At 43.5% G+C, this 576,716-nt stretch overlaps 6 protein-coding genes and 1 pseudogene across 25 annotated transcripts; 2 read left to right on the top strand and 5 right to left on the bottom strand.

The window, feature by feature from the left end:
* The first annotated feature begins 8,550 nt into the window (after nt 1–8,550).
* On the top strand, nt 8,551–113,766 carry MRTFA (myocardin related transcription factor A). The gene is made up of 14 exons (XM_059937021.1): nt 8,551–8,569; nt 73,128–73,193; nt 95,294–95,349; nt 97,643–97,718; nt 98,635–98,796; nt 102,313–102,485; nt 102,979–103,110; nt 105,251–105,504; nt 105,724–105,895; nt 106,896–108,116; nt 108,561–108,656; nt 109,045–109,197; nt 109,452–109,563; nt 112,223–113,766. The coding sequence occupies exons 2-14, from the start codon at nt 73,187–73,189 to the stop codon at nt 112,723–112,725; spliced, it is 3,117 nt and encodes a 1,038-aa protein (XP_059793004.1). The 5' UTR covers nt 8,551–8,569; nt 73,128–73,186; the 3' UTR covers nt 112,726–113,766.
* Nucleotides 113,767–113,969: 203 nt separating this feature from the next.
* Nucleotides 113,970–149,406, bottom strand: SGSM3 (small G protein signaling modulator 3). Of its 13 annotated transcripts, none has more exons than XM_059937024.1 (23): nt 149,300–149,406; nt 126,448–126,533; nt 123,855–123,973; nt 123,244–123,329; nt 122,742–122,808; nt 120,542–120,738; nt 120,362–120,469; nt 119,418–119,564; nt 118,992–119,214; nt 118,503–118,648; nt 118,003–118,227; nt 117,593–117,647; nt 117,295–117,422; nt 117,041–117,199; nt 116,842–116,896; nt 116,606–116,655; nt 116,281–116,433; nt 116,068–116,138; nt 115,888–115,936; nt 115,726–115,811; nt 114,868–114,990; nt 114,721–114,781; nt 113,970–114,513 (listed from the first exon to the last, which is right to left on the bottom strand). In XM_059937024.1, exons 3-23 carry the CDS (start codon nt 123,859–123,861, stop codon nt 114,433–114,435), a joined length of 2,277 nt encoding a protein of 758 aa, XP_059793007.1. In that variant the 5' UTR covers nt 123,862–123,973; nt 126,448–126,533; nt 149,300–149,406; the 3' UTR covers nt 113,970–114,432. The 13 variants fall into 13 exon arrangements, with proteins under 13 accessions (XP_059793007.1, XP_059793008.1, XP_059793011.1 ...); XM_059937025.1 differs by having other exon boundaries at nt 126,448–126,530; XM_059937028.1 differs by lacking the exon at nt 126,448–126,533 and having other exon boundaries at nt 114,868–115,037.
* A 7,862-nt stretch (nt 149,407–157,268) lies between these two features.
* Nucleotides 157,269–174,820, bottom strand: ADSL (adenylosuccinate lyase). Its single transcript, XM_059937020.1, has 13 exons — nt 174,602–174,820; nt 171,185–171,388; nt 169,427–169,471; nt 168,818–168,897; nt 164,900–165,071; nt 164,640–164,686; nt 163,949–164,039; nt 163,463–163,532; nt 163,170–163,317; nt 160,874–160,964; nt 160,141–160,230; nt 159,564–159,740; nt 157,269–157,904 (listed from the first exon to the last, which is right to left on the bottom strand). Exons 1-13 carry the CDS (start codon nt 174,770–174,772, stop codon nt 157,818–157,820), a joined length of 1,473 nt encoding a protein of 490 aa, XP_059793003.1. The 5' UTR covers nt 174,773–174,820; the 3' UTR covers nt 157,269–157,817.
* Nucleotides 174,821–181,550: 6,730 nt separating this feature from the next.
* Nucleotides 181,551–444,963, bottom strand: TNRC6B (trinucleotide repeat containing adaptor 6B). Of its 8 annotated transcripts, XR_009505462.1 has the most exons (26): nt 444,751–444,963; nt 378,633–378,706; nt 373,120–373,210; nt 346,105–346,172; nt 265,683–265,770; nt 254,717–254,738; nt 247,934–248,272; nt 243,343–245,691; nt 241,542–241,700; nt 238,481–238,656; nt 236,138–236,212; nt 234,515–234,560; nt 232,737–232,885; nt 227,157–227,282; nt 215,533–215,664; nt 215,155–215,250; nt 214,823–214,994; nt 206,358–206,495; nt 203,829–204,005; nt 202,364–202,510; nt 202,018–202,113; nt 198,952–199,176; nt 198,444–198,514; nt 195,107–195,246; nt 193,637–194,160; nt 181,551–185,618 (listed from the first exon to the last, which is right to left on the bottom strand). XR_009505462.1 is itself a non-coding variant. In XM_059937013.1 (25 exons), the coding sequence occupies exons 3-25, from the start codon at nt 373,162–373,164 to the stop codon at nt 193,773–193,775; spliced, it is 5,424 nt and encodes a 1,807-aa protein (XP_059792996.1). In that variant the 5' UTR covers nt 373,165–373,210; nt 378,633–378,706; nt 444,751–444,963; the 3' UTR covers nt 193,306–193,772. The 8 variants fall into 8 exon arrangements, 7 of the variants coding, with proteins under 7 accessions (XP_059792998.1, XP_059792996.1, XP_059793001.1 ...); XM_059937013.1 differs by lacking the exon at nt 181,551–185,618 and having other exon boundaries at nt 193,306–194,160; XM_059937015.1 differs by lacking the exons at nt 181,551–185,618; nt 202,018–202,113 and having other exon boundaries at nt 193,305–194,160.
* Nucleotides 337,966–338,515, top strand: LOC132372804 (U3 small nucleolar ribonucleoprotein protein IMP3-like; annotated as a pseudogene).
* A 12,309-nt stretch (nt 444,964–457,272) lies between the features above and the next one.
* FAM83F (family with sequence similarity 83 member F) lies at nt 457,273–486,921 on the bottom strand. The gene is made up of 5 exons (XM_059934870.1): nt 486,381–486,921; nt 465,819–465,986; nt 465,220–465,341; nt 463,687–464,375; nt 457,273–457,573 (listed from the first exon to the last, which is right to left on the bottom strand). Exons 1-5 carry the CDS (start codon nt 486,873–486,875, stop codon nt 457,524–457,526), a joined length of 1,524 nt encoding a protein of 507 aa, XP_059790853.1. The 5' UTR covers nt 486,876–486,921; the 3' UTR covers nt 457,273–457,523.
* A 20,582-nt stretch (nt 486,922–507,503) lies between these two features.
* Nucleotides 507,504–525,356, bottom strand: GRAP2 (GRB2 related adaptor protein 2). The gene is given in 8 exon segments (XM_059934868.1): nt 507,504–507,683; nt 508,285–508,407; nt 509,636–509,711; nt 509,713–509,825; nt 511,670–511,838; nt 515,345–515,464; nt 518,466–518,557; nt 525,279–525,356. Coding segments are annotated over 8 exon segments (951 nt in total).
* Nucleotides 525,357–576,716: the final 51,360 nt, after the last annotated feature.

The raw sequence follows: 576,716 nt of genomic DNA, 5'->3' as shown, positions 1-576,716 counted from the left end.
CTGTTACCTAAGTTAGGGCGAATGGAAGCAATGTATCTTGAGGGGTTGGTGCAAAACAATGATATTGGAAGTTTGCTTTTGTACATACTGAGTTTAGGATAGCCAAGCCACGTAGAGATGCATAGTTGGTAGCATACAAGTAAAGGTAGGGCTTGATATGGATCAGTATGTAGGTGGTGGTTAACCTTAAGAAAGGCTGAGGTTGCCCAGGGAGAATATGTACAAGAGGAAAGGAAAGGGGTGCTCCTGAGAGGGGCAGAGAAAGAGGAGCCATTTAGAATTCTGAGAGGAAAGGTCAGAGAGGTAGGAAAGTAGGATTTTTAAAGGAAGTCAAGGAAATAGGAAATTTTAAGAAGAGTATGGAAACCATGACAAATCCAGTAGGAAGGTCAAGTAGGATAAGAACTTGTCTAGTTCCTCTTGATTATGAACATTGAAGGCCTTTGGGGAGCCAGTGGTGGGTGGGAAAGCTTTATGAATAAACTATATTGCTATACTGCAGTTATTAAGTCCCTTTAGAGTGGATTAATAGACTGTAGATCATATTAAATTTTTGTTAATTAGCTAGAGAGTTATGATTAAAAGCAAAAGAGCTTTTATTTTATTGGGAATTAAGATCATTACCCTTCATTTCCCTGGTGCCATCAACTTGAAAATCATGTTCACGTGTGCAGAGACCTTTTCAAAGTTTACTTTAGTTCTCTTTCTATGAAATTTTGCTCATTTGCACAAAAATTAGTGGATTTGAAGCTGCCACAGGAGTTCAGACTTTTAGAATTGTGAAACCTGTTTTAAAACCAGTTTTCACATTGAGTCTGTTGCTGTGCTGATACTCTTCAGGGTGAATGCAAAATCCTAGCAGTAGGCAGATTGTGTTGCTTATTGTTGGTTTTTTTTTAAGATTAATTTTTTGGATTTCTGTTTTAAAAATTGTTTTCTTTTTATTTAGCTCCTTTTATCCCAAAGTGCAGATGAAATAATGGGTGTGGAGTTGCTGTGAAAAAGTTAAACAAATCAGTTGAAATGTGATGTGTTAATGTTACTACCACCACGTGACTGTCAGTACTGTATCTCTGTCGGGCTGGAATATTGACAGTTGACATTCCAGGCACTCTTCTACAGCAAACAGAAAAGTTTTGGCAGAAGGGAAACAGCCCTCTGCCCTTCCTACCATCTTCTTTGCAGGAATCTTACAATTTGTATTTATTTTCCTGTAAGTACAGAACTGTGAGAACTTGTTTCACTTGAAAAACCCTCACACAGCAAATTGTCCAGCCCACATATGGACAAAGGAATGACTCAAGCTTTTAGGGATTCTTTTCCTTTAGTTGGTAACCTCTGACCAGACTATCATGTAGTCTGAGAGCTGAAATTTACCCGTTTTTCATAAGATGGTTTGAGAGCTTGGTTGTGAGAAGGGGCCAGTGAGAATGCTTCTCTCTTCCCAGAGCAGCATTTAGCCCACACCGGCTGCCACTCCGTTGCCTGTTGAGTCATTCCCACAGTTCTATATAGAGCTTTTCTGGCTTTTCTTTTAAACATGATGTTCTTGGAGTGAGAAAGAAAGGAAGTTTTTTCCCCTCCACAGAATCTCCCCCACCGCAAATCTGCATTGCTTTCTCTTTTCTAATAACAGAATATTGCCGTCAATCATTCTGAGACTACTTTCTCTTTTAAGACCTCTAAGCGCTTTCATTTATCATTTGTGTGACTACGTGAGCATTAAGGCATTTGCTGGGCTGAGTTTGCCCAGTAGGCTTTCAAGATACAGGCTGTCACCCAGAAAAAACCGAGGCATTCTAGCTAAACATACCAAAAATGGATTTCTAGTTTTCAGCTATTTAAAAGTCAATCAGGGACTTCCCTGTTGGCGCAGTGGTTAAGAATCTGCCTGCCAATGCAGGGGACGTGGGTTCGAGCCCTGGTCCGGGAAGATCCCACATGCTGCGGAGCAGCTGAGCCTGTGTGCCACAACTACTGAGCCTGCACTCTGGAGCCCGCGAGCCACAACTATTGAGCCTGCACGCCTAGAGCCTGTGCTCCACAACAAGAGAAGCCACCGCAATGAGAAACCCGTGTACTGCAACAAAGAGTAGCCCCTGCTCATTGCAACTAGAGAAAGCCCGCGCACAGCAACGAAGACCCAACGTAGCCCCGCCCCCCCAAAAAAATTCAATCAGATATGCTGAAAGGCATCTTAATATCCTTATTATGAATATCAGTAAAAAGTACTGTGAAGGGAAGGAATGAGTTTTTAATTTTGAATAAATGGAAATTGCTAAAATTTGAAAAGATTTTAGTTTCTTTTTGTTTTTGCGATGAAAGATTAAAATGCCCATGTTCGTTTTTATTCAGAAGATCCTGCTCTGTGCTAGTGGAAAAAGGATTGAAGTTTGTTTATGAGGAAAGGGAAATTCTTATTTCTATAACTGTCTTCTTATGTGTTCCAAACGTCCAGCAAGATCATAAAGCATTTTAGAAAAGTCAGTAATATCAGTAAGCTGTCTATTCACAGATCCCGTGTCTTACACAGGCACAAGTAAGGAGCTCTTTTAGGGGTTTGGCAGATCTGAAAGACAGATTATAGCTCCGGAATGTATTCAGATGACTTTTTGAAACAGATATTTTAATTGGAGAGGGAGTGGAGAAATATCTGTGCTTCTGTAGTTAAACATTCAACTTCCTTAGCCTGTTATCTATAAATACCACAGACGAAAAAGCCGTTAGAACGCTTTTTCAGAAAACTAACTCACCGTACATATTTATTTGTGTGTATGTGTTTATATGTGCCTGATCCCCATCCCACCTCCCATTAGTGGGTCAGTAATTGGGCTGTGTCTTTCACAAGATTGAGCTGTTTGGATTATGTTTAATCTGTTGCTCTAAACTGCATTAGCAGCAGAGTCCCTCATACTAAGGTTTTGAACAAAACTTTGTCTTCTCTTCTTGAAAAGAGAGGGGAAAAAAAGCAGTTGATCTCTTTTCTGAAGGTCTTTCTGTCCGTCTCTCCCCTCCCCCCAGAGACGAATAGCAAGGGGAGGAGCTCACTCACTGTTCTAACCACACTTCATATGTCTTAACTTGAGTGCTTTTTGGTTTCCTGTCGGCAGTAAATCAACTCTGTGCCATCCTGACTTGTGTGAAGGGTGGATAAATTGGTAACTGCACTCAGAAGGGGAGTGAGTTCTCACAGTCTCATCTGAGCATAAGGCATGAGACTGAATTTATGAAAGCTTTAGTAGCCTCTGAAGACAACATCTTTCTTCTGCGACTTTGAGGTTTTTTCATTATATTTGTGGGCTCTTGTTTCTGAGAAGAACCTGTCATGACGCTACTGGAACCTGAGATGTTAATGATGGCTGTACAGTCCGGTAATTCCCGTATTGCCTGCAAATCCTATTTGCCATAGGTTTCTTAAAAAACATTGGGCATATTTGTACTAGGATTGGATGGAGATGGGGAGGAAGATAGAGGGAGGGTAAATATAAATTGTCCAGTAAATGTACTGCATTTTCAGGTTTTTATTGTAAAAAATATTAATAATTTTTTCCTGATTGCAAATTTTAGATCTTCAGACATAGCTTTGAATTAGATGCTAACCGATCTTAAGACTGTTCAGTGAGGAGACGTGTGAGAAAAAACTACTTGTCTTCTTTTTTTTTTTTTTAAATTTTATTTATTTATTTATTTATTTATTTATTTATTTATGGCTGTGTTGGGTCTTCGTTTCTGTGCGAGGGCTTTCTCTAGTTGCGGCGAGCGGGGGCCACTCTTCATCGCGGTGCGCGGGCCTCTCACTATCGTGGCCTCTCCCGTTGCGGAGCACAGGCTCCAGACGCGCAGGCTCAGCAATTGTGGCTCACGGGCTTAGTCGCTCCGCGGCATGTGGGATCTTCCCAGACCAGGGCTCGAACCCGTGTCCCCTGCATTGGCAGGCAGATTCTCAACCACTGCGCCACCAGGGAAGCCCTACTTGTCTTCTTTAATCAAGTATTTTTTTATTGTCCGTGGTGCTGCTTTTAATGAGGGATAATTAAATTGCTTTTGCTGTTTTATACAGTACTGTCTTTAATCACTAATCTACACTCTTCTTTAAATGACTCTTTGTGAAAGCGTGTCTTAAAATTTTTCCTTAGCTGTTCTTCTCTTTTGTGGTAAATCTTTTATTTGTATCATCTTTTGGTTCTTTGGAAATGCTCTTGATAACATGTAGGATTGGGACTCTGAGTTTTGGAGATGAGGAAGTTTGAGCAAGGAGGCAGCCAGTCAACAGAAGGAATGCAGGATTTTTGAAGTTCTATCTCTTAAAAACAGTTTTCCCAATTTAAAAGTGTCTTTTAAAACATTTTTAAAATCCCAGTTTGTTTTTAATGATTTCTTTTAGTGTTCTTAAACTTGTAAGTTAGATATCTAAAAATAGGGAATGTTCTTTTGTTATTTTTAGACTTCTACTAAAATGTAGTCTGTAGTGTTTTCCTGTTTCAGAGAATATCTTGAAAGATTCATACAAGTGGCATTTGGGAACCTCTACCCATCCACTGGCCTTCACTCAAAGGAAAATTAGACTCCTGGGTGCTGGCAGATACTGTCTCAGGCAGAACTGGTCTCACTGTTCTCCTCGGGGAGCGCTTAGATAGTATGTTGAAAGACACAGATAGCCATCTGAAGACACAATCAGATGCTATCACATTGCACTTTATGGACAGGGTATGGACAAAAAGGAAAGATATTGCTACCGTTCTGTTTTTTCTGGTTTTACAAATAAGATCATGATGAGTCAGTTATTAGTTGAGTCTTTCTGTTCATGTATGCCTCTGCATTCCAGGTTCCTTTCCTTTTCCTCCCACAGATCTTTTGAGCTTTGTGTTCTAAACAAGATAGTATGCTTATCTGAATGTTTCCCATCTGTCTTTGATGAAATAGTTCCCAGTTAAAATGAGTCAGATTTTTTTTTTTTTTCCCTGTTCTGTATCCTGGTTCTCTGCTGTATGTGGGCAAGTGCATATTTTATTTTAGGGAGTAGAAGTTAGCATTTGGACTCTCTCTCCCTTCTTTGATCATCTTGTTACTTACAGATAATCTCAGTCCAGTAACTTTTCTTAATAAAAGTTAAAAGATTGCTTTTCCACCTTCGATTTAACTGAAAAAACAAAAAAAACCCAAAAAAAAAAGATTGCTTTTCTCTGAGCTGGGGTCTCACTGTTCCTAGCTGGATAAGGGAAAGGGACTTACTTAATATTTTCTTGTCTTGCCTAAGAGCTGGTTTTCCTGTGACATATGTTGGGTAGGGCCAGCCACCCATCTGTTGGACCAGCTACTTCATAAAACTTTTAAACGATAATAGTATGTAAGACAAGTATGGATGAAATTGACAGGGGTGTTGGATACAGGTAGAATGAAAGGTCTGCAGAGAATAGCATGTATGTGGACCTTTTTCTTTTGCATATGTTCATAAAAGTAGGGAAACTGGGTATAGAAAGGAGTAATAGCAAACTGATTGCTGTAGTACTTGTGGTTCCTAAATGTTCAAAAACCTTAGTACTGTGTTGCTTTGTAAAATTGTTACTGTGTTCTTCTGAAGCTGTAACCATTATACTGGATTGTAATAGTAAATAATGGGTGTATGATAGGAAATGAAAAAGCATCTCTTATGAAGCTTTAATAAAAAAAAAGCCTATCATTCTTTCTATAAAGTCAAGACATTTAGACTATGTGAGCTGTAGGTTTTCCAGCAATAAAGTATTTGGATTTCCATGAATATATGCTTTATAGGTGAAACTACTATTTAATGAAATGTTTAAAGTAATGAAACTCCTTTGACAAGATTCAAGATACAAGGTTTTCACCCTAAATTAAACTTTAAGATACTGAATGTTACGGCAAAGTTCCAGGATACGTTGTGTTTTCATTTAGTATTTGAAGCTTGGAGATTTTTGGTGAGGCATACTTGCATGAGGAGACTTTCATCCTCCTCACTGCTGGTGGTCTCTTTCTGACCCTTTGAGATCCAGTACAGATGCTGCCTTTCTGTGAAACCTCTCTCGATAGAGTCAGCCCTTCCTTCTCTCTGTTCCTGCAGCACCACCTTTTACAGTGTAGACTAATTATTGTTTTTCATGTCTTCCTAATTAGATTATTAGCTTCTCAAAGGCTATATATTCATCCATATATTGGCTCCTGACATTGGCACATGGTAGACACTCAGTATGTATTTTCTTTTTATGTATGTATATATATATATATGTATGTATGTATGTCTGCGTTGGGTCTTCGTTGCTGTACGTGGGCTTCCTTTAGTTGCAGCTAGTGGGGGCTACTCTTTGTTGCAGTGCATGGGCTTCTCATTGCGGTGGCTTCTCTTGTTGCGGAGCACGGGCTCTAGGCGTGCGGGCTTCAGTAGTTGTGGCACGTGGGCTCAGTAGTTGTGGCTCGCGGGCTCTAGAACGCAGGCTCAGTAGTTGTGGCGCATGGGCTTAGTTGCTCCGTGGCACGTGGGATCTTCCTGTACCAGGGCTCGAACCCGTGTCCCTGCATTGGCAGGCAGATTCTTAACCACTGCGCCACCAGGGAAGCCCCATGTGTTTTATTTTTTTAATGAATGAAGAAATCTGGTTTGGCATACTTACCCTAATAAATTGGCATAAGCGTCCTAAATCAAGATTTTATGAAAGTATTTTAAGATCTGTTGTTGTATTAAGACATGAATCCTCTAACTATCATCCTGTATCTTAGCCAGGCCTTGCCCTAAGCGTGTGCTGTTGAAAGCACAGCTTTCAAAACAAGTTCTTCCGCATCTCAGGATGTGCAGTGTGCACTGTCTTCCTGCGATGTGTACTGCTAAATCCAAGTGTTCTGATCAAGTCACAGAGGATTAAAGCACCTATCACCCCTATGGAAACCTATCTAGATCATTGTGATTAGAAAACTAATTATCTGAGATGGACATTTGGGATTTCTGAAGCTAAGACTAAGGGAATATTGGGGCACAGCACTGACTCTGGTATGTTTTAGAACCAAGGAATGCCAGGGCTCAGCCCTTGACAGCTAATATGTAAGGCTTTGACCAGGCAGGCCCTGTCCCTGCATCCAGCCAGTGCAGTCTTCTTACTAGTTTATAACTGTACAACAGTGGATCATAGTTCCCTTTGTAGAGAAAAGGATTGAAGCAATTTCCTAGGTATATTTGGTCACATGATATACACCTGATCTTGATGAGGCACGGTGAGGGAGTTTGTTTTTTCCGTCTCTCTTGTGCGCATGTCTCTGCATACCCACCCACCCACCCATGCACACACACAGACTCCATCCACACCCTACACGCCCCTCCCCACTCTTGTCTTGTATAGGATATCTCTGGAAGGACTGTAAGAAACTGGCAACAGTGACTGCCTTAGGGAGAAGGGATGGAGAGCTGGGGGATTGGGACAGAAGAGACTTCTTGTTCCACAAAAGAATGGAGTTCTCTTTTAAATTTATTATGATTATGGGATACCCCATAATTGTGAAAGAACATGTAGAGTACATATTACAACAGTATATAGAACACACAAGCCCATGGACACATTATCCAACCTGAGAAATGCAGCACAGTGTACACTGAAGTCCTCTAATTACCCTCTTCGATTTGTCCCTTAGAAAACCGCTTTGTTAGTTTGCTTTTAACTGTATATACCTTTTAAATTTTTTATGTGTGTACCCCATACATGCTACCATATAAAAGTGTTTCCTCGGTCCATTTACTCTCTCATTCCTTGATGTCTGTGTACCTAATTCTTGCATATTTATTTAACTTCTGGTTCCCTAATCATTACAGTTTGCCTCTGACCTGTATATTTTATAATAGTATGGGTTAGAGAGAGAGGAGGAGTAATTCGTAAAAATAAAGTTAAAGGAAGATGGTGGGCAGACAACTTTTGCCCTTTTAGGTGATACATTAATTCTTTAAGGAAGGGCCCCCTGTTTGGGTTCACATCACTCAGGGGTCTATAGCGCTAGTGAAAAACTCCAGAACCTTCAGCAATAACTACCTTTCGGATCTACTAATACTCTAAATATTAATGTGGGCTTTTAAAAATATGTTTTTGTTTATGTTCAAGCAATTTTAGAGCTTGAAGGAAACCTTAGGTATTTTTTTGTCCTCTCCTTTATTTAAGATGAGGAATTTGGCCCTTTGAGGTTAGTTAATTTCCTGAAGTCACATCATTAATTAGTGGCAGAGATGGAAGGAGAATTCATTTCCTTACTCCCATGACAGTGCTCTTTCTGCTATAACATACTTACAAAGAAACCATCAGAGACCTTTGATGTATGAGATTGTTTATAATTTCCCCCAGAGATCTTGGTTTCTTTGGGTTTTCCCTTGCAGGTTTCTCCCACTACTCAGAATGACTCACATCTTAAGAGGTGGAGATAAAAACCAGTGCCTGGGTGTCTACCTCCTGCCCCTGGGAAGTGGAGTCAGATGCTACAGGCCCTGTGGTTCCCTGGTTCCCTGGTGGACCTCCGTCTTGCCCTGCCTTCTCTGGCCTGAGTGCTGATCTCATACCTTGATGATGATCTCAGAAGACAGGTAGGCAGACAAACAGATGTTGTCATCAGTATTCTGGATTACATCTTACTGCCCTTTCTCTGACTTATTAATTTATCTGGGGTCCCATTAGAGTAAGGACCTAGATCAAAGGAATTTGAATTCATCTGTCTGTCTCTATCTTTTTTTCTTCCCTTTTGTTTCCTTTTGGATGAGGCAAGCTGTCAAGACCATGAACCACAGTTTTAGCTTTATTAAAACAGTGCCAAATTAAATAAAGATGAGTCTCATACAGTCTTGTTTTTTTTGGAACTTCACTTTTATGATTACCACATGCATTATTTTTGAAAGGATTTTCTTTATAATAACAAGGGGGAAAAAAATTAAAAACCTCCCGCTCTGCCATCAACAACAAAAAACAACGTTCTCTGCCTTGCTCTCAACAAGCTAAAGGGCAGTATCAGGCTGAGCTCATGTTGTTAGGGGTCTAGGGCATCCTTAATCTCACGGCAGCCACATAAATGGGGTGGTGGCAGCAGTCTAGTGAGAGTACAGAGGGCCTAGAAAAGAGGTATCTGTGGCAATTACATAGTGAAAATAAACTCAGTAGTGAAATTTTTATAGTGTATCACACTTCTAAAGTGTTTTTATGTATATTATCTTATTTGATCTTCCCAACAATTTTAAGGTATCTGTACCTTCACATTTTGTAGGGTAGGAAACTGAGGCTTAGAGAGGCTTCAAGACACACAGTAAGAGATGGAATATATGTTTAAATTTAGGTTTTTTACTTGAAACACTACTTACTTATACGTTCCATTTAGAATGAAAAGTCAGGTCGTATCCCTCCTCACTGAGAACCTGCCACTGGTTCTTATTCACAGAAAAAGCCCAAGTCCTTACAAGGCCCCAGCCCTGTAACTCTCAGACTACACTCCTCCTCTTCCCTTGCTCATTCTGTCCTAGCCGTGCTGGCCTCTCAGCTGACCCTGCACACTTTAGGCTGTGCTCCTGTTTCAGGGCTTTCCTACTTGGTATTCTTTCTGCTCGAGCACTCTTTGCTGGGTAGCCTCACGACCTGCTCCCTCACCTCCTTCAGATCTTTGTTCCAATGTCACTTTCTCAGTTAGGCCTTCTCTGACCATCCTGTTTTTCAAAATTCTGCTTTTATTTTTCTTCGTACCACTTACCATCTGACAGAATACAGTTGTCCCTTGGTTTCTGTGGGGAAACCAAGGGCCGACTTGGTTCCAGCCCACTCCCCACCCCCAATACCAAAATTCATGGATGCTCAAGTCCCTTTTATAAAATGGTATAGTATTTGCATATAACCTTTGCACATCCTCCCGTATATTTTGAATCATCTCTAGATTACTTATAATACCTAATACAATGTAAATGTTGTGTAAATAGTTGCCTGCGCAGCAAATTAAAGTTTTGCTTTTTGGAACTTTCTGGAATTTTTTTTTTTTCCCCAAATATTTTCATTCTGTGTTTGGTTGAATCCGTGGATGCAGAGCCTGTGGATATGCAGGACTGACTATATGTGATTTATTTGTTTATTGGCTACTGCTGTCTTTCCCTACAAGAAAATAAATACCTCAAAGTAGGGGATTTTTCTCTCTTGTTTTTCTGCTGTGTTTCCAGTGCCTGGAAGGGTACCTGGTGCATAGTATGCACTTAATAATAATTCTTGAGTAAATGATTTACCAAAAAATTTGGGATATGTTTTTGGAATATGCTTTAGGCAGGTATGTTCCTGAGGACATGCCTTTCCACTATTCTGTGTAGCCTGCACTGCAGTAACTAGTGCAGTGGTTTTCAAGGTGTGGTCTGGGGACCTCTGGGCATCTCTGAGACCTTTCCAGTGGATGTGAGATGGAAGCTCTATATATTTATACTGAGGTGTTATTTGCCTTTTTTACTATTGTCCAGTCATGAGTGTACTGTGTAGTTTTCCAGAGCTACATGGTGGTATGATATCTCAACAGATTGAATGCAGTGTCATGTATGAAAATTCAGCTGTCTTAGTAAGTTGTATGTTAAAGAGATTTGCAAAAATGATAAAATGGCACTCTTTTTGCTTTTTTTGTTTGTTTTGGAAAATAATTATATTTTTTTCATAAAAATATATATGTTAACATATAGTTGGGTTTATTGCTTTTTTTAAAGAAATAATAAATATTTTAAATGCTTTCAGTTTTAATTTCTTATATGATAAGTAGTAATAGATATAACTCATATAAACAAAAGCTCTTTGAAATTATCAGTAACTATAAGAGGGTAAAGGAGTCCTGATGTCAAAAAGGTTGGGAAGAATAGGTATAGTGTTCAGGAGCGTAGACTTTGGAACCCAGGTTTCTTAGCTCTGCCACTACTACCAGCTCTGTGACCTTGGGCAAATTACTTAACCTCTCTGTGCCTGTTGGTTCGTCTGTTTAAAAAAAAAAAAAGGTAATAGTATCAATACCAACCCCAAGAAGTTTTTTTTTTTTTTTTTTTTTTTTTAAATTTATTTATTTATTTATTGGAGGCGTTGGGTTTTTTTTTGTTGAGGTGCACAGGCTTCTCATTGCAGTGGCTTCTCGTTGCGGAGCGTGGGCTCTAGGTGCGCGGGCTTCAGTAGTTGTGGCACACAGGCTCAGTAGTTGTGGCTCACGGGCTCTAGAGTGCAGGCTCATGGGCTTAGTTGCTCTGCGGTATGTGGGATCTTCCCAGACCAGGGCTCGAACCCGAGTCCCCTGCATTGGCAGGCAGATTCTTAACCACTGCGCCACCAGGGAAGTCCCCCAAGAAGTTTTAAGTATTAAATAACTTAATGTATGTAAAATGCTTATAACAGTTCCTGGTACATAATAAATGCTGTATGTTTTTTGATGTTATTGTGGTTGTTTTTGGTTTTTGTTATTGGGCTTTGAATACTATTAGGTGCAGATAGTTTTTATTTCTTCCTGGATATTCTGACAACTTGCCACAACTCTCTTGATATTTGGCAACTCATAAATTTTTAAAAAATATCTTTCTTCTTTAATCTTGAAGTACTTCTGGAAATTTGTTCTAAAGATATTTTAAAAGGTATATATATGTGAGTGTGTGTGTGTGTGTGTGTGTGTGTGTGTGTGTGTATAAGGATGCTCATAGCAGTATTTTTTTAACATCTTTATTGGAGTATAATTGCTTTACAATTTCGTGTTAGTTTCTGCTGTATGACAAAGTGAATCAGCTATATGTATACATATATCCCCAGCAGTATTCTTTATGATAGAAAAAACAGAAACAACCAATACTTTAGCAATAGAGTATTGGTTAAATAACTTATGATATATTCATATAATTGGTACTAATGTAGTCATAAGGTTATTTAAAGATGTGGGAAAATGTTTACCATTTATCCATATAATCCTAAAAAAATGGCTATAAGGATATACATCAGAATATTAATAGCTGTCTCTGAGTAGTGGGATTTCATAGTGGATTTTTTTTTCTTCCTTTGAGTTTTCCTGTATCTTTCTAATTTTCCATCTTAAGCATATATTTCTGTTGTATTGAAATAAAGCTCATATTAAATAGATGTGTGTGTATGTGTACACACATAGGTAGTTGAAAGAGGCAGAAAATGACTGGAAGTGTAGTGTCTTGGATCAGGAGCTAGAACTGTTGATTTTGGGACCTCTGACCTCTGTCAAAGCACTCCACTGACCAAACAGTGAATGATAAGGAGGCACTCCATCCCTTATTCCATCTGACCAGTCTAGTTTGTCTAAACCTCTTTTATATTTTTTGCCTTTGTTTCTATTTTGTAAGATTTATTGAAATTTATCTTCGCAGTGTTTGTATTAGGTCGTGTTCTTGGCAGAGCTGCAGATCCTTCCCGTGCACAGTAACTTACTCTCAATTTGCTGAACCTTTCAGCAAAGTTTTTATGAACTAAAAACACACTAAGTTTTTTTGTTTGTTTTTGATGGGTAAGAAAAATCTGAGTTCTCTTAGGCATAAAATAGTGGTGTTAGTATAAAATATTTTAACTGTTTAAAAGTACCTTTCTGTAGTATATTTAGTTCTTTGACTGTAGGGTAGGTGTGAAAATCCTCTTAACAATCCATCTACTCTTTATCAGAAAGCCAAAATTCATATTGCCTCATCTTTGCCTTGTAGATAGGAACTGAAGCACTTATATTGAAGAATTATATTCCTCAAATCAGTGCCATAAGACAAATTTATAAAATATTTGGCTGTGTAGAGTATTGAAAATTTATGGTTTTAACATTAAGTAGGCTATCCAAATGGATGCTATAACCTTGCTAACCCTTCTAACACCTTGCTACTCAAAGTGTGTTCCAAGGACCAGCATCATCTGTATCACCTGGGAGCCTGTTAGGAATGCACAATCTCAGGCTCCACTTCAGACGTGCAATCAGAATCTTTATTTTAACAAGGTCCTCAGGTGCGTATTAAAGTTGAAGAGTGTTGTTCCAACAGATATTTTATTTTTATTGACTTTGCTTTGGAGGTGAACAGGTGAAAGAAGTAAAGACGATCTGTTGGTGTATTTTTTTTTAAAAAAAGGAGCAAACTGTTGATACATAAAACACACCCTGGACAGCTCTCCAAAGAATCATGCCGAGTGAAAAAGCTAATCCGGAAAGGTTACCTATATGATTCCATTTGTATAACATTCTTTTTTTTTTTTTATGTTTCAAACTATTTTTTATTAAGTATGACTAGGAATATAATTATATGTGCGCGCACACACACACACACACACACACACACACACAGTGCTTCTAAAAGAGTATTAACAAATTGCAAATATTAAAAAGTCCTAAAACTGGCAAAAATAGCAAGCATTTATAACTATTTCAAACACATCATTCCAAAAAAAATTATTTGTGAAATTCACGTTTTTAAGGCACAAAGTAATTTAACTTTCAAAGATATGGGTTTTCCCAACTAGCATTCGAAGATGTTTAAAGCTCTACTCCAAATCCCTTAAAAACATATTGAAGAGACATATAAAATCAAGTCATGACATTAGGAGAACTATTGAACAGTGGACTCCCCAAGCATTTTCCCTTAGGGAGAATAGGTAGAGTACTTAAAATGATTTTTTCCATTAGGTATAGCAATGAATCAATTTGAAATTACTGAGTACCCAGCATTGTAGCATGGAGGAATAATGTGTATAACATTCTTGAAATGACAAAATGATAGTTATTGAGAACAGATTGATGCCTCTTGGGGACTGAGATGGGGTGATGCTGGGAGGAAAGTAATTGTGGCTATCAAAGGTCAACATGAGGGATCCTGTAGTGATGGAATATTCTGTATCTTGATTGTATCAGTGTCAGTATCATGGTTGTAATGTTGCACTATAGTTTTGCAAGCTGTTATCATTGCGGTGGTGGTGGTGGGGAACTGGGTGAAGGGTAAACCGGATCTCTGAATTATTTCTTACAACTGGGTGGGAATCTATAATCATCTCAAAATAAAAAGTTTAAGAAAACGCAGACAGTTAGGCATCTTTTCAAAAAGTTAAACAGATTTACCATATGACCCAGAAATTCTACTCCTAGATGTATACGCGAGAAAACTGAAAACATCGCTCCACACAAAAACTTGTACACAGATGTTCATAGCAGCGTTAGCCAAAAGTGGAAACACCCCAAATGTCCATCACTTAATGAATGGATAAACAAAATGTAGTATATCCTTATAATGGAATGTTATTCACCAATAAAAAGGAACGAAGTACTATTCTATAAAATGGATGAACCTTGAAAACACACCAAGTGAAAGAAGATAGACACAAAAGGCCACATACTGTATAATTCCATTTATATGAAATGTCCAGAATAGGCAAATCCATAGAGACAGAAAGATTAGTGGTTGCCAGGGCTTGGTGTTGGGGGGTAGGACAGTGATGGGGAATGACTGTTAATAGATGCAGATTTCTTGGGGGGTGTTGAAAATACTCTGGAACTAGATAGTGGTGATGGTTGTACAACTTTGGGAATATTCTAAAAACTACTGAATTATAGACTTTGAATGGGTGAATTGAATAGAATGTGAATGATACCGCAATTTAAAAAAAAGTCTGAGGGAAACAATGCAGCTTTCTCTAGAGTGACAGGTAGCCTATCAGTTGTTGCCTGGGGCCAGAAGCAGAAAGAGAAGTTAACTACACAGGGGCATAAGAGCACTTGAGGGGGTGAAAATATCATGTATCTTGATTGTCATATTGGTTATGCAGGTGTATACATTTGTCAAAAGGCATTGAACTTGTATGCTTAAAATGGGTAAGGCTATCATATCTAGATTAAATTTCAATAAAATTGATTTCAAAAACTTGTAAAATTATCTCTGATTGTTTTAAGCTTAAAGTCACCTTTACATTAAAACTCTCTCGTCTTTATAAATACAAGGCTAACAACTGTTTAAAAAATTAACTTGGTGGACTCTGACTTCTATTGCTAATTTCTATCTCCCTTTTCCATCTAGTCAGTTTACAAAGTGAAATTAGATTGATCATTTTCAGTCAGACTGTGCTCTTATGCTTTTGAACTATTGTGATTCTGTTGCTGTGCTTTTCAAAACCTATGAGTGGGTGTGATTATTCTAAAAATTTTTTTAAAGTTTAAAGTTTGTGGAACATTTTATGGGCTTTTGTTGCTTTTTTCCTTTTATGTACAACAGAAAAATGTTCCATTGGGTATAACAAATCAGGTTGACTGCCTTTCACCTTCATACACTCTGGAGTACCCTGAGCTAATTTGGGCACCAGGAGATTGGAGTTAAACTTACTCTCGAAGGAAGTAAGCCAAAAGGAGAAAAGGAGGTAGCACTGCTAGGTAATGTTTAAAAAACCAAACAAAACACAACAAAACCCCAAGTGTGTGAACTTCTTTCCCACCCACATCACCTCTGTCTCCCTGATCTCTTGTCAGGAAGTGTGCCATATTACACAAAAACCTCCAAGGTTTGAGAACAGTTGTGGAAGATAATCTCTAAATTAGCAAAACCAGCTCTGTAGGTGGTTCCTGAGCTTTCTCCCTGAGGTTTCCTTCCCTTGCCCTCACTCATTTCTTGGGCCTAACCATGCCTAAACCCAGGGGTAGAGTACTTCCCATTTAAAATTCTCCACAGGTGAAGAAAATTTTTATTATTTCCCTTAAGCTTAGGCAAGACAGCCTTATATTTGAAAAACAAATCATTAAAAATTAGAGATAGGAAACTATATTCAGTATCTTATAATAACTATAATGGAAAATAATCTGAAACTATATATATGTATGTATATAACTGAATCACTTTGCTGCAGATCTGAAACTAACACAATATTGTAAATCAACTATACTTAAATAAAAATCCCTTTACTATGTTAACATAGATAACATGTTTTAAGAAAAATAGCTGTATTTTCTAAAATAAAAAATTAGTAAGAGAATGGCATTGTTTTACATTTTTGCATATCTCTTTAATATGTGGCTTAATAGAAGAAAGAAAAAAAAAAACTAGTAGAGACCAAACAGGACAATGCAACAAACCACAAAACATAAGAGACACATTTATAGAGTATGGAATTCTAAGTATATTTTATAAGAATTCCAGGAAAAATGTAGAAATATATTTAAAATAAAATAATAGTAGCTAACACATTTTAAATGGGATTTACCATGTGCCAGTGTTCCAAGCTCCTTACATATATTAGCTCTTTTAATCTTTGCAATAACTATGTGAAATGGATGCTCTCATTATCCCATTTTACAGATGGTGAAATTGAGGGGCAAAGTAGATAAAGGAACGTGTCCACACACCTGGTAAGTGGTAGAACTAAGATTGCACCCAGATGGTCTGGCTTCAGAATCCATGCTCTTTACCACTACATTATATTGCTTTCCACGTTAACTTTTATCCCCCAATAAATATATAGTAGCTCTCGACAGGCTACCCAGCTTGTCTAGGTTCCTTGTCCTATTCTTTCATTACATAGCCTACCTTCTTTTTTACCCTCTTCCCTCCCTGCCTTATCCCCTGCACCCCAAGAACACTATGACATAATTGTTAAACACATTTCTAACTTTTTTCTCTTTTTGAATATCTGTATTAAATTTTCTTGTCCTAGATCTCCTCTCTACATAAGGATGACCTTTTCCCCTACATTTAACCCAACTTAGAAAGCCTTCATACAAGCCCTAACCTTTGCCTAGAAGCTTCCCTCTTTTTAACAGTGATTCTTGTACCTGTTCACGAGGATTAGAAAGGACGCTATTTTGAGTTGCAGTGTAGCAAGATTTCTGACTCAACACCCATGGCCCAAACCAGCTTCATATGTTTGAAACTAAGCAAAACCTCCTGAGTGTGTTGCCATAAACGTGCATTAGAAATTTCTTCCGATGTAGCAAATGGTTTCTGTGGGTAGGAAGTAGATTTAAATCTGTATATCTTTAGAGTAGGAACATTTTCTATGTGAAGGTCCTTGCTGACTCTGGTAAGAAAAAAAGGTCTCCCTGCCTCCTTCCCCCTTTTCTTCTGAGCTCTGTAATATAGAGCTTTCAGAACATCCTAACAGCTGAGTTTTATATCTGCTAAGTCAGTCCATGAGATGTTTGCAAATAATCTCCCATTAGTTTTATGCTAAAGATCCCCTTGCAGCTTGGCTTTTGGTCAACTGACTCAGTGTTACTAAATTTATATTTAATCCCAACTAAGGTGGTTAGTATGAATGTTTTTAGAAAAGTCTTGATAAATTTGAAGGAAAACTTTTTTTGATGTACTCTTAGAATTTCATAGGTGTTACCTGAAAAGTGTTTGAGAATCTAGAAAAACGTGGTCCCCTGCATAGGGATCATATGCTAGTTTCGATAGTTTAGAATAAGAGCGTAGATATCTAGGTCTGAAGTCAGTATTTGTACTCATGAAATAGTAGGTGAGTTTCTCAGTGTGCATGGTTCATTTTATCCATTCCTGCCTACTTCTCCAGCTGCACCTCCTGTTTTTCCTTTTGCTTTCTAGGTTCCATCCTTCCTTAGGATCTCAGAGAATGCCCCCCTAGCGTGCCCCTCCCCTCTGGTTATTTTTATTCTTTCTCATTCTCTCTTTCTTCATGCATTTATACTTAGAGATTATATGTTTATTTGTGGGACTTTTTGATTGTTTAATGTGTGTTTCCCTCATTAGTTTATAAACGCTATGAAGGCCTTACCTGTTACTGTTCATTTTAATTTTATCTTACCTGTTAATTTTGTTTTGCCACTTTATATCTAGCATCTATCTAGCTTGATACCTAGTTGGTGCTGAATAAATGTTAATGAGTGAATGAAGTGAATGTGAAATATTGGAGAGATTGGGAAGAAAGCCGCTGTTGGAACATTTGGTATTAGGTTCCCCAGCCCAACTGTTTCTCGAAGAGCAAGTACAGAGTATCCCGCTAAGGATGAGTCTCTAGTTCCTTTATAAGATGTAGAGGGTCATGGTTTTTTGTACCATCTTTCCCTCTCCATCATTCATTTTGAGAAAAGTCATTCTCAATTTTTGTGAAATTGTCAAGATATATAAACTACAGAGTATTTGTATCTCTATCACTAGATCACTTCTGCCCCAGGTTGAACCAAAAGTTATCTCTTGCTTCAAGTAAGGAGCTAGTACATATTTGGGAGCATTATGTTTTGGCCAATTGATGAGAGAATTTAAATTTTTTCCTTTTTAATATACTTAATTTTGTCTGAGGCTTTGGGAGATCATCGTGGCATTTTTTTTTTTTAAAGGAATTCCTTTATTTTTTTAAAATTATTATTTATTTATTTATTTTTGGCTGTGTTGGGTCTTCGTTTCTGTGCGAGGGCTTTCCCTAGTTGCGGCAAACGGGGCCACTCTTCATCGCCGTGCGCGGGCCTCTCACTATTGCGGCCTCTCTTGTTGCGGAGCACAAGCTCCAGACGCGCAGGCTCAGTAGCTGTGGCTCACGGGCCTAGTTGCTCCGCGGCATGTGGGATCTTCCCAGACCAGGGCTCGAACCCGTGTCCCCTGCATTGGCAGGCAGATTCTCAACCACTGCGCCACCAGGGAAGCCCCCATCATGGCATATTAAAGTCAAAGGACTTAATTTTTATTAAAGTGGCAAGCATTCATTTTGCAATTTAAAAGCTCAAGCTCAAACCAAGAGTTTAATGTCTGAATACTTCTGCTTCTTGCCCATTGATTTCTTACCTCCTGCATTTCAGAGTACTCTTGTGAGATATGTGGTGCTCCTGAAAGCGCTTGTCTCAGTCTACTCAGTTTCAAAAATTGTTTTCATAAGAACATTAGACAGCCTTAAACTTGGCGTTTTGGTAGTGGGACTAAAGTACCACAAACAGACTTTATTCCTAAGAAAACTTTCCTTCCTTCTAATTTCTTTCTTTTGTTACTTTAGGCTCTCTAAATTATCTTTGTTCTTTGGAGGTGTTTGGAAATTTCTTTTCCTAGTAAAAGAGTTACGTAAAATAAGATTTAGAAAATTTATAGTTTAACAAATGCTCTTGTACACTATTCATAAAAAAGACGGATCAGTTAGTTTACAAATTACTTTAAAGATGCAAATTGCTAAGTGGTGGTGTTATGGGTTCTTGGCTTTTCAGGATGTCATCCCTTTTAGCCCTGTAGCTAAATATCAAGAGGCTACATGTTCAAACATAAAGCATTAGCCTCTGCCAACATTACATCAGCTCTACAAAACCTCATTGGCTAATTATCCCCTGGGACTAGGACATGGATTTGGCAGCTTGTGAAAGCTGCTATTTCCAATTTCTCCCTTCCTGGCTGTGACATATCCCAAAGGAATGAAGTTGAGAAATAACCATCTTCTTCTGAAAGCTCTCAACCTCTCATTCCCACAGTGGTTCTCATGGTCAGGGATAGAAGATCCCTTCTTCCACTTGAGGAGTCCTTGTAGCTGATGATATATTCTTTAAGTAGTGGCCAAGGCACCCTGAATGAGCCATGGAAGGGTGATGGCAAGGAGCCTCATGTTCCTTGAGGTATGTTTCTGGGTGGTTGTCTATGAGAATCCTAGTTCTTTTGTTGGGATCCTCTTTATATTGCCAAAATTGAAGAAGCTAGAAGTCCAGGATGGGGGGCCATATGTGATCATCATCTGTGTTAGTTGACATTCAGTGTAAGAATTAGTGTAGACATTTAATGTCTCCTTTAATGAGCATCTATAAAGTAACTTTCTTGAGAGCAACTGCGGATAGTCAAAAGAACTGTATGATCTTAATCTTTTTTAGTCTCAATTTTTTCACCATAAAATAAAGATGTAGTACCTGCTTTATTTTCCTCAGAAGGTGTTGTGAGGGTGGAATGAGGTAACACACGTGAACAGTGTCACCAAGAACACTGCTGACTACTAGTCACCCTATGCAGTGGACCCATTTTAGGCCTCCTCTTACTTGACTTTTCTTTACCATTTGACCCTATTCAGTGCTCTCTCCTTATTCTATACTACTCAGGGTTCTTTGTGTGATCTTGGTTAATCTAAGCATAAAATCAATTTTTTGGAAGAGTATTGGATAGTACGCAGCCTTAATAAGAAGGCTGTCTAACAAAGGTCGGAAAGTGAGCAGAAACTGAGCGAGGCAAGACATAGCGAAGACCATGTCACAGGACTAGTCTGCTGAGGACTCTGTCACTGGCACTGCTTACTGGACTTTCTCTGCCACTGCTGTTGGCCTGGTCTCCAGTGAATGCCTGCAGCTATTGGCAGTGCCACCGGTAGATACTTGCCATAGTGCCAGGGATAATTTCTGATTATATTTTCCACATTTGTGTCATTCCCCCAATTTGCAAAGTTCTAGATGAGAGGATGTGATTGGCTGGACTTGGGTTGTATTTGTGAGCTGGATGCCAGGATGCAGAGAGAGGGACTCTGTAGTAGGAAGAGAGGCCTGCCTTCCCCTATCTTGGAATTTCCCCCAAATAGGAAAGGTATTCAGATCTGGGCAGCTAAACTATAGACAACATTCTCTCTTCAACTTGCCTTCTACCTCTCTGTCCACTGTTGAATCTCTTTTGCAGTCTTCTCTTCTTCTTCCTGTCCCTTAAGTGTCAGTTTTTCCCAGGGTTAGTCCATGACCCATTTTTCTTCTCAGTCTGCACATTCTCCCTAGCAATCTCATCCCAACTCGTGGCTTCAGCTACCACTTATTCAGGATGTCTGCATCTATATCTCTAGCCCCACCATATTTCCTGAGCTCTAGTAGCTTCATTTAATCTACTACTTCTTTCCACCTGGACATCTAGACGACTACATACACTTCAGGCTCTTACAGATTTAAAGTTGCTGTTACCAGTCCCCACGGCTACCCCTGCGTTCCCTAACTCGAGACCAGTTTCCTACCCAGAAAATCAGGAGTCATTCTCAATTCCTCTTTGCCTATATTCTTCACATCTATTTGGTCTCTGAGTTCTGTAGATTCTACCTTTACTTTGACTTCTCCTATTTTGTCTCACTGCCCTAGATGAGACTGTCATCGTTTCTCACTGTGGTTTCAGTAGCCTTCTTACTAGTCTCTCTGCCTATAACCTGGTTCTTCTCTAGTCTGCCCTTCCTACAGCTGCCAAGATACTTTTTCTTACAATCAATTCTAATCATTTTATTCTTCTCAGAATGCTTCGGTTTCTTATGGGGTAAAATTTAAACTATTATACTTTATTATATTGTCTATTTGGCCTCTGACTAATTATCCTCCTATCACTTCTAACTTCACAGTCTCCAGCAATGCTAAACTGCTTTTAGTTTCCAGAACATTCTGTGCTCTTTTGATTTTCTATTCCTTTGCATATAATCTTCCCTCTGCCTTGACCGTTCCTCTCTCTGTTTGCCAGCCGACTAACTTCTGCTTTCAAGTCCCAACTCAAGGGCTCCCTCTTCCGAGATGCATGCTGTCTTTGATTCCAGATGGACTTCGGTGCTCCTTCTCCTGTGCTCTCCCTATACTTGGGACAGACGACCAGAGGGTTAGTTTTATTGCATTATTGTTCCTAGCAGAGCTCAACAGTAAGCTCCTTGAATGCAGGGATGGTGTCTTATTTCTATATCCACAGTTCCTGTCACACAGCAGCTATATAATAGTTTAATTTATTTAAGGACTAAATGAATGAAAGTACTTTGAAAGGGGAAGTGCTGTACAGATGTAACAATATTTTCATCATTAGCATTTTCTTGTAAGCATTAGGCCCTTTCTAACTCTAAAGTTCTGTGATCTGTAAATGAGTTCTGAGGGGACAATTCTGATTTTTAAAATTAATTAATTAATTTATTTATTTGGCTGCGCCAGGTTTTAGTTGCGGCATGCAGGATCTAGTTCCCTGACCAGGGGTCAAACCCGGGCCCCCTGCATTGGGAGCTCGGAGTCCCAGCCACTGGACCACCAGGGAAGTCCCAACAATTCTGATTTTATTTCATTCTTTTATCTATCTGCAGGCGGCCAGAGGTCCAAGAGCCCTCCCAGCCCCTCAGATGAGTTTGCTTTCTCTATGATCAGCCTTATACTCTTTCCCCAAGAAGTTGATTAAACATACTTTCCTTTGGTTTTTTCAGCCTTCCACCTAATACACATTTTAATCCTAAATAATGATTTGTTTCATGTGTGATTCCATTTCCTTACCCCACAACCACCAATTCAGTCATTTTGCTTTAGTTGCTCTAGTTATCATAAATTATACAGTGGCTGGAAATGTACACATTATCAGTATTCTAGAGATTCTCTAAAGAACCTAGAGAATTATCTGTCTGTTTGGCTGGACTGCTGGTTCTGCAGTTGCCTTTTCTCCTATCCCACAGCTCTCATCCTGGTTCTGTGCTTCTGCGAGGGGCCTTGGCAAAACAAACAGTGTATAGTTTAACTTCACTCATACTTTATTTTTTAGGACTTGGCGGTTGTCTCTTGATTTATTGCACTGGGAAGAATAAGTTTTGATTTTTCTTTTTTTTTTTTTCTTTCTTGTTCCTCCCTCTGAGGGAGCCTGCGTCATTGAGAAATGTTTAACCTCATGGCCTTGCACTGGGGCTGGAAATTTGCCTAAGGGAACTTGAAGCTGGTAGTGTTTTTACTCAGATTCCCCCTTATGGGGAGGGGGATTTCAGCAGGGCCTGCCAAAGCAGAAAGATGTTGGGAAATTTTTTAGTAGCAAAGCTATTGCTATTAGGTTACTGAAAGTATTTGGAGAGTTTTCTGGAGAGAAGCTTAGGCATTTTGGAATCCCTCTGGGAGAAAGCTGTAGCTTTACCAGGTACAAACAGAAATTCAGGCTGAGAAACTTAGCTTCTCAGATGTGTGGTATGTTGTTATAAGAAAACTGTGACCAGTTGGATGAGAAAGAGAAGCTAACCATAGTTTGAGGAGTTTACAAACTCTCAGGGAAAATAGCCGTAGGCTGGGGCAAATCTCTATGGACTGTGGGAAGAATTTGGCTTTTTATCAATTCTGGATTATCCTAAGAGTAGATCATCACAGGGATTTTCTTTGGCAAGCCTCTTGTTCAAATTCTTATTGATATTGTCACTCTGTTCTATTTACAAAAGCACTTTGTTGATACAAACAAGATATTTGCCTAGTGAGAGTTAGAATAGATGATCTTTTGTGCCCAAACAATGATCTCCCTATTAGGAGAAGGTGAGATCCAGCGAATGTTTAGAATATGACTACCTCTGCTTATTTTTATCTTTGTGTCACCGATGAGGAAAAGTTATACAGTTGTTTGCCAGTATGGAATGATAAGCTGTGCAGACTCTGGGCCTTGACAAGGGAAGAATTGTGCAGTTAGACCATTTGTGGCAGCTTTGTGACTTCCTGGAAAATTGGAAACAACTGCACAGTACTTAATACAAATATAGGCATTCCTGCCCACTCTAAAAGATAGTTGGACTCATCCAGCAGGTTGTCTTTCTATACACTGGCTCTTCTATTAGCCTGGATGATTGAGGGTTGATAATGTGCATGGCTAACGAGACTTCTCTTTTAATCAGCAAGTATTTATTTATTACTGATTATATATATACTTAACACTCTGGTAGGTACTCTGGGGGATTCCTGAGAAGTAGAAGGAATGATTCTGAGACTCAAGAAATTTGCATTCTTGTTGGAGATACAGTGGTTAGTGAAGATTATAAAATCCTAAGAAAAAAGAAAGAAATGAGGTCAGGAAAACTTCACAGTGGAGGTAAGATTAGAGCTGGACCTAAGAGGAAAAGTGCTGTTAGCACAGGTAACAGGAGTCGGAGGAGGGAAGGGTTGAATCAGATGGCGTTCAGGTAGGAGGAGTATCCTAAGGCAAGATCTGGAAACTAGACTAGGCTGGTATGTCAGAAGAATAAGGTTTCACCTTGATTGGAATAGGAGGTATGGTATAGTTGGAAGAGAAGATTGGGTTGAATAGATAATAAGGAGCTGGATAATCGAAGACCTTGAATGTTAAATTGGAGAGTTTGGCCTTAATCGGATAGTGGGGAGTCATTTTTAAGCTATTGAGTAATTATTTATCAATCCATTTCTTTCAATAATTACTATTATTATTATTATTTTTTGGAGTATAATTGCTCCACAATGTTGTGTTAGTTTCTGCTGTACAACGAAGTAAATCAGCTATATGTATACTTATATCCCCTCCTTCTTGGACCTCCCTCCCACCCTCAATAATTATTTTTTAAATTGAAATTTTGGTTGAGATAACTGTAGATTTACAGGCAGTTGTAAGAAATAATACAGAGAGATCCTTTGTACACAATAATTACTTTTTAAGCGCTAAGTTTGTGAGAGTCGCTTCAAAGCTCGCATAAATATATAAGATGTTATACCTGCTTTTCACAAGCATACAGGGAGAGGATATGTATATACTTCCTTTTTTTAAAAAAGATTTATTACTATTTATTTATTTTATTTATGTTTGGCTGTGTTGGGTCTTAGTCGCGGTGCATAGGCTCTTCGTTGTGGCACATGGGCTTCTCTCTAGTTGTGACGTGTGGGTTTTCTCTTCTCTAGTTGTGGCGCGCAGGCTCCAGGGCACGTGGGCTCTGTAGTTGTGGTGCACGGGTTCCAGGGCATGTGGGCTTTGTAGTTGTGGCGCTCAGGTTCCAGAGCACGTGGGCTCTGTAGTTGTGGTGCACGGGTTCCAGGGCATGTGGGCTTTGTAGTTGTGGCGCTCAGGTTCCAGAGCACGTGGGCTCTGTAGTTTGTGGCACACGGGCTCTAGTTGAGGCGCGCGAGCTCCGTAGTTATGCCACGCAGGCTTAGTTGCTCTGCGGCATGTGGGATTTTAGTTCAAACCCACGTCCCCTGCGTTGGAAGGCCGATTCTTTACCACTGGACCACCAGGGAAGTCCCTCCATCCTTTTTAGTAGATACTATTTAACAAAATATGAAGCATAAAATGTGTGCTCTATGAGCAGGGCTCTTAGAGAAACAGTGAATCACTTTTGGGAGGGGGTTAGGAAAGGCTTGTAGTGCTAGTGCCATGTGAAATTACTCACTCAGCCCCTCATATATCCCAGGGCCTGTGCCAGGTGCTAGGGGTGCAGAGGTGAACAGGATAGACATGGCTCTTGTCCTCGTGCAGCCTGAAATTTATTGGTGAAGGCAGACAAGTAATTACAATAAAATAGAATGGGAGTTATAATGGGAAATTCAGAATGCCATGGGAGAGCAGAGCAGGGGGATCCAAACAATTCTAGGGTGCATCGTAGGAAGGTCTCACAGAGGGAGGGATATTTAAGCTATGATCTGAGGGATGTTCCAGCAGAGAGGACAATGTGAACATCTGAAGGTGAGAAGTAAAACAGCACCTTCAAGGAACTAATGGACTTCTATTACAGCTGGTATATAGAGACAGTGTAGTATAATGGATTTGAGGGCGGGCTCTGGAACCTGACTGCCCGGGTTTACATCCTGGCCCTACCACTTACTAGTTGCCCTTGGACAGTTATTTAGCTGTGTCTCAGTTTCCCCATCTGAAAATCGACATAACAGTAATTTCTACCCCATAGATTAGGCCTAAGTGATTTCTGACATATAGTGCCCTTAGATTAGTGCCTGGCACACAGCATGTGCTCAGTACATGTTAGCTATTACTGCTGTTGCTGTGACTTCACCTATAAAATGTGAAATGATGAATGCTAAGAATAACTCAGAAATTCAAGGGGGCCTTAAAAGACATGTTAGGAGTTTGGGCTTTTTATCCTCAGCACAATGGGAAGTCATTGAAGGGCTTTGAGTAGAGGCATGACATTAGATTTGCATTTTAGAAAGCTTATTCTGGTTTCAGTGTAGAAGATGAATTGAAGGGGCTTAAGAAAGATGGCAGGGAGACCAAATAAGAAGCAGTTGCAAAAGTCCAGGTGAGGGATGGTAGTCATGAGGAAATGGTTCAATTGAAAAGGCATTTGCTAATCCAGCCATTCAACAAATACTTACTGAATGCTTTCTGTGTGCCAGGTAGACGTCTCAATTCTGGAGATAGATCTCTCATGGAGTTTACGTTCTATTGGTGAGAGGGAGGTAGTGACAACGAGCAAATATTAACATAATATTAGGAATGATAAGTGCTGTTTAGAAAAAGAAAGCAGAGAAAGGGGATAGATGGTAAGAGTCTGTAGCTAATTTAGAAATGGTGGTCATGGGAATTCCCTAGCGGTCCAGTGGTTAGGACTCTGCGCTTTCACTGCTGAGGGCGCAGGTTTGATCCCTGATCGAGAAACTAAGATCCCACAAGCCGTGGGGCACAGCCAAAAAAAAAGAAAAAGAAAAGAAAAGAGATGGTGGTTAGGGAAGGCCTTTTTGAGGAAGTGACACTTTAAGCAGAGATCTGAATGAAGTGAGGGTTTTTCTGGGGAAAAACTTTCCAGGCACAAGTGTGATCATGCTTAGCATGTTCAAGGACTAGTAAGGATAGGGAGGAAATATGAGTGAGGAACGCATGTGCCACAAGGACAGAGATCTTGTTCACCTAGAATTGCCTTGAGCAGCATCTGGCACATACGCTCAATAAATACTTGTTGATTGGATAGATGCGCAGGTGGATAGATGGAATTTCAAGTGAATGAACAAATAAAAGATACATTCTCCCAGATAAGCCTGGAATCTAGGAAGATGGGGAGAAAGTTGTAGGTAAGCTTCCCAACTAGCATCTTTCTTTCTTTTTTTTTTTTTTTTTAAACATCTTTATTGAAGTATAATTGCCTTACAATGGTGTGTTAGCTTCTGCTTTATAACAAAGTTAATCAGTTATACATATACAATATGTTCCCATATCTCTTCCCTCTTGCATCTCCCTCCCTCCCACCCTCCCCATCCCACCCCTCTAGGTGGTCACAAAGCACCGAGCTGATCTCCCTGTGCTATGCGGCTGCTTCCCACTAGCTATCTATTTTACATTTGGTAGTGTATATATGTCCATGACACTCTCTCACCCTGTCACATCTCACCCCACCCCCTCCCCATATCCTCAAGTCCATTCTCTAGTAGGTCTGTGTCTTTATTCCGTCTTGCCACTAGGTTCTTCATGGCTTTTTTTTCCCCTTAGATTCCGTATATATGTGTTAGCATACTGTATTTGTTTTTCTCTTTCTGACTTACTTCACTCTGTATGACAGACTCTAACTCCATCCACCTCATTACAAATACCTCCATTTCATTTCTTTTTATGGCTGAGTAATATTCCATTGTATATATGTGCCACATCTTCTTTATCCATTCATCTGTTGATGGACATTTAGGTTGCTTCCATGTCCTGGCTATTGTAAATAGAGCTGCAATGAACATTTTGGTACATGACTCTTTTTGACCTATGGTTTTCTCAGGGTATATGCCCAGTAGTGGGATTGCTGGATCGTATGGTAGTTCTATTTGTAGTTTTTTAAGGAACCTCCATACTGTTCTCCATAGTGGCTGTATCAATTTACATTCCCACCAACAGTGCAAGAGAGTTCCCTTTCCTCCACACCCTCTCCAGCATTTATTGTTTCTAGATTTTTTGATGATGGCCATTCTGACCGGTGTGAGATGATATCTCATTGTAGTTTTGATTTGCATTTCTCTAATGATTAATGATGTTGAGCATTCTTTCATGTGTCTGTTGGCCATCTGTATATCTTCTTTGGAGAAATGTCTATTTAGGTCTTCTGCCCATTTTTGGATTGGGTTGTTCGTTTTTTTGTTATTGAGCTGCATGAGCTGCTTGTAAATCTTGGAGATTAATCCTTTGTCAGTTGCTTCATTTGCAAATATTTTCTCCCATTCTGATGGTTGTCTTTTGGTCTTGTTTATGGTTTCCTTTGCTGTGCAAAAGCTTTTAAGTTTCATTAGGTCCCATTTGTTTATTTGTGTTCTTATTTCCATTTCTCTGGGAGCTGGGTCAAAAAGAATCTTGCTGTGATGTATGTCATAGAATGTTCTGCCTATGTTTTCCTCTAAGAGTTTGATAGTGTCTGGTCTTACACTTAGGTCTTTAATCCATTTTGAGTTTATTTTTGTGCATGGTGTCAGGGAGTGTTCTAATTTCATACTTTTACATGTATCTGTCCAATTTTCCCAGCACCACCCATTGAAGAGGCTGTCTTTTCTCCACTGTATATGCTTGCCTCCTTTATCAAAGATAAGGTGACCATATGTGCGTGGGTTTATCTCTGGGCTTTCTATCCTGTTCCATTGATCTATATTTCTGTTTTTGTGCCAGTACCAAACTGTCTTGATTACTGTAGCTTTGTAATATAGTCTGAAGTCAGGGAGCCTGATTCCCCCAGCTCCATTTTTCGTTCTCAAGATTGCTTTGGCTATTCGGGGTCTTTTGTGTTTCCATACAAATTGTGAAATTTTTTGTTCTAGTTCTGTGAAAAATGCCAGTGGTAGTTTGATAGGGATTGCATTGAATCTGTAGATTGCTTTGGGTAGTAGAGTCATTTTCACAATGTTGATTCTTCCAATCCAGGAACATGGTATATCTTTCCATCTATTTGTATCATCTTTAATTTCTTTCATCAGTGTCTTATAATTTTCTGCATACAGGTCTTTTGTCTCCTTAGGTAGGTTTATTCCTAGATATTTTATTCTTTTTGTTGCAATGGTAAACGGGAGTGTTTTCTTAATTTCACTTTCAGATTTTTCGTCATTAGTGTATAGAAATGCAAGAGATTTCTGTGCATTAATTTTGTATCCTGCTACTTTACCAAATTCATTGATTAGCTCTAGGAGTTTTCTGGTAGCATCTTTAGGATTCTCTATATATAGTATCATGTCATCTGCAAACAGTGACAGCTTTACTTCTTCTTTTCCGATTTGGATTCCTTTTATTTCTTTGTCTTCTCTGATTGCTGTGGCTAACACTTCCAAAAGTATGTTGAATAATAGTGGTGAGAGTGGGCAACCTTGTCTTGTTCCTGATCTTAGTGGAAATGGTTTCAGTTTTTCACCATTGAGGACAATGTTGGCTGTGGGTTTGTCATATATGGCCTTTATTATGTTGAGGAAAGTTCCCTCTATGCCTACTTTCTGCAGGGCTTTTATCATAAATGGGTGTTGAATTTTGTCGAAAGCTTTCTCTGAATCTATTGAGATGATCATATGGTTTTTCTCCTTCAATTTGTTAATATGGTGTATCACATTGATTGATTTACGTATATTGAAGAATCCTTGCATTCCTGGGATAAACCCCACTTGATCATGGTGTATGATCCTTTTAATGTGCTGTTGGATTCTGTTTGCGAGTATTTTGTTGAGGATTTTTGCATCTATGTTCATCAGTGATATTGGCCTGTAGTTTTCTTTCTTTGTGACATCTTTGTCTGGTTTTGGTATCAGGGTGATGGTGGCCTCGTAGAATGAGTTTGGGAGTGTTCCTCCCTCTGCAATATTTTGGAAGAGTTTGAGAAGGATAGGTGTTAGCTCTTCTCTAAATGTTTGATAGAATTCACCTGTGAAGCCATCTGGTCCTGGGCTTTTGTTTGTTGGAAGGTTTTTAATCACAGTTTCAATTTCAGTGCTTGTGATTGGTCTGTTCATATTTTCTATTTCTTCCTGGTTCAGTCTCGGCAGTTTGTGCATTTCTAAGAATCTGTCCATTTCTTCCAGGTTGTCCATTTTATTGGCGTAGAGTTGCTTGTAGTAATCTCTCATGATCTTTTGTATTTCTGCAGTGTCAGTGGTTAGTTCTCCTTTTTCATTTCTAATTCTATTGATTTGAGTCTTCTCCCTTTTTCTCTTGATGAGTCTGGCTAATGGTTTATCAATTTTGTTTATCTTCTCAAAGAACCAGCTTTTAGTTTTATTGATTTTTGCTATTGTTTCCTTCATTTCTTTTTCATTTATTTCTGACCTGATCTTTATGATTTCTTTCCTTCTGCTAGCTTTGGGGTTTTTTTGTTCTTCTTTCTCTAATTGCTTTAGGTGCAAGGTTAGGTTGTTTATTCGAGATGTTTCCTGTTTCTTGAGGTAGGCTTGTATTGCTATAAACTTCCCTCTTAGCACTGCTTTTGCTGCGTCCCATAGGTTTTGGGTCGTCGTATCTCCATTGTCATTTGTTTCTAGGTATTTTTTGATTTCCCCTTTGATTTCTTCAGTGATCACTTCATTATTAAGTAGTGTATTGTGTAGCCTCCATGTGTTTGTATTTTTTACAGATCTTTTCCTGTAATTGATATCTAGTCTCATAGCGTTGTGGTCAGAAAAGATACTTGATACGATTTCAATTTTCTTAAATTTACCAAGGCTTGATTTGTGACCCAAGATATGATCTATCCTGGAGAATGTTCCATGCGCACTTGAGAAAAATGTGTATTCTGTTGTTTTTGGGTGGAATGTCCTATAAATATCAATTAAGTCCATCTTGTTTAATGTATCATTTAAAGCTTGTGTTTCCTTATTTATTTTCATTTTGGATGATCTGTCCATTGATGAAAGTGGGGTGTTAAAGTCCCCTACTATGATTGTGTTGCTGTCGATTTCCCCTTTTATGGCTGTTAGTATTTGCCTTATGTATTGAGGTGCTCCTATGTTGGGTGCATAAATATTTACAATTGTTATACCTTCCTCTTGGATCGATCCCTTGATCATTATATAGTGTCCTTCTTTGTCTCTTATAATATTCTTTATTTTAAAGTCTATTTTGTCTGATATGAGAATTGCTACTCCAGCTTTCTTTTGATTTCCATTTGCATGGAATATCTTTTTCCATCCCCTCACTTTCAGTCTGTATGTGTCTCTAGGTCTGAAGTGGGTCTCTTGTAGACAGCATATATATGGGTCTTGTTTTTGTATCCATTCAGCCAGTCTGTGTCTTTTGGTGGGAGCATTTAATCCATTTACATTCAAGGTAATTATCGATATGTATGTTCCCATTCCCATTTTCTTAAATGTTTTGGGTTTGTTATTGTAGGTGTTTTCCTTCTCTTGTGTTTCTTGCCTAGAGAAGTTCCTTTAGCATTTGTTGTAAAGCTGGTTTGGTGGTGCTGAACTCTCTCAGCTTTGCTTGTCTGTAAAGGTTTTAATTTCTCCATCAAATCTGAATGAGATCCTTGCTGGGTAGAGTAACCTTGGTTGTAGGTTTTTCTCCTTCATCACTTTAAGTATATCCTGCCACTCCCTTCTGGCTTGCAGAGTTTCTGCTGAAAGATCAGATGTTAACCTTATGGGGATTCCCTTGTGTGTTATTTGTTGTTTTTCCCTTGCTGCTTTTAATATGTTTTCGCATCTTTCTTTCTTATGAGAGGTTAAGAGAAAGGACTCTGGAGCTAGACTGTTAGGTTCAGATCCTGGCTTTGCCATCTGCTAGATGTGTGACCTTAAGCAAGTTATTTATCTTTTTGGGTGCCTCAGTTTCTTCATCTGAAAAATGGGAACAACAGTAGTACCTACCTCATGGGGTCATTACAGGGTTTCTCAGCCTCTGCACTATTGACATTTGGGGCTGGATAATTCTGTGTTGTGGGGGCTGTCCTGTGCTTTGTAGGCTGTTTAGCAGCGTCCCTGGCTGCTGCCTACTAGATGCCAGTAGCTCCCTCCAGTTGTAAGAAGCAAAAATGTTTTCAGACATTGCCATATGTCTCCTTCTGGGCAATATCACCCCGAGTTGAGAACCCTGGGTTTTTGTGAAGATTAAAGGAGCTGGTATGTGTAAAGCACCTAGAACAGTACCTGGCATATGTGCTGTCATTAAGATTAGCATAGTGGCTTCTAGGGAAAAATAAGTGTTTCTCCTCGACAGCTTAGTCTCCCATTTGATTAAGTAAATAACAAAAACTTTAAAGCACAATTGCTGATGGAGTGTAAAAAAATGGGTTTGTCTATCTCCAATAAAATTTATTTATGCACGCTACCACTTTCTGTGGATGGAATGCCTTCTGTTCATTCAGGAAACTCTGGCCCTACCTTTAGATACAAAAATGTATCTCAATTGGAAGTTTCTTCAAGGTGGAGGAATGTTAGTAATAGGTTCTTTCCACAGGAACTGGGATTTGGGGCCACTTTTTTGTAATGTAAGAATTTGGTTTCTAAGATTAGAGTACGCTTCTCTTTGGGTGCACAGTGGCTTTCAACAGCTGCTAATGGAAACCATCATCTATCCTAGTCAGAACTCACCATCCATAATAAGCATGATCAGTATTTATTGTATTTGGCCATTGAAGAATTGAAATAATAGTGTGTTCAAGAACATTTTGTGGTTATAAATTTTTTTCCAGTTTCATTGAGAAACAGTTGATATACATCACTGTGTAAGTTTAAGGCAAACAGCATGATGGTTTGGTTCACATATATTCTGAAATGATTACCAAAAATACGTTCAGCAAACATCCATCTTCTCATATAGATACAATACAAAGAAAAGTAAGATGAAAAGAAAAAAGGAAAACAGAATTTCCCCTTGTGATGAGAACTCTAAGGATTTACTCTCTTAACATTTCTCCTGTATGTCCTACAGCAGTGTCAGCTATAGTCATCCCATTGTGATCATGGTTACATTTTATAGAGTCTGTTTTCATTGCACATCATCTGTGCTTGCTGCTAGCTAGTGCATTGGGTTAGCTGTTTGCAGATAGTGTTTACCTTCTGTGTATCTTAACTTTGCTTAAGCTGTGAACGTGGTGATAAATGGGGAGCGTCATTAGTTTTAGAAATGTGGTATAGAAAAACGTCAACTGACAAATGCAGCAATCAGAATGAGATAACTGAATAAATCTTTTAAAGTCATAAGATCAGGAATAAGACAAGGATGCCCACTCTTGGCACTTTTATTCAACACAGTATTGGCAGTCTTAGCCACAGTAATCAGACAAGAAAAAGAAATAGAAAGAATCCAAACTGGAAAGGAAGGAGTAAAACCGTCACTGTTTGCAGATGACATGATGCAATATATAGAAAATCCTAAAGATGCCACCAGAAAATTACTGGAGCTCATCAGTGAGTTTGGTAAAGTTGCAGCATACAAAATTAATATACAGAAATCTTGTATTTCTATACACTAACAACAAACTATCAGAAAGAGAAAGTAAGGAAACAATCCTTTTTACCATCACATCATAAAGAATGAAATACCTAGGAATAAACCTACCTAAGGAGGTAGAAGACCTGCTCAGAAAACTGTAAGACACTGATGAAAGAAATTGAAGACAACACAAACAGATGGAAAGATATACCGTGTTCTTGGATTGGAAGAATTAATAGTGTTAAAATGACCATACTACCCAAGGCAGTCTACAGATTCAGTGCAATCCCTATCAAAATGCCAATGGCATTTTTCACTGAACTAGAACAAATAATTTTAAAATTTGTATGGAAACACAAAAGACCCCGAATAGCCAAAACAATTCTTGAGAAAGAATAGAGCTGGAGGAATCACAGTCATATTCCCTGACTTCAAAAGTCATATTCCCTGAGTACAAAGCTGCAGTGCACAAAAACAAACACATAGATCAATGAAACAGAATAGAAAGCCCAGAAATAAACCCAGAAATAAACCCATGCACATCTGGTCAATTAATTTATGGCAAAGGAGAAAAGAATATACAATGGAGAAAAGACAGTCTGTTCAATAAGTGGTGCTGGGATCCCACTACTGGGCATATACCCTGAGAAAACCATAGTTCAAAAAGAGTCATGTACCAAAATGTTCATTGCAGCAGTATTTACAATAGCCAGGACATGGAAGCAACCTAAATGTCCATCGACAGATGAATGGATAAAGAAGATGTGGCACATATATACAATGGAATATTACTCAGCCATAAAAAGAAATGAAATGGAGGTATTTGTAATGAGGTGGATGGAGTTAGAGTCTGTCATACAGAGTGAAGTAAGTCAGAAAGAGAAAAACAAATACAGTATGCTAACACATATATACGGAATCTAAGGGGAAAAAAAGCCATGAAGAACCTAGTGGCAAGACGGGAATAAAGACACAGACCTACTAGAGAATGGACTTGAGGATATGGGGAGGGGGTGGGGTGAGATGTGACAGGGTGAGAGAGTGTCATGGACATATATACACTACCAAATGTAAAATAGATAGCTAGTGGGAAGCAGCCGCATAGCACAGGGAGATCAGCTCGGTGCTTTGTGACCACCTAGAGGGGTGGGATGGGGAGGGTGGGAGGGAGGGAGATGCAAGAGGGAAGAGATATGGGAACATATTGTATATGTATAACTGATTAACTTTGTTATAAAGCAGAAGCTAACACAACATTGTAAGGCAATTATACTTCAATAAAGATGTTTAAAAAAAAATAATAAGTGGTGCTGGGAAAACTGGACAGCTACATGTAAAAGAATGAAATTAGAACATTCTTTAAAACCATATACAAAAATAAACTCAGATTAAAGACATAAATGTAAGACTGGATACCATATAACTCCTAGAAGAAAACATAGGTAGACCACTCTGACATAAATCATAGCAGTATTTTTTTGGATCTGTCTCCTAAAGCAAAGAAAATAAAAGCAAAAATAGGACCTAATTAAGGGATAGGACCTAATTAAATTTAAAAGCTTTTGCACAGCAAAGGAAACCATCGACAAAATGAAAAGACAACCTACTGAATGGGAGAAAATATTTGCAGATGATATGACCGATAAGAGGTTAATATTCCAAAATGTATAAACAGCTCATATAACTCAATATCAAAAAAAAAAAAATCGAAAAAAAAAACCCCCCAAAAACCCGATTTAAAAGTGGGCAGAAGACCTGAATAGACATTTTTCCAAAGAGGACATGCAGATGGCCAACAAGCACATGAAAAGATGCTCAACATCACTAATCATCAGGGAAATGCAAATCAAAACCACGAGATATCACCTCACATCTGGCAGAATGGCTATCATCAAAAAGAACACAAATAACACGTTGGCGAGAAGAAGCAAGAAGAACGACAACCCTGCAGCCTGTGGAACAAAAACCACATTCACAGAAAGATAAGATGAAAAGGCAGAGAGCTATGTACCAGATGAAGGAACAAGATGGAACCCCAGAAAAACAACTAAATGAAGTGGAGATAGGAAACCTTCCAGAAAAAGAATTCAGAATAACGATAGTGAAGATGATCCAGGACCTCGGAAAAAGAATGGAGGCAAAGATTGAGAAGATGCAAGAAATGCTTATTAACAAAGACCTAGAAGAATTAAAGAACAAACAAACAGAAATGAAAAATACAATAACTGAAATGAAAAATACACTAGAAGGAATCAATAGGAGAATAACTGAGGCAGAAGAACAGATAAGTGACCTGGAAGACAGAATGATGGAATTCACTGCTGCGGAACAGAATAAAGAAAAAAGAATGAAAAGAAATGAAGACAGCCTAAGAGACCTCTGGGACAACATTAAACATGACAACATTCGCATTATAGGGGTCCCAGAAGGAGGAGAGAGAGAGAAAGGACCCGAGAAAATATTTGAAGAGATTATAGTAGAAAACTTCCCTAACATAGGAAAGGAAATAGCCACCCAAGTCCAGGAAGCGCAGAGAGTCCCAGGCAGGATAAACCCAAGGAGAAACACACCAAGACATATAGTAATCAAATTGACAAAAATTAAAGACAAAAATTATTGAAAGCAACGAGGGAAAAATGACAAATAACATACAAGGGAACTCCCATAAGGTTAACAGCTGATTTCTCAGCAGAAACTCTACAAGCCAGAAGGGAGTGGCATGATACATTTAAAGTGATGAAAGGGAAGAACCTACAACCAAGATTACTCTACCCAGCAAGGATCTCATTCAGATTCGATGGAGAAGTCAGAAGCTTTTGACACAAGCGAAAGCTAAGAGAATTCAACACCACCAAACCAGCTCTACAACAAATGCTAAAGCAATTTCTCTAAGTGGGAAGCACAAGAGAAGAAAAGGACCTCAAAAACAAACCCATAACAATTAAGAAAATTGTCATAGGAACATACATATCGATAATTACCTTAAACGTGAATGGATTAAATGCTCCAACTAAAAGACACTGGCTCACTGAATGGATACAAAAACAAGACTCATATATATGCTGTCTACAAGAGACCCACTTCAGACCTAGGGACACATACAGACTGAAAGTGAGGGGATGGAAAAAGTTATTCCATGCAAATGGAAATCAAAAGAAAGCTGGAGTAGCAATACTCATATCAGATAAAATAGACTTTAAAATAATGTTACAAGAGACAAGGAAGGACACTACATAATGATCAAGGGATTAATCCAAGAAGAAGATATAACAATTATAAATATATATGCACCCAACATAGGAGCACCTCAATACATAAGGCAACTGCTAACAGCTATAAAAGAGGAAATCGACAGTAACACAGTAATAGTGGGGGACTTTAACACCTCACTTACACCAATGGACAGATCATCCAAACAGAAAATTAATAAGGAAACAGAAGCTTTAAATGACACAATAGACCAGATAGATTTAATTAATATTTATAGGACATTCCATCCAAAAACAGCAGATCACACTTTCTTCTCAAGTGCACACAGAACATTCTCCAGGATAGATCACATCTTGGGTCACAAATCAAGCCTCAATAAATTTAAGAAAATTGAAATCATATCAAGCATCTTTTCTGACCACAACGCCATGAGATTAGAAATCAGTTACAGGGGAAAAAACGTAAAAAACACAAACACATGGAGGCTAAACAATACGTTACTAAATAACCAAGAGATCACTGAAGAAATCAGAGGAAATCAGAAAATACCTGCAGAAAAATGACAACGAAAACACGACGATCCAAAACCTATGGGATGCAGCAAAAGCAGTTCTAAGAGGGAAGTTTATAGCTATACAAGCCTACCTCAAGAAACAAGAAAAATCTCAAATAAACAATCTAACCTTACACCTAAAGGAACTAGAGAAAGAAGAACAAACAAAACCCAAAGTTAGCAGAAGGAAAGAAATCATAAAGATCAGAGCAGAAATAAATGAAATAGAAACAAAACAATAGCAAAGATCAATAAACCTAAGAGCTTGTTCTTTGAGAAGATAAACAAAATTGATAAACCATTAGCCAGACTCATCAAGAAAAAGAGGGAGAGGACTCAAATCAATAAAATTAGAAATGAAAAAGGAGAAGTTACAACAGACACTGCAGAAATACCAAGCATCCTAAGAGACTACCACAAGCAACTCTATGCCAATAAAATGGACAACGTGGAAGAAATGGACAAATTCTTAGAAAGGTATAACCTTCCAAGACTGAACCAGGAAGAAATAGAAAACATGAACAGACCAATCACAAGTAATGAAATTGAAACTGTGATTAAAAATCTTCCAACGAACAGAAGTCCACGACCAGATGGCTTCACAGGTGAATTCTATCAACCATTTAGAGAAGAGCTAATGCCCATCCTTCTCAAACTCTTCCAAAAAATTGCAGAGGAAGGAACACTCCCAAATTCATTCTATGAGGCCACCATCACCCTGATACCAAAACCAGACAAAGATACTACAAAAAAAGAAAATTACAGACCAATATCACTGATGAATATAGATGCAGAAATCCTCAACAAAATACTAGCACACAGAATCCAACAACACATTAAAAGAATCATACACCATGATCAAGTGAGATTTATCCCAAGGTTGCAAGGATTCTTCAGTATACGCAAATCAATGTGATACACCGTATTAACAAATTCAAGAATAAAAACCATATGATCATCTCAATAGATGCAGAAAAAGCTTTTGACAAAATTCAACACCCATTTATGATAAAAACACTCCAGAAAGTGGGCATGGAGGGAACCTACCTCAACATAATAAAGGCTGTATACGACAAACCCACAGCAAACATCATTTTCAATGGTGAAAAACTGACAGCATTTCCTCTAAGATCAGGAACAAGACAAGGATGTCCACTCTCACCACTGTTATTCCGCATAGTTTTGGAAGTCCTAGCCACAGCAATCAGAGAAGAAAAAGAAATAAAAGGAATACAAATTGGAAAAGAAGAAGTAAAACTGTCACTGTTTGCAGATGACATGATACTATACGTAGAGAATCCTAAAGATGCCACCAGAAAACTACTAGAGCTAATCAGTGAATTTGGTAAAGTTGCAGGATACAAAATTAATGCGCAGAAATCTCTTGCATTCCTATACACTAATGATGAAAAATCTGAAAGAGAAATTAAGGAAACACTCCTATTTACCATTGCAGCAAAAAGAATAAAATACCTAGGAATAAACCTACTTAGGGAGACAAAAGACCTGTATGCAGAAAACTACAAGACACTGATGAAAGAAATTAAAGATGATACCAACAGATGGAGAGATATATACACCATGTTCTTGGATTGGAAGAATTAATATTGTGAAAATGACCATACTACCCAAAGCAATCTACAGATTCAGTGCAATCCTTATCAAATTACCAATGACATTTTTTACAGAACTAGAACAAAAAAATCTTAAAATTTGTATGGAGATACAAAAGACCCCGAATAGCCAAAGCAATCTTGAGGGAACAAAGTGGAGCTGGAGGAATCAGACTCCCTGACTTCAGACTATACTACAAAGCTACAGTAATCAAGACAGTATGGTACTGGCACAAAAACAGAAATATAGATCAATAGAACAGGATAGAAAGGCCACACACCTGTGGTCACCTTATCTTTGATAAAGGAGACAAGAACATACAATGGAGAAAAGACACCCTCTTCAATAAGTGGTGCTTGGAAAACTGGACAGCTACATGTAAAAGAATGAAATTAGAACACTCCCTAACACCATACACAAAAATAAACTCAAAATGGATTAAAGACCTAAATGTAAGGCCAGACACTATAAAACTCTTAGAGGAAGACATAGGCAGAACACTCTATGACATAATTCACAGCAAGATCCTTTTTGACCCACCTCCTAGAGTACTGGAAATAAAAACAAAAATAAACAAATGGGACCTAATGAAACTTAAAAGCTTTTGCACAGCAATGGAAACTATAAACAAGATGAAAAGACAACCCTCAGAATGGGAGAAAATATTTGCAAACGAATCAGCAGACAAAGGATTAATCTCCAAAATATATAAACAGCTCATGCAGCTCAATATTAAAAAAACAAACAACCCAATCCAAAAATGGGCAGAAGACCTAAATAGACATTTCTCCAAAGAAGACATACAGATGGCCAAGAAGCACATGAAAAGCTGCTCAACATCACTAATTATTAGAGCAAATCAAAACTACAATGAGGTATCACCTGACACCAGTTAGAATGGGCATCATCAGAAAATCTACAAACAACAAATGCTGGAGAGGGTGTGGAGAAAAGGGAACCCTCTTGCACTTTTGGTGGGAATGTAAATTGATAAAGCCACTGTGGAGAACAGTATGGAGGTTGCTTAAAAAACTAAAAATGGAATTACCATATGATCCAGCAATCCCACTACTGGGCATATACCCAGAGAAAACCATAATTCAAAAAGACACATGTACCCCAATGTTCATTGCAGCAGTATTTACAATAGCCAGGTCATGGAAGCAACCTAAATGCCCATCAACAGATGAATGGATAAAGAAGATGTGGTACACGGGCTTCCCTGGTTGCACAGTGGTTAAGAACCTGCCTGCCAACGCAGGGGACACAGGTTCAAGCCCTGGTCCGGGAAGATCCCACATGCCGCAGAGCAGCTATGCCCATGTGCCACAACTACTGAGCCTGCACTCTGGAGCCCGCGTGCCACAACTACTGAAGCCCGCGCGCTTAGAGCCCGTGCTCCACAACAAGAGAAGCCACTGCAATGAGAAGCCCTCGCGCCGCAACTAGAGAAAGCCTCCGCGCAGCAACAAAGACCCGGTGCAGCCAAAAATAAAAATAAATAAATTTATTAAAAAAATAAAAGATGTGGTACATATATACAATGGAATATTACTCAGCCATAAAAAGGAACAAAATTGGGTCATTTGTAGAGATGTGGATGGATCTAGAGACTGTCATAGAGGGAAGTAAGTCAGAAAGAGAAAAACAAATATCGTATATTAACACATATATGTGGAACTAGAAAAATGGTACAGATGAACCGGTTTGCAGGGCAGAAATAGAGACACAGATGTAGAGAACAAACGTATGGACACCAAGGGGGGGGGTAAGTGGAGGGGGTGGTGGTGGTGGTGGGATGAACTGGGAGATTGGGATTGACATATATACACTAATGTGTACAAAATTGATGACTAATAAGAACCTGCTGTATAAAAAATAAAATAAAATAAAATTGAAAAAAAGAACCAAAAAAAAAATTGGTAAGACCAGTGTCAAGGAGTGTGCTGCCTATATTGTCTTCTATGAGTTTTGTGGTTTCAGGTCTTATAGTTGGGTCTTTGATACATTTTGAGTTTAATTTTGTATGTGGTGTGCGAAAATGTTCTTGTTTCATTCTTTTGTAAATGGCTGTCCAGTTTTCCCAACACCACTTATTGACTTAGAAACTTTAGCACAGCAAAAGAAACCATCAACAAAACAAAAAAGCAACCTACTGAATGGGAGAAGATATTTGCAAATGACATGTCTGGTAAGCTGTTAATATCCAAAATATATAAAGAACTCAGTGAATGGAACCTAAAGAGGACTGTATTTTGGCTCAACAGAGAGAAAAAATACCAGATGATTACAGATGAGAACAATGGAATGGGTATACTTCTTGAAGTGGCAGGCTTTCTGCCACTGGAGGTGTTGAAGAGTCTGGAGGCTTTGTTGGTCCCATTTTAGGTATGCTATAGAGGACAGAATACCTACATTTGGAAAGAAGCTGGACTAGATGACTTCTATGGTTTTTCTTAACTGTAGGATTCTAGATTTAAAATCTAATTTTTTGACTCTGCCCAAATTCACATCAAAAATTACTATCCAACAGGTTCCAGGTCATGCTGGTTTAGGAGGTATGATTCTGAAAGGATGCCCATCGATTCCTAACTTTATTAGGTTTACATTTTGTAGGTAATTTCTATATTTTAACCTAAAAGCAAGACTGAGATGCAGAATTCCATCCATCGTAGCAGGCTGTTGGAAGTCATATTTTGGACAGGTCTTGCCCTGGGGCTTCCCTGCAGCACCTGGAAGATTTATATCCCCTGCACCAGAAATCCAAGAATCTTAAATTCTCTGTTTTTTATATGAAACTTCCTTCAGTCCAAAATTTGATACAAAATGAATCAGTGAAATATAATGAATATGTGTTTGGGTGTTGAGCAATGGATTAAGTAAAATTAAATCATAAATCAGGAACAATGAACAGTAAAAAGAATTTACCTTTAAAAAAAAAAACACGGCGAGGATGTGGAGAAAAGGGAATCCTCGCACACTGGTGGTGGGAATGTAAGTTGGTGCAGCCACTGTGGAAAACAGTATGGAGGTGTCTCAAAAAACTAAAAACAGAACTACCATCTGACCCAGCAATTCCACTCCTTGGTATATATCTGAAGAAAAAAGAAAAAAACCCACAAATTGGAAAAGATACATGCACCCCAGCGTTCATAGCAGCATTATTTTCAATAGCCAAGATATGGAAGCAACCTAAATATCAGCAGATGAATGGATAAAGAAGATGTGGGTGTGTGTGTGTCGGGGGGCGGTGTATAATATAGTGGAATACTATTCAGCCATAAAAAGAATGAAATTTTTGCCATTTGCAACGACATGGATGGACTTGGAGGGTATTATGCTTAGTGAAATAAGTCAGAGACAGATAAATACTGTATGATATCACTTGTATGTAGAATCTAAAAAATATAACAAACTAGTGAATATAACAAAAAAGAAGCAGACTCAGTTATAGAAACAAACTAGTGGTTACCAGTGGGGAGAGGGAAGGGGGGAGGGGCAGTAGAGGAGTCGGGGAGTGGGAAGTGTACGATAGACTCAAGGATGTATTGATTTGTAGTGAGGTGTATGGACCTAGAGTCTGTCATACAGAGTGAAGTAAGTCAGAAAGAGAAAACTAAATACCGATGCTAAAACATATATATGGAATCTAAAAAAAAAAAAAAAAAAAAAAAGTGGTTCTGAAGAACGTAGGGACAGGACAGAATTAAAGACACAGACGTAGAGAATGGACTTGAGGACACGGGGAGGGGGAAGGGTAAGCTGGGACAAAGTGAGAGAGTGGCATGGACTTATATATACTACCAAATGTGAAATAGATAGCTAGTGGGAAGCAGCCGCATAGCACAGGGAGATCAGCTTGGTGCTTTGTGACCACCTAGAGGGGTGGGTCAGGGAGGGTGCGAGGGAGACGCAAGAGGGAGGAGATATGGGGATATATGTATATGTATAGCTGATTCACTTTGTTATAAAGCAGAAACTAACACACCGTTGTAAAGCAATTATACTCCAATAAAGATGTTTAAAAATATGTATTGTATGACACGGGAAATATTTTTTAATATTTAGTATTTTATAATAACTATAAATGGAGTATAACCCTTAAAAATTGTGAATCACTGTATTATACACCTGTAACATATAATATTGTATATCAGCTATAACTCAATTAAAAATATTGTAACAATATAAATTTTTAAAAATAAAGTCGTGACTCATCAATCCCCATTTGGGAGATTATTATTATTTTTAAAATTTACTTAAGTCTTCATACATAAATCTACATATGTACATAATTTTACATAGTTAACATAAATCTGAAATTTTACATCCTTATTTTTTTAAGTGCAGGCTTTTTTGCTAAACTTTCTCTCCTCTTCTTTTTCCTCATTCCCCCCACATTGGTGTGTCTTTACCGCCAAACCATGTAAACAGCCTGATGTATATCCTTCTATATTTTTCCCTGCACTCACACAATCGTATACAGATCCATATGCACACAAACACACACACAGTTTTTTTTTTTCTTTTTTGCCATTGACTTATTTTTACATAGGATTGTGTCATATGCATTTTTTTTTACCTTTTGCTTTTCTCACTCAACGATACTTAATGGAATCCTACCACATCATTTGACATAGATCAAATTAATTCTTTTCAATGGCTACATACTATTTCATGGCCTGTATGGGCTATAATGTATTCAGACATTTCCTGTATCGGAGGATATTATATTCATTTTGCTTCTTTCTTTTTTTGCCATTATGAAACATGCTGCAATAAACATCCTTTTTACATATGTTTTATGTTTGTATTTCTGTGGTGTCTCTTCTTAGGAGTGCGACTGGTGAGTTTAGGAGATATGTATTTTTAAGTTCCATAAATGCAGTAGCCAAATTGCTTTTTAACAGACTGTAATGCTTCACATTCCACTAGCTACGTATGAGTGTACCATTTTCCCCACCTCTCTGCTAGATATAGGTGTTACAAACTCTTAAAATTTTTGACTCGTCTAATGCGTATGACATGATAGTTTGTTGTTACTTTAATCTCTCTCCAATCAGGACTTTAATTAGGATTCTTAACAGGTTTGCTGACTAAGCCATATGAAAGCCCAACCTGTTTGGACACTGCAGCCACATCTTGAAACGCCAGTGAGACATGGATTGTAAGGGATCAGGGGATGACTACGATAGTTCAGTAACAGTAAAAAGTTGGGCGTTTGGATTCTAAGACATCTGTTAATGTGAAAATGTTGCATAACACTGAGTTTTTCTGGGAAATATGTCTTTGCATGTATGCAAAACCTTCTTCCCCAGATCCCTGGCAAATTACCTTGCAACAGAGATCATTTTTCTAGGGAAGTTTAGTACAGTGGTAAACAGATCACATTCAAGAAGGGATTATATTTTATATACCATATTTTATCAAGGAATTGATGCCATAATATAATATAGTAAAATTTATATTATGAATAGTTTTTCTTAGCTTATAATTAATCATTTTGACAGTGATGATAGCTCCCATGTATTGACTTCCTCCCTTGTAGTAGGCACTTTAAATAGTTACTTCATTTAACACCAACCCCTGTCCTTCAAGTTAAGTAAAATTTTGCTTTGAGAGAAACTGGAACCTATCTGGTAAGTGCTGGAGCTAAGGGTTGTACCTTCAAATTCAAAGCACCTGACTATTAAAGCCATGCAGTCTTCTGATTAGATACAGTATAAAAGAGCTTGAAGACTCATGGATAATTGTTTAACCTGTGTTTTAACATAAGTATAGACCACCACAGTCTAGACCTTATCAGTACCAGGGGCTAATTTGAGTTTGACCTTTTTCTCCTTCCCTTTGTCTGGGATCTGGCAATGATGATAAATAACATTACTAAGGGTTCAATAATTAGTGAGCATCCGGCTGAAAGATAGTGGACTACATGCTCTGGGTATTTGTTAATGTTTATTGAGTATCCATTGGATAGAGCCCTGTTTTTTTATTATTTTTAATGGCAAAATAAAATAAGAAACAAGATGCTTATCCTTTTCTTCAAAGAGTAGCATTCAGTTGAAGATAGACTTGGTCATTATACTACAAAATAAGAGGAAATTTTATACTGAAGTTACAGCAGGTGGAGTGACTAGAGTTTTTAGAGGTTAATTAGGGAAGGTTTCTTGGAATAGGTAAGTTTTGAGCCAGAGTTTTCAGATGATGGATGTGAACAGGTGGCAGATCTGCGTTTCCTAAAAGATAGTATACTCAGAGAGTCAATTCCAACTTGGAATGTTTCATAATTTTAAAGAGTGGAGTGTCCCTTGTCACACATCTTAACTTGAGATTCTAGATTGAGGATTCTGTTTGATGAAATCCTTTTCTAGGCTCTCAGTTAAGTGCTGTGCTTCTGCTTGTCATTTTGATTGCTTGAATTTGTGGGGATGAAGTTTGAATATATGATCTGGATTCAGAAAATAATTTTTGGTTCTCTGTTGCTTTTCATAAAAATATAAGGTTTAGAGGTGATTTTAATTATTCTTTACCATTCACATAGTTTTACTAATCAGCTTACTGTTTCCTTTTCTTAAGTCTAATTTAAAAAAACTTTATTTCTAAATTAGTAATTTAAAGTATAAGTAATGTTACAATGTATGTCCCTGTGTACACAAACCAAAAAAGAGAAGCACTCCTAAAAGTATTTAAGAACACTCTTTAACAAAAACATTCTTTTAACAACAACAAGTTAACTGTTTCCTAACAAAAAGGCTGATGTGTTGGTGTGTTGATATGTTCAGAACGGTAGCCTGAATTCTGACCAGATGCAGCATTTATCTTGAAATTACCTGAGAATTTGAGACCTAAGAAATTTGAGAAGTCTAGGTTAATTTTTTTTAACTACAAAGCAAGTAGTAGTCAAATTTGAATTTTTAAAATTAATTTTCAATTATAATAATTGAAAATATATAATTTATATATTTATATATAATTTTCAATTATAAAACAAGATAGTATTTGTTTTCTTAAAATAACAAAGTTGTACAAAGAAGGCCCAATCCAGCTTTGAACTTTCTTAACCATTTACACTTAAAGTTATGAAATTATTTTCATCTAAATTTAACTGAATCTTTTCAGTGGGCCTATGCAGCCTTAGATAGTTTATTTTTTAAAAGTATCCTGGGAAATGTTGATACCTTCTTTGCAGTACAGTCTTGATAAAACTTTTTTGTTGTTGAATAGTATCAGAGTCTCAGGTTAAGATGGTTGATGAAGGACTCTACTCTCTTTAAAATTATGAAGCATTCCAAATTGGAATTGACTCTCTGAGTATAGGGAGCCCAATAAACTCCCTATCTTAGGGACTTCCCTGACGGTCCAATGGTTAAGACTCCATGCTTCCATTGCATGGGGCACGGGTTCGATCCCTGGTCGGGGAACTAAGATCCCTCATGCCACATGGCGTGGCCTAAAAATAAAATAAAATAAACTTACTATCTTAAAGGACTAAAGCTGCTTTCAGACTCCCAAATTACAGACACCATGTAGTTAAATGGCTCCCCTGTGTGTACTGTCCTTGGGTTGGAACTCGTGTGTATCTGCGTGAACTAGAGAATCGATGCCTGTGAAACAAAACATGTAACCCTGGTGAGTGAGTGGCTGCTGAGCATCGTGACTTCTGGGGAAAATGTCTGGATTTGCAGAAGAATTAACATGCAGTATTCTTGCTTCAGTGGAGAAAAGTGAGGGGAGATGGCTTTCTGCTGGAGGAGTTCCAGCAGCTTTTGATTTTGAAAGCTAGAATTGAAGACAGTGAAGTATTGAAGACAATGAAGTAATCAGAAAGAGCCAGCAGAGGAACTTCCCTGGTGGTCCAGTGGCTAAGACTCCGCACTCCCAATGCAGGGGCCAGGTTCAATCCCTGGTCAGGGAACTAGATTCCACATGCCGCAACTAAGAGCCCGCATGCTGCAACTAAAGATCCCACGTGCCACAACTAAGACCCGGCGCAGCCAAATAAATCATTAAATTAAAAAAAAAAAAAAAAAAAAAGAGCCAGCAGAAATGTAGTTTGACGTCATCTGATAGTTTTTTCCTCAGAACTATGCACTAATAATTTTGTTGCCTGTTTATAATGTGGGCGGCTTGTTTGGCTGGTGACATCTGGACCACTGCAGAAGCGCAAACGGTGGTATGTTATAGGGCTAGCACAGGCAGTTATGGGGAAGCACGAGCGCACGGATTTCTAGCCTCATTAGATCAGCGCTCCAGTACCTAAAGGGAAGAACCTGGCTTTGTGGCTTTTTTAGGCTTGTCTTGCTAATACACAGCACAGCCCAGAGACCTTGAGGCAGAATGGAGCATAGCAGGGATGCTCGGTTGTTCAGAAGCTTCTCTAGCTGCTGGCTTCCCTCTGCACTAATGACAGGAAGGGGACTGGAGGAGAGTAGCAGCAAAGAAGGTGTCCTGTGTGGTATTAGGTGGGCAAAAAGATCCTGGGGTTCCCTGGAAGCATGACAGTTGTCTACAGAGGACTGTCTGTATAAAGGAGGTTATAAACCACTAATAAGAGAAAGAGATGTAAAAGTGTGGTACTCTTTCTGTTTATAAGGGTAGACTTTTACTTCAGTTTAAAAAAAAAAGTGTAGACTGTAATTGAAATTATTCTGTTTGGTCTGAAGTATCACTGCCTGGTTTCATTGCAAAAGGAAATTTAGGGAGGAAAGTTTAAATAAAATCATTTTGGCCGTTAAGGTCTGGGGTCCCAGGGAAGACAGTTTCTTTTTGTGTTGTACAAAGTCATTTGTAAAAAAATAAACATTTTATTTGTTTTTATTTCTATTTTTTAAAAAATACATATGTGTATATATATATATATATATTTTTTTTTTTGGCTGCATCAGGTCTTAGTTGCAGCACTCGGGATCTTTCGTTGCAGCGCGTGGGCTCTTCTTTGCAGTGCATGGGCTTCTCTTTAGTTGTGGTGCACAGACAGGCTCGTTAGTTGCTGTGCAAGGACCCTCTAGTTGTGGCTTCTGGGCTCAGTAGTTACGGCATACGGGCTTAGTTGCCCTGCGGCATGTGGGATCCTAGTTCCCTGTCCAGGGATTGAACCGGCATCCCCTGCACTGCAAGACGGATTCTCAACCACTGGACCACGAGGGAAGTCCCCAAAAATAAACATTTTAAAAAGGTGGCTAAAACATTTTTGAGTATGTGATTATAGGGAGGCAGCAGCCTTTTTTTTTTTTTTTTTTTTCCTTGAGAAACACACTAATTGGTGTGCCTCGTTCTCCTGAAGACTTGATTACTCAAAGGCACAGCCAGTTAGAAAACTCTCCTTCCATCTTGGTTTTTCTGTTTCAGAAAGTTCTGCTTGCAGTAAACGGTCAGTCTACAGTCTGGCAACTATGCTCCCCAATTGTGTGCAGACTGCTTATCAGTGCTCTTCGTTGTTTCTGGTCTTTGCATGACTCAGTGTTAGTCAGAGTCCAAACGAAGGAATCCCAGGAGAGATTGTGACTGGCTCCCTTTTTTGGGTGATGGTTTTTATTTAATTTACTAAGTCTTGTAACATAGGCGAATGTTAACAGTTTGAGAAATCCTAAAGGAATGTGAGTTCCAAGCATGACATCTTTACAAGAAAACAGTTGTGAATTCACTAAATATGAATTTAGTAATGTTAAACAGATCTTTTTTATACCTTTCTCCCCCTATTTTCTACTCTGAGTAATTTTGTCCGTTTAATGGGAGAGCGTGGGATGCCCTAAAAGTGGAAGACTATAATTAAACAATATTAAAAAGAACCATTTGCTGAACATTTTCTGTACATATGACATATTGATTATTGATTGTCTCATTAAATTCACCCTACAACCATATGAATTTGGTGATGTTACCACCATTTTCAGGTGGAATGAAAACTCAGAGAGGTTAAGTGACTTACCCAAAGCCAGACTGGTGGTGGGTAGTAAGAGCAAAAAAATTGAACAAAGATCTTCCTGGTTCCGAGTGCAGAGCTCTCAGCCGCTATCACGTTGCCTCTATCCTGCTTCAGAGGGGTAGAAGATCTCAGTAGATCTCGGGCAGAAGAAAAAGCAATCTGGTTCTCTTGCTTGCTTTGGTGGTTCATTTGTTTACTGTCTGTGTCTCCCTTCTTCCCCAGCACCTAGCATGTGCATAACACACACTCAATAAATATTTACTGAATGAACAAGTGTGTACAATTAACCATGGAAAATGGAAGTGAACTGACATTTTTGTTTGTAAAATTTTTGTAAGTATATGCTATATTTGTAAATATAGTAAAGTACATCTCAGACTAATATTTATCAGGTTTATTCATATATAGATGTTTGAGAAAGAATAAAACATTTACAGTTCTATATGATTTCTGGAGATTATCAGCAAACAGCCTGACCTCTCATTTCCCTTTTCCTAACCAGTCTCCCATGGCTGGTCTTGGTTCTCTTCATTTCACACTGCTGTCAAAGTGCCCTTTCTTTCTTCCTCTCTCTCCTCCATTGCCCAAGAAATTGTTATTGTCACACCTTTTGCTTTTTAACATTTCTCTCCCTTTGGTTGGAATTCCTTTCCCCATCTTTTTGGTTTGACTTTTTTAAAAAACTGTTCAGGACTTGGCTCAGGTGTCTTCTCTGATTCCTTTGAACCTTGTTATGTCCCCTCTTTGTGTTCCCATCAGAGCACTTGTCATGCCGACGATTGTATAATTGGGTACACGTCTGTCCATTTCTTTGAACAGCCTGTATTGTAAGCTCCATGAAGGGAGTGACTTGAGTGTTGTATCTGTCTGTGTCACGGTGCCTGGCACATGGTAGGCAGACAGTAAGTATGGAACGAAAAATAAAACAAAGGGTGTAGCTTGCCCAGTCCCACCATACATCTTAGAGAACCGTTCCATTTTAGAGATGGAGCCTGTCAGCTCTGGCCCCTTCCGTTTAGAGATGAGGGTGATGCCCTGGAGTCCTACAACTAAATAATTAGCAGCGCAGCTGAAAAACGGGGCTCCTGAATTCCAGCCCAGTGTCCTTTCTTTCATTGTTTTTTGAAAAAAGAATTTTTTTTTGCTTATTATAAAGGCAGTAGTTGTTTAAAGTAGAAAATTTAGAAGATACAGATAAACAGAAGGGAGAAAGAAAATAAAAGCATACTGTTCCTACCACCATCCTTCCACTCTCCTCTGTGCACACGTTTATCTACGTGTTACATAATCGTGTGATGACAACAGCTTGCATTTACTGAATCTTATAGAATAGGCACTGTCCTCAGTGCTTTGCATGTATTACCTCATTTATTACAGCAACCCTACAGGGTGAATACTGTTGTCCCCACTTTTACAGATGAGGAAACGAAGGCATAGAGATGTTGAGTATCTCAAGGTCATACAGCTAGTAAGTGGTAAAGAGAACCAAGATTTAATAAACCCAGGCAATCTAGCTCTAGAGCTTATATTCTTAACTACTATTCCATTCTGCCTCTATGCATAATATTTTAGAATCTGCTTTTTAAAAAAATTGAGATAAATTTATATACAGTAATGGTCACCCTTTTCAGGGGTACAGTTCAGTAAGTTTTGGTAAAAGGTAAACCACCACCACAACCAAGAGATAAAGACTATTTCTATGAAAAAGTTCCGTTGTACCTCTTGGTAGATAGTCTTCCTCGCTATTCCCAACTTCTGGCAACCACTGATCTTATTTCTGCCCTTATAGTTTTGCTTTTTCTTGAATTTCATATAAATGTGTAATCATGTAGTGTGTAACCTTTTGTATTTGTCTTCTTTTACTTAGCATAGTGCTTTTCAGGTTCATACATATTGTTGTAGTTCGGAGTTTTTTTAAATTGCTGAGTAATATTTCATTGTATGGATGTACCACAAGTTGAAGGACGTTTGTTTTTCTTCTAGTTTTTGGCAATTAAAGCTGCTGTGAATATTCACATACAGCTTTTTATGTGGTCATATGTTTTCATTTCTCTTTGTTTAAATACTCAGGAATGGGATTACTGGGTTGTATGATAAGTGTAAGTTTACCTTTATAAGAAATTTCCAGACTGTTTTCCAAAATAGCATTATCATTTTGCATTCTCCCCAGTAATGTCTGAAAGTCCCAGTTTCTCCGCATCCCCAGCAAATTATCAGTAGTATTTGTATTCTGATATTAGCCAAATACTTCTCTTCACATAGTCTTGTTGGGAAAAGATGTTGCTTAAATTAAGGATTTCTGATATATTTTTTTCTTTTTCCTTTCCCTTTTTCTTTCATTTCCATTTTATAAATATTTATTGAGCGTCTTACACTGCAAGGGGGTGGATAAGGATGAGTGACTCTACTCAGAGCCCCCTGATTGGCCCCTTGAGTAGGGGCCATGCAGGTGATGGTGAAGCAGTTGATTCTTATACTTCACCTATTTTCCTACTGACACAGATTGCTCAGCATGGAGGTTTTTGCTTCTCTGCCTCTACCCTGTATCCCTTGCTCAGCTTTCAAGTGCTTAGGAACCTTGTGGGGAGAAGAGTATGGTGGCGCATCTGGCACCAGCTGTGCTGCCAGCCTTTCACCACCACCTGCTTTAAGTGAAAATGCCAGTGAGTGTCATGGTGGCAGCTATTTCCATAATTAGCTGGGTAGGCTTTTCAATTCAGTCTGTTAGTATAGTTGCCCTGATTGCCTACTCAGCAATTTGCATGATGTGACTGTGACATCTAAGGAGTAATATCAAAGAGTAAGGTAAGTCGAGGCCGACAAGGTAAGAGTATGAATCTCAGATTCTTGGTGGGCTGCCACTGTTGTCACAGTATGTTGCCTCTGACACTAGCCAGCTTCTTAAGAGCCTTTATTTTCTTTCTAAATGAGCAAGTCAAGTATGTACTGAGCTATATCTTCTTTTAGAGATTTTATCAGCAAAATATTTTGCTAAGAAATGTCTGTCTCTTCACTCATTTGTTCATTCATTGGGCACATTTGCTAATTAACCACTATGTTTGTGCTACCCTTCTTAGTGCTGTGATATGGCTTGTTTCAAAGTAAATTCTTCCTGAGTTTTTCTCTTAGTATCTTCCCCTCCTCCCGATTTGATATCTTTCATCTATAAATATTTTAAAAACAAATGTCAAGTGAAATAAAATAGTGTAGTGTTATAGCTCCTTGTTCCGCTTCGGTGCAGACTTTGCACAAGAAAGGAGGGAGGTAGAGGAGAGAAGAGGGAACCTGGTCATGTGATGCTGCTTGTCTGGCAGAAGCCTTTTGGTTCTGAGCAGAGAAACCAACTGTTTACTATTTTGGGTGAATGAGGTTGGTGGGTTGCTATGAGCATTTTCTCTAAGGGAACCCTCTTCTCTTCCAGCTCTGCGCATTGAAATCATCCCAATCCTGCTTTTTGGCATTTGGGTAGAGGAGGGAGGTGTCCGCTTCGAGGCCCAGTGCTGACAGGAAGAAATGTTTTCCAGGAGACTTACTGATTCTGACCTTCTGCTGTCACTGCTTTTAATGCCACACTCCCTAAGTAAACTTGGGATCTAGCTGTTCTTGCAACCCTTAGGGCTACAGAAATGAAGTGCCCACTTTAACTTAAAGAGCAGTGCTAATCAAATCTTCTGCAAATAATAAACGGCCTCTTTAAAGAGTGAGGGGAGGAGGATGAGTTTGTTGCAGCACTGGCCTTTGGAGTCCCACATCTCCCCCAGGCTGGAGGAGAAGACCAAGATTTATCAACCCACCTGCAGGATTCTGCCACTCTCATGGATTGTCCTGAAGCCGGGAAAGGACAGCTACTCAGCAGTGTGCCTGGCCCCTTATCACAGTTTACGGGAAGGTTGGCATATTTATCCCTGTGGGATTTGCATGCTTTTGTTTCCTCCTCTATCTACTGCTGTCTTTTATCCCCTCACTGTTTCTCTGTAGCCATCCAAGCTTTGACTTTGGATGGTTTCGTCTTTGGATGGTTTTTATTAAAGCTTTTGAGCACTTAGCAGATAGATAACTGAGCAAGGACCTGTAGGGTCCTGTATTTTATGACCTGATGGGACAGTGTTTAGGATGTTTCACTTTCTTATTCCTTTTCTTCCACCCATGCAGAGCTCATATATCAAAACTAGATTATGGAAGAATGAAGAAAAATCTTTTCTTCGGTAAGATGGGATTTTTCCCCTGTATGTGGGTTGAAACACAGTGTTTTACCAATAAAACATACTCTGGCCATGGGTACTGTACAAATCAATAGGCAGCTATTGATGATGACTTCAGTTTCTTTTGTTAAGTACTGAAAGCAGATAGATAACCTCTAAGATCTCGTAACATTAAGATACCATAATTTAAAATAAAATAACACTTGGAAGGCTTTTTATTTGTATTGCATGTTAGTTTTGGTTAAGGTGAACAATTTGGACTGGCCTTACCGATCTTTTTAGTAATTGCAGAATTACATTAGAATTACATCCAAGTGTATGGAAGATAGCAGGAAACTGCTTATTAGGTGAACATCCATAAAGGAGTTTTCCCTTGTGAACATCCCTGAAGGTTCTGAAAAAACTGCTGAAACTGCTGAAAAAAATTCTTTCAGAAGGGTTATGGGTTATGAAAAAAGGGAGGATAGTGACTTTATCCAAATTCTATCAAATGTGAATAGAAAAGAATTATCAACATTTTCCCCCTCCTAGCTTGGAAATCCTCTATTATCCATTATCAGAATTTAAATACAATCTCTATTATCGGTTACATAAATGCTGCTTTTCTAAAAACTTGGATGTTTCTTTTGAATTTATGAGATCTCTTTGGGACTTTACTGACATTTGACAGGATGACTTGAGCATGTGGAATCAGCAATGAATGAGTTCATTGAAGAGGGGATGAGCGTTCAGCAGTGCCCAGTTTGCAAAGAGCTTACTTTAAAAAACTGGTTGAGAGGCAGTTGATTTTTCTTTGAATATCTAGAAGTGCTCTGAACTAATGTCAAAGAAGCACCATGGCAACATTAGAGGGAAGGTCGTTTGAGAGGCAGAGAGACAGTGTGACTCCGGACTTAAGGCTTTGGGCTGCTACTGTTGACTTTCTATATTCCAGAGTACTATAGTGTTCTAGATTCCCAGTCTGATCATTAAGAATATCTTTGTTTTAAGTGCAGGAGTGTATAGGAAATAGAACTACAGACTTCTTGTCATAAGTAGGGTCACAATGGTAATTTTAGACAGCTGTCCTAAGCAATTGACTGTATGTTTTTCTGCTTTTATACTGTGCTTAGAACCTTGTACTTAGAATTCTGTATGTCTTCTGGATCTTGAGAGGACTCACGTTATATTTTCTACAAATATATATACACATTGTTTTTTAAAAAAAATTATTTTGTAAACTGCACAAAATAGATTGTGCATTAGATGTAAAAGATGCCTGATGTTACTCCTTTTGAGGTGAAGCAGGTGTCTGAAGGATAAAGATAGTTCTTCCTTTAAATACTCAAAGAAGCTCAGTGGAAGTAACTTCCTAGTCCTGTGTTTTATTATTATAGATAAATACCTAATAATACTTTCTCTTCTTTCATAGTTGTAATTCTGTCTTTTCTTTTTCCTAATTAAAAAAAAGATTCTAAAAGCTGGCACATGTTTTTAGAGATAATTGTTTATAGGAGGCCACGTGTAATACTTTTCTTATTGTTTTAGTTGACAGTTGGAAATGCCTAGAAGGATAGAGACCAGACTTTTTAATTTATCTTTTATGGCATTAGGACCTGTGATTTTCTTTATTAATAGACTTTGGCAAGGATCAGATGTGCATTTTTTGGGAGGAGTGAGCTTAAAAGATTGATCAGCCTTGAAATTGATGTTTTGTGGTTTAATACAACCATCTGGTGCAGTATTACCCAGTACTACAGCTGTCTTGCCCACTATGGTAGCCACTAGACACACATAGCTATGGAGATTTGAAATGTAGCTAGAGTGACTGAGAAAATGAATTTTATATTTTATTTAATTTTAATTAAATTTAAATAGCATATGTGGCAAGTGGCTACCATATTGGATAGCACAGTTCTAGACCCTTCACATTCTGACCTTAGCCAGCCTTTCCAGCTATCTTCCACCACTCCCTTTAATGCTCTAGCTAAACTGGAGTGTATTGGTTATGTTCTTAGCCGTATAGTATTTCCTAGGCCAGGTCTTGGCTCATGCTATTCATCTTTAGTTTTTGAAGTCCTTCAAAGGTGGCATATATGGTGCTGCTCCAAAGAAGCTTATCTGATCCTTTTTGTACTCGAATAATTTATTATCTGCAAACTCTTAAAGCAGTTATAATACTGTCTTTGATTACAGTGACTTTGTTTTACATTTCTTATCTTCTCCATTATATTTATAAATTCCTTGAGGGGGGCTTGTATAGTTTTTATGGTTGTATGTGCGTGATAGGCTTAACCTTTTCTCTTTTTTTCCCTGCAAAATGCTAGCAAAGTACATGTATACATAGTAGGTGGTCAATATGCATTAGCTGAGTCTATTGAGGTCACCGTGCACTAGAGGGCGGTATCATGCCCTTAAGCAAAATGCAGTGTTTGTGCCAAAGTGACAGATATATTTTGAGCATTCTGTCTTAATTCAGTTTTATTCAATCTCATATTAATAATTATAGCCTTCAGAATGAACTCACATCTTTTAATTGTCAGTGATATTAACAAATAACCTTTTAACATAATTGTCTTGAATTCGATTCAGAATATGATTTTGGACCAGGAGATTGGTGAGATTCTTACTGGGAAGAAACTTAGTACACCTGAGAAACACTGGCCAAGGCATTAGGTGTCAGAGATTACTTCCTTGAGGGCGGAAGCCTTTTTGTGGTAGGCAGCTAGGACTCGGTACTGAGCAGTTAGTCAAGAACCTGAAGTTCTTGGTTTGATCTTGCCAGTGGGGAGCTTGGCTAAGTGGCTCTAACCTTGGCAAACCAGTTTCTTTCATTGTACAGTGGGTATAATGTCTGCCCTCCTAACTCATAAGATCATACGTGTGAAAGTAGCTTTGTAAAGTATTATATAAATATATTGGGTTATTTTCCTTCTCAATTCCTACCTTTTACCTTTTACCAAGACTTGTACATAGCAAGTGATTGATTTATGACATTTATTTTTCACATTTTAGGTAAAGAATTTACTCTGTTAAAGGTTGCGGAGAGATATATTGATACAATTACTCCCACCTAGGCTGCACACACTGAGAAGTGATTATAGTCACAATAGTTTGGTTAAAATATATCCTGTCCTTTGATGTTATGCAGCCTTAAAATAAACTGTATGTGTTTTGTGTGTGTGTGTGTGTGTATAAACTACATATACATATAGTTTAAATTCTTTCTTAGTCTCCTCTCTAGTGGATTTGTTTTTGTATATCTTCTACCCTGCTTAATACTAACTTCAAATATTCAGAATGAGCCAACTGTTGTGAGGTTTTTTTCAACTCATTATAGAAAACCAGGTTTTGGAAACATGCATTAGGAGATTTTCTTGCAAGGTTTGTGGGTTAGAAAAGAAGCAATCCATTCTAGAAGGAGGGTAGTATAGTGGTTGTTTTTTTGCTGAGAACAGCCATCGGTCTGGAGCCTTCTCTAGTAAATCATTAGCTGTATCAAATAAAATGTTCAGCTGAAGTTCATGCAATCTCACAGTTGCTAAACACTCTTGCCAAAGAGAGTTGCAATCATAATATCTGCAGTTGAATCATTTCCTGTTCAGGCTTGCAGGTGGGGGAACTGTCTGAAACTGCAGTCCTGTAAGATTAGTTATAAAGAAAATGCCTTGGTGGGAGAGGCCTTGATGATATTAAATGACAGCCTAGCAAGTGTGCGGATGGAGAAGGTACCCCGGGATCCTGGGACTAACCAGACTTTAAGGCATAGATCAGGATATGCAAGCCCACTCTCATGGGGCCATCTGACTAAAGCTCGTCTAGGGTGTTCAGATATGTGCTGAACACACTCGGGCACTGGGCCAGGCAGATGGCACATTCCTGTACCGACCTTCGTAGGCCTGCCAGGTTACAAAGCTAGCATTGGAGGCGTGGCTCTGCTCTGGCATGAACAGCCTGCGAGCCTGCATTTCATCTAGTGTTTGGTCCTCCCCAGTTGAAGGGATGCCTTGGGATCGGTTTGGTCTCTGAGTCCACTTAGGGGTTGGCACCTATTCTCATTCCCCTTGCCCCTGCCCCATCTTGGAGTTGATTTTTATTGTCTGCACAGCCCCAGAACTGACTCACATCCTCTAAGTAATTCCTCCAGACTGGGGATGACCCAAGGTTAGCGTTTGAGACGCCACAACTCCCCTCCTGCCTCTTCCCCAGCCTGTTGTCATTGACCCACATTTTTAGGTTTGACTAACCTTCCATCTGAGAATAGGTGGTGGCTGCAAGTTAGGCTGCAGCCACCTGTCCCTTTATTTGCTTCAGTGCGTCCCTTTAGCTGTGTAAATTGGGTGAGATGCACTGCTTGGGCTTCACCTTGCCCACCCCGTCCCCTGCTTTCCTGTTGCCCTTTTAATTTTTTTAAATCTGATACGGAGCCTCTCCTCCCCCCACTCACACACCAATGGAGTCTCCTATGCTATTTCTGTCAGTTTAATGATCCCCAGCTGTTGCTGTAGTTCTGGCTGCTTTCATGCTCCAGAGAGGCAGAAGAGCCAGAGAAAGAAGGGTCTTGCTTGTGTATCACACAGTGCATCAGACAAGTCTAATGCACTTTTCTGAAACAACTACAGTGAGACTTCTTAGGGAGGAGTGTTATTACTGGGATGATTTGAAAATGCAAGAGAAAGGAAACTATAAGCTAGTATCTGGGATATTTTAAAAATAAGCATTCTGCTGAAAAGTGTGGCACCCTCTGCATCACTCAAAATTATGCTAGAAAGATGTGGTATGGGATAACTGGGTAATCGGTTGATCACTTTGCATTCTACTTCCATTTTAGCTTTGGAGCTGGACTGTCCACTCTGAGCCATGGTGTGTGTTGAAGGAGCCAAACATCTAAATAAAAAGCAGGCTTCTATGATGGGAAAACACACAAATCATTCCTGAAGTGGCCAGAAAAGACATTGATTTCAGTTCTGCTTTAACTTAATGCAAGTTTGTTTTGTAAAATTTTGTGTAAAACCTGCAGTATTGAAATGTTCCACTTGCAAATTTGACCACACAAACTTCAGGAAATACAGAGTTGCAGTTCTCCTGACAACACGCCCGCCCTTATACTTACTTACACATTTACTTTTGAGATGTCTTTATTAAACCTGGGGGGATGGGGCGTGGGAAAACCCTACAGTAGTTAAATGGGCTACAGTATTGTAATAGACTGGCTTTTCCTTTATGGATTTGGTCTTGAGAATTTTAACCCTTCCAGCAGTTTTAGCTGATAGGCTTGTAGCTTTCACACCTCATATATTACATGAACTTTAATTTTATGGATCTCATTCTTCTACAGAAAAGAAAAATTTTGCTGTAGCCTTTACCAAAATTTATTTTTAAATATTCTTTTAATTTTTTTGCGAAAAATAGATAAAATTTTATATTACCTAGGATTTAAGGGTTGAGAAATTATTACCATTTTTTCTTTAAATATCATGGAGACGTTTACACATAAACATTAGAATTTTCAGATTGTGTGTGTGTGTGTGTGTGTGTGTGTGTGTTTTAACCCGTTTTACCAAATTTCTAATTTCTCATAACCTCTCTGCTCCCTAATTCTTCCCCTAAAATTTTTTTTTTCATTTAAAAATTATTTTAACCAGAATTTACCATTTTTTTCATCAAAATGTCAGTTACGTGAACTGTCGTTAATTATACAAACACTGAAAGTTAATTTCAAAAATGTCAAGAAGCTAAGTTGGAAGTACTTTAATAGTAAAAAACTAACTTTCCGAGTATTTACAGAATTTATATGAGGATATAGGCCTCCCTTATTATTTCAGTCATGATTATCCTACCATGCTATATGTTTTCAAGTCCATATTATAAAGATATAGAAGGAATAAATACTCTAATATAGTTTTAAGGGAAAAAGTTTTTTGTCACTTCTGGCTTAACTACCCTGTTCCAAGTTTTGAGTCTATTCACCTGTCACCTGCCCTCAACAAAGTTGGGTGCAAAATGTCAGCACCAGTTATGCAACAGGGAAGAGCAAATGAGATTCGAAGCTGCCCATGTTTTCTGGGTGAACGTGCAGAGCTAATGTGGCAGGGAAAATGCTGTTCCTGGTGCCTTTAATGTTGGAAGGGATTGTTCAGATGGCCCTGCCAGTCCAAAGGAAGCACATTCCCAATTTATCTCCACCCATTCAGACGTGTGGTGCAAGTACACGTTCTCCTCAGATCTTCTGTGATAGGGTTGTTTTGAGCATTGCCTTATAGATCCTCAGGAAAGAGACTGATGACCTCGAAGTGGCTGGCAGTTTGAGATATGTCTGCTGCAGTTAGAGAAGATTACTTCAAGGGGGTGATGAGCAACTACCCAAAATGAAATGGTGAGCCTCAGCTTTTTGAGGATGTGGGAGTTTGATTTATTTACTTATTTATGTATAATTATTAATATTTTTGCTATGACTCTGGCATTAAATATGATGTAATAGAAAAAGCACAGACTTTGGTATCAGGCCAACCTGTGTTTGAACTCTGGCTCTACCTCTTACTAGCTGTGCAAACAGTTACTTAACCTCTTTGAACCTCTTTTTCTTCATCTATAAAAGAGAGGCAATACATACCTTAAATAACTGTTGATATTATTGATAAATGAGTCACTGTAGTAGTGCATCCAACCCAGTGACTGCATAGTATAGGAAATCAGCATGTTCGATTCTTCATCTCTTATATCTTAGTTTCCTTCTCAAGACAAGCCTTTTACTTCGGTGCCTTTGCACTTGCTATTTCTGCTGCCTGGAGCACTCTTTCTCCAAATCTTTTCATGGTTTATCATGCTGTTTAGGTTTCTGCGTAAGAGTCATCTATCTCCTCAGAAGGACCTTCCCTGTGAACTTGGTCTAAAATTGACCACCCACCATCACTCTCTCTTCTCTTATTCCACTGTGTTTTTCTTCACATAATGTACCACCGGAAGTTATATGTAACTTATTTATTGTTTTTCGCACTAGAACATATACTCAGTGAGGGCAGGGACGTCAATCTGTCCATTTTACTGCTACATCACCTAGCACAATGCCTAGCATATAATAGGTGCGTGATAAACATTAGTTTGATTAATTAATGAATGAATCAACCCAGAATCTCCCTAGTACCAGGGAAGAACCCCTGGCAGATTGCAGAAAGGAAGTTGTACCAGGAAGCAGGTACTCTCTTCCTATTCGAGAGCCAAATGGGAAGTGGGCCTGTGGAGTTCTCTGTTATCCTTCCAGACTGCCTCCTGTCTCTGGGAGGAGCCCCTTTGAATGACCTTTACATGTGACCACTGTTATCTATAGTCTCTATGTCTTTTGGAATTTGAATAGACGGGGCCTTTTCAATTCTAGAGTTCTGAAATGCCATAAACTATTCACTGAAATCACCTGGACTTTCCCCTGGTTGGTAAACATATAGATAATTTTTTCCAGTCACATCATGCAGCTAATATAGTGTCATTTTTAAACATACAGAACTGGTGTGTTTTATGAAAGAAAAGAAGCACAACATAAGATAGTGGTTAAGGGCTCAGGTTGTCGATTGAAATGCAGCTGGGTTCCAATTTCTGTTCTACCCTTTACTTACCCTGTGACCTTGAGCAAATTGCTTAATTTCTCTAACGCTCAATTTCCTCATCTACAAATAGTATGATAATAACAACTTCGGGACTTCCCTGGTGGCACAGTGGTTAAGAATCCGCTTGCCATTGCAGGGGACACGGGTTTGAGCCCTGGTCCAGGAAGAGCCCACATGCCACGGAGCAGCTAAGCCCGTGCGCCACAACTACTGAGCCTGCGCTCTAGAGCCCGTGAGCCACAACTACTGAAGCCCGCGTGCCTGGAGCCCGTGCTCCACAACAAGAGAAGCCACCGCAATGAAGAGTAGCCCCCGCTTGCCGCAAGTAGAGGAAGCCCACGCGCAGCAACAAAGACCCCAACGCAGCCAAAAATAAACAAAAATAATAATAATAACAACTTCCATATAGCTTTGTTTTAAGAATTAAATAAGATGATACGTGCATGTTTTCACTGTTTTATAAGTATTATTACACAATACAGAGCCCCTTTATTTTGCATATTTTAGTCGTTCAGGTTGGATTTTCATAAGCTTATCATTTGTAAATTACCAGGTTTACCAACCCAGGAAAATACCTCATCTCTGCCTGTATCCCTGCCAGTATTCAGATTAAATAGAAGCTATTTATCATTTTTAGTATTATTTCTGATTTCTAAAGCAGATCATTTGAGAGATAATTTAACTCATGTTTACACACTGTATACAGAGATGAAAGAGAAATTTATGGGATTGTGAAAGAGTTGAATGAGCATATTGATAAAATAACCAAATTTGAAATCTCACAGATGATTTTGGTATGTGTGATTTTAAAAAGAATTAGGGATTCCTGTCTTCAAGTCTTTGAAACATTACATTATTGTTTATTATATTTGTTTATGCCACAAATCATTTTATAATTTAAATTTATTAGAAGACCATTATTATTTGTTCTTCATAATTAATCATTTATAATTATTTATAATTTCTTTCTGTCCAACACATGGTAGCACTTCAGTTTGAAAAACTTGACCTTTAGGACTTCCCTGGTAGCACAGTGGTTAAGAATCTGCTTGCCAATGCAGGGGAAACAGGTTTGATCCCTGGTCTGGGAGGATCCCACATGCCGCGGAGCAACTAAGCCCATGCGCCACAACTACTGAGCCTGCACTCTAAAGCCCGCGAGCCACAGCTACTGAGCCTGCGCACCACAACTACTGAGGCCCGCGCACCTAGAGCCCATGCTCCGCAACAAGAGAAGGCACCACAATGAGAAGCCCGCGCACCACAACGAACAGTAACCCCCGCTCGCTGCAACTAGAGGAAGCCCGCGCGCAGCAACGAAGACCCAACGCAGCCAAAAATAAATAAATAAAAAATAAATAAATTTATTAAAAAGAAAAAAAAAGAAAAACCTGACCCTTGATATGTTTTAGTAATTGATTCGTATATCTTTCTGAAAGGAGAGTCAAATCCATGGGTTTTTAAAATAAACTTTTTGTTTTGGAATAATTTTAGACTTACAGAAAAGTTGCACAGATAGTTCAGAGTTCTCATACACCATTCACCGATTGCCCCTAATGTTAGCATCTTACATACCTTTGGTACATTTGTCAAAACTTAAAGATTAACATTGGTCACACTACTAAGTAAACTCCAAACTTTGTTTAGATTTCATTTGTTTTCCCACTGATGTCCTTTTTCTGTTCCAAGATCCAATCTAGGATACCACAGTGCATTTAGCCATGTGCTTTTTAGATGGCGGATCAGTAGGATCCCTCTCGGAATCAACTTTGCTTCTCTCACTTCTACTTCCTCCTTTTTGTCTTAACCTCTGGATCTGACTTTTAGCAGATCCTTCGTTCTCTGGCAACAGATAAATGGACCTTTCTGGGTCTTTATTTTTTTTAAGTATTTATTTATTTATTTGGCTGCGCCTGGTCTTAGTTGCGGCACTCGGGGTCTTCATTGCCACGTGCTGGATCTTCGTTGTGGCATGTGGGATCTAGTTCCCTGACCAGGCATCTAACCCAGGCCCCCTGCATTGGGAGCGCAGAGTCTTCACCACTGGACCACCAGGGAAGTCCCCTTTCTGGGTCCTTTAACCACTGTTTTGGTATTGACAGCTCAGAATTTCAGGAGCCTGCTTTGAACACTCCCTGTATATTTAATTTTATTAATGAATGGGTACTGATTCTTCTGCCTTTCTCTGCGTCTTGCTCTTTATACATACCAGGTTTTCTAGAGTCTGGGAACAGAGCATGCTTCTTCACTGACTGCATGTTCCAGAACTGCCTTCCAAAAGGAAGCAGTTCTCCTCTCCACCTCTCCCCTCCCTTCTCCCTCTTCCCCCTGCCCCACAACTTGGGACATGATTTTAAATAAGGAGGTTTTTTGTATAAGGCCCTTTTATTCTGCAGAATAAAGCGTCTCATTGGAGGAATGGTACCAGGTTACAGTGCTAGCAGTTCTTGCTCCTGTCCTAGAGAAAAGCTATCTCATGCAAAGACCTCTAGTGAAACATTTATAGTCTGTGTTACAGTTTTACAAAGCACTTTTCACATACATTAGGTTTTTTTGAGCTTCAAAGAGTAGGGGTTATTTTTCCAAATTGTATTATAGTGAGAAAGTCAAGGCTAAAAGACGTTAAGTGACTTAATTAGGTAGCAGCAGAGCCAGGCCTGGAACCCGTGTCTTCCCATTCTTTCTCTCATGTTTTTGGTCTGCCCTTAAAGGTCAGTTCTCTAAGTGTATTGCATTCACTTGGAACTTATAAAATATTCATATAACCAACTCAATATGCAATGCTTGCCCCTCTCCCCGGAGTCATAGTTAAGTTGATAGTAAATGCTTTCTGGTTAAGAGTAGGACTAATTATAGAATACACTGGGCCTTTAAAATGCTATTGTTTATATTAAAAGCATAGGCCAGAAATACATTTTTAGTGCTGTGTACACTGTGCTAACCCATTCCGGCTGGTTTCCCAAGTTGACGGAAGAAAATTAATCATGAAAAGGACTAGAGAAATTTAGAACTTAGAGGGCTTGAGAAATTATATATAAGGAGCAAAAGAAAAAGAATTCCAGGGATGCTGTAGGACAGGGTAGGAATGAGAACCAGGAAGCAGGAAGAGCAGTGGAGGGGAGTAAGGGAGCACAGAGGCATCTCTCCCCCCTCTTTGACATCCTTCTAGTCTCTCTCAGGAAGGGCTTATGAGAGACTACAGTAAACAGGGACCCAGAGGAGTATTCTTTTTGGGAATGAAATCAGCAAATTACTCGAAGCATTAGTTCAAGCTAATCACGGGGATAAAATATTTTTAAGGGCCAGTTTATATGTTCACTTGTCCTACCCCACATAGAAGGGATCTTGTTTCTCTTTCTCTGTGACTTCCAGCGTTCGGTAGTATCACCTTTGTATTCCCATAGCACCTAAAAAATACGTAACTATTTGAATTTATATTTTTAAGAAACCAACACATCTTTTTATTATTTATGCATATGTGTGTAGCACACATAAGACCAAATGACTTGAGTTTGGCAGGGACTCTTAGTAGTGTGTGCTAGCTAAAGTTGCATTTTCCTGTGACTTTTTAGTAAAAAATCTACATTACAGACATCAATATCTTTCTTATAGCATTGTAATTATCCATTTTGAGTCCCTTTTTTTGCATTAGACTTAAGAATTCCTTGAACATGAGAACCATGTCTTATTCACATATCTATTTCTAGCGCCCGGCTCTGGCTTTGAGAGTACAAAAGATGTTTGAATGCATGAATTGAATCATGGGAACCGTCAAACCACTTAGTTGGGATGTGGTGTCTGAGTAATGTTTTCTTTGAAAATACTCTTCACTCTTATAAGTCCTTATTTGATGGTTGTTTCCCTCAAACAACCACTGAAGGCAGCGACTCTGTCTGGTCACTGCTATATCCCCACAGCAAGCTCAGTGGCCCTCATAGTTCTTGAGTGAATGCCAAGGAAAGTTTTGACAGGAACTGAGGAATAACTGAATAAGGCATGAATATGAGGTGCATAGGTGTGCTGACCAACTAGTATGTGAACCCTCGAGCAACTAAGCAAATACGTGTAAAGTGACTAAATGAAACTGTGTCTTAACTTACTTACTTTAATACAGCTTACCCTGACGTCTCTGTTTCTCAAGGATTATTAGTATCTTAAATAATTGCCTCTATAATAGTGAAGAGAATTTTTAAAAATCATCTAAAAAAAATAGTGAAGAGGAAATGTGGAAAGTTAGTTATCACAGAATATTAAAGGAGGAGTAACTGTGAATTCCAGGGTCTGACCTCTCTCATATCCTTTATTCTTTCTTGTAAAACATTGATCACAACTTGTACTTATTTATATGTGATTTGATGTCAGTTTCCCCACTGGACTGAAAGCTTTATGTGAGCAGAGACCATAGATGTATCCAGCCTACTAGTGTGAACCCTAACATATTTGTTAGATGAGTGAATGAGAGGATGCATGGAGGAGAACTCTTTGCTCATCCCGACTCCCAATCCCTATTTTGGTGGTGATGCTGTAAAGTAGCCCAGGCAGCAGAAATGAGAAATACCTTCCTCTGGGGGTACCTTCACCTACTTTTAAAAAATAATTAATTTGAAAATTGAGATATAATTGACATAAACACCCTTCACCTACTTGTATTCATATACTCTAATAATGAAATGAGTAGGTGTTCAGAGAATAGTCTTTGGTTCTAAGTGATAGGTGATGTGGTTTTACAATTTGGGTGATTTTGCAGTTTATAGGATAAACTGAAGTATAAAAATACACCAATAACATAGGTGTAATTCACTGCTGCAAAGATGAATATTCTAATTATGAGCATGCTAAGCTTCACATAAGGCTAAAACCCACACTGTTCCTTCTCTTCCCAGTAAAACACGTTCTCCAGTTTGAAGCTAGAGATGGTGTTGTCTATTGCAAATTGAATTGTATTTGCTTATTTCTTCTGGGATTGGTACCTGAAGGTTAATGAGGAGGGAAAATGTACCAATTATTATGAGTTCAGGCTTTGGGGATTTATAGAAAGAACAGAATTTGGAGTAAGAATATACTATCTGAAATTAGTTTTAACAATTAATATTTATTAAATAAGTGTGCTAGGCTGTGCTTAAAAGAGAACTTAGAAGATGATGCATCATATCAAGTGCATTAGATTTAGATAGAAAACTCACGGAAGTGAGTCTAGAGATACCAGATTTTATCTGTTTATTAAGTTGTTCTTTAGCCATTTTTTTCCCCTTGACATTTAAACCTTCAGTAGTAGACGACAAATAATTTTTCTGGAAGAAGTGTGTTAGAAAATGAAAGTCCTCTCCTGTTACAAACTTTTAAACAAATTTAAAACAAAATTTTTAACTTAAAAAGATTCAACCATTGCTCAGTACACATCAAAGGATGATGTGCTTTAAAAGCAGTTAATTGGGAGCCTCAAAAGAAAGGTGGATTAAATCTGCGCAGTACTAGTTACTCGGCATGATTTATAATTGGCATCATGAACATGGATGGAACATGTTTAATTTTCCAGTGTAAAGTGAATTTAAGTTAGGCCAAAGTAGCATTAAATGGGGCAGCAGTTGTTAACCTGACACTACATTAGAATCATCTGGCAAGCTTTTGAAAAACCCTGATGTCCAGGCCCCACTCCAGACCAATTGAAGACATTCTCAGATGATTTTATTTGGGAAGTAAAGGTTGAGAATCACTGGAATGGGGGAAAGAATACAAGGATAAGAATACAGAAGATTTGGTTCCAGTCCTGGCTTCTGTTTTCTAGTATTTTGTTGAGAATTTTTGTGTCTGTGTTCCTAAGGGACATTGGTCTGTAGTTTTGTTGTGATGTCTTTCTCTGGCTTTGGTATCAGAGTAATGCTAGCCTCATAGAGTGAGTTGGGAAGTGTTCCCTTCTCTGTTTTCTGGAAGAGTTTGTGAAGGATTATTATTAATTCTTCTTTTAAATGTTTGGTAAAATTTACCGGTGAAGCCATCTGAGCCTTGGTTTTTCTTTTCTCCTCAAAAAAAAAAGAAAATCTCTTTACTTTTTATAGGTCTCTCTGGATATTCTGTTTTTTCTTGAGTCAGTTTCAGTAATTTGTGCCTTTCTAGGAATTTGTCCACTTCATCTAAGTTATCTAGTTTGTTGGCATATGGTCCTTCATAGTATTCCCTTTTAACTTTCTTACTTACTATAGTTGGTGGTAATACCTCCTTTTACATTGCTGAGTTTTGCATCTGTTTTATGTCTCTTTTCTTGGTCATTCTAACTAAAGATTTGTCAGTTTTGTTGATATTTTTAAACAAAAACTTTTGGTTCCATTGGTTTTCTCTTATTTTTCTGTTTTCTATATAATTCCTTTCTGCTTTAACTTTCTTTCTTCTACTTACCTTGGGTTTAGTTTGTACTTCTTTTTCTAGCTTCTTAAGGTGAAGGCTTTATAGTATGTATTTGAGATCTTTCTTCTTTTCTGATATAGGCATTTAAATCTATGAATTTCCCTCTAAGCACTACTTTAGATATATCCCATAAATTTTGATATATTGTTCAGTTCAAAATACTTTCTAATTTCCCTATTATTTTTCCCATTGGCAACTTAAGAGTGTGTTGTTTAATTTCTACATAATTATAAATTTCCCAAATTTTCTTCTGTTGTTGGCTTCTAATTTAATTTCATTGTAGTCAAAGAATGTACTTTGTATGATTTAAATCCATTTAAACTCACTAAGACTGGTTTTATGGCCTAGTATATGACCTGTCTAGAGACTGTTCCATGTGTGCTTGAGAAGAATATGTATTCTGCAGTTGTTGGGTGGAGTGTGTTCAAGTTTTCTATATTCTTGTTGATTTTCTGCATATTTGTTCATTATCAAGAGTGAGGTAGATTGTAATTCATGAGGAGATAAATCAAAAGATTCCCTATTCTAAGTCATTTAAGTAAGTATCATGAAATTGAATTAAAACAAAATGGAGAAATCTTCTAGTATTTTTTTTTAAAAAATATTTATTTATTTATTTATTTTGGCTGTGCCGGGTCTTAGTTGCAGCATGCGGGATCTTCATTGCCGCTTGTGGACTTAGTTGTGGCATGCAGATTCTTAGTTGCCACATGCATGCGGGATCTAGTTCCCCGACCAGGGATCGAACCCAGGCCCCCTGCAGTGGGAGCGCGGAGTCTTACCCACTGGACCACCAGGGAAGTCCTGAAATCTTCTAGTATTAGTTGTACCTTAGGAATGCCAGAAATGACATCTAATTTATTTTCTAGTATATTCGTCCTTTTTATTTTAGTATCTTAGTATGAGGGTCACTTTTAATTCTCATGAAAACTCATGCTTTCAAACTTAACTCCAACCAGGCCAGTCTTTCAATTGATCATTTCTGGGTAGTAATTTCCTCCTCTGAAGTATGAGAACCTCCATAACTTAGGGTCAAATATCTTAATGGGGTTGGGGGGGGGGGAGAGAAAAGATTTTTGAGAAGGCTTGTTTGCCTTTTGCTCTCCTCAAGCATGTAAACCTCACTGAGTTTCTGATACAGCACTTTTTGGACTAGCATATAATTTCTAGTCAAGGAGCATTTCCCTTATTTGTCAACAAGTTTATTTTGGAGCCTTTTTGTAACATAAATAGTCTGAAGAGCTGTGATCAAATTCATTGTCATTTGATTAGGTTTAATTTAAAGTTTCATATCCAAATTTAAAGAACTGAGAAAAAGATTCATCAGTGTTTCGAATAGAGCTGAGTTAATGGAATGTTCCTGCAGTCAGAATCTTTGTTGAAGAGGTCTTCATCCAGAGCAAAGGACGATGCAGAGGGAGTGTTTGTTCTTTCCCAGTCATTCCCATACTAACCCTTTCCTCTTCTTTTCTACTTCCCTCATAACTTATACTTTGCTGCCCTATTCTAGAAGCCATGGTGAAATCAATAATGGGTAAATATGAATAAGGTAGGAGCAACCTACTGAGCTGCACATCTCCCTTTTCAATAAAATCCAGAACTACTGACCAGTGGAAGCCATAGAGCTGGACTTGAGAACACAGCACTTATTTTTGCTTTTTCTTTCCAGACCCAGTTGAACCAATTGTTTGATGTGTTCATTTCTTGGGCATTATCCCTTGAATACCATCAGTATACTTCCATGGTCATACAGGGCAGAAATATGTGAAGTTCCTTCCCTTGCTTTGATTTCCCAAGCAGCCAGTTATTCAAATAGCAGTTGATCACCTGTGTTTGAAACAAATGGAAAACTTGATTATTTTCATGGGGAATGGAGAACCTAGGGTTCCCCACTTTACGGTTTGTTTCTTTTTATTCCAGTCCTTTTCTGGCAGGCAACTCAGTTGATTCACCATGCATCAGCTTTAAAGACATCTGTTCATCTATATATAGGCTGCTTGCACAGACACATTTAGAAACAGATGATATATTAAATTTGTGGAATTCAATAACAGTGAAGGTATAAAGATGCATGCTTGTACACAAATAGGTATTTTTGTTTAGTTTTTATTGACTTGGGGAATGGAGAGGAAATCTAAATGGTGATGTACAATAACATAATACGTAATACATAATATACATAATACATAACGTGGTATTTACTGAAAGTCAGTTATTAAATGATTTGTTCTAAAATGAATAATCCTCAAGGCCTGGCAACATAAAGCCATTTTATTTAGAGTGCTTAGAATTAAGAGGAATTAAGATAGACTAAGGAAAGGGGAAATTCATATAAATATGCATTGCTTTGTAGCTGAAAGTCTTAGAAGAAGGATTGTTGTATATATACAGAGCCAAACAGATACATTACACCATAATTCTGAATTTACTGCTTAGGGCTTTTATTTTCCTCCTTATAAACATTGTTAGGGCTAGCAGGGATTATGCAATGTATAAAATAATACATACCTACAATCAAGTTATAGCAATACCCAGAGTATACTGATACAGGGTTAATTCTATTATGTAAATGGGAAACTTGTTCAGATTTCAGATAAGCATAGATTTTGGAGTTAACTGCTGAGAGGCACAAGATGGAATTTTCAGATAACTGAACTTTAATTTCATTTAGTTTTAGAGATGGAAAAGGTTTATTAGATGAACCTTCCTCTTTGACCTAGAGCTGTTTAAAAAAAAAAAAAAAAAAAACTCCATAAAAAGCTCGAATCATAGAGTTAAATTTTTGCTTTCATGAAGCAAGAAGTTTTTCAGTCAGTAAGTTTGCATAATGGATCCCTGTCTGTATATAGGTTTTTAGGAAGGCTGATGATTGATACTTCAAAATTATTCTTGGATAATAGAGTTTTCATTAGTTATTGTTTTTTTGAAGTGTTCAGACTTACTGAATTGCATTAGGTTTCCCTGTTCTCTGAAATCAAATCAGTTTGTTATATTTAATCCTTTTCTAATAGCTCATCTTACACGGGGCCTTAGAAATACTCTAAAAGATGACAAATATATGCCCTTTTTTCCCCTCTTACTTTATCCTGCCTGGCCCTCCTCTTTCTTTCTTCCAAGGAGACATGTGGCACAGTATTAAATAAGTACCTTCATTTTAGTGTCACAGCGACCTGGTGTGAATCCTAGTTCCAGCACTTTTGAGCCATCTGACCTAAGGCAAAAGTTTAAAGGTTTGATCCTTAGTTTTCTCATCTGTAAAATGGAGATAATAATTGTACTATTCCCACAGGGCTTTCCCCCCCCCCCCTTCAAAATTATTTAATTACAAGGCTGGATAACTGAAAAAGAATTTTCCATTAAAAACAGTTTCAGAGCTAGAAAGTATCAATAACAGGTTATGACTCTAGGGCAGTGACATGATTAAATAGAAATGGCTTGAATCTTATGGATGCATTAATCTAGATTCGATGTTGGCTCAGAAATCTACTAACAAATGCAATTTCAAAATTAAAAAAAAATAATCTGTCTTGAGTTTTGTTTTCTTTCCGTGTCCATAAAATGAAGAGCTTTTCCTGATCACCAGTTTTTCATACAACAGACAAGTAAATCTCGTGGCGCTAGCCAGAAAAGTTTACACCTTAGGAACTTCATAGCAAACTGGCCTCTTTCAGTAGGCAGACAGCAACCCCTCATTTAAAGTGAAGCTGTTCATCAGTTGGTGACATTCATAGCTTCATTAGTATTCATCAACCTGCAGGATGCTGGTAGGATTGTCAGGTTTTAACCAAGTCATTTTCCAGCAAACATTCTCCCATATGTTTTGGAACTTTCCTTTGCATCTTAGCCTCTCCACATAACAGTTCCATTACACAGAAAGCCATTGTTCCAAGCACCACAGAGCAGCTCCCAAGTCCCGACGTAAAAAAGAGGGCTTTTTTTTTTTTTAATTAAACAAGTGAAAAGCATGTCAGTCACTTAACATAGGGCTGACACATAGCAACACTCAATGTCTCCTATTATAATTTTATTTTATTATTACTACTGCTGTTGATCTGTAATTTATTCTGAAATCAAGTTCTTAGATTAAATTTATTTTACTGAAACTGATCACCCAAACTTCTTTGACCCCGGCCTGAACCATCCCTTTCCCTCATCCCCTTTGTCTTACCACAGAATGAACCCAGGTGATCATACTCCATGCCTGTTTATCTCAGCAGCACAGGCTTCCAAAAGACCCTGGAGAAGCAGAGAAGTAAGGAGCCCAGGTCCTGGAATCAGAATGCTTGGGTTCAAAACCTGTTGTACCTCTTATTAGTAAATCACCTTAGGTAACCTACTTAATCTCTCTGGGCCTCATTTTCCTTACCTATAAAATAGTAATACCTATTCTCCGTAGGGAAGTTACAAAGATTAAGTGAGTTAAAACATGAAAGAATGTAGGACAGTATCTGGCACAGAGCACATGTTCTATAAATGTTAGCTGTTGGTGTGGCTGTTGCTGCTTTTGTATTTTATTCTGCAAGGCTGTCTTTATTTTTAACAGTGTTAATTTGTAAATAATAATAATACCCTCCTGATTAGATTTCTCAGGCTGTATGTATCATCATTTAGAGATCCAGTTCAGTTTAAGAAACAACTGTTAGGGGCTTCCCTGGTGGCGCAGTGGTTGAGAATCTGCCTGCTAATGCAGGGGACACGGGTTCGAGCCCTGGTCTGGGAAGATCCCACATGCCACGGAGCAGCTGGGCCCGTGAGCCACAACTACTGAGCCTGCGCGTCTGGAGCCTGTGCCCCGCAACGGGAGGGGCCGCGATAGTGAAAGGCCCGCGCACCGCGATGAAGAGTGGCCCCCGCTTGCCGCAACTAGAGAAAGCCCTTGCACGAACCGAAGACCCAACACAGTCAAAAATAAAATAAAATAAATAAATATATTTCCAAGGCAACTAAATGTAACTTTAAAAAAAAAAAACACACAAAAAAAACAAAAAAAAACTAAGCCTCCCAAAGAATATGTACGGGTATCTGAATCTGCATACAAAAAATGGATGTCTTAATTAAAAAAAAAAAAAAAAGAAACAACTGTTAAATGCTTACTGTGTATTAAGTGCTGTTGGGGGGTGGTTCATAGATTAGTAAGATATATTCCCTGCCCCCCCCAGGAGTTTATAAACTGGTAGGAGAGAGAAGATTTATTCAGAGGGTAAATATTACACAGGGCAAAATATCACTCTACTTTTTATAACAGATAAAAGGTAGCTCACAGGAGGCCTGGAGTAATTCTCAGTGCTGGGGAGGAGTGAGTTGGGAAGGTCAGGTGAAGAGGTGGGCATTTCCAGGTGAAGTGAATAAGGAGTTGGGAAAGTTCATGGTACTGGAGGAAGAGTAATTGGACAATCTTGATTGGGTGACTGAGAGTGGGCGAGACACAGTGCTGTCACTGCAACACGAGGAAACGTGGTAAACTTGATAAAATAGGAGCGTAAGGAGGTGGCAGAGTTGAAGTTGGCCCAGAAGTTTTAGTATTAGTACTGGGGAAGAGGATAGTGATACCATTAAAGAGAAAAAGGATGGGAAGTAGGTTAGGTTTTGGGGGGAAAAGATAGGTTTTGGACCTGCTGAATTTGAGATATAGTCAGGAGAGACTAGTTACGGTTCTGCAGTTTTTGGAGACCTTCTTAAAAACTGCTTTGTGGATGGAAAAGGCAGACATTAGGGTAATATGGTTCCTAATAGATACAGGTCCCCCTGAGATGTGGCTTGCAGGGACCTTATAATTGAAAACTTATCATATAAGGGAACTTGCCTTGACCCGTGAGATCCTCTTAACCCTCCTTTTCTGGACATTTTCTCACTTAGTCTCTGAATGGAGGCTGTGCCTTTGTCATTCTGTATGGTGTGCAGTGGTAATACCCTTTAGGTTTCACTGGCATTTGAAATAGAGATAATTGGCTTTTTACTTTAAAAAAAAAAAATCCTATTAACTTGTTATATCAAGTGGTGTTGCCAGAGTAGAAATAGGAGAAACGCCCATCACCCTCCCTTAGTCCGGATGTGCTTTGAATCACCTAGCTTTGTTGTTTCATGTCAACAGAAAAAGGCTGTAAGTGAAGAGGAAGAGGCAGAGAAGAATTATCTTAATGGCAACATATTTTCTGGTCCACGGAAATCCATTGCTTGCTGAAAATAGGTATAATTTTTAGATACAAAAGAAAAGATTTTACAAATAACCAATACTTCCTGATCGATCACTCGCTATACTTATGGTGGTAAACATTTGCTACCAGAAAGAAGGTGTAGAACATCTAGAAAGCTTTTTCTGCTGTGCGGTGGTCCTCATTATGTTTTCTTTGAGTTAAGAATTTGTGTTTTTTTTCGTCTTGGAGGAGGACACAGTGTTGTAGGAGGTTTTGAGCAAGAGGCAAGACTTTGGTACTTTGTGGATTATTATCACCCGGCAAGACCCTTTGCAACTTCCTCTCGCCGCCCACAGCAGAATACGGAAACCGTGCTGTATCAGGCCACTTCTGCAATTACAGTCACAATTAAAGGGGATCCTTCTTTCACACTACACCCTTCTGTTTCGAGGCTTTCTTTGCGTTTGAAAATGTGTCTTTCGTGGTGGAACGCCCGACTGAGCCTTGATCTCCCCTCTCTCTTTGCTGCCATGCAGTGCTGCAGTTGAAGCTCCAGCAGCGCCGGACTCGGGAGGAACTGGTGAGCCAAGGGATCATGCCGCGTAAGTACCACTCTCTCTCCCCCTCTCAGCACTTGATAGAGTTGCTTTTAGGATGCGGTGTGTGTACCCAGTATGCCACGGGGAGCATCTAACAGAAAACAAGGCCTACGGGGTTCATTTTTCACTCCTTTCTTTGTCATGCTTTTCCAAGTTCAGGGCCTCTCAATCAGTGATAGTTAAGAGAACAGCCCTAATTGATCAAGTTCAGTGAAACAAACAGCGTTAGGTTTAACGGTACCATTGAATCATCCTTAGCTTCTGAACTGCACGTTTAAAAAGGTTTCTACGCCCTATTATACTTCCCTTTATAGGAGGAACAGATCTTGAGCTGGGGTACTGTGAGGAAGAACACTTCTCGCATGTGTTTTGCCTCAGTGTTCGGGTGCTTGGGAAGAGACAGCCCTTTTCCACCTAGTATCCTGAGTCAACCCCAGTTTTATTTAGAGTGAGAGCCTCAGATATACCCTAAGGCTGGCGTGGGGATGAGTGTGCCTGAATGGAGTCATTGATGGGGGTATCGCAGGGCTGGGCTTGGTGCAGAACTGCATCACTTGGGAGAAATAAAGCCAACCTTGGAATCTGTTAGAAGTAAGAAAATTTGCTTTTAATACCAATAGCCTTATAAAATGAGTGGAAGCTGAAGCCAGCAAAATTTTGCTTTTTTTGACATTTCTTTTTAAGTCATCAGCAGAGAGTTAGGCTCTCCCTCTCATTTCTTTTATCTTTATGTGTTACTGCTACTTGGACACACCCTAATGAAGTAAAAATTTATATATCATACAACAACTTCTAGCGTCATAGTGGGAGAACTGATGTTTTTCACCTTAACTCAGTGCCTGCTAACCTACTGCTACTGTACTTTCCTAATTCTCATTCACTCATTCATTCAAAATATTTGAGTACCTAGTGTGTGCCTGTTGATACAGCAAGATAAGTTCAACTCCTGCTCTCAGGAGTTTTGTACTTAGAAGACTGATAATATAATAAACAGGGAGACAAACACAATTATTTCAAAACATGGTAAATGCTATGAAGTAAATTAACTGGTTGGTATATTAACAAATAATAGGAATGAGATGGAATCACTTTGGAAAAGTTGGTCAAGAAAGGCCTTCTTGAGGAGGAAATATTTGAGCTGAGATCTGAAGGATATGATGGAGTCAGTCATTCAGAAGCAGGAAGAGGGCCCAGGAAGAAGGAAAAGCAAGTGTAAAGGCCTAGTGCATTTAAGAGCCTGGCATGTTTGCAAACATCAAGGAAGCCATTGTGGCTGGGCCTGGTAAGTGAGGAGAGAGTAGGGGCCAGTTAAGATTGGCAAGGTGGGCAGAGCCAGAATGAGAGCCTTGTCAACCACGAGGAGGAGGTAGGTTCTGTTTTAACTACAATGGAAAGCCATTGAAGGCTTTTAAGCAAGTGAAGATGGGATTTGATTTACATCGTGGTAATACCAGGTCCATGTCTAAGAGCTAGAACTTCATAGCAAGTATAAGGAGTCTGAGGTCTATTTCTGTCCTAAGTGTCAGCCAGGAAACTTAAGTCTCAAATTTATATCTTTTTTAAAGTTGCTATTAACTACCAAACAATTTACCCACATGCCGTCTTCTTCTCTGGTCTTCCAGTGAAGGACTCCCCATCTTTAAAGTGTGGATCAGTTAATGTGATCAGGTAGGGCGGTGTTGTGCTTTACAAAACACTCCAGATCCGCCAATCTATATACAAACCTTGTAGAGGAACAAGTTACCCAGCGTCACATCTACTCGTGCCTTTCACCAAGACATCATGCTGCCTTCCACCAAGACATCATGCGTTTAGTGTCTACTTTTTGCCTGGGGTAGTCCTAGGTGCTCTAGAGATTAAAGAAATGGAAGGCACGGGACTTGCCCTCAAGACATTTAACAGTTTATCTGGGTAGTAAGATTTGCCCGCACACAAGATAAAGAGCAGTTCAGCATTGACCTGTGGGGCGCTGACTCTAATTACAGTGCTAGTTCTGAGAGCATAGTGCTGCTTCTCAGGATCTGTAGTATGTTCAGGATCCAAAAGCCACGCGGAGGATGAGTGCCTTGCATTCTTCTTGCTGCCTTTCATTTGATACCAGGGGCTACTGGAGATAACTGTTTAATAAGATTTATTGTATACAGTCTCCTTGCTTAGCATTTCTTACAGTATTCTGTGTTGTTAAGACAAATGATGCTTGAGTATTGCAGTTATCTGCTTATATGTTTGTCTCTCCAATTAGACTGTGAGCTCCTTGAGAAAGTATCTTATTTATATTTCTGTCCCCAGTACCTGGTACTGAATGAATGAATGAATGAATGAAGACAGCCATTTGTAAAGTGGAGTGTGTGTGTGTGTGTGTGTGTGTGTGTGTGTGTGTGTGAAAGAAAGAAAGAGGGAGAGGATGAAAGACAGACACAGATACCACTCTATTGCAAACTTGTTGGAATTCTGGGCATGGAATTTGAAACAACACTCCTGTTCTGTCAGGAGCCCAGGTTCTAAAATATTCTGAATATCTAATTATGTGCTTTGGGTGGTTCTCTGTATCTGTGAAGTGAGAATAATTGACCTTCTTATAGGAATAGAAATGCCCTGCTTCTGTGAGAATATTGCATCTTCCCTCATACAACAAGCCACCTTCAACTATGGGCACAGTTTGGTTTCCAGCTTTTCTAGTGAAGAAAGTAGGAAGCAAACTCTTAGATTATGAGAGAGAGTGTTGAGGCCTGGGAAGAGTTTCAGGTGTGAAGTTCCCTGCACATCAGCATGCCTGCTGATGTGCAGATAGGGCCCTGAGTTCCCAAAGATGAGGCTCTTTTTTTCCCCAGCCCCTCACCCTCTGAGTAACACCGCTTCCTCACCACAGCCCCTCGCCGCTACCCCAACTCCCATTATAGTCTCCAACATTCTCTGCCTCCCTGACATCCCCAGCAATTCCACATCTCACCCTTCACTCATGTCTTTCAAAAAAAATATGAGTAGTGCTGGGGGCAAATCATAATTGATCAGCCGTTTGTTGATTATTGGAGATTTGGAGACCTGAAAAGATAACATCTGGTTTGAAGTGCCCATTTTGATTTCCATCTTGCTGGCCTGAGGAGTTTCTGAAAAGCGCCTTTATGTTTAAGTTTGTTGTATAACTTAGGAAGTTAATTAGGACCTTCAAACCAGAGGAAAGGAGCATGGCTGTATTCTGCCTCATCATTTATGATAATATCTCTTATCAAATTCTTCTCATCCCAATCTTTCTGTAGCTCTAGGAAGAACCCACCCACCTCGTTTCAGAGAACACTCACATGCAGCTCCCATGTGTGGCTGGCTTCCAGTTCTGACATCATATCTGTAGGACATGATGTTTTCAGTAGCTACCTTGCTGTCAGGGTCATTCATGTTTTTGCATATTGTTCAAAGTTGGGCTATGGCCTTCCCATAGAATTCAGGGGATTAAAGAATCCCTCAATTCGCATACACCTCTTTCTGCTACTTGATATGCTCTGTTCATGGCATCTAAACTATGGGATATAGAAGTTGGTTTCTGATGTGTTTTTAAATAGGATCATTTCCCAGAATCCTTCTTTCTCATCATGTAAACATTTGTCTCGAATTTAACACTACTTAAACCCTACCAAATGCAGAGTGCCAGATAGCAAAGGATTACATATCCCAGGCCCTTAGCTTTCTTTAATGATGTCTAAAGCTCTGCATATCTTGAGGGAGAGGAGAGATGGCACAGATAGGAAGCTGGTGTTTAAGTACAAGATTAAGGAATGCTGCTGTATCTAGGATGAAGATTCATAGAAGAGGTGGGTCATGTGTGGTACACTTTGTTCTCAAACAGAGCTTTCCCCACAGCCTTTCTCTTTGACATTTAAAGTGTACAAGCCATAAGGTTAAGGTGAAAATTAAGAAAAACATTCTAGCAATGAGAGCTGCTGCAGAGGAATAACCTTTTAAAGGAAAACCTGGAAGTTCTCCTGACCCAAACAAATGAGAAAAAAGTCTCCTATAATCTTTCTAGATATGAGAGAAGAATCTCATTTGTCTGTTCCCTCTCAACCTTTTGTTATTCCATTGTGAATCCTTGAGAAAAAGCAGAGAGTAGCATATTTCTAATGCTCCAGTTACCCCTTACCAGTCCATTATCGCCCCATGTGCATGTAGTAGGAAAACCTTGGTACCTTGGCAAACATGAGGAAATCATTATGTTTGTCCAGTAGATTAAGGATCTTTCTCCGTTTCTTGGCTGAGCTTGTTTTTTTTCATTTTAAATGGTGTTCCTGTGCACTCAGCCACTGCCATTGGTGACACTTACTTCTCAGTGGTTGGGAAAATCCGAAGGGTGTGAGGGCAACACAACTCAGAGAGGGCAGCCACTGTCAATCCAGAGGCCTCTCAAACTGCCTGGCCCCCGAGAGGCCCTCGGACATGTTGCTGAGTGAGAAAGTGAGCCAGTTGGCCAGCTAGTTTTGACTGATTTATATATCTGCTAGTAGGCCCTGTGTTCTCACCCTGAAACTGGAAAAAAAATGTCCTCGTGTAATGGAGTTCCCGCAGCTCTATTTTTAATAAACTTCACCACATCTTGATTCCCCAGCCCTTCAATTCTACGGTTTGATCCCTTTGTCACGCTTCAGCTGTTGGCATTAGCCAAGTGCTACACAGAGACAGGGCGGCCCAGTTGCAGCACTGGTAGCTAACCTAAGCTGTCATTTGACCGGCCCCACGTTAGCCGAAAATCTCCTGTTCATCTGACTGTAGCAGTCTCTGCACCAACAAGAAATTTCTTCTAAACTCTGACAGAAGGTTATTTAATGGCTGGAAGTGTCAGGATTAATTATTGTGATCTCTTTTCCTCTGTAGCTAAAATTCTTAATAATAATATTTTTGCTATTTGTAACTTGGGAATTATTTCTTATATTATTCTTGATTAAATGTACAAACTGAGTTTCAAGATTCTCTTTCCTGAGTACATATGGATAAAAATCTATTTTGATGAAGCTCTTTTAAATGTAACTTTTGGTGTTCTTAACCCCTGAGAAAGTAAACCAACCTCCTCAGACCTCAGAATTTCTTGTAATGAGAAAGAGGCTATGATTTAACTTTGTCACTCTCAGTCCGTCTTTATTAAATACTGAGGTGCCGTGGCATCTTTTCCCCCATGTTACCATGAATTCAAAAGAACTAGCCTTTATACCAGCCCTGTCCAATAGCACTTTCAGTGGTAATAGAAATATTCTATAACACTAGCCACTAGTCACATGTGCTATTGAGTGCTTAAATGTGGCTGGCTTGAGTGAAGAGCTGAATTTTTAATTTAATTTAATTTAATTTTAATTAATTTTAATTTAAGTAGTCATATGTGGATGGTGGCTGTTATATTAGACAGTAGGGTTTTAGGCTTTATTCTGGCACTTAAGAACATGGTGATTTTGGGTAACTCACTTAACTTTTCTGAACTCAAATTCTACTTTTATAAAATTCTTATCTAACATGGAAACAACCTAAATGGATGTGGGTGTGGGGGGGGTGTGTGTGTATACATACAGACAATGGAATACTACTCAGCCATAAAAAAGAATGAAATAATGCCATTTGCAGCAACATGGATGGACCTAGAGATTATCATACTAAGTGAAGTAAGTCAGAAAGAGAAAGGCAAATACCATATGATTATCGCTTATATGTGGAATCTAAAATATGACACAAATGAACTTATCTATGAAACAGAAGAAGACTCACAGACAGAGAGAACAGACTGTGGTTGCCAAGGTGGGGAGGGAGGTGGGGGAGGGATGGATTGGGAGTTAGCAGGTGCAAACTATTATATGTATGTATAACTGAATCACTTTGCTGTACACCAGAAAATAACACAACATTGTAAACCAACTATGCTTCAATAAAATAAATTTTTAAAAAATAAAATTCTTATCTACCCCACAGTTAATTTGGAGATAAATGAGATGATGTATTGTTCATGCTTTTGAAATACAGGCAGTATTATTTGCAGTTAAGAGTGAGAACATTAGCTTGGATCTACCATCTTGTGAATCTGAAAGCAGCTTTTAATATATATATATATCTCATTAAGTTCTGTGAAAACCAGTGTTTGGGAACAGGAACTATCTTTCTTTTTTTTTTTTTAAGCATCTTTATTGGAGTATAATTGCTTTACAATGGTGTGTTAGTTTCTGCTTTATAACAAAGTGAATCAGCTATACATGTACATATATCCCCATGTCTCCTCCCTCTTGCGTCTCCTTCCCACCCTCCCTATCCCACCCCTCTAGGTGGTCACAAAGCACCAAGCTGATCTCCCTGTGCTATGTGGCTGCTTCCCGCTAGCTATCTATTTTACGTCTGGTAGCATATATTAGTCCATGCCACTCTAACTTCGTCCCAGCTTACCATTCCCTCTCCCCGTGTCCTCAAGTCCATTCTCTACATCTGCGTCATTATTCCTGTCCTGCCCCTAGGTTCTTCATAACCTTTTTTTTTTTTTGATCAGGAACTATCTTTCAGTAAATTAAATCCTTCTTAATTTCACTTTCCTCCCTACCCTTGGATTAAAAAACAATTGCTGAAAATTACTGACTCAAAGAGCCACTAGCCAACATAGTACTCTGTTAAAATTGTTCCCCTTTTGGTTGTATATTAATGGGACTATTATTTTATTAGCTTGCCCTCTCCATGGTAATGTATTTTTGTTTTTAACCTCTCTTAAAACAAAACAGTGAGTGGCTGGGTTGGGAATAATTTTTTTTTTTATTTTGGGGCAGCTTGCCAAGAGACAGAAATGTTCACCAGCAGGGATACTGGTGATTCCAGAGCAGAAGAGGGTCTAGTTTGAGGCTGAATTGCCACCGACCCCCTCTTTTGTAAAACTTACAAAGATTGAAGATGACAAAATTGTAGGCTTCAAGGAAATGTCATTTGTTTTGCTTTTAAGTGAAGTGTTACAATGTCCGAGACATTCTTTTTTTTAAATTTAATTTATTTGTTTTTTTATACAGCAGGTTCTTACTAGTTATCTATTTTATACATATTAGTGTATATATGTGAATCCCAATCTCCCAATTCATCCCCCCATCCTCCCTCGCCCCCAGCCCCGCTTTCCCCCCTTGGTGTCCATACATTTGTTCTCTACATTTGTGTCTCTGTTTTTGCCTTGCAAACCAGTTCATCTGTACCATTTTTCTAGATTCCACATATATGCGTTAATATACGATATTTGTTTTTCTCTTTCTGACTTACTTCACTCTGTATGAGAATCTCTAGGTCCATCCATGGTCCGAGACATTCTGTCTCAAAGGGTTCTGTGTAGATTATGAGTTTGGGTGGGGCTAGGTTGAGAGCAGATCCTCACCTGGGCCTCGGCCGTTTCCCATGTGCTCCAGTCCACTTGGGAGTTGCTAGAAGGTCTGTGTGGTAGTCTCTGAACAGCTGTTCCTGTGAGCCAAAGAAGTTTGGACAGGATCTGACCAGCTCCCCTTTCTGGCAGCAGCTCAGAAGAGGCCTCCCTCGGGACCTACCTGGTGGTGCAGTGGTTGAGAATCTACCTACCAATGCAGGGGACACGGGTTTGAGCCCTGGTCTGGGAAGATCCCACATGCCGCGGAGCAACTAAGCCCGTGCGCCACAACTACTGAGCCTGAGCTCTAGAGCCCATGAGCCACAACTACTGAAGCCCGCGCCTAGAGCCCATGCTCCGCAACAAGAGAAGCCACTGCAATGAGAAGCCTGCGCACCACAACGAAGAGTAGCCCCCGCTCACCGCAACTAGAGAAAGCCCGTGCGCAGCAACGAAGACCCAACACAGCCAAAAATAAAACAAATAAATAAATAAATTTATAAAAAAGAAAAAAAGAAAAGGCCTCCCCAAAGCCTGCCGTTTGCCCACCTCTCCAGTCCACCCAGGGCCCTCGGGCTCGTGCTTCTCTCAGATGCTCACTCTCACAGCTGTTAGTGTGGTCCACTTGGCTTTTTCAGATACATAGATGTTTTTGGATGAAAGAGCTAGTTTTCTTTATTTCCCTTTTCTTTTTAATTGAGATGTAATTGACGTACATTATATTAGTTTCAGATGTACAGCATAACTTTTTTTTTTTTTTAAAGAAGCAGAGAAAGAGAACTCCGCCTGTCTGAGATGATGTATCCTCAGCACAGGAATGTTACCATTTAACTGTAGTTGAATCCCAAGTTTAAATGGCATTTGATAAACACCATGGTAGGGACTTCCCTGGTGGTCCAGTGAGTAAGACTGCATGCTCTCAGTGCAGGAGTCCCGGGTTCAATCCCTGGTCGAGGAACTAGATCCTGCATGCATGCTGCAACTAAAAGATCCCGTGTGCCGTAACTAAGATCCGGCACAGCCAAAATAAATAAATAAAAATAAATCTTTTAAAAAAAAAACACCATGGTAAAACATGTGTTCCAGGATTAGAGCTAACCTGATCCCTAGATTTGAAGCTGAGAGAAAATCGTGTTAGGCATGTGGCCTCAGGAATCTTCTCTTTCATCTCAGGAGAAGACCAGCTGGGCATGTCACTCCTTGGCATTTTATGTTGCCTTTCTGATAGATGTCAGCATCCTCATCTCTCTTCCTGCTGATGTAGGTCATCAGAAGTGTGTCTTCCTGTGTCAGTGGTCAGTGACTAGCATAGAACCTCTTCCTTGTCCAGTTGCTGACTAATCCTAAAATAGACTCTAGAACGAGTTGTATGTTCTGAGCGTATTCATTGCTGAATCCAAAGGAGAATCCAACAGGGAGCTCTCTTGAACAGACCATCAAAAGTAATCTTCCTGATACAGGTTCTTGATACAATTTAATATCTAAAAAGTGTAATAGGTATTCACTTTCATTTAATAATTAGTTCTCAACATGTCTGAGATATCCAAGGCTAACATCTTTGCAAGATAATAAGTGAAGTAAAGGAGTTAATAAAGTCACTTGTTGAGGCGACTTCCCTGGTGGCACAGTGGTTAAGAATCCGCCTGCCAATGCAGGGGACATGGGTTCGAGCCCAGGTCTGGGAAGATCCCACATGCTGCGGAGCAACTAAGCCCATGTGCCACAACTACTGAGCCTGCGCTCTGGAGCCTGTGAGCCACAACTACTGAAGCCCATGCACCTAGAGCCCATGCTCCGCAACAAGAGAAGCCACCGCAATAAGAAGCCTGTGCACCGCAACAAAGAGTAACCCCCACTGACTGCAACTAGAGAAAGCCCGCACACAGCAACGAAAACCCAACGCAGACAAAAATAATAAATAAAATTTTTAAAAAGTCACATGTTGACACTATGCACTAATTTTACTTAAACGATAAAAATCCTAAAGAATTACATACTCATGGGGAGCCCTGATAGATATCTGATGATGGCAGTGATTTAAAATCCTTCAGCCTAGTAGGATGTTATTTGCAGAAGGGCAAAGGTGATTTGGAGCTTGTATCTAAACAGATGACTTAGGTGTATTGATTATGGGGCTTCAAAAAGGTGTATATGTATATGCTTCAGCAAGGAGTGTATATTGGAATGATAATTGACTGATCTGGAGTATTAGGCTGGGCTATGGTGTGAAAGGCAGATACAAACATGGCTGGCATACATGTCAAAGAGAAACTTGGAAGGCCAAATTCAAAATATTTGACCCCTGATATTTTAGCCTTTTGGAATTCACTGTACCTGTTGATATTCATGCCATGCAAGATTGTGCAGTGACTTTTTTCTCCCAGTCTTGAGTCTCTTTCACCATCAGTGGGTCAAGGTTGAAGATTCTGGAGCAGCTTGCACTTCTGCAAAGGAAAAGGTTAGCATCCTTGGGTCTCCATTTTTAACATTCATTCCTGGTAGTTGGCTTCCCTGATGGTTTGGGTTGGGGGTGACAGCCCAAGTGCCAAAACAGGATATGGATGAAGCACGTTTTCTGCCTGTCAGTTTGGACCCGTGCTTGCCCCAGAGTGCATGATCCCTTCCCCATACCCCATCACCCAAGCTCTTTCTTTGATTCACATGAACTTAGTTCTGGTTTTCATTGTCATGGCCAGTCCCTGGACTGTTGACACAACTCTTTGGTTAATGGTCAACATTGCAGGTTATTTTTGCAGGCATTTTGGTATAACAGATAAAAACAGAAAGACAAAAAATGGAAGTCAACCCCAGTTAGCTCTCAGCATTTGACTCCACACCCACGCTGTTCTCTTCAGAAGGAGGATGGCACAGAAAAAAAAGTTAAAACAGTAACAGTGCCAAAAGCTTATTAACCAGAGCTTCTAGCAGATGGCAGAGCACTTTCACTTTAATGCTAGGAGTCATCACGGCAAATTGTATAATTGCCATTTTGCCAATGAGAATACTGAGGCTCAGAGGGGTCATGTGACTTGCCCAAGGTCACAGCACCACTAAAAGACAGAGGTAGATCCACTCCAGGTCTTCTGGCTCCGAACCCCATGCTAATTCCTGAAGGTCATGGTCTAATGATTCTCATTGACAGAGGAATTTCATGATGATAGCTTGATGTACTTTCAGAATTTCAACTTTGTAAATATTAAAATTGAAAACAGTGTTAGATCAGGAACTACAGTTGGTGGGGAAAGGTGAAAGTTAGTGGGGAGGGGTTGTATGTGAGAGTAGCTCCATCATTTTTAAGCCCTCTATTAAAATTGCTTCCAAGTTGCTGCTCCTGTCTGCTGGCTTGAAGGCCATGGGCACCTTTTCACTTCTGTCCTAATAACGCTTAGTTAAACCAGAGGTTCTTGATTTTGTGTGTGTGGGTGTGCCATTGATGCTCCTTGGAAAATCTTACACATCCTCTCACTAGACAGTTGCCCAAGCAAGTACCCAAAATTCAGCACACAGTTTCCAGGGATTCATAGATACTCTAAAGCTGGTATAGTGTGCCCCAGGTTAAGGGCTCCTCCTCTGCCTGAATATGGAATCCCAAGAAAAATCATTCCCCTAATGCTGTTGTAAACCCTTACACATCAGTGACACAGCCAACCTCTGTGCTCCTCACCTGCTGTGTGCTAAGACCAAGGACTACATTTCTGTAGCCGCCTTCCACTGAGTGTGTTGCCAGGCCCGAATACAAACAGCAGAGTGTGGAATCCATCCCACTGAATGAGGCCCTTGCCAGCGTGTGAGGAAGATGGCAAAAAGCCCTGATCCTCTGACTCTCAAAAGTACATACTTTGCACCTCGAAGCAGTGATCCCGAAAGGAGCTCAGGAGATTAAACTCTACCAATTTGTACACAATTTGGACACCTACACAGCCATCAGAGTTGCAATTTTGAGTTAGCTGTTCAGAAAAATTATCAAGTCCTTACTAGGTGTACTTTTTAGTCACTTAGCCCCTCGTGGTGGAGAATGAGCAAATAAAAATTCTTACTTTCTCATCTGCAGTGTCACCTTTCCCCTGCCTTTTGGACTAGGGAAACAATGGTTTTCAAATTTTATTGGCACCAGCCTCCTTGAAGAGCTGACTAAAGATTGAAATTCTTGAAGCTCTGGAATCTGCATTACATAGAGATTCTTGCCCTCCAGAGACTTTCTAATGCAAGTGTGGTTCTGGAACCACACTCGGAGAAACACTGGACCAAGGGCTGCTGGCATCATTCCCCTTTACATTTTTAGTGATGGCGTAGAATATTGTTACTCTCTTCTCGCCAGGAGTTCTGAAGTACAGGATAGTCCTATCCACGTGATTCAAGAGTTGATGATGAATTTCTAAGACAGTTGAGGCTGCTGCATATAAAATGATTGAGTACAGACAGCTTATGACCCCTTGCCTCCAATGCTGGGAAAAGCTTGCCTTGCCTGCCTCTCATATGGCCTTGCACCATGTCTGTGGTCAGTTTGGCAGAGTTAATGAACTGCCTGGAGCTGTGTGACAAACTTCTGTGCTAGGGCCACGGGATGTGGCAAAAGACTCAGTTAACTTTGGAAGGAATTTGATTATACGGTGACTCCCTCTTCTGCTATGTTGACCCCTTTGAGAGAGGGTTGATGGGAAAAGGGATGGGAAAATGTGTGCCCCTTGACATTTCCTGAGGTTATATCTGAAGTCCTCCCTTCTATCCCATTGCCAGTATTAGAGCAAATGACAAGGCAGCATTTCTTTCCGGAGGAATAACCAGGAGAAGAAAGCAAAATGTAAAAGATCAGATTAAAATCACTGTTATTTTTTTGTAACTATCAATTTTTTTTTTAAAAGATGCTTGATCAGAGAAGTATCTTTTCTCTGACCCACTCCCACCCCTCCTCCTACCTGGCTTATGCTGAAATATACATAAATTAAAAGATCTGAATTTTAGAATCAGAAGAACCAGAGTCTGGTCTTCGTTCTGCAGTTAATTAGGATGTGATCCCAGGCAAGTCAGTTCTCCTTTATAAAGTGTAGGAAATAGCAGGTATTGAAGAAGCTCAAGTAAGGTAATTCCCAGCATGCTGTGCAAACAGCAGGGGAAAAACAAGGAAACCATTTGCAGCAGATCTTTTTATTTACGTTACCCTCAGGAGCCTTTTTGTCAACAGCATGGTTGACAGGCACAATCCTGCTTTATTTCTTCTCCCCGTTTCATTCCCTGTATTTCCACTTGAGAACAGGGTAAAGTCCAAAGTCCTGCAGGGCCCTCTGCGACTCCCCCTCTTACGGCATCTCCTCCCACTCTTCTCTTTGCTCACTCTGCTCTGCCAGCCTGGCCTGCTTGAGGTCCCTCTGCCTCTCAGGCAGGTTCCCACCCAGGGCCTTTGCACTTGCTGTTCTCCTTGCCTGCAGGGCTCGTTCCTTTCCTCCAGGTCTTGGCTCAAACATCACATTAGAAAGTCTTTCCCTGACCACTGCCTATAAAATCCTGCCCTATCACCCTCTATTGCCCGTACCCTGCTTTATATTTCTTCAGAGCATGTACCACCTCCTACTGTGTTAGGTGTTTATTTGTCTGATGCACCATTCTTCACTAGAGAAGAACCAAGGATATCCCAGCACCAACAGACATGTGGGCTCTCAATTAATACTTGTTGGGAGTGAGTAATCTACAGTTAGCAGTCTTAACCCCTTAGGGGACACACACCTCTGGACCCCACCCTCACTGTTACTCCTCTGCCTCTTGTGATTAGTCCCCATCTCCACCAACTCACTGGCATAGCTCCGAGACCTCTGGCTGTGTCCTAAGTATGAGTAATCCTCTGGAAACTTTGCAAGCCATACTTTGTCTGACCTGTCCACTATTAACATCTCTCTCTTTCTACCTACACCCTTTTTCTTGAAGCCAAGTCTCTATATCTTTATAGCCTTCTCCCACCCCCGTGAGCTTTCTCAGTTTCTTTTGCTGGGCTCTCTCCGTCACCTATGGTTAAATTCTGAGAGTCTCTTAAGAGTCATCCTGGGAAGTATTTTCTTCTGTCTCAGCATAACATATCACATTATCCCTAGATGATGCCGTATGCACACACATACACATATAAGCATATGTACATATAGACACACACATGCAAGTACACACACGTACCACTTGCACATCTCTTGATAGGATGTCACACAATCAGCTCATATTCAGCATGTCCCAAACTAAACACCATCTCTCCCACCCTGTCCCAGGCCTGCTCCTTCTGTATCCCCTCTCTGGGAGTGTTAATGGCACGACCATTTACCCGGTCACTCCATTTTATTCTTCTAAATGGCCTCTTGATCTCTACTAGAGTGATCTTGTAAAAATGCAATTCTTACTATTTTGCAGTTCCCAGTGTAATACTTGATTTCAGGCAGGTATCATCAATAGATGTTAAAACCATTAGGTAAGTAGTGCTTAGGGAACAGGATTTTCACAAGGCCTCCAAATGTTACCCCACAGACTATGTATTAATTACGAAGGGGGAAATGCTACCTTTGGGGTGGAGAGGTCTGCTGTCGCCTTTCACACTTCAGCGCTGTCAGTGGTTGGGCAGGCACCGTGTGCGCCTCCTGATGTTAAGAAGTGCACGTCAGCTGTGTAGTCTTCCTGCCACAGAAGTTTAACCTAAATCTAATCACGAGGAAACAGCCAAATTCAGAATATAGGACATTCTTTTCACCAGACAAGCTGGTTTGTATACTTCAGTCAGTGTCAGGAGAAGTGCAGAAGGCAAGAGTACTGTTTCAAAATGTGACCGAGGAGACAACTATGAAATGTAGTGCATGATTCTTGATTACATCTTGGATTAAGGGGGAAAATCCAAACCGCTATAAAAGACATTTGACGGGCAATTCAGGAAATTCAAACATGGACTGCAAATTCGATTATATTATTGGATTAATATTAATTTTCTGAGGTGTGATAAAGATATTATAGTTAGATAAGAGAATGTCTTTATTCTTAGGAAATGCATATTAAAGAATTTAGGGATGAAATGTTGTGATTGATAGTCATCCCTCTGCATCTGCAGGTTTCGTATCCACAGGTTCCAAATATGTGGATTCAACCAACCGCAGATTGAAAATATTTGGAAAAAAAAATTCCAGAAAGTTCCCAAAAGCAAAACTTGGAGTTGCCACACACTGGAAATTATTTACATAGCAATCACATTGTATTAGGGATTATAAATATTCTAGAGACGATTTAAAGTATATGGGAGAATGTGCGTAGGTTATATGCAAATGCTACACCATTTTGTATAAGGAACTTGAACATCCTTATACAGGATTTTGGTGTCCGTGGGGCATCCAGGAGCCAATCACCTGCAGATACCAAGGGACAACTGTGTCTGCAGCTCACTTCCAAGTGATTAAATAAACAAACAAAATCGTGTGCACGTGCGCACAGGAGAGAGAGAAAGCAAATACGGCTAAAAGGTAACTGGTGAATCTAGGTCAGAGTTATAGGGTCATTTATTACTTGCTCTTTCAATGTTTTTTTAGGTTTCAAAAAAAAAATTCAAAATTAAAAGGGGGTGCAGGGAAGAGGGGGGAGCATGTGAGTGCAGACATGAGTGGTGAAAGGAATACATACCAATTACCAGGTGTGTTTCTGCTCATTTAATTTTTTTTAACATCTTTATTGGAGTATAATTGTTTTACGATGGTGTGTTAGTTTCTGTTTTATAACAAAGTGAATCAGGTATACGTATACATATATCCCCATATCTCTTCCCTTTTACGTCTCCCTCCCTCCCACCCTCCCTATCCCACCCCTCTAGGTGGTCACAAAGCACCCAGCTGATCTCCCTGTGCTATGTGGCCACTTCCCACTAGCTAGCTATTTCACATTTGGTAGTATATATATGTCCATGCCACTCTCTCACTTCGTCCCAGCTTACCCTTCCCCCTCCCCGTGTCCTCAAGTCCATTCTCTAGTAGGCCTGCGTCTTTATTCCTGTCCTGTCCCTAGGTTCATCATGACCTTTTTTGTTGTTGTTGTTTTAGATTCCATATATATGTGTTAGCATATGGTATTGGTTTTTCTCTTTCTGACTTACTTCACTCTGTATGACAGACGCTAGGTCCATCCACCTCACTACAAATAACTCAATTTCGTTCCTTTTTATGGCTGAGTAATATTCCATTGTATATATGCGCCACATCTTCATTTAATTTTTTAACATAAAACATCAAGTTAGAAATAACTCCCCACCCCTCCGTGTAGTTCTGATCATGTCACTCGCCTGGGTAATGTGGTAGTTACAGACCACTCTGGCCTCCATGGTTTCTGATGAGAAATCTGCTGCCATTCAAATTGTTTTTCTTCTGGCTGCTTTCAAGTTTTTTTCTGTGTTTTTAGTTTTCAAAAGTCTAATTCTGATGTATCCTGGGGTGAACTGCTTTGGGTTTAACTTGTTTGGGGTTTGCTCAGCTTCTTCAATCTCTGAAGACTTATGTCTCTTGCCAAATTTGGGAAGTTTTAAGTACTTTTCCAACCCATCTTTTTCCTCTCCTTCCAGGGCTTGGATGACACGATGTTAAACTTTTTTGTGGGTGGAGGTGACCTTGTAATGGTGAAAGTCCTGACACCTCACCAGTCCTCCCCGTGACACCACCTCAGCGGGGGGAGGGGGGAATCTCCTTACTGCTAGAGGGGGTGTAAGTCCAGGCTCCACACTTGGTCTCCACTTATTCCTTGGATTGGGGGCAGCTTCCTACTTGGCCTTCTTTGACACCACCTGGCAGGGGTGTTGGGGTGCTTCATTACAGCCTTGTAAGGGTGAAAGTCTAGACTCCCACTTGGCCTTTCCTGTTGGGGGTGGGGCTTTCACCGTGCTGTCTGGCTGGAGTAGAATGATTACTGTCTTAAGTTTTTTCTCTTGCTAGGCTGCCCTTTTCCTGGTCCTGTGGCTAGCGAGAGTAGGTTTTGTTGGGGCTTTTTTGTCCGCTTCCATTGGCATTTCCAGGTTGCCAGCTTCTTCAGCTCCAAGTCTGGGATATAAGAGGCAAAAAGGAAACTCGGGGGACTCGCCACTGTGTCATTCTTTGGGTTCCAAGGTCCCTAGCCAGTCTGCCACCTTCCCTCCACCTTTCAGAACCTACTTATGTAAGGTCCAGAGTGTTTAGTTGTACTTAGTGGGAAGAACAGAGAAAAGTGTCTTCCCCGGCTCCTCAGATGCAGGCCCTGTCCCCCGCCCCCCCCCCCCAAGTCGCATGATCCCCACGTGAACACCCTGGTCCCACCACATCAGACCACTTGTAGTCCCTTGAACTTGTCACGCTCTTAGATGACCTTCCTTGTCTGCCTGTGGTGTTTCTATTCCATTCATTTGGGTTTTCTCTGTAAAATCTACCCATACAGTTCACACACTCTTTCCTCAGGCAGAATTTTGCCTCTTCTGTCTTACGTAGCACTTTAAATTACCTCTACAACTATGCTTCCATCTTGTATTGTGATTATTGTCTTTTTCCCTGACCAGACCCTGAGCTGCCTTTGAGGGCTGGGACTCCATCCTGTACATCCTTGTCCTCAGTAACTAGCACAGTAGTTGCTTAAGAAGTATTTATTAGATAGATGGATGAATGGACGTAGTTCTGATTTCCCACCTGAGTTGTTAAGTATGTTTGTTACCACACGCAGACGCAGCCCCCACCGATGCACTGTGCGTGTGCCTGCTGCTTCCACAGTGAACAGAGAAATCCAGCAGGCTTGCCTGGAAGAAGGGCTCCTTAGCCCATGGCAGTCTTGATCTCTGTTAGCTGTCCTGTGTTTATAGCCTTTGAGTTCCTCTGAATACAGAATTGGCAGTGAGCTTAATTCTAGCATAGTATGGGAGCGATCATTTTTACTGTGTCAGCACCTAATAAAGTGACATTCAGACCCAGGCACCTAATAAACATTCCTTAATGATAATGCTGAGAAAATGAATAGCTGGGGTTTGTTGCTACCCTTCTCGCTGAGAGGCATTTCCAGAACTGCTTTGTGGCTCCTAGGAGGCTTTCACTTGCCTACATGTTGAACTAAATCTGGGGCTGGTGATGGGAAAGCGCTACATTCATGTGCTAGGTTGGTTGTTTTTTTTTAAGTTACTCTCTTTTTATTTATTTATTTATTTATTGGCTGCCTTGGGTCTTTGTTGCCACGTGCAGGCTTTCTCTGGTTGTGGAGCACGGGCTCTAGAGCGCAGGCTCAGTAGTTGTGGCGCACGGGCTTAGTTGGTCCGCGGCATGTGGGATCTTCCCGGACCAGGGCTCGAACCCGTGTCCCCTGCGTTGGCAGGCGGATTCTTAACCGCTGCGCCACCAGGGAAGTCCCGCCAGGTTGGTTTTTAAGGCTCCTTATGTTTGCGCTTCGGTGCTAGATCAGATCACAGCGCTCCGTCTGAACAGATCACACCCAGCACAGCACCGAACTCCCCCTGGAAGTGGATGGCAGTGCGTTTTGAAAAAGGAAATTGAAACAGCTTTTGTCTTTTTAGTTCACAAATTACCTCACTTAATTAAGGTAGCAAATGTGTAAGGGGAGAAAGAAGATGGACGCTGGAGAGAGGGAACAGAGTATTAATCGGGGGTTAGAGCCAGCCAGGGGCGGGGCCCACATCTGGCACCGAAACTGTGACTAAGAGCACCACACCTCTTAGCCACTTGTGTTCATTTGATTTCCGTGGGGGGCTTGGTTATTTTTCCTTTCAGCACGTGTTTGCACACCCACCCTGTGTTCACGCAAAGCCGTGCAAGTGTTCCAGGAAACCAGCTCCCAGAGGGTGGGAGTAGAGGATCAAGTTTTGGTGCCCTCTGACACCAAAAATGTATATTCTCATAAACAACATGCAGAGTTCTTGGGTTTGCATTGGTTTAGGGGAGCTTCTCTTTCAGAAACTGCCTTCTAGGAGTTTCTGGGAAAATAAAATTTCCGAGTGAGCAGTGCCCTGGCTCCTCTGGCAAAGCATTAAGGCAGCGAGAGAGGGCGTGAGAGTCCAAGGTGAATGCCGCCCTCCTACTCAGACACATGTTTATGGGTTAGCTTCGAGCCTTTGGGGATTTTCCACAACTAGTAGAGGCCTAAACTTTTAAATTATTTTCTGCGTTGCTGTACTTCCTTGTGTCTCATTCCCTTAGCGTGGAAGCTTGTGATTTTGACTATACATTGCCACATGCTTCTACATCAAGAAAGCCCAGGGCTTACCTTTATCACCCCTAATCTCTTCACTAGGTTACCCTCCTCCACGGCTGCAGCTTTTAACAGAGCTGGCCAGACACGTATAGGAGTGCCCTTTCCACCCCAAACCCCGACCTACCGAGAGCACTGGCTGCCCCAGCTCCAGGCTTCCCCAGATGGGCCCGGGAAGCGCCTTCCAGGAGTCCTGACTGAAGCCCGCACAAGATGGGCCATTGCTCCCTCTTCCTCTCACATGTTGGAAGTGGCTCTTGAAATCGCTGAACTTGCTGTCAGAGAGCAGAATTAGACGTGGGGGGAGAGCAGCACAAAGTGAGTGGGCTCTTCAAGGGCTGATAGAAGCCTACACACTTGTCACAAAGGGGGAAAGAGAGACAGAGCTGGACCTGGGTTGGGGTCCACCACTCGGTGAGTGACCTCACAGGTTACTGCAGTGTTAGTTTCCTCACATATAGAATTGGAATAGTGGTACCTACCTCATGGTTTTTAAGAGGATTCAATGAGATTATAATGTTGTTGTTATAAAATGAAACCGTCTTTTGGGATCAGTAATTATTGTTTTGAATTCTTTTCTTGGTCTTCATTTCTGGTTCTTTTGCCCAAGCTCTGAGCAGCTATGAACTGCTCTGGTCTTCTCATCCACCTCCAGGCTCGTCTCCTAGTGTCAGTGCTGAAGGCTGCACCTTAAGCTCCATGGTGAGCCCCAGGTTTGAAACCGTGGCTTTGTGTACCCGCAGTCACTTTGCACCCGTCTTCTGAGCCTTCCTTACACCTGTTTGTGCTCAGTACTGTGGTCGAGCTGGCCTTTCCACATGGCCTGCCCTCAGCCCTACATCTAAGCGTTGCAGGTCATTGAAGCCTCCTTGCCTCCCATCCAACAGGGTCATTCTTCTCCACTTTTTGAAGAAGTTAAGGAACCGACCCAGAGGAGGGAAGGAACTCTGACTTGAGGGTGAGAGAGAATTAGGTTATGATCCTATTCTGCCACTTGCTGCCTTTCCTACCCTTTCTGAGCCTGTCCTCATCTGTACAGTGGAATATTACACACCACATGGAGTCATTAGGAGTATTCAATTAGGTAACATTTTAAAGTATTTAGAACCGTGCCCACCACAGAAGGTAGGCATCCTCGCTGTTACGCAGAGATTTCCTTAACTCGATGGAAGCAGGCAGTCACGCACAGTACAGCCAGTTCACCTGTCGCTTACCCCCACTCATGGTGCAACACCCTCGTTGTACATGAAGATGCTGCACTCCCCTTCCATCAAGAAATTCTGCGCTTTGTGAGTTGTTTTTCCAGAAGCTGGATCTGTGCCTTACCCCTTAGGATAGCCAGTGTAGGTCGTTGCATGCTGACTGGTGTTTAGCCAGCTTGTCTGTGACCGTGGTGTAGGAACTAGCTGGCCCGTGTGGGAATCTAACCCCTGATTCAACCAAATCACTGCGCGTGATGACAGCAGCATCCTAAATGTGTTGGTGAGGGCGCCACTGGCTGCAGAGCCCTTCACTCTCCTTCGGTTGTCACAGGAGTTCTGGGAGGTGGGCGGACTTGACTCTACAGAAGAAGAAAATGAGACCTGGAAAGCAGTCATTCCCCGTGTCACACCAGCAGTAACTGGTAGAACCCAGGACAGGCATGCACATGTCTTGCTTTTTATATCTGGGACTTCTGTGAAGTTTTGAACCAAGATGAGAGCCTAATTCTGGCTGTACAAATGAAAGTTTAGAGCTCACAGAATCCTCTAGTTTTCCTGTCACCAGTGTACACTTTGTATCCATTCCTTATAGAATATTCATTAATTCATTGAATGACTTATGTGCTCTCCATGGCGGGGGTACTGTCAGAAAGAAGTAGGCAAACACCCTGCCGTGCCCTGAGGAGCTTATTGTAATGGTAGGCGGCTGGCAATAAATAGAGAGAGATGCAGTATGACCATCCAGGGTGTCAGGCGGTGATGAGCCGTGGAGAAAACTAAGGCAGAAAGGCAGCTGGGGGTGGGGTGGGGCGGACACTGAGTTTTGCTTTGATTCTTAGTGCTTCTCGTCTCATCCGTGTGATCAGCGCTCCTAGAGCAAGGTTGTGTGTTCATTCCCTGCTGGTCCATCACACCCTGCATATCAGGACTTTTGGAGGCTGATTTTGGAGTTGAACCAGCTTTACTCAGTAGAAGCAGGTGCAGGGGTTGTCTGCTTACCCACTGAGATGCCAAGACCTTCAGATTAGAGCTGGGATGGCCTGGGTCGTGCTTTGGAATGCTCTGGTAGGTTGGGGAGGGAGCCTGTGCTGGTTTTCCTTAGAGATTATTTGTTAAATCTAGCACTCCCCCTGCCGTTAGAAGATAGGGTACTTCCAACTGATCTTTTAAAATGATAGTTTCTTTTTTACTTTAATATTAGAAAAAAAAAAAAAACTTAAAGAAAAAAAGAAGTACTGCAGTGACATTTGGAGCTTTCTTCGGGGACTGTTGCTGCTGAGGCCCAGCCCCTGGGGGTGGGATGTGGGGAGGAAGTGCAAAGGCCCAGGCAGGCTAGGGTCATATCTGTGCTCTGGCTACTTTTAGCGTCTCCTTACCCCTGCACTCCTACCACAGCCAGCAGCCCAGCAAAAGTTATCTCCACACACAGTTTCACAGCTGCTCTGAAATTCTAGGGCAGCAGAAGTGAAACTGACCACGGTCTTACGAATTTCTCTCTTACTGCTGTTGTTCCCTACTTGAAGTGAGTCAGGCCTTTTCCCCTCTCATCCTCAGGGTGTCCCAACTCGTTATCTGCTGAGTTTTTGACCCAGACTCTCTTCACGGCGCTGCATTTGTAGAGGGTCCTGCTTTGGTCTCCCCACCCTTGGTGTGCTTTGCTGAGTTGCGAGCTATGGCCATGTGATGGTAGCCCCAGAATAGAGCCGGGTCCCTGATGGGGGATACAGTGAGCCTTCTGGTCAGCTGCTGGCTGTGTGCACCAAGGTTAACCATACAATCATGGTGAAGTTCTTTTAGTCCTTCAAGATGAAATTCAAGTTAATTTTAGCAGCACTATTAATACCAGCTGAACCGAAGAAGGAAATGGCACCCAAGTAGATGCATGTCTTTTTGGTTTAACTGCCTCATTCAAACAGTTCGGTCACTTTGTGATTTCTGATGAGGTTGGAGAAGGAAAGTGGGTGGACCCAACTTGCAGCTCTGCTCTGTGTCCCGGTCTCCCCCAGAGTAAAGGGAGGCCCAGTGGGCATTCTTGGAGAGTTGACTGCTCCATAAGGATTATATTAAAGTTATATTCCGTGGGTGCACCTTATAGAGCCCAAGCTTAGGCAGTGACTCTTTCCATTAGGAACAAAGTAACCAGAATTGTTTTGATGGGGTAGCTGAACCATAAAGATCTGTGCTTACTCAGGTGCCGTTTTCTTCTTCACTTCAGCTGATATTAATAGTACTGCTAAAATTAACTTGAATTTAAGATACCTTCTCCACTGTAAATTGTAGCAGTAGACATGATGCTTCAGTATAAAGTAATTCTTTTATGATTCTTCTCCCAACAGCTTTGAAAAGTCCAGCTGCATTTCATGAGCAGAGAAGGAGCTTGGAGCGGGCCAGGGTAAGGCACCTTGCTTCCCAAGGATTCCTAAGAGCATTTTCAAAGCCCGTTGTGCTGCTGTCATCTTCCTTCCAGTCTAGCGTTGCCTCCAGGGTCAGCCCTGGCCTTACGGTTCTAAATAGAAAGCTCTGGCTTTTCTGCTTCATCCCCACCCCAGCGTCTCCCAGTGTGATGATATGGGCCATGATCAGAATGAGTTTCCTCCTTTAGTACATTCAAGGGTATGTAATGGTCACCTCCCTTCTTTTGGTTTGGAGACCACTAGTATTTCCCCATCTTTAATTCCACTTAGCCTTTTGTAGCTGTTAGGACACGACCACCAGCCACGGAAAAGCTTGCTGAGTGGTGGTCCCTTCTGTCTGACCACACTGCCCACACCTCTCCAGAATGGGCATGGAAACCTTACTGGTCTCCGTGTGCCTCTGAGCAGCCAAGGTCCACTTGAGGCCGTGGAAGCAGAAGCTGGGTCCCTCCGAGCTCAGGTTCACACTGCAGCACCTGGCTTGTTGCCCTGTCCCCCTCAGTTTCAGTTCCCTCGGGGGCCTCAGGGGATATTCTGCTGCCCAGTGTGGGCGGAGATGGGGAAGTCGCCAGAACATGCTTCCCCCTCTCAGCCCCTTCACAGACAAGGGAAGAGAACCTCCCCAGCTGGAGGATCATAGGCCGGGGCTCCCTAAGACCCACAGCTCTTTCAGAGACTCTGAAGTATTTACCTCCAAGACTTATCTTACTATCTCTGTCTTTATTTTATTTTTAACAAATTTCTAAGGAAAATTATGATTAACTCTTAGAGTGAGTGGGAAGAATGAGGTCACAGGTCCTGGGAACCAAAGGAGTGACCAGCTGCACTGTTTCAGTGGCTGGGAGGACGAGAGAGCACAGCAGGGAGAGAAGGAATGCCATCGCCTGTGCCCTCAACTCAGTCTTAAGACTTGGCACCATTTCCTGGCCTGCTTCTCCAAGGCAAGGAGTAAATATGAACTAATGAGTACAGCTACTAGTTTATTGAGTTCTTTTATATGTGAAATTATACCCTTTTCTTGTTTATGTTCACGTCAGCTCTTATGAATTAGGTGTTATTATCTTTATCTTAATAGATGCAGCTAAGAGAGGTTAACTAACTTGCCCAGCTAGTAAGTGGCAAGCTTACTGGGATTTAAACCTTGGTGTGTGGACTCCAGGTGTTTTCTTCATCAGTACCGTATGCCTCCCTCTGCTGTCTGTGAAGACCTGCAGTGTACGACACCTCTTCTGCTGTCTTCTCTGGCAGCCATGGCAGTACTTCTGCCCACTGCAGATGGGTGATAGACCCTGAACCCACGGCCACTGTGAGCCATCTCCTGGAGAGCTCAGCACCACCTTGGGGCTGGCACAGAGCTGACCAGTCAGAGCACCAAGGCCAGTCCAAGGAGCAAGTCTTTACCTTGCTGCAGGCATGCAGTATGCTCTGATACTTTATTTTCTATTCAATTCTACTCTACCCTACTTTGTCTTGTCCTGTCCTGTCTTGTCCCATCCTACCCTATCCTGTGCTGGTCCTGACCCACTAATGGTCTTGACCTATGGTTTGTAAAATTCCGGTGCAAAGGTTAAGAGCACAGGCTCTAGAGTCAGACAAATCCGGAGTCACATATACATTATAACGTGAGAGCCGGGCAGTGGGCTGGCTCTGGGACTGTTGAGGGAATGGTTTAATTTGCTTGCTGTCTCAGAAGTGCAGAAATGAGGACATGAGACTTTAAGGAACTAGAGCTATGACACCATGTATCAAAATTAGTACTCTACTTGGCAGCCATTCAGAGTGAATGGAAAATGCTCATGCTATCAGGCAATGCCAAGTTTTTTGAAATAAGGTATAAAATTATATTCAGTATGATTACAGCTTTGCAAAATTAAACTTATCTTTTGCATGGAAGAATGATTAGAAACAAATATCCCCACATACTAACGGTGGATGATTAAAAATTTTTATTGTGGTTTTACTTTCTAATTTTCTGAATTTTCTTTGATGAACATAACATATATTACTTTTATGATAGTAAAAGTAATAGATTAAAAAATATATTAGTAGTCCAGCCTCAGAGCGACAAATGGTCTTGACAGATGGATGATGCCCTTGGCAGGTGCGCTGAAAGTGGACGCATCCTTCAGGCCTCAGGACCCTGCAGTCTCCAGGCTGAGGTCGTGGGGGCTGCAGAGGTGACCCACTAAAGGCACGGCTGCTTTTTGGTCCTGTTCATGCCATAAGCTTGTGACCTGGATCTGAGAGCTGCTTGGTGTGTTTTTTCTATAGACAGAGGACTACCTGAAGCGGAAGATTCGTTCCCGGCCGGAGAGATCGGAGCTGGTCAGGATGCACATTTTGGAAGGTGTGTTAGATTGGAAATGCTTCTTCATCTAAACCCTCGTTCTCACTGTTTTCACCCCTGCACCACCCACGTTTCGTCTTCCCTCTTTTTCATCACTCCCATTTCTGTTGACAGTGTAAGCCAGAGCCTTAACGCAGTAAAACGGCAGTGCTGTGGGCACCACCACTGGTTTTTGGGAATTCCCAAAGAAGCACAGTCACATTCTCTTGGGGTGGCTTTCCTTTTTCTATGGCCATGTGGTGGCCCTGGATCTCATAAAACCTCGGTATGAAATCCTTTCCTCCAACTCTGTTTTTAAATGTGTTTACTTTCTGTTTTCATTCATTCATTCATCTATCCATCCATCCATTCATTCACTCACTCAGTATTTACAGCAGCACCTGTGAAGTACAAGCAGGATCATCCCAGGTGTACTCCACCTGCCCACACACACTTGTTTCCTCATTCTAGGGAAGGAAAGGTTTTGGCTTGAGTCTATTCATTTTTTGTTTGGTTTTGAAACCACTTTGGGGTTGGAAGAAGACTTTCCTAGACTGAACCCCACACTTCGCAGAGGAAGACACTGAGGCCCAGAGCAGGGAGGAGAATTGTCCCCATAACTCAGCGAGCTTGAGGGAGAGGAGACACCACCCATTGCCTGGTGCCCTTTCAGCTCTGGCTCCACCTCAGAGAGTCGTCTGGGCCAGCCTGCACCTAGTGACATTGTTGCGTGTGACCACACACTGTCCACAGCGGGGCCCCCTTCTTCTATCCTTGTGAAACTTCAAGCCGGGCCACCGTACTCTGCCTGGGACGTGATTTGCATTCTCATGGTCTCTACTCCTTCCCCAGAGGGAAGGGGAGCTGCTCTGCAGTTCCCAGGGCAGAACCAGCTCATTCCTACATCCTCCTGCACTCCATTCTCTCCCATGGGCAGAGACCTCGGCCGAGCCTTCCCTGCAGGCCAAGCAGCTGAAGCTGAAAAGAGCCAGGCTGGCCGATGACCTCAACGAGAAGATTGCGCAGAGGCCTGGCCCCATGGAGCTGGTGGAGAAGAATATCCTGCCCGTGGAGTCTAGCCTGAAGGAAGCCATCATTGGTGAGGAGGCCCGGCCACCACGTGTGGACTTGCGGGCGGGGCGCAGAGGGAATGGGCTCTGGACCGCTTGCTCCCTGACTGCCTGCTTAGCCTTGGGGGAGCCGAGGTACAGAGTATGAGAGCCTGATAAACGGGTCCTATGAGCCTGGGACAGCTCCAGTGGCCTCACAGATCAGCGCCGTGCCAAAGTAACTACGTCAGTGACAGAGAGGCCTCTGGCCACTTCCCATCTCTGTGAGCGCAGGGGCTTGTCCCTCTTTCCCGGAGAAGGTAGATAGATGTCGGGGTTGGTGTGTGTGAGCACATGGAGACGCTGGGAGCTTGAAATTATACCTGCGGTTTCTTTTCATTAGTGAGATCTCTTCTTGGAGCCTGGCACTCTCCTCAGATAGTTCACTCAGTAAAGGTCAATTGATCCAAGCAGTGTGCTAGGTGCTAGGGCCACAGCCCCACAAGGCAGACCAAGCCCCTCGTCCTTACGGAGCTCAAGCCCAGGAGCAGATACAGGCAAGGAAATAGGCGAGAGTGAGATGGAGGGCCGCCCACCCCAGCCCCGACAGGGGGCATCGGCGTCAGAAGAGGTGAGGCCCAGATGGGGGTGCAGGGTGAGTGGGAATTAAAGCGTATGCAGCGGGCAGAAGGAGCAGCCTGCACGTGGAGCTGGACGCGGGTGTCGAGATGCGAGGGGGGAGGCCACAGAGTCCAGGACGTGCAGGGCCTCGTGTGCCATGCTCAGGCGTTCAGACATGATTCCCTCAGACTTTGGTAACTGTGGGTACAGACATGTTTCTTTTGCTGCCGCAGGCCTGAGACCTGCCCCCGGGAAGCAGCCGTGCCTTCAGGAGGCTCAGGTGCTCTCGCCGTAGAAGTGAGCTAGGTCTCTGGGCAGGGCAGGGGAGGGCACAGGAGTAGGCCCAAAGCAGGCCACGTTGGGCCCGAGCCCTGGCTCAGAGGAGACCGGTTTCTGGGGCCTCATCTGCACCCGCAGAGGAGGTGGCTCCGAGCTGGAGGCTGGCAGCCCGTGCCCCGACCGCCCTCTTCCCCTTTAATTCCCTGCTTTGCCCTGGCATTCACTTCACCTTGTGTCAGTGTTTTCCTACCCGGATCTTCAGCAGATTCCACGGCAGCGTTTGGGCCAAGGTCAGTTCTGGACTCTCCAGCCGGCCCAGATCTGGTAGATGTTTGCGGGGAGTCAGCCACGCGCCAGGCCTGTGTGAGTCCTGCCATTACAGAGACGAACGGAATATGCCGCTGCTGCCCTCAGAGAACTCGGTCTGACGGGAGAAGGCTGCCGTGTGCACAAGTGATTTCTGAGTCTAGCTCCCGGGCACGTGGGGCGCCACATAGTTAGAAAGACCAGGGCCCTGTGACATCGTAGCCAAGTCACCTGCTGTTCGGGACAGTTTGCAGGCTCCCAGGTGATGATGGCTGTGAAGGGCCCGGCACAGTCCTGGGCGCCCGGGGAGACTCGGGGAAGGGCTGCTGCTGTTGGCAGTGACGTTCGTTACAGACCAGCTGGCGGCTCTGTCGTGGCCAGTGTAGGACGGCAGGTGTGTGGCAGGGGCAGCGAGAGCCCATCCGAGACGGGCGTCTCTCAGGGACGCGGACGGCGGTGGGGCTGACGGCACGTTTGGGGCCCACCTGGAGACTGAGTCAGTTTGCCAAGTAGAGAGGGTGCAGAGGGACATCGCAGGCAGAGGGGACAGCGTGGGCAGTGTGGCCTGGAGCCCTGGCGGAATACGGCTTGTCTGAGGCCTGGGAAGTAGCTGTTTGGAACGAGGTCGTCACTGGTGACTGGGGAGAAAGGAGCACTCGCCGGCAGTGAGTGTGCAGGTCAAGGAGTGAGCAGGAGGCGAGGCAGTGGTGACGGCAAACGTGGTCCATCTGTTCAGGAGGAGAGTGGAGAGGAGAGAGAGGGAGACAGTGGTCAAGGAGGATGTTTAGGGCTGAGAGGAAGGAATCAGAGGAGAGGCCGAGGAGGCGGGGGATGGAGGGGGAGGCAGAGCTGGGTGCGCGCCGGGATGGGAGGGGCTTCGCAGACGGCCTCCGCCTCCCTGACTCCACCGCGCACCCACCCGCGGCCATCTGCTCACACACGCGCCGCCAGCTGATCGTCGGAGTCATGCCCAGCCTCCCCTCAGCATCCACGTTTCCCGCCAGCAGAGCAGCGGCTGGGCTCCAGGGTGCCTGGCCCGTGAACTCCTGCCGGGCAGGACCCCATCCGGGCCACCCTGGCTGCAGGAGACGGGTGGGCCCCACAGTGACCTGGCCTGACCGGCCCTGGGGCCGCTGCGGCATGGCCAGCAGCTTCCTCAGGCCGGGCTGAGGCGGGGGTGGACCCGCAGCTCCTCCATCCTGAGTCCCATTGTCCTGTGGCTGCTGTGCCATGGCAGGTCCCCTCTCTGGGAGCAAGAGGCTGTGGGAGGGCACCCAGACCTAGCGTGACCGGCGAGAAGGGCCCACTGTCAGTGAGCTGCGTCCCCTCCGCACTCCTTGCGGGCCCCTGGGAGGGCGGGTGAGGGGGTGGGGGACAAGCTCAGGGGCGTCCTGCCGGGTCCCAGGGGCAGAGGGCCTCGGGTCACGGCCCTGGAGCGGGGGAGGGTCTGCTGGGAGAGTTCCAGGCTTGCTCCTGTTCCTCATCTGTGGTCTTCCCGCCGCGGCAGCGTCCCCGGTATGGCCGCCGGCTCACCTCTGCGCCACTGCCTCTTTCCCCGTGTGGACAGTGCCGGTGCAGAACTTCTCCCCTGACCGTGCTGGCGGCGGGGTTGTGATAGGAGTCTTTTGAAATACCCTGCCTGCCCCGTCCCCTTCTTTGTTTCCCTCTACATCTGGGATTCCCACGCCGGGTCCCCGCTTCTCCCGCCTCTCCCACCCAGCCTGGTGCCTGCCCAGGAGCGCAGGCCTGTCCCCAGGACGTGGGTCTCTGGCAGTCACTGGCTGCTGAAGGGAGGTCGCTGTCCTTCCACTGATCTGCTTCACCTGTGCAAGCAGGCGGCCCTTCTCCAGGAGGCTCTTTTGTCTGTTCCTCCTGGTCTTCGGGGAGTCGGGCAGCCCAGGGAGAAGCTGCACCTGCATAGCTGTTACCCAAACTCCTTCCGTCCCTGATCGCAGGGTCCATGAGCCTCTGGGAGAAGAGGAGAGTTTTGTGCAGCCACAGGATGGGAGTAAAGTGCCTTCAACAGCAGGGAAGCAGTGGAGGTGGAGGAGGTGGCAGGCTGTGGGGCGGGAGGGCAGACCCTGACTTGGAAGACTGAACGCAGGGTGGAGTTAAAAGCAAGGGGTTAGCAATCAGGCCTTTCCCCACCAAGGGGAGTGCTTTGATGGCCTGGTGGGACTGACTCTTCCTGGCCTTTGTTTCGGGGTCGTGACGACAAGCTTTCCTTGAGCTCTTTCGGACACAGGAGGCAGGTCGGCTGCTGGCCTCCTCCTCCCGCTGCTTGCTGGGGCCGCGGGGCCGCGGGGCAGGCGCCTCGCTGGGACAGCCTCTTCCCGTCTCACCCTGGCCTTGGCTTCCAGTGGGCCAGGTGAACTACCCGAAAGTAGCAGACAGCTCCTCCTTCGATGAGGACAGCAGCGACGCCTTATCTCCTGAGCAGCCTGCCAGCCATGAGTCCCAGTCGGTGCCGTCGCCCCTGGAAGCCCGAGTCAGCGAGCCGCTGCCCAGTGCCGCCTCTGTGTCCCCCGCTCAGGTGAGCTTGTCCGCTCCAGGTGCTTCCCCTGCTCAAGGGCCCCAGAGCTACTGGAGCGGCCCAGGAGGAGGTCCCTCGCTTGGCCAGGTGGGACGGGGAAGCCAGGAAGCGAGGCGGTGGCCCTCGTGGAGGACGCCGGCTGGGCAGCCTTGCGGGTAGATGCAGAGGCCTCCCTGCTGCCCCGTGTCCGCTCGTTCAGAACAGCCGCTTCTCCTGAGTGTGTTCAGTTCCATGATATTTCACCACCCTCTGTCTTCCCCTTTTCTAGTTCCCTCTCCCCTTGCCACCCTGGAGGCTGTTCTTTTCATCCCTCTCGTCTTTGCCCGTCATTTGCCCCCTAACAGTGATGGCGTCCGAGGGGGTGACAGCCACCCACCTCCGGGCAGGGCAGGACAGGACAGGGACACACCACCGGCTGAAGCCTGGAGATGGCGCAGCTTCCGGGACCATGAGAAGGGGTGGGCGTGTCCTCACTTCCCCTCTTCTCTCCCAGGTCTTGTCTCAACTCCCCGTGGGCCCAGAGTCTGCAGAAACCGTCTTCCTGGCGGAGCAGCCTCCGCCGCCGCCCATCCTCGCCAATGGAACCACGGTCGCCACCGCCAAGCCCCTCCCCACGCTCATTAAGGTGCAGACCTCTAGCTGACCGCCCTCTCCCCCCCGTGCCCCTCTGAGCCCTGCCGTGACTCCGTCCCAGTGTGGGGAGTGGGGCTGGCTCTCTTCTCCTCCTGGTCGGGGACCAGCCGAGGTCACCACAGTGCTCTGGGAGATCTCCTGTTCCCTTCACGCACGCTGGCCGTCACAGCCACCGCCACCGCTCACTGAGCACAGCGGGCCGGGCTCTCACTCCTGCCCGCCGCAGGAAGACACGCCCACACGTCCCCTCTGTCCACTCACAGCCTCGTGAGGCCATGACAGAACCGAGAAGTGAGGTGACGGGCCTGAGGTCACCCAGCCGGCCGTGCCGGGTGTTTGTTGTCACTCTCTTCCTCCAAGGCCTGACCTAAGATACCTGAAGGGACAGCATTTACCGTCAACCCCACGAGACGCCCATGGGGACCTTTGTATGGGAACACGGTGCTGGACGCTGAGGTTAAGTTCAGCAGCACCAAGAGCCGGTGTCCGGCCCTCCCCGCCCGGCCAAGCTTCCTCCCTCGGCCTCTGGGACCTTGGCCCTGACTGCCGCCCTCCAGCCTGTGCTCCACGCCTGCTGGGCAGGTGCCCTTCCTTCCCGCCGGCTTGCTTCCCATCTTGACTGATTCTCCAGTCCCGCCACACAGGCCCAGGCCCTGGCCCTGGCCCTGGCCTGGAGCCTCTGGCGGCCCACGTTCCTCTCCTGCGGCTCACAGCCTTAGCGAAGCCTTCCTGTGCCTCCAGGCGCTCCCAGGTGGTTGGCGGGGTCTCCGCCCCAGGCCTGCTCCTCCCGGTCAGTGGTGCCCTAGCGCCCTGCTGGCTCCCGGCCTCTCCCTCAGCAGCCGGCACCTCCCTTGCCTCTGCAGTCTATTCCTGATTGGCCACAGATGTCTGAGGTTTTCCCCCCAAATTCCTCCCTCAGACCTGCTCCTCGTCACACGACTGGTGCCTTCCTTTGCCCACTCCCCGTTTGCGAGAACAGTGTATGTGTGTTTATCCAACTTCCTCTTTCCCGGTAGTGCCTCGGCCTCTGTCCCAGCTCCCCAGCCCCGCCACGAACTCTCCTCCAAGCTGAGCCCCGAACTGCCTCAGACCTGCCTCAGGTCGCGCTCCTCTCTCTGGGGGCTTTCCCTGGGCTCCCCGTCCTCTTCCCTTTCAGTGGGGTGCTCCCGGGCTGCCCTCGGCCTCGTTCTCGCGCCCTCAGCCTTGCCGCGGCCTCTCAGTGGACCCCCCTCCCTCCTCTCGGGTGCTCTCCGGTCCCAGCAGCCCCGCGCCTTCTCCCCAGCTCTCCCTACCCTGGCCAACCACCACCTCTTCCTGACTTCTGCGAAGGGGCCACCGTTGTCACGTGCTGTTGCCGAAGCTCAAAACCGTGACCTTGTAGCTGCTTGGCTGCCACATGCTCTGTTGTCCCTTCTGCCTCGGGACAGTCGGTCACCTCCTTCCACATCCCGTCAGTGCCCACAGCGCGCTGGTCAGACCCCAGCTGAGCCCCGCATCGAGTCTCCACCCTTCCACCTGCCGTTCTCTGCTCAGGAGCCGCGAGGCCCTCCTCGCTCCTTCCCCAGCGCTCAGCGCCCTGCTCGCTCTTGCCCACACCCCCTCCACCCTCCTCACCCGGGAGACGGCCTCCCTGTGTGCCGGCCGCCCCATCGTGAATGAACATGAGTTTCTGGAGCCCCGGGTTTGGATCCCAGTCCCTGTGCGGCCTCGAGCGCGGGGCTTCCCCGAGCCTCTTCCCTCCCTTTCAAGCAGACGGGCCGCTTCCTGGGGAGGCAGGGTTTTTGCAGGTCTGTGTGATGCGGTTTTTGTAAAGCGCCCGGTGTGGGCTGCGCGAGCTCCATAGAACAGCTCTTTTCACCTCGTTGTCCCGTTCACTCTGTGCTCAGGGTCACAGGGAGGCTGCCTGGCCTGTGCGCTCAGGCTAGAAGCTCTTTTAAGAGCAGAGCAAGTCACAAGCCCCGCCCCCATCAGCCCCCGCCCCCTCCCTGGACAGTCCTGGGCACTGAGGAGGCCTCTGATTTGGGAGGGGTGCCATCCGGCAGGGAGCGTGGACAGGGCGGGGTGGGCGGCGGGGCCTTTCCAGAAGCCGCTTGGCTGCCCCTGACGGCGCCCTCTGTCTCCGGTGCCCGCAGCAAAGCCAACCCAAGTCTGCCGGTGAGAAGTCGCAGCGCAGCAAGAAGGCCAAGGAGCTGAAGCCGAAGGTGAAGAAGCTCAAGTATCACCAGTACATCCCCCCGGACCAGAAGCAGGACAAGGGGGCGCCCCCCATGGACTCCTCCTACGCCAGGATCCTGCAGCAGCAGCAGCTCTTCCTGCAGCTCCAGATCCTCAATCAGCAGCAGCAGCAGCACTACAACTACCAGACCATCCTGCCCGCCCCGCCCAAGTAGGCCCTGCCCCACCCCCCGCCCCACCGCCCCACCTGCCCGCAGGCACCCGGGACGGGCAGATGCGGGCGGCCCTGACATGAAGGACCCTTTGGTCCGGGTCCTGCCGGAGTGCCCTGTGGGCGGGGCCCTTGCCCCTTGCTCCTCTCCACCCGGCAACCCGGCCCGCCGAGGGCGAGACCTGGCGGGGGCTCATTCCTGTCCTTTCTTCCTCTCAGGCCAGCAGGGGAGGCTCTGGGAAGCGGTGGGGCCCCCCTGACGCGCAGCCTTTCCGCTACCAGCAGCAGCTCCGGCTCGGGCGCCCCTGGGCCCAGTGGGCTGGTACGTCAGAACAGCACCTCGTTGACTGGCAAGCCGGGGGCCCTGCCTGCCAACCTGGACGACATGAAGGTAGGCGGTCGCGCCCTTCCCCCTGGAGGCCTTGTGCCGTCGCCAGCCTGGCCTCTCGTGGGGGCGGTCAGGTGCTCGGTCTCAGGCAGGGGAGGCGGCCGGCCCAGGACCACGGCTGCAGGAGGCAGAGCGGAGCTCCAGCAGAGGCCCGCCTGGCCCTGGTCGTCCACGGCATTAGCCTTGTTATCATGGTCATCGTCATTAACGACGCCAGCCAGTGTCTGTCCAGGGCCGCAGGGCTTACTGAGCACTTGTGCACCTCTCGTTTTCCTCAGCCTCTACAGTGCAGTGTGAGAAACGGGGAGTGTTACCCCGGCTTAAGGATGAGCAAGCAGAGGCGTCGAGGGATAGAGAGGTTTGCCTGAGGTCATGGGCCCGGCCGGCAGTAGAGCCAGGGTTCAGACTCAGGGCTCCACTACAGCACCCGCCCTTTCCATGCGGCCGGCTACTGCCCTGCTGAATCTGCTCTACAAGTGCTGCGTTGGCCTGGGAGAGAGCAGCCCACACTTGGGCCACAGGCTGCGCTCGTGCCCTGGGCTTTGGAGGGTGGCAGACGCCCCAGGCCTGGCCTGTTTTCTCTGCCCTGATCAGAAAGGGGAGTGGATCACATTCTCCCTGGAGAGTTTGTCCTCTGAACCAGTCTGCTCCCTCCCTAGCAAGATGTAGCACTTTTGGGGGGAGCTGGACACGGGCCTCAGAGTCCTTCAGACCCGGCTCTAACTCCTAGCTCTGCCCATCACCAGCTGTGTGATCTTGAAGAAGTTATTTCACTTTCATGAGCTCAGTTTTCTCATCTGTAAAATCCAGTCAGTTCAATTAAGTATTTATTGAGCACCAGGCACCACGCCCCCAGCGTGAGGACGGCAGGGAGGAGGGGACCAGCCTGGCAGATGCACGTCTCGCCCCCCAGGGCTGTGGGAGGCTCAGGTGGTTGATGCACCCGAAGTGGCCACTGGGGTCCAGACAGACGAGGACTGCCCAGCTCTCTACCCCCTTGCAGGTGGCAGAGCTGAAGCAGGAGCTGAAGTTGCGGTCACTGCCCGTCTCGGGCACCAAGACAGACCTGATTGAGCGCCTGCGCGCCTACCAGGAGCAAGTCAGTCCCACCGCTGGAGCACCCAAGGCCCCCGCCGCTGCCTCCATCCTGCCCAAGGCTGGCGAGGTGGTGGTAGCCTTCCCCGCGGCCCGGCTAAGCACAGGGCCCACCCTGGTGGCAGCGGGCCTGGCCCCGGCTGAGGTGGTGGTGGCCACGGTGGCCAGCAATGGAGTGGTGAAGTTTGGCAGCACGGGCTCCACACCCCCTGTGTCTCCCACCCCCTCAGAGCGTTCACTGCTCAGCACAGGCGACGAGAACTCCACGCCCGGGGACACCTTTGGCGAGATGGTGACGTCGCCAGTGACCCAGCTCACCCTGCAGGCCTCGCCGCTGCAGATCCTTGTAAAGGAGGAGGGCCCCCGCGCTGGGTCCTGCTGTCTCAGCCCTGGGATGCGGGCAGAGCTGGAGGGGCGTGACAAGGACCAGATGCTTCAGGAAAAGGACAAGCAGATCGAGGAGCTGACCCGCATGCTCCGGCAGAAGCAGCAGCTGGTGGAGTGGCTCAGGCTGCAGCTGGAGCAGGAGAAGCGGGCCCAGCAGCCCACGCCAGCCCCGGCCCCGGCCCCGGCCACGCTTGGTGCCGCAGTGAAGCAGGAGAACAGCCTTGCCAGCTGCCAGCTGAGCAGGCAGCCCCCGGGCCCTGATCACCCCTTCGGCCCCAGCCTCGCGGGCCCCGCTGCCCACCATGTAGACACTTGTACCCTGGTGCCCTCGGCCGTGGTGGTGAAGCAGGAAGCTGTGCTGCCCGAGCCTGAACCAGTCCCGGCCCAGGTCACTCTTGGCCCCTCAGTGAAGCAGGAGAACAGCCTTGCCAGCTGCCAGCGGAGCAGGCAGCCCCCGGGCCCTGATCACCCCTTCGGCCCCAGCCTCGCGGGCCCCGCTGCCCACCATGTAGACACTTGTACCCTGGTGCCCCCGGCCGTGGTGGTGAAGCAGGAAGCCGTGCTGCCCGAGCCTGAACCAGCCCTGGCCCCGCAGCTGCTTCTGGGCCCACAGGGCCCCAGCCTCATCAAGGGGGTCACACCTCCCACGCTCCTCACTGACTCCACAGGGACCCACCTTGTCCTCACCGTGACCAATAAGAATGCAGACGGCCCTGGCCTGGCCAGCGGGAGCCCCCAACAGGTACCTGGGTGTGGGAGGGGCAGGAGCCCCAGGAGGGTGTGAAGGCACTCTTCGTGACAGCGCCCTGTGCACCAGGCTCCCCCGTGGCCGGGTGGGTTATGCTCGCTTCCTTTAATCTTCCCTTCAACCCTCCGAAACTAGGGATCGCCATCCCGGTGTCACCCAGGAAGGTGCTCAGAGTTGAAAAGGTTGAGGCACCTGTTTGAGGCCCCCAGCCTTGAGGGTGGGGCCACGAGGGCCTGCCCACTGCTCTGGCCCGTTGGCCTCAACCTTTCTGTGCCCAGCCGAGGGCTCCTGAGCAGCCCCACCCAGGCCGGGCCACTTCTGCCCCTGCTCCATGGGGTGGGACAGGCCCAGGGGAGGGTCGGGGAAGCCCCTCCTGGGAGAGACTGAGGGCCGCCAGGCTGGGCCTGATGCGGGCTCCACTCCTCTCCTTCCCCTCAGAGAGGCCAGCTGTCCCCCACCAAGGTGACATTGGCAGCTGGCTCCCTGCTGCTGCCACCCTCGCAGCCCAGACCCTCAACTCAGCCTGGTCCAAAGGTGAGGCTGCTTTAGGCTTTGTGTGGCCTCTCAGCCCTGCCGAGCTGGGGGTCAGGGGGGCAGTGACAGGACTCGGGTACTCAGGAAGGGACACAGGCCCCTGAGCAGCCTCAGGCAGAAACTCCAGGGGAGAGAGGGGGAATCAGCCCAGAGACCCCCCTCTGCCCCGTGTGGCTTATACCAAACCCCAGGGAGCCAGTCGCCCTCTGTAGGGTCAGAGGTCAGGGCCTCCCCCATCCCACATCCCTTCTTCCTCGGGGGCTTCCACGAAAGCTCTCCGAGAGCCAGTGCAGGTGGCAGAGCTGCCCGCCTTGCCTGCCTGGAGTGTGTGGGCCCTGGGCTGTCGCCCTCGCCCCAGCCACTGGCTCCCTCCCTTTCTCCTGTCTAGCTCTTGTCCCAGCCTGGCTCTCCAGCCCCTGGCCCCCCAGGCCAGAGGGACCTGGAGCACCCGCCACAGCCCCTTTTTGGGCCCCGCACTTCTCTGCCGAAGAAGGAGCCACCTGGCTATGAGGAAGCTGTGAGCCAGCAGCCCAGACAGCAGGTAAAGAGGGTGGACCGGGGCCTGGCTGGGCTGGGCTGGGCTGGGCTGGGCTCCCACAGTCCCCCGGGCCTGGCTGGACGGTGGGGCAGGCAGGAGCCAGCCTCGCAGGTCAGAGAGGCCTTGGAGAGCAGCCGTCAGGCAGGAGTGAGTGTGGGCTCCAGGAGCCTGAGTGCAGGCCGCCGGGCTCTGTGGGCCAGGCTGGGGGGGCCTCTTGTTCTAGACTTCCATCTCGTTTTCTTATTTTTGTGCCACAGGAAAATGGTTCCTCAAGCCAGCAGATGGATGACCTGTTTGACATTCTGATTCAGAGTGGAGGTAAAGTCCAGACCCGCCACTCTGCTCCTCGACCTCCTCCTCTCTTCACAGGTTGTCTCCATTCCTAGGCTGGTTGGTTATTGGGTTTGGTTTCGTTTTTTTTTTTTTTTTTTTAAATGCTTTATTTTATACTTTTTTTTTTTAATTAATTAATTTATTTATTTATTTATGGCTGTGTTGGGTCTTCGTTTCTGTGCGAGGGCTTTCTCTAGTTGCAGCAAGCGGGGGCCACTCTTCATCGCGGTGCGCGGGCCTCTCACTATCGCGGCCTCTCTCGTTGCGGAGCACAGGCTCCAGACGCGCAGGCTCAGTAGTTGTGGCTCACGGGCCCAGTTGCTCCGCGGCATGTGGGATCGTCCCAGACCAGGGCTGGAACCCGTGTCCCCTGCATTGGCTGGCAGGCAGATTGTCAACCACTGCGCCACCAGGGAAGCCCTGGTTTCGTTCTTGAACACGATGCCCGGCAGGCCTGGTGCTTTGGATGCGGTAACATGTGAGACGCGTCCCTTCTCCAAGGCTTGGGCAGGGACTCCCTGGGGTGCCGTCCTCGACACACGTTTGCCTGACCCTGACCTGCTGCGTGGCCAGCGCCGTGCCCGCAGCCCAGGGCGTAGCAGTGAGCAAGAGAGACGTTTGCCTTGGCGGGGTTTATAGCCCAGCATGGGGAGATGAACGGTGAATGAAATAAGTAAATTATCTTATGTCAGACAGGCGTTAGGAAAAGCCGGGACGGGAAGGGTCGCAGGTGCGAGGGGTGTCAGGGTCAGCCTTGCCGGGCAGGTGCAGTTTAGCCGCAGGCGTCCCTGGGGAGCTCCTGAGCCTGCAGGGCTGACGGGCGCCGGGGGGTGGGGGTGGGGGGCGCCAGGGGCAGATTGGGAGGCCTGGTGGGTGCCGGGCGGAGGCCCATGGGCTCTGGGTGACACTGGAAGCCATGGCACAGCTTTGAGGGAAGGGTTGCCCCGCTGGAAGGGCATGAGCAGGGAGGCAGGCGCGGTGGTCCAGGCGCGAGCGGGGTGTGTGGGCCGGGAGGCAGCGGCGAAGTGCGGAAGGGCTGGAATCTGGGTGTATCTTGGAGAGAGCGCCGGTATGGTTTCCTCACGGCTTAGGTGTGTGGCGAGGGGACCCCAGGGCAGCCAAGGATGAGGCCGAGGGTGTGGGGAGTTACTGGGTGCAGCAGCATGAGCGCCGGGGGCGTGGGCCGGGGCGAGTGGTGGCCGCGTCAGTCGCAGCCTCAGTCCCTAGACAGCCGAGTGGAGGGCCACGTGGCCAGCCCGGGCAAGGTCTGGGCTGAGTCAGGAGTTGGGGAGTCGTTGGCGTCCAGGGGGGCGTTCGGAGCAGCGAGGCAGGGGCGCAAGCCAGTGAGGCTGAGCAGCAGGTGGAGGGTGGGGGTGCGCCCTTGAGAGGGTGACGTCCTGAGGCCATGGGCTGCTGATGGGCGGTCAGGGAAGACGAGAACCGAGATCCGGTCCCGGGCTGTGTTGTGGTGGCAGCTGGTGACCTCAGCCAGGGTGCTGCAGGGGGGCCAGGGCCAGAGCCTGCTTGAAGCGGGTTGAAGAGGCTGGTGCTGTGGGAGACAGCTGGTCAGGCGTTTATACACTAATTCCCCATTCCTCTGTGCCCCCCCGCACCCCCGTAACCTCTCTTCTCCTTCCTGTCTCTGAATTGATTATTCTAGATACCTTCTCTAAGCGGAATCATACACTATTTGTCCTTTTGTTTCTGGCTGGCTTCACTTAGCATAATGTCCTCAAGGTTCTTCCGTGTTGTAGCTTGTATCAGAATTTCCTTCCTTTTTGTGGCTGAATAGTATTCCGTGGTGTGTATGTAACACATTGTGTTCAGCCCTTCATCCACTGGACATTTGGGTTGTTGCTACCTTTTGGCTATTGTGAGTAATGCTGCATGAACACTGGTATCTGTTTGAGTCTGTTTTCAATTCTTTGGGGTACATACCCAGAAGTGGAATTGCTAGATCATATGGTCATATTCTGTAATTTAATTCTTGAGGAACCACAGAACTGTTTTCCACACAGCTGTGCTGTCTTCATTCATACCAGCAACGCACAAGGGTTCCAGTTGTTCCACATCCTCACCAACACTTATTTTCAAGAAAGTTTTTTGAAAATAGCCAGCCTAGTAGTTGTGAAGTCACATACCTCACTGTGGTTTTGACTTGCATTTCCCTAATGACTAATAACGCTGAGCATCTTTTCACGAGCTTATAGGCCACTTGAATATCTTGTTGGAGAAATGTCTGAGTTGTCTGTCCATTTTTCAGTTGGATTTTGTTGTTGAGTTCTAGTTCTTTATCTATTCTGGGTATCATTTACCAGATACATAGTCTGCAGATATTTTCTCCCATTCCGTGGGTTCTTCTCACTTGTTTTAATATTTTTGAAGTATAGTTGCTGTGCAGTCTTTTCAGTCTTGATAGTGACCTTTGATGTGCAAAAGTTTAAAACTGTTATGTAGTCCAGTTTATTTTTTCTTCCATTGCCTGTGCCTTTGGTGTTATAACTAAGAAATCATTACTAAATCCAGTGTCATGAAGATGTTCCCTTTTCTTCTAAGAGTTTTGTAATTTTGGCTCCTAAATTTAGATCTTTGACCCATTTTGAGTTATTTTTTTTTATGTGGTGTAAGGCAGGGTCCCAACAGCAGGTCATCGTCAGGCTGGTTTCTGACACCCATTGACTTTCTTGATTGGCAGAGATCTCAGCAGATTTCAAGGAGCCAGGGAAAGAGAAGTCCCCCCTGACAGCAGCCTGCGGGTCACCCCTGGCCACACAGCCGTCACCGTCCACCGAGCTCCCTCAGGCTGTCCCGCCTCCATCCGGCTCGCCGGCCCTCCCTGGGCGCCTAGAGGATTTCCTGGAGAGCAGCACAGGGCTGCCCCTGCTGACCGGCGGGCACGAGGGGCCAGAGCCCCTCTCCCTCATCGACGACCTCCACAGCCAGATGCTGAGCAGCTCTGCCATCCTGGACCACCCCCCCTCCCCCATGGACACTTCGGAATTGCACTTTGCGCCTGAGCCCAGTGGCGTGGGCCTGGACCTGGCCGATGGCCACCTGGACGGCATGGACTGGCTGGAGCTGTCGTCGGGCGGGCCGGTGCTCAGCCTGGCCCCGCTCAGCACCACAGCCCCCAGCCTCTTCTCCACAGACTTCCTCGACGGCCACGACTTGCAGCTACACTGGGATTCCTGCTTGTAGCTCTGGGGGCTGCAGAGCCGGGGGCTGGGAGGGCTGGAAAGTCGGAGACCTCGGGAACTCCAGGGAGCTCAGGGCTCTCCTGCCTGATGCAGCCTCTCCACGTGGTCGTGAGTCCTGACAATCACAGGCCCTGCTTTCCCCTCCGTGGGAGGCCGGAGGAGGGTGTCCCCACACCTGGCTCTGGCTCATCAAGGAGAAGAGCTTCCAAGAAGCAGCTCTGGGTCCCACCCTGGGGTTTCGGAGGCCTGGATGGGCCAGGGGCTTCTATTTGACCTCCTTTTGTGAGGTCGGGGTGCACTTGCCTGCTGCAGTTTGCTCAGGAGGCGAGGCTGAGGCAGGGCAAGGGGTGCATGTCCTTCCTTCTCTCCCCCTTCCCTGCAAAGGAAGGAACTGGCTGGGCCTCTACCTCACCACCCTCGTGATGCCAACACCACTGACCCAGGCTTCCCGGGCGGGGGCGGGGGGGGGGGGGCTCCCTGCCATCTTAGTGTCTTGGTGTAGTGTGACCATTTAGTGGTTGGTGGCAAACATTTTCTGTACAGGTGTATATACCTCTATATTATATATCGCCATACATATATACACATATATCTTGGGGGGGGAGGGAGGTGAATGCAGCCCCCCGCCCCCGTTCTGCTCTGTGCACACGGAAGGGCCTGCAGCCACCGCTCCTGGGGCTGAACACAGCTTACCCGGGCCCCACCCATCACCTGTATTTGACGTGTAGACGCCTCATCACAGCCTGTGCCGCACCTGTCCTGCTTCCTGCTCATCAGTGCCATGAGGGCGGAGGTGCTTCCTGGCCACCTGCCCACATTCCGTCCCGCTGCCTCACTGCAGCCACCACGGCCCTGGGACAGCAGTGGAGCCAGAGGTGGCCCTCAAGCTATGGCCTCTTCCTGCCCTGGGGCCTGGCCTCCCTTCTGGCCTGTCATTGTCATTCATAGGGGATCAGGGATGGAGTCACCAGAACCAGTGCTGGGACAGAGGTGGGAAAGCTGTGTGAACTTTTTAAAATAAAAACAAAAACCCCACTTGTTAGTCCATCTCGTTCAATCCATGGAAGGGAAGAGGTGGGTGGTGTGGCTGTGTCCTAGGTGTCCTAGCATCTGGGTGCCACGCTGTGACCCTGACTGCACCTCCCCGTGAGGCCACCTCCCATCCCTGGCTGTGCATTCTGGACCACTTCTCTGGGAAGAGCAGAACCTTGGACGCGCAGCTGGCTAGACAGAAGGTGGGAGAGGTGCTTCTCAAAGACAGTTTATTTATAAATCAAAGAGGCCGGGGAGCCTTCAGCCACCCCCACCCTCCTCCTGAGCAAAACCTGACAGAACAGAGGTGGCATGCCACCTCACAAGGTTTTTGTTCAGCACGGTGAACCTGGGGCCCGGGGCCTCTGGTAAAGACCCTGGCCGGGCAGAGCCCTCCCCCAGGCGCTGAGAGTAACAGGCTGAGCCAGGCCCCCACCTTCTGCTCCTGCCACCTGCTGCCCTCCACCAGCACTCTGACACCCAGGGCGGTGTCCCCGGACTCCCAACCACGGTGCCCAGCCAGAGCTCCCGAGTGTGTCCTCCCCTCGACCTTGCAGCTTGGGGTGGGCCCGAGGCTGGCCAGCGCCGGGCTGTTCTCTTCTTGCTTGAGGAAGGGGCCTGGTAGCCAAGGGGTCTGGGGAGGCCTGGGTGTGACGGGGTCCTTGGAGGAAGAGCATCACCCGTCTATGTCCCAGCTGAAAAGGTGGTGCTTCACCAGCATGTCCTGGACGCCCTCCTTCAGGGGCTGCTTCTCCTCCTGCACAGGAACAGCCCTCCTGTCACAGCCGCAGGGCACGCCACAGGGCCCAAGGGGCCAGAGTGGTTCTCACAGGCGACACCAGCACTCAGGGCCCCCAGGAGGCCTGCCTCAGCACCCACACGTCTGGGGGAGACCCGCCAGCACGAACACCCACACCGCCCCAGCCGCCATCCCTCCCAGGGAAGGCAGGACCCGACCACCCACCTCTCTCTTTGCAGGAAGTTCCCAGTCTTGGGAGAGGCTAAAGGCGAAGCAACAGAGGACCCTGGAGGCGGAGGGAGAGGGAGGCTGTCAGCAGCCGCAGGGGGCTCGGCCCGCCCCTCGGCCCACCCCCGGGGCCGGGCCTCTCACCGCAGCTCGCACTTGATCTGGACCCAGCCGGGGCTGCGCAGGAAGGACCAGGGCTGGTACCACTTCTCCACGGTCGGCAGGCTGGAGCAGAGCACCTCCAGCCACAGGTGCAGGACCTGCTCACTGGCCACAGGCAGGGCGGGGTCGGGGGCGGCTCCAGGCAGAGGGTCCTGAGGACCGTAGGCGGGGCTCTGCCCTCCCGCACCGCACCGCGCTGGGCCACCCCCGCTCCAGGGCCCCTCCATCCGCACCCCCAACCTCCCTCCGCTTGATGGCCTATGCAGGTGACCCCGCCTCCTTCCCTCTCAGCCACTCTGGCTCCTCCGCGTGGGGAGACGTGCCCAGGGGCCCAAGGTCCCTGTGGCCCCCACTCCCCTCGGTCCCGTGTCTGAGACTCGGCCACCACCACCCCGGGCCCCGGGGCCTCAGTCCCGCCGGTCAGTCGGGGAGCGACACGCCTGCTCGCTGGCCGGTGGGCCCACGGTGTGTTCCGAGCAGGTCTTCGGGGACCCCTGCCCCGCCTCTCCAGGTCAGGGCAGCCTGGAGGCCGCCCCTCTGCTGCATGGCAAGTGCAGAAACACCGCACTCAGCCTGGCCAAGGTCCGAGCCTCGCACAAGCCTGCAGCCCCTCCGGCAGGCGCCCCTCCCTAGTTTGCAGCCACATCCCTGGTGAGCCTTCACTGCTCACCTTGCTGAAATCTGTGCTCCCCAAAACCCAAGCGCCAGCCCCGCGCCCCAAGCAGTGGCTGGTCTCACGCTGGAGGAGGGGCTTCGGGAGCCACCCTGGCCGTCTTCCACCTCCGTCTGCCCAGCTCAGGCCCCCCGCGGCCCCCACTCAGCAGCGGCGCAGACACTCACTTGAGCCCCACGCAGATGAGGGAGCGGAGCTTGACGTCCATTTGTGCATGTGCAGCGTCATGGGTCACGTTAACGGACTGCACAGCCTGGAGGGCACAGCTGTCACTCAGGTGTCCCCAGCTGCCAACCCTGAAGGCCTGTCCCGCCCACGGCCCTGCTTACCCGGTAGAGCAGCTCCTCTGGGGTCAGGACTTTGCCATCTTCATCCAACCTGAAAGGGGGGGACCAAAGCTGCCAGCGCTGCCCTGGTGGGCTCGGGCCGCTCCCTCTCCCTCCTCCACCCCCAGCCCCAGGCTGCCGGGTGACCCTGCCAGGAGGACACCGAGGCCAGGGCAGGGTTACCTGTACGTCTTACACAGCACTAGGCGCGAATACACCGAGTCGAAGTCTCTCTCGACCTCCCGGCCCGCCGCCTGGGGGGCAGGGTGAGCGTCAGGCAACGGGGTAGGTACCAGGTCAAAGCCACAGAGTCCAACTGAGTTCAGGTCACCACCCCACCAGCTCCTGCCACCAGCTCCGCAGGGTGCAGGGGCTCAGGGAAGAGGCCTAACTCACCTCCTCGATAAACAGCCACGGGTGGCAGGCGCCCCCAAGCAGGGAAGGCTTCTTCAGCCCGTGTTCAAACAGGGCCTTCAGGGCCGGGCAGAGGGTCCCTCGCACGAGGTCCGTGACCCCCTCTGTCACAGAATCGTCCCCCGCGATGGAGTACTGAGGGTGGAGGACAGGGTCTGAGAGGCCCCAGCCAGCCCCTCCCTGTCCTCACAGCCACTGCCACAAGCCACATGCGCTCGGGACGCAGGCCCTGCAAGGAGGGTGCAGGCCTCGCGGGCCAGAGGCAGCAGCGGCTCCGGGGACGGGCCTGCCTCGTGCGTACTCTCACCTCCTTGCTCCGCTCATCCAGGACTTCCACGAACTTTGCTGGAAACCAGCCTGTGGGAGAAGCAGGGCCCGTGAGAAGCGGGCGTCCTGGCGTCCTGATGCTCCCCCCAGTGGGGCTGAGGACACACGGGAGCGACGGAGGCCGCTGTCTGAGCAAACCCAGTGCCCGCTACAGCTTCCCAGCCAGGCCCGCCTTCCCCTCGCCCAGCGTGACACAGGACCAGACGGAGGCCTCACCTCTCAAGCCATTCAGCTCCCCCACCCAGCAGTGCTCGTCCTTCTGGGAGATGATCTGCGGAGGAAAAGGGCGGGAAGCACAGCTCCAGTTGCCTGGCTTCATCCTTAAGGGGCTGGGAGCTCTGGCCACCTGAGGGCTCGGCCAACCCGCCCGTGGCCTCGGGGCTGGCGGGGACGAAGGTGCCCGCTCCCCGCTCACCGTGATGATGTCGTTCTTGCGGAAGCCCAGCTCGTCATCATCGTGGCGCTCGAAGTCCAGCAGGGCCTTGGCCCGGCGTGGGTGGCCACGCGAACATGCCACATAGTTCTCGTGGTCCCTCTGGTGGCTCTCCATGCTGTAGTCCGGGCTCAGCTCCTGCTGTGGAGGCAGAAAAGCCCGCCGCGAGGGGGCGCTTGGAACAGGGCTAGGGCCCCTGCTTGAGCTGTGTGCACAGCCCGGGACCTGAGGCTCACCACACTGCAGTTCTTGGGGTCTGTGCACTGGAAGTGGCGTGCCACGCGCAGGATGGCTTCCCGGAGGTCGGCCACCAGCTCCGTCTGCTTGATGTTCTTGGCCTTGAGCGCCTCCAGGTCGTCCTCCCCTGCGAGGCCCAGAGAGCAATGGCGGCCGTGGCCCAGCCCGGCCCTGTCCCGACTCCAAGGAAGCGCAGTCCACACGGGGTGTGAGGCCAGACGCCCCGGGTCTGACAGCCCCTGCCGCCCCGCTCTCAGAGCCCAGCCCAGCGCTTGGCCACCCGCGCAGAGTTCTCACCGAAGAGCAGCGACGTGATGCCAGACTTCCTCCGCTGGGTCCTGCGGCGGACAACCTGCAGGCGGGGAAATCAGGTCGGCGGCGGCCCCAGGCACCCAGCGCCCAGCCAAGTGGATGGCGCCCCAGCACTGGGGACGGTGAGCAGAGGCCCTTCCATGCGGAGGCCCAGCTGGCATCTCACTCGTGCCGCCTCCTCTGACATGGCCTCTGAGGCCGGCTCTGAGGCTCAGAAACATATCGTCAGTTCAAATCTGGGTCTGTCCTACGCCCAAACCAGGTGGGTCCCAGCAGAGACGCGCCAAGGACAAGGCGGCAGGTCCCTGCACAGCTGTGGTCTGGCCAGGCCGGGCCCTGGGTGCTGAGCTGGAGGGGATGGTGGTGAGCTGGGGCCTCCTCCCTCACGGGCCCACCTGAGAGAGGTTGGCGGCGGGGCTGGCGCCCAGGAGCTGGCCCTGGTCGGCTAGGAGGTAGGCCAGGTGCTTGCGGCGCTGGCTCTCCACGGCCACGTCAGTGAGGGAGCCCGCCAGCCGCATGGCCTCCCCCAGCAGCAGGTCCGCGTCCTCCATCTGCGACGGTATGTCCGACAGCGTGTTGAAGATGGAGGCCGAATTCTCCGACTGGATCAGCTCCTCCTCCTGGGCCATGCGAGGGGCAAGGGGGGCGCGGTCACTGCCTGGCTGACCCCAGTCACTGGCCTCAGGCATGTGTGACTTCCCTGGATGGTCCAGCTGAGGACAGGGAGGCCCTGCCCCAGGAGAGAGACCTCCCTCCTCCCCGGGGCCTCTCCAGAGGGGCCAGGGCTCAGGCCACATGACACTGAGACCCGGACTGGAGCAGAGGTGGAGGGAGGGCAGACCCCGAGGCGGCTGCCAGGACAGCTGCATCTGGCACCCGGGGCTCCGGCCTTCACCTTGAGGCGCAGCATGCCCAGCGTGGTCTGGAACAGCACCAGGGAGCCCTCGTAGAAAAACAGGTCCCAGAGGCGCAGCAGCAGCCTGATGTGCACCACACTGGCGAAGGCCGTGAGGAACCAGTGCAGTGTGATGAGGGACAGCTCTGTGGACACACACCACAGGCCCTGAAGCTGGGACCAGGAAGAGCCAGAGAGGAGGGGCATCCCCCAGGCACGCAAGCCGTGGAGGAGGTGGAGCGAATCTCCCAAAGCAGCAAGGGGCCATGCTTGCTCCACGGCAGAGAGGAGGCGGGGCGTCAGGGACCGTCAGAGAACAAGAGAGCAACGAAGGCAGCGTGAGTGGCCGTCGTCAGATGAGCTCCTTTCCTCCCCCTGAGCTGTCAGCTGCCCCATCCTCAGCTGGGTCCTGAGGCCTCAGATGTGCAGCACCTGAGCCAGAGCTCGGGACCCCCTGACCCCAGAGCAGAGGTGGGCTCGGGCCCTTACCGATGTCATGCTCCTGGAGCAGCCTGTCCAACCGAGGCAGGTACTGGACGATGAGGTGGCGCAGGAGCCGCTGGTCGGTCTGGACGCCCAGCAGGGTGGTGCTGAAGTAGGAGGCGGGGAGCAGGTCCTCGATGATGGCGCACATCATCCAGAAGGCGTCCTCCTCCTCCAGGAACAGCAGGAGGCAGGCAGCCACCTGGCCAGGGCAGGGGGTAAGGGGCCTCTGCCCAGGTGTCCATGCAAATTAGAAGAGGCACCCCCTCGGGGGTGACCGGTTAGAACAAGGCGGCCTCTGGTGGGGGGGGGGGGCGGGTCACACCACAGACCACATGCCTGCCTCAGGCTTGGAACCCCTCCCTGCTTGGGGACCCCCCCCACTCCACCCCCTTCTCCAGGCCTACTGCCCCCGTCCCGCGCTGTGCTCACCATGCCCGTGCCCTGGCAGTAGCCGATCTCCGGGTAGAGCCAGGCCAGCGCTCGGAGCACCCTGCGCAGGCGGGGTACGCCCACGCTGCTCACGTGGGCGAAGCAGGCGTTGCTGGGCATGGTGCGGAGCAGGTCCTTCTCAATCTGCTGGCAGCCCGCCCACAAGAGCCTGTGAGGCACACGAGCAGGCGCACAGCCTCCGCACCCCTGACACCGAGACCCCCGGGAAGGAGGCCGGGGGCCCCTGTGTGGGGCAACCTCAGGTTGGCTTCTCTCCCAGGAATGGGCATTCCTCAGGCTCCGGGTCAAAGTCACCCTCCTCCCTTCAGGATTAGAGCCCAGCTGGTGTGCAGCTGGTGCCACGTGATTCACGGGGGAGCCTCTGAACATAAAATTACAGATTCCTGGGCCTCAAACCACAGTTGTGGAATGAGAATCTCTGGAATGAATCCTGGAAACCTGTATTTAAAATCTCCAGGGGAGGGGCTTCCCTGGTGGTCCAGTGGTTAAGAATCCGCCTTCCAATTCTGGGGACGTGGGTTCCATCCCTGTTCGGGGAACTAAGATCCTACGTGCCGCGGGGCAACTGAGCCTGTGCGCCACAACTAGAGAAAAGCCCACGTGCCGCCAACGAAAGATCCCACGTGCTGTAACTAAGTCCCGACAGAGCCAAAATAAATAAATGAATAAATAAAACAAAAAAAATCTCCAGGGGATCCTAATGTGCACTGGTCCAGTGGCCTTTTTGACAATCCCTCCCCCCACGCCCCGCCCGGGCCCCCCGCCAGAGGGACCAGGAGGAAGCTGGCTGGCTCCAGGCACACGTCTGTAGGTGCAAGGACTGCCCAGGGCTGCCTCACGGCTGCCGAGCTCTGCCGAGCTCTCCCGGGCCCCCCCGAAGGGCCTCCCCCTGCCCCCCCACCCCCCCCTAAACAGGGCCCCACCTGCTTGGCAGCAACGGTCTCGTCATTGGCGCTGTCCTTCACGATCTCTCGGTAGGACAGCTCGGAGTTCCTCTTCTTCTGCAGGGCACCGGAGAGCCGCATCCACAGCTGATGGGGGGAGCACGGCGCTCAGTCCCCAGGGAGCCCCGAAGCCCTCGGCCCCCGCGGGCCCCGCCTCACCTGCGGCCTCATGCTGTGGGGCACCCCGGCCAGCACCAGGGAGCGGAGCTTCTCCGAGCGGGGCAGGGAGATGGCAATCTTGTCCCAGGTGAGGTCCCCCACGTCGTGGTTGTGGGTGAACTCCAGGTGGGCCTGCCAGCGCAGCCTCTGGGGGGGGTCCTCCAGCAGCTGGCCTGGGCGGGGGGCGCCGTCTGCGCCTGTGGGGGAGGAGGGAGAGCGACACCCGCCGCCTGTGCCCTGAGAGCAGAGGACTGGGCTCTGGGTCCGCCGCCCGGATCTCACCACCTTTCCAAGCATCTCCTGTGGCACCCCGAACAGCCAGCGCGAGCTCTTCGCTTTCACCCCCAAACCAGACCCACGAGGCCACCCCCCACCAGGTGCTCAGGCTCCTCCTCCTCGGAGCACAGGCAGAACCTCGGCCCTCGCGCCCCTCCGACCACAGCCCTAGTCCAAGCCGACAGCCTCCTCACCAGCCTCCTAGTGCTGCCCTGCCTCCCTAGAGGCTGCCCACAGCCCCGTCACAGCTCAGAGCCTCTCACGCAGATACAGCGCCCGAGCCCCGCCTCCTCGCGCCCTGCTCCCTCCACCCCAGCTCCTCCCCACAAATCCACTCCCGCCTCAGGGCCTCTGCACCTGTTACTCCCCTTCCTGGCCACACTCACTGCCCCACTTCCTCCCAGTCTCTGTTCAAACGTCTCCCACCTCCCCTCCTCTCCCAGCCTCTTCTTGCCCCCAGCATACATTTGTTTGTTTACTGCCTGGGAACTCACGAGGCCAAGACCGCCTCTGGCTCTGTTTGAGGCACTGGGGATGCACAGTGGGGCGGGGCCACCCCACTGAGCCTCATCCTTACTCATCCTAAAGCCATGCCCTTGGCCTCCACTTTCTGAAACTTCACCTTCAGTGAATTCACATAAAGTGCACAAACTTTAAGTGTACACTTTGTTGAATATCAATAAACAAATGTCTAAACACTGACAGTCTAAACGCTGTCCCCATCAAGATACAGAATACTTCCATCATACTAGAAAGTTCCCTGTGCTCCTCTCAGGCCCAGCTTTTACCTTCTAAATATCTGCCTGCAAACTAGAGAACAAGGAAGACTCATCAGAACTGGGAATATGAGTGACCTGAAGATGACTGGTCTCAGTCAGTCAGTTAACATCTGGTTGGTAACAGGCTACCCTGGGTTCTGGCAGACGGCTTTCCAACAGCCCACTTGACAACAACAGGTGTCTTTACAGTAGAAAATAATGGAAATGGCCTAGGGGCCCACTCACAGAAGAATGGTTATAAAAATATGATGACAGGGACTTCCCCGGTGGCGCAGTGGTTAAGAATCCGCCTGCCAATGCAGGGGACATGGGTTCGAACCCTGGTCTAGGAAGATCTCACATGCCGTGGAGTAACTAAGCCCGTGTGCCACAACTACTGAAGCCCGCGCGCCTAGAGCCTGTGCTCTGCAACAAGAGAAGCCACCGCAATGAGAAGCCCTCGTACAGCAACGAAGACCCAATGCAGCCAAAAATAAAAATTTTTTTTAAAAATTAAAAAAAAATATGATGACAAATCCATTATAATTACAAGGATAGTACACAGCCACTGAAAAACATGCTTTAAAGAGGTCTTAACGGACAGAAAAAATGCTCATGGAATAATGTTAACAGATATAAGAGCAATATAAAAACATGTATATGATATCATCTTAGTTATGAAAAGTTACATATGGATACACACAAAGCCAGGAAAAGAATACATTGAAATGTCAGCAGTTATCTTCAGGTTGTCGGATAATGGGTTGTTTTAATCTTTGTATCTTGATGTAGTTTTAAAATTCTCTATAATGAACATTATTGCTTTTATTATCATATGAAGATCAATAAAATTAATCTTAAAAAAAAAAACCCAGGGAATTCCCTGGTGGTCCAGTGGTTAGGAGTCGGTGCTTTCACTGCCAAGGGCGTGCGTTCAATCCCTGGTTGTGGAGAACTAAGACCCCACAAGCTGCGCAACACGGCAAAAAAAAACCCCAAAGGATTCCAGATACTTATAACAGCATCACCATCAGATGTGGCTCTGTCCTTGATTCTGGAACATCTGGGTAAAACATCTAGAGCCCGAGGCCACAGCAGTGTAATCAGTCACTGGAGCTGGTCCTCCCCAAAGAAGTGGAGAGATTACACCCGAGGGGCTGTCTCACCTTCCTTGTCCACGCGGAAGCCGAACTCATCATAGCAGACCTCTGGTTGCTCCCCTGCCTCTTCCTTCTAGACCCAGGAGTAGGAGAGTCAGCCTGGGGCTACGTGCACTGCTGCCACGCCTCCCAGCCTCCCTGACTCAGACCAAAGGCCACCCTTCCCTGAAGCTTCTGTGGTCATCACTCAGCTACGGGGGCCACGACCCTCTTGAATTCTCCCAGAGTTTTCCTCAGAGGTCAAAGATAAAATCAAGGCAAGAAACACGTTTTATGTATTTCTGTGTCCCCATAATACTGAGAGCAGAGTGCCATACTTGTTCCCCAACCTAATGCCCGATTCACAGGGAACGTGGAGCTAAGATGCTGTCTCTGATGGGGGCTTCTGACCCTGTGTGAATACGGGGGAGTGGCCCCCCTCCCAGGATGCCTGCAGCGGGCAGTGGGTCCCCTTGGGTGCCCCAGCGTGGGAGCAGAGCCACTGGCGCCCGTTGGCTGACTGCTGTACCTGTGTGTACTTGGCCAGGATCTCCTGGGGCCACATGCTAGGAGTCAGGGCTGAGAAGGGGCCACTGGCAGAAGGTATGTGGCTTCCTAAAACCAAGGAGGACCAGGAATAGGAGATGAAGAAAATGCAGAGCACTCAGGGGGAAAATTCAAGTTGAGACACCCCCTCTCCCTTCCTCTCCCCCCCGTCCCACCCACAGAGTGCCAGCATTAAAGGACTGGACCATCTAGAGTAGGATGGATGGGGGAGGGAAGAAACCTAGCAAAGTACAACTTTCTGGAGGAGGGAAAAGGAAGCCAGCAGTGTGTTACAAGACATAACCAGACTTCATCTCCTTGCCTCTCCCTCCACCTTTGAGTGAGGATTTGCAGGCTGGAACGAGAGGACAGGGATTCAGGAAAACTGAGAAGAGAGTTGCAGTAACTCTCCCAGATGCCCATCAGACGACTTCCTCCTTCCTCCACCTCTTACCTGGATGGTCCACGTGACCCTTGAAGGTCCGTGGAAAACAAGCCTGCTTCCCTCCCACCGGGGTGTCCTCCTGGATAAGACCCCCCTTTCCCCCTGGAGAGCCTGTCGCCCCATGTCCAAGCCAGGCCCCTGCCTCCCACCTGACATTGTGTGGAGAGGACAGGCAAGTCTTCTGTAGATCCAGACTCAGGAGTTTCCTATCCTAATATCTTACAGCTGGAAGGCTCCTCAAGCTTCATCTGGTCCAGAAACATTTACCCTGGTAGGAGTGCAAAGAGGAAAGTCATTTAACACAGCCCCTCTCCTGGGAGTCCTTTCTACCCGACTCTAATTTGCTGGCCCAGAGGTGGTGGGGAGGTAAATCCTGGCCACTGTTTGACAGGGAAGGAAAAGTCACACTTGAAAGAAAAAGCCTCCTATTCTGAACATTTCATCCGAGAGCATACCCTTTGAAGAAGCTACAAAACTATTGTTCTCCAACAGCTCTGTGAGCCAAGAGGAGGGTCTGCTCAGTTCCCATACTACTAAGGAAGGAGAGGATCACACAGACAGACTTCCTGATGCTCTGTACTCAGGCAAATGTTTCTTAAAAAAGAAAACAAAAACCAGCCACCACCAAAACTTCCATGAATAGGTTCCTCTGAGCCAGAAGTTTTGAGGAATCACTTAGGTACAACACTTCTGAGTCAGTGCCTCCACTCACCCGACACCGACGTTTCCACTTCATCCACCAGTCTGCTCGACTACACCTTCCAGCACCTCACAGCTGGGCAACTAGGAAATTGCCATCTAAGTCTCTCATGTCACTGTTTAACCCCTGCCTCCCTCCTTTTTTTGTCCTCTTAAAAAATGACTCAACAATTAAAAAGACAAACAGCCCAATTTAAAAATGGGCATAAGGGGACTTCCCTGGTGGTCCAGTGGTTAGGACCTCACACTCCCAACGCAGGGGGCCTGGGTTCGATCCCTGGTCAGGGAACTAGACCCCGCATGCCACAACTAAGAAGTCCTCATGCCACAGCTAAAAGATCCCATGTGCCACAACTAAGATCCAGAGCAGCCAAAATAAATAAATAAATAAATAAATATTAAAAAGAAATAAAAATGGGCATAAGATTTAAATAGACATTTCTCCAAAGAAGAGACATAAATGGCCAATGAGCAGGTAAAAAGATGCTCGACATCATTAGTCATCAGGGAAATGGACATCAAAACCACCATGAGATTCTACTTCACACCCACGAGGATGGCATACTGGAGACAAAAGTCTTTTTTTTTAATATTTTATTTTATTTATTTTTGTCTGCGTTGGGTCTTCGTTGCTGCGTGCGGGCTTTCTCTAGCTGCAGCGAGCAGGGGCTACTCTTCATTGCAGTGCACGTGCTTCTCATTGCGGTGGCTTCTCTTGTTGCAGAGCACGGGCTCTAGGCACGCGGGCTTCAGTAGTTGTGGCACGTGGGCTCAGTAGTTGTGGCTCATGGGCTCTAGAGCACAGGCTCAGTAGTTGTGGGCCACAGGCTTAGTTGCTCCGTGGCATGTGGGATCTTCCCGGATCAGGGCTCGAACCCGTGTCCCCTGCATTGGCAGGCGGAGTCTTAACCACTGCGCCACCAGGGAAGTCCCTGGAGATAAAAGTCTTAAGAGCAGTGTTTGGCCATATGGGATGAATACACTTAGGCACATAGCTCCTGTTTGTCCTACAGCAGTAGGCACCTGCCATTAAAACTTATCTTCAACATCAAAAAAAAAAAAGACAACAGTTAGTGTTGGTGAGGATGTGGCGAAACTGGAAGCCTCATACTCTACTGGTGGGAATGTAAAATGGTGGGCTGCTGTGGAAAGTACTCTTGACAGCTCCTCAAAAGGTGAAACACAGAGTTACCACATGACCCGGGAATTCTGCTCCTCGTTATTTACCCACAAGAAATGAAAGCAAGTGTCCACACAGAAACTTGTACTTGGATATTCACAGCAGAATTACTCATAGCCAAAAAAGCAGAAACAACCCGTATGTCCAAGAACCGATGAAGGGATATATGAAATGCATAGAATATCCATACAATGGAATATTATTCAGCTATAAAAAGGAATGAAGTGCTAATAATGCTATAACACAGGTGAACCTTAAGAATATTATGCTCAGTTAAAGATGCCAGTCACAAGAGGATGAATATTGTATGATTCTATTTAAATGAAATGTCCAGAAGAGGCAAATCCCTGGACACAGAAAGTAGCTTAGTGACTGCCAAGGGCTGGAGGAGAGGGGAAGGCACAGTGACTGCTAATGGGTACAGGGTTTCTGTTTGCAGAGATGAAAAGAGTTCTGGAATTGGAGAGTGGTGATAGTTACACAACAGCATAAAATACTCAAACCACTGAATTATACACTTTAGAAATAGCGAACTTTGTACCATGTGAATTATATCTCAATTTAAAAAAAATAAATAAGCCATCAACTGAGGCGTCAGCACTTGGGGCTCCCTCTGACTTCCTATTTCTAGCCTGCTCCTATTAGAACAGGCAAGAGCCTATTATCACCCACTCGAGCTTCAACAGAAATGCAGTTTGAGGGGTGGCTTTCTCAGCCTTTTTCTGAATATGAAGCCTTTTACTTCTACCTTTTACTTCTAACCATGAAATGAAAGGAAGGTAACATAAATGGAAGGTAACAACGGAGATGTGGGTGAAATATTTTAGGGCAAGTTGCCTTCTAGGTTTTAGAATCATATTTACCTAGGCCTAGACCTCCTTTCGCCATTTTTCAGGTGACAGGAGCTCAGAGGTGACAGCTGTTGGCCTTGTCTCCTGCGTGCTGTCTGCTGTTGGGAATTCGGGGTAAATGAGAAGGGTCAGGTGAGTGAGAAAGAAACAAAAAAGGAAAATCAAAGAACCACTTCGAGGGCACCGTGAGAAGCGTGAGAAAACATTACCCTATGGACCCTTTACTCCAGCGAATGTTGAAAAATGGGCACATGAAAAAAATCCCAGTTCTCTTTAAAGACACACTTGCAAATCTGGGGCCAAACAGCTTGTCCCAAGGGCAGCTCAGCTGGGTCACCAACCTCTACTCCTGCCCCCAGACACACCCTGACCGGGCCACATTTGGGCTAAATGCCCATCGTGGAGGCTTTGATGCCCAGCTGGGAGGGAGCCCTCTTGCTTCCAGGCAAGCCTTGCTGAGAAACAGATGGCAGAACCCGCTTCCCTAATGGGCCAGCCATCCTAGACTTGTCTGTCTGTTCTGCGTGAGGAAAACATAACGTCTTCCTTCAGTATAACAGGTATGCGGGGCCTGGTTTGAATCAGAATTCTGTGCTGGATGGAGCAAGTATTTTAACATTAAAGGGACTGAGCTAGAAGTTCTTAAAATCACGTCACCGTTCAGTCCTCACAGCATATTCTGAAGCAGATTATCTCTGGTCCTCACACACGAGAAAACGAGCCTAGAAGAGACGCACGTACAGTCTCCCAAATGGACCCTGATAAATCTGCCCCCTGCACCACCATGCTGGGGAGATGATGTCACTCGGCCACCAGCTTGACAGTGCCAGGAAATAACCCCGTGCTCGGCCAGGCCACCGCTGGCCTGGAGCCCTGGGCAGGCACACTGCTGTGGCACCAGCGTTAGGAGGGCAAGGCTTCCGAGCTCATCCTCTGCCACCTTTGTGCAGAGGCCGGACGGCGCTGCGGTTAAAGTGAAGACCTCTCCAGACAGACAACTGTGGATTCAAATCCCAGCTCTGCGGCTCCCCCCTTGTTATAACCTTGGGCACGTTCACGTCACCTCTTTGAGTCTCAGTTTTCTTCTCCACAGACTGGAGTAACAGTACCTATGTCTCACAATGGTTATGAGGATGAAGTGAGAACGCAAAGAGCCCCAGCACACTGACACACAGCGAGTGCTCAGGAAGCATCAGGCAATTAGCAGGAGTCCTCATAATTTCCAGAAAGTTACTGTGAATATCTGGGCCCTCTACACTGAGGTTACTCAAGGCCATACGATACTGCTGATATCCATCCAGCCATTACAACCTGTAAAAACGACAACTCGTATGGTTCAATGTAACATATGCCAGCTGGGATCATCAGAAAGACTCCTCGTCATTGACGCCTCAGAGGTAGTGATTTGGCTGTTTCTTCCAGAAGGGCAGAGAAAGTGTGGAGGAAGCAGGCGTTGTCTATAAGTGGAAGAAAAGAGCTGTCTCTGGCTGTGGAGGACTGAGGGGCCTGGGAAGACAATTCTCAGTCCACAGCTCCCTTTCCCAGCCTTGGCCTGCCCCCCTCATTCATTCACTCAACAGTTACTGAGCACCGCCACGAACCACACATGGTTCTAAGGGTTGAGACGCAACAGTGAAAAACCAAAGTCCCAGCCATTACATCACAGCAGAGAATCAGACAACAAACATAAACACAGCTGTGTTAGATGGTGCTAACTACAGGACTCTGAGGAAAATAAAGCAGGATAAGGCACAGGAGAGTCAGGAGAGAGGAGCCACATAGCCAACGTAGTCAGGAAAAGCTCTTTGAGCATAAGGTGACATCCAAGCAAAGGCCCAAACAAAAGGAAGTGGGAGACCAAGTCCTATGGCTCCTGAGGGAAGGAAGATCCAGGCAGCAGGAGCAGCAGGGTGAAGACAAGGCAGAAACAGAGGTGGCAGGTGAAGTAGCTGCAGGGCAGAGGGGCTGGGAGGAGCTGGGGAGGAGCTGGGGAGGGAGGAGGAGGAGGAAACAGTGGGAGGTGCAGCCGGCTCAGGAGGGCCTTAGAGCGCAGTACAGAACTGGATCTTACCCTCCTTACAGGAGGGCTCTGAGCAGAGGCAAACCTGAATCTGATTTAGGACTTCAAAGCTCTCTCTGGCTGCTGTGCAGAGAAGACCGCAGGGCAGTAGGGGCGACACAGCAGGAATGATGTTGGCTTTGCTACCATGGGGACGGTGAGAAACGGTCAGGTCTGGGTATATTTTAATGAGTCTCTGCAATAATACGTATATGCCATTTCTCTTACCAACTACCCCCTAGTCCCCAAGTTCCCAACAGGAGCCAGAAGTGATATTGCAAACCTGGGCGGGCAGGTTTTTCCAGCCTCCAGTCCCTATGGAAACCTTCCTGAAAGCAGCCATCTGGGAGCTGGCTAAAGCAGCCACATCACTGGCGGCCCTGATGTTGTCACAGGGGTACTGAGAGGCAGAAACTTTTGAAAAACAAGAAATATACTGGAGGAAGATTAAAAGACTGTCATCTTTAAGCATGTAAATTTTTTAAAATGCCTTTTGATCCAGTAACTATTCTCCTGGAAACTTATCTTAAGGAAATAATTCAATACACGCGAAAAGGTATGTACATGAAAAGGTCTACTTCAGCACCACCTATACGACAAAAACATGAGGACAATTTACATGTCAAACATTAGGGGAATTAATCAAATCTGGGTATACTGACACAATAAAACGTGATTTAATCATTTCATATTCCAGTTATGGACTTCCGCTTTTGGCCAAGATGGAGTTACAAGGACTGGATTTACTTTCCCAACCTGAACAACTAAAAAGCCAGAAAGATACACGAAACGATGGTTTTCAAACATTGGATGACAGGCAGCACAGGACAGTGAAGCCTGAGAAAGAGAAAACAATTGAGCTGAGCCCTGTGACGGCCCGCTACCACCTGGAGAGAGTCTGCAGCCAGGACTGGGCACCCAGGAGGGCACAGGAGCTGAGCTGAGAGCTAGAGGTGGCCAAAGCAGCCTGAAGTTGTAGAGCAGAGACTTGCAGAGAGCTCCAGAAATCTGCAGAGAGCACCCCCAAATCTTCATGTGAATACTGGTCAGAGCGTGTGTGTGAGGAAGCTACCCAAGGTTGGGAAGAGAGCCACCTGCAAGCAACACAAGGAGTAATACCTGAAGCTCACCCTACCGAGTCATTGTGATGTATTTTCCTTTTCAGAAATTGTGGAATGCAATTTGCCCAAACTTTGTTAAGAATTTTTGCATCTATGTTCATGAAGGATGTTTGATTGTAGTTTTCTTTCCTAATAACACCTTTTTCAGGTTTGGTATCAGGATGATATCTGCTTTATAGAAGGATTTGGGAAGTAGTCCCCCCTCTTCCATTTTCAGGAAGAGTTTGTGTAGAAACCGGTATTATTTCTTCCTTAAATGTTGAAAGGAAATCACCAATGAAGTCTCCTGTGCCTGGAGTTTCCTTCATGGAAAGATTTTCAACTACAATTTCTTTCATAGAGATAAGGCTACTCAGATTATCTTTATTCCTCCTGAGTGAGCTTTTTTTTAAAAAAATTAATTTACTTATTTATTTTTGGCTGCGTTGGGTCTTTGTTGCTGCGCACAGGCTTTCTCTAGTTGCAGAGAGCGGGGGCTACTCTTCGTTGAGGTGGGCGGGCTTCTCACTGTGGTGGCTTCTTGTGTTGTGGAGCACGGGCTCTAGGTGCGCGGGCTTCAGTAGTTGTGGCTTGTGGGCTCTAGAGCGCAGACTCAGTAGTTGTGGCGCACGGGCTTAGTCGCTCCGCGGCATGTGGGATCTTCCTGGACTGGGGCTCGAACCCATGTCCCCTGCATTGGCAGGCAGATTCTGAACCACTGCACCACCAGGGAAGTCCCCTGAGTGAGCTTTGATAGTTTGTGTACTTTCAAGGAATCTGTCCACTATCCAAGTTGTTGAATTTATTGGTAAATTTAGTCCAAAGAATGCAGAAGAAAAAAAAGCAATAAACAATAAAGATAACAGAAATCAATAAAACAGAAAACAAAAAGAGAAAAATCAATGAAACCAAAATCTGTTCCTTTGGAGATCAATAAAATCAAACCTCTGATCAGACTGAACAGGAAAAATGAGAAGACACAGATTACCAATATTATCAGGAATGGAAGAGGATACATTACTACAGATCCTGGAGGCATTAAACGGATAATACGAGAATATTATGAACAACTTTTGCCAATAAGTTCTACAATACATAAAAACAATACCATCATGACCAAGTGGGATTTATCTTGGGAATGCAAGACTTGTTCAATATTTAAAAAATCAATCAATGTAATTCAGTATATCAACAGACTGAAGAAGAAAAACTATATGATTATCTCAATAGATACAAAAGAAGCATTTGGCAAAAGTCAACATCCATTCATGATAAAAAACTCTCAGAGATCTAGAAATAGAAGAAGCTTCCTTAACTTAATAAAAGGCATCTACAAAAATCCTACAGTTAACATCATACTTAATGATAAATGACTGAATGCTTTCCCCCTAAGATTGGGAACAAGGACAGGATTCAACATAATTCCAATCAAAATCCCAGTAGGAGTCATACAGAGTGAAGTTAAGTCAGAAAGAGAAAAACAAACATGGTATATTAACGCATATATGTGGAATCTAGAAAAATGGTATAGATGATCTTATTTGCAAAGCAGAAATAGAGACACAGACAGAGACAACAAATGTATTGATACCAAAGGGGAAAGGGGAGCGTGGAATGAATTGGGAGTTGGGGCTGACATATATACACTACTATATATAAAACAGATAACTAATGAGAACCTACTGTATAGCACAGGGAACTCTACTTAGTGCTCTGTGGTGATCTAAATGGGAAGGAAATCCAAAAAAGAGGGCATATGTGTACACGTATGGCTGATTCACTATGCTGTACAGCAGGAACTGACACAGCAGTGGAAAGCAGCTATACTCAAAAAAAAAAAAAAAAAAAAATCCCAGTAGGATATCTTGCAGAAACTGACAAGCTGATTCTAAAATTTAAATGGATAAGCAAAGGAATCAAAATACTCAAAATAATTTTGAAAGCAGAAAGTTGGAGAATTCACACTACCTGATTTCAATACTTACTATAAAGCTACATGTAGTACAGGTGACACTGGCAAAAGGCAAGACATATAGATCAATGGAACAGAATAGGTAATCCAGAAATAGACCCATACATATGGTCAATTAACGTTATGAATTGAGTTGTGTCCCCAAAAAAAGATATGTTGAAGTCCCAACCCTCAGTACCTCAGAATGTGACCTTATTTGGAGAATGGGTCTTTGCTGAGTTTAACCAACTTAAGACAGCCTCATTAAGGTAAGCCCTAATCCATTATAACTCATGTCCTTATAAAAAGGGGAAATTTGGACACAGATATATAGAGAGAGAAAATATGAAGAGACAGGGAGAACACCATGTGAAGCACAGACTGGAATTATGGTGTAATAAGCCAAGGAACGCCTGGGGCTACTAGAAGCTGGAAGAAGCAAGGAAGGATCCTTCCCTACAGGTTTAAGAGTGAGCATGGCCTTGCCGACACCTTGATTTCAGATTTCTGGCCTCCAAAACTGTGAGACAATATTACTGTTGTTCTAAGTCACCCACTTTGTGATACTTTATTATAGCAGCCCTAGGAAAGTAAATAATTAATTTTCAACAAACATATAAATGCAATTCAATGGAGAAAGGATAGTCTTTTCAACAAATGGTCCTAGAAGAATCAGTACAAAACTTCTAGAAGAAAACATAGGAAAAAATGTTTGTGACCTTGCTTAGGCAAAGATTTCTTAGATATTGCACTAAAAGTATGATCTATAAAAGAAAAAACTTGATTAAATGAGACTTTATCAGAAGCCATTGGTGGTAGAAAATATGTTCAAATCACACATTTAATAAAGAACATGTTTCTAGAATATAAGGAGTTCTCTAAACTCAGTGAGCTGGAAACAAACAATCGAATTAAAAATATAAAATGGGTGGGACTTCCCTGGTGGTCTAGTGGTTAAGAATCCACCTTCCAATGCACAGGACACGGGTTCGATCCCTGGTAGGGGAACAAAGATCCCACATGCCGCAGGGTCCACAACTACAGAGCCCATGTGCTCTGGAGCCTGCATGCCACAGAGAGAAGCCCGTGCACCACAACTTGAGAGAATCCTGTGCGCCACAACGAAGAGCCCACATGCTGCAACTAAGACCCACCACATCCAAAAATTAATAAATAAATATTAAAAAAAAAATAAAATGGGCAAAAGATTTGAACAGAAACATTAACAAAGAAGATATACAGATGACAAGCATACAGAAAGATACTTAACGTCATTAGTTATTAAGGAATGCAAATTAAAACCACAATGAGATATTACCATACACATATTAAATGGCTTAAATTAAAAAACAAACCACCTGACAATATTAAGTGCTGATGAGGATTCAGAGCAACTAGAACCCTCATACACTGCTGGTAGAAATGCAAAATGGTACCACAATTTTGGAAGAAGGTTTGGCAGTTTCTTATAAAGTTAGACATGTACTTACCACACAACCCAACAAACCCACTCCTAGGTATGTTTATCTAAGGAAAACGAAACTTTTGTTTACACAAAAACCCGTATGTAAACGTTTGTGGCAACTTTATCTGTGACTGCCAAAATCTGAAATCTGAAAACAACTCAAAGGTCCTTTAACTGGTAAATGGATAAAGAACTGTGGTATGGGCTTCCCTGGTGGTGCAGTGGTTAAGAATCCACCTGCCAATGCGGGGGACACGGGTTCAAGCCCTGGTCCGGGAAGATCCCACATGTCGCGGAGCAACTAAGCCTGTGCACCACAACTACTGAGCCTGTGCTCTAGAGCCCGTGAGCCACAATTGCTGAAGCCCACGCACCTAGAGCCCATGCTCCACAACAAGAGAAGCCACTGCAATGAGAAGCGCGCGCACTGCAACGAAGAGTAGCCCCCGCTTGCCGCAACTAGAGAAAGCCCGCGCGCAGTAACAAAGACCCAATGCAGCCAAAAATAAATAAGTAAAATAAATAAATTTATATATAAAAAAAAAAGAATTCCAATTATAGGGACTAAAGAAATATGGATACTATTTATGATATAATGTTAAGGGAAAATGTATGTAGCATGTGCACTCAGAAACGTGTATATCTGTCATTTACTCCCCAAATATTTCCCCAACACATGTCATGTGCTAGGGCAACAATGATTTACAATCTAGAGGGGGAAAATCAAACAGAAAACAAAGAGATGGATAAATAAATAAGAATTTCAGAGTATGGCAAGTGATCTGAATAAAACAAAAGGGTGATGTGATATAGAATCCAGGGATGGTTTGCCTGGCAAAGCATAAAGCTATTTTTTTCTACTGCACCCACCCCCCCCCCCAAAAAATACCAAAAACCAAACCAAAACAAAAAGAATCCAGGGAAGGAATCACTGATGCACTACTTGAATTGAAACCGGAAGGACAAGAAGCCAGCCTTGCAAAGGTGGGGGTAGAGTCATGGGCAGAAAGAAAGGCAAGTCCACAGGCTCTCAGGTGGGGAAGGCCTTGGAAGAAGGGAAAGCCCAGTAACTGAAACACAGCGGACAAGGGGGACAACGGTAAGAGGAAACTGGAGAGGTAGAGGCACCCAGATTGTCAAGGGACTGTAGGTCACAGTGAAGGATTTAGATTTTAAGGACAATGGGAAGCTACAAAAGGATCCTAAACATGGCGGTGGCGTGAACTAACACGTTTTTTAAAAAATCACTTTGGCTGCTGTTTGGTAAATGGCTTGTGGAGAGACAAGAGTGGATGCAGTGAGACCAGTTTGGAAGTACAAGCTCCAGGAAAGATGGCGGGGAGTGAGACTAAAGTGGTGACAGTGGATGTGGGGAGAAGTAAATGGATTCAAGATATAACCAGAGGCAGAACCAATAGGCCTTGCTTCTGGGTTGGATGTGGGGAGTGAAGAAAGGGAGCATCCCAAAGCGAGGCCTAGGTTTCTGGTCTGAACTCCTGAGTTTACGATGATGACATTTACTAATATGGTGGTGAGTGGGAAAGAAACAGGTTTGGGGGAGGAGGGAATGAAGAGCTGTAGGATAATTTAAATGTTTCTTAGAAATCCAAGCGGAGCTGTTAAGCAGGTGACTGGATACACAAGTTTACATCTTCAAGGAGATGTAAAAACTAGAGATATAAACCTAGGAGTCTTTTGTTCATCTATCCAACCAACAAATATTTTTTGAGCAACTACTATGCCCCAGACACTGTTCCACATGCAAGCGATACAGCAGTAAAACAAGACAGACAAAGTTCTCGCTTTTATGAACCTGCAGTTTCCTCATCTGTAAAATGAGGATGACAAATGAGAAAATGTAAATATTTATCACAATACATAGCACATAGTATGTGCTTAATAAAGCCAGCTATTAATATTAGTGACAGAAAACAGACAATAAATAAGTAAATGAAAGAATAATTTCAGAGGCAGGTAGGGGCAGGACTATTTTTGATAGGTGGTCAGGGAAGGCCTCTCTGAGGAGATGACATTTCAGCTGACACCAGAATAAGGAGTCAGCTCTGCAAAGACTTAGAAGCTCAAACAGAGGAAACGGCTTGTGCAAGGACCTTAAGGAACAAAAGATTTATCACACTGGAGAAATAAAAGACAAGTGTGTCTGAGATGGAGCAATGAGGGGGAAAGTAGCAGATTATCACTGGAAAGACAGGATGAACTGGATTATGTAGGGCCTACTGCTCATAGCAAAGACTCTGGATTTTATTTTAATGGGAAGCCATTGGAGAGCTTTGAGCATGGGCATGACATGGTCTGACTTAGGTTTTTAAAGATATCACATTGGCTACTTTGTGAAGAATGAACTACAGAGGGGTTTAGAGTGGAAACTATTATAGTTGTCCAGGTGACAGATGGTATCTTGGACCAAAACATTTGAGATGATGAGAAGTAACTAGATTCTGGATATAATTTGGAGATATAGAGGTAAATAATGGAAAGAATCAATGATGTCTCCTAGGCTTTTGACCTGAGCAACTGTGCAGATCCCATTAACCAAGATGAAGGGAGACTGGGGGAGAGCAGGTTTCATGGTTAGCAAGCAATCTGCTTTGGCCACGTTCAGTGGGGATGTCTATTAGACCTCTAAGTGGAGAGGTCAACTGGGCAATTGTATATATGAGCACAGAGTTCGCAGTAGTCAGAACTGGAGACGTGAATTTGAGAATCACCAGGACTAGATGTCGTGGCTAAGGAGAGAATGCGGAATAGGGGGCTGAGGACCAGATCCTGGAACATTCCAACATTTAGAGGTTACGCAGAAAAATATACAAAAATAAAGTTTGAGGAGTGACCAGTGAAGTAGAAGGAACACTAGCAGTGTGTGGCGCTGTGGAAACCAAGAGAAGAAAGTGTTTCTACGAGGAGGAGGTGATCATCAGTGTCAGGTGCTACTTAGAGGTGAAGTGGTATGGAGGACAGAGAACTGGTCATTGGTTTGGCAAGCTGGAGGTTGGTGGTGATACTGACAAGAGTCTTAATTGTGTTATTTTTCTTGAACTTTTTATTTTAATTAATTAAATAGAAGTATAGTTGATTTACAATGTTGTGTTAGTTTCTGGTGTACAGTAAAGTGATTCAGTTATACATATATATATACATCTTCTTTTTCATATTTGTTTCCATTATATGTTATTACAAGATACGGAATATAGTTCCCTGTGCTATACAGAAGGACCTTATTGTTTATCTATTTTATATATAGTAGTTTGTATCCACTAATACCAAACTCCTAATTTATCCCGCACACCCCCTTCCCCTTTGGTAACCATAAGTTTGTTTTCTGTATCTGTGAGTCTGTTTGTTTTATAAATAAGTTCATTGGTATCATATTTTAGATTCCACATATAAGTGATATCATATATTTGTCTTTCTCTGTTTTACTTACTTCACTTAGTATGATAATCTCTAGGTCCATTCATGTTGCTGCAAATGGCATTATTTCATTCTTTTTCATGGCCGAGTGGTATTCCATTGTATATATGTACCACATCTTCTTTATCCATTCATTTTTCATTGGCCTTTAGGTTGCTTCCGTGTCTTGGCTATTGTAAATAGTGCTGCTATGAACAATGGGGTGCATGTATCTTTTCGAATTAGAGTTTTCTCCAGATGTATGCCCAGGAGTGGGATGCTAGATCATATAGTAACTCTATTTTTAGTTTTTTAAGGAATCTCCATACTGTTTTCCAGACTGGCTGCACCAATTTACATTCCCACCAACAGTGTAAGAGGGCTCCCTTTTCTCCACACCCTCTCCCAGCATTTATTATTTGTAGCCTTTTTAATGATGGCCATTCTGACCAGTGTGAGGTGATACCTCATTGTAGTTTTTTTTTTTTTTTTTTGGCTGTGTTGGGTCTTCGTTGCTGCACGCAAGCTTTCTCTAGCTGTGGTGAGCAGGGGCTACTCTTCGTTGTGGTGTGCAGGCTTCTCATTGTGGTGGCTTCTCTTGTTGCAGAGCATGGGCTCTAGGCACGTGGGCTTCAGTAGTTGTGGCACGTGGGCTCAGTAGTTGCGGGTCACAGGCTCTAGAGTGCAGGCTCAGTAGTTGTGGCACAGGGGCTTAGTTGCTCCACGGTATGTGGGATCTTCCCGGACCAGGGCTTGAACCCGTGTCCCCCGCATTGGCAGGTGGATTCTTAACCACTGCGCCACCAGGGAAGTCCCCTCATTGTAGTTTTGATTTGCACTTCTCTGATAATTAGTGATGTTGAGCATCTTTTCATGTGCCTATTGGCCATCTATATGTCTTCCTTGGAGAAATGTCTATTTAGGTCTTCTGTCCACTTTTTGATTGTGTTTTTTTTTGTTATCGAGTTGTGTGAGCTGTTTGTGTATTTCTGAAATTAAGCCCTTGTCGGTCACATCATCTGCAAATATTTTCTCCCATTCCATAGGTTGCCTTTTCGTTTTATGGCTTCCTTTGCTGTGCGAAAGCTTGTAAGTTTGATTAGGTCCCATTTTAAAATTTCTATTGCCTTGGGAGACTGACCTAAGAAAACACTGCTACGATTTATGAGAGCTTTAATTTTTAATGGTGAGGGTGGAAGTCCAGTTGGAGTGAGTTGAAGAGGGAAGAGAAGAAAAGTAGAGTCATCAGCACGAAGACAGTATGTGATTTCAGCCATTTAAAAAATATATAATATATACATGTCGAAGGTAATATAAAAAGGAATACAGCTTATTTAAGTGGTAGGAGTATGGGGCTCATTGGTTTTGATTTTAAATGTTCTCTTTTTTGAAGAAGTACAGAGGTATTGTGTTTAAAAATAATTATACCAGGCTTCCCTGGTGGCGCAGTGGTTGAGAATCTGCCTGCTAATGCAGGGGACACGGGTTCGCGCCCTGGTCTGGGAAGATCCCACATGCCGCCAAGCAACTAGGCCCGTGAGCCACAACTACTGAGCCTGTGCGTCTGGAGCCTGTGCTCCGCAACAAGAGAGGCCGCGATAGTGAGAGGCCCGTGCACCGCGATGAAGAGTGGTCCCCGCTTGCCACAGCTAGAGGAAGCCCTCGCACAGAAACGAAGACCCAACACAGCCAAAATAAATAAATAAATAAATAAAAAGAACATGACCAAGGCTCACTGGAGCCCAGACCTCAAAATAAATAAATAAATTGCAAAATACAGGTAATGAAAATAGTAGAGGAAGATAATGCTTTAAAAAATAATAATAATAATAATTATACCACATCAAAAATTGTACATGAATGTTCACAACAGCATTATTTATAATAGTCCAAAAGTGGAAACAAACAAAAAAAACAAACAAAAAACCAAAAGTGGAAACAATCCAAATGTCCATCAAGTGATGAATGGATAAACAAAATGTGTATATCCATACAATGGAATATTATTCATCCATAAAAAGGAATGAAGTGCTGACACATGTACCAACATGGATGAACCTTGAAAACATTATGCTCAGTGAAGGAAGCCAGTCACAAAAGACCACACAATGTATAATTCTATTTATATAAAATGCTCAGAATAGGCAAATCCATAGAGAAGGAAGGTAGATTAGTGGTTGCCAGGGGCTGGAGGGAGGGAGAAATAGGGAATTACTACTAGTGGGTATGTGGTTTCTTTTGGGGGTGATGAAAATATTCTGGAATTAGATAGTGGTGATGGTTGCACAACAGTGAATATACTGAAAACCTCTGAATTGTATACTTTAAAAGGGTGATTTTTATGGTACATGAATTATATCTCAATTTTAAAAATTACAGTTTAAGTTCAGAACACTGAGGGAATAAGAATGTGTCCTTGAGTTTTCTGAGGTCCACAAATGAAGCCTGAACTTACATAAACTATGCAGTTTCTCTGTATCCTGCCTTCCTCTTCCTCTCACAGGGCTACTACTTATCACCTCAAATATCCATCTCCACAGGGATTTATATGAAACCAAAGAAAGCAAAAGTGAAAAAAAAGGTGCAAACTATTAGAGATAGCTTATATATAACTGTGAAAAGGATCCCTTTCTCTCTAATTTGTAACTAACACTTTACTAACACTGCTCAGCATGAATCTGACATCTTAACAGCAACTGTGAAGTCAGGAACTCCCTAAGCTGCTGAAACCAGGTTTCCACGCCAATTTTTTGTTTTGTTTCGTTTAAGGCTAAACAAGATCCCCAGGTGTTTGACTTCACATGGAGTTGCAGTTTCTTTCCAGTACACTGAAGTGAAATACTCTGCCCAAAGCAAAAGTCACTAAAAGCAGTTTAAAGGAAAAAGATGCTTATAAACCAGGAGACCAGAAAAGTACATCAATTTGCAAGACAGACTCTAAGGGGGAAAAAATGCTATTTCCGAATCTACTTGTACAGATATGCCTCCCTGTCCGGAGTTTTCTCCACAGCCCGGGCGCTCACTGGGTCCCCAGCCACACCCAAGCTGGGGTCAGGTAGGACACTGGCTGTCAGAGCCTGAGGCTCAGGGGGGGCTTCTTCCCAGCACTTCTGGGCACTTTGCACAGGTCCGTTCTTTTCCACTGAGAACACAGATGACAGACTTAAGTGGTAGCAGGATATATGTAAGCTATAGGTCAGAAGAAAATCTCTGCAGCATATACAGTCACTGGGTTTATCATGGGAAGGAAGTGTGGGACTCTCCTCTGAGTTTTGTAATTATACTAACACAATGACATTAACAGAAATCAAAATTTTTAAAAATTCTGCCACAAGTTTGCCATCTCAATAAATCACACTTTCTTCTTTCCTATGCTCTCTTTTGGTTTTTCTCTACACACATACACAGTTCTTATATTTCAGATTTTAAAATATTTTTCTCTACTGCACATCAAATTATCAGCATTTCCCCAGTAATCATGGAGTCTTTATAACCATATGTTCTATAATTTACTAATGTAGTCATCTGTAGATACAACATTTAAGCACCTAACAGCAATTTTTGCAATAAAAACAGTGCTGTGAGGAACTTGACCTTTGAAGATTTTTTAAATGAAGTACATTCCTCTAGTTTGGGAGAGGATTTGGATTTTAAAAAAATGTGCCTTTTCTACTGTATAGTGTCAGCTTTGTAAACAGAAATCAAAGAACAGATTAGTAACAAATTATTGCTATTAGAGTTTAATACGATGTCACTTGAAGCAAGGTAATTAACCTAGTGACCCCTAAAATGAGCCTAAAATTTTATAATATTATAATAATAGGACAGTGGAAAATTACTATTTTAATAGTTGGCTCTTGGGACTTGTCTGATGGCACAGTGGTTAAGAATCCGCCTGCCAGGACTTCCCTGGTGGCGAAGTGCTTGAGAATCCACCTGCCAATGCAGGGGACACGGATTCAATCCCTGGTCCGGGAAGATCCCACATGCTGCAGATCAGCTAAGCCCATGTGCCACAACTACTGAGCCTGCGCTCTAGAGCCGGAGAGGCACAACTACTGAGCCCAAGCACCTAGAGCCCGTGCTCCGCTACAAGAGAAGCCACTGCAGTGAGATGCCCACGCACCGCAACAAAGAGTAGCCCCCACTCGCCGCAACTAGAAAAAGCCCACGCACAGCACCGAAGACCCAATGAAGAAAGAAAGAAAGAAAGAAAGAAAGAAAGAAAGAAAGAAAGAAAGAAAGCAAGCAAGAAAGAAAGGAGGGAGGGAGGGAGGGAGGAACGAAGGGAGGAAGGAAGGAAAGGAATCTGCCTGCGTCTGGGAAGAGCCCACATGCCGCGGAGCAACTAAGCCCGCGTGCCACAACTACTGAAGCCCGCGCGCCTAGAGCCCGTGCTCCGCAACAAGAGAAGCCACCGCAATGAGAAGCCCACGCACCGCAAGGAAGAGTAGCCTCCGCTCGCCGCAACACGAGAAAGCCCACGTGCAGCGATGAAGACCCAACGCAGCCAAAAATAAATAAATAAATTTATTTAAAAGAAAAAATGTTGGCTCCAGAATGCTTCCCAGAGAGGAGGTTTATCTTTGGGAAAATATTTTGATAAGCTCCTTAAAGGTGGAAGGTAAACCTTGAAGCCACAGATTAGAAAAGGAGAGATCTATCGATTGTCTAGCAAAGGAAATTAATGGAAATTTGGAGGTAGGGGAGAACAGAAAATAGGGGTGGCCTGGACTACAGAGGGGATGGGAACAGCAGTCCAGAGATGGGTAAGGAGCTGCATCCTTCAGGACAGAGCGACCCACGAGACAGTGACATGCTGCGTGCCTGGGAGTGGGGAGGTCTTAGGGGTGGACCAAATGCCTCTTAAGCAAAGAACAATCCAAACCCCAATTTAAGTTAGTGTGCTATTGCAAGGTAATACCCCTTTGTCATCCATACCTTCAAGAAAGCCTGCTGGACTCATAATAGCCTTGACTGTGGTTTGAGGGGAAAATCAAAGAAAGGTCTGAAAATAGGAATAGTAATTCCTACCTTACAGGTTGTTATGAGAATTAAAGGAGTTAAATTTGAAAAACCTGGGGGAGGATGTTGGCCTTCTCACATAATGTGGGATATAGGGCTTATGCCCATTTTATTGACATTTCAAGGTAAGTGATTTAGACTGATTATGTAATGTACGTTTTATTAGCTTATTTTATTTCTTTATTTAGGTATATAAAATAACTACTTTTAAAAAAACATGAGCTACACTTCAGCAATACCATGGAGTTTAGTTCCCTGACTTTACAATATTGTTCCCTCTCCTAAATGACCTCCATCAGTGGTCCTCAAACTGCAGAGTGTATCAGAATCACCTGTAGGGCTTCTTAAAACCCAGACAGGGCTTCCCTGGTGGCAGAGTGGTTAAGAATCTGCCTGCCAATGCAGAGGACACGGGTTCGAGCCCTGGTCCGGGAAGATCCCACATGCCGTGGAGCAACTAAGCCCGTGTGCCACAACTACTGAGCCTGCGCTCTAGAGCCCGCAAGCCACAACTACTGAGCCCGCGTGCCACAACTACTGAAGCCCGTGCGCCTAGAGCCCATGCTCCGCAACAAGAGAAGCCACTGCAATGAGAAGCCCGCGCACCGCAACGAAGAGTAGCCCCCTCTTGCCGCAACTACAGAAAGCCCACGCACAGCAACAAAGACCCAATGCAGCCAAAAATAAATAAATAAATTAAAAAAAAAAAAAACCAGACAGCTCTTAAAACCCAGACAGCTGGAGCCCACCCCCCAGAATTTCTGATTCTGCAGCTTCTACTCTCTACCCAGCACAGAAATCCTTTTTAAATGCAACTGATTATTTCCTTCTCCTCTTTAAAGCCCCTTTTCTTCCCTCTGACTTTTGGAAAAAGTCCAAATTTGTTAACTTGACTTATAAGACTGCATGAGTTAGTAGTCCCTGCTGACCATTCCAGCCTCATCTCTCAGCCTTTGACACGCACTCGACGCTCCAGCCGTAGCACCCTTCTTTCAGACCTTAGAACCCACCACTTTCTCTTAGAGCATGCTGCTAAATGAAGCAATTACCACAGTATGGAAAGAAAGTCTCAAAACTTGAGCCCCACCAAACACCACGATAAAGCAGCTAGTGGCACTAATCTTCTAGAACTGGCTCCCCCCTCCAGTCACCCCAATCATTCTTGCTGAAAACATGTTTAGTATTCACTTTATTCTTAATCTCCTCAGTGAAAAAGGCATCCAAATTTCTCAAACTGCCTCCTTCCAAACAGGCATCAGCTAAAGAGCAAAACGACCCAGGAATCAACTCCACTTTGCGCTCCACTCCCTCCACTGCCGCTCCCACAGGCTTACAGCTGGGGCTGCTTCCCCGTCCCTGAGTCAATATTTTCTTTGTGACCAGAGATAGTGTTCCTTTAGGCAAGATTTAGGCACGACTGTGCAAGGTAGAGCACGGACTGGAAACACAGACGAGGGAAGCAGGATTCTCCCCGCCAGAACTCCACAAGCCCAGGTATGGCTCTTCCTTTCCTGCACAACAGCACCAGGTAAATGAGGCTCTCCTGTGCAGGCTTCTGCAGGCCCATCCACTCTAGGTCTTCCTGTAAAATAATCACCCAAGGTACTCTGGTCACTTCCCTGAGTTCCTCCCAGGATCACTCCCCTAAGATGTACAGCCTGGAAGCACCTGCACTGTGATAAGGAAAGCAGAAGCAAGGTACCGCCTGGACCTTCTGTCATTCCCGCCACCAGGGCTGGGGAGCAACACCCCCCTTAGAAGTAAAAGTGAAACAAACAATGGGTACCTAACCTCAACTCGACATTCAGGTAGCTCTGAAAAATACAGACAAGAGTTTTTGAGGAAAATAAAGCTCCTTGAGGGCTGACTGGCAAAAAAGGGCACTGAAAAATTTATATTTAAAGCTTTATATTAACATAGGAGCTTAGGGCACTTAAAAGGAACAGATCATAAATATAGTTAACAAAGTCCCTATTCCTCATATAATTAAACCACAGAGGTCAAAAACTACCTTTAAGTCACTCATTTGGCCATACCATCTATATAATTACTGGGAATTTTTCATTTGCATATATGAAAACACCTACCCAATAACCCTACAGTATGGTAATCCAATCCTGTGTACTTTGTGGCAGTGGTTAGATGGAGGTATTAGAAGGGAGATACCACGAAAGAAGGAAAAGTGTTTATTGAGCATTTACCATACTTGCTAAGCACTCCCCATTTTACACTTGAGAAAACCAGGGCTCAGAGAGGTTAAGCAGCTTGCCCATATCAGTCAGTGAGTCAGAAGTGACTCCTAAGTGGTCCCTCTCTGCCACACTGACTAGTACAACTGAGCTGTCAATTCTCCAGCACAGTGCCCTGGGAAGACACAGAAGCCACTTGTGCGTGTGTAAGAACAATGTACCTTGACTTGGGAATGGAGCCCAGTGGGAGCCAGGCAGAGTTAAAACATGATACAAGCAACTGTATTAAGAAACATAAATTTCTGTGAAAATTCCAAATTAAATATAAATTAGGAGAGAATCCCCATAGTACGAGAGCAAATGAATTTCTCTAACAGACCTGCACCTATGTTTAGAGATCATTAGCTTCTTCAATGCTGGGCGCAGGGCAAAGGCTCTTAGAACAGAGTCACAAATGATGAAGTTAGAAGGATCTTTTGAGTTCATCTCCCTCTTACTTTTTTCAAAAGAAAGAAACTAAGGCTAAAGAGGTCAAAAGACTCATATAAAGCCATAAAGAGAGTAGGTGACATAGCCGGGCCAGAAGCTAAGTCTCCTATTTCCACTATCCCAACCTCAAACTGAATCAAAAACTTGGTAACAACATGGTAACAGGCAAACTGCATTACACTCAGACCAGCATCATTATCACCAGAAATTCCAGGAAAGATGTCAGAGGAGGTTGTCCTCCTGCTGTTATAAACCTTAGGGTTAGACAATAACTTTTTTTTTTTTGGCTGCGCAGCATGAGGGATCTTAGTTCCCCGACCAGGGATCGAACCCACGCTCCCTGCATTGGAAGTGCGGAGTCTTAACCACTGGATCGCCAGGGAAGTCCCAGGAAGCTGCTATTTTAAATTAGGTGTTCAGGGAAGGCTCAATGAGAAGGTGATGTGAAGAACGTAAGGGGCAGGACTTCCCTGGCGGTCCAGTGGTTAAGAATCCACCTGCCAATGCAGGGGACACGGGTTCAATCCCTGGTCTGGGAAGATCCCACATGCCGCGGAGCAACTAAGCCCATGCGCCACAACTACTGAGCCTGCGCTCTAGAGCCCACGAGCCGCAGCTACTGAGCCCACGTGCCTAGAGCCCGTGCTCTGCAACAAGAGAAGCCACCGCAATGAGAAGCCCACGCACTGCAATGAAGAGTAAGTAGCCTCCACTCTCTGCAACCAGAGAAAGCCCATGTGCAGCAACGAAGACCCAGCATGACCAAAAATAAATAAATTAATTTTTAAAAAACTGTTAAAAAAAAAAGAATGTAAGGGGCTGGGTGAAGCAGGGGTGTGGGGCAGAGACAACAGGAAACCAGGCTGGCCATACAGGGAAAGGCAGGAACAGTCTGTTCTAGAACAATCTCTAGGGCTCAGAGTCTGGAGACTTAGATTTCAATCAGAGAATCATAATTGAGGAGAACTTTACAGGTCATTTAGTGCAACTACCCATCACATTATTAAACACCTTTATTACAACTCTCAGGTGACCATCTTGTCACTGTTCCTCACCTTAAGTGGGCATAATACTACTATACAGGGTGGCTGTGAAGATTGAGTTAATAGAAGTAAAATTCTTAGAACTGTGCCAAGTCTATAGTAAACACCCAATAAATAAGAGCTATTATTGAGTGGTGACAGTAGTAGTAATTATCCTAATTTTACAGATAGGCAAAATGAGGCATTGGGAAGCTATATCACTTTTGTTAAGTTTTCAAAGTTTAAAGTGGTAGAGCCAGAATTTGAACTTTATTGTAGGTGCTAATTACTATATCCCACTGACTTCAAAAGCAAAAAAAAAAAAAAAGTGGTACTTGGACTTTAATCCCATAACCTCAAGTCACACAAATTAAGGATATTTACAAATGAAACTCAAACACAAGAAGAGGGAAATGATCTGTTGTTTCATGTCTTTAGAATGTTAGCTAGAAGGCTAACTAGTTATCTAGGAAGACCAGGAATAGTTGTATGGTTTTGTTAAGGAAAAAAAAAAAATCTATTAGTCCTAATTAGAAATCAGACCCTTCCCAAGAATAAGCTTTCTGATAACTGGACTGGTGCTTTCAATCTCATTTCTCACGTTACTCTTACTGATAAAGGTATTTAATGATTCCAAAGAAATTAACTTCCCCAAACAATCCAGAACATTAGCAGAGAAAAAAAATACATACAAAACCTACATCACAAACACTTAGAAAAAGCAGAGATGTGTTTATAACTGAAAAAGAGGCATAATACTGGAAGTGAAAACACAGTTAGCAGTTAACTGTGCCTACAGAAAAGAGGTGAATGTCTCTCTCCTCATTTATGAATTGTGAGCATAAATTAACAAGCCTAAATGTTCAAAAAGGGGAGGTGATTATATGTATACTATTTCAAACAGTGGTGTCTTCAAAATCAGTTCATAAACCACATTGAACGTCAGCCTCATTACTTCAGTCACATGGTGCTGCTGAGAATCTAGCACCTCCCACGAGCTGAACAACATCCTATGAGGTATTCACTCCACAAACATCTACTGACCAGTGTTCTAGGAGAGAGGAGTGGGGTGGTGAAAAAGACAAAGGCCCTGGGGCTTCCCTGGTGGCGCAGTGGTTGAGAATCCACCTGCCAATGCAGGGGACACGGGTTCCAGCCCTGGTCTGGGAAGATCCCACGTGCCGCGGAGCAACTGGGCCCGTGAGCCACAATTACTGAGCCTGCGCGTCTGGAGCCTGTGCTCCGCAAGAAGAGAGGCCACGATGGTGAGAGGCCCGCGCACCGCGATGAAGAGTGGCCTCCGCTCGCCGCAACTAGAGAAAGCCCTCGCACAGAAACGAAGACCCAACACAGCCATAAAAAAAAAAAAGACAAAGGCCCTACTTTCACAGAGCTGACACTGTAGGCAGTATTATGAAGAAGAAATTAAGGCTCAGGTCCCAGGTCTGGCAGACTCTAAAGCCTACACTGTATATTTCAACTGTACCATCTCTCACTGGCGAGTTACAACTTCAAAAAGTCCACACCTAAGCATGCAGTCCTGACACCATTGCCTGGAACAACTTAGGGTTTCTCTCTGTTGGCAGTCCACTATCACCTTCTCAGTGAAGTGTTCCTCCCCCACTCCCAAGAGCAAAGATTGCTCGGTCAGGAGTTAACATACAGTGACCCGTATAAAATTCTTTTTCTCCCTCATTAGCTCCTAAACTCCCTCAGGGCAAGAACCATATCTCAGCCTCTTTGTAAGTCTAGAAGATGATACCTAAGGTAGATATTCAATCAATGGCTGAGTGGAGTTCATGAGAGCAATTTCAATAGAGTCGAGGGGTGCGGGCCAGACTGCAATGAAATAAGGAGTAAACAGAAGGGAAGGGCATAGAGTTTGCTTTTTAAGGACAAATCTAGAAAGGAAACAGATGGGAAGTGACAGTAGTTTGAAGAAGAATTGTGGCCACAGGAAAGGTGGGTTTTTTTGTTTGTTTTTTTAAGAATGAGAAAGACTTGAACATATATGTTGGTAGGGTAGTACAGTGCAGTAGAAAGAGCGGGGATGTCAGAATCAGAGACCTGAATTTGCATTCTGGCCCGGTCACTATGTCTGTGGACAAATCACTTAACCTCTGTACTTCAACTTACACACATATAAAATGACAATGATAAACCTGCACTTCACTGTGACGATTACAGCACTTGGCAAAGAGAAGAGATTCAGTAACTGGTACCAATGATTATTACCATATGTGGAAGCCTAGAGTCTGGTGTGCTAACCCCTCCCGCATAGTTTGTGCTTCAGTCCAGAATTCCTGTCTCATTCCTTGTGTAATATGTGACGGCAAAGAAACAAGACCCTTATTTCTCCTGTATGTGCCACCCTCTGTGCTATTCCACTTCCTTGTGACAGTCTGCATGAGCTCATGAATGGCTGCTGTGGAAAATTACTGATGTCACCAGCTGAGGAAGAGAGACAATCTGGAGAATAAGCAGATGAAACTGATGTTAAATTATCAAATGTACCAGATTTTGAGCTCCTGCCAAAGCGTTCATTGAGAACTAGGAAGAGAGAAACCAAAAACACAAACACACAGAACCTTGTTTAAGTTTCTAAGCCAACAAGGTGTCCCCAGCATCCACTCTGGGCACTGAAAGATGGCGGTATGATAAAAGAGATGATTCCTGAGATCCTTTCTCAATATTTTACCCTGACATCAGGTTCATTTCTGTGAGGTACCTCACCGACTCTTCTGTCAACCTGACAAGTTCCCAAATTCACAAGATTAATATTTAAACAATTTTTGTTCACAGCCTTCTAAAGTTGATGCCATGGGTCGTGTTCAGCTGTTACCTATATCTGGTCAAGAAAAACACCTCACCCCGGCCCTCTCTCCCAGATCACACCCCCCCACGCTTAAAAAGGGATACGAAGAGGGCTAAAGCCCAGGCTAATGTAACAATTAGTGATGAAAAGGCTATCGGCACCTGGGATTATTAAAAGACAGGAAAGATGTTGACTATTATTTAGAATCAATTACCAGCTAATCATGGAGAACAGAAATAAATATGTAAAACAAAGAAGATATAACTCCATCGTTTAGAGTTCAGAGAGAACTGGAAGATACAGAAAAGAGATGAAGAGGAAAAGGAGGAAATATATGTGTACCTACAAACTTAATCATATACAATCACAAAAGCTACAAATACACAAGTCGAAGTTGAAAATTCACTTTTTGTGAAACAGAGTCTGATTAGGAACTTGAATTTACCAAGAAAGAAAAAGAAAGAAGGGTAAAGAATATTCCAGACACTTCTAAATATCCCACCAAAGAGCAAGCAAAAAAGAGCCAGCAACCCACCACAAATCGCATATGCAGCACAAGCCTGGAAAATATGATACAGTCATTTGTCACCAAAAAGAGACTTTAAATCACCTCTCCCCGCCGCCCCATATAAAAAGCATCTTGGATCGATCATTAAACCATGTATGAGAATAATTTTCAAAATTCCAATCCTAACCACACTGGCTGAGTCCTGGCTAGTACATGCCTCAATTTCTCCAGAGTTAAAAACCCATATTACAGTGTGTTCCGAGTCTGGTCAGAATCTGAGCCTGTGTTCTGACACCAGACTTGAATCTTTAACGTAAAGTTACAAGTCACACCTGAAGAAGACTTTGCTGCTGTAAACGTATCCGAGGCGGCCGTTTTTTCAAAAAACCCAAAAAGCAAAAAAGGTCGCCGGCCTGAGGTGCGGCTTCTGTAAACTGCTCCCAGCCGCGGGAGGGGGCCGTATTCGGGCTCGAGCGCCCAGGGCACTTCAGCTCGGGCGCCAGGAGCCCCCCTTCCCGCTGGGCTGGCTGGGGGTCCCGCCCCGGGAGGCCGCCCCCCGCCCCGAGCACCGCCCGCGCCCCTCAGGCCTCGCGCCCCTCAGGCCTCGCGCCCGACCTCGAGAGCCCGGGCCTAGCCGGGACCCCCGCCCCGCGCGCCGCACGAGCAAGGGCCGGCCCGGCCGGCTACGGCGCCGCCTTGCTCCTCGGCCCGTCAGTCCGTGGGTCAGTCGGTCGGTCCACAGACCCTCACGTCCCCACCGGAGGGGCACAGGTGGGCGCCGGGCCCCGCAAACCCAGCGAGTCTCAGCCAACCTCTCGCTCCGCACTCACCTGCCCCGCGGGGGACGTCCAGCTGCCCCGCGGCCGTGCGCCACCGCCACCACTGTGCCAAAGCTTGTCAGGCTGGGGGCTCGACCCCTATCGGCGCTCGGCGGCGTCACCGCGCACGCGCGCCGGGCCGAGCGGGCGGCCGAGGGGCATGCTGGGGGCTGTAGTCTTTCTGGTCCGTTGGCCGGGAGGTGCGGTGGGGTCTGCGCGCTTCTGGACCCCGCACACCAGCCTCCTTTCGGAGACTAGGCCGCGTCCTCCGGCGGGGGTGGGGGGGCGGGTCGAGGGTTACTGGGGGTGGAGGTGGAGAGGCGACCTTCGAAGCCCAATTTTGGCCTAGCGATGCCCACCTGGCCTCCCGTCTGCGCTGCATCCCTAGGAGTTAGGGGAATATGGGGTGGACCAGTGGTCAGGATGGGGGATAGACGCGGCAGGGCTCTTGGAAGGGGCGGCTTACCTGATATTCATTTTCTAAACATTTAAGTGCCTTCTTTACGGGTGTACAAACCAGTCCTAGACCAGCCTGATCCACTCTTACACAATTCACAAGCCTTGGAAGGAGCCGCAACTAGTAACAAATTGGTTGAGGTCCTACCCGAGAAATTCAATCTTCGGGCATAATGCAATGAGAGGGTGTAGTCAGAGGCCTGCATTTGAGTCTATCAACCACGCTAACATTTGGCTCACCCATAAAATGAGAATGTGAACTTGTGGTGGTTGTGAGAACTGGATGCTGTCTGAGAAAATGTTAAAGTGCAGTACAAATGAACAGTCCATGACGGTAGCAGGGCCCATCTCCATTTGATATCCAGGTCCCAGTGGACATCAGGCTCTAGTTTAAAAAAAAAAAAAAAAAAAAAAAAAGCACTTGCCATGTTTTAGAAAGGTCACCAAAAGCTATAACAGGATTACAAGAATATTTTTCTAGAAACTTCACCCTACTCTGAAGAGATGTACCACAATTTCGTTTTAGAGCTGCTTATTAACCTGAGCTCGGGTTCCTAAGGGTGTTCCAAGGTGGGGATGATGCAGTGAATTAATGGGAACCACAGGTGAAGCCTACAAAACACACTAAGGCATTCTCAATCATGACCTCATTGTATTATGCTCACTTTACAAAGCACTTTCATGTTATTCACAAACACTCCTGTGGCAAAAGCAGGGCAAATTTTATCATTAGAATTTTGCAGGGAACTTGGCCAAAATATCAATAATGGGAACTAATAGTGGTTGAAGGACTGCAGATACAGAGGGTCAACTCTAAAGTTATATGTGGATTTTCAACCACACGGAGGTCAGTGCCTCTAACCCCCACATTGTTCAAGGGTCAACTGTCCTTGGCCTGTACTCTCACAACTAGCACTATCCTAGTTACAACTTTATAAAGCCATGGCAGAGGTGTAACACTGTCCCATAGTTTTAAACTTCTCAGTGCCCTAGAGCCATGTCAGTGGAAGGCTCCATCATTTGTGGATGGAAACTTGACCCGAAGCATTCATGGCTCCAGTCTCCCTCTCAACCTCATCTGTGGCCACTTGACATCACTATTTGATAGGAGCTTGTTATTTCCTAGGAAACTCCTGTGGGGATTGAGGACAAGGGGGCGGTCTGCAGTAGCTCCCAAGTATCCCTTGGAGCCCCTCCTTCCACTCCAGCTTGGACTGGGATGTTACCTAGCCACAGTTTCTGGCCCACTGTAGATAAGGAAGGCCCAATACCACCACAAATATGAACTTTCAGTACAAAATAAAGCATCAGAATCTGAAAGGGCAGATCTAACATGGCTTTTCTAAGGCCAAAGGATCTTGTTATATGAGAAGAGGGCCTCCTGTTTTGTGCCACCCAAAAACTCATTTCTTTTTCATTTGACCTTTTGTCCAGGTGGTCACCTACAGATCACCTCATCCTCTGAAGTGCTCAAGTTGAAATCTGGGTCAGAAACCCAAATCAGTTTCTTCCTGAGTTTGGACTTTTCGTGAAGGCAAATTAACACCCATACTCACCTCTTAAACTATTTCCCCCGGCAGAAATTTGGCCTTTAAGAATCTGTCTGTACAGTACACAGCACTTAATGAGGTAAAGATAAGGTTGCACAAGATCCAGAATTGAAAAACCTAACTCTGCTTTTACTTTTAGTTACGTTCAGAGTTAGCTAAATTCATGAGCTAAAGTTTGTGTCCATCAGACCACATCTCTAATAAACAACATACCTTATAAGTAATATATGTGAATTCCAGTATTTTTCATCTTTTGTGTGTGTGTGTGTCTGCGTTGCACGGCTTGTGGGATTTTAGTTCCCCAACCAGGGATTGAACCTGGACCCTTGGCAGTGAAAGCATGAAGTCCTAACCACTGGACCGCCAGGGAATTATGAATTCCAGTATTTTTAAAATGTTATCATGACTAAATATAATGTCTGGGCTTCCCTAGTGGCACAGTGGTTAAGAACCTGCCTGCCAATGCAGGGGACACGTGTTTGAGCCCTGGTCCAGGAAGATCCCACATGCCGTGGAGCAACTAAGCCCATGAGCCACAACTACTGAGCCTGCACTCTAGAGCCTGTGAGCCACAACTACTGAGCCCACGCATCATAACTACTGAAGCCCACACACCTAGAGCCCGTGCTCTGCAACAAGAGAAGCCACCATGACAAGAAGCCCACACACCGCCACCAAGAGTAACCCCGCTCACCGCAACTAGAGAAAGCCCGCGCACAGCAACAAAGACCCAATGCAGCCAAAAATAAATAAATAAAATAAATAAATTTATTAATAAATAAATAAAACGTCTGTTCCAGGTGGAATCCTGGAACAGAAAAAGGTCATTAGCGAAAAACTAAGGACTCAATTTAATAATGTATCAAAATTGGTTCATTAACTGTGAAATGGTACATCAGATATTAATAATAAGGGCAACCAAGTATGGTGTATATGGAAACTCTCTGTACTATATATGCAATTTTTCTGTAAATCTAAAACTTTTCTAAAATTTATATAAAAATTGCATTCAAAACCTGAAAAAATGCACAGAGGCAAAAAGAAAATATAAAACACCTATGAATAAATCTAATTAAGGAGGTAAAAGACCTGTACTCACAAAACTATGACTCTGATGAAAGAAACTGAAGACGACACGAACAGATGGAAAGATACACTGTGTTCATGGATTAGAAGAATTAATATTGTTAAAATGACCAAACTATACCCAAGGGAATTAACACATTCAATGCAATCCCTATCAAAATATCAATGACATTTTTCACAGAACTAGAACAAATAATTCTAAAATTTGTATGGAAACACAAAAGGTCCCAAATAGCCAAAACAATCTTGAGAAAGAACTAAGTTGGAGGTGTATGCCCTGATTTCAAACTATACTACAAAGCTACAGTCATCAAAACAGTATAGTACTGACACAAAAACAGAACCATAGTCAATGGAACAGAATAGAGAGCCCAGAAATGAACCCACACTTATATGGACAATTAATCCATGACAAAGGAGGCAAGAATATACAATGGGGAAAAGACAGCTTTTTCAATAAATGGTGTCAGGAAAACTGGATAGCTACATGCAAAAGAATTAATAATGAGCATTGGCAAAGATGTGGAGAAAAGGGAACCCTTGTGCACTGTTAGTGGGAATGTTAATTGGTGCAGCCATTATAGAAAACAGTATGGAGTTTCCTCAAAAATTAAAAATAGAACTACCATATGATCCAGCAATTCCACTCCTAATTAGAAAAGATATGTGCACCCCTATGTTCATTGCAGCATTGTTTACAATAGCCAAGATATAGAAGCAATATCTTGTCCCATCAATAGATGAATGGATAGAGATGATGTGGTATACAAGGGGGGAAAGGAGGGGGTGGGATGAATTGGGAGATTGGGATTGACATATATACACTAATATGTATAAAATAGATAACTAATGAGAACCTGCTGTATAGCACAGAGAACTCCACTTCGCTGTACAGTAGAAACTAACACAACATTGTAAAACAATTATACCCCTATTAAAAAAAAAAAAAAAGATGATGTGCTGTATAAACGATGGAATATTACTCAGAATGAAATCTTGCCATTTCCAACAACATGGATGGACCTAGAGGACATTATGCTAAGTTAAATAAGTCAACAGACAAATACTGTATGGTTTCACTTATATTTGGAATCTAAAAACAAAAGAACAAAACATAACAATAGAAACAGAATCACAGAGAACAAACAGGTGCTTGCCAGAGGGGAGGGGGTGGGGAGAGGGAAGAAATAAGTGAGGAAAGTTACGTGGTACACACTTCCAGTTGCAAAATAAGTGAGTCACAGGTATGAAGTGTACAGTGTGGGGAATATAGTTAATAAATATGTAATATCTTTTTATGGTGATATATCATAACTAGATTTATGGTGATCACTTAGAAATGCATAAATATACCAAATCACTACGTTGTATAACAGGAACTAACATAGTGTTGTAGGTCAATCATACTTCAAAAACAAGCAAACTCATAGAAAAAGAGATCAGATTTGTGGTTACCGGAAGTGGGGAGTAGGGGCAAGGGGAACTGGATGAAGGCAGTCAAAAGGTACGAACTTCCACTTACAGAATAAAGAAGCACTAGGGATGCAATGTACAACATGATAAACATAATGAATGCTGCTGTATGTTATATATGAAAATTGTTAGGAGAGTAAATCCTAAGAGTTCTCATCACAAGGAAAAAATTTTTAATTAAAAAATTAAACTTTAATTTTGTATATCTTTACTAAGCTTACTGTGATAATCATTTCATGATGTATGTAAGTCAAATCATTATGCTGTACACCTTAAATTTACACAGTGCTGTATGTCAATTATACCTCAATAAAACTAGAAGAAAAAAAATCATCTTAAACTCACTATCCAAGAAACCACACTATTTCACTATATAGCTTTCCAGCCTTTTTTTTTTTTTTTTAACTTTTTACTATTCATTTTTTATGTTGACTCATTCCCAATTCTCTGGTTGGTTCAAGTTCAGGATGCACTCACCCATGGTAGGCAGACCAAACCAAAAGTAGCGTCCTCAAGTCTCAGCCTGCTCCCCGACTAACCAGCAAGAAGAGAGGAAGGTTGGCGAACACTCCTGAGCTCAGAAAGGAAAATGACATTTTCTGAATACTTTCTTCATGTCAGACCCTGGATTTTCATACTGTTCTGGAGACACCTATCCTCTGTGCTTCCACTGAAGGATATCTGGCTCTCCTGGTTATTGTATGAAATCTACCATCAGCCAGGGAAAGAGGGCAGTAAGTGCCCAGGTGTCTGACTGCAGCTGAACAGAAGACAGTGGTCCCACAGTCTGCCAAGACCCTGATTTCTGGATGATTCAGATCCTGGGGCTTGCATCATTGGTTAACTGAATTCAGTCTAATCTTTGAGATGCCATGAGCGTTCTCTCTTCTCAGGAACCTGAAGCCCACCCAAATGCCTTTAATTAAAATGTTAAAGTAACAAAATTGCACTTAAGAGTATATCACAACACAGCCACTATGGAGAACAGTATGGAGGTTCCTTAAAAAACTAAAAATGGAACTACCATATGACCCAGCAATCCCACTACTGGGCATATACTCTGAGAAAACCATAATTCAAAAAGAGTCATGTACCACAATGTTCATTGCAGCACTATTTACAATAGCCAGGACATGGAAGCAACGTAAGTGGCCATAGACAGATGAATGGATAAAGAAGATGTGGCACATATATACAATGGAATACTACTCAGCCATAAAAAGAAACAAAATTGAGTTATCTGTAGTGAGGTGGATGGACCTAGAGTCTGTCATACAGAGTGAAGTAAGTCAGAAAGAGAAAAACAAATACCATGTGCTAACACATATGTATGGAATCTTAAAAAAAAAATGGTTCTGATGAACCTAGGGGCAGGACAGGAATACAGATGCAGACGTAGAGAATGGACTTGAGGACACGGGGAAGGGGAAGGATAAGCTGGGACAAAGTGAGAGAGTAACATTGACATATATACACTACCAAATGTAAAATAGGTAGCTAGTGGGAAGCAGCTGCATAGCACAGGGAGATCAGCTTGGTGCTTTGTGACCACCTAGAGGCGTGGGATAGGGAGGGTGGGAGGGAGACGCAAGAGGGAGGAGATATGGGGATATACGTATGCATATAGCTGATTCACTTTGTTATAAAGCAGAAACTAACACACCATCGTAAAGCAGTTATACTCCAATAAAGATGTTTAAAAAAAGAGTATATCACAAGTATATAAATATAAAACCAAGAGAATGGAAGAGGAAAGAAGACACACAAACCCACCCCTCAAATAGTCTAGGAAGAAAAACCAGCCAAACCACCAATCACTAGAGATCAGAATTGTCAGAACAAGACTGTCATCTATTTATTTTCTATGAGGAAATTTACTAACTAAAATCCACAGTATCTGATATCCCCAGTGTGTCTGGTATGTTATAGAAGCTCTCAGATTACGATGCACTGATAGTAGCTGCTTCCTCTCCAGAGGCCTGTACTAGAGAAGGAAGTAGACAGCGTGTCTGAACAGCGCCCAATGATTAATTCCTTGTGCGAGACCTAGTAGTTTCAAACATCCCTTCCAGATGCTCACAAGAGAGGACTAACAGTAATCAAACTGTTCCTGGAAGAATTGAAATATCACGTGGCTCCGGGCGGTCCATGCCTGCTTGCCACCCTGAACTGTACTTAGAATTTGGCTTTAAGGATCACCTCCTATTCTTCACTACAGGTTGAGTTCTTCAGTCGGGCTGCCTTTGACTTGATACAACTGGGGCCGATTCAGCCTCTTCTCCCTCATGACACTCCCACTCCTGACAACTAGGTGACCCGAGGGTGGAGGTGCGGGGAGAGAGGCACTAGCTCAGAGCAGTTCTGATGTCCCTGCTTCACTCTCAACCATGGGTATGGACGGTATCAGCTGTGTCACTCTTCCTCCTCACAACAGTATTTGAAGCAATGGCAAGTTTTCTCTTACAAGACAGGAGCCCTAACACTCCTTCACTACTCCTCATGTGGCAAGGGCTTCCTTGGAGGCTGGCTCTCCAGTTTATCTCTGTTCCTCAGACTGGGTGTCCAAAATAGAACATAAGGCCACAGGTCTGGAACAGGGTGCCTTTTCCGGACACAACACTACCATTAACACAACCTAAAACTGTCTTAGCTCACTGGCAACCACTCCTGGTTCATACTGAGTTTAAGGTTAACTTATTTACATCTACCTTAATTTTGTCTTCATTTTGGCCACATCGTTTCAATCTATTTTGGTTAGGTGAAATCTTAAGTTATCTTACCAAATAAACGTATTGGTTAATTGTCCTAGTTCTGTGTCATCTGCAAATCTGAGAGATAAGCTTTCTTCCTTTTCATCTATGCTGAAGAAATATGCAGAATGAGGCAGGGCTAGGGATAGAAGCCTATGTCATGACACGAGTGCTCTCCTTCCGGGTGGATGGTCACTCTCGCTCACCTTTGGCTGCAGCTGGTTCACTCAGCTATCAGGACCAGAGATGATCAAATGCCTTGATGAGATCAGTATACCCAGTTAGCATTTCCTTGATATACAAGCCTTATCCAAAGATCAAGTGAAGTTGGGCACAACTTCAGCTAAGCCTGATGATCACATCAGTTTTCTCTGAGAATTTACCATACCTCTAAATTTCATTACTTATTCTCATCAGATACAACTGAAATGCAGGTATCCAGCTATAACGAATCACTGAATCCAGATTATTTTGCTAGGCCTAGATCAAATTCACTTCCAGAAGAGAGGGCCAGGAATTTGTTCCCCATCTTGCAATCGCAATCAAGGGAACGTGTAAAAAGGACTAGACTAGCTGGAAAATATGCCTTGAAAGAGCAGAGTGAAGACCATAAGCTACATTTATTACGAAAATTCGTGTTGCCATGAAAAACAGAGTCCAACCACAGTGCAATTTATTTCTGCGTTGCAAACTTGAGAAATGTGAAAGCACCATGGAAAGAAAAGTGCTGTATTAATTTACGGTAACAACTCTTCTTTTTTTTTTTTAAAGTTTTTTTATTTATTTCATTTATTTTTGGCTGTGTCGGGTCTAAGCTGCAGCACACGGGATCCTCATCGAGGCATATAGTATCTTTCGTTGTGGCTCATGGGCTTCCCTCTAGTTGTGGCGTGCGGGTTTTCTCTTCTCTAGTTGTGACACACAGGCTCCAGGGTGCATGGGCTCTGTAGTTTGTGGCACTTGGGCTCTAGTTGAGGCGCGCGAGCTCGAGGGCTTAGATGCCCCCGCAGCATGTGGGATCTTAGTTCCCTGACCAGGGATTGAACCCACGTCCCCTGCAGTGTAAGGTGGATTCTTTACCACTGGACCACCAGGGAAGTCCCTACGGTAACAATTCTTGAGATAAAATAAGGCACTAGAAGTAACAGTTTTTATGACTCGGCAAAAAAAGTTAACACAGCCAACAATGGTTTTTTGTTTAATTCTCTTCTAACTCTACAGACGTAATTCTGCCTTCACCTTCATCACACTTTCATATGGTCTTAACAGGGGATGTACCTCCTCTTCTAAGAATCTCCGTACCTGCCAAAGAAGAAAGCAAATACAAGATAAAAGAACACGTTAAGTTTTGAGAATCCTTTTTTCAATGTCAATTCATAACACTGAGACCTTATTTGATAAACCTTTATGCCACCACTGAGCTTCTATTTTTCTCAACTCCCTGCCAGAAATCTCTCCCTAGACACAGGCAGCTCACCCCATCAGGCCCACCAGGCCGCCCCTCCCCACAAACCAGCCTGGCTGTGTCCTTTCAGTTGGTCTCACCATTCTCCACCCATTACCCAAGCTAAAATCATCACTGCTTCTTCCCTCCTCCCCATTCGACCAGCTTCCAAGTGACTAACTAACATCTTAAACAGCCCTCGAATCTGTGCCCCGTGTGCACGTACCCTGGCCTTGGCTCAAAGCCCTCGTCACCGACTGCTTACCCACTGCAGCAGTCACCTTATTGGCCTCCCGACCTCCAGTTTAAGTCCTTCAAATCCAATACACCAGAGTGACTTGAATATAAATGATAAGCTCCCGTCTGTCTTCTACTTTAAATCCTAACTGCTTCCAGGGCACCTGATAATCTGGCAACTCTCTCTTATGCTGGACGTCCATGCATCTGCCATCTCCTCTCACCCTGGTGTTCCCTACAGGTAACTCCTGCCTGTCCTTAAGATTCAGCTCAGATGTCATGTCTTCCAAGAAGTCTTTCCTAACTTCTTCTGATCTAGGGTTGTCTCCTTTGTGATCCCCAAAAAGATGTGCTTCCCTCAATTCTTGCATGTACAGCTTGGTATTCTAAGCCTTCACCATTAAGTTTTGAGCTCCCTGAAGATAAGGATTATCTAATTCATCTTTAAAGCACCAGAATTAAACACAGCACCCAAACACAATCTGAGCACCTAGCCTGTACTCGATAATGTTTTTTGTTTTGTTTTTTTAACTTTGGGTTTATTTATTTATTTATGGCTGTGTTGGGTCTTCGTTTCTGTGCGAGGGCTTTCTCTAGTTGCGGCAAGTGGGGGCCACTCTTCATCGCGGTGCGCGGGCCTCTCATTATCGTGGCCTCTCTTGTTGCGGAGCACACGCTCCAGACGCGCAGTCTCAGTAATTGTGGCTCACGGGCCTAGTTGCTCCGCGGCATGTGGGATCTTCCCACACCAAGGCTCGAACCCGTGTCCCCTGCATTGGCAGGCAGATTCTCAACCGCTGCGCCACCAGGGAAGCCCTCGATAATGTTTTTGAATTAACCCGTAGTCTCCAAAAGGCCAAGAGGAAAAGTGACAAACATTTACTGAATACTTACTATGCACCAAGCTAGGCCTTTCAGTCCACGCTCCAAGATACGTATCTCTATCCTATCGGCCAGTAAAAGTAGAAAGTCAAGACTGAACCCAAATCTACCTGACAGTAAAACCCAATCTTTGTCCATTACACCACGGCTCCAGACCAAAAGAGAATTCAGAGAAATCCACTGGGAGAAACACTTAAGGCAGCTCAAAACAACCAAATCTTTAAATTTTAGCCAGCAACCTACTCTGAATTCTTTCTAACTAGCCCCATTCTCAGCATACCTCCCATGAAGCAGAAACATTATATTAATAGATAATATTCCAGGCTCTGCAGCCCAGCAGTGTAAAAAGAGGGCACTTGGGGAAGACTGCAGCACCACAGAAGTGTTCTGATGTTTACCTGCTGGGATGCACGACCGGTGAAAGAAGAAGGATCCAGTAAATGGTCCAACTGGGAGTGAATGGGACTGAAGTAGGCATCAGCCTGGATACGCTCTATGAGGTCATTTTCACCCCCTTCCTGCTTGACCACAGCAGCTGCCTGATGGGAGAGGACTCTGATTTTCTCATGGCAATCCTGGGAAGACAAGGAGTATGGTTGGCTTACTAGTAACAGGCATTTGAGGGCCCATGCTGTATGGCAGCTGGAGCAAAGGCCTCCTCCAAAGCTTCATGAACCATCTGCCCTTACATCCTGCCCACTTCCCAGCATTTCCTATGGAAATTCAGACCTAATTTCTTCACTGAAAGTGGACCTTTTCTACAAGTGATTAAGCAATTCACTTTTTAATAAACTGAGGTCACCACCATCACCCTCCAAAGATAGGCCTGTTCTACGGCAGCATATGGTCACTGTTCTGTACCAATACCATGACCGAAGGTAATAACAGAGACATCTTCGTGTATCCTTCTTTGGGGAGGAGAAAGCAGGACTAAAGGTGTACTTTGTTTACCCAGGAGCATGAGGGGTTACAAACCTGGCGGTTACCCCCAGCTTTCACCATGGCCATAATGATGTTCTCTGTGGCCATGAAAGGCAGCTCTTGCCGAATGCGCCGCTCAATTACCTGTACGAATGAAGCACCAAGAAGGATGCCTCAGGTTACAAAGTCATACGCACAGTAGGACATCAACTATGACCAAAAAGATACACAGCAGGGACACGAACTACCATTATCTATGAAGAAAGAGGGTAGAATGGATTGTCTTATGCTACACTGTATTTTTAAGTTTTCTCATAATCCAGAGTATTATTTTGATTTAAAAAAGGAATACTGACTTGAGTAAACTTTTAAAAGTTGCTTCATCAGAATGATTCCTAAAACCTCAAGTCTGCTCAATTTCAGTGCCTGACTTCAGGAGCCAAGCACAGCATGGCAACAAACCCACCTGCCTCAGGTACTCACAAACAGACCAACGGAGAAGTCTACTCTGCCAGTCACAGCAGAGCTGACGACTCAGGCCAGTGGACAATTTTAAGCCAATTCGAAGCACTTCTTTTTCCCTCTTCTATAAACATGTCTATGAATCCCCCAGACCTAGTTCCCTAGAGCTTATGTCACAACATGAAGAGTGAGCTCTGCTTGGGAAGAGCTCCAACTGGACCAGAATCCAGCTCCTCCAACACGCTCACTCCAGAGCAGTAGGCCACCCGCCCCGCCCCATTCCCACCCCGCCCTCATACTGTGCTTTTTAACGGAGGCCGCTTACTCTGGGGTACACCACCAAGCCTTCAGAAATGTTCTGCAGCGTATTCAGTATCGTATCTGCAGTGAGAAATGCCTCGGCCAAACACATTCGTCTAGAAGACAAACAGTCAATTCAGTTATCGCTTCAAGCAAATAACGATTTCCATGAAATGGAGGGTGTGTCCCAAGAAGCTGCCCTACTGACTTCTCATGCCAGATGTGCTACTTGGACAATTTCCTTCAACTACCCCAATATCCTAATGACCCTCAAATCTATCACCTCTTGACTAAGACCACTTGCCCAAGCGCCAGACCATATACCCATTTGGAGAGCTCCACCTGGCTGATGTGTAGGTTCCCCAAACCCAGAACTGAATTCAGCCGCTTTTCCACTGCCTCCTGCTCCCCACCTCACCCCGCTCCTCCTCTCCCTGTAGCTCCTGACTCAGGAAATGGCACCAGCACCCCATCACCATCTTAACACTCACTCCAGTCAACCGCCAAGGCCAGCCCACCTGACATCGATTTTATATCCACATCCTCTCCAGTTACATGGCCACTGTGCCAGTGTGTACTCGGATTTTTTCTTTTTTTTTTTTAAAGATTTTTATTTCATGTGGACCGTTTTTAAAGTCTTTATTGAAGACTTTAGAGTCTTCGTTACAATATTGCTTCTGTTTTGTTTTGGTGTTTTGGCCGTGAGGCATGTGGGATCTTAGCTGCCAGACCAGGGATCAAACCCGCACACCTTGCATTGGAAGGTGAAGTTTTAACCACTGGACCACCAGGGAAGAACCTGGATTGGTTTTTAAAAAAAAAAAAAATATATATATATATATATATATATTTATTTATATTTTTATTTATTTATTTATTTATGTATTTATTTATTTATGGATGGATGGATGGATGGATGGCTGAGTTGGGTCTTTGTTGCTGTGCGCGGGCTTTCTCTAGTTGCAGCGAGCAGGGGCTACTCTTTGTTGTGGTGTGCGGGCTTCTCATTGCATTGGTTTCTCTTGTTGTGGAGCACAGGCTCTAGGTGTGCGGGTTTCAGCAGTTGTGGCTCGTGGGCTCTAGAGCACAGCCTCCATAGTTGTGGCTCACGGGCTTAGTTGCTCCACGGCATGTGGGATTTTCCTGGACCAGGGCTCAAACCCGTGTCCCCTGCATTGGCAGGCGGATTCTTAACCACTGCGCCACCAGGGAAGCCCCTGGACTTGGATTTTTAAAGTAGCCTCCTAACTTGTTCTGATCAGCTCCCTGTCCCCTTACAACTGATTCTCCAAATTGGTGCAGGGTATTTTAGTGTGCACATCCGATTAGGTCACAGCCTGCTAAAAAACAGTCAATGGCTGACTTCCGAATGAGTTCACATGTTTTATTCCCATAAACCCTGGATTATGCACACACCCCAGAGACCTAGCTTTAACTCTGATCATTTCCTCTCAAGAAATTCCAGCAGAATACAAGCAATACTAGAGTAATGAATCTGCTTTTGAATATTAATAAGTATATACACAAAGCAGAAAATCACGTGCATGCTGGTACCTTATTAGTAACTACAAATTACTCCTGACCCATCTCATAACTAATTAAGATGTTGCTGTGTCAAGACACCACACATGACGTCCCCCTGCCTTCAGAACAGTATCTTTGGGAGTCCCCTAGAGGCCCAGCGGTTAGGACTTCACCTTCAATGCGGGGGTGCAGGCTCCATCCCCGGTCGGGGGGCTGGGATCCCACATGCCTCACGGCCAAAAATAAACCCACAAAAAACATAAAAGAAAAACAGAAGCAATATTGTAACAAGTTCAATAAAGACTTAAAAAAAAAAAAGAAAGAGCAACATCTAAACTCCTTTTCAGGGCCTAGAGGGCCCTTCATAAACTGGCTACTAACCAAGAGCATGTCCGACCTCATCTCTTGCCACAGACTTCATTCTCCAGGGCTACCCGACTATTAGTAACTCCCCCAACTGTTTTTTCTCCTGCTCTGTGCCTTTATACGTGCTCCCAATCTTGTCTCAAATGTTAAAAAATGCCTAGATTTCTTAAGTCTAAAGCATCACCTCTGTGAAGCTTCCCTCAACTCCTCCACCACCCCTCCCTCCGCTTTGCCCCCACAAGGATTACTCTGTATATATTTTGATTCTAACACGTATCACACTGTTCCTTCTATGTTCTTGCCTCCCTATTAGACTCCAGGCTCCTCAGGGACAAGGAGGGAATACAGAGATGCTCATAAAGTCCTGCTGCTTCCAGGCCCCTCTTGGTCCTCCCACAACTTGCTGTACGCGACACCCCCGTTTCACTGACCGATTGGCACTATCATCCAGTGTGCGTTCAAACCACTGCACAGATGCTGTCTGCAGCGGGTCCATGACAAGGGTCATTAGGTGACGGGCCAGGCTGCAGCACCGCTCTGAGCGCATAGGGTTCCGCTTGTACGGCATTGCACTTGAGCCTGTCCGTGTAAAGGAGAAGAAGCAAAGGCAGGAAGACCTCAGGGGACAGTGGGCGGCCGAGCACGCTCCTGGCAGAACTGTTCACACGCGCCCGCGAACCTCCTGGCATCTCGCGGTGCTCCCGGGCCTCCACGCAACACTCACCAATCTGCTGTTTTTCAAAGGGTTCCTCCAGCTCCTTGAGGCTTGCCAGGAGTCGTACGTCAGTACAAATCTGGGGAACAGCAGGGCCACAGGCATCACCCACACTCTTAGCATGCGGGGTCTGGGGCAGGGACTGGGCGGATGGAGGAGGGGAGCTCTTCGGGAGCCCGCCGAGCTGAAGGGCAGCATGTCCTCCCCGAGGGAGACTCCTCCCAGCTCCTGAAGAGCTGGCATTCGGGGAGCACGGGCATGTTCTGGTGAAACACTGCGTAGGATTATCACGGACAGACAACGGCAAGATGAACTTAATGAGAACACGGAAACTAGTCCTTCCTTTTAACACACCTTAACTTAAGAGGCTTCACTGACAGGCCCCAAATTGCTATGAGTGATATCTGACATCTCTCAAAAGCCACAATGAAGTCGAAGTGAGGCTGGGCGGGTCTGTCTGTGGCGTCCAACACTCCCATTGCTACCACCACTCACCTTGTGCACCGATGCCCCCAAGCCGGCCAGCGCGGACAGCACCTCAATATCTATTTTTCGTGTATAGGTCTGCCCTGTGATGATGAAAGCCCTAGTAATGAACAGAAAAGAGCCTCACGTGAAAATATTCCAAAATGTGACTGTGTCAAACAAATGAGCAAAAACAGACTGAGCGAAAGCTTGGCGCCACTGGAGCACTAAATCACACTGAGCCCAGGACCTCGCTGATACGTGGCTCCAGGAACACACTGCTCTTCCACCCTTGTTACTGATACCCAGACAGCCGCCCTGACCCGAGGAGGAAACACGGTCCAGCGAGCCTCTGTCCTGCTGCAGTCCAATGAAGTGCCTGAAACAAGGAGCCATGGGGGAGCCTGTAGCCCTCGATGCACATAGCCAGACTGAGACCAAGCCATCGGAGGTCCTCAGTAAAAAGCAAAACAGCAACAACATGGGTAAGGCTATTCTACTGAACTCAGAACTAAATAGCTTCCTTTTTTCTTATAAATTATAAGAAATATAATAGAATCCAGACTGTAAGAATAAAAACCCAGGCTAGAGATGGAAGGAAATGGGTGGAAGGACAGAGAAAGAAAAAAAAACAAAACAAAACAAAATTTAAGGTCAAATCTAGAGGAATACTATCTTTCATTACTTAACAAGGAGGCCAACACTTTTCCCACTTACCTACCTCTTAAATCCTGCCTTTTCTGTCACCATCTTGTCAAGCTGCTCTACCTTGGAAAGAAAAGACATCCCTATAGAAATTCAGGTGTGTCTAGCATGAGAACATCTTGACAAGTCACCTGCCCAGGTTTTGGCCTTCACTACCCGCTTCCAGTCCAGACTCCACCCATTCCAGGTTCAATCGCTTCTACCACCCTGGAGGTCAGCTTTGTCTCTGGTGCTCCTTCAGTTGAGTTTGTATCACCCAGGTCACTTTCAGAATACCTTTTGGTCATCTCCCTCGAAGAGCTGCAGGAAGCTGGCCTGGGTGCCAGTGGTGCCCTTCACTCCTCGGAAGCGTAGGTCATCTTGGACACGCTTCAAGTTCTGGAGATCCATGCAAAGATCTTGAATCCAAAGACAGCAACGTTTCCCAACTGTGGTCAGCTGAGCAGGCCTGAAAACAACCCAAAGAGAACACAGAGAGGTCTCAAACCAGTGACTTATTTCATAAAACCTTCATTGCTTCTTCTAATAATCACTGCTACCTCTGGGAAGGGTTAAGAATTAAAGTAAGAGAGAAACCAGTGAAGACAAAACAAGAGCTAAAAAGTTTAAGCAAATAAGTTAAGCAAATTCAATGTCATTTATAAATATTCAAAGGTTATAAAACTAAAGGGCTACTAGCACAGTTCTTTCTTCACCATCAAGAGGCACTATAAGGGCAGAGACAATGTCTGTTTTGTTTGTCCCCAGGCCTTGGCAAGAAATATACACGTAACAAACATTTGCCAAGCATCTAATGTGTTCTTGGTATTGGAAATACAACAAAGAACAAAACAGACAAGTGGAGCTCATATTGTCATGTAAACAAGTAAACAAACAAGATAATTGTTCATTTTTTAAATGCTATCAAAAAATAAAACACGGATGACGATACTGGAGATTGTGACTCTAGACTGACAGTAAAGAAAGGGCTCTGTAAAGAGTCCAGATCTGACGAAGAGGGGCTTCCCTGGTGGCGCAGTGGTTAAGACTCCACCTGCCAATGCAGGGGACATGGGTTCGAGCCCTGGTCCGGGAGGATCCCACATGGCACAGAGCAACAAAGCCTGTGTGCCACAACTACCGAGCCTGGGCTCTAGAGCTCATGAGCCACAACTACTGAGCCCACACACTGCAACTACTGAAGCCTGCAGGCCTACAGCCCGTGCTCCACAGAGAGAGAAGCCACCACAAGGAGAAGCCCACGCATCGCAATGAAGAGTAGCCCCTGCTTGCTGCAACTAGAGAAAGCCCGCATGCAGCAACAAAGACCCAACACAGCCAAAAATAAATAAAATAAAATAAATAAATAAATTAAAAAAAGATCCAATGAAGAGCCAGCCAAACTGGAGAATAACCCCAAAACACACACAACCAGAGGACTCTAACATAATAGCTAATGGCTTTGTCTTCAGTCTGAGGTCTAAATCAATCTATTGCAGGTCTGTTTATAACATAAAACATAATTATGAGTAAACTGCAATAAAGTCAGAGTTCTACTAGATGACCTAGCCTACTGCATATGGAATTTCTCTTCTATTAGGCTAATGATATTGACAGCTGGCGACATCAAGGCACCCCACTAGGAATGTCTACAGCATACACATCAAAAGTTAGGACACATATTCCCAAATCAATCTTATGGTAGTTTTCCTTGTTAACTTCTGCTACTAGATTATTGGTACAAGCAAAGAAAAAAATACATTTGCATGGACCTATTCATAGGAGCATGATACATAATAGCAACAGAGTGGAAACAAGTCAAATGTCCAGCAACTGGTGAACAGATAATGTAAAAATAAATTAAGTACTGACACATGCTACATGGATGAACACTGAAAACACTATGGTAAGTGAAAAGAAGCCAGTCACAAGAAGATGAACATTATATGATTCAACTTAAACAAACTGTCTAAAAGAGGCAAATCCATAGACAGAAAACAGATTTGTGGTTGCCAGGAGCTAGGGAATGGGGGAATGGGGGAATGGGAGGGAATGCTAATGGGTACAGGTCTTTTGGGGGGGGGTGATGGAAATATTCTGAAATTATATACTGGTAAGGACTGCATGAACTCTGTAAATATACAAAAAACCACTGAACTGTATACTTCAAATGGTGAATTTTATGGTAAGTCAGTTATAGCTCAATAAAGCTGTTTCTTTTTAATTGCAGGGACTCACCCATTCTGAGGTCATATCTACGCACCAGTACCCTTTTCTGGGTTTCTAACGGCTGCTAACCGTGGCAGCGGGTACCCCTCATCGAACCACCCCCAGAGGAATCCTGGAACGCCTGCACCCCGAGCGCCCCGCATCAGACGCGGGAGGAGAGGAGCTGCGGCTCAGGCACCCCCGAGCGCCCCGCATCAGATGCGGGAGGAGAGGAGCTGCGGCTCAGGCACCCCGAGCGCCCGCATCAGATGCGGGAGGAGAGGAGCTGCGGCTCAGGCACCCCGAGCGCCCGCATCAGATGCGGGAGGAGAGGAGCTGCGGCTCAGGGGACGCCGGGCGTCTATGGAGCCAGCACAGAACGCAACGTTTGCCACGGCCCGGCCGCTCACACTGAGCGCTGACTCCTTCACAGGAACAGATCCTTCTGGTTTCTGCTACTAATAACGAAGGCTCTAATTTTAAGGAAGATTAAACTCAATAGGCTTTCCTAAGTTACAGGGGATGACACCCTTGTTGCCATAGCAACACCCCATTAAAACATAAGGCAGGACTTCCCTGGTGGCACAGTGGTTGAGAATCCGCCTGCCAATGCAGGGGACACGGGTGTGAGCCCTGGTCCGGGCAGATCCCACATGCCGCGGAGCAACTAAGTCCGTGCGCCACAACTACTGAGCCTGCGCTCTAGAGCCCGCGAGCCACAACTACTGAAGCCTGCACGCCTAGAGCCCGTGCTCCGCAACAAGAGAAGCCACCGCAATGAGAAGCCTGCGCACCACAATGAAGAGTAGCCTCCGCTCGCCGCAACTAGAAAGCCTGCATGCAGCAACGAAGACCCAACGCAGCCAAAAATAAAATAAACAAATAAATTAAACAAAACAAAAGGCAGAGGCTAACACACCACTACTCAAATATCACTTGAAACCTGCTACTAGCATTTCAAAAATGACATCATTGGCTTTAAAACAGGGTTTTATTCAGTAATCATAAAAATACTTGCACATTCAAAACATAAAAAACATAGTATGGAAAAAATTTTAGTTACCCTATTATCTCATAAACCAGAGTAATCAGTATATACATCTTGGTGTACTTCCTTCCAATCTCTGTACAATTTATATGCTGTCTTTTCCCCACAACATTAACCTAAGTGCATTCCCATGTCTTATTAGTCTTACCGGCATCATTTTGCTAGTTGTGTATTATTCAAACCTGTGGATATACTACATTCTATACCTTATTTAATTATTCTCTTATTCTTGGACATTTAGATTGTTTCCAATGCTTACCATCATAAATAATATTTTAACAAAGATCTTTGTACATATAGTTTTTCCCATAATTTGGATGACTTGGGTTAAATTCTCAAGAATGGAATCACTGAATCAAGAATACTTTCTTGAGAGGCAGAGTGGAAACAGATCCAAGAAGGGAGCAATCAGAGGCTCCCCTTTCCTGTGGCCTAAACTGGGAGAGCCCCTCCTTCCCTCCTGCTCACGCCGCAGGAAGGTACCCATCTAAAACTCTGGTCCTTCATAGTTACCCCAACTAGCTGTCTACTGTCCTGACCTGCAAAACCATCTGGGCTGACTCTACTAACCAGCATTGGATTCCTGGAGTGGGAAAGGAGGGATCAGGCCCTGTGACTTAAACAGGATCTGCTCTCCAACCTCCTCCTTGCCCCTAAAAGATCTCCCTGTAGGCAAAGGAGATACCAGAAGTATTAGATTATTAAATTAAGGGGAAAAAAAAAAAAAAGAATACTTTCTGTTTACATATTTTCCAATGAAATGAACCACTAGATTTACTCTCTAAGCAGTATAGCTTTTAAGGTAGGTATAAGGTTCATTACTCACAGGCACCCCAAGTGCTTATGTTTTGAGATTTCTCACCTCCAGGTTACCATGGAGAAGGGAGAACTGAAGGAATAAATGGAAGCTGGATGCACATAAACAAGGCCAATTCCCAAGAGGTAACCCTCTCACTTACTGGAAATGTGTGAAACCTAAGGTGGGAAGATCAGCTCGTTCCTTGGCAAAGTCGGCAAGGCGAGAGATCACTCTGGCAAGCTGCGAGGAAGACCATGTGCGAGAAAGAGTGAATTCAGGCTGAGCACTTGCATAAACAGGAACTAAACTTGGAGACAATTCATATACAATTACACCTCCAGCTCACGGAAGGCAGAGGCCATATTTTTTCATCTCTGTGTCTTAAAGTGCCTTGAAGAGTTCATACCAACCAACATTCAAAAACTGAGTTGACTACCTAAAATGTCACAAATTATTTCTGCACAGTTTTAACACCACTGGCACGTTCATGAAGAAAAACAAGACAAAATCATAAATCTGACCCACATACTCCAGCCACGTGCTGCTGGTTACACTTTCTTCACTTAAAAGGCTATGCTTTAAAAAGCATTAACTTATATAGTGATTTAACTCAAGAAGAGATAATTAGTTCTACAGATTAGATCTAGGATCATTCATCTGAGTAAACAATAACTTATTTAGATTTACATTGTGCTGCTTTACACTGTGGTACCCATCTCCTGTCACAGGGAATCTTAGGACTGGTAAGCAACTTCTGTCAACTTCTTACCTTTGGCAAAAGCAGGTCAAATGCATTTCTAAGAATAATCAAGTCCTGCAAGGGAAATGCAGTGATCTTACGTTAATCAGCTTTGCCCAAACAACATTATGACATAACACTTCTTGGCCATCACAACTGGGTTTCTAACCTAGTTGCCTATCTCACTTTCAGCAACACACTGTGCAAGCCAGAAGATGCTAACAGAAATTTTCTTCTGATTACTGTTTTAAAAGCACACCAACTTAGACAGCAGTACTACTGGATTCTATAAGCACAAAGCCTTTATACTTATAAAGCCCTATTTATGTGGTATCTAATGTAACGGGAAAATGATAAGGGGTAAGCCCCATCGTGAATACGGCAAAGATGTCCCGGTCAACAGGGTTTATACCTTCCCGAAGATTAGTGTTTGAGTTTCTGAGAAGAATCCATAGGGGTAAAAAAAAAAAAAAAAAAAAAAAAAAAATCCATAAGGCACATTTCATTAGTTTCCACTCCCTTTTTTTCATGTCAATCATTGCTAACAAAAAAAAGTCATGAACTACAAGATCTAGGTTTAGGAAATCTAAAGCTGCTCCTGGGGGGTTAGGAGATGTAAGTGTTGCAGGCAACTCCAACACATGTTTATGAGACAGTAATTGTTGAGCCCAACTGCATGCTGGGTAATTTTAAAAGGATACTCCAAGTTAGAGGACTGTTGTTCTCCCATTATCTGATTCACCAATTACACATCGATGCCTTTAATTACGTACCACATTAGACAAAAAATGTTACTTGGGGCAACTTAGAAATTGCTGGCTTCTTTCTGAACTGCAAGTGTATCTGGATTCTAACTTCTAGTCCCATGGGTGCCCCGCAATAAGGGCAGAGCTTTGGAGCCACTCTACCCAGGCATGAATCCTTTCCAGCTGCAAAACCTAGAGCAAGTTCTTCAACTTCTACACTTCCTCATCTGTGGCAATGGGGAAAAAAAAGCCAAAGCCAAAGACTACATATTCTGAATCCATTTATATGAAATATCGAGAAAAGGCACAACTATAGACACAGAAAGCAGGTCAGTGGTTGTTTGAAACTGGAAGCAGGAGTGGAGATTGACTGTAAAACAAGCAAAAGAGAACTTCTTGGCGTGAGGGGTATGCTCGAAAACTGGAGTGTGGTGAGGCTGAATGATTGCATAAATTTACTAAACCTCATTGAACTGTACCTTTAAAATGGGTAAACTTATGATATTAAACTATACCTCAATAAAGCTATTTAAAAATGGAGATAACAGAATCTAACTCTTATGCCTGTTGTGAAGAAAAAATGAAGTAATACATAGAAAGTGCTCAGAATAGCGCTCGGCGCCTAGTAAACTTCGGAAAATGCTTGCTTTTACTTTCTCGTGTTTATGAGACACTTTTGCTAATTAAGGGATTTAAGAATTATAATGTAATTATTTCTTTTTTTCAGAAGTCTTGGCAAAGAGTAAAAAGGACTTTGGAAAGAAAATCCCTTTGGAAAACTACTTTGGCCACTAAAATGCTAAGAACTCGGCTTATGTCCAGCATACCAATGCGTAGGCAGTATCTGTACGTCTCATTTTATGGAGGTCATTAGGGGCTTACAGTTTAGATTGGAAGGATACCAAAAGCAGAAAATTCCTGAGCACTGAGATCCTAAGATCTATGGAGTCACTTCCTAAAATGGACAAAATCAAAGAAAATTTATAAATGCATTATAAACACTGAGTCTAAGTGGAAACAAAACAACATCATGGGCTCCTACTGTATTGTCTCCAACATAGCAGGAGGTGGCACCAAGATGAATAATGCCAGCAGCTTTGGGGCAGCAGTAGGCAAACGTGTGCACGTGAGCCATCACATCATGTCGTAACTGCTTCTCTTCCTCAGCTGCCATCTTGAAGTCGATGTTGTCCAGGTTTGATTTCATCTCCTGAATTTGTTCATCTGTGATAGGCAAACCCAATGTCTGCAGAACAGGCAAAATAAAATAAAATAACTTCTTGTGGCACAATTATTTGAATTGAAGTGACACTGAAAAAAAAATTGGTTCATGTTAGCATTTATGCCCTACCTTCCAATTCTTAAACTAAAATTGGGCCAACTAAACTAAAAGGACATGGGGAGGAGGAGACAATTTTCTAAATGAATCATGGTAAATTATATTCTAAGGGAACTCCAATATATAAAACAATGCAATCCTGATTTTTGTTCCCTCTGCCCCTACGTCTCTGCTCACTCCCTCACAGGTCTGGTCTCTGGGCTCAAACGCCATCTCCTCAGAGAGGTCTTTCCCGACTTCAATGTGAAACACCCTTCTTCTGTGCACTCTCTATCTATCCCTTTAGCCTGGTTTTATTTAGAGCACTTATCACCACATGACATTTTTACAAACCTATTAGCGTGTCTCTCCCCTCTAGAATGTATATACTCTCTGAGAGGAGAGCTTTGTGGTATTTATTGCTTATTCTTTAGTGCTCGGCACTTAAGTGCCCAAAGTGTAGGATCCAGGCCACAGCTTTACATTTGATCTAGATGGATTTAGCCAGAGAAACCAAAATTAGGAATGTTATTAGTATCTTTGCCAACAAATTATGTGCAACAAATTCAGTGCAACTGAAAGCAATTCCGGGGCTTCCCTGGTGGCGCAGCGGTTAAGAATCCACCTGCCAATGCAGGGAACATGGGTTCGAGCCCTGGTCCAGAAAGATCCCACATGCCGCGGAACAAATAAGCCCGTGCACCACAACTACTGAGCCTGAGTGCCACAACTACTGAAGCTTGCGTGCCTAGAGCCCGTGCAGCGCAACAAAGAGTAGCCCTCGCTCGCTGCAACTAGAGAAAGCCTGCGCGCAGCAACAAAGACCCAACGCAGCCAAAAATAAAAATAAATAAATTAAAAAAAAAAAAAAAAAAAAGCAAGCAATTCCGGGAGATACAAATGAGAAAATAAACACATCAACATCTTACGTTCATCCATCACTGAAAAAATCAGGCCGACAAAAAATAGCTGGCAGCCCACAGGCAGCTTGGAACCCTGGAGCCAAGTACTGAATATGTACATTGGTGAAATTTATCCAAACCTCACTTGAAAGCCCCAAGGCCTGGCCCTGGGAAGGGGCTCACATCTTAAGACCTACCTTGTCCAAGGTGGTAGCTACTACTCAGATGTGGCTATTTACATTTAAACTAGTAAAAATTTAAAAGTAAAAACTCAGGACTTCCCTGGCAGTGCAGTGGTTAAGAGTCGGAGCTCCCACTGTAGGGGGCACAGGTTCGATCCCTGGTCCGGGAACTAAGATCCCACATGCCGCTCAGCCCAGCCAAAAAAAAAAAGAAAAGTAAAAATTCAATTCCTCAGTCACACTAGCCACATCTGGCCAAGCTGCCTTGGATTTTTAGTCATCAGACGTGACATCTCAGGGCTCCTCCCAAAGCAAAGCAGCAGGGGGCAGCGTGGTCAAAATGCTTCCTATCCCCAAGCAATGTGTCTTCTCAAAATTCATTCCCTACTCCTAATTTTCAGCACTTCTCCTAATCTCTCATTGCTCAAATTTTTTAGCTACTAAATTATTATGTAATTTGTGCTGTTAATTTTGACAGCCTAGCTAATAGATAATCCGAACTCAGGAGATATCAAAATTGTCTGCATTTCAGGCAATGTATATATAGATTGGGCAGAGGAAAGGACACATATTCAGACTTTACATTTCAATCCCAGCTTGAACCTTTTACTAGCTATGTTGAGTGGCAAAATCTTAAGAGTGCCACCACCCTTATCTAGAGTACCAAGTAAAACAGAAGAGAGTACATGCTAGTGCATAACAAACCACAACACACTTCATGTTCTTGTCTACTATCTATTATTGTTATCTGAGCCCAGTTTATGAAATCTCTCTGTGCCTCCATTCTATCCTCTGTAACTCCATTCTATCCTCTGTAAAACAGGAATAACTTACTTATTATAAAGAATTGTTAATATAAATGTTTCAGACATTACATGAAATTTCTAAAAAAAAAAAAAGAATTGTTTTGAGGATTAGTAAACTATTAATTTTTAATCTTCAAACTGCCGGGCACACACATAGCAGGCACTGTAGAAATGTCTGCTACTTTTCTTTTTTAATTGGAGTATAGTTGATTTACGATGTTGTGCTAGTTTCAGGTGTACACCAAAGTGAATCAGTTATACATATACATATATCTGCTCTTTTTTAGATTCTTTTACATATAGGCCATTACAGAGTATTCTGTCTGCTAGTGTTATGTACTACTTTATTTTCTTGAGCATAGTGATAGGAAGGGGGTAAAATCTAGGAAGAAAGTTTCCTGTTTGGGGACTGTGTACCTCGGTCCTAGGCACGTACTCAAGATTGTTTCCAGGTTTACTAAATGTCATTTGGGTGCTGCCATCTTGCTTGTTGTGGCATTTTCCTCTGAAACTTTACAGCTCTGTGGATCACCTTCAGTTTCCTTTAGCTCCTCTGCAAAGGCCCGTCTGTAGCTATTTCTGAAATCGTTGGGCTAAATAGGTCTACATGCAGCTCTTATAAGAGAACCCATACATCTCATCTAACAGCCCCGATTCTCCCTCCCCAGAGGCAGACGGCAGCAGAGTGAAGCGGAAACGATGGCCCAGGAAACATGGATTTTGTAGTGACAGTCCGGTCTCAGACAACACTGAGGCACTGTGGAGGGCGAGGTGGCTGAGCGCTCAGTCAGGCTCTGCACGGGACACGGGTTCACACCCGGGTTCCGCTATCAATGGTAAGGAGCAAATAACGCGCTGGGTATCATCGAGGCTTGGTCTTCTTCCCTACAATGTGGGAAAACCACCACCTAGTTTGCCAAGTCTTTACGGGTTAACGAGGGAAAGACGTGTACAGAAACGAGCACAACGGCACGGACCAAGCGCTCGGCTATGTACTCCTGCAGGAACCGCCAAGACTTACCCCCTGAAACGGTAACTGCACTTCTCGCCGCCCCCTGTGCGCCTCGAACCCTCGACGATTAAAACATGTGAGGCAACAGGTGGCGGCTGCCGGGTCTCCTGCCCTGGGCTTCCTGGGGCCTCAGCTCCTCTGGATTAGCGGGGAGGCTGCCCCCGGAGGCTCAGCCGGCGCTCGGCACCCAACCCGGCACGTGCGGGGCCGGGCCCGCCTCCAGCCCCGCAGCACGTTACCTGCTCGGCTTCCGCCAGCCACAGCCAGAGCTGCCGCCAGGTCCGGAATTTGTACCTGTCGCTAAACACGAAGCACATCTCCGGGCTGGCATAACGGGAGGCAAGCGGCGAGCGGTAGCTGTCGTGCCCGCAGGCCGCCTCCCGCCCGCCACCGTCGCCCCCCGCCGCCATTCCGAACACTCTACCCCGCCGAAGCCGGACAGGGACACCGAGGACGGAAGCGGAAGTCCGGGAGCGGAACATCCTCCGCTTGGTCCCGCCCCCGGGGTTCCGGGAGACCCGAGCCCTCAAGGTTGTTCAGTTTCGGCGGTTGGCTGCTGAGGGTTAAGGAGTTTCTCTTGGTTTACCAGAAACGTGATTAGCGCTTCATAAGTTACTCAGCAGCTCTGCGTCTCAGTCTCCCCATCTGAAAAAAGGTACATTAAGACCCGCCTTTAAGATTCCTGTGAGGATTGGGTGTCATCATATCGATGTCTGGTTCACTTAGAAAGCCCTCTGTGTTTGCTATTATTATTGTCGCCTAATCCCTCCCACGCTCCTACCGCCTGCCTGGCCTCCAGCGCGGTTCTGAGGAGAAAGGAAGATGCCCAAGGGAAATCGGCATTTATTGAGGGCCAAGTGAGCCCCTTGCGCGAAAGTGCAGTAAAAATGGATTTCAGCCAGCGCTGGAACTGAGGCTCATAGACGCTGATGACTTGCTCACGGTCACCCAGCTAATAAATGGAGCCGCCCGACTTCAGATTCTGACTCTGAGCCATAACGCTGTGTAGTTCCCAGCACACACCGTGCCGGGTCACACCACGGCTTGGTGAAGGCATTCCCCCGTCCTGGAACACCTCTCTCTGTCACTGCGTCTTACGTAAGGCCCAGATGGTCCCACTCTTCCCTCTGTTTGGCCACTAATAATAAAACCACTAACGTTTATGTAAGTTTCACTAGGTATCAGGCACTGTCCTGAGTGCTTTACACATGGGATCTCATTACATCCATGTGATGATCCTGAGTTTTTCAGGTACTATTAAATGAAATAATATACTACTCTCCAATGCAGAGTAAGTGCTCAGTAAATGCTTGCCATTATTATGATCCCCATTTTGCAGATGACAAAGCGAAGGCATGGGCAGGTTGAGTGTCTTGAGATTGCTCATGTAGAAGGGCAAGAGCTAGGAGTTAAGTGCAGGGGGATAGGCTCCAGGCTCCTGGTTCTTACCAGATTCAAAGGTACTCTTTGCTCTGTGCTACAGTAGCAGGTCCTATAGTGCTTTGAAATTACCTGTTTCTGAGTGTCTCTCTATGAAGGGAGGTCCATTTTGAATTCTCAGCTTGTTTGCTGAGGTGAATGGCCGCTTTCCCAGTAACCATAATACTTCAGGAATATTAAAAGCTGCTGATTAGATCTCAAGACTTCCAAGATCTTGTCTTTGACAATAACTTCTTTTCCTGTCACCTTTCCATTCCTGCTTTAATTTTTTTCACGATTTACTCAAAAACTCATGGACCACCCCTGTAAGTGTTCTCCCTCCGCACCTCTGGGATTTCATATAGGCCTCTCATAACTCTCACCAGAGTTCAGTGTTGTTGGCCTTTCCCATCGATGGCAAACTCGGTGCGGGTGGAGATCATGCCTGCCTTGGTCCCCCGTGTCCCTGGCAGGTGGATCCCGCACAGGACCTAACGTAGTGTAGGTGCTCAGTAAATGTTCGCTTGGTGAATGAATGCTGCCCAAAGGAGCCTAGCGCACAAAGGGAAACAAGGCCCACAGTCGCCAAGATACAGGTTAGATCCTGACATTGCCATTCCTCTTCCCCCAGCCTCTCACATCCTTCAGTGTCCTCATGCCATAGATCCTTCAAGTCTCCACCTGGGCTTCAGAATTGTCAGAATGGACCGCAGCACCAATCCCAGAATACTGTGGCCATCAGAGAAGCCCGTCAGCTACCTGGGCTTATCACCCACGTCTTCTACCTCCCTTCTGGAGCTGCAGAGGATTGCTTTTGGGGATGAGGGCAGAGAATTCTGGAAAGAAGACGACTACTGCCTGCAACTTCCAGGGCTGTCATTGCTGTGCTGTGATGAGTTTACTCTCCTTGCTTTCCACGGTGACTACTGCAAACTCTGTCTCCTCAGTCTTCCAGCCTCTCTCCTGGCTCTGCTGCACTTTGCTGTTACTTTTCCTCCTCCAATAGGAGTTTCTGTCTCCAATCTCTTCATTCAGGAAAGGATCTTGCTCTTTCAATTATTTTATCTCGAATCTCTCCAGTTCTGCCTCCCTTCTCCTTTTTTTTTTTTTTTTTTTAAACGCACAGATCTCTTCCACTATAGAAACACCTTCACTTGCTGTTACCTCCTTAACACGGAAAGCTCTTTCTGGCTGCCTCTTCACCAACCGGCATTGATGTTACTAGCTGTGTGACTTGGGCGATTACTTAATCGTTTGGCACTTGGGTCTTCTTACCTGTGAAATATGGCTCATGACCCGCAGGTGTAGAGTGAGGAGCAAAGGCAGGTGACATAGATGCTGACATCCTAGCTCAGTGTCTGGGGCTCCCGTATTGAACACATTTGTTCCCCTCCTTTATTCCTTAGCACTGTGATGCAGCTTCTGCCCTCTCGTCTCCTCTAAACTGCACTCTCACTGATCACCAGTAACTTCCTCTAATAATTCAAACGGCCCTTTGCCATAATATGTTTGCCTATTTGCATAAAGAATCACTAATAAAGGCTATGTGTGGGTGGGGTGGACATGCAGGGAACGGGATAGGCCAGGTAACTGGGAGCAAGCTTCCCAACTTACATCTTTAAATCATTTTGATTTTTGAGTCAAGTAGTTTTCCTTTTTCTTGTATTAAGTCATCCCTTTTGGCTGATTGAAATATTTAGCATTTTTGACAACCCCTCCCTCCTGCTTTGAAAACTAAAGTGTACTGATTCTCCTCCCTTTCTGACTGCTCTTTCTTTGATGATCCTTCCTTCTCACACTCCTGGAAAAGGAAGTGGTGGGAATTTCCTCAAGATTTAACCCATCTTTACTCCCCTTGGAAACCGCACGTCTGCAAGTCTTATCTTCTGAGTCCACAGGTTTCTCTAAAGTTTTGGTTCTTTTTTTTTTAAAAAAAAATGTAAATTTATTTATTTGGCTGTGTTGGGTCTTTGTTGCTGTGCGCAGGCTTTCTCTAGTTGCGGCGAGTGGGGTCCTCTCTTGTTGCGGAGCACGGGCTCTAGGCGCACGGGCTTCAGTAGTTGTGGCGCGTGGGCTCATTACTTGTGGCTCGCGGGCTCTAAAGTGCAGGCTCAGTAGTTCTGGCGCACGGGCTTAGTTGCTCCGTGGCATGTGGGATCTTCCCAGACCAGGGCTTCAACCTGTGTCCCCTGCATTGGCAGGTGGATTCTTAACCACTGCACCACCAGGGAGGTCCCCAAAGTTTTGGTTCTTAATCTTCAAAGGCCACCTAGACACTTGCAGCTGGTTGTCAGTGTTATCTAAAGCAACATCTCTAAATTGGGAATTTAATTAATTAATTAATTTATAAACCTAATGAACCTAATATAGGGCAAGGTTATTTATTTATTTTTAAAATATTTATTTATTTATTTTGGCTGTGCTGGGTCTTACTTGCGGCACATGGGATGTTTTAGTTGCGGCATGAAGACTTCTTAGTTGCGGCATGTAGACTCTTAGTTGTGGCATGCGAACTCTTAGTTGCGGCATGCATATGGGATCTAGGTCCCCGACCAGGGATCGAACCTGGGCCCCCTGCATTGGGAGCGTGGAGTCTTACCCACTGGACCACCAGGGAAGTCCCTAAATCGGGAATTTTACATCTATCCTTTTGTTTTTATTTCAGGCTTTTAAAATACCTAGTTTCTTAAATTCTGTTACTCATGAGGATCGTTCATTTCACAGTGGTGCCTAGTGTGTGCCAAGCATTGTACTAGGCACTGGGATATAGTGGTCAGCTGATGAGGCTTGAGTGGAGAGGGCAAAGGTGAAAAGAGAGGGAGGTAAATTTGCAGGAGCAGGTGGAAGGCAGACCATGGGAACCTGGTAGGAAATAAGGATATTTGGGGTTTTATTCTAAGCAATAGAAAACCACTAAGTTTTAGGCTGGAGGATGACTTCATCAGATTTATGTTTTGAAAAATATCATCTCAGCTCTTATGTGTAGAATGGATTGGGGGTGGGGAACTGGAGTGAATGCCAAATGAGAAACCAGTTGGGCTAATGCAGTGGACTAGGTGAGACCTAGGGGTGTAGGTGATCTAGCCTGGACAAAGGAAGTAAGTGGCAGAGGAAATGAAGAAAAGGAAGAGATTAATTTAAGAGGTGCAATCAATCCAGCTTGGTGATGGGTTAGTTACGGGGAGTAAGGAAGGGGGCAGACTCAACCGATGCTCCTAGGTCTCTAGGTTTTATTGCTGAAAGGATAGCAATGCCATTTACCATGGGGTGGGAGGAGGGGCAAGCAGGCAGGATGGACTTCTCTTTTGGGTTTATTGAGTTTGCAGAGCCATTAAGATATCCAGGTGTTTCAAAATGTTGAGCAGACAATTACATCTACAAGTCCGGAGCCCAATGGTAAGCGTTGGAAATATAAATTTAGCAGTCTTAGCACATAGATGGTAATTAAAGCCATAGGGGTTTTAGGCGCTCGAGCTGGAGAACAACACGGAAAAGAATTCTGCCCTTTCTGATGTTTACATTCCAGTGAGGGAGATGGATAATAATGACTAAACAAGATAATTTTAAAAAGTGGTTAAGTTCTGTGAAAAAAATATAGCAGGACAAGAGCATAGAGTAGCTTAGGGTGGGGATGGGGGTGACAGTTGATTACGTGAAGAGAGAACGAAGAATGGGGAGGTAAAAGTAGCCAAGTGGACAGGAAGGGAAAGTGCTGGAGGAACCAGCACTTGAAGGGGGAGCACGTCTCTTGATCACAGTTTGGAAGCAGGAATTTGGGGGGAAATTCTTCTGATACCTCTAATTTTCTCCACATATCAGCGGACACAGGATGCTTGCTGGCAGTGCCAAGGTCTCATTGCTGGTTGGTTACAGTAGATTTACAGGAGTCCTTATTTGCCCCGCAGTGACTTTTTTCCCCAAGTGGTACTGCTTTTGGTTGCTGGTGGAAAATAGAAAATAGGGTTTTTCCAAAGTGGGGATTTTAGCAACCATATTATTGAAATTATAGGCTATAAAATCTAAACTGGATTAGGAAGGAAATGAGGAAAAGGAGAGGGCTGATGGAGTCGAAGAAAGTAAATAGGCCAGCGTCCTGGGATGGCTGATGAGGTCAAAATGAAGCCAAAGAGGAGGGGGAAGCAGTCTGGGAGGACAGGAGGTCAAGGTCAAGGTTGCTGAAATTAGTGATTCTGGAGGGGAGCAATTTGGTGTGAGTATGGGAACGTGTGGCCAGGGTGACTGGGGGAAGGAGTGCAGAAACCTGGCAGTTAGGATGGATTTTCCAAGAGGACGCTGAAGTCACCTAAGGTGACAGCAGAGCCCGCAGTGGTGAAGAGGGCTGAGTCAGAGGCTAAAGTCTTGACAACCATCTTCAATTCTAAAACACACCCCCCCTTAGACATTTATGCATTTTTTAAATATCCAGAATTTAAAGTCTTTGGTGATAAAGGTCTTCATAGGTTTTGCTATGATCTCAATTCCACAAATGCAGCACTTACTTGATATAGGCAGGCCCGCAAGGTGTTTTTTTTTTTTTTAATTTTTATTTATTTATTTATTTTTATTTATGGCTGTGTTGGGTCTTCGTTTCTGTGCAAGGGCTTTCTCTAGTTGCGGCAAGTGGGGGCCTCTCGTTATCGCGGCCTCTCTTGTTGTGCAGCACAGGCACCAGACGCGCAGGCTCAGTAATTGTGGCTCACGGGCCCAGTTGCTCCATGGCACGTGGGATCTTCCCAGACCAGGGCTCGAACCCGTGTCCCCTGCATTGGAAGGCAGATTCTCAACCACTGTGCCACCAGGGAAGCCCCCACAAGGTGTTTTTGACATCTAGTTCCCCTCTCCTGACCTCACATTTCCTGGTGTTTTCTTATTTTATGGTAAGAATTGGATGGTATATAGCCTACCACTTTGTACAGCAGACTTGCTTAAGACCATTTTCTTAGAATTCCAGGTGTCTTTCAGCCAAGGCATTTTGGCGTGATAACTTTGGAATCCAATCTAGGTTCCTAGCATGGTGACTGAAACAAGTTTCAATTAAGTGATGAATATTTACATGGTATGCTTAGAGCAGTGACCTAATGTAAACATTATAGGAAGCAATCAGTCAGTGTTATCTACTACTAGCTGATTAAATTATGCTGAGCTGCACTTCCTCATGAAATGGGTTTGCCACTACCTATTTCACACAGCATTCTGAGAATGAAGTCAGACACGACACTACCTGGGAATTAGAAGGTCTTAGTTTCCTTCCATTGCTCCCCTTTGCCCTTCTAGCGCTGTTGCATGGTCACATGTCTAACGAGTCTCCAGCAGCTAACAATAAGTAAGAAACTGTTCAGATGGGAACAAGCTGGCTTTCAGGGTAAGGCTCTCCCGCTCCTCCGCAGTGGTGAGCACCGGAAGCAGGGCGGGGGTGCTGGCGGGTGGCTTCGTGGACAGAGCTGGCACGCTGTCACCTTCCCGGGCTGTAGCAGAGCCCCGGCAGGCATTGTCCCTCTGCCCTCCTCCACTCGGTAGTGTCTTCACTCCAGAGGCACATGAGGCTCAAACGGGATGACAACGAAAGGTAGCAGGAGAACCTGAATTTCTTTCAGAGACTCTGAAGCCGGCAGCGTGGCAGGCAGCAAGGAGCACACACCCACCAGCGGCTGGTCAACCTGACAACTCCAGCAACACAAACATAACAAGACAAGATAGACAAAGTGGAGGCCCAGTCCAGATGCTGAATGTCAGACAGCTTTTATGTGTGGGGCAGGGCGAGGGAGTACAGTAGAAGAAATACAAACATTCAACAGACGAGCAAATTAAACTGGCAGAATGAAACAGGAAACCACAATAAATGCTTAGCAGCCAAACACATTTATTAGTCTTTTTTCTTTTTTTTTTTTTTTCCAGGAACCCAAAAATATTTTGTAGTTATAATGTAAGCAACTGAGTTGCACATAATACAATCATATCTTTCCAAAATAAAATAAAATAAAAAACTAAACAAAAACAAAAATAAGCTGCTTAAAAGCCCAAAAAAACCCTTCAGAAAACTCATATATGCATTACATCATCTCTCAGTTTTAATGAAATGACGACGACTTAATTCCTTATTACTCAACCTGTCACATCCAATAAAAGACCACCCTTTAGTTTTTTTTGTTTTTGACTTTTTTTTTTGAAATCCAGCATGAGAAATACAGTACCTGCTATGGCAAAAAATACACATAAAATGCAACTTTTCAGCTTATTTGTACATTAGTAGAGTTTAACATTTTATTGTTTAAGTGAACCAGTGATTTTAAGTACCACTATACTAAAAAAGTAAAATAAAATATAGAAAAGGGGGGCCCAGCCTGCCATGCAAGTGCACCTCTAAAGTGCCTAGTTTCTGTGTCCATGTAAAACCAGTCATATGAGGAGCAATTTCAACATATGGGAGTTTGATTAAACCTCTATGTTTAAGAGAGAGAAAAAAAAAAAGACAATGCCATATCCTCCCTTTTCTCCCCTCAAACTTCCTTAAATCCCGTCATCCACTTTCTCTATGGCCCACCAGTAGAGAGAAAAGAAAGCCACCAAAATAACATTGTAAAAGCTATTTCAAGTATAAGAAAAACAAAACACTTCTAGGTAACTTGCAGAGAGCATCAAAATTGTGCAGCTATTTAGTCATGTTTACAGGTTTTGTTTCTGCAGACAGTGTTTCAGATGAGAGGATTTTTGCTGTACCTTCCTGTTACCTGTTTGTGTGCAAAGTTGGAAAGCTGCCTTTGAAAGATCCAGCCTCTTTCTGATGCCCTTCTCTGCACCTTCTGTGAAAGGGGGCAAGGAGAGAAGCGAAGGGAGGAGCAACGCGTCCCAGGCCATCAGGTGGTACTGCTCCGTCTCTCCTCTGCGCCATCCCCCGGGGCCCTCACTTCTCTTGTTCACCATCAGTGACCTAACTCTCATTGCAGAGATTCCCATATTCAGTTTCCTGATTTGGTAGGATGTATTTTACTATGTAAACATAGCCCCCTAGGATTATGGAACCCAAAGCAGCATATATATCTCCATCTAAATGGAGAAAGAAAAAATAGTCCAGAAACCTCTCCTCGGGTTGCTTCTGTTATCTGTTTTTGGTTACTCGAAACAGGGAGGGGTGGGGTGGGCACAGAGTAAGTCATAAGCAAATAGTGGAGAGTTAGGAGTGGGCATGGTTGAGCCGTTGCGTCTGCTTTTTTTTTTCCTCCAGGAAGGGTTTTTTTGTTTTTTTTAAACCTGTTAAAAATGTTCCTGCACCTTAAGTCATACTGAGGTTAAGGCCAAGGGTGCAGAATCTTGTGCACGTGTCTCTGTGAGCACATTCACGGTGCATGCACCATTTTTTATGTCTTCTGTGAGATCACTGGACACACTTTGGTCACTGGTGTGTGCAAAGGGTGGTGGGGGGGAGTGTCCCAGGACAGAAGTGCAGAGATCAGCAGAGCCCTTTGGGAGCGTCACAGAGGGACAGAAGGGCAGGAAAAACTCAGGAGGGACCAGAGGAAGGAGACTGATAGAAAAGGGGCTTCCACACAAACAACAGAAATAAAATCCGCAGGTCGACAGCGCCCAGATCAGAAGGTGGGTGGTGGATATGCGTGCATTTATCATCAAGCTTCTTCCCTCAAAGGAAGTCGTCAGTAGACAAAGATCAGCGAGCCCAACCTAAAAAGGGCTTCCTGACAGATACAGGGTTTATCTTTAAGATGGGGGGAGCTAGGGGGTTTGCGAAGAAGCTATTCAAAATGATCTATTCTGGTCCTGCCTCATGAGCGGCCAAATCTAGGAGAGCAGTAGCTGACAGATCCCTACAAGCAGCACTCGTTAAACTTATTTACCTCTACCTAAAGTCAGCTTCAAGCCTTGTGGAGGGAGGGACACCTGAGGGTGCGCGGGCCTTTCAGGGAGGTTGCCTGCACGTCTCAGATGATTCCTTCTAAGTAAGAAATCAATTCATTTCCAGAGCATCGCAAAGCGACACGGCTATGAATTCTACAGCACAAAATTGAAATGCCAGGGACTGATTCTCTTTATGATCTACAGAATGCTACTCAGTTACTCAAAGTATGTGTGTGTGTGTGCGTGTGTGTGTGTGTGTTTGAACCAAGAAAGGTTGAGAACTCAAGGTCTCGGGAGAAAACATTCTGGAGTCCCTGGAGGGGATGGATCTTCTGGAAGAGAGAAATCCAGACACTCCCTACTCTGGAACTAGAGCTAGAATAGATGGCATCTATTCAGAGCAGGGTTTAAACACTGGTCTGTCGTCACTGTGTATGGGAGGCAATGGAGAGAACATCACCCCACAAATGCAAGTCCACTCCCCTGACCTGTTCTGCTTTCTCTTCTTAAACATGAAAGAATAAGATCTAAAACTTCTGATGCCTTTAAAAATAAGTGGAAAACATCATATTTTAGGGTTACTTTCACAGCAAAGAAAAAATTGTAAAAGTTATCCTGCTATCTACACGTTCATATTTTTCCAAGGATAACCCACCGATGTCAGAAAAGGAGGGGAGTTAAGGGTCTGCACTGCAGGGGAAATGTACCTCGAGGTATTGTTTTGTGTTAGACAGCTGAAACGTCAGAATTTTATTTTTTTGTTTTCTTTTTTGTCTAAAGGCAATCTAACAGATTGGAACCCTGATGAGATCGTGCCTGTGCAGGCTGGCAGGGGCACGAGGAGACTGTGATCAAGTCTGTTACTAGTTACAGTACTGTGAACATCAACAGCAAAACTGCTGCAGGGAAACACTGGCTCCAGGCACGGCAGTCTCTTGCTTCCGATACTGTGTGTTGCCAATAATGCCTAGACCAGAGCAATGCAAGGGCCACGACTGACTGCAGGAAGGGTCAACAGAGGGATGCTGTCAGGACAGAGGAGGCTGTGGGCTTTCCCGTGTCAAACACCTCACTGCTCACTAGCTACACACAGCTTAACACCTGCAAGGGAAGCAGAGAGGCCACATATGGCGGAGGGCTAGTGGACAGGGAAGAGCAGCCCTGTTTGCCTGTCAAGCAACAGACCTCTTCCCCATAGAGCAAGAAAGTTTCCTTACAATTAAATTCACTTAAAAATGACTAAGAAAGAAGAAAGAAAAATTAAAATGGAGCGAGGAGGAGGAGGAGTTTTTTCTGAAATGACATAAAGATTAAGGTCAGCACGCGTGAGGCAAGGTTTCCTGAGCTTGAAAGGGTTCTGAGTTCAGGACAGGGTGAGCACTTTTTTCCAGAAAACAGGGGGCCTTCGGGGCCCTCCTGTTGCACCAGGCTGACACCGCACGGCTAGGATGGAGGTCCTGTACCACACTGGCTGGTAGGGGCTGCAGGCCCCCCAGGAAGTGCCAGGCCGGACTCACAGGTCTCTTTCTACCTCACTGTGCCGACCTTACCGCTTCTTACTCTCACTCCCCTTCCCTGCCAGCTTGAGGGGATACCATGGACACAGAAACTGTAGAACAAGGATACAAAGCTACTTCCTTCCCCTTTCTGCCCTCTCCTCCCACCCCCCCTTTGCAGAATGCATAGTTACAATTCACACGTTACAAAGTAAAGAAGCAATGATGACCACATATGGGACCTTTTTTTTTTTTGAAAAAAGAAAAATCCAACAACCTCTTCTTAAGTTCAGTATCAAAATTCACATTTGCATAATAATACATTTCAAGGCCATTAGAGAGGAATGAGAGTGAAGCCCCGGAAGCTGCAGCATCTCTCCTCCCTGTGTCTTCCTGAATGAAGCTGAAGGAATCTTGCGGAGGGATTGTTTTCCTCTTTGGGGAGTTCTGAGGAATTATGGAAATGGCCCTTAGCATTCACTTGATTTCTCTTTAGAAAAGAGAGGGAGTGGGGAGAAGAGGTGGAATTGTTTAAAACAAACATGAAACAAAGGAAGAGACACTGCAGATTTCTATGTTTAACTATAATAGTTCTGAAGAAATAAAATATGATTGCAGATTTTTCTCTTTTCTTTCACAAACACGTCAATCTTATCCTCTCAAAAGCCTTTTCCTCGTGTGTGATACCCTGTTTGCACAAACAGCAACATTATGTGACTTCCATTCGGGAAAAGAATTGCCTTCTCAGGACACAGACTCAAAGGGTGGCAACGCGCTGCCTGCCCCGCGTGAGGCAGGAGGGAGAAAAGCCTTCTCGACGTGCACGAGTGTGTCACAAGCATCACCACATTTCAGTTCTCCAGTGCTCACAGGAAAACAAAGACTAAACCAGCCACAGCCACAGCCATGCACGCACACACATAAACACGAAGACGACCAGGCAATGCAGAGAGATTAAGTTCAACCTGCACTCTTGGACTAACCAGGTCTCTGTCATCTGTGCACCATCACCTCGTCATCCCCTCTCCCAAGTCCCGGAACCTCTCCCCCACAACTCTACACTGTGCAATAAAAACGCCCCGGGGACGGTCCGGAGAAATGCCGACTTCCCTAAAGACCAAGCTGACCGTCTTTCTGTTTTATCCCAATGGGTAGGTTCTTCCTAAAACAGACGGTCTCTGAACTCACAAAGGCACATTCAGAAATACTACACTTAAGTAATTAATTCCTTGGACAAAATTAAAAAGGGGTGGTGGGTAGGGGTGGTGTTTTAAACACATATATTTTAACTTATCCCGAAACGTCTGGCAAGAAGTGTCATGCTGAATGCAGCACTTGGTGAAAAACTCTACTACCTTTAAAAGGTACGTAACTTCTTTAAGTGTTCCAAAGGTTTTTGCTCTGTTTTGTATAAGTAGTCCCCTTTTTCATTTTTGGCGAACACACGCAGGATACACTCTCTTCCTCTCCATAAAGCTCTGCTGTCAGGCTGGTCCTGCAGCGAGGTGGCTCCTGGCATCCCGTCACCTCTCACAACCCAGCCCTCCGAGGACTGTGCACACCTTTCAGGACCCCAAGGAGAAGGACCGCCATATGCAGTAAGAGGTCCAGGGAAGTGGGGGACCAGAAAGGAAGGAAAGCACTTCGCTCCACAACATTGGAAGCTACTCCACAGTTTCTCTTTTGCTGCTCACCAACAGCAGCAAAGAGGACTTTCACTTTTTGAGAAAAACAATCCCAGCTAATTAATATTGGCTCAAAATGGATCAATTCCAATTGGGAATTTACTTTCAAAACAATGATTTATATTTTGAAAGTGAAATTGAGGCACAAAGTGCTTTAGGGAAACACTATTTCTTTTCAATTTAAAACAGAACACTTCTTGCCTCTTTCTGACCTTTCTCCTCCCATGAACAAAACAAGCGTTTGTCACAATGAAGAACCAACAGCTGAATTTTGCAGAGACCTTTTACTCAGGGCAGTACCATTTTTCCTGGTGTGCACAGCTGTCGTTAAAAACAAATTCAGGTGTACGGCTAACTGAAGAGGAAATTATTTAAATTCTGTGAGGCAAACACTGGCAGTCTCTATCACTTTTGCTATTTTATTTTGGTGGTGGTTGGAGGTTACTGTAAGAGGCTGACAGTTTAAAAACCACTCAAATGTTCAAATACGTGGTAATTAATCCAGATCTAGTCCGAGTGACCGTAAACATGAGGATGACATGGATGGCCAGCCGGTGGGGTGCAGCCCTGCTTCCTGACCGGTGTTCCTTTCACCATCCCGTGCACGTCTGTGGCCTCTTTCCTCTGCTGAAGCGGGCAGGGTCATTGCTCAATTTTAATTATGTTATTACTATGTTCATAGATTCTTGAAGTTGACAATTATTTCAAATAAAGAATGTGATGCCAGTACCTCCTCTGTCAAATTTCAGGTCAAGAAAACAACGCCATCATTGACAAATGGGGACCATCTCTGAAAATACACACACCTTTGGCACTGGCCATAAACCTACAGGCCTTATCACAGGGTGTGCACTAACTCTGGAAATAGAGATAATATTCTATGTTTTGTAATAGACTGATGATGTCCTTGACAACATTTTATACACCTGCCTGTTTCTAGACTGCTTGCACACCCTGTACTTGTGGAGAAAGAAAGCAGAGAGGCCGTGGTGCAGTTCTGCAGCCGAGGGGAAGGGCACTCCATTTTCTGATTAACTGCTGAGGTTATACACACGGGCCAGACTATTTTCATCTGCACTATCGCACGCAGCCTTAGTTGTACACTCACGGGAGGGAAAACAATAAGATTTCTCTTTGTAGTAACACTAAGACGTGTAGTTAATGCATAGACGTGAGGTATGACAAAACTTGGCGAAACACTGGAGAAGAAAAGGTTTGATTTCTTTTTTTTAACCAGCTAAAAATGTATCTCTACTCCTAAAGACCTTATAGATAAGTAAAAGAAAACAACCCGAACTCAAAACAGTAACCTAGAGTGTTGTATGCTGAATTTGAACTCTGAGGATGGGGGAGAAGGGGACCTTTTCAACATAAAGACTCAATTGTTCCCTAATCTTAGAGATGGCTACTACAGCCAAGTCTGCTGAAAACATCCTGTTTACACAGCAGAGAAGGGGCTTGGCCTAAGCATTCTGCTCAGCTCACAGACATCTTCATTCTGTTTAACAGTCAAGATGGCAGAATAGAAAAAATAAAACTAAAAAGTACGCAGCATCTGAGGTCGATATGGAATCTGGCTGTTAATCTTACAAAAACTGCCCCCCTCCCCCGCAAAAAGTGGTGAAAGTGAGAGTGAATACTTGCAACTAGTTAATAGCCTGTGAAATTTTAGTTGCTGCTAGCTATATTAATAACAGGTCTTCCAAATTCTTCAATAGGAATTTTTTTTTCTTTTCTTTCTTTCTGCATATCTTACACACCACATGCAACCCACAGGAACTTGGAAGAACCAACTGCTAACTTCTGCTACATACACGTCAGAAGAGGTGGGAAAGTTCTTAGAACAGGAGCCACAGTAATAGAAAATCAAGTTGCTATAAATAAAACTGACTGAATGGCAATCAAGGCGTAATGTTGATTTACTGGGGGACACTGATGAAAGGATGTGCTTTGGAACCTTAACTTGCAGCACTACTAAGTTAACTTCCGTGAATGTTGTAAATGAAAAACATCAAGGGCTGGGGACTTGGGGGATCAGAGACGCCACATGGACCATCCATTTCGTCACAGTGTCTAGGAGATCTGTACTTTTTTTTTAAACACCTAAAATTAGGTCATGGCACTGGATCTTAATTGCCAGGAGAGGTCTCCGGTCTGATGGAAGACTTCCCTTCCCCTTCTAGCGCTTCTTTCCTTTTGGCTACTCATGTGGTAGACAGAAACCAAGTTCATGATGTTTGAGTGCGGGATATCTCTGGCCACTAGTAATCAAGTGTTTAAAAATATACAGGAACTGGTAAAAATTGGAAAGCTCAAGTTTACATGATCAAAATGTTCATGAAGTAAATCTATGTAATGAGAGGTCACCAGCAAGCCCCTATACCCATGCCAGAATGCAGTGGAAGAGAAGATGCTTCCGCCACATTTTCTAAGTGTACTGAAGCCATCTAACCTCTCAGCAGACATGGCTCTTGCCAAGGAATACCATGGAAAGAAAAGTTTTCCTCTTCCATTACATCCTCACTATATCCTGTTCTTAGGTCACTGACAACCAAAAAAGCAAAGCTTCCAGCAACTGGTCAAGAAAAAGGGAGTTGATGGGAAAGGGAGGAGACAAAGGAGAAGAGCAGAAAAATAGGAACCCCTTTCTAATGGCCTGACACAAAGAGCCTTTCCAAGTCACTGCAGTTGTCACGGGAGAAGCCGATACACAGTAACAAAGGGTGACAGCACGAGGAAGGATCTTGGTATCCCACATTATCAAGACATAAAAGCATACTTCCTTGATTTCTGTTTCTTTAATGACTTTAAATTTAGCCCACTGCCTTTGGGGCCTGTCCAGAACCACTCCAATTTCTGTAACGGGTGAGTGTCTTACTGTCTGGAGCGACGGGACCACATGCACATACGCACGAGTTCCTCTTGCTTAGGATGTGTAGGTGTATGTACGAAGGCACTAAAGCGGTTTCAGAGAAACTGCAGGCAGCAACCCCACCCACTCCCTTTACCTGTCGAGCAGGAGTTTCTTTCCTACTGGGAAGCTTAGGTGTTTAAAAGAAGCTGTGGTCATGCTTGGGAATTCTAACCCCTGGCCCAGGAGGGAATACAAAAGGAGAATTCGACATCACCAAAAACTGAAAGGAAACACTCCACATCTCCCGCTGGGGGATGGGGATAATTAAGCAGCAGATCTTCAAAACAGCAATTAAAATGAGCACAATGGTAGCTGGGAGCTAAAAAAGTAAAACCACTTGTTCCTTATTAGATTCTTCTACTTTCTCCTCCTCCCTTAACAAACGGAGGTAAGACGGACATTCTTCATTAATAGAACAGTCCATAGATATTTTTCCTCTAGTAATGCCTACATTTAAAATTTGTTCCAAAAATTATTAACCTATATTTCCTAACTCTTTACATAGATTCTCAGCAATCCAACCGTACTACTTTACAGATTAGAGTTACTTTTTTTTTTTAAGCTGTTGTTTCTTTCTTTGATCCTTTCTTTTGTTGCTGTGGTTGGGGAGACAGGGCGAAAGGTTCCTTTAAAGAAAACTAAAAATTCCAAGGGGAGATTTAAATGTTCAGTCTTAAACGGAAAGGAATAAAGTGATGGCATTCCCATTTATACACACCAAACACTCTCCCACTAAATTATACACAATTTCCAATGAATCCATGCTAGAGCTCTTATAAAGCTTAATCCTTCTCCCATATCTTTTAAGCTCGTGAATTTACCTGTTGCTGCTAAATTGATAATTTTTAAAAAATATTTCTTTCTACGTGTTTTAAAATGTGTGATCCCCAGTATGACAATAACGTTTGGAGACTTTTCTTTTTACATTTTAAGTAAAAATTGTTTAAACTTTCTGAAGTTTCAGGAACTTGTAAAAGTTTATTAAACAGGAAAGAAACAGCCGTCTATCTAGAATAAGATACGGTTAAATAAACCATCTTCCAAAATCTGGCTTCCTACCCTAGAATTCCTGAGAATGCTTGCAAATTTTAAAGCAGGAAAATAAATGTTAAAAACAAAAAACACTGTTAAATGCTCCCAGAGTTAGTCTTCATCTAAAATATATATTTATATGTATATATATATGCACTTTTTGGTCTTTTTTTAAGTTTTTAGTTTTTTTCCCTTTAAGCTTATGATGGAAGAACATTTTAGCTTCTCATGTTTATTTTTACATATTTCAAATCCCTCATTATGTCTTGTAAACAAGAGGGGCTCTAGCACCCGGCTTTCACCGCAGTATCGTAAGGAACTCAACTAACCCATAGTGCAGGTCAAGGAACCAACAGGCAGGAAGAGAGGAGGGTGGGGCAGGACATGCCAGGAAGCCACGAGCCGCAGCTCGCCTGAGCCTCAGGACATGCTCCCGGCCCGGCGACACTCAGACTCAGCCTTCTGTAGATGTGTGCTCACAGCTGCTCTTCACCTGGAGGCCACCACACATGCCAGGGCATTGCCCCCCTAGGCAGAGAGCAGTCGGTGGGGCTCGAAGGAGACATTCTGTGCGTGGGCAGAAGTGCAAGGGGCATGGTGGTGATGAAAACCGGAGGGCACAGTTAGTTTTCTAAAGGCATCCGATGGGACCAAACCAACGCTAGAAACTCAAGTTTGACCACCTACCCACACAGGGTTCATAAAGACTTGCATGAGCAAGCGCTCACTTGAATTATGCACGTCAATCTCTTTTGAGGCTAGGTTTATAATCAACAGAGTAAACTGAGAGGACTACAGAATTCCCATTCTTTGTCTCACAAAACCACTTAAATGCAAATAATTGGTTTTTGCCTTTTCCTATACACAGCCGCCCACCCACCCACAGACACAAGCTAAAAGTCAAATACATTATTAGGCATTGTTGTATCCTTCACTGAAGATGCTAAAGAAAGAAAAACTCCCTTGTCCTCACTAGCAGCAAGTTACGGAGGACAGTAGAGGTCTGCTCCCACCAAGGGTTGGAATGGGCAGGTATTTGCTGGTACAGAATGTCGGCACTTTATGTTAAACAGTATAATGCAGACGGGGATGTCCACACAAGTGCTAGCACGTTACCGGCACACGTCCCCCCCCCACCGCCCCCCCCGCCCCGCCAGCCATCTGTTTTGTATAAAGGGGTACCCTTTAGGTCTGCTGTAACTCTTCACAAAAAGCAGTTTGATACATTTTGATTCCAACATAAGTACATACATGTTGGTGATAACTGTGGATTAAAAGTTGCCCCCTATTCGGCCCAGAGTACTACTACATTGATGCTTAAAAAAAAAAAAGTCTTTAAATACCGAAATAAAAAAAGCAACGTTACAAGGAAAAAAAAAAAAAGAGGTCAAAACCAAAAAAAAGGTGCAATACTTAAGTCTTTGCTAAGTTATACCTGCCTAAGCAAAACCACATACACAGGAAATACACAACACAGAGGAACAAAAGGAAACGCTTGAAGTACACACTGGTTTAAGAACATTCGTTAAGTAAACGTTTCTGTCAGTGATGGCCTGGTGCTGTAACACGCCACGGCCTGGCACAGGTAACGCTCAGCAAGAAGGGAGCAGAGAGGGAGGGGCTGCGGATGCTTGCAGGAGGCTGCTCACAACTTATTTTTTTTTTCTGTTTTTGTAAAATGTTAAAGAGGAACAACAGAAATTTTAAATTCAGCATTACCTGACTTTCTGACCAATTTCTCATACCTGATTACCCAAGAAAGGGGGAACACAGTTTTTCTGCTTTTGAGACATCACATCGTTAAAAGCTATCTTACTGTCTGTTCCCATTCAGACTAATGAAAAGGCCAGCATGAAATTTAACAGATATTCAGATGTGCCTACTAGTAGCCACTTAATTCAAAAAACAGAAATAAATAAACAAACACACAGTTGCTCCAAGAGGTACCTCCTGCTCTCCTAGTTTTGGGGACTTGGCAGTGCTCCACTCTACTGCTAGGTCAAAAGAAAAGAGACAGAAAACTCACGCTCGGGCTACTTTGCAAATGTAAAGGAGCTCCCTGCTATCCTCATTAAAAAGCACTCTGTTCATCTCAGTACAGCCCAACGGGGTGGCTTCAGTAGCAGTGGCTCCCCAGGTGCTCCTGCTCCTGTGTTCTCATGGTTAAAAAAAATAAAAATAAAAAGCAGATGGCCGGCCAGCCAGCCTGCGGACTGTCAGCAATGCAGCTTTCTGAGAAATCAGGATGGGGAGGAGGAGGAGGAGGACACAGGCGCGCGCGCACACACACACACACACACACACACAGAGACAGAGAGAAGGATGCACGCGAATGCACATGAACACACGTGCACACACATACCAGAACGAGCATGCCTGGGCAGTTACATGTGCCAGAACACACTGGTATTTATCAACCAGCCAATCACAATTTTTTTTTCTTTTTTTTTTGTTTTTTTTTTTTTAGGTTTTTTGTGTTTTTGTTTTTAAAGTGAGGCTCCGTCAAGTCTTCCCTCCCCCCACCCCAACAATTCTTTTGAATTCCCCTCCCTCCCAAACATGGTAGACCTAAGGACGGAAACACACCCAGTGCAAACAAAGTTAAAAAGCTATTTTTTTTTTCAGTATATATGTTTCTTAGCAACAACTTCCATATAACATGAAAAAAGTGAAAAACTAGAAACTAATTTTTTTAATTTTTTTGTGTTTAAATTTAAATGGTATGTGTACTTGCTTCACATTGTCTTTCTAGGTTGGCGTTCATGATTCAAGTATTTCAAGAGTGATATGTTCTCTTTTTGGATTCATATTCCAAACGAAAAAACTGAAGTTATAAGGGAGGCAACTATGTGCTCAGACAGTCTGTCAATGACCCACCTTTTTTTCTCTCTCCGTTTTCTTTTTTCCTTTTAAAAATGTATTTATTGCAAGTTGAAAAAAAAAACGAAAAGGTCAAGTTAGTGCTGCTGCTGTTCCAAAAAAGGTCACGAGGTCAGAGTTGAAAGTTCTAAGTTCAGATTGAATCCGACCCTCCTCCCAGAAGGTCACCAGGTAGTAAAGGAGCAGGGCTGCCCATCCTATGGGGGTCTTCCACGGTCGGGACTCCCCACAAGCTAGAAGAATAGTTTGGGGGTCCCCACAATGAAGCGCCAGCAAGATCGGCCCCGCTGCTGCCACCAGCACTGCTGCTCCATTGCCCGAGCCCTGTGGACCCACCGAAAAGATTCAGAGCAGGTCCGACGGGATCTGACTGGGTCTGGCCGGTCTCCAGGGACTGCCAACCCGCTGCGGGTGCACTCGGGGTCGCCGCAGGGGTAGGGGGCTGAGCTTGTGCCAGAAAGCGGCTAACTTCATCATCAGTGGCAAACTCAGCCAGGATGGTAGTGTTTCCCAACACACACCTGGAAAAAAGGGGAGGGAAAGAGCTATGCATTTGAGGAAACTCCTAAAAGCATGCACAGGGACTGAGTATTTTGAGTCCTCGCTACTCAAAAGCGTGGTCCTTTGACTCCAGCTTCCACCTCCCCTGGACGCTTTTCAGAATCACAGGATCGGAACCTGCATTTTAACCAGACCAAAAGGTGACTGAGAAGTACTGATTGAGAACAACGTATCACTCAATCTCCAGATATCCAAAGACTACTGGAGAATATTATATATCAATATCCCTTGGGATATGGAATTTGTATGTCAAGTAAAACGTCACCTCTTTTTTTTTCCCCCTTGGGGGTAAAAGATCACAGCCCCAAGCATCAAGGTGACCCAGCTCCAGACACCTGAAGTGCTGCTTCGTCTCAGGGCCGGGCTCACTGCCTGACCTCCCCATCACTTGCTTGTTCTGTGTGTACTTTCCTGTCATGGCATCTGCAGCCACGGGGAGTCAGCCCCTCCCGTTCACCACCATGACAGCGGCGGGGAAGAGGATAGTCAGAGTCTGATCCAGCCCCACTTACTTCAGGCAGAACCCCTGCTACCCACTAAGACCACAATATTCATCATCACCCACAGAGGTCAAAGAAAGCAGCTAGATCCTATTACGAAAAGGGACAGCACTTACAACGTCTCACGTTTCATAAATACTGGATTTGTTTCATGGTACTAAAAATGTACTCACTGTTTCACAAATCTGTTACTTTTGGAATTCCGATTATCGGATACAAACAGGACAATCCATGCTTACATAGGGTAGAAGAGATTAGCCACCTCGGTACTCAAGCAATTGCTCATGTCATGATGCCGTTTGTGTGCATGTTCTCGTGCATCTCTGTTTAATTAAGCAGGTGCCCGAATACTCACATGTGCCTCTTCATGCATGTTTGTCTCAGTGAGCGCAGGCTGGGTACTCACATGTGCAGTGCAGTTTGGGCCTTGGCCGCCTCCTGTTTGGTGCTGTATCGGATCAGGGCGGTGCCCTGGGTTAGGTTCAGATGGAATGTCAGCAGTGGGCCATGCTGCATGCAGATGGTTCTCAAGGTTGACCCATCAATCTAAAGAGTAATGACAGTCATGAGATAATAACTGGTGATGGGGTGGGAAAGGAAGTCAAGTGACCTTTCTTATATTTGAGAATGAGAAGGACTTCCGGTTCGTAAATAACAGCATTAGTACTAAATAAGTCTCGGAGAGACAAATGAAGAAATCAAGGCAGGGGAAGACTGCACTGAATACAGAGGTCTTCAAGGCAAATCTTAAGATATTCAAAGCACTGGGCTCAGATCTAATGTGGCCATTTTGCAGATAAAAAATCTGTATAAATACAGCTCAAAACAAAAGCATATGATTCAACCTGTGGTCTATTTTCCTTAAGAGGTAAACAAGTAAACCTATGCTGACTGGTAAAGGCTTAAAAAGCAGAAATAAGACGGTAACCAAATAAGAATGTAAGAGAACATGCAAAGTTCTGAGCATGATTACTAATGTAACATTCTTCCAATCTCACAAAAAGCTACAGAAAAAAGACACGAACAAGAAAGGCACTGCTAACCATATGACGATTTAGAATGCCGACGGTTGACCCAGCTCAGACTATTCTGACGTCTCTTTACTCCTACTCTCGCCATCTCAAGGAGAGACTCTACTTCTACCTACTTCTCTGTGCCTTCTGCTGCCCTCAGCCAACGTGACCAATGGTTTTTTTTATAGCTGCTCACCCTACTCAGACTCTCAGCATTAGGGTGTTCAGTGATTAGGGACAATTGCCCTTCCTCACCTATGACTTAGAGAACAAATCTCTTTATTCCCTCCGATTTAGTTGTATCAAGAACTTTACTAGGTTTATTGAAGCTGCTCAGTGCAACATTTCAGTTCATTTTTTGGGAAGGGAAACAGATTACTACTGGAATAGCCTTAAAAAGTTGTGCTACTGGCAGCAGCAGTGGAAACATTCTGTGGTTTTACCATGGAAACCCTACAGGATGAAAACTGGCAGTTTCACCATAATTCTTTACAGAAAATGATGGGACAAAAGCTCTTAGCATTGTTTTATAAATGACAATTGACTATATAAGCATGTTAGTATATACCACAAGTGACTTTTTTAGGATAGATGCCCTATAAATAAATGGTAGGTGATGACAAGTAAATTTATCCAGGTCCCCAAAAAATGTGGCCTTATAACCTCCTTTTAAGCTATGATTGAGATTAGTGAGATGTCTGCTATTAGGTCATTTTGATTTTTAAATGAATCAATTCTTTCTAACACAAACACAGCCAATCCCTATATTCATTTTTTAAAAAAATAAATTTATTTATTTATTTATTTATGGCTGTGTTGGGTCTTCGTTGTTGCTGTGCGCGGGCTTTCTCTAGTTGAGACGAGCGGGGGCTACTCTTCGTTGTGGTACGTGGGCTTCTCATTTTGGTGGCTTCTCTTGTTGCGGAGCACGGGCTCTAGGTGCGCGGGCTTCAGTAGGTGTGGCACGCGGGCTCAGTAGCTGTGGCTCGCGGGCTCTAGAGCACAGGCTCCGTAGTTGTGGCGCGTGGGCTTAGTTGCTCCGTGGCATGTGGGATCTTCCCGGACCAGGGATCGAACCCGTGTTCCCTGCATTGGCAGGCGGATTCTTAACCACTGCACCACCAGGGAAGCCTGCCTATATTCATTTATATACATATACAAATGTAATTACTATTTTTTCATTTTATTTATTTACTTTTAAATTAAAAAAATTTAATTGAGGTATAGTTGATTTACAATATTACATTAGTTTCAAGTGTATAACATTTTTATAGATTATACTCCATTTATAGTTATAAAACATTGGCTATATTCCCTGTGTTGTACAATATAGCCTTGTAGCTTATTTATCTTATCCATAGTAGTCTGTACCTTTACTATGTTTCATATGATAATACAGGCTCCTTTCAACACTGCTTCTCTCATCCTAACCATATTACACCCACAGCACTGTGACACCTTAGAAATAATGAGGCATATTTTGAGGATGGTTATATAAAACGTCTATACTTCAGTCAACTCTTCGCTAAATAAATAACCCAGGGCTTTCAGCTGAGTTGATTAGATATGGAGATTAAGAGCCGTTCCAGACAGTTCCTCATGTTAACTGTATTTAGAAAACTGTCCATCTCAACACGAACCCTGAAATACGAGCCCCAGATTTACTCCCCACAAATAGGTTCACTAGGCAAATAAATTTAGGAGACTCTGTATTTCCCCACAGAGGATCATAATACATGTTAAAGCATAGTAAAGGGTCTAAGAAGCCTCATAATGAAGGCACCAGCTTAATTTTGTTTAATCAAGTATGTATTACAAACATATTAGGCCAGAGACCTATTAATATCCCATGGGAACACTCTGGAAAATGCTGGCTTAGTAAAGTGTGCATGAATCCACTTATGAATTAAATGCCAGACAATTTACTCTCTGTGTCAAAGGGAGGGAGGTATAATTGATTCCTTTTTAACAAGGTGTTGTAAAGGTTGTGCTGTCAAGCCCAAATGAAGGCCCTGGGCTCAGTTTCCATGGGTTCATTTAACCTCATTTGAGTGCTCCATGTATGTTGCTGCAAATACGTCAGTTATCAGGCAACTCAAGCGGAAGGGAGGGAGGTTTGGTGCAAATGAAACCCCACCACTGTAACAACAACCCAGAGAGCACGTTCTGATGAGAGCAAATCAGTAATGCCATCTACAGAGAAGAAGAGAACAGACAGGAAATGAAAATTAAATTAACAGACAGAAATTCACACATACGGCATTTAAGCCACAAAATCCACACATTCCTTCCACTGCAGAGATGGATGGTTAATTGTGTATGAATGAAGCATAAAAATGGTTACCAGTGAGCCACAAGTCTCGTTGAATGAGTAACACAAAAACAGGTAACTTTTTTTGCTTGGTTCCAGATTCTGACAGGCAGATCCACACAGCAAGTTATCTCTGCTAAACAGAATTCACCACATCACCACCCCATGCTCACTATTTATAAACTACACGTGTCAACATCACCATGAAGGCAGGCGTGAAGCTGGGTGTCCAGCATCCCCCCAGCTTCAGAAGTAGGCTTCGGGCCTTAGCTGGGGAGACTCACCCCTGCAGGCGGGACCTCTCTGTGGTGACCAGGAAATAAATGAGCTCTCCTCTCTGCTAGCCCCACACACCTCGGACTTTCCCTCTCGTAATACAATCAAGTCCCATCCAGAAAATCCCAAGAAAGCGCGGTTACCTGTGGAGTGAGATTGTGAAGAACCAGCCAGTAACTAGGACGAACTGAACCACCATCACTCCAGGTGGAGGCTGGAAGCAACCAGAAAAAAAGATCAGGAAGAACGATCAAAAAATTAAGATAGCCACGCGTGAGACACATTTTCAAACAGCCCACAGGGTTCCTCTCTCCTTTTATAAATCATCTTCTCCTTCTGCCTCACTCTGACCTCCTTTATCCTGTCACTGAATAGCCAGTTCTCTTCTCCTAGACCTTGATCCTATGCGCTCTTGCGCCTTATTTGCAAGACAACGTTGTCCTCCCAGGGTTCTCATCTTTACTCCGTCAGTACCTCGGGAGTTCTTGGGTCCCTCTGCCTTATGCTGACTTCAATTCTCCACTCAAGAGATACTTTTTCCTCTACCCAACAACCATGATTTCCTCTGAGTTCATCGTGTCTTCAACATTTGTGTGAACAGAAGCCCCTCGGGTTGGAACAGTGACGCTCCTTTAGGCAGATCCTTCTCACCAGAGGCAAGCCGCGAGTCCTGCGTCCCCCACCCCCTGACTGAGCGGGGTGCTGTGCTGCTCCAGGGAGATGACGGCTTGGGGTTGGTCAGACCGGGAGGCGGGCGGGGCAGCGGTGTAGTGTTCCTTGAGGAAATATGGTTTTTCCACATCTTGTTGGAGAGATGAGTGGGGTTGTGTCCTATGGGATCTGGGGACCATGTCGATTTGTAATCAGGGAACTTTGCTGTAAGAAGAGAAAATTAAGGAGGAAATTAGGTTAGACAGGTCACTTTTGTTAACAAATACACATACGCACGCACACACAAATACATAACGTGTTTAAATTCTAAAAATATTAAGGGCACAATTTAAGAGGAGCAGTACAAAATAATTCTGTTCTCTGAGCTTATCAAATATAAATTTTCAATGACTCTTACTCTGAATTGACAAATTAACACATGAACTAAAGAGTTAGTAAGATAACTAATTCTCTACTGCTTTCTTAGCTAAACACAACCTGAAAAGGAAGATAAATTCAAGGAAAGTCTTCTTAAAGTCATTAGTCTTACAGATATAGTAGAATGTGAACCCAGGCAGAACTAAAGTATTTATTCTATAAATACTTGCTGATTGAATGGAAAGTACATTAAAAATTAAACTTTTCTTGATCCAGAATACTAGATAACATTCAAACAGATTTTTAAAATATAATCAACAAATATTCACTAAGGGCTTACTCTGCTTTTAAGGTGCTAAATCAGTGCTATGGATAATATAAACAGTTGTTCCCAAGAACTTCAAGTTCAGACGGGAAAACAGAAAAGATGAACAACAGAATTGGTAACCCAGGCAACATCATATATGTTCAATACACGGAGGAAAATGACAACGCTGGGCTGTCAGCAACGACTTTGCCAAGACAAGTCTTGAAGGATTGATATAAATGGACGGCTCAGCAAGACAGGGAAATAGAAACCGAGCTTCAACTTAAACTCTCTTTGTACCAAATATGTTTCTCCCCAGTTTTGGCCGAACAACATTTCACAGTAGCAGAGAGGTAAAGGAGGCCATAAAGGTCCGCTGGGGGCAGTTTCAGATGCTATCAGGAGTTTTTGCAGTAGATTTAGCAGGTAGTGTTTAAACTAGGGCCAAAACGTGGATGACAGCAAAGAGAATGGAAGAGAAGAAATGGATCTGAGAGAGAAGAAACCACTTGGGAGACGTCATCACTGGCTGGATCCAGCAAGCGAGGGAGACAGGAAAGAGTGAGGAAGAGGCGAGAGGGAAGACTGAGATGCTGCGACTAAGTGATGCACAGCAGCACCACTAAGAAAAAGAGTTCGTTAAGAAAGAAAGACAGGGCTTCCCTGGTGGCGCAGTGGTTAAGAGTCCGCCTGCCAATGCAGGGGACACGGGTTCGAGCCCTGCCCCGGGAAGATCCCACATGCCACAGAGAAGTTGAGCCCGTGCGCCACAACTACTGAGCTGGCGCTCTAGAGCCCGCATGCCACAACTACTGAAGCCTGCGCACCTAGAGCCCGTGCTCCACAACAAGAGAAGCCACCGCAACGAGAAGCCCGTGCACCACAACGAAGAGTAGCCCCCGCTCACCGCAACTAGAGAAAGCCAGCGCACAGCAACGAAGACCCAACACAGCCACAAATAAATAAATAAATAAATAAATAAATTAAAAAAAGAAAATTTGTGAGGGTGAGGGTTGGAAATGTACACATTCAGTTTTAAACAAGGGTGATGCTTGAGTCATCTCTCAGGTGACCGCTTGTAAACGAAAGATAAAATAGTTAAAACAGAGGCATGGGCAGTTACAGGAATAAAAGAGGTGAAAATGAGTTTTTACATGTAAAGGTAGAAGCCCTAGGGGACTTCCCTGGCAGTCCAGTGGTTAAGACTGTGCACTTCCAGTGCAGGGGGCATGGGTTCAATCCCTGGTCGGGGAACTAAGATCCCACATGCCATGCAGTGTAGCCAAAAAAAAAAAAAAAAAAAATTAAAAAAAAATGGTAGAAGTCCTATAAAAGCATAATGTAGGGTGGTGTTTAGAAACATGGAATATGGAGTTGGCTCCTTTACACACTCACTCGGACCTGAGGCAAATTCTATCAGCTCTTTGAACCTCAGTTTCTTCATCTACAAAATGGGGATAATAGCGGGACCTCCCCCACAGACTTTGGTGAAGGTAAGATAAGAATTCACGCTGAAGGCTTAGCATGCTGCCTGGTCCTGAGAGGTTACTGTTGCACTGTTGCACTGTTGATATGACAGAGGTGGAAAGGAAAAGAAGACAATCTGTAAGGTCATTAACCCGCAGTGCCTTAGTAGGTAGCTAAGGATTTGTTTTATTTGCATTTGCCTGCATAAACGTCAGAAGCCTTAATGACTTTAATGGCTTAAGGTCCAACTTTTGCAAAACCAAGGTGCCAATTACTAATGATTAGTCTACCAATCTATAAGGTGTTATGCTAAGTAAGTGACTTCAAAGGCTCTGTTATAACCAATAGGTTTTCCATTCCCTATTGTCTTAAACACACACACACACACACACACACACACACACACACACACACACACGGAACTCAACAAATGTTGTTGGTAGAATTAACCAAGGTCCTCTTTTTTTCCCCTTGGCCATCTGCCCTTAGCCTTTGTCTGTAAGTGGAAGAATTTTTAGAGAAAAGCAAGCTCTAATTGGCTGCCTTAGGAATAACAACCTGGACTTAACTGGTTCTTCCCACGGCCCCTGATTTTCTTGGCAGACTGGTTAAAAGAAAAGCACTTGTGTCATCAGGATATAACCTCTGCCCTCTCAACACCCATAGCTCCCTGTAATTATGTCACCATCTGCCTTGGTCCTAAAGCTGTATTTGTCTCACCCTGCCTCTGTTGAGACTGCAAGTTCCCCAAGGACGCAGCCAATACAAGAGGTGGGTCTCCATCCACCCTGACCTATGCTGGTCAACTGCTATAGAGGTATTTATTCCTTAAGAAATAAACGCCAATTTCCTTTGTAGAAGGCAGCCAGACAGGAAAGCGCTAGCGAAGGGGCAGAACTGGGTCACACGCGTACCTGAAGTGCTATGAACGTTGCTGAAGGAGTTGTCAGAGGCACTGTAGGGCCAGGCACCAGGTGAAGGCAGCGAGGTGTTGAGGGAAGAATTAGACCCTTTGGATGACGAATGAAGAACGAAATGAAAACAGTGCAGATAAATGTCAGCGTAACTAGTGAAATCTTGAAGTATTTTATTTAACCTTTAATAAGAGGAAGGACAAACTATATCTAAAAACTAAATGTGAAAAGCTACATATTCCTATGTTTTCTGGTGAGATACCAGCAAGTACAAATGAAGCCACAGCCTGCCAAACATGAAAATACTGGGTGCTGAATAAACACGAGGGGTGTTTCACTTATTTACCTGTGGTGTTATCCCGCAGAAGTTGGTGGTCAGTATCTACAATGGGAGATGTGGCTGTACCCCCCAGCACACTTCCTGGGGTGACATAGGGGTCAGATTCAGGGTCAATGTTTTGGATACCTTTCCATGGCACTCCTGGTTGGAATTCTGAGATAAGGAGAACAAATGTTGGATAGAGGTAGGAAGTTGTTCAAAACGTGGTAAAGTTATTTTTTGATACAAGAAATAGATCTGTGAAAAGTCTAACTTCTGAATCTATTTGAGCTCAGATTTTCATCACAAAATTAAAAAAAAAAAAAAAAAAAAAAAAAGTCGGCCTGAACATATACTTTGCCAGCAGCACTCCTGTGCTATCCCGACATGTCGACCTTCTCTCTCTGCTTGGGAACTTGATGCCACAGACCCTCAAGGTCTGGCCCCAGGCCCTGCTCCTGCTCTTCCTGCTCCCAGGGAAGTTCAGGCCTGAGGGCAGGGAGGCAGGATACAGTAGTGTGGTCTCATGACAACTGTGAGGCATCTAGGACAAAAACTGGGAGAAAATCTGAGTTGGAGAGGAGATATTTCTCCCACTTATCTCACTGGAAATTGGCTCAGATGCACAAAAGAAAACACATATGACCACTACCACGTGGAATGTCCAGGGACAACCAGCAGGAATAATTTGGCTTATCATGAGAAAGCCTAGAAAATATTTAAGTGTTTACAATTTTTTATCAGTTAATTTAAATCATATTTAAAGCTATATTAAACTTTTATTTTCCTAATCATGATGAGGAAGAACAGTATGTAGTACATATGAATATGCACTATACTAGAAACTATACATATTCATAGCTCAAATATACCCGTATAGAAAGAGGTTTAGAAGGACATATACCAAACTTCTTGTTTTTAATTTTGCTTTAATAAATTAAAAGTTTTTTCTACAATGAATATAGATTACTTGTATCAGAATAAAAAGAGAAAACAAATAGCAAATAGTCTCACTGCACTCACTACTGCGTACCTAGAACCTGATAATAAATACTTGCTCCGTGAATAAACTAATCAATTCACTGGACATTTCAGAAGAACCCACGTTACAAGGCATCCTTTGCATGGATGAATGCCAAGTCCCGGCTCCAAGGTCACCTTCTTTTACTCCCAGGCTGCACTCCACGGACTTCCTTTGGCCTATCTGTGCCTGTGCAGTATTTACCACACAGTAACTTGCCTTGTAGGTGATCAGCATTCACACCTATGTTCCTGACTGAACTCTACAGAGCAGAGACCCCCTCTAATGAAAATTTGCTATCTTCCCACAGCAAATTCTTCCCTGCTTTTATCAGACAATAATTACTGAATGAAAAAAAATCAAAGTGAATGCCTTAGTAAAGGGAGTGTCAGAAGTAATCTGTTCAGAACCTGATATTAACAATTATAAAAAAAAAATGATATCCCAGAAAAAACATTTCCTGTACAATACCTGGAGGCCAACTGGCATTGCTGGATTTACTTCCGATTTTATTTGTTGGTGGAGATTTGGCAGGTAACCAGCTATCACCAGCAGGACCCGTATGGCCACCCAGTGTGTCACCCGGGATGATATCAAACTGGTTGTATGGTGACCCTCCTCGGGTCTTACCAGGGGCCACTATAGCGCCTGAGAAAAGAGAGAGGTAACTAATTCACACCAGAAAGGACTCCTATGAACAGAACTTGTTGCGCTTTCATTTAGAGGAACTCAAACACAGGATGCAGTAAGAAGAGTCCTGGAATCCGAGGTCCCACTTGAAAGCCACCGCCTAATTAGGGAGCAGGATGATCATGACGACTCATCTCGCCTTTCAGCCTCTCAGTCTGCACTTACGCACACAGCGTTGTTCTCAGTCCTGAACGTCCTGTTCAATTTTAAAATTCCAGGGTCTTATGAAGTTAACAAAACTTTCATCAACTACGAATCGTACCATCATCCCCCCAGTTTTTACACTAATGACCTAGGGGTGAGGAATAGGAAAAATACTCAACAATTTGCGGCACATAAAAGGGTTTTTAATTACATTTCTACTGACACCAACCCACCCAAGTCTTTAAGTGCTGATCAGGCCTAGTTTAGCTGGAAGAAGCAGAGTAAACAGAGGGAGTTTGCTGGAGAGAAAGGCATCTGCAATTGCTTTAAATTCCAAAGCAATGAGACAGCATTCTCGCCGCCGCCGCCGAGGGTCTCTGCCAGCACAGGGCCAGCAGTGAACTCTGCAGCTCTGAGATCCACGGCTCCACACATGAAGAACAGCAAATCCTTTGTAAAACTGCTGTCCCGAGAGTATTTCAGCAGTTTTGTTGGTGCCCCCTTCATGCATTTTATATGCTGGGAGGCAGGAAAAATATTAAAAGCTTAATAATTCCCTTAAATAACAAAAAATGAACTTTACTTTAAATGAAAATTTTGACCTCTGTGAGATACCATTCTACTTATCTTTCAAATGAATTTTACATGCTGTATTGTGTTACCTGATCTACTCTTAGGATGCTGTTTATGAACAGATAAAATTACTTCCAGGGTAATGTATTAAAATATTTGTGTAGGGACTTCCCTGGTGGTCCAGTGGTTAAGACTTAATGCTTCCACTGCAGGGGGCACGGGTTCAATCTCTAGTCGGGGAACTAAGATCTTGCATTCCGCACGCCATAGCCAAAAAGTAAAAAAAATGAAAATAAAATATTTGTGTAAATATCGATGAAAATAATCTGTTTGGTTTGGCCTAGCACAAGTATTATTAAAACTGTCTCCACGCTCAGCTAAGAGAAGTCATTCGCTTTTCTGGAGCCACTGACAGGAATTTGACTCAAGGGCACATAGTAGTGAAGTAGTAGGAAATGAATAGCTCAATTACCTTGGGGATTGCTAAGGAAATGGGAAAACATTACCTATAAGCTCTAAAAAGGCAAGCGGGTATTCTACCTGTAAGATAGCTTCTCACGTGCCACTGTGCATTTATAATCATACACCTATCATGTCTTTGGGGACAAGGGGACTTAATGAATCATCAGCCTAAGGAGGCAGCCTAAGTGTCCAAAGCTATAGATGCTGAGCTTAGATTATTCAGTCCAGAAACAGATTTGATAATTTCAATAAATCATTCTTGATTTTGTAGCATGAAATCAAATGATAATGCTTAGGGACAGCAGGCAGAGAACTTCACGTGGCCACTTCACCAGCCTACCGGACGGGCACATGAAAGAGGGGTTTATAAAGGAACCCTGAAAGGCTCCAGACGGATGGGGCTGAGGCTGCCAGGAAGCCCCTGCAGGAGCCCGTCCGACCCCTATTTACAACCTGGTTCTCATGGATACAGCCGAGCCCAAGTAAATTACTGTCAAATGAAACAAGCATTGAAACAAAGGCTGAAGGAAGGTCCTAAGACCTTTTATCCATTTCACAGGGAAATGGAGATGCTCTTACAGAGAATTACAGAGATGGAAGAGCTGACCCACATTCACAACCAAAGCCTACAATTACAATGCCCTCAACTGCTGTCTTGCAGACACTGTAATTCATAAAGAACAAGAAAGCTTTGTGGAAAGTTCAAACCTCATGTATTGATCTATTAGTCATCTTTTGGAGATCGAAGAGCTCAAACAATCATCATGATATATATTTGTTATGATCTCTCTCTTGTAGCTCCAAAAACGGATTCTGTTCTCTCAGCCAATTTATTAGGGTTTTAACCTAAGGGGAGCTCAAGTTCACTGCTACTGCTCTCAATCCCATTGCAGGTGGGAAATTTTGCTCCCCTTAAGTGGAACTAGCATTTAAGTTTCTTATAATTTGAAATACACACAACCCCAATCTTCCTCTCCTAGGTGATCATAGGATTGGGGGGAAAAAAATCAAGAGACTCATTAGGAAAAAGCTAAAATAGATCTGTGCTTCAAAGTAAGTTTATAGGCCACTTCGTCAAGGCCTGCTGAGAGTCGGAACAGCTCCAAGTCACGAAGCTTTGTTTGCTCTTACCATTTTTGTGCATATTGGCTTCCTGTGTGGCTACAGAGGGCAGTCCCTCCATCATGGAGGTCCACTGTTTAAAGCGAGACTCTGTTCCAGCCTCCTTCCCACCAACCATGCCGTAGTCCATGCCGCCAGAGCTGAAGCCTAAAATGGAGAACCAAATTTTACGTCTTTTTATAAGTTTCTAGTATCAGTAACCAAGAGTTCTGAGGCAGAACCCATGAATAGCTTCATTTGTCACTTAAAGACCAATTCACATCAAGTTTTCTTTACTCAGAAACAGATATTTTGATTCAAAATGCTGATCCTGGCTCCTGCTTGCTAAAAAAGTGACGACTCTGTTCAGGTATGAAAACATGTATGACTGCCATCTCATTAAGACCATCTCAGTGCATGTGTGCATTCACTTATCCATCTGTGTCAAACAGAACGTGGGGCCAGCAATTCTCCAACTGAGATGGAGACGTCTACACGTCAAACCAACATGGTGGGCGCTTCCCTTGTGGCGCCGTGGTTAAGAATCCACCTGTCAATGCAGGGGACAGGGGTTCGAGCTCTGGTCCAGGAAGATCCCACATGCCGCGGAGCAACGAAGCCCGTGCTCCACAACTACTGAGCCTGCGCTCTAGAGCCCGCGTGCCACAACTACTGAAGCCCATGCGCTTAGAGCCTGTGCGCTGCAACAAGAGAAGCCACCGCAATGAGAAGCCCACACACCGCAACTAAGAGTAGCCCCCGCTCGCCGCAACTAGAGAAAGCCCATGCACAGCAATGAAGGCCCAATGCAGCCATAAATAAATAAATAAGTAAATAAATAAATAAATTTATTAAAAATAAAAACCCAGGGCTTCCCTGGTGGCGCAGTGGTTAAGAATCTCTCTGCCAATGCAAGAGACACAGGTTCGAGCCCTGGCCTGGGAAGATCCCACGTGCCGCGGAGCAACTAAGCCCATGCGCCACAACTAGTGAGTCTGAGCTCTAGTGCCCACAAGCCACAACTACTGAGCCCGTGCGCCACAACTACTGAACCCTGTGCGCCTAGAGCCCATGCTCCGCAACAAGAGAAGCTACCGCAACGAGAAGCCCGTGCACTGCAATGAAGACCCAGTGCAGCCATAAATAAATAAATAAATAAATAAATAAATAAATAAATAAATAAATTTAAAAACAAAACAAAACAAAACCCCAACCTGGTGTAACAGCAGCTATTAAGTTGTGGCAGGGTCTCTGGCGGAGGAAAGGCTTTGCAGAGGGACACTGATCCTGGACCTAGGCAAGGTAGGCGAGTAAGTCAAGGAAACCAAGTACAAAGCTCTGACTGGTGACAATCAGGCGTGTTTAGGGAATGATGACAAGCCCAATGTGACTCCAATGCTTGGCTGCCTAAGGATGCAGTGAGATGGGGAGCAATGAAGTGGCGTGGCGTGTAGGGTCTTCATGTATCAGGCTGAGGAGTCCAGACCTTTTTTTCCCCTCTAAGACAGGAGATGAAATTCTTCAGCCAGTGAGGAGAGATAACTAGACCTGTATTTTACAAAGAGACCTGACAGTGTGAGAATGGGGTAGACAGAATCTGGGAGATCAATTTGAAAAAAGTTTTTATATAATGACAAAGACCCCATAGCTTGAATAGGCAATTGGCGAGAGATTCAGTTTACTTCGCCATGTGCCGCCAGGTGTCAGGCTTTTAGCAAGGGTTTTGGCAGGTAACATTTTCCCACTGCACAGGGCTGGACAGGTGAAAGCCAGACAGGAGAGGCTTGTTGATGTAGCCTCACAGGGTCCACCATCCATTTTGGGTCAGAATGTATTTAATACTTTTCAAACTGATGCTCAAAAAAAGTAAAGGACTAAAATCAACCACTGAAACAGGGGAAGGGAAGAATAATGAGTAAAAAACAGAAAAAGGAGAATGAGCCATAGATAGGGTGGCAACAACATGCAAGCATGGACAGCCAAGGAGGTCAGCAGGGTTCCCACCACGTCTCAGCTCAGGTGGCCTGTGGAGTCTATTCTTCCCCTAGTGGACGTGCAGCTCCAGCCAGGCCAGACTCCACGCTGTACCCACTTTACTCTCCTACCATCTGGTGCTGTCTTATTGGCCCTCAAGTTCCATCTATCCAAATCCCACTGGGGGCCCGGGTCACATTTTTCTCCCCTGTGCTTCTCTTGTCAGGGATAGTTTTATAAATGCACAATAAATCAAATCAGTTCTAACACCTTTCTTGACCTGTTTAAAATGTTGCTATTAATACACGGAACACTGTCCTTTCACACAGTTTGTAACTGACTTTACTAGTCCAAGTGATTGCTTGGAGGGTGTGGGTGGGGAGAAGTCCTTGGAATGAGCTGGAAATGTTTCAGATTGAACCCTTCTTTTTATTTTATTTATTATTATTATTTTTTAATTAATTTATTTATTTTTGGCTGCGTTGGGTCTTCGTTGCTGCACGCAGGCCTTCTCTAGTTGCGGTGGGCAGTGGTTACTCTTTGCTGCGGTGCGCGGGCTTCTCATTGCGGTGGCTTCTCTTGTTGCAGAGCCCGGGCTCTAGGCGCACGGGCTTCAGTAGCTGTGGCTCGCGGGCTCCAGAGTGCAGGCTCAGTAGTTGTGGCGCACGGGCTTCGTTGCTCCGCGGCATGTGGGATCTTCCCGGACCATTGCTCGAACCCGTGTCCCCTGCATTGGCAGGCGGATTCTTAATCACTGCGCCACCAGGGAAGTCCCCGAACCCTTCTTTTTTAAAAAGAAGAGTTCAAGATATTTTCACTTTTGTCCTATGTGGCTAAAATGAAATGAGACTGGAGGACAGGGAGGCTGAAAGGAACAAGGGCCTTCTCTGATACAGCTTCAGTGGCCTACGTGGGTTTACTCCTTGGGCAAATTACACCTCTACCTTTGACTTAGAAAACCAGCCCAAAGTGCCTGGATTCCAGGCCATCTGAAAGCTTGGTTCTAATCATTGAGAAAGAGCTTTTGAAAATAACCTGGGATTAAAAAGAAGAATGTAAGGGTTAGTAAGATAAGAAACCATTCCTTATATATTAATTTTCTTTAAAGTTGCTCTCAAATTTAAAACTCACAATGAATTAAAGTTATTTAATTTCAGCTGCTTAGAGTTCTTCTGTGACACATAAAATGTAGAAAATTAGTAAGAGTTATAAATCTTAGGAGAGAAAAGAGTTTGAGCAGTTCCCCCTGAACCTTAGGTAAAGTGGGCATCTTTCTCATTAGAAACTTGTGGATCAAATGCCAACACAATATGGCAGCACCATAACTAAACAATAAAGTGTGGTAAGGAAAAAAAACTGAAGAGGGCAAAAAAACAAAAAAAAAACCCCCAAAAAACCACAAGAGATAACGGTGCCTTGAAAGGTCCAATCTATAAACCCAAAACTATGAGAGGAAAATCAGTGCAAGGTTGTATGTAACTGTATCTTTCTTCGACGTCACATAGTGACTGGCCTGACTTTAGAATAGAATGTGTTCAACAAATCTGGATGAAAGGAATTCTGTGCTCTAGAGGCTGCATTGACAGAAGGCAGAGGGCACTCCACTCGTGACCTCTGGGGCTGCTCATGAGCTATCACACCTCCAAACCCAGGAAAACACTGACTTGACTGTCCTTGCTATTTCTTTTTTTTTTTTTTTTTTTTTTAAGACTATTTTTCAAGGGGATGATTTTTTTTTTTTTTAATAGCTACTTTTTATTATTTATTTATTTATTTTTGTTTTTTGTGTTTGGGTCTTCGGTTCGTGCGAGGGCTTTCTCTAGTTGCGGCAAGCGGGGGCCACTCTTCATCGCGGTGCGGGGACCGCTCTTCATTGCGGTGCGCGGGCCTTTTCACTATCGCGGCCCCTCCCGTTGCGGGGCACAGGCTCCAGACGCGCAGGCTCAGTAGTTGTGGCTCACGGGTCCAGCTGCTCCGTGGCATGTGGGATCTTCCCAGACCAGGGCTCGAACCCGTGTCCCCTGCATTAGCAGGCAGATTCTCAACCACTGCGCCACCAGGGAAGCCCCTGTCCTTGCTATTTCATCAAACCAAACTTCCTCGGTCCATCAAGTGGCCTCCAGTAATTCTCCAGTTCCCTGACACAGAACTTCTAATCAAACAAGTCATTTAGTTCAGTCCAATGAATATTTATGGAGAGCCTAATTTGTGCCAGGCTCTGTGTTAGGAGCTAAGGTACAATCAGAGATAAGACATGCCCCTTGCCTTTCCAGGGCCTCATTTCACCAGTACATTCCTTTTACCTCCCTTACCATTCTTACAAATACAAGCCCTTGGCTACCTTATCTGTCCTTGCCAGAATTACTTTCTTTGCCACACACTCTAATTCGTTGTCTATTCATCACTACCACTTGTCTCAGGGCTTACCTCCTTAAGGAAACTCTCTCAAATTAACTTGTCCTTAATTCATCACTCCTTCACTCTCTTTGCCGTAGTTCTATATTTTCCACTATTACTTTGGTTGCAGATTGAAAAAACAAGTTCCTGGGGTTTTAAAATAATTATAAATGGATAAAGAAGATGTGGCACATATATACAATGGAATATTACTCACCCATAAAAAGAAATGAAATTGAGTTATTTGTAGTGAGGTGGATGGACCTAGAGTGTGTCATACAGGGTGAAGTAAGTCAGAAAGAGAAAAACAAATACCGTATGCTAACACATATATATGGAATCTAAAAAAAAAAAAAAAAAAAAAGAAGAAAAATGTTTCTGATGAACCTAGGGGCAGGACAGGAATAAAGATGCAGACGTAGAGAATGGACCTGAGGACACGGGGAGGGGGAAGGGTAAGCTGGGACGAAGTGAGAGAGTGGCATGGACATATATACACTACCAAATGTAAAACAGATAGCTAGTGGGAAGCAGCCGCATAGCACAGGGAGATCAGCTCCGTGCTTTGTGTCCACCTAGAGGGGTGGGATAGGGAGGGTGGGAGGGAGACGCAAGAGGGAGGAGATGTGGATATATGTATATGTATACCTGATTCACTTTGTTATAAAGCAGAAACTAACACACCATTGTAAAGCAATTATACTCCAATAAAGATGTTAAAAAAATAATAATTATAATAAAGAATAAATTATAAAAGAAAGAAATCATCCACAGTTGCCCCTTTAATACAACTGTTCTAATTCATGTCCACATGCACATGTGATATTGATGCATCATAATACCAGGAAAGATACAGTTATTCTTCTGCTATTTTAATAATCTCTACTGTTCATAACTCTACTTTTCACTGGATATACCACACACAGAAATATTACATATTTTGATAAATTTTAAACATAAAAAGTAAAATTTTATTTGACATGCCCTTCCTGATGAGCGACTTTGCTTCTCGATTAGTTCAGATATTTGTGAGTGACTATGACTTAATACTAGAATGAGATCTAGTTCACACTATTCCTATTTTTAAAATTTTTGTAGACTTGATAAAGCACTAAGATATCTTACACAAATAAGGAGATGGAAAAAGGAGAAGCCTTGTAATTACATAAGTTATTTCTTTACATTCCTTTTTAGGTATATTTCCTCTCCCCCCCACTCAATAAAACAAATACTAAAACTACTTTTAGTATTTAGTATATATTTAGTATAAATACTAATTTTTAGACAGGTCATTATCACGTGACAATTCAATTAGGTATATTTTCCATTTTGCTAAAAGCAGAAAATTAGAAACCATCTACTTTACAAAAACAATCAGCTAGGGGGATTTCCCTCGTGGTCCAGTGGTAAAGAATCCGCCTTCCAATGCAGGGGATGTGGGTTTGATCCCTGGTTAGGGAGCTAAGATCCCACATGCTGCAGGGCAACTAAGCCTGCGTGCCACAACTACTGAGCTCACGCACCTCAACTAGAGAAGAGAAAACCCTCATGCCACAACTACAGAGAAGCCTGCACGCTGCAACTAGAGGGAAGCCTGCGCTCCACAATGAACACCCGAAGCAGACAAAAAAAATAAATAAATATTAAAAAAAAACAGAAACAAAAATAGCTAAGGGTAACCCATTAAGGAGTCATGAAAGTCATTCAACTTTTTAATTCTGAGAAAATATACCAGTAGAGGCTTCATCAATATTTATTAAGAAACTTAATTATTCTTGCTAGTCTTTAACCTACAGGTACTTTTTTTTTAGTTTGCTATACTCAGCACCATTTATACTCATGTATATTCATTCATGTTATTACAGCTTTGCCATATAATCTTTTTTGAAAAAATTTTAACTTGTGTACTTGTGTAAATGCTTTAACTATATTTTCATCAAAATCTTACAGCTATAGATTTTATTCAAAATAGCCAGCCAAATCAGACTTGTTTTCAGTCCCAATTTTTCAATTCCAAGAAATGTGGTAATATGAATTAAGGAGAATTGTAACTGTGAAATAAATTGCAAAACGCATCTTGTAAGGCAGATTATAAGTGGTCAGATCACAATTAATATAAAGACCTAATAAAATTAATTTATCCATTGTTTAATAAGTGAGCAGATGTAAATAAGTCAATATGTTCTTCCTCCTTACTTAATTTGGATTATAATGCAGAACTAAATTTTTAAGTTACTTATGAAACAGGAATATGATTTAAAAAAAAAAACCCATGAAATTTCTTCCGTAAATGTACATATGTATATATACTGAACTCTGATCCTTTAGTCATTAGGAATAGTTAAGTATAATAATCACAAACAACACGATTAATCTAATAAGACATCATGATACAAACTTTCTATATATTTAATAAATAAGAGGTATACACTGCTAAAAATTAACAGATTTGTAGCCAACACATAATTTTACTTTTTAATAGGGGGCAGCAGATAGTAAAGATGTTATAAAGACTGTCATTGAAATAAATACATCATGATTTTAGGTTTTTAACAACTAACTGACCAGTGCATACCCAGTCTAAAGGAAATCACATAAAAGTTTATCCACAGGCTTTACCTGATTCGCTGTGAAAATGTCTGTTTCAAAGAGTCAGTCTCACTAAACTATACTGCTCAAGCTGTTCAAAGGTGCTTTTCTTTCCAACTAAGACATACCCTCAGGATGAGTACTGAGAAGGCCTGAAAAGAACTGTGTTCTTAAAACAAGTGGAAAAGCCACTTGTGGCCTCCAGATGCTCTCTTTGCTTTATACGACTGGATTCCTTTTCAAGAACTACGCACCCTTTGACTAAAGCGGATGTAAAAGAAGCACAGTTGCCCCACTTCACTATCATGTACAGTGTCTAAATTCAGAACAACTGAACACACACCAACACACCCAGGCTCTTATGTCAAGCTTCATCTGTAACAGAAGACACGATTCAGAAGGTGAAGACTGGAAACCCAGGGGTAATGGCACCATCATTAGTCATCAAGGGAGGCTTCCTCCTTGCCTGGAACCTCAGAGAAGCATGCTCTAATAGGATACGGGATGGTGGAGAATCTGCCCTTCTTTTATGTCATATGGAAGAAAGTTTATTTTGAATTTAAAAGTCAGTTCTCAGGCAAATCATTTTTAAGTACAGTTGGTAGAACCTGAGGATCTGTAAATTAATTCCTTTACAACTATCCAGGATCAAGGAGTCCTTGAACTCTCTGCTCTTCTCTGGATGTGGCCTCCCCAGGGGGCAGTGGGCACCTCACAGAGCACAGAGAGCAGGGCCATTTGTCCAGGGTCACTTTGTCACCTGGGAGTATGGATTTCAAGTCTCCCCAAACTCTTGTTTTTGAGTTTGCAAAGAACAGTGTTGTCTTTACTGAAAGAAAATCTAAATGTTGTCAGTCTGAGAAGAAACCCACTGTGGGGTGTGGTACCTTTTTAATTTTTTAATTTTATTTTTAAATCACTGTTGCCTCGCTGATTGGACTCTGCTTACAACATGTTCCCCAGTTCTGAAAGAGCTATGATTTGCCTGCCAACAAATTCTTGATGAATGTCAAAGGTATAACTTTACTTGTGCTAATTCTATTTAAATCAGATGAGATACTAATATCAGAAGAATTTTATCAGTTTGCCTTTTAATTTTAATATCAGTTCCCCATTTTTTCAAGAGAAGGTAATTTTATCTGGAGAGCTAAACGCCTCAACTTGTACATAATTTATTAGATTATAACCTCAGATGTGTGTAGCAGTCGCAGCAGGTACAAACATTTAACTGGCTTGAAAAAACTCCTGGTGGTAGGAGAGCTGATTGCAACTCACAAGTAATAAAAGACTGCTTTGGACCCAGAGAAGGTGGAGGCCTGTCTCTGTTATTTACTGTGTGGTGAGCTTCAGGAAACCACTGAGACTCTAGGATATCAATAACTCAGATATCTCACCTGAAAAAGAGAGGGATACAAATAGTCACCTACCCTGCACAGCTGTTGTGAAAACAGCGTAATGGAGGTCCAACCCCCCAGGCTGAGAACGTGACTGGCAGGTAATTTTCAACAGGCAGTTCTCATTACTTCACAGCTTACCAGAACCGTATCCAGGTATCGGCCCTTTGGTTTGAAGGTCTGGGAGCCCCACATTCAGAGCGTTGGGGACCATGTTGTCCAGGTGCGGCTTGGGCCCGACGGGATGAGACGGCGAATGCTTCATGCTGGGCTGCCTCTGCTGCTGCTGCAGGGCGCTCACCATTCGAGCCAGCTGGAGGCGAGCAGGCGCAAGGGAAAACGGACACGTGAGAAGCCAACACCCTGAACCGCACGGGGAAAGGCGGCATTTGAGTCGTGCTTGCCATCGAAGAGGTTAAGCAGAGATGCATCCCCCCCACGGAGCACCAGGGGGCCCTTCCGGAGCCACGTACCTGCTGCTCCTGTTGCTGGCGCACGGCTTGAGAAAGCTTCCTCTGGTTCTGCAACAACTGCTGCTGTTGCTGCTGCTGCAGGAGCAGCTGACACGCCTACAGCGCAGGGGAGAAAGAGAGGACGAAAGTTTCCTCAGACAGACTGACTGGGAAAACTGAAAGGGCCTGTGAATGAATCAAGTGCCCGTGAGGGAAGCACCACCGAGTTCCCAGTCTACGGGTCACATTTACCTGCAGTTGAGCTGATATATCAACCCTTAAGCACACTCAACAGTTTGCATGAAATGAAGCAAATAAAAGCTAAAGAGAAAAAAAAGAAAAAAAAAGAAAAAAAATCAAGTAACCTTTTTAGCTATAGGAGGAAAATCTGCTACTTACCAACTGAAACTGGGGAATTTGTGGAAGCTGGCTCAGCATGGCAATTTGTTGAGGAGATAACTGGGGCCCCACATTGAAAAGACCTGGATTCAGGCCACTGTTGGGAAACTGCTTGAGCATTGAGGCAGAAACCTAGCCAAAAGAAGGAACTTTCAGAATTTATCAAAATAAAATTTTTTTTTCCATGAAATGAATCTTATTAGAGCTAAAGCAAGCACTGCCAATTTTTTCCTTGAAAAATATTTATGAAAAAATATTAAACGATTGGGAGAAATACACCAAAGTGTTAACAATGGTTGTCTTTGAGTGGTGAAATTACAGGAGCTTTTTAATTCTCTTTTTTAGACTTTACAATTTTTCTACAATAAAAATTACGAATTTTGCAATCTAGAAAATATCAAGAAAACAAATTAATGATAATATAACTTTTGTCTGAGAAGTTATTACTGGAAATGTGCTATAAAAACATCCACTGAACCCACTGAATCAGTGAGCGCCATGGAGAACAAACTTACTCCGTCTTCCATGAGTGGTAAATAGCATTCTGGTCAAAAGCTTATTAGTTCTAGAGGCAGACTGTGTGAGCCTGCCATTTCTAAGGTATAGGACTCAGAGCAAGTGACTTACTTAACCTTTCTAAGCCTCACTTTCCTTATCTCCAAAATGGTTGTTTGAGGATTTTACAAGTTAGTCCATGTCAAATGCTTAGAAATGCCCTCTGTACATGTTCATATTATCTCACAGGATGGTTCTTCAGATGTCCAGGCAATGATCACAGCTCCCCTGCATCTCATCTCCAGGCTACATATGATCAGTTCTCTCACCTGTATCTCATTCAATTTCTCAATGCAGAGCCCAGGACAGAAAAGCCATTTCCTAAAGTTGTCTAATACTGGGTAGATCTGGCCATCACTAACCATTCTTCTAAAAGCCATGCTTTTTTTAAAAATTTTTTATTTATTATTTATTTATTATGTTTATTTTTGGCTGTGTCGGGTCTTCGCCTCTGTGCGAGGGCCCTCTCCAGTTGCGGCGAGTGGGGGCCACTCTTCATCGCGGTGCGCGGGCCTCCCACCATCGCGGCCTCTCTTGTTGCGGAGCAGAGGCTCCAGACGCTCAGGCTCAGTAGTTGTGGCTCACGGGCCCAGTTGCTCCGCGGCATGTGGGATCTTCCCAGACCAGGGCTCGAACCCGTGTCCCCTGCATTGGCAGGCAGATTCTCAACCACTGTGCCACCAGGGAAGCCCCAAAGCCATGCTTTTAACAGTTCCTAAGATCTCAACTTCTCTGATGATCAACTCCTAACTCACACATTAAGCTTACTGTCAATTAAAATCTACAATATTAAAATTGTAGATGGGGCATTAAATTAAAATTACATGGGGTGCTTTACTCCCCCATGTAATTTTTAAGCAGCTGGGTTTAAAAATTTTATTAATTTATGTTTTGATCCTTAGGACTTTACATTTATCTTTATATGCATGGCACATAGCAGATGCTCGATAAACACCTGTTAGATGAATGAACCTCTCATATTTTAACTTACTAACAGTCACCCTTCCAGTTGAAGTTCAGGAATAGTCAATCATTTCTAATCAACACAACTGTTTTAGACAGCTTGTCAAATGACTTGTCAAAATAGAGATACAACAACTTTATCGTTCCTATAATCCAAAATTTTTTTACCAATCAGTGAAGAAAACGAGTTAAGTTCAAATATGTTAGCAAACTATGATTCTCGATTCCTAGTACAGGTGCTCAGAAACCATGTTTTTGATAATCTTGTCTAGAATCTTGCTTGGAATTGGCACCAAGTTCATCAGTCTTTAAGCCACTTTCCTTGTTCTTTCAAAATTAAAAAAAAAAACAAACTCCCCCATTCTCCTTACTTCATTGTAGGGGAGGGGAGCTTCTTTCCCATTGCTGACCTGAGGCTCCAAAGAGGGGCATCCACCTTTATCATAACACTCTGGGCCTCTTTCCCTTACATCCTGGCAGCAAGCCCACAGGGGGGACTGCCCTATTCCAGTTACTAGGGGGTAAGTTTGGAATTCAGTATTAGGAAGCTCACATTCTCCAGTATCAGCTTTCTCGGTAGTAAAGAGGACGTTTAGGCCCCTGGAAGCCTTCCTCTTTTTGTCTTAAAAATTCAGGATTTGGGCAGGAAAGAGGGGTTGTCATTATTAAACCCTCCTCCTTGAAGACCTCAAGCATTCTTCAAAGATCACAGTCAGGACTCTGCAATTCTTTCCACAAATTCTTTCTCTGCTGTAGGATTTAATGCATCTTAAACCCTTTCGGTTGAACACCCTTATTCTTAACAGAGAAGACAAAAGCAGTAAAAATATTCTTTCCACTTAATCAGTCAGCATTATATGAAGAGTCCAAAGCTATGATTCCTTTCACAGTCACCACATTGCACCAAACCAAGTTCTAAGACACTTTTGACCTGCCTACTTTTTTACAAGCCTCAACTTATTTTGTGTTTTAATCTCCCAGCATGACTCTCACACATTCACCCTTGCTTGCATACCCTTACTTTCCATCTTTTAAAAATGACCCTATAAAACGTGAGTCAACAGAAAGCTTTCATCAGAAGGCCACGGGGTCTTCCCATGTTACCTTTCTTTAGCATCACCGTCAAAGTTAAATTCTTCAGCTTCCTAATACTTTTGAGTCACTGTCTGCTACATTCTCAAGAATATCTGCCTATCTTTTCTTTGACACCTTCTAGTCTAAAAACATCTAAGTTCAAGTTTCCTATACTCGGCTCACCAACTCGTTTTCTTCCAAGATCTCAGGCACTTGCACTTAAACTATCAATTCTCTCATTTTGGAAAGTATTTTGATTTAAAGTAATAGTTTGCCCAGCTGCTTCCTTGCTACTCTCTACGAGGTGCTGAGTGCTGCCAACCAATTAAAAAACTTGTCTGATGCGACTATATAAAAAGCAGATAAACAACAAGGACCTCCTGTATAGCATGGGGAACTATATTCAATATCTTGTAATAACCTATAATGGAAAAGAACCTGAAAAAGAACAGATATATAGATATATATAATCGAACCACTTTGCTGTACACCTGAAACTAACACAACATTGTAAATCAACTATACTTCAATTAAAAAATAAAAGATAAACTGACTTAAAAAAACAAAACAAAACAAAACAAAAACCCACCTTATTTGATTTTCTATTTTAACAGACCCCTAGCAGATAGGAGCTCAAAGCAGGCACACCATTACTGTGCACTTTACCTCTGCACCAGTTTTATGGCCAGCATGAGGGACATACCTTCCACAACTCCTCTCAAATAATAATTCTTCTTCATCTCTCCTTTGAGTTCACCCAAATGGTCACCAGTGTGGCTTAACTTATTGTCTCTGATATAATGGTTCCAACCTCACTGTATTAAAAGTTTTTTTTTTTTGTTTGGGGGGGGGGCGGGAGCGGTCGGGGACAGGGAAGAAGGCTACGAGTGGAGATATATCCTACGCTATCACACCATATTCCAAACCAGAGTCTTAGACCATACCTCAGTGACTCATGAAATCGTATTTCTTACCTTCACAGTGTGAATCTTAAATTCATTTGGTTTAGCAACTATACCAGGTTGAACTGTGTCCCCCACCCTCCCAAATTCATGCCCAACTGTGATCTGAAAATGTAACCTTATTCAAAAGTAGGATCTTTGTAGACATAATCAAGTTTCAGATGAGGACATAATGGATTACAGTGGGTCCTAATCCAATGACTGGTGTCCTTAGAAGAAGAGACAGTCCAGAGACACACAGGGAAGAATGCCACGTGAATACGGAGGTGGAGATGGGAGTGATGCATTTACATGTCAAGGAACACCAAGCTCTGCCAGCAGACACCAGAAACTAGGAGAGAGGCACGGAACAGACTCTCCTGTGGAGCCTGCAGTAGGAACCAACCCTGATGACACCTTGCTATCGGACGTCTAGCCTCCAGAACTTGTAAGAGAATAAATGTCTGTTGTTTTAAGCTACCCAGTTTGTGGTCATTTGCTGTGGCAGTTTCTAGGAAAGAAAGGAATACAATAACTCTGTTTGCAGGCCTGTGCCATCTGGTATGTTAACTACTAGTCTCATGTGGCTATTGAGCAGCTGAAACATGGCTAACCTAAGAGGAGACGTGGGTTGTTTTTTTTTTTTTTTTGGCCGCAGTACGTGGCATGCAGGATCTTACTTCCCCAACGAGGGATCAAACCCATGCCCCCTGCAGTGGAAGCGTGGAGTCCCAACCGCTGGACTGCCAGGGAAGTCCCGAGATGTGTTTTAAGTGTAAAATATACACCAGATTTCAAAGACTTGGTATTAAAAAAAGGAAAGTAAAAATTTTAATATAATTTAAAAACATTGAGTAAAGGTTGAAATGATAATAATTTAGATATATTGGTTTGAAGAATATATATTATTAAATTAACTTTACCAGTTTCTTTTTATCTCTTAGATGGGCTACTAAAAACTTTAAATTCCATCATGTGGCTTGTGTTACATTTCTACCGGACAGTGCTGCTCCAGGCTGTCTGTACTGATCAGCACGTTTCTAACTTCCTTTCCAAAGCTTTCATCTATGATTCATGGGAAATCTCCTCTGCTTATTTTCTTTCCCAACCTGCTGGCCTCCAAAATAAAGAGCCATTGTCTGAACTGTCATTTCTCCTCCCTTCTTTCAGTTTTATTTTTTTTTTAATTTTATTTATTTATTTATTTATTTATTTTTGGCTTCATTGGGTCTTCGTTGCTGTGCACGGCTTCTCATTGCAGTGGCTTCTCTTGTTGCGGAGCATTGGCTCTAGGTGTGTGGGCTTCCGTAGTTGTGGCTCACAGGCTTCAGTAGCTGTGGCTCGTGGGCTCTAGAGCGCAGGCTCAGTAGTTGTGGCGCACAGGCTTAGTTGCTCCATGGCATGTGGGATCTTCCCGGACCAGGGCTCGAACCCGTGTCCCCTGCATTGGCAGGCGGATTCTTAACCACTGCGCCACCAGGGAAGCCCCCTCTTTCAGTTTTAAAAGACCTACTGGACAAATCAGCTGGTCTCCTGATTACCATTTCTCTTCAGTCTTGAGAATGTATGTTACCCTTTGCCACGAGCCCATGGTCCCACCACCTGCCTTACTCAAAACTTCCTACTACTCAAACCTAGCTACAGAAACCACCATTCAAAGTAAAACATGCCCATGACCCAGCAGTACCCTAGAGAAATTCATTCTAGGAGACAAATAGAGGAATATTCACAGCAGCACTGCTCATAATAGCAAAAATCTGGAAACAACCCAAATGTCTATTGATAGTAGGGTAGAATAGGTAAATGAATGATGGTATATTCATATAGTAGAATACAATATGAACCACAATTGCCTAAATCAACATGGGAAAATCTTACAAGCATTATCAAGTAAAAAAAGTCAGAGAAGGTTACATACTGTATGATTTCATTACATAAAGTTCAAAAAAGGGAACATGAAACATATTATTTACAGATAGACAGATACAGAAAGACTATAAAGAAAAGAAATGCTAACACAAGGTATTTTTATACTTTAATTTAAATGCCAGCATCTCATGTGTTCTATAAACTGACAGTTATAAAGACTATCAAGGTTGTACTTTGAGGACTTCCTATCTAGCACTGCTCAACTTCCCCCTCCTTCAGATTCACATGTACTGTCCCCCTCCAGTGAACACAAAAGGACCAGACAGATGCTTCACTGGGCTCCTGGCAAATGACTATTCATACCTGGGTTGCAGAGTAATTAAAGTGCAGGTTTGCACATTCCCATGGCAGGGAATTAATTATTCTGGCTTAAAATCCTTTCAATCTCCAGCTGGGTTGGAGAAAGTGAAGCTCTAGTTGGGAGTCAATATGGCATTTAACGAAGCGTTACAAGTGCAAAATGACAGCAATTTAAAAGCAAGACAGGCTTCCCTGGTGGCGTAGTGGATAAGAATCCTCCTGCCAATGCAGGGGACATGGGTTTGATCCCTGGTCCGGGAAGAGCCACATGCTGCGCAGCAACTAAGCCTGTGCACCACAACTACTGAAGCCTGCGCATCTAGAGCCCGTGCTCCACAAGAAGAGAAGCCACTGCAACGAGAAGCCCGCGCACCACAAGGTAGAGTAGCCCCTGCTCGCCGCAACTAGAGAAAGCCTGTGTGCAGCAATGAAGACCCAATGCAGCCAAAAATAAATAAAATTAAAAAAAAAAAGAAAGAATGGTCTCTTTATTAAAAAATAAATAAAAATAAAAGCAAGACAAAAACCTCTAAAATATGTTACTTTCTGAACATTTGAGTAACAGGAAGAAAAAGGCAAGGTAGAAAAAACCCACGGTATGGAACATTTGTAACAAATCTTAAAGATGAGTTTCAATATCTTCTTCCTATGTTTACATTAATTATTGACTATCCCTAAAAAGCGGTTAAAATGGATGTAAAATTTGGTAATATTCATCAAGAATTTTATAAATTTATTTATTTTTGGCTGCGTTGGGTCTTTGTTGCTGTGCACGGGCTTATTCTAGTTGCGGCGAGCGGGGGCTACTCTTCACTGAGGTGTGTGAGCTTCTCATTGCAGTGGCTTCTCCTGTGGCGGAGCACGAGCTCTAGGCACATGGGCTCAGTAGTTGTGGCGCATGGTCTTAGCTGCTCCGCGGCATGTGGGATCTTCCCGGACCAGGACTCGAACCCGTGTCCCCTGCATTGGCAGGCTGATTCTCAACCACTGTGCCACCAGGGAAGTCCCTCGTTAAGAATATTAAATGTTCAGGGACTTCCCTGGTGGCGCAGTGGTTAAGAATACACCTGCCAATGCAGGGGACACAGATTCGAGCTCTGGTCCGGGAAGATCCCACATGCCACGGAGCAACTAAGCCTGTGCGCCACAACTACTGAGCCTGCGCTCTAGAGCCCGCGAGCCACAACTACTGAGCCTGTGTGCCACAACTACTGAAGCCCACGCGCCTAGAGCCCGTGCTCCGCAACAAGAGAAGCCACCGTAATGAGAAGCCCATGCATGGCAACAAAGAGTAGCCCCCGCTCACCGCAACTAGAGGAAGTCCACGCGCAGCAACAAAAACCCAACGCAGCCAATAAATAAATAAATAAATTTATAAAAATAAAATAAAAGAAGGTATGGGGAATGGATTTAAAAAAGAAAAAAAAGAATTTTAAATCTTCATGTGCTTTGACCCAGAAATTTCATTCTGGGCAACTAAATTTAGAAATAATGTGGGCAAAGATCTATGTATAAAGGATTTCTCTACAGTGTTACTTATGACAGTGAAAAATTAGAAACAATAACCAATTGGGAAAGGGAAATCAAATCAAGTCTACCTGATGGAACATTTTGCCTTCTTCGTTAAGAATGATCAACTTGAAGACTGTATTAGTAACCAGAAAATATTATGACCCAATGTTAATGAAAATAGCAGGCTGTTGTGACCATGAATGCAGTTATGTGAAAAGCATGCCTGTAAACGAACAAAGTCTGGATTGGGGATTACGTAAAAATAATTCTTGTCATTGCATCCAGTGGGGTGGGAGGGTAGTTTTGGGAAGAATTTTTTTCTGGGACTTCCCTGGTGGTCCAGCGATTAAGACTCCGTGCTCCCAATGCAGGGGGCCCGGGTTCAATCCCTGGTGGGGGAGATAGATCCCGCATGCATGCCACAACTAAGAGCTCACATATGCAACAAAGATCCCGCATGCTGCAACTAAAGACCTGGCACAGTCAAATAAAAATAAATAAATAAAATTTTTTAAAAGAAAGAATTTTTTTCTGCACAATCCAAACTTTCAGTGCGGTTATTATATTCTCTTTACTTGAAAAAAAAGTTTTTTTAAACCTACCCAACTGCTTTGTTTTTTAAAATATGTAAATGTCAGGAAAAAACTGAACATTCCATTGTTTAATATTTTGCCCTAATTATGCATTAAATAAAGGTTAACCATGTTTTGCTAAATAAACACATCTCAAAAATGTAGGAGAACGCAAGTACTTTTCTTTTCCAAGTAGAGCAGATACTTTGGTCCTAAAGAGATTTGCAGCCCCTAAGTCTCTTACACTAAGTTCACTGTGCTTTCCTAACAATTCCACTTTCTAGATCATTCTGAAATGCATCTTCCTGTGACTCGACATATACTTACTGAACTTAAAATACATGCCCTGCACAGTTGCCGATGTTCAGGATGCAGCAATGAACAGAGCAGCCACAGATCCTGCCGCTGTGAAGCTTATTACCCTCCTGGGGGTGGGGTGGGGGTGAGTAACGGTGGTGGTGGTGTACTATACACAGCCTGGGACAGCCTCCCTGATAAGGTGGGACTGAAGCAGAGCTCTGAAGGAAACAAAGACGGAGCCATGTGCCAATCTGGGAGAAGAGCATTCTGGGAGTATGTTCCGTGCACTGGGGCCAGTTGGCTGGAGAGGTCTGGACGAAGAGGAGAGCGGCAAGTGTGGGGGGCAGGGAGGTCACCAAGAGCCCCAAAGACCACAGTGAAGAGCTGGCTTTGTATTCTCAGTGAGAGAGGGAGCCAGGAGAGGGGTCCCGGTAAAGCAGCAATGTGATTTACCTTAACTTTCTGTGATGACAGAAACGTTCCACATCTGCACTGTCCATACGGTAGCTGCTAACCTGGTGTGGCTATTTAAATTCATTAAAACCAAAATTCAGTTCTTCCATTCCACAAGTCACATTTCAAGTGTTCATGTGGCTAATGGCTACACTGGACAGTGCGGTTTTAGAGGATCAGTCTGAACTCGGGGCAGAAAACAAGACTCGAGGGAGCAAGTATGGGATGAAGCGGGGGGGGGGACCAGTCAGGAGACCATGGTCACAGTAGGAAATGGTCGGACGCTGGATGAAGTTTTGAAGGGAGGATTTGTTGCTGGGTTGGTTGTGCGCTGTGAGGACTCACAACCAGCTCTGGCCTGAGCACCTGCAGGATGAGAGTGCCAGGTACTGGGAGGAAGAGGACGCTTTGAGGGGAGAGCGGGATGAAGCAGGAAGTTCTGTTTTGGGTGTGTTCACTTCAGATGCCTATAAGGCATCCTACTAAAGATGGCCAGAAGTCTTTGGGGTTCAGAAGAGAGATCTGGGCTGAAGTCACAGTTTTGGAACTGTCAGTATTTTAAAGTCATTCCACTGGGCGAGATCACCTAAAAGTGGATGTAAGTGGTGAGAAGAGGTTCAGATATTGAGGCTGGGGTACTGTGATGTTTAAACACTGGGGAAGTGAGGAAGAACTTGTAAAGCAGAAAGACAAGAAAAGGCAGGTGGAGAACCAATATAGAAGGTGTCTGAAAGCCAAATGAATTGTTTCAAAAAGGAGGGAGTGACCCACTGTGTCCAATGCTGATACATGAGTAAAAAGAGACTGGGGAACAGATCACTGTATTCCACAACACAAAGATCACCAGTGACCTTCACAAGGAGGCCTTAATTCCCACTGCCGCTATCTTTTTTTAATTTAATGCTGTGTTTCCTTTATTTATTTATTTATTTAGTTGCAACAGGTCTTAGTTGTGGCAGGCGGGCTCCTTAGTTGCGGCTTGTGGGCTCCTTAGTTGTGGCATCCGAACTCTTAGTTGCAGCATGCATGTTGGATCTAGTTCCCTGACCAGGGATCGAACCCAGCCCCCCTGCATTGGAAGTGTGGAGTCTTAACCACTGAGCCACCAGGGAAGTCCCCCCAACTGCCACTATCTTATCTGGACTCCTGCACTAGCTTCGTAACTGATCTCCTTTGCTCTAGCGATTCTGTCACTCAAACACGTCCTCTATATCATGGTGTTATTTTTCCAAAACTTAAATTTTCCTATACTGCCACTCAGCTGAGAAATCTTGCCTAATACTATATTATCTTCAGCAGGAGCAGCCAAACTCTAGGGAGCATGTAAAAATCCCCTGGGGGTGACGAGGCCCCAACACCCAAGACTCTGTGTCTCAGTAGATTGAGGAAGACCCAGAAACTGTATTTTTAAGTAGCAGCCAAGATAATGTTACAAACCATGGTGACCAAAGGACAAAGTCCAAACTACTTAGCAAGGCAAACAAAACCGTTTCAAATTTGGTCCCAAACTTCCTGACTAGCTTCTTCCTATTCCATTCTAGACAGCATACCTACACTTCCACAAGCTCAAACTAACTACTCACACTAACCGCATTTCCCCAAACGTGCCGTGTCCTTCCAGATATTACTGCCCCCTGCACAAGCTGCTCCTGCCTCCTGGAAGGCACCTTTCATCTGGCTGTGCCCAGCGAACTCTGACTCGTTCTTCAAGACCCAGCTTAAATGTCACTGCTAGTGTGAGGTCCCACCCAGCTCCCCAAACTCTGTTAAGCTTTTCCATGCAGCACACTATCTACCGACTACTCTGCCATCACCGCCACAACTCCAGGAGGCAGCGATGGGAGAGGCAGTGTTTTCTTCAATCACGCACTGCCAACACACAACCTGGAACACTGCAGACGTTCGATAACCACAGACGGCTGTTGGCCTGATGGCAAGGCACGTTGGCAAGTGCTCCAAAAGGCAAGACACTGCCACTGTAAAGGGCTGGGGAAGTCAGGAACAGCTCTGTCTACCTGGGACTTGAAGGATGAGTGGAACTCAGAGAAAGGGAAGGGGAAGAAGAGAGACCTAAGAGGACTCCAGACAGGACCGTGAAGATGGGGGCGTGGGCACGATCAACATTCCTTCCTCTACCAAGACGGACAGACTCAACGTCCAAAGCAGGGTTTGAAATCTATAGATTATGGTTTCAAATAAACATTTTAAGCTTCTGTCTTACAAGATGTATCAAAAAACAAACAACAAAACCTGACCCTTCACAACCTGTTGGCTGGATCTAGTAAGTACCCCACACCCCTCTTATACGATGGGACAGACTCAAAGCTCTTGATCTTGATTCACACACTGAATCTTTACTTGGGCTTATCACCTTTTACTTTGCTCCTCAGACCTGTTTCCCACAAAGATGTATGAGAGGCAGTATGTGGTAGACTGGCACAAATCTCTCACCTATACCCCCGAACAACTTGTCCAATCTCCTGCTAATAGAGGGTCCTAAAGTGTTCCCATGGTACCCAAAGGACCGTGTCCTACACAAAGCTGTTCTGTGAATAAGTCTCTGCCACTTCATTGGTTCTTTAACCCCCCCTAGAACACCCAGTCAGTGTTTTAGTATATATCTCCTCAAAACTTTTCAGAATAACCCAGAACCTGGCAATTACCCTGCGAATCCTTGAGGGCAACCAACTTCTGAATGTTGACACATCAGAATTTACACAGCAGTTTTAATTATACACAATTTAAAAATCAATATAGTATTGGGAAAATATACAGGAGATCTAAAAGGAATATAATCATAATGCTTTTCATGTAAAAACATCTACTTTGTATGCACGATACAATAAAAAAAACCAAACAAACGAGATTTGCCATCTTGTTCTAAAAATCTTGATCCCTGGCATCTGGATTTTTCCCATTTTAGATGGGTAACTGTTATTCCTTTTACGTGCACAAAACCAGTCAGTTGACAACTAGTAACCATCTGGACTTTACTTATGAATTGTGGATCCATGAAGCTGCTTACCTGGGGGGAAATGAACTGGGGAGGCACTTGCGCCCGGAGATTAGGAGAAGAATTCAGCGGCTGCACGGGGGTGTGCACGCCTCTCGATTGTGCTGTGCTATTTCCAAACAAACCATGATTGCCACCCTGTCAACGGAACAGCGACGGTGAGGCTTTTTGTTAACATAAGAAAACACAAATAAGAAACAGTTCAGGTTTTCTCTCCCTCAGAAGAATCATATCCCGTGTTCCATGGAATCACAGAATTTTACAACTGAAAAAAGTTCCTGATCTCAGAATGCTCAGAAAAGTATTCAAATCCAATCATGGGCGTATCAGCACCACCCCTGCAGTCTGATGCATTCTATAAACCAAAAGGGTTAAATTTAGTCAAATGTTAGAAAAAACACTAATTTGTTGTTGTTGTTATCGAAAGGTACAGGCAGTATAACATTTATTCAACTACTTTCTTTTTTAAGATTGGGTTTACCGAATTTATTGTCAAACTATATAAGCTGAGACGCACCTTAAAAAGCACCTGAGTAAAAATGCAGGCTTGTGAATAATATCAGTTGTAAAACAATACTATGATATGACTTCTCTGAATTGGTTGATTTGAATACTTTTCTGATTCAATCATAAGATCAGTGCCACCCAACTGTGAGCCTAGCTCCATGAGGATCCTACTCCAGATCCGAACACCCTTCCCTGTCCTGGGTCTGCTTGGTCCCTTCTTTACTAGACGAGGAAACGTGAATCAACCACAGAGTGAGATAAAAAAGGAAGAAAGGGAAAAAGTGAAAAATCATTCCAGGGACACCAAAACAAAACATTACTCACCTGTAACTTCTCATTCAAATGTATGACTATCAGTCTAGTCAAAAAACAAGCTTAGCTCCCTGATTTCTGGAGGATCAACTCACTGAAGCACTTCTAGACTGCTCCAATCAAAGAGCTATAAAAAGCTGGGCTGTATATGATGGCCTTTCCTTTCTGACTTGTTTCTAGCAGAGAAGCAAAGAAATCATATTCGATACTTGATGCTGCCCGACGTAGTTTTCTATACCATCTTCACTTGGCCTCTTCAAGGCCCAGCTCAGAGGTCATCCTCATCAACAAAGTCTTTTCCCAAACCTTCCTCATTGCACATTCAGATTCACTGAGCCCACCTCTACATTCTCAAAACACTTGAAAACTCTTTGATAGGATCCATCATCAAATCATATTATAGTTATTTTGCATCCTGTCTTTCCACCACCAGCTTAATATTTCCCTCTTTGTATTCCCAGGAACTCAGTTAAGCCCTGGTCTGTAGGATGAGCACATCATTTGCAAACATCCATGACTCACTAATTTCATACACTTGAAAACAAACATCCCACTGGACACCGTCAGTGAAGACAGCTACACCACTGCTTATACCAAGTCTGTGCACTCTGAGCTGAGGTCACCACCATCATCTTATCCCTGGAATCGTGGGGATTAAGGCAATTTTAAAGAAGAATTTTGTCCTTAAGTTCTAGAGCAACAAAGATATTTTGATGGCTTAATGATTCAAAACAGATTAAGGGACTGCTTCAGGGGAATTAATGAACTTAAAAGTATTGAAAATAAAAATGATTATGAATATAAAGTAGAAATGGCAATTAAAATCTGTGTACATCTCATAAAAGAAAATCAAAGATCCACCATGAATTTTAAATCTCCCAAAGGACTGTTTAAACATGAAAAGACCTTTAGTTCTAGAAACTCTAATATCTCTGCCTCTCCTGTCTTACTAATCAAACTTGTCATTCTGAGGTGAAATGGCTCAGTTCTAACTTTTCTGAGATCCTGGTAGTCTGGAGCTTAGCTACTAATCCTTCCCAGGAAAATAGGAAACATTTATTTTGCTAAGACTATTCCACTAAGATCGTTCTCACACTTTACTATCAAAGTAATGACCTTGTTATTAGATGTTAATTATTCATGGATGGTCTTGGATGGTGGGGTTTCTGACAGCTAGAGTCCTTGCCAGACCTATGTTTTGTAGGGCTCCAAACTGCTCTGGTATGGGTCATTTTAAATTTCAACCTCTCTTTCTGGTAAGAGGTATTACAAAGAATTTGCCTTTTTTGCTTTTTGTAAAATCAAGTCCTCCTTTCCTATTCCTAGGAGAAAGAGTCCATCCCACTCCCACCAAAGGTTTTAGGTTTTCATTATCAAGTGTCTCTAAAGCCATACCAAACACTTTTGATATATCTGATACAGATAATAACAAAGGTAAGTCAACAAAAGTTTATCAAAAAATACCTTTTAAAAAAAAATAAAACCATTTTTAGATAATTTTTATTCATTATTTACTGTTAAATCTCACTTTTTAATTTTTTGGCCATGGCATGTGCCTGGTGAGATCTCAGTTCCCCGACCAGGGACGGAACCCGGGCCATGGCAGTGAAAGCCCAGAATTCTAAACACTAGGCCAACCAGGGAATTCCTCTCACCTTCTCTATTTTTTAATATGGAACCTTGGCATCACAAGTTGGTCATCTTCTTGGCTCAGAAGTAGCTATTTTGCACAGTAATGTATTTAATGGTAATCATACAAATCCAGTCTTTTTTTTAAAACTATATTTAGAGATTAGGAAAACCAGCATCAAAAGCGTATATATATATATATATATATATATATTAATGGTGGCTTATCTGGCTATTTCTAAAGCTTCACTGTTGTATGTGAGGCTTTAATGATGACCTGAGCCTAATAATTATTGGTGATATTTGCCTCAACTACAATGTTTAACTTAGAAAGGTATATAAATTAAAAACAAGGTTATCAAGCTAATTGAAATCTTCTATAATTTGGAAAAAAACCTCAAATTTTATTTTGAAATTATGAAGTATGTTAACTGCATGAAAATAGTGTGAAAAAACCATAACCACATTTGAATAGAACATGTATAATCAACTTGGTTCACAATGGACTTTGTAGCAATCCACAGATCAAAAAAATGAAGAGGAATGACCTTTTTTCAGAGTCCAGTGCACAGCTAGTTTGGCTGGTCACTTATACTAAAGTTTATGTACTAAAAGCATCTGATAATCAGGTGATCCTGGGAGCATACTTATAATCACCATTAACCAAGAGTATTAAGACTATCTTATATTTTATATATCTCAAACCAAAAGAGCCCTCCTCCCCACCAAAATGGATATAATTGTTTCTTCTCTGTTTATATAAGTAATACACAACCATGTCCTCTGTGGAAACGTTAGGAAAAAGAGTGAAATATCAAGGAAGAAAACAAAAAACTACCTATAACTCTCAATCCAGAGTTAACCAATCTGAACATATGGATATAATATAATCCATTTTTTAAATGTGCTAAGGCAACAATTAGAAAGCATATGAACGATCTATATGAGACTTGAGGACTATAGCGTAAGAGGTGTTTCATACCATCCTTTCATTTCTATGTGAAAGTCATCACGTGCAAACAGAATGGACGCAACTAATAATTAAATGTCCTTCTGTGACATTCAGAGATGAAAGTCAGAAGAACAAGTAAGTAGTCATGGAACTAAGGTTAGGAAAGTATCACTGGAGCCACTGTCACAAAGGAATTGTCTCCAAATTCCTGGTTTTCTCCACAAAAACTACAACAGAGCTCCTGCAAGGTGACAGACAGAGGCCTGCTCTGTCCGCTTGGACCTGCAGAGGCGAGGCGGCATTATCACGACAGCCCTGCCAGTCCTGTCTCTGCTGCACAGCCCTTCCTTGGAGGACGGACAGATCCAACCCCAGGAAAGGCACTGCTCCAGGCTGAACCAAACACTGGGCAACATCGGTCTTCTTAAAGCTTCATTATCTAACATGTAAGTTACCTTTCTCTGGATAATATGATACTTAAAGACACTGGATTTTTAAGATGCTGTAACCCTCCAATATTTAATCTTACTAGTTTTGCTGCTGTTTTCTAATTAGCAATTTTATTAGATTGAAAAGACCTCAAAAGTAGTCTTGCCATTCAATCAAACGTTCAAAAATGGCAAATATGTTGCTAAATTAGATGATAGAAGGTACCTGTAAGCTTCTTTAACATTTTCCTAAGCCAGTCATTAGTTAACTATTAAACGTAAACTTATGACTAAAAATGGGAAGACAAAAGAAACATATTTAAAATAAAATCCATGTTGAGAAACATGAAGAGAGATGGGTTCTATGGGCTGAAAGAGCTAAAGCCTATACTTAGTATCATTCTGTGCATTCAGTAATCAACAAATTTCCCAAGACAGACAAATGATGCAATAAACTGCAGACCAGGGCCAAGGCGAGGCCACAGCCAAGCAGTTATAAATTTGAGAGGCCTCCTTACTTGTCTAGCAGCGAAGTTTTGGGGGTTGAGCCCTGTGCCGATTGCTCCAAGGCTGACGTTGGGTAGTGTGGAACCAGAGGGAGACAGCTTGTAGCTGGGAGAAGGGGAGAAGGGAGAGCAGGGAGCCTCATCCCCAAGGCACCCATCTTGATTGGAGAAAGGCAAAGTCAGCTGAAAAGTAGTAGTAGTTAGCCAATCACAATGAGTGTTGGTTAGTGAAGCAACAGAATGCAAGAAGGGAAAAGAGAAACACCAGGAATAAACAAGGTTAGAGTGTATTAGCAGTAAGCGAGGATAGAATTTGGATCTGATAATAGTCATGATACTTTGCCCAACAGACACCATCTGTCATCCTCTTTCCTATAGATTCTTATCCTCTAAGTTAGTAACACATTCTGTCCATCGCACTAAGATAAAAATTGCCAGACACTTCATTTTCATGCGTCTAGTACTGATTACTCTAGCTACGTGGCTGCTGAAACAGAAGCCAGAGCAATCTTCTTGCGAACATGCTGCTGTCTGCATCAGCACTGTGGCGTCAGAAAAGTGCCAGATCTAAAAACTTTGGTTTTAACTGCCTTCTGAAGACCAGGAACACTGCAAATTGGTATTCTGAATCAAGGAATCATCTCCTCCATTAGAAATGTTAAAAATCCCAACAGATAGGTATAAATGACTTGTTTAAAGCAGGTAGTTGAGAATTTGAAAAACATACCATCATAACTAAAAACAGATCATTATGGAAATGGAGAAAGAAGACAAAAGAGCTCTCTTAGAAACAGCAAAGGAGAAAGTTTTGGATCATCTTGACAAAGCTAGAAGGCAAGGCCTTAGGAGACACAGAGTATTTGCACAAGATCCAAAAATTTATTTTTGTAAATTGCACAACAGCAGAAAAAAGAATTCAGAATAAATTTGCCTCTAGGATTTCTTCTACGTGTTTTGAGTGTGCATTTCCCCCACTATAAATAGATCAGTTCCCCCCTCCAAACTTCATAAATTCCCCAAAACTTAGACCTTGTTCACAATACTCACATTCTAAAGACAGATGGTTCTAGCTGCTGCCTAATCACCTGCCAACAACAACTATTTTCATGTCACCATTCAAAAGCAGGTGATGTTTGTGCTTTGCTCGCTCATTCAGTTCAGTAATTCTATGCTTCCTTCTGGAATTAATTATCAAAAGACAAGTGGGAACCAAAGTGGTTCTCATGAATTATTATCTTAAACCAAGGATTCAACTCACCTTCTCAAAATAAGGCCCACTATCTGTGGTTCCCATGTCTTTGGAATTAGGTGGACGGAACCCAGATCGATCCTTCCTCATGATATCATTAAAATCCCCGAGATTCATTGCTCGCTTGTCCACATCAAATTTTTTATCTGGAAGGCTCCCTGAAAATAACACAGAAGGAGTGAGGATGTTAGCAATCAATGTCTCCCTCATGACCAAGAGTGACTTGTCCCACTATGCTCCCTGAGTGCAGGTGTAAGACCAGAAGAGCTTTTTACTGGTTCAGGCTGCTGGTGGTCCTTCCTGGAACACACATGGATGCCTTAAAAACCAAACCAAACCAAATAATCCCCCCCAAACTCCACAATATATAGTAGCTGTAGCCTGTTTTCTATGGAAGACTGAAAGAGAGCCTGAGGGCTAACCTAGTAAAAAATCTCTAACTAATCTAATTCTTAGACTGGGTATTGATATGTTTGATGAATATATCTTGCTCATATATTCATATGTCCTCGGTGAGAGGATGTGTCTCTTGTTAATATTTTAGCATCTGCTAGACAAACAGTTGGGGTTGTGAAACACGTTATTAGGAATAAAAAGAGCAAAGAGGCACGGTTGTTGCCCTAACGTTTAGAACTTCATGCTGAACGCAGGAGACGGTGTGCCATGTTACTGGTACAATGTAATTTCCCAGGTGCAATGGCTATTCCCACTTTCTTTCACATGTCTATAAATTTGCTATTGTACAGTGACATGAAGCTCATTTTTTAGCTGTTCTCGTATTTAAGAGTATCACAGATCAGAGGTTATTTCCCTTATCTCCTAGGACTGTTTCCTTTTCTTCCCGGTTTGATTCTTTTCAAGTTCCTTCAGGTGAGCGACAGCATCACTGTGAAGGTCCCACAGATGAAGGGCTGATGCTGCATCTGCTCTACTTGCGGGGTGGCGGGGGCGGGGGGGGGGGTTGGTCAATAATGGGACATCCCAGTGCAGACAGACCTGGCCACCTGAGGGCTGACTCTGGCAGGGCCACAGACATATTTTATTTGGCCACACACAGCATTTAAAAAAATCTGGATTAGCTTCCACTATTTAAAAATCAGGATGTCCAGGACAGGAATAAAGATGCAGATGTAGAGAATGGACTTGAGGACACGGGGAGGGGGAGGGGTAAGCTGGGACGAAGTGAGAGAGTGGCATGGACATATATACACTACCAAATGTAAAACAGATAGCTAGTGGGAAGCAGCCGCATAGCACAGGGAGCTCAGCTCTGTGCTTTGTGACCACCTAGAGGGGTGGGATAGGGAGGGTGGGAGGGAGACGCAAGAGGGAGGAGATACGGGGATATATGTATAGCTGATTCACTTTGTTATACAGCAGAAACTAACACACCATTGTAAAGCAATTATACTCCAATAAAGATGTTAAAAAAAAAAAAATCAGGATGTCAATGCATATCTGAATTTCTGGCCTCTCTTGAAAACACTGGAGGACCTGGCAAAGCTGAGCCTGAACTCGTCCACGACAACAAGTGCCAACAGCCGAGCAAAGGTTGACTCCTTTATGTGGAACACACAGTCTCCCCAGCTGCCCAGTGGCCTCCAAGTCTCAAGTTTTTATATGTAGCACACACTACTCATTTACGTCAAGCACGGTACCTTCCCCAGAGCGAGTGTGGAATATGTGTCTAGGACCTGCACCCATCCCAACTCAAAGTGAGCAGGGGATCCCAACAGGGTGTCATGAACAACAACATATTCCATTCGTATTAGTGCAGGGATACACACCTACAGACAAATCCATTTTGCTACTTGGATTATCTTCAGTTTGACTCTGAAAATAAAGAACAGTGAAGGAAGATTAAAGGCTTGAATTAAACGTCTGAATCAGAGGAGAAACGGCATTATTCATGTGTGAGCCACACCTTACTTTACTACTAGGACTATACAACATCCTTGGAAATGAACCTTAAACTGGAATGAAGACAATAACTTTTTTTTTGGCTGCGCGGCATGAGGGATCTTAGTTCCCTGACCGGGGATTGAACCTGCGCCCCCTGCAGTGGAAACGCAAAGTCCTAATCACTGGACCGCCCGGGAAGTCCCAAGACAGTAACATTTTTATAACTTAAAAAAAAAAAAAAAAAAAAAAAAAAAAAATATATATATATATATATATATATATATATATATATTTATTTATTTATTTATTTATATTTGGCTGCACTGGGTCTTTGTTGCTGCACGCGGGCTTTCTCTAGTTATGGCGAGCGGGGGCTACTCTTCGTTGCGGTGCGTGGGCTTCTCATTGCGGTGGCTTCTCTTGTTGCGGAGCACTAGCTCTAGGCACATGGGTTTCAGTAGTTGTGGCTCGTGGGCCCTAGAGCACAGGCTCAGTAGTTGTGGCGCACGGGTTTAGTTGCTCCGCGGCACCCAGACCAGGGCTCAAACCCGTGTGCCCAGCGTTGGCAGCAGATCTTAACCACTCCCCTTCCCCACCAGGGAAGTCCCAGTAACATTTTTAATGACTAATTTTGGGACTTCCCAGGCGGTCCAGTGGTTACGACTCTGCGCCCCCAATGCAGGGGACCCGGGTTCGATCCCTGGTCAGGGAAATAGATACTGCATGCCGCAACTAAGAGCCCGCATGCTGCAACTAAAAATTCCGCAAGCCGCAACTAAGACCTGTTGCAGCCAAATAAAGAAATAAATACTAAAAACAAAAATCTGACTAATTTTGATTGCTGTTGGTGTCTGTATTCCTAAATTCGATTTTCACATCAAATTAGCTTCAGTAAATCTATGGGCAGAGGAACAGCTAAACAGCTGCTTGGAGAATTAAACCCCTGTGCTCAAGTTCCAGTCGGCTCAGGATCAAATTCCAAGAGTGGCAGCCAAATGATGACAACTTCTTCTTGTGACTTGTCAAGTCATCAAATCTCGAAATGTGCAGCCAAGTCATTTGTCTTTTGGCAACCGGGGACAGGGTGTCCCCATAATGTTCCCAAGAGATCAAAAAATTAGAAATTCTACAAGAACTGCCTATATAATTAATCACAAATAGTTTCCCTGGTTATTCTGCAGTTGCTGTCTTTTTAAAAATTATAATATTAAAACTGGTACAGCAGTCAGCAAAAATTATATAAATTTTAAGTACTTGGCTCTTTCTTCCCTAACTGCCTAAGGAAAAGGATACAAGGACTAAAAATTTAAAAGCTGTACCCTTTAAATACTGGAGTGTTTCATTAAGAAAAAAAAGCATAGAGAACAAATACTGCCTAATCCAAATCAGGAACACTGCTTAACCAGTTTCTAAATCTGTAATTTTGCACTGTATGTGGCAGTGGTCTTAAAATCTGTACTAAATGTAAAAGTTGGGAGACATTACACATACGAAAAAGTAAAACTTACCAGCAATCCCATATTTGAAAGCTGTTTGGCAAGGGGATTCATCCATGAATCACTGTTTCCTCCTTTTAGTGAGCACTAGAGAAATGAAATACGTGACCTCAGAATCAAGTAATTTATTTTATTTCAACTTTCTGAGTTGCATAAGTACTGACTGAAAATGCAAAACCAAGAGTTTACCTTTTTGAACCCTAACTATTCCTCTTTAACTATAGTTATTTTGATATGTTATCTGTTAGTCTAAAAAAGTACTATGCCTTAGTTATTATATCTGTGTTTTCATTCTTACTTTATTCGTTGCATTGAATTAGAAGTAACTGGAAAAATATATGGTCAGCTAGTGTTTTTACCCTATAAACAGAAGGTCAATATCAGATTTTCTAAAACATAATGTTTGCATGCTAGTATTTTCTCTCGTAGTATCTCCTTGTAACCCAAGCCGGTTTGTATTAGGAGTGAAGAAAAAGAGTTTGATGCTAGTGCATGTTATTTGGAAAGGAGCCCATTTAAACTGGTCATTATTCTCTGTGTGGATACAATGAGGAACTCATCCATGTAGCACTTTCATCTGCTTGTTTCACAGTGTAAAGGATGTGGATCCCCAATGGGAAAGAAGCCTAGCAGAAGACACTATCACCAAGCTTACCGCATAGCTGTTACTATATGAGGGCAGTTAGTTTTAAGTGCAAAGGTGGCGGATGTAGGTTTCTGCTTGTTTCTTAATGGGACAAACTAGTTTCTCCACTAAACAAGGCACCAGCCATCAGTTCCACTTTTATTTCTACGTAGAAGGTGAGTGGAACTGTGGCAGGGACCTTGTGGGGGCAGGAGGTGATGGGGCTTTGTGCACGTGTGCATTCTCCAGGTAAAAATTCTATTTGTGTTCTGATGGTATTGGTCAGATCAATTTTATTATTCTTGCAAGTGTTAAGGTACTTAGTTTGAGGGTCAAAAAAACCCTCACTGGAGGAGAGAAGTGGTAGTTACTTTGTGGACAGATGTTAGTGATGACAGCACAACAGTGTGAATGTACTTAATGCGACTGATCCGTACACTTAAAATTGGTTAAGATGGTAAATTTTATGTCAGCTGTATTTGATCACACACACAAAGAGGCCCTCAGTATGAAAGGTCAGAATCATCAGTCATGGAGCAGAAACATTTAATTCCCAATTAACTTCGTTAAATCTTGGTGGTTCCCTGAGTGGGCTAGTACCTTTCACTCAGTTGCTTCCTCAACAGTCTCCTGAATTGTCTTGTAATTTGGTCTTATTGTTAATTTGTAAATAACAAAAAGAAAGCCACAGCAGACTAGACAACACGAATGTACTAAAAATGCTGGCAAGTTTACTGAATAATTTCTTTTGTGACTGGAGTAATACAAGTCCTTTAAGAGGGAAAACTGTAAATGACTGCTTAAACAAAACGTCTCTAACAGAAACAATCTGTATTCTCAGGCCTAAAAGAGAGTAATCGTATTCAGAACAGAATCCCATAGGCAAAGGGGATGAAGGTACAGCCCCTGGCCACTGAAGACCTTCTAAAATGGCACCCGGTATTTGAAAACCAGGACTTTTAGTTGTGAAGCGTTACTTAGGGCAGCAAGGCTCCCATCCTCAAATTAAATACATGGCTGCCCACTTCCTATGTCTCTCAATGTATCTGTGGAATGAGAGGCTGGAATGAAAAAAGAGGGCTTCTACTGAGAGTCGTTCAGGTTCTAGATTGAAAACCAAAGTCCTCATCAAATTATGCAAATCAAAGGAGAAACTAAGTTGTTCTAAGATACAGAAAGTAACAAGTGTAGAACACAACTGGCACAGGATGTAGATAAATCATCTAGTTGCTAACGCAGGGTTACGCACTGGCACCTCATTTTGTTGAGAAAAGGGTCCTGGGCCTTGGAGTTTCCCGAATGAGATAAAAATGAGTGGCGATGATTGCTGTTGGAGAAACCATATTACTGTGGTTTCTCTTTTACATATTCCTGGGGATTTACTCTAAGGACTGACTTGGCTTTAGAACGCGAAAGCGTAAAACATTTATAAGGTGTGCCTTGACAGCTTCCAAAGAATTATTCTAATATGGAAGCCAAAGTGAGGAAAATTTCGTTTCTTTGAAAATTCCATCTTACCCACAGCAAGAGTTTTGTTGTTCGAGATTTCAAGGTCACGGGGAAGGAAGATGAGGGGTAAAGAGGAAGTAGCTACTTGTTCTGAAGAAAATACCTTCCCCCTCACTGAGGACCTCAGGGACTCCGGCTGCCTGGCTTCGCCCATGAAAACATTCTCAGTTCTGCCCTCTAAGAACGAATAAGCAAGCCCAGGCATTTCTAAAGCGGGCTACCTTCATCTGCTTCTTTCCTCCTTGTCCCCAGCTTGCCGAACTGTGGGAGGAAGCACTTCCCTGAGAGCCGGCGGTGTTCCAGACTCCTCCATCCTCCTCCTCTTCCCAGCTGGGATGGCGAGTTCCTGTCACGGGCCCGTCACTCTCCCCCCAGCCGTCTTGCATAGATTTGGAATCTTTAAGAGAAGAACGAACCAACTGTACGCAATAGCTATATATAACAATAACCGCAACAACCATTCCCCGTAAACGCAGCATTTTAGTGTATTTGTAATTTTGTCTAGTCTACCTGTACGGCAAGGCGAATATCATTCGAACTTTTGAGAGGAGAAATGGAAACCCAAAAAGGGTCAACGATACAGAGTAAGTTAATAAACCACAAATCAAGATTTCCTGGCCTCTGGTTCAATGATTTTTTCCCCTTTATACAAAGTTGACAGAACTCCCCCAATTGAAAAGAACCTGTCGTTACTTATAAGAAATTTCACATCTCAATTTAGAGAAATCTGTTACTCTTAATAAGGATGTTTTACTGCATTCTTTAGTTTTACCCTCCTAAAAGTATGTGGTGAACTTTATAATGGACTTTACAAATATGCGGTATGGCAAAGAACAACTGTCTACCTTGCTTGGGGTGAAGAAAAGAACACGCAAAATGGATGAAAAAAGAAAACTGTATTAGATTTTGAATATCAAAATTATGGTGAAAGAAGAGAAATTCACATATAGCCATGAAAATTTGAAAGTTATTGGATTTACACACTTGAAATGGATTAGGTACTAAAAAGATCCTAGGCAAAGACAATGTATAAGCAATGGCTTTTAAAAGACAGACGGAGGAAATGTGGTAGACAGGGAACGAGGAAAACAGAACAAAGACAGAGGGAAATCAGGGCTCTAATATTCGACGAAGTAGGACGTCATCAGTATCCAGAGTCAAATTTCACCAACATCCCCCTTTAAACAAAGATCTTTAATTTGGAGATTGGGATAAATCCTTAATCTCCTTCTTAAAATACTGTATGGAACTGACAGATACACTTTGTGGTAATGATACTCTATACAATGATGGAAGAAGGGAAATAACACTATCCTGCCTAGAAGCTCCATCCACACCTTCAATTTACCAAATGACAGGACCTTTACAAAGGGGTAGTTATTTGATTTAGATATCTTCATGTGAAGAGTCTAGAGCCAGAAAGGTGTCTCTTCCAGGCCTTTCCTTGAATGACTGCTGCCATGCCCTAGGACCAGGCCTATGATGCCATGCAGGCACCCATCAAGTACACAGGGTGCAAGGCAGTTGATTTCCTCAGACTGTGGCATCATCTCCCAGCAACGCCCAGGGGAACCTGATGGAACCTCCATGGGGTTCACTGAGCCCCCCTTGCAGGGGCTCTGTGACTGGGCAGCAAGAGGCAGGGCTTGGGGGCGGTTCTCTCCGCTGCTGGAAATGCCATTGATAACCAGGACCATTTCTTCTGCATAGGAGGTTACCCACTATTATTGTAAACACAGGCTTTATACATCCCCTGACAAGCAACAGGAATTAAAGACCCAACATAAGTGACATACTGACCCCTTTAAAGAAGGAAGACATCCACGTAACCCTTCTTCTAGAGAAAGGAGCTGAACTTTTAACAAACGACTTCTTGTAGAAAGATAAAAAAGCTCCGAATTTTAGTCACAGAACCCACACCAGATATAAGGTATCTGCAGTCTAGACAAGATCACAGGTTAACTATCAGCATCAATTTGGTAGGCTGTGATGATCTAGCCCCTTCCTCTATTACACACTGAAATTACCCAGAGAAGGAGTAAATATAACTACAGCTTTAACTGCAGATATAGATGATCTTGAAGAGTAGAAGACTATTTAAAATCTGGAGAAAAGTGAGTCTTTTGTGATGGACAAAAGATGATCCTGAAGTTGAGAAAGACACATAAAAATCCTGAAAGTACTGCTAAAGTACCTCCTTGTGCCAAGGGTCTGGTTAATGCCTTCCAACAGCATTTTGGATCTATTCCAAGTCTACAGGATGGTATTTCCCATGATGATACAACCAATTTTACAATGAAAATCAAGACGAAATCAAATTCTTTATAAAGCTATTTCTATGAGGGGAAGGAGATTCGTAATTTTTAAAATGCAGTCAAGTTACATAGGAACAAGAGTGAGTTTCTAGAACACAGACAGCTAAGATGATATTCCTTCCTGTGGCATGGTAAGAATCATACATATCATAAAATAAACTTGGCAGTAGAATTTTTTTATTCTTGTTCAACTTTTGAGTATTCAGTCTGACCACATTTTTTAATCAAAAGACAATTCCTTAAGTCTGCAATATGGTAGAAAAGTGATGTTGGAGTACTTTTTAAGAAAACTATAAACAAGTGAAAACAGATACTTGAGACTGAATTTTTCAATTGAGCACCATCCAATGGGACGTTCCGCAGCATCCATTTACAAAGTTTGCAAATTACTGTGACTACACATGGCCAGCTGGATCTAGTATAGCTTAGATTTTCAATGATCATGAGTAAGTGTGACGTGCTTTGTTTAAAAATTCAAATGAAGAAATCTTTGTTGGGTTCAAGAAACCTTAAATGTCCTTACATGGGTGGATGTATGAGAAGAGAGACAAAGAAAGGGGAAAGGAAGGAACGGAAGGATGAAGTCACTGGGCAGCAGAGACCTTGTTCCACGTTAAAAGCCAGGAGTTTAAAAAAAATTATACCAACATGAGAGTAGAAATGCAAAATAGATCTAATGAGCAATATTTAAGTTACTGAGCAAAAAAAAAGCACCACATGAAAATGTCTATTCTGGCCAGACACTAAACCTAAGTTAAAACGAAATCAACAAAACTAACTTATGACTTTTAGCTCACTGTAAGCATTTTTACATATGCCAAGTCCCCAGCATTTGCTGCTAACCATTTATTAAAGGTTCAAGGTCCTGAATCTCACTGAAACAACAGTTTAACAACAGCCCTCGCCAAAATGTGTGACCCCCAAAGTTATAATAGAGACTCCCTCAAAAATAATGCCGTATACTTACTAGGTTTCATGGCATTTGGAGCACTGGAGGGTGTGGTCCCCCAGCCTGTGGTCGATGCTCCTGTGTCATCCATTTCACCCCACCCAGGACTGCTTTCATTTGGCTCACCCCAAGCTGAAGTACCATTATCTGGAGCAGGTGGTGTGCTTTTGCTCCAGACTGTAAAGAAAGGACATGTATCTCTAAGAATGATTTGTTCAATGAACACCATAGTATCCACTGGGGGTGAAGGTAGGAGGAACAGGCACTCCTGAATTCTGTTGGTGGAAAAATAAATAGGTACCACCTTCATGGAGGGCACTTGGCATTGTCACTTTAACTTTTTGCCCAGTAATTCCACTGCCAGGAAATTATACCACAGATATACTTGTAAAAGTAGATGAAATTACATGTACAACAATGCCCACTGCATCACTGTCAGATAACATTGGGAAGCAACCTAAATATCTACCAAAAAGGGACCAGTCAGACCAATCGTGAGTTGCCCATCAAATGAATACTATACACGAAGCAATTAAAAGACAGAAATGTACATGCTAACGTGGAAAGTTTTTAAGAATAATGAAAAAAGCAAGGTGAAGAACAGTGTATATAGTACAATCCCTTCCGTGTAAAAATTTTAAAGGATAGATATATTTTGCTATAGGTATGAACGGAATTTTTGAATGGCACACAAAATTCTAAGACCTGCAGGGAGAGACCCTAAGGGCTAAGATTCTTTTACTTATTACCTTTTGCTTTTCTGTACAGTTTGAAGGTTTTTACTATATGAATAAAAATTTTTACATGTTCTAGGTAGGGAATTAATGAGCAATCTTCATTTCCTTCCTCATTCTTTTCAATATTTCAAGAAAAGAACTAATTAAAAGTAATCATTTTCTAAGTGTCCATAACTGGATTCACTGAATACTAAGCTTACTGTGGAAAGTGGAAAATTAAATATTATGAATAATTTTAACTAAAAAAACAAACACTTGAATGGTGCATCCTCTTAATTTGTTGAACTATATGAGGACATTCAAGCTGACAATGCCAAACTAAGAATGATTACCAGCACTACTTTTTTTTTTTTAAAAGAGTTCAAAATCCCCCGGCCAACCCCTCCCCCCCCCGCCACTCTGCCTTTTTAAAAATTTTCACCAGCACTATTTTTAATTTACCAGGTATGATGTTTCCTACTCAAATAAGGAGGGAAGAAAGTTTAATTCTGGACAACTGATTATCATGAGATAACAATCTCCACACAACGAAGTACTCCACTTCCAGAGGTTAACTGTTAAAAATCATCTGGAAAGTGATGGAAACCTTCCAGATCCCAGCTTTGCTACAGCATTTTCTGATGGTCTCTGCAAGAACAACACAGACTACTTCCCGTCTCCGGGGCAAGAGAAACACAGAGGATGTGTCCACAGGCAGAACCAGAATGGAAGTCAGGTCTATTTCTGCTCCTATTTTAATTCTTTATTTTTAAATCTAGAGCACAGTTTGTTTAGCAAGATATAAATCTTTTGGATTCTGCAGACCAATACAATTACCAAAACGAAAAAAAAAAACAACTGGGGAGACTAACCCAGGGATGCCATCTTTTTCCTTTTGCCAAGAAAGAACATTAAAATGTACCACCAGCATCTGTTATCACTATCATTTTATAAAAAGAGAGTCTCTGTTAACAACAGCCTAGAGTTAACGTAGGAAAGATTCCCAGAACAAAGCTAAGTTAAATAAATGCATCTTAATAAAAATGCCTTGGTTTAGGATTTCTTTTCTTCACCAAAACCTGTGAGAAAAAGCCATTGCCTACCTGATGCTGATTTAGCGGTCATCGGGGTAGGCAGGTTTGGTTCTCGAGGCGCTGGGCCCCCTTGGGAATTCTTATCCCACAGATTCACATTCTTGTAGTTGTAACTGTTAGGGTCTCCCCACGCTGAAGTGCCATCATCAATGTCCATCTTCCGACTAATCGACTGTGGGGATGGCTCTTCCCAACCACTGGGTTCCTCATCCTTCGGGGCCACTGGCTGCGGCCCGCTGCTCCAGTTGGAACCGGAAGGTCGTCCGTTGCCTGGAGGTGGTGGGGCTGGGCCTCCCCATGAACCAGAAGTCTCTGGTTGTGGCGGCGGCGGCTGCTGTGCCTGCTGCTGCTGTTGGTGCTGTTTGTTCCAGGAACTGGGTTGTCTGCCGGTCTCTGTCCAGGCTGTAGATCTTTTGCAATCTTCCCACCCGCCTTTTGAAGCTAGGCTTGCATTCCCACCGTTCCCCCAAGTTCCGATTTCATTCTGCCCTCCTTCACCCCACCCAGACACAGGTTTACTGGCAGAACTTTCCCAATTGCTGTTTTTCGCCTGATCGACCTCCTCTCCCCAACCATTCTTTCCAGAAGTCCATCCTTGATTGGGCTGGCGTCCACCTCCCCACCCCTGCTCCTTGTTGGAATTCTCATTCCAAGAGGAAGATGTCTTTTCATCTGGTCGTCCTCCTCCCCAACTGGAAGAGTTGTTGTTCTTATAGTCGTTCCAGCCTCCTGTGTTCTTGGGGTCTTTCCACTCTGTAGAGGCTGAGAGCTCCCCCCATCCAGACTTCATTTGATTGCTTTGGCTGGGTGCGTCTCCCCAGCCCCCTGAGTTCTTGGTCTGTGTGGCAGCGCTCTCCCACCCCTCAGTTCCTTTGTCAGATTTCCCCTCGGGCCTTGGCACCTCTTCAATATCCCACACTGTGTCCTGCTTAATTTGAGTTTGGCCCCAGCCAGTGTTTGAGAGCACCCTGGGGTCCAAATCAGTTCGGCTCAAAAGAGTCTGCAAGACAGCCTGACAATCAGGATGTGTGGGCCTGTACGACCGACGGCCAGAATTATGACTGTCACTACTTCCTGCTTTGTGGTTGCTTCCAGTGCTTTGACCTCCAACTTCACTTCCCGTGGAGCTGGAAGATCTTCCCCAACAGGGAGCCTGGGCATTGCCTTGGTTTTCAGGGAGGGGGTGGCCCTTTTGATTGTCCCATGCTCCAGTGCTAGAATTTGGTTGGTTTGGACCACTCCATTCTCCAATTTTCAACTCATCAGACCCAGTCGGCTGTTTCCATTCTCCCTGAGAGACCCCGGATGTCATTTTGTTCCCTTCACCCCATTTGTTGTCATTAGAGTCCTGAGGGCCAAAGTTCCAGGACCCACCCGTAGACCTGTTATTGTTGTCCCAAGAGTCATTTTTTGACCCGGTTGATTTCTGAACAGGAGCTCCTTTCCAGGAGTCCTCTCTATCCTTTCCATTGTTCCCATTGTTTCCAGAATTGCTTTGTCCAGAGGCTGTGTCAGTTCCAGAAGGCCCCCTAGCTGCACTCCAAGATCCAACACTCCCAGTCTTTCGATCTCCAGTGCTTTGTGAAGGGGCATCAGTGCTCCTGGAGGCGTTCCCCAAGCCCATTCCGAAGGGCATTCCCTTATTCTCCATGGGGTTTGGTGAACTTAAGTTCAAGGAGTTAGTGTTTCCATTTTTTGGTCCATCAGTGTTATGAATTTGAGCCTGTTCTCTGCCAGAGACAACAAAATTAACACCCGCATTTTCCATCTTTGACTGCTGTTCCCTGGATGCCTGACCTACTGTGCTAACCTGTGCACTGGAATTACTAGTATCCGTTTCCAATGCCCCTTTCCTAGAATTTCCTTCTTGGACCAGCGCTGGCCAGGCAGATGGGTTGCTATTTGGGTTAAAGTTGCTGAAGCCAGAGCCAGGTCCAATTCTATCCTGACCGCTCACATTCCTCCAATTTCCTAGTCCATTGTTGCTTTCTGTAGTAGAGTTGGAAGATTGAACAGATTTAGCCTTAGGGTCAGATTTCCAGACCCCAAGATTACATTCGTTCCCAGAACTTGCAGACTGGCACTGGCTCCCTTTTCCTTTGTTACTAGTGGTGCTTCCTGGCAGAGTGCTCTTCTCAGAGCCAGGGTTCGAGGCACTGTTGTTATCGGTGGTGTTTTCGGAAGAAGACTCAGTGTCTTTGCTGGCAATGCAAGGCCACTCTTCCATGTCAGACCCGTCTACAATCACCTTGTCCCAGATGTGAATAGGGTTGGGGGAGGCGCCGTTGTTGGAGGAGGCTCCCGGGCCCCAAGTGGGATTTGCATAATGTGAAGCAGCAGCACCTCCAAGGGCTGACTCTGAGAAAGAGAGTGTCTCATCAATCACAGCTGCACATGCATGCTCTATTAACACCCCAAGCTCAAAGTGCCCCAGAGGAGAGCTCACCATGCTTCCCCGCAAACTAGTTCTCTACCCAGCTGCCTGCCTTGGTGAACTGTATCACACCCGTCTTAGTCATCTCTTCTGTTTTGCCAGGTTGGTGTATTTGCTAAATCTCACCCCCTCAGCATCTCTCAAAGATACCCTCTTGCCATTCCTAGTGACAGAGAAGGGCCTTCCTGTATCTTGAGACAAGGCAATAACACCCTGTACTTGCTTTATATCTCCAATCCATGCTGAACACTCCTGGCTGCAGTGAGTTTTCTAAAGCACACTTTTGATTATATCACTGCTGTATGGAAGGCAGTGGATAGTTTCTTAGTGTACAAGAATAAAGCTAAACTCTTTGGACTGAGGTTTGATCAAGATGCTCCACAACCTGGGACCAACTGACTCTTCTAGTCTCATCTTCCACTGCTCTCTCTGATGATGCCCACATTCCACAAATTGCACCTTCTCACCCTGGCACCATTCCACATAGTCACCTCCACATAGGCACCTCTTGTTTTTTCCTTCTGAATTCACAAACTGAAATTTATTTGTCTTTCTGGGCCTAGTTCAAGTGCCATTGCTTCTATGAAACTTTTTTGAGCTTACCACCTGAAAACCACCTTTCCCTGTCTGGCGCCGTTTTGCTCAGTGTACTGTGTTCACATCTTCCCTTCCCCACGTCACTGCCTTTTAGTCAGAGACCTATCTTGCTAACGTTTGAGTTCCACATGGCGACCAGGGAACCGCTGCTCAGTAAACATCTACTGAACGAGGAATGCCCACCCAGCTAGATGCCAGGGGCAGACAAGCATGAATCAGTTTGTATGCCCAAGGAACTTGATAAAATAGTCTGGCTCAGCACATATTTGATGGAATTTACTATATTTGGTGGGGGGAAAAATGACCTGCTTTTAGCCCAATAATTTCTAAACTTATTCCTTTCACCAAAGAGCTTTAAATCAATATGACGTTGAAAAAAAACTATTACATAGAGCCATATAAAAATAAGGAAGCAGAGAATCTCAAACTCTTGAGATCAGGGGCTCCTTGGTTTTAAGAATGTAAACAGGAGACTGACTCACACTGGACCCATGTCGACATCCAGGCCTGGCTACACTCAGCTGCTGAAGTGCCCGGCACAACCGCTCCCTCACACTTCCCTTTGCAGCTGGTTACGAGGGGCCAGGAAGGAAGGGCCAGGAGGCCTTTCCCTCCCTGATTTGGGCCTGGCCTGACAGCCACCACAAGAAGCCTCCTATACAGGGTTTATCTCTGTATGAAGCCTGTGTCGCCGCGAGCTTTCTTTCCATCTTCGCTTGGCACACAAGATGGTAACAGAATTTTCTAGGCAATTCTACGTTCAAATCAGAACTAGAATAAAGTGTCCTGTCATTAACAACCACCAGCTCATTGTCCTTGCCAACGCTTGATGGTCTTCAAGCTCTGAATTTTAATATAGTCTCAAAAAATATTTTAAGAATACGTGGAAATCTGTTAACAAGCTTTAAAAAAAAAGGGGGGGGGGATGGTATCTGGAAGTTCTTTACTGTTAGCTGTTTAGTATTCATCTATTAAAAACTCTCAAAACTTCCAGTAGGACCCTTCAGCTAAAGGTCCCTTATATCTACATACAGTTTTTAACAAAGCTCAAAATCCAGGGCTCTCTAAAGAAATACTGATTTAAAAAATCTAATAAAAGAATGGTATTATGTGGGATCCTCCCAAGATTCTACATTATCATCTAAGAGACCATTCTCTCTATTCTCCCAGCATTCCAGGAACGTAAACACGGGAGTCTGAGATTCAGAACCAGCCTCTGCACTAGCCTCACTTCCAGTCGCCCCCTGAGCACACACCTGTGGGGGAAGCTGGGACTATGGAGGCTCGAACTGTAATGCTCTTGTCTGAGGAGGAAAAAAGGTCCCAAAGAGAGAGGAAAAACAGCAGCGACATTAGACGCTCAGGCCAAGACCACGCACTCACTGGACACCAAAACCCAGTTTCAGGAGAGAAATGCTGGTACGCATCTCACACTGGGCTCCTCCCCCATCTTTTGAGTAACCCCTAGCGTCTATATAATTAACGTGGACTTGACACGGGCCACACAAGCGACATGCTCACTCCCTGCAGCCGCCGTGCCTCCCGTTCACCCGCGTGAGGCTCGCTCACCTGGTGCGGTCCCACCCTCACTCTGCAGCAGCGCTCCTGTCACTTGTGCGTTGGGGTTTGCTCCAGGCGCTGTGGAGGGAGGAGGCCCCGCCCCGCCCCCGAGGAGCATGCAGGACGGTGGAGGAGGCTGCCCACGCTTTAGTAACACTTTGTGGTCCTGCTGGCAACGGAATCGCGGCGGCACCTCCCGAGGCATGTAGCGGGCGGCGCTTGGCGGTTGTCCGTTCGGCACTGCCACCCTTTTGGCATTGTTGCCACCATTGACCGGTGGCGATGGAGAGCTGCCAATCGGGCTGGCGGCCGTTGGTTGGCTTAAACTTGGTTTCGTCACTTCGGGCACTGAAAGAGAGAGATTGGGAAACAGCCTTTGAGATCAAATGCATTTTTCTGAAGATTATTATTATTATTATTTTTTTTTTGAAGATTATTTTTAAGAAAGCTTCCATGAGACCAATTCTAATAAGACAACTCTTCTTTCACCCAACTCTGAGGGACATAGTCTTTCCGGATTCTCCAGCATCTTCAGTTTACCGAAGGTAGCGGGTAAGGGCAGCGAGTGATGGTGACAAGGATTCAAAGACTGTGGTATCGTGGAATTACATTCCATTAACTAAGGAGGAGAGGGGAGCAAGCACCATTCACTCCCCTAAATCAATAGTGGAACACCTGAACGGCTGCCCAGAAGGTCTAAGGATGCATACAAACCCCACACAAAACCCATGGCAAAGGTTCAAGGCTCTCAGTCCAAGGACCCTTTTCCTTCATCCACATTCTGAAAGACTGGCCTCTGAGAAAATTTCCCCCAAATCCCTGGACTAGGTAGGCTACACACCCTTCATTCGGGCTCCTGGAACATGCTGTCCATCTCTGTACCACTGAATGAACCGGTTATATTGACATTCTCCATTTACAGACCCTTCTCCCCACCATGCCAGAAGTTCCTCAATGGCAGGAACCCATCTTTCATCTTTTTTTCTTAGGGCCTGGCACAGAGTAGACCCCTACAGGGAACCCCAGGCCTAGAGAATCACAAAATCAACTTGGTTTTGGTTTCTACAGCCACCTGAACTCAAAGACTCTTGGCACTCTGTGTAAACATTAGAAATGTTATCTTTTTGCTTTTGTCCAAAAAAAAAAAAAAAAATTAAGTGGACCTTGTGTGTGTGTTTTTCAACTGTTCATTTAAAATAAAAATTTCAAAATGTAGCTAGTTTTCCTATTTACTTTAAATACTTAAGGTTTTCCCTCACTTTTACAATGGCAAACAGGAAGTACTGGAACACTGAGACGACTGTGAAGCTCTGCAGGACCCCTTGGCTTCCCCTCAACCCTACAGAGAATGTTCCGCTGGATCTGCACCTCCCTTGCTTCATCTTACCAAAAGACTGCCACCCTTTCCAAGAAAATCCACCTGGTAAATACAGGCTGGCAGCAATACAGAAACAATCATTGAGACTGGTAATTCAGATGATTCTGAGGCCCAAATCCTTGACACCCAGAGTCATGTTAGGGCCAGCCCTGGTGGCAGTATTGCTCTAACTGCTGAAATGATGCTGGGCCAGCATGTTGCTCATTGAACTGGCTCCTTTATGAGGAGAGAGATACATCATCAGAAATCAGGGGGCCCAATCTATACCCACTGGACATTGGTGAGTACTGTGAGTAACAGGAAAAAGAAAGAGTAGGAGCCTGAACTAACTGCAAAGCAATGCTTGGGTCTAACAGCCAATCATGAGGCAGTTCTGGGCCTCCTAGTAAGGAAGGGAGGTCAGAGGATAAATGAATGAATGAATGAATAAATAATAAACATACTTCTTAAGAAAATAAATTGGTCATTATCTAATATTATTAATATAGTACCCTTTGCATGACTTATAACAGCCAGTGGATAAATAACTGATAAATGAATGAATAAAGATGAATTATTTAATGATTCATTTTCTATCTGTGCCTGGAGGATTCTGTAGCACATGGCATTCCCAATCCCTTTTCCTCTTATTATGAGAATAAACAAGAAGCTGACAAAGGCTGGCGGGATTCTTCCCAACTAGCTTTTAGGATAGAAGGAGTTATGCTTCTGCAAGGCTACCCTTCTATAAGAGGGCTAGAATCTCCACTTTAAGGTAACCAGGTTTGTTACATGCCTTCCCTCATTTCTCTAAAATAGAGTAAGACATGGTAAGGAGAGTCTACAGAGCTGAGATCTGAACATCAGTTCGACTAACTTTACGACATTCATAGCATAACCAAAGAAATCTGGTGGGTACTGTGTATTGTGCAAGATTCCCTGCAAAAGCTCCTCAAGGCATTTTCCCACCGTCACATCAGAGGTAGAATGGATGATAAACGATGACGTCATTATGAAACAGGAGCACCGCTTGACCACTCTCCTTGCAACATGGTGCTCTATTCTGGGAGATCAGCCATTCAAAACTCTAGGACACAGTCAGAAAAAGCCTGCCTGTGCTACCTGTTAAGAGCAAACTGTTCCAGGACTTGAATGAATTCTTACTCTGTTTTTTTTTTAAATTACACCTTTCTGTAAATTCAAGAATTTTCAACATTTAAAAGCCAGTCACAACTCTAGGCACTAACTGGAGAGCAGTGCAGCTGTTGGGCAGGACGCCCAATCCGACCTGCTTCCAGAAGTCCAACTAGAGACATCAGAATCAGTGCGTGTGCCACGTCATGCTCCAGAAAGTCAGGCGGTAACAGAGGAGAGGGAAATTATGATTAAGTCTGAATTACTTTTTGGGCCCTCTCTCTTCTCTTCTGAACCTCAGTGATTTTAACAGCTTGTGGTGCAAATATTTCTAAAGATGAGCTGCTCAGAATAAGGGCACAGCTTCTTATTTTCCAGAGAGAAAGTCTGTGGCTTAAACATGATCTCTGCATCAGGGAAATAAAGACGTGAAAAATGCTGGGTATCCTATTTTCTAATTTCCATTCATTTACCACCAAGAGCCATTTACTTACTCTAATGATTGAATCTTTTCCCCTTCCCTGCTGCCATTATTTAATACCATTCTCATCTTACAGCCTGAACTTCTAATTGCCTCTATTTCTGAAAAACTTCAATAAGATTCTTTTTCAGATAAAAGTATTCTTTAAGAAAATTCCGATACGGATAGGACCAATACAAACTATTTTCTTTAAACACCTTTTTGTTTTGGTTTTTTAATTAATTTTTATTCTTTAAATACCTTGATGGTACCAAACATCAAAAACAAACAAACAAAAAACCCTTCTAGAAATGTTTTAAAAGTAGTAGTTAAAATACAAACAAGCTCTAGAGAAGACATTATTTTAGACTGAAAATTTTCTTGGTGAATAATAATGAGTTACAATGCAATACAAAAAAATCTCAAAGATTGATGACACACAGAGTGGCTGACACACACTCAACACTGTTCGGTAACCTCTAAGCACTGTCTCCATTTCTTTACCTTCCACTCACTCCCCATACTCAATGTACACTGGCCTTTGTCCAGATTGTCTCCCTGGAAGCTTCTCTCCTCATTAAATCACTAGTGATTTCGTTGTCATTCTAATGGGCACTAGCTGGACCTCGGGGGAAGAAAGCCTACCTCGAATGTTAATCAATTAGAGTAGACCCAAGGTTATTCAGTGCACGCAGCACCATGCACCCACTGTAATATGACTTCTGGAATGGACTCAAAAGCCAGAGTTGTGGCCACTGTACAACAGTGGTCCATCTCCTCAGGTATGCTGATGGGAAAGTGCTGTTTCTCTGCTGTGTCCAAACTGGGTAAAGGTTATGAATTACTGCTTTGGACAGCAATATCTAAAAATTTTAATTTATATTGAGCTGGAAGCTTTTCCCTGTTGCTTTGACTCACCAACAGACATTTACCAAGGAACTGCTGAGTGTCAGGCACCAGAGTTCTTCAAATCCTTGAAGATAGTTACCAGAGCTTCCCCATGCGGGAAGCATTCCTTGGGAGTTAAACACTCCCCACCCCCTTCCAGTATTTAACCCTCCCAGAGGTGACACAGGTTCAAATTCCTTGACCATTCTGGCCCAAACTCCTCATGGTCCATAGAGGTTGATCTCTGTTCCTTTGCATAGAGTGGTGCCCATTACAGGAACTGTAAATCCCTGCCTAGATACTGTATTTCTAGTAATGTAGCTTAAGGTCATGTTAGTTTCTACAAATCGGTTATTTCATACTGATAACTTCCATTAAGCCAACTGTCACCCTAAGATCGAACATCTTTTTAACAACGCTAAATGGTTACGTCCAAACTCTTCCGTTACACAGTCTATTTCTTCAATCCTAATCATACCCTTCCATCCCTGTTAAATCTGGTCTGTTACATCATTCCCACAAACTTTTCCAATTCCAAGACCAATATCCAACAAAGGAGGAGATCAGCTTCTACCTTAAGTGCCTTTTAGTTATTTGCTACTTGAGTAGCAGGCCCAGCTCTGGCCCATGTCTTCACCTAACCTCCACTTGAAAGCCCTGTCCTGTTTTCTCCAAAATTCTCACTTTTTTTAAATGATGGAAAATAAAGAAAATATGCTGAATTTACTTTTTCTCTGAAATACGGACAAACCTTACTTCAGTCCTCTGTACAACCAGAGACTTGGCACCGACACAGTCTTTTTTTTTATATAGGGTCTGTTGGGGAAAGAGAGGTGGATTCAGAGTTAAGGGGAGGCTGCCTGAGGAAGGCACCATCTTTGGGAAGGGGACTAGGACCCAGAAACATCAGCTGAGGGAAGAAGAATGGGATTTAGGCAGGCTCTTGGGAACAAAGATGAAGATGTGGCTGTAAAACGGGATAAAAAAGGTAGAAAGATCAGGGCCTCCTTCTACTTATGGTCTAACATACCTCAGGGATAATTTTTATTCCCCAGTTCTAACAATTAAATCCCTATGAGACCCAAAGCAGGCTCTCAGCTCACTTCAGGATTATTTTAATTTTTGAGTGGGAGGGTGGTGGCGATAGGAGGGTATGGAAACTGTGAAACTGTATTCCATTTTATGGTAGGTATGAGAAAAACCCTAAATGGAGGGAAACTTTGGTAGTAAGTAAAAAAGAAAGTTTAATTTTTAAGGCTTTGGCAGAGAAAAAAGGAATGTGATTCTGAGAAGAGACCTAGTACAAATTAAAAAAAAAAGAAAGAAAAATCTAACGGATTTTCAGTTTTCCAATAGAAATACCACTTAACATACAGAGCAGCTTGTTTCGACAGCTCAACTGGTCCTTGGCGTCACAAGTATTAAGAACTGTGGCCAGGCCCAGGAACCCAACCACTGTGTTCCAGCAACCACAGAGTCTGGATTTTTTTAGGAAAATGCCAATTTTCTCATCTGTTGTCCTCATAAATCATCAAAAAGTCCTATAAATATACTTATATGCCAAAATCCTTTCCTAGACAGTATACTGGTTTAGAAAATATGGACACTATTCTACTATCAAGAACTCTATTTCTATGGTAAAGTATAATTTATATTCCAAACAAGTAATTTATAGAGATACTTCCAAAATAATGCCTACCTCTGGGTTAGGAACTGGCTGGAAGTACAAGGGGGGAACACCGTTCTCTCTAACTAATTAAAATAATTACAGCTAACAGTAGTTTCTCTCAGTTTATTTTATAAATCACTACAAAGTTCCAGACTATATTCTCTTTGAAATGCTTTTTGATTAGAAATATGTGACAGTAATGTCTACTCATCTGAGAATTTGTTTTCCAGAACTAAGTTTCCTAAGAAACTAGTACCATCTTTATTAGTCTTCACTGTGTGACATACTTTGGTCTGGTGGTCCAATAAAACGAAACAAAACAATAAAGAAACCAGTCATTAGAGAACCTCCCATCAAGCCTTGGCCTCTCCATGACCCTTATCTTCCCCCATGTTATCATAATCACATCTGATTCCCTTCATCCAGGGCAGTGGTCCTCAACCTGGGACATATACTGTGGTCACCTGCAGAGCTTCCCTAAATACATTGATCTGCTAGGGCTGTGGCCTGGGATCATGAAGGTTTGGGAGGAGACTGGGCTTGCGTATTTTGACAAGTCTATGCAAATGATTCTAGTGCATATGCTAGCAGAGAACAACATATTTAAGTGGGTGAGGTTAGGAGCTACAACACTGGTCTCAAGGAATTAAGTCTCCCATTTTTAAGGAGAACTGACCAAAAGTATGACCACTGATTATGCAAGACTGCATAATCAAAATGAACAAAAGAGAAAGAACTGAATACACGCAGACCATTAGAGGTCGAGAAGGACCTCAGGGACATCTGCTTCTGTTTACAACACATCACAATTTTGTAAGAGGTAAAGTGCATTATCTTTTTTAAAAACATATTCCAGGCTCTAGTTCAGAAGATAGCGTGAGCATCCTAAATATAGCACTCATTTTCAGACTCAGTGCCTATCACGGATCAAGGTGGTTAACAAGCCTCTGCAGTTCCCATCTGTAAAGTAGGGACCAGTGTGCTGCTTTTGCTACTGTTCTAAGAAAAATTTTGAAAAGGTTCAGTTCAAAATCATGACCTCTTTACTTTCAAAACAAGGTATTACACCGTCTAATCTCTCTTGCCTCCCCAAAAATGTAAGGCCAACTAGAAACACTAAGTACTTTTAATTTGTCATTACTGCTCTTCAGTGACTGCAAACAGCCAACCTTAATTACTCTACACCCACTCTCACGAATCAAGTGGATTGGAGGCTGAGTCAGCAAAGTGTAAAATCTAAACACAAAAGAGCATAAATCTAAAAAGGAAGAAAAAAAATCTTACCTTTGGTTTTTTGTTCCGTGACCTGCAAAATAAAGAGACGTAAGTAAATGAGACTTGCTTTCTAATTCTGTATTGTATTGTAAGACTACTTTAATTCTGATATTAGTAATTCAAGGTGTCAGATACATAGGCATACCTAAAATTCAGAAAAAGTCAGTTCAGACATCCTTCTAAAGACAATGGCCATATGTCCAGCTATAACTTACATGACCACCATTACGAAAGATTCTAAAAATTAAGACAAAAAAGCATTCTGCTCTCGTTAAATGAGGTCCTTGCACTGGGAATGCTATTTCCCATTTGGACTGCAATGACTAGAGAAAAGCCAATGGATGAGGCCCAGAAACAAAATTAACCACAGAGACAAAAAGATTTACCTATGAGTATGGACTCAAACACTTGACTTCAAATCTCGAAAGCAAAGTTTAAGGGGCCACGCTCAGAGGTATCAGAGATCACGGTAGGAAAGCTGGATTCAAAACCAAGCTATGCCACTTCCTGGCTAAGCGATCTCAGTTTTTAATTTATCTTTTGAATGAAGATAATAACAGTATCTCCTTTGCAGAAAAGGATGCTGTAAGGATTAAATCAGATAACCTACACCAATGCTTAATGACTGCTATTATTATCAAAGTTTATAGAAAATAATGTGAAACAGAGAAATATTCAATAAGATTGAAATATATAAATTTTGAACAAATACAGATTGCTTTGTTGAAAGTATTTCTTTATATAGTAACTAATACATTTCTGGAAGTGATTAACTGAAAAGGTTGGATATGCTGAATATAATAATGGGTTTTTGGAGAGTTTGGAAATGATGACTAGGAGCCGCACGGAAAACTGCTTCTGCTATTAAGAGGGGAAAATAAAGGAGAGCATCTAATTATACATGCCCTATAATATTTAAGCAAAACCACAAAAGGTCATGAATAAGAAAAATATTCCAAAGGAAATGCACCAAAATTCCAATAGGGGTTAAATCACATTATTGAGATCATGGGTTATTTTGACCCCTTTTTCCCAATTGTTAAATCTTCCAAAAAAGATTTTTATATTAGTTCTCCGACTTCTGTCACAAAAATATTCATATAGAAGAGGTTTAATTATTTGTGGCTGGTAATCATACTAAGTTACTGCTTTGGGTGTTCGTGAAAACATGGTCATCTTTGGAAGGTCTGTCCTGTGGCTAACCAGCCCCTTCAAAACGGATTCCAGCGCACCACTGAGTTAAAACAATCCACTTGGATGACCTCCTGGAGTGTTTCTTACATTCTTGCATTAAAAGACAAGCTAATTCTGCTGTACTGAATCTGTGGTAGGCAGCCTCTTAAAATGAATGTGTTTCCCAGTACTAACTGTTACAGAGCTCAATTCTACTGTATAATTTTTCTATAAGCCCCCATATCGAAGAATGAACTGATTTGTATCCACATACCAATTCCTTAAGGCAACTGAAGATTTATATCATTGTAAATACTTCTTACAATGCCATTTGGAAGATCAGTTATACAGGAAGTCACTTCAATGCCTTCCCTAGCTGTAAGCAACAAACCCAACTAATGTCAAATGTGTCTTATAATGTGGGTTCTGTTAAAAGAACTACCCCCAGACGGTGAGAAGCTGGATGATCAAAACATATGTTCTGCCAACGCTAAACAATGATTCTTTAGCAGCAGCAGACTAACGAATGTGAGTGAAATCCTTCTCTGACACCTCTCTCGTGAGTGAAATCTAACAGTTTACTCAGGGATGGTTCTAGAAAGAGCAAACTGCCATAACCACTGAGCATAATGGAAAAGAAGCTCGTGCTTAATTTCTATGTAGAAATAACTTAATTTAGCTAAATAAAAGTCAGTTCTTCAGGAAAATTATGTTGCCAGCATCCATTCTTGACCATTCACTTATTTTTTTTAATACATTTAATTTATTTATTTATTTATGGCTGTGTTGGGTCTTCGTTGCTGCGAGTGGGGGCTACTCTTCGTTGTGGTGCACGGGCTTCTCACTGCGGTGGCTTCCCTTATTGTGGAGCATGGGCTCTAGGCACACAGGCTTTAGTAGTTGCAGCACACAGGCTCTAGAGCGCAGGCTCAGTACTTGTGGCACACGGGCTTAGTTGCTCCACAGCATGTCGGATCTTCCCAGACCAGGGACCGAACCCATGTCCCCTGCATTGGTAGGCGGATTCTTAACCACTGTGCAACCAGGGAAGTCCTGACCATTCACTTCTTTTTTTCTTTTTTTTTTTTTAAACATCTTTATCAGAATATAATTGCTTTACAGTGTTGTGCTAGTTTCTGCTGTATAAAAAAGTGAATCAGCAATATGCATTCGTATATCCCCATATCCCCTCCCTCTTGCATCTCCCTCCCACCCTCCTTATCCCACCCCTCTAGGTGGTCGCAAAGCACCGAGCTGATCTCCCTGTGCCATGCAGCTGCTTCTCACTAGCTATCTATTTTACATTTGGTACTGTATATATGTCAATGCTACTCTCTCACTTCGTCCCAGTTTACCCTTCTCCCTCCCCGTGTCCTCAAGTCCATTCACTACGTCTGTGTCTTTATTCCTGTCCTGCCCCTAGGTTCATCAGAACCTTTTTTTTTTTTTTTAAGATTCCATATATATATGTTAGCATATGGTATTTGTTTTTCTCTTTCTGACTTACTTCACTCTGTATGACAGACTCTAGGTCCAGCCACCTCACTACAAATAACTCAATTTCGTTTCTTTTTATGGCTGAGTAATATTCCATTGTATATATGTGCCACATCTTTATACATTCATCTGTCGATGGGCACTTAGGTTGCTTCCATGTCCTGGCTACTGTAAACAGTGCTGCAATGAACACTGTGGTACATGATTCTTTTTGAATTATGGTTTTCTCAGGGTATATGCCCAGTAGTGGGATTGCTGGGTCGTATGGTAGTTCTATTTTTAGTTTTTTAAGGAACCTCCATACTGTTCTCCATAGTGGCTGTATCAATTTACATTCCCACCAACAGTGCAAGAGGGTTCCCTTTTCTTCACAACCTCTCCAGCATTTATTCTTTGTAGATTTTTTGATGATGGCATTCTGACCGGTGTGAGGTGATAGCTCATTGTAGTGTTGATTTGCATTTCTCTAATGATTAGTGATGTTGAACATCTTTTCATGTGTTTGTTGGCAATCTGTAGATCTTCTTTGGAGAAATGTCTGTTTAGGTCTTCTGCCGATTTTTGCATTGGGTTGTTTGTTTTTTTGATATTGAGCTGCATGAGCTGCTTGTGTATTTTGGAGATTAATCCTTTGTTGGTTGCTTCGTTTGCAAATATTTTCTCCCATTCTGAGGGTTGTCTTTTCGTCTTGCTTATGGTTTCCTTTGCTGTGCAAAAGCTTTTAAGTTTCATTAGGTCCCATTTGTTTATTTGTGTTTTTATTTCCATTTCTCTAGGAGGTGGGCCAAAAAGGATCTTGCTGTGATGTATGTCACGGAGTGTTCTGCCTATGTTTTCCTCTAAGAGTTTTATAGTGTTTGGCCTTACATTTAGGTCTTCAATCCATTTGGAGTTTATTTTTGTGTATGGTGTTATGGAGTGTTCTAATTTCATTCTTTTACATGTAGCTGTCCAGTTTTCCCAACACCACTTATTGAAGAGGCTGTCTTTTCCCCATTGTATATTCTTGCCTCCTTTGTCAAAGATAAGGTGACCATAGGCGCGTGGGTTTATCTCTGGGCTTTCTATCCTGTTCCATTGATCTATATTTCTGTTTCTGTGCCAGTACCATACTTTCTTGATTACTGTAGCTGTGTAGTATAGTCTGAAGTCAGGGAGCCTGATTCCTCCAGCTCCGTTTTTCTTTCTCAAGATTGTTTTGGCTATTCGCAGTCTTTTGTGTTTCCATACAAATTGTGAAATTTTTTGTTCTAGTTCTGTGAAAAATGCCACTGGTAGTTTGATAGGGATTGCACTGAATTTGTACATTGCTTTGGATAGTATAGTCATTTTCACAATGTTGATTCTTCCAATCCAAGAACATAGTATATCTCTCCATCTGTTTGTATCATCTTTAATTTCTTTCATCAGTGTCTTATAGTTTTCTGCATACAGGTCTGTTGTCTCCTTAGGTAGGTTTATTCCTAGGTATTTTATTCTTTTTGTTGCAATGGTAAATGGGAGTATTTCCTTAATTTCTCTTTCAGATTTTTCATCATTAGTGTATAGGAATGCAAGAGATTTCTGTGCATTAATTTTGTATCCTGCTACTCTACCAAATTCATTGATTAGCTCTAGTAGTTTTCTGGTATCATGTTTAGGATTCTCTATGTATAGTATCACGTCATCTGCAAACAGTGACAGTTCTACTTCTTCTTTTCCGATTTGGATTCCTTTTATTTCTTTTTCTTCTCTGATTGTTGTGGCCAAAACTTCCAAAAGTATGTTGAATAACAGTGGTGAGAGTGGGCAACCTTGTCCTGTTCCTGATCTTAGAGGAAATGGTTTCAGTTTTTCACCACTGAGAACGATGTTGGCTGTGGGTTTGTCATATATGGCCTTTATTCTGTTGATGTAGGTTCCCTCTATGCCTACTTTCTGGAGAGTTTTTATCATAAATGGGTGTTGAATTTTGTCAAAAGCCTTTTCTGCATCTATTGAGATGATCATATGGTTTTTATCCTTCAATTTGTTAATATGGTTTATCACATTGATTAGTTTGCGTATATTGAAGAATTCTTGCACTCCTAGGATAAACCCCACTTGATCATGGTGTATGATCTTTTTAATGTGTTGTTGGATTCTGTTTGCTAGTATTTTGTTGAGGATTTTTGCATCTATGTTCATCAGAGATATTGGTCTGTAGTTCTCTTTTTTTGTGACATCTTTGTCTGGTTTTGGTACCAGGGTGATGGTGGTCTCATAGAATGAGTTTGGGAGTGTTCCTCCCTCTGCTATATTTTGGAAGAGTTTGAGAAGGATAGGTGTTAGCTCTTCTCTAAATGTTTGATAGAACTTGCCTGTGAAGCTATCTGGTCCTGGGCTTTTGTTTGTTGGAAGATTTTTAATCACAGTTTCAATTTCAGTGCTTGTGAATGGTCTGTTTATATTTTGTTTCTTCCTGGTTCAGTCTCAGAAGGTTGTGCTTTTCTAAGACTTTATCCATTTCTTCCAGGTTGTCCATTTTATTGGCATATAGTTGCTTGTAGTAATCTCTCATGACGCTTTGCATTTCTGCAGTGTCAGCTGTCACTTCCCCGTTTTCATTTCTAATTCTGTTGATTTGAGTCTTTGCCCTTTTTTTCTTGATGAGTCTGGCTAATGGTTTATCAACTTTATCTTCTCAAAGAACCAGCTTTTAGTTTTATTGATCTTTGCTATTGTTTCCTTCATGTCTTTTTCACTTGTTTCTGGTCTGATCGTTATGATTTCTTTCCTTCTGCTAACTTTGGAGTTTTTTTGTTCTTCTTTCTCTAGCTGCTTTAGGTGTAAGGTTAGGTTGTTTATTTGAGATGTTTGTTTCTTGAGGTAGGATTTTATTGCTATAAACTTCCCTTTTAGAACTGTTTTTGCTGCATCCTATAGGTTTTGGGTTGTCGTGTTTTCATTGTCATGTGTTTCTAGGTATTTTTTGATTTCCTCTTTGATTTCTTCAGTGATCTCTTGGTTATTTAGTAGTGTACTGTTTAGCCTTCACGTGTTTGTATTTTTTTTACAGATTTTTTTCCTGTAATTGATATCTAGTCTCACAGTGTTGTGGTCGGAAAAGATACTTGATACGATTTCAATTTTCTTAAATTTACCAAGGCTTGATTTGTGACCCAAGATATGATCTATCCTGGAGAATGTTCCATGAGCACTTGAGAAGAAAGTGTATTCTGTTGTTTTTGGATGGAATGTCCTATAAATACCAATTAAGTCCATCTTTTTTAATGTATCATTTAAAGCTTGTGTTTCCTTATTTGTTTTCATTTTGGATGATCTGTCCATTGGTGAAAGTGGGGTGTTAAAAGTCCCCTACTATGATTGTGTTACTGTCAATTTCCCCTTTTATGGCTGTTAGCATTTGCCTTATGTATTGAGGTGCTCCTATGTTGGGAACATAAATATTTACAATTGTTATATCTTCTTGGATTGATCCCTTGATCATTATGTAGTGTCCTTCTTTGTCTCTTGTAATAGTCTTTATTTTAAAGTCTATTTTGTCTGATATGAGAATTGCTACTCCAGCTTTCTTTTGATTTCCATTTGCATGGAATATCTTTTTCCATCCCCTCACTTCTAGTCTGTATGTGTCCCTAGGTCTGACGTGGGTCTCTTGTAGACAGCATATATACGGGTCTTGTTTTTGTATCCATTCAGCCAGTCTATGTCTTTTGGTTGGAGCATCTAATCTATTTACATTTAAGGTAATTATCAATATGTATGTTCCTATTCCCATTTTCTTAATTGTTTTGGGTTTGTTATTGTAGGTCTTTTCCTTCTCCTGTGTTTCCTGCCTAGAGAAGTTTCTTTAGCGTTTGCTGTAAAGCTGGTTTGGTGGTGCTGAATTCTCTTAACTTTTGCTTATCTGTAAAGGTTTTAATTTCTCCATTGAATCTGAATGAGATCCTTGCTGGGTAGAGTAATCTTGGTTGTAGGTTTTTCCCTTCCCTCACTTTAAGTATGTCCTGCCACTCCCCTCTGGCTTGCAGGGTTTCTGCTGAAAAATCAGCTGTTAACCTTATGGAGATTCCCTTATATGTTATTTGTTGCTTTTTCTTTGCTGCTTTTAATATTTTTTCTTTGTATTTAGTTTTTGATAGTTTGATTAATATGTGTCTTGGCGTGTTTCCTTTTGGGTTTATCCTGTATGGTACTCTCTGTGCTTCCTGGACTTGATTGACTATTTCCTTTCCCATGTTAGGGAAGTTTTTGACTATAATCTCTTCAAATATTTTCTCAGACCCCTTCTTTTTCTCTTCTTCTTCTGGGACCCCTATAATTTGAATGTTGGTGCATTTAATGTTGTCCCAGAGGTCTCTGAGACTGTCCTCAATTCTTTTCATTCTTTTTTCTTTAATCTGCTCCCTGGCAGTTATTTCCACCATTTTATTTTCCAGCTCACTTATCTGTTCTTCTGCCTCAGTTATTCTGTTATTGATTCCTTCTAGAGTATTTTTAATTTCAGTAATTGTGTTGTTCATCACTGTTCGTTTGCTCTTTAGTTCTTCTCGATCCTTGTTAAATGTTTCTTGTATTTTCTCCATTCTGTTTCTGAGATTTTGGATATCTTTACTATCATTACTCTGAATTCTTTTTCAGGTAGGTTGCCTATTTCGTCTACATTTGGTCTTGTAGGTTTTTACCTTTCTCCTTCGTCTGTAACATATTTTTTTGTCATTTCATTTTTTTTTTTTTTTGATGGGTGGTGCTGTATTCCTGTCTTACTGGTTGTTTGGCCTGAGACGTCCAGCACTGGAGTTTGCAGGCAGTGGGATAGTGCTGGGTCTTGGTGCTGAGATGAGGACCTCTGGGAGGCCTCACTCCGACTGATATTCCCTGGGGTCTGAGGTTCTCTGTTAGTCCAGTGGTTTGGACTCGGAGCTCCCACCACAGGAGCTCAGGTCGGACCTCCGGCCTGGGAACCAAGGTCCTGCAAGCCCGTTGTTGGGTGTTCCTCCCATCCCCTTAGGTGTCCGTGGTCCCCCACTGGTGCCTGGTAGGTGCCCTAGTTGTGAGGAGATGTGAATTCTGCATCCTCCTAGTATGCCATCTTGACTCCGCTATCCCCATTCATTTATTAAACAAACATTTTTTGAGTAACACTTTTGCACTGGGCACTGTCCTAGTCACTGGAAATACAAATATGAATAAAATCTCGAGAAACTTAAGAGCCAGTCTAATGCGGCAGACAGAAAGAGATGATTGTAAAGCAATGGGGTAGGCTGAGAGAAAGACGTGGAAGCACGAAGAAGAGGCACCACAAATGTTTGCTGACTGAATGAATGAATGACCCCATTATAGAACCTCTGGCACATTCTCTACCATTCTTTGCATTATAGCACATTTTATGCCTCCTAGTTGAGGTGCTGTCTCTACTGTGAGGTCAGAAACCACTAAGACAGTCACATGGTGAGCTTTGTGCTCGCTCCTTAAAAGTGCTAAATCAGAATCTAATTCTGAAATTACACAATGGTTCAGTATGATAAAACAATATCAAAGGACATGTGTTAAGCCTAGATCCTGTGTCAGCCAATCTAGAACATTTCTGAACAAAAATGAGTGAATTTTTATTGTTCATAGTTAACCATCTGAAATTTCATTTATGGTGATTTTCCTCTTTGCCGTAATTTTTAAACCAGTTCTTAATGCAGATGCAAGTACATTGGGGAGACTGTCCAGCTGTATATACGAAATTCTCTGCATAAATAATCCCAATTCACTCTTGAATAAATCCACACCATCTTTTATTTTAAATCATTTTTCTTATTAGTAGGATCCACAACGAAGGTTTACAGATGCACATTTTATTAATCACTTCTAGTATTGACATTTCAGGTTAAAAAACATTGTTATCTATGTGAAGAATGAGGATGAACTGTACATTGCCTGCATCTTCTTGTAACCAGCCTTTGTTCAAGTTCCCCAGTGGCCAGCTTATAACCACGTATTCCCACAGACAGCAAAATCCAATTTTTGTACCAATTTAGTAGATGAAATGTGAATGCCCTAAAGAAAGCAAGCCTTGGGGCTTCCCTGGTGGTGCAGTGGTTGAGAATCTGCCTGCCAATGCAGGGGACATGGGTTCGAGCCCTGGTCCGGGAAGATACCGCATGCCACAGAGCAAGCCCGTGCACCACAACTACTGAGCCTGTGCTCTAGAGCCCATGAGCTACAACTACTGAGCCCACGTGCCACAACTACTGAGCCCGCATGCCGCAACTACTGAAGCCCGCATGCCTAGAGCCCGTGCTCCACAACAAGAGAAGCCACTGCAGTGAGAAGCCCACGCACCGCAACAAAGAGCAGCCTCCACTTGCTGCAACCAGAGAAAGCTCACGTGCAGCAACGAAGACCCAAGGCAGCCATAAATGGAAGGAAAGAAGGAAGGAAGGGAGGGAGGGAGGGAGGGAGGGAGGGAGAAAGGAAGGAAGGAAGGAAAAGAAAGAAAGCCTTCACTGAGGTTCACTGTCCAATCACTCCTGTAGGAAGGTCAGTGCATGTGGGTACAGGGGCAATGCCCCTGATACCCTAGAGCTGGTGGACCCGCACATCACAACCTTGGTAACGCGGAAGGTGGCTGTATCCACCAAGTATAAAAAAAAGCCTCTGGGTCGTCATCTGACATTTTTATTCAGACTCTTTACTGTCATTTTAGGCAGTTCCAACAAGCTCAGATTAGAAGCAGGTACCCTGACAGCACGAAGATGTGATGGTGAGCACGCCACTATTAATAGAACCAGAAACACAATTAAAAGCAGACAAAACCTTAAAGAGCACAGTAGTCTATTACAGCACCAAACAATAATAAATATTCCTTTTAATTAAGTCTTGAAGAAAAGATAAATTACATTTCACATGTTTAATGTGGCAGCGTCATATGCAATCCAATTCAGAAAATATTTCCACTGTTTTTTTTGTGCCAGCACTCCCAAATGATTTCAATAATTCAAAGAACAGAATTATGGGAAACACTCTATCCAATAGTGCTGGGGTAACCTGCAGTGTCCCTTGAGTTCGAATGCCTAGAGTCTGTTTCTAAATCTAGAGTTCCCTCTGAAGCTGGTAACTGTTTCCCCTCCTAAACTTAGCTTCAGTAAGCTGGCTCCACAGCAGGGACCCTCAGACCTGCCTCATACTGAGGCCCTGCTTCCCAAGTGCTGCAGGTAGCGGTAACAAGAACCAGAGGCAAAGTGGTTCTGCCAGGCACTTTGCAAAGGCAGAAATGCAGCCGTGCTGAGCCAGAGTCCGCAATGAGGTGGGCGAAGTTAGCTCAGACAGTGGCCAGGGCAGAGGGGCACGCTCTTCAGCAGAGGGGGCAGGGCAGGGAGGTCTACCCACTCTGTTCCCCACAACCCTGTCAGGCAAACACTTCAACTAAGACTTGACAGTTGACAGCTGTCAGTCCTATGTCTTTTTTTCTTTTTTATAAATTTACTTATTTATTTATTTTTGGCTGTGTTGGTTCTTTGTTGCTGCGCGCGGGCTTTCTCTAGTTGCGGAGAGCAGGGGCTACTCTTCATTGTGGTGCGCAGGCTTCTCATTGCGGTGCCTTCTCTTGTTGCGGAGCACGGGCTCTAGGCACGCGGGCTCAGTAGTTGTGGCTCGCAGGCTCTAGAGCACAGGCTCAGTAGTTGTGGCGCACGGGCTTAGTCATTCTGCAGCACGTGGGATCTTCCTGGACCAGGGCTTGAACCCGTGTCCCCGACATTGGCAGGCTGATTCTCAACCACGGCGCCACCAGGGAAGCTCTGTCTTTTTTTCTTTTAGCATCTCTTTTTCCCCAAGCAAATGCCTCAAAGCCATGCAATACTATCTCCCCCATAGCACGAAGCAAGCCCACCAGATCCTCTCTGAGGGAGGTTTCTTTACGGAATTATCAAAAGGTAGACTCATATAAATGACAATGCTGTAGGTGGACCAGAAGGACAACATCAGGGCAAATGGAAAGCTTTGAAAAGTTATTCTATAAGCTTAAGAAAATGGAGATTAATCATGACACAAAGAAGGAAACAGTACAAGCATTTAAGTGTCGGTAACTCTCTTGCTTTTCTCAGTATTGTTTACTGTTGTTTTCAATAAAGTCAGCTATAGCATTAATTTAACATCTACTTTATGGTAACAAATGCAGGTCTTTAACTTTCTCCCACTTTCAAATCTTAAAACTCTTAAGTAAATTAATGCCTCAAGTAGCATTATTAAGATGTCAGGTATCCAAACCAAGGCAGTTACTTATTCTAGATGCTTGGCTATGTAAAGACAGACTTTAATTGGTAAAACCCACCTTCTGAGTGGCTTCTTTCTTCTTTTTATCCTCTTTCTTCCTTTTCTTGTCTTCCATTAACTGTTCTTCCCTTTCTTGCTCCTTCTCTCTGTTAAAGTAATGTCACACCACAAGGTTAAACATCTCTATCCACAGTCTATTTGTGTAGCAAATTAAATGCTTATAGATGGTAGGCAAGGCAACAAACATTTCATCTCTGACTGAGCAGAGCACAGTATTCTACTTAAGCTAGGAGGATACATAAAACTCACCACATTTAGTTATCCCCTTTATTTTGGTTTGTCACCCCTTTTGCAAAACATGACATTAAGTTTGGTTTTAAAGTAACCCATTAAAGAGAGCCTTTATAATATCTTCCTAAACACACACACACACACACACACACACACACGAGATTAATGTATTTCCACTCAGCAAAGAACCTAATTTGAATATATGACAATATCCAGTTGGCTTCTGACAATATTCCTCACAAATAATGCAGAATATGACTTCAGTTATGGTACACAGGTATTTATCATAATTTAGGTGTTTTCCCATGACATCTTCAGAGCCGTGAACATAAAACCCTATGTTCTAAATTCCGTATTTTTCTTCTGCATTATTAACACTGTATGTTTTACATGTTTTCTACTTGTGTTTTTAAGGCAGTATTGAAGGTCCTACAAATCCATGTATTCCCTATTGGGTGATTTGACAATTAAGATCATCAGGTTTTGCTCTCCTCAATTAAAATAAAAATAATACATAAAAAATCTAGTTGAAGAAATATGCTGAATCCTAAGAAACTAAGATAATGTAACTTATACCTCACATTTGAAAAATAACTGTAAAATGTAATATTTATTCTATTATATATTATATTCTTACATATACTCTAATATTCTAATATATATAGAAAGCTGTCAACTTCTCTGTATTGACTGGGAAAAACGCATAAACAACCACTGGTGTAACCTTGTGGTGTAACCACAAGGCAGGAAACTCCAGACGCCATGCTTATTGAATTTCAGAGCTGGAAGGAGAGTTAGGGATCCAGCTCCCAGTTCCCAACCTCTGAGCAGATGCTGCCTGCAGTACTTGTGATTTTAGGTGATCCGACACACCGAGTCCACGGTTTCACAGATATCACCTAGATAAAGGCTAAGTTAAATGTCAGAGAAATTAAAGAAAAATGTTGCATGTTTGCAGACATGACAAAGATCACAAAGATGGTCCTTGAAGGACTCAAGTTTGGGGAGTGAAACTCACTCAACCTACCTAAAAGGAACTGAGGACCCACACTGAGGCACACTCTCATGAATAGATAAGTAACGCTTTATTTATAGAAAACAAGAACTAATAAACAAACAAAAAATAAGTGTTTTACCTACATATCAAGTTTTCAGTGGCTCTTTCTACATTCACAAATACTGCCCTTTCTCCTTCTGTACCTCTGGCCGTTAATATACAAAAGCCTAAAGCGCACGATTCATACTCCAAGGCAACTTCCATGAACACTTCAAAAATAAAATCAAGGAAGAGATTTTATTGTAATTTCCTTAGGTTTAAGGCTGGATTTCTTTGGAGTCAGATTGTGTGTCATCAGCCTAAATGTGAAGTTCTTGGTGAAAATCCACTTGCAGCCGTGGACTGCTTTAAGAAAATGGACTTACGAAAATTGGCAAGATAGATGTTGACCATCTAAGGTAGGCTGGCCACAGATCCTGTTATATTTGGCTCCTAGGGCCTCTCGCTTCCTCTGGCTGCAAATGGAAGAAGATGGGGTTCCTCATGACCCAGTTACTGTAACTTGATTTCCATATTTTAAACTAAAACTTACTACAGAAAAAGAGCAACCACAGCCTGAAAATCTCCTGTTTAAATATTCAATGCTCTAAAGAGCATTAAGTTGCAAAACTAAAAGTTTATTTTTTAAATGCAATGTAAAAAATAAAAAGCAGTCTTTTCTTTTTTTTTTTAGAATTGTGTGATCCCTTTTATATATTACTATTTCAAAATGTCAAGTGATAAACAAACATTGGAAACAGAAAATAAAGCAGTAAGTCTTAATGAAACACCTTTTTAAAAAACAACTAACCTTTTCAAATATTTTTTCCTATAAACAGGTAATTCAGGGAAAGGGACTGAAATTTATGTTCACTACAAGCAGATTTATTTCCAAAACAAATATTTTTCAAAGCTTTCCAGGAGACAGGCTGTGCTTTCACCCTGATCTTTTACTCTGTGTGTTGGTAGAATTGAGTCTTCTCTTTAAATTTCACTTCCTTAGGAAGAATTTATTTTCCCAAACCAAACCTGACTTAAAAACCTACCATTTGCTTAATAATGAGTCAGAAAGTGTGGGGTTCACGTTTCTTCTAATTCGGTTGTGCTCTATCTTGGCTGCACATTAGTACCATTTGGGGAGCTTTAAAACATCTCTATGCTGCATCAGAGCCTAACAGGGGTGAAGAGGGAGGGCATCCATGCAGGGAAGGCAACTATGGTGGTGGTGATGGGAGATCCATTACATATGGGTGATTGACCAATAAGTAAATATATTAACGATGATGACAATCAGGTTTCTCACCACTGAAAAAAGGAGTTACCAAAACGGAAAAGGAGAAATCTCAAATGAACCCTGTAGCGTTGGATCAGAATTAGTTATTGGCACGAACTCATGATTTTTAACACATAGAAACAGACATAACAAAAAAAGTAGATGTAACTTTGTGTGCCTATATGTGTATATTTCCTTCATGTATGCAAACACGCACGCTTATTGTCTAGCTCTATCACTGAGAGGGCTTGGGAACAAGCAACGTCCAAATACTGTAGGTATGAACACACCTCGAACCCAGATTATGTCTTCTAAATACCATTCTTTACTAAGAGGACCAGAGTTCTTCGGAAAAAGAGCTAATTTGGGGGCTTGAACATGGAAAGTACAAAATGAGCCTGGAATGCCTATTTGCCAAGAAGCAAGGAAATCTACAAATGATGGGGCACATCAAATGGTCACAAAGGCTTGAAGGGGCTCCTACAAGCTAAATCTGGGACAATATGACAATAAAAATAAGTAATGATAGTAACAGATTATAGGCCATTGCATAAAACAGGAAAACATCAGTCTATACAGATAGAAATAAGTAAATGAATACATTGAAAACGACAAGGCATGTAATAGAGTTTTAAGGCATCACACCATAAAAATACGTACTGATTATAAAAGAGTAAATAATAATCATACAGAGGAGAAGCCTGGCAGACACTACCTTAATCAATAATCTATGTGAATATCGTCAATAATGGGACAAACTGAGACTGTGAGTCACCTGACTGGATGCTCTGAGAACACAGCGTCACTCCTGTGATACGTGCAACCCGAATATCATCACGAGGAAACATCAAACAGCCCCAAACTGAGCGACATTTTAGAAAACTACTGGTTTGCAATCTTCAAAAGTTTCAAGGTAATGAACACTAAGGGAAGATTGGGGAAGTGTTCCAAATGGAAGGAGACTAAAGAGATACAACCACCAACTGCAAAGTGTGATCCTTTTGCTATAAAGGCCATTACTGGGGCTAGTGTTAAACCTTGAGAAGGGGCTAAAGATTAAATGGTAGTAATGTATCAGTGTTAATTTTTTTGATGGTTTTATTGTGCATATATAGGAGAATGTTCGTGTTTTTTAGAAATACACTAGTATTCTAATTATTGGGGAAAGGATGCACGTGATGGGACATTGGGTCAGCAATTTATTTTTAAATTATTAAGGGAAAAAAGTGTTGTGCTTTTTTTCCCCCAAAATCATAGTTGTAACTTTTCAGTAAGTTCAAGATTGTTTCCCAAAACAAAACACCAAAAAACAAACATCAGCAAAACCATTACCCAGGCAGTACTCCAGATCAATTACATAGGAATCAGTGGGTTTTTTTCCCAAAGCCCCCAGCCCCAAGTGGTTCTAACATGTAGTTGGAGTTGAGAACAACTACTCTAAATCCCTGTGCTAAGCCTACACTTTAAAACGTATCTATTTATACTTCAAAAATCAAACCTCCCATACAACAATCAAATACAAATGGCAGGGACTACGTGGGTCTCACTTAACCTTCAAATGCTTCTAGATCTAGAAGCAGGAGAAATCATTGATACTTTCCCCCATCTCTAAACACACAGCCAGATGCAAGTGTAAACACTGTAATCGAGAATAAATCTACAATGATAAAAAGCCAAAACTACTCTTAAAAAGGTCCAAAGTGAAGAAAATCAACAGTTTCCTTCTTTCTTCTTCTTCTTTTTTTTTTTTTTAACAAATAACCATTAGTTGCAAGAAGTATGTACAAGTGAGTTTTTTTTGAGAAAGGCAGTATCTGAATAAAAGGGGAGATTATCCAATATTCACCTGAGCTGAGGCAGAGCAAGACTCCTGTTTTGCATGCAAGTTCAGAACACTGAAGAATAACGATGTTGACATTCCTAATAACCTGCTGCTTCTCACATCCAAAGCCTCCAAGGGTCCGAGGCCATGCTGGGGATGTCCAGAGCTGTAATATCCAGATGACAATCCCCTAGAGCTGACATCCAGGGCCATTCACAGTACAGTTCCAAATCCTACACTTCCCTCATCCATTGTGCAGACCTGACACAAAAACCTTCCTCCTTTTTGTTGCCCAATGACATCTTACCCCGTTGTCAAGCCCTAGCTCAATATCCATCTGCTTCAATAAAGCCTTCCCTGACAACTCCAATTCATAAGAAACTCGCCCTCCTCTGTACACCTCACCACCTCAGCCGTGCCTCTTGTCTGGTCCTCGAGGGGTTCCAAAGCAGATGCTATCAGTCACTGGCAGCACCAGAGCATGTAAAATGACTTTTCTATAGCATGGCTGCTTTGACCAGGGCTCTGGGAGGAAGAGCTGGGTTGGGGGCTCCTCTGTGTCTCACTTCCCTTCTACCAGGATGCCCAGGAACTGACCCGTTTCTTTAACAAACATCTATGAGCCAGGCGCTTTCCTAAGCACTGGAGATACAGCAGAAACCAAACCAAACCCCAGCTCTCGGGCGGGCTTACGTTCCAGTGGGGTAGATAGGCAACAACCAATATACAACAAAGTACATGTATCAAATATACATTTCAGGTGGCAACAAGGGCCTCGAGGAGGACAGGGCAGGGTGAGCTGAAGGAGAAGGGTTAGAAAAGGCCTCTCTGATAAGGTGGCCTAGGAATGGAGACCCACGAGGCGAGGGAGATGCGGCTATCTGGGAGAGGGCACTCCAGGCAGAGGGAACAGTAAGTGTGAAGGAATGACACGGGGGCGTTTGGCAAGGAGGCTGGAGCAGAGGGAGTGAGGGAGACGGCGGCACGTGAGGCCAGAGAGGGAGCAGGGCTCTCGTGAGAGTGACTGCACTTTTCAAACCAACCGGGACACGTCCCCTGATAACTGAGTAAGGAATCAACCCGGGACTGGGGTGCACACACATAAACCAGCACTTCCGATACCTCTAATTCTCACCTTCAATGAAAAGGCCCATCTCTCCCCTCCGGGTCAACACTTCCAGAGCTCCTGCTTCTGTCCTCCCAGGGGCTGGCATGCCTCCCTCAGAGCACTCATCACACTGCAGAACAGCAAGCCAAGTAGGTCTACGTTTGCTACCAACGAAGTCTCTGGACGCAGGGGAGTTGCCCTTCCTCTTATCATATGCACTGAGCACAAATACCAGGACACACTAGGCCCTCTACTAAGTGTTACCAAAACGCATGATTACAGAGCAAGCGACACTTTCCTATCCCTTCCGTGGGACACGTGTTCAAAACAAAAGCCTCAAAGCACCTAATTAAATCACTTAACAAACATACGCTGAGTTACTATTATGTGCCAGGCCCTGATCTAGGCAGTGGGCATGTAACAGTGGCCTCAGGGGCTGACAGTCTAGATGGAGACAGACACACACATACACAACGCCAGGAAATCATTACAAATGCCATGAAGAGAATAAAGCTGGGAAAGGGGCTAGAGAGTGACCAAGAGGGAAGGGACAGGGAAGATGGTGAGCTACTTTACACAAGATGCTCACAGGAGGCCTCTCTCAGGCAGTGAGAGACCAAAATGAAGAAAATTATCTGGGAGAAGAGTGACCAACCAGGCTGAGAGAACAGTAAACACAACGGTCCTGAGATGGGACAGTGCGTGGTGTGTATTTGGGGCTTTATTTTTTTGGGGGAGGAATATTCCTCTCCCTCCCTTCCCCAACCCCCCACAGAAAACCCCACACACACCCTTCAGAGTTTTCTGTACTTACTTTGTAATAGTCCTCGCTCACATCAAAAGAACTAGGCATTCCATTTCTTAAAAGCTTCTGTCCTACGTCCGTCCGTCCTTCCTTCCTTATTTCAGTGCCTACTTCACGCCAAGCACTGTGCTAGAGGCTGAGATTCAGCAGCAAACTAGATGCAGTGCTGCTTGTCCTCCTGGAGCTCTCAGTTTAAATTTTTGTGTGTGTGATAATTTTTTAAAATTTTTATTTATTTATTTTGGCTGAGCTGGGTCTTCGTTGCGGGGTGCAGGATTCTCTAGTTGCGGCACACGGGCTTAGTTGAGGCATGTGGGATCTTAGTTCCCCCACCAGGGATCAAACCCGGGCCCCTTGCATTGGCAGCGTGGAATCTTAACCACTGGACCACCAGGGAAGTCCCTCAGTTTAAGTTTTTAAACAGCTGCATCTCGCCTCACAGCTCAGACAACATCTTCAAGGGAGGAACCTCTGCTCTTGCTCTGCTTTACCAGCACTCTGGGGTACTCTGAAGACAGCTTACAGTGCCATTGGTGTTTTGAAAGTACCAGAACCCTGGATATGTGAATTCATAGCTTGTGATAATCCATGTAAGAGATCAACTTCTTCCCACAAACTAGAATCATGACCAATGATTCCTGAATTGCTCAAACCCAAACCCATCATGCCTCAAACATCAAGTAGAGGCAGGGCTGACAATTTCATACTTGAAAGCAGTAATCACCAATATGCTGACTGGAGTGTAAAGATACTAAGAACCTCAATTCAGCTAAGCAGACAGGGTTCATCTTAACAGGAAAATGTGTCCAGATATAAAGAGCATCTTTCTTTTCTTTAATGTGGGGATAAGTGGCCACAACACCATCAACACCTGATGCTCTCTGGTCAGTAAGTGTGGCGGCACCTTTGGTCCCAGTTCCTAACCAACTCTACACAATTGAGGCAGACAGACCCGAACGGATACAACAGATCCACCCAACATGTGAAACATGCCAGAAGCAAACCAATACTGTAAAAGAACAAGCTATCAGTACATCAACAACTCGGATGAATCTCCAGGGAATTACGGTAAGTGACAAAAGCCAATCCCAAAGGTTACATACTGTACGATTTTATTTACACAACATTCTGAAATGAATGTTGTTGTGGTCATGAATGTTGTCAGTGAAGGAAGTAGTTGCAGGGGTTGCCAGGGGTTGAGGTGGGGTGAGGCAGGGCGATTATAAAAAAGGGTGACACTAGTGGTCCTTGTGGTGATGCATCTTCTGTATCTTGTTAGTGGTGGTGGATACATGAACCTACATGTGACAAAACTATAGAACTAAACACACACATACGTAAATAAGCACAAGTAAAACTGGGGAAATCTAAATAAGATCGGTGAGTTATATCTGTCAGCATCTTGGCTGTAATACTGTACCACAGTTCTGCAAGAAGAAACCATTGGCAGAATCTGGGTAAAAGGTACCTGGAATCTCGACGTGTTATTTCTTACAACTGCATGTGAATCTACAATTATCTCAATAAAGATTTTAATTAAAAAAAAAGAGCCTCAAACATTGACTCATCTTTTAGTTATCTGTTTAAAATTTTTTAAGGACTTCTACTTTAAACAACTCTTTTAACAGCTCTTTATGAAAGCCACATAAAGTCAAAAAGAATTTTAGAAAACATTTTAGTCCTGACATTCACAGAAATGCATTCCCCCAAATATTCTAGAATCTACACTCACTCTAATGTATTCAAATTGTTATAGATTTATCAGTCAAGGTTCCTTGTGTCTTCAGTACGTTAGATATGTGATAAATATGATACCACAGGATATTTAAAATGTTCCTCTACCACGCAATTCGTAGTATCATCCTTCTACTGAGAATTTTAGTGCTGTACTAGTAATAAAAGCTATTATTTGGAAAAAAAAAAAAAAAAGCTATTATTTGACTTTGCGGTGGATAAGTGCATCAATTCTGCCAACATCAACTCCAAGCCCCTTCTGGCCTATTTCCCAGACTCCCTTACAACTAGAGATTGAAATGTGACTTATGTCCTGCCAATAAGTTGCGCTCGTGCGTGACTTTACTAGGGAACTGACAGGGCACAGGGCACCCCTCTTCTCAGGGAGCAGACATGATGGGTCCTGGAGCCAAAACCTCTAACGGCGGTTTCCTGAATGTACAGGAAGAGGAAAAAGCTCCCGTGGGGCTGCCAGTTCCGTGGTGTGATTCCCAAGGATCTGTGAGACAGCATCACCATTTAATAAACCCCTGGCACCAGTGAGAGTGAAGTAATTCTATTGTCTGACACTAAGAACTCCGTCCAACACAGATATATATAAGCTTTCCAAAGCACATCTAATATATGTGACTTGTATAGACGTTTATTTCCTTAAAAGACAAACGGTAATCTCGGCAATTCATGAAACAGTAAGAAAATAACTAGACACAAAAGCATTAACATTCATAACCAATTAAGGATTAATGATACCACACACGTATCTGGAGTGAGGAAAATTAACAAAAGGAGTGCAATGAAAAGAGTTAAGCAAAGTGCCAGAAGTATCCATTTAGAGTGTTTTTAATTAAAAACGCACACAGAAAGAGAGCATGTTGGAATAAATCCATTCCAGCAGAGGAATTACATAGCAGGATACTCCAAAGATCTGTGTTGGATTTGTTCTTAACATTTTTTCATTTGCTGGATCTGACTGAGGGAATTTAATGGGATGCTAATGTAATTTGCACATGATATTAAATTAGTAGACGAGGCCAAACAGCACAGAGGCATCAAAATCGTTCTAACACTGAGTGGCTCATGGGAGGAAAAGAGTAACATTAAACCTAGAAAAATTAAGGTAAATATATTTTTCATTAATTTAGAAGGATGCAGAAATTTCTCTTGCCTTCAGTTGCATCGTGTAATACGCAATAGGCTATTCTTTTGCGCGTCGGCAACAAAATTAACACCGCTCCTGCTACATATGACTTACCTTTCTACACGAGGTTGCGCAAAGCAATGCTTCTCAAACTTTAATGGGAATCTTGTTAAAATGCAGATTCTTATTTAGTAGGTGTGGGTTGGGACCTACAATTCTCCATTTCTAACAAGCTGCTGGTTCCTGGACCTTACTTTGAATAGCTCAGGTACAATGCACTTGGTTGTTCTTTCTAGGAAATTATGGAATTGTACTTACTTCTCCAAGGATAAATATTAACCTCATTAACACCAAGCTTATGCCTCGTTATTCCCATCTGTGTTTCAGTGCCAAATTACAGTGTAATCTTCATAAAGATATATTAAAAGTCAATTAAACAACTTGTGTAATACCAAATATGCATAAAATTCAGTTGAAACGATGACATCAGGAATAGCTAGGACCAAATCTGTGCAGGCAAAAAATCCACGAGGACATCAAATGTAAGGCATCAATAGTTGAAGGGGACCATCAACTGCAGGGTACGTGCAGATTTCAGGTATGTCAAACATGAAAAGAACTTGCGTTTCAGAATCAATGAAATATGGCAATAATACTTTTGCATATATAACCTCTGATTCTAAGCATCTCACAAATTCCCCCACTTTCCATAGATGAGGCACATGCAAGGAATAGGTTTATTTGGAATTACTCAAATCAAATAAAGGAAGATAATACATTTAAAAGACCTTGTTTTCACTTTCAAAAATTCCATGTGGCAAAAGTTATAACCAACGATGCAGGAGGATTTTCCCTGCGAAACCCTTCAGGGTTAGAATGGTGCCTGAGGGACACATAATCTGAAATGACTCTTCTTATACTTTATATACCGTTGCCATGCAGCCCAGCAATCTATAACAAAACCTTCTATTCAATCTTAGTGCAGCTGTGTAGGAAGTTCTCCATATTGCTTTGGAGATTATCTCCTTATAGTTCCCACCCACTGGTCCTAAGCCTTCCTTTTCAGACCGCACAAGACAAGTCTTCTAAATCCGTATCTGTAGTCATCTATCATGCATCCCTGACGCTTTCTCAGTTTCTTCAAACATTTCACATGTGACCTGGTTTTCTGTCCCCTCACCACTGGGGTCATTATTCCCTAAACATGTCCAGTTTGTCTACATGCATCCAATTATCGGTTAAAGCAGGACCAAATAGAGTAGACCTGCCACTTCTTTGTCCCAGATAATATTTCACTGCCAATACAGTCAAAGAGCCAGTTTGCCTTCTTAGCAATCACATCTTTCTGAGTTACAGCTACCTCACACCCCTATTTTTCACAGTACTGCTAAGTTACTTCTCCAAGACTGTGTGCAGGATCTCACATGTGTCTCTCCCAAAGTCCTCTGTGCCAGACTGTCTGTCAGCCTACCACTGCGGCCTCCTACAGTCTTCCCTGCACTGCAGGGAAAGGGCTGGAACAACACTTCCCAGAATCCCTTTCTCTGTCTGGTCTAGGTTGGATACAGCCAATGAGAGGCTCTCTCTTGGTCTGGAAGGCAGAAGTCAGTATTCTCTAAAAATAGTTGCAAGCAGACACATAGGCAGCGGCAGACAGGACTTTCCACTTTTACAGCAGCTTCCAGATGAACTGGAGCCATCCTGGAGCTGCAGGCAGCCGCTGAGATCACTGCTTCCCTGGGAACCCGGCCCTCTACTTTCATCAACAATAACAGTGGTCTCCCTGCATTCCCCCCCGCCCCAGACTTTCTAATGGTTGTGTGAGCCTTTAATTCCCTATAAAAAACCTTTTCTTCTAGGAAAATACAATGGGTTCTACAAAAAAAAGCTACCAGAATTAATAAATGACTTTAGCAAGGTTGCAGGATACAAGATCAATATACAAAATCAATTCTATTTCTATATACTAGCAACAAACAATCAGAAATTGAAATTGTAAAAAATCCTATTATAGTAGCATCCAAACTTACAAAATACGGATAAATCTGATAAAAAAAAAAAGTCCAATCCCTGCACACTGAAAACTATAAAATACTGATGAGAGAAAAAATTTTAAAACCTAAATAAGTGGAGAGATATATTGTGTTCATGTATTGGAAGACAGCATTGTTTAGATGTGGATTCTCCCAAAATTAATGTACAGATTTGACACAATCCCTATCAAAATCCCAGCATGACTTTTTTTCAGTAGAAACCGACAAGCTCTTTTTAAAATTCATCAGGACCCAGAATAGCCAACAAGTTTTAAAAAGAACATTTGGAGGACTCACACAACCTGAAACCCAGACTTACTATAAAGGTACAGTAATCAAGACAGCGCAGTACTGGCAGCGGCATAGACAAAAAGTTCAATGGGATAGAACAGATTCCAGAAATAGATTGACACAGAAATGGACAACTGATTTTCAAAAAAGGTGCAAAGGCAATTCAGCAGAGAAAGGATAGTCTGTTTTCAACAAATGGTGGGGAAGCAACTGAATAGCCATATGTTTAAAAAAGAACCTCAACCCATACCTCACACCACATACAAAAATTAACTCAAAATGGATCGAAGACCTGAATATAAAACTAAAAGAAAACACAGAAAAGGAAATCTTTGTTATCTTGGGTTAGGCAAATGATTTCTTAGCTACAACACCAAAAGCACAATCCACAAAAGAAAAAAAGTTGATAAAGTTGATTCATTAAAATTAAGAACTTCTGCTCGCCAAAAGATGCTGTTAAGAGAACAAAAAGAGCAGCAGACCGGGAGAAAATATTTGCAAATCACTTATCTGATAAAGAATGTGCGTCCAGATATATAAAGAACCCTCCAAACTCATTAATATGAAAACAACCCAATTTTCCAAACGGGAAGAAGATCTGAACAGACACTTCACCAAAGAAGATACACAGATGTGGCAAATAAGCACATAAACAGATGTTCAACATCATCAGTCATTAAGAAAAAAACATATTAAAACCACAGTGAGGTGATACCACATGCATACTTATTAGAATGTCCAAAATTTTAAAAACGGACCATACCAAGTCTTGGCAACTGGAGCTCTCTCATGGTGGGAATGTTACGTGGTAACCAGTTCGGCATTTTCTTAAAAAGTTAGACACCTACCACATGACCCAGCCTTTCCTTGCCTAGGTATTTACCCTAGAGAAAAGAAAGCATACATCCAATACAAAGACTTCTAAATGAATATTCACAGCAGCTTTATTTGTAAGAGCTGAAAACTGTAAACTACTCAATGGTGCATCAATAGGTGAATGGATCAACAAATGGTGGGATTGCATACAATGAAACAGTTCTTAGCAATAAGGGGAATGAACTACTGATACACGTAACATGGATAAAACTCAAAATAATTATGTTGAATGAAAGAAGCCAGATGAGAAGTACTGTATGTTCCATTTGTATTAAATTCTAGAAAATGCAAACTAATCTATAAGGGCACAAAGCAGATCAGTGGTTACCTGGGGGCTGGGAAGGGGCAGGAAGGGGTGAAAAGGAGGACTGACAAAGGGGCAAAAAGAGACTTTGGGGGATAAAAGATGCATTCCTTATCATGTGTATACACAGTTCAAAATTCAGTGTATTCTGAACATTTCAAATACAGGCAGTTTAATATATGTCAATTATACCTCAATAAGGGGCTGAAATAAAAGAAAGAGGAAAAAACTCTTTCCTACATGGAATACCTGGAATGGCCTGTTTTCCTAGCAGAGCCCTGACTGTGCACTGGTACCAATGAGATTTATCAGTTCAAATTTCACCCAGGTTGGGACTTCCCTGGTGGCGCAGCGGTTAAGAATCCGCCTGCCAATGCAGGGGACAAGGGTTCGAGCCCTGGTCCGGGAAGATCCCACATGCCGTGGAGCAACTAAGTCCGTGCACCACAACTACTGAGCCTGCGCTCTAGAGCCCACGAGCCACAACTACTGAAGCCCACGTGCCTAGAGCCCGTGCTCCGCAATAAGAGAAGCCGCCGCAATGAGAAGCACGTGCACCGCAACGAAGAGTAGCCCCTGCTCGCCACAACTAGAGAAAGCCCGTACAGCAGTGAAGACCCAATGCAGCCAAAAAATAAATTAACTAAAAACAAAAAAAAGAAATTTCACCCAGGTTGTGCACACTGTTCCCTAAGATGGCAAATCTTTAAATCGGAGCTTCTGCACGGATAATGTTCCTGTGAGTGTAAAGTTTCATTTTTAAGTGCAATGAAGCCTCCTGTAAAAGAAAGCTTAATAAGGCAAATGTCTGAACTTTTAGACCTTGGTATTTCATTGCTTTAACTCTCTGGATTGCTATAAACTACCAGCATGTTCACTGGGATTTTCTCCCGATGTTTCCATTCAGTTGGTAACACCTATATGGTGTGTTTATATTGTAACTCTGAATCAAATCTGCTAATTTTTCAACCATTCTTTCGGTTTTGCTTGCCTCAAACTGAGGTTCTTCAAGCTCAGAGGACCCCTTAGGTTTTAAAGGGCTAAGATTTGGTGAATAAATCTTTGTTAACACCATCTCACATTTTACTCCTGAATGTGCTTTCACACACGCTACAATTAACATGCTAGGCTCCTAAAGACAGCCTGAAATTAGCAGTAGTTTTACAAATACCCAAACAGGCTAAGGAGCAGCATCATGACGAGGGCTATACCACATACTCTAATATTTATATCCTGCAACCACTAAAAACTATGTTTAAACCTTAAGGGCCAGACAAACACACAAAAGCCAGAGAAGCACTCTACCCTTAGTATTCAACAGCAAAGAAAGCGAAAAGAAACAAGGTATAGGAGTCCAAGCCAGGGTTCTGGAAATCACTATAAAATAGTGATGAAATACGGTTCCTCAGCAGAAAAGAAAATAAGCTTATCAATCAGAACCCACAGTGTGAGGCACATGTTATTCAGGAGAAGAACTGACAACTTATTAACAGTAGATAGTGGGGATGCTTTCACAAACATTTAGGTGCTTTTGTTTTTATATTGCTTTTCCACCCTTCTTTGCCTGCTTCCATGCATGGTCAAACACAATCACTATATTAAGAGAATAAATAATAATAACTGATCTTTGAAATCGGTAAGATTGTTAGCAATTCAACCAAAATCACAGTAAGTGGCAACTCCATTAAAAGGCAATTTTAAAGCAATTAAAATGTGACATAAGAGTATGCGGTGTCCACATGTATCCAGGAGGACACAGTGGCCAGGATATCAAAATGCCTGAAGTGCTTCCACATGTCTATCCCCAGCAGGGCCTCATCTCTGAAGAAGCTGAGTCAGAAGCCTTGGTCTGAGGTTCGGACCCTTATGTGTGCACTCCCAATGGAACGGTCTGGAAAGTTTGGAGAGATTGTGGAAGGTCTGCTGCCTACCTACACAGGAGAAGGGAGTTGGGAAGTGTGTGCCCTCAACTAGGAGCCATTATCCTCAGGCTCTGGACCCTCCTCTCTCACTGACCAAGCCACTTTCTCGGGGCTATGTGTGCAAGTGGCTTGCACCCATAAGAAACAGGGCTAAACAGCGTGCATGAAAATCTTTAAAAGCATTACTCAGATCTAAGGGGGGGGAGAAAAGAAGAGAATTCAAACAATAATCCATTTGGCTCTCCTCTGACCAAGGTGGGAGGGGTCTTATATCGCAGGCCTCCAGGGAAAGTGATTTTTGCACATCTTTCTAGATCTGTGCCTTAAGAGAAAGCCAAACATTTTATTCAGAAATTAAAATGGAAGAGATCTGGCCTTTCCTCAGAGATCACACAGTATACTGCAAACAATGAGTGAGACAGGCAGTGTGTAAGCTTCCTGATTATAATGCATCACTATCACTTTATTAAGTCTGTGCCTGTTATTCTAATTCTGGAAATCCTCTGAGAAAGGGTGCTATTTGTGACACTTATCTTGGTATCGAAAAATTAGCAGAGAAGGAAATCAACTCTGAATTCAGGATTCCACAGGTGACAGTCGTACCCTACTTCTCAATGCTCTTAATCTGTGCTCTATTTTCAGAGTAGTAAAAATGGAAAGTCGTGTTCTTGTGTGCCAGTTATCATTTAAACCTAGCAAGTTGAATGATAATAACTGAGTTACCTTGAGGGATATGTACATTTCTGAAAGATAAGCATGTTTAATAAGTAACCAACTACAGAGTAAAAATAACTCGTGAACTTACATGACCCATTTCTTCAATTAAAATTATACAACAGTGGGAAAATGACTCAAAATTTAAAATACGATTTACATACAGCCTTTTGGGAACAACTAAGCCAACATGTACCTGTGCTTGATGCTTCAAGATCAGATACAGGATGCCTAATTCCATTTAAGATGATATTCAAGGCACAGTTTTGTACCTAATTTCTACTTAGGTAACCTGAGGAAAATTTTTAGAGAGTGATTTACCATTGTAATCTTTAATAGCATCACCCAAATCTAAGGAATTTCAAATCTATGTTTTTAATACTCTCAGTAATAGCCAAGTGTAAATATCATGTTTTTTTGAGAGAACACTTAAGTTTCTCTTAAGCAAGAGATCAAGATCTTTTTTTCCCTGCAGTTAAGAATTACGCTTTCTATATATCACTTGAGTCTAGAGATTCTCAAGGAATGTATGCAGTATTTCTGTATTTTTTTGTGTGTTTCAGGACCCTCAGTTTCCAACATCTTCAACATTCTTTTGATTCCATCTCCCACAACCCCATACCCAAGCACAGTCAATTACAAGCAGAGCCCTCTACCAAGGTCACCAGGTGAAGAGAAAACACATAAGCTTTGAAGTCTGACAGTTTCAAGATCAAATTACATGTATCTCTCAAACACTAATGGTAGGAACTTGGGCAAATTACCTGGCTTCTAAGTCAGTTTCTGTATCTATAAAATGGGGGTTATACTAGTTATCTTGAAGACTGGTTGTGCTGATTAGATATGATGAATGAAAGCACCTTACAATACCCAGCCTATCGGCTGCTGCTGCTGCTTCTGGCAGCAGTGTCCTCCCCCTTCTCCTCCATATCAAGCATCTATTATGCATAAAGCACCAGATGAGGGGCTATGGGTGATACAAAGGGGGTATGAGACACACACCATTTCTGAGACACACTCAAGAACCACCACGACTCTCTAGAGAATTAGACCCATATCTCAACACCTCACATGAAAATAAACTCCAGATGAGGGAAAGGTTTAAATATAAATGAAAGAAGGAAGGAAGGAAATCATTAAGGCACTGAAGAAGCTGGCTAATTTTTTCTTTTCATAATTACAGAGTGAACAAAGACTTTCTAACTATGATACAAACTCAGATTTCATAAACAAATGATTGCTGTATCTATATAAAATACAGATATTTAAAAACTTTAAAACAATTATCATGATAAAATCCACCAGGAGCAAGATCAGTATTTGCTGGGAAAATATATTAGCAATTTATATCACAAAGAGCTAGGTTCCATAATACATAAAGAGCTCCTACAAATCAATAAGGAAAAGGCCAACAATCCAATAGAAAAGTAGGTGAAGGAAATGAACACATAGTTCACAGATCACATCTAAAACATGAAAAGATGACCTACTGCATTCCGCATAAGAGAACACCATATTAAAACTGTACTGGGATACCACTTTTCACTTACCAAACTGTCAAAGACAAAATCTGTAAAAACACAGTGCTATCAAAGGTGCCAGGGAAAAGGCATTCACATATGTTGCTGGTGAGAATATAAACTAGTAAGATCTCTCTAGAGGACAACTTGAAAGTTTTCTATCAAAATTAAAGTGTACATAGTCTTTGACTGGGCTATTTCACTTTTAGGAGCATATCACAGGAAAATAACTGCACGTGTGGGAAACTATGCATGTAAAGGATATTCATTGCAACATGTTTATAATGGCAAAATATGGGAAACAGTCCATCAATTAGGAAGCTGGTTATATGAATTATAGCTTATCCACACAAGGAATACTATGTAATTATAAAAGGAAGCTCTTTATGTACTAATGAAAATAGATCTTCAAGATATATTGTTAAACTTAAAAAGCAAGATGCAAACAAGTGTACTTTAACTACCATGTATGTAAGAAAAAGAGGGCTTACATGTAGTTCTTTATATATGAACAGAGACTCCCTGAAAGAAACATTTAAAAAAACTAGTAACACTACTGCATCAGAAAAGGAAAAGCTGGGTGGTTGTAAGACAATTGTATACCTTTTTTGACCAGATAAATTCAATTTTAAAGATTATATTTGCAAATGATATTATCTGATAAGGGGTTAATACCCAAAATATACAATGAACTCATACAACTCAACATCCAAAACAAAACAAAACAAAACAAAAACTTGATTTAAAAAATGAGCAGAGGACCTGAACAGACATTTTCCCAAAGAAGACATACAGATGGCCAACAGACACATTAAAACTAATCACTAATCACCAGGGAAATGAAAACCAAAAGTACAAGGACATATATCACCTCATACCCGTCACAATGGTTATTATCAAAAAAGACAACAAATGAGTGGTGGTGAGGATGTGGAGATAAAGGAGCCCTGGTACACTGTTGGTGGGAATGTAAACCAGTGCAGCCACTATGGAAAACAGTATGGAGGTTCCTCAAAAAATTAAAAATACAGTTACCATCCAATCCAGCAATTCAACTTCTGGGTATTTTTCTGAAGAAAACAAAAACACTAATTGGAAAAAGTATATGCACCCTATGTTCACTGCAGCATTGTTTATAATAGCCAAGATACAGAAGCCACCTAAGTGTCCACTGATAGATGAGTGGATAAAGAAGATGTGATATATATACACAATGGAATATTACTCAGCCATAAAAAAAGAATGAAATCTTGCCATATGCGACAACATGGATGGACCTAGAGAGTATCATGCTAAGTGAAATAAACCAAACAGAGAAAGACAAATACCGTATGACTTCACTTATATGTGGAATCTAAAAAACAGAACAAAAGAACAAACAGAACAAAACAGAACACACTCACAGACATAGAGAACAAACAGGTGATTGCCAGAGAAGTGGGGGTGGGAGGATGAATGAACTAGGTAAGGGATTAAGAAGTACAAATTTCCAGTTATAAAATAAATGAGTCACAGGGATCAAATGCACAGCATGGGGGATATATAGTTAATATAAAAAAAGAGAGAGTAAGATGTTACCACTGGCGGGAAATGGTAGAGGGTACACAAGATTATTTCTTAAAACCCACCATATTATTTCTTACAACTGCATGTGAATCTACAATTATTTCAAAACAAGAAGTTTAAATTTTTTAAAAAATCTATTTTATTTGAGTAAGCAATATAAAATGGATCTGGAAGTCAAATGGGTGGTCAAGGCAGTGATGCTATCCTGAGTTCAGAAGAAAGGTCACTGTTTGGCTTCAGCACGGGAACCTGATTCCCGTGAGAGCCCTCCATTCCCCAGACAAGCCCCATCCCTCTCCGCCTCTCTGGCCCATGCCCACCCCCCAACCCCTGTCCCCCTGCACGCCTGGAATGCAAATCCCACTCCTTTCTTTTGGTTCCAGTCAAGGCCTTCAAATAGCCACGAAGTTTCCCCTTGGTCATCTCCGCATCCCCTTTCAACCCCTTTTATTCCTGACACCTCAGCATTTCGTACAGTGGGACACAGAGGGGACTGTGCAGCCCACCAAACATGAAGATGCAGGCTATCCAGGTCAGCCACGATAGAATAAAAACCTCCTCAAGCAATAAGCTGCAGATGGGCAATTAAGAGGTTTCAGGGACTCGCAACTTTTACCTCCACGAGGGGCTATGAGATGGTGTGAAGAGAGAGAAGGTCAGGGGAGACGCCAAAGAGCGAGAATTTGTTGCTGTCTCCACTCCTCCTGGGGTTGAAAGTGCCCGCATTATTAGGTATGACTCATCATCCTGCCTCCTGGCTACACCCTAAAATGGAAAAAGAGATGGATGGGCCAGGACACCTTAACTTCAGGACATCAGCCATCAAAATCCTTCAATTAAATCACCCCTTATATGGACTCCAGGCTCACCAAGCAACCATCTAACTCTAAAACACAGGAAACCTGGAATAAGGACAGATTGGGGCAGAATGTCCAATGGGAGTGCTGGAGCCAGGGCGGCCAGGAGGTAGACAGGAGTCAATAAAGGGGGCAAGAAGGGAGCCAATAATCTTTACCTAAGAGAAAACCAGCAACCAAACAAATCTGCGTTTACAAATTTCCTGAGCACTCACCTGGTGTAGGAACACGGCTCCTGAAACATCAGCTAGACACCCAAGATCTGTCTTAGGAATATAGGTAAGTACTACTGTCAAACAATTCATACACCCGAAAGAAGGAAACCATTGCCCTGACAAAAAGAAACTATATGCTATGTTGTGTCACAGGGAATAGTGGAAGAACTGGAGTCTTTGACATGCTGGTGGGTTTGAGCGTCTAGACACAAGATAGAGTGCTACAGGTATCAACAAAACTGGCGGTGACGGTGGGGTGAGCTGGGAAGGGCAGGAGATGGGATGCCTTACAGGGATTCCACCATCATCAGGAAACCTGAAGCTTCCCAGAAACAGTCAAGCCCTCTCGCTAATAGCATATTAGGTGGGGCTTTGGGGTTAAAATTTATAGTTATTTGCTTTCCGCTACATGCTTGCTTTAGCTTTACATTTTTCACTCATTTTATTTGACATGCTCTGGGCCCTTACCAAATGAGACCAACGAGCCCAGTCTTGAAAAGCTAACAACTGCTCTCCAAATACACCAATTTCCTTTTTCCTAAAACAAAGGCTTTAAAAGGGAAAGGAAAGTAAGCGCATTCACAATTCCTGCCAATTTTTCTGGCCAACTTGGGGTTTCCACAGTTAAGCTTTCCACTCTTGTATGTACATCTTTTGCTAAAATAAAATTTAAAAAAGGATGAAACAAGAAGGGAAATCAAACACTATGTACCAGAACTAAACCACAGAAGTGCTAACCAAAAGGGAGAAAAATTTCCAAGAAGATAAAATGACCTAAGCAAACACTTGAACAACAGTGAGCACGCAAGGCTAACAAAACTATTTTCTGCCTCCAGCAGGGGAAATTCAAACAGTCCCTCCCTCCCTCTTCTAAGTCACTCTAATGTTGACAGAGGGACAAAGGCTCCCCAGAAGGTGGGGCTGGGGAGGGAAGGGGGCTCAACCTCCACCCCTCTCTCCAATGGAGAGGAAACTGCACCTGAGTACATATATACCGCCCTGCCTCACATCCTGGTCATACTCGGGATTCCGGCTTCAGCTCCAGGAACGCTGTGGCCTGTTCATGGTTATCAGGAATCTGAGGATCCTTCAACAAGGATTCCCCACCACACTTTCTGTAACCCACAAGTAACCGGTACTATAGATTTAGGATTCAGGAGGCCAGAGCATCCAGGCTAGGACATGCTAAAATGCTCCAACCTCCACCCCTCACCTACTCTAACAGCAGTTCTCAGCAAGATCAGCTGTGAGCTGTAGCATAAACTGTTGCTAATAAAGTTCCTACGTTTCCTAATGGTTTTTCCAAAAGGAAGGGCTTCCCTGTGTAATAAAACATTTTTCTCCATGCAATCAATTAGTGCCCCCTATAGGCCACACCTTGTTCTGGGTACTCAGGATACAGGAGAAAAAGATAGAAATGGTGCTTACATTCCAGTAAGAGAAAACCAGCAGTGAGCCAACTAACTAATGAATAATATGATTTTAGTAGCGACTGATGAAGAAAATAAAGCAGGCAGGGTAATAGGACAGAATGTGGAGAGGTCAGAGAATGGGTTCTTCTGGATAAGGTAAGGGAAAGCTTCTGAGAAGGTGATATTTGAAAAAAAAGCCATGTGTGGGAAGAATGTTCTAGAGAGAGGGAAGAACCAGTCTAAAAGGCACAGGGAGGGAACCAACTTGTTAAGTGAAAGGCACAGTAAGATCTGTGTGGCCACTGTTGACACCAAAGTATTTAGCTGAAGTCTGCAGGGTAAAAGGCAGTTAGAAGAGTAGGTGCTGGCATGGGGTTGGGGGGAGGGGTCTACAGCGAACACCTAACAGCACCTGCTATCATGTCCAGGACTCTTCCTGTCCTCCCACTGCAATCAAGGAACCTCCAGCCTCCTGCTGGGCCTCCTCCAGCCCGCATTCCCAAGCCTGGACCTTTGCTTAAGGTGATTTCCACCTCCAGAAATGACTCTTGCTCCTTCAAACAGCTGTCCCTCGGTATCCACAGAGGATTGGTTCCAGGAACCCCCATGGACACCAAATCTTCGGATGTTCCAGTCCCTTATACAGAACGACGGAGTACAGTCGGCCCTCCGTATCCGCGGGTTCCGCATCCGTGAATTCAGCCAACCTGGGATAGGGAACCCGCGGACATGGAGGGCCAACAGTATATTGTTTCCATCTAGCTGAAGTTTCCCCACCCAAGTCTCAGCCCCTCCACGTCTTCCTGTTAGATCCAATGCAAGGATTCCTGTAACCCCCAAGCACTTATTCATTGTTTTCTAAGCAAATATTGACTGTCCACCTTCTAAGTGCCCAGTATTAATCCTGGCCCTGGGAACCAGACACAGGTCCTGACTTCGATGGGCTCAGCCTGCTCTCCCAGGGAGAGAAACTGGTAAACGACAATTTCTACACAATGGGGTAACTATAACAATAAAGGTTCATTTGACTTTTAATCAGATAACTGCCTCTGACAGCAACTTCACTCTTTTGTGGGTATATATGATGTCATCTGCCCGGTGAGCCTGCTTCCCAGAATGCCTAGGACATCTGGTTTAAGCCTGTTGCTCCTCAAAAGTGTCCTGGTTTGGACACTGACTGAACTCACCCTACCCATCAGGATCAAGCCTCCACTTCTGAGCCTGGCCCGTAAAGCCTGCCCTGCCTGTGGCCTCAATTTACATCTCCATCTCCTCTTCCTCGCCTCCCCAGACAAACCTTCACTTCCTGTTACTAGAACCCACTGTCACCTTCTGCCTTTTCTCTGGTCACCCTGTGCCACCCATGTTTAGTCCAAGAAAGGCACTCAGTAAATACTTGTGAATACAAAGAAATAAAGAGGATGTCTGTCCAACCGTCCCTGGGCTGGCTTGAGTCTCTCTCCTACAGAAGCCTTCTTGACAGCACTTCCCTGCCCTGCTCAGAATTCTTCACTATCACCTAGTCATCAATACGCTGCCATGTAATAGGATTTTACAATTATTTCTAGTATTATTAAATTAGGTCATTGTCTCTAAGAATATTATAAGCACCCTGAAAACAGTAGCCCTAACTCTATAAACTATTATAAAGAAATAAGCCTGAGAATTTGACAATCATACCAGGATTTACTGTGACAAATAAGTTTTGTCCTCTTCAAAGCAGTTGTCTTGAAGACATCTCTGTGATTAGTCCAGTAACATTTTCTTGGGTCAAATAGTTTGGTAACTCCTCTTTCAGACTATACCAGTGCTAGGGCACTTTTTTCAATATCTGAACTGCCTGCTTTATGAAAGCAATGCTAATCTGGATGTATAAATCCTAGAGGACTGGCTTAGAAAGAAATCACATAGCCACACTGTGCGTTCGTTCCTGACACTGCCTTACACACAGTAGGCGTCAGCCCCCACTGTCACTGAACACATGAGGCAGGGCATCTGGAGCCCTGGCTCTGCATCCAACACTCACCAGCTCTGGGTCACACATGTGAGAGAAGGAATTTGGCTAGATGATGTCGAGTTACTTTCAGCCCTAACATTTTATGGTGATTTTACAGAATTAGTAAAATCCAATTTCAATAAAATAATTTGGGAACTATTACGTGGAACAAGTATCAAAAAACAGTCTCTACTTTTTAATTGTTAGCTACCAAAAGGCTGATGCCAATAACACAGTGATGAAAGACAAGAAGCAATGAAGGAAACGCTTTCAAGGTCAGAAGGAATTTTCAGAGTATGGTAATGGGCTGCAGAAGGGATATATGTAGGGTATACCCAGCTCGAGGACAAGGCTTTTGCCCGTGTGACCAAGACCTTGAGAAGACAGAGGAAAGGAAGCAAAGTCATACACAGGGCACGGTACTGGATTGAGAGAAACAGTTTTAGAAATGCAGATATTGTGGGTTCATGCTGTAGCAAAATCTCCTATTTGAGACTAACGGCAACTCAAAGAAACTAAGTAGGATAACTTCTACTTCTGTCTTTTGAGGAGGAGGTGGTAATACAGAATTAGGCTTTAATGAGGGTACACAGGTCTTCATATTGTTTTTCCATCTGAATATCTCAGAAGACAGCAATCTAATAACATACTATGACTTCCAGTTCAATAAGTGAATTTTTTTCTTATAGTTTGGCTACTTGTCAGTATTTTTTTTGGAAAAGAAACAGCCCTAATTTTTTTTTTTTTTAATTTATTTTTGGCTGCGTTGGGTCTTCGTTGCTGCGCGGGGCTTTCTCTAGTTGCGGCGAGCGGGGGCTACTCTTCATTGCAGTGCGTGGGCTTCTCATTGCGGTGGCTTCTCTTGCCGCGGAGCACGGGTTCTAGGCGCACAGGCTTTAGTAGTTGTGGCACGTGGGCTCAGTAGTTGTGGCTCACGGGCTCTAGAGCGCAGGCTCAGTAGTTGTGGCGCACAGGCTTAGTCGCTCCACGGCATGTGGGATCTTCCCGGACCAGGGCTCAAACCCGTGTCCCCTGCATTGGCAGGTGGATTCTTAACCACTGTGCCTCCAAGGAAGCCCTACTTGTCAGTATTTTCATTGAAGTATTTTAACTCACAGCAAGAGAGCCTTTCTCAAAAATTTTTAGCTTATAATAAAAATTAATTCACCATCAAGATATCACCAAATGGTCCCTTTCTACATTTAATAAATATTTATTTTACAATATCCCTGTTCGTTCAACAATTATTTGAGCACTAAGATGCGTCAGGCGTTTCTTACTGGGGACACCGCAGTCAAGAAAAGAAACAAGAAAAAACCAAACACTGACTTAGTCCTGCCCTCATGAAACTAACGGTGCAGCTGGGGAAGAGAGAAACATATATAAATGTCCACTGAGGCTGTGATAAGTGCTGAAGGGGGTACAGGCACCATGAGTGCACGTGGTGGGGAGCACAGATCTGGGGGTGGGGCGGGAGAAGGATGTTCCCAAGGAGGTTACAATTACACTGAGACTTAATGGAAGAAAGGGCAAACTGGGGGGGGGGGGGGGGTCATGGGTGTGTCCAAGCAGAGGGGGCAGCCCCGGCCAAGGCTGTGCAGCGGGACGAAACCGGGCTGTTGAGGAACTGAAATACGACCAGTGTGGCTGGGTCACAAAGGCAGGGGAAGTGAAGTGTGAGGTGAGACTGGGCTGTTCACGGGGCCTGCAGGGGCTGTCGACCAATTTTCTTTTTTCCTCAGAGCATGGGAATCCACTGCTGATATCAGATTTCTATTTCAAAAAGGGCCCGGGCTGCAGAGGGGAGAGCAAGTGCGAGAGGAGCTGGGATGCAGGCCACGCGCATCCCGCTGGTCTTCCCAGGATGAGGCACGATCCCCGCAGGAGACAGACTGCACGTGCTGTTTTAACAGAGAGGTTTTTTTGTTTTTGTTTCTTTTAAAATAAATAAATAGCTAGCTAGATAAATTTATTTATTTATTTTTGGCTGCATTGGGTCTTCGTTGCTGCGTGCAGGCTTTCTCTAGTTGTGTCGAGTGGGGGCTACTCTTCGTTGCGGTGCATGGGCTTCTCATTGCGGTGGCTTCTCTTGTTGCGGAGCACGGGCTCTAGGCGCGTGGGCTTCAGTAGTTGTGGCTCACGGGCTCTAGAGCGCAGGCTCAGTAGTTGTGGCGCACGGGCTTAGGTGCTCCGTGGCATGTGGGATCTTCCTGACCAGGGCCTGAACCCGTGTCCCCTGCACTGGCTGGCAGATTCTTAACCACTGCGCCACCAGGGAAGCCCCTAACAGAGAGGTTTCAATGAAAAGAATAGTTAACTAGGTACAGAGTTATTAACTAGTCACTGAAAAATCAAACAGAGAGAGAGACAGAGCGAGCGCTAAGGTACCGCAGAGGTAGCAGCAGCCCTAGGGCTGGGGAAGAAGGGAAGAGGCTCCGAGCAGGGGGCTTTGGGTGGGTGCCAAGGCCTCGGGTGGGGGGGGGGGGTTGCAGGGAAGCTGGTCCTGCAAGTGTTGGAAAAACTGGAAAGTGCATTCAGCTGCTGCTACAGGAAGCCCCTGCTGCTGCCACTGGGGCAAAGAAGTATTGCTCAAGTGACCCTCATGGGAAGAGGAAGCAGACAGGAAGAAGAAAGAGGCCCTGCAGTCAGCCTCTCACACGCCCTGTTGGTACAGCCTGACAAAGAGCTAGGTGGCAAGCACACATGCGGCTGGTAGAAGCCCAGCTTTCACATCACGAAACAGAGTATAGAAGGGTGGGCTTGGAGCTGAGAAACACAAGCTTACTAACTGAAAAATCACACACACATACACACAAGTGTGTCAAACAAAACTTTTACCAGCCTCTGTTCTTTTCCAAGATGGTCAAATGACTCAGGAATCAAACGTATCAAATGTAGGACACCAGTGATTGTAGGACACACCAACATTTTAGGTACCATTAAGAAAAACTGCTGCCAATTAAGCTGACTCAACGCCAAGTCTCCATGAATTGTAGGATGCATCCTTATTTCAAAGATGTTAAAAGGTAAAGAAAAAATGTATATCTCAGAATTGACAAAACAGCTAAATATTCTTTAGCAACGTGTCAAATGTAATCAAGTCACTTCTGTAGAAAATTATTACTGAAGAAACATCCAAATAAAAGGAAAATACTGAAAGCCAGGAGCTCCAAGGAGATCTGCTTTATTCCGTTTTTTTGTTGTTTTTCTTTTTAACTTTTTATTTTGAGGTAATTGTGGATTCACATGCAGTTGTCAGAAATAACACAGAGAGATCCTGTATCCTCTTCACTCAGTCTCCTCCAATGGTAAATCTTACATAACTATGGCACAATATCACAACTAGGAAACTGACATTGATATAATCCACCAACCTTATTAAGATTTCACTAGCTTTACAATGTACTCATCTGTGCCTGTGTGCGCATGTGTGTATTCAGTTCTAGGCAGCTTGTCATGTGTGAATTCAAACAACCACCACCATACCATAGTAAGATACAGAACAGTTCCATTACAAGAATCCCTTGGGTTACCCTTTTATAGCCACCGCCATCCCTCTCCCCCGCCAATACCTATGTACATTATTTTTTAAGGAAAAGACCTTATATATTTTTATCATTTGTCATATTAATTGAGAGTTCTTTTTTCCATATTTAAAGAGTGATTAAAGAACAAGATAACTCAGGTGGCTTTGGATTAGCTATTCCTACACAGCAGTACAATGCAAAGCAGATAAAGACCTCTTCAAATAAGGACACCTTATTTTTCAAATAAGAGACGGCATCTTTCCTAACCCCGTCAGGCACTCTCAGGCGCTCAGCATCATCTCCTCCTGAATCGCTGCCACATAGAATGGAAGCTGCTGTTACTATCACTGTGGTTGTCATTAGCCTGATTGTGTCTCCCATGGTCCAGTTTTGCCACACTCTGATACATTTTCCACAGAGCGGCCCCAGAGTGATCTTTATAAAAATAAAATCCAAACATGTCATTTGCTTGCTTACAATCCCTCCATAGCTTTCAGGACCAAGCCTCATCTCCTTAGCCTGCCATCTGGGGCTCTTCAAGGCCTGGCGTCTACTTGCTAACCAGCCTCTCCAGGTCCAGGTCAGGAAGCCACTTGTCACCCCTCTCCCCTGGGCCACTGCTCATGCCTGTCATACTGAGGGTACTCTCTCCTCAGCAAAAATCTCCCTGATGGCTCTTCACTACAGACTTTACCACCATTCACCATGCGGGCAAACTTTCATTTGTTTTTTATTGTGGTAAAACACACATGACATAAAATTCACCATTTTGAAGTATACAGTTCAGTGACATTAAGTATTTTACTCAATTTTAACACAAGTTTACTACTCTAGATGCATCAGGCACTGAAGTACAGAACAATGTTCCACAAAAGAGCAGAAGGACATCAGAAGTTCCAAATTATGAGAAGACGTAATGTCTCACTTAACAGGAAGGGTTAAGTAATTAACAGTCAAGACCAGAGCTGTACAATATGGTGGCCACTAGCCACACGTAAATTGACTAAAGTTAAATAAAAAATTTAAATTACTTCCTCAGTCACACATCTCAAATGTTCAAGAGCCACACGTGGCTCCTGGCTACCTGACTGGATAGCACAGACACAGAACATTTCTATCACCACAGAAAATGCTACTGGACAGCACTGCTTAAGACTATTTGAAAAAGAAATCAGAAATACCCGGCTGGTGTAAGGCAAGGCACACAGGCCAGAGCAAAGCCACAGCTACAAGGGAAGCTGACGCATGCTGGAAGCATGCAGAAACCCAGTACACAGAGACCACAACCTTGGCCTGTGTCCATACCCAAAGGCCATAAAAACTCCAAGCTAATCTGTTCCCTAAGGTATGCTTTTAAAAAATAATCAGTGCTGGCAATAAGGATACTAATGAAAGTGTTAACAGCAGTATGTGCAGAGGCTGAGAATGGAAGGTGAAGAGGGTAGAGGCACTGAGGGGCCAACAAGGCCTCTCCAGCAAGGGCCACGTTCACCGTCCTAAAGACAGACCTCAGCTAGGGGGACACGGTGGGCAGGGTGGTCCAGGCAGGGCCCAAGGTCACAGAACTGGTAGGTACCAAGATTCAAACACAGGTCTGTCTGTTTCCCAGTGGTCTTGGCCACTCCACGAGACTGCAGAAACCGCAAAAGCATGCAGCTTTAAAGCAGTGGGTGGCTGGAGCCTTAAATATACAGCTAGGGAAATAACAGGAGCCAGTTCTAAGGTAAGCAGGGGCCAGTACAAAGGGCTTTGTCTTTCAGGCTAGATTTGGACTTTATCTTGGTGAGGGACCATTGAAGAAATCTACTAAGCGATGTAAACTAAATTTTAAACAACCAAATTTTCATTTTAGAAAGCTAACCTTTGAAGAGAAAGAAGCCTATGCAGCAGGAGAAGAGATAGAGCAAAGGATAGATGCATTAGGATATAGCACACAGCAGGAGAAAGAGTTCGGCTCTGGGGTCAGACCCCATCCACAAGGTAACCTTAGGCGCAGCAGGGTTCCCCCCCCCAGAGCCTCGGTTTCCTTAATGTCAAATGGAGACTACCTCCCTACACATTTCTGTGGTAGGTGAGGAACTGGCCTCTGCGGACTGCTGCCAGAGTTCTGGTGACACCCTCCTGCTGTCCTCTCTGGGATGGAGGTCTGTAGGACGATGTGGGGCTAAGAGTTGCCAGGGCCTCTGGCTGTCCTGCAGCGAAAGCCTGTCAGCCGGAAGCAAAGCACAGGCAAGCGCAGCCTGGAGGTCCAGAGTGGGGTGCAGTCCTGGGCTTCCTAGTACCACAGGCCCTTAAGTTCCTCTTTTGGTTTAAATGTTGAGCTAGATTTAGGTTGCTCGCAACTGAGAGACCGACAGTAAGTTTGTGGTGAGGATTATATGTAAATACATGTAAAGCGTGTGAGGTACTCAATACAGGTGGTGTTCTTAGTACTACTAAAATAGTTCAGGCAGGAGAAAAGAGCCTGAACTAAGGCATGAGCAAAGAGAATAAAAAGGAAAGATGAAATCTCCGAAAGATATTCAGGAAGCAGAATCAAAAGGGCTTGGTAACTGACTAAATGTGAGAGGTAAGAGAAAAAGTGTGTAAGACAGTCATTTTCAACAGGGGTGATTTTGCCCCCCAGGGGACATATGGCAGCAGTGTGTGGAGACATATTTGATTGTCACCACTGAGGGGGCCAGCGTCCTACTGGCATCTAGTGGGTTAAGGCCACAAATGCTGCTAACACTCTACGATGCACAGGACAGGCCCCCAAAACAAAGAATTATCCAGGTTCCTAGACTAGGGTAACTGGTAAAGAATGGGCTATAAATCAAGAGTGAGCACACAGGCGGAAGACTATGGATGTGCGGCTGGGGGAAGGAGGCAAGAGATAATGAGTTCAGTTTGGGATATGGCAACACTTGTGTGTCCACGGGCATCCAGATAAAGATGGTGAGCAGGGCTTGGAAACTCAGAGGAACAGTGGAGCTGGTAACAAGAATCAGGAATTTTACAGGGCACAGAGACAGTAGCCCAAGTCCCGGGAGTAATGAGTTTCTCCAGAGAGCAGGAAGAGAAGACGGCAAAAGACAAATCTAAAGATGATATAAGTCTTAGCAAACTACAGCTTAAAAACCACTTTATCTTCTTTACAATTTAATTGACTTTAAGTTCTAGGGAAGATGAGTATCAAAGAATGTTACCACGAGTCTGTTAATAGTTTCTATCCTCACCTTCATTTAAGATTCTAACACTGTCTCCACTGCAGTAAAGAGGAAATGTTTAGGAAGTGATGTAAGACTCTACACTCACCTACTTGTTTTAACCACTGAAAGCAATGCATAAAAAAAGTTACAGAAAATAATTTTGACCAAAGTATCAAATAGTTCTCAATGAATCTGCAAGCAGAAATAGATTCACAAACTCTTATCAATTTTAAGCAAAGACTGTCTGAGCCATGTACCTTCAAAGCTATTTTACGAAGATAAAACTCTGTCATTCGACAAACATTAACAGGCTTGCTTGGCAGCGGGTGGGGTGGAATGGACAGGTTCCCACACTGCTACAGAGGACAGAGCATTTTCATGCCCACTGCCTCATCTCACTTGACTATTTGATCTGTGTAGCAAAACTGTGACACAGATATTGCCATCTCTGTTTTATAGTTGAAGAAACCATTTCAGAGATTTTATGTGATTTGCCCATGCTCAAACAACTAGTTAAATGGCAAGTAGAGATGACGTGCCCTGTGAAACCTGAGGGGCAGATGGGGAGGCAGGAGAAATACCTGACCAAAGGGCCCAACCTGTGCCTGCTTTTTGTATGAAAATTAGGGCTGGTCCAACAGTAACAATCACATGTTTTATATCTATTAGTTCTTTAATCCTTAAAACTATGAGATCGGAACTATCAACATCCCCATTTTATAAGTGAGAAACCTGAGGTTCAGAGACTTTAAGTAAATTACAAAGGGTTTACACATAAGAGGCAGATCTGAGGCTTGAACCTAGGTTTGTCTGATGCCAAGCCCATGTTCTTAATTTAAACTTTTTCTTTTGCTTAATATTGAATTTTCCATGTTATTTTGGTGAGATAAAGGTTTGAGCTTTTTCTTGCTAGCCAGATGACTACATGTCCAGATGGGTTGGAAGAAATGAAAGCTAGTTTTATTTATTGTGTTCTTACTCTCTATTCAGTACATGATTTGAACGGAAAGGGGCAGGTGTAAGCTATCATTAAAAGCTTCTGTACTGGAGAACTTAGTGGGAAAGTAAATGTTCTAAAGGAAGTCTGCCCCAAGAACAGGCTGCTATCAACCTTGACTAGAATAAATTGGACTCTCTTAGTCAACCACTCACATTTTGAAGTCTTATCAACAGGAGATTAGGGACAATAAAATTAAATGGCTGACATGTCGAAATAGAACCTAATGTGGGAAACATTTTCCATCTGGCTCAGTTACTCAGATGCCAAGAAAATAATGAAATGAACAGGAGATGGGCATATTGTTGCTTCGCTAAAAATGTGAATATGCTTTCACATGCTGTTAAAAGCCCCTTCAGCAGGGTCTTAAGACACAAATGTCACGTCTGCAGTGGCAGAAGCCTCCTCAACGCCAGAGACATGAGACAGACAAGGATCACTGGGCCCGCCTTTCCCTTCTCCCAGTTTCAAGCATCTCTCAGCGACAAAGAATTCAAAACACATGTAAAAATAAGTATTCAGTGCCTGAATTTTTGGATGGAGACCTGACATTTCTGTTATTTTTCTGCTCTTAAAAACAATAAAACTTATGAGGGTAACTTTTTCAAAGTTTTAAAATTTTTTATTATTAAATATTTAATGCATACGAAAGAATATCCATGTACGCAGTACTCAGTTAAAGACTAGAACACTGCCAGTACTTAGAGCCCCTGGTACCCTCTGTGATCCCACCTTTTCCCACCCTGACAGGTAACTACCCCTCAGTTGATGCTTATCACCCCCTTGCTTTACCACATAATGCTTAAATAACCTAAACAATATATTTGACTGTATACATTCTGAATTTTATAAATGGAATCATACAATTTTATTCTTTTTGTGACTTGCTTTTCTTACTCAACACTATGTTCCTGAAATTCATTTGTTACGTTGTGTTATAGTTCATTCATGTAAATGTTGTACAGAGTTCCATTGTTAATATACCACAAGGTTTTTTTTTTTTTTAACACATTATCCATTTTCCTTCTGACCAACATCTAGGTTTCCAGTTTTTACAAGTATATGCAATTTTGCCATAAACATCCTGGAACATGTCTCCCTATACAAACATATACACAAGAGTTCTTCAGTGGGGGTAGGTTCGTGCCCACAACTCAAACTGCTGGGTCACAGGGTGTCCATGTTCTCCAACTTTACTGGATATTGCTACGCTGTTTCCAAAGTGGTTACTAAAATTTACACTCCCACCAGAAGAGTATAAAAATTCTCATTGTCCCATATCCTCACCAATTCTTGGTATTTTCAAATCTTTTAATTTTTGCTCATTTGATGAGTGCAAAATCTTACTGTGCTTTAACTTGCATTTCCTTGACTACTAATTAAGCTGCATTTTTTCCCTATATTTATTGGACATTTGGATTTTTCTCTACTGTGAAATTCTTATTTCATTTATTTTTTTCTACTAGGTCTTATTCTTATTGGTTTGTAGGAGTTCTTTGTGTATTCTGGATTCAAATCCTTTGTTGATCATATGTGCTGAAAATATTTTCTCCTAGTTTCTCTTTTACTTTCACTATAATGTCATTTGATGAATGTAAGTTCTTAATTATGATGAACATGAATGTATCAACTTTTTTCATTCATGATTTGTGCTTTTAGGATTGTGATTAAAACATCCCTGTCCCAAGGTCATAGATATTCTCCTATATTTGTTTCTAGAATTATTAAATCTTTTTACATTTATCTGAACCCATATGGCATTTATTTTTGTACCCAGTGTCTGACTTGATCCTTACACACAGGGTGAAGATGGTCTTGTGAAATGGAGGCAGAAATTGGAGTGATGCAGCCACAGCCAAGAAATGCCAAGGATTGCAGGCAAACACCAGAAGCTTGGAAGATAAGGAAAGATTCTTCCCTAGTGCCTTTTAGAGGGAGCCTGGCCCTGCCAACACCTTGATTTTGGACTTTCAGCCTCCAGACCTGTAAGAGTGTAATTTTTTGATGTTATAAATCATGCAGTTTGTGACATTTTGTTATGGCAGCCCCAGGAGCCTATTACAATCATATAGAGCAACCCAGCACCATTTGTTGAAAAGTCCATCCTTTCCCCTACTAATCTGCTGTGTCAATTGTCACCTCTCCCACTGATAGACTGGTGAGGCCATTTCTATCATAGATTCCATACATGCTTAGTGGTCTGGGTCTAGGCTTTCCACTCTGATCCACTGATCCATCTCTACCCCTGCATCTATACAAGGTTGTATTCATTACTACAGCTTTACCGTAAGTCATGATATCTAGTAGGGTAAGTCCTCCTACTTGTCATTCCTGTTCTTTCTTCCGTATAAATTTAAAAATCAGAGACTTCTCTGGTGGCGCAGTGGTTAAGACTCCGCACTCCCAATGCAGGGGGCCCAGGTTCGATCCCTGGTCAGGGAACTAACTATACACCACATGAATACCGCAACTAAGAGTTGGCATGCCGCAACTAAGGAGCCGGTGGGCCGCAACTAAGACCTGGAGCAACCAACCAACCAACTAAATAAATAAATAAATAAATAAATGTAAATAGGCTTATAAAGTTTCAAAAAAATTACTGGGATTTTTATTGGAATTGCTGTGGACTTAAATGCCAATTTGCAGAGAAATGACATCTTTAAATTACTGAGCCCTCTCACCCATGATCATGACAGAGTTCTGTGCTTATTTACACCTTCATGTCTCCTAATACAAGTTTATATTTTCTTCCATGGAGATCTTACTAGGTTTAGCTCCAAATTTCTTATTTTTTCTGTTGCTACTGTAGTAATACTTTTAAGAATTATATTCTTAAACAGGGAATCATTTAAATCAGCAGCCCTCAACCTTTTGGGCACCAGGGACTGGTTTCGTGGAAGACAATTTTTCCACGGACGGGGGCTGGGGGGCTGGCTCAGGTGGTAATGAGGGCGATGGGGAGCGACGGGGAGTGGCAGATTAAGCTTCGCTGGTTCGTCCGCCTCTCACCTCCTGCTGTGCGGCCTGGTTCCTAACAGGCGGCAACTGGTACTGGTCCGTGGCCCAGGGGTTGGGGACCCCTGGTTTAAATAAAAGAGATGAAACTCTGCTGATCTTTAGAAACAGTTTCTAATGCCCAGTAACCTCTTGAATGAGCATCTCAGACATTTTAATAACCATATTAATATCTGATATTTCAATGCTCATTATGTGTCAGACACTGCCCTAAATATGTCATCCTCACACATCTGAGGTAAATTGTTAACCTCATTCTACAGTTGAGGAAACTGGCTTAAAGAGGTAAGGACCCAAGGAGGCACTTTGGAAACAGAAACCAGTATTTGGTTCCACTGCATAATCTCTTAAATACTATTGTATTGTCCCCTTGTATTGTGATAGATGAGAAGAATAAAATCCACTTTAACCTCAGAACCAAAAAGGAATTATTGTTTCCTAATAATCAAAATCCCTTTAGGCTGCCCAAATTCACTTGATGGGTTCTCTAAATCAGAATAGCATTGACAGTATATTTATGGATTCAAAACTACTTTTCTGATTAATTTCAAAGAACATGCTCTATAGATGATCATTTCCAACCCTTTTAAATAATTATATTTAAAAAACTTAGATAATTCGTAAACTGAGAATGTCACAAAAGCTAGTATTTCTCTGTTGGTTAACAATGGTAACTTTCAAATAATTATTCAATTACTTTTTTTCCCTCAATGCTTAAATGCCAATTTTCAAATTAATGACTCACTTTAAAGATTCAGTAATGAACCTCACTCAGATCCTAAAGCTTCTAGGTTGATGATCATTACTGCTTCTGTGGGCAAACCAACACGACTAATCTCGTGATTTTGGTGATTACATTAATACATTATGTGTAAATTCTTTCTTCATATTAGAGTACCAGTAATCTTTTGACCTCTAGTCAATACCAAAGAATCCTTTGCAGTATTGGTGCATAAAAACATGATCTCACCTAACACTAAATAATCTGTGAATGGCATCTGTTTAATTACTACAATGCTACAAATATTATTTACTATTCTATCAAGCACTTGGGATGCATCATTGAACAAAACAGACAAAAGGCGCTGACAATTTCCCCTAAGAGAACAAGCCAAACAATTGAGAAAACGGGCTCAGTACGCTCCCGTGTGGTTCAGTGGTCAGGAAAAGCTGATCAGCCTCCTAGATCACATCTGTGGAATACACCTGAAATTAACATCATCGTCAAAATTAATGTATGCTGGGAAGAGCGCCCTCTGCTACATGCTTGTATACCACCTTCAAACTGGAAAAACTGAACAGTGCTGTTTAGTAAGATAAAAATGCATCAGTACTTTCAAAATAACTGCCAAGAGCTTCTTAATATCAATAATTTCATTGGATAAATGAAAATAAAGATTAGAAAGCAATTATATTTGTCTTATGCCCATTTCAGCAAACTGTTGGTATCCCTACAAAAACCCAGTAATTGGCAACTTATTAAAAATAGAAAAAGCAGCGGCAGTGGCGGCCGAGAAGAGAACAATAGCAGGTGGTATAAGTATAGCAGAGCTCCTTGATAGCCGCAGGCAGCTCTGCAGTTACCAGAGTCAATTATTCTCACAGAAGAGCATCAATGAGGCCAAGCAGCCCCCGGGTCGGTTACACATGTAATCATTCAGAGATACATCATGCTTACAAATAATGGTGCAGGCATTAAAACCCAAGTTCCACAAACTGCTTTGCAACACTTAAAACTTACTCTCATTAGTAGTAACTTGCTAGAATTTTCTGAACACAGTGGGGCAGAGGAAGCAGAAGGGCAGGTCAACAGCCAAGAAAAGATATACTGTCTGGGCTCTGCTAGTAGCTGGGAATCCGAAGTGGCAGGAGGTGAATCTGGAACGACTGGCCCCGGACACTGGCCACAGCAACCGAACAAAGAGGAGAAGAATTGAACCTGCATGCCCAGTTTACCTTAGTGGCCCATGAATAAATACAGGACTGACTGAAATTTGCAAGTACATGAAAAGATCCTGCCCCATACCTCCTTCTCTTATAACGAAACAATAAAGAACCCACAGAGTCTAAACACAGTACAGATGGCTTACTGAACTACAAAAGACAAAATATTCATATCCTCTAAAAATGTAAAGAGATGTAGCAACACATAAAGACACAGAGTTATGTATGTCGCTCAAAACTTTGCATTATAATGATTCTTCTTCTCTTTTCCTTTCTTTTTGATTCCCTTTCATTTACTAAGTGGCTGGTAGGGGTGAGACGTAGAGGGCTGAAGAAGGTACTGCTGTTTGGACGGAAGGAGGACAAGGAAGAGTGAGGAAGGAAAGGAAAAGTGAGACAGACACTTCATAAAGGGCAATAAGAGACAAGATAGAGGTCCAAGTTGAGGCTGGCCAACTAGCCTTCCACCCTGCAACTAACAGCCCTTCTGGATTCTAGATAGATCACTGCACCCTGCAGAATGATGAGGCCAAAATTTTCCATGATTTCTGAAGGTACTTCTCAGCTGCACCTGCCATGTGGCAGGAAATGAAAACAAAATATAAAATCTCAAAAGTAGAAGGCCTCACCCCATGAGAATGTTCTGATGACTGAACTCAAAGCTATATAAAGAAAGAAAGAGGATTTTCAGGTCTCAAAATTTCATCTTAAATATAGAATTTACTGTAATTGTAAAGCTCTTCCATAAGTGGCATTTATCAAAGTAATCATTAAAGAGTTTACTGGACTGTGGAAAACAGTTTGGAGGTTCCTCAGAAAAATAAAAATAGAATTACCATATGATCCAGCAATCCCACTTCTGGGCATATATCCGGGCAAAACTATAATTCAAAAAGATACATGCACTCCTATGTTCACAGAAGCACTATTCACAACAGCCAAGACATGAAAACAACCTAAATGTTCATTGACAGATGAATGGATAAAGAAGATGTGGTACATATATACAATGGAATACTACTCAGCCATAAAAAAGAATGAAATAATGCCATTTGCAGCAACACGGATGCAATTAGAGATTATTGTATGAAGTGAAGTCAGAAACAGAAAGACAAATATAAAATGATATCACTTATATGTACAATCTAAAATATGACACAAATGAACCTACCTATGAAACAGACAGAATTACGGACATAGAGAACAGACTGGTGGTTGCCAAGGGGGAGGGGGCTGGGGGAGGGATGGAGTGGGAGGTTGGGTTAGCAGATGTAAGCTTTTATGTACAGGATGGATAAACAACAAGCATGGAGAACTATATTCAATATCCTATGATAAACCATAATGGAAAGAACATTAAAAAAAGAATGTGTATATATATATATTTACAACTGAGTCACTTTGCTGAACAGCAAAAATTAACACAACACTGTGAATCAACTGTACTTCGTTAAAAAACTATTGAGGGAAAAAAAGAGTTTATTGGGCTATTTTCCCAATTCTGTCTATTTTACTCCACATTTGTAAGTTTTTGCATTCTTATGGAGTATTCTCATGAAGCTGACTTCTGCATGGAAGGGCAAGTGGTGGGACATGGATTAATGTAAAGAGGAAGGTGGGGCAAACAGCCAGAAGCGAGCCTGATGGGAACCCAGTAAGGGGGTGAGTGAGACCCTGGGCAGTGGGGAAAACCTGGCATTGTTGTGACATGTGAGGTCTTTGTGATGCACTAGTGTCCTGACACGGGCCTGGGAAGCACCAATAGCTTAGGACCAAAAATGTGTTTTGTTTTGAACTATCCGTGAAGTTTGCTAAACAACACTGTGAACACCAATGATTAGTTCTCTCTAAAACACTCAACAAGACAGGCTGATAATCAGTGGTCAGCATTTTGGGGAACCTGCTGGTAAGCTAATGCCAACCTGCAAAGCTGAAGCCCATTCAACACAGACCTTGGCCTCATCACAGTCTAAGGCAACAGGCCCCAAGGTCCTCCTCACTAAATTCAAAAGTGTTTTAGATCAAAACATTAGTGAAAGCCTGGGCAAGAAGAAAGAGGCTAGCAAGAGAAGACAGTAAGAGTGTGAGGAAAGACAGGATGGAAACAATGTCCCCCCCACCCCACCCCAGTTATCCCCTCCACTCAGTCCACTCCTCTTCCTATTCCAGCAGGCATTCTACATATGGGCCCCTTTAATACATCTGCAAGAACTTGAGATCTGTATGGGCCAGTGATATGGAGGAAACATTTTGGTCTGTACAAAGCTATGAGGGTGATTATCTGACACTGCGGACTATATAAATCCAAACTGAGAAATAAGTCATTTGCTACTGAGGCATTACATAAATCAGATTAATCTTTAAGAAATGGGTTCGTCTCCTTTTGAAAGACAGACTCCCTTCTTTTTCACAATTTTCAGTCGTATCTCCCATCCTATACGAGTTTATACATACTCATGAGCAGCAATGGTTTATTTCCATTCCTTCACTGAGTACAGGAAAATCACAATCTATTTGCAATTATAATACCCTAAAAGTAAGTTATTTGATTCTTTCAAATGTGAAATGTAACAAGTGAAAACATTCTTGTTAAAACTCATAATAGAAAGTTGGTCATTTGTAAAACAGGTCTGCCAGAGGCCAGAAAAAAAAAAAAAGGGTGGAGGGGGGAGTCATTTAGAGGTTTTAAAAGCTTATTCTGGTTTTTAAAGCATTGCTTGAAGCAGGGTATACAGGAATATAAAAGTCAAATTAAATGACTTTAAACTGGAACAAATAGGAATTCTCTGACTTTCAAAATCCCTCAGGCAAAGTTTTCAAAACGCAGCTACCAGAGGTGAGCAAGGACTATGCCTTTTGATTGCTGATCATTATAACTCCTAGGAATGCAACGTGGCCAGCATACCATAAATACTCAATATAATCTACTTATATATACATTCATTCCTACATAAATAAAATGCCTAGAAGAATATGCATTCGTTGTTAACAGTGGTATCTCTACAGAGTTGGATTGGGGGGGGGAGTGGTGTTTAAAATGAGAAATGGGGGACTTTTAATTTTATGTACTTTTCATGATTTAAATTTTAGGCAAGAATATTTTTTAAGTTCTTTTAAAATGTTTAAACAATCTCAAACTTATAGAAAAGTTGCAGATATGGTACAAAGAGTTCATTCTCCCAGAACCATTGAGAGTAAGTTGTCAGTCTCATACTTCATCACTCCAAATACTTTAATGTATGATTTTCTTGAACAATAAAATAAAATCTCCTATGTAACTAAAATACAGCTATCAAAATCAGGGAATTAACACTGATACATTACTATCATTTAATCCTCAGGCCCCATTCTAGTTTTGTTCTTGTCCCAGCAACGGTCTTTTAAAATAAAAGGACCCAGGTCAGCATCATATGTGGCATTTAGTTGACATGACTCTTTAGTCTCCTTCAGTCTGAAATAGTTCCTCAGCCTTGCTTTGACTTTCATGACCTTGAACTTTTAAAGATGATCACAGGTCATTTAATTTGGAGGATGTCCCTCAAACTGGGTTTGTCTGATGTTTGTTTCCTCATGATTAGATTTGGGTCATGCACCTTGGCACAAATATCACCAATGCAATATTACATCCTATCAATTTCAGTCTGTCCCATTACTGGTAATATTCATTCAGGTCACTTGGTTAAGGTGGTATCTACCATGCTTCTTGACTGTAAAGTAACTCTTTTCCCCCCTCTGTATTCAGTAAGTATTTTGAGGGGAGGTACTTTAAAATTTAAATAAGACATTCTGAATTTATTCATGAGTCCATACAAAGGTTTTATTTCAAAGTAGGTGAAATCGTGAGAACCTTCACATTTCTCTTTTATTCAATAGGTTTTAACCAATGACTATCACTTCTGAAATTCTGATGATCAAATTATCCCAAATTTGGCCAGTGGGAGTGCCTTCAAACTGGCGTGTGTCCTTTTGAAATATCTCCATCATTCTTTTTTTTTTTTTTAAAAATATTTATTTATTTATTTATTTATTTATGGCTGTGTTGGGTCTTCGTTTCTGTGTGAGGGCTTTCTCTACTTGCGGCAAGTGGGGGCCACTCTTCATTGCGGTGTGCGGGCCTCTCATTATCGCGGCCTCTCTTGTTGCGGAGCACAGGCTCCAGATGCGCAGGCTCAGTAATTGTGGCTCACGGGCCTAGTTACTCCGCGGCATGTGGGATCTTCCCAGACCAGGGCTTGAACCCGTGTCCCCTGCATTGGCAGGCAGACTCTCAATCACTGCGCCACCAGGGAAGCCCTCCATCATTCTTGAAGACTTCTTTGCTTTCTAGCACAAGATATTCCAGGTTCATTTTAAACTTTTCTGCTCTAAGCTCGTAATCAGCCATTTGTCCAAGAAGTTGGGGTTCCTTTTAGTGGAAAATGGTATTTAGAAGCCAAGATCTGGGCACGTGATGTGCTCATTGCTATTGAGGTATTGCTGCTCTCAGGCACTCTCACCCTCTTTACGGACAGAGCGAAGAGATGTATATACATATGTATATAAATACACATGCATGCATTTTACATCTGTATCATTTCTATATTTATCAATACTTATTAAAATTCATGAGTTCACACTAATACTTCTGATTCCAATCTAACATCACAAGGTTCATTCCAGTTTGCTCCCTTTCAATATTTGTAACTCCCTTCTCCAACAGTGAGAGTTGCTGGCTCCCATTATTCTTAACGTACATATGCATTAGATCAATCTTCCTCCTATATTTAACCAATCTCCCAGTGCTGCTGCCACCCCAGGCTCACGTGAATGCCCTGCTTACCTCTCTTTGGGTCCAATACACCATACCAGACCTTCCCTGTATGTGAAGGCCGCCTCATCCTACTGGGGCTCTAACACCCCGACCAGGTCACCTACCTTCTCTGTCTACCTAAGAAGCGTTAGGACTGGATTGTTCAGGAAGGGACAATTTTAAAAAATTAAGTGTAAAAAAATGTTTTTAAAACGAGTATCCATTAAGTTGGAACTTGTGATAATTCAGACAGCCAAGCTAAAGTTCACTTTTGCATCATCTCTGAAGAACAGGTTTGTTAAGTAAATTAATAGTGTAAACAAGCTTATAACCCAGATGTTTAACCTACTTAAGAAAAGTAATTGTTTTCAAGCACTCTAAAATCACTGGGCATGTACTTGCCTTTAATTACTGTCTAATTACAAATGATTTCTATTTTCTTCATTATAGTTTTGATAAGTCCTCTGTTTGATTACACTTTAAGAATTACTACTTAAACTCGATACAGTTAAGATCCTTTTAAAAATGTCTCTTTATTAATCAATTTGGCTTTTCAATTAATTATCTGAGATAAAGTTTTTAATCACTCAGTAATTTCTCTTTCTTAGTTAACATATCATGTTGCTCAAGAAGAAAAATGCCTTTCAATGGCCATCCAGGACTGTCCCCCAAAACCTCCCGCTCTGCATGCCATCAGTACTGGCCTCATTGTCCTCATTATTATTTATTAGGAATGCAGTGTGAGGATCCCCATAAAGCCATCAGTTCCCATCATTTGAGTGCATATTTTATTTAAGACACTCTGCATTATAAAACAGGGATTTATCATCAATGCACAAATTATTCTGTGCCGCAACTGAGAAGGCTTGGGGAGAGAATACATTCTGGAGTTAGAGCCCTAGTTCTTCCACTTCCTTGTTCAGTGGTTTCAGATCAGTTACTAAGTTTTGGGCATGCCATCCTTCCTATGAAGATCAAACCATTTCCACTTCAGGTTGCGGTGAGAACTAAATGAGGTCATGGGAAATACCTGCTATATAATAGGCACTTAATGAATGTGAGTTCATGTCCTTTCCCCACCAGAGCCTCATGGAAAAACTCAGTATGATTCTAAGCAGTCTTTTTCAATCTGGTCACACAGAACCTCAGAGAGAACCTATAGAAGAACATGGGTCATAACTGCTAGCTTTAACTATGTCTGCCTATCACTGCCCTTGACCAAAACAAGAGAAATGAAAAAACACCAGCAAGAGTTCCATGACCTAAAAACAAGCAATGAACTTATCCCTTACCCAGAAGAATAGTATCAGTATTCAGAGGGGGAAGAAATGAGGAATAAATAGCCTATATTTTCTACTTTGACTTCCAAATAAAGGTGCCAACTAGTCTTAGAGACCCCAACTAATACTGGCCTGAGGGCACTGGGACCACTCTCTCAGTGATGGGTTATCTGTTTGTTTGTTCTGCCTAACCAGCTCTATCAAGTACCAGTGACTAAATATTAGGATTTAATATCTGACAAAAGAAGATCACATTATTAAAAATCAATTAGGGCTTCCCTGGTGGTGCAGTGGTTAAGAATCCGCCTGCCAATGCAGGGGACATGGGTTCGAGCCCTGGTCCGGGAAGATCCCACGTGCTGCGGAGCAACTAAGCCCATGCGCCACTACTGAGCCTGTACTCTAGAGCCCGTGAGCCACAACTACTGAGCCCACGTGCCACAACTACTGAAGTCTGCGTTCCTACAGCCCGTGCTCCGCAACAAGAGAAGCCACTGCGCCGCAACGAAGAGCAGCCCCTGCTCACCGCAACTAGAGAAAGCCCGTGCACAGCAACAAAGACCCAATGCAGCCAAAAAAAAAAAAAAAATCAATTAGAGGTAACCAATTTTAAAAACCAAAGGTGTTAATAATGTGATGCACTATGGGCCACACTAGCAGTGTTGGGAAAAAAACACAAAAATGCTAGCCCCCAACAGTGAACCAAGCAGAAATGCAAAAGTCCCAGAAGGTAAGACACGGCCTCAACAGAAAACACTAGGATGAGGAGTGAACCTAAAAATTGCCAGCAAATAATGCTAGATGATCTATGTGCTCTGTATATTCAATATTTGAAATATCTAAGCTTTTCTGGAATGTAAAAGTATGTGGTTTTGGTGTGTTTTTTTTTTTTAAATCATGAAAATTTGTTTACCTTGAAGGGATGGAGGAGGATGTAGTGGCCTTCCTTCCATACTGCTTCAAGAGCAAAGTCAGATGTTAAAAGAATGCAAACAAAATGCTGAGGTATCATGAATATACACTTGGTCTCTGCAAATAATTCTTTCTTCATACAAAAGGATGAAGTTGTGTACATGTTTCATTTGCAAAGCCTCTGTGCTTCCAAATGGCTTCCAAGCAAAGGTCAAAATGTCTCCCCCCAAGGTTTGCAAAGGGCCTAGTCTATGAGTGATCTGTCACAGGCCTCAGACACAGCTGGAGGGCACGGGGCCAGGGGTAAAATTCCTTACCCAACTGAAGTCCAACTAGTTATCCAGAAGAGCCCATGTCACCAAAAACACATGGGGACTCGCCCCCAGGAAGAGAACACTTTCTTGTTTGTCAAAGCCCCCAAACCACAGCAGACACTACCAACATTTCTGTAACAGGCAACACAGCCAGATTCCCCTCCTTTTAGACACCACACATCAATCAAGCTTTTATTTAGTCTCTCCTCCCTTCAAACTGGTGGAAGTGCCAGATGCTCTGGCTCTTCTTCTCAGTTTAGTGGGGGGGGAGGACAGGTGAACAGGAAAGGTACTAGAGCTCAGAGACTGGCCTGCATTTAAAGCCTTCTCTAATTGTGAAATATTCTCTGTTTCCTATTCAAGGATGTCTGGGCATGAACAAGGCAGGTAGGAAAAACTGAGAGTTCTATATAAAATACACTGTCGCCTAAAATATTTTTCAAGGGAGGGGACAGTTCACAGGTCCCTTCCATGCCACCCCAAATATTTCTGCTAGAAGGGAAGGATGGCTCAGATACTTCAGGAAGTTACTGTGAAGCTACTTGGCCTGGGAGAAGCTCTTGCGTCTGGTTTCTTCCCAAGGCAGTAGGGCTTAGTGCTCAAGCACACAAATTCAGCAGCCTTGGGCAAGATACTTAACCTCTCCACAGTTAGCTCATGGGGTCGTCATGAAGAATAAATGTTAACATATATACAGCACTTAGAACAGCATTATAGGAAGCACACAGGAAGTAACACTGTCTTTCCCTTCTAATGTATAAGTTCTCGCCTCCTCCAACCCAAACCCTTTCTTTCCATATTCTTTCAGGTCATTTGCCTGACCCTGGACTTATCTTATTCCCAACCCAGCCTGGACTCCCATGAACATTCACCAGCATTCCCTGAAGACTTCAACCCCTGGCTACCCCACACTACCTACCCAGGCCAATCCTCACTCAGCCTCAGATGAACCCCAACTCACCACGTTCTTCACCTTGCTTTGCTGGAAAGAGCCTGCATGGCCTCAGATCACTGCAATTACAAAGAAAGGATCTCCTCTCTCAGCTAAGCCTGTAGAGCTGGTAGATGGCTCTTCCTGTAGTCCTTTTCCACTCAGACTTCATCTCCTGTTTTACAGCGAGGAATGCCACCCATTGAGAGGGGAATGTCTCCCAGAGGCAACTCCCTCAAATATCCTTCTCTCCATTTCCAAATTTACTCTTCCCTCTTAGCCTCTCCAAGGCTAACCTGTCATCTAGGCAGCAAATCTCTTCCCACACCTCAGTTCTCTTCAAACCCTCTCTCTCCCCTGTTCAAGCCACCCAGCTGTATCGAATGCCTCCTGGGTGCCAGGCTCAGTTCATGGATGGTGAGGCTACAGAGCTCATCCTCGTACCTTCGACAGTTAAGTCTCGGCTTGTTCCTTCCCCTTAGCCTTCTGATTCATGCTTTAGAATATAAGCCCCACGAGCGTAGGGATTTTATCTATTTTCTTACTGCTTTATCCCTAGAGACTAGCATAGCTCCTGAAACACACAAGGCACTCAATAAATATTTGTTGAGTTAATTCAAGTCATCCTTGATTCATTTATTCATTCAGCAAATGCTCACTGAGCACTCGCTCTGCGTGTGTGTGTGTGTGTGTGTGTGTGTGTGTGTGTGTGTGTGAGGTCAGGTGCTGGAGTTACAGAGGTGAGCACGACTAGTTCCTGTCCTAGAGCTGCTCACCGTAGTGACAGAGAGAAACCCGAAAACCCACAGGGAGGCTTCCCAATGTGACAGACAGCAGCAAGCAGGATGAACAACGTGCTGGACCTCAGTGGAGCCCTGAACGCGTTGCACTGAGCTCCTTTTTTATTTAATTAATTAATTAATTAATTAATGGCTGTGTTGGGTCTTCGTTTCTGTGCGAGGGCTTTCTCTAGTTGTGGCAAGTGGGGTCCACTCTTCATCGAGGTGCGCAGGCCTCTCATTATCGCGGCCTCTCTTGTTGCGGAGCACAGGCTCCAGACGCGCAGGCTCAGTAATTGTGGCTCACGGGCCTAGTTACTCCGCGGCATGTGGGATCTTCCCAGACCAGGGCTTGAACCCGTGTCCCCTGCATTGGCAGGCAGACTCTCAACCACTGCGCCACCAGGGAAGCCCCTGCACTGAGCTCCTAAAGGCCAAACCTAACTGCCCACATCCAGGGCTTATCTCAGCTGACCCCCTGGGGCACCAGCCCTGATAACTATCCTTTACTTCCCTAAACTCCTTCCTGCCTGGGTTTTTCTTGCACCACCCTTTTTCCTGTTTTCATCCCACGCCTCTGACCATCTGTTAAGAGAGCGCCGTCACAACCATGGCCTAGATGACCATCTCTAGATCTAAATGGATGGCTCCCAACTTCTCTCGAGCTCCAGGCCCTCATTTCCACCTGCCAAGTTATAGTAAATGTCCTGCAAACATCTAAAACGTATCCAAAGCAAACACACAGCCTGTTAGCCCCCATCCTCACACTTTTACAAACTCAAAACCTCTGCTCCACCCACCAAATGCCCATCCCAACTCCTGGCATCATCCATTCAGCCAGCCAAGGGCCTGTCCACAACTCTTCCTCCTTTCTCACATCCGATGGATTTCATTTCACAAGTTTTTCTAAAATCTAGTCTTTCCATCTTTACTGTCACTGACTTAATTTACATTCTCCAATCACTTCTCTTGCTTTGATTGCCCCTTATCTCTCCTCCAGTATCAGATTCTCAATATGGAGATCAACTGAAGCAAGTTGTTTTAAAAACTGCTTTCTGCAGAATAAAATTCAAATTCCTTAGAACACAAAACCCAGACAGCCCTTCCCCTCTCCTCCAGGCAGCCTGCACTTGCGTCCCACTAACACCTCACCATTTCCCACATGCCCCCGCCCCCTAAATCCTCCCTTGTTTATGTCACTTCCTCTGCCTGAAATGCTAGCATAACTTTTATGAAAACAGTAGCTAACACTGATTCCAGGTACTATTACTATTATTATTCCCCATTTTACCAGTGAGAAAGCTGAGGCACACAGATATTACTTGCCCGACACTGGGCTGACCTAACCACACAACTGTCCTGACTTCAGAACCTCAGTTCTTAACCACTATGTTATATCACCCCGATCTACTCACCATCCCCTTCACCAAGCAACTCCTAATTTCCCTTTAAGACTCAGTTCAGGGACTTCCCTGGCGGCGCAGTGGTTAACAATCAGCCTGCTGATGCAGGGGACACGGGTTTGAGCCCCGGTCCGGGAAGATCCCACATGCCGCGGAGTAACTAAGCCCATGCGCCATGGCTACTGAGACTGTGCTCTAGAGCCCGTGCTCTGCAACAAAGAGCAGCCCCGCTTGCTGCAACTAGAGAAAGCCCGTGTGTGGCAATGAAGACCCAAGGCAGCCAAAAAATAAATAAATAAGTTCAAATGTTTCCTCGATGGTGAAGACTTCCCCAATTCCCTAGGGCTCTGCCTCCAACCTCCAGGATCCCTTGGCATCATACCTCTGTCTTTATTACAGGCAGCCTCACATTACTGGTTGAGTTCCAAAGATAAAAGCCAGGTCTTTTTATCTTGTACTATTCCCAACACTGTATAGTGCCTGAGGCATAAATACTTAGGTAATAAACAAATTTTTCCAAGTACACAGGACATAGAGTATATCCTGCTCACTCAAGTCTACCCAGCCTGTTACTGCTTCCAAAGACCCTACCTACAGTGCTAACCCCAACCACTCCCCTCCTCCTCTCTTGGCCCCAGGATTCTGAGGATGAAGAGTCAAAGCACTCGCTGGGGCAGCCAGTCCCACAGCCAGCTGACAGCATTATCACAGCAGGGCAGGCCAGTGAGCTGCTGGCCATGGGCCCCTTGATAAAAGGAGTAAACTGCATCTAAAGAGCACTTTCTCTCGCTGAAGACAGACAGAGGGGACATTTGATGTGCAGTTGCCAGATTTAAGGTCTTTGTCATTTAAAATGTGAGAGTGGGATGGTGGACATAAAAATAAAAACGTACATAATATGACAAAAAACCTGCCATGGCCATTATTTACACCTCACTGAGAGCCAACAGGCTGGCAAAAATGTACATAAGTAATATTATTTAGTTCTGTGACCTACTTGCCACTTTTACAAAATCACCACGACTATACAGTTGGCTCTTGAACAGACAGTGTTTGAACTGTGCGTGTCCACTTATACATGGATTTTTTTCAAGAGTAAATACTTAACAGTTGGTTGAATCCGCAGATGCAGAACTGTGGATACGAAGGGCTGACTGTAAAGTTACACTCGGATTTTCAACTGCGCAGAGGGTTGGCGCCCCTAACTCTGGCATTGTTCAAGGGTCAACTGTATACCTCATTAAATCAGATAAACTTTGGAATAGGTTTTGATTATTATTCTAGATTCTACAATTGCTCAGCACCTAATGGAGTTGGTTCGTTTTTTCTTTTTTTCGTATGTTAAAGTAGAATGGTTACCTGCTTGCAGTATTTTCAGAGGGAGCAAAGTAATTTTTTTAAAAGTGAGTCACTGTCACACAATGACCATCATTGTCAATAAATATGAAGGAAGGTAGTTCCAGAACTTGAAGTAAGGTTTATTCCTATGAGTGAGGCTAATAAAACCAGCAAGCACATAGTTAACTGTAATACATGCTAAGAGATGGGCTATAATTAGGGTGGTTCCCAAACACTGAAAACTTTAGTACCTGTGCTGATCTATATTCTGTATGTAATAGTTTTCACGAAGCTACAATCAACTGAGTAATGTTTCTTATTCTGAGACTGTCCATTCTACTCTTTTGTCAAAATGCCTTTTCTTTGAAATGGTGGTAGTAAATAGTGGGTTTTTTAAAATGCCTTTACTTGGCATATTTAAAACTGATAACTCATGATGGACCCTAATATTGCTTTTGCAATGTTACAGTTCCCTGAAACCTACGTCTGTCTGGGAACCACCATGTTAAAGTGTCTGAAGAGACTTGGGAAATAGCCAAATCCAGCTTACTTGTCTAGAATGTAGTTCTAGAAAGGAATAATTAAAATGGAAAGCACACCATGCATTTCCCCAAATTGTGCCTAAAAAACAAAAATAAAAACCTGGGACTTTAAGATTTTATATATACACAACACTTAAGATTCCCAACACATATTAGCATCTTAAAGACTCTTAAGTCCTTGTAGTAAGCAAAGATCAGTTTAATCCAGGAAAGGAACTTTTTTTTTGTTTTCCAGACAAACCTGTTAGCACCCTGACAAACAGTAGGAAATGCTGAATTAATCAAATCTACTGAAGTGTGTCTAAAAACAGAATATGTTAATTAGTGGAAGTGTGTCTTCCTGAAACCTGGAAATGGGGCAGGGAATCACCCCACCCTCAACCCCTCCAAAAAAGAAAGTATGGCAGTGTTTTCTGTGGGGCTTTCCTGAGAGAAAGTTACATAATCTGGTAATAGGGTTTTTCTACTTCAGTTTCTCTAAAATCTAGGGGGAAAACATGCATGTATATCTCCATTCCTCAATACGGATGGCCAACTCCTTTTGATCCAAATGGAAAGCTCTGGATAGGGAGGACAACATTCTGGTCATCAAAAATGTTCATCTCCTACATGTTGAAGTAGCAAATTAACTTCTTTTTTTTTTTTCCCCCCCAAATCTTCTGGCCGCTCCAGGCAGCATGTGGTATCTTAGTTCCCTGACCAGGATCGAACCCACGCCCCCTGCATTGGAAGCGGAGTCTTAACCACTGGACCGACAGGGAAGTCCCGCAAATAAACATTTTTTAAAATCGCTTATGAATTTGGTTGGTATGGCAACTGAGTGGACTGATAAATTTGATTCTCAAAACCAGAAAAACTGGGGATCATGTCCTGGAATATGGCAACCCACGAGTGGTTCCTTAAAAATTCTTTAAACCTCAGTGAAACAACCCAGAGTGGATCATTAAATCATTTCAGTGGTTGGGATCAGCTCTTTTGGTTTTGGTTTTGTTTTACAAAATGGACTTGAGTAGCCTATATCAGGATAGAATATATGACGTAGTATCAGAAAGTAAATATAAATACTTTTGCTTCAGTGTATACTTCATGTATGTACAGGGCCTCAATCAAATTTATTGCTTAGTGTAGATCCAATCAAAAAGTTTGAAAGCCACTGTTCTAAGCTACCCAATTAGCTGTCTAACTTCAGCTTATAAATAGGAACTTCTTGGCATAAAAAGAACAGCAATTATTTTATGCAAGCAAGGGGTTAAAAAAAAAAGAATGGCACCGAGAGGCACAAGACTCACTGCTCTGGGCTCCTGAGAGGGGGGCAAGGAACCTTGTGCTAGGTCTCTTTTTAAGCCATTAAAGGGCATTACATAAGCCCACCACTACACAGTCTGGTGTTTTACAAAGGCATGGATAACCAAAATGCACTTCTAAAGGAAAACAAAAATGTAAGGAATTAATTTCCATATTGATTTAAAAAACAAAAAGAAGACTTCACAGAATAACTGACACCCCAAACTCTTATACTTCATAGAAAAATAAGGTCCTCTATGCCCACCGAAATGGAATTGTGCACCAACTCAAAAGAAACGCTTAACTTTCCAGTGTGAACAAGGTTTGGTTCCAAGCACAACTCAAGATCATTTCTATCTTTACAGGTTATTATTCAGAAGGTCTAGTTAGCAACTACAAAGCAATATAAATCAATGAGATCATTAAATAAAAATCTTTGAACCTGCTTTTTTATAAACCACCCATATTTAGTAAATATTATATTGGCCCAGGATGTCAAGAAATACAAAATGAGTATAATAGTCTATGGCCAAACAGCCTGCAGGTTGCCAAAAAGAAGCGAGATTCAAGCACAAAATAATTAGCCCTTTGGCACCCTTTCCCCCTCATGCAAGAAGGCTGGGACCACTGACTGAAAGCTTCTGAGAACACTGGAATCCTAATGTCACCTCCCCACCTGAAGCCCGGCCTCTCACTGACCCCACAGAGTTCAAAAAGGGGGAGGGAGTGCTCCCACCCTCCAACTAAATCTCTGTACCTAGCATTACTGAAACTGGACACAAATTGGTTATGCTTAAGAACTTCTACCAATGTACCATCCAGCTGACCTTAGCCAAAACAATTTTTTAAATTCCTGTTTTAAATTTTAGAATCTATGCATAAAAAGTTCATCTCCTCACAAGCAAAATTAGGATCTGACCCCTTCAATTCTAAAAATTTCATTAGCATAAGCCCACATGTGTTCTAACACCAATCCTGTGAAATGCTTTGTGATGGGAAAAATGCTTTGTGACTCTGGCTATTTCCAAAGTGCCCATTAGCTGCAAGCAGCCTATCTTACTCTGCATAAACCCTCCCTGTCCAATTTCGTAGCCACACATGGCTAGTGTGAACTTTTAATGAGGCTACTGTGACTGAGAAACTGAATTTTTAAATGTATCTTAGTTTTAATTAATTTAAATTTTAAGGGAGTTCTCTGGTGGCCTAGTGGTTAGGATTCTGGGCTTTCACTGCCGTGGCCCGGGTTCAGTCCCTGGTTGGGGAACTGAAATTCCGCAAGCCACATGGCGCAGCCAAAAAAAAAAAAAAAAAAAAAAAAATTTTTTTTTTGATTGATAACTTACTTCTATTACTAGAAAACTTTTGTATGTTTGAAAAAACTTGGGTACATGAATGTACTTTTTCAACTGTAAAATTTATCAAATCTAAATACAGATCAAGCATGTCCAATAAAATTTCACATTCAAACTGAAATGTATTATAAAACACACACCAGATTTTGAAAACTTAGTATGAAAAAAAAGAATGTCAAATATCTCATTAATATTTTAAAATCTGTTGCATGTTGAATTAACTTTTTGTACATATTGGGTTAAATAAAATATATATTATTAAAATTAATTTCACCTGTTTTCTTCTTTTTTTTTCTTTATGGCTGCTCCGCATGGCTTGCGGGATCTTAGTTCCCCGTTGAACCCAGGCCCTTAGCAATGAAAGCACTGAGTCCTAACCACTGGACCGCCAGGGAATTCCCCCGTTTTTTTTTAATGTGACTCCTGGAAAATGTAAAATAACACATGGCTCACATTCTATTTCTACTGAATGGTGCTGGCATAACGTAATGATTCCCAAACCTTTCCCACCAGAACACCTTCCAACACCAGGTTCGGGGACGTTGCCATAACCAAATACTGTTCTTCCTGTGTGGCATCAAAACCTGCTGACGGCATCTGAGATTCAGAAGTCCTTCCCTCATCTTCAGTGACTCACGACTGTCCCGCACAAGCACCTTTCTTTAATCCTTTCCCAGGTCCTCTTTCTCTGCCTGTCCCCAAGGCCCCATTCTCAGTTCTCTTTTCCATTCTCTGCACCCATGGTGACCTCATCTCCTCTCAGCTTCAACTATCACTTCTACGTGGATGACTTCCAATTCTTTATCTCCACTTCTGACCTCTTTCTCAAGCGTCAGCTCCACATTGCCAGCTGCCTGCTAACCAGTTCCATCTGGAAATCCCACCAGCTCCTTAAACTCAGTATGCCTGACCTGGAATTCCTCATCTTCATTTCTGCTGGATTCCCGTCATTCACCTTGAAAATCTGGAGTCCCTGGTCCCTCTTCTAGCCCCACTGCCATAGTCTTATGGCAGGCCCTTTCATAACAGGCCTCCTGCTTGGCCTGCCTATCTCAATTCTCCCCTCAGTCCTGCCCTCTCCCAGTCCCACCACCCCGAGTCCTCCTCTGCCTCACTGCCATACTAATATTCTCAAAATACCGCACTGATCACATTGCCATCAGACTTTCAACAGACCCCCACTATCTGCCATGGCAATCCAAACTACTCAGCAGGCGTCCCAGCTCTCCCATCCAAACTCCCTTCAATCCCCTCTGAACACAACTAACCCTCCAGCTACAATGCTCTGCCCTCATGTCTGCTCTTCACAATTCTGCCCAATATTTAAGGCTCAGCTCAAATAAAAGGTCCTCATATAAAGACTTCTCTGATCAACCCAGCCAAAATTAGCCTTTCTCCTCCCTCAAACTCCTTTTGTATTTCTAATGGTGACCACTGTAGTAATGGGAGTACATCTGTGGTCTTACCCTCTTTATAAAATAGTGTTCTTTTATCAGTACCCAATAGAACTTGCACTGCACATTGCCATTTCTGGACATCTTACCAAAGAAATCAACTTAAAAAGGAAAATCTTGGGCTTCCCTGGTGGCGCAGTGGTTGAGAATCTGCCTGCCAATGCAGGGGACACGGGTTCGAGCCCTGGTCTGGGAAGATCCCACATGCCGCAGAGCAACTAGGCCCGTGAGCCACAATTACTGAGCCTGCGTGTCTGGAGCATGTGCTCCGCAACAAGAGAGGCCGTGATAGTGAGAGGCCCGCGCACCGCGATGAAGAGTGGCCCCCACTTGCCGCAACTAGAGAAAGCCCTCGCACAGAAACGAAGACCCAGCACAGCCATAAATAAATAAATAAAAATAAATAAATAATTTTTTTTAAAAAAAAAAAAAAGGAAAATCTTGGTAAAGTTGGGACCACTGATGACTCTCAAATCTTTATCTCCAACCAGGTATCTAATTACTCCAGACCTTCATTTAGATGTCCCAAGATTAAACTACTCCAAAACTGAACTCATTTTCTCAATCCCACATGTGTCTCTCATCTAAATGGACCCTAACTCCGTGAATGGTACCACCATCCATCAGCAGGCCAGGCCAGAGACAGAGGTGTCATCTTTTATTTCGCCAACCCTAACCCTCAATGATCAGGTTCTGTGAAATCATCTTCGTAAATGTCTCTGGATTTATCCACTTCTTCCCAGCTCTTTTGTCAGCCCACGCCACCATCACCTGAGATTACTGCAATACCATCTGGTCTTATACTCAATCCTCCAGCCATTTTCTACAGTCCAACTAGGGCATATCTTTCAAAAATTCAATCTGATCAGGTGAAATTCCTGCTGAAAACCCTTTAATTGTTCTTGGGATAAAGACTTCCAAACATGACTTATAGACTCTTCCGCATCTCACCAGTGTTTACCTTTTCAGTTTCACTTCTCATTTCCCAGATTATCTTTTCTCTTACACACATCATGCTCCAACCATGTCCAAGTACTCTACATACAGTTCTCCAAATATGCTGAAGTCCTCTCTTGCCTCAGGGCCCTTGCATAAGCTGGTCCCTCTATTTGGGTTGGGTGTCCCTCTTTTGTAATCACCCAACACCCTGAGGACTGGCCAGGCTCCTTGAATTTATATTCTTTCTAACTTCAGCCTGGAAAAAAATCTTCCTACTACTGGTACCTGGTACCTGGAAAAAAATGGTACCTGGAAAAAAATCTTCCTACTACTCCTATGCTAGCTCTTATCCCAATGTCCGGCAGGTAACAGGTATTCAAATAATTATTTGTAATGAATGAACAGATAAAAATTTTGTTTTTCTCTGAAACAAATTCCAGTCCAAGGTCAATGAATGAAAGCTATTTGTCATCTATATTAATTCAACAGCATTGTATAAAGTGGGCAATTGACCTAAATTTTAATTTTATCTGTCTTTTGAGTCAAAACTATTACCAGTTTGGTGAAATAGAGTCTACATGTGCAGGCTCAGAACAATGAAAATGAAGGAAAAAACACTGTATTTTATGTTCTCCTTTGCCTTGTAAACTTTAAGACCAATTCATCTGAAACCGTTGAGAACCTTTTAATGCAAAACACAGAATGTATGAAAAGCAGCCAAGCAAATGTGGATACACCACAGAGGCAGAGCCTGAAGGGAACTGGAGAGCAGGGAGACGACCTCAGACCATAGGAATGTAGGGACTTGAATAAAAGAAAAGGCTCAGCGCTGCTCCTGTCCTCATCCAGGCTGGAGCTCCGAGCAATCAGTGCAGCGCTTCACGATCCTGGGAGCCGTGAGAGGATCAAGGCATCTGTGGGGCCGTAAAAGCCTTTCTGGTTTACTTAACAGAGAGAGAGCAAAGGGGAAGGAAACACTGAGCAACGAGACTAGGTGCTGGTCCCTTCATACAGCATTTCCCTTCTCCTTCCCAACAACGTATTATTCCCATTTTACCGATTAAGAAACAGGGGCTTATGGTCACATAGCTGGTCCTGGTGACCTTACACTCAGGTCTAATTCAAACACATTTTTATTGAGCACTTACTTGTGCTAAGCCCTATTCTAGATGCTGAGGATTGAGCAATAAGCAAAACACTGAAGTCTGCTTTGGTTTGTGGGGAGTGACGTACCACACACAAATAATGTGATTTCAGACACTGACACAATTAAGGGGCATAAAAAAAGTAAAACTGAGGGATAGGATAGAGTAACTAGGGAGGCAACTTAAGTTGCAAGGTTCTCAGAGATAATTTAAAAGATAATTTTGCAGGCCTGAAAAAAAAAAAAAAAGGATAAAGTGACTATCTCGTCAAACCTTAAATCGAAGTCTCTAGAACTACCAGAAGCAAAAACTTACCATTCATTCCCTGAGTATCAGTAAGGAGACCATCAGGTGAAAGAACTATAGCGTTATCCTAGTCATAACCCAAAGCAGTAGGTTAGACAGTCATCAGGTGGCAAATATTTCCACATGAACCGGTGGTTGTTCAGGGCGATGGGCTGACCAAATTAATTCTTAGCGCCCCCTGCACCTACACCAGCACCTGGCATAATAAATGATTGCTGAATATTTGAAGAAAGAAAGGAAAACATGTTAAAACGTCACCATCGCGGGTTAAATCCCTTTTCAGGCCAAGTGGCTTCAATTCACCCCACCCACTCCACCACAAGTCTTAATCACAAGAAGCAGGTGAGGGAAGTCAGATTAGTGTAAACCCTTGAACAATACTGTACTAGGAAACAATTAGCATAGGCTGCCCCACTCCCCAGCCAATGATCAGAAACCCCACCTTTAACTTCCAAGTTCCACTTAAAGAAAATCTAATATCCAAATGATAATTAAAAATTAATAAGGAGTAATTATTTGGCTTCTTTAAATAAGGGTTCTCCTAATGCAGATACTCAGGCTACTTATGTACCAGGTACTTGTTCTAACTGTTGCACACATAGCACCAAGGTAAAGCCACTGGTTCTTTACCTGGGTATCTCCCTCGCTAGATGGGTACTCCTTGAGGGGAGGGACAAAGCATATTCACCTGTGTTGCCTCAGGGCCTTGTCCAATTTAAACGGCAGAAGGTCAATGATTATACTGAGTTGTAAAAATTAAATTTCTCCAAAACTTTTCAGTTCTGGGGCAACTGGGTAGGGTGAGGCCCACCCCTTCCTACTGTTATCTGCTGGGGCCTGCTCTGCAGAACCTGAAGGTCTCATCATCACATATCACTCTTTCTGTGTCTCTTTGTAGTTTTAAGAGCTGTAAAAGCCTTAGAAGTCTCTGCTTCAATTTTTAGAAGTTGATTTTTAAAGAACTGTCCCAGTGGCGACAGAGAATAACAAATGGCCATTCAAAGCTGAACAACAGGGTTGAGTCTGCGCCATATACCAAAGATGCCAATGCTTCCTTTCTGGCACACAGATGGAAGGACTGAAAAACAGTTTAAAAATAAGATACCACTTCTGATAATAGGCGCTATCAATTTTTGTGATGTTTCAGTAAAATCTTAATAATGAATCTGTGACAATTCTTTCTGAGACAGAGTAGCCTTGTGAATAATGACATTACTGTAATATCACAAGTAGACCCAGCATTGGGGGTGGGGAGACTTTAGTGAGGATTATATTATTTTTCTCCAGTAAGAAACTTCCTCTGCATACACCGTCTCATTTTTAAAAACCACAACATGCAAGTTCTAATATCCCTGGGGTTTTGCTGTTCATAACATCAGCCACATCTCTAAAGTTTTTAGATTCATTTCACGCTACCAACAGAAAGAAAACTTCAACAAAAGGCACAAATACCACCCATCTGCACACTTGATTTATTACTCATTTTTATTTGCTCCTGAATTCCCATAGTTTGGTGTGCCATAAGGACTGGCCCCGCAGGAACTTAGATCCAAAATGGCAGCTGAGCTTCTGAAACTCATCAGAGCCATAATGCCTAACATACGTGAAACCAGGTCTTATTTATCGCACTTCTCAACCTGTCTAGGAGAGAAGAATATTTACCAAAACATTTCAAAGAATCAGATGGCATTCTGTTAATGTTCATTATATCATTCTCCTTCTTGCCTAAGAGAGCAGGCACCCTGCTTCTGGTCCCTCCGCTCTGCAAACTGAATTAAACTGCTATTCACATGTTTACAGTCCACAAAAACAAGCTAATGGCAAAACATGGAAAGCTTAGGTTCTTCTCATTCTTCTTCTGTAAGGCCAACTTAGGAAATGGGCGTAAAATGAATCATCTAACAAGTAAAGCCCCAAACAAGAGCTTTCATTTTCAGAAAAAACAACAACAAAAATCAGAGCTCTAATTTTCCTTAGGTCTACCACAAAGCAACACTCCCTATCACTATGGTAATTTCTGTCTTTTCCTTTAAATTCAAGCTGTAAAAAAAATTTTTAAGAGACAAATTTGTTCCAGATTACCTCCTGACTGTAATGTTTCCAATCCCTCTTACACAAAAGCTGAACTTACACCACCAAAAAAATTTACACTGAATTTAAACCGTCACTTCTCTACTCATTTCCACTGCTAATATAATAACAACATTAATTTTAGAAAAATAATAAAATACTTGCTCTTTAGAGACAGAGAACTTTAATTATCTTCATGAATTCAAATGGAAAGTCTTTTTGTTAAATTAGCATGAAAGTCCCTTCATCTACACACAATTGGCCCAAAGAAACAGGCCATTTTCAGCACAAGAGGCCAATCCATTTTAACAGTGAATAAAGCTTTTGAAAGCACTACACACCCTCTTCCAGACTGTCAAATTTTCAAAATGGTCCAGCATTTTTTTTTTCCATTTTTTTTTTTAACACTTTCAGGTCCAGCAAACATCTTATAATTAGATTAATTAAAGAGGAAATAACAACAGCCAAAAAAAGCCACTGCTCACTTCTGATCAAAATTATTCCATTTATGCTTAATTAGCTTTAATCCAAGTCTACATATTTAATGATAGGGATATGACAATTCAACCTATTTGCATATTTTAAATGCCCTTTCTAAACTATGTAACAGATTTAGAAAAATAGTCTGTTTCTCATGCCAATATGCTAAAGCATAAATCAGGAGGATACAAATTAGGAAGAAAAAAAAAAAGAAAACAAGGCCTCGCAGAGCCAGGGATGTGCTGGGGGGGGCGGGGGGGGGAATTTCCCCGGGGGGGGGTCAATTTACCCGCCGCATCAAAACTACGATCCTTTCAGCCCACCAGACCGAGAAGCATTACATCACACTCTCACAATGATAGGGGGAGGTGGCTCTGAGAAAGCAAGTTTTCAGCCTTCTTCCCTCCCTGTTCCCAGGCTTTCTAGAATCCTGCATTAGGAGTAATGGAATTTAACTTCAGTGCACTGCACACACAGTTTCAGGGGTAACACGTACAGCTACTTATTTAGGTGACCCAATACGACCACTTCACAATGGATACGTGGCTAAAACAGGCAACTTTTTTGTGCTGAAAAGCCCAGTTCATCTGTGTAAGATTAAACGGAAATTGTAATCTATGAGAAACGAATAAGGCCAATCCACAGGGAGAAACTGATAAAGAAATAATTCCTAATCGGGAGGAATAGCTGTTTATACCCTTTAAAACACCATGTTTACAAGATAGTCCCACCATTTGGTTCGAACCACAATCAAAATAAAAGCGCATCTGGCTGCATATTTGAGAACACACACAGAGACCCAGTGCAAATGAGCGCGCGCGGAGGAGAGGGGTGATCCACACATTGCTTGGGAGGTTTTCAAGCAGGGGAATCTACAAACCCCAAACCTCCTGGTGTTCACTCGCCCCCAGCCTGATGTTTAAAATGGATCAGGTCTTATTTTAGGTTTTACATCTCTCTAGGAAGGACGGCCTAGCTTTAAAAAAAAAAGAAAAAAAGAAAAAGGTTTTCCCGTGGTAGTGCTTGCCCTCCCAGATCCTTTGTCGGCCTTAGCAGCCGAAAGAATGCAAACCCATTTATATTTATGCAAATTTTTGCAGCAGATTTAAGGGGGCAGGGAGAGGTCTGTGTTTTTTAAAAAAACCTCTTTCTAAATATCAAATTTCCAAATACTCGCAGCTTCATTTATTTGCAAGACAGAAACGATGATGAAAATCTGCATATAAATTAAAAGTGCAATTAAATCACTTCAAAATCAAATATTTTACCAAGGCTTTTCCATTTCTAAAATGCCGAACCAAAAGTACATCACGGGTCTGATTTACACAGATTCACGAAATGTCTGAAGCCAGTCTCCACGCTAGACAAATGTCGATTTGCAACACCACTAGTGAAAACGGTTAGACAAGATCCATATAAATCAATTGGTTTTAAAAAATTGAAAATATTTACCAACCTCATAAAGTGCAGCAGTGCTTAAATCCAGCAAATTGAGGCATACAAGGTAGAAATGGAAATGAAAAAAGGTCCAAAAAATGATTTCTTTTTGTCTATCTGTTTTTTTGTATTTTAAATATTCAGAAACCAGCAGAGACTCTGTCGGCCATTTTGGCTTGAACTAACTCTCACACTCACTCTCCCTCTTGCTCTCTCTCTCCCCCTCTGTCTCTAAAGGAAGCAGCTTTTTGTGACCTTCAAATAGAGGCGGATCATGTGACTTTGGGTAGGTTTGTCAATCAGGAAAGGGGAGGGAACTGGGGCTGAAACTACCTTAAAGGGAAAGCGGCCCTTTTCCACTCACTTTCATTTGTGAAACGCTGTTATCTCATACTCTCCACCTACACACACTGAATGTGAAAGTGGCAACAGCATAAGGGTAACAGATGAACAAAATATAAAAACCTTTATTGGTTTATAGAAATGTGCTCAGTTGCTAACGATTCTTACAGATCCTGGAGCTTGGCTCACTTGCTACAGTTATTCTCTGGATGTTTGGGCAAGCACAGGCTGGCAAACTACTCTTTAAAAAGGGGCTTAAACAACACCTTACCCAAACAAGAGACTTTCGTCTTTAAAGACTGAGGTGAAATAAAGGACACAACTGATCTCTAACAAGCTCCTAAAATGCACAGGAAAAGACTGAAAGGAAATATACCAAAGTATAATCTGTGAATGCCAACTCAGAGAGGTTAAGTGACTTATCCCAATCACACAGCTAGACAGCTGCAGAACAGTGACTGGTTTCCCAACTGAACTCCACATTTATTGTTTCGGGTGTATGTATGTTTGGTACCTCCTCCCCGCACCCCAAATAAAAACTATGCTACAGCACAGCAAGCTGGCAGATCTGAGTCACCTTTAATCCCCTCCCCCACCACCTGAGGAAGTAGCTCGGCAGCTGACCTAGAGTCAGCGCTAAATTTAAAACCTACCTGGTTTCCCCCATTTCTAAGAGCCTTCTTCTGACTCAGTGCATCTTGCTTTCAACCCACCTAAGAAAACCACACTGGGTTTGCGTCTCTAGCCCCCGGGGCTAACAGGCTGTGTAACCTTAGTTAGGCAACTCCCTTTACCTTCCAGGCCTCAGTTTTCTCATTTGTGGAATGTAAGGATTGGCCATCAGTAGACGGTATCTTTGATTCCTTTCAGCCCTAAAACTGTACTCGGCTTCTTTGTTTTTAGCAGTTCTGTTTCATCTTATCCTTGCCATCTCAAAAGTCATTACCCCAGGAAAGTTTTCCTTGACCCTCCCCGTCTAGACCAGGCCTTCCTGTTCAACACTCCCATAACTTCCCTTACTACTTCTTCATAGCACTGGGCATAACTGCAATTTATTATTTGTCAAAGAACTTGCTTATAGTTGGTCGTCCCCAGTATGTATAAGGACACATACCACATCTTCCTTCACTGCTGTGTGAGGCCCGACACCTACCTAGCCCCCACACAGTAGGTACATAAATGAATGAATTAATGACTTAGACCTCCATTCAGAAGTGCTGGGCTGAACAGAGGAAATGTGCTATCCAAATACAAGGAATAAAAGTCACATAGTTTCCAGAAAATCATCTCCATCTATTTGTTTTAAGGACTGCTTGAGGAAATAAAGTAACTAAAATGATAGAAAGTGGGCAAAAGTGCCCTGTGACTATCAGACTCCATCTATCTCTATGAACCAGAAAAGCTCGGATTCCACAGTGTGATTCTCCCAAATGAACTGGGCTGACCAAGCGTAATCTGACATGCCAGCCAGCACAGAACTGATGGATTCTGTAAGCCCAGCGTTCCTTGAAAAGGATCCTACGAACCCTTTCTAAATCCCACACTTTTGTCATCCTGGCTTCTGGGTCCTTATACAGTCTCCCTCCTTCGCTTTTTCCACTGTGATAGAAGAACCAGAAAGGAGCTGTTTCAGGGAAGGCAGAAGCCAATGCCTAGATGATCTGGCAGCTTGAATATTTATGGCGTAAACGCTTCCACTGTCTTTGCACAGACCCGAGTGGAGTAGGAGCCAGGACCTGAACTGACAATTGAGATTGTAAGCAAAAGCAGGAAACTCCAAGGATGGAAATTTTGAACATTTAGTCTATTTTTATCCTTCCAATACCTTCCAGATGAGCTACGGAAAGCTTACTTATGTGGAGCATGCTCAACATGTTAAAATGCACGGAAATTGTACAGCTGCCTTGTTTTAATTTGTGACGGACAGAATTTCTTTATAAGACTGAATTTTGCCAAGTCTCCACTCCTCCATGCAGAATATTATCATATAAACGTGACTATGTGTTTCCTTGTGTTATAGCAAGCTGCACAAAAAGTAGAGAAACAAACACATTTTAAAGCAAAATATTAGTTCTATTTTCAAATGATGTGATCAACAATTTTCTTCAACCTCCAGGAATCTTTTTCTTGGTGAGATACCTCTAAACTTAAAACAATTAGTCCAATTGTTCATCTAAAAGAAAGAAGTGTAATAAATGCACTATTTCCCCTGTATTTCCAGGCATTTTGGACTTTGTGATATAGTTATATTTATTGTACTGTTTTCATATTAACAATTAGACAGCGTTTTTAAATTGTATCACAAGGTGAGGATACAAAGTAACAAAAATGAATTTACTTTTAAAACAAATAAACCTGAACTTACATGCTCAAATGAGTGTTATCTTTCAAACTTGGCACCTTCGGTGACTATATAACCACTACTAAAATATTTCTATGAGGAAACACGATTGAAAAATAATGAACTGAACATATTTAACTCAAAAATCTACAAAAATGAGTAATGAACTCAAAAAATAAATTAACAATGATAAAATCATAAAGAGTAGACTGAATCTTTATTGATTCAAAAAACTTTTGTTTGTTTTAAAATGAACCTATCTACAAAACAGAAACAGACTCACAGACATAGAGAACAGACTTGTGGTTGCCAAGGGAGAGGTGTGTAGGGAAGGGATGGACTGGGAGTTCAGGTTTAGCAGATGCAAACTATTACATATAGAATGGATAAACAACAGGGAACCATATTCAATATCCGAGATAAACCATAACAGAAAAGAATATTTAAAAATTTACATATATGGGGCTTCTCTGGTGGTGCAGTGGTTATGAATCCGCCTGCCAATGCAGGGGACACGGGTTCAAGCCCTGGTCCAGGAAGATCCCACATGCCGTGGAGCAACTAAGCCTGTGAGCCACAACTACTGAGCTTGCGCTCTAGAGCCTGTGAGCCACAGCTACTGAGCCCGTGTGCCACAACTACTGAAGCCCACGCACCTAGAGCCTGTGCTCTGCAACAAGAGAAGCCACTGCAATGAGAAGCCTGCGCACTGCAACAAAGAGCAGCCCCCGCTTGCCGCAACTAGAGAAAGACCGTGCGCAGCAACGAAGACCCAACGCAGCGAAAAATAAATAAATAAAAATAAATTTTAAAAAGTTTATAATATATGTATAATACTTTGCAGTACAGCAGAAATTAACACTGTAAATCAACTATACTTAAAATTTAAAAAAAATTTTGTTTTAAAAAATAAATAACTGGGTATATACCTGGAGAAAACCATAATTCGAAAAGATACATGCACCCCAATGTTCACTCCAGCACTATTTACAATAGCCAATCAACCTAAATGTCTATTGACAGATGAATGGATAGAGAAGATGTGGTATACATATGCATATAATAGAATACTACTCAGCCATAAAAAAGAATGAAATAATGCCATTTGCAGCAACACGGAGGGACCTAGAGATTATCATACTAAGTGAAGTAAGCCAGATAGAGAAAGACAAATACCATATGATATCGCTTATATATGGAATCTAAAAAAATGATACAAATGAGCTTATTTACAAAACAGAAAGAGACTCGCAGACAAAGAAAACAAACTTACAGTTACCAAAGGGTAAAGGGGGAGTGGGGGAAGGGATAAATTAGGAGGTTGGGATTAACTTATACACACTATTATATATAAAATAGATAACCAACAAGGACCTACTGCATAGCACAGGGAACTATACTCAATATTTAGTAATAACCTATAAGGGAAAAGAATCTGAAAAGGAATATATATATATATACACACACACACATATCTGTAACTGAATCACTGTGCTGTACACCTGAAACTAACACAATACTGTAAATCAACTATACTTCAATGAAAATAATAACAATAAAATTTTAAAATTAAGTTTTAAAAATTAAAAATAAATAAATAAATAAAAGTGGATAATCCTTTGGAAAGTCTGATCAATTAAAAATAAGAGAGAAGTTATAAATTAACATTAGGGCTGAGAATGGGACATTATAATCACAGATTTGGAGAGGACTTTTTTAAACTGTGAAAGAATTATACATAACTTTATGTCAATAAACCTGAAGATTAAATAAAATGGATGATAGCCAAGGAAAACAGGAATTACCAAGGTCAACTCAAGAAAAGTTATGAAAATAACAACAAAAACCCATTGCAGAAATGTGTTAGATAATTATTCAAAGAACTAGCCACTGAAACTACGTCAGGCACAAGTGGTTTTCTTCTATCAAACAGATAATTTCATGTTATCTCTACTGTTCCCGAACTTATGGAGACAGAAGAGAAAGCTTCCTAATTTCTTCTATGAGGCTAACATATTCCTGATACCCATCTGATACCCATCTGGACTAAGGACGCGTTTTATGAAAAATAAAACTACAGACCAATCTTCATTTGTGAAGACGAACACAAAAATCCTAAGTAAAATATTAGCAAATAGAATTTACCAGTTTTAAGAGAATAATTCATTATGACCATGTAGGGTTTATACCAACAATTCAAGGAATGGTAAATTATAAAATCTATTAACATAACTCTTCATTTCTTCAACAAGTATGCATTAACTGCTTTCTCTGTGTCTGTGCTAGGTGCTGCGGATACAGTAGTATCAAACAGGGTAGGTTCTCGTCCACATGGAGCCAATATCCTCATGGGAGAAGGAAATTCACTGAGAAGGAAGTAAAGAGTTGATGGGATATGGAAAAACTGAGAGAGGCTCACTTCAGATCAGGTGGTTAGGGAAGGCTTTTCTCAGGAGGGGCATTTAAGCTGAGTTGAAAAGCAATTGCTTGAGTGTTGAAAGAACAAGAGGGATGATCAGGAGGCTAGGTCAGGTGACCAGGGGAGAGAGGTGGGAGACAAGCCGAGGAGGTAGGAGGAGCTAGATCATATTGGGTCTTGCAGGCCACAGAAAGGATGTTATTGTTAAGAACGGTGGAAAGTCACAAAAGAATTTTAAAGCAGGAGAGTGAACAGTGCCATTTTATCCATTACGCAGTCTCCACTTAATATCTCGGATCTACAAGCTTTTTAAGGGTCTAGGCAAATGTTTGGGACCTGAAAAAATATATTTACAAGTCCAAAATACAAAAAGAAAATTATAACCATAAAAATTAATAAATGCTTCAGTGTCCTTGGAATATAACACCCAACAATTTCATTCACTAAGTTTAGCACTTATAAGGTTTCATTACATTTGAAAATAATTCTCACTTTGCAAAAAATACTAAATATGTTAATCATTAAGAAATCTTAGGTGATTACAAATTAAGTCAGTTATTAGTAGCCAAACAATTTCAGAAGCAAAATTATTAAAATTCTTTTAACGTACGATAGCAAAAATAAATAAAACCACGTATTTAATATGGGATGAGGGACTTTCCTGGTGGTCCAGTAGTTAAGAGTCCGCCTTCCAATGCAGGGGACACGGGTTCGATCCCTGGTTGGGGAACTAAGATCGCGGGGCAACTAAGCCCACGCGCCGCAACTAAGACCCAACCCAGCCAACTAAATAAACAAATATTTTTTTAAAAAAATAGGGAATGAGGGTACCTTTTAATATGTTTCCTATAAAGTGGGACAAAGTCTCCAAAACCTCCCAAAGTAAACATTCCAAGGACCCATGGAGGTCTTACTACCACTTTAGGAGAGACAGTTTCAGAGTTATGTGTTCAAAAGCTCATCCTGGCTTCTATATGGAGAATACACTACAGAGGACCAAGTGGAAAAGCAGAGACAAGTTGGAAGGCAACTGTGGACTTCTAGGTGAGGGAGAATAGCCTGGATCAGATGGATGTGGTAGAGGGGCTTCTATCGTAAGTTAGATAACTGGTTGTTGTTAAGAATGCAATCTGTGGGACTTCCCTGGTGGTCCAGTGGCTAAGACTCCATGTTCCCAATGCAGGGGGCCTGGGTTCGATCCCTGGTCAGGGAACTAGATCCCACATGCCGCAACTAAAGATCCTGCATGGGGGCTTCCCTGGTGGCACAGTGGTTAAGAATCCACCTGCCAATGCAGGGGACATGGGTTCGAGCCCTGGTCCGGGAAGATCCCACATGCCGTGGGGCAACTAAGCCCGTGCGGCACAACTACTGAGCCTGCGCTCTAGAGACCGCGAACCACAACTACTGAAGCCTGTGCTCCTAGAACCTGTGCTCTGCAACAAGAGAAGCCACCGCAATGAGAAGCCTGTGCACCACAACGAGGAGTAGCCCCTGCTCACTGCAACTAGAGATGGCTCGCGCGCAGCAACGAAGACTCAACGCAGCCAAAAATAAAATAAATAAATTTATTTAAAAAAATATATATGCTGCATGCCACAACTAAAAGATCCCGCGTGCTGCAACTAAGACCCGGTACAGCCAATTAAGTAAATATTAAAAAAAAAAAAAAAAGAAAAAAAAGAATGCAATCTGTGACCATGAAGTATAGTAAGGCCAATCCACCCTTTCAAAAATAAGACTCCAAACTCTGAACTCACTGTTCATTCAGTCAAGAACCATCTTTTAAGCATCTACTATGTATTAGATGCTGTGCTAGAACCAAGCCCAGGAGGGTACAAAGAGGATTTTAACACCTTGAAGGACAGAGACATGTAAATCCATAATTAAAATATAGCATGGTAACTGCCATAATTAAAGTATAAATAGAGATATATAGATAGTTACGCTATAAGAATACAAAGAACTAACTGCTGAGAGTCAGAAAAGGTTACACAGGAGAGGTAAGATTTTAAACGGAGTCTTAAAGAATCAGTAGGAGTTAGTCGTGTAGAAAACAGAGGAAAGGCAAAAGCTTTTCTAAGTTTTATCAACTTCAGCACTACCAAACGACAGCAATGAAGAAGGCTGACGAGAAATAAATGTAAGAACTAAGTTTTTTCAGAATTTTTGTCCCCAACAAAGTCAGAAGGTATATAGATAGAAATAGTAGCCAAAACTACAGTGGAATCTCTAACACAACTAGAATCCAAAATCTTTGGAGAAGGTTAGCATTTACACTCTTATTACACATTTATAAATTAGAATGCTAGCAGACCTTTTAAGGAACACTAAAAAAAAATTCTCAGAGTCTTTAGAACCAAACCTCAAAAGTCAAATTTGCGTCTGGAGGATGCCTTCCTTGACACCTTCTGTTTGAGTTCAGTGTCCTCTGTGCTTCCCGGCACCCTGTACATGCCTCTATGGAAGCGCCTTCAAACCCTATTGTTATTGTTACCCATTTACTTGGTGCTTCCCCCTCTAAACTATGAGCTTCTTAAGGGCAGGGTATATGGTTATTATTTCTATCTCTAGTACATAGGAAGAATTCAATTAATGTTTGCTGAATGAATGACCAAATGAATAAGCAAAAGAATGAATAGATGAATACTATTAACCTGGGTATTTATAAGATGCAAAAGAAACAACACTTAACATCCTATAATTAGGAGATAAGACACTGGACAGTCAACAAGAAAGTATAAGATAAATTGTTAACTATATGGTTCCAACCCTCAGAGAGACAGGAGTTAGAAAATTGAGACACTATAGCTCATTTGAGCTGAGTTTCAAAGGAAGGACAGAATCAGAATGGTCAAAATAGATGTTTCAGCAATGTGTGCCATCCTGTCGTTACAATGGTGGAGTTGGTAGGTGTGCCCGGGCCAAACAGTGGAGCTGCATGGCCCAAAAAGAGTGCTGAATTTTTACTGCACATGCTCAATAATGCATAGCATAATGCTGAACTTAAGGGCTTAGGAGTAGATTCTCTGGTCATTGAGCACATCCAGGTGAATGAAGTCCCCAGGACGTGGTGCAGGACTTAACAGAGCTCATGGTCAGATCAACCCATACATGGGCTCTCCCTGCCACATTGAGATATCCTTACTGAAAAAGAACAGACTGTTCCTAAACCAGAAGAAGAGGTTGCACAGAAGAAAAAGATATTCCAGAAGAAACAAAAACTTACGGACCAGAATAAATGCCCCCCAAAAATAAATGCAAATAAAAGTAAAACAAAAAACAAAACCAGAAGAATGCAAAAAACCCAGATGCTTCAATATGAAGCTAATGAAGCTTTAGCTGCAGGACCCCTCACTTTCATGGGGCTCTCCCAAAGCCCTAGGAGGGGTCCTGAAACTATGCCCAGATGATCTCTTTTTTTTTTCTTGTAGTAAAATATGTAAAATTTACCATCTTAACCATTTTTAAGTGTACAGTTCAGCAGTGTTAAATATATTCACATTGTTGTGAAACAGATCTCCAGAACTTCTTCATCTTGCAAGTCTGAAATTGTATACCCATTAAACAACTCCCCCTCCCCGCAGCTCCTGGTAACCACCATTTTACTTTCTATTTATATAAATTTGACTACTTTAGATACCTCATAAAAGTAGGATCATACAGTATTTGTCTTTTTGTGACTGGCTTATTTCACTTATAATATTTTCAAGGTTCCATCCATGTTGTAGCATTTAATAGGATTTCCATCTTTTTATGAGTGAATAATATTTCCATTTCCTATATATGCCACATTTTGTTTATCCATTCATCCACCAATGGGACACCTGAGTTGATTCTACCCCTTGGCTATTATGAATAATGCTGCTATGAATATGAGTGTGCAAATATTTCTTCAAGACCTTGCTTTCAATTCTTTTGGATACATACCCAGAAAGGGGATTCCTGGATAATTTGGTAGTTCTATTTTTGATTTTTTGAGGACACTCTACACTGTTTTCCATAGAAGTTATACCATTTTATAATCCCACCAATAGTGCACAAAGGTTCCAATTTCTCCATATCCTTGCCAACATTTGTTATTTTGTTTTTTGTTTTTTTTTTTTTTGATAGTAGTTGTCCTGGTGGGTATGAAATGACATCTCATTGTGGTTTTGATTTGCATTTCCTTGATGATTAGTGATGCTGAGCATCTTTTCATATGCGTAAAGGCCATTTATGTTATCATCTTTGGAGAAATGTCTATTCAAGGCCTTTGGACATTTTTTAATCAGGTTATTTGATTTTTGCTGTTGTTGAGTTGTTCTTCATATATTCTGGATATTAATCTCTTATTAGATAATATGATTTGCAAATATTTCCTCACAATCTGTAGAATGCCTTTTTACTCTATGACTGTGTTCTTTGATGCATAAAAATTTTAAACTTTGATGTAGTTCCATTTGTCTATTTTTGCTTTTATGCCTATGTTTTGGTGTCATATCCAAAAAACCACTGCCAAGTCCAGTGTCATGAAGCTTTTCTCCTATGTTTTCTTTTAGGAGTTTTATAGGTGTAGGTCTTAGGCTTAGGTCTTTGATCCATGTTGAGTTAATATTTGTATATAGTGTAAGATAAGGGTCCAACTTCATTCTTTTGCAAATGGGTATTGAAAATTCCCATTGCCATATGTTGAAAAGACTCTCTGTTCCCCACTGAATGGTCTTAGCACCTTTGTCAAAGATAATCTGACCTTATATGAGGGTTTATTTCTGGGCTTTCTATTCTTTCCATTTGGCTATTTGCCTGTCTTAATGCCAGTACCACACTGTTTTTGATTACTGTAGCTTTGTAATATATTTTGAAATTAGGAGTGTGAGTTCTCCAACTTTGTTCCAAATGACCAATTATTTTTAAAAATGTGCAAAGACAATGTATTTTTCCTCACAATCTTAACACAGATTGTCAAAACCACAGCCTCTTTCCATCTCAACTTCCCCCCACCATGATCCCCTCTGTCAATAGAGTTAAGAGTGGCTGTAGGCATTTGGGGGATTCCTAAAGGGAAAGCTGTGTTGATGATATTCTATTGGTTTTGGTTTTTTTTTAATTAATTAATTTATTTTTGGCTGCATTGGGTCTTCGCTGCGGTGCATGGGCTTCTCACTGCGGTGGCTTCTCTTGTTGCAGAGCACAGGCTCTAGGCGCAAGGGCTTCAGTAGTTGTGGCAGGCAGGCTCAGTAGTTGTGGCTTGCGGGCTTAGTTGCTCTGCAGCATGTGGGATCTTCCCAGACCAGGGCTCGAACCCGTGTCCCCTGCATTGGCAGGTGGATTCTTAACCACTGTACCCCCAGGGAACTCCCTTTGGTTTTAATGGAATATATTTATGTGGTTCTCAGTCACTTCCTTGTATGGCTGAGTTACTATTAACCATCCTGTGTACAAAGATGTTGCTGGGCCAACTCACTGTGCATACTGACAGAAATGTGCAGGGCCAGATCATACCATGATATAAATGTGTCAATTCAAAGAGTATTTCAGGGTAGTCAATATACGAGAAAAAAATGAAGCCTTGCAATCTTATAGCTTATTTATAAAAGATATTTGCTTGAGGTTTTCCCAAAATTGATAACAATCTTACAAATTTATATGATGTAGCCAATAACAGGTTGTGAAGATGAAAGGAACTTCTCTAATCTATCAATAACAAACAACATATTTTGGTCAACCATGCTATAGGAAACACTGAATTATCTCCATCTCTTTTTAGAAAATATCACAGAATTGTCGTAATATGAAGGGTCAATCAAAGAGTAAGCAGCCAAAAAATGTTGGGAAAAAAACATTACAGCAATGTGTTAGGCAAATATTAATACAAATTAATATAAATATGTTATTTTTCTGAATTTTGTATTTGTCAACTTTTAAGTTGCCATTTTTGTGATTTCTTTCCTCATTGTAAATAAATATTCACTTTTGTACCAATTATGTATTTGAAATTTTCTTTTTCTTTTTTAAAAATTTTATTGGAGTACAGTTGATTTACAATGTTGTGTTAGCAAAGTGATTCAGTTATACATATATGTATATTCATCCTTTTTTAGATTCTTTTCTCATATAGGTTATCACAGAATATTGAGTAGAGTTCCCTGTGCTATACAGTAGGTCCTTGTTGGTTATCTGACTTTCTTTTTCCTAAAGAGCATTCCCACAAAACCTAGATTTGCTCCTGGTCAGAAAGAAGGGTCTCTTTGCCTGAACAAAGGCATGAGAGGGGGAAGGAAACGAGATATGCATGGAAGACCTTACTGAGAGACACTGGGCAGGAGCAGGAAGATCCTTTAAACAGTAGAGAAAATATGCATAAGTAGGCTAAAGGCATCTTATGGAGGCCCTTGGAAGCAAAGAAAGAGTTCAGACTTGCATAGAAAATCTTTTTTTTTTTTTTTTTTTTGTGCAAAATAATAATCTACTGGCTTACAGGTAGGGACACTTAAAGAGAAGAATCTGTTAAAGCTGGATCTGTTGGAATATATTTAAGAAAGTACTGAATATAAAGTCAAACGTGACAGGTTACCAATTCACTTTTCTTCTGCTAACAATAAATAAAATATTCTTAAGTTAGGATTTTTAGTTACCCCACTTCAGATTTTCAAAGTTAGTGTGCAGAACAGGGATTCTTAACAGTCTGTGGAAACTTACTGACATCTTCATTTATTCAGTATATATTTATTGACGTTTTCTGGTGCCAATGGCAGTGACCATGTTGGCAAAAGTTTCTGTTCTTGTAGAGCTGAAGACAGAGCAAAAAGCCTTAGCCTGACCTTTCACTGCCTGCCATCATGTTGTACCTCCTCTTTACTACAATCTCCCTCCCCCTCCACCCCGTACTTCTGCCAAAACCTCAGTTCACAGACTCCCAGTGGGAAAGGAAAGGCGCAGTGCTTAGGGCAGGACTTGTGTCCATACCCTCCAGTGAACATAAAATTTGGGAGAAATAAACACTACCTTCTCCTCATGACACCACTGGAAATTCTTGCAACTGAACATGCATTTCGTTATCTATATTTACATAATGCTATGTATTTCAAAACATTTTACAACTATACGATAACAGTAATGTCTCCAAAAAAGCAGCCTTAAAACAACAATTTCAAGGAACTGTGCAAATACATTTTACTACATTTTGCCTTTCAAGTAATATTTTTCCATGAAAGCATATTATTTGTCCATAAGTAAAATATAAGCTAAATAAATAAGACTTTTATTAAATTAACTGTAGTTTTCTGAGAGTCACATGAGCTACCCTATTCATTGTTGTTTAAAGTCACCACTTTAACCTGTAAGTGTAGCAGCAATCCACAGTCTAGTCATTTTCAATTATGAAACACAGGAAAAACCTCATAAAATAGAGTTTAGAACTTAAAGATATTTTCAAAGAATTAATTTTTTTAAGTGACTTCAATGTATATTAGAAAATTTATTAGCAACTGAAAGTTTCCCAAAGACCTAGTATAAAATGTTTATGGTTATACTAAAATTCCCAGCAGCAAAAATTCCATGAGCATAACTATCTATTGAACCTCTTTGTGGCATTTTCAAAATACTAATAAACTTGAAAATAACTCTCACTTCCTTTCTCCCAAAAACAATCTGAAAAGATAATATAGAAATCCAGGGACTTCCCTGGTGGTCCAGTGGTTAAGACTCGCACTCCCAATGCAGGGGGCCCGGGTTCCATCCCTGGTCAGGGAACTAGATCCCACATGTTGCAACTAAAGATCCCACACGCGGCAACTAAAAAAGATCCTGCATGCCACAACGAAGATCCCACGTGTTGCAACTAAGATCTGGTGCAGCCAAATAAATAAATATTAAAAAAAGAAATCCAACTATTTTCCTGATGTCCAGCTTACTGCTGTGTAGTAATGATTGAGTTTACAAAGCATTCAATTTGGTACTTCTTAAAAAGTTTATTTCAACATGTATATATTTTAATGGTCCAAAGGAAAAAAAAAGTTGGTGAAAATCTGATGGTAGAAAACAGAAAATAAAATGTTAAAAACAAACAAACCAAAAAACCCTTTCCTATGGCCAAATACCAAGGTTTGTGTTTTGAAGATAATGATCTATAAAATGAGTGATTTGGAAATACTTTCATTTTCTCTGTATTTAGGAAATGCTACAGAGCCTCGCAAAGCCTTTAAATAAGCACCAAAAGAATGGTTCCCAAAGAGTTTAGTGTTAAATTCGGTAGTCAAATATAAAACAAGGGCTATCAACTGTAGAGATTTAGAAAGAATAAACTTTTAAAAGTTGTACCACAGTGTAAGATGAATGTTAGGAAGAGAGAACTGTAGGTTCAGGAGTTAGAGTAGGAGCAGAAATAACGGTAAGGACTAACTATCAGAACTTACAAAAGGTCTGTATAATTAACAATTCAGAAAAATTAAAAGGGCATTTTATAACTAGACAATTTAAGTTGGGAAGAATGTAATTAGTAAGAAGAGAATTTAATCAAGACATTGTTGTTAAGACATTTAAAAAACAGCACCTCAAGCACAAAACCATATTACACCACACTGGGGTATAAAGGGTGGTGCTGACTCCCTAAATTACACTCTTCTCTCTGAATCAATATAAACCTGTCTTCAACACTTCGATTTCCTTACAGGTCTCCGATGCAAGAATAGATTCTCCCTTAGAAAGAGAAGTTAAAAAAGCACCCCAGGAGAGTAGAAATATAGAAAATGATATAATTAATTATATCAACAATCCCTAAAAGGGGGATACTGTCTATAAAATACATTATTAAATGAGATTTTTTTGGTTTTTAAAATTTTAATATGCTTTAAGACAACATATATAACAGATTATCATCTCAACATAAAACAATATAGAGCATCCGAGCCGCCACCATGGTGTGGAAGCTTAAATTCCGTAAGCAGAAGCTGCTGAAGCACATGGTCTTCCTGAACTGGGAGGCCACCGATCACAACCTGCAGGAGCTGCGCGTGTCGCGGTGTCATCGTTTGCAGCGGTACGAGGACGACACACGCTACAACCAGCTGAGCCTTGCTGAGCGCGCGAGCTGCGCCTGCGCGACTGGCCGAAGCGCTGCTGGACAAGTATGCTCTCGGCCTAGTGCCCACATGTGGATCACTGGAGCTCTGCGATTTCCTCAAGGCCTCGTCCTTCTGCCGCCGCAGCCTGCCCACTGTACTCCTTGAGCTGCGCCTGGCGCAGCACCTCCAGGCCGCCGTGGCATTCATGGGGCAGGGCCACGTGCACAAGCGGCCCGACGTGGTCACCGACCCCACCTTCCTTGTCACGTGCAGCATGTAGGACTTCGTCATCTGGGCTGACTCGTCCAAGATCAAGCGGCATGTGCTGGAGTACAATGAGGTGTGTGAAGGCTTCGATCAGGAAGCCTATCAGGTCTTGCCTCGCCAGGGCCGCATTTTATAGATGGGGAAGCTGAGAACGGATGCCTAAGATTCCATGAAGGCGTTCTCCCCAAGAGTATGGCAGTCAATCATCGGTTCTTAAGAACTTGGCTCCTCAGCTACAGGCCACGCACAGAGCCAAAGGGTATGCTCCTTTTCCACGAAATTTTCTTAGCCTTTGGACAGTTGATAATTAAATGACTGCCTTATGGGAAGCGGTTTTGTGCTGCACTGGGGAATTGTTAGATTTTTTTTTTTTTTTTGATGTGGACCATTTTTAGTCTTTATTGAACTTGTTACAATATTGCTTCTGTTTTATGTTTTGGTTTTTTGGCCAGAAGGCATGTGGACTCTTAGCTCCACGACCAGGGATGGAAGCCTCACTCCCTGCACTGGAAGGGGGAGTCTTACCACTGGACCCCCAGGGAAGTCCCAACTGTTGGATTCTTGTACCTGAAACACTGTAGTGTGAAAGCAAGGACTCTGGGGGGGTGCTCCCCCACCCTCAGCTTTCCCTTCATTTTCTTCCTCCGCCCCCCAGCTTTCCTTTCATTTTCTTGTAGACGGACAGTTTGGTTTAATTTATTTAACTCAAATTCTTGCTCCTGTTCGTGATTAAGCAGTTTACAGATGATGAAGAGTTTGGTCTCAAGTTTTCATAAAATGGATGAGGTTTTAATGTTCAGAGTCCTTTCTCTTATTTAAAGGAATGCTCTCCTAATGCCAACAAATGACCTAAATGCTTTTTAAGTGCAAAAAATAAATAAACAAACAATATAAAAGTTATTAATTTTACATTCTTTTTTTGTACTAAGTCTTTGAAATCCAGGCTATATTTTACATTTAAGGTACATTTCAATTTGGCTGCTATTTTTTTTTATTATGGTAAAAAACATTAAATTTTATATCTTAACTATTTTTAAGTATACAGTTCAGTGGTATTAAGTATAGTCACTTTGCTTTGCAACAGATCACTAGAATTTTCTCATCCTGAACTCTATACCTATTAAATACTAATTCTCTCTCCTCTCTCCCCATAGCCATTGGCAACCACCTTTCTACTTTGTATTTCTATGATTTTGACTACATTAGATACCTCATATGGGTGGAATAATACAGTATTTGTCCTTTGTGACTGGCTTATTTTGCTTAGCATAATGCCCTTGAGGATCATGCATGTTGTAGCACGTGACAAGACTTCCTTCTTTTTTAAGGCTTCATAATATTCCATGTATGTATATACCACATTTTCTTTATCTGTTCACCTGTTAATGGACATTTGGGTTGCTTACACCTCTTGGCTATTATGAATAATGCTGCAATAAATATGTGTGTGCAAATTATCTCTTTGAGATCCTGCTTTGAGAGAGTTTTTTTTTTTTTTTTTTTTAATTATTTATTTATTTTTGGCTGTGTTGGGTCTTCGTTTCTGTGCGAGGGCTTTCTCTAGTTGCGGCGAGCGGGGGCCACTCTTCATCGCGGTGCACGGGCCTCTCACTGTCGCGGCCTCTCTTGTTGCGGGGCACAGGCTCCAGACGCGCAGGCTCAGTAGTTGTGGCCCACGGACCTAGCTGCTCCGCGGCATGTGGGATCTTCCCAGACCAGGGCTCGAACCCACGTCCCCCGCATTGGCAGGCAGACTCTCAACCACTGCGCCACCAGGGAAGCCCCCGAGAGAGTTGTTTTTAATGATGACCTTTCATAAAATGAACCAAAAGAATTAAGAAAATTCAATCGATAAAAACTTACTAGAAAAATTGAATTATTTTAGTAGGTTAAAAGCAAATATCTTTTGAGAATATGAGTGAATTTCAGCATGATGTAAAGCTTAGATTTGTTTATAAGCTATATTAAAATTTTTTTTAAAGGAGGAAATGAAAAAGAGGCCAAACTCATCTTGTTAATATACCAAAACTGATATCTAACTTCAAAATAATTTACAAGATAGATGACCATATGTGCGTGGGTTTATCTAAAAAAAAAAAAATTACAAGAAATGATATGCCCACAAATAACTAGACCACCACTTGTATCATAAATAAAACCAAATCAAAATCCTGCCTGGGTAGAAACATTTTATCTGGAATGAGCTTTCAATAAGCATGATCAAACACAATCTATGAGCAAGTATCTGCTCATGTTGTGTTTTAAAAAGCTGTAATAGTTTTATATTTATCCCTGTGTCAAACACATCATGTGATTAATACTGTGTGAGTTTAGTGTAGTAATTATATATGGCAATAACCTTGGTTTGTCTGATTTGCTTCAATAGCTCATAAAGTGAATATCCTCAGAAAAATGATTATATTAGATACACTAATAGTAAATAAACCTCATTAAAAAGCAATAATATTGGGACAATATATACAGACAAATGTTTAAAGCTATACATTCTACTAAATCTTATTCACATGTACACCAGAAATCAGCACAACTGATCTAAATATTAACAATTTAGCACAAATATTTTTCAATATCAAAAGGCAATTATTTTTTCAAGAAGCTTTCTACATGCATAGCTACCTTAATCTACCTATTAATAGAACTTATTCCATTGAAATAAACATCACAGAAATAAAATAATTTTTTCAAGACTTCCAGAACCTATGGTAAAAATGTTAAATGAAGAAACAAGGAAAGTGGCACAGATCAGCTAACAGAAATAATTTTAGACCTAATCCTTACTAGAATTTGCTCTGTGACCTTGAGCGAGTTATATAATCCCTGTGCTCCACCTGCCTCCGTAAGTGAAAAAGGCTCTCCGTACAAGCTAATACCAATGAATGAGAGCCATTTTGGAAACCAATTCAGAAGAAAATTAAGTTAGATCTTTGCCTCATACCATACACAAAAATGAGTACCAGTTCAGTTAAAGGTATAAAAGTGAAAAATACAGCAGAAAAACTCAGGACATTTCATCATGTTAGGGTAGGAAAGACTTCTTTAGGAAAGCACAAAACATAGAAGCCATAAAGGCTGATTTTACTACATAAAAATGTAAATGGTTTATTAGTATGACAGATACCCCAATGTTAAAAGATAAGGCCTGGGAGAAAATATTCAGAACATCCCAAAAGACAAAGGTTAATATCTACACTTTGCAAAGGGCTCCTACAAAACTATCAAAACAATCCAAAAGAAAAATGGGAATCGTAGGTAAATAGGGTGGTAACACGAAATAAAAATCAATGGCCAATAAACGAACAAAAGACATTCCATCTTATTAGTAAGCATAAAAGTGCAAATTAAAACAATAAAATATTAGAGTGGCAAAAATTCAAAGATAAATAATTTTATTGTCATCAAAGGTGTGGAGGAGGGAGACGCAAGAGGGAAGAGATATGGGAACATATGTATATGTATAACTGATTCACTTTGTTATAAAGCAGAAACTAACACACCATTGTAAAGCAATTATACTCTAATAAAGATGTTAAAAAAAAAAAAAGAAATTATTTGATCAATACATTTTTTCACTCATCAAGGTAAACTCTAAAATCTGCTTCCCATGGGCCGAATGGGAATCCAACAATAAGAAAGAGAGTGTGAGTTTAACCTTGAGAAACTTAAAAGAATTTTATAATTGAGAACTGGATCTTGACATTTCTGAGGAAAATGACTGTGAGGAACACCTACCAATAGGGCGAATCAGAGAATGGATCTGAATGAATGGAAACATTGAATGGAGGTGTGGAATTCATAAACCTCAGCTAAAATTGGAGTCCCAACAGGCCTGTAGGGGTAGCTCTCAAACCCCCCCCACGCATCTTCAATCACTCTGAATAGGAAGAGATGTACACCTCCGTCTCCAGCAGGAAGATGCTGCTTACTTCACTACCCAGCCAGAAGAAGAAAAGTTCTCTTGCGGGACCACAGCCCAGCCAATCAGAGACTAGCAGTCCAACCAATGAGAAGCTTCCATACTTTGGATTCTCAGCTTCCTCCAATGGACTCTTTGGTTACTTCAGCCCCTCCCAACTCCCCCTTTTTTCCTTATAAAAACAAGTTCCCCTTCCTTGTCTCTGCCCTTGCCTATGCTCCGCCATATTTCACGTATCCCGGATTGCAGTTCTGGCTATTCTTGAATAAACTCGCGTTTGCTGGTTTAAAAAAAAAAAAAAAAAAGGTGTGGAGGAATGGGCACTCTCATTCACTGCTGATGGAAATGAACACTGGTATAGCTCTTTTGAAAGGTAATTTGATAGCAGCTACCTCCTTGTAAAAAAATAAACATGCCCATGAGCCAAACAGCTCCATGTCTAGACATCTATTCTACAGAAATACACCTGTGTATAAAGATATAAGAATAAGTATGTTCAATAAAGTATTATTTGTAATAATCAAAGAAGCGAAGGCCACCAAAATATTTATTAGAGAAGAATGACTATAGTACATCAGTTCAACAGAATGTTTTGCAGATGTTTAAAAGAATGAAATAGACTGCAAAAGATGTCAGATGAAACAAGCAAGTCTCAGAAGAATTATATTAGGAAAAAAATCTATTTAGTTGTTTTTTCTAAATATACAGAAAATGTTTAAGAAGATGAGGAAGGGAAGGAGGGTAAAAGAAGAGTCTCATTTTTACTTCTAAATCCACACTTACTATTTGAATGTTTTATGACAACCATGTATTACTTTTATAATTAAAAAAAAAAAGAATGGATGGGAATTTCATAAGTTATTCAGCAATGTGTCACTCACAGGATCTAGAATGTAGTATTCAGTTCCTAGATCCTACTACCCAGGATTCAATCATCCTTTGCTAACTGCAGTTCTGAGATACAAAAAATAAAAAATAAAAACTTTTTTCACTCTTTTTATTTCTGTTGCCTCAAACAAAAGAACACAGCACCTTTGCTCCCCACTCCCACAGAGGAGGTGGGCAGGTCTATCGGAGGAAGCCCCAGAGAGAAGATTCATTTCTGCTTTATCATTTCAATATATGATAGCAGACCAAGCCCAGAAAAAAACAAACAACTCCTTCCCACTAAAAAACAAAACAAAATAAAACAAGATTAATCTGTGAAAAGTCAGAGATTTGTGAAAACAAAACAATCAAGAGGAATGGTAAGGATACAACCCATGACGTTTCAAGTCTGCTGGGGCTGTTTTAAGTTCTCTAAAAGAAGTACAGTTTGTATAACATAAAACTTGTGGGAGAATCTATCCCAGCAATGTTTCCTGAATACCTAAAGAAGCTGATTCAGGATAGGGGTTACTGGAGCAGGTTTTTAAAGATAAAGACTGGTTTGTTTGGGAAATGGATACCCTTCAGAGAATAGAACCTTCATCTGTGTTTTAAAAATAGGCTTTATGCCATTTTCACTGTTTCCCCCAACTCACTCTTATCCATGAGACTTTGATCTTGACAGCTGCAATTTTGCTAGACACAATACTTTTCAGGAACATAGATCCCAAGGTTGGCAAAGAATTTGCATTCAAGAGATGTTATAAAACACTTTAAAGTCAGAAAGATCCAGTTCAAATCCTAACTTCCGTTTCAAGCTGCATTACCATGGGCAAGTTACCGACCCCAATACCTGAAGTGGAGACACTGTAAGGGTTGGAAATAACATACACAGCACCTTAAGCAAAGTTCTCAGTGCACAGAAAACCCTCGTCAAATGGGAGCTATGATTTTTATATTATAATACCTTTGACCTGAGTCTGGGAGGGGGGAGTGGATATGGGGGCAGGGCAACTGAAGTGTTCCTAGTTCCCTCTACTGGGACTAGTTGTTTGGCTTTCTATCTTGCTAAAGATGAATTGATTCCATCTGCCCATGCAGAATATAAGTGCATTTGACAGAATACAGCAAAGTTAGGATTTATATTGTAAGCTATTTTTAAAACTGCCTGGTTAGCAAATTAAACCAGCTGTGAAAATATCCTGGTTTCCATTCACAACAAATACAACACAAACATTCTCCTTTAATGAACCTGGCCTCAGGGCAGCATAGCATATTCTGCATAATTCATTCCTAAGGGTTTCAGAGACATAATTTTCATAAGACAGACCAAAACTAAATTATTTTCTAGGAAAAAAAAAAAAGATGAGAGAAAAGAGTTTCTCTCTACAGATTTTCTGTAAATTCCATGAATCACTCACTGTCCCATTCAACTTAGAAGACTACTGTCTGAATAAAAAATAGTTATGTCAGTACTTTAAGCCAGTCTTAACTGTTTTTCCTTTAAAAGGGCATATGAAACACCACTCTGCTCTGCAACATAATTTTTCAAGTTCTGTGACAGAGGGAGGAAAAAATCTACTCACTGCCACACAAAACCTACCTAGAGGACTCTCAATTTCAGATTTAAAACTTATCACTCCTTAAGAAGTTAGAGGAGGGGCTTCCCTGGTGGCGCAGTGGTTAAGAATCTGCCTGCCAATGCAGGGGACACGGGTTTGATCCCTGGCCCGGGAAGATCCCACGTGCCGCAGAGCAACTAAGCCCGTGTGCCACAACTACTGAGCCTGTGCTCTAGAGCCCGTGAGCCACAAGTACTGAGCCCACGTGCCACAACTACTGAAGCCCGCGCACCTAGAGCCTGTGCTCCACAACGAGAGAAGCCCACGCACTGCAACGAAGAGTAGCCGCCGGGCTTCCCTGGTGGTGCAGTGGTTAAGAGTCTGCCTGCCAATGCAGGGGACACGGGTTCGAGCCCTCGTCCGGGAAGATCCCACATGCCGCGGAGCAACTAAGCCTGTGCACCACAACTACTGAGCCTGCGCTCTAGAGCCCGGGAGCCACAACTACTGAGCCCATGTGCCACAACCACTGAAGCCTGCGCACCTAGAGCCTGTGCTCCGCAACAAGAGAAGCCACGACAATGAGAAGCCTGCGCACTGCAATGAAGAGTAGCCCCCGCTCACCGCAAGTAGAGAAAGCCTGTGCACAGCAGCGAAGATGCAACACAGCCATAAATAAAAAAAAAAAAAAAAAAAAAAAAAAAGCATAGGCCCTGCTCGCCACAACCAGAGAAAAGCCCACGCAGCAACGAAGACCCAACACAGCCAAAAATAAAATAAATAAAATACAAATAAATAAATTTATAAAAAAGAAAAAAAAGTTAGAGGAGACATCCTGAATTACTTAGAACGTTGGCTAAGTTATATTATTTATAATTCCTGTTCCTTTAGGGAAACAATTTGTTATTTAAACAAAGATCAGAAGTATAAGTAACTAATGGAATAGAATTTCAGGAAGTATTATTCAAATGAGTTCACACTTGGAATGCAGGGTAACAGTCTATTAATTAAGTTCACTTCATGAAGACATTGCTAAGAAAAGGATATACCATTTTACGCTGTCTTTGGAAATCAACCAGACTGAGTTAGTTCAGTTTGGAACATCCTAAGCCTTAAAGCCTTTGCTAAAGCGTGACATAAATTTTGATTAGTCAAGTGTGAAAAACTACAAAGCCAACTTTCTTGTCCCTCCAGTTAGTCTGTCTATAAATAGAAGCAATGCATTAACAGCCACCAAAGCAATTCGTGAGTTCCACAATGTGCCCAACATATACATCCCTTGCAAACATGCTCTCAGCATGTTTAACCAAAGTGTTTCTGAAGATCTGTAATAAGACCCTTTTTAAATAAACTGTAACTCACTGTTTGCTTTCTTCACCAGGAGGTGGAGTCTTGCCATGCCCTTCCATTACAAAATCCTCCTGTTCCACCTGCAAAGGCAAGTACCACAAGTCAGCAGTAGTCAGTAACTAAGATGCAATCACTCCAAAGTGCCAGGGCCTGTGCTTACAGAACCGCATGGCATTTCACTATACTGCCTAGGACAGAAGCCTCAGCCAGTGGTTTTCACTCTCCAGGTTTGCTTATGGCATCTCTGCTTGGGTGACCAGATTTGCAGAATAAAAAAGGAAGCATGCTGATTTGCAATTCGTAATTGTGACAAAAGATTAGCATCCAGAATATAATAAAGAATTGCTATGAATCAGTAAGAAGAAGACAACCTACCAGAAAAATTTACAAAATTATTGAGTAGGAATTTCACTGAGGGGGACGCATAAATGGCCCTAAACTTATGAAAAGATGTTCAATCTCCTGTCAATCAGGAAAATGCAAATTAAAACCACAAAGAGATATCATTTCACAACCACCAGGCTGGCTAAAATTAAAAAGTTGGGCAATACCAAGTGTTGACAAGGGTGCAGAGCAACAGCAGCTCTCATCCGTTCCCAGTGGGAGGGAAAATTGGTGCCACTACTTGTAATAAGTTTGCCCTTACCTAGTACACTTGACTATGTACTTACTGTACAAACCAGTGGTTGCACTTCTAGGTACATACCCTAGAGAAACTTCTGCACATATACAAAAATATTTTTTGGAGCATTATTTTTAACAGGAAAAAAAAATAAACATTCATCAACTATAAAGTAGATAAATAGGCTATGGTGTTTTAAGACAATAGAATATTATACTGCATGAAAATGAATGAACTACAGAAACACACCTCAACCTGGATGAGTTACAAAAACACAATACTAGGTGAAAGAAGCAAGTCACAAAAGAATACATACACAGTTTAAATCCATTAATATAAAATTCCAATATATACATTTTTAAGCCATATATGTGTATATATAGACATATATGTATATTTATGGTTTATAAAACTATAAAGAAAAGGGAATAACTATTACAAAACTTAAGCTAATTAGTATCTTAGGGAGTTGGGCAGGAGGGATTCGATCAGGAAGGGACACATGGTGGTTTCTGGGGTATGGTTAAATTCTATTTCTTGGCCTATGTAGTAGGTATATGGGCATTTATTTTATGATTATTCTTTTAACTGTATGTTTTTCTTTTCTCTTTTATATGTATGGTTTATTTCTCAATGCAAATTTTCAAAGGAAAAAGAAAGCATTTTACTATTCCAGATGGTTTACTGATCAATAAAGGAAGATAAGTACAGAGATAGAGCTACCTCCACAAACTGGGACTATCAGTCCTATGAAAACTTCCCCAAAAGGCATAATCTTAAAATATCAAACAGAAGTATTCAAGGAGATAGATATCAACAAATGTATTCAAGGATTATTCCCTACTTAGAAAAATACCGTCCATTTCTTATAGAACCTAGTAATCTGGAAGACAGACAACAGTAACATAGATACACACCATAATGAAACCCAAATAAAACAAAAGGCTTTCCAGCTCTGCAACCCTCTGCAGTCTTCATTTCTCAGAAATACTGGAGAAGATGGAATAGTATTAAGAGGCTACGTTTCAAAAAGAACAGAAAAATCGAGAGGTTTACTTTATTTCCATTAAAAGGAGAAACTGGAGGAAGTGTAAGCAAGAATAATAAAAGACACATACTGCATACTGTGAAATTCAAACCAGGTTTCGACTTTTATTCTTCTCTACGGACTTCCTGATTCTGCAGCCTACCAGATTTTGCCAAGGAGAGGGAGGATTCTTCCATCCTAAATTTACACAGTGATCTAAACCTCCAGAAGAAAAAACATGGTTATAATGTTGCAAAGGGAACTTTATGAGGAGCTGGAGATGATCTTGATCTGGGTTGTGGTTACAAGAAAGTACACATACGCGGAAAAAAAAAATCACTGAACTGTACATTTTATGCACTTAACTCTACAAATAAATGTTATGCTTTAATTAGAAAAAAAAAGATGACACATTGTTTAAATTTATTAAAGTTCCTTGTAATCATTTTCTCAAAGAATGACTATTCTCCCACTTATATATATTATGAAAATTTCTTGATTTTTGACCTTTAAAAATCCTCCCCAGTTAAAGAGCTCTACATTGTGGACTTAGCCTCTGCTTAGTAGTTTTTTTTAAAAAGGCTTATCTAGGGACTTCCCTGGTGGTGCAGTGGTTAAGAATCCACCTGCCAATGCAGGGGACATGGGTTCGATCCCTGGCCTGGGAAGATCCCACATGCCGCAGAGCAACTAAGCCCGTGCGCCACAACTACTGAGCCTGCGCTCTAGAGCCCACAAGCCACAGCTACTGAGCCCGCGTGCCACAATTACTGAAGCCCACGTGCCTAGAGCCCGTGCTCCACAACAAGAGAAGCCACCGCAATGAGAAGCCCGTGCACCGCAACGAAGAGTAGCCTCTGCTTGCCGCAACCAGAGAAAGCTTGCGCATAGCAACAAAGACCCATTGCAGCCGAAAATAAATAAATAAATAAATTTATTTTTAAAAAGTCTTATCTATAACCATTTCTAATTAGCACAATAATGAAAAGAAATAATAATCAAAAAGCCCACAGCTTGGGACTTCCCTGGTGGCTCAGTGGTTAATAATCCGCCTGCCAATACAGGGGACATGGGTTCGAGCCCTGGTCTGGGAAGATCCCACATGCTGTGGAGCAACTAAGCCCATGCGCCATAACTACTGAAGCCCGCGCGCCTAGAGCCTGTGCTCCGCAACAAGAGAAGCCAGCGCAATGAGAAGCCCGTGCACCACAACAAAGAGTAGCCCCCGTTCGCCGCAACTAGAGAAAGCCCGTGTGCAGCAACGAAGACCCAATGCAGCCAAAAATTAAAACAAAACAAAACCCCATAGCTTCAACAACCTCCCCTATACTGGCTTTCGAATCTTTAACTGCAGCCCTCATATTTTGCATATTTGGGTCTCTACTTGGATGGCCCAATAGGTCCAAAATGAAACATCATCTTTGGCCTTAAATTTCCACTCCTTTTTATATCCCCTATCTCTGTAAATGGTGCCATCTTCACCAAGATCCTTAAACAGGAAACCTACAGTCAAGGTTATAGGTTCTCCACCTTCCTTCCTTAACCCCACATCCTATTAATCACCAAGTACAGTGGCTTCTACCTCTAAACAGCTCTCATACCCATTATCCCTTCTTTATCCTCTTTAACTGCCATAGTTAAAGCCAGATTCTCTAAATCTCACTGCTACAAAAACCTTCTCACTAGCCTTTGTGCTTCTGGGTCCCATCTCATTTCAATCCATCCTCCAAACCACTTCCATCAAATGGACTTTGTGAAATGCGAACATGATCACATCACTCTCCTTGAAATTCTTCAGTGGCACTCTATCACCTGGTCTTGAGGGATAAAATTTCAGTTCATTTGCCTAAGTGATCTTTATTATCACCCCTGCCTCACTCACCCCTTCTGAACCCCTGGTGGAGCACACACCAACTCTTCACCCCTCTGTGCCTTTACATATAATGTCCCTTCTTGCCTAGAAGCCCTGGTCTTCTGCCTTACATATACTTCATATTTCTGCTCATTCTTTTAAGTATTAATTAAAATGCTTTTCCCCAGAAGATACTACCTCCTTCACCAGGGTTCATACCTTTTCTCACTCTTCATCATCTCAGAAGGCAATAAAAACGGTCCAGAAAGATCACTGCTCCTTATTGCCACTTCCTGTTTTTCTCAAGTCCACTTCCAGTCCCTTCGCATCTTAATTTCTTTTTTCTACAAATGTCTTGAACACTTTGAACTTAATTTGATGATCCCCACCACTCCTCCCCCTTGACCTCATTTTCAGGAGCTTCAGTACTTTTATTCATAAAACTTACACCATATCCTCACCTTTCTCCCATTACCATTCATTCATTCAACAAATTATTTATTGGGTACATACTACATGCTAGGTGCTGTGCTGAGGTAATGGGGAAGAAGACAGTCTTTGCCCCCCAGAAAACTTACGGATTGGTGGGAAAGACAAACAAAAACTAGTCAATTAAAATACAGTGTGAGAATGCAACGAAACAAGGAAGGAAGGGCACTTAACTCAGTTTAAAGGCATCAGATACTCTAGACCCATCCTAGACAAAAGATCCATCTCCTTCCTGCTTCAGGGAGGAGATGGGCAGGACCGGATGCTGGGCCTCGCCATCCATCTGGACCGCTCCACACCGAGGTCCATGAATTCTGAAATCCGCCTCCGACCATAAGTGCCTCTTCCACTCCCTCCCTCCATATGAATCTGTAAGGAGTCCTCATTGTCAGGTCTACTTCTGTGGTTCTTCTCTTTCCTCGGAGTCTATTCAGAGGCTCACCCGCAGGCATTTCAGGGACTTTCCTCCATAATGTCCTAGATTTGCTCACCACCAACTTGTCCTTAGGACATTCCTGTCTTGCCAAACCCTTCTCTTTTTCTCTTCAGCTCCTGGAGTGCAGAGCTGGAGAAAGTTACAAAACTGGTTCCTTTACAAATTATACCAGTTAACTTCCACTCAGTGCTGACATTCAGCACCTCTGCCTGGAAGGCCCATCTTCATCCTGTCTTTCTGGTGAACATCCATTTCACCTTCAAAAACTGGTTGAAAGTTACTTTTTTAGGAAGCATTTTCTGATATTTCCTGGCACTTCCTCCTCCTCCCTTCCAGGTGCTCCTTCCCAGCAGCTCTGTAAGGTTTAGCCAGCAGCTGTGATCCTTTGTTCACCTGCTTCCCCCCACTCCCCCAAACACAGCCTCTAACACAGCCCTTCTGGTCGGTTGTTCATTCTTTCAACACAACTCCCAAATGCCTTCTAGGTGCTAAGAACTGGGCTGAATGACTGACCTACTACACCACACTCCTTACTTATTTATCCTGTACCTTTTCTATCTCCTCAAAGACTCTAAACCCATCCACTAAGCATCCTCCCTAAGTCTTTCCTTTCTGAAGATGACAATGCTATCCCACACAAAGTCCCAAAAGCCTCTCGTTTTTTTCTCTCGTGAGTATATCACAAACCTCTGTGTCATTGCCCATTTGCCCCCCCACTGACTGCTCTGCAAGGCTAACCTCACCACTTGTTTCCAAACTCATGACCTACACCACACTGCCTTCTCTGGGATCTCACTATCTAAGGAACCCTTCTTTCTCCCTTTCCAGTAAATTCAACTCCTCAAGCTACAAATATTTTATAATCTCTTCCATTCTGAAAAATTATTTTTGGCCTTGTGATCCTCTCCAACTATCCTCCTGTTTTTTCCCTTCCCTTTACTAACCAAATTCTTTAAAGACTAAACTACACCCCCATTTCTTCCGTGTTCTCATCACTGAGCACGCTCTTCTGCTGCTTCCCCCACCAACACATATGTACCTCCCTTCTCCCAATATATCCCAATATCCTCCCAATATAAATCACAATTTTTGTTCAAATCAATATTCAGTGCTAGCAGTGCTATTACTCAGTAAAAAACATATACAGCTGGATCATATGGAATAGTTAATTTCCTTTCTTGTACAATTTTTTCTTTTCTCTGGAACTAACAATTACTACTTCCTCTTATACTTTCTTTCAATTTTTTTGGCTTGGTATTTATTATGTATTTTTAACTAATTCGCCCTCAAACCCTTCAACAGAGCTGTGAGTCTCCTCTTAAATAAGTTCAAACACTTCAGGTAATCTATCAATTTCACTCTGGTCTTGGAGACATTCCTCAGGGGTTTTCTCCTGTTCCAGCTGAGACTGTTTGCTCTCTAGACTGCTCAATAGCTGACACTTTGCCAGGGATGACTCTTTCCCTTCATCTCTGGGACTCCTTGCTCTCTCCCCTTCACTGAGCATCTGTTTCCTTTTTCTCCCTCTTTTATGGTTTATTCCTGATTTAGGTGGAACACAGACTTCAATGATTTCCTAATAAAAGGTATACAGGAAGTGAATTTTTTGAGATCTTGAATGACTGAAATGTCCTTATTTTATCTATATATTTAACATATAGAATATTTTTATCCACATACATAATCAAATATAGCATTTCAAGTTAGTAAATGTTTTTCCCCCCAAAAATTTGAAGGCCATGTCCACTGTCTTCTAGCACACAGAGTTGCTAGATAGAAATTCGATAGTATTATAAATACTAATGTTTTGGATATAACCTGTTTCTTCTCTGGAAACTTTTAGGATCCTTTCCTTTTCCTCAGGTTTCTAAAAATGCAAACCACTAAGTATGGTCCTTCTTTCATTTATTGAGCTGCTACTGGGTAAATACTTGCAATTCCAGAAGTTCTAGTTCTTCAGGTTTGGGATATTTTCTCTACTTATTTAAATATTTGAAAATTTTATCCCCTCCAATTTCTTTTCTCTACTTCAGGAATTCCTGTTACCCAGTACTGAATCTACAGGACTCATTCCTTACTTTTCTTCTTTATCTCTCCACTTTTATCACTTTGACTTTTTATTTTACTTTCTGGAGATTCTCTTAACCTTTCAATACTTTCAATTAAAATGGTTTTCCTGCCCTTGCAGTTTAATTTTAAGAGCTCTTCCTTGTGCTCTGAACAGTCCTTTTTTTAATAGTCCTGTTCTTATTTCCCGATTATATAATCCTTATTTCTGAGGATATTATGGAGTGTTTTTATTTTGTTTGCTTTATTTTCTTTCGCTCCCTGTATAATCTGTTTCCTCCAAGTTCCTCTTTGATCTTTGGTTTGGTCACTATCTTCCATTCACAGGTTTTTATCAAATGTCTGGTCATCTTCTGCTACCCACTGATTTTTAAGAGTTAAGTCCTAAAGGGCTCAAAAGTGCTTTTTGTATATGGAGAAGGGGGAGGACATTGCTTATCCCGTGGCTGGCTTCCTGGATATAAGGAGGGGACCTGGCCATTTCATTGGGAGAACACTCAGATGCCTACATCTGTATATTCTTTTTCCCCCCTGGGTTGTTCAATTGCCCAGAGAGGTAACCCTTCAATCCTCAGCCTAACAGGTATAAGCCTGGCTTCCAGTGTTCTGGGACTGAATGGGGGAAGAGAGCTGGCACATTCTCACCTAGTATGTGACTTTGATTTAATCCTTCTGTTTTTAGTTAGGTTCTCTACCCCTCCCCCGCCCCCTGCTTTGCCAGGGTGGGAGAAGAATAGCTATCCATCCATCTGTGGATGTGAAGGGCAGGATACCTGGGACCCTGCTCCTTGTAAATTCTTCAACCAAACCTGCCATTTTCAGGGTCACTCCAAAAGCTTTCTAGCTTCCAAAATTCTGTTGGCGTCTCTTATCTACTTCACCTCCTCTTCCACTCACTTTTTTTCTGGTGGATTTATGCTTGCCGAAATCATTTTGTATAAGTAATTTTAGTGGAGGTTTAGAAGGGAGCAGAGATTAGTAACTGGGTTTAATCTACTGTGTTCAGACTACTTTTAAAACCCTTTTGCCTCTACGTTTTCCCACTATCAAAACTGCTCTATTTAGTGCCACCAATAAATTTTTGTTGGTTTGTTTTCTTCTTTTAAAAATTATTTAAAATTTTAACAGTTTTGTGAGGTATAACTGACAAATTAAACTGCATATATTTAGAGTATACAATCTGATGTATGTATATACTCATGAAACCATCACCACAATCAAGAAATCACCACTCCTAAAAGTTTCATGTCCCCTTTTTAATCCTTCCCTCCTGCTCTCCCTCCCCAGGCAACCACTAATGTCCTTTCTGTCTGCATAGGTTAGTTTGCATTTTCTAGAGTTCATATGCATGGAATCACACAGTATGTACTCTTTTGGCTCCCTCCCCTCCTCTCCTCTCTCCTCTCTCTCTTCTTCTCTTTTCTTTGCCTTTTTGCCCTGGCTAGAACCTCCAGTACAATGTTAAATAGAAGTGTAGACAGCAAACATCCTTTTTTTTGTTCTTCATCGTACGAGTAAAGCATTCAGTCATTCACCACTGAGCTTAATGTTAACCGTAGAATTTTCATAAAAGTCCTTTATCAAGTTGAGTAGCTCCTTCCTATTATTTTGCTGAAAGTTTTTTTCAGGAATGGATGTGACGTCTGTCAAATGCTTTTTCTGCATCTGTTGAGTTGATCATACAGTTTTTCTTTTTTACTTTGTTATTGTGGTGAATCACATTGATTTTTGAATGTTAAACCAACCCTACATTGCTGGGATAAACCCTACATGTTCACATATTATCCTTGTACATATTATTGGATTCAATATGCTAAAATTAGGTTTAGAATGTTTGCATTTATGTTCATGAGAGATACTGACCGGTAGTTTTCTTTTCTTGCAATGTCTTCGTCTAGTTTTGTTATCAGAGTAACGCTGGCCTCACAGACTGAGTTGGGAAGTACAGCTGACGCTTGATCAACACGGGTTTCAACTGTGCAACAGTAAATATTGCAGTACCATACCATCTCCAGTTGGTTGAATCCAAGGATGCAGAGGAACCCCAGATATGGAGAACCGAGTATAGGGATGGCTGACTATAAGTTATACTTGGATTTCTGACTGCCCAGAGGGTCAGCGCCTCTAATCCCTGCATTGTTCAAGGGTCAAGTGTATTCTCTTCTCTTCAAGTGAAATTATACTAATTCACGTATAAGAATCTTACAATAGTATTCTACCATGTTCCCCTCCAGGTCTTTATGCCACTGTTATCGTACAGTTCACAGATACAAATGCTATAAACCCACAATGCATTTGTATTATTGTTGTTCAAACAATCAACTCTCTTTTAAAGAGATTTAAATAACGGAAAAAAGTCATATATTTAAGCTGTGTAGTTTCCGTTTTCTGAGTACTTCATTCCTTTGTGTAGATTCATACTTCCATCTGGCATCATTTTCCTTCTCCCTTTAACATTACTTATAGTAAGGGTATGCTGGTGATAAATTATTTCAGCTTTTTTATGTCTGAAACAGACTTTATTTAGCCTTCAGTTTTGAAAGATATTTTCACTGGTTATAGAATTCAAGGTTAGATTTTTCTTTCAGTGCTTTAAAGATGCTGCTCCACTGTCTTCTTGTTTGCATTGTTTCCAACGAGAAATTCTTTGTTCCTCTGTTAACAGTGTGTCTTTTTTCCTCCGGTTTTAAGATTTTGTCTATCACTGGTTTTGAGTAATTTGATTAGGATGTGCCTTGATGTGGTTTTCTTCATTTTTCTCATGCTTCAGGTGCATTGAGCTTTTTGGATCTGGGAATCTGTGGGTTTATAGCTTTTATCGAATTTGGAAAATTTGAGCCCATTATTTCTTAGCTATTTTTCTGCCCCACTGCCCCCTTCTTCAGAGACTCCAGTTACAGGGATATTAGGTTGACTGAAGTTGTCCACAACACACTGGTACTCTTTTCACTTTTTCGAGTTTTACTCTTTGTGTTTCATGTTGGATAGTTTCTATTGGTGATTCTTTATATTCACTAATGTTTTATTCTACAATATCTAATCTGCCACAATTCCATCCAGTATATTTTTCATCTCAAACATTATAGTTTTCAACTCTAGAAATTTGATTTGGGGCTTTTAAAAAATGTATTTTCCATGTCTCTGCTTGACTTTTTGAACATCTGAAATACAATTATAATAAGTGTTTTAATATTCTTGTCTGCTAATTCTAACATCTGTGTCAACTATGAGTTGGTTTCAATTGATTTGTTTTTCCCTTCACTATGTTTGTATTTTCCTGGTTTTTACATGCCTGAAAATCTTTGCTTTGAATAACAGACATTGAGAATTTTTGCTGGATCCTGAATATTTTTGTATTCCTATAAATATTTTTGAGCGTTGCACTGACATGCAGTTAAATTACTTTGAAACAGTTTGTTCCTTTTAGGTCTTGTTTTTAGGATTTGTTAAGCCAGACTAAATAATTAGTTAGGGCTAATTAATTATTCCCCACTACTACGGTGAGAACTCTACCAGTACTACTGCTGAGTATACTAATAATGCTCCATGAATTACGAGGTTTTCTAGTCTGTAGAAACAGGCACGATTACTGACACTGTTTGAGTGCTAGACACTGTTCCTTCCAATCCTCTTGGAGGGGTGCCCCCTCCTGCCTCAGCCTTGAGTAGTCACACGTATGTGCCGTAAGTATATAGCAGAAGTACTTTGTATATATACAAAAGTACTTTGCTGAATACACAGGTGAACCCTCCTCAAATCTCCAGAGTTCTCTCTCTTAGCAGCTCTCTCTCCTTTCCAGTACTCTGTCCTACAAACTTTGGCTGCCTCAGTCTCCCCAGACTCTCAGCAATGTTGCCTCAACTGAGAGGGTCCACTGGGCTTTGCCTGGGCTCCCCTTCCCTGCACTGCGGCCTGGAAGCTCTCTCTCAAGCCAGTACGCTGGGGTAGTCAGATGACTCACCTAGTTTTCCATTTCTCAGTGATCACTGTCCTTCATTACCTGATGTCCAGTGTCTTGAAAAACCACTGTTTCAAATACATTTTGTGTATATATATTTTTTTTAAAAATAAATTTATTTATTTTATTTATTTTTGGCTGCATTGGGTCTTCATCGCTGTGTGCGGGCTTTCTCTAGTTGCAACGAGCGGGGGCTACTCTTTGTTGTGGTGTGCAGGCTCTAGGCACGCGGGCTTCAGTAGTTGTGGCGCACGGGCTTAGTTGCTCCGCGGCATGGGGGATCTTCCTGGACCAGGGCTCGAACCCATGGTTCCCTGCATTGGAAGGCGGATTCTTAACCACTGCGCCACCAGGGAAGCCCCCATTTCGTATATTTTAAAAATTGTTATTTCTAGTGGGAAGGTAAATCCTGTTGCTGATACTCCATCTTGCCCATCTGGCCTCTGAATTTATTCCTTTGGCTTAGAAAGCTTTTCTCTCACATTGTTACATGAAAGCTTCCCTCAACATCATTTAGTTATCAGCTCAAGTGCCATCTCTTTGAAGCGATGAATGAATCCTGACCACCCCAACTGAAAAGAGCTTCCACATTCAGTCACTCTCTAGCATAACACACATCACTATCTGAAGGGATCACTTATTTATGTGTTTTGTTGCCTGTCTTCCCCCCACCAAGAGTGCAAACGCCTTGAGGCAGAGACTTTGAATGTCTTATTCATCATAAACTGGGCGCAAGATGTTTGATAAATATTTGCTGACTCTCTAATTTGCTAATCTGTGCTTCTCTTTCTTCTACTCTCTAAACATTTATGTCCCCAGGTTCTGTCCTTGGACCTCTCTTCACATTCTGCCATAGCAATACCATCTAATCCCACAGTTTCAACTATTAAATGTGAGTGATTCCCAGTCCTGTATTTCCAGCCCCCAGCCCCGTATTTTCACCTGGCTGACAGACACGTATCTGTGGATAGCTTGCCACCGTCTCAAACTCTGTATGTTCGATACCGAATTAATCCTGTTCCCTCCCAAACTTGTTTTCTTCCTTATGTTTCCTGTCTGACAATGGCATCCCCATCCTCCCAGCCATTTAGCTTGACACCTTGATGTTACCCTTGATTTCTCCATCTCCTTTTCTTCCATATCAAATTAATTGCTAAATCCCATCCGTTTTATACATGTTACACCTTTCCAACCACCCCCTCCATTCCAGGTACCCCAGATGGTTTAAAAAGAAAACATATATATTTCCTGAAATGTAAAGCTGAGAAGGACAGCTAATATTTTGCATGACAGAATCAATATTCAAAATGATCTTAGCAGACTACGGAGAAGGGTGGAAGATCCTAAAACTGTTTTTTGTTTTTACTGAAAATCATTCACTTACAGAAAAATACACAAGCCTTAAGTGTAGAACTCAATAAACTTTAGATATGGTTGCACCCACGTAACTATACAGTTCAAGACAGGACATTTCCACCTCCCCAGAAAACTCCTATATGCCCCTTCCCTTGAATTCTACCCCCTATACTCCAAGTAACTATTCTATCACCATAGATGAGCTTTACGTGTTCATAAACTTTGTATAATTAGAATGTACACTTTCATGTCTGTCTTTTTTCACTCAATATAATGTTTTTGATATTCACCCATGTTTTATGTGCATCTAAAGTTCAGTTTTTAAACTTAGCAGTATTTCATTGAACAAATATGTTTATTCATTCATCTGTTGATACAGTTTGGCTATTTCTAATTTGGGGCTGTTATAAACAAAGTTACCATGAACATTCTCACATAAGTCTTTTTGTGAATATATGCAGTCATTTCTATTGGGCATACGTCTAGAATGGAATGTCAGGGTCATAAGGTAGGCGTATACTTAACTTTACTACAGACTTGAGAAATAGTTTCTGAAGTAATTGTACCATTTTACACTCCTTCCAACAATGTATGAGAGTTCCAGCTGCTCTATATACTTATCAACACTTAGCGGGAGCTCCCTGGTGGCCTAGTGGTTAGGATTCCGGGCTTTCACTGCCGTGGCCCGGGTTCAGTCCCTCGTCAGGACTGCAAGCCCTGCAGCGTGGCCAAAAAAACAACAAAACACAGCATTGTCAGTCTTTCTGAACTATAGTGAGTATGTAATGGTATCACATTACAGTTTTAATTTTCATTTCCCTTAGGTATAAGAATGCTAAATATCCTATTTTCATGCCTATTTGAATATCTTATTTTGTGAAATGCCTATTTAAGTCTTTTGTCCACATTTTCACTTGAGTTGTTTGTCCTTTTCTGATTAATTTTTAGGAATTCTTTATATATTCTACATATGAGACCTCTATTAGATAAACGTATTGCAAGTGTTTTCTCCCAGTCTATAGCTTTTCCACGTTCTTAATGGTTTCAGCTGATCAACAAAAGTTTAATCTTTTTTTAAAAATGAACTTCAACTGAGCTACTTCTCTTTTACGGTTAGTGCTTTCTGCAAGCTACCTAAGGTCATAGAGACACTTCTTGTGTTATCTTCCAACAAAGCTTTACAGTTTTAGCCCTCACATTTAGGTCTATGATCCATCTCAAATTAGATCTTATGTATGGTATATGATATAGGGATCATGGTTCATGTATTTCCATATGGTCATGTATTGGCTCTAGCACCATTTATTGAAAAATCTTCCTTTCCCTCATTGAATTAATTAGTCTTTTTAAAAACTCCTTAAATTGCGAAGTCTTATACGTTAGATTCAAAACAATCAGTTGTAAAACTGTAGGATGGGCAAGACCAGTATAATAGCAGTGTATTGGATAATGTGGTTGACTCACACAAAGAAGCACTTCTCGCTTAGCAAGGGAATCTACAAATTTTAGCTGACACATATTCTAAAGTCCTTTGAAGCTTATTGTGACCATGTGATTAAATTCTGGTCGAAGAAATATAAGCACAGTGGAATGTGCAACTTCCACAAAGTGTTTCAAGGGAAGTTTTCTCCTCTTTGCTGGATGGAACCCAGACATGATGGTTGGGGCTAGAGCAAAACATAAGGTGGAAGCAACATACTGAAGATGAAAGAACAAAATAGAAGACATCTGAGTCCCTGTGGCCATACCAGTCCTGGGCCACCTAGTCAAGATTTTTGAGAAATTTATGAGAACTGTCATCATATATTTGAGAGAGTGGTCTGTAGAATACTTTTTATCCTTCCTTATTCTATATGGCAGAAACAAGAATAAGCTGTGTTGAAGCTACAAGGGGGGAGAGAAAAGCACAGAGAATAAAATAACAAACACACCCATGTAACCATTACCCAGATTTCACATATTTACTTTGTTACATTTGCTTCAGGTTTCTCTCTTTTTTTTTAAGAAATAAAATACAGTGAAGGTATGGTGAAGGGTTGAGGCCCCCCAGCACAGTCTTTTCCAAACCCGATCCCTGTCCTTCCTCCTCAGACGTAATAACCCTATTTTGAAGTTCATGTGTGCCTTACATCTCAGAGAGAACTTTAATAATTCACTGGTTCTTCCGCCTCTGAGTGCCCCTTAGTTCAGCTTTGGTCTGCCTACAATCAGCATAGGAATCACCTGGGTGCTTGTAAAACATAAATTCCAGAGTCCCAACTCTTGAGATTCTGTTTCAATAAGTCCAGGGTGGACCTTGGGCACTTTCATTTTAAAAAGCACACAATGTGCAAATCAAAACCACAATAAGATAGCATTTCATATTCACTAGAATGGCTAGAATAAAAAAATACAATAACAAGTGTTGGTGAGGATGTGGACAAACTGAATCCTCACACATTTCTGGTGGGAATTTAAAATGAGGCGGCATTTGGAAAACAGTCTGGCAGTTCCTCAAAATGTAAAACAGAGAGTTAGCATATGACCCAGCAATTCCACTCCTGGTTATTCACCCATGAGAAATGAAAGCATATGTCTATACAAACTTACACAAAAATGTTCACAGCAACATTATTTGTAACAGCCAAAAAGTGGAAACAACCCAAGTTTCCATCAACTGATGAATGGATAAACAAAATGTAGTATATATAATAAAATATTATATATAATAAATTGTATATATTGTATATAAAATACTATATCTTATATATTTATACAATAAAATATTATTCAGCCGTAAAAAGGAGTGAAGTACTGATACATGTTACAACATAGTTGAACTTTAAAAACATACTAAGTGAAAGAAGTCTCACACACAAAGGACACATATTGTATGATTCTATTTATACAAAATGGCCAGAATAGGCAATTGTATAGAGACATAAAGTAGACTAGTGGCTGCCCGAGTCCAAGAGGAACAGGAATGGGGAGTGACTGCTAATGGCTACAGGGTTTCCTTCTGGCAAAATGAAAACTTTCTTAAATTAGATTGTATTATTTTTTAGATTCCACATATAAGTGATATCATAACAGTATGTCTTTCTCTGTCTGACTTATTTCACTAAGCATAATATTCTCTCAATTTTTTATATATAAATTTGTTTATTTATTTATTTTTGGCTGTGATGGGTCTTCGTTGGTGCATGCAGGCTTTCTCTAGTTGCAGCGAGCAGGGGCTACTTTTCATTATGGTGCGCGGGTTTCTTACTGCAGTGGCTTCTCACTGCAGAGCACGGGTTCTAGGTGCGTGGGCTTCAGTAGTTGTGGCAGGCGGGCTTAGTGGCTCCGTGGCATGTGGAATCTCCCTGGACCAGGGCTCAAACCAGTGTCCCCTGCATTGGCAGGCGGATTCTTAACCACAGCGCCACCAGGGAAGTCCCTCTCATATTGTTTCAAATGGCAGTGTCATTCTTTTTACAGCTGAGTAATATTTTGTTTTGCATATATACATAACCATTCATCTGTTGATGGACATTGGGGTTGCTTCCATATCTTGGGTCGTAAATAGTGCTGCTATGAACATTGGAGTGCATGTATCTTTTCGAATTAGTGTTTTCATTTTTTTCTGGATATATGCCCAGGAGTGGAATTGCTGGATCATATGGTAATTCTATTTTTAGGGGTTTTTAAAAATAAATTTATTTATTTGTTTTTATTTTTGGCTGTGTTGGGTCTTCATTGCTGCGCATGGGCTTTCCCTAGTTGAGGCAAGCGGGGCTACTCTTTGTTGCGGTGTGCGGGCTTCTCATTGTCGTGGCTTCACTTGTTGCAGAGCACGGGCTCTAGAGCGCAGGTTCAGTAGTTGTGGCGCACGGCTTAGTTGCTCCGTGACATGTGGGATCTTCTTGGGCCAAGGATTGAACCTGTGTCCCCTGCATTGGCAGGTGGATTCTTAACCACTGCACCACCAGGGAAGCCCTATTTTTAGTTTTTTGAGGAACCTCTGAACTGTTTTCATAATAGCTGTACCAATTTACATTTCTACCAACAGTGTACGAGGATTCCCTTTTCTTCACACCCTCTCCAACGTTTGTTACTGTACACTTTTTGATGACATCCATTCTGACAGGTGTGAGGTGATATCTCGTTGTTCTGATTTGCATTTCTCTAATAATTAGCAATGTTATTATTTCATGTGCCTGTTAGCCATCTATATTTCTTCTTTGGAAAAATGTCTATTCAGGTCTTCTGCTCATTTTTTTGAGTCGTTTGTTTTCTTTTGATATTGAGTTATATGACCTGTTTATATATTTTGGAATATTAACCCATCAGTTACATCATTTGCAAATATTTTCTCCCGTGGGTTGTCTTTTCATTTTGTCAGTGGTTTCCTTTGCTGTTCAAAAGCTTTTAAGTTTAATCAGGTCTCATTTGTTTATTTTTGCTTTTATTTCTTTTGCCTTAGGAGAAAAATCCAAAAAAATATTGCTATAATTTATGTCGAAGAGTGTTCTACCTATGTTTTCTTCTAGGAATTATGTGGTTTCAGGTATTACATTTAGGTATTTAATCTATTTTGAGTTTATTTTTATATATGGTGTGAGGAAATGTTCTAATCTCATTGTTTTACGTGTGGCTGTCCAGTTTTCCCACCACCACTTATTGAAAAGACTGTCTTTGCTCCATTGTATATTCTTGCCTCTTTTGTCATAGATTAATTGAACATAGATACATGGATTTATTTCTGGGCTATTCTGTTCCATTGATCTGTGTGTCTATTTCTGTGCCAGTACCATGCTGCTTTGCTTACTGTAGCTTTGTAGTATAGTTTGAAGTCTGGGAGGGTGATACCTCCAGTTTTGTTCTTTTTTTCTCAAGACTGCTTTGGCAGTTTGTGGTTTCATATGATTTAGGATCCAATCCAAGAGCATGGACTATCTTTCCATTTCTTTGTATCATCTTCGATTTCCTTCATCAATGAGTTTTTAGATTATAGGTCTTTCACCTCCTTGGTTAAGTTTATTCCTAAGTATTTTATTCTTTTTTGATGTGATTTTACATGAGTTTTTGGTTTTTTTACTTTCTCTGATAGTTCATTATTAGTGTATAGAAAAGCAACAGATTTCTGTATATCAATCTTATATCCTGAAACTTTGCTGAATTCATTTATTAGTCCTAATAGTGAACTGTATACTTTATTTTTAAAATTTTAATATAATTCTTAAAGTTTACTTTCCATTTACAGTTATAAAATATAGCCGATATTTTGAACTGTATACTGTAAATGAGTTAGTTTTATGGTATGTGAAGCATATCTTTAGAAAACTGTTAAGAAAGAAAAGAAAAATACCCAAGGTAATGCTTATGTATATAGGCATACCTCAGAGATTGTGGGTTTGGTTCCAGACAACCACAATAACGCAGGTATTGCAATAAAGCGAGTTATATGATTTTTTTGGTATCCCAGAGCACGTAGAAGTTATGTTTACACTACACTGTAGTCTATTAAGTGTGCAGTAGTATTATGCCTAAAAGAAACAATGTACCTTAATTAAAAAATACTTTATCGCTAAAAAAATGCTAACCATCATCTGAGCCTTCAGCAAATTGTAATCTTTTTGCAACAGTAACACTGAAGATCAGTGAGCACAGATCACCATAATGAATATAATAATGATGAAAAAGTTTGAAATATCATGAGAATAACCAAAATGTGACACAGAGACCCGAAGTGAGAAAATGTTTTTGAAAGAATGGTGCCGATAGACTTGCTTGACACACGTTTGCCACAGACCTTCAATTTGTAAGAAACGCATTATCTGTGAAGCAAAACAAAGCAAAATGCAATAAAATGAGGTGTGCTTGTACTAAAGGACACAAACCTGAAGTAGTTCCTACAGTTCTATACTTGGACCTTTTCTCATTTCCCAGGTCCCATCTATTCTTATATGCTGAGAACTCCCAAGTATATACCTTGATATCCTCTCTTTCTCTCTTCTGAGTTCCAAGATGCCTACTAAATATCTTCTCTCTCCTGGGGTGCCTAAAGGCACCTCAATATTTCAAAATCCAAACCCTCCATACATAACCCAGTTAACCACCACCACAATAATAGTTAACAACAGCTACAACAAACCTTGCTCTATCTCTTATATTATTGCATGTATCATTCAAGCTGAAAACTCCAGATTTGCCTCTAAGTGCCCCCATCCCATTCTTTCTGAACATTTCTCCTGTTAGTCCTCTCCTCTTTAGACCCACTGTTTTTGCCTGATTCCAAGCCTTCCTCAATCTGACTCTTACCTGGTCTCCCTGTATCCATTTTAAACCCTGTCTGTAACCATTTCTCCACCCTGCTGCTATAGTGATGCTTCTAAAACACATATCAGACCAGGTTTCTCCCCTTCTAGCTGTACTCTGTTGCCTGCATGGGATTCTGTCTAACCTCATCTCTCACCGTCTCACACACACATCCCAATGCTCCAACACCTCTCCTCAAGAGAAGTGTATGACTGAACACGCACAAAGCACCCTCTTCCCTCATATGCATTCTTCTACACCCAGGTGAACTTTCTAGGAAGCTTCTCTGATATAAGTAAACAGAGTTGATTACTCTGCCATATGACTTCTTCAGGACGGAGTATTGAACTTAGTGTAGCCTCTGGAGTCAGACAGACCTGGAATCTAATCCAAATTATGTTGTTTGCCAGCTATGTAAACAAATGGGAAAAATACCTATCTTGCATGGTTTCTTTCCCAGTCTGCTCTTAAAATACCAGAATCTATAAAATCCTGTTATAAATTTGGTAAGTCAGATTCAGTCTAAGGTAGAAATATCCTAAACTTAAAGAAGCAAAAGACTGTCTAAATCATCTCATTTAATTCTCTTTAGTGTAAAGCAGTCAATAGATCACTTTATTCTTTGTAGGCAAAGACTAAGTTTACTTGTTACCTTTGGTAACAATAAAGGGAGTGTTACAGCTAAAATGTTGGCTTCCTGATTCAATACATATTTTTTATTTGTAGTAATTAATAGAGATACATGGGCACTTAAATCCATAGCTATAACTTTTAAATCCTAGAGTTTATTCATTTTTATTGTTTTATTATATTTAAATATACAAAAAAAGTACAGAGAATAAGATTACAAACACCCAACTGCTCAGTTTTATTATAAACTTTACTATAGTTGCTTAGATTTTGCTTACTTAAAAAAAAAAAAAAATCCAAGCCTATATAGCTGCATAATCTCTATAATTAGTAAGCCAACATGAACTCATTTAGACTATCAACCTAAATTATACTAAATTTAAACTGAGAAATAGCTGTGGAATTGAAATTAAGAATTCTAATCCATCCTCATTGAGAAATATGTATAATGGAAGATTATATCAGTGTTTATTAGAGACTTACCCAGGAATGCTGGGTTTTGCCTCCCAATTCATATGTCTTTTTTTTGGCCACATTGTGCAGAATGTGGGATCTTAGTTCCCCGACCAGGGATTGAACCCGCACCCCCTGCATTGGAAGCGTGCAGTCTTAACCACTGGACTGTCAGGGAAGTCCCTAATATGTCCTTTTATGGGATCTACTTCCTCATCTCTGGGCCCTGCCATCAAAGAGCTCAAGACCCAATGGAAATCAGTCCATAGGCGGGGTTGCGCTAATCAGATTTTCTTTCTTTTAGAGAATTTGAGGGTCAAGATGCAGATATTCTAGTCTATCCTCTACATCAACACCAGCTATCATAAGAAAGCAAACCATAGGGACTTCCCTGGTGGCGCAGTGATTAAGAATCCGCCTGCCGGGCTTCCCTGGTGGCGCAGTGGTTGAGAGTCTGCCTGCTAGTGCAGGGGACATGGGTTCGAGCCCTGGTCTGGGAGGATCCCACATGCCGCGGAGCGGCTGGGCCCGTGAGCCACGGCTGCTGAGCCTGCGCGTCTGGAGCCTGTGCTCCGCAACAGGAGAGGCCGCGATGGTGAAGAGGCCCGCGCACCGCGATGAGGAGTGGCCCCCGCTTGCCGCAACTGGAGAAGGCCCTCGCACAGAGGCGAGGACCCAGCACAGCCAAAAATAAATATAAAAATAAATAAATAAATAAGACCTGGTGCAACCAAATAAATAAATAAATAAATATTAAGAATCCGCCTGCCAATGCAGGGGACACGGGTTCGAGCCCTGGTCTGGGAAGATCCCACATGCCGTGGAGCAACTAAGCCTGTGCGCCACAACTACTGAGCCTGCGTTCTAGAGCCCACAAGCCACAACTACTGAGCCCACGTGCCACAACTACTGAAGCCCGTGCGCCTAGAGCCTATGCTCCGCAACAAGAGAAGCCACAGTAATGAAAAGCCCGCGCATCGCAAAGAAGAGTAGCCCCCACCTGCTGCAACCAGAGAAACCTTGCATGCAGCAACGAAGACCCAACGCAGCCAAAATATAAATTAATTAATTAATTTTAAAAGATGCACTTAAAAAAAAGAAAGCAAACCATAAAGTAAAATGCACATATCTCTTCCATTCTTTAGAAATCTGTTGCCTATTATAGAAGGGTGCGGAGGGATGGATTGGGAGTTTGGGATTAGCAGATGTAGACTATTATATAGAAAATGGATAAACAACAAGGTCCTACTGTATAGCACACAAACTATACTCAGTATTCTGTGATAAACCATAATGGAAAAGAATATGAAAAAGAATATGTGTGTGTGTGTGTGTATCTGAATCATTTTGCTGCACAGTAGAAATTAACACAACATTGTAAATCAACTATACTTCAATAAAATAAAATCTAAAAAAAAAAAATCTGTTGACTATTGTTAAAACTCCTTAGCCTAAAATAACCTGGTCTCTGCCATTACCTCCTCTTCAACCTAGCACCCAACACTCATATCACTGTGTTGTGGATTAAAGATGACCCTAAATTTTCTGCCAGTCCTCTCAATGAGAGGTGGGATCTGTTTTTCCTTCCTTTGAATCTAGAGTGGCCCTATGACTTGCTTTAATTCAACAGAATGCAGAGGGAGTAAAGCTGTGTGACTTTTGAGCCTGGACCTTAACATAACTGCAGCTTTTGCATGCTGGGAATGTTCCCTCTTGGGAGTCCAGTCTCCATGCTGTGAGAAACCCAAACCAGGTAGAGAGGTCATATGTAGGAGACCCCTGATGCTCGGGTCAACAGCCTTAAGCTAAGCTCCCAGCTGACAGCCAACGTTGACTGCCAGCTATGTGAGTGACCCACTTTGGACATTTCTGGCCAGTTGGGCCTCCAGATGATGGCAGCCCTTGCTGACACCACTTTGGAGCAGAAGAACTGCCCTACTGAGCCCAACCAACTACAGTCATGAGAGTTAATAATAAGTTGTGGTGGTGGTGGTGGTGGTGGTGGGATGGGTGGGTGTGTGTTTTAATGTATATAACTTTTATTTTTAAGAACAGGTTTAGGTTAACAGAATTAAATAATTAACTGAATGATTACAAAGGTATATCTTTTTTAAACAATATCTTAATTACAAAAAATAAAACAGAAGGGACAATATAAATAAATAGCTACAACACAAAATATGTCAGTAAATCCACACTAGAATGGAAACGCCCCAGTAACATAGAGTCCCACTATGGAATAGCTAGCCCAGGCACTAAGAAACTGATCACTGCATTCAGAAGTCAAAGCCACAATGTCAGATAAAATAGTACCTGTTCTTAGATTAATGTGACAGCATAAGCACAAAAATACTAAATAAAGTTACATGAGTCTCTCTCTAAGAGAATCGTGCCAATGAAGTTCATGCTCCCAGCTTTGGATTTCTGATACGGCATCAAAGACGTTTTTACAGAACATAATTTTCATACTTAACTTCTGAAAATGTATAACAATAAGACAGATTCATGGGTAACTGTGTTAATTCTATTCAAGTTTCTCTCTCACAGACCCAGCAGGGAAATTAAATAAGTCCTGAAGTAGTCCTTGGGAAAAATATAAGGAATAGTCACTGTGCCTCCAAAGGATATATTCAGGGGCTTCTGAAGTTTTACATTAATAATAACTCCATCAACTTGCTGTCCTTCAGCATTTACAATAGAAGCTTTCACTAAAATAGCAGAACTCTGTTTGAGAAAGTGATTAGGTCACACAAAATTATACTTAGTGACCATTCAGGGAAAAAAAGCTAGTTCTAAACTAACGTGAAATTTAACATTCTTTTTTCCTGCTTCCACTTAAAATTCTTGCGGCTCCAATAATCAAAAGAAAGAAAAATCACAGTTCACTGAGGCAGCTCTGTGTGTCAGCACCCAGCACAGTTCCTGGCATGTAATAGATGCTCAATAAGTATTTGCAGAATTAATGAGAAGAAAAGAGGAGGGGGGAAAGGGAGGTAAAAAAAAAAAGCAAGGAAAAATGGAAAGAACACTTGTACGTAACTATAGATTCATCTATGGCCATCCTACAGCCAACTGTTAGAAACCATCCTCTGCTTTTTATCTTTCTAGTACAGACACAGTCTTCTAAACTCAAGAGATTGAAGTGTACATCTCCTAACTCTTGAAGAATATATAATCCCCAGTCCATCTCTGAATTTAAACAAACATCTCTCTCCAAAAAAAAAAAAGCTATGGAAGATGTTGCAAAGTTTCAGAGACTATTTCTTCAAAAGGAGCATCAAAATTCTCCAGGAAGACTTCCTTTGTCAATCCAGTCCGACCATAAGCATCCCTCATTTCTGTTTGTACAACACTTACATGGGTATTTTTAAAAACTGCATTGACCCTTTCATTCACTTATTAGCTTTCTTAGCACCTTCTCTACAAATGCAATTCCAAAACTTCCCCTTAAAAGGAAATCTAAACTCGTCATTTCAAGTCCTCAATCGTGCACTCTAAACTCTCCAAATAACAATGACTTCTATTCCAGAGGCAACATGAAGAAAAGCTGAATCCCACTTTCTTTCTTTCCTCCTCTAAATATCTCTCCACCACCAGACAGGAGTCAGAGGAGCAGGGTTCAGGACTGAGCTCAGGCACCACCACAGCAGCAAAGGCCAGCCTCACTGATCCCCGGGGCTTCCTTCCAGCTCACAAGCCTGGTGAACCTCTTCCATAAACACACTCTGCCTTCCTCCACTCATTTCTTTCCTCTTTTCTCAAACATGCATGGGCCTCCTCCATTAAAAAAATCTTTCACTTGAACTAGTAATGCCTCCTTCTCACTTCATTTACTTCTAAATTTCCTACAACTGGATAGTAGACTACAGCCACAATTCTTACTTTTTTCTTTATCATTTCATTTCTTTTTAACCCATAAAATTAGTTTCTCATCCTCTTACTCTTGCAGACCATTAATAAATTCCTTTTAAAAACTTTCTTATTATGGGGACTTCTCTGGTGGTCCAGTGGTTAAGACTCCATGCTCCCACTGCAGGGGGCGCAGGTTCGATCCCTGGTTGGGGAACTAAGATCCTATGTGCCGTGCAGAGGGGCCAAAAAAAAAACTTTCTTATTATGGAAAATTTCAAGTACATACAAAGTAAATACAAATGAACCCCTACGTACCCATCACCAAGCTTCAACAGTCATCAACATTCTGTCATTCTTTTTTTTTTTTTTTTTTTAAAGATTGATTGATTGATTGATTGATTGCTATGTTGGGTCTTCGTTTCTGTGCTAGGGCTTTCTCTAGTTGCGGCAAGCGGGGGCCACTTTTCATCGCGGTGCGCGGGCCTCTCACTATCGTGGCCTTTCTTGTTGCGGAGCACAGGCTCCAGACGCACAGGCTCAGCAGTTGTGGCTCACGGGCCTAGTTGCTCCGCGGCATGTGGGATCTTCGCAGACCAGGGCTCGAACCCGTGTCCCCTGCATTAGCAGGCAGATTCTCAACCACTGCGCCACCAGGGAAGCCCAACATTCTGTCATTCTTGTTTCAGCCATATTTCCATCCATTCTCCATCCCTATTTAATTATATTATTTTACAGTTTTCACAGGGCAATTGTACCTGGAAAGTTGTAATTTTTATTGTAAATGTAAATTATAGAATTATAATTTTGACAAATGGATATACCTGTATAACTCACACCCCTATCGGACATAGAACGCCTCCATCCCTCCAGAAAATTTTCTTGCGTCCCTTCTCTTTAATTAATTCTTCAAAAAACAAATCCAGATGCATTTTCTCAGTTACCAATCTCCTTGGCTTCTTAGCAGCATCTGACAGTACTGATTCTACCTTTTTCTTGAAATTTGCCTCTTGATTTTATGAAGCAACAGTATTCCAGTTCATCCTCAAGTCATGTCAGCTTACTGCCAAAATACACCTCAAGTCTGTCTTCCTCCACATCAGTGCAGGACGCTAATCCATCTTCTCTCTCACCTGAGTGACTGACTACGACTGTCTTCTTTCTCACTGGTCTCCCTGCTCCCACTCTTGCCTCTCTCCAACCCATTCTCCACACAGCAGCCAGAGCGATCTTTTAAAAATGCAATCATATCACGCTACTCTCTAACTTAACACCCTTTAATGGCCTTCCTTGACTAACCTAAGCTTGTCCTCCCAGTCACCCTATATTACATTATTTTATTTTCTTCATGGTATTGACCATAATCCACAATTACTGTCTTTATTTACATTTGTTTCTCCCACTGAAACATGACCACCTCGAGAGTAAGAAGCCCGTCTTTTCTATTTATTGTTGTGTATCCCCTAATAAATAGCACATATTCAAGAATTATTTATTTTTTTAAAAATGGATACACTTCAGTATCGTTTTGTAGAAAAGTCCCCACTTTTTCTCAAAACCAGTTACCTTTCCTAACTTCCTTCTGTTAACAGAAAACCACAAATTATGTTACCATAGTACTATGATAAATTCCTGTATTAACATCAAATCATTCCGAATATAATAAGATTTTAAACAAAGAGAAGCAGAAGAAAGAAAAAATTCATAAAAACATAAACTAAGACTGATGAAAACAAAGTTATAATGTAATTTTTAAGAACAAAGCATCGGGCTTCCCTGGTGGCACAGTGGTTAAGAATCCGCCTGCCAATGCAGGGGACACGGGTTCGAGCCCTGGTCTGGGGAGATCCCACATGCCGCAGAGCAACTAAGCCCGTGCGCCACAACTACTGAGCCTGCGCTCTAGATCCCACGAGCCACAATGACTGAGCCTGCGAGCCACAACTACTGAATCCTGCGCCTAGAGCCTGTGCTCCGCAACAAGAGAAGCCACCACAATGAGAAGCCCGTGCACCGCAACGAAGAGTAGTCCCCACTCGCTGCAACTAGAGAAAGCCTGCACCCAGCAACGAAGACCCAATGCAGCCAAAAATAAAAAAAGAACAAAGCATCTACTTAACTATAAGTATAAAAGGAATATTCTTTTATTCTTTAGTCTAACTGATTCTAAACTGATAAAATATTCAATAACTGAAAATCAAGAAATGCAATCCTTCCTCCCCTGCTCCCAGAAAGAAGGTAGAAACTGAATCTCTGGTACAATTAAATATTCTACATTGGTCTAGTTACATGCTTGTCAAGCAACCTTCCAGTTACAACCTAGCTTTCCAGGGAGAGAATGTACTAACCAGAAGATCCAAGAATCCAGTCTTCCTTAACATTGTAGTTCATTATAAATTAATTAATTAGGGTCTTGGGGAAGGGTCTGTGCATACTATAGAAATCCTGGGGTTTGTGTATTTTGGGTGACCTGGGTGTGTGTTTGGGGGAGATTCCTAGAGTGTGTCCAGATGTCACATATTCTGACTCTCCCTAAATCAGATTTAGGATCTAGATGAGTCTGATCAAAGTCTATAGGCTTCTCTTTTGGCTACAGAAAGAAGGAAGAGATCTGGTGAGGGGGAAAAAAACAAACAAGAAGACAGGATGACATCTGTCCTTCTACCTAACACATGGACTGCAGTGAGGGGGGATTCAGAAAGAAGCTGAAGCATCTTTCACAAGGGACCCTGAGACTCAGGGCACAAACCGTGCTTCTCTGAAGCCCAGCCCACAAAGCCCAACAGAGCAGAGAAGGGGGTGGCCTCTCTAAAACTTGGTGAAGTGTTTGTATGAGGCCAATAGGCAGTGAGGACTGATCTGATGGGAACCCACAGATATTTTTTTTCTGTCTTTTTTGTTTTTTTAATAATTTATTGATGTGAAATCCACATAACAGAAAATGAACCATTTTAAGGTGAACAATCCAGGGGCATCTGGTGTATTTACAATGTCATACAACCACCGCCTCTATTGAGTTCCAAAACATTTTCATCACCCCAAACAGAAACCCCACACCCATTAAGCAGTCACTCCTCATTCCCCTTCCCCTCAGCCAATCCCTGGCAGCCACCAGTCTGTGTTCTGTTTACAGATTTATCTATTCTACATATTTCATATAAATGGAATCATACAATATGTGACCTTTTGTGCCTGGCTTCTTCCAATTAGCATGATGCTTTGGAGGTTCCCAGTGACATCTGACCCCTCTCCACTTTTGCTCTGGTGAAAGAATAAGCTTTCCCACAGAGAGTACCAGTAGCAGTGGCAGCAGAAAAGGGACAGCCCTCAGGAGGGTTCAGAGCAGATAACATGCTGGGCACTGCCCAGGACACAGTGTGAGATACCCTGAGAGCTCCCAGGAAGGGACTAGAGACAATTTTGACAGGAGAAAGAGGGATGTGAAAGTGATACCGAGGGTTCCATATGACCAGGAAGAGAAACAGCCAAGGAGACTCTGGACATGAGGCCAGATATAGACAGATATAGATAAACACATACATAACTACTTATACACAGGTGACAACGATAGCACTCATTTAAGCTTTAGCTTGAAAAACCAAACCAATTACCATTTAAAAATTTATAATTAAGTGTCTAAAAAATTATCAGTGATACCTCTGTGTAGCAGGAATAAGGGACAGACTTTTACCTTTTACCTTATACACTTCTGATTTGTTTTGATTTTTAAAATAAGTACATACAACTTGCATAATAAAACCTTAAAGTAGTCTACAAATGAATCATAAATTTTTCTATGAGTTCAGATAAATTTGTTTTAAATTTGTCACCGAGTGCAACAAAAATGGATATTGAGAAGAAAAAAGATCCTCTCAACCTTAGGTTAGGTTCTAATTTAAATCAATCAAATTTCTAAATTCACCTAAAACATAACACCCACTCTACTCAATCACTGCTCCTGTTGTTTAATTTCTGCTCAAATTATGTGCACCTTCAGTAATTCACTGACCTTGGAACTGCTTTCTTCCGATACTTCTCCCTCATTGGTCTGCATGGGAACAGACTCTGTGCAAAACTCTGCAGAAACACACAAATACTGCCTGAAAGAGGTAAGAAGAGAAAAAAAACACATAAGGAATTCAGTGTGAAAATTTGTTTTCTCAGACTATACTGAAATTCTGTCACTGAGACCGTAGATACTGTGAAGCAATGACCTTAAGTACTGTGTGTGTGCGCACGTGCACGTGTGTGTGTGTGCATGTGTGTGTATGTGTATATACACATGCATCCTAGATAAGAAAGGAGGGAGAGAGGTAGGGAGAGAGTTTTCCCCACGTTAGGGGAGAATAATTAGGACAGGTTTCAGACACTGGAATATTAAACAGTTCTAGATGTCTTTCCTCTTTTTGACTTTTGGCAGAGGTAATAGTGAAAATCTTCGGCAATTCATACAGTACAAACACTGACCTGTCAGAAAAGAGGCCGCCCTAAGTAAACTAGGGGACCAGTTGTTATGCTGTAGCAGGTCATACTGTCTGGCTATTAGGCTAGGCTATTGAAAGTATCTGGGTTTCTTGGGTTTATAATTTATGTTCAACATTTATGGTATTTTATAACTGAAATTAAGGTGTACTCTAATGGTTGATCCCACCTTTTTACTTTAAGAAAATCTGCTTAATAAAATAAATGTCAGTTAATTTATTTTTATATGAGAACAGACTATTCATAGGGCAAGACAATAAAAAGTAGTAATTTTTCCTCTAAGAAGATGAGTCCAATAAAAGTGTTAAAATTTTATGAATTAAAATGTACCAAAAAGAAACTACTAAAAGTTTATGCAACATTCAAATTAATTCATTAAGTACGTAATTATTAAGGAATAAGTACTCAAACTGATACAAGACAAATCTCCATTATAATACAGGTATGAATATTTCAAAGCCTTTCAAATATTTCAAAGGGCTCATAGCTACAAAATATGAAAGCTAAAAAGACATTTGACAGTGAATCCTTTTGGTGTGCAGAGAAATCTTTATGAATACAGCAGGTGTGGGGACCTCGCAATCTGGTTCTGGTGCAGGCTTCTCAATAACCAAGACCTAAGGCCAAAAAGGTATTGAATATTTCTGGAAATCTGTTTCCTTACCTGTTGGGTGGGAAAGGGTATCGAAATACCTACTGTGCTCACCTAATAAGGATTTTTGGGAACCAATGTGTATTTATGTAATGAAATGTAAAATTGGTACAGTGGAAGCCCCTTAACCAACACCAATTCACTCACTCCACGTGAACCGACACTGTCCATTCCCTCTGTAAAATACACAGCTGATGCTCACAGCAAGTGAAACAGGCTTTCTCTAGTTGATTTTGTCCCTCACCTGTTTATGACAGTTGTGCAGAAGCAGAATTACTCTTTCTATAAAAACTAAATTGACAGCACTGGAAAAACTCGGTAACATAACTAGGAAGATCTGGTATACAAATTGCTTCACAAATGTCTTTTAAGTTCTCATTCTGCTTTACTGAAATAGAGATTGTATTTCATAGATGATACATTACAGGCATAGCTGACCAGGAAAGACACCCCCATTATTTCTGTGCCGTTTTCGTTTGAATGCGCTGGAAAGAGGAACGCTTCTTCCCCTCTCCTGAGGTTTCACTCCTGGCTCCACTCCATCCACACATTCCACCCCAGTGGAGGTGCAGGATCTTATCTGAATGGTGAGTTCAGAAGGAGAAACAAGGTATGTGAGCTCAGCCCCTTCTGTCTCTTCCCTTCGGAAGCCAGCTGTCCCCCAGGAGCACGCACTGTGCTCCACTCTCATACCCATCAATACAGGTCCCTCACGGTTACCTGTGACAGGTAAGTCTGCTGAATTCTGAGCTTCACTGTTAAGACTCTTGCCCGTAGATGTAAGCTGCATTCTCCAAAACAGCTTTATTAGTAATAAAGATGACATTTTGGTCTCCCAAATGCCCTACTCTTCTATTTCTCAATGGTATAGAACTCAGCCTAGGGAAAAAGTGCTATTTATTAGGTCTCTCAAAGACCTAAATCTGGCACATGAGACTAGAGTCTTGATTAATAGACATGAAGCAAAATTTGGGGAGAAAAATACACGTGAAATTTCTGAGGCTTCTGTTGGGCCCAGGACTTTGGGCCTTGGTCTTTTGTGAGAGGGCAAAGTGCTTTGACCTTATAGAGGTTTACATTAGTCCACATGAGTTTTTACAGTTATATACTAGCTTTTAACTACTGAGGCCAAATTAGAAGTTTATAAAGCATAGGGGGGCTCCCCTGGTGGCGCAGTGGTTAACAATCTGCCTGCCAATGCAGGGTACACGGGTTCGAGCCCTGGTCCGGGAAGATCCCACATGCCATGGAGCAACTAAGCCCGTGCGCCACAACTACTGAGCCTGCGCTCTAGGGCCCACGAGCCACAACTACTGAACCCACGTGCCACAACTACTGAAGTCCACACGCCTAGAGCCCATGCTCCACGACAAGAGAAGCCACCGCAGTGAGAAGCCCACGCACTGCAACGAGGCGTAGCCCCCGCTCGCCTCAACTAGAGAAAAGCCCACGCACAGCAACAAAGACCCAACACAGCCAAAAAAAAAAAAAAAAAAAGACAATTTTATAAAGCATAGGCCACACTGTATTTTGACCTTAGTGTAACTGTAGTTATGGCAACTCCGTCTTCAGGTATGTGGCTGTTTCTATAGAGACAAGGCTGCATGCACCAGGCAGAGAAGCCTGAGCAAAGGCTTGGGGGCTTCACCGGCCTCAGCAAAGCAACAAGCCACAGTCAGTCGTGGTGGCAGCAGTGGTGGTGGTGGTACTGAAAGCTCATCTAAATGTCAGCTGTGCAAGTGGCCTCAGCATACATCAGCCACTCTGGCCTAGCAAGCAAATGCCAGCTGTGCTGGCCTCAGCAAAGGCAATAGGGCATTATCAGGCTTGGGTGGCTTCAAAGTACAGAAGGCTGCTGCCTGACCTTGAATTATGCAGGCACAGCTTTTCCTAAGCAGGCATGGCTGAGGCAATGATTAGACTTTAGGGAAAAGAGACTTTCTTCATACAGGCCTTTTAGATATTTAGCGAGTGTAACAATTACTTGCTGTACCTAAGCTGCAAGGCAGCTGAATTTCAAACAGCACATGCGCTATAAAACCAGTGAAGTTCTATGTTTAAATTGTTTGTTCTAGGCTTATATAGGCAATTCAAAGGGGAAATGGAAATTGAGAGGTTTCTCACTAAATGTCATACTGATGTCCTTTATTTAATTTGCTCTCTCTCTCTCTCTTTTTTTTTTTTTGGTTGATTTTGAACTATCCTTAATGTTTTTCAATGTGTTTCTTGAGAAAGCCTCTAAGACATTCTTGTTTGAAGTCATGGCTATAGTTGTGTCTAATGGTCTAAATCAGTTTTACTGCCCTTTTGACAAAAAGGAAGGTGAATAAAGCAGGTGACCGATAGTCTTGACCTGGCACAGTGCTTCAGCACACACAGGACAGGCCTCAGCAGACATTAATGAGCAAATATGAGTAATGTCATGCAGCCTCTGTGCTCGATCTTCTCTAAAGAAGTTGGCAAGTATGTTAATATTTTCAAAGTCCTCCAGGATCCAGCCCTCACCTGTCTCTCCAGCATCATCGGCCAAGGCCTTTTTGATCACTTTGTTCCAGCCATAGTGAACTACTTACAGCTTCCCAAATATGCCAGATTGTTTCAGGTTTCCATGTTTTTATTTATATTACTCCCTCGGCCTTTCCTCTCCCTACTTCTCATTCGAGACTCAGCTTTTATAAAGTAATTCCTGTCCCATCTCTAGGCAGAACTGGTGATTCCTTCCTCAGTGTTCCCAGTGGATTTTGTTTGAATTTTACTATAAGATCTGTAACACTGTATTGGGTTTATTTACTTACATTAATGCCTCTCCTATTAGATTATCAACCCTTTGATACCAGACACTATTTCTCACTAATCTCTGTATTAACAGATTACGTAAAACTGTGTACCCAGCATTTAATAAGTATCCAATAAATTTCTATGTAAGAATGACTGAATTAATCAACTCAAGTCTTTTTTGTTTAAATTGCAATAGGTATTTATTCAATAAATATTTACTGGGTCCTCACCACATGCCAGATGGTGCTGGGCTAGTGTGGTGTAGTAGAATGAGCTTGGCTTTGAAGGAGCAGAACCATTATTCTTTGTCATTTCTTAGCTGTATAATCTTGAGCAAGTTACTTAACTTTCTAATCTTCATTATTTTCATCTATAAAACTGGTCAGGAGGAGGTGTTACAAGAATTAAGTTAAATAATAGGACTTCCTTGGTGGCGCAGTGGTTAAGAATCCACCTGCCAATGCAAGGGACAAAGGTTCAAGCCCTGGTCCGGGAAGATCCCACATGCTGCGGAGCAACTAAGCCCGTGCACCACAACTACTGAGCCTGCGCTCTAGAGCCTGCAAGCCACAACTACTGAGCCCATGTGTCACAACTACTGAAGCCCGTGCACCTAGAGCCCGTGCTCCGCAACAAGAGAAGCCACCGCAACGAGAAGCCCGAGCACCACAACAGAGTAGCCCCCGCTCGCCACAACTAGAGAAAGCCTGCGTGCCGTAGTGAAGACCCAACGCAGCCAAAAATAAAAAAATATAAATGAATTAATTAATAATAATAATATACGTATAGCACTCAGCAACGTGTCCAGAAGCAGCCAATAGGCACTACAAAAACCGTTCCTTTCCAAGAATTCTCAAAGGGTTTACAGACTAGTAAAGGAGACAGATACAAACAACTCTTAAAATAACGAATGCTTCATTGCTGTAACAACAACGCGTGCTCTTAGAACACAGATGAAAAAGAAATTCTGCCAGGAGAGTACAAGAAGGAAGAGTAAATAGTTGCATTCCTCTCCCCTCATCCAAAATCTAAGCAAAGAGAAGAGCATCCATTAAGGCACAAAGTTGTGAAAAATAACTTCATGTCTGGGGAACAGAACATGGTCTGGTAAGGTTTACAGATAGGGGTTTACTGAAAAAGAAGTCAGAAACATTGTTTGGGATTAGGTTTTGGAGGGGTTTGTAGGATGACATCTGCAGTGACCGGGAGCCACGAGAACTGTTTAAGCAAAGGTGCGACGTGAGCAAATCTATCGTTAGATGCTGACTCTGGCAGCGCGTGGACTACAGACCGGAGGGGGCAGGGACCGGAGGCAGAGAAGCGAGGCTACACTCACGTAAAACTGTGAAACTGCTAAATCGAAGAACAAATTCTAGCTTCATAAAAGGATGAGGCACCAAATGTCAGTATCAAACGAAATACAGGTGTTTTTAAAGGGACCTAGTGAAGTGGAAATGCAAAAAGGGCTGGTGTGATGGCCACTTTAAATACCCTTCTGTAAGAACTCTGGAAAGAAGCATTAATGTCAAAACATACTTTTCTTCTTTTTAAGATGAAGACTCTCTCATTTCACTGCCAATACGCGGTGGAAATAGATTTTAAAAACTTACCTTTGACAGTATCCTGGGGCAACACAAGCCCGTGAAGATGAGTCTAGACTACATTCAGTGCAAAAACCAAAACCCTGAAAAGAGAAGAAAATAACAATGAGCCTCATGCTCACAGCAAGATGCCATGGTACAAATCCAGGCTTCTCCACCTACCAGCTATTGACGCTTAGGCCAGTGGCCTAACAGCTCAAGCCTCAGCTTCCTCATTCAACATTGGGAACAGTAACAGCACCTTCCTCATAGGGTTCTTTGGAAGTTTAAATGAAATATGTGTAAAACACTTAACACAGGGCAGGGCACCAGCCACATGCTCTATAAAGGTGAATGGTTTTTAAGAATGTTAACTGAAATACTTTCTGAAGAAACATGACAACCGATGTTAAACCTTTATTATTTATTTAACTTATTTGTTCTACCAAAAAATACCAAATTGCTTTTTCAACTTCTCCATTTGACATGAGGCTGTCTCATAATCACTGTAGATTCAATACATCCCAAACTGCACTCTTCATCCCCTGCGCCCCTGTACCACCCCCAGACCCCATTCTCCTGTCTCCACTGTCTCAATCAAGGGTATAACTGGGACTTCCCTGGCGGTTCACTGGTTAAGACTCCGTGCTTCCACTGCAGGGGGCACGATTTCGATCCCCTGGTCAGGGAACTAAGATCTGGCATGCCACGCAGCACGGCCAAAAAAAATAAGGAGAGGGTATCGTCCTCCGCCCAGGTGCTTGGGTCAGAGCCTCAGAGTCACCCTGGGTTTCTCACCCCACCCCAGTCCTCTCACAGTCCTTCAGCAAGTCCTGTCATTCCTGCTTTCAAAGTATGGATCTCAGATCCACCCATAACTCTTCATTTTCATTATCATCATTCCTTACTTGTGGAGGCCTCTTAGCTGGTGTTCCTGGGCCTACTCCTGCGCCTCCCCAATCCGTTTCTAATTAATTGCTGGAATGGCCTCTTCAAAATCAAATCAGATGATAGCAAGTTGCTAATAAGTGCAGTGAAAATGTTATTTCATGATGGAATGTTTCTCTCTTTATATATATGTGAAATATATACTCATATATATACAAATATATATGAAATGACAGCCATTTATTAGACATTTAGAGATCCCAGGCCAGTCCCTTCATTTTATAATGGCAGGAACAAATGCTAGAAGGATATTCTGTTCAACATGCTACACTGTTGTCAGAAAGAGGTCACTATTTGGAAGCGGGCCCCCTAGTTGATTTCAACTGGCCCCCTAGGTGATTTCACAATCAACTTAATGTTTCTGTCCAAGAAAGCACATTCCGCTTCCCATGGCTACAGATTATAAATTATAGCTTTAGTCCTACATTTGAGGTAGTGTTTTACTGACTCTCGAAAGCATCTTGCTGCTCTCTTATCTATCATCATCTCTACCTTAGCTTATTTTTTTAAGTGTTTGAATAAATAAATCTCAGACGGAATGGTGCTGTGATATTAGTGACATTTTAATTATTATCTTTACCCTTCTATTATACACACTGTTATCCCAGCAACCTTCCTTTCTAAAAAGCCAATTTCACCTTTGAGCATACCACTGCCAAAATTCAGTCAATACCTACCCACTACCCTCAGGGTTAAATTCAAGATCTCTCTAGCCCCATCGTCACTTCACATTCTAGTCACATAGACTGCACAGGGTTTCCTTGCTCACTAACGTCTCTGAGGGCCCTGTGCCTAATTCCCTTCTACTCCTCTGTTTTTTTTTAAATAAGGGGTGCTACTTATTTATTTATTTTTGGCCGCATCGGGTCTTAGTTGCAGCATGTGGGATCTTTGTTGAGGCGCGAGGGCTTCTCTCTAGTTGTGGCGCACGGGCTCTCTAGTTGAGGCACGTGAGCTCCGTAGTTGCGGCATGCGGGCTTAGTTGTCCTGTGGCACGTGGGATCTTAGTTCCCCGAAAAGGGATCCAACCCACGTCCCCTGCATTGGAAGGTGAATTCTTTACCACTGGACCACCAGGGAAGTCCCCCTTCTACTCCTCTTTTAAGATCTGCCTCAGCTGTTAGCTCCTGACAGTTTCCTGTACCCTTCTTGGTTGCACTAAGTGTCCCTCCAAATACCATATAATACTGGTAATATCCATGGGTCTGTTTTCTTCACACAACAGAACTCCTTGACAACAAGGACTATCTATGTCTTACATTAACTTTGAATTTGGTATCGGGTAGGAGTTCAATAAACATAAGCTGAACTGAATCCTGACGTGATCCCAATAACTCAGTACTACAGTGTGGACGCTTCCACACTGCACTGGGGAAAGCTGAAGAAGCTAGTTGCAACTTCCAAGATGGGCCTGGCCCTCACAGAGGATGTAAACCTTGTGGTTACGTGTGAAACTCAGCACCTCAGAGAAAGATAGGATTCTTAAATTTTTTCTCAACTGCAGACTATCAAGATAAGACCGACTAATTTTCAGTTCTCTATTGTGGTTAGTACCTGCCCCGGCTAAACATTCTTCTCCAGGCTTATCAGTAGTCTAAATTCTATACCAACTTCATAAAGTAGCCCATTATTACATATCTTGCTAACAGACAAGCTTAGGACACTGGCCAGCTCTGTCCTTTGCCTGCTTGGCAGTTGGTCCCGGACGCTTGCCGGTGGTCAGTGACGGAAAAGGAGTTAAAACAGAGGAGAGGTGGGCGGGGGAAACTGGGCAGTTTTCCAAGTACTCTGGAAACCAGTTTTTACAGAACAGCTTCATTACGTTCTCTGCAGGGCTGTAAACCTCTGTATCAGATGCACTCATATTCAAAATAAACAAAATTTAATTCTAAAATCAACATTTAAAATTATCTAGTTGAAGTTATCTACAGCACTATTTTCCTTCTAAGGTATGAGTAATGGCAAATTCCTTCCAAACATCATTTTGAAATGTTCAGAACTACACTGCAATCCTTCCATCTGACGATGTGTAGCCACGGCAGTAAACTATTTGAACTGCTCCAGTTTTCTCTATTCTCTTGCAGAATAACCAGATTGGTCTTGAAATTCACACTGGGGGGTGGGAAGGTTCAGTGGGTCTTGTACTAAATCAATTCCCAGGCCCTGCAAAACTTCAAGTAGGCTTCAAGAGCTCCTCCACAGTTAAGTATGGAACTAAACTCATAGATGTAATTAGAACTGAAATCTTTCATAGGGAATATGGCAGGTTGAAAGAAATACAAAGTCAATAAACTATATTTACTAATAACACCTCTGATATGATAAAGTTTTAATTTTCAAACTTGGTTGTTTAGCATGATTCTTTTAAATTTAATTTCAATTCTCATTTCAAAAAAATTCAAGCAATATGGATAAAGCCCTTGACCATGGTCCTCTCTCTCCCTGCCCTGGTCTTCCCAGGACTCACCACTGTTATCTGTTTGACAACCAACATGATTCTTGAGATGCAGATTATTAAGAATATACCTGTAAACTTTTAATTGAATCACAAATAACACTGAAAACCCTGACTGTCTACCTTGCTGGGGACTGGCCTAACTTCAAGCAAGATGTCCGGAAGAGATGCCTTAAGTGAGGCAGCAGATGTGAGGGTGGAGCAAAACACCAGCAAAGAAGCCCAGGAAGGTCTTCCCAGGAGGCAAGCGTAGACCAGGAGATTCAGGGCAGATGGGAGGGTACCACACGTCCAGCTCTATAAGCGGGGCACCCAGCCCAAGTGGGCAAAAAGGAACCTATTTAATTAACATCAATGATAAACTCAAAAGTCTAAGGAGCACAGGTGGAGGCTGTTCTGCTACAGGTCGATGGGTTTATTTAGCCACCAAAACCCGAGGGTTGTTATTGTTCCAAGATCTGGAAATGCTACCTTTGCAGTTTCCAATCACTACTACTTCAGTTCAACGCTTTGGAATTTCTGTAAAAATGTTCAAGTCTGCCCACTCCTAAAAACATCCCCTTTAATCCTAAAATTTCCTCCAGCTTTTGCGCCCTCCATCCCCTCTTTCCTCTCCTAGTCAAGCTCTTAAAAAAGAAGTTTTTGGGACTTCCTTGGTGGCTCAGTGGTTGAGAATCCGCCTGCCAATGTAGGGGACATGGGTTCGAGCCCTGGTCCAGGAAGATCCCACATGCCGCGGAGCAACTAAGCCTGTGCGCCACACCTACTGAGCCTGTGCTCTAGAGCCCGCAAGCCACAACTACTGAGCCCGCGTGCCACAACTACTGAAGCCCGCGCGCCTAGAGCCCATGCTCTGCAACAAGAGAAGCCACTGCAATGAGAAGCCCGTGCACCGCAACGAAGAGTAGGCCCCACTCGCCGCAACTAGAGAAAGCCTGCGCAGCAACAAAAACCCAACACAGCCAAAAATAAATAATTAAATAATAAATTAATTTTTAAAAAAAGAAGAAGTTTTTACTTGTGGTGTCAGTGTCCTTATCTCTCATGCACTTGCTAAGCATCAAAATTTGGTTTCTTTCCCTGTCACTCTCTGTTGTCAAATACAGTGGATATCATTGAATTTTTTGCTTTAACCTCTCTTTGGCATTTACAAATTGGAATGACCTGAAACCCTTGTCATTTGGGAGCTCCTTTCCTATCTTGATGTTAAGGATACTGCAGATCCCGTCGCTAGGCCAGGGGCACCTTGCTTTAGTTCCTGGTCCCTTGGCTGTGTCTGGGTCCCTGTCTCCCTAGGTTTGCAGCCAGCCCAAGGTCCCTGTCAACACTGTTGATTTTCAGGTTCTCACCATGGGCAGAGTGCTGCTGGGTGAGGAGCTGCTGCCTCTGTACATGGAGGGTTGGAGGACAGGGGCTGTGGTAAAGGAATCCAACTCAATTCCTGTCTTCAAGGATTGAGCCTAGTTCTGATGCTCAAACTGATATGGAACATACTTAGTCCCTTTATCTCACAGAAGGGGCCAAATGCATCAGTTTTGCTCTCTTGACTTAGACCACTTCCTCTTCCACAGTCTCTTTTGCTGGACAGTCTTTCTCTACTTGTCCTTTCATTATTGGTACGTTCCTCGGGAATTCATCCTCCCTTTCTCTTTTTATTATAAACCAGGGGTCCCCAACCCCCAGGCTGAGGACTGGTACCGGTCCTTGGCCTGTTAGGAACCAGGCCGCACAGCAGGAGGTGAGCGGCGGGCGAGCGAGCGAAGCTGCACCTGCCGCTCCCCGTCGCTCGCATCACCACCTGAGCCAGCCCCCTACACCAGTCCGTGGAAAAACTGTCTTGCACGAAACCGGTCCCTGGTGCCAAAAAGGCTGGGGACCGCTGTTATAAACTCATGTCCTTATTCTCTCCCACAGATTTAACTACTAGCTATACCTTAATGACTCCCAAATCTCTCTCTAGGGCTCTCCTTTCTTACAATCTTCAAAGCCATCTATATAGCTTCCTAATGTCAGTGGACTTCTCTACCCCATGTTCCACAGGTCCCTAAAACGCAATGTAATGACACAAAATAATCTGCCTCTCTAGAGAACACTAGCGTCCCACTCAAATAAAAATCTGGGACCATCATCAGCATCTTGCTCTCACCAAACTCTGTCAATTCTAATCCCCAAATATTTCAACAGGTACTTGCTTCCCTATTCCTACTGTCACTGCCTTAGTTCCAGCATAGTTTCTCACCAGATTTATTCCATTTGTTTTTTAATTGATTTTTTTACCCTCAAGACCCACCCCACCCCCACTGCCATTAGAATTACTGTTGTAAAGTGCAAAACCACAGTGCCTTTGCAATGTCTCTCATCCACCTTCAAGATGAAATCTAATTCCCACTGCGTGGTATACAAGGCCCAGGATCCATTCACCTCTCAGCTTCATTTCACAAAACCACACTGCTTTCAATTTCCCTTAAGCACCACATGGTTTCATGTGCCTGTGACTCTGTACATGCTGTTTCCCCTTGGACTCCTTCCCACTCACAGGGCAAATTTCTTCTCAATTTTCAAGATGCAAGAAAAGGGAAACCTTTCCTATGAAGTTTGTCTTGATTCCTCTCTTTCGCTACAGGCGCTCTGGATGGGTCCTTCCTCTGGGTTAGCAACCGTACTTGTATATTTTTCCACTAGGCTTGTTTATGTCGTGTATACTACAAAGTCATAAGCTTCCTGAAGGCAGAAACGGCTAAGTCTTTTTATCACAGTATCACCATCATTTAAAACAGTGCTAGTCCAAAGGATATTCCAATAAGCTCTTATGAAATAAAAACACACATTTTTGGGGAAAAAGAAAATCAACTCAATACAATATTCTTGGTTTACTCAAATAAGGACGCTGCTTATCACTTATAACAATATATCCAGGGGGACTTCCCTGGTGGCACAGTGGATAAGAGTCCGTGCTCCCAGTGCAGGGGGGGGCGGGTTTGATCCCTGGTCAGGGAACTAGGTCCCAAATGCATGCTGCAACTAAGGAGCTGGCGAGCCGCAACTAAGGAGTCCACCTGCCGCAACTAAGACCTCACGCAACCAAATAAATAAATATTTAAAAGCAAACAAACAACAACAAAAAAACAGTACATCCAAGGCCACATTACAGATTCCATTCATTCATTCATTCGTTCAGTGAATGAGTCACCTGCTAGTTATCATGCTCTGTTCTAGAAACACCATGGTGAAGTAATGCTAGGCTCTCGGGGCAGTGTGCTACTTGCATGGACCCACAGACTTCCAGGGAGAAGCTGTGAAGAAACTCTGGGACTGAGAGCAGGACCCTGGCACAAAGATGTTAAATTTATTATATCTTGTAAGTCAGGGAGGGTTGCCTAATAAAAAACAAACTCAGTCTGAAGCAGGGATGATGAAAAAGGCACGTGCTTCACCTTCAACCACTAATCCAGTTTGGTCAAATGGAACTAACGCCCTCTCACTTAGTCCAGGACAACTTGTCAGTTCTTTAACAGAAAGTAAAACTACCCTCTGAAGACCTACACACACTGCAAGTCACTTGGAGATGGGGGCGGGATGGTAGGGAATAATGACTGCCAGCTACAAGAACAGCAAAGGCAGCTATTGGAACAGCAGATTCAACTCAACCAGCTTTCCTGATGCTTACGAGATGCCCAGCACTATGCTCAGCGTTTTCGGAGCAAGGGCCTCTGGCCAGGTTTTACTGCAATCATTGGCCACATAAGAGTCAAACAGATTAACGTGCTCAGCTTTTGTACCCAATTCACTGACGATCTAGGATCAAAAAGCCTTTATTCTTTTTCCATATTGTATATTTTATGTAGGTTTTTAAAGAATCAAATAGCTATTTCTATGAAGGTTCTTCACAAAATTTCAAATGCATATTGGTTTTCCATTAAGCCAGTAAGTAAGGGAAATTTTAATATTGATATTGAAGATAATAATAATATGAATAACCGTTAACTATTTATGCTGTGCTCAGCAATATACATCGTGGACAGCTCAAAAAACTCTCATTTAAGATATGCTCCCTGTCCTCAGAGGTCTTAACACTGTTGATAAGTGTTGATAAGAAAACTAGCACTCCAAGCAATTCCACAAAAACTAAGCACTAAGCTGTGTGGCACAGAAGTTTTGAGGATGCAGAGAAAACGGTGGGCTAGACAATCTGTGCAGCCTTCAGAGAGAAACTAAGATTCGTGCTGGAATTGACGGGATCTAAAGCAGTGATTCTCAAACTTTTTCGGCTCAGGGTCTCTTTACTTTCTTAAAAATTATTAAGGACTCCCAAAAGCTTTTGTTTAGGTGGGTTGTAATTATCAATATTTACCACATTAAAAATTAAAACTATGAAAAATTTAAAATATTTATTCATAAATATTTAAACATACAAATAAATGATTATGTGTTAACATTTTTAAATTAAAAATCATATTTTAAAGGATAAAAAATTTGAGAAGAGTGCCATTTTTTAACATTTTTGCAAGTGACTTTAATATTTTGCAAATATCAGACAACAGTTGTATCCTAACATCTGCTTTTGCATTCAACCTTTTGCAGTACCGTATGCCATGCAGCCTCTGGAAAACTCCACTTACATTTCAGGAATGAGTTTAAAAGGCATATATCATCTTAATGTCATTAAATAGTTGTGATTTCATGGACCCCCTGAAAGGGTCTAGATGGGGGGTGAGGAGGGATCCATGGACCACACTTTGGGAAATCATTAATTTTAAAAGAGAAAGAAAATGGTATAAGCAAGGGCTGGGCAGGAAGGAAATGTGTGGCTCGAGAGCCATAACTTCCAAGTACGCAATGCTTATCCCTAAAATCTTGGCTACAACCAGGCTCACCTCCATTGTGAGCCTCAGAGACAGAAATGGCAGGGCAAGGTGGGGACAAGAAGCCTCCACCTCACCCCATGGTGCGTCTGTGCCTGTGGAAGAGGCTCTGCTGCCCCCAGCAACATTCCCTGGAGGCCACGTCAGGCTTTCCTCTCTGGCGCCTACACTGTGCTCTCCTCCTAGAAGCTGTAAATGGCTCACAAGAAACTGCCTTGCCGGGCCTTCCCAAGGCTGTGTTTACTAACTACTAAATCATCTCCCTGCTACAGTCTCAAATTCTTCAGACATTTCTTGATCTGGCTGTCTTAAAAAGCACATTTAACATCAGCCACGTAGCCAGTTTTTCCTTGCCAATAATCATGGGAGTTTGCTATTCGGTTCCTGTGCATCTTGCGACTGTAAAAACAGTTCCCGGAGCATCATATGTCATGGATCTAGTTGCCATAAACTGAAAACATTTTCTTCATATTTTGTGGCACAAACTAAAAGCATTCTGGATGTGATTTGCATACAGTCCATCTCTGGCCAAAAAAAGAGGTTTAAATATATGGATAGACGGAGAAAGGGGGGTGGCCATTACCCTCGTTAAACTGTTTTATCATCAGTGTTCGATAGTGTATAACTATGGTAAAATTCTAAATTAAAAAATAACATTCTAAAATTATCTTGCAATAAGTACAGTTGTTCATTTTATGTAGCAAGCTTTAAGTTGTCTAACAGTTATTTTATAGCTGAGAGAAAGCACAGATGAAAACAGAAGCTTCTTTTTTGGTCTTTTAAATAAAAAATATAAAAAATAAAAGCAATCATGAATCTATATAGTTTTCAGTCTTTTTTATTTTACTTTTTTAGTAAACATATTTATTAAGGCCTCTTTACAGAAGAGAATGGATCATTTTGAAGTCAAAGTGAAACTAAAACTTTAAAAGAGATTTCTGGTTCTGGGAATGGTAAACTAGGTAATTCAGACCAACCATCCTATCTTGCTAAAAACAGCCCAGAAAATCGGGACAAAATATAAAAAAAAATCTTAAAGGCAGAGAAGCACTAATAAGTTAATTAAGAATTACCATACACAAAAATCAATTCCAGGTGAACTATCTGCCCCGAAGTGAAAGATAAAGCTTTTGGAAAACAATGTAGGATAATGTTTCCATTACCTAGGCATAGGGAAGGATCTCTTAAACAGGAAACAAAAAGCATCTATTATCAAAAAACAGACAAATATAATGATACCAAAATTCAGCTTTTGTTCACCAAAAGACATCCTCAGGAAAACAAAAAAGCAGGTCATATGAAACCAATAAAGGGGGGGCTTCCCTGGTGGCGCAGTGGTTGAGAATCTGCCTGCCAATGCAGGGGACATGGGTTCGAGCCCTGGTCTGGGAAGATCCCACATGCCGCGGAGCAACTAGGCCCGTGCGCCACAACTACTGAGCCTGCGCGTCTGGAGCCTGTGCTCCGCAACAAGAGAGGCCGCGATAATGAGAGGCCCGCGCACCGCGATGAAGAGTGGCCCCCACTTGCCGCAACTAGAGAAAGCCCTCGCACAGAAACGAAGACCCACCACAGCCATAAATAAATAAATAAATAAATAAAAATTAAAAAAAAAACCAATAAAGGGCTCATATTCAAAATAATAAAGAGTTCTAAAATGAAATATAAGACAGATAACAATAGGAAAATGGGCAAGAGGCAAGATGAGGCACATCACCAAATAAACTACATTATCTAAATGGCCAATAAACATATGAAAAGGTGTCTAGCCTCAATAGTAAGAAAGATACAAAAGAAAATCATAATGGAAAATACAAAAGAAAATCATAATGATATAACATTATATACCAGAATAGCTAAAAAATTTAAAGTCTGATAATAACAAGTGTGGCCAAGGATATGGAACAACCCGAAAAATCATGTACTACTTGTGTGAATGTAAACTGTTATATTCACTTTGGAATACAGTTTGGCATTATTCTTCTAAAGTTAAAGACAGACATACTCCATGATCCAGCAACTGCACTCCCAGGTATATACCCCAAAGAATTCATGCACATGGGCACCAAAAGATATACAGAAATATTCAGAGCAGCACTATTATAATAGCCCCCAAATGGGAACAACCCAAATATTCTCAATAGTAGAATGGATAAATATATTCTGGAGTATTCATAAAATGGAATACCATACAGAAATGAAAATCAAGAAACAAAAGCCATACACAGCAACATGGATGGATCTCACAAACATAATGACCACAAACAAAAGAATATATAGCACGTGACTGTTCAAAATCAGCCGAAACTATAATGTTTAGAGGTACATAGGAAGGAAAGAAAGAAATCAGAAGAGTGGTTACCTGTAGGTGGGAGTGTGGGGGGGGGTCACTAGAAAAGTCACTAGAGCTGCTGGGTCCCTCCCTGCAATGTCCTATTCTTTGACCTCAGAGGTGGTTATTTTAAAATAACTAAGTTTTACATTTGTATTTTATGCACTTTTCTGGTTGTGTGATATACTTCACAATAAAAAAGAATGAAAGCAAAACAAAAATAAAATTAATACAAAGGAAAAAGTGGTATCTTTGGTATAACTTTTAGATAACAGAACCCCAATTCCTTAGCTGGCATCCTGGCCTTTCATTATCCAGCCCTGTCTTTCTAGTCTCATCTCTTGCCACCCACCTTTCTTCACAAGTAGTACAAGGAGTCTGCCACACTTGTTCTCAACCCTGTGCTTTCTTTACCTTTACTCGTGATATTTCTTTGTCTAGAAAACCATGTAGACAAAATCCAATCATCATTCTGCAAGGCTAAGTACAAACTGTCATTCAAGACACAGCCTGGGTGTCATCTCCAGTGAGACACCTTCTCAGGAGACACAGATTCTAGAGCCACACTGCCTGGTTCAAATTCCAGATTTGCCATTTACTGGGCATGTGACCTTGGTCAAGTTACCAACCTTAGTTTTGTAGCTTCCTCATCTGTAAAAAGGGGTAAAAATACTACCTGCCTCACCAGGTTCTTGTAATGATTAAATGAGTAAATATATGCAAAGTGTTTGGAACATGCCTGGGAGAGAGTAAATGTTAGGTATTAGCTATTATTATTATCTAACTACTATTACTATTATTATCAAGTATTATTATTAACTAGGTATTAGCTATTATTATCATCAATACACTCTGATAACCTCCTCCCTATCCCCCAAAGCCCCTCCAGATTAGATACTCTTCCGCTGGGTTCCCATGGCTCAGTATTATAGCTTATTTTCCTTTACACAGCTCTTATGGATAGTTACTTCCTTGAGAGCAGGAACTAAATCTTTCACATCTCAATCCCCAACATCTAGCACAGTGCCTGATATGTAGCAGATGCTCAATGAATATCTACGGAATGAATAAGCTACAAAGACTGCAAACATGTATCTAAATCACATATAAGAGTAGTCCTTTCCTGGGGACTTCCCTGGCGGTCCAGTGGTTAAGACTCCACGCTTCCAATGCAGGGGGCACGGGTTTGATCCCTGGTTGGGGAACTAAGATCCTACATGCCATGTGGCCAAAAAAAAAGAGTAGCCCTTTGGTGCTGCCCTATTGTGTGTGTACACTACAAACTGGAAGCATCATCTAGATGAGATTTCTACAGCAATTACCTCAGACTATCGATGGAGACTCCTTCTGGCAGCAACAAATGAGAGACAAGTAATAATACTCGTCCTATGCACCTGTTGTGAGGCTATTGTGAGGTTCAAATGATAATGACTAGGAAAATATTTTTTTAAGTGTGAAGCTCTACAATATAGTTTTATCACCTTAATAAAACAACAGGATTATTGTTGAATTGCAAGTGTGGAAAGGGATTTAAGGGATAATAAGGAATTAATATAATGTAAAAATGTAATCTGACATGGTCTTAGAGAAGATTTTTTATTTTCAGGTTAAAATATTTTGCAATGAAATTTTCTGATTTTCTCATTTGGTTATTAATGGTTTATGTACTGTCAAAACAAACATTTGTGTATATATGAATGTTCACAGCAGCATTATTCATAATAGGCCAAAAAGTGGAAATCACCCAAATGTCCACCAACTGGTGAATGAATAAACAAACTGTGGAACATCCACCCAGTGGAAAACTACTCAGCAATAAAAAGGAACAGGGCTTCCCTGGTGGCGCAGTGGTTGAAAATCTGCCTGCCAATGCAGAGAACACGGGTTCGAGCCCTGGTCTGGGAAGATCCCACATGCCGCGGAGCAACTAGGCCTGTGAGCCACAAGTACTGAGCCTGCGCGTCTGGAGCCTGTGCTCCGCAACAAGAGAGACCGAGACAGTGAGAGGCCCGCACACCGCGATGAAGAGTGGCCCCCCACTTGCCGCAACTAGAGAAAGCCCTCACACAGAAACGAAGACCCAACACAGCCAAAAATAAATAAATAAATAAAGTGTAAAAATTAAAAAAAAAATAAAGTGCAACACTTTATCGAAAGATAAATTAATTCACCCAAAATATATTTATTAAAAAAAATAAAAAATAAAAAATAAAAAATAAATAAAAAAATAAAAAGGAACAAACTACTGATACATACTATACAACATGGGTGAACCTCAAAAACATGCTTGGTAAAAGAAGCCGCCCATGAAGGCTACATATTTTATGATTCCATTTAAATGAAATGTTCACAAAAGGCAAATCTACAGAGACAAAGTAAATTAGTGGTTGCCTAGGGATGGGAGTTGGAACAAGGATTGACAGCAAATGGGCATAAAGGGTCTCTGCGCTGATGGAAATGTTCTAAAATTGAGTTGTGATGATGACTACACAACTGTGTAAGTTTACTGAAAATGTTTTAATTTCATACCTAAAATGAGTGAATTTATGGTATGTAAATTATGCCACAATAAAGTTGTTTTTTAAAATACAAATATTTGGTATTCTTTTACAGCTAGCTATACTTCCCACATCTTTAAAATCTCACCCAGGGACTTCTCTGGTGGTCCAGTGGTTAAGACTCCGTGCTCCCAATGCAGGGGGCCCAGGTTCGATCCCTGGTCAGGGAACTAGATCTCACATGCCACAGCTAAAGATCCCTCATGCCGCAACTAAGAAAAGATGCTGCATGCTGCAACTGAAAGATCCCACATGCCACAACTAAAAATCCCACACGCGACAACGAAGATCCCAAGTGCCACAACTAAGACCCAGAGCAGCCAAATAAATAAATAATAAATAAATAAATATTAAAAAAAAATTAAAATAAAATCTCATCCACACACGGGACCAAATAACATAAAATTAACAAGAAAAATCAGCTTTTAAAAATTAAAAAATAAAAATATGTCACATACTAAATATCTTAAAAAGCCAAAGCGCCATCTCTATACTTATTTTCCAATCCAAGAGCAACAAATAATGATCTTGATAAACAGGCTTTCACTGTCATTTGTTCATTTCATCCCACCTGTACAAACATACACTCTTGCCTCATTTGCATTTATAATTGCAAATATAAATATTTGGCACAATGCCTCCCCTTTTTATGGCCAAACAGCAAGCATAAGAAAAAGGTAAATACAAGAAAGTATAGTGTATAATGAGATAAAAAATGATATACATACAATAAACAGGATTTCTAAATAGGGTATAAACTAACCCTTAGAAATCAACAGTCTTTATACAAATGTATTTCAGATTGAATTCTACAAGTCCTAAAATGCTATCCAAATTAGTTTGCTGAACTGGAATTGTCAAATTGGATATTGCTTAAAGTAGGTCACTAGCACGGGCCTGAAAGTATTTGGTAATGCAGAGTTCTACTTGCAAAATCATTTGTCATAATGAGATCTGACTTAGACACAACAGGAGAAACCACACTGGTTGGGTGTCAACTGTCAATTGTATTTTATTCAAATAAATCTCATTTTAGATGTATCACACTGCAGATTCTTGAACAGGGAAATAACAAGATGAAAGAAGTGTTTTCGAAAAAAGTAAATCTGGTGGCAATGCTCAGAAAATGCCTCTTTTGCTTCCTGCTCCTTTCTCTCTCACATCTACACAGTCTCCAAAGGCCATTAATCTTTCTTCTGAAATGTCATTCAGGTTTATTCTTTTCTTTCCACTTCTACTCTCACCACAATAATCCTAAATTGTGTCAGGAGTTGTTAAAGGACAGGAAAACTGGGAAAAGAACCCCAAACTAGAGGCCATCAGAATAATCTAGATGGAAAAGAAGAGGACTTGGTCTCGAGCAGTGGTTCTCCAAGTGTGGTCCCCAGACCAGCAGCATCAGCATCACCTGGGAAATTGATAGAAATGTAAATTCTCAGGCTTCACTAAGACCTACTGAATCAGAAACTCTGGGGGCAGGGCCGGCAATCTGTGTTAAGGAGCCCTCCAGATGATTCTGATGTAGGTGTAAGTTTGAGAATTAGTGGTTTGGAAAGAAGCAGCGAAGAAGGAATTGGCCAAGATGAGGAGAGAATTTGGGAACCTGATAAGAATTTCTATCACAATGTCCCTCCAATCTCCAACCCAACCTATCCAAAAAGAACTCTTCTCCAAACCTCTCTCCCAAGTATAATTCATTTCTGATATCACAAACCTCTACATTGCTTACATTCAATCTCCCTTCCCACTAGTCCTCATCCAACATACTAATCTTGTTGAGTCCATGGTTGAAGCTCTAGTCAATCAAGGAGAAAAGAAATGCACCATATAAGGGAAATTATGATAAAAAGGACTCTTCAAATCAGTGAAGAAAAGATGAATTATTCATTAAATGATTTTGGAATAACCAGCTAGTTATCATGGGAGTGGAAAGTGGAAAGCTATATTCCGTCCATCAATTCTGAGATGCGTATTTTTTTCTTTACATGTTAACATCTCTGAAATCCAGACAGGTTTTACAATGAATGCCATCTTATATCTTACAGTTAATTGACAGCATTCTTTTTTCTTAGTGGAGCATAAAATAATGGCATGTCTTATAATTGATGGCATCTTAAATTCAATAAAATATGGTAATACAACCCCTAACATTTATTGAATGCATACTATGGGCCAGTCACAACGCTTTAGATTTAACAACTCATTTGCTTACTTAAAACACCCCACGTATTACTGTCATCCCATTTCATAGAGAAGGAAACTGAAGCAGAGAGCTTAAATAACACAGTCAAGGGCAGTAGAACTCAAGCTGACTCCAGAGCTTAAGCTCTAACTACTGTGTTACAACTGAAAGCTCAAAAACACTCTTCTATTTCCTCCATTCATCATAAAATGGTCTTTATTTCAAAATAAAGATTTTGTCATCATTTTTGAAAGATAATTATTTTTCTCTCAGCACTCGGACAATAGCATTCTGTCTCGTGGCTTCCACTCCAGCTAATGAGAAGTCAGCTATCAAACTGTAGTCTGAGAACAGTCTGCTTTCTCTCTCTGGCCACTATTAAGATCTTACATTTGCCAATGTATTTAGGGGATATTTCTCTTTCTTTATCCTGCTTGAACTTCCTAATTCAGAGGATTCAAGTTTTTCATCAATTTTGGAAAATCTCAGTCATTATCTCCTCAAATACTCCCTCTCTCCCAATTTTTCTATTATCTCCTTCCAGAATTCTGATTAGATGTTATGTTAGACCTCATTCTATCTTTCACATACCTTAATCTTTCTTTTATATTTTCTCTTTGTCTCTCTGGGTTTCCTGTGGGCAATTTCTTTAGCTCTATCTTCTAGTTCATTAGTTCTCTCTTCATGTGTCTAATCTGCTATTTAACTTGTCGATTAACTACTAAATTCAATAATGGTGTTCTTCAGTTCTGAAATGGTTCTTTTTAAAATATATCTGGTTATTAATATCTTTTAAAACAGCTAGTCAGATAGCTCTACAACGACGCACAGCAATTGAAAAACCCGGCCACAACATATGGGACTTTCAACCTAGTTATTTCGGATGGTCTCAGTTACCTAGTTATGCTTTTAATCTCTGTTTTTATTGCTTTAAGGATATCAAATATTTTTACTTTATGTTCAGTTTCCAATCATTACAATATATAGTCTTTTCAAATCAGATGATTTTATTTCTGCTGACTCACTCATTGCGGCTTGTTTCCTAAGTGCTTTGTGATTTTTCATCATGGGCTCCTGTTCTGTGGAATTTTATTTGTGGGACTTCTTTGAGTCCTAAGTAGGATATTTTTTTCTCCTGAGAATATTTGTGTTGCTCTGTCAGGTTCCTGGAGGCACTACTAACCCAAGAACAATTTAAAGTAAATTAGCCTGAGTTTCTCATGCTACACAGACAGTATGAATTCAAATCCCACATCCACACATGGGCCAGTTCATGGTTATGAATTCTTAGGGGAGATTTCAAAAAAATGTATCATGGAAAAATTTAAGCGCAGAAGTAGGTGGAATAATGTAATGAACCTTCACGTGCTCATCATCAGCCTAAATAATTGTTAACTTCTGGCCAACACTGTTTCATCTGTATCCAACCCACATCTGTCTCCCTGCCTCTGCATTAGTTTCAAACCAAACCTATTTCATGGATAAACACATCAGTATTCATCCCTAATACATAAAAAAAAAACCTCTTTAAAAATTCACAGTGCCACTATGACACTTAAAAATAGTAATAATTCCAATACCAGCAAGTAACCAGTGGGTATTCAAATTTCCAGTTGTCTCATAAATACACAAGGTTTTGTTAGTTTGTTTGCTTTCATGTGTTTTTCCTTTGCAACTTATTTGTCGAAGAAACCAGGCTATTTGTCTTGTAGGGTTTCCTATAGTCTGGATTTTTCTTATTAGACCCCCATGTTGGTATTTAACATGTTGCTCTGTCCTCTGTAATTCTTATAAATTGGTACTCAGATCCAGAAGCCAGATCAATTTGTATAGGAAAAGAAAAATATACGCTTAATGCAGCATTAACAAATGGTAACCAATAAGCTTTTATAAAGTGTCATTATGAACTCATAAATGTATCAGTTAATGTTTTTATTGGTATTCAAATTGTCTCATCACTGGCCAAAGGGAGTCTCTTCATGTATGTTCTTGGGCCCTTTTGATATGACCTTGTAGTCTTTGATGACCTCCTTGTAATATGGTATAACAAGAAATTCTAGGTTTAGCTTTATCTTGTATAATTCCTACTGCAGAACTGGATAAGCTATCCAAGGAATTCTGCTTCCTTTTGTGAGAACTGGTATTTCGAGACTGTAATTTGGGCACTAGGGTTACATACGGCTACTGGGTTGATCATTGTTTCTAGGGCTTTTCAGTAGAATAAGGTAGCAGGTAGTTTTTATGTTTTTTTTTTTTTTTAAGATAAAATATATCAAGAGTTCTTCCAAAAACTTCCAATTCAAAATCAAGTTAATCAAGAGAATGAGAAGACAAGCCACTGAATGTGAAAGACGTATTTGCAAAAGACATACCTGATAAAGGACTGTCACCTACAATATACAAAGAACGCTTAAAACAGTAAGAAAATGAACAACCCAATTAAAAAATGGTCCAAAGACCTGAACAAGACACATCACCAAAGAAGACACACAGATGGCAAATAAGCATATGAAAAGACGCTCAACATTATATGTCATTAGAGAATCATGAATTAAATGAGATACCACTGCACACTGATTAGAATGGCCAAAAATTAAAACAGTGACAACACCAAATGCTGACAAGGATACGGAGCAACAGGAATGCTCACCACGGCTGGTGGGAATGCAGTACATAATACAGCCACTCTGGAAGATGGCTTGGCGGTTTCTAACAAAACTACAGTCTTATGATCCAGCAATCACACTCCTTGATATTTACCCAAAGGAACTGAAAACTTATATCCACACAAACACCTGCACACTGACATTTACAGCAGCTTTATTCATAATTGCCAACACTTGGAAAGCAAGCAAGATGTGCCTCAGTAAGTGAATTGATCAATAAACTGAAAATGGATTATTCAGCACTAAAAAGAAATGAGCTATCAAGCCACGAAAAGACATGGAGGAAACTTAAATACATATTAGTAAGTGAAAGAAGCCAATCTGAACAGGCTACATACTGTATGATTCCAACTATATGACATTCTGGAAAAGGGAAAACTATGGAGGTAGAAATAAGATCAGAGGTTGCCAGGGGTTCTTGGTTGGAGGGAGGGATGAATAGGGGGAGCACAGAGGATTTTTAGAGCAGTGAAAACTACTCTGTATGATACTGTAATGGTGGACACATGCCATTAAGCATTTGTTAAAACCCACAGAATGTACAGCACCAAGAATGAACCCTAATGTAAACTCTGTAGATTTTGGGTGACAATGATGTGTCATTGCAGGTTCTTCAATGGTAAAAAGTGTACCACTCTGGTGCAGGATGTTGATAGCAGGGGAAACTAGGGGTTGGGTGTGGGGAAGGAGGTATATGGGAACTCTGTACTTTGTGCTCAATTTTACTGTGAACCTAAAACTGCTCTAGAAAAAGAAGCCTATTTTTTAAAAAACCAAGTTAACAGGGTTTTAATTAACTTCTTTTATTTTATATCTGTATCTCCTTTCACCTATGTTGAGAATCCGAGTCTCAACAACACTGGAAATGATAAAATATCACATAAGTACTCATTTACTTTATCTGACAATACACACACAACAATCTCTGAATGACAATACTGATACCATCACCAATTATATATGGGTACACTTGAAGGGTTTTGTTGTTTTGCTGTTGTTTTTTGCAGTTCTTTTTTTGTCCTTAGGGTATACACCATTAAGGATATAACGTTCAAATTACTGAGTTTTAAATTTTAGGTTCTTTGTTTCTTGTTATTTTCAATTTTCAAGGATTGCTTTGTTAAAGAAAATTAACTTTGCCTTATAATATTTAAGTAATTGCACGAAGTCAAATCTACAAATACACTATACTCAAAGCAGTCTTGCTCCTATCCCCGTCCCCTCTACCTTATTTCCCTTCCTTCCTCTCCTAAGTTTTATGATTTTTCTTCAATTTAAAAAAACATAAAATGCAAATATTAACGTCAAAATATGCTAGAAGCCCTCACATTCAAAGGGAATGGAGGAACAGAGCACAAAGACCACTGGTCTTGTAGTTAGAAGACATAGTATCCAGTTACTGTTTGTTATACTACTACTTGGTTTTTCCTGTTGTTTTTTTACAAAATATTTATTTATTTATTTGGCTGCCCCGGGTCTTAGTTACGGCACATGGGATCTTCATTGCCACGTGCGGGATCTTCATTGTGGCATGTGGGATCTTTAGCTGCGGCATGTGAGATCTTTTAGTTGCAGCTTGTGAACTCTTAGTTACAATGTGGGATCTAGTTCCCTGACCAGGGATCGAACCCAGGCCCCCTGCATTGGGAGTGCAGAGTCTTAGCCACTGGACCACCAGGGAAGTCCTTGTACTACTTGTTAAGTTGACCTTGGGCACTGTCTAATTTTTCAGAGCTTCAGTACCTTTTATGTATTATGAGGAAAATAATAAATATCTACCTTATACACTTGCTGTGAGGATGAGATGAGACATGAAAAAATTTTAAAGGTACAATTGTATATAAGTACATCCTTGGAGGAAAGGTTTCTGAAGATCAGTCCAAAATAATTCTGTTTATAATAAAATCTCTTTCACTCTTAGGTACAAAGTAGGCAGGAATAATTTTTAAACTATTCCCTTATTAAGAAAGGACCCTCGAAAAGATACATGCATTCCAATGTTCATAGCAGCATTATTTACAAAAGCCAAGACATGGAAGCAACCTAAGTGTCCATCGACAGATGAATGGATAAAGAAGATGTGGTACGTATATACAATGGAATATTACCCAGCCATAAAAAAGAATGAAACAATGTCATTTGCAGCAGCATGGATGGACCTAGAGATTATCATACGTCGTGAAGTAAGTCAGACAGAGAAGGACAAATATCATATATCACTTACATGTGGAATCTAAAAAATTATACAAATAAACTTATTTACAAAACAGAAATAGACTCACAGACATAGAAAACAAACTTGTGGTTATCAAAGGGGAAATGGAGGAGGAAGGGATAAATTAGGAGTTAGGGATTAGCAGATACAAACTACTATATATAAAATAAACAATGAGGTCCTACTGTATTACACAGGGACTATATTCAATATCTTAGTATCTTGTAATAAACCATAATGGAAAAGAATCTGAAAGACAATATATATATATAGATATTATATATATATATATATAACTGAATCACTTTGCTGTACACCAGAAACTAACACACATTGTAAATCAACTATGCTTCAATTAAAATAAAAGAAAGAAAAAAGAAAGAACTCTCAACAAGTAGGGGGAGAGAAGCTGAACTCAGAGGTTCCCCATATTCTCCCAGGAGAAGGACCAGCGGGTCCTGGGAAGTGTTACGTGGAGGCCTGCCCGATCCTTAGAGTCTGGGTCACCGATGATTAAGTGGCTGGACTTCTGGATCTCTAGGGGAGAATGAGGTCGACAATACCCTGCAAGACCCAGGTCTGCCTACATCTCCAGCTTCTCTCCTACCACCCTGCCTTCCTCTCTGTCTCCAGCAAACCAGCCTTCCTCAGTTCCTCCAAGGGTTCAAGCTCTTTCTTCCCTTAGTACCTTCACATGTTAGTCTCTTTACACGAAGGCTCTTGCTCCAAATGATCATCTGGCCAACTCCTGTTTTTCCTTCCAGTCTTTGCTTAAATGTTACTTTCTCAGAGAGGCCTTCCCTAACCTCCCAGACCGAGACAGATCCCCTTGTGTATCACTCTTACAGCTCCCTATATTTTCCTAAAAGGCAATTATCAGGGTTTGGTATTACTACATACTACATATGTAGTAATGTGACTGCTTGACCATCTTTCTCCCACGAGATAAAAAGTTCTATGATGGTCAGCAAATGCTTTGCTTATTTCTTTCTTCTTTATTTTTGGCTGTGCCATAGGGCTTGTGGGATCTTAGTTCCCCAACCAGGGACTGAACCCAGGCCACTGCAGTGAAAGCACCGAGTCCTAACTACTGAACTGCCAGGGAATTCCCTGCTTTGCTTATTTCTTCATTCCCAGTTCCTAGTACCATGTCTGGTGTAGAGTAGGTGCTCAATGAGTATTTGTTGAATGAATGAATGAATGAATGAATGAAAAGTTTAATGCATCATATATAAAACTGATGAACTAGATCCTGAATACTGGGGAAAAGGGAAGGATCAAATTGTTAAATATGGGGAAAAAATCTGTATTCCAGAGTCTTCTCATAAGGGGGGCAGTATTTCATTCTCCTCTAACTTGATTTATAATTTAAATACATAATCATTTAAATTGTAGAATTCATTTCCCTCTCTCTATATAATGAGTTTTAATGATCAAAATATCCAGAAACAAGGCTTCCTTATGCCTGTCACAAAAACTGCTTTTTTCACTAGTGATGTAGCATAAGCCAAGAGTATTACGATAAAGCAAAAAATTTCAAAATAAAATACTATACCCTCCTAAAAATGCCAAGAAGACATGTGTCTGTGGGAGAAATGTGTCTGTGGGAGGGGGAATCTAGAGATAAAAAGAGACTTAAGAAATACAGAAACCAAAAGCTATAATGATAATCTTTAAACACTACCTCGTTTTATGTAGCCAGAAATATGAAAAGCTTATTAGCATTTCTCTTCACTGGACATAATGAATAAAGTATGGCAGAAGAAGGACACACAATTTAAAAGAAAAGTTAAAACTTTATCTTTTTCTATCTAAAGCCTTCATTTTCCTATTTTCCTGCAAACAAACAAAAACATTCCATATTTCTTAGATTAAGAAAAATAGCATTTCTATCGATTTGAACTCAAAGTGAAAGAAGACCTTTTTTGAACTCTTTATACATTCTGATTAGCATCTATTAAAAAGTGTGATATACATGATCAAGCACCCAAAATTCACATAACAGCTTTTACCACTGAAAGGAACCAGAGCTCCTCAAAGAAACATCTGATTCAGAACTGGGACAGAAAACGTACAAGATAAGCCCCAGACATCTTACATATCAAAAAGCAAGGATGCTATCTATAAAAAGTCTTCAGAAGTCAACTTGAAGAGCTTCCTCCCACTAGTTAAAAATAGGACAATCTGAAGCATAAATAAAAATAATCACTGCAATGGTTTCACATATATCAAATATGTTAAAAATCCATGAGTTCATGATACTATTTTTAAACAAACTCATTGGTCTCCTTTGGACGATGCTAGGGAACCAACTCATTATTCTGAAAACTGATAAGTAAAGGGAAAGAATCAAGCATTTTTCCTGCCTTTCCTGAATGAAGTGTACCTCAGATTAACCACAGAGGTGATATGGGAAAGTTTCTCCAGCTAATTAATGAAGACAAATGACAGAGTTAGAATATCACCATTTTGCAACATAGAATAACATAGCGAGGCACTGATCTTTAATATCTGTTAACATCACAGTAAGATGAGACAACTGCTTATTATGCCTCCTAATGGAAGTGAACACCACCTCCTATAAAGTATTCTTGCTAAACAAAAAGAACCTGAACTAGAACAAGCCTCTAGATATAACTACCAGTTTACATGAAATACAAGATAGAGGAACATGTTAAACACACCATGGGGATGCAATTAGCAAAATCCAGAAGGTGAGAAACTACTGGACACATGATCGAGTTAATTTTTAGATAAATTGCGGGGAAGAAGAGAGGGAACCCTACAGATAAAAAAAGACTTAGGAAACATTAACCAAATGGTACTTTGGTTCTTGTTTGGATCCTGATGCAAACAAATCAAATTTACAAAATCAGGGGAAATCTGAATCCTGATTTTTTGATGTGCTATTAAGGTATTAATTTTTTAGATGTGATAACTGCATTATGCTTATGCTTGGTTTTTTTTTTTAATGAGTCCTTAGCTTTTAGACATATACAACAGAATATTTACGAATGAAATACACATGAGAGGCTGTAGTCACCTGAAGGTCTATCTGGGATTGGAGGATCCCCTTACACAATGGCTCCCTCACACGGTGTCTGTTAGCTTGAGGCCTCAGTTCCTCTCCACGTGAACCTTCCCACAGGCTATTTACATGTCCTTCCAATATGGCAGGCTGCCTTCCCTCAGATGAGTGGTCTAAGAGAGCAAAGCAGAAACTGCAATGTCTCTTACAACCTAGCACTGGAAATCACACACCATCACTGCTTCAATATCTCATTGGTTACACAGGCTAGCCCTATTCAATGTGAGAGAGGATTACACAAAGGCATGAACTCAAGAGGATCATCAGGGCCATCTCGGAGGCTGGCTACCACATTACCGCACATAAGCTCCAGACTGTGAGTTTCCAAAACCCTTCACCCTCCTACTGCACTCTAACCTCATTTCATTTCATTGCACCCTTTCTTGGTTGAATAAGCTCCAGCTTTACTGGCTTCCCTTCTGTTCTTCAGAAGTGAGGGGTTTGTATCCAGTTTAGAGCCTTTGTACTAGTTGTTCCCTCTGCCAGAAGTATTCTCTCCACTCATCATCTGATCAGTCAGATTTGACCATAGATGTCACCTGCTCAGAGAGGCCTTCCCTCGCCACCCAGTCTGAAGAAGCTGTCTATCCCAGAGTCCAATTTAATTATTTGCAGAACACTTATCACTCTCTGATATTTTAGCACATCTGTCTCAGTGTTAAACTCTCCAGCACACTTAGTCATCACATTCAACATAACCTCAGCATCCAAATGGGTAACCCAGGCAAACACCTTGCCTCCCAGTTCTGTAAACTGCTCAGCTCCAAGGACCTTCTCTCTTCCTCTGCCTCAGCCACATCCTCCCACTGTCACACCAAACTCAATCCACTATTTGACCCTTCTAGTTCACTTGCTCAAGTGCCCCATGAAAATGACTTTTCAATTGCCATAAGACCTTCAATTCCTTTGACCCCATCTTCCCTCTCCCAACTTTTCTCTTTATCTAGCTTAGATTTCATAGTTAAAAATTATAACCACTCCCTTGCAAGAACCCTCAATCCTCTTCCAAGGTCTCTTTCTTTCAAACTCCATAATTCCAGAACTCAAGAAACTGCCTTCTCCATACCAAGAATATTGATGAAAAAACATTCAACTAGGAAGACTACTTTCACCATAAATTCAAGGTCACTAAATGGGCACTCAATCTTAGCTGGCAATCCTACTAGATTTCACTAGTAAACTCTATTTCTAATTCCTCCCCTCTCCAACAAAGCTCTTTCTTACCCATTTTTCCCTCCTTTACAGCCCTCCCATCCTTTTCAGCTAATGTCCTTGATTCTCCATTGAAAACCTAAACAAGCTTAAAACTAGAAATTTGTCATCTTCTCGTGACCAGTTGTATAAACCTATGTGAATCTGTGCGCGTTTTCCCTTCTTTCCTCCGTTTCAACAGACATGACCCTCCTCCTCCTATTGAAGAACAATCTCTCTGCTTACGCTTCTGATCACCTCCCTTCTTCCCTACTCATAAACTCCAATCTTATAATTATCTCCTCTTTTTCCTCCAACTGTCACTCACTCTTTCCTGGATCATTCCCATCTATATAATACATTTAAGCTCTAGTATGTCCCCTCTTAAGAAACAAACAAAAATTCTTCTTTGATCCCATACTCCCCTTCAAGTACAACTCCATTTCTCTACTCTTTTCACAGCCAAATTTTGTTAAAGTGGTTAAGTAAATAAATACTATCTGCACTTTCTCACCTCCCATTCATGTTCTGTTCAATCCATTCCAATATGACTTCTGCCTCCATCACAAGCAATTTCTATCCCACCAATCCAATGAATAGTTTATGCCCTCATCCTACTAGGTCTCTCAGCAGCACTATATTCTGTTAATCTTTCCCTCCTTCGCGAAATAATCTCTTGATTTCATTCAACCAATGATTACTGAACACTAGCCCTGGTCAGGCACTGTTCTAGGCATTGCCTGGGGATACAGGGCTTCTGTGGCATCTCACGTCCCTGGTTTTCCTTCTTTGTATTTGACTCCTCTTACTTCTCATCTTCATCCTCCTCTGACCTATTCTCTAAATGTTAAGTAATTCAGAATTTAATACCAAGCCCCCTTTCCTTTATTCTCTCCTTAAATGGCATCATCCATTCCCACAGCTTTAATTATTACTCTTATAGTAAAAACTTTCAAATTTATATCTGCAGCATGGAACTTCCTTTGGAACTTTAGTTCTCCCATATTCAATTACTTACTTGACATTTCCACTTGGGACTCCTTAAAGCATCTCAAACTTAATATAATCAATTTTGACTGTTTACTTTCCTCCCAAAACATTTGTTTTAGTAAATTTCAATAAATAACACAATATACAGCTCTCAAGCCATAAATCTTTATTCCTATCTCTCCCTCCTCTCCCACTTCTAATCCACCAACAAGTCCCACTGACTCTATTTCCAAAATATTTCTCAAATATGTTCCTTTTCCTCCTTCTCTCTTGCTATTATCATCTCTTGCCTACTGCAATAGCTTCAACTGGCATCTCTGCTCCCATCCTTGCCTCCTTCCAATCTGCTTGTTTTTCTTTTTCCGATTCTTTTAGGTGGTAGGTTAGGTCGTTTATTTGAGATTTTTCTTGTTTTTGAAAAAGGCCTGTATCGCTATGAACTTCCCTCTAAGAACTGCTTTCGCTGCATCCCATAAATTTTGTATGGTTATGTTTTCCTCCAATCTTTTTGACAGACACATTTAAAAAAACAGTAAATTAGGTCGGCTTATTCCATACTTACAAGTCTTCAACAGCATCACACTATAACAGGAATAAAATCTGAACTCCTCCTCTTGGTCTTCAAAATCCCAAGTGATATGGACTCTGCTTATCTGCTCACTATCATCAGCTCTCTCTATTCTTCCCTGCTCTAATATGCACTGACCTTTCAATTTCTTGACTATGCTAAGACTTGCTCTCCTATGACACAGTACATGTTACTCCCTCGTCAAACACCCTCTCCTCTAGCTGGCTCCTTCTCAATCTCCAGTCTCAGCTTAAATATAAACTCCGCAGACCACTTTACTCTTCATAGCACATAACATTTAATAATTACACATATTCATGTATTTACTTTAAAACTTATTTTGAAAATTTACAACCATAAACAAAGGTAGAGCAAATGGTAAAATGAGCCTACAGATTCTAGTATTTTTGTTTTATTTTTAAACTACTTCCCCTATTATACTGTAAGCTCCGATGGATAGAGACAGTATCTTTTTCTCTTTTTCACCCAGGGCCTTACACAGTGCCTGGATCATGATAAATACGCAACAAATTTCTTGTTTTAAATGGGAAGTAAAGTTAAAGATGACTCTAAAGGCAACGACAGTGCCACTGAGAAGAGGGAAACAGGAGGGGAGAGTTTTGAGCTGGTAATTTATTCATCAGTCTACTCCCTGCCAGGTTCTGGGCTAAATATTGGGTTTCAGAGGTAAATAAGAGACAGTCTTAAACAAAGTGTAGTGGAGACAGATATAATAATAAGTAGCATTTATTCAGGGCCACCTATGTTCTGAATACGGGGTAAGCATTTCAGAAGTATTCTCTCATCTGGTCCTAAAACAACCCTATAAGGAAGGGACTATTATTATCCCCAAATTACACCTAAGGAAACCGAGGCTTATGAAGGTTAAATAACTGATAGCAGGTTTCAAAACCGGAAAAGTGGTAAAGTCAGGTTTAGAACTTAGGCTATTTAATTCTAAAACCAAGCTACTGGGACTTCCCTGGTGGCACAGTGGTTAAGAATCCGCCTGCCAATGCAGGGGACACGGGTTTGAGCCCTGGTCCAGGAAGATCCCACATGCCGTGGAGCAACTAAGCCCGTGCACCACAACTACTGAGCCTGCGCTCTAGAGCTTGCGAACCACAACTACTGATCCCGCATGCCGCAACTACTGACGCCCACGTGCCTAGAGCCTATGCTCCGTGAGAAGCCACTGCATAGAGAAGCCCTGGCACCGCAACCAAGAGTAGCCCCTGCTTGCCGCAACTAGAGAAAGCCCACGTGCAGCAATGAAGACCCAATGTAGCCAATAAATAAATAAATAAATTTTAAAAATAGATAAAAAATAAAACCAAGCTACTAAACAGCACTACTTCCAGATATATACTATCGTATAGAGCACTATGAAAAATCTTACAATAGAGGCATACACAAGGCAAGATGGAAGAAAGTAGGGAACTCTGATGATAGGGCAAAAAGGCTCCTCCAGAGGTGACCCCTGAACAGAGCCTGAAAGTTTAAGCAGGAAATTGCCAGGTAATGCAGTGTGAGGAAGCAGTATGTAAGAAAAAGCATGCAGGCACTTAAAGGAGCACTGAATACCCAGGACACTTTGAAGGATTCTTCTGTTTTATTATTTTAAACTGAGTGCAATGAATTACAGGAGATGAACCTATGCTGGATCTTGAAGGACAAATTAACCACGTTAGGAGAAGAGGGCAGGCAAAGGGAATGACTTGCACAAAGGCATGGCCATCTGATAAAGCAAGGAACACTTGGGGAAGTACACAGCCAGAGATGGAAGGAGTATATTACAGGTAAGTGGCAAGAGATGAGGCTGGAAGCTGGGGTACAGGTGTGATCTTCAATGTCATTGTTTATTATTACAGGATTAAATGACTAACAAAAATGCTTCAAAGCCATAGTTATTAAAACAGCATGGTCCTCACAGAGGAATATATTCCCAAATAGAACAAAGAAACAGACCTATGAATATGTATATTGGAATGTGGTGTATAATAAAGAGGGTATTCCAGATCAGTGGAGAAAGGATAAATCATTTAATAAATGCCATGGAGACAACTGGTTATCCATTTGGAAAAAAAAAAATCATGTAAACCCCTTCCTTCATATATAAGAAAATAAAATTCATTTAGATTTGGGATTAAATATAAATAATAAAACCATAAAATTCTTTTTAAAACAAAATAATATTTTATGGAACAGAATATAAATTCTATAGACATTTCTCAATTAAAACAGGAAACTTCGGGCTTCCCTGGTGGCGCAGTGGTTGAGAATCTGCCTGCCAATGCAGGGGACGCGGGTTCGAGCCCTGGTCTGGGAGGATCCCACATGCCGCGGAGCGGCTGGGCCCGTGAGCCACAATTGCTGAGCCTGTGCATCTGGAGCCTGTGCTCCGCAACAGGAGAGGCCACGATGGTGAGAGGCCCGCGCACGGCGATGAAGGGTGGCCCCCGCTTGCCGCAACTGGAGAAAGCCCTTGCACAGAAACGAAGACCCAACACAGCCATAAATAAATAAATAAAAAATAAAAAAAAAACAAAAAACAAAAAAAAAACCAGGAAACTTCAAAGGAACTTTGTTCTGGTGGCAGACTAATGTGGCTTGCTTACCCCAATGAAGGTTATCAAGTTCACTCTGTTGCAAAAGACCAGAAGCACTGGTCCAAAGCAGTCAGAACCACCCGGGAGCTTTGCAAAAACTCCCTAGAAACATACCAGAGCTTCTAGGCTGAGGGAGAGGCTTAAAAGAGAGATCTTCCTTTGATAAAAGTTTTCATTTAAAAGGAACACACTGATTTTCAATAGCAGTTAATCAGTGATTAATCATAAATAACTTCATTAAAAGACTGGAAAAGTCCTTTAATGAAAAGTCTTCAAGTAGTAAAGTAGTATGGACACTTCATGAGAGAAGTTTCCACTTACTACACTTGACCCTTGAGCAATGCAGGGGGTTAATCTGCAAATAATTTATAGCAGACCCTCCATGTCCACGGATTCATCCACCTGCAAATCATGTAATACTGCAATATTTACTATTGAAAAATATCCATGTATAAGTGGACCATGCTGTTCAAAGGTCGACTGTATATCTAAACTTTACCTTTAGCCTGACAAAGTGTCTTTTTAAAGCATTAAAAAAAGCCACATATACCTTGTGACCCAGCAATTCTCCTTATAGAAATCTAGCTAATTAACTATGCATATGTGCAAAGCCAGATGTACAAATTACAATGGTGTCGATAAATATTATAAATTGGGAATAAGCTAGAATCAGTATGGGAAATTATTACATATCCATATAATAGAATATAGCCATTAAAAATGAAGTCTATTTATTGACATGGAAAGATGTTCACAATACATATTGAATGGACAGAGCAGATCTCAATGCAACACATACTGTATTACTCATTTTGTGAAAAAAAAATATATGAAACTCATCACCAAAATGTAAACAGTGGTTATCTCAGTGTAGTGGGATTACAGTGATAACAGGCAATGTATATTTTCTGAATTTGTCTACAATAAATATTTATTATTTGTGTAATAAAAATATTCCTTTTTTTTAGCTATTTATGTTCAATTCCCATCATACAAAGTAAAAGCAATGAAGACCTCTTGCAGCCTGGCAAATGCCAGATACTGAATCACAGTATTTTCAAAAATGCAAATTTCTAATGGTTGTTCTAAGAAAAGGTATGCAGGGTAAAGGTTAGCAGACTGTTACCTTCTTAACAGACTGGAATAGAAAGTCTCTAGCATATAAGTGGTATAAAAGGAGTGGCCTAGCTTCCTGTTGGAAAGGAATTTATTTCCTTGACCTAACCTCTTGACTGGGTTCAATAAGGTCAGCAACTGAAACTGTTTAGTATTTCACTTAACTCTCAAAAAATATGTATGTTCAGCAAAATGTCTGAGTAACTAGTAGGCAGATTGGGAAGAGCACTTAGTTTGGAGGAGGAAGACATGGGTTCTAGAAACTGCCACATAGTAGCTGTGTGGTACCAAACTATTCACTTAGTTTTTTAACTTCTCTGAAATGCAATCCAATCACCTGGAGACTGACAATGACGATAATCCTAGACTCCTCTCCCACAGGGAGCCTGCAGTGGGAACTGAATGGGATCACCTTCCTGTGAAACCACCCAGTGAATACTTGGGGAATGGTGAATGAGTACACCATATACGGTAAGTGTTTCACACATACATAGGAATGCTACAAAATATCCCACCAATCTTTGTTATAATAATCACTAGAACTACACAATATAGATTCATATATAAAAACCAGGAGTCCACAACTCTTCATGCTTCTAAATACACATCAAGGATGTAACGGAGTCCTGGGGAGAAGGCTACTCCACTCCTCTTGGTTTCTTCCACCTCTCCTTTCCACTCCTTTCCTCTCCTGACCCTTGGCCTTCAGGAACAAGTAGAAAGGGAAGGCCTGGTTCTCCCAGTATGACTCAAGTCAATGAAAGGATTTCCTCTTCCCAAATATCTCAATCAAAGACCACATTCTGAAGATAAAGGTATTCACCTCTCTTCTTGATATGTGGTGGTAGAATGTCACCACCGCAAATTCAAAATTTCACTTCCTTGAAAACACGACGACCCAAAACCTATGGGATGCAGCAAAAGCGGTTCTAAGAGGGAAGTTTATAGCTATACAAGCCTACCTAAAGAAACAAGAAAATTCTCAAGTAAACAATCTAACCTTACACCTAAAGAAACTAGAGAAAGAAGAACAAACAAAACCCAAAGTTAGTAGAAGGAAAGAAATCATAAAGATCAGAGCAGAAATAAATGAAATAGAAACAAAGAAAACAATAGCAAAGATCAATAAAACTAAAAGTTGGTTCTTTGAGAAGATAAACAAAATTGATAAGCCATCAGCCAGACTCATCAAGAAAAAGAGGGAGAGGACTCAAATCAATAAAATCAGAAATGAAAAAGGAGAAGTTACAACAGACACCGCAGAAATACAAAGCATCCTAAGAGACTACTACAAGCAACTTTATGCCAATAAAATGGACAACCTGGAAGAAATGGACAAATTCTTAGAAAGGTATAACCTTCCAAGACTGAATCAGGAAGAAACAGAAAATATGAACAGACCAATCACAAGTAATGAAATTGAAACTGTGATTAAAAATCTTCCAACAAACAAAAGTCCAGGACCCGATGGCTTCACAGGTGAATTCTATCAAACATTTAGAGAAGAGTTAACACCCATCCTTCTCAAACTCTTCCAAAAAATTGCAGAGGAAGGAACACTCCCAAACTCATTCTATGAGGCCACCATCACCCTGATACCAAAACCAGACAAAGACACTACAAAAAAAGAAAATTACAGACCAATATCACTGATGAATATAGATGCAAAAATCCTCAACAAAATACTAGCAAACAGAATCCAACAACACATTAAAAGGATCATACACCACGATCAAGTGGGATTTATCCCAGGGATGCAAGGATTCTTCAATATACGCAAATCAATCAATGTGATACACCATATTAACAAATTGAAGAATAAAAACCATATGATCATCTCAATAGATGCAGAAAAAGCTTTTGACAAAATTCAACACCCATTTCTGATAAAAACTCTCCAGAAAGTGGGCATAGAGGGAACCTACCTCAACATAATAAAGGCCATATATGACAAACCCACAGCAAACATCATTCTCAATGGTGAAAAACTGAAAGCATTTCCTCTAAGATCAGGAACGAGACAAGGATGTCCACTCTCACCACTATTATTCAACATAGTTCTGGAAGTCCTAGCCACGGCAATCAGAGAAGAAAAAGAAATAAAAGGAATACAAATTGGAAAAGAAGAAGTAAAACTGTCACTGTTTGCGGATGACATGATACTATACATAGAGAATCCTAAAACTGCCACCAGAAAACTGCTAGAGCTAATTAATGAATATGGTAAAGTTGCAGGATACAAAATTAATGCACAGAAATCTCTTGCATTTCTATACACTAATGATGAAAAATCTGAAAGAGAAATTATGGAAACACTCCCATTTACCATTGCAACAAAAAGAATAAAATACCTAGGAATAAACCTACCTAGGGAGACAAAAGACCTGTATGCAGAAAACTATAAGACACTGGTGAAAGAAATTAAAGATGATACCAACAGATGGAGAGATATACCATGTTCTTGGATTGGAAGAATCAACATTGTGAAAATGAGTATACTACCCAAAGCAATCTACAGATTCAATGCAATCCCTATCAAATTACCAATGGCATTTTTTACGGAGCTAGAACAAATCATCTTAAAATTTGTATGGAGACACAAAAGACCCTGAATAGCCAAAGCAGTCTTGAGGCAAAAAAATGGAGCTGGAGGAATCAGACTCCCAGACTTCAGACTATACTACAAAGCTACAGTAATCAAGACAATATGGTACTGGCACAAAAACAGAATCATAGATCAATGGAACAAGATAGAAAGCCCAGAGATTAACCCACGCACCTATGGTCAACTAATCTATGACAAAGGAGGCAAAGATATACAATGGAGAAAAGACAGTCTCTTCAATAAGTGGTGCTGGGAAAACTGGACAGCTACATGTAAAAGAATGAAATTAGAATACTCCCTAACACCATACACAAAAATAAACTCAAAATGGATTAGAGACCTAAATATAAGACTGGACACTATAAAACTCTTAGAGGAAAACATAGGAAGAACACTCTTTGACATAAATCACAGCAAGATCTTTTTTGATCCACCTCCTAGAGTAATGGAAATAAAAACAAAAATAAACAAGTGGGACCTAATGAAACTTCAAAGCTTTTGCACAGCAAAGGAAACCATAAACAAGACAAAAAGACAACCCTCAGAATGGGAGAAAATATTTGCAAATGAATCAACGGACAAAGGATTAATCTCCAAAATATATAAACAGCTCATTCAGCTCAATATCAAAGAAACAAACACCCCAATCCAAAAATGGGCAGAAGACCTAAATAGACATTTCTCCAAAGAAGACATACAGACGGCCACGAAGCACATGAAAAGATGCTCAACATCACTAATTATTAGAGAAATGCAAATCAAAACTACAATGAGGTATCACCTCACTCCTGTTAGAATGGGCATCATCAGAAAATCTACAAACAACAAATGCTGGAGAGGGTGTGGAGAAAAGGGAACCCTCTTGCACTGTTGGTGGGAATGTAAATTGATACAGCCACTATGGAGAACAATATGGAGGTTCCTTAAAAAACTAAAAATAGAATTACCATATGACCCAGCAATCCCACTACTGGGCATATACCCAGAGAAAACCGTAATTCAAAAAGACACATGCACCCGAATGTTCATTGCAGCACTATTTACAATAGCCAGGTCATGGAAGCAACCTAAATGCCCATCAACAGACGAATGGATAAAGAAGATGTGGTACATATATACAATGGAATATTACTCAGCCATAAAAAGGAACGAAATTGAGTCATTTGTTGAGACGTGGATGGATCTAGAGACTGTCATACAGAGTGAAGTAAGTCAGAAAGAGAAAAACAAATATCGTATATTAATGCATGTATGTGGAACCTAGAAAAATGGTACAGATGAGCCAGTTTGCAGGGCAGAAGTTGAGACACAGATGTGGAGAATGGACATATGGACACCAAGGGGGGAAAACTGCGGTGAGGTGGGGATGGTGGTGTGCTGAATTGGGCGATTGGGATTGACATGTATACACTGATGTGTATAAAATTGATGCCTAATAAGAACCTGCAGTATAAAAAAACAAACAAAACAACTAATACTAAACTTTCATTGGGTTATTTGTATGGAAATATGTTAATATAAATGTTTCAGACATTAAAAAAAAACAAAAAAACAAAAAAACAAAATTTCACTTCCTCGAATATGCATTTCTTCAGTAAGTAATCTCCCAAATGGATAGGCTCCTTAGGTTCTCTCCACCTTCATGATACTTTGGCACTCCTCACATAGTGCTTAGCACAGCCACCCTTTGTTATAAATATCTGTATACATCTGACCTCCTCATTACCTCACAAGTGCCAGGGGACTATCTTTGAGTGCTTGTGGGGCTTAGTACATTATCTATAATACTACACATCATAAATACTCAACAAAAATTTAGTGCATGAATGGGTGATGACAACTTAGAAATGCAATGTCACCGTAAGAGATTGAAACTTGAGTCAAAATAACTGGAATAGCAGAAACTGAGAAAATATACAATTTCACTTCAATCCGTTCATTTAGTAAATAGTGGGTTGGCCAAAAAGTTCCTTCGGTTTTTAAGTAAAAATAAAAGACACATTTTTCATTTTCCCAAGAACTTTATTGAACAACGTATTCACCGTTTTGTTCCACTACCTTCTGCCATTTTTCAAGAAACTTCATAATTCCATCTTCCCAAAACTTTTTATCTTTTTGAGCAAAGAACTGTTCCAGGTGCCTTTTACAGTCTTCCAGGGAATTGAAATTTTTTCCATTAAGAGAATTTTGTAAAGACTGGAATAAATGGAAATCTGAAGGTGCAAAGTCTGATGAATACGGTGGAAGAATCAGAACTTCCCAGGCAAGCTGTAACAGTTTTTGCCTGGTCATCAAAGAAATATGAGATTTCTGTTATCCTGATGGAAGATTACGCATTTTCTGTTGACTAATTCCGGACGCTTTTCATCGAGTGCTGCTTTCAGTTGGTCTAATTGGGAGCAATACTTGTTGGAATTAATTGTTTGGTTTTCTGGAAGGAGCTCATTATAGAGGACTTCCTTCCAATCCCACCAAATACACAACATCACCTTCTTTGGATGAAGACCGGCCTTTGGTGTGGTTGTTGGTGGTTCATTTCGCTTGCCCCACGATCTCTTCCGTTCCACATTATTGTACAGTATCCACTTTTCATCGCCCATCACAGCTTGCTTCAAAAACAGAACGTTTCTGTTACATTTAAGTAGAGAATCGCATGTGGAAATACGGTCAAGGTTTTTTTCGCTCAACTTATGTGGAACCCAAACATCCAAGCGATTAACATCACCACGCTGGTGCATATGATTTTTAACGCTTGATTGGGATATTCTGAGTATGTCAGCTATCTCCCCCATGGTATAATGTTGACTATTCTCAATTAATGTCTGAATGTGATCGCTATCAACTTCAACTGGTCTACCCGACCGTGGAGCATCGTCCAGTGAGAAAACTCCAGCACGAAACTTCGCAAACCACTTCTGACACATTCGATCAGTCACAGCACCTTCTCCATACACTGCACAAATCCTTTTTTTGTGTTTCAGTCACATTTTTACCTTTCTTGAAATAATAAAACATAATATGCCGAAAATGTTGCTTTTTTCTTCTATCTTCAATATTAAAATGGCTACACAAAAATTCACCAATTTTGGTAAGTTTTTTTTTTTTTTAATGTAGGCTGATATGACAGCTGTCACAATACAATCTAACAAAACTGTTTGTTTCGAATGAAGTTAAAAGACAACTAAGCACTACTAGAGCCATCTTACGGAAAAAACTGAACAAACTTCTTGGCCAACCCAATATTTAATAAGCATCTACTTATGCCTGATACAGCCCAAGGTATGTCATGGCGAACAAGACCCATTCTCTGTCCTCAAGGAGTTTATAATCCTATTAACACTCGATTGTATTTTTTTACTTTTTGATATAATTTTAGACTTGCAGAAGAGTTGCAAAGATAGTGTAGAGTTCTCACATCACTTTCACACAGCTTTCCCTAATGTTAACACTTTATATAACCATGATACACAACTAGGAAATTCACACTGCTACAATACATTAACTACAGACTTTAATCTGATTTCCCCAGTTTCTGCACTAATGTCCTTTTTCTGTCCCTCATTACACTTAGCCGTCATGTCTCCCTCTCCTCTAAATTATATTATTAATAGCTTTTTATCCTGGTTATGGTAACATATTTTCTGCAAAGTTAAAAAAAAAAGATGAAGAAAAAGAAAGAATAAAATATCTGATAATTCCCTTATGAAATGATAAACACTCCTAACATCTATAACCTACTGGTCTTTTTTTCCATGTGTGTACACACATAATTTTACATTTCTTAAACCTAAGAATCTATATAGCCTTTTGTATCTTCTCTTCTCTTACCATTTTATCAGAAACATTTTCCCATGTTTTTAAAAAGTCTTTAAAAATATTATTTTAATGACAGTATAGATTCCACTGATAATGAATCATAATTAACCATTTCCCTGTTGTTGGATAGGTAAGTTATTTCCCATTTTCTACTACTATAAATAACAGCACAGTGAATATCCTTGAAATATGAAAAACACAGTAATATATATTGTGATGGGTAAGCACAGGGTTAGTGACGTAGCCAGGAGAAACATCTAACCTAGCTTTGAGGAGTAGAAAATCAGAAAATACTTGTTGGAGGAGATATATCTGAGAGATGGGTTCTGAAGAGTGAGTGTTTTCCTTCATTCATCAGTATTCAAACAAACAACATTTATTGAGTGCCTGTTACCCCCAGTTATTATACTAGGATCCAGAGATACAAAAGGGACTATGGCTCTGCACGGGGAGCTCACTGTCTAGTCAGAGAGGCAGACACTGAAATAGAAAAAGCACAACAGAATGAGGTAAATGCTATTATCACAGTGCTGTTTATGAACAGAGCGCTCTGAGAGTACAGAGAATGCATTTTAAGAATCAATTACGAAAGTAGGCACGAAGAGTTATATCTGAGTTGATAATAACACATATGAAAGGTTTTAGTGAACTATGATCTTAATGTACGCCAACAATATGAAGGAGTTCCTTAAAACAGGTAAATTATTAATAGGATGCAAAGTATCCAGATGGAGAGAAGCAATAGTTCTATCATATTCTGTACTGGTGAAACAACAGCTAGAGCACCATGCTCATTTCTGAGAACTCTTTTTTTTTGTTTGTTTTAAATTAATTAATTTATTTGTTTATTTTAGTTTTGGCTGCGTTGGGTCTTCGTTGCTGCACGTGGGCTTTCTCTAGTTGCAGCGAGCGGGGGCTACTCTTTGTTGTGGTGCGCGGGCTTCTCATTGAGGTGGCTTCTCTTGTTGCGGAGCACGGGCTCTAGGCGTGCAGGCTTCAGTAATTGTGGCACGCAGGCTCAGTAGTTGTGGCTCGCGGGCTCTAGAGCGCAGGCTCAGTAGTTGTGGCACACGGGCTTAGTTGTTCCGCGGCATGTGGGATCTTCCCGGACCAGGGATCGAACCCGTGTCCCCTGCGTTGGCAGGCGGGTTCTTAACCACTGCACCACCAGGGAAGTCCCAGAACTCTGTTTTTTTTAATCAACTTTATTGAGATATGTCCACACTGAAATGTACCCTCTTAAGTACACATTTTGATGAAATCTGATGAGTTTATACACCCATGTGCCACCACCACCATCAAGAGATAGAACACTTCCATCATCCCCCAAATTTCCTTGTGCTTCATCACAGTCAATCCCCCTCACCCCACATCTAGCCCAAAGGAGCCAATGATTTCCCTTCTGTCACTATAGATGTCTTTTTTAGAGTTTCATATAAATGGAATCGTATTGTACGGACCTTATTTGCTTCTTTCATCTCTGCATGTTTTTGAGATTCTGCCATGTTGCTGTGCATATCAGTAGCCCATTCCTTTCTACTGTGTGAACATCATATTTATAAGACCGTGGATAGACTGAAAAAAATCTGGTTAATACTGAAAGGAAGGGCATATGAAGAAACTTTCATGTGGAGAACAGGCTTGTTCTGGGTTATTCCAGAAGGCAAGACAAAAACTCATGGCTGCTCACAGAGGCAGTAAGGCATTTAAATGAAAGTAGCATGACTGACAAGGATGCTGCTGAAGGAATTCTAAGTTCGGCAAGAGTCTGGACTTGGTATCGTTAGTGTTTCTTCCAACCATGAAGGGCCATGATTCTGTAATTCTCATAAATGAGAAAAACCTTAAACCATTATTAACGACTAATATCTTAGCATACATTTTTTTTAGCTAAATTAGCTATTCTGTCAGTCCTAGAGGCAGTACAGCGCATAGCTTCAAATGTTATAGATGGGGGTTGGGAGGGGAGTGTTTAAAATCAGACAGATTTAAGTCTAAGTAAGTCTCTATTCTGCCACTTACCTGTGTGCCCAGAACTTACCCTCTCTATGCCATAGTTTCTTCATTTGAAAATTGAAATAATGATGAATATGCTTGCCCCAAACCAAAAGCTGAATAAATCTTGTTGTTATTCCCTAAGGAATGGGATAGAGAATATATGAGATTTCATAGGTAAGGGGGACTAGGAAAGTCCAAGGTATTAAGGGACTGTCTAGAGTGGGGACAGTAAACTGAGCCACAGGTCAAATCCTGCCATGGCCTGGTTTTGCATGGCCCACTAGCTCTTTTTTTAACCTTTTACATTTTTAAAAGGTTGTAAAAGAAAACAAAGGAGAATATGTGACATAGATCTTATGTGACCCAGAAAGCCTAAAATATTGACTATTTGACCTTTACAGAAAAAGTTGGCCAAACCCCAGGTCTAGAGCAGACAGGGCTCAATGTGGCTGCTGGTGAGTTATATGGCTTTAGAGAGGCAAACATAAAGACTGTCCATCTGGTTGAAGGAGCGCAGTAGGAAGAATTCCTTAAATATGTCTGGGCCCTGAGTTCCTTATCTATAAATTGAAGATAAAAAACGGTATCTCTCAACTTCTGCTTCAGGCCATAATTAAGCAATTAGTACCATACCTGCCCTCCCATTAAAAACAACTAGAAAATTGGGCAAAATATATGAAACAACTGTTTCTGTCATTGAACAACAGTTAGCACTGTGATATCTGATGGAAGGGAACCAAAGAAGTGAGTCCTATGAAGGCTCTAGCTTTCTGCTTGGAGGCACTTTCCAGACTGTGGCAATGGGAGAAAGAATGCAAGCAGAGCACAGTGGGCTAAATGACTGGGTCTCCTTGAGTCTTCTGCTGAATGTGAAATTCTATAAGGCCAGGCAAAGACAAACTATTAGAGAAAACCCAACAATTAGGGAGCTTAAAACTGAACAATACCCAGAATTGATACCCGGATGGGAGACATCTGGGTTTCAATCAGCCAGAGTGGAGAAACTTCAATGAATACTCCAAGCATGCAGCAGAGACCCTTAGTAGAGGGCTAAACTCGGAAGCCTAGAATAAAGGCAACTCTAGATCAGGGGTCCCCAACCCCCAGGCCACAGACTGATACAGGTCCATGGCATGTTAGTAACCAGGCCACACAGCAGGAGGTGAGCGGCGGGTGAGCGAGCAATCGAGGGAAGCTTCATCTGCTGCTCCCCATTGCTCTGCATCACTTGCATTACTGCCTGAGCCATCCCTCCTCCCCCTCCCCGATCCGTGGAAAAATCGTCTTCCATGAAACCAGTCCCCGGTGCCAAAAAAAGGTTGGGGACCGCTGTGCTAGATCCACCCTAAGAGATTAAAAACTAACCCAGAAAGAATCATCTGACCCACAAGTGATTTAACTGCTTGCCAAAATAAAACTTAACCCTCTTTTAAGAAAGACAACAAAATCAAGATACCAAGTGATGTAACATTCACAACATACAGCATCCAAAAAAAAAAAAAAAAATTACTATACATGCAAAGAGGCAGGAAAATGTGACCCATAACTAGGAGAAAAAATATCAGTTAACAGAAACAGACTCAGAAATGACCAAAATGATAGAACTAGCAGGTAAGGATTTTAAAACAGTTACTATAAATATGTTCAAGAACTTAAAGAAAAGCATCAACAAAATAAGAAATAAAAGATTAAAAAAATCAAACACAACTTCTAGAGACGAAAAGAAAAATTCATTGGCTAAGCCGAACTGCACAACAGACACAACAGGAAAGAAGATTAACTAAAAAAAATGAGCAAAGCCCCAATGACCTGCAGGACAATATCAAGCAGTCTAACTTATGTGTAATTTCAGACCAAAAAAGTATGTAGGGTGAGGAAGAAAAAATAAGAAATAATGGCTAAAACTTTCCCTAATTTGTTGAAATTTCTAAGCCCAGAGATCTAAGAATCCCAAGAAAAGCATCCCAGGACACAGTGTCATCATCAAATTGCTGAAAACCAGTGAGAGAAAATCTTATAAAGCAGTCAGAGAAAAAAGGCAAATTACACACAGGTGAACAAAGCTAAGAATGACACCTGACTTCCTATTAGAAATAATACAAGATGACAACAGAACAGCATCTTCAAGTACAGAAAGATAGAAACTGGCCATCTAAAATTCGACAGTCAGCAAAAATAGCCTTCAAAAATGAAGGAGAAATGGAGATTTTTCAACAAACAAAAGAGGACAGAATTCATTGCCATCAGATCTTTTCTACAAGAAATGCTGAAGCCTTTCAGGCTAAAGAAAATTAATACAAATGAGACCTCAGATTTAAACAAAAGAATGAAGGGCACTGGAATTGGCAAATATGTGGGTAAATGTAAAAGACTTCTTTTTTCAGATTTTTAAAATTTCACTAAAAGCAAAAATGGTAACAATGAACTGTGGGGTTAATAACATATGGAGGAGTAGAAGGTATGATAACAACAGCCTAAAGATATAAGAGGAAAATAAAAGCGTACTTTATAAAGTTTTTACACAATCAATGAAGTGCCATGTTATTTTAAGGCAGATACAGTATTAGTTAAAGATGCATATTTTAAACTCTAGAGCAACGACAGTAAAAATAAAGATTTAAAGCTAATAATCCAACAGAAGAAATAAAATAGTAAAAAAAGTAATAACCAGGAAAAGAGGCAAAATGACAGACTTAATCCATTCTGAAAATGACATAAATGTAAACGATCTAAACACTTCAATTAAAAAGCAAAGATGGTAAAATTGTATTTAAAAACAAAACAAAACAAACCACAAGACCTATCGACCTATCTGCTATCTAAAAGAAACTCATTTTTAAAGAAGGACAAAGATAGGTTAAAAATTAAAAGATGGAAAAAGATATACCATGCAAACACTAGTCATAAGAAAGCTGGAGTGAAGATATTAATACTACACAATGTAGACTTCAAGACAAGAAATATTACCAGAGATAAAAGAGACATTTTAAATTACAAAGGGCTCAATTCACCAAGAAGACGTAACAACCCTAAATGTGTATATACCTAATTACAGAGGTTCAAAATACATGAAGTAAAAATGACTGAAAGGGGAAATAGACAAATCCATAATTATAGGTGAATATTTCAACACTCCTCTCAGAAATCAATATAATAAGTAGAAAGAAAATCAGTAAGGATATATAAGACTGAACAACACTATCAACCAACTTGATTTAACTGACATTAATAGCATACTACACCCAAGGACAGTAGAACACGTATTTTTTTCAGATACACATAGAACATTCACTAAAGAAGACTATCACAAGTCTCAACAATCTCAAAGGACTGAAATCATATAATATGTGTTCTGTGACCACGATACAATTTTTAATCAGAAATTAGTAACAAAAAAATCCAGAAATATGTTGAAAGTAAGAAATTTATATGTAACACATGGGTCAAATAAGTATCACAAAGCAAATTACAAAATATTTTGAAAATGATATATAAAAATGTGTGAGACATAGTTATGGGATATAGCTAAGTAGTGCTAGGAGGGAAATTTATAGTGTTAAATGCTTCTACTAGAAAACAAGAAAGGTTTGAAATCAATGACCGGTTTCCATCCCTAGGAAGCTAGAAGAAGAGCCAATTAAATCTAAAGCAAGTAATATGAAACAATAAAGACTGGAAATCAACAACCACAACAGTAATAACAAAAACCCCAGGAAAACAACAGAGAAAAATCTATGAAATTCAAAGCTACTTCTTTGACAAGATCAATAAAATTGTTCAGCTTGCAGCTAAAGAATAAAAGAAAGAAAACACAAATTACTAATATCAGAAATAAAGGAAGGGACATTACTACAAATCCTATAGGCATTAAAATAACAATAAAAGAATGTTATGAACAGCTTTATGGCAATACCTAAACAATTCTGATGAAACAGGCAATTCCTTGATGTACATAAATTACCAAAACTAACACAAGACAAAAATAGAAAATCCAAATAGCTTAATTATGCACATAAAATTTAGAATCTGCATTAGCTACAAAGCATACTCCTATCTTTATACCTTTTTTGAAATTCATAATAATAAATACATTACCATGTTTAAATGTACTGGTTTCATATACTCTAAAGTTTCTCCATATTTATATCCTTTATTTACTCTTAAATTATTAGCTTGACTTATTTCCTATCAGAGAGGGCAATTCTATTACTCTTCTAAGCTCTACTTAACTGCTTAAAATAATCAGCTCTATTTTTAAATTTGACTTTTTTTATTCTTTAATCTGCTAATTGGCTTTTTACAACTTGAGACTATTTGCCTGACTTTATAGCAAACTTTTGCTTATTATTTTGTTAGTCCTACTTAATAGTTTTATTTCTGCTACATTTTATAGTCATTTCCCTTCATCAACCAGCATTTTTTCCTTCAATTAATGACTAGAGGCTCTTGTAAATGTCACAGATCCCAGTTCCCATTCCCTCCAAAATCACACTAAAAGGAAAGAGGCAACTTATACTCCATGAGCCAAAGCTTTGCCAAAAAGTACTTAGAGATCTCTGGTCTGGCTCCCACAATTCACAGCCACATCACAGTAGCTCCTGTTCAATGCAGAGTGTTGAATCCTAGCAAAGCTCCACCAAAAGAGGACAAAAACTAAGAGAGTCCTTGACCTTAACAAAAAAAAGCAGTCTATATGTACTTGGCAAAAACAAGGAGTCTGAGGCTCTAAACCAGCAAACAAGCAACCTAGAACACCAATGACTATTTTTTTTTTCTCCTGTCCCATATTTATGGTGCCAAGCACAAAAACTGGGAAAAAAAAACAGACCCTGTGTGTATGTGAGTGTGAGGCAGCAGGGGTGGGATGGGTAGGATGAGGGAAGTACCACTTAGGGATCTGGACCAAGCAACTTCAAACTGAATGACCTTAAGTTGAATTTCAGCCAGTACTTACTAGGTACATCCTCATTTACAAGGGTATACATCTAACAGCCTCATCATGACTTGGGAAAAGTAGTTCTCAATTTTGTTTTCTAACAATCTCTGGACAGTCCCCTGGAATGTCCCAGCAATTTTTATCTCATTACTATAAGGCCAATTTTTGACACGGTTAGTACTCAACAAATGCTTGTTGAACTAAACAGTAAAACAATCTGGATTCCATATAAAACAAAAATTGACACTTTCCCCAGAAGGACATTCATGTTTAGATATATTGTGCTCTTACATTTATCATGGATTTAAGAACATAAACAATTTCAGTAATGTTCTTGGTAATAATTGCTAGGACCATCTGCATCTCACTGCCCATATGCTTACCTTGAGAACAAGTGACTTGGCCAATGAGCTAACACCCTACTTCTTAAACGTAAGTGTTCCTTAAAAGTACACGCTGTCAAATATATGCATGCTTTTTGACTTTAAAAAAAATTATATTTTGCTAAGCAAATCAATAAGTCATTGAATTTTTACTCCTATGTGTGGATAATACTCAGACATTTGCAATTTAGAACAATTAATATTCAAGACATGTGTCTAACATTTCAAAACTATGCAGTTTGAACAAATAGCTCTAGAAATAAAATTTATACAGGCCAACTAGAACCGAAAAGGTCACTCCATAGTTTAACATACAATGAACACAAAATCAGTCCAAGTTGGGTTATAATACCTAATCAGAATTTCCCAAACCGTCCCCTGGAAAGTCTGAACTAAAAAAAAAAAGAAAAAAAAAATTTAAAAAGGATTCAAACCCCTAGAAGAGGTACAAAACAAGTGGTTAAAAGCTGATTGGGTGAAGGGTGCTGTAGGGCAGGGGAAAGCGTCTACTTTTAATTTATCCTTCTGTACCATTTGGAGTTTTGTTTTACTATAAGCATGTATTCCTTTTAGAAAGATTTATTTTTTAAGCTACTACATTAGCTGATAGTAGGAAAGGCTGGTCCTCAGAGAACATGCTGTTCCTTCTGAAACCTTACTGTGCGTGAGACAGGATATGTATTACGTGAAGTACTGCGCATTTTAAATCTCTTTTCCTTACTATTTATTACCACAAAGCACTCCGAAAAGGAGAATGGAGACGAGAACGATGAGATTCTCAACATAAAGCCAGTGAAGTGGAGGAAGTGTCATGTGACAGTGACAGCTGCCTAAGGTATCAAGCTTTGTGAAGAGGTGTCCTAATTTCTATTAACTGGCCTGGAGAGAACAGATTTAATCTCATATCCTGTAGAAGAAAAAAAGGAAAGCAGGTTTCATTTTCTGAAGGTAACAAAAGTAACCAAATATTAGAGCGAAGAAAGTAAAAACAGGTCCGTAATCCCTTAGCCACAATTCCAAAATCCACAAAAACTTCTGAGAATCAAAAATTTTCTATAATTCATTGGTAGCAAAACTTGATCTGAATTTAACTGGCAGCAAAATCTGACCTGAACTGACATGAGACTATTTATAGTCTACCCACTAAAGTAAGAATAGTCATAGCTTTGGCCACTGAAATATTAATGTATTTGACTATGTAGTGCTACCCCTGACTCTGCAGGGGCGTTACATGTATACAGTAAATGTATCTTATAAGCTTTCCAAAAAAAAAAAAAAAATTCTGAATTCTAAGATACAGCTGGCCCTTAGAGTTTCCAGTAAGGGACTATGAACCTAAAAATGGGTTTTTATTAAAATAGTCCTGTCCATCTCTATCAAAATATACATCTCTTTCTAAAAATATTCCTATACATTAATTTGAACTAATTAATTTTTAATTAAAACTTATCACTATTAAAATATTCTACTCTGAATGTCTATAATGCTATAACTGCATTATTAGTTAGAATTTTTTTTTTAATTATTTATTTATTTATGGCTGTGCTGGGTCTTCGTTTCTGTGCGAGGGCTTTCTCTAGTTGCGGCAAATCGGGGCCACTCTTCATCGCGGTGCGCGCGCCTCTCACTATCGCGGCCTCTCTTGTTGCGGAGCACACGCTCCAGACGCGCAGGCTCAGCAATTGTGGCTCACGGGCCTAGTTGGTCTGCGGCATGTGGGATCTTCCCAGTCCAGGGCTCAAACCCATGTCCCCTGCATTGGCAGGCGGATTCTTAACCACTGCGCTGCCAGGGAAGCCCCTAGTTAGAATATTTTATACCACTTCAACATTAAGTCAACCTCTCTCTGAAGGCAACATTAAAATCACCCTTTGACAGGAGTGTGGTATCAAAATGGGGTAAAGATAGTAAAGTTAAAAAAGCAGACCTCTGTCAATATGTTTTGATTTTTCTTTTTATGTTGGAAAAAACCCCAAAAACAAAGAGCATAAGTTTTTTTTTGAATGTATCAAAGAGGAACATAGATTTTAAAAGTTAACAAGCACCGATTTAAATAATTAAAAGAATAAAAATCAAAAAGAAGTCACAGAATCCAAGTAGTTACCAAGGAATAGAATACAAAATAAAAGTCAAGGAATAGAAGACGTGCAAGGGAAAATTATATATTTTAGCCCAGTTATGTATCAATTCTATTATAATATATGACTAAATGACAAATAATAACAAAGCTTGCAAAACTCAAAGGTCTCTATTATAGAAAGAAAACTATAAAGCCAGAGTAAAGCAAGAACTAAGACATAAGACTACTAAGAACCTATCATTAATTACAATGAAGAGTAACTTAGAAGATTTCACATGAAAAATAGGGGTAGAATGAACATTTTAATAAACATAAGTACAGTACTGTATTTTAAACCCTGGTATCTAGGTGAAATAAAATTTGTTAATTTTTTTTTTTAAACTATACGCCAATCCTCCCTCCCTCCCCGACCCTCTCTCACATACAGAACTAGCAAATGCTAGAAACAACGCAGCCAAATAGGAACCTCATTTCACAACTGGTGGACATGAAAGCAGTAAATCCCTCCCTTTTTCTTAACATCTTTATTGGAGTATAATTGCTTTACAATGGTGTGTTAGTGTCTGCTTTATAACAAAGTGAATCAGCTACACATATACATATATCCCCATATCTCCTCCCTCTTGCGTCTCCCTCCCACCCTCCCTATCCCACCCCTCTAGGTGGTCACAAAGCACAGAGCTGAGCTCCCTGTGCTATGCGGCTGCTTCCCACTAGCTATCTATTTTACATTTGGTAGTATATGTAACTCCATGCCACTCTCTCACTTCGTCCCAGCTTACCCTTCCCCCTCCCTGGGTTCTCAAGTCCATTCTCTACATCTGTGTCTTTATTTCTGTCCTGCCCTAGGTTCTTCATAACCATTTTTTTTTTTTTTAGATTCCATATATATGTGTTAGCATACGGTATTTGTTTTTCTCTTTCTGGCTTACTTCACTTTGTATGACAGGCTCTAGGGCCATCCACCTCACTACAAATAACTCAATTTCGTTTCTTTTCATGGCTGAGTAATATGCCATTGTATATATGTGCCACATCTTCTTTATCCATTCATCTGTCGATGAACACTTAGGTTGCTTCCATGACCTGGCTATTGTAAATAGTGTTGCAATGAACATTCGGGTGCATATGTCTTTTTTTTTTTTTTTTTAATTTATTTATTTATTTATTTTTGGCTATGTTGGGTCTTCGTTACTGTGTGCGGGCTTTCTCTAGTTGCGGTGAGCGGGGCTACTCCTCGTTGTGGTGCGAGGGCTTCTCATTGTGTGGCTTCTCTTGTTGCGAAGCACAGGCTCTATGCACGCAGCCTTCAGTAGTTGTGGCACATGGGCTCAGTAGTTGTGGCTTGCAGGCTCTAGAGCTCAGGCTCAGTAGTTGTGGTGCACGGGCTTAGCTACTCCGTGGCATGTGGGATCTTCCTGGACCAGGGATCAAACCTGTGTCCCCTGCATTGGCAGGCAGATTCTTAACCACTGTGCCACCAGGGAAGCCCGCATGTGTCTTTTTGAATTATGGTTTTCTCTGGGTATATGCCCAGTAGTGGGATTGCTGGGTCGTATGGTAGTTCTATTTTTAGTTTTTTAAGGAACCTCCATACTGTTCTCCATAGTGGCTGTATCAATTTACATCCCCACCAACAGTGCAAGAGGGTTTCCTTTTCTCCACACCCTCTCCAGCATTTATTGTTTGTAGATTTTTTGATGATGGCCGTTCTGACCGGTGTGCGGTGATACCTCACTGTAGTTTTGATTTGCATTTCTCTAGTGATTAGTGATGTGAGCATTCTTTCATGTGTTTGTTGGCTATCTGTATACCTTCTTTGGAGAAATGTCTGTTTAGGTCTTCTGCCCATTTTTGGACTGGATTGTTTGTTTTTTTGATATTGAGCTGCACGAGCTGCTTGTAAATTTTGGAGATTAATCCTTTGTCAGTTGCTTCATTTGCAAATATTTTCTCCCATTCTGAGGGTTGTCTTTTCATCTTGCTTATGGTTTCCTTTGCTGGGCAAAAGCTTTTAAGTTTCATTAGGTCCCATTTGTTTATTTTTGCTTTTATTTCCATTTCTCTAGGAGGTGGGTCAAAAAGGATCTTGCTGTGATGTATGTATGTATGTATGTATGTTTTCCTCTAATAATTTTATAGTGTCTGGCCTTACATTTAGGTCTTTAATCCATTTTGAGTTTATTTTTATGTATGGTGTTAGGAAGTGTTCTGATTCTTTTAAATGTAGCTGTCCAGTTTTCCCAGCACCACTTATTGAAGAGACCGTCTTTTCTCCACTGTATATTCTTGCCTCCTTTATCAAACATAAGGTGACCATGTGTGCGTGGGTTTATCTCTGGGCTTTCTATCCTGTTCCATTTATCTATATTTCTGTTTTTGTGCCAGTACCATACTGTCTTGATTACTGTAGCTTTGTAGTATAGTCTGAAGTCAGGGAGCCTGATTCCTCCAGCTCCGTTTTTCTTTCTCAAGATTGCTTTGGCTATTCGGGGTCTTTTGTGTTTCCATACAAATTGTGAAATTTTTTGTTCTAGTTCTGTGAAAAATGCCATTGGTAGCTTGATAGGGATTGCATTGAATCTGTAGATTGCTTTGGGTAGTATAGTCATTTTCACAATGTTAATTCTTCCAATCCAAGAACATGGTATATCTCTCCATCTGTTGGTATCATCTTTAATTTCTTTCATCAGTGTCTTATAGTTTTCTGCATACAGTCTTTTGTCTCCTTAGATAGGTTTATTCCTAGGTATTTTATTCTTTTTGTTGCAGTGGTAAATGGGAGTGTTTCCTTAATTTCTCTTTCAGATTTTTCATCATTAGTGTATAGGAATGCAAGAGATTTCTGTGCATTAATTTTGTATCCTGCTACTTTACCAAATTCATGGATTAGCTCTAGTAGTTTTCTGGTAGCATCTTTAGGATTCTCTATGTATAGTATCATGTCATCTGTAAACAGTGACAGCTTTACTTCTTCTTTTCCGATTTGGATTCCTTTTGTTTCTTTTTCTTCTCTGACTGTTGTAGCTAAAACTTCCAAAACTATGTTGAATAATAGTGGTGAGAGTAGGCAACCTTGTCTTGTTCCTGATCTTAGTGGAAATAGTTTCCGTTTTTCACCACTGAGAACGATGTTGGCTGTGGGTTTATCATATATAGCCTTTATTATGTTGAGGTAGGTTCCCTCTATGCCTACTTTCTGGACGGTTTTTATCATAAATGGGTATTGAATTTTGTCAAAAGCTTTTTCTGCATCTATTGAGACGATCATATGGTTTTTATCCTTCAATTTGTTAATATGGTGTATCACATTGATTGATAAAACCCCTTTTAATAAATGTGTGGGGTAGAGAAGAACCCCAAATTATATCAGTCCAAAGGAAGCACTCACAAAGTTATACTACTCAAAGAAACTAAAGACTGAAAAATAACTCAAAACACTCCTTAAAGCAATATTAGTAGCAAAAATGGTCATTGCTACATCCTGGAAATGAAGGATAATGCTATCTTTACAAGTATTATTTACTAAATTGTGGTTTGTACTATGCAAGAAAAATAACAATGTTGCCATCAGAAATAGCACATATGAGAACATCACTGATATATGGAATTCTAATTAAAAATTAAAATTAAAAACGTCAGGGTAAATTTGGATCTTAGAAGTCCATCTTACATATAAGAATTTAAAAGAAAAATTTCCCACTGTAATCTCCCTTTTACTTAAACAAAACAGAAATGGAAGGAAAGAGGAGAGGAAAAAAAAAAAAAAGATAACATAAAGATACTGGAACATCAAGGATAAAGAGCAAGCCAAGAGGACATCCTGTAAGTAAAAGAGTTTCCAAACTCACTATTATAAGATTTACTATAAAAGAAATGTAAAGCTATAAATTCAGTTAACTAAAAATACAAAGTTAAAGAAAATCAAAGTTGAAAGCTAAAAATCTAAGATTTTAATCCATTAAGAATATGTTTTAAAAGTCCTTGTTTCCTAATGGAGGGGTGGGGTTGGGAATAATGGAACCTTCAGGTACAAGAAAGACTGTGAGAAAAGAATTTTACCTCCGCCCCGAAGAATTATACCCAGTGATTAAGGTTGCATATAATATAGTGTATATACCAATCTACTAGGTTCTAAGAATATTCCTTGGTTAATTACATAACAGATCCAGATTCAAGGCATCTTTGTGAACTAGGTCATTCACATAATTTCTACAGTGTAAGACAGATACAGATACGTGCGCGCTCAAGCTACCGGAATTCAACATCTTATACAAATAACTTTAAATTTAAATCATGATGCATCAGTAATTCTGTACAGTTATCAAAACCCAACGTTATATCCTTTTATATCATGCAATGTACTTTGACAGGGTGATCTTAGTTTCCCTACACAGAAATTAGTTGACTATCATCATTTAAGAAGCTTCCGCAGTTAAGACTGCAGTGTACTGACGAAATGTACAAAAGTATCCAGATATCAGTGAGTTTATAATCAAGCTGGAGAGAGAGAATCACATAAAAACAATTTGAGAAAGCTTTAGTAAGCAATTAAGTGCCAGTTGTAAATATAAACTGATATTAAATATGTACCAATAAATATATAGAAACATTCAACTGAAAGTAATTTTTCAAGATACACACCCTAAAAAGGTTTATACTTATCTCAGTCAGGTTGCCATCCCTGAAAAAAGTTTGCAACTCCTATTTTGCAAAACAGTTTACAAATGGCACAAGGAAATTTGCCTCATAACTTTGAAATCATTTTGGACCCCAAACAGTATCACTCAGACATATCATTTAACCAGACCTTAAAAATGACTCTTGGGGGCTTCCCTGGTGGCGCAGTGGTTAAGAATCCGCCTGCCAATGCAGGGGACACAGGTTCAAGCCCTGTTCCGGGAAGATCCCACATGCCGCGGAGCAACTAAGCCCATGTGCCACAACTACAGAGCCTGCACTCTGGAGCCTGCAAGCCACAGCTACTGAAGCCTGCGTGCCTAGAGCACATGCTCTGCAACAAGAGAAGCCACCACAATGAGAAGCCCGCGCACCGCAACAAAGAGTAGCCCCCGCTGGCCACAACTAGAGAAAGCCCATGCAGCTACGAAGACCCAACACAGCCAAAAATAAAATAAATTAATTTTTTAAAGAAATGACTCTTGGTTGCTCCCTAAAATCAAACCCACCCTGAAAGAATGAAGATTTTCCCCTACGGAAATTCCAAAGAACATCTCATACTCGAAGCAACTCCTAAATAATTCCTCAGATGTTTTAAGAAAAGGCAGGACTTCCACTTCCAGAAAAGATGGAGTAACAGGGATCAGATGTACCCCTGCACCTGAAACAACTAAAATTCTGGACAAAATATACAAAACAATGGTTTTCAAAACATTGAACATCAGGTAAGGAAGGACAGTGATTCCTGAGAGACGGTAAACAAACAAGGTGTGCCCTGTAATTGTCCTAGCTTGCTGTCTAGGGAAAGTCTCCAGGCCAAAGCACGGGGAGGGGGAACCCAGGTAGAACTCAGAGACCTCCCTTAGTTGAGGAGATGGAGCTGAGATTCTGGGAAGTCCAAGGGAGCTAGAATTTGTAGTACACAGTAGTACTGGAGAGGAGAGGACTGCACAGAGACAACTCCAGAGATCTGCAGGGAACCCCTAGAGTATTCAGCTGAGTAACTAGGAAAAACACAGCTAACATCACACTTAATGGTACAGTGCTTTCCAAGTCCGGGAAAAAAACAAAGATGCCCATCTGTATCACTTTTTTTTTTAAACATCTTTTTTGGAATATAATTGCTTTACAATGTTGTGTTACTTTCTGCTGTATAACAAAGTGAATCAGCTATATGTATACATATATCCCCATATACCCTCCCTCCCACCCTCCCTATCCCATCCTTCTAGGTGGTCACAAAGCACTGAGCTGAGCTCCCTGTGCTATGCAGCTGCTTCCCACTAGCTATCTATTTTACATTTGGTAGTGTATATATGTCAATACTACTCTCACTTTGTCCCAGCTTACCTTTCCCCCTCCCCGTATCCTCAAGTCCATTCTCTACATCTGTGTCTTTATTCCTGTCCTGCCCCTAGGTTCATCAGAACCTTTTTTTTTTTTTTTTAGATTCCATATATATGTGTTAGCATACGGTATTTGTTTTTCTCTTTCTGACTTACTTCACTCTGTATGACAGACTCTAGGTCCATCCACCTCACTACAAATAACTCAATTTCATTTCTTTTTTATGGCTGAATAATATTCCATTGTATATATGTGCCACATCTTCTTTATCCATTCATCTGTTGATGGACACTTAGGTTGCTTCCATGACCTGGCTATTGTAAACAGTGCTGCAATGAACATTGTGGTACATGTCTCTCCATTTATAGTTATTATAAAATACTGGCTACATTCCTTTGCTGCACAATATCTTTGTAGCATACTCATTCTACACATAGTAGTCTATACCTCTTAATCTCCTACCCCTATTTTGCCCCTCCTCTCTTCCTTCTCTCCACTGGTAACCACTAGTTTGTTCACTATGTCTGTGAATCTGTTTCTTTTTGTTATATTCACTATTTTGTTTTACTTCTGTAGAACCCACTTATAAGTGGATATATATAGAGCATTTGTCTTTCTCTGAGATTTCACTAAGCATAATACCCTCCAAGTCCATCCATGTTGTTGCAAATGACAAAATTTCATTATTTTTTATCCCTGAGTAGTAGTCCATTGTATATGTCTTAGTTGTGGCACGCGGGATCCTCACTGCAGTGTGCAGGCTCTCTGGTTGTGGCACACGGGTTCCAGAGCATGTGGGCTCAGTAGCTGCAGCACGTGGGCTCTCTAGGTGTGGCACATGGTTTCTAGAGCATGCAGGCTTAGCTGCCCCACAGCATGTGGAATCTTAGTTTCCCAACCAGGGATCGAACCCTCGTCCCCTGCATTGGAAGGCGGATTCTTAACCACTGGGCCACCAAGGAAGTCTCATGTATCTTTTCAAATTAGTGTTTTCCTTTTTTTTTCAGATATATACCCAGGTGTGAAATTGCTGGGTCATATGGTAGTTCCATTTTTAGTTTTTTGAGAAGACTCCATACTGTTTTCTACAGTGGGTGCACCTATTTACACTCCCACCAACAGTGTACAAGTGTGTTCCCTTTTCTCCACATCCCTGCCAACATTTGTTATTTGGTTATATCACTTCTATTATGGTACTTGAGGTCTTAGCCAGTACAATAAGGCAAGAATTAAAACTCAAACATTAGACAGTAAAATTGTCTTTCTTTGTAAATGACATAATTGTGTATGTAAAAAACCAAAATGACCTACAAAAATGCCACTAGAAATAAGGAATGAAATTTTATTTATTTGATTCATTAGAGTCACAATCGTATCAATAAAAACACATTGTATCGGACTTCCCTGATGGCGCAGCGGTTAAGAATCCGCCTGCCAATGCAGGGGACACGGGTTCATTCCCTGGTCTGGGAAGATCCCATATGCCGCAGAGCAACTAAGCCTGTGCGCCACAACTAATGAAGCCCACGTGCTCTAGGGCCCACGTTCTGCAATTACTGAGCCCACATGCTGCAACTACTAAAGCCCGCGCACCTAGAGCCCGTGCTCTGCAGCAAGAGAAGCCACCACAATGAGAGCCCGCGCACCAGAGTAGCCCCCGCTCGCCGCAACTAAAGAAAGCCTGCATGCAGCAAAGAAGACCCAACGCAGCTGAATGAATGAATGAATGAATAAATAAATAAATAAATAAAACACTGTATCTAAATGAAGAGGTCTTTAATAATGAAGGACTTCCAGGGGCTTCCCTGGTGGCGTAGTGGTTATGAATCCTCCTGCCAATGCAGGGGACACGGGTTTGATCCCTGGTCCGGGAAAATTCCACGTGCCACGGAGCAACTAAGCCCGTGCGCCACAACTACTGAGCCTGCGAGCCACAACTACTGAAGCCCGTGTGCCACAACTACTGAAGCCCATGCGCCTACAGCCCATGCTTTGCAACAAGAGAAGCCACCGCAATGAGAGGCCCGCGCAGCACAACGAAGAGTAGCCCCCGCTAGCTGCAACTAGATAAAGCCCGCGTGCAGCAATGAAGACCCAATGCAGCCAAAAATAAATAAATAAACAAATAAATCTATTAAAAAAAAAAAATGAAGGACTTCTAGGAAGACAGTTTAGAGGACGCTTTTTAAGAGTGAGAAGGAAAATGGTTTGGAATCCAGAAACAAGGCAGAATATTTTACGTACAGCATAACCCTTATAAAGTATGGGGACAAAAAGGGAGAAAATCATATAAAATACAGAGAAAAGATTGTAGGGGAGAAGGCAAAGATTCAAAACTAGGCAATGATAGTTGATAGATGGAAGCATTAAAGGATCTGGCTCAGACAGAGAGGTCTGGATTTCACAGAATAAGAAAGGTTGATCAAGAAGGGAAAAGAAAATAGTGTATGTTGGAAATGTTTTCTGGAGAGAAACTAGGAATAGGACCACTGACAGGAAGCTATTTTAATAATCCAGACATAGACTGAGGATGACTTAGAAGCAGGATGGTGGCATGAAAATGAAAATGAGAGGCTCTAAGTCCAAAGCCATAGAGAAAAGAGCTGAAAGATGTGGCAATGTTTCAAGATTCAGTGTTTCCGGATTTCAAGATTCAGGTATTGGGAGGATGGTTACCAATGATGCGACCCAACTGAGTGAACAAATCATTTAGGGAGGTGAAGCAGAGGCCCATCTCTGGCCTCCAGAGTTACCTTTTTGAAAGGCACCCTGAATGATAAACCCAAGGTCTGAAAAATAGGAGGTGAAAGGAAAACAAGAGAAAATGACATTAGATACACATGTTTAGGTGCAGTAAATAAAAGTTTAGAGGGCATCTGCTTCAAAAGCAAACACGCTGCATCAGTGTGGAGCCCTGGCTCTGGCAGGTTCGGGAAGCGTAGGGTGATGCCACAATGTGCTGAGGCCGCCTCACAAGCTGTGTGTGGGGCACAGGGTCCCCTGTTTAAAGTTTTCAAACCAGCCCTTACTGGCTTGAAATGTGATGTCTTTTGCATTTTCATTCTCTTGTTTTGTTTTTGTTATTTCCACAAAGAGCCTTTTCACTAATTCTCTGGTGTTTTAAAACTAATGTTTTCCCCTTTGGGTCCGGGTTTTGGCCATATATTGGGAATATGGGGGAATAAAGAGACCTTCTCCTGCATGATTTAAGTGGGAATCAATAATTAGTGTGCCCTTTTGTTTAAAGGGATAGAGCCAAACGGCAAAATAAAAACATCATAAATTTTAAACACTTTGGTATAAAATATAAAACTTTTATAGAGAAAATAAGGTTGACAAAAGAGTAGCTGTTGAAGGTTTATTTTAAAATCTGTTGCCCATGGTACATCTTAAGTAGAAAGTTCTACACTTGGAAGTCCCAAAGAGATATACATCTGGGTAAAATACCTCCTCATGAAAGGGATATTACTGAGCATGATACACCATTAGCAAGATTTTCACAGGAGGAAAAACATCTAGCTCCTAGGAGGACCTTGGCTTCATCTTTCACTCCTTCCTCCACATCAGAACCCAAAAGATGCTCAAGACATTTCCCTTGATATACTTGAGACAGGAGATAAAGGGGCAGGGCACAACCATTAGAAGAATGACACAGCCATTGAGGACACAACAAAAACTGGTTAGAACCTACTAGGCCCAAGATGGTGGAAGATTCAATGTCTATTAGACCTTGAGCCTCACGATGTGCTCACTGTAATGCATTAGCATATGCTAAATGACACACCCACAGGTACCATGACAGTTCCGAGGCCATAAGAGGCCAAAAAGTGGGTGGTGCCCAATTTCTGGAAATCCTTGGCCCTTCCCCAAAATAGTTGGAATAATCCTCCCACTTATTAGTCTATGCAATTACCCAGCCCATTAAAAACTAACCACCCCATATTGGGGGGCAGCTCTTGCCTTCTGAGACAGACCACACTCTGTCTATGGAGTGTGTATCTCTCTAAATAAACCTGCTTTCACTTTACTATGGCTCACTCTTGAATTCTTTCCTGCGTAAAGCCAAGGACCCTCACTTGGCAGCCGGGCCCAGGAACTTGCCTGAGACCTGGAACATGACCAACCTCATGTGTCCCACTTTCCTGCAACATACTGACCTGGGCCTAAGTCAGGAAGCCTGGACCTCTTCCACTTTTGGAGGTTCTTACTACGTTTTAAAATAAAGACATGCCAAGAAAGCATTATAAAAACTGTGGTACAGGGCTTCCCTGGTGGCGCAGTGGTTGAGAATCTGCCTGCCGATGCAGGGGACACGGGTTCGAGCCCTGGTCTGGGAGGATCCCACATGCCGCGGAGCGACTGGGCCCGTGAGCCACAATTACTGAGCCTGCGCGTCTGGAGCCTGTGCTCCGCAACAAGAGAGGCCGCGATAGTGAGAGGCCCGCGCGCTGCGATGAAGAATGGCCCCCACTTGCCGCAACTGGAGAAAGCCCTCACACAGAAACGAAGACCCAACACAGCCATAAATAAATAAATAAATAAATAAAATATTAAAAAAAAAACCAAAACTGTGGTACATTTTAAATGTATACATGTAATTAACCCTTCTAGGGAAAGAATACAACGTAACTGTACTAGTCACAAGATACAGGATTAACAAACATGTTCATGTGTCATAAATCACAGATAGTATAATCTGGCAACTGGAACAAGTTTAAAGTTACAGTCAATATCTCCTTTCAGGGACTTCCCTGGCGGTCCAGTGGTTAAGATTCCACGCTCTCAATGCAGGGGACACGGGTTCGATGCCTGGTCAGGGAACTAAGATCCCACATGCCACAGAGCGTGGCCCAAAAAACAAAAACAAAACAAAAGCAAAAATAATATCTCCTTTCAATCCTGCGGATTTATCTCTTAGACTGCTTACACCTACTATATGCAAATCATTCTGCTGAGTGCCATAGAAAAAAACAAAGTAGTATAAACTGTTTTAGGCTCACGGTATCCAAGAGAGAATCCTGACTTCTCCCTCTTCTCTAGTTGAGGAACTACAAGGAACTTCTATCAATTATCACTCCACTCTCCTGGGTCCTTCCTGAAATTGCACCTTGAACCAACAATCTTCCAACTGAAACCACACAACTCGTCTCAGAACTTAATGAAGCTCAGGTTCTTTATGACTCGGCGCAGAAGGAATTCAGCAAGAGGCAAAGTGACAGGGAAGAAATAGATTTATTAATATCCTTTGTAAAGAGGCTGCAGGAAGATGGGGCACGAGAGGATGGTCATGTCCCAGGTCTCGGGCGGGTTCCTGGGATAGGCCACCAAGTGAGGGTCCTTGGCTTAGCACAGGAAAGAATTCAAGAGTGATCCATAGTAAAGTGCAAGCGGGTTTACTGAGGGAAAAACACACTCCACAGCCAGAGTGTGGGCCGTCTCAAAAGGCGAGAGCAGCCCCAAAATATGGGGTGCTTAGTGTTTATGCACTGGGTTCATAAGCTAATGAGTGGGAGGATTAGTCCAACTATTTTGGGGGGAAGGGGCGGGGACTTCCAGGAATTGGGCCACCACCTACTTTTTGCCCTTTTATGGTCAGCCTCAGAACTGTCATGGTGCCCATGGGTGTGTCATTTAGCATGTTTTACAATGAGCATATAATGAGGCTCAAGGGCTACTGGAAGTTGAATCTTGCTGCCATCCTGGGCCTAATCAGTTCTAACCAATTTATGTTACATCCTCAATAGCTAAGTCCTTCTTTTAAAGGTTCTGCCCTGCCCTCTTCCCTCCTGTCTCATTCCTACACCTTTTAAATAGATTTTCTTTCTTACCTTAAGATGTTGTGCCTTCTCAACCTCACCGCGCTTCCCATTTTCTCCTTCCTTTCTTTTCCAAACATCTTAAACTACACTCACTGCTATCACTTTCCCTACCATCCATTATCTCCTTAGCCCCTTGTAATGTAGGTCAATAAACAAGCACACAGAAATTTGTAGCAATCGACATTGTAACAGGTCAATTATCATCTTCTGAATGTGATCAGCACTACCAGAGCTTAGTCACCTCCCATTCTGAAAACTATCAAGTTCTGAATATGATAATCTGAGGAAACACTGGTTAGCCAACAAAGTACAGACATCTCACAATTGTACTTAAAAACAATAATAGAAGGAAAGATAGCAAGAGTTGGGGTGAATTAGGGAAAAGGAGGCACTACTTAAGAATAACAAGGCTGAGAAAGAGGAATGGAAGGGGACATGAAAGCAAAGAGCTGTTAAACTAAAGAGGTATAAAATGAATGAAAATGGACTAAATTTCCATTCAACGAATCTTCCTTTCTTCACTTTTAGTTGAGAATCAAATTAAACTAATGCTGGTTCAGTGAACCACTTAAAGACTTACAGATAAGTAAAATTAAAACTTCAAGCTGTAGAAGTCGTCTTTCCCAGTACATGTACCTGGAGGCCCTTCTGGGTAATCCTTTCTGATTTCATCCCTTTCACTGGTTCAGTGTCTGGCCCTGTGAGGTGGATCTGCACTCGCCTCAGGCAACCTGGAGGTCATTTCCTTTACTCTCCACTCCTAGATAAGCTTAAATGAGTTACTGCTTTCTAACTCCACCTGAAATCATTTGCATGGTTACAGGCACTCTACTCAAGCAACTATATTAATTAGAAGCAACAAGCATCATTCTGGTTTATGATTAGCTTCTTTGAATGGTACTTTATAATGCCTTTATGAATTCAAATGTACGGAATCACAACATGATTTCCAAGATTATTTCCAGTTCTGAAATGTAGTGTAATCTAAGAGTCTGAGTCTGACATGACATGGTTAGCCTGTAAGTCAGCTGTTGGCCCTGTACCCCAACGCCAGCTTTATAAAAGCACACCACTGTGCCATCTTCTCCATATACTAAATATGCTCCTTCGGGCCTCTGTGCAGGCTGTTCACTCTGCCTGAAATGCCCTCTTCCTCTATGACTTAGTGGAAGTGTCACCTTCCCTGGAACGGCTTTCTGGACCTCCAGTTGTGTGGACAACTTTCCTTTTCACCCCTGCCCCCTCCCCGATATGCCTACTATAGCACTTATTGCACTAAATGGCACTCATTTGTGTATGTGTCTGCCTTGCCCACTTCGCTGTGCACTCCTCGGGAGCAAAGATCTCTTCTCATCCCATCCTTGTAGTCCCAGCTGCTAACCTAGCGTTCAGCACATGGTGTGCACTCAAACATTCAGAGAAACTGTAGTCATGTGAGTCCCGACCACATAAAGAAAGCATTTAAAGGAATAACCATTCTGATCATTTTTACTAATAAGGATTAAAAAGATACTCATTAAACTCTACAGTGGGGAGTTTCCTGGTGGCCTAGTGGTTAGGATTCCGGGCCTTCACTGCCGTGGCCCAGGTTCAATCCCTAGTCCGGTAACTGAGATCCCACAAGCCACGCAACATGGCCAAAACAACAACAACAGAAAAAAACTCTACAATGACTAGATTAAATTTTCAGACAAATTAAAATTTTTCATTACAATATTCTTTCTGTAATATTAAAATGTTTACCTATTACAAGTAGAAACTAAGAAAAAAATAGAACCTGGAGACAATCTAAAATGGAAAGCCCCTCCCTGCCCCCATATATTTAATTTATTTAAACCATTAAAATGATTTTTTTTTAATTCTATTTTTAGTTCTCTTTCTTAATTTATTTGAAAAATATTCATTCAGGACCTACTATGTGCAATTTACAGTGCTAGATACTGGTGATAAAAATGTGAACAAAACAGACAAGGTATTTTTATTCACATAACTATTTTCTAGCAGGGAAAACAATATACAAGTTAAATGATTACTTAATTACAACTATATTAAGTGCTCTGAATTTTTTAAAGCGGCACATCTCCTAATCTGGGGTGGGGATGCTTAGAAAGTCACTACAGAAGTGACATATAAACTGGGCTCTGAGGATTGAAGAGGCATCAACTAGGGTTGGGGTGGGAGGCCTCCAGACCATGGGAAGAGCAAGTGCAAGGAAGAGACCTGGAGTGGGGAGGAATATGCATTTCAGGAACCAGAAGGTCGGTGTGGCAAGAGTACAGGCAACCAAGGGGAGGACAGGCAATGTGGCAGGGTCTTCCCTGGGCATTCAGTGAAGAAGACAGAACAGGTGCTTATTCTCATGAAGTTTATATTCCAGAGGGCAGATGGCAGGGTTCTGGGGACTCATTAACAGTTTTAAGTAGGGGAGAAATGTGATCAGTTACACTTGTTTTTTAGTTAAGTGCTGTATATTTGAGGTATAACATACACAGAACAGATACGTAGTTTTAAATGATTATTCCTGCTACAGTTTCAACAATTCCCTGAGGCAGAGAATTCCCTACTTACAAAAGAAAAAACTAAGGTTCTGCAAAACTAATTTATTTGGGGATATTTATTCAACAAACATTTGAGTGCCTACAATATGGCAGGCACAGTACAGTGTGTGCATTCATACAGAGATGAATGCAACAGTCTTGCTCTTAAGAAACTCACAATCTGATGGGAGAGACAGATCTAGAAACACTATATAGTGTGGTCCATGCTAAAAATAAGGAAAGTATAAGGGAGCAGAGGGGAATTCAATCTTCCTAGGAAGAATGAATCATTTCATCTCTGTGTTAAAGCTGCATTTTTTTCATACTATTAGTTTTTGAATTCTCAATCATTCCTGTGCTTGGAACACAGTAGGTACTCAAGCATATGTCTATGATACAAACCAACCCAGGTTTTCAACTTCTAGTTCAGTGCCTTTCCAGTAACTAAATATGCCCCTAACTGGAAGAGCATGCATTAATTCCAAGGAGCTCTTCTTTTGAAGCTGCTTTCGAAGCCAGCTTACAAACCACAAAAGAAAGTAAGTATCATTAAAGTCAAACCTCATTTTTTGACCCAGCCTGAAAACCCATAACAGTATCTAAACACAGTTATTTTTTTAAAGCAAATCTTCATTCAGAAGAAATTCTCCTATGAAGACAATCAAGAAACCGCCATCTAGTCCTTCATAATTCATGATCTCTGTCCTCAAAGAACTTATATTTTGGTTTCTAATTGGAAAGATAAAACGCAGCACACAGAAAGAATAAAACAAAATACAAGGTAGCACTTGTTCATTGATTTAACATATTTACAGACTGCTTACTATATGCCAGGTAAGGCGCCATCTTAGGGATGCAAAAATGAGCAGGACAAAAGCCTGCCTTCAAGGAACTCAGTCTTATGGAGGAAGCCAAGAATAACACAGCCCAGGACAATAAGAGCTGTAATTCAGCAGGTACACACAGATGAGAACACAGTTGCCATTGGTTCTAATTCATCAGGCACCTATACCTATGCCTTATCAGTTATTAAATATTTTAACACTACCTCTGATTATAATACAAACTGATAAATAAATAATTGCTATATGAAAAAGCAATGACACGAAAAAATTAACATTAAAATGGCTCAGAGGAGATGGTGAGAACTGAAGTTTAGGGATGGTCTTAGGATCCTCCGGGTTTCTCAGCAAGGAAGGTTAGCATATTTGGATAAGGAGCTGGTTGTAGGGAAGGGGAACAGAGTTACCAAAAGGCCAGTGGTGGCAATTACCCAGGTACAGCCCTCCATCTGTGTTGAGGACATGGTTTAGAGTTGTGCCGTCCAGCATGGTAGCCACTAGCCACATGCAGCTACCGAGCACTGGAAATGTGGTTAGTCTGAATTGAGATGTATTAAATGAAAAGTACACTCCAGATTTCAGAGTTTCACATGAAAAAAAGGATGTAAATCACCTCAATAATTTTTTTTTTTTTACTGATTATATGTTTACATAATATTCTGGATATATTTTAGTAAATAAAGCATTATGAAAATCAATTTCACCCTTTTTTTCTACCTTTCTAATGTGGCTACTAGAAAATTTAAAATTACATGTGTGGCTCACATTTGCGGCTTGCATTCTATTTCTACTGCACAGTGCAAGTCCAGAGAGCTTTAAATAACAAGCTCCAGAGTTTAATCCCTTGAGGCAATGAAACACTATTGAATGTTTTCAAACTTAAGTGCCTGTGGTAGATTTGGGGAGGGGACAGGAAACGTAAACAAAGCACTGTTTCAGGAAGACTAGCCTGGGGGCAATCCCTAGCTTCAAGACACTAGAGGCAGTTGTCAATGTCAAAAGGCCAGCAAATGTCAAAGGGTAAGCAGGCTCCGCTGGAAAGTATACAGGTCTTTAGAAGTCCCACGCTGGGTGTAGAGAGGAGGAAGAAATCAAGAGCAGGGTGAGGTGAGGGAAGAGTAACAGCTGCAAGCACTGACATGAGCCTGGATAACCAAGGTGCAATGCTCAGCGGACTAGCAAGCCCAGCCCCGGTTTAGATTTAGGTTAGATCTCAACTGGCTCAGTGGTAAAGGCTCCCAGGCGGAGGTGCAATTCAAGAGAACAAAATCGGTGTCCTCTTTAGTGATTTCATATCTATCTCTATGTGGCAAGACCTCCACCAGTGGGATCAAGTCCAGAGAAGGTAGGAAGTAGAAAGCAAGGCTACCAGAAACTACAAGATAGCAATAAATTATAAAAGCAGAAGCCCAGACTCACAACACAGCCAGCAAATATTTACTGAGAGTTTGCTGTATGCCTGATACTTGGCTCGGCTCTGGAGGCATGGGAAGCAAAACAGACATGGTCCTGAATCACAAACTGTAGTGAGAGCTATGAAGACAGAACAGGAGCTCTGAGAGACCTAATTAAGGGTGGATGGGAGTGATGGGATGAGGTCATAAAGGAAAGACTCTCTGAAGAAGTGACAATTTCATCTGAACCCTGAAGTCAGGTGGGTAAAGACTAAGGGGGAAGAACAGCCCAAGCCAGGAGAGTGGTATGTACAAAAACCTTACGGCTGGAAAAGGCTTGGGTAATTCAAAGAATTGAAAGAAAGGCTGTGTAGTTAGAATGTCAGGAAGGCAGGTGGGCCATAAAAAGGTGAGAGAAGGCTGGAGAGGCAGGCAGAGGCCAGATCTTGCGAAGCCTCAAAGGATGAAAAATAAAATCCTAAACGGGTCTGAGCGCAATGGGAAGCCGTGAGGGGTTTTGACCAGGGAAATCCTGATGGGTTCTAAGTGTTCCAACCACCTATGCTCTGCTCAGCATACTGAACAGAAGCTGGCTTGGCAGCAAAGGGGCAGGAGCCAGCATTTGTAGCTGAGTAGCAGGATACTTGGTCTGGGGTAACAGAGTTTAATATAAGGCCCTTCAAGTGTTCCAGGGTTACAAGGCTGGGAGAAGGATGGCATCACCAAAAAATATAGAAAAATCTGATGGAAGAGCTGGTTTGGGAGCCATTAGCTGGGAGGCAAAGTTAGGCACAACTCTAAACATACCGGGTATGAAGGACTAGGGAAGAATTCCAGCAGGTAAATATGGATGTTGTTTAGAGAATGGAAGAGAGATGAGGCATGGATCCTCAGGTTAATAGATAGGAGTGATAGTTTAAATCCCAAAAGTAAATAACATTTTCAAGGAGTAGAAAAAGAGAAAAAGAAAGACAACAAAAGGAGCCTGAGTTTGATCCTTAGTGTTAATTTCTCTCTGGGATGGAAGTCAGGAGAAAGGGCTCTCAAAAGGGACAGAGCATGAGGGAGTCTTTTGGGGGTGATGGAACTGTTCTGTATCCTCATTATGGTGATGGTCACATGAACCTGTACATGTACTAACATTCACAGAAACGTATACACACTAAAAGTCATTATTATTATATGTTATTTTAAAAGTAAAAAAAAAATTTTTTTTAAGGGTGGGGTAGTCAAAAGGACTGAGCTGCAGGGAGACAGAACACAACAGGATAAAGCCCGAAAGGATGGTCTGGGAAATTTAACCATTAAATTAAATGGCAACCTTGGAAAACGCCTCAGTGAATGGTGGTGAGGTTAAAAGCCAGGCTGCAAAGGTTCAAAGGATGACTAAGTAGTGAAGGGAAGCAGTCAGTATAGCCTCCTCTGTTAGAATTCTGGAGGTGAAAGGAAGAACAGAATGGCACAGGAGCTCAAACAGATACGGAGAAGTGGAAGATTTAGCAAACTAGCAGAGCCAAACTTCCCAGACTCTATGAATTGCTCCATTTAAGTATTCTTCTAGAACATGCCTTTTGCACATGAGCTGTTCACTTTCTTATTGTCCCATTAAACTAAAACTGCTAAAATGAACCCGAAATCATGACATTTTTAACTCTGTTCCTTAGTCAACTGATGTTTACTGTGCTCCTACTATACAGTAAGCACCCTGCTGGATACAAAAGTGAATAACGCCTGGGCCCTGGAAGAGCACACAGGATTAATCACAACAGCAAAGGTCCTGGAGTGATCTGCACGAAGGGCTCTGAAAGCCCTGACCTCTGAATTAAACGCATTTTAATTTATCTTTATAAAAATTAAATAAGGAGGAAATTAAAGCAAAGCTTAGATGTAACACTAGTAAAAATGTTCCTAATTTCTAAAAACTAAGAATGAGTTTAATTAATTCTTAAGTTAGGTATGGGGAACCTAATCATCACTCGCCTTTCCCTTTTCCATCCCTCTCTTACTTTTCAGTGTACTCTGCATTTCTTCCTCTGGGTAACTTAGTGGGCAAAATGGAACAAGCACAGGCTTTGAAACCAAACAGACTTAAGACTAAACCGATGCCCTTGAACTTCCTAGCTCTGTGGCTTTTGGAGGCTCTTTTTCTCATCCATAAAACAGTAATGATACCTACCCCGCAGGCTTAAGGTAAGAATTAGGTAAAAATATAAACAGGTTGGCATACGCAAAGCACGCAAAAAATGTTAGCTTAACATTACTACTACCATTTGAAGAAATGGTATTCTGATTTAAAACATTTTTAAGTGCTTCCGTTTGAATGAGAAAAAAATAATCTTTTTTCCCCAAGGGCATGACATTTATGTGCTACCTTAGAAAAGCAGCTTGGGAATTTCTTCTCCTTAAGTCCTATCAGGAACTATTCTGCTCAAATAATGATGTTTGGGACAAGCACTTAAAAACAGTCAAGAACTAAGAAACTATAAAGGCATCATTATTATCATCACGGCATCCCAAGTGGAACAAGCCAGTCTGATTTGTGATCTGGATACTTGCCTTGGTGTATGGACCTACTACATTCACATCTCTCCTACTTCCTACCTAGTGTGACACTGCACACATGTAGAGTTGTCAATGTTCTAAAAGTTCTGCTTTTTAAGAGGCATTTACAAAACACTACCAAAAGAATAAACATAGTTTCAAAGCCAAGATGCTTCTCCAAATCAATAGGAAACTACCATCCTACTGAAATTCCCCACAACTACGAAGGAAATAGCCTCTACTGTTAAACCTGCACAAAATGCTAAGATGTAAGATTTCTATACATCTCATTTCTGTTTGCTTAACTGCTGGGGGGTGGGGCAGTAATTAATGACGTTTTATTCACTGACCATGGGGAAACATCTCTGGCCAATTTTGTTGTATAATTTTGCTTATATTGTAAGCAAATGGCCAACTTGAAATTCACCTTATCCCTCGCTTCAACCTCTAGCACAGACGCTAAAAAGTAATAAAACAGCCAAAAGATACATGAGAAAGCAAGGAACCTGAAAAGACCCAGACTAGTTCTCGGTGCCCAAAGAACTGAGGATGGACTGGTCCTTAAGGAGCCTGACAAGACGCTACCTTTACTGGGTGTCTTTAGCCACTATAGTGCATTTAAGCCCATTGTGGAAACCCACTAGTTTGAAACGAAAGGGCGCAGGACCAGGGAATGCAGAAAACACTTCGGGCTGGTCGTCCGCTGATATTCCCCTCGCCCTCCTTTCCCCGAGAAGGTTGAATCGCCTCTCGAAGGTGGCCACACACGCAGGGCTCTGAGGTGAGGGGTGGGGGCGGGAGCAGGGGCACGCATTCACTCCGTCACGCAGGTCCTGCACACAGGTGGGGACCGGGAGGCTCCGAGGCCTGCCGCCTCTCTCTGCCACCGCCAGGCAGGGGCCCCGACGCGCCTCCGAGGGCCTCGGCTCTCCGCGGGGACACCTCCCTGCCCCGAGGTCCCCCGGCGACGGGAAGCGAACTCGACTCGACCAGCCCACCCGGAAGCCCTCCCCCAGCTCACACCTGCCGGCGCGTGACGCCCGGAGTCGCGCTCGTCCGCCGGTCCCGGCCCGGCCATTCGGGGCGCCCCTTCCCCGCGAGCGGATGTCGCCCGCGTCCCTCCTAGCCCCGGGGTCAAACCCACCAGACGCCCGCCCAGCGGGGGCGCGCGCCCAACGCCGCCACCCCCGCCGACCCCGCGCGCGCTCACGCCCCTCCCGGCCCTCTCCCCGCCGCGCGCGCTCACTCGCGAGGACACGCACACGCTGCGTCTCAGCTTGACAGGCCGACCCCGCGCCGCGCACTCCCGCGGGCGTCCTCGCCCACCCGGCCTGCCTGGGCGGTGAGCGGGGGAGGGGAAGGGCGGCGGTGGCCGTCGGTCCTCACTTACCACTGAGCCGTGCCGGCTCCGAGTGCGCGGCGTTCCGCTGTGAGGCGATGCGCCGCGATGCGCGCGGTCCCCGCTTCTCTGCAGGCTATGGAGGCGACGTAGTAGAGGGACTGAGGGGCTCGGGGGGGGGTCACTCCCTCCCGCTTCACCTCCGAGAAACACGGGGACCCCAGAAACTAAAAACAAAATAAACAAACTTTCCCCTCCGCCTCCCTCCCCCAAAACCACAACACAAACACTCGGGGGCCCGCCCAGAGCCCCACTCCATTGGCCGCAGGGAGGATGCTGCCGGCCCTCACTGGCTGGCTTTTGTGCCCGTCAAGCTGCCGTTCCGCCCCTCCAATTTCTCTCAGCTGCCGTCGCCCCTCATTGGTCAAATGCGTTCCGTTTGGCGAGCTACGATTGGCTGAGCTGCCTGCGCCAATCATTCGGGGACACACCCCCTCAGCATCCCAGAGACCTTTTCCTCGGTCGCAGACTCGGAGAGGCGAAGGGGAAACTAGAGCATGATGGCGGCCGAGCTCACTTGGCGCAACCATCGTCTTTTTCCTTTTATTAGCTGATTAGTGCCTCGTCCTCGCGCTGTTTCCCCTAAGCGCCTCTCTCCATCCAGTACTGCCTAATAACGGAATCTATACGTCCCGGCTCCTTGATTTATCCCCTCCGAAGTGCTGAGTGTGGGCTGGTTGTGAATCATTGGACCGTCAGCATGTCACTCCCTAGTCAAATCTTTAAACTATTGGTGGAACAGCAAGAAAGTCTGTCCAACAACAAGGGCTAATGCCATTGGTTTGTCTCCACTGAGTTCTTTCCTGGTACCTTATTGGGCAAGTAGGCGTGTCGGTCAGATCTGGATTCGCTGTGCTATGGTTAATTGTTTGCTAGGGAGTTTGAATGACTCCCGTCATTTGGCCTGTGGTTGACGATAGTAACGATTACCATTTATTGCATGCCCGCTTTGTGCCAACCATGCAGAGTTCTTTACAAGGACTATCGGTTGAACCTGTGAGTTTTACGTTCTCTAAATTTTACAGTTAGGAAACTGAGGCTCCAGAGAGGTTAGGAAATTTGCCCAAGGTCACCTAGATAGAATGTAGTTGGTAGACCAGCATTTGGTCCTAGGTCTGTCTGACTCCAGAGCCTTCGCTCTTTTCACTGTACTTTAGTGCCTCTCCCTTAGCCTAGAATCGTACCCCTCAGCCAACCCAACATCTTCAAAAGCTTTCATTCAGAACCTAAGTTCCTCAGTTAGTTTCTGGAGGTGACATTGTTGGGGACTAAAGCTATGGATAGGTTGTCATTGCCTCCACTGCATCCTCTTCTCCAGCACCCATTCCTCCCCACCCTGAATTAAACAGTCTTGGTGGTTCCTGACCAGAAGCCTATCTACCTTTATGTTCATTTTCTCAGCTTTATGAATAAATGGACACTTCTACCAGCCTTCTGTTTCAAGCCTACCTTCCTGACCCACACCCATCCATCTCCAGCTCACTCTCTTTTGAGAGAGTCCTCAAGAGCCAGAAACAAGAAGAGAGTCTAAAGAGAGAAAAAGAATAAATCGGTTTAGAAATAAATAATTTACTGTATGCAAACGGAACAGCCCTTCATCTCCTGGATAGCTTCCAGAGTAGCCCCTGATGCTGTGCAAGACAAGTGCTCCTGGCTTGTGGCCATTGGATTCTTTCTCTCTGGCTGCTTTCAGCAAAGTGAATCCAACATTCCAGCCAGGGGAGGGCAGAATGCTTAGGACCCACTGCCAGAGAGCCGGCCCCAGGCTCTGGGACTGAAATGATCTCCAGGAGCACAGTGCTGGATGATAGCCCGCATTCCGTCTCGGGTAATTAACATTTTACCATCCCAAATCCCCATCCCCTGTAGCTTCAGTGGGATCACTGCCCTTGTTTCGTCTCCTGATCCAAGCTGTTGTGTAACCGCATTGGCACTGCTTTAATAATAAAACCACTGTAACACAGTAATAGTGCTCAACACTTATAGCCTTTCAGCAGAGGAAGATAAGTGTTTCACAAACATCAATTAAGATTAAATGGCAGGTATTCCTAGGGCAACTGCCAGCAGAAGGACAGAAGAAAATTCATGAGTCAAATTCTAAGAAAGGTCCTAAGAACCTGAATCCTTATAACTACATGCACATACCCCATACCAGCATTCCAATATGGGGATTCTGAACCAGAAAACAAAAAGAATGAGAAATGGTCAGTGTCCAAAACCTTCCTTATCTTCATAGTTGGTTGTTTGTAACTCTATTTTTAACCCTTAAACTAGTGCTTGGTTTTAGAGTTAATTGTTGGACATACCTGTCTCCCCAACTCAGTTTAAAGTTCCTTGAAAACAAATGATTTCTTTTTCATCTTTGTATGTCTCGAATTGCTCTGATTATAAAAGGTTCCCCCAATAAATAATTATTCAGTAAATATTTATGGAGCTTGTTGGCACTTTCCTAAAGTACAGAGGCTGCACAGATGTATAAAACACGTCTGCCTTTAGGAACCTCGATTTAGTGGGGGTGACCAACAGGTAAACTCAGTGCAGATGGCTTGGAGGGACATGGGACTCAATCTTGGAGAGACAAAGATGGCTACCCTGAAGGTGTGACATCTATAAGGAGAACTAAAGGCTAAATTGTGATTACCTAGGCAAGAGACTGGAGATGTGCCGTGACCTGCAATACTTGCTCTATGGGGGCAGGGAGCAGGATAGGAATATCCAGGAGTGGCCAAAGCTGGTGCCTCCTATAACCTTTGCCTTTGAGGGCCTTCAGGGGTCTGTCCACTCCACCTCATTGTACTTTCCTTCCCCAGGAGAAAGCAGGAAGCCAGAAACCCTGTTGTGTTTGCCCACTTGAGAATAGGAAAATAATTCCCAAATAAGATTGCTGTTTTTCTGATCATAAAAGTAACATTGAGTAAAGATTTCAGACGATACAGAATGTTTTAAAGTAGAAAATAAAATCTCCCTCAAATCCCACTACTAGAGCCAACCGCCATTAAGGAGAATATCTTCCCAGACTCTTTTATGAATAGACCCACACATGGATTTCTTCCAACAAACAGTGGGGTGTGGCTTAGGGTCTTGTCTGTACTTTGAGAGCTCTCATTGCTCAGAACTGCAGCTTTGGATGGAACCTGTTCTCACTTTCTATACTTGTGGGAAGAAAGCCAATAAATCAACTAAATATTTATTGTGGAGGATGATGGTTTCAACTTCCTGTCGCAGCAAGTGACAAATTACCACCTGTTACAGGACTTAGGGGCTTGCTCAACCTAGTGTGGAGTCAGTGAATGGTGGGGAGGAAAGGGGGCTGCTGTACTCACTGCCCGAGGGCTTACAGGCTGCTTTGATGGCTGTGGAGTCGATTCCTGCCCTGAAAAGGCAGCCCAGGTCAAAGAATGACATGCTAGGGTGCTCTCCTTTGCTCTCTTTCTCATTTCTTCTCTGCATGCTACTTGTGGTAAATATTTTGTGTGTTTGTTTGTTACAACACACCCAGCTTTGAGAGTAAAAAGACTCGCCAAGCCCTGCACACTCGTATGCAGGCCAAGTGCAGTATGTTCTTGGAGCGCTATACTATTCTTAGAGCTCTATATGTGGTGTTCTATACAGTTGGCTTTTTGCTGGAGGGGAAGGCAGATTTAATGAGTGATAGCTGCCTTGGATGGCTACCAAAAGTGCTCTAAGCCATTCCAAGCAACAGGCCTTCCTTTTTTCCCTTGAGAGATTGTTCTGTGATCCCTGAACACATTGCATTGGCCTGGACAAAATCCAATACAAGGGGAATTTCTGCAAACAATTCTGCAATGACCCACAAGCTTGGGGTGACATAGCCAGCTGGATCGGCTCCAGCTCTGATTTCTGTGGCACAGGAGAACTCCCTTTACCCTTTGCACTGGCCTCTCATTTCTGTGAGACATTTGGAAGTGTTTATAATGCAGTCTCTGGTTCTCAAACTTATGGGAAGATTCTCTGTCAAAGAACTAAATCCAAAAGACAAGAGGACAGCTGACAGCTGATCTGGCTCACTTGGGAAGTGGGCGTGGCCACAGCCAAGGCCAATAGCAGTTGGGGAGGGGAACTTTCTAGAGGGTGCTGATTACAGAGGACACGTTCATAAGCATTTATTACGTTTGGTAGCATTTATTGTGTAACAAAGCCCTTGTGACAGAAGCTGTGCCGCCTCTAAATCACCTCTCATTTCTTACAACCACACTTCCTGAAAAGCTCCTAGGGAAGCTGCAAACACTGGACCCCTCCTGTGTGCTGGCCAACGCTCGACCCCCAGGAGGTTCACAGGAGAACCGGAATGTGCTGTTAATAACAGCTACCCTTTCGTGAACACCGATGTATGTCAGACACTGTACTGAGGGCTTTACATGGATCATGGCAGTTAACCTTCACAACAACCATGGTTATCCCCATTTTCCAGGTAGGGAAACTGAGGCTCTGAAGGGCCGACTAACTTGCCCCAGGTCACCACAGTTAATAACCTCACAGCTGAACCCAGGCCCTCTGACTCCAATGAGTCAGCTCTTTTCCATGCTGCTATGTTGCCCAGTGGCGTCTACGTCGGAACCGCCACAGTGCCGCTGGAGAGACAACCAGCCCCCAAATGAACAGTCGCCCTCATAGCCTTTATGAGCTCAACCCCATGCTCTTTTCCCTACAGACTCAGGGAAAGAGGCGCACCTCTTCCTGCCTAAATTACTGCCTCTGATGGTCCTTCCTCTGCATCCAGTTGGGATCTGGCTCCTCTCCCACCCCCTTCAAAATAGCCTTCCTTCCTGCCTGCCTACCCTTTCCCCCTCTTTTTCCTTTTCTCAGCGTCTTAAATAATGCCCTGTGGCCATCTCCACCACTGCTGTTCCGTATCCTGGCTTCCAGCCCTAACTCTCCACTGAAACTCACTTCTCCAAGCTCATCTATGACCTCTTTGTGGCCGGCATCCAAGAGACTTTCTTAGTCCTTGTTTCCATGGCTTCACCACTATGTTTTACTCTGAAAATCTTCTCTTGGTTCCTCAAAATAGCTAGCTCCCCTCCTACCTCTACAACTGTTCATGCTCTTTTTCATATCCCCTCTTTCTCTAAGCTCCTGCTAAGGAGTCTCTCTCTCTCCTCTCCTTATGTTGCCTTCCGGGGATGTCGGGGGTGGGGGTGGGGAGTGGGGGTGGAGAGCTGGGTCGTTGTCCTGCCTTCACCTCTGAGATCGCGGTTTTCATTTCTCCGTCCCCAGCCTTCATTCTGCAGGCCACTTGCTGTGTGATCGTGTGCAAGTCACGTAAACTGTCTGAGCTTCAGTTTCCTCATTTCTAAAATAAGTGTATTGAATCAGATTTGTTATTCTAGACTCTAAGATAATAATAAAACCTCAAGTTTGTAAGCACATGCTATGCCAGGCAGGACTGGCAGTGCAAAATGAAAGCATGGGGCTCCTTGTTCCAAAATTATTAAGAATTTCAAGACAGCAACAGCAGAGCATTAAACCAAATGTGGGACCCTTCGCCTTCTGGCTGCAGGGCCCATGGGAGCCCGCAAGTTGCATGCCCATGAAGCTGGCCCTAGTGCCAGGCACTGCTGTAATTATATAGGTATTGACTTACTCAATCCTCATAACAATCTTATGAGGTAGATACAGATGAGGACACTAAGGCAGGGGGAGGTTAAGTAACTGCCCAAGGTCGCATTTTTTAATTGGTAGGGCTGAGAAAAATTATACCTGTTGGTTGGAGTCGTTGTGAGATTCATACCGTGAAGGATGCTTCCCTCCCGGGGGTCCCCTCGGGAGGACTTCCTGGTGGCCTCTCAGCGGGCCCATGCCCATTGCTTCGTCAGTGAGTTTGCCGGCTCTCGGATGCCCCTTTCTCTGTCCCCTGTTCCGAGGTCTACACTTCCTTCAAAGCTCAGTTCAAGCCCCTTTTCCTCTCAGGGGCTTCTGGAGCAGAGAAGCCAGACCCACATCTCCTTCCCCCTAGATTCTCTCAGTTCCCTGTGTAGAGTCAGACCCAGCCCTGGCCTGGCCATGGGGATTGTTCATAGGCATGGGTGAAAACTAACAACTCCAGAATTTGTTAGGAAGAGGGCTCAGCGGCAGCAGTCTGGTTGGGGGGGGTGGGGTGCTGGGGGAGCCCCCTTGGCAGGACAGTGGCAAAGTAGGGAAGGATCCCAGGTGTGACAGTTGGGGGTTAGTGCTGGGAGCCTGGAGGAAAGTGGCCCGGGGCCAGGGGTCCACCGGGCTTGCAGGCCAAATCCAGCCACTGCCTGTTTTTGCACAGCTCTTGAGCAGGAATGATTTTTTATATTTTTTTGAATGGGTGGCAAAATTAAAAGATGAGTGATATTTTGTGACACACAAAAATGAGACGAAATTCAAATTTCAGCGTCCCCAAAATTTCATTGGAACAGCCACGCCCACTCACTCGCATCGTACTGGTGGGCTTTAGCGCTGAAGCAGCAGCAGCGGTCGTGACAGACCCCGCATGTCCCCAGAGCCTAGAACATTTACTAGGTGGCCATTTACAGAAAGTTTGCCGAGCCCTGGCCTCTGCCTTCTTTCTCTACCCTGAGGAGGAAAGCACGGCGCTGCGAGCGGCCGCCAGGTGTCAGCATCGCCCCGCGTGCTCTCAGCCGCGCGCTCCGCGGGGACCCGCAGCCTCGGGTTCTGCGCCCCGACCCGCGCCGGTCCTGAGGCTCCTCCCGGTCCATCCGGGGAGACGCCGGCTGTCGTCGCCGCCGGCAAGTGCGCGGAAAGGGCTGGAAGAAAGCTGAGGAGGGTCTGGAGCCGCACGGGGGTTCAGGACTGGCTCGGAAGCCCGGTGGCTTGGCGCGGGTCGGCAGGCTTTTCTGATGTGCTATTTGTTTGGTTTGGGTTTAATTTGTATTTTATATATGAAGGAGTCTCCAAACAAACAAAAATTGTTTATTTTTACCCAAAACTGTCAGTCAAGAAAAGTTTGGGACTTTTGCACAAGCAGATAAGACAGTGGCCCTCTTCCAGGCCCCCTAATAACAAAACTACAGAGCTGGGGAGGGTGGGGCGGTGAGCGGGCACCGGCGTAACTCAGGCCCTACTGAGCTGAGGGCTCACAAGTGGCATCTCTGGAAATTTTCTCCGTCTTTCTTTCAAAACCCGGGTCTTGAAACTTCTTCCAGGTGGATGAGCATTTAGGCTGGTGTGCCAAGTACTGGACATGAAAGTGGCAATTTTACTGGGAGGGAGCAGGGGAGAGAATCCAGGAGAGAATGTCCCAAGAGGGAAGTGATAACCCCCCCCCATATAACACAACGGAGGCATCAGCCTTTACAGAGCTCCTCCTCTACGTTAGCCAGTGTGCTGAGTGCTTTACTCCCCAGGGCCTCTTGAGAGTGGTACCAGGATTATCCCCATTTCACTTGGATGGATGTGGAGCAGCTTGCAGGGTCATTTAGCTAATATGTGGCGGAGTGGGGAATCTAGCCCGAGCCTGCCCATTCTGCACTGTCCTCTCGCTGCCACAAGCCTCAGCTAAGATCACAGCAAGCAGGATGCCCCCCCCGCTGCCCTAAATCCGCGAGGGCCTGCCTCACCGTTCATCCCCGGGCCTAGTGCAAAGTTAATATCTGCTGAGTGAACAAATGAATAAAGCCTTCCAAGTACTGCAGTGAAGTGCCTCGCCTTGTCCAATCGCCCAACTTCCAAGGCCTTCCAGGAGGAGACCAGCCAGGGTGTCCAAGCTGCACTCAGGAAATAAGGATCACCAGGCACGGTTCTTGGCTCAGCACAGGATGGGATGTGCTTTTCCCTTGCTTGTGCCCAGAGGACCGTAGCCTCTGCAGGCATACTTTCTGTCTTGCCCTTTCCTCCCTTCCTCCTCCAGGCTCCCCACGCACTTGCTGGCTTCTGTGGCAGGTCCTAGCTGGTCTCCTATGACATGAACATCTGTTCCTAGAGCTGCTTTCTAGTGGCTGCAGACAGTGCCTAACTTCTAGCCACTTTTCTGATGAAAACTTGTCTCCAGCTGGCTGTCACTTGGAGAGGCCACATGATGCAGTGACAGTGCCCTCCTAGAGGGTCCGGATAGCCAGGTTCTAGCCCTTCTCATGACTTGCTGGGTGACTTTGGACAGATTTCCTCACCTCAAGGCCCATCTCCTCCTCCCCTGCTTTCGTGCTAGCCTTTGAAAGAAGCATGCAGACAGGGTCATCTGTGAGCAGCCAGAGAGGCCTGGAGACCGGGTGACTGGGAGATGAAGACTGTCTGCTGAGGACATGCACTGAAAGGAGAAGCCTTCCTGGAGGAAAGGATTTGATAAGGGAGGACTCCAAAGTCCTTAAGAAATTAAATCCTGTTTGGCTTCCATGTACAATTTCAAAAGTGAACAAAAGTGAAAGGGTCATGATCAATTGCAGAGCCTCTGACACCGTCCACATTGATTAGCCTGACTTACTCTCTGTATCACATGGTTGTCAAGTGTTCAATCATTTAACGAATCGTTATTAAGCAGATACTGTGGATACGATAGTGAGGCAGAAAGACAGTGTCCTGGTCTCCAGGCAGAGAATGGGTATCTATCGTGCTAGGCAGCAGCATAAGCTGTCAGAAGCAGGGCCTTCCTTGGTTCAGAGCTGGGAAGGCAGAAGCTTCGCAGAGGAGGGGTGAGAAGTTCAGGCCTGCCTAACTTTTCAAAGCCTTCTGGCTGATCCAGCGATGACTCGCCCTGAGCACACTCTCACGTCTGCACCTGCCACCTCTCAACCTTTCCTAAGGTGCACATCCTCTCAACCTTGGTCTGGCTCAGCTTGCTGAGCCCGGGATGCCTGTTTTGCACCAGACCTCCTGCCACTGGAACAGCAGTGCAGACAATCACAGTGACAGCCGCTGGGTCCTCCAGGCAGGGAGGAATGATGGTGGCGCACAGCCAGGTGATAAACTATATGCACAGTGCATGGCAGAGCTCAATAGCTGCTAAGGGGGCTTTGTCAGAACGGAACGTGGTTGTGGTACCCCAAGTAGCAATCCCCACCTGGCCCGTGTTGAGGAGCGTGGAAGTCTCTCTACTGTCGGCCCTGGCTGCCTTTTGGGGTGGGGACACTTCTGGGCACACATGGGTATGTCCAAGGGTACTCTCTGTGTAGGACTTTAACTGAGACTGAAGGAAGGGGAACAGATTGGGAGGAAACGTGGCAGGGCTCTGGGTGGAGTAAGACAGATGTGTACACATAAACATACCTGTTCCGCAGAGTCCAAGGCGGGTAAGAGCTGAGCAAGGTAACCGGAACAAAGATGGAAGATGCTATCGTGTCAGTCACAGAAAGCAAAATCTTTGGCAAGTCAGCCAGCCTCTCTGGGCCAAAGAGATCTGTCAAAGAGAACTGTTTTGCAGGATGTAAGCACAGAAAGCAGCTCAGGGAGGAGCCCGTGGCCCTTCAGGGCTCAATGCAAAGAGCTCTTTCTCAACTGGGGCGATTCTAACCCCCAGGGACACTTGGCAATGTCTGGAGACATTTTTGGCGGTCTCATCTGAAAGGGTGCTACTGGTAGTTGGTAGGTAGAGGCCAGGGGCGCTGCTAAACATTCTACCACGTGTAGGACAGCCTCTCCTCCCACAGAGAACTTTGTGTCCGAAGCGTCACTGGCGTTGAAGGCAGGAAACCCTGAGCTGGAGGAGCAGGCTGAGATCTGCACTTTATGTGCCGTGGGATCTGGGGAGAACAATGCACCTCCTCATCTGAAAAAGGGGGGCGGCAAGACCTAAGCTGCTCATCACACAACTTTGTGAGGCTCAGTCTCCAAATATACAGGAGAACTTGTTAACTTTGTAAAGGGCCTTTTCCTGAGCTTTTCTTAGTTTGAAACCTGCAGGTGACTGAGGGAGGCATCTAGCACGGTGACTAGCATATAGTAGGTGTTCAATAAGTTAAAAAGAGGAAAGTGTCATAGCAAAAAAAAAAAAAAGTCTCCCCCGTAGCCCCTCCCCTCCACCCGGGCCCGCTTCCTCCGTATCTCAAGGCTGCCTTTGTGGTTCAGCCTTTCTATTAGGGTCCGAACAGGCACGGGGTGGTGCTGTTGGCGGAGGCGGTCTCAGAAGCACCCCCGAAGGATCAGGGCTAGGGCTAACCGTACCCCAAGGACAGCTGACAATGAGACTGGGAAGATTTGCCAATGTCAAGGGAAAGCCTCCCAGCGCCGTGCAGGGGTCCCGGGGTTCCTGCTCCTACGGGGCAAGGTCTAGGGTGGCAGCAGCCCCGGGGTCTCAGCCCTCAAGTGCCTCTGCTCATCTGAGGTCGGCCTCTCAAGGAGCTGTGCCAGTTGTTGGCACTCAACCTACAGAGGCCGGACTCAGAAAGTGGGCAGCTTGGCGGTGGGGTGAGATGGGGCCAGCGAAGCCAGGCCCTGCACCCAGAGTGCTGTTTCATCCCTGTTCCTCCTGGAGCCCTTCTGATGTTACCAGCCTTGTGGAAGCTGCTGCAGAGGGACCAAGGGCATGATCCATCCTTGAACGTGCCATCCAACTGGGAAGGCCAGATGTCCCCTTGAGATTTGATGACAGAGAGACTATTTCACAAAGTATGTGCAAAGTGCTGGAACAGAGGGCAGACGCACTAAAAAGTGAGAAGCCGAGAGGCAGAACGGAGGGGCTGGAGTTTAGGCAGACAAGCTGCATTTTAGGTCTTCAGGATCCTCAGCCACCTTTGGACTATCGTCTCTTCCCGAGCATCTTAGAGCTGGAGGGGGTCAGAGACCATCGCACCGAGACCTCTGTAAGGAAGGGGAGAGGTGCCCCACCTCACAGGCCAGCACTCTTCCCGTGACACTGCGTTGCTTCCTTTTTGACACATGGTCTCCCATCCTGCTTGGTTTCTCTGAAGAGAGTGAGAATGATCCCACGCTGGTGCAGGGAGAAGCCGGGGCAGGACGGACAGCCAGGCTCAAGGCTGCAGCGACTTGGAACCTCCAGTCCAGAGCCTCCTGCATGTGAGGGCAGGGGAGGAACCGGGCTTGCTTTGGGTCAGGAGACGGGAAAGGGATTCCGTGGGCCTGCTTCTCTAGCAAGGGAGGCTTGCTCCGCTTAGGAGCCGGTCCCCTCCTCTGGCCTCCCCCCTTGCCCCAGAGGTGTCCACTCTGCTCACCAAGAGTGCTCTCTCCACCCAAACACTCTGAGCTGAGGTGTAACCCCTGCCCCATGTTTTCCACCTCCCTCTCCCTTCCCCTCCAGAACAAGCAGGGCCACATCGCCAGGCCTTGGTGCATAAGGAAGCACTTCCCAGGAGTGTTTGATCCTCACAGACGCTCATGGAGGTGGGTCAGGGTGCCTCACCCCCCAAGAACCAGGTGCACCCATCCTTCCCCTGCCGCTCCCACCACCCACCGGGGAGGCCAGGCTCCTCGCAGGATGCTCGGTGCGCCCCTCGCTCCCTCTCCCATCAGGTGCTAGCAGGCACCAGGGCCCCTCCCCAAGGGGCTGCTGGTGCCCCAGGGTTTTGCAGAAGGAAAGATGTGAGGACGAGAGTTTGGCTCAGAAGTAGGAGGCTGAGAGAGGCTGAGCGTGGTGCTTTCTCACGCACTGCAGCCCTCGGCTCTCCAGGCCTCCAGCACCCGGCCGGAAGCAAGGCCAGCCGCAGAGCCTGCGGTTTGGCAGTTTCTCTGTTGTCCATTCAAGAACCCCCTCCGCAGGTCCTCTCAGTCACATGCGTGAAGAGGGGGTGGTGTGCGATTTTCAGCTGGTCTTCCTGGCCTGGCATCATGGCGATTATCAGGCCAGGTCCCTAAGAAGCCAGGGAGGCTGAGGCTCCTCAATACAGTCTGACTGTGGCAGGAGGCCTAGGCTGGTCTTTGGCTGACATATAACTAGAGAAGGTACGTAAGTCCCGGCTGGTGAAGGGACTGAGGGCCATCTCTGGGGTGGGAGGAAGGCCAGCACTCCTGGTGACAGGGCCCAGCCTCCAGCACCACCGGAACATCAGCCAGGCTCTCTCTCTCCCTACTTTGGGCTGCAGATCAAGACAAAAAACGGGAGGGAGCTGCCTCAGGTAAAGGCACTAGCAGAACTGCCAGATGGGCTTGCAGCAGGCAACAGCCGAGGAGGCCCGGACCACTCAGGACACAGCCTGCCAGGATGGTGCTGGGGGAGGGAAAGGAGGCCTCAGCACAAGGGCTCTCAAAATGGCAGGGTCAAATTCTGCCCTCATTCCATTCAGAGTCTACTGCAGGAGCCTGAGGGACACGCCAGGAAGGCCAAAGCAGCCAGCCCCCAGCCGTCCTCGCTGCATCTTCCAGCTTGAGTTCAGAAGCTCAAGCAAGACCGGATCCCGGGCTCAGAGACCTGTCCTCGTCCCTTCTGTTCCACCAAACCTCTTGGGGGACCAGCAGCACCAGGAAGCCCAGGGAAGGAGAAGCCAGGGGGCTGGGGCTGCCCCGGAGACCCCATCACATTAAGGTATAAAGACATGGACTCATCCCATCTGGGGGCCGGCAGGGCAAGGCTGGACCAGTGGAGGGAGGGGGCTGGGCATAAAGGAGAGCAGACACTAGTCAAGCTTCCACTTCATGTAAACAAAGGCTGACCCCCTGCCCGGCCACGACAGTCTTGTGGAGGCGTGTGATTGTCTTGAGATGCTGCAGACCCTCACATCTGGGATACAGGGTCCCTGAGGCCAGGATGGAGGCTGCTGGGGCAGGAGGCCAGTAGGCGTCCGATGTGCAAATTGGTGCAGGGTTTGACCTGTGTCTCCACAGGACAGGATGGGGGCATCCACAGGTCCTGCCGACAGCTGGCCCGCAGCTCACAAAATCACACAATTGCTGGCCTTGGCAGGACTGGAACTTGTTTTACCTGCAGAGACAAGGGACACAGGCGAGGGAGGATGTAGGTAAAGTGCTCCCTGGGCTGGCCTCCAGCCCCCCTCCTATGCACCGCCCACACCGCAAATTTGGGCGATGGGGTCACTGTCTCCCTCCCAAGCTGCTGAAACTAGGTCAGTAGGGTCCTCAGAAGAGCAAAAGGAAAGATTCTCCCTGCCCTGACAGCCTTAGCAAGACCACCACTGGTTGGGGTATCAGGGATCTGCCATCTCCTGACCTCAGCGGGGTGATTCACCAGTTGCTAATACCCTATGCAGCGTCACAGCTCACAAGCGCGACCGCAGTCACTGTCAGTGACCCTCAGTATGGCTCTGCTGCAAGGGGGCATCCTCGGCCCGACCTGACAGTGGGGGGCAGGAGGGCCAGTAGCCCCCAGAGCCGGGCAGCGCCTGCGCCAGTGCCCGCTCCGCCGAGCCCCATCTCAGCTCCTCCCGCCACTCAGGCCGCCGACGTGGAAGGGGCAAAGCGGTGCCTCAGGAGGGGCCGGTAGGCTGACCGGGAGGGAGCCAGGCATGGTGGCGCGGACCCCAGGCTTAGGAGCGCGGAGGAAAGAAGGGGTGGAGAGGCACAGCTCTCCTCTTCCCAGGCCCCTTCCACCCGTTTCCACTGCCTCTACAGCCCAAGCAGAGGCCGGCTGTGTTCCTGCCCTCAGGCCAGCGCCTCGCGTCTGCTGCGGGGAGCCCTCCTGGGGCGCTGGCCGCCGTCTCCCGGGCGGCCGCTGACCTCTTTCCCGCCGGTTCCTCTCCACACCGCCAGGGCCAGGGTCGTCTCCCGGCACTCACACCACCTTCCCGTATCACCTCAGCTGTGAGTTTCACGGAGGTGGTGTTGGCCTCCTCTCACGGGCCGTTAGCAAGAGAGACGCTGAACAGGCCTGAGTAGGGCCCTTCCCTGCCCGGCCAGCGGGGCTCAGGCCTCGGGACTTGCTGCGGGTCCAGCTGAGCCTCCCTGGAGGCCGTTCCGAGAGCAGCCAGAGGGTCGAGGAGGTGGGAGGGGAGCCAGACGATGGTGCCCGCCTCCCTGTGGCTCCAAGGGCCCGGAGCTGGGTCAGCCTCCAGCCTCCAGCCTCCAGCCTCCTCGGGTGCTGAGGCTGCCTCCGCTGCCCTTCCTGTCCTGCAGTCCCCCGGCCGCCGCAGGACACGTCCGTCCCCACTTCCTGTCCTCAGCGGCTTGCTGTACTTACTTGGCCTACTGAGCAGATGCCAAGTTTCTCCCCAGAGGCAGCAGAATTCTGGAGGCAGGTGAGAAAAGTCCTCTGGGCTCCCGAGGCCAGGGAGGAGTGGCTGCGTGGGCTGGGGGCAGCCGGGGCAGAGCAGATTTGTGGCCAGCTCCCCACACTCCCACCCACTCTCTGAGGCTGGATGCGAGGCTGGAGACGGGCCTCTCGCTCAGAATTCACCTCCACGCCTCTGACGGGAGGCCGGGCTGAGGACCAAGCCCTCGGGTCCGCCCCTCCCGCGGCACACAGACCGGAGCCCGCTGCCGCCTGCAGCAGATGCTGTGGCCAATCACACCTGCTCAGATGAGTGGAGGAGAATATATCAACAGCCCCACATTTCTATTTTTTACAAAGTATATGTGGCACGGGCGGCCCAAAGGAGGCTCACGAGGGAAAGTCAAACTTCAAAGGAACAAAACAGCGCAGTGAGACTGGACATAGGGGCAGGAAGTGGAGGAGAGGCGGCCTGAAGGAAGGCCTGGAGCATCAGGACCCGGTCCGATGGTCAGGACCTGGCCGGTCCGGCCCGGCAGGCAGGAGAGGGGACAGTGATATAGACGGCCATGACAAGGACAGTGAGCTCTACCTCCCTACAGGCTTCAGGACCTCACACTCCCCTCTTCTGGAAGATTCTTCCCCTGGATGTCCACATGGTTCTCTGCTTCCCATCATTCAAGTCTCTGCTCAAATGCCCCTTTGTCAGAGAGGCCTTCCCTGATCACTCTTCAGGAGAAGGTCCTTGCCCTCCCTGCCCCCCTCCCAGTACATAAGAGCAGGGGCAAGCTCACTTTGTCCACTGCTACACCAGGAATTTAGGACCGTGCCTGGCACGGAGCAGACACCACAGAGATAGACATTTGTTGAAAACAATGAACAATCAGGCAGCAGCAAGCTACGTAAGGGTTCACACCAATCTAGTAACAAGAGCAACTGCAGTGGCATCAGTGGGTGGTGACTGGGTGACGTACGTGCCCTCACTCACCTAGATGGTGATGGAAGCCCTGGCCAGGCCCAAGAGACCAGCAGGGCAGGGGATTTTGACATCTGCCAATGAGACTAAGGACGCCTGCCTCTTCTCCGGAGCCCAGTGGGATCAGCTCCTCGAAGGATGCCCACTCAGCTCCCCTCATCTGTGCCATGTGACCGAGACCTTCGCTGGTAACAGTGCTCAGGTTTATGGAATCAGAGCACGGCCTGAGAACATCAGCTGGGGTCTGACCTCAGGAGCAACACTGAGTTTTGGAACTCCATCTTGGCAAGACAGCAGTTGAGTAGGCTTACCCTGGAACTGGAGGCCCACAGGTCCCTTATGGAGCTCTGAACCCCAGCAGCACCTCCCCAGCCTTCCATCCCAGGCAGGCGCCCAGACTTCTAGGAGAGAGATCTGAGACCTCCACCCCAGGGATGACACAGGCAAATCTGAAGTCCCCAAATCTAGGAGCCAGCGAGCACAGCACTAGGAGCCAGACCACACTGCCAGCCAGGGTGGCCCATCCACACATGACTCAGGGGAACCTGGGAGAGTTCTGGCACAGCAACTGTGGCTGCAGTCACCTCAGAGAACTCTGGGAACACAAGCGTGGGCTCAGGGGCCCTCGGAAGGTGGTGACCCAGAGGCACTCTCCTCTTCCTCCATACGTGGCGGGTGTGGGGGGGGGAGTCAGTCATGTACTCAGGCCTCTGGCCCTTCCAAACAGCCTTTAAAGACGTAGGCAGCTGGTGTCAACCCTAACCTTCCAGAGATGGCCATAATGCTCTGGCAGGCCCTGGGAGGCAGGAGAGTCCACCGCCCTTTGCTCACTCATGACCGTGGGCACAGGGCCTCGCCTCTCGGCACCTCTGGGGTCTCGTCTTGAAACAGCGTCATCAGGCAGGGTGGCTGTGGGTTCTGGGTGAGAGCATTTAGCACCGTGTCTACCCAGCACACGCCAGGTGCTCAGCCAAAGTCTATGCCTTTCTTCCTCCTCTTACCGTGCACGAGAGTGTTGGCCTTGTCCCAGGGATTTCCCTAGGAGGACCAGAAGGGGTTTCAGGACATCACCTGGAACCCCCTCCCCCAAACTGGCAGTCCCCGAGGGCAGAGCCTTGTCACCTAACCTGCTGCTCTGAGGACCCCTACGCGGGAAAACGTTCGGGGCGCTCGTTTAAAATGCAGATTCCTGAGCCCAGCCGAGTGGGACAGACCCCTGACTCTTTTGACAAGGCTCTCCAGTGACTGCTGGTCCCTGAGGTTGGATCTCTGCCGCAGAGTCCCGAGCTCCTGGATGGGCACAGGCGGCCGGCTCAGGAAAGGCGCCAATTGCAGGAGCAAGGACTCAGCTGAGAGAAAAACCAGAAGGACAGGGTGCTTGGCTTCCACCAGTAGGGGGAGCTGTGAGCCTTCAAACCACCTGGCTGCCCACGGCTGGACTGCCAGACCCAAAGGAAGGGATTTCTGAAGGTTCTCCCAAGGGCCATGCTTGGGTTTGCAAAAATTTGCATGCTGTTTGACAACTATATACTTCTTATCAAGTAATTGTACAGGCTGCCAGCTCTTAGCTTTTCTATTTTTCTCTCTTTTAGCCACCCTGTCATCGGCCTGGGTTCTCCCTTGACAAGAGGGCAGCAGGGACAGAAAGGACAGTCAGAATCAGAGCTCAAAGGGACCTCCTGAACCCTTCCTGGATCAACCCTTCCTCTTCTCAACCAGGAAACAGCCCCCGGGGAGGTGAAAGGATGTGTCCAAGGCGTGGGGAGCAAGGTCCTGGGAGCTGAGATCCATCCGATGGCTGTTCTGACGCTGCTCTGAATGTTCATTGTAGGACAGGGATCCTTTCCCTGGATGGGGCCCTAAGGGAATAGCTAACGTGATTTCCTCCCAGATGACAGTTCCCAGTGTACTAGGATTGCAAGTTCCAACCTTGGGGACCCCCATGCTGCCAGGAACCTGACCCTCTGGCACACAGAGTCCTGCTGATAAGCTTCTGCTGCCTGAGAGGAGGCACTAAACCAGTCAAATGTTTGGGAGGCTGGAGGCCACAAAAAGGGCCTTTGGGGAGGGGAGTCTCTGGCTTCTTGCCCTGCCTTCGAGGGAAGAAAGAGGAAAGGTCTCATAAGGGATTTGAATGCCAGGCCCTCGGGGCTGGATGCCCATCTGGGTACACAGAGGCTGTGCTGGACGAGGCCACTCTGGGTGTTTCCTTATGATGGAGCAGGAATAGGGTGATCTTGAGGGCCATCCCTCGTGCGTGCCGCTGCACTCTTGCACTTGCCCTTCTCTCTCTGTCTCTGACTCTCTCTCTCAGGGTGCCAGGCACTCAGGAGACGAGCTGGTACAGGGCACTGTCCCTGGCTGTTTGGCTGGCTCCTGGCACCCCGTGCAAACACTCAGGGAACAGCAGAAGTGTCAGTGACCGTTCAAGTCATCCAAGCAGGGGAGTCTGATGCTGAGACTCACTAAAGGAAGCAGGAAGGGATAAGACAATGGCCTTTTGTTTCTATGGAAACAGCACCTCAGGGTGAGGGGCTGAAGGAAGAGAAAGCTTCTGCTTCACCTCCAGTCAGGGCGTGGGAAAGAGCCCCTTTTGTGGTTGGGCTCGCCCCTCCCCCTCTCTTCCCTGCCAGGTGTTCACCATGGCAACCCTCCTTCCAAACAAGAGGCGCAGGGCAGCAGCAGCAGCATCCGGTGCTGGGGGAGCCAGGGAGCCCAGGGGGAATGGGACGGGCCCAGCTACCCCTCCCTGACAGGACACGGGCCCTGGCCTCGGTTTGCGAACTGGCCCCACTGCCACTTACTGTGCCCTGGGACCACTTAATTCACCTCTCTGAGCTTCCATCTGCCACCTCCGTGGTTACTGTGAGGGCCAAGTGAGAGAGCGAGCACCTAGTGAAGGACCCGGCACACGGAGGCGCTCAATAAATGCTTCCTGGCCAAATGCAGCTATAGCCCTGGCACTGCTGCTGTGCCCAAATTCTTGGAGACTCCAGGCCTGTCCTAACTTTAAGAGGCACGGACTGAGTGCGTCAGGCTCTCTAGCAGGGCTGGGGCATCCGTGTTTGGGAAGACTTGTACTCCAGCCAATGTCAGGTCAAAGCTGGGGCCTTGAGGGACACAGGAATTCTGCAAGCACTCAGGCTGCCCAAGGTAAGTCCCTGCCCTTACCTACCTGGCCAGCCAGGGAGCCCAGGCTCACCGCTGCAAAGCCCCACAGCCATGGAGGGAGAAACCCCAACATGGAAACCCCTTTGACTCAGCAATGCCGACATGAGAAAAGGTGCCAGCAGTGGCCCTGGCTGTCACCACCAGCCAGAAAAGGCCACTCTGGAGACTGTTCCAGAGAAAGAGATAAAGGCAGAGAGACAGCCAGAAAGATACCACCACCAGGAACAATCTCTCCCAGAAGTAAGCAGCCTGGCAAATACCACTTATCAAATAAACACAGGGAGGAGCCACGTCAAACTATTTACAACAGAAACAAGGAAAAGTGGGTCAGGGCATTGGTGCGGTGTGTTTGACCAGGTCAGATCCTGACGACAACTGATCCAGCAAGGAACAAGGTTTGCTGGAACAAGCCCTAGAGTCAGAGCCCTAGTCTCAGACTACTCCGTGCCCAGCACTGTTCTGAGCACCTCATATCCTCAGAACAGCTGGGCGAGGCAGGCATCACTTTCCCCTTTTAGAGAAGAGGAAACTGAAACTCCGGCCTGCAGTGGCTGGCCCCAGGCCACACGCAGGCCAAGGCCAGAGCACCTGAGGAACTGAGGACCATAGGGCCCAGAGCTCATGTGCTCTCCCTGCCGGGAGGCTGCCTTCTTACAGAATCAGCAGTGCTCCTGGACCAGGGCCAGAGGCCTGAGGAGCCCTGGGCCCGGTGGGAGGGGCTCACCTGAGACGTCACTGGAGCCCTGGTTGGGCCTCTTCCCCGTCACAAACTCCGCTTCGGCCAAGGCCTCGGGGGAGAGGGCACCGGCCGTGCTATTGGGCGCTGCGGGCCTCTTGGACCGCCGGCTGAAGAACCTGCTGCTGAAGCGCCTGCCCTCCTTGGCCGCGGTGGCCTCCCCGTTGGCAGTTTCTCCCCTGCCGTTTCGGGCAAGGGCCTCCCGGGGTCTGGGCTTCAGGTCCACACGCAGGTGGGAGACCACCCTGCCATCCTGACTCAGCTCTCCCGAGAGAACGGGCTCCACCGGGGGCAGCACCTGCTCCAGCGTGGCCAGGTCGTGCAGGAAGCTCTCCAGGCGCCGTGCTGACTCGCCGCCCTTGCCGCCCTCCTCCTGCCCCTCTGCGTTGCTGCCCGCCTCCCGCTGCCGCCGGGCAGCCCAGCGCGTCATCTCCCCAGGTGGGTGGCGGCCGCCTGCCACCAGGGTGTACTTGGGGTTGATTAGCTTGCAAGCCACAGTGGAGGCGTGGTTGAGGCCCAGCCTGCCAGCGCCTCCTGCCAGGCCCAGCTGCTGGTACAAGTCCACCTCCTCGGAGATGGCGTACAGCTCCCGGAACTCCACGTCGAAGGGCTCCACGTTCTGCCCCGTCAGGAGGAGGAGAAGGTTCCTGTCCACGTGGGAGGAACTCCAGGTGAATCTGGGAACGTGGGGACAGAAAAGCAACATACATGTGCCCGGGCCTGCAGCCTCGCCCTGCCAGCCGCCCCTCGGCGAGCCCATCTCAACACCCCGCTGTGCCCAGCCCAACCTGCTCCACCACTGAGGCTGGATGTCTTGCTGCCTTCGTGCTGGGGTGCTCTCCCTCCACAGACCCAAATCCTCCCTTGGCCCAGGTCTTGGCCTCAAATGCAGAAAGCAGGCAGTGGGTGCAGGGCAAGGGCAAGGGCAAGAGAAGTCAGGCCTGGATTCAAACCTGCTTTCTGCCCTGCGTGCCTTGTAAAATGGGGCTTGTAAGGGGTACAGTCACAGCGTTGTTGTGAGGCTCAAAGTCCAATAACGAATATAAAAGGTTTCGCTCAGTACCTGGCACAAACATACATTTAATAAGTAGTACCTATAGCTGCCACTACTGTTAGTATTCTGTTAGCATTCCATTCCTCAATAGTTCTTCTCTGAATTTTTAGAGCACTTAGCGTCTGCAAAACCCCATACTTTAACCATGTAAGAGGACTGACGCCATTTATTAATTGTTTCATGTGCCCGGGTCTCTTCCAGCCTCAAAAGGCAACCAGCTGTTGTGGACCATGAAAGGCAGGCAGTGCTTAATGCTCAATAAAAGTTGACCCTCTTTCTTGAATAATCCATTAGCCAGAAAGTTTGAGGGAAGGGACTGGCCAGGAGGCTATTCTTTGCTATCAGAATAGACAATAGCTCTTAAACTCATGATTGTGGAGGCTCTAGCCCAGCATCTTTCTGAACACGAACACTTCTGACCATGAACTAAGGCCTCCCAGGTCCTTCTCTGACCTGGCCCAACTCACCTGTAGGATCCAGTGGCTACTTTTTCACCATCTACCATTAGGAACTTGGATGACAGGGTCCCCTTGATCTTCCCCATGGGCATGTAAAAGCCAACACCTGTCACAGAGCGGACACGGATGTTCTGTTGAGAAGAGGAGAAGGGCACTGTCACTCAGGCTGGGGGCCCAGAGGCTCTAAGCTGAGTCTCTGCTTGGGCGGAGGACGAATGCTCTTGTCCACGGGACCCTGACTCTGCTTCCTACGGCCTGAGGAAGTCAGCAAATCTTGCTTTGGGCTCGGACGGGCCCAGGGTGGCCCCGGTCTGCTCTCAAAGCTCTTCAGAAGAGAAGCACAGCCCTGCCTTCAACCCTGACAGTGACTCTGCGGGCTGAGTGCCCGGGACTGGGCCGGAGCTGCCTCCTTAGCCTCAGCAGCCCTGGGATAAGATGTAAGCTGGGTGTGCCGTTAGGGTTATCAGTTCATGAGGCAAGGTTTTAGACACCAGGAAAGGGGTTGAGAGTGCTGTTCCCCTGGGCCCCTGAACCGGGGAGCAGGCAGAGGCAGTCTCCATCCCACTTCCTTCCCCCCTCCCGCCCCCAGCCCCAGTGGTACAACTTACCCGAATACGGAAGTCAGCGAGCTCCAGGCCCTGACACATCTCCAGGAAGTACTTCACGCCTGCCTCGTCCAGGATGATGTACACGGGGACTCGGCGCTTGGAGGCAGCATCCACGATGTCTTGGAAGATCTCACCATCAGTGAAGAGGTCCATGACCACAGCAATGACCTGGACAGGGAAGGGCACCAGTGAGGCACGTGGTGACTACACACATACAGAGTCACACTGCGGCCCACGGAGGACCAGCTGGGCTGGGGTAAGCGCTGGCCAAGAGTCAAAAATGCCATCTGCACCACTCCTGGGTTTCGCACATCCCCACCCACCTCTGAGCGCATGTGAGCAGGAGATGGGCTCCCTGCTCTGGGAAATGAAGATGGTGCAGAGGGTGCAGGCCATGCTGCTTGTGCTTCATCCTTGGCAAATTCCCACCACCCACCCTGGGGATCTTCCAGCGGCTCTTCAGAAGCCGTTGTCAGTGGAGATCTAGGAGGCTGAGGAAAGTTGGTTCTGGTGCCTTCGGGAAATAAGCAGGTTCTAGGAGCTGCAGTCACCGAGAGGCATGAAATGGACCATTTCCACAAGCTGCAGATCTGCTCAGATACCACTTTCTTTGCAGACCTGGGTGCTTTGATCTCCCTGCAGCTGTGCAAAGCCCTGTGCTTCCCTGAGCACAGATTCGGGCAGAGCTCCAGTTAGCTCGGGCTCCCTTGGCCTCCAGGTGTCCAGACCATCCCACTTCATCCTCAAATCAAGGTCCCTGCCTAGGACCCTTGATTTCCAAAAGCCAGTCTTGATTATCCATCCTGGAAGGCGAGGCCTTCCACAGCCTGAGGCAGATTTGCCTTTCTGACCTCAACCTCCTCCACTTCCCTATACAAACCTTCTGCTCCAGAGGCAGGGTTTTCTTGTTTGCCCCTAGCACTGTGCCCATGATGCAGAGGAAAGTATGTGCTTTGGGGTCAGAGAGATCTGATTATAACCACTTTCTATTTACGTAACCTTAGGCAAATCCCTTAACTTTGATGAGCCTCTGTTTCCTCATCTGCAAAGTGGGGATACTCTGTACTTGCTACATTTGGCATCAGGATTAGAAATAACATCTGTAAGCATCAACAATGCCTGATACGTAGGTAAGTCTTCAATAAATGGTAACCATTGTATGGTCGAAGGAGTCTGCTTGTTGTTGTAACTGAAAGCCTGAACGCTGAAGCCAGGCAGACCAGGCCTGGTTCACTGACTCCACTGCTCACTCATCAGTGCCCCAGCTTCCTTGGCAGCAAAATCGAGCTCATAGTAGCACCTGTCTCAAAGGGTTGTTGAGAAGGCTTAGAGAAGCAAACTGTGAAAGCGTTTAGCACAGTGCCGGCACATGTTAAGCTCAATAAGTGTATCCTCCATCACCATCGTCATCATCACAATCACCATCACCTTCACGTGTGCTCTGCTATTATCTCTGCCTCTAAAGACCACCCCCCAACACCATTTACACAATATTACATAAGGCCCTTCTTACCTCCTACATTTAATACGCAATCATTCATACAGGTAACATTTACAAATCCCCACAGGCAGAGGGAGGATCTATGGACAAACTATAGGCCCTAACTTCAAGGGGTTAATCCAGTTGGAATCATAAGACATTCACACAAAATAATGACATAAGGTAAAACGAGATAAATGCCTTAGGAGATGCACAAATGATGTGTGATGTGAGTTCGAAGGAGGGGTGGTAGGAAGAGAAGGAGGGACTTAGGGAGGGGGAAGATTGAAAGATTACTTTCAGCCAGGGGAGAACAGGAAAGGTTTCACCGAGGAAGCTGAAACCTGAAGAATGGGCAGCCTTGGGTGCCATGAGAAATGAGCAGGGACTAAAAGCGAGCAGGGAAGTGGGCAGGGCTGCCATGCATGGGTATGCAGGTTGTGCACTGCACACAGGCACTGGGCTGATGGGGGTGAGTGGGAGCTGTGCCTGCCTGAGGAAGAGATGCCTTTTCCTAATCTGCGCACAGGTGCCACATGGGCTACCAGGGGCCTAGGAGGTGAACATTTCAGGCAAAGAAAACAGCACAAGCAAAGGCACTGAGGACAGGCATGACTGACAAAAACAGAGGAGATGCAAATAAAATACTGAATGAAGAAAGAGAAATAACTACAGATATATTTACTTTTCAAGAAATTCTTACTATTTAATAAATCTTACTATTTAAGAAATGGTAAAAAGACTAGGAACACTTAGACATTGATGACTTTGAAAATGAAATTGACATGGATAAGTCATTAAAAGTGAATTCAACATATCAACTATAGTTCAGTTTTTTAAAAAGTAAATTAAATATAATACAGCATAATCAAGTAAGGTTATCCTAAAAATGAAAGGATTATTCAACATCAGAAACGTAGCAATTTATAACATTTATTGTGTCAAAGAGGGAAAATCATATATTATCTTAATAAGTTTTTAAAAAGTATTTGATAACACTATTTGTGATTAAAATTCTCAAAAAACTAGGAATAGAAGGGACCTTCCTTAATGTCATAAAGGCTATCTACTAAAAATCCCCATGAAACATACTTAAAGTTGCATTCCCTTTAAGTCTTAAGCAAGTTAAGAATGTTCACTTATCACCACTGCTGTTCAACAAAGTATTGGTGGTCCTGAGAAATGCAATATGACAAGAAAAAGAAATGAAACAGAAGGATTAGAAGAGACAAAACTACCAGTATTTAAAGATGATATTTTTTTAAAAAACCAATTAGAATGCAGAGAAAAACTATTAGAAGTAATAGGAGAATTTGGCAAGATTGCCAGATACAAGAAAAACTTACAAAAACCAATAGCATTCTTCTACTACAGCAATAACCAATTAAAAAAAGAAAAAGAAAAGAAGATCCATTCAAAATTGCAACTTAAGCACATAGTATTTAGGAATTAATACCTTTATGGAGAAATTTAGAAAACTCTATTAAAGGACAGTTACAAATATTTGAATAAATGAAAAGATAAACTGTGTTCATGGATAACATGATTTAATGTTTTAAAAATCCAGTTCTCCTCATATTAATAAAATCCAATGCAATTCCAATGAATGGTCAGTAAAATTTTTTGAGGAGCTCAAATATTCCTAAGATGTGAGGAAGAATGAAGATTCACAATAGCTAAGTCAATTTTGAAAAAGAAAAGCTAAAAGGGGACACTTGTCCTACTAGACAGTAAGACATACTGCAGAGCCAAATTAATAAGAATTGCGATACTGAGATAGGAAGGAACTGACAAATAGACCATGGGACAGAATAGAGAGACCAGAAATATATAGGTACCTACACACATACATAAAACTTTAAGTTAACTTAGTCTTAACTTTAAGGTAGAATCACAACTCAGTGGAGAAAGGATGCTGTTTAGTAGATGCTATTGGGACAATTGGCATACTAAATAGAGAAAAATAAAATGGATCCCTACCTCATACCATATATAAAGGTGAATTTCAGGTAGGCTGTATACCTAAATGCAGAAGATACAACTAATAAAGGAATTCATGAAATATAGGAAAATATCTTCATGGCATAGGTAAGATAGGATTTATTAAGATTCCAAAAGCATGAATCATAACACAAATAAAATTTTAAAAGAGGCATTTGGCAAATTAGGGATTTTCTGTTCAAAGAAAGATGTCAACAGACAAAGATAACTGACAGGGAGAAGATATCTGCAATATCTACAACCGAAAGGAACTAATAATATACAAGAGATGCTTGCATATCAGCAAGAAAAAGACAGAAAACTAATTAGAAAAATGGGCAAAGGATATGAATAGGCAATTCCTAGAGGAGATACCTGAATGGCTAATAAGTATGTCAAGAGAAGCAGACCTCATTAGTAAGCAGAAAGATTCAAATTAAAGCAAAGAGATAGTAATAACTGCAAATGAAGTGTAACCTTTAAAAATTGTATAAAAAATTTAAAATAAATTTAAAAAAAGCAAAGAGATAAGAGAGATACCACTTTACAACTATAACATTAACTAAAAACTAGAAAGTTGGATAGTCCTAAATGTTGGCGTGTGAGGAAAGGGGAACCCTCATTCACTGAGGGTGGGAGGGAACACTGGTACAGCTATTTCTTAGGGCAAGGGGCAGAGCTTCGTGGATTTAAGGTTGTGCATGCCTGGAAGCCAGCAACGCTACTCTTGGCCACACACCCAGGGAACCTCTTGGATCTTTGCACAGGTCTATAAGGGGGCAGGAACAAAGACATTCACTGTAGCTTTCTTTGGGCTAGCAAGGAGTTGGCAACAACTTGGATGTCCATCTCTAGAAGAATGGGTGTGGAGAATGTGAGGGGTGCTCGGGACAGAGTTTTCTGCAGCAGACAGAAGCAATGGACGAGTTCCATGTGCAGAACCTGGGTAGTTCTTTTTAAGATGAATGTTAGAGATAGAGATCTATAGCCTAATACCATTTATGTAAATAAAAACACACTACATAAAATAACTCTGCGAGTTTTTCAAGGATACGGACATGTCCAAGGACATACACTGCATATAGGAGGGTGGCTGCCTATGGAAGGAGAAAGGGACGGGAGGGAAGGAGAGAGTAAAATAAGAGGGGCCTTCCCTGGATTGACGATGGCAGTGGACCACGAACTGAGGTTCACAATCAGCTCTGCACTTGAGGTCCACAACAAACAAACAAACAAAAAACAATTGGCCTGCAACAGTTCAGGGTAGATGTAGCGTAAGGACAACGGGGTGGGGCTGGATCACGGAGGGTTTTAACAGGCCACTTTAGGCTTCATTCCAGCAGAACACAGCTCCCACCATCTCACAGGCCTCCTGATAGCTCCCAACTGCTGCCTGAGGCCAGAGTCTACTGTTTGCTCATTTCCAGACTCTCCAGTGCCCAGCTCAAAGCTGACTCTCAGTATGTCGCTGGGGAGGGCTTGACTGGCTCAGGAAAGCGCTTCTGGATTCACTCTTGCTTTTGTTTTGTAATTGAAAGCGCAGGGAGCCAGCTCACCCTCACCCCCACCCGACAGAGGATGCGCTGTGAGAGCATCACAGACTAGAGGGAGAGACGTCCCCAGGGGCCCTGCTTTCGGGAGGCTTGGTCTGCGGCGCCCTGGTGAGAGCCAGCCATCTGTGTCACTACCAATTAAGCAGTGAAATATCTGTAGTAGGAAAAAATCAATTGCTCGCTGACTCCTGCAATCTCGTTGTGGAGGAGAGGTGATAATTACCCTCCGCTTTGGTCTCTGAGGCCCTGCTTGACATTAGGATGCACGGCATCAGGCCCAGGAAAACGAGCTCCCCACTCCCTCCGCTCTGGTGTTTAATGTGCCACGTGATCCTACGAGCCAAATCTAACTTCAAGGCTCCCAGTATAAATGGAAAATCAGGTTTTATAAGAGAGACATCAAAGGCACAGAACCCGGGGAGCCGGATTTCGTCAGGAGGGAAAAGCCATCCCCTGGCCTCCCGGCAGGCTCCTAGCCTCCTTTACCTGGTTACCCACTGATGTGCAGCACCTGGGGAGAGAGGTTAATTTGAGGTGGCAGGAGTTTTTAGAAGCTGTCACAGGCTCTGGGAAAGCAGTTCTGATGCTGTAACACTTCTCATCAGGTGTTTGGTTAGCTTACCATCTCCTCCTTTGATATTCGGCCTCAGTGGTGGCGTGGGGGAACAGGGTGTGTTAGGGAGCCTCTGAATTCCACTCCATCTGTCACTTAACTTTAATTAAACTGCCAGCTTTTCAGATTCTCTTCCTGGACTCCTTAATTACCATTAGATTAACAAAATTAATGAAAAGGACTCCACCTTCCCCATGCACTCCACGGCAACTCTACTCAAGACAGCTGGGGAGGGGCTTCCCTGGTGGCGCAGTGGTTAAGAATCCACCTGCCAGGGGCTTCCCTGGTGGCGCAGTGGTTGGGAATCTGCCTGCCAGTGCGGGGGACACGGGTTCGAGCCCTGGTCTGGGAGGATCCCACATGCCGCGGAGCAGCTAAGCTCGTGAGCCACAATTACTGAGCTTGCGCGTCTGGAGCCTGTGCTCCGCAACAAGAGAGGCCGTGATAGTGAGAGGCCCGCGCACCGTGATGAAGAGTGGCCCCCGCTTGCCACAACTAGAGAAAGCCCTCACACAGAAACAAAGACCCAACACAGCCATAAATAAAAAAAAAAAAAAAAAAAAAAACTACCAGGAGATAACACTCCCCAATAAAATGGCTACAATTAAAAAAAAAAAAAAAAAAAAAAGAATCCACCTGCCAATGCAAGGGACATGGGTTCGTGCCCTGGCCTGGGAAGATCCCACATGCAGCGGAGCAACTAAGCCCGTGCACCACAACTACTGAGCCTGCGCTCTAGAGCCCGCAAGCCACAACTACTGAGTCCGCGTGCCACAACTACTGAAGCCTGCGCAGCTAGAGCCCGTGCTCCGCTACAAGAGAAGCCAGGACACGAGAAGCCCGTGCACCGCTACAAAGACTAGCCCCCGCTCGCCGCAACCAGAGAAAGCCCGCATGCAGCAACGAAGACCCAACACAGCCAAAAATAAATAAATAATTAATAAATTTATTAAAAAAAAAAAAAAAGACAGCTGGGGACTGACACCCTTGGTGTGTTTGGGTGACCCAGTCTGGACGGCCACTGCACTGCCAGTCTCCTCGTCACAGAGCTATGCTCACCAGCCTGCCCTGGAGGCCCTTCCAAAATCAATGTCCTCTAGGTCACCCGGGCCAGAAGCCCGAGTCTACTGGCCTCCTCCTTCTCCCCATGACCAAATCCAATCGGCCACCGATGCCAGCAGGTCCTCCTCTGTGCACCTTCTCTGTCTGGGTCAGCTCCGTTCTGTTCCCACTGCACTGCTGCCCTCGCTCGGGCCCCCCTCATTTCTCACTGCACTTCTGGAATAGTTTCCTAACTAGTCTCTCCTTCATCTCTGTGCTCCAATTCTTTCTCCGTAGCAGTGACCCTGCCAAAACAACAGACTGATGAAGTGGTGGGTCCCACAGCCAAACTCCTTAACTTGGCATTGAAGGGCCTTATGATGGCCCCTTTCCTCCTCTCCAGCTTCATCTCGGACCATCTCACGTCTGCCCCTTGTTTTCAGCCATGCAGGATGACCTGCAGTTACCCTAACTCAGGGTTTCTCCACTGTGGGACTTCCAGGGACCCAGGGACAGTATTCCTTGCTGTGGGGGGCTGTCCTGTGCATCGCAGGGTGTGTAGCAGCATGCCAGTAGCGCCACCCCCACTGGTGACAACCAAAAATGTTTGTAGACATCGATAAATATCTCCTGGGGGCAAAACTGCATCAACTCCCCACCCGCTTTTGAGAACAACTGCACACATCAGGCAGTTTCCAGTTCTGTTCCTACCCCTCCTGTACTCCTGTGAAACATCTACGCATCTTTCAAGACACAGGCAAGAATTTCCTGAACTTCTCCCCACCCAATATCGTTCACCACTCCCTGCTTCCTGCCCACGTTGTGTTCCGGGCACATAACAGAGGTCCTTGACATTTTATTGTAACATCTGCTGAATGGCTCTGTCCCTTACAGGGCTGTGGGCTCCCGGATGGCAGGGACCATCTGACTTCTCTCAGAATCTCCACCCTCAGGGGACATCTCAACACCAAGTTAGTTCTCCATGTTTGTGGAATGAATGTCTGGATGGAGGGTGTTTCATGTCTACTGTTTTATTTGCGGGGTGTGGACCTAGCTTTGTTGTTAACTCTTTTATTTCATTAATGACTAGACATTTCGGTGGAAGGACAAAAAAAAAAAAAAGAATGCTGAGCAAGATTCCCGGTTAGATCGTCCTGCTGGAAGGCAGAGTTGAAGTTCTTCCTCAAGGGCACAGAGAAGGGAAAAGAAGTGGCCGCCTTTTGGGACTGCTGCCTGAGCGCCGGTCCCCGGGCTGGTCTGCCTCTGTTCCACCCGCCCGAGGTCTTGAAGGAGCAGCCAGCCCATTATTGAGGACAGTGCTTTACCAAGGGGTCAAAGTCCACGCCAAGAACATCAGACCAGGAAGCAGAGCTGCCACCAGCACGTACAGCCAGCGCCTCTGTGCAGATTACGAAAGGGTACCCGTCCTCCCTGTGACGGAATGCAAGCCAGTAAGTGGAGCATGGGCTGCAAGTCAGCCCTACAAAGCCCCTGGGCCAGGCTCCAGTGCACTCGGCCCCTGCACTGAAGGACGTTCCAGGTGGGCAGCGCCTCAGAGCTGGGAGGAAACGTATCAGCTAGAGCCCAGCCCCAGGGTTAAGTTACCCAGCTGGGTCTTGGCAGAGGCGGGACTAAAGCCCAGGCTTCTGACCCCAGTCCAGAGCTGTCACCCCCAGATGATGTGGTCATGGAAGGCTCTGGGGACATCTACTCTGGCTAGGATCTGAGGTCACTTCTCGACACACAAAACCAGGATGCCTCCATAGAGCCAGACGATACCACCCTCTCCCTCACTGGTTTCCCCAGCTCTGCTGACGTGAGCCTAGGCACCGGGGTGGGCATGGCTGCTGCCGACAAAGACCCCCGTCCCGCTCAGCGCCGCGGTGGGGAAAAGGCAAGAGGCCCCAGGCCAGGCATGCTCCGTGCAGGTATGCGCTGGAGGTGGTCACTTTTTCCTGGGGAGGGGAGCCCACAGGGGCAGCTCCAGTCCCCACCTGACCACTGATCACCCATGTGAGCCTGGGGCCTGACTTTTACCTCTCATGCCTGCCCTGCCTGCCTCCCAGGGCCGTTGGGGGTTTCAGATGAGATCATGTCCACGAAATCCCATGAAAAAGCTGTGCGGTTTTGAGGGGCTATCACCAAACCAGGTGAATGGGGCCAAATGCCCACACCTCCAGCCCTAAGGTGCCTTGGGGTAGGAAGGGCAGCACCTGGGCAAACTGGTCAGCTGCTGCCTCCCAGAAGGTCCATCTGTCTGGCAGCCCAGGGGGGTCAGTTCTGGGCAGGCCAGCCAGCACCCGGCTCACACATCCCCAGCTGTGGATCACCACCTTCTCTGATTTCCCCAGCGAGCGATCTAGGTCTCCAGGGCAGTGGCTGTCAAGCTCGAGCCTGTAGAGGATCAGCCGGGGCGGGGCGGGGCGGGGCGGGGCGGGGCGGGGTGTGCCCGCTGAATGTGCACATGCTAGGGCCCCATCCTCAGAGAGTCTGACTCAGCGGCCCCTGGAAACGCGTTTTAACAACACCCTCCCCCTCAGGTGATCTGAATGCAGGTGGTGGAAGGATCACACTTTGAGTGACGGCCGGTGTTGGGAAGAGAATCTACCCTCTGGAAGCAGAAAGTCTCACTGGCTGTGGGGCCTTGAGTGAGTAATTTAATCTAAGTCTCCATTTCCTCATTTTAAAATGGGGAGGTGGTCCCTTCAGGGTTGTTCTGAGTTTTAAATGAGATAATGCAGCGGCACGAGGAACACAGTGCCTGGCCTGCTGTGAGCTGAGGGTCCACGTCGGCAGCCCCCTCTCTCCTCTGATGGAACCCAGAACAAAGGGGCCTCACTTCGGAGGCAGCTCCCAGGGAGCCAGCAGCACAGAGCTGCCCACCAGCCCCAGACATCAAGGTGGAGATGTCTTCCTTTGCCTGATACCATGTCCAGCAGGCCCAGCGCATGGTGATTAAAGCCCAGGCAACACTACACTTCCAGGAAGGTCAAAACTTGAACCGAGGGGAAGGGCAGCTCGATCAAGGGAAGAGTAAGTAAGTCTGTACAATGCACTGTCCCTCGAGTGATGCTGGGCATCAGTGCCCGCACACCGAGCGTGGAACGCACCGCTAAGAAAACTGCGGCCCTGGGAATTCCCTGGTGGTCCAGTGGTTAGGACTCTGAGCTTTCACTGCCGAGGGCCTGGGTTCAACCCCTGGTTGGGGCCATGAGGCGCGGCCAAAAGAAAAAAAGAAAGAAAGAAAGGAAAGAAAACTGCAGCCTGAGTGGAGAGCACCTCCAGGTGGGCTCGGGACCCAATTGGCACGGCTGCCACTGAGCACGGAGAGGTGCTGCTGGAGGATGGACACAACTCACGGCGGAGGTGCCAGTGCTCCCGGCACACCGCAAAGGCTTTCTTTTGTCATCAAGGCTGCAACAGGCCCCATCCAATTTCTGCCCCGGTGGGATGTGAACAACTGGACAAGAAAGCCTTACCTTAAGCTTCCTTCCTGTCTGTGCTCCCTGGGGTGAGAGAGGAGAGGAAAGCCCAGGAGAGGAGGCCTGCATAACTGCCCGGGGAACACCCACGGACGCTGCCTGGCCCTGCGCCACCCGCCTTGCAGCCTCCTACCCGGGGACTCCAGAGTCATGTAGCTGAATCCCCAAAGTCCAAGGGCATCCTGCAGTGGGTGAAGCACAGACTTTGGAGTCAGGGGTCCCACAGGGGCGGTGAGACCACGGGTGTCACTTGACCCCTGGGAACTCTCCCTGTAAAGTGAGGCAGCCTCATGGTTCTTGTGAGGATGCAGAGAAACGCAGTGATGCCTGGAGAGCATCTGGCGCTGCGCTTCCTCCCCACAGCGCCTGGCGCACGGTGGGGGGGGGCTCAGCGTCAGCGTGATGGGAGACTAGGGGTCGGTCCCCTGCTCTTGGCAGGTGGAGCCAATAGCCCAACCCTAATCGTGCCGTTTCCCTGCCCAAACCCTCGGCCTGAGTTCAGCCTGGCCAAAGACCCTCCGGGTGCTTCCAACCCACTCCCTCCCTTGACGATAAACTCCTCTGCAGTTCTCCAAACACACCCATCAACTCCCACCCTGGTGGCTTAACTCACCCTGTCACCATCTTCTCCCTGTGGTGATGGGAACATCCCTTCCCTGTTGAGGTCCTTACTTCACCCTCCCCCAGGCTGTCCCAGGTTCATTCTCGTCCTGGGTCCCCAGCCCCCAGGGCAGTGTGTGCCCTTTTCAGGAGGCACACCTGCTCAGGCCTGTGTCTCTCTGAGCACATGGTGGGGGGACAGAGACCTGTCATGCCGCCCTGCACTGGGCCCGACACGCAGTAAATGTCTAAACAGAGTACCTCCGCGGTAGGGGGCTTCCCTCGGGGGGGCTGAGGAAGCACTCTGGACCAGAGCCCTGGCCCACCGAGAGGACAGAGCCAAGACCACTGGGGTCTTGTTCTCTGCCTCGAGGCCGGGCTGCCCCCAGCCCAGCAGCCGGGCACCTGCGCTTTGTCAGCTGAGGCTTCCCAGCTGCCTGAGGCCATGCTACACTGTTTCAGGCTCACTAATTAGACGTCATTAAACACCAGGCTCCCTCCTGCACTGGCAGCCCAGCTCTGCCAGCCAGGCCACTTCCCCTCCCAGACCCCTTGGCCTCTGTGCCAGCTCTGCCCCCGCCTCTGCTGCGCACCACCGGGGCTCACTCCCCGTCCACCTCGGATCCGTACGAGGCACTCCTGACACCCATTCCCCAAACTAGGTGGATGAAGGGGTGATACAGAGGAGCCTCGGGCTGGCTCTCCAGAGAACAGGCTGTACCCCTGTGAGCGAGGTCAACTAATTCAGCCGTGAAGAACCATATGTGATCTGCCAGGCAGTGAGAAGAGCAATTCTTTTTAAGATCCTAGGCCAGCTTTTCCCTGCCCCGCGGCATGCTTCTGGGATGACTTCCCCTGCATTAAGTTGGTGTTAATTAGTGAAAATTATCTAATGCAAGCTCATTTTAACATTAGCTTAAAGCTAAACATAATTAGGAAGATAAATCAGCTGTTAAAAAAAAAACCCAATGAGGATACACAGATGATTTTTAGGATCAGCTGCTGCTCTGGGTTACTGGCCTGGAGCTCTGAGCAACATACAATATGTGGGCAGAGTAAGGCAGGACTCGAGAAGTACCTTCTAGGTATTTCTTGATTGATCAATCAGGGCAAGACAACTGGAGTTGGCAGCTTGCCCGGGAGGTTCTGAGAAGCGGCAAGGAAAACTTGCTGGCCACTGCCAGGGGATGCCGCCTGGGAGGGCTTCGCCAGAGAGGCAAGTGGAGGGTGCGGGGAGCAGGGGAAGGTGGTCAGGAGGCGCTGGGCGATGGGAACAGTGTGAATCTGTGCACTCCTAGGCCTCCCGCCTTGCACACCCCGGCCCTCTGCCCGCCCTCCCTTCCATACTGGCTGCTTCAGCTGTCAATTCCCAGGAGGCCTCTGCGCCCCTGGAGCTCAGTGGGATTCAGACTCAATCTCAAGTTCCCATCCAGCTCCATTATTTACCAGCCCTGTGACCTTACTATCTGTAAAATGGAAAGTTGCTGGATTGTTGTGGAAGTTAAACGAAATAATATATTTTAAAAGGGCTAGCATGGTCTGGTATTTAAGTACTCAACAATTAATAGCTATTGACCCGCTCCCTCCAACCTGTCCTGCAGTTTATTTTCTTTATCAGTGTTCCACATTTTCTTCACCTGTATATTTCCGGAATGTGGCACATGTGAAACATGGTGAGTGAATGAGCAGAAGTGGGGAATCTCCAAGCAGTCTGGGAACCCTCCCGGGAGGGGGAGTTAAGAACACTCACAGTTGGTCCTCAAAGACCCACAAAAAGGTAAGAATCCCTGGTCCCTGTCCCTGCCCCCGCCCTCTACTGACTCTGCTAGAAAACAGAACAGAAAGAGCATTTATCTGGAGCCTCCCACACGCCCCACCAGTGCTGTGAGAGGCCCAACAGGGTGACCACCGTACAAGCTGGGCTGGGATGAGTTAACAGATTACTAGAAACTCGGGCCAGAGAGACCACTAATTAGAAAAGCCATAGGCTCTTTTCCTGGGCTAAGATTCTGGGATCATTAGCAAGTCTACAGACTCCACAAATTCAGAGAAGGAAAAGAAACGGGGGAAGGCAGCGGCCCCAGCTAAGGCTGACTAGTCATGGCCCCTGGGGTAGGAGGTGTGGTGGGAGGGAGGGGGAGGGCCAGGGATCACTAGAGTGACTCAGCCTGGGAGGGGGTGTGGTCAGGACAGTGCCAGGAGCAAAGGCAGGCGGTCAGCCAGGACCCAGCCCTGCTCGTTGGTCCTCTGCCCTGCTCCTCTCTCCCCGCAGACTGGAGGCCTGCCCCAGAACAGGCTCTGTCTGCCCTGTACACTGTGAGGAAAGGGAGGCGGATCTGACCACCAGCCAAGGTGAAGCAGTGAGGCAGCATCCCGGGGGTGCACCTGGACAGATGGGGCGGCGTGGGCGTGGGGTTGCCGGCGGGTCTCCCATTAAGGTCTCAGTTTGTCAGTGAGGGCCCACGTCCCAGAGGGCCAGAAAGTGGCCAGCAAGAGGACACTGGTCGGGGAACTAAGATCCCACAAGCCATGTGGCATGGCCAAACCAAAAACGTCCCTGGAAGCTACCTATATCCAGCTTCCTGGTGACACCTGTGCCAGTGCCACCAAGCAGAAAGACTCCTCTCCTCTCCCTCTCCCACCAAAGTAGTCCTGCACTTGTTTGTTTCCAGAGCTAGTTGGTGAGCTTCCCAGAACCTGGCTGGCAACAAATATACTTTGTTTCTGGAATTTCAGATGGAAGCGGTGGCCACAGGGGCAATCCCCAAAAGTAACTGCATGTGTAGCAGAAGGACACAAGCCTTGAATTCAGACCTGGGTGGAGTCCCAGCTTGCCTCTTATGAGATCTACGGCCTTGTGCTTTCCCTGAGCCTCTGGGAAAACCTCATTTCCCTTGCAAGGTGCTAAGGATTGAATTAATTAAAGGAAATAACATGCAGAGCACCTATCTTTCAACAATGTTAGCCCCTCTTAATATAAATCCCTTTTATCTGCATCTATTAGTCATCTTTTTCAAAATGCTGTCTCATAGAGTCTTGCATTGGAGTCTCAGAGCAATCTTGTGAAAGTAAGCAAGAAGACAAGAATGATCCCCATTTTACAGATGCAGAGATGGAGGCCTAGCAAGGTCAAATGATTTGCCCAAGGTCACCTGGTAGAGGAGGAAAGAGAGAGCAAGAATGAAGACACCCAGGCTCCCGGCTGCCAACTGTGTACTCCTTCCCCTGCAGTGACCTGGCCTCCTGAGACCACTGCCCAGCAAACGTGGCTAAGCTACCATGAGACCAAGAAGTCATGAAGAAGGCACCCCTTTACTGAGGCCCCATCTTCTACTTTTGAACTCCCCGGGAAACACCCATCCTCAGAGTTTCAGGGACCTAAAGTGTCAGATTTCAGAGGAACCAAGCCTCAGCCTCCCTCTTCTCCAAAGACAGAAACACAGCCTGTCCCCCACCTCAACCCACCCCACCCCCGTGTCCCCATGCCCCAGCGCCTACTTGTGCAAGCTTTAGTCCTTGACGAGTCCTTCCAGACTGCCCTCGGGCTCTTTGAGCTGGCCCTTCCGGGTGACTCTGCAGGGGAACGCCCTCAGGGACCCCTGATTCAGGGACCGGGGAGCCTCCGTGCCTTCCTGTCTCATCTCGGCCCGTGGCAGATCCTAGAGAAGACCCTTGGCTGAGTACTCAGTTACCACAGCCCTGCAGACGAGAGCCGCCCTGACAAACGGCCACATCAAATCAAGGCAGCTGAGAAGTGTGGGGGTGGGGGGGGGAGGGGAGGGCAGTTGGAGCGGCTCCTCTCACCCAGAGGAGGAAACAGGAAGCGCACCTGCACAGGGCCTCCAACCTGAGGATGAGAAGCAACCCCTGACCGTCCTAACTCTGATCTCCTGGCCGGCAGCCCCGCGTCCCGGGAGGAAGCTCAGCCACACTTCCCTCCCTGCTCCGAGAGGGGAGGGGACGGCGACGGCAGCAGCACCTCTCCAGGACAACTGGTATTTGTACGATACTTTCTTGGTATCCTCTGCTTCCATACAGTTTCTTCCTTATTTTTCAAAACCATCCAGAAATCTAGGTAATGCCCTCCAATTTTGCAGGTCAGGAGTCCCAGGGAGGGAAGTGATTTACCCCAAAGGAACACAGTTTGTAAGTAGCCAGGTCAGGACAGAAATCAAGACCTTTCAACTTCAGAGCCTATTCTCTGTCCTTGACGTGAAGCTGGGTCTCCATTGCCCAGAAACCGCAGCTCCCAGGATCAGTGACTGAGCATAAAAGACAGAGACTCAGAATCCAATAGCCACAGAGCCAAGGGCTTGGCAGGGATGCTGGGACAGGCCGAGGCAAGATCCTGGAAGGACTGTGAAGTGCTCAGTCCCTGGAACTGCAGCTGCATCATTATCCGCCAGCCTCAAGGGGACAAGGACTCTGGAACTGCCCCGCGCCTCGGAAATAACGCCCGTGAGGAATGGTCACTCAGGGAGGGAAGAAGAGTTAGGCAGGGGGGACAGTGTGTTGGACCCACAGGTCACGGGTTGCCCTGAGAGGCCTTTTCTTGCTCTGCACAGCGAATCAGGCTTTTCAAAGGCAGCTCAGAAGCTCTAGATAAAGCCTCTGACATGGAACGTCAGGAGAACGGGGAAAGGTATCAGGCGAGAATCGGGACCAGCTCTCGAACAAGGCTGCGAGGTGGCTAACGAACGTATCATCAGACTCAGATTTCACAAACCAGTAATATTTAAGTATATATATATGTAAACGCTTTCTTTTGTTTCCTCTCTCTCTCTCTTTTTTCTTTTTGAATCTGCTTCATGTCAATATCCCAGTGCCCAGCATGGTGCCTGGTACAGGCACCTGGTACAGAGAAGGTGCTGCGTGCTATTTGCTGGATGTATCTGAATGAGGGAAGAGCCAATTGGGGCTAACGGGGGAAGACAGTGGCAAAGGCTGCCACCTGCAAGCTGAGCCTCCTGGTGAAGTGAACTGGAGCCTCTGAGACTTTGCCACATCCCCTGGGCATGTGTACCCAGCTGTTCACCCCCATCAGCTGCCCAGACCTCTAACCAAGGCTGCTAACCTGGCCAGCCATGCCTCCTGCCCTGGAGCCTTCCCCCAAAGCCCTCTGCACCCCCTCCTCCCAATTTAGAGCATTCTTCTCTCTGCTGCCAGGTGGCTTTAACAATGGGGATTAAAGGGGTCCCTCGGTAATGTGCCGTTCAACTGGGGACTCTCCAGACACTTGCTTCCCCAGAGGGATGGAGAGGGGCGGGTGGCCAATAGGAGGCAGTTTCCAATCAATTAAACAAACATCATTGGTTGCCCGTGCCGCTGGGGCCCTACAAAGATGACGGAGAGGTGTAGGAGGGAGTCTCAGCTCTTCCAAAGCTGCTATTTCCCGAGGATAAAATGGACTCTCCTAAATCGAGCTGTGTGCCAGGCACACACGTGGCACAAACCAGGAGCCACGTCTGAGAACAAAAAGTCACTTTTGGATTGAAAATTTGATAAACAGCCAAAGAAGGGTTAGCTTCTGAGCCAGACCCTTAAGGAAAGGGACAAACCATTGACAGGCAGAGATGGGGTGGGGCTGGGCCTGCTACCCATGCCCCTCTGTCCCCCACCAACCAGGTGGGCCTGCTCCTCTCACTGCCACAGGAATAAAGAGCAGCAGCTCCCAGTTAATCACAGCTTCCTAGCCCAGCAGCCACCCTCTCCTGGGTTGTGTTTATATCTACACGGGGTCATTGGTAGTTCTGACCGGGGACCTGGGGAAGCTGTGTCCTCTCCTTGTCCTTGGTCTGAAGACAAGTCATTAGACCCTTCTGGACCTCAGGGGCCTCCCCTCTGCCCGACACGGTTTTTGAGGCCCAAAGGAAATGCTGCGGGAGGCACGGTGGTAAGCAGTGAGGAGCTGGGTAGTTGGTACCCTTGAGTGTGGGGCTCAGGAACGCAGGGGCCAAGGATCAATCTTCAAGGTGGGTGGCCAGTAGGTTTTCCTCTGCTCCTGGAGCACAGGCAATACTCTGTAAACCTACCCAGTAGACCCAAAAATGGATGCCGCTGGTCAGAAGGGAGCTGGGGTGCAAAGATGGGTGGATGCTTGGTGCAATCTCACCCTTCTTGCTGCATTCAGACACGCCTGTAGACAGGCCCTCAGCATCAAAGGTCCTTCCCTCACCCGGTTCAGGGGCTGGTTCAGTGCCCCTCCTGCCACGCCCTCTGCTAAGCACCCATCATTCTGTATTAAAATGATGGTTTATTAGACTATTAGGCTATTTAAGAGCAGAGGTGTGTTTTATGTCTGTTTTCTACTGAAGTGCTTAGCACATAGTAAACCTCGAAATATTTGTCCAATGACCAAATGCACTATTCTTCCAAACCGCAGTAATTTGGTCCTCTCACTCTGCCCTTGTAAATGAGAACCGTTTCCTTGTCTACACATGGTCTCGATTTAAGTCCAGTCCCCCCTGCCCCCTCCCTGCAGTTACAGCGGTCACAGCAGCCCAAGCGGCAGCAACCTCCCCTGGTCCTCTCTGCCAGCGTGGGAGAGGCCACGGACTCACTTCTGGGTCCCTGAAGGCATGTTTTCTGCCTGTACTTTAAGCAAAGTACATCATTCAGTGACACTAAAATAAGCAGATCACCTAAGGGGTATTAAAACAACAGGAAAAACCGCACCCTCCCCCCCCCCCCCCCCCGCAAGGAACCAGGGCCGAATGTCTGAATGCTGGCTCTCCAGAACAGCCAGGAGGGCGTTCTGCCATTTGCAGAGGCCCAGAGAGCAGATAACTTAAGACTGACCAACTCAAAGGCCTCCTCCCATTCCACGTGGTCCCACCTCCACCCCTGCTGGGCTGTTTCCCCACTGGGCACCACCCTCTGCCCCTCTTCCCCAACCCCCAATCATATTTTCAAAGTGTCCCCTAGTTAGGCTCCTGTGTCCATAACCCTGAGGCCCAGGTTCAAAACCCTCACTGGTCTGCGCCTGTGGGCAAGTCACAGCCACTCCCCCTGAGGCTTGGTTTCCTGTTTTTCATTCAGGAATAAAAATGACAGCCCCTCACGAAGTTATTCTGAGGATTAAAAGAGATAAAATATGAAATTCTGGCACACAGCTGGACGTGTGTACTAGGTCCTTCTGACCCTCCCCCGCTTTTCCCCAACAGTCACCTGTGTCTCTGCACATAAATCATCTGGGTCTGTCCCACCCAGCCTCACAGCAGCCAGACTCTCCCTGGAGACAAAGGAAACTCCCTCCAGGGTGTTTCAGGGTGAAAAGGAAGGGGGAAGGATCTAGAGGGTTGCTTGCCAGTTGGACAAGCTGGGGTTGGGGAGGTGGGCAGGTAGTTGTCGGAATGTGTAGCCTTTAGAGCGGAAGCTAGGGATCTGGGTCTTTCCATAACCAACCATGTGACCTTTGGGCAAGCCCCTTTTCTTCTTTGCGCCTCAGTTTCCTCACCTGTGAAACAGGGTCAACCTCTCTGCCCTGCCTACTCACAGGATCTTTGGGAAGAAGGTACTGCACAGATGTGAGTGGCAGTGATTAACAGTTGGGGTCCAGAGGGCTTGTGGGTTTCGGGCACAGATGGGGCCAGAAGCTGCTTCTTCCTGAGGGGTGGTCACCTGCTTTGGACCCAGTTTTAGGACCAGGCTCTAAACACCAGGCCCCCCACATACTCAGCTCCCACCACAACAGCTCTTTCCTCCTGCCAGTCAAAGCCACTTGCTGTTTTGAAGCGAAAATCTCTCTCTCCTGAGTCTCTTAAGGAGAAACTGCCCATTCCACTTTCCTTCTCTCTCTCCTTTCAACTCTGCAATTTACGTCCCTTGGGAAATCCTCCAGATTAGGCATATCCAGCCTCAAAAACTGTTTTCCTTGCAGCACATCTCCCAGCATTTGAATTAACTCTTGGAGGGAAAAGGCCACCTTATATCCTCCTATGGCTAGTGCCTGGCACACGGTAGGCACTCAGGAAATAATTACTGGTTTAATATGTATGCATTGGATCGGTTCACAGTTGTTAAAGTTTCTGTTGTTAAATATTTAAAGAGTTAAGAACACTCCACTACATAGGAGATTCCTGACATCCCATATGGGACTAGAAGTTCTAGTGGGCAGGGCCCTCTCTCCACCTTCTTGTAACAGGGGTTCACAACCTGCAGCCCAGGTTGTGACCAGGCTAGTTCCATTCCAGCTCCTTGGTTTAGTCTGTTGCACCATCATCCGACAGCACAGCAGTTAAGAAGAAGGACTTTGGTGTTTGAACCCTGGCTCAGTAAGTGACTTAACTGTTCTGAATCCAAACATAAGGAAAATACCCATCTTACTCCGTAGTTGTGAAAAGCAAAAGAAAAAATGCAGGTAAATCATTAGCACAGTGGCTGGCACATATTAAGAATGCATAAATCAAGGCTTGTTAGTGTTACATCGTGAGCCCTGACCCCTGACCCCAGCTGCACCCTGCTGCACAGTATTGTCACCCGCGTCCTTTCTCCTCCTCTGTCCAAACTTGTTTTTCTCTTTTGCAGAATGCAATATACAGAGAACGCTCAGGTAGACAAGCTGGAATTCTTCAGAGAGGGAGGGTGGAAACATGGACAGTGAAAAGTTAACCCTTCCTTCTGGCAGCCAATCTAGCCGACTACCTGCATCGCGCCTTCCAGGAAGAGGAGGCCCACCACTGGTCTTTCTAGGCTCGTTCAGCCTCCAGGGATAACAGGGCTCCAACCACAGTTACTGAGTTGAATCAGAATGGTGAACCCAAGCCACTCCTGCTGTATATTCTGAACTGGGCACCGAAGGCTGCTGATGTTTCTTAACAAATCTCAAGGTAGGGGAACCAGACTTAGCAAATAAAAATACAGAATGTCCCCATTAAATCTGAATTTCAGAGAAACAGTGAATGACTTTTTAGCATCAGTATGTCCCAATGCAATATTTGGGTCATACTGAATAATACTAAATTTTTTCTTGTTGTTTATCTGGAATTCAAATTTAACAGGACATCTTATATTTTATCTGGAAGCCCTACCCAGGTACCCCTACCCAAGGGCACAGAGTAAATCTTCCCCCTGCCCTATGAACTACTGGCCCTACCAGTAGTAGAATACCAGCCACTCTGGAAACATCACCTCCTTTCAATCCCCAGGTAGAGTAGACGCCCTAAGTGGGAGCTTCTTCTTGACCTGCTGAGTCCAAGGATCTGCCTTGTCAAAGCACCCAGCACAGAGTCAGGTACACAGTAGGTGCTCAAAATACATCCCTTAATTCATCCTAGACTGCTTGAGCTCTAGCACTGGGCCCAGAGCCGGAGTGAATGCCAGGGGCCAGGGGCCAGGCCAGCCTTGACTCTGGGGGGCCTCCTAAGAGCAGCGAGGCTTGGGGTGGGAGGCCACACCGCACTTCCTGGGGTTGCCTGAGGATCAAATGAGAAAATGGCCAGGGACATGTTTTGTAAATCCCTGGGCAGCACATAGGTTATTATCAAGACCTCTGAGTGGCCCATTTTACCACAGGACTCCACAGCCCACACTCTTCTCTAGGGAGAGAAACCAGACAAGGAAACAGAAGCACAGAGCAGAGGAAAGCCAGCGCCTCTGGACACTGTAATGGTGACGACAAGCAACTGTCCCAGCACCTTGTAATTTGCCAAACACGTTCACATCCATGCTCTCCAGAGGACTCACCAGCCCCACGTCAGAAGGCAGGGTTCTGGACCCATTTTCCAGAGGGTGGTCAGGGGGGCCAGGCCCAGGCCTTGCCTCGGAGGTGGCGCCTGGTCCGAGGGGACAGGCGTGGGGCGGGGCGGGGCCTACCTTCTGGGCCTCTTGGATCATCTGCCGGACCACCTGCTTCAGGTGGGGCGCCTTCTCCTTCCTAGGGGGGTGAGTGAAGAGGCTGACGCGGCTCACGCCACGGTAGAAGCACGATTCGGTCCAGCCCAGCTCCAGCGGGGGCACCTCGGTGTCGGAGCGGTCGGGCCAGTAGGCCAGGGACTCGCCGGACTCGGCCGCGGCCTGCGTTGGGGTCTCGGCCACGGCCTTGCTCTTGCCCCGGGCGGCGGCGGCGGCGGCGGCGGCGACTTCTTCGTAGGGGCTCCAGGCGGCGCCGAGGGCCTGACGCTCCTGGCTGGAGAGGAAGTCCCGCAGCTGCTCCTCCTTGACCCGTTCGCGGTAGGCCTGCTCGCCGCCGCCCAGCAGCGCTTCGAGCGCGGCCCGCCGCCGCTCGCAGTAGTAGAAGGATGCCTGCGCCGCGGTCACCTTCTCGTTCACGTGCGCCTCGTCCAGGCAGCCGAGCTGGGACTCGGCCATGGCGCCCCGGCCCGGCCCCGGCCCGGATCCTGCCGCCGCACCTGGAGCCGCCGAGGGGCGGGGCGCCTCACCTGGACGAGAGAGCGGCCAATCGGCGCGGGCGCGGGCGCAGGCGCGGCCGTCGGGCGGGGAGGGGCAGCTACGCCCTCCGCCTCTGCGGGGCGCGAGCGGCGCAGGCGGCCTCGGGGGCTCGGCTGGGGACGCGACGGCGCTTAGGCCTGCGGGGCCCAGCCCGGGGCGGGAGACCCGGAGCGGGCCGGAACTTGGAGCCGGGCCGTAGTTAGACCCACGTGCGGCCTCTGGCCCGCTTTCGTCTCCTGGCCCCGACCCTTCGGTGGGGGAAAGGTTGGGGACCTAACCCTTCCTGTTGCCGGGCCGGCCAGACACGTCCCAGCGCGTCCATTTTCCCCGCTGTTAGGGCCCCGAGCACGTGGTCTGGCCAGGGTGCTTCTGGGGTGGCCGATCTGACCACTCCTCGGTTGGGGGTCCGGGGGCCCTCTGCTAGGCCAGATTGTGACGGCCTAGCAGGGACGGTTGGTGTGCAACAGCGAAATGCTAGTAAAACCCCCAGCTCCCGGCCCACGTCCACGTGTCCCAGTCTGAGATCAGAGGCCCCTCCAGGGGCTGTCAATCCAACACTTTCACCAGGACAAAAATTTCTTTAAAAAAAAAAAAGCCACCCAGATACAGCAAGGATGTAAGCAGCAGCAGTGGAATTTTTTCCCCCCCATTTTAATTTGAAGTGGTGTGTGTGTGTGTGTGTGTGTGTGTTTGGGCAAGATAGGCTACCAGAGGCCTGATTACTATATTAGTGATCTAAAATATATGTTTGAGCTCAAGGGAGGAAGACACACACACACACACACACACACACACACATATCACCAGCAGCCGCTCTGCTGTTTCCCATTGGATTAAGTACAATCTTCTTAGTCATTAACATATTATTTTGTCCATGCACTGCTGTACAGTTTGATTCTCCACATTCAAAATATTTTCAGATCATAGCAACCAAAGGTTCACATTTCTCTCATTTTATAACACAGCATCTTAGAGCTGGAAGGAGCTTTAGAAACTAATTCAACCCCCTCATTTTACAGAAGAGGAAAATAAGGCCTAGAAACATGTGGTTTGCCCAGGTCTCCCTGTAAAGGAGAGGCAACACAGGGGACTGTTAGGTTCTCTGTGTCTGGGAGATCTTTGCCCTGCACCACGGCCACCTTTGCCCTTTCTACTTCTCTTGTGAAATGACAGAAGGTTACTGGGGACATGGTTTTAACCCTGGGGACTTAGAAGAGATCACCTAATATTTCTGGGTCTTCCTTTGATGGCCTGGAAAAATGAGGGTTAGAGTTTCAAATATCTGCAACTTTTGTGACCATAGTCAATTCTGGCGTCCTGTGTCAGGTCAGGGATGGGGAGCAGAGACGCGTCCATCATCTCACTTGTGTCCTCTGCTATTCTTGGGAATTGGAAGGCCTCACTCCTAGTAACACTCTAAATGTAGACAAATTTCATCTTTAGAAGGGAGAGAATTTAGTTTGTTTTCCGATGACTTGAGGCCCTATAAGATGCCAAACTCTATGCCCTGGGTATACAGAGGAGCTCAGAGCAGTGGGAGGAATAGAAAAACAAACACACAGGAGAATAACACAGGTGTGATGAAAATGCTTTTAATAAACTCAATCAGCAATGCATTGGGAGTAAACATTTACTCAATGCCTACTATGTGCCTGGCACACAGTATGTACTTAACTACGATTTCTTTAAAAAAGAATGTATTAGGGCCAAGAAAAGGGTAGGTGCAAGGAGCTGTGGGGACTTTGAGGGAAGAAGAAATTAATCTGACTAGCGGGATGTAAATGAGAAGGTCTTCACCTAGCAGGAAGGGATCTTAAGTGGAGCCTAAAAGGAGAAGAAGAAGTCAAGGGGGAGAGAGAGAGTGAAGACATTCCAGGCAGAGGAAGTTGGGATTGGGTGCGGTCAGAGCATCATGCTGGCATAAGGCACACGTGGGTTCAGCTCAAGATACACAACCCTCAGAGCCTTAAGTATCCTCATCTACAAAATGGGATAACAATGCTGACCACCCCCCGACCCTGTGACCTCCCAGATTGTTGTAGGGATTAAATAAGATCACATATTTGATTTAATTAGCAGTTGTGTCTGACTGATGGAAAGCAGTTTACAACAGTACTTCTAAAACTTTACTGTGCCCAGTAGTCACCTGGGGGGATCTTGCTAAAATGCAGATTCTGATTCAGTTGGTCTGAGGTGAGGCCCAAGAGTCTGCATTTCTAGAAAGCTCCCACGTAATGTTCGTAGTGCTGGTCCATAGACCAATTGGCATAGCAAGGATTTCAGAAGCCAGTGAATAAGAGGGTGAACTTTCATGTCAGAGAGTCCTGGAATGGAATCCCACTTTCTTGTTGTAAGCTGTGTGTCCCTGGGGAAGTTACTTCTCCTTTCTGAGCCTTGGCCACATCATTAGTGACATATGGGTAATAATAAGTCCTACCTAATAGAGCTGTGCGAGAAGGGAAACAAATTAATGGATATACACCACTTAGTGGAGTGTCTGGCACAGCGTGGTAGCCTGTGAAGAGTAGTTAGTGTTAAAGTGTGGGAAGATGGGACTGGAAAGAGAGGGACCTGGAGTCCAAACTGTGGGGACCTTGATTTTATTTTATTTTTTGGCTGCACCACACGGCATGTGGGATCTTAGTTCACTGACCAGGAATTGAACCCCAGCGCCCTGCGGTGGAAGCGCAGCGTCTTAACCACTGGACCACCAGGGAAGTCCCTGGGGACCTTGACTTTAAATCTTATTCCGTAGCTAGGGGAGGCATTGAAGGTTATTAAGAGACTGATATGGTCATAAAAAAAATAGCAGCAATTACTATGTGCCAGGCACTGTGCAAAATATGTATCTTTCAAATAAATTCATATAATCCTATTAGAAAAATTATTATTATCCTCATTTTACAAGTGAGAAAACTGAAACACAGAGAGATTCAGTAGCTCACTCTAGGTCACCCAGCTGCTAAGTAGAAGAGCCAGGATTCAAACTCAGACCACCTGACTCCAGGGCTTGCCTGCCTGCCCACCTTGCTATACTGCCTCGGTTGAGAATGCTGGAAAGGGACATTAGAAAGAAAAAGAATTCCCCTTGTTTAATAATTTATCCATTCAACAAACATTTGCTGAATGTTTGTTGAATGGATAAATTCAACAAATGAGTGGTCAGAAACCACTCATTCATTTACCAAATCCTTATTGAGTTGTAACAATCACAAGGCCCTGCTCTAGGTGCTGAGGGTACAGCTCTGAACAAAACCAAGTTCTTGCCCATGTGGAGCTTACATTGAAGTGAATGACTGAGATAAGGATTTTGCTCTCAAAGACACAAATATTATGTGACACAAGTTAGAATAGGACAGAAGGTTAGAATCAGAGTAGACTATTTTAGTAACAGTTCGCAGTGGAAAAGAGCTTTCCTAGATCTAACTGCTATGAAACACACAGTGATCTTTTCGTGATAGTTCCCTTTACATACCAATGACTTATTTATTCAGCCAACTTTTTTGAGCAGTTGATGTGTACTAGATAACATGCTTGCCACTGAGAATAAAAAAGAGGAATCAGACGTGATCGTTAGCTGCTCTGGTGGCTCCCTTGGTTTAGCTGGGAGTCAGATACCCACAGCCTTCTTTACCAGGCAGGGTGACGAGTCACACAGCGGCATTCACAGAGAGGTTATTGGCTATGGAGGCACTGTCACGTACAGTTATCTAATTTGGTCCCCCCAATCTTTGGAAGTAGGCTGTGAAAGGGACTACCGTAAGGTGCTGCAGATGAACACGTTGAGGCCCTGGGAGGTGAGACAGCCTCTTCAAGGTTATCAGCCAACAAGTGGAGGTGCTGGGACACGCATCCCTGAGGCCTGATGCCCTGTGCATTATTAGTGAGATTTTTTAAACACCTTACCAGCCCAGAAACTGATTTCTTTTACGCACAGGCCCAATTTACCTTGTGTCTGTGGACATCCCATGCGGTGGTGACTCCCTAGGAAAGCCTCTGGTCCTCTACCAGTCCCTCAAGTCCTGGATCTGGTGTTTCCCTGAGCTGGGGGGCCCATCACGGTTGCATTTCTTCCAGCTTCGGAAGCCACCTTGCCCAAGGTGACTGGGCCTTCCTGAGAAATTGTGCCTCCTCCTCCAGTTCCCCTCAGGCCTCCTTCTCCTCCAGAAGACACCTACCCCTCTGCCTGGGCTCTTGGCTGTCACTCGCCTTCCCCTCGCCCCGCGCACACTGCCGGCTGGGTGTGCAGTTGAGATCTGACCCCTTGGCGTTTACATTCATTGTAGGTGCGTTCATCCCTGTTTGCATCTATTGACCTAGGTCCTCCTGTGTAATTCGAGTCACAGAATAACCCACCTCATGATATATTCTAAGATAAGCTTCTCAGGGCTGACTTTTTTTTCCCTCTGCGGCAATTTGTGTCATGAAGACCTGTTATAAAACTTTGGGGGCTTTCTCATGCCTCTATGAGATTCGTGCTTTGCTGCCTATTCCCGGAGAGGATGAGAGAGGAAGAGGAGGTGATTATAGCTGGGGCCGTGGAGGAGGGGTGTAGATCCTGGTACTGAACTAGCTGAGTGGCCTTCACCTCCGACCCACTCTGCAGCCCAGAGAAGTGAACACACCGAGGCCTCTCCCCTGCCATTCACGACATATCTCGGGCTTTCATCTGTTCGTTCAGGGGTGATTTATTGCACGCTGATTTTGGACTAGGCAAGTACCTGCCCTCCCCGACCTCCAGACTTGGGGACTTGGTTGTATCTGCAACTTTGGAAGCCTATAGGCTCCTCTCCCCGCCGCTTCACAGCTGCCCTTGCTTCCCGACAGCCCGACTCCCTGACCTCTCTGCACCTCCCGCCACTCCTTCTCCGCCTCTTTTGTCCATCCCTTCAACGTTGGCGTCCCTCAGCGCTCGGCCTTGGCCTCCTCGTTGTTTAGACCTCACACGCTCCATGGGTGCTCCCACTCCTTAGGGCTCGAAGGACTCTCCCAGTCCTCTCTCAGCTCCAGAACTTTCTCCTCTGCTCCATACCAGTAGATCAGGCTGCCTGCTGCTCATCTCTGCTCAGACGCCCCACAGGCACCTCTGAGGCAGCGTGTCTCAAAGGAACCCCTCACCCTCTCCTCCTCTACCTGCTCCCACTACACGTCCTTCTGGGTCCCTCTCCTCCAGAATGACACCACTACCTGCCTGGTGGCCCTAGTGGGACACATGGATGCATTTGGACTCTTCCCCCATCTCACAGCCACCAGGCCAGATGAGGCTCCTCTGTGATGTCTCCCATCAGCCCTTTTCACTCCATCCCTGTTGCCACTCCCCCCATCCCAAGCATTGTTACGAAAGCCTCCTAATGAAACAGAGCAGGACCCTCTGGTCCTTGCCCCTGCCACCACCATGTCTTCAGCCTGCCTTTTGTCTGTGGAAAACCTTTAGCCAAAGAATAAGTTTAATCAGAGAAGAGAGAAAATGCAGAAACAAAGGAAAACCGTCAAAGGAGACCAAATAATCACTTAGTCATATAGTCAAGGACCTTTTGTGCCTCCTCAAGGGCTGTAGACAATATTCTGAGCCATGTCCTGTGAGCTGTCTTATAGATACTGAAACTCCCACCAGGTGGAAGAAGTGAACTACATGATGACCAGACTGTAGCCACGACATAAGCTGCCACAATTCTGAGAAATGGCCTCAAAGAAATGGAAACAAACCGAACCTGGAACTGAAGATTAACTGTACCTAAAACAAGCAAGATGAGGCTGGTCAGACCACCAGTGACCAATTTCAAGATGACTGTCAGAGCTGACTGTATTGTTTCTGCATGTAGGCCCCTCCCTCTGTAAAAGCTCTTGCCCCCTGATTGTTGGGGGCGGGGCATCGGCCTTTGGACAGACATCCACACCCACCCACCCCACCCATCTCCGGGTGCCGGCATCCAAAATAAGGCGGCAAACTTTCCTTTCCACCAAACTTGTCTCTTTATTGTCTTTTGAGCGGCGAGCAGCCGGACCTGGGTTCGGTAACACTAACTGGTCTTCCCAACTCGATCTTCTCCTCCCAAATCCTTTCTAAAATGCAAATATATTACGACATTTCCCTGCACAAAACTCTTCCAAAGTTCCCTATTATCCCTACGCTACAAGTCAAGCGCCTTGTGACCATTTACGATCCAAACCTGTTAGGTTTCTTCTCCCCCTTCCTCAATACGTCATGGCTTTGCTTGGGGACTTCCTGCTGCCGAAATGCTTTTCTGTTCAGTCCATGTGCTACTCTTCTGAATCCTTTGTCTTCAGCCTGGTCAATTCCTCCACAACATCTCTCCTGACCCTCCAGGTCTGGGTCAGGGCCCCTCACTTCACGCTCAGCCCCTGTTTAGCACTCAAGCTCTGTGCTGATGGCCTGTCTCCCCCAGCAGGTGGTAGGTTCCTGGAGGTCAGGACTGTCTTATTCAGTGTGGTGTTCCCAGGCATTATACCCTAAACACTGGACTTTCACCCCAGTTTCCCCCTTTTCCACCATCGTTTTACTTCAAACTGACCAGGAATTCCTTCTTAAAAATGGGTAAGTAAAATAGATAGCTAATGGGAAGCAGCCACATAGCACAGGGAGATCAGCTCGGTGCTTTGTGACCACCTAGAGGGGTGGGATAGGGAGGGTGGGAGGGAGATGCAAGAGGGAGGAGATATGGAGATATATGTATATGTATAGCTGATTCACTTTGTTATAAAGCAGAAACTAACACACCATTGTAAAGCAATTATACTCCAATAAAGATGTAAAAAAAAAAAATGGGTAAGATTTTCTCTCTTCCTCAGCATAGATGAAGTAAGAACATAGGAATAAGAACCTGGAAGTCAGGGGACTTTCCTGATGGTCCAGTGGTTAAGAATCTGCCTTCCAATGCCTGGGAGGCGGGTTGATCCCTGGTCGGGGAACGAAGATCCCACATGCCGTGGGACAACTAAGCCCGCATGCCACAAACTACAGAGCCCACGCGCGGCAACAAGAGATCCCGCATGCTGCAACTAAGAGCCAACGCAGCCAAAAATAAATTAATAAATAAGTCAAAGATGAAGCTGGATTTTGCCATCCACATCCTCCTGGGAGGTGCAAACGGAAGGGCAGGTGGGGTTGGGGGCAGGATCAGGAAGGGAACAGAGGGCAGAGTTCAGCCAAAGTCCTGCCTAGGAAGAGGCCCAGGGGATTGTGCTTTTCCCCACCTGGAGACTCCTCCCCTGGCCCTTCCCCCTGGGGCCTGGTTGCTGTGTTCTTTGTCAGAGTCAGACCACTGTGTGACCTGGGATGCAGTGACCTAGAACAAAAGCTGGTCACTGGAGAGGTGGCCATGGCAGATTAGCTTGAGTTCTGCCCTGTGGTCTTCAATGCCTCGTGCTCCGGCTGTTTCTGCTGGTTTAATATCAGAAGGAGATTTCTGACCACGAAGTAGGTGGACCAAGACAACCTTACACCCCAAACCAGGCTTTTGCCCCACCTCGTCTCTCACTGCCCGGGCAGAGACACTTAGCCTGACCAGAACGGCCCCATCCCAAGGGCTTCACACCCAGAGTCAGAGGGCAACACGATCGCAAGCAAACATGTTGCCTCCGCTGTTAGATTAAGTTTCCAAGGTTAGGAACTGTTGTGGTTTGCTTTGTGTTTCCCATAGTATCTAGCCAGAGTGCATGCACTAAATATTTATTGGACTGAATTCTGAGTATTGTTATCAGTGAATACAATGATTCTATCGGCAAACATACATAGAGCATTATGTTACAGGGGACTTAAGTAAAAACACAGACACACTCCCAGCTCAAAAAGAGCTCAGAAAACAAAGGGACTTCCAGAACCTGTCTCCCCTGCTGTCCTTGAAACATCGAAGGAGGCAGGATTTCTATATTATTTCAGGCCAACTGAATATATTCAAAAGACTTCAAAAATATTGACAAGGTTAATAGTAGGATAGGGATCATGATCCAAATAATTATTTAATTTCTGGAGACAAAAATTCAGATTCAACATATTTTCTAAGCATTTTCTAGGCTCCAGGCATACATTTGCTCATTTCATCTTTACATTTATGTGTTACAACCTGTTCACGATGTAACTGATAAAGTTGAGGCTCAGAGAGGTTTAGCAACCCAATCAGGGTCACACAGCTAAGGATTCAAACCCAAGTCCACTTGCCACCAATTTCGTGGGACCCAAGGGCCAGAAGGTTTTATAGTAGAACTGCACTGTCCAATATGGTTGCTACTATTTAAATTTAAAGTAGTCAGAATTAAATAAAAGCTATTAGAAAGCTGGCTGAATAGTAAGTACTTCTAGGAGAAGTAAGAAAACTGTGCTCTTCACATTTGCATCCCAGCTTTAATATGGACCTGGCACCAAGGGAATGTTGAATGGATGAATGAATGAATGAGTGAGTGAGTGAATGAATGTAATGCTCAAAGCAAATACAGGTTAAACAACAAATTAGTTTGGGTCATGTAAGTGTGTATATATGTGTGCATTTATGTGTGTATATAAAGTGTGTATTTATGTGTATGTATGTGCATGTATATATGTGTGTGTAAGTGTGCACATGTGCATATGTGTATGTCTGTATACATGTATGTGAATATGTACATGTGTGTGTGTTTCAGGGATGGGGCAAAGATGGGAAGAGCGATGGGCCAGAGATATAGGTTGCCTCATGAAAGTTCTTGAATCTTTTAATCTTGAATCTTTGAATTCTTGAATCTTTGAATTCCAAGGTGAGTTTGAACTTAACTCTGTTGGCAGTTGGGAGCCATGGATGGTTTGTGAGCTGGGAAATGGCAGGATGCAAATGGTGCTCGAGATGGATGTGCCTGGCAGAGAGAGCCCGTGGTGGACGACATTAGGTGTTAGAGAAAGAACTCTGCTCTGAGGCTGGGAGGCTTTAGGAGGGAAGCCGCGGGGAGGGACGGAGCCTCCTCTCACTTCCTCTTGGCGGCAGCACAGACGTGGGGAGTTCCTGGAGCAGCACAGCTGGTAGGCTGTAGACGCAGGGCGGACGCGGGGCAGCGTGGGCAATCTTCACCCCTTTGGGCAGAGTGCTGCGAAGCTCCTCCTCTTCCCAGTGGCTGGCAGTGCTGGGAACCGGGCTGTGTCTCCAATAGTTTTAGACAAATTTTATGACAGCTCTGACCCAACCAAGGGACCTGGGCTGGAATTATTTGTTTGCTTAGTATCTGCTCATCTCTGTCTTTGGGGAACTGGAACCCCCAAAGTCACAGGGCACAGGCTTCGAGGGCACCCATCCCTCCAGGGCAAGGCCAGAGAGCAAGCGTCAGGAGAAGTTTCTGCAGAGGGAGAGTTACTCCAGGCTGAGGGTGGAATCAAGGAATCAATCAAGGAGGTGGCATTTGCCCTGGCCTTGCAGGCTGGCTAGGATGTGGACAGAGGTAAATCGAAAGGAAGGGGAAATTCAAGTGGGGACCTGCAGGAGCACAGTCTCCAAAGAAGGAAATGCCGGGCAAGGTTCAGGGCAGAGGAGCCCAGACATCCTGCCTCCACCTCCCCCCCGCATCTCCGGGAGGCTCCTTGAACCCCAAGCCAGGCGTGGCAGGAGAAAGGTTTTCCAGTAGAGAAAGTGCCCGATCTGGGTAGCGGAGAGCGTGGGGGCAGGCAGACCAGCCAGAGGAAGTCATGGTGGCTGCGGGACACCTCTGCCTGCCCTGGCATTCTCCCTTCAAGAATCACTCTTCATCTGGCCAACACCCTCTGTACTTTGTCCCCGGTGGGCCACTATGGCAGGGCAGCTGTCACCCGGAAGGGGGTGGGTGAGGCCCAGGGAATAGAGCTCCCCCAAAGTTGATTTACTACATCAGCAAGTTATCAACTTGATAGGGGCGGAGAGACTCACCCCAGGGGGCTGAATACAGGGCAGGTAAGTTTCAAAGCAGAGGAGGCCTTTGCAGCAACATGTCTGGGGTGGGGTGGAGGCGTGAGGAAGCCCATCTCTGCCAAGATGGCAGGGGTGGGGGCCTGCCCACCGTTTGCTGGGCCCTCACCAAGCAGTTCCTATCATTCTGCTTACTTCTCATGACAACTCTGTGCTACTCTCTCCAGTTCTCAAGAATAGCTCAGAGAGGTCAAGGAAGTTGTCCAGGCTCAGGACTCGTCAGGGGCAGAGTCTGGACTGGGGCCCAGATCTGTCTGACTCAAAGCTTGTGATTTCTCGGCTTTTCCGCATTGCCTACAGGAGTGTTAGAAAGAAGGCGGGACTGGGGTGCATGACTCAAGGATGGGGCTTTCTCTGCCCGGCTGGGAGGGTCTAGAGTGCCCCAGAGCAGAGCTGGCAGCTAGCTGAAAGGCCACTTGCCCTGACCACCCCAGTGATTCTCATTCCCTGTGCACAAGGTACTAATGCCTCCTTCTGCCCCCAGCCGGGGGGAAACTCTGTTGAGGGGGTGGAGAATGTTCCCTGATATGACTCCAGCATCCTGGGGCACATTCAGACACGATCCTTTACGCTGTGTGTGTATGGCAGTAGGGAAGGATCAGACGTGGCCAAGACTTAGAACTGGACCAGGAAGGCAGGGTCTAGGAGGAAGGGCAAAACACATCAGCTGCTTGGGGTAGGATGGGGTCACAGGGGCCACCTGTGACAACGGGCATTGTGTGGTGGTGGTGGCCGTGGCATGCAGCTGGCACACCAGGGGCTCTGGCACAAGGGCACGGGAATGCTGAGGGGTAAAGCAGCCTGCCGTATTTGGAAATTCAGGTGGGCAGACAGGCAGGATGGCGGCGGGGTTAGGAAACTTCAGTAGAAGGAGTCTGGATTCTGGGAGGGGGATTGGCATGAACAAGGGGCAGGGGTGGTGAGGAGCTGGGTCCTGCAGAGGTGCCAGCATGCGGGCCTGGGCGGGGAGCTTGTTGCAGGGACCAGGGAAGAGGGTGGGACCGGGTCTCAGAATGAAGGCAGGACCAAGTAGCAGACCCCAGAGGCTAGTGCAGAGCCCACACTGCAGGAGTCGGGGCTGGCCCCAGCAACCTGGGAAGGGCTGGGCCTGTGACGTGGCTCCAACGGGAAAAGAAGGGCCAGTAGAGCCCAGATAGGACAGAACGCTTTAGCAAGCTGTGACCCTAAGGGGACTTCTTTAGGAAGTCTGGGTTTGGAAAAGGACCCGGGGAGCCCCATGGACTTACGAACATCAATTCCAGAAGCTAAATTTCTGCCAACAGAAGGAAGATTCTCTGCAACTTCTTTTTTTTTTAACATTGTGTAAGTTTTTTTTTTTTTAATTAATTTGTTTATTTGTTTTTATTTTTTGGCTGTGTTGGGTCTTCGTTGCTGTGTGCGAGCTTTCTCTAGTTGCAGTGAGCGGGGGCTATTCTTCTTTGTGGTGCACAGGCTTCTCATCATCGTGGCTTCTCTAGTTGCGGAGCATGGGCTCTAGGCTCGCGGGCTTCAGTAGTTGTGGCACGTGGGCTCAGTAGTTGTGGCTCATGGGCTTAGCTGCTTCGCGGCATGTGGGGTCTTCCTGGACCAGGGCTCGAACCCGCGTCCCCTGCATTGGCAGGCGGATTCTTAACCACTGCGCCACCAGGGAAGCCCTCTGCAACTTCTGCTTTTATTTATTTTAAAATTTATTATTATTATTATTTTTGGCCTCACCGTGCAGCATGTGGGATCCTAGTTCCCTGACCAGGGATCCAACCTGAGGCCCCCTGCAGTGGAAGCGTGGAGTCTTAACCACTGGACTGCCAGGGAAGTTACAGATTCTCTGTAACTTTTATGTGTCCTAATGGAGACACAGGTTTGCTAGTTTCTCTATTTTATTTTAAAGGCAAATAACTCAACCCATTCCTTTTCTGCACTCATGTTGAGTCATTCTTACCTAAGAGGAATCTGATGATCAGTGTTTATTTAGTTTATGCTGCCTGCATGTGTCAGCGGTTTAGAGAGAAAAGAGACCCAGCCTCTCCTTCATTTGACTGACAAGGAAACTGAAGCCCAGAGGGGTGAATAGACTTCCCCAAGGTCCAGTGGTCCAGAGAGAGTGAGGGCAGAGTCCAGGCTGCAGACCCCCGGCCGGGGCTCCCTTTCCTTTGCACGCCCCAACTCATCTGGACTTGCCATGGTAAACAGGCCTCCTCGGCGGCGTGGGAAGCAGAGGCCGCGTAGCGGTTACCTAGCAACTCCCCATAACGAGGTCAGAGCTGGAGTGAGGCACCATGCGCTGCTCTCCCTGGGGAATTCAGACCTGTCAAAACGGGGTCACCCACATCAGACCGTGGCCAAGATGACCCTGGATAGAGCCATACCTGGAAGCACCTGCATGGGGGCGCCTCACACCAGGACCAGAGAGTTGCTGGGAGTATGGCTGAGACCTGGGCTGGCTGGGACCTCTGTCCCCACAGCAGACGCCGGGCCTTACTATGTACAGTTCTGGTTTCTTTGAACAGCATGGAACCTGTCCCCATTGACGTGTTGGCTTAATCTGCACGTGGGAATCCATAGAGGAGGGCTGATGGCAGGGTGCGTTTGTGTGTGTGCATGTGTGTGTGTCCATGTAGGTATTTCAACCTGGAGAGGGAATGTGGGGAGCTGTGTTCCCTCGCACCGCCTTCTTGTTCCTTAATATCTCAAGAATGCCTATGGAATGGCCTGGTCATAAAATAGGTGAATCTTCTTCTAATATTCCCTGTAGATTGGGTCTTGGCAGCCATTGCCCACTGCCACCCACCCCTACCTGCTTCTTCCATGCGGGCAGAGTCCTGCCTGTGTTCCCAGGTTCTGCCTCCTGGAGGGTCCCACTAATTGGCCTAAGCCAGTCACGGTGGTCTCATCCCTTGGAAGCGGTTGGTTTAAGTACGGCATGTGATCTAGTCATTGCCGCTGGGATCTGTAGGAATGGCTGCTGAAGGGCTTCTGGGTAAGGTTTTTCTCACTAACTAAAATTGGGGGGGAATGTGCCTCTTCTTCACTGGACGTTGTCGGCCTGCATGTTATGCCTGGAACTGCGATGGCCGCCGAGGAGAGACACCACTGACCCTCCGAGGATGGCGTCGTTGAGCCATTGAATTCAGCAGCCAGGAACTGCCCTCCTTCTGGACATCTTATGTGGGGCATCACAGACCCCTGGTTGTTTAGGATACTTCCGGTCAGGATTCCATGTTCTTGCAGGCGAGCCCTCCTAACTGATACCCTTGCTTCCTAGCCTCAGGCTCACCCACTTTCCTCTAATCTGAGTTGGGGGCTCAGTAGATGCCTGGACAAGGCTTGGTATTGAAGGTAAAGGACCCAAAGGAAACAAAGGTCTCTCTTCCTGAATAAGTCAACGACATGACACCTCAGTCCTTTATCTGATGGTTTAGAACTGAAATCAGACCTGCAGCTGCATGCCCAGCTTCTTGCAGGTCTGAATAAGCTTCTTCCTAAAGAGCCTGAAGGCATCTCTTATATTTCCAGCATCTAGTACACTTCATTCATTCTTTCATTTATTCATGCAGTGGTGTGCTGGAGCTGGCTCCTACCACCACTGGATTGCATTTGTGAGAGCCGATCCTGCACATCTCTTCCCCATTCTGAGTTCAGTGATGTCATGTTGGTAGCTTGAAGTCAGCCATGGTGGGTTTTTTTAAAAAATAGACTTGATTTTTGAGCAGTTTAAAGAGTAGTTTTTAGAGCAGAAGATAGAGATTTTTCTTATCCTCCGCATCCCCACACATGCATAGCCTCCCCCATTTTCAATGTCCCCCACCACAGTGGTCCATTTGTCCCGGATGATGAACCTATATTGATACATCACTATCACCCGAAGTCCATAGTTTATGTCAGGGTTCACTCTTGTTGTGGATTTTGACAAATGTATAATGACATGTAGTCACCATTATAAAATCACAGAGATTAGTTTCACTGTGAAGCTCTAAAAATCCCGTTTCACCTATTCTTCTCCCTAGTCACCCTTGGTAACCTTTGATCTTTTCACTGTCTCTATACTTTTGCCTTTTCTGGAATGTCATATAGTTGGAATCATACAGTATGTAGCCTTTTCAGATTGGTCTCTTTCATTTAGTAATATGCATTTAAGTTTCCTTCATGTCTTTTCATGGCTTGATAGCTCATTTATTTTTAGCGCTGAATAATATCTCATTGTCTGGGTGTCCTGCAGTTTATTTATCCATTCACTTACTGAAGCACATCTTGGTTGCTTTCAAGTGTTGGCAATTATGAGTAAAGTTGCCATAAACATTCACGTGCAGGTTTTTGTGTGGACATAAGTTTTCAGCCCTTTGGGTAAATGCCAAGGGGCATGACTGCTGGATCATATGTTAAGACTAGGTTTAGTTTTGTAAGAAACTGCCAAACTGGCTTTCAAAGTGGCTGTACCATTTGATGTCATTCACACCAGCAGTGAGTGAGAGTTCCTGTGGCTCCACATCCTTGCCAGTATTGGGTGCTGTCAGTGTTTTGGATCTTGGATTTTCTAAGAGGTGTGTAGTGGTATCTCATTGCTTTAATCTGCATTTCCCTAATGATATATGATGTTGACCATCTTTTCATATACTTGCTTGTGATCTCATTATCTTCTTCAATGAGGTGTCTGTTCAAGTCTTTTGCCCATTTTTGAATTGGGTTGTTCATTTTCTTATTGTTGGATTTTAAGAATTCTTTGTTTATTTTGGATAACAGTCTTAAATAACAGATCTATCAGATATGACTTTTGCAAATATTTTCTCTCTTTCTGTGCCTTGTCTTATTCTCTGGACACATAATAGGAATATTTACATCACAGAATTGGCAAATACAACAAATCAGGGCTTTTCCTCTGAGCTAGTTAAACCTTTACCAGTGCACTTATGCATTCATGTACCAACCATTCATCGGGTGAACTGTTTGCCCTTGTCCTCAAAAATGTTCAGTCCAGTGGGGGAGGCAGGTTGATGCATCACTGGCTATAGAGAAGTTCTGAGTGTGGGGATAGAAACAGAGCAAGGATGCTACAGGACACAGAGGAGGGGCATCTACATCAGCCATGAATTCGGCGTGGCTTCCCGGCACAGAACTTGAGCCCTGAGCTAAGTACTGTAAAGGGATTAGCAGTTGTCTGGGTCCATACTGCCCAATAAGGTAGCCACTTCTGGCTATTTAACTCACTTGCACTAGACACATTGCATGTGTGGCCAGAGGCCACCACATTGGACAGAGCAAATAGAGACTTTTCCATCATCATTGCAGAAAGTCCTATTGTACAGCACTGGTCTAGACCAAAAAGTGGGAGAAAGACATTCCGGGCAGAAGGAACAGGGTGGGAAGACTCAGAGGTCTGAGACAACGTGGCTCATTCTGGGGAGAGATGGATATTTCGGCTGAACAAACAGGCAGCAGTCAGACCACAAAATGTCTTTAGTGTGAAGCGAAGGAGGTTAAACTCTAGCCTGAAAGCCATGGGGAGGCCCTGAAGGCTTTAACAGAAGCCTGATGTCATCAGCTTTGCATATTAATAAGCTCTCTTTGGCAGTCTGGATTGAGGGGGCCAGCCAGGAGGCAGGGAGGCCAGTTCTGAGACCATGGCAATCACCTGGGAGGGAAGAGAGGGAAGTTTTAAATGAGGCAATGACTGTGGCACAGGTGCAGAGACAGGGCAGGGTCGACAGATGGAAAGGACCCAATGGCTGATTGTGTGTGGCCCCTAGGCGTGCTTTGTAAATATTTGTTGATTTAATGAATGAATTATAACCAAGCCCAGACTGTACAACTTGGGTGCACATCCCCTGGGACCCTATTGCACAATTGAAGAGGTACAGGGGCATTTATTTCAGCTGAAGGAAAAAGGGGCAATAGGGAGAGAGACAGAAAAGAGAGATGATGGGGCAGGTGGCATCCCTATCCTGTCTGATGGAGAGAGGGCTCTGGTGAGAAGGGAGCAAGCTGTGAGGGACCCTGGACCCAAGCAGTGCCTCTCTGGGGCCCAGGGACAAGAGCTACTCAGAGTTGGGTGCAGGCTATTCTCCCCCCCACCCCTTGCCACATGGACTGTGGAGCAGATTTGGTTTCCTGAAGGATTGGCCCATCTCACCAGCAGACAGATGCAATGCACAGTGTATCTGCAGCATCAGGGGAGACGCTGTCAGCAGAGGGTGTCCTGGGCAATGCAGAGGAGGAGACGCAAGCAGACTGGTGCTTAAACACATGAGAGACACCAGCCTCTGTCTCTTGGGCTTCCAGAAGTAACTGGAGATTTTGAGGGCAGATGGCTAAGAGCTACTATAACTTGGGCATCAATGTTAATATCACCTTGTTTGTACCTATGGGTCTGTAAGGCCTGGGACATTTGGGTTACAGAATGAATGACAAGTAAGATGAGGCAGTTCTCACTTGTTCATTCATTAAACAAATATTTATCGAACCTGGGTGTGCCATGAATCGTGCTAGATGCTGGGTGTACAATGGTTTACAAAACAGAGACAATCTTGTCACCAGGGAGCTTACTATCTAATAGTCATAGTAATCAGTCTGGCACCATCATCTGTATATGTGCTATTCAGGAAAAGTACCGGGAACCACGAGATAGTCTAACAGGAAGGATTAGTATTATTTTTTGGCTGCAGCACGTGGTTTGTGGGATCTTAGTTCCCCGACCAGGAATTGAACCCAGGCCCTCGGCAGTGAAAGCACAGAGTCCTAACCACTGGGCCACCAGGGAAATACCGGGAAGGATTATTTTAGATTAGAGGTCAGGAAAGGACAATTTAAGAAAGTGACATTTAAACCAAGACCTGGAGATGTATAGGAGTGAGCCAGGTGAAGAGCAGGGATATGCATTCCAGGTAGAGGGAACAGCAGGTGTGAAAGGTATGGGGACAAATCCTTGGCCATCTGGAGGCTGAAAGAAGGCCAGTGGGTCAGGGGCATGAAAGCAAGGAGGAGAGAGGAACCAGAGGAGGCTGGGGAGGGAGGGAGGGGCCACACCTCACAGGGCCACATTAGGACTTTGGATTTAAACCTAAGTGTAGTGGGCAGGGGAGTGGTGCCTTCAGATTCACTGTGGAGAATGAATTGGGTTCAAGAGGGTGTGCAGGGAGGAAAGGGTGGAGGTGAATTCAGCTGCCTAAGGGAGAGATGATGGTGGCGTGGCTGTGGTAATAGAAAGAAATGGAAGAGTCTAAGGAGTATTTAAGAGAAGAATTGAGATGACAGGTTTTTCTTAGGTTCTTGCCTTGGTATAGACAGGCCAACTTGAGACAAAGCAAACAGCAAATATTTTGACCACGCCAGTCTGTCCCACACGTGGCCTGTTTTGCTTTGAGTTACCCGAGATCTGATGACGTCACAGGGCTATCCCCCCAGCCTCCAAGCAGGATCACAGCTGATGGGAGTTTAAGGATTTCCTGAGAAAGCTTTCACAACTTCTGTAACCACTGCTCGTGTTTACAATAATTACTGTTAGGAAATCCCTGTCTGTATTTCATCCGAATGCCTCTTGCCCTAAAGTTTCTTGATTCGAGATGGAGATGAAGATGCTAAAATAAGAAGTCTGGGCTGCCAAACGCAAATGATGTTATGACAGCTCTGAATCATGTCTGTCTATCCCACAGCCAAAGTGACTTACTTGTTAGCAACAGAGAAAAACGCCTAAATATCCCTAGAAGAGAGATTCAAGTAGATTTTCGTAGACCGTTAGCTCACTGCCAAGTTCTTTGCCCTTGCTACTCAAGTGTGTTCTGTGGACCCAGCAACATCACCTCAGAGCTTGATAGACTTGCAGGACTGAACCAGACTCTGCATTTGAACACACTTCCCAGGCAATTCATAGGCAGGTTCATTTTGAGAAAAGCGCTGCCTCAGGTCACCCTAGGGCCATCTAAAAGTGGGTGGGCAGTGGCAGGTACAAGATATTTGAAATGCCGTGAGCCTCAGCAAGCGGTTAGGGAGACCGAACTGGTCCAACAGGAACCAGATTTTCTCTGGAAGTTCCAGGTGGCCCCCAAGTCACACAGAGTGATTCATTCAACTGAATTCAGAGACAATGTGTTGTTTCCTGGTTGTGTGGTTGATGAGAGGCCCTGGGGGGACCCGCCCCTGGTGCTGAAATGCCCTTGGGTGGAGAGCAACTTCCCCTGGGCAGCACCAGAGGCCTCCCCTCCCCCGACAGTGTGGACAGCGGGGTCCTGGGCCTCTTAGTCCGGTCCCTGAGGGCCCTTGTTCTCTGTGGGTGGTTAGGATGACTCTCAGTTCCTTCTGGATTGAGCCTCAAGATGAGCAGGGACGAGGCTGTTTGAGCACCTCAATTAAAAGCTCTGGTGGAACAGAAAGTCCAGATCCAGGGGTTCTGAGAGCTTTGCCCACACTGCGTGGTCAGCTTCTCCAGGCCAGTGACCCCCGCCCTCCGCCAGAGAGGCGTGTGACACAGACACCAGACCCAGCCCAGCAAAACAAAGGCATTTGTTTTATTACTGCTTTCTTGAGGAGTGTTTCAAGGCACAAAACCCAGGTCAGAACCAAGTCGTTTCCCTCTGTCCTCCCTGGGGCTGGTCCTCCCACAGAATCAGACAAATGGACCAAGTTCGTGGACCGCTGAAAGCATATGGTTTGTAAATACTGTAAAATCAAACATTACTTTTGGCTTTTATTTACTGTAACCTGTTCACATCACCCAGCACCGAGAAACAGCTTATCCGGGCTCCTTGGCCTTTGTTCTTTTGTCTTGGTTCCTGCAGTGTCTTCTCTGTCCCGGTTCCTCCTGCCCACCGGCCTCTGTCCCTCCTGCCTGTGCCTCATCTGCCCCCAACTTGTCACTCCAGTGTCTTCCTCACCTGCCCCACTTAACCTCCCGTCCCTCTTCCTCCCTTCAGCCTCTCACGCTGCTCCTGGATCTTTTGAAATGTCTCCGCTCCCTTCTCCCTCCTGCGCTTTCATTTCCAGAGACCTCTCCCCACTCGCTGGACTCCCCGTGCCTCTCAGGCTATTTTCTCTTCCCTCCCGACACCCACCGCAGAGTCTTTTCTTTTTCTCTTTTTCTCTAAAGGCGACATGGGGATCAGAGAATGGCAGATTTCAGAGTCAACAGGCCATAGACTACGTTACACTGACAGTTACTTCTGAGTCAGAAACTCTTCCTTCTTACGTCACCTTGGGCGATGGCAGGAAGGGCTGGGAAGAGGACAAAGCAACAGGTCCCCACCCACCCCGGAGCTCCTTCACCAACACTTCCGCCAGAGCCCTTTCCTTCTGGTCTCAGTATACCCGCCCACCACCCCTCCCAGGCACCCTCGGGGCGGACACGTTTGTTCTGGCTCCCCTAAGACACTGAGTTTCCTTCTCCAGTGTCCCTGCTCCCCGGCCAGCCTGATCTGCGCTTCACGCGCCCAGGCTGAGCCCTGGGAGACACGAGTCTATTTTGAGGTGAAGGAGAGACAGTGGCCGTGGGGTTCCTTCCCAGGTACAGCTCGTGGGGCGGGGAGGCGCCAGCGGTGGCCCAACAGTCGGAGGGAACAGGAAGCTCTCTCAAAGCCAGCTGCCACCCAGGGTCATGGCCAATCAATCAATCCATCAGTTGCTAAGCAGTGCTCTTGAGGAGTGGGCTTCTCTCTGTGTTGCTGGGCAAAAGCATCTTCAAAACACAGGAAACCAAGAGGGAAAACAAATAGAGCCCTGAAGAGACACCCCTGTAACCATAAAACAGTGGCTCTGAAATCTGCCATTCTCAGCCGGGGCTTCTCCGGGCGCTTTACAGAGTCTAGGACGCTGCTTTCTTGGTTGCTGGGGAAACAGATATTACACTCAAGTAAGCCAGTGGGGGATTTGTGAAAAACCGCTCCGTTTCCCAGTGCTCGGTTCTCACAGGGCCTGCATTTCTCCACCTCAGCCACAGGGAAGAGAATTAGTTGGGGAGTGTTCGCTTGAGGGAGAGGAAGGTCTCAGGTGAGCATCGGCCAGGGGACTAGTCTTGCCCAGGCCCCGGGATGCCCCCTGCTCCAGCCCTCCCCTCACATCCCCTCCCGCTCCCAGCTCAGAGCTGCACCCTCATCCTCCAGCCGGCAGTGCCCACCCCGCGGGCAGAGGAGGGCAGCAGCCCCGCGCACCCTCGGAGGGGGCGGGGAGCAGGACGTGCAGGGAAACGAGAACATGCTCCGCCAAGTCCAACCCCAGCCTGTTTTCCGCGTCCAATACCAGGTGTGCATCCCGCTTAGCTCCTCTCGGTTAGAATTCCCAAGACGAGGAGGGAGCAGTGCCGACTTAAGGACAGGAGGCATTTCCGTATCATTTCCCTGCCTCCCACTTCCCAGCGCCCCCACTGCCTTCTGCACACCCGCTGAGGGGAGCAGAAAAATAAGTATGAATATAATTCTCCATCTGAGTTCCTTTCATATCAACTAAGTAACCAACTAACTTGCCAATAAATTACTATTATAAATGTGTGGATACATAGGCATATATATGTGTGTGCATATGTATATATACACATATATATATACACACACACATATATATATATGTATGTGTAGTTCCAGATTTTCTTCCTTGTTCCGTCACTTGCAGGCAGCTTCAGACAAAAGCTTCCGAGCCCTCCAGAAGGGCCTCATCGGATCACGGGGGCCACGTAGTTGGCAGGGAAGAGGCCCAGCTTGTTGTGCAGGCGGCCGGTCCACCAGGATGGGTTGGAGCTGTCCAGGACCTCAATCACCTCTCCGCAGTGGAACCCCAGCTCATCATCTTCGAGAGCCTCAAAGTCGTACAGCGCCCGGGCCCACCGCACTCGCTGCTGGGGGAAAACACAGAGAGAGGTCCTGCTGAGCTGGGGCCGGCCGAGCTGGTTTCTGAGGCACGGGCACATGGAAGAGGATCTGCTGGCCCTGGCACCAAGACAAAGCTCGCCGTGAGCTGCCTGCCCTGAAGGCTGACGGGTGGCTCTCCAGAGACATTTCAAGCCCCATTGCAACTGAAAGCAGACCCAGATGCCCAGCTCTGAGCAACCGAGATGTAATTCTCCAAGGCCCCAAGAGGATCCTTGAGAACTACCCTCTCTACATCAATAGGTGGTCTTTTTATTTTCTTCAAGTGACAAACAGAACGCAGTGTGCCCAGACTAACAGCCCTCGATGCCAGCGCAACAGATCTCCCTCTGCTCGAATTGCAGTCAGGAAATATGAGGATCGGGCAAGGCCCGACAGCCAAACTGAGAACAGCAGGCTGGATGGTGCCAGCTGGGATCAGCTCTACGGGGAACTCTTGCCCCACCATCACTCGCTGGGTTCCCACCACCTCTGTGCGCAGTTTGACGTCTCTCGTGGAGGACCAACCGTTTCTCTACTTGACCCCTTGGCCTCCTCCACTGAGCCCAGAGAGGGAAGTTCACATACCCCGGCTGCTTGGAGTTGCACGGGGTCTGTGTGTCTCCGGTGCATGAGGGCGGCATTCATTTCGCTGCTGTTGCCTATGCCACAGTGCCCGTCGTTTATGTCCAGGCTGCCTCCACGGCGTTCCTAGAAACAGATGTGACAGAAGAGCCATCACCACATCGCCGGAAGCGTCCCTCACAGGCTCCCCCAGCACCTTGCTCTGATGCCATGGACACAGCCCGTGCTCCAAGGATACTTACTGCTGAGGACAACAAACCCTAGATAATGGAGAGAGGGAAAAGGATGAGAAGCAGACCTTAGACTGCGAAGATGATGCCAGATTTCATTCGTCCAACCAAGGAGTATTTATCTGGCACCTACCATGTGTCTAGTACCGTCTTGAGGATACGTAGCTGGAAAGAGAAGGCCCCTATCTTCATGGAACATCAGTTTCGAGGGGGAACCATACACTTTTAAGTGAGGAGTGAGCATAGAGAAGAGAGTGTAAGTTGGCCTGGGTGATCAGGGAGCAGATGATGCTTGAACTCCAGCTTCAAGAGGAGCAGAGCTGACGAAGAAAGGGCATTTCAGGCAGAGGGGACAGCATATAAGAAGCCTCAAAAGCATGAGAGAAAATGCAGTGAAAAATTCTGGTAACTAAAGGGAGTGCAGCGTTGCCAGAATGTATGTTCACGTGGCGCAGTAGCAGGGGATGGGGCTGGGGAGACAGATAGGGGCAGCTCACAAAGGACTTTTGTATGCCCTGCTGCGGAATTCAGGGATGATGTTATCTGGCTGTATTGTCACTCTGGGCAAGCCACGTAAAATCCCATCTGGAACAAGGCGGGGGATAAATAAATAAATAAGCAAGGCTCCATTTCTGGTGCTCATCTGTTTTACTTGTAGATCTTGACAGCCAGATGGGTTAAAGGGCATGAAAAGATTTGGAATTGTGCTGATAGGAAAATGAAACAATTGTTCACTGAGTCCTCAGGGTAAGAGAGAGAGAGAGTGTGTGTGTGTGTGTGTGTGTGTGTGTGTGTGTGTGTGTGTGTGTGTTTTCAAGCAGGGAGCCATTTAATTCACAGAGACTTCTTCGCCAAGAGCAGTTTCCATATTTCTGCCATCTGGGGGTCCAGGATCTTCTATATGGGCCCAGTGAGAGCTGATGGGGCCAGGCCTGGATTGGGACGTTCCTCCCCAGTCCTGGACCCAAAACAGGCCCCCAGCGTTTATTTGCTTTGGTTGTTTCTGGCACTGTGGGGAGTTTTCACACACTAAGTGGCAGTGGGGACAAGGTGACTGAAGCCTGGTGGGGAGAGCAGGTCCTCCTCCCCACCTCGCTGTGCCCCACTTCATTCTTCCCGGATACCTGATGAAAATGCTGCTGGTGCAGGTACCGCTGCTGTGGTGGCAGTGGTGCGGGGGCAAACTGCGAGGGGGGGGGGCGGGGGGTGATCTGACAGCTTCCGGTTCATCGAAGGCCGGACTTCTTCTCCCACAGTCCCACTCAGGGGTGGGCCTCCCTGGGACCTCCGGTCCAGGCTGTTGCCCCGCTGACCCTGGGAGAGAACAGAGATGATGCGGTTCCATCCTCCTCAAGCATCTCCTGGCCCTGCCCCACTCTTCTGGCAGCTGTTCCCAGACTTAGCTCGTGACAGCTCCAAGAAACAGCTGATGGGGTGAGGGCAGCTTAAGGAGAATCGATGGTTCAGACCATTACATTTTCAAAGTGGCAGCTGCATGCTCAGATTCTCCCAGTTTGGGGAGTTTGGATCTCTGGTTCACAGACTTCCCACGTGGTACCCAACTAGCCCCTTCCTAGTGGGCTTGTTTTTCTCTGTGTAATCAAGCTTAAATGTTCCATTTTACCGACACAGTGCCCCCTCCTTATCGCATGTTGCCACACTGCTGGACGTCCTATCCCCCAGATAAGCTCTGCTATTGACTTTGCATGATTTTGAACTGTCATTTATAGCCTGGTGATAGAGACCCAAACAGCAACGCTCTTGCAGCACCATGGAAACCAGGCCTGCTGCTGGGCACGTTGGGAAGAAACAAGATCTTTCTCCTGACTGCTACCACAACCTCGTGACTCAGAGACACTTTCTTGTTATTTTTATCTAACAAACAATTACACAGGGCCCTCGGCTTCATATATGCCAGGCACTGGTCTAAGCACTTTGCAAAATGAACTCATTAAATCCAGTTTAATGCAGTTTTATATTTCCTCTTTCACCTCAGCCTGCACATCCTAATAAATGAATACCTCTGTCCATTTCCTGGTTAAAAGAATTTACAAGGTGGGGGGGTTAACCTTTGTTTATCTTTCTGAACTTCTGTGTGCATTTGGGAACACTCTTTCCTCCTTTGACTGTAACTTCTCAGGCTTAAAATCAACCCATTACTTGCAAGGGATGGTTTTCTTTACTTTCCTGAAGCACATGTTGCTTTGAAAGTCTCAATGCCTTTTCAAATAACCTGTCGCTGGGATTTCAACTCTTCTAGTCAATGCTTGTTCCTGTAATACCCATCTCCTATAACCATGTTATTTCCTTTGAAACATATTGTATAGATTGTGTGTGTGTGAATTTACTTATGGAGGCTAGTTAACATTTCCTTAGTGCCGACTGTGGACCAGACCCTGTGGCAAGGGCTGTAATGATGTCTCATTTATCCTCACAACAGCCCAATGAGGGAAGCATTATAGTCTCTCCATTCTATGGAAGAGAAAAACCGATACTCAGAAAGTTTTCGTCTCTTGCAATGAAATCAGGTTTTAAAGAAAGCCAGGTCTGTCGGATGCATTTTCTTTAAAACAATACTTCATATCCCAAACTGTTTCAAGAGCAAGAATCCCACCTCCAGTTTTCTCCTCCAATGCCCCCTGCTTCTACCCTCCCCCACCCCCAAATTCGGTCACAAAGCTCTACCTGCTGCATTAGTCCTGGACTCTAGGCTCTAATATCCCCACGTATAGTGCCCCCCCATCTCCCCCCCCCCTTCATCCTTGGGCAACTCCTGAGCTAGGCTGAAAACTGTGACATAGTAACGTCTGTGAATAACAAAATAAGAGCATCCATAATAAGAGTCCACATATACTGAGTGCTTGTGGTGTGATTAGGAATGATGCAAGGAATGGGGATACATTGTCTTCTCTAACCTTCATGCCATCCTATGAGGTGGCTGTCGCTATTATCTCAATTTTAATGGATGAGGAAACTGAGGATTAGAGAACTTTCCAAAGTCACATAGCTGGGAAGTGTTAAGCTAGGATTTAAACTGAGATCTCTGCCTTTCAGAATACGCAGGGACCTGCCCATCAGATGCATGGTCTTGGTGGTTCGTGTTTGACCCGAGCTGCCCAGAATCTCTGGACTGGGGCCGACGGGGACCTGCAGCATACCTGTTCCTCCCGGGTCCTGTCCCTCAGAAAGATCTGCTTCTGTCTGGAGATGGAAGTCGTCCTGTAGTAGTCCACCAGCTTGTTGAGGGATGGAAACTTCTCTGTCCACAGGAAGTAACTACCCTTGTTGTCTTTCATGACTTTGAAGTGCTGAACGTCATCCTCATGCCTAGAGATCAAGGCAAATCCAAACTGTCTATTACATGGTGACCATGTCCTTGCCTCCAGGGCTGACTGCATCCAGGGATGCTGGAGTTCTGTTTGGGCAGGAAGCAGAGGTATGGGTGGCTGGCCCATCCCTGGGCAGGTGGGCTGGCCCAGGCAAACTCCATGGGGAGATTTGTGGGAGGGACGGCTCCGGACACAGGCTGAGCTAGAGGGGATTTTTTTTTTTTTTTTTTTAACATGAGGAGAAGGTAATCTTTCTTCTGACACTGGAACTGACCTTTTATAAGAAAAAAATGTTCCCAGTGCTTTAAAGACTACAAGGTCAAGGACTTTTTTTTTTACAATGTTTATTTGAAACATGGCAACACCTGAGAACCTACCAGGCTAAGGACTCTGCCAAGACTCGGAGGAGAGGAGTTTTTCAAGCCCTCTTTACCTGTCTGTTAACAGAAAATAGTTTGAACCAGCTCCTTTAAGCCCATAAACTACCCTGAGAAATCTGCCACGCTTTGCTCTCTACATAATGGGTATCTCTTGGTCTTGTTTTGCATAAATAAGGTTACAAAGTATTTTGAGCTTTTGGGAAAAAATGTGCTGAGCCTCAAAGAGGTGGAGGGGCCTTGTCAAGGTCACTGTGAGTGATTGGCAGAGCTGAGACAAGGACCCGGGGTCTCTGATTCCAGTCTAATGAGCTGGGCCTGTCACACCATGCACACGTGCTAACTTCTTTTGTTTTTTATTATTTTTTTTTTTCATGCTAACTTCTTTTAGATCAGCACCTTTGACGCCAGCTGGGCTCACAAGTGATGGAGCATGTTTGTACCGGGGATGGAGAAATTGGATTTTATTCATTAGAAAGAGGGGACCGGGCCTTTACTAATAGCTCCAGCCTTTTTCCATCACCAAGTCATTCTCGTTGGGATGTCAAGTTTTTTTTTTTTGTCAAATGGATACGCATTTATGTCTAAAAATAAACTGGCGTTAATGACACCAGTTGCCTGATGCAGAAGAAAGTTCACAAACTTAAAGCATGTTGAAGAGTAAAGATACCTCGTTCTTAGGGATGGATTTCGTGGTCCGTGTTCAGAGGGGACAGGAATTCTTTTTTTAAAAATTTACTTATTTAATTAATTAATTTATTTATTTTTGGCTGCGTTGGGTTTTTGTTGCTGAGTGCAGGCTTTCCTCTAGTTGCGTCGAGTGGGGGCTACTCTTCGTTGCGGTGCGCGGGCTTCTCATCGTGGTGGCTTCTCTTGTTGCGGAGCACGGGCTCTAGGCACGCGGGCTCCAGTAGTTGTGGCACATGGGCTCAGTAGTTGTGGCTCATGGGCTCTAGAGCGCAGGCTCAGTAGTTGTGGCGCACGGACTTAGTTGCTTCGTGGCATGTGGGATCTTCCCGGACCAGGGCTCGAACCTGTGTCCCCTGCATTGGCAGGCGGATTCTTAACCACTGTGCCACCAGGGAAGCCAGGAGACAGGAATTCTGATCTTCCTTCTCATCTTTTGTGTGGGTCTCTGCTCATAGCCAAGTGAACCCATGCAGTGACCTCTGCTTAACCACCTTGGGGGTCGTAGCCAACACTTTGGCAATCATTGCTTGCTCTTTGCCTTTTGGCTGTGGTCACTCACATATGCTTTCTTCAGTGCAACACCACATGGCTCAACTCACAGCCATCACTCCCCACATCGGGGTGAGGAGGAGGAAATATTCTTGTGATACAATTATTCATCCACCACCTCTTAGTCAAAGAACTCAGAATGAGAAACATTAACCCTTTCACTCCCATGTGCTGAGAGGATGGATGTCAGGGCTGTAGTGGGTCATCTGGGCGCTGGAGAGAGAGTGGCTGGACCACTGTCTCGGGTTCTGAGAGGGACAGAGAAAGGGTGTAATTCAGGGCTCCAGACTCTAAAGTCTAGTATTTCAGACCCCTAACAAATGCTAAGTGATAGAACTACAATTAGCTCTTAATTATCTGTGCCCATGACAGAAAGCAGACGTATAAATAAATAAAAATGATTCTGCTTTGGAATATATTATGCTACATTTCTGCAGAAGAGGTAATACTGATTACAGTAATAATCACCATCACGAGAAGCTGCATGGCCTCAACGGCAGGGGAAGACCATGGCAGATGTCAAGGCTGATCGTTTTTTGTAGAATTCAATTTAATCAAGGAACTAGAAACCCTAATTCCTCACTGAAAAAGCCAGACTCAGCAACATCATGCAAACCAAAGGCACCAAGAAATGCCTTTCAGTCGAACAATTTGCTTGGTCTTGCCTCGAATTGTGGCCCTTAAGAAATAGGTTTGACTTGCAAGATTTATTAATAGAGCAAAATCTCATTAATTAAGACCTAACAAGTTTAGAATTTGTGATACATCAATATTGGCCTGAGCTAAAATTTACCATCACCCAAGATGTGAAAAAGAACACTTAAGTTAAGGGAAATGAAGGGTTTAAGCCAGCCTGCAAGTGCAATGCTTAGGAGACCAAGCTATTCTTGAGCACGTTGGGGGCACAAATGCACACAAATGGTTGACCCATTATTTTTAAGTCCTTCCTACTTATTCCTTACAGGACACTTTCTTTCTAAATAGTAAAGTGGCCTCCGTTTATTACCCGAGATTGGATTTATGAACTTAAAGCTGCACGCCTTTCAGATTATATTGCAGAATCCAGACAGCACTTCCAGTCAGGTAACTTGACAGTGAGGTTTCACTGTACGGGTTGCCGCACCACCCCCTGTACTGCTATCACCATAATTCTTGCACTTTCACATGCGGTCACCAAGTCCGATGTGTGACTTGAGATCCCCAACACGCTGACCACATGCCGTGTGTTCAGACTTGGGGCTTCTGCGTGTGGGGCTGTGTCGTGTTAAACTGAATCACTTCCTCCCGGGGGTGCTGCACATTAACGAGCCTTTGCTGTCACGGGCCCCCCACCCCAGGACTCCTGGGCTCTGCTCTGTTCCTGTCAGTTTTGCTGCATTACGGGGCATAGAGGTAGCCTTTCGTTTTGTGCAGCCACTTACAACTACAGATGTGTCCTACGGCGGTGACTTGGGGTTTTGATTTTTCTCTACCCTTCTTCAGGCAAGCATCAGTAGTCAAAGAAAAGGTTAAGATCGCAACCCCAAGACGGATGTGGACAGTTGGGAATTCTCTTTTCCTTCTCCATTCCCACGCCTTCCACAGATACTCATCCAGCACCTACTGGGTACAGGGTGCTGTAAAAGGCACAGAGACGAAGTTGATAAAAATCCTCTCTTTCCAGAAGCACCTGGGCTGGAGGGGGAGGCAGATGAATGCACATGTAATTTGGGCCACAAACTAAGGAGTTGTGTACGTGTGTTACGGAAAGAAAATGCACAGCATCACAGTTGATAAGATGCCTGGGCCCCTTGTCCGCCATGCTTCTGAGGAATAGGTCATGTTCAAGAGGTCACCTTGCTGCTTTAGTGCTTTAGTAGGTCAGGGAGGAGTCAGGAACAGCCGGTACCTGACGGATATGGAGAAGTCCCCTGGGGAGCTCTGGCTGGCCCGGATGATGAAGCAACCAACCTCCTTGCCCATCAGCAAGCTCTCTGCCTGGTGTCGTGAGAGGCCTTCGTGAAACCATCTATCAGGTGAGATAAAAGCAGAGGATCTTGGTGAGACGCCAGAGTGATGGTAGGGGTGAGGGTAGGGAGGGAAGGAAGTAGGGGAGAGATGACCCAAAGGGAGAGAGGCTGGGGACTGCTCAGCAGAGAGCAGGCAGAGACCAAAGGGGGGCCAGGTGCTTTTGAAGCTCAACAAACGCTCCAGCAGTTTGCAGGCGAGGCAAGTGAGTGTTCCCCTTGAGGCACCGCCTGTCCCGTCCCCCCAGGAGAAGTCTCTCTCCTGCTTGGAAATCCTGAATCATGGAAATGTGCCACTGCACCAAATGGGACAGCGTGGGAGTGACTCACTGCGGGGAGCGGCCGCCTGCCGGCAGCTGTGAGAGGGATGTCTCCAGAGAAGAACTGCAGGGACAGGGACCCCTCGGGGCACTGGGGGCAACGGGCAGGGCCTTGGGTGCCGGCTCCGGGCTGAGGCCTTGGTGGCCGGGAAAGAGAGTCACAGCGCAGGGCCCCTGGGTGGCGTGGGGCGGGAGCGGCTGTGCTCCGTGCCTGGCAGAGGCTGCAGGGCACGCACACTTGGAAATAAGCGAGGCTGGCAGCAGCCAGAGAGAGGCGTCTACACAGCCAGCTCCTGGGCCCCCTCCAAAAACCAGGCTGGAAAATAATCTCTACCCTGGAAAAGAAGAAACCAAGGAGAAACTGCTCTTTCAGGCTGGCAGCCTTTGGAAGCATTGCTGCAGGGGGTACAGCGTATGTGAAGAAGGCCAAACACTTGCACAGGGGCAAGTCAAACAGTGGCTACAGCCACGGGGCAGGAGGCCAGAAACCTCTCTCAACCATAGCGAAGCGGAACAAGTGTTTGCAATCCCTCAGCGGCCAAAGGGGGGGGCGGTGTCCTTTTGCTGCAAGGTGGCTGCTCTAATTGCCACCCCTGGAAAGCCAGTATGTGTGTCCCTTTAAGATGAAGGTCCAACAGGCCACAGCTTTGGATTCCTTTGTGAGCAGTTCCCCGTGCTCTTTGGAATGTAGGAACTGAACAGACAGGGGTGGCGGAAGAATGTCCTTCCTCCAGACCCGGGACTGCAGGGGAAGGTTGGTCGGGCTCTGAGGGGCCGGAAACAGAGGGTTTCTGCCAGTCATCTGCCTGGAGATCCTGCCAGAGTATTTGCCATACAAACCTACAGTGCTGATGAGTGACCACCACAGGAAATGTAAAGGGGAGGGGAAGAGAATGGGACCCCTCTGCAGCAGCCGTCCTCAGAGGAGATATCTCGGAAGAGGCAGTAAACAGTGAGGGGACTGTTTAGAAAATACACGCTTGTCCTCCATCTGGAATCTGATAAGTGACTTCCCTCAAGACTTGCAAAAATGTCCACACACTGCCTATGAAACGAGTGCCAGGTTTTCCTATTACACATCATTCCAAAAGCTATTCATTCATCGCTAGCAGCTTTTATTAAACACCTACTGTGTGCTGGGCCTCCTTCTGGGGATATAGCAGGTACAGTGGTGAGCAGCACAGACAAGGACCCTCGTGGAACTTCTTATATTCTAGTGCGGCAGGGAGAGACGCACCATAAACAACAAAGTAATTAGAATATTAAGTGTGTCAGCTGATGTAAGTGCTGGGGAGGAAATGAAGACAGAGGAGAGATGGGGAGGGGGAGTCATTTAAAATATGGTGATGGGGAGGGTCTCACTGGGAGGGCGACATTCTAACTGTAAAGGAGATGGGGGAGGCGAGGAGAAACCGGCAAAGGAGCCGGGGAAGGAGCAGCTAGGGAGGCGGGAAGAGAACCAGGAAGAAGGATGTTCTGGAAGCCAAAGGAAGAAAGTGTTTCCACGGGAGGGAGAGATTCCCCACATCGAATCGTGCTAACGTGATGGCCAACGATCGGCCACTGGGACCAGCAGTTCACGGTGACCTTGAAGTCGTGTGGGTTCTGGGGAGAATGGCAGGAGAGGACTTTAGGATGGCAAATATAACGATTCTTTTGAAGAAGTGGAGTCGTAGCTGGAAGGGGGTTTGGAATCAAGGGTTTTGTTGTTTGGTTTCGCTTTTTGGTTTTTGGTAAGATGGGAGAAACTGCGGCATCTTTGTTTGCTGCTGGGAATGATCCAGCAGAGAGGGAGGCAAGTTGATGCGCGAGAGAGGGGAGAACTTCTGCTCGAAGCGCAGACGGTTCTTTCCAAACAACTGCAGGAAAGGCAGTGTCTGCGCAGTTGCAGGATGTGGGTGGATGCAACGAGTCAGGTCGGGTGGGGTCGAGGGGCTTTTCTGGGGGCCTCCGCTGTCCTGGAAGCCAGGCCATCCGCCGAGAGCGCGGTGGAAGAGGGGCTGCAGGTGTGCCGTGCTCACCTAGAAGATGACAGGGCAGCCTCAGGGGCCCCCTGGCTGAGGTCAGTGGTCATTCTATTGGTTCAGTGGTCAGTGCTGGTTCCTCACCAGAGTCACCAATACCTAACAAACCTTTGCTCTTCGGCTAGACCCTGACCCTCACACCACGTTAGATTTCTATCTCACCCCTGTGGTCAATTCTTGAGACGCGCGAGACCCAATCTCAATTTTTCGTTTCCTCTTTATGGAGAGAATTTCCCTGACCTCTCTCACTGGTGCGAACGTGGTTTCAGGAAGGCCGAGAGCTTCGCCCTCCTGGTTGGGATGGAGGGTGGGTTGGGAGATAAAAGAGAAGAGCCCTGAAGGAGCAGCTGTTGAGGTGGAGCGGCCGAGAGCGCCCCCCGCACCCCCCCCGGAATTCTTGGAAACCCCATGGTTACAATTATACATGATGTTAGTTTATAAACTTAAAATAGGTGATTCTTGCCCATGGTATAACATTCAAACGAGAGTGCTGTGCGATGCAAATCTCCCTCCCAGCCCTGGCCTTCAGCGACGTGGTTCCTTCTCCAGAAGCAACCATTTTTGACAGCGTCTGGGCTGCGCCGGGATAATTTTAGTGGCTGCTGCAGTAAAGGGTAGTGTGTGGGGCAGGCCCATCTCAGCAGGCTGGAAATACTTACTCAGGAAACTTGATGTCTATAAAATTCTTGGGCACGTATCCTTCTTGGCTCCTAAGCTCCGCCTTGAACCACTCCTCTTGGTTACTTAAGATCTACAGGGAGGAGAAGGAAGGACAAAGACACTGTGGGGAGGACGCCAAGAAGCGGGAGAAAGGGGTTGCAGGGCAAAGAAAGCGCTTTGGGATTTAGAGGAAAATAAGCCGAAGAAGCCACACAGCCGCTCGAGTGGGGAGCGGCTGGCTTGTCTTTGGAGTTTGGCTTCCCTTGACCCCAAGCTATTTCTGTCCACGTGGGCCACCCACTCATATGACCCCACCCTGGCGTGACCTCCCAGACTCAGGGCTCAGGGGCTTCCCTGAACCCCTTTTCTCCTTCTGTTTGGGAGATTCGTGTCCCAGATCTTAGCACTTTAAGCTCCTTATCTAGGCAGGTAGTTAGTTTCTCCTTCTCTGCCAGGTAACAAGGAACCTTTTATAATTTTAATTTGCTCTTCCTTTTTTACACCAGCAGATTAAAACGTAAACATCAAGTGGGAGTAGCTTTGAAAACAGTAACTCTTGGTGTTCACACTCCATGTTTTCCCAAACAGTTTGGACATAACTCAAGATACCTGGAATGCCTTTGCTCAACTTGCTTTTAGACCCAGATCATAGGCAAAACCAGAAGTTCTGTCTCATTACTGTAGGGTCTTACCTCGACCACGACCTCAAATGTCATCACCTGCCCTGATTACTCATATGATCCTCCAGACATGGCTCTATGTGGCTTCTGGTTATTTCAGAAAATCTTTTACCATCAAAAGACAAATATTTGCCCCCTCCCCCCCCACCCCCCACTGAGAATGTTTCTAAAATATGTAGCGCAGACTCAACAATAATTCAAAATGAAGATGGCAGAACAAAAAGATGGGAAGAAACTTGGCGACGTCATGGAGCCGCTGAATTAGCCACCCAGGAGCCCTCCTACTTCTGGACTTCGCAGGAGAAATTATAAATCTTCTGTTGTCGTTTAAGCCAATTTTAGTTTCTGTTTCTTGTAGCTGAAAATGTCATGCAATGATAAAGAGGAAAGCAGAAGATGGCTAGGAAAGGTTGCCCGGAGGAGAGGCCATCTGGGTTGCCCAGGCAATGAAAGGAGCTACCCAGGCGAAGTCTGATGGCAAAAGAACTACTTCCGGGGAGTGAGGAAGGAAGGTGCGTTCTGGGGACAAAACACCTCAGTCAGGGGGCAGTTTAGATTGTGACTCCAGGAGTAGAGAGAGGGGAAACCAGGGGCACAGGGCCTTGTAGCCCACGTTGAAAAGTCTGGATTTTTATCTTGAAACGTATGGGGAGCCATGAAAGGATTTTCAGCAGGGAAACAGCACAGTGAGGATCAGAGTTAAGAATGACATGCTGTATCAGAGCGTGAAGATGGATTGGTAGGTAAAGTCAGAGGAGAAAGTGTAGGAAGACGCGCGTAGCCATCTAGGCAAGAGACGAAGGGGATCTGGCCTGAGAACAGGTGAGGACAGATTTCAGAGGAATCAGGAAGCACAAATGGGCAGGACTTCCTGACTGTTCGCAGAGCTTAGGGAGAAGGGGGATTCTGGGATGGCTCCGGATTTCTGGCTTGGGAGACTGAGTGGGTGGCGATGCCTTTACTAAAATAGAAAATACAGGAGGAGGAGCAGGTCTGAGGGAAAACTCACAGACTTCAGATCGCCTTTAGGGGAATCAAGTTGCCCCGGGACGCTCTGAGAAGGAAGGCTTAGCGAGCGTTGGAAATGTGTGTCGGGCTCAGCGGAGAAGTGGGGGCTGGAGCTAGATTTCGGAGTCGAGTCATCCAAAAGTGGGTGGACTTGAAGCCTCTGGTTTCTCCCTCCCAGAGATGGGAAGAGAGCTGAAGAGAGCTAAGTAATTGAGAAGCAGGGTTGACCTATTTCTAATATCACTCCTGAGTTTTGGATGAGAAGGCCTGGGGTCTAGCTTGGTCCTGTCACTAGCTGTCTGACCTCAGGCGAGTCAATTACCATCTGCAAAATGGGGGCAATAAAAACTGGCCGGCACCTCACGGAGCTGATGCAAGGATCAAATGTGCCCTGGTACCTGGATGTCCTTCAGAGAGCCTGTGTTTTTAAATATAATTCTGTAAAATGTGGTATTCTTATGAGGGAGAACTCCAGCTCTGAAGGACACGGACCGGTTTACAAGTTCTTTAAAGTGTTATATTTGTATGTTTTGAATGTAATCATGTGTTCTGAAGAAATAAAAGTGTGTCCCATGTTTGAGTTCTAGAATTGCTGAGAAAAGAAAACTCTATAGTTTCTGACATCAAATATGACTGTCGGCATCACTAAGGGCGTGTGGGTACATGTGTGGTGAGGGGCCTATGGGGAAGGTGGGAAATCTAGGTCAAAGGAAGAACCAGGGAGCTCGGCAGCAGGGCCTGCCTGCACATAAGGAACACAGGGGCATTTCACTCTGCGCCATCTCCCCCAAGTTTAAAGACTTTGGAATTCCTTTCTCCCGTCGCATGGGAAGGCGATGTGTGGCTCGGGTAGCAGCTGTCAAATACCGGGGTGAGCAGGGATGAGGTAAAAGAGGCCATTTGGAAATCGATCCTGCATGGTAAAAACCACACTTCGCACTTAGCTCTCTGACCCCAAATTTTGTAATTTTAGTAATCGTGGCTCATACCCATCTACCCCCTCTAGCAACCAAAGATTGTCCCACAATGCCAGCCATTTTCCCTACCACCTGGTGCTCGGTCAGCCTGAGATTGTGTTCCCAGAGAGGCGCATTTATAGGCTTTCTGTGGTGTATAGAAGGCAAGGTTTTAAAAAGATCTCATTTTCTGCAAAGAAGAGTCTTTGGGGGGAGGTGGTTTCCTCCTGCCGTTGTTGGCTCAGGGCCCATACTTCCTCTTCCTCTCATCTCTCCATCTCCTCCGTCCCCCTATCTCTTTGCCCCATCGTGCAAAGCTGGGCAAGTTCAGCCTAAACGCATGAGGTTTTACCCTTAGCTTTGCTGTGACTTAATTCTTACAACGTTGCCTACCGGAATCATTTTCTGGGTTACATGGCCTGAGAATAAGTTAGACGTGGGAAGAAGACAAAATGTACGGTTGGGTGAATTTTAAAATTGGATGAAATTTTAGCTGTTAGAGGCATAGCAGAAATGTGAAGTGCTGAAGAAGTTAATTACGTAGGTCTAACTCTGGGGGCTTTTCGGTTGCTGTTTTAGTAGGAAGAAACGGGGTCGTGTTAGACGTATTACAGAAGCAGATAGAGATGGCCTGGGTCGAGAGACATTTTGTAATAATGACCGGCAGATTCGAGTGGGAAGTGTAAGTTGCGAGCTGTGTGCAGCTGCGGGTCCAGAGGGGCTGATACGTACACGAAACACCCAACCCCTGACTTTTGGAATGTGTCTCTCACAGGAGAAACGGGATCGAGTCATTTGGCCAGAGTTCTGTGTCCAGCGTCTTGTTCACCATTCTGGGATCAGCATCTAGTGAGCGCCTGCTGGCTGTTTGTACTTAGGTGCCGGGGATACAGAGATGAACAAGCTGGGGCCTGCGCCCCGGGGAACTCAAAAGTCTGCGGGGGGCAGTTGATGGTGAGCGAGACATTTTGTGTACCTTCTAATGAAAATGTCTGTTTAGTCTTTTAGCACTAAAGGCCAAACACGAAAGAACATTCCATGAGTGAATTGCCGGGGCAGTTAAGAGCTAGCCTTGAAAACAATTTCCCAAAAAAAAAAAAAAAAAAGAAAAGAAAAGAAAACAATTTCCAGGACCCTGGGGCTTGTTACCCATCTCTGGAGGAGAGGGTTGTACGTGGAGACCTACAGGCAGGCCCACTGACCACCATGATACAGACCGGCCCACTGACCACCATGATACAGACCTTCTGTGAGGCTCAGCCAACAAGCCCCCTCCCCTTTCCTCTTTACCCCTGTGGCCGCAATGGATAGAATTTGAAAAGAAGGAGGGGTCTGGCTTTCTGATGGAATTCTAAATGAGTGTGCAAAAACGCAGTTAACAATTCAAGAAATATGTACTGAGCCCCTATCTGGGGCCGTGACTTGCGTTAGATGCTGGGAATATACAAAGATGAACCCGGCAAAGCTCTGCTCTCACACCAGCGGAGGGATCACCCATTCGTTCATTCATCGAATGTTCATCACCTTTCTGTTGTTCTGGACACTGAGGCAGGCCCGGCCCCAGCCCGCGCAAAGCTCTGGGGAGTGGAACAGCCACGATGTGCGTGGACAGTCAGGATGGCACGGGGTAAGGGCAGCAGTAGAGGTGGGTGCTCAGGGCGCAGAGAGCTGAAGCTCGGCCTGCTTGTAAATAACTGTCCTGTGAGGCCAGGGTGTGAGTGCCTTGAACAGTGTGTGTGAAATGCTGTGGGGGAGCTGAAGAGGGAGTACTTATTCTACCAGGGTGGTCAGGAGCGGGGAGGATTAGTGAGGGTTCCCCGGTAGAGGTGGTCAAATATGTGTGTGTGAGAGAAGGGCATTCAGAATACGGGGAGAGCCTGAAAAAGGAGAGTTTGTATATTGCAGCGTGACCTGGGGCATTTCATACGCAAAGATGTGTGTGTGTGTGTCGCATGTGTGTATGTATGTATGTATATGTGTATGTATGTGTACATGTTCTTGCACGCGAGCATGATGAGATTGGGCAGTAGGCTGGGGCCAGATGGCTTAGATTTCCATCACCTGGTCATGGGGAACCACTGAACGCTTCTGAGTAAGGAAGTAATATGATCTGATTTATCTTCTGGAAAGATCCTTCTGGGACTGGTACGTAGAATGAAGGAGGAAGAGACGGGAGGCAATGAGGCCAGTCAAGGGAACATAGCAATAGTCTGAACAGTCAGAGGCAGCAGGAATTGAGTGATATTGACAATACGGTGATCATTTATTGAGCATCCGATTTAGGCTGGGACCATTACCCCTAATCCTTTCTATACCTCTGCAAGATAGGCATGGCCTCCACTTATAGATGAAGACACTGAAGCTCAGAGGGGGCATGTGACCCACCCAAGGCCACACAGCTAATGGACTGGGACTCAAACTCAGATTTATCTGGCTCCAAAGTCCATGCTCCTTTTTATTGCACCAGACTCTTCTCCAGTGAAGAAGGGATTGCTTGGGAGATATGATAAAAGAAAAATATTCAGAGCAGAGTACAGTGTTTAGGTGTGGGACAGAGCTTCATTCAGATACAGGAGAGGGGCAGTTAGCAGTGTCTAATCCTACAGGCGTTTAGTAGGGTCCTTACATTCCACATTGAGGAGATCACCAGTGGACTTTAAGGGAGTGTTGGGGGTAAAAGACAGATTCCAGAGGGTTCCAGTGGCGTGAACAGGAAGTGAGGGAGTGGAGGCACCCAGCATAGAGAACTCTTCCCAGTGCTGGCAGTGAGGAGAGGAAAGAAATTAGGAGCTGAACAGAGAAGCAGAGTTGAGGAAAGTTTTTTTTTTTTTTTTTCCTTTTTCCTTTTCTGGGAAATAGGGAAAATTTAAGCCAGGTAGTAGGTTCTGTTTGAAATGGGAGATGAGGGACAGGACTTGCCCCCAACCCCCCAGGGAGGTTCTCTTTTGGGTGAAAACACTGGAGAATGGTAGATAATCACATGGTCACAATACCCCACAAAGAAGGGAGGGACTGCTCACCTTGTCGCAGACCCCTCTGTGACCTTGGTAAGACCCCAAGGAAGTGAAGGTCACTTTTTCCTGGGTCAGCGGCCCAAGCAATATTTTGACCTTGAGAAGTTCCAGCATTGAAGGCATACTCTTGGCAGCCACATTACCGGATCTTGCCAGATGAGAGCAGTCAGAGGGATAAACATTGGGGGGTTAAAATTCCAGACCACGTCATTCCACCTGGGTTGTGCTCCACAGACGCTTTCCGAGTCACCCTCTCACGTATGATAGGGTTCTTTCCATAGCAAGCATTTATCTTCGTGGAGAGACAATGGTGGTCTCAGTGCCACTGGGCAGTCTCAGGAGGCCCATATGGGTTGCTGAGGACAGGGGATCAGGGTATCTGAGGTGCTCTGAGGCCAGGAAGGGGGGCATAGGTGCCAGAGGCTCCCCAGTGGCCTCTTGAAGGCCTCCTATGCTATTTTGCACAAAACAGGGGCTAAGATGCAGAGTGCGTAAGCATGGTGCATGAAATGTGGGAGAAGTCCAAGGCCTCTTCAGCTCAGCAAGTGGCCACTACAACTCAAGTGCGGGCAGAAAAGTTGTAAGGAGCCCCTGAGCGGTCGGGTGTGCGTGGCCTTTGTTGACTCGCCTCTCCTCCAGCTGACTTTCCAGGTGTCCCCATCCACACCTTCCTTCTGTAAGTTCCAGCCGTGCTGAAACTCGCAATGCTGACCTAATTCTGCCTGGGTTTGCCCATCTCTGAGCTTTAGCCAAAAGCCCGACTCACCTGCATTGTGTTCCCTGACAACTGATGTTGCCACCCATTCCTACAACTCCATCTTTCAAGGTGGGATCACTTGTCCCCTCACCTGTGCTCCTGAGCCCTCAGATAAGGACATCTATGACAGCCCTTTGGATGGATTTGTTTCCCTCTCCAGACCACGAGCATCTCAGGACAAGGATGGTGGCTTATGCCAATCGGATTTCCATCACCCGGCCTGGTAGCTGGTGCACAGGTGCTCAGAAGGAACCCTTTTGAATGAGGCAAACTTCACATTTTGCAAGGAACTGTGTGTATTTCTTGAGAAACAAAGGATGGATTGTTAGATTAACTCAGTGGCTAAACCAGAGTAACCTAAACTCTCCCCGGCTCTCCTGGGTCCCGCATCACCTACCTTCAGAACATCTCCAGCGTGAAAGCTCAGTTCATCCTCTCCTGAGGCCATGAAATCAAACTTGGCAATGGCTTCCATGTTGTAACGTGAAGCTGGAAGGGAAATAATGTGGTCATTGTGTCTTTCTGCCAGGAGGAGGGCAGTCTTAGCAGTTGGTGGAGAGGGTCCAAGGTCTCCAGGCCAGAGAGGGAGGCGTAGGCACACAGTGAGGGCTTTTGTTTTCAGAAAGAGCTGCACGAGCTGCTAGGATCCACTTCTCGGCATCTTTCTCTGAATCCCCAGATGCCAGGAGCAGGAAATGAAGGCCAGCAACCGCCTTTCCCCTTCTCCTTTCATCCCCATTTGGTGTCCTGGCCTGTAAGCGTTTCTGGGGCACCCCTGTTTCCGGTTGATAAGGACGGAAGACTTGCTATCATCTCTAACTTGAGGCCTGGGGGGCTGGAAAGACTGTTCTGTAAACACTGTCCCGAGGCCGTCCCTCAACAGCTATATTTAGCCAGGCGGTGTTAATTAGACAGATGCCATTTTCTCTTTTACATCTGAATCATTTAAGAGAATTAGACAGCATTGGTCAGTGGGGAACTTAGCGGCCTTCTACATGGTTTCAGAGTGGAAAGCATTCTGGTTTTAGAATTGGGAGACTCAATGAGTCAGATTCCTTATTTTATTATTATTGTGTAAGCCAAGTACATTTTGGAAACTTGCATTTTAATACCTCTGAATTGAGTTAAAATATTGGCTCCTCCTAGTAATACATGAGACCTGTGTAAAGATAAATAAGTCAGCCCACAAATGAAATACGGTTGGGTTTTTTTAGGAGGCAGTGGGGTTGTAATAGAAAGAGAGCAGAGTCCTGGTTGTGTCGGTGAACAGCTGTGTGATCTGTGCAAATACTAAACCTCTTGGAGCCTCAGTTTCCTCGTTCGTAAAATGGGAATCATAATGTTCAACGAATAAGGATGTAAGATGAAATTAAAGAATAGATGCAAAATGTTATACAAGATAAAGTTGAGTAGCATAGCATTTATGTTTTAGAATAACTTTATGGAATGAATTTAGCCTCAGCAAAGGCAGCCTAGCCAAAAGCCGCAAAAATTTTCTTCTGGTTTCTCCCACCTCCTCTAAACTTTTCTCATTGAAATTTGAGGCTTGGGCTTCCCTGGTGGCGCAGTGGTTGAGAATCTGCCTGCCAATGCAGGGGACACGGGTTCGAGCCCTGGTCGGGGAAGATCCCACATGCTGCGGAGCAACTAGGTCCGTGAGCCACAACTACTGAGCCTGCGCGTCTGGAGCCTGTGCCCCGCAACAAGAGAGGCCGCGACAGTGAGAGGCCCGTGCACCGCGATGAAGAGTGGCCCCCGCTCACCGCAACTAGAGAAAGCCCTCGCACAGAAACGAAGACCCGACACAGCCAAAAATAAATTAAAAAAAAAAAAAAAGAATGCATTGCTTTAAAAAAAAAAAAAAAGAAAGAAATTTGAGGCTTATTCTCCATGACGCTCAAGTTCTTTGGTTCTCTGCTAACTGTCAAGGACACCGTCTTGAGAGCTATTGCTTGGCATTTATGTTTTGCAAAATTTGCTTAAGTCTGAAACCCTGTAGGTTAGAAACCCTCAAACCTAACTGACTTTCAGCAACCAGGAAACTGGGACCACAATTATCCTCTCAGTGGGAATTTCTGCCCAAGTGACAAGATTTAGGTAAATAAGGAAGGTGGCTGCCCGTGGGAGGGGGTGGCACCCGGAGATCAGGGGCTTAAAGCAGACTGCAACCCTGGTGATAGCAAGGGGCGCCTTCCTCTGATTCTCCACATTTGCTTGATCTTCCAAAGGCAATTTATAGAGATGAGTATTACCAATCCCAAAGATAGATATTAAGCAAAAAATATTTCAGGATCCAAAGGAAAATGTCATAGCTCACCGTCTGAGCTTTATCACCAGCCAAAACTTATTTCCAAACCCAAAATATATATACTTTTTGTGCACTTTCTTCAAGATCTGTCTGTCTAAGGCAAATTAAAATTTTTGTGACCTAGGATGACCCACTCAACAGGAAGAAGTATTCTGTCCTCCTGAGTGAAAGCTAAATGCCTTTGCTGATTTGATTCACCCCATTACTTTAACATGCAAAGCTTTCCCTAATTAAGGCCTTGCCTCTGGTGTGCAGGAAGATGGGCTTCTGTGGGTCACCCACATGGTATCAGCAGCAGACACTGGTCACATCAAGAGATCAAGTGTCAGGTGAATAGTCCTAAAAACCAAGATCCCATTTCTATGCAAATTTACCTTAATAAGCAGGACGGAGACAAGGGGAGGGCAAATGCTAAACATATTAGAAAGTCACATACATTAGAGATGAAAAAAAATATCCGACGCATGCTCTAGATATGACCTTGAGCTTGGGGAGATCTTTCCTACATTACATGTAACTCAGATCAGGCCTGGGTGCTCGGTCCAGGCTGACTGTAAGTCATTCAGTGAGAAGGCTGAGGCAGAAGTAAAATTGCTTCTGAATGGTGGCACTTTTCTCTGCCTTCCCCCAGGAGGCAGGTGGTGTGGCAAAGCCAACAACAGAGGCACATCACAGAGCTCCCCAGCTTGTAATATTAATCCTGGCGCAGGAAACCCAATTAAACAGGCCCACTCTTCATGAAATCACTTTGAAAAAATCTGTTTGCGTCCCATTTCCATTTGTGAAATGAAATCTGTTCAGATGTTGTTTGGTGGGAGGGAGATGCTCAGGGTGGAGTGGGGGATGCTCTGTTTTCATTCAAATCACCGGGCTCTGCAAGTTCTTCCCTTGAATTTACCATTCTCTGCTTCCCTAATAGCGGAGAATGGTAAATGTGCCAGCCCCAGGGGTTGGTCTGATGTTTGATCATAAAAATGCGTGGAAAGTTATATCCTATTCCTTTATATCCATTAGTTTTAATTTTGAAAAGTTAAAAATTACCACCAGGGAAAAAAGAAAACGGAACTAACATAGTTTATTCAGTATTTATCCATTTCGTTTGGTAATCTGTACCTACCACCACTGCATACTGCATCTGGAAAAGAAAACAAATAAATGATGGAGATAAAACATGGTAGCAACAATTCCAAGAGAGAAAAGAGTGGGGAGAGAGAGAGAGAGAAAGGCCAGCGGTCTCAAGAACTCAAGAATGTGGTGGAGCCTTCTTGCTGCTGTTTGCAGTTACGCCGCTGCTGACCTCAGGGGAAGATGAAGACAGACACCTCCTCAGAGAGCCTCACAGATGGGTTAAATGCGTTTTCCCTTCCAGTGATCAGCTTTAGAAATGGCTGCAATGCTACCTGCCATAGAGCGTGAATGAGAAGTGACAGCATCCAGGTGCCAGGCCCCTGCCAGCAGCCTCCCCCCTTCATCCCAGCCTCAGTGATGGGGCCATTTGTTCAGGAATCCCGCCTCTGAACCGTGCAGGGCTCCTGCCTCTTGATGCTGGCTCTGCTTCCCACCAGCCCTCTGCATCTCTCTCACTCTCCTGTTTTACAAATTGCACGGAATACCCATTAGCAGCCCTGAGACACAGATCACCACTGGACAACACCACACAGGACATCCTCAGCACGATTTTCTCTGCCCTGGCTTTTCCATTTAGGCTTCTTGTACCACCAAAAAACCTGAAAAATAGTCAGGCTATATACCAGGAATGCTTATCTACTTCTAAAATATAAGTCACCATGGAGGATGAAAATAAAAGCTAGGAGACAGCTCTTTAAAAGAGCCTCCATTTGAAAGCCAGAGTCAGGGGATATGTTCAGAAGAAACGCATAGTTAACAACAAAATGGTACCAGGCAAGCAACTTCTTGAACGATTTCAGTTCCTCCTAATTTGGCTATGAATAGTGAAGGTTTCCGTTTTACTCGTCTCTGAAAAAGAGCGATTGCATAACAGCACGGAGCTGTTCCGAAGATTCCGGCTCAGGACCCAGGGAAAGAAGGAGCCAGGTCCTAAACTGAATCGCGACAGCACTTCCTGTTTTGCTGGGGAGAGCCCTAATTTGAATATTATATGACTTGCCCCAGTTTCTGTTGTCATGTGGTTAAGATTATGTCTCAAAAAAAGAAGAGGAACATTGCTCTTGATAAGTATTTCTTATAGCCTATTTATCAGAACATGAGCAACATAATTTGTATTGATTTATGGATTGATAGAATAATAGTGAGGAGTTTACATTTCAGGACTTTGGCTGCACTGACCAAGAGGAGCTTAGCTAAAAATGTAAAATTATACCAGCTCTCTAGGTTCACATAATGCACATGCTTGGAATCCACACCCTTTCATCTGCCGGGCAAAGCCCCTCTTGGAGACGGTGGGGAAGGCAGTGCCTCCTCCTCCTCTGAATTGACAAGGTCAGCTCAGTGACTTTTCAGAAGTGGGAAACCTCTCAGTGCCAGGAAAAAATGATGATAGCTAAACCTCACTGTACACAATAGATCTGTTCTTGGAGAGTTATTATGAAGAGGGTATTTGCAAATAGAATCATATTAGCATGCATTATGGAGGCTCATTCTACAAAGGAACCCCGTGGCGAATCCCTTTACAAAATGGAAAGGAAAATTTGTTATGCAGATAGCTATCTTTTAATTGATCTGTTTGGAAGGCTGGGTTTTCCTGCACTGAGTCTTAAAACGGAGCGCACCTGTTTATCCCTTCTATCACCTCACACCGTGGATTAAATATTAGTTCCCCCTTTCCTTAACCCCCAAATGCTTTCTAAAAACCTCTTCTACTGATATATAACATCACACCTCGGAATATAGAGTAGGAGTCCTCAACCCTTTTCTGTAAAGGGCCAGAGAGAAAGGGTTTTCGGCTCCGCGAGCTGTACAGTCTCTGCCATGACCACACATCCGTGCCGTTTTCCAGAAGCCAGCCTGAGAGAACAGTAAACGAACAGGCAGAGCTGGGTTCTGATACAATTTTATTTATGCTCACTGAAACTTGAATTTCATATAATTTTTACATGCCACAAGATATTATTATTCTGCTTTTTCCCCACCATTCAAAAAAAGTAATAACCATCTTAGCTTGTGGCCAAAAATATGTATGAGTCAAATTTGACCTACTGGCCATAGTTTACGGACTCCTGGTATAGACGTTTTTATCAATATCCTATCTATCTCCCCTGATAGTCTGTAAACTTCTTGGGGTCTTAGGAGTAGCTGGACCTGGATTGGAACCTCAGATGTGGCATTTACTTCCCAAGTATCACGTTTTTTCATCCCTAACCCGGGAGTAGCCACCCTTACTTCATGGGGGTCCTGTGTGTAAATGTGTAGAAAGACCCTGGCGCACAGTAGGCATCCAATAAATGGTAGTAACAGTCGTTATTTCTTCTTGGATGCCCTACGATACCTCACCAGTGCTTAGGCACCTAGCAAATGATTGTTGAGCGACTGGAAACATGATAAACGGCCTGCCGTCAGAGTTACAACTGTAATTGATTTCCTCAGGGAAGGGGCAGCAGACCGGAGGACCCATTTACAAGGATGGATTAATTTCCCATTCAAAGGTGCCCTGACTTCTGGGCAAACTCAGCCAGAGATAATGAAGCATGCACCCACGCTAAAGGTCTGATTTATTTAATCCAATAGAGGGCAATGGTGCGCCCCAAACAGTGGATTCCATCTCATAGCTTTTCTATGCATCTCGAGTCCCCGCAACCTCTCTCCAAACAGTTTGGCGACTGTCTTCTTTCTCTCCGGTGCGTTTTAAGGCATATAAACTTTAACGTTTCAAAGAGTCTCAAACCCATAAAATACAGAATTGCTTTGATGGATAAAAATTGGAAGACACCTGCTCCTACACATTTTCTGATGCTTAAATTCTCTCTGCGCTCCCTGGAAAGTTGGTCCCCTTTCATTTCAAAGTGACCAGTTCCTCTCTGCTACTTTTGAGTCTAGGTTTATGATTTGTGTTGAAATCCCTACTGTGTGTTTTTCTTTTATCTGAACCTTACAGTTGTGGTTAGGGCCTTTCTGCCTTATCACCTCTTACTGGGCATTGGACAGAGCAGGAAACCAAGAAAGGTCATAGATGGGTCTTCTTGAAAAGCTGTAAGCATAGGATGGACAACTACCTGTAACTCACCTGTTAGCCTCTGCTGAAATATTCTTCTAGAGACCCAAACCAATCTATTCTGGAAAAGAAAGTGAAAAAAAAAAACAAGAAAGAAAAGAAAAAGGCTGCGCATGGCCAAGTGATCAAGGGCTGGCCTTTCCTCACTGTGCGCTCTCAAATGACAACATTTTGGCTCTATTCAAAACCAGCAGAACCCTTGCTTACAGGCTACCTCTTCATTAGCTGGCCATGTTGGAAATGTTAACCTTCTCTCTGAATGTCTAACAAGGCTTACAGATTCCTTTACTGTGCCTGTTCTTGAATTACTTCTAACTCATCCTCCGGGGCCCTTAACAAAGAGAGCCTCCAGTCCTATCCTAGTAAGATCCTCCTTCTGGTTTCTCGGGGGCCTTGGATCTGAGGCCAGGTGTGGAGGGTGAAGTGGAGTTGGAATCATGGCGGCTACAACCAAGCTTGCAGATAGCCGTGAACTTGGGAGTGGCCACCATGGGCTTCTCCTTTAAAAGATTTACAACCAACAACTCCTATGCTTATCTGGATCTCCCAAGTCAGAGAGGCAGGACCATTTCTTTTGGGGTTTAGGATCTCAGGGGCCTGCTCAGGAGGACCTGGCTTGTTTCCATAGGTACTCTCTCCACGGGATATAAACATTTCTGATTTTTATTGCAACCAGAGTAAGCCAAGACAAGCAAAATATACCCCACAAACCATTTCTGGCTAGTTGGCTGAGAGTTTAGTACTGTACCCTCTAAAAGCCTCCATTTTAAATGATTTTGTGCCCATGGGACATTCTTATTTTCCTCTTGTCCCCAGGGACTCATTATTTCCCCCTCATAAGCCCCAGGAAAGCATAAATCCCCTGGCATGACCAGCAGGGGTGAACACACGGAACTAGAGGGGCCCTTTGAAGCTTGTCCGAGGACGATAATTCCTCGGCGGCTGATCTGCTGACGCCAATCCTGAAGCCACTAGGAAGTGGCTGGTGAACAGAAGCTTTCAGGGAGCGCTCCATCTGCCCGCGCAGGTGTGTTCCACACAGAACAATGCATCCTCTAGCTGCTTCACTGCGGAAAGTGGCAACAGAGCGGTCTCTGATGACAGGTTAACTAATGGGCAGCAGGCAGTGGGATAGGAAACACAGGCAGGGGAGGCATGCTCTCTGCAATGGCCTCAGGCTCAGCCCATAACCATCCACTGCGAGGCTGGCGGTACCCACCCTGACCTTCTAATGCCTCTCTCTGCCAGCACCTCCTGCAGACCTGCCAGCCTCTTAGGTTCAGTCCAACCTGGGAACCCAGCCCTGCCTGGACCCCTTGGCTTTGCCCTGAGATTTTTTTCCTATTTTCCAAATGGGAACATCTCCCCAGCTAGAAGGCACTTGGTTTCCAGGTTTGGAAGGAAAGAAATATATTTCAAAGACTAACAGACAAACGTGACACAACTGGAGAGTCCCTCTAAGTCCCTGATATCCTTATTTAATCAAATTGCTCTTCTGCTGGTCCCCGTCTGTCACTGTGGATTATGGAGATTTCATTGGTCTCAAGGATGCTTTCCTCTTTTAAAATTAGCTCCTGCTTAAGGTTTTTTGTTGTGTGTGTGTGTGTGTGTGTGTGTGTGTGTGGAGGGGGGAGGGATGGCAAGGGGAAGGAAGTAGAAGAGGGAGGAGACAAATCAGGAGATGGTCCCTGTGCAAGTCGCTCCCCTCCCCTGCCTCACAAGTTGAGTGATGCCCAGATAAAGGGTCATTTGCTCTTCCTTCTCCTGATTATTTATCACCTTACTTTTCTTTCATCAACACCAGTTTGGCTTATAAAACATAACTTTCTTTTTAAGTTCAAAGCACATCATATAAAATCTCATTCATCTTCACACTTTTTGTAAGAAAAATCTTGCTTGAAGCAAAATGTATAAGTTCTTTCAAACTCACGCAAATTCTATTCTTTTTTTTCCCTAATTTACCAGTCTCTGCAAGGTGAGGCTGCCAGTAACAGTGACCTGGTTTCAAATCTCAAGTCTGTTGCCGACTTGGTAGCTGGGGAAACAACTTCTCTGTGCCATGGTTTTCTCATCAAGACTTGAGAAAATAATCCTCACCCCACAGTGTTTTGGGAAGAGGATGTAGAAGGCATGGCTCATCATTGGGGATCAACAGTTTAGTGTGTCTTTCTCCAAAGCATTTTTGCCTCAGCTATCTACTATTCTTTCTCATAAAGAATTCCAAAAAATTTCAAAAATTTCAAAATTCTAAATCCAAGCATATACTCCTTTTCAGCTTTTCAAGGCCCCATTTTCCCCCACTTACCCTGGGCAAGTGTTAGCTTCTCCCTACTTACTATGGGGCCCTGGCTGCAATGTCACCAGAAGGTACAACGCTTGTAATCAAGACAATCCAGTAAGTAAAGAGAAAAGATAGCACTAACCAAAGGGAAGTGGGGAAATGGAAGGTTGAGAAACACAAAACTGATTTGGCTTCTAAACCCTGCCGTGGGCCCAGAGCTCGGTCACTGCGTTGCTATCTTTAAACAGGAAGATCCAGGACAGTCATGTAGGGAGAGCACATGGGACATGTCTCACCAATCGCTAGGAACAAGAACCACCAAAGACTAAATTCCATTTATCGCCATGGTCTAGCACGTGCCAAGGGCTTCACAAACGGCCACCCTTTGCAACATGCATTATTATTATTATTATCATTCACATTTTATGAATGAGAAAATGAGGTGAGAGTTTAGGGTACGTGCTCTCCTCCGTCCTAGCAAAATAATGCAAGTCTTGCACTAGTTCAGGATAATTGCTAACTCGCTTAGGGCCGCCTGAACTTTCCTGGGCTGCTGTCCATCAGCCAAGAATTAATGGGAGCAATTCTCACATACTTGCAAAATTCAAGCCCATTGCTCCTTGGTCAAAGAGGCAAAGACTCCAATAAACCTGGCGGACCTCACACCAAGCAATCATGCTTTAAGGCAACTGCAGATGTGGAAACAATCTCAATTAATAAACTTACAAGCAGCTGTTCTCTTTTCCTTTCCTTTCTGTTCCTCTCCCTCTCTCTCTCCTTGCCTCTTTCTCTCTCGTGATATCATGGTTGTCTAACCTTTCCCACCATCCACTTTCCCCACAATGTGTTCTGCTTTTTTCAACTTCTTTTTCTTTCTCTTCAAAACATTAGTAATTTACCATGGATCTATATAGTTAGAAAAAGTATATCTAAAATGTTCCTGTTTAAATATCTTCTACACTTTTCTTATTCAAATAACCCCATGAAAACATCAATCTAAAACAACAACAACAAAAATGAAACAGAAAGAGCCCACTACCAGGAGATATTACCTCTAGCCCAACTCTGCTGCAAGACTCGCCACTTTCTCATTTTATCCTGAATTGTTTCCTAAAACTGTAACGATTGTCTACAGAAACACCAGGAATCCTGCTGGCAAAACCCAACCAGGAATGAAGCATTAAAAATACCCACCTAAAATCAGAAATTACTTAGTGAGCCCTATAAGAAGGGCAAGGGGAGTGGTGGTGGATGTGAGTGGAAGCCAAGAACGAGACAGAAAGACAGACAGACAGGCATTTTACACATCTCCAGTCTTCCTTTTTTTCACTTCTCATTTTCGATTCACATCCTGATTTACCCTGGAATATATCACTGGGATTTTATGGTGCCCTCTCTTTTCCTTCTTCCCTTCTGTTTGCTTCGTGTTTATTTTTATTGATTTGGGCTCTGAAAGCTTGGCTCATTGATCACATATTTGAAAGCCCCCATCTTCCTGCTCTGTCGTCACCAGGGCTGTAACATCATTCACAAACACCACAAACACTCTCAGTTCCCGCCCCCCCCCCCTTTCCCTCACCATCTGTGCTCTGTGCTCCCTTAACTTTACCAAAGCACAAAAGGGTAGAGTGAATGACTGCATGACCACAGCTACTTTCATCTTGTTGTCACTTTTACTTATATTCCCCAGCCCCCATTTATTATTGGAATGCGGATCATGTTTTTAGCTTACTGGTCTCAAAAGCTTGCAAAAGTGGACATGAACCCGTATGACAGTGTACCTTTCTTCATTTGATAAGTCTGTCCCTGAGAAATTGGAGGTAATTACATTTTTATTGATCAAGTCACCCCATAAAGGTACTAAAAAGCTGCCAATAGAAGGGAGGATATTGTGAATTGCTTCCATCAAATGAATAACTGTAACATTCTTACTTTTTGGAAATGTAGGTCTTAACTGGAGTTTGCTTGAACTGAGGAACACCTGTATTAGCCTTGTTTAAAGCAGTTCTCTTTCTTCTTTAATTGCCAGTTTTGATCAAGTAGGGCCCTAAATCTTGGATTCTCAAAGTCGGAAGTGACCCAGAAAGTTGGTCTGGTCTTTCCCTAATGTATTGAGATGATAGAGAATGGGCATGGCAGGGGGGGAGGGGTGCGGTAGGAAGGGTGGACTTGGAAGGAATAGACTAAGAGCTTGGTGAACTGGTTATATGGAACCAAAATGTCTCACGATAATGTTCAGTCTGAAAGCTTAGACATAAGAATTTGGGACTTGTGTGTATCATCTTCTTATATTCAATTTTTTTTTATTCTTAGGGTAAAATTCAGACTGAAAATTATTGTATTCCTTCCCTCTGCTTTTCTCTTCCATCTCCTTTTTTCATAAACAAACTTAATGCCTTTTGGGTCTTTATTCCATAATAAATGGAACGCGGGCTTTGGAGTCAGGCAGAGTTGGATCTGAATTCTGACTCCTTCATTCACCAGTTGTGTGGTGATGAACGAATTGGTTATCTGTGAACTCCATTTTCTTACCTAAAAACTCCCTCCAGGTTGACATTAACCTCTTTATATTTTTTGCTCATCAACTCCAAACCAGCCCGTTCTGGTAGTTATCACTTGACGTGTCTTTCTTCATTTTTTAAAAAATATTTATTTATTTATTTTTGGCTGCGTTGGGTCTTCTTTGCGGTGCGCGGGCTTCTCATTGACGTGGCTTCTCTTGTTGTGGAGCCCGGACTCTAGACGCGTGGACTTCAGTAGTTGTGGCACATGGCCTCAGTAGTTGTAGCTCACGGGCTCTAGAGCGCCGGCTCAGTAGTTGTGGCGCACTGGCTTAGTTGCTCCTCGGCATGTGGGATCTTCCCGGACCAGGGCTCGAACCCGTGTCGCCTGCATTGGCAGGCAGATTCTTAACCACTGCACCACCAGGGAAGTCCCTCTTTCTTCATATTATTCTCTAAGGTATCATGAAAAATGCAACCAAGTGCCTTGCTGAAAGCAAACTATGCTGTGCCCTTTCCAACCCTCAGGAAAAGAAAAACCAGAACAGGTCAACTCTTCCTTGAGGGACACACTTGGGGAAATGCAAAGTGGAAGAAATTCACCTTCTCACTCACTTTCCCTCTTTTGTGTTTTCTGTTCCCCACTCCCTGAGCCCTTTTCCAGTCTGTTGAGTTTCCTTTTCTCATGTCTTTTATTTTTTATTTTTTAATTTTTTGGCTGCGCCGCGGGGATCTTTGTTCCCTGACCAGGGATCGAACCTGGACTCTCTGCAGTGGAAGTGTGGAGTCTTAACCACTGGACCGTCAGGGAAGTCCCTTCTCATGTCTTTTAAATAGGCTGCTGTCACATTAGCTATCGTGCCCCCATCCTCCCTCTATCCTATGCTGCCTGCTTGATGGAGCAAAGACCCCTGCGTGTTGAAGATTTGTGACATACACACTTTCTGAGTGTCATTTTTCCATTCAGAATTCGTCAGTGTCATGTTGCCATGCCACCTCCCAGATCCACTCAAGACTCTTGTTGTCATTTCAGGCCTTCAGCAATCTCTCCCCAGCCTGTCTCTCTAAACTGACTTCAGAGCACCACCTACCCCGTGCAAACGTGCTTTAGTGACTGGCCCCTCATTATTCTCTCAGCACCCTATCTGCATCCTGGCCTCTGCACTGGTCCTCCTTCTGCCATCTAACTCAGGCTGCTATGTACAGCTGTGCAGGTTGTCCACTGCACAAAGGCCCCTGGCTAAGGCTTCAGTGGGGACTGAAATCCATCTGGTGCTCTTCTAATCAAGCTGCTGGTCCTGGTGTGGGGCTGCATCTGCCTAGAGTTAGGGCCACCCTCTTCCAGCTTAAATAAAGGCACCTGGTCTAACTTCAACTGCTCCTTCAAGGCCTCACTCAGGGCCCGCCCCTGTCATCCCCTGTGCTCCCGCTGTCTCTTACTCTTTTGGGGGACTCAATGTATCTGCCCCTTGCTTGCTGCTGCCACCGTGTCCGGTGAGGTGGGCAAGTACATGGGCTTTGCAGTCAGACTGCCAGAGTTCAAGTCTTGGCTCTGCCAGTGGCTATCTGGGTGACCCTGAGCAAGTTATTTAATCTCTCTGATTTAATCTCATCTTTAAAACAAGAATAATACTAGTGCCTGCCTCTTAGCGTGCTTGTGAAAAACATGTGAAATATCCCCCTAAACCACTTAGCATGGGGCCTGGCACATAGTAGGTGTACTCAAGAATTGTTAGTTATTGAGACTTCCCACACATTCCTCGATTATTGAGATGTGTGTGGCTCACAGGCAGTACGAACGAGGAAATGTATACCTCACTAAGTAGGGGTGTGAGATAAAACACAGAAGGCCCAGTTCAATTTGAATTTCAGATAAACAGCAAATAGCTTCTAGCATAAGTATATCCCAGATGTTTACCTTCTCCACAGAACTCTCAAAGAGGAGGACTGGCTCATTGTCAAGAATGATGGCAAAGGATCATTTGATCTTTTCACCCTCTCACCTCAATTCTCCCTGCTGTCCCTTCTCCTCACACCATGCCTGTCCCATGAGGCCTTTTACGTGCAAACTGAGGAGTGGGCTATCCTGTGGGATGAGACCTGAGGTCTCGGAATGAAGCCTTTAGGCGTTCTTGTGAAGGTTGTGGTTTGTGTGTAGAAGTATATATTTTCCCATTCATATACCCTGTGAGCCACAAAATGTCGTACTTCCTACTTTCTCTACCTTTCTGGTGTTATTTGCTAGTTTTAGTATTGTGTGTGTGTCAAAAAACATGCGTTTAGCATTATACATTCTGGAATGCTACATGTTTTGATAAGTGGATTTTATATAGTGGAATTTCTGTCTTTATAAGTGAATTTTCTTGTAATCCATATTTGTGGTAAAGCTGGAATCCTCTAAACCTTCTTACGCATTCAGATATTTCTCTTGTGATTATTCTGGCATTTCACATCGTTCTTCTCAAATTCACTATCTGCTTTCTCATATCTATAATGTGTCAAAATTTTCCATGCTTGGCATTTGCACCACAGTAAAAGAATTCCTGGGCACCAGCCCCAGGAAATTATTAGTAGTCTCATCACGTAGTCAGCAGGTTGACGTTTACTTGTATCACCCATGTATCTAGTCCTGATAACAAATAATCCTTGAATGGGTTGCTGATACCTCATCCTTTCTTTATATGATTTGTGCCTTCCTAGAGCCTTGTTTCTTCCTGGAATCATTGTAGAGGAAGTTACTAAACCACCGGCAGTACCAAATGTGGTTCTGTTCTTTTCATGATCTTCTCTTTTTTATAGTCTTTCATTTCAAATCCTCCATTACTGACTCCTTGGCCAGATTCTTTCCTCTCTCTTAATTCTGTCTGCATGGCCAAGAAGCGTCAATTTCTCCTCGGGCTAGTCTTCAGATTTTCTGCTGCTTGGCCTCACTAGCTCTCACTCTCCTTATTTCCCACAGGAGCATCTCCTGTACTTTAAGCATTCACTCAACAAACATTTACCAGACCCCACTTTGTGCCAGGCACCCTGTTCAGCGTGGAGATCGCGAGTGGACTGGGGAGCCCATCCTAGCCCTCAGATGGCTCGGAGTCTTGTAGGACAGACAGACACATCGACCAAAGAAGCAAGGGCAGTGTGACAATGGAGCCAAACCTCAAGTGGTTGAGGACCCCGAAGAAGTGGCTCCTGATCCAGCCTGGGATGGGTACAGGCACAGCAAGGACCAGGGGAAGCTTCCCCAAAAAGGTGTCAACTGAGCTGAGACTTGTGGACAGGTAGAGGCCACGTACATCACAGATAGAGAGAGAGGTGTGTGCAAGAAGGAACTGGGAAGCCCAGTGGGTTCATTATAGCCATCGGGGATTGGCAGGAGGTGGGGTTGGTGTTTCCAGTGGGGGCAGGTCATGGAGGGCCTTGCATAGCATACCAAGGACGTTGGACTTTATCCCAAGGGTGATGGGGACTCACTAAATGTTTTGATAATGTTTGCGTTAGAAAATGTTTAATCTGGTGGCAATATGAAGGATTGGAGGGCAGGATGAACTGGAGATGAAGAAACTATTACAGTAGCCTTGGCCTGAAATGATGAGGCCCTGAAATATGACAGTGAGAGGCTGTGCTCTTTCTCTTGGCATTGGGCCTTTGCACATGCTTTTATCTCCATAGTAAGTGCTTTACATGTATCCTCTCACTTAATGGTGTCTGAACCTAAGGGGTAAGAACTAGCATTATATCCATCTGACAGATAAGGAAATTGAGGCTCAAAAAGATTAAATAATGGCCCAGGTTCACATGTATCAAAAACTGGTGGATCCAAGATTCAAATTCAGCCTGTGCACGTCGCTGATATTGTATACCTTGTCTTAACTCAGGAGAATCACTGTGACTTTTTGACCAATTAGGAGTGGCTAAAAGGCAGAGAAGAGTCTAGAGCAGCACCATCCAGTAGAAATATAATGCAAGTCACAGATGCAAGCCACACATGTAACTGAAAATATTCTAGTAGCACATTAAAAAGTAAAAGGAAATTTTTCAAAATAATTCTATTTAACATTATAAATCCAAAATATCATCACTTCAATGTGAAATCAGTATAAAATATTAAAATATTTTGTCTTCTTTTTCTGAACTAAGAAGTCTGGTATGTGGTTTACACTTGCAGCACATCTCAGTTTGGACCAGCCATATGTGAAGTACGTAATAGCACATGTGGCCAGAGGCTACAAGACTGGGCAGCATGGGTCTAGAATGGCTCTCGTCTTTCTGCCATGGACAATGTAGTAGATGGCGATGACATTTTTGGAGATAAGGGAATATAGGAAGAAATGATCACTTGGAAAGAGTTTGAAATGCGAAATATCTAAGTAGAGATTCCCAGTCAGGGGTTGGATACGTAGGTGTGGATCTCAGCAAAAAGGTCTGAGTGGACATATACATTTGGGAGTTATTCTCATCTGGATGGTTGTTAAAACCCCAGATAAGAAGGAATCACGTGGGGAGATTATGTAGAAGGATGAGCCTTTGGAAACAGCAGGAAGGCATGGATGCCTTGTGCAGGTGAAGGAGTTCATCTGTAGCAGCAAATGAGGTATCTCCCCTTGAACGGGAAGGAAGGAGGACAAGGTGAGTGCGGATGCAGAGGGTAAGTCTGTGCAGGTAAAGGGTGTGGGGAGGGGCAGGTGGTAGGCCTTCTGACCCGATGTTGGCAGGGGTTCTCCTGACTCATTCTGACTCATTCTCCTTCTTTCTTCTCTTCTATAGAGAAATGAACCCTAGCTTTTTATATCTGACTGCTCACAAAAGCTATATGTGAAAAGGGGAGGAAGAGGAAGACAAAATATGAATATTTGTCTAGCTGGGGACCAAAACCAAGATGAGCATTCATTTCTCCTAATTGCCACCCCATTCTCCTTCTCTCTTTCTTTCTCTCTCATTGAACTTTTTATTTTGAAGTAATTATAGACCCAAAGGAAATTGCAAAAGTAGTACAGAGAGTTCCCTTATACTCTTTATCCTGCTTCCCTCAATGGTGATAAAGCTATCACCATAGTATAGTATCAAAACCAGGAAACTGACATTGGTACAATACTACTAACTTCTTTTTTACCACTTCCTAGGAAGAAGTAGCCTGAATAAAAAGAATCAAAGTGATGTAAGATGTAATGTCCTACCAGGTCAAAAGCTCTGTGTGTGTTCAAGAGGTTTTATCCCTGTAACTAAATGACATGCATCAGACACCGCACTAAATGCCACCGAAACGCTCAGGCCAAAAATACCTTCTTACAGACATTTGTAATTTGCACCAACATTATTTGGTTAAACCAGACTCTTCTCCGTCTGTTTGGTGGTTATCTCATTATGGAGAACAGCAAAGAAGAATAGACTGTTCTGTTGTTCCCATCAGCATCTCTAACAAGGAAAGTGTGGCTCAGAAAAGGGAAGCCATATGCCCAAGACTGCACCGTTTTACGACCTGGGTCTCGCTGACTACAGCACTCTAGTTCAGTTTACGACATCGTGCTATCTCTTGGTAGATGGCTCTTTCATGCCCCCATCTACACAGATAGATTAGGAGGGAGTCAGCATTGAGATAAGTGACTCCATCCAACGTTCAAGCAGGGAGGATTTCAGAGGAACCCACAGCACCGAACACAATAGATTCCTCAATAAATGCTAAGGGGTTAATTGAACCAGCTCACGAAACAAAGACCGAAAGGAGACAGGCACATTCCTCAAAAGCAGGATCAAAGAAAGAACCAAGAGTCTCTTTGCTTCAAAGAAACAAAAACCAAGGAGAGAAAATTAAGCCAGCTTGAAGAGAGCAGTGGTAGTCCATCCAACCAAGATATGGCCAAGGCGAGTAACACATTTATCCGCAGAGAGTGAGAGAGTTCTGTTGTATTTCCACTGCAAGTGATAATCTGTTAACGGGTAAATATGCAATGACTTTCTTTCTCCCTTGGAGATAAATGAACTCACATTCTCAAAACAAAACAAAACAAATATACAATATATCTGGCAAGAGGTAGAAGACAGAAAAAAGAAGTATCTCATCCATTAAGATCTGAAAAGCCAAGGAAATACATATTTCCGGTAGCTGGCTGAAAAGAGTTTAGCCTTGACAATTCCTGAGCGGCTGAAGAAGGAAAAATTTAGCAGGAATAGACTGAATAAGGGTGGTCAGGTGCCTTAAGGCTGAGCGATCTCTATAAAATGACATTTCTCCTACACGGGCTTCTTATTTATTTTGTGTATCTACACCTTCCCTTATATCACAGAGTATTATATGTGTGCTACCAGTAATAAAATAGTTTTTGTCAAATCCAAGAAGACAGGCTGAGAACAATTTGCAGCTGTGAAGACAAACTAAAGGGAACAGGACACAGAGAAGGGGTTTTGTAATCCATTGTAGCCACTGGAAAGGGTCTTCAGCCCTCAAATGCCAAGACAGAGCAGCACACACATGATGAGAGCAGAGGAAATAGCTAAAATCAACTCAGCTCTACAAATGCTTTTATCAAATAGTCGAGGGAAGGGGGAAATAAATCTCTTGTTTGATGGACTGGCTCTGCATCGACCGGAGTTCAAATTCAGCCAAGAGATCAGTTTTGTCGTTGACCTCCCCCTAACCATGCCACTCGGCCATTTGTATCGGACCCCGGCCATTGGTTTGGGGATGAATGGATGTAGCCTGCATTTTGAAATCTGTGCAGATGCTCAAACAGACCCTCCTCTCCAGGCAGACATCATGAACCCCACCAGATATGACTTCAGTTCGCCTCACTGTTTAGCTGTGGAAGTGTGAGAAATTCCTCCTATATCTAGTCCAGTTCAGGGGGCTATTTTTATCAGGGTCTTTCAAGCCCGGCTCTGAGACACATCAACAGGTATTCCCACAAAAGTTCCATGAGTGGACAATGAAATAAACCCAATGCCAGACAGACATGCACACCCAGGCAGACAGAGAGGGTAGGAGTCACGTCACAGCAACGTTCCCCGAGATCGCTCTGAACTGCAGATAAGCCACTGGGGGCAGCGCGGCCGCCGGGGCAGAATTAACATGTGATCAACGGGGCTTCTGGTTTCCTGTCTCTCTGCAGCGTTCACAGAAGTGATCATGAAAAAAGGGAAGAAGCAAGGAGGAAAAATAAGGAGAGACATGGCCCCTTCTGGGGAAAACAATTCTAGTCCTGAATTCTCAGCTGTGCATTCCTCCTCAGAAGCCGGTGATGGCTTCTACTGAGCCCCGGGTGACAGACATGCTGAGTTAGAAGCAGGCTGGAGCCAGGCAAGGGGTGGCAGCTTCTGCCTCAATCTTCCTGCTCTCCCTTCCCGACTCCAGTCACGATAAATATATTTATACTCACTTGATTATGTCAGCCAGACAATGCTCCCCTAATTGGCAGTGATCAGGGTTTCAGAATTGCTTGGGTGAACCCACTGTCTCTCTATCAGGCAGAGCAAGAAGGGGCCGCTAACGCGGTCCCCATTAACAATTTCCAGTGGAATAAAAAGCAATCCCCCGACTCGTGCATGGCAATGAATTTTCCTAACAGCTCCTAAAGCCAACCCTTGAGGAACTCAGGCTTACATGAACCTGCCCAGCATAGAATGATTTTATAAGTCTTCCCCACCCCTGGGCTTGAGTGCACAGAAAAAAAAAACATAGCCACTTCCTCCTGCTCAAGTTTCTTTTGTTCTTTTGCGTTTTTTCGCTTTTCTTTTATAGGGCTTATATGGAGCTAACTGTCATTTTTGGTTCTTGGTTCTTTGCAAATTTCGGAGACATCTGGCACACAGTTTACTGCATTTGCCAGCTCTGGTGTTTGTAGACATGTACACAGTCTCTGCTGCGTGTGCATGTGGACACGCCACGTGCATAAGTTACGCGTGCAAAATTTGGAGCTTGAGTGCCTTGGCATATTTTGACGTGTAACGGTGAACCACAATACTGATCATAAGTAATTGCTCAATAAATATTTATTAAATGAATGAATGCACCAAGAAGGCAAATGCCATTCATTCATTCATCAGACATTTGAATGCCCCGTATGTGCCAGACTCTGGGCAAGATGCTGGGTGTTCAGTGATGCATACTCAGTCTCTGCCTTCAGGGAGCTCACAGTTGAAGGGTGGGAGGCAGGCACATAAACAGGCAATTATAAGACATCTAAGAGACACAGGGATACAGCCTCGTGTAGGGTAGCGCAGAACTCCAAGGAGGGAGACCTGAGTCCATCTAGGGGAGGGGCTGAGGCCAAGGGGTCTCCTGAAGGTGGTGAGGCTTATGCTGGGACCATAAAGGGTTCTGGACAAAGAAGACAGCACAATCCATGGCAAGACCCAAGAAACAACAGGGTCTGAGCAGAGAACTGGAAGCCGGAAGATGCTGCGGGAAAGCACGGAGGCAGGGAGTTGGCAGCAATGAAGAGGGGGCTCAGGCAGGGACTGGATCTGGGGGAATGGATTCTGGGAGGAGTCAAGGAAAGTAGCTTCAACTATCTCAGTTAGGGATCGGAGTTTTCTGGATTCTGCCAGAATGTATATACACACACACCTGAAAGCAGAATTTGGACCAGCTTTGGAAGCTTTGCTGGGGTGCAGTAAGGAGATCTAGTCGCGCCCTGAGCCCGGCATTGACCAGCTGTGTGAACCTGAGAAAGGGCCGGCCTCTGGATCGGTAAACTGAGGGAGTGGACTTCGCGGGCTCTGAGATTCCTCCCAGCTTTTATCCTCTAAGTTGCCTAGATTCTCTGAGGTTTGCAGAGGGACCACACCTGGGCCTGTTGCATGTACACACTGTGGGGCTCTAAAGGAATGAGGTTACTTCCAAGCAGCACGCGGTATCACAAAGTCACTGTCTTACGGTGTGGAGCCAGTTAGGCATATTGAGTGCAGTTTCGTAGAAATCCCTAAGAAGCATTCACAGGAATGTACTGCATGATGGAGATATCCTACTGTCCCCAGCCTGGGTCATGATCTCATTATCTCAATTCTGAAGACCCCCGATTAAATTCATAGCATGGATCTCTGTTTGATTTAATTTCTGTAAAGCATTACTTAGCTCACATCCTTTCTGCTCCAAAATTCTCAATGATTCCACTTTACTTCTAGAATCAAGCCCCACAATCTTAGAGTGGCATTCAAGGCCACCCCCAATCTAGCCCCTACCTTAGCTGCTACAATCTTCACCTCAGCCGGTGGAACCCCTAGCAATGGCATCCAGGAATGTTCCTACCACTTGGCCCTTTCTCACTGCAGTCTCCCACTAAAGGTCCAAGTCAAATTTAAGTCCATCTCCTCTAGGAACACCGTCTGGTTACCACTGTCCATTTCTGAATCCTGTGTAGCACTTACTGACCATGTAGTTCATTAGTAACTATTAATTTTACTTTGTGGTTTCTGTCTTACTGCCCCAGCTAATTTGTAAGCCCCGGGGGATAGGAACCTTGCCTCGCTCCTCTTTGTAGTGTACTGACCTAGCACAGTATCCAGCTCATGGAAAATATTTGCTGCTGCTGCTGAGTTTCCTACATTGTAGCCTCTAGGAGACTATTGGGTAACACCCAAGGGAAGTGTGATTGCTATTACTGTTATCTTAGTGCTGTGCGTTGAAGTTTTTTTCCTTCTTCTTGGAAAATAAGGAACCTCGGAGAGAGTGGTTTGGAGCAACCGTGTTGGAGTGATGAGAATGTGAAACATTTCTCCCACGATTCATAAACAGTATTTTACATGCATCATTTGGGAGCTTAAAGTTTATCTGGGAATGAGCTATTTCACAGATCAAAAGGAGCATATGTGCAATCCACCAGGAGGAATGATCTCTCTGCTAAATTTAAAGAGGAAAACAATTGAACACCCTAGCCTGAAAGTAGAAATGGTTTAACATCACCTGACCAGAGAGGAACATGAGAGACTTAATTTCTGGCCCCAAAATGTTCGGGTTTTCTTGTACGTGTTCCGTTGGACAGCACACGGGAATTTTCACAAAAGAGGAACTGGCATGAAATCAGTAAGGAAAATCACCATTTCCTTACTGATCCAACAGCATTTAAGGAAGCTGAGCTCTGCCAATGTGTACAACTGTGCAGAATTTGTAACTGGGCAGTTAAAACCACCATCTAAGCTGGCAGCTGTGATTTTCCCAGAAGTAGAGCTTCAGGAAGAAAAATAGCTTTTAAACGTCAGTTCCATTTTTGCAAATTGGATCTGTTCATGAAAAATTGTTTTAAGTCCAGGTTTTTTTTCTTTTCTTTCCACATTAGTAAAGGATATGATGATTTCTTTTTACCCGTATGGAAATTCATTCATTTACTCAACAAATATTTATTGAACAACTACCGTGAGGCAAACACTGTTTTAGGGGCTGGGGATGCAGATGTGAACAAAAGAGGCAAAGTCCTTGACCTCATGGAGCTTGTCTTAGTTGGGGGGAGACAGATTAATAAATAAGTAAACAGATAAGTAGATATCTTAGTGGTTATCAGGCACAGATAACTGAGATAATGCTAACATCTTACTGTATCTGGAAAATTAATTTCCAGAAAATTAAAAATTAACTTAATTTTAAATTAACTCCTACATGAATATTATCTTACCTCATGTAAGTCACATATATTAAGGGGTCTTTCGAAAAGAATAACTAGTAGGGAATATATATACTGCCCTCTGCATACAACATTGACATTCCCTACTGACCTTCAACAAGACTTATGTCTTTGAGGAGCATTTCTAGGAGAAGGATTTGTGCCAACTTGTATTCGCTCTATTATGGCACAATATGGCACCGAGGCCCTCACAGGGGTCCACACTGGAAACCTCGAATTCCTTCTGGGCTCCTCCTTCTCTTTTCCTCCTATTTCCCAACTCTGGCATCCCTCTCTACTGGGTCTTTAAACCCTGTCTTTTAAATATGCCTAAAATGACTCCCTTCTTTCCTTCACCCTCTCCTTAGTGAGGCTTTACAGTCTCTCTCCACGACCCCAGAATCCTGCTTTTCCTCTCTGACTCCAGACTCAAATGCCTCCAGTCTCCCCTCTTCACTGCTTCCAGAGTGATTTGTGTAAAACACCCTCCCCACTCTCCCTGGACCTGCAGGACGGAGCTCAGGCTTCTTGGGCTGGTCACTGTGGGCCCAGCCCTAGCCAACCTGGGCAGTTCTGTGTCTCTGCATCCTCCCTAGATCCTGGCCCCAGACATACCAACACCCTGGAAGCTAATAGTTTCTTCTTCTTTGAATACTCTCCTCCTTTTCTCCCCTGCCTCTTTTTTTTTTTTTTTTTTTGTCTGTGCCGGGTCTTAGTTGTGGCAGGAAGGATCTTCGTTGCGGCATGTGGGATCTAGTTCCCTGACCAGGGATCGAACCGGGGCCGCCTGCATCAGGAGCACGGAGTCTTAACCACTGGACCACCAGGGAAGTCCCTCCTTGCCATTTTTTAATATGGCTCATTAGTCACCTTCTCTGTGTAGCCTTCCTAGACCCACCAAGCAGTGCTGAATTCTCCCTCCCTTCTGCCCCAAGTTTATCCTGCCACCTTCTCACTTCAAGTACAGCATCTAATGAAAGACTTTGACAATGCTTTGTTTACTTCCATGTCTTCCCTCCGAAGCTATAAGCTCCTCCAAGCAGGGCATGTCTCATTTGTAATCTTAGAGGCTAGCACAGTGCCTGGCACATCGTAGGCCCTCAACAAATATTTGGTGAATGAATGAATGACTTCTGGTCTTGTCTGGTTTGGCTTGTGCTGAATTATGCATTTGAGAATTAGTTGACTATGGCAATATGACAGAATAAAACCAACTGACAAATATGGTAAAGAACTTAACTTTGATCTTATGAACAATAGTTTTAAACATTTGAGCTAATGGACTGTAGATGATAAAGGATTCCAAAACCAAATTTTCCTAGACAATATTTCTGCGTGTACTAAATCTAGAGATGGTTGAGAAGTTCAAATACATGATTACAGCATGTAAAACAGAACGATTAAGTAATCTGGATCATTTACCGCAGAAAAGAAGCTTGAAGACACTTAATAATGGTTTTTAATGAAAGGAAAGATTGTACTCCAAGGATGGTTAAACACCTTCCTTCTGCACATACATAAAAGAAGAAGAAATAGGAAATTAAGTGCTACAAAGATTAAAGCGATGGGAATTCCCTGGCAGTCCAGTGGTTAGGACTCCACGCTTCCACTGCTGGGGGCCCAGATTCGATCCCCGGTCGGGGAACTAAGATCCTGCACGCCGCGTGGTGCAGCCAAAAAAAAAAAACAAAAAGAAAAGAAAAAAGATTAAAGTTAAAAACAAAAGAGAACTCAAGAGTTTCCTGTTGGGATATGTGAGCCCATTTGAAGTTACTGTTCCAAATAACTCCCATATCTTGGGGGCTTGCTCTGAACCAGGCGTTGTTCTAAACACTTTACTGCTATTATTTCATCTGCTCTTCATAAAAAACCCACGGGGGTTAGTTTTAGTTATATTATTCCCATTTTACACGTGAGGAAATGGAGGCACAGGGTAGATAAGTACCTTACCTGGGTTGTACAGCTGGAAGACAGTAGAGCTGAAATTCCAGCCTGGGGTGTCTGGCTCCTGAGCCTTCGTTCTTACCTACTCTGCTTACTGCCTAAGGCTGAAATCTGTGCCAGCCTTCCATCTGAGGATGGAGGCCTAAAGCCAAGCTCACTAAGCTCATGGGAACAGTTTAAATTTAAACAGGAAAATCCTGGAAAACATTAATTTTCCTTCACTGCCTGGGCAACTGTCTTGTGGGCTGCATTACACAAATGTGTGGTGTGTGTGTGTGTGTGTGTGTGTAGAAGTTAGAGTCTCCATTTTTCTTTTCTTTATTCTGGTGAGTTGGCCTACCAGCTCTCGTCTTCTTAATGAGACAGTAAGTTTTTTGTTTTCGGCAGTCAGCGTACATGGTTTAAGCATCCATGCACCAATACGTACGTGGTGCGTGTATTTATCAGACTTGACATAAGTCGAATCAAATTTAGATATTATGGTTTTACTTTCAGAGTGATGGAATTTACTCTTGGGGCTCAAAAACCAGCATCTTCCTCCGTCTTATTTTTTTACAAGGCGACCTTGTTGAACTGGCCTCAGGGACATAAGCGGTGGGGTTACCGGCAACACAGAGCAGGGGCGGCTGGCTGAGCAACCCTACCGTCTGTGCAGGAGGGAGTTAGCACTCATCTGGTCTGCAGAGGAGAGCGATCAAGCCCTGAGCTGTACTCAGGCTGCAGGAGCCTGGAGGCCGGTTCAGGAGAAGCCGGGCGGCCCGCAGGAGCCCTGTGAAAAGGGTGTGAATGAGTCACTGGACTTTTCAGGTTGACTGAGATGACTTCTGTTGATTTTCTTCGAATTTAGATGTGTTATCAGTGTTCACACATTGGGCATAACGGGAAGATGAGCGAACACTTTCTTGATAGAGACTGACGTTTGGCAGGGTTGTGATAAGATTTGGGGTAAGATGTGACTCTGCAAGAATGCCCCGGTCAGCACGTGTGGCATGTGTCCCCGTGTTCACTGAGACCTCATTGGGGCACGTCAGCGTGTTCTGAGCTGGGAGGAAACCCAGCGTGACAGGTGCGAACGTTTTCTGTCATTGTGCACAGGTCGGTCTGGGTTGATATTTACCATTTTAGGGCATCAGAAGGCACTGCTAATTTGTCCCACTTTAACTTCATGGTCTGGGAAAAGCACTTGCTTTCTAACCTCGGGTCCTCCACAATAACCAGAACAATGGTTGGTGCCTTGGTCAGGTGTTTGAGTTCTAGAAGCTCACTTGAGCTCTCTGGCCTCAGTTTCCTCATCTTTAAAATGGATATAACGATGTAACCTACCCCCCTCGGGTAGGGTTAAATAGACTAACGTGTCAGGTGCAAGAACAGTTCCTGGTACTTAGTTTGCACTAAATTCGTATGTATGTGAATGCGTGCATTGTGGCCATACGACTTCGTATTTGACAGAGGCTGTTCCACAGCTTGCACAAAATAGGCGCTTGGTAAATATTTGTTAAATGTTGAAGGGATTAGAGGTATGGATTTAGTGGAATACCTGTGTGGTAACCTGTTCTGACTGCTCAGTAATCTGTAATTCAGGGACAGACCGACAAAATTGGATGTTAAGATTTAATCTCCCATAGAGAAATAGATCAAAAAAAGCAGAGTGTTCAGCAATCAAACATCTCTGCAGAAAAGAAGAGAGACCGGACAGTTTTGCATGAAGATCACGAAGGAAATCGCCTGAAGAACTGAGTTGGGGAATATCACACTTGAAGAAGAGGTAGCAGGGTCCGTGACTGTAAATCAAATCAACAGAAGTCTCCAATATAGTAGAAAACAAACAAACGAAGAAACAAAAAAAACCCTTAAAAACTACAAAATATATGCTATTTTTTGAGCCTACAAAAATAAATAAATATGAAAAACAGGAGTCAAATCCCTGACCTATATTTACCTTCTACTGATTTTCTAATAATGACAGCTTCAACTTGAATCATTTCATTTAAAAAATAGAAAATGAACACTATAATATTTTAGGAACTGATACAGTATGATAAGAGTGCCTTAATTTTGGGTTGAATCATATGAAATTGCCACTTCTTTTGGTAAAAAATGGTCAGACATTGTCAATTTCATATGGTTCAATCTAATATACTTAAGCTAATTGACACTGAATTAAAACTCTTAATATTATCTTGCTCTTTATTGCCTTTTAACTATGACTATAAAACTAAATTGGCCAATTTCCCCCATCTCAGCCTCTGTTGCCTCTTAGAATTTGTGCACAGTAGGTGCTAAACAAATGCCTTGCTAATTGAGTAGTGTTTTCTGTTATCTTCTCTCAAAAATTAGGCCGAAATTTCGCTACACTACCTAATGCTGAGACTGCCCTTAAAATATAATTAACAAAGTGTTAGCTTTATTTCATGTTTCATGATTTAGATAAATCCTCTCTGTTCCTTGTTGGGACAGCACTGGGAAGCTAATTAATACATTATTGATATGCTGTAGAGGCAAACAAGACTCTGCTTGAACACCCAGCCATGACAAGAATAAATTCAGGTCAGAAATATTTTTGCAAATAAGGAAAAATGTTATTATAAAAATGAGAAATTACTGTTTATATGACACATCTCTGTGCGTTAAGACATATTATACACTTACAAATGAAGCGAATGGTAGAATCAGGCAGCCTTCTCCTGAAGGTACCAATCACTTAGGGCCCGACATGGGCATCCAAAGTGCCCTGTGATGAACTAGAAATGATCACCTTTGGGACCCCAGGATTGAAGAGCATCATTATTACTCATATAAGGTTTCATAACAGTTGGGATTGGTCCCAAACTTAGGAGCGTTTACTGAAATAATTGAGCAGCCAGCATGAAATGGTTTTCAATTCAGAAAGTGAAGAGCTCCTTCTATGGCAGAGGAGACGGGGAAGTTCAAGGAGTGTGAATTACCTGTGAGTTATTGCACCTCCTTGGGCCTCAGTTTCCCCATATTTGTTAACTACCTCCTAGAGGACAGTCATTCTTTATAGCATCTGTTGTTGCATGGGATCATACCTTCAAATGCCACGCATTTCTTTGGGGGGAAAAGCTAGAGCTCTAAAATGTATTATTTTGGTTTTGGTTGACCCAGAGCTGTGAGAGCAGCCACATTGCACAAGCAGAGTTCTGAGAAAACAGAGTTGCTTTCATTTTTCAAACAGTAGAACCACAATCATCTCTATGTTTGGATCCTTATGCAACTTAAATATATGGGTAAGAGAAAGCTCACGAAATCAGCAATTTTAACCTTTCCCTCAAAGCTGTGGATTTTTCTTAGAGATTTTTTTGGAGCATGGAGCGTGCACAGTTCTGCTCGATTTGTGCCGTCTAATGAGATCCCAGTCCTAGGTGATGTGCTCCTACAACAATGTCTTCGTGTTAATTACATTTTAGAATGGTTAGGGCAAGAATCGTTCCAAACATACTTGAGGTAATAACTAGTCATTTATCCAGAAGGTCAACAGTTCAATCAAAGAGAGAAAAAAAATTAGCATATCTTAAGAAAGTGGTTTTGTACAAGAACTCTCATTTAAGTCTTCAAGAATACTTAAAATACTGATAAGCTAGGTAATTCTATATTTCCTTTCTTAACTTGTTGAAAGCCCTCGATTTCAAGGTGCAACGTCTGAGAACAAGAAGCGTCTGGCAGGTGAAGGGGAGAAAGTGTGTAGTTAGGGAAATTGGCTGGAGTTTTAGGTTAGGGGTCTGTGCCAGGACTGCATCGCACAGAGTCTGAGAGCGGGGCGGGGGGTGGGGGTGGGGGTGGGCAGCTGATGAAAGAACAGAGGCGATGCTAGAGAGTTTGGCATTGGATGAGGGCTCTGGGCCAATCTTTCATTATAGAAACAACACAGCTTTAATCCACAATAACAATAAATCCCTCAAATAATTGTATATCAAATCACTATAAACAAAATTACAATCTGCTCTCATCAATGCAGTTTCCATAACGGGTCTGATATTTTCCCCAAATTCCCATTTTTCTATGATTTCTAAAGAATACAAAAGAGCAGCAAATGGAAGCTATACCCATTGCTGTTTGTTTTAAGTGACTGAAGTTATCTTTCTTTTAGAAAGGCATAGTATTTTAATTTATTTTAAAAATATTTATTGAGCACCTATTATGTACTTGGCAATAGTTATATGGCTAATCATTTTAGAGATGATTCCTAAAAAAGACTTTCTGCCCTGGCAAAGGTAAAGTATTAAAATAGTAAAACAGCTCAAGGATTTTTTTTAAATGTGCTAAAAAGTGGTACTTTTTATTCTTCAAGAGCCCCACCCTTTGCACAAGGAGTTCCTTTCAATATGGATGCAATGCAAGGTGGAATTGTGTGGCTCACAGTCTATGGACTATTGATTTCACTGGGTACCATATTCAGTAGATAAGATACAGCTAAGCTGTGGCGTTAAGGATGACTTTTCTAATTTAAACTACAGGAAAACTTTGAGACTGAAAATCAAGTTCGAATAAAAGTTACTCAACTCACTAACTTTTAAATAGGATGGGGTCTTTTATGTTCATTTAAACATATGAAATAATTGCAAATGAAAAGTACGAAGAAGAATAAGAACGCTCCGTGTACCCTCCACTCACAGGGTTTTTATGAATCTATTTCATAGACCCTGTTCCATTTCATAGGGTCCAACAATTAGCTGTGCAAGTACATTATCATATCTGAGACCAGCCTCCAGGAATAGAGCCTTTTTGTAGGCCATTTTTGGTCTGTGGAATTCTCTCCTTTATCCTCTGGCCACTTTACTTTGACCTGTTATGTCCATTTGTGGCGGGGAAGAGGGCCTGGCAGATGCTAGGATGGCCCTGCCCTTCAGCAGGTCGCAGGGAGATTGATACCCACATAAATAATTCTAAGGCTGATATGAGTGCTGGGGAGAAGAAGATGAATTCTGTCTGGGTAAGAGCTGGGGATAGAGAGTGGATTTGGGGCTAAACCTTGAAGGTTGGCTGGGATTTCGGAAGGTGACTGTGGGGAATGGGGACACTCAGGTGAGAGTGAAGGCCTAGTTCCAGAATGGTGAGCAGACACAGTCCTTGGACCAGAGTGTATGTTCTCAACGGAATGGGTGTGCTTTGGCTGTAAAAAATGTTGAAGAGTTCTAGCTTATTGATGAAGGGGTCAATGCCCCAAATTCTCATTTCCAACTGGGTTACCAAGTCTTACTGAACTTTTATATATCATCCAGCTGCTTTTTAAACCCTAAAATCATGTAATACAGTAATAATTTACTTTGAGAAAGTGTGTTACCGTTTACAAATGGCTTTTTCAGTACACATTGTTACATTTGATCCATGTAACAGCCCTGTGACACCACAGCCTCATCTCCACAAGCTATTTCCTTTGAAAGTAACCACTAGTTATAGAAACTACTAGCTATGGAAATCAGAAATTTTTTTCCACTGGCAGCTTTATTGTGTTAGAAGCACAAGCCAGCATAAAGTCAGCAATCTGGGAGAAATGAAAGGAGGAGTCCCAAGACAGACAGAGATTGAGAGTCCCGGGAGAATGGTGAGATTGTGGTTTTGGAAATGGAGAGTGAAGCAGAGGAGACAAGTGCACAGCAGAAATTAGAGGATGGAGTGAGGGGGTGGTGGTCCAGTACTGGGTGGGCCGTGGTCCTTAGCGCAACAATGAGCACACAGCAAGCGCATGGTCAATACCTGTTCACCCACATATGGGCTTGTGTATATCTTGAGCAGTACCAGTGTGAAACACAATTCAAAGATCTACAATGGCGGCTTTTAGAACATGGATACAGAATGAAATTAATATTTTTTATAATATTTTCTCATTTTACATATCTGTGTTCTCTTTCATTCTACAACATTCCCATCTAATCGTAACTTTGATAAATTTTTTAATGCACATACTGAAATGGTGCACTTTTGCAACTACTTTACAGAAGCTAAAACAACCAGCGCACTGTGATTGTTGTAATCAAGCTGGAATAAATCTTACTGACGTAGGATGTATCAATATATCCTTTTAGCCTGCTGCAAATCAGTTTACTTTTCTACTTAGAGACATGATGTGAAATGAAATTAATCCAGTTGCAGCAAAGCGAGTGCATTCAGTTGAATAAATCCCTTTACGTGGAAAAGAACTTTGTTTTGCAGCTCATTTGAAAGAAAATCCACATGGCAGTATAATGCCTTCTCTGGAACTGAACAAATGCATTTATCCCACTTTTATTTACAGTTAAATTCACGTCAGAGATATTTTATATGACAGTACACTCTGTTGCCCTTAGGTGAAGGTCACAGTGAAAACATATATAGGACAACTAAAATTTTACAACGGAACTTAGCCTAAGGACTGTTGCTCCAACTAGACTATGAACTTGGCAAAGATTGACAACTCCTTGGAGAGAAAAGAGACTAATAAAAACCACCAAAACCATGTATATCCTTTTATATTCTTTCTTCTTTGCTTTCCATGGTCAAAAGGGCAATCTACACACAGTGTATATTTAATAAATACTTTTTGGTGGTGACTATCGTAAGCCGGCAACACTTGGAGAGGGTCCAGAGACAAACAAAGGGATGAAGAGGTTGGGTAGAGACTCTTAGGGTGACACGCTAATGGAACTGAGGTTCTTTAGTCCAGAGAAGAGAAGGCTGGGTTTGGCAGCTGTGAAGGTAGTTGGTGTTATTTATCATTACTGAATGTTAGAAAGCACATCATATGCAGGGTAGGATGAAAGAAAGTTGACTTACATCCGGTAAGGTGATTTAGGGTTAGGAATACGGAAGCAGTTTTGACTTAGATGGATTATAAGGCATCAACACAGGTCCTTAAGAAATCTTACTTTGGCAATTTTACAGTTGAAGAGTAGGTCATCTTTCTGAAATGAGTTAGGTGCCGTGCAGTAGGTAAATGACTCAGAGGACCTCTCAAGTTCTATTCCAGTTCTTATCCTGTGACTTTTAAGCAGCCAGTATCAGGATCTGACTTGCTTCTTGCCCAACTTTCTCTATAGCTGGAAGCCCTTGACCTCTTCCCGCAAGTCAACCATACGGTACACTCAGCCCTAAGTCTTTCTTGGTTGGGAGGGATTTAAGAAGCTCACTCTAGCTGAACGCTCAGCTAACTGTCATCAGGTCACCCCCTGCTGCTGGCTTGGCTCTGAAGTGTCCCAGTTCTAGCAAGTGGGATTCTGCCTTGCACCTAAGTCCACTTCTTACTGGATCTACCTGAAATTCACCCGTGTCTTCCTATGCTAACACCCGAAATCCTTTCTCCCTTTCCAGGTCTAACATGATTTTGAGATCACCCCTAACCTCCAGTCCAGGACTGAAGCTTTGTCTCTTTCCAGCCCCTCCCTCCCCTCCCCCGGCTCAGACATGGTGTCCAATCTCTGAACTCCGACCCTGTTACCTAAAGCTGGCAGTCTGTGCACAGAGCACTGGTTACAATCTCCCTGAGATCTCTCCTCTCCCCTGTGGCTGGATTCTCTACTCACTGACCCCCAGGCCCCCACCGTCATGACTCAGGCCACTGCCATTCCGTTTGCTCTTCGCCTGGCCACGTGATGACCTGCCCAATGGCTTCATTTTCCTGCATTCTGCTGTGAACCGTTGCACATCTGAGTCCCTCTCTACAAACCACATACCTCTACAACAGGCCTCCCCAACCTCGTTGCCATTGACACGTGGGACTGGTTCAGTCTTTATCCTGTATCGGGGCGGGAGGCGTCCTGTGCATTATAAGGCCCTTAGCAGCATTGCTGGCTTCCACCCACCAGATGCCAGGGGTAGCTCCTCTCCCCCACCTCCCAACTGTGACAACCAAATATGTCTCCAGGCATTGCCAAATGTCCCTGATGCAGAGGGGATTTCAAAATTATCCCCTGTTGAGAATTCTTGCCCTGCAAGAACCCAGAAAGGCAAGAGCATTTTAAAACCAGTTATAGATACTTGGAGAAATAGCTGGATGTATCTAGAATATTTAAATCCAGATAAAAAAATTTAACTAACAAATCTAAACTATTAATAAACACCAAATGGAGTTTTGTAAGTTTTGTATTACGACACAAGGGGTAAAGTGGGTAAAATGGGGTTATGGTGGGTAAAGTGGGGTGAAATCCCTTCACCCTAGATCCGTTCTCCTCACATCTTATTGTGCAGAAGAATCACAAGAGGACTTTTTTAAAAGTTCAGACTCTGATTCAGTAGGTTTTAGGCAGGGTCTGAGATATTCAGTCCTAACAGGCTCCCAGGTGATACCAATATCATTGCTCCCCAGACCTCACATTGAGTAGCAAGGCCCTAGATCAAAATCACTAGTGAAGGCCCGCGCACCGCGATGAAGAGTGGTCCCCGCTTGCCGCAACTGGAGAAAGCCCTCACACAGAAACGAAGACCCAACACGGCCAAAAAAAAAAAAAAAAAAAAAAAATCACTAGTGAGAGGTGGGGGAGGGGCTATTTGAATCTTAATGATTACAAGGTCATAAAAGCAAGATTAAAATTTGCATTCGGAGGACAGACTATAAAAGTGTGACTGTTCCCTGCACTCTTCTATAATGAATAAAACTGTTCTCAGAGATGTGTTTTGAAATGTGACATTTCTACTAGCTTGAAATTATAAATATTATACAAGCTACCTGCAAAAACCTGTGAACTGCTAAATGAGCTTGGAAAGACTTTGAAAGGTTTCCCAAACTCTGAGGGAAATCTAGACTTCAAGGTTTTTGTAGTCCTTGTTTTAGGGAGGAAGAGACTAGGGGTGAGGATGGGTCTGGGGGAGGGGATGGAGAGAGGAGAATCATTTTAAACGGGGCCTTGCAAAGAAACAGATTCATAGACCTTCCTCAAATTACAAATAATCGTGTGCTGAAATTATACTGACATCACATGAAGTTACAGCAACCCCAAATCAGATAACTCAATTATAGCTATAAAACAGTTGCAAAAATGAATGCTATTTACTGTAACGTATAGCGATCAGAGTAATCAAATCTTTTGAAAGCTGTCAAAAGCCTGATATAAAAACTTCCTCCTCTCATATAATACTGCCTCTGAGTAACTTTGACTTGGAGTTTTGCAGACATCTGACTCACTGTTGCATACCCTCGGGAAGGAAAGGGCTATTCACATTTGTTCCTAGTTTACAGTTAGAAAGATTGAGGCTCATTGGTTTCTCTAAAGATGTAGATAATAAAGTCCTGACCCTTTTGAGGTCTCTTCCAGGCCAGTGTTGAGACTAGCTATGCCCTCATGCCAGCAGATAAGTATTCACCTTGGGGAGGGAGAACTAATATCCTAGCTCTGAGATGTATTGATGGGTTGTTATCAATTTGATCAAGTGTAATAGAGTTAAATGTCTCTACATTTAAAACTCTGTGTTTGCTTTTCTTTCTTTCTTTCTTTTTATTTTTTTAAGAAAATCAATAGTGTAAGTACAGAATAAGGATGAACTGGTTTAATAGTAGTTCATGGGAACTCATGGGTATGAGTTGACCACAATTTCAGTATGTTCATAGTCAGCAGTGTGACTGACATGAGTGCCAAAAAGGCTAATGCAATCTCAGGCCATATTAATAGAAGTATAGGGCATAGATCAAGGGAGGCAACTACTCCATGGGATTTCGCATTTGTCAGACCACTCCTGGAGAGCTCTGTCCCATTCTGAGCACCATGGTTTAGGAGGGGCCTTACGCTGGAGTCCATTGGAGGTGAACACTTAAAATGATGAGAGCGTGTAAAACCACATCATAGGAGGAATAGTTAAAAGAACAAAGGATATTTATGCTTGAAAAAGAAGACTTAGGGGGACATGATAAGAAGTGAAGGAAAAACAGGTTATCTGGGAAAAGAGCTTGAGGTACAGTTTCCACTGGCACAAGTTTAATATCTGGATCCCCAAGGAAAAAAATTCACAAGAGCCTTCTCTACTCTTTGTCACTTGCAAAATAAACAGATCTTCAGCAAAGAAGACTCTATTCCTCCTATGATATCCTTGAAGTACGCAAATTTGCGGATAACTTTACGCCCTTTTGCCAAGCCATCTCCATCTGCCTGCAGACGCACCTCCTTCAGGAAGCCTTCCCTACAAAGCGTGGCCTTGGGCCACTTACCCTGTCTCCTGGGTGTTTGCCCTGTGGTGGCAGCGTTTGCTTTCGTTTGTCCTAGTTTCCCTAAGAGCTTGTTAGTTCCTTAGGGAAAAGGACCCTGTTTTCTTTTTGTTTTTATTACCCTAAATGTTCTCAGTACCTCTGGGTACTGTGAATTAGGACTGAGGGGATGTCTGCTGACAGTAGCCAAAAGATGGATTAAAGTCACCAGATAGGTAATTTTTTTTATAGTGTCTACATGACAAAGCATTACAGCATGCTCTCTTGATGATAAGAACACCTAATTGACCTTTCACTTTATGAAATAATATGAGCTGACAAAGTTGGCTGTGTAGTAAATCTTACTTTCCCCTACATCTTGCATTTTAAAATCAAAGTTGTGTGTCCATGCCACTATTTAAGAGCCCCATCTTCCTTGTGTCAGGTCTTGGGAATTACTCTCCAGCTAGGAGATTCTTTGACTTCACACATCCTCTTTCTTTGTTTATCTGGATATTTACAGGGTACCTGTGTCAAGCCACAGCATCGCACAGTATCTGGTTTGTAAAATGAATGAGTCGTCTATTTAACAATATTGGTCTAAGAAATAGAAATTCCACAAATGAGTTTAAATGAGAAAGCACCATGTAATGCATTCTAAAAATGCGAGATTGCACATTTATGTTATGTCAAAGATATAATAAACATGCTTTGGGAGTAGCAATGCACGACTCTTCTTAAGTCTCCTGTGTAGTGGGTTAAAGAATGGTATCGTTTCACTCAAGGACAGAAGCATGGATGGGGCGCTCTGAGTCATCCACGAAGCTGAGAGTAGAACGCAGAACACAGGAGCTAAGTTCATGCTCTGTCACTCTCATCACTGGACAGTATTACCTCCTAAAATCCAATGACCTGACACGGTACAGAGCAAATTATACACTTCACTCCAAGAAGTTGATAGAACTCCACTCGCCAGCCTAACGTTCAGTTAGAGAATGCAGTGAGCAAAAAGACAGGGCCCCCAATTTTCTATCATCGGCTGTTAATCATAAATAGACACCAACACCTTCCTGGTTACTGAGGGAGCTAACCTGTCTGTGCTAATAGCACTTGGCTCAGATGATTCAAAAGGCCAACAGCAGGGTGGTTCCTGTGATGGGTAGAACACCTTTGGTTCTAAGTTTCCACCGTTTGACAACTGATATTATAAAACCCTGGTTTACTGACATACGGGGCATGAGAACTTTCTGCTTGTTTTATCTTCCTGGAGAGACCCAAAATTAAACTGGGGCTATATCATGGATTTTGTATACTTGGCAACATGCACTGCGGACACTTTTTATAAATCTGAAACAGAGGCGAACATACAAATTTGTCCTAATTATACTGACCCAAAGATTCTACAAATACCCCCCAAAGGAAAGGGCTTGGTCATGTCCTTTCTTGTCTCAGGGCATCTGTGTTCAGCGCTGTTGGCTCTCTCATGACTCTTTGATTTCCAAGCACATTTCAGGGACATTAAAGGAAATAACTGCTAATGACGAAAAATCAGGTGGAAGATTTGCATCCTTCAAGAGAAATAACCTTTTTAGAAGGATAAGGTCTATCAGCCCCAAATAAGTCCATCAGCATTCTTTATTTCCATATTATATTCTGAACTACCCAAGAGGGATCATAAAATAGCATGGTACGTCTGTCGGGTGCAGAGCACAGAGTTAGAGCAAAATTGCTGTGAGACAGCCAGCCCTGCAGGAAAATTAGGCAACCAGCAGAATGACACACCAGCAGCCCACAAAAGCACTGTCCATGTTGATAGTTTCCAGCAGGATCTGGACATTGAAAAGGAACCCATCTAAAAGGGGATGCCAGCTCTAATGACCTACAGGGAAGGGTGAAAGGTCTTGCCATCTAGCACAGAGAAAAGTCATTTCCCTCTGCTCAGACCGCGGCGGGGATTAGGTAGTTTGCAACAGAGAATGGAAGGGGCTTCAGATAACATGTGATCTAACCTCTCACTCGACTGAGAAGGAAACTGAGGCCCAGAGAGGCTACAATGTCATGTTCAAGGTCACGCAGGTAGTTTCTAGTAGAGCCAGAATTCAGATTTCCAGAACCCCCATCAAGGGTTCCTGTGTCTCCAGAATGCTGTGCCTAGACCAGAGTAGTAGAAGGAGCCCTGGGCTACAATTTCACAGCCTAGGTACTAAGTGTTGGCAGATGTTAGCAAAATTACCTTGAGCAAGTCACTTAAACTCGCGAGCTTTGCTTTTCCCACTCTGCAACATGAGAGGCAAAATATGTGGTCTGTCTGCCTCAAAGATCATAGGCAGATCAAATAAGATAATGTGTGAAAATGCTTTTTAAAGCTTTATAAGGCTTAGGGTAAAAAAAAAAAACACTTCAGATAGAGGATGTTTTTCCTTCTGAGAATGTATGGATGGACTCTTGGAGGGGGAGGGGGGAGGTGGTCCACTGGAAATTCTGTGTAAATGTGTGTGTGGATGAATGCTGGACATATTTTTTACCCCTAGGGAGAGTTTCTGTAGCTTTCTTCAACTTCCTAAATGTGTCTCTGAAACTCCTATTCACCTCTAGCTTCACCACCGCCAGTAAGAACCTCTGCGCTATGGATATCAACACATTTATGATCAACCTAAAAGGTTGATATAATGTATTAAAATATGATTTAATGTATAGCTGGGCTCTTCCTGCTGGCTTTACTAATTCAACAATTCACATTTTTAGACTATAAATCCATTTGGGGGAGGGGAGCTAATCTGACCTCACACCTTGCTCTGTAAACTGCTAAAAATCTATCACTTATAAAATGATGATGAAAATTCAAATTATAAATCAAACAGGTTTTTTTCTACTAGTGTACTTCCTTAGTAATATTTCCTACTTATTTAAAGATTTTTCTTTAAAATCATACTTAACAAGAGAAGTATCTACTTATTATTTACTGAGTTCCTACTGAGTTCCCAGCAGTTTGTTTCCAGTATTTTCCCATAAAGCACTGGACAATAGACACAAATCATAAACCATTTGCAGGCTGCCACATTAAGCTCGTGGTTCTGGAAGGCTAGGAGGTGAGGAGAAAAACAAATGAAAAAGTATTATTCATGACCAATTGATCAATTAGCCTGCTTTTCATTAGAAAACATAAAAAGGCAGAACCAATTTAGCAATGACTATGTTGGAAATGCATAAAAACATTATTAATGTTGGGCTTTTTTCTCATTTATTTTTAGTTCTCTTTAGAAAATTATGCTTGAGAGCTTTCTGTAACGGCAATAGAAAGAGTGAATAAGACAGCACTGGAACCATTTTTTAATGCTCATGAAGGGGTAGGGACCAATACCTGGTTTGTGAGGCCTTTTCTGTACACAGTTATGTGTTTCCAAAGCCATAGACTGACTTATGGAATATCTGAGTGAGTGAGATAACCAACCAGGAAAGTTACCTACTAACAAGACTCATCCATCGTCCCATAAAGAAATCCAATGTGGTCTTTTATAAATCTGACAATGGCTATACTCTTGTGTTTTAGTGGTAAATCTTACACAGTACAGTAATGTGAAAAATGAAAGGGTTTTTTTCCCCCCTTGACTGTATCAAAATATCACCTTCTGCCCCAAGGTTCTGAGATCTCATAACTCCCCTCTTGTATTATTCCTTTCAGTTTTTTTTCCTTCCTCTTCCTTTATAGTTTTATATTTTTCAGTCCTAGCATTATCTCTGATGTTTAAAGTTCTTACACATAACCTTGAACTATAGAAATGCAATAAGCATACTCACCTGTGCTTAATAGGGAGCTATTATCAGATGAACAAAACCTAAAATACATTTTGGTAGCAACGCTTCCAGATTTTCAGTAACTTAAAATAACTTAAAACTTGGGTGGTGGTAGGATGGGGTGGGGGTGGGAGGCTATAACTGATTTTCTTTCAGTCCCATTTGTGTTCCTTCTCATCCCATGTGCCAGGAGTCTTCAAGAGAATGCTCTGGAATCAGACCACCTGGGTTCAAATCCAGGCTCTACCACACAGAAGTTAAGTGACCTTGTGCAATTTACTTAACCTCTCTGTACCTCAATTTCCTCACTTGTAAAAGAAGGGTGATCTTAGGCCTTGTTTCATTGTGCCGTTAGGAGAAGCAAATGAGTTAATACCTGTAAAGTGCTTGGCAAATAATAATAACAGACACTGTTTTAGAAAATTTACGTATAACAGAGAAAGACAAATATCATATGATATCACTCATATGTGGAATCTAATTTTAAAAAATGATGCAAAGGAACTTATTTACAAAACAGAAACAGACTCACAGATTTCAAAAACAAACTTATGGTTACCCAAGGGGAAACATGGCAGGGGGGAGGAATAAATTAGGAGTTTGGGATTAACATACACACACTACTATATATAAAATAGATAACCGACAAGGACCTAATGTACAGCACAGGAAACTCTACTTAATATTCTGTAATAACCTATATGGGAAAAGAATTTGAAAAAAAAATGAATATATGTATATGTATAACTGAATCACTTTGCTGTACCACTGAAACTAACACAACATTGTAAATCAACTATACTCCAATAAAATAAAATAAAAATAAAAAACAAGCAAAAGAAACCTTTACGTGTATAAATTATTTAACCTTCAACACAATATGATGAGATAGGTACCAATATCACTCTCATTTTATAGCTTAAGAAACTAAGGCACAGAAAGACTAAGTAACTTATCCCAATTGGCCTAGTTAGTAACGGAAGGATTGGCCTCAAACCTAGACCATCTGGCTCCACATCAACACTCAGTAAATGTTACTTATTACTGTCATCATCATCATCATCATCACCACCATCATCATCATCCTTGTTGTTACCTGGACTTAAACACTCAATAAACATCTGCTGTTGCTGCTGATAATGATGAATGCGTATGTCTAATCCTTCTTCAAAGTGTACTAAAATGTATATGACCCCCAACGGAATAGTTGATTTAGGCAAGGATTCTAAAGACTCACTAAAGCTAGTGAGTGAGGTTTGTTAGGAAATAGGATATTACCACAATGCCTAAGTGTGATCCTGTCAGATCACTTGTTAATTGCAAAGGGATCCCTGGAGTGAGGTGACGACCTTGAGCCACAATCAAACTGAGTGTCACAAATAGAGGGACAACGTGGCACTACGTGTCTCCTGATGAGATGCGATATGGAGCACCCTGTAAAATATGTTCATTTGAAATCGAATCAGCGCTTCAGTTCTAACTTGGAGTTTACAGGGAAATACAGGGGATAGAGGAACAAATTAAATGACACCAAGAGACAACAACAAATCCAGAATGTAGGACATTCTACAAGATAATGCCTAACCTTTTCAAAAAAATCCAATGTTGAATAAAAAGACATAAAACCCTAATGCAAAAATGTATTTTTCTTTTTAAAAATTAGATCCTAGTTTTTTTAAGGTACGGACAGCATTTGGGGGATAATGGTTAAGGTTAGATATGGGCTAGATATTAGATGATATTAATGAATTACTGTTCATCTTCTTAGGTATAATGATTGCATTGTGGTTATGTAGGAGAATGTTCTTATTCTTAGATGTTTACTGAATTATTTAAGGGTGAAGTATCATTTTGTCTGTAACTTACAAGTAGTTCAGAAAGAAATACATATAGATAGAACAAATATGCCAAAAAGTTAGCAATTGTTGAACCTAGGAGGTGAGTATAGAGGTATTCACTGTACAAATATTTCAACTTTTCTTTATGTTTGGACATTTTATTCACTTTCTTCGTAAGATGTATGTCTTATATCTTCTTTGGAGGGCATGTAAGACTTTAATCTTCACGTACTTAGTAATAGTTTCTTTTAATTCTCCAAAATGTTTGCTGTGAATGCATATTTTTTTTAAAAACCTGTTTTTTTAAAAAAATTATTTACTGAATTCCTATTGGCTCAAGCTTATTGAAACCTAATATAACATTAACATTGTTGAAGAGAACTCAGTGCCTAGCACAAAGCCTGACACATAGTAAATGCACAATAAGTGTTAATAAATGTTCATTTGTTAAATGAGGCTATATTTTCCTAAGAATTGTAAAGAGGCAAAAAAAAAAAAAAGACATACACACACACACACACACACACACACACACACAGAGGGCTGTGTTGTTCCTTTACAAATCGAGATATGGTGGGCAAGTACTTGAGATGGACAAATGGGGGTCAGTCAACCCCATCCTTTGATTCAAATAGCTTAGGTCATAAAGATTCTTGACCAAGTTTTGAGTTTGTTTTATGAGGGCACAAAAATGAAGCCTGTCCCTAGGACTAATCCAGCAGCAACTCTTGCTTGTTTAAGAAATCCTGATGGAATCACACTTAATGACACATTTTTGAACAATTGTAGACTTTTCTTGAGCCAGGAAAAGAAGCAAGTTCTGCCAGAGTTCAGGCATGAGCCCTACAAATCACCAATACCCGCAGGTGTTATTCTCTGAGAATCAATAAGTATGTGGGAACTAGGCTCATTTTCAGCCCCTCCAGAAGGCAAGGGCTCTGAAAGAGATGGCTTCAGGCAGTAAGTGAGATATATTTCGTATAAGAGGTGGGAAGAAAATGATCAAGATTCAAAGAGATAACTAATACTGATATCACCCTGTATTTTCACAGCGCCTTTTTCCTAAGCCATTTCATATCTATGTTAACTCATTTATTCTTACAATATCCCTATGAGATAGACGTAGAACAATTGAAATTTTAAAAAAAGATAAGGGATTTTCATCAGGGCCCAAGAAATAGAAGATATTCAAAAGGATATTATATTAGCAATAGAGATGCTTCTTCATTTTGAACAAATCGATCACCTCCTTCCCCTCTGCTTCAGTAAAGTCATTTTAAAAAGATGAAATCTATTACAATGTAGGGAGAATCAGATTACAGTTTACTACATGGGAGACACTCCAAGTTCAATCTAAAAAGATAGTTTTATTCAATGATATAGGGCTGTCTCCCTTTACCAGAAAAATCCTTAAATTTCTCCAAAAGGGTGCAAATCAATTTTTAAAACTTGAAATTTAAATACACTTAGATGGTTCTCAATTTACACAGTGCCCTTTATTTAATAATGGATCCTTTTGTAAAGAGGATCACTTTAAAATTATTTTATAAATGTGAAGTTTTATAAACAATACTGGGTTGTTAAAGCAGGGTACACTTATACTAAATGTTCCTTCTGAAACCAAAAAGAAGGAAAAAAAAAAAAGAAAGAAAGAGGACCCACTAAAGAACAAGTAAGTCTATGATAAATGTAGTTGTAGAGGATGAAAGGTTTTTCACCCTGAGGTTTCCCACCCTCAGATGACAGGACATGAGCACATGTAATCTTTTCTATTGGAGTTTTAGATCCTAAACATTTTCCCTCCTCTTAATTCCCCTGGGGGTGTATATTTTCAGTAATGTGCAGATGAAGTTACATATACTTTATTAACAAGACCCAATTCCAGGTGTGTAAAAACGATATTTTTAAGTTGGCTCAAACTTTGGTGGGTGTATGCAATCCTCAGGTTCGGGGGCAGGTGGGGCAGAGAGTGTCAGAGAGCTGTGTACGGGCTCAGTGCCTGAACTGGAGACCGTCTTAGGGACACAGTGTTGACTGTTAATAAAGAGACAAAGACAGACAACACTATCTCAAAACCTATTTCAACGTAGTTTTCTTTTTGTAAAGGAACCCGAACTGGTGTGCTTTGTAAAGGCACCACAAATACTAACAGAAGTAGAAACGCAAGCCCCAAGAGAAATCCTGACCACGCAGTACTGGTGTTCATTCATTGCTGCTCCGCCCTTCACCTGCCACCCCCCCACCCCAATTTGGAATAGATGCTGACACTGGTGAAGTGGAATTTCACCTCTGTAATCCCAGGATCCAAAGTCTTTCCCTGAGATGGCTCAGGAGCCAATTAGTGGAGTCTTTGTGTAACGGGCTGGGTAAGGAGCAGCCGAGTTCATTCGCTAGAAGTCGAATCCTATCACCACAAACACTGTTACAGAAAAAGATGTAGAGACCTTAGGTGATGAACCGAAAATTAAAACCAATATTTACAGAGCCCATGGGATTCATTTAATTAGATTGACTCCTAGAGAACATTCTGCAAATAATAAAGCTATCCAAGATGTCTAGAACGTGTGGACTGATGGTGTATAATAACATACCTTTCAGAAGAGAAGAGCTTGAGTCTATGCCTTTGACACGGAGTTATTAGAATCCTTTCTTGCGACAAGGAAGATGAATTCCAACATCAAAATGTCTGCATTTCAGAGTACAGATCCACCTTGTGCTGTCTTCCAAGTACCACACTAACCCAGGGCACAGGCTCGCAGATCCATTGAGTGCCTCCTCCTCCCCGACTTCTTCTTCCCTCCCTCAAACTACCCCCAGTCAGCCCTGCAGTCTGTGTGCAAACCACACAGGAACTAGCAGATACAGGGCTCCAGAGAGTTGGGCGTGAGCCTTAGGTTATGTGGTTTTGTCTTCTTGCTGCTGGAGTAGAATTAAAATGCAGGAGGTTCACTGAAACACTTTTGCTTCCTTATGCTTGGTTTCAGTTTTAACAAGTTCACCCCGAACGATTATGTTCACATAAGAAAATTTCTAATCCTAGAGATGGTCTGTCAGCAAGCTGCTGCTGGTCTTAAGGAAAATGCATTTTCTGTGTCTATCCAAGCATCCAGAGGAACATTAGGACTTCTTAGTGGAACTTTGTTAATACCACCCTGGATCACTCACAATGTTAAAATCCCAGAAAAAAAAAATGCTTTCTTAGTGGACTCAGCCCATAATATTACCCTTAGCCCATAATATTACCCTTAAGAAAAGACAGAAGAAAAACTTAAGCCAGGATGAATTCTAACCCCAGCTTTGCCATAGTCAGGTGTGAGCTGGGGCTTGTTACTTAGATTTTGGGGATTTCATTTTCTCCTGAGTAGGTTGGACTAAAATATTTCTGGGATTTTAAGATTTTTCACGACCTAACGTTTTTGTCACCTTCAACTTCCTTAGCTCTTACCTTCAAATTTATAGCCAGCTCTCTTCTCTAAGCTCCTTCCTCCCATACCAAGTGTAACTTGCGAAGGCCTCTTCCTCTGTCTTTGCTCTTGCTAGAAAACGGATTGCCAACGTTGCATCTTTTGCACAAAATTAGAGACATTGCTACTTGCTAAGTGGCACCGTTCAGCGTTGGGTGACCAGACCCAAGATAAAGAGGGAAATACTGGCTGACAAGATGTTCCCAGTGTTAACCCCTTAAAGGCTAAGGAGGAGGGTATCAGATAAGACAATTTGGGAGTCTCAGATTTAAACTTACTCTCCATTGTGAAATGGTATCCTTTTCTATCTCTTTGCCCCTTTATACCTAAACCTTGCTCAAGATTTACTTTTTTGGGAGGGAATTTCTCCTTGGTTATGATCGCTCAACATTTTTATTGAAATAGAAAAGAAGAATCTGGTGTGGAGTCATTAGAGTACTTGGTCATAGTGGGTGCTCAGTAAATGATTGGTCAAATGACTTAAAGGAAGGAATTTGCTCCTCTTAAGTCTGTAATAAAGAACTTTCTTTGTATTAATGCAAGTTTGTCAAATGTTCTTAAATCCAAGTTGCGTCTGAACAGGGTCCCCACTACTTCCACATGTTATAAAGACAGACTTTTCAAGATAACAATGATTTTAAAACAACATCTCCATGTTGGCCTCAGTGTTCTTCAGTCTCCAGATTCTAAGGGCCTTCTTGGTGGGATCACCCGACAGCTCCATCGCTAGTTTTCAAACACTGAAATCCTCTGGCCACAGTCCTTATCCCGAGCCAGTGGCTTTGAAGTGGGAAGGAAGGGGACTGTTGACTAGGGCTGTACAGGAAGCGCCATGGTGTTCTGAGCACGGGCCCAGCGAGGAAGCTGCTTTCCCACAGGGCAATGCTCCCAGGGAGCAGAATACAACCCCTTCCCCTCCAAGTATGGCACCAAGGGCAGAACAGGAAGATCTCACAGAGAAGTTATTTTGGTAGTAATGATCTGCAGACATGTTACAGAGCATATTGGGTGGGAAGCAAGGCCCCTTTGGTGGTTAATTTCATAGCAGCTCTGTAACTGAACTGGTGCAAAGGCAGAAACTAAGAATAAAAACCCTCATGTGAGAATGCCAGCAACTCAGTCCTCACCATCACAGGACGCTCATAAAAATATCAGCAAAATCGGGAGAATTAAGACATATATGAAATCTGGACTTATCCACCATGGAGAAATTTTCATTTAAAACCATACTTGTTTAAAATTTTCCAGCAATTCCTTTTGACGGGTCATTGTTACTATCAGAACTTCTTATTTATAATTATGTTTAATTTAACTTCATGGTAAAATGTATACTTTTCATCCAATAGTATGGATTCAGACATTCTCTTTTTATTCATTCAATAGATAATGTTTGAGCACCTACTCCTCGTTAGGCCTGTTCCAGGTACTGGGAATGTATCAGTGAACAAAACATAGTCCCTGACCTTCTGGATCTCACACTCTGGTAGAGGACGGAATAATACATACGTCAGATGGTTGTACTGCCACGGAGAATTATAAAATGGAGCAAGAGTCATAGACAGTGTGGCTGAAGCGGGGGTTGTGATTTCATTAGGAGATCAAAGGATATTTGAGCAAAGTCCAGAATAAAGTGAGGGATCCAGCCCGATGGTTCTTTGGGGAAATAGCTTTTGCAGGTACTGAGACTCGCAGGAGGAAAGCCTGAAGGTGGAAGCAAGCTTGATGCAGTGAGTGAGGTGGAGAGGAGTCGAGATGGAGGTCAGAGAGGGAGCAGGGGCCAGAACACGTAGGGCCTCACTGGCTGTTGCAAGGTCTTTGGATTTTATTCTTGAGTGAGATGGGAGCCAATGGAAGATTTTGAACTAGAGAATGATATGATCTGACTTGTGTTTTAAGTTTTTCAAGTCTCATGCTGATCACTATGTTGATAATAGATTGTACAGTAAGAAAGCAAGAGAAAAAGCAGAGAGAGCAGGTGGGAGGCTACTGCAACGATCCTGGCAAGAGATGACGGTGACTTAGGACAGATGTTGGGGAGTGACTGAATTCTGAATATACAGGGTGACCGTAAAGTCTGGAGCCATAGATACTATTATTATTTTATGTGTATTAGAAATGTGGCATTGATAAACCGTTTATTACCTGTGCAGCACACATAACCCAGGCTTGGTAGCCACCCTGTGGCACAGGTGCGCTCATGGACATGATGTGCAGTGTGAGAGACAAAGAGATACGTCAACGGTGACCCCAAGGTTCGTGGCCCGAGAAACTAGCAGCAAGGATGTGTCATTTCCTGACACAGGAGTGACTGTGGGGTAGCAGGTCTGGAAGACCAGATCAGGAGTTTGCTTTCAGACATATTAAATTTGAGATGTCTATGAGACCTGCCAGTGGGGCCGACAAGGGAGTTAGACATATGAGTCTGGAGGTCGAGAGAGGTTAGGGCTGGCGATGAAATCTTGACTGTCGTTGAGAGACGGAAGGGTGTTGAAAACTATGAGACTGGATAAAACCACCCCGGAAATGAATACAGACAGAAAGTCGACTCCTCCAAAGTCGAGAGGTCAGAGAAATAAGAGGAAAACCGCCAAGGAGATGAGAAGAAGCGATGTCCTGGAAACAAAGTGAAGAAAGCTTTGTTCACTTTTATAAAACTCTGAGTTCAGGAAAAAAAACAAAACAAACCCACACCAAGTTACTGTGGTAAAATGATGTCTGTATTCGGTGGATGCTACAGTATTGCAACTAAATTATGGTGCCCCCAAATGGAGGAAAGCAGACAAGAATAATCTCTTTACACAATGTTTCTTTAGCGGAGTTAAATCCATAGGTTGGTAGCACGTGAGCCTTTTGCCTGCCTGATCCACTCCGTCACTGTTACTGGCCTCTCCACCTGCACTGGGACCACCGTCTTTGAGTTTGCTCTGTTCTCTTTTTTCCATCTGCCCCTTCAATCACCTCCTATGTGCTGGCTACTCTCAAGTCTGTGAGCCCAGCCCAGAACCCTCTCCTTTATTCCAGTTATTTCTACTCAGCTGTCTCCTGGGCATCTTCCCATGGTCGCCCCCAGACACCTCGCATTCAAAATGTCCAAAGCAGAATTCATCATCTTTCCTGCCAAATCTGTTCCTCAGACCGTGTACATATCTAGGTGAACTAGCAACAGCCATTCACGCGGTCACCCAAAAGAGAAACTTGAGACTCACCGTAGACTCCTCCTTCTCCCTCACTCCCACATGTATTTGGAGCCAAGTCCAGTAACTACTATGCTTTAACATCATATGCAAAAGTCTGCGTGTCAGAGAAGAATGAGCAGAGTGGAGTATGGCACCAGGCCCATGACTTCTGCTTTGGTTACGGCTTTCATCACTTATTGCCAGAACTATTATAAAATTCTGTTCTATTTCCAATCCCTCTTTTCCTGCTTCCAATCTATTTTTCTGAACATACCGGGAAATTTGTTCTAAAAGGAGAAAATGAATGGGTTTAAAAAGAAAAAATTGGGGTCTCTGACCTTCTCAAAATATAACAGGTAGACTTGTGACTGAGAAGGTCAATGAAGCTCAACATCAAGGACAAAAGATTGGTTCTCAGCATGGGGGAAAGAGCATAGAAGTGCATGCAGGAGATCTGGGTTCAAGTTCCGGTTAAATCCTTGCTAGTTGAATATTTCTGGGGAAGTCATATAACCTGTTTGTTCCTGCAAACTCAGCTCAGGTTCACCTCCTCCAGAAAGCCTTCCCTGTGTGGTTTGGACAAATTCCTTTTTGACTCCCATAGCAATCTATACTTGCCTTTATCATGGTAATTTGTCACATTTACTGACGTATTCCTGTTTATTAGACTATTAGATTATAACTTCCTTATGTTCTCATGGCTCAGAATATACCTGGCTCTAATGTAGAATGATGGCATGTGCCTCAAACTTAGCATATTATCTGTAAAATGGGATATTAACACCTACATTTCAGACTTCCTTTGAAATTTACATAAGATATGCATATAAAAAGTCTTCATAAACTATAACTCTATGTAAAAAATACTTTTGGTTTATTCCTCACTACTTTATAAAGTCCAACACCTTACCATGGCATTCAAGGTCCTGAACCACCCATTTCCAGGCCATCTTTTCAATTTCCCTCTGGCTCCTACCCCCACTACTCTACATTACAGCCAGCTAAGTTGGTTATAATGTACCAACTTCTTTCATATCTCCTATCATTTTAAAATTTATTTATTTTATTTATTTATTTTTGGCTGCATTGGGTCTTCGTTGCTGTGCGCGGGCTTTCTCTAGTTGTGGCGAGTGGGGGCTACTCTTCGTTGCGGTGCACGGGCTTCTCATTGAGGTGGCTTCTCTTGTTGCAGAGCACTGGCTCTAGGTGTGTAGGCTTCAGTAGTTGCAGCACGTGGGCTCAGTAGTTGTGGCTCGCGGGCTCTAGAGCACAGGCTCAGTAGTTGTGGCGCACGGGCTTAGTTGCTCCGCAGCATGTGGGATCTTCCCAGACCAGGGTTCGAACCCGTATCCCCTGCATTGGCAGGCAGACTCCCAACCACTGCACCACCAGGGAAGCCCCATATCTCCTATCATTTTGTATTACACTTACCTATCTACATGTCAGTATCAATAATGCAGGCTGTTATTATAATAAATATGATTGAAGCAGTAGGAACCAAAAACAAAGGTAACTTTCATTTACTAAGCATTTTCCTATTCTCTAAATCTCTTTCCTTCCATTCCAGTCAGTATTCCACTCAGCCACCATAGTTCTTTAAAACATGGGTTTGATTACATTTTCAATGCCTACTGGATAAAATCACCTGGTTGTACAGACAAGGTTCTTCATGATCTGAATTTCCTCTGGCACTTCATCTCCCTGTGCTGTTTCACTAATAGTCTGCGACAGCCGTGGTAACTACAGTGCTTGTAGTTTTACCAAGATAATAGGCTCTCTCAGCTGTCAAGCCTTTACACATGATGTGCCCTTTGCCTCTAATGGCTTCCTCTACTTTGCCTATCCAGAGAACTCCTGTCATCCTTTAAGATTCAATTCAGATGTAAACTGTTCTCTGAAACCGGCCCTCAAATACTCCTTGGTAGAATTAGATGCTCTCTCCTTTCCCATCATGCTATACATATCTTGTTGCAATCTTCTGGGATGGTGCCTGTCACCTCCACTAGCCTGTAAACTCATCCAGCATTGAACTCTGTCCTACCTGAGTCCTTGCTGCTTTCGTGGGTGCCTGACACATAGTAGGTGCCCAGTGAAGGTCAGTCGAATATTTCAAGGACTACCCATCAGTGGTACCCAAGGCCCTCATTGGAGGCACTCCGTCACTGCCCATCACACACACTTTTCATCTCTAGTAATCTACTACTAGAGATTACATTCTTTGTCCTTTGAGATGAAAATCAGCTGCGGACGGCCAGTCAGTTAAAATTACACTAGTAACACAAATTGTAAAATTTATTATTTGAATGAAGGATTAGGGCAGTGCCACAGCCCAATAGATCGTGAAATGAAGACATTTGCCTTCAAGCCGCGGGATACTCTCAAGCGGGGCTTATTTTAACTCTCGGCATCCCTCTCCTTTGCATCCCTCTCCGTCCAGCGGCGGACTTTGGCTCTGGGAAAGGCCGGAAGTGAGGGGTCGGAAGTGAGGAAGCGGAAGTGGGAACGGGCGTGGGCGCTCTGGCCCGGTTGGAGGAGGCGGGGCTTGTGTTTGGGAGGGAAAAGCCCGGACGCTGGCGGCTGGACGTTCCCCTCAGGTAGGAGCCCCTCGCGTGGGGGTGGGGGTGCGGGTGGGGGTGGGGAGGGAGGGGGCCTGGAGGGCCCTGGAGGGGTGCTATCCCACTGCCCATCCCATGCTGGTCCCTGCTCCGGCGGGAGGCAGGCGGGAGGGCGACGAGGCTCGCAGGTCTGCGTGAGGGAAGGTCATTACTGTGTGACGCCATCACGTCACTCCCTCCTTCTAGAAGCTTCTCCAAGGCCCAGCCTCCCACTCGCAGTAAATTCTCTGAGGGCAGTCGCTGGGCTGAGTCGTCTGTGTGGCCCAGTGCCCTCCGCAGGGCCTGCCTGGAACACAGTGGTCATTCTGAAACGATTGTTGAAAGAATGAAGTGGATGCCAAGGAACGACCCTGGCTACAGGCAATTGATTCTCCCTCCGCCCTTCACGTTAGAAGTCCTTTACAGAACATCTCATGTCTTCCCATCAACAGTCTTCCCTAGGTGGTGATTATTCCTTATGCTGCAGATGGGGAAACTGAGGCTCAGAGAAGTCCTTAAGCCCTAATTAGGAAATGGCAGAGCAGGACCTCAAATCTGCGCCTCTGGAATCCTAATTAAAGTAATGAGATGAGGTACTGAATGCCTACGTGTGAACACGTTGTGAGCATTCAGTAAAGAGTAGCCATTTACTCCAGAGGGTGGGGACTGTGTCTTGTGCACCTGTTTCTCCATTTCTTGGAAATGGAGGCTGTCACATGGTAAATTCTGGAAAATTAATAGTTGAGTGATTTAATGAACACACAGGAGGGACTCAAGTTAGTTTCTCTGACTCTTACAGTGTTCTTTCCATCAAAACAGCAACACCTTCTAATGCTGAGGTATTTTCTGTAATCCTTCTTCTATAACGGTCTTGGCCAGAGCTTATTTTCTCCTGAGTTGATCTCATGTCTACAGGCAGAACCTATGTAAACACAAGAGCTGTGCTGTCCTCATAGCACTACCCTAAATGTGTCTTTCCAGAGATGCGTCTTGGTACTCAGCCTCTTAGATGCTGTTGTCATTGTTGTCCTAAATCTTTGGACAACGTCAGTTTAGCTCCCCAATCTTTTTTTTTTTTTTTTTTTGAAGGTTTGGAGTCATCTGAAATATATTTATTTCATAAAGGGATGTTTAATTTTCAAGGAAAGTGTTTTTAGTTGTTGCCTCTAATTTAATTAATGAATTGATCTTAAAAAAAAAGTATGGCCATCAACTATATGTTCTGCTTATCTCTTCAGAAACTTCTCTTTTAAGACATTCCCTCCTATTTATACATATTTGAATGCAAGTAAGTATATTCAAAACATGTATTTTTCTAAACCTGGCATAACCAAATATCAATCGGACCCTCTTTAACTTTTTCTAGATATAGTTGATAAATCTTTCTTAGAATTTACGCAGGAGGGGTATATTTGTTTTCTAGGGCTTCCATAATAAAGTACCACTGACTGGGTAGCCTAGACAATATAAATTTATTTTCTTACAGTTCTGGAAGCTAGAAGTCTGAGAGCAGGGTGTTTGCAGAGTTGATTTCTTCTAAGCCACCTCTCTTCGGCTTGTAGATATCCTTCTTCTCCCTGTTTCTTCGCATGGTCTTTCCTCTGTGTGTCTGTGTCCTAATCTCTTCTTACAGGAACATCAGTCATATTGGATTGGGGCCACCTTAACGACCTCATATAACTATAATCACCTATTTAATGTCCCCTATCTCCAGATCACATTCTGAGGTACTGGGGGTTGGGATTTCAACATATGAATTTTGGAGGACACAATTTGGCCCATGAAAGGGGATATATGAGACTAGTTCATTTTATAGTTTTAATCACTTAAATTCCTAAGATTGCGGGTTTGGAACTTACAACTTCAGTAGGGGAATTTGTGCTTATTCTTTTGGTAGAAATTGTTGCATCTGGTAGCTCCCCAATCTTTTATTCTCAATTCTGACATCCAAAAAGTTCTGAAAACCAATTTTTTCCCCTAACTTATCTGGCCACAAGATCTGAACTGAAACAGCCATTTGTCTTTATTTATTCCAAATATTTGCAAATTTTTGTTGCAGTCATGTTAATGTGTTTGATTGTTCAGACCTTGCTAAACTTACCCCAGATCTCACTGTGGGTATCATGTAATATATGGTGTAGGCATGGCATTACCCTTCAAAAGTTACCCCCCAAAAATTGAGTTTGAATTCCGTGACTCATTTGGCCTCAAAAGATTCAGATAAGAGATTGTGGACCCATAGTTTAATGTCACTTGGCAACTTAAATGCTCTCCTGTTATGATTCAGGTAAAGTTGGGGGAGAAAACAGCCTTTGCCAAAGAGTTGTGGAAGTGGGTAAATGTAATAAGAAAATTAAGAGATCTTTTATACCTCATCATTTGTTTATTTTGGAATCATTTAAGGGAGAAAGCTCCTTAACTAAATGATGTTTTTGAATGTAAGGAGCATGTTTTATATTTCTTATATCCTCCAGAAAGCCATATAAATGGTAGGTACTCAAGAAATACTTGTTGATTGGTTTGAAAATGTTTGCTCAAAACTCTAGAATTTTACTTGACAATTACAAGAGCTAGATTATATATTTTACGTGTCATGTTTGTAATTAAAAGCTGTAGAATCAATTCAGGTTTATACCAAAGCAGTATCACTCCACCACTTGGTCATTCACTCAATGACCTGTTTCTTGAGTGCCTGCTATGTGCTAGGTACCTGTTTACACAGTAGGATTACACTGGTAAATAAGACAATCATGGTCCCTGCTCTCAAGGAATTTCCAGTTTGGTGGTGAAGAAAGCCAAGAGAAAATAACAAACACATAACTATGCATCCTGATTAGTGTCATGAAGGAAGTAAACTGGGTGCTGAAAAGAGCATGATGGGTAGACGTACGTAGTAAGTGTGGTGGGTGAAGGCCTGTCAGAGGAGGCAACCCAGGTTTATGATATGAAATATCTTACTTCTCTCCATTTCTAAATATTACAGGGATTTGGGTAGCCAGACAACCAAAACTCAGGTGTGAAAATTTACCCTCTTGGGCACTACTTTTGTCT

Source organism: Balaenoptera ricei, chromosome 10, assembly GCF_028023285.1.
Source record: "Balaenoptera ricei isolate mBalRic1 chromosome 10, mBalRic1.hap2, whole genome shotgun sequence".
Lineage (NCBI taxonomy): Eukaryota > Metazoa > Chordata > Mammalia > Artiodactyla > Balaenopteridae > Balaenoptera > Balaenoptera ricei.
The sequence above is the reverse complement of the archived record's forward strand: the minus strand, read 5'-3'. Positions and strand labels throughout refer to the sequence as shown.

Coding starts and splice junctions, on each gene's coding strand:
- ADSL (XM_059937020.1), bottom strand. CDS start 174,772: ATGGCGGCGGGGGGCGACGGTGGCGGGCGGGAGGCGGCCTGCGGGCAC. Junction 160,231..160,873: donor GCTTGGTGGTGTACCCCAGA/GTAAGCGGCCTC, acceptor TCATTCGTACAG/GTAATTGAGCGGCGCATTCG. Junction 159,741..160,140: donor AAGCTGGGGGTAACCGCCAG/GTTTGTAACCCC, acceptor TTGTCTTCCCAG/GATTGCCATGAGAAAATCAG.
- SGSM3 (XM_059937024.1), bottom strand. Junction 120,470..120,541: donor CCCACAGCATGAGGCCGCAG/GTGAGGCGGGGC, acceptor TCCCCCCATCAG/CTGTGGATGCGGCTCTCCGG. Junction 115,812..115,887: donor CAGAGGAGCTGCTCTACCGG/GTAAGCAGGGCC, acceptor TGTGCCCTCCAG/GCTGTGCAGTCCGTTAACGT.
- TNRC6B (XM_059937013.1), bottom strand. CDS start 373,164: ATGCAGACCAATGAGGGAGAAGTATCGGAAGAAAGCAGTTCCAAG. Junction 215,665..227,156: donor CCCAGTTCATTTCCCCCCAG/GTAAGCAGCTTC, acceptor TCTTTTGGCTAG/GTTTCTGCCTCAATGCTCAA. Junction 214,995..215,154: donor GCCAGCAACAGGAGCAGCAG/GTACGTGGCTCC, acceptor GCTCGCCTCCAG/CTGGCTCGAATGGTGAGCGC.
- FAM83F (XM_059934870.1), bottom strand. CDS start 486,875: ATGGCCGAGTCCCAGCTCGGCTGCCTGGACGAGGCGCACGTGAACGAG. Junction 465,987..486,380: donor TGATCCAAGAGGCCCAGAAG/GTAGGCCCCGCC, acceptor TTCCCTGTCCAG/GTCATTGCTGTGGTCATGGA. Junction 465,342..465,818: donor TCGCTGACTTCCGTATTCGG/GTAAGTTGTACC, acceptor TCTTCTCAACAG/AACATCCGTGTCCGCTCTGT.
- MRTFA (XM_059937021.1), top strand. Junction 97,719..98,634: donor CAGGATGCACATTTTGGAAG/GTGTGTTAGATT, acceptor TCCCATGGGCAG/AGACCTCGGCCGAGCCTTCC. Junction 105,896..106,895: donor CCAACCTGGACGACATGAAG/GTAGGCGGTCGC, acceptor ACCCCCTTGCAG/GTGGCAGAGCTGAAGCAGGA.